Source organism: Podarcis gaigeae (assembly GCF_964106915.1).
Source record: "Podarcis gaigeae genome assembly, chromosome: 14".
NCBI lineage: Eukaryota > Metazoa > Chordata > Lepidosauria > Squamata > Lacertidae > Podarcis > Podarcis gaigeae.
The window spans coordinates 40,803,107-41,286,477 of record NC_139690.1 but is presented as its reverse complement, the minus strand read 5'-3'; the positions used below and the strand labels follow the sequence as shown (position 1 = coordinate 41,286,477).

Here is a 483,371-nt window from a genome sequence, read left to right as displayed (position 1 = left end):
AGGATTCAGCAAACTTGGAGAGGATGGATCTTTCAATGGTTATTAGCTCTGATAGTTAAAGGTAACCCCCATCTGCAAAGGCCTGTCCCTCTGATGACCAGACTTTCAGGTACAAATAGGACAGCAGTCACTCATTCCCCACCTCTGACCTTTCCAGAGCAATCTGGTTGACAACAGCTACCAGACTCAGAACGCTAAACTAGAGGGACTTGGGTCCAATTCAGTCTGGCATTTTCTTCTTCTAGTTCTCTTTGCCTATCTCTGCACCAAATGCTCTGCCTTCCTCCCCAAAATTATGCAGGTACTTTTGTTCACGTTTTATAGATCCAAGGGCATGTAGAATTTTCTGTGTGTGTGTCTTGTGTGAAGGAAACACACAACCATGCAAGAATTAAATTTTATATAAAAGTTCAAGAAATGCTTTTACTTCTTAAATTACTACTGGTTTGCTACTAAATACCTGCAATATATCCTGGTTTTGCTCCAAGGACCTCAAGCACAGCTATCCCCCCTCCTCCATTTTATCCTCATGACAACCCCGCAGTGTTTTTGCACAGTGCTTAAGTCTGTACCCAGTATCATATTACATACTTTGTGAGGATCCATTGGAGTCACACAAGGCAAGATCAGTGATTGGGTATCTGTATGCTTTCCCTAGCCTAGCAGCTTTGGGGAAGGAGCTATCTAGACTGAAGATAAAGTGGAAAGATTAAAAGAGAACTGGTGATTGCTCTACAAACTGGGACCCTGCCCAGCTGCATTATAAGAACTGGAGAGAAGGGAACATCAGGAAATCCAGTCATGGATCTCCTGCAGCTCTTCTAGCTTTGTCCTCTTGTCTCCTCTTTCTGGAAATGAGTAGCATTAATGCAAAATGAAACATCTGTTTTAATTAATCTGTTCAAGTCAGGTCCTGAACATATGTAAACAAAAAATGTATTCAGAGGAACATTTTCAGAATGCTTTAGTATGGAAGTTTTTTGTCACAGTTTAAAGCTGTTGTGTGCTAATGAAGCATATATATCAGCTTGACATTGTTGCTTTCCAGTGAGGGAGCAAATATGCAATTTGGTTGCTAACTGCAGAACAAAAAACTGAAAGAGATTTGCAATTTCTTGCCCTTATAAAAACCTGACTGTTGGAAACAAATAGTATGCTTGAAACATGTTCAGAATATAACAAACAGGACAGGTGTGGTTTCTTCTGCCACATTTTTTAAAGAGTAATTTAGCCACATGTCTGTTTACAGAGATACACCCAGTACCAATGTTGTTCGTTTCAATTGTGTTGGTAGTTTAACAGGTTCAGTTTCCATTTCCTGTCATTACTGATGAAGGTAGATGTTTCCTGGGTACTTCCCAAATAAGAAGCAATGTCTTGTAAGCCGGAAGCAGTTCTGGATGAATTGCGTGCAGCTCCATCTATTTTTTTTATATAAAAAACCCAAAAAAACTGGCTCTTGATTGACATTGTCAATATAGAATGAATGCTGTGAGGTTTCCCACACATCCAGCATGCACTCCATCCACATTTTAGCTTTTACAAGATTCTCCTACATGCCTTTTCAGGCATGTCTAAAATATTTTAAATAATAAAGCCAATGGGTCAGAAACTGGAAGAGCATTGCTGCAGATGGGGAATAGGAAGGAGTTACCTTGCTCTTTTCTACTTAAAATAAGTTCTGGATTAATATTTTGTAGAGTGGTGTGTTAGATAGCTGGAGCACAAGGCAGCTTCAGACAAAATATTATGTGTGAGGATGGGTAGGGTGTTGTGCTGGCTACCTCTGTTGTCCAGAATATATTTTTGTTTAATATACTTAAACATAGCCCAAGTATCAAAATAAAACTTCATAAGACAAATGCATAAAAATGAAACCAAACCAAGGCTGGCATAGGATGTTACATTCACAAGAAAAAATGATTCAGCTGGTTATATTTGCAATAAGAAAGAAATGAAGACTACCGTCATAGCAAATGAGAGAATGAGGTACAGTATATGGAAATCTAAGCCTAAACCTATAACAAGAAACCATCAGAGACACAAGGAGTACCAAGAAAAAAGGCTACTATATCAAGAAAAATGTTCAGCCAGTTAAGATGTTACCTATCCTAGGGCTGTGGAAGGGAAAAGTGTTAATTTTCTTTTTTATGTACTCAATGAAATCCCAACAAACAGACAAAAGAGGTGGTTCCTTTCCAAAAAGGAGGATTAGGAAAATTTCTCATGTAATGCAATATTCCAAATACTATTTCACCATAACGTGGTGCTAAATTAAAAATGTTTTCCATCTTTGGGTCGGCGTGCAGGAAAAAAAGATTTTTTTTAATTTTTAAATTTTTGTATCTTGATATTCTTTCCTTCAAAAAAAACCAAAGCAAAACCCATTTGGACAAAAGTAAAATGTTTTCTTTTAGGATCTTATTTATGTCACCAGAAGCCTTCCGCCAAAATCGCTGCACCCCAGATCAGTGGTAGTGGGTCCACCTTGACTCCTCCAGGAATCCGAAGAGGCGCTCGAGGGACATGCGAGAGAACTGAATCATAGAACTGGAAGGAACCACGAGGGTCATCTCGTCCAACCCCCTTGCAGGCAACATCGTCATGGAGACGCCGCTGGAAACGCCCTTTGCGCCCTACACCCCCTCATCTGAGGCGTGCGCCGAGCCACGTCGGACGTCACACTCTCGGAGGCGCCGGGGGCGGGGCTCGTTTGCGTGCGCATGTCCCTCGGCGGCCGCCACCCTCCCCATTGTTGAGTAGGCGGAGCCGACGGAAGCCGGCAAGGTCGCCGCGCATGCGCCGCGCTGCGTGAGGCAACTCCGGCCGTCTTGTGTGGCGTTTCTCCCCGCCCCGCAGTCATGGCGGCGGAGCAAGAGGCCTTGAAGGGCGGCAGCGCCGTCAGCGGCCGGAACCGGGGCGGCGTCCAACGCGTCGAGGGCAAACTCCGCGCCAGCGTGGAGAAAGGGGACTATTACGAGGCACACCAGATGTACCGGACGCTGTTCTTCAGGTACGCCGGGGCGCCGCTCGCGCTTCGTTTCACACATAGCCCCCCTCCCCCCCCTCGCGCCGCCGTGAATATACTCCTCGCTTCGCCCCGCCTCTTTCCAGACGCTTCTAATTGCGCACCAGTAGTCCTCCGCGCGCACGCCCCCGCCCTTTCCCCAATACGATTGGCTGAGCCGCTTGCCTTTCTCGATTCGCCGAAGCTCTATTGGTCGAGAAAAGGGGCGGGGTTCGCGGGAGGGAGGAGGGGGCTCTCGGTGTGTCTCCCCATCTATGCGAAACTCCGGATCAGAAGAGAGATGGAGGGAGAGTAAGGGGGGTAGAGTTAATGAGTGAGGCATTTGGAGTCGTCTCTATGTGTATACGTGCCGGTAGGTAGGTAGGTAGGTGGATAGATGCTCCTATATATACACACAAATCCCGCATATACGCATACCTACAGAACAGATGTTAAAGCTTGCTATATACAGACACACACACCATAGAAACAGAGAATTGTAAAGTTGGAAGGGGTCCCCAGAGTCCATCTAGTCCAACCCACTGCAATGCAGGAATCACAGCTAAAGCATCCATGACAGATGGCCATCCAACCTCTGCTTAAAAGCCTCCAAAGAAGGAGAGTCCAGGATCTCCCGAGGGAGAACGTTCCACTAGTGAACTGCTCTCACTGTCTCCTGCACGCAAGCACAGACCCACAAAACAAATACACATACTTACGAAACAGAGATGTTAAAGGCTTAAAGCAAACAGCTTTGCTATCCGCCCTCCGCTGCCCTGATGCAATGTCGTTCACGTCAGAGCAGCTGAAAAGGGCGGAAGCCAGCTCATCTTGCTTTATGAGTTTTAATATGTGTGTTAAATTACTGCAATGGAAATATGGCTGTAGTGCTTTAATTGCAGCCTTCCGAGATCCGGTGCAAACTGGTCGGAAGTGCTGTTCAATGCACTTAAAAATGCCCAGTGTAATATATTCAGTGAGAGAGTGATTAATAGGTTTATTGTGCCAATGCTTTCATGTGTAAGTTGGTTCCCACTTTGTCAGATGCATGGTTATCCTTAGTTGGCAGATATATTTTGGCATGCTTTGGGGGGTGAGGCGGCAAGGACAGTAAAAAATGGGTTGAAAAGACCCTGGAATGCAAGAGTTATACATTGTGTGACATTTCTGTTCAAAGCTGAAATGTAGACCTGGTAAGTGCAGTAAGCATTTGCAGTACTGGAAATAGCAGTCTTTCTAGCATTTTCTTCTGTTGTAGCAAAGTGATGTAGCTACTTCTCTTTAATCTTGCTTAGTACAACACTCACTGTCAGCCAGTGATTTTAATTAGCAGTAGGTTATTAAGGAACTATTGCTGCTTCATTCATCACTTAATGAGTAGAATCTATTCCACAGAATTTTGGGACAGCCACCAACTTGGGTAGCTCTGACAAGGCTTAAACAAATTCATAGGAAGTAGTTGCTCTCAGTCACTAATCTTGACTGCTAAATAGAGCTTCCATTTTTCAGAAGCAGTAGACCACTGAGAACTATGTGGGGAGAGCACAAAGTGTGCTGCTCACACATTGCTGAACTAGATAGACTTCTTTGATCTAGCAAGGCATTGGTTATTTTACAACCACCTTTTTTATCCAGCAAGTGGATAGGCATCTTAGTGATATTTGAGAAGGGAAAGCTATGTTTATTTTAAGATTCAGAAATGCCTTGTTTCATAAGCTATTGTAGGCTGGATCTTGCTTCATCAGATGTATCTGACCAAGCAGGCTTCAGCTTGTCAAAATCTATGACACAATGTAACTGTTACTCTGAGAGCCTTCAAAGTATACTTACTTTGTATACTTTGTATACCTACTTCATCATCATCATCATCATCATCATCATTTAATTGTATGCCTCCTTTCCATAGTTAAAACCATAGTCAAGGCAGCTTACCAACATGAAAAGATTTTAAAAATTACAAACATAACAAAAGGATACATAAACCACAACAGATAAATAAAATACATTGAAAAATACACAACCGTCATTGAAGACTTTCCACAAAAATCATTATAAGATCTAAGAAGAAAGATACAAAAAATTATTATCAATAACAGCAACGAAAACCCCTAAACAATACCGCAACCCAGGAATCTTTTTCAGCAACCTCAGCTTTGGTAGCTGGAGTCAGTCAGGACCCCAACCTCCCAGACCAGGTGGAAAAGACTAGCAATGCAGGGTGCAGGGAGGTAAGTCACTTGGTATTGGTTGCAAATAAATGGTATTGGTTTTTCATGACACTTGGTTCTCATTATAAGCGTGATTATAGGTTTTTTTCTTTTCAATTGAACTCATAGCTGTCAACGTTTCCCTTTTTTAAAGGGAAATTCCCTTATTCTGAATAGGATTCCTCGCAAGAAAAGGGAAAAGTTGACAGCTATGGTTGAACTACTTAACCTCTTCACCTTTAGAACTTGCAGCAGATGGCAACATATTTAAACAAAGCCAGCAAGTAAAGATGCACAATTAAAATAAGGCATTCTGTACAGGAGAAATCCTTTTACCTGTACAGAAAGTCTTGGAACAAATTCATTGTAGTGTGTATGACAGGATAGCTAAAGTGTTAATGAGTAAGTATAATCTTTTGATTAGTTATCTTTAACGTGTAGCCAGTATCCCAGTCAACCTGAAGTACTGGGATAATGGAGAGGATATTTGGGATTATAAGCAGATGCATTTGAGGTCAGGGTGTAAAACAGGTTAAGGTGGAAGCATTTACATCCAAGTTCCATTACTTCAGGCAAGAGGTATAGAGTAGAAGAAACCTTGTTCATTATCAGGAGTGGGAGAAGGAATTCAATTTGTGGCCATAGTGGAAATTGTTATTGCTGCCTTGAGTCTTGCAGCTAGAAGAGGGAAAATATTTTAATGTGTGAGCTGAGTCAAGCACTGTAATAGATCAAATATTTCCCCAGAGGTCTGGTTGTAATTGCAGTAGTTTGAGGCAATGGTAAATGCATTGATGGGTAGAAAAATGACAAAGGTCTCATTGATTCAAGCTAACTGAGTTGGTATTTTGTACTTTCAGGTTGGAGTTGATAATTGCACCTCAGTTTCCCTCTTTACCTTCCTCTTGTCTCATTTCCTTACCCATTTGATACAAATCCTTATACAGTACAGATCAGAGAAATTGAAGTATTTGAATATAAGGCATAGCTTGCATTGGGAAAATATTTCTATGACACTTGGAAATATATTCAAGGCATATTGGGAACATGGGCTTTTATGCTTCCATTACAATCACAAATCACCAGCTATTGTAGAAATTATCTTACTTGTCTGCAAAAAGCCAGTTGTGAGCATTATCCGTGGGAGTTGTATAGTCCAGAACATCTGGAGCACCCCACATTGTCTATCCCTGAGTTAAATCCCCACAAACAACCCATGAGAGGTTTGATTGAGAGAGTAGCTGGCCCAAGGCTGCTTAGTGAACATCATGGTTGAACAGGGGTTTGTACTATCTGCTAGTTCCTTTCTCTGAGGTTACAGCTTCTGGAGAGATTGGTTGTGCTACTCCGTTGTAGCAAAAACATTGGACTGTTGTAGAACCTTACATATTAACTACAGTATTTTAATGTTTAAGCAGGTGGCGCTGTCGTCTAAACCACTGAGCCTAGGCCTTGCTGATTGGAAGGCAGGCGGTTCAAATCCCTGTGACAGGGTGAGCTTCCATTGCTCAGTCCCAGCTCCTGCCAACCTAGCAGTTCGAAAGCACGTCAAAGTGCAAGTAGATAAATAAGTATCGCTCCAGCAGGAAGGTAAACTGTGTTTCTGTGCGCTGCTCTGGTTTCGCCAGAAGCAGCTTGTCATGCTGGCCATATGACCCGGAAAAACTGTCTGTGGACAAATGTCGGCTCCCTTGGCCAGTAAAGCAAGATGAGCGCCGCAACCCCAGAGCTGTCCGCAGCTGGACTTAACTGTCAGGAGTCCTTTACCTTTTTATTTTATTATGGTGTAAGTTTTTACTTCTCTCAGGTTAGGGTTGATAATTGCATGTCTCAGCTTTCTTCCTCGGGCCCATTTCTCTTACCTTGCAAATACAAAGCTTTTTGCAGATCTGAGAAATTGGGACACTTGATCAAGTCATTTCTGAAACATAGATCCATGCTGCAGTACATTCAGGTCAACTGAACCGCTCATTTGAAATGGAAAATAAAATGAGGTTGGATTCCTTAAAAGGTTGATATATCATTTGTCACTGAGAGCAGCTTGTGGAAATATGGGGATATATAACATGATTTTTATAGAAAATGGAAGCTGAAGCCTGGGTATAAAGAGATTTTCAGCAAACAAGTTGCAATAACATTTAAAGTTGTTTGTTAGCTGCTTTATAGAAAAAAAGTATAAAGCGATTTAATGAGATAAAATAAAAGAGTTAAATACAGTCAATTAAAAGCCAAGAATATTGAAACCAATGTACAATACAACATTCCTAAAATGTTCATCCCACATTAGAATGAGGACAAGTCCTGCTCCTCCCCACATGCACAAGATGACACCACTCTAGAGGCTAGCTTAACAACTAAAGGCCTGAGTAAAGGTTTTTGCTGATGAAGACTATAGGGGTTCATGTGGGGAAAGGTGGTCTTTGTGGTATTGGCGTCCTTGGCCACATATGGCAGTTTGAATTGAGCATGGAAATTAATTGGTAGCTAGTGCATTTGGGGAACACGGGTGGCGCTGTGGGTAAAACCTCAGCGCCTAGGACTTGCCGATCGCATGGTCGGCGGTTTGAATCCCCGCGGCGGGGTGAGCTCCCGTCGTTCGGTCCCAGCGCCTGCCAACCTAGCAGTTCGAAAGCACCTCTGGGTGCAAGTAGATAAATAGGGACCGCTTACCAGCGGGAAGGTAAACAGCGTTCCGTGTGCTGTGCTGGCTCGCCAGATGCAGCTTGTCACGCTGGCCACGTGACCTGGAAGTGTCTGCGGACAGCGCTGGCTCCCGGCCTATAGAGTGAGATGAGCGCACAACCCTAGAGTCTGGCAAGACTGGCCCGAACGGGCAGGGGTACCTTTACCTTAGTGCATTTGGGCCAGTTTCTGTGTAATATTCTCAGACCTTTGGGTCTCAGACAGCAATCTGACTGCTGAATTCTGCATTACCTGTAGTTTCCAAACTGTATTCAAAGGTAGCCTAACTGTCTTTGTGTAATATAATAAGAGCATAGACAACTGATGCTAGACATAGCCTTCCATTTTATGATCAAGATTGAGATACACACGCCAAAATTTATTTGGCACACAAGCCTTTTTATTTGGATCAAGGCAGTTGAATGAGCTTGTTAAAAGTACTTAGTTCACTTTTAAATTCTATTTAGAGACAAGCAAATACAAGAAACCTTTGAAATGTCCTTTATGAACTGGTCTGAAGTGGTAGGTTTTAGGATGCTTTAGATGGCATTGAGTGCACAGTTTGAATTCTGTTGAAAGCCTGCAGTGTGGGGGAAGGCTCAAGAGTGCTTGAAAGATCACAAAAGAAGCTCATGTCCCAGATGTTGTGTAACGGTATCTTTTTAAGTTGTCCAAACCCTAGTGAAAACTACTGCAGAGGAAATGGCAATTGTACATATTGTAAGGACATCATAGAATCATCTGTGAACTGTTAAGAGTTTGAAATTAATCTTGTTTTTTGTTTTGTTTTTTGTACCTCCTAACCCCTATCACTGCATATTTACCTAAGCTGTTGGATTTGTTAGATTATAAACATCTGAACGTTAGGTCTCAAGGATGTCCTTGAGTTTGTGCAGACGATAAATTGATAAAAAGTAGATCTCATTGTGACAAGTTTGGAAATATGTTGATGTGGTACTTGTGATGATTTGGGCAGTACCTGCCCTCTTTGTACCACTGTGGTCTGGGGTGCTTTCAGGTGCTGCATAGCAAACTTGTGGATGGTATCTTCTCCAAACTGCATGGTTGCAAAGTTAATTACAGTTCTGCTATATTATTTATAATTCCAGAAAAGCTGAGAGGTGCAGGCTTTTCCTCCTATAGTTCATCCATTTGTTTTATGTTGTGTCATTTCTGTAAACAAAACTGATGAAACAAAAAGTCTGGGAGCTATTAATTGGAGCATAACATCAGCTGGATGTTCTTAGTTATGCCGATACTCCAGAGCAGTGGAAAATAATGGTCTGGACTCTTAGTAAAACAGTCAAGGTTATGATTAAACCATGATCAGAGCTGTGATACTGGGCACTGCACAAATTCGGTGCCAAGAAAAATGGGATTTGGTGACCTCTGCAAGGTAAGCATATTAAACCAATCTGTTTCCATTTTTGCATAATACTGTCGGATAATTATGGAAGGAATCAAGGAGCCTTTTTCTGGTTTTGTGATTTCATTAAGTATTGCCCGTTTCCTGGCCTATTTTCACATATAGCTGTACCATTTAGAAACCTATGTTTTTGCAAAAGAAAAAAAGAAAGAGAAAATTTGATGCACTCAGGAGAACTGTATCTGATTCGGACTGAACCAAAACTAGAGTAGAACTGCAAATCAATTTACCCCTTGCGAATTGTATCCCCAATCTTGGCAATAAATCAGGGGCTGCAAAACAGAGTAAATATCACCTTCTCTGATTTGTCTTTGTGATGTCAGGATTGGCTATATGGTGCCCTGATGTTATAATTCTGGTTGCATGTTCCTTAATTGGCTAGTTCAGAGATTAGCAGGAAGAATGTGGTTTTAAAATGGCTTTAAAAAACAACAGTGTGGCTGAGCAATTGCAGAGAATGGCAGTAAGAAAAAGTTCAAAACACAAACACAACCCCCTTTTCTGTACCTCTGCCTTATCCTAGTATGTAGAAAGGGGCAAAATCACTTTGAATGGGGGCAGTTGAGAAGCGCTTTGAAATCGGGAATCTCAAATAATCAGCAAAGCAGAATTGTGTGCTGGAAGAAGATGGTGGCTTTTGGAAGGAAACTGTCTTTCTGTAGGCATTAGGTAACGATTTTGCAGGCTATAAGGAGTTGGGGTGAATCTCTACACTGAATGAAAAGGTTCTGAAATAAGGTACTTCCTAGAATGTATGGAATAGCTTGAGCTAATATGGTATATGATTTTGATCTTTGAGGGCGGGAGCATTGGTACTGAAGCTTTCCTAGGGTGCAGCAATTTCGAAGATAGACAGATGTGGGCACTGTAAAAACCTGCAGTCTGCATGCTTCAGCTGCTCTGTGTGGTGCTAATCATTTGCTATTTCCATCCCATCCATGATGCGGGTGTTAGTGAGCATAGGATCTGTTTGGTCATGCAGCCCATATGACAAGGGCTACTACACAGTGAACATGTGCCCCCCCCCCAAAAAAAAGTGTCTGCATTTTGAGGTTGCCTGCTATGCCATCTTCCTGAGATTCTGGTTTGGCATGCAAGTATCAAACCCACGTTGCCATCTGGTCACACTTTTACTGCCTGTCCAAATTTACCGAGGCTGTCTATTTCAGCTGCTGTTAACTGCTGCTTTGCCATATGCCACACCCTGCTTGGGGATTTTAGATGGGAAAGCAGCAGCCTGAAGGACCCCTTCATTGTAAATGCACATTGTAAATGCACATAACACTGGTGTCTAGAAATCAGCAGGGGCTTGGCAAATTCAGGAAAGCTGGAACCAGTGGCAGGGTGTGGTGGGTTTTGAAAGTGCAAGGAAAAGGCTACAGGGGATTGTGGGGGACACTCGGTCAGGATTAGAGATAGCCGCCTCCACCCTCCTGCAGACATTGACCTGCAGAAGAAGAGAGCAGGTTCTATTTCCTCGGAGGCTAATACTGACAAGCCATGGCTGGAGGGGGCTTTCTGCACTGTGGAGAGAAAATAAATGAGATATTTCTTTTTAAGGCTTGGTGTTGCTGCCAAAGGCAGCTGGGTGGCAGCTCAGTGGGAAAATAGTTCTTAAATAATGCTGTCTTATTCATGTGGTGAATCTTCATTTACATACTAGGTGTTGTTTGGCTTTTTGTTTCGATTTTCGCAGTCTTCTCTCTGTCGGTTTTCTTGTCTTCTTGGTTGGTGGGCAGGAGGAGCATCTCTCCTCGCCAGGAATATATGGATGCGCAATGGGATGCCAAGAACACTGTGTGCAGCAGTCTGGTTTTTTGGAGGGTTGAGTGGGGTGGGAGTTTGCTTTCTTCTTTGAGAACAAGGAATGCTCATATGCATACATTCTCTCATTAGGTGGGTACCTGTGTAAACTGGCCCCCTAAGATTGAGGGGCAATTCAAAATACATTTCTCGTGAAGACCTTCCACGAGTTTTTGTTTGTTCCTGCAGTCTGCGGCATCTCATGATTTAAAAGATAGAAATCCATTCAGTACAAAGCATTTTCAAACATATGCTAGCTTGCCTCTTTCTGCTGTATTCTGAATACCTTTCACTCTTTTTCTCTCTCTCCATGTGCAGGTACATGTCACAAGGCAAACATGTGGAAGCTAGAGAACTCATGTATTCCGGGGCCCTCTTGTTCTTCAGTCACAATCAAGTAAGACCCATTCAAAATGGTGTAAATGTAATAAATATTGAACACTGAAAGATAGCGGTGGGAATGCCCTGATAAATGCTGGGTTGTGGCCAACTGCAGCAGTTTTAAAGCAGCCTAACAATCTGCTACTTATGCGCTTACCTGGTGCATGAGCAGTTACTCTGGGAAAGCACTGAGGTGGCAAATGCATCTGCTGTGCTTATGTCTCTCTCTTAGCGGCCCTTTGAAGTTAGGAAAGAGAGAGGATCATTATTGCCCAAACAATAAGTATTTTAATATATAGCACAGGGCAACTCTGGAACAACTGCTCAGATTGCCCCTCTTTCCTTTCTCCCTCCCCCCCCCCAATCTTTGAAGGCTGGAAGAGAGTATCTGATGCAACAGTGTGCACAGCCTCAGCTCTTCCACTTCTCCTATCAGCTCTTCCACTTCTCCTATCAGGTCTTCCACTTCTCCTACTGCCTTAGAGAGAAACCTTTTAAGTTTAGAAAAATGGGGAGCTGCCTGGCTTCATGGTTGCATTGTTGAATGAGTGGTAGAAGCAGCCTATGTAAGACATAAGCATACCCTAAATAATTGATTCTTAGACTATTGCAAAAGCTCTCTACAAATAGAATATAAAAATAGCAGCCTTCACCAGCATATTTGTGCTGGTTTGAATAAAACCGTTCAGAAATCTCGGGGAAATTAGTCCAAGCAACATTAATGACACAATCCAAGTGGGGGTTTTTTTATATATAATTTGTGACATATACACCCCCCACCCTGCCCTCTTAATGTTGATGGTTTACTTCAATCTATTCAGTATTGTTTCTTCTGTATCTTCTAGCAAAACAGCGCTGCTGATTTGTCCATGCTAGTTCTAGAGACGCTAGAGAAATCGGATGCAAAAGTTACAGATGAGCTATTAGGTAAGAGTTTCTTCGGTTTTTGTTTCATAGTTGGGCACCTAGAGTTCTGAGGTGTAAGCAGTAGCGTCAAGTGCTTTGATTCCTTTTTTTTTGTTTTGGTCCTCTGTCACCCTGAGTTGGGAGAACTTAAGAATTGTCTTCCTGGACCAGAACAGTTCTGATCTAGTCCATCACTATTTCCATCAGTGGCCAGCCAGGTGGCTCTGACAACTTACAAACTGTGTGTGAAGGTGATAGCTATCCTTCGCTTTTTGTTATTTTGCCTCACTTACCTGAGAGATGCTGCTTCTGAACACCAAACATGAGCTACCACGGCTAGAAGCCTCTGCTAGACCTCTCGTCGACTGATGCCAAGTTACTGAAAAATAAACTATTATAATGAACTGACCATGGTTCTGAGTAAACTAGAGTTGTTTGTAGGTGGAGCGTGATCTTTGGCACTATCCTCTCCCCAACACAGGCACAACCTGTAATGTCTGCACAATAATTGACCTCTCTGCCGTTTTGATGGACAGCCACTTCTCCAGTCTGCTTGGCGATGCGCTCACTGCTTGCGGGTCGACCTTTTTGCCCTTTACTTATCAGACTGCCTGATTCGGTAAGCATGCAGTTGATATAGCTCTTCACTCAAGCTGCCCATCTGGAAATCCTTTGGAGAGTCTTTTCCACGTTGACCACTGATCCAGGGGTTTGTGGACAGAATGAAGGCCGGGAGAGAAAGAGTTTTGTAGCTTGCCAACCTGGCAATTTACCTGGTGTCCTGCAACCCAACTCCATCTTCAGGCTTTGGTCCTTGACAGCATCCTCTGATGGAAGATAGACTTCTCTTCACCTGCCTGAAATTATGGTAGATTCAGAACATCTGTGTTAAGCCATTCAACAAGGGAACTTGCCCCCTGACATGCCATCACGTATTAGGAAAGGGTGTGGCTCCTTGCACTGCAGCGGAGAGGTCAATTAGGTGTTCCTTGCTGATTTCTATCTAAAGAAACTCACGCTTTAAAGACATTTTAACTGAGTATATTCTGGTAATTTTACACGACCTTTGTGTTTAAACGAAAAGGATGCAGTTGCTGTTTAAAAAATGTTCAGCTAAGTGTTGCTTGTTGTGGTTGCTTCTAGAGAACCTGGCCAAAGTGTTCAGCCTGATGGATCCAAATTCACCTGAAAGAGTGGCCTTTGTTTCCAGGGCGCTGAAATGGTCTAGTGGCGGATCAGGAAAACTTGGGCATCCAAAATTACACCAGTTGCTAGCCATCACGCTGTGGAAAGGTAGGAACAGTTAATGTAAGTGGCCATTAAGTTGGTTGGCTGCTTGCTCTTCGAAAGATCCAGATACTGGCTTTGTTTGCATGTAATGTTCTACCATGAATATGCTGAACCCAGTCAATTTATTCCTCCCTGCTCATTCCAGGAAGAAACAAACCATGATCCATGGCTTAGCGTTACATACAAGCTCAGGGTAATCATTTGTTTTGCTCCCAACGCACCACAATCTGTAGTGGGCGAAACAGACCGCAGTACCTGGTTTGGACATAATGTGAGACCAGGGATTGTGGTTTGTTTCTGCTGTGCTCTAATGAGACAAACAGGAAAGGCAAGTTCATGAACTGTGATTTACTGTGACTGGTGTACCAGGCCACTGTGGCCTAGATCTAAAAAGAGTTCTATGCCCTAAAGGGGACTTTGAAGAGCAGCTCCCATACTGCGCTTCCAATCACTTCTGAAACTGAGAGGGATCTCCAAAGTGATCTGGGCTATCGAATTGAGGGTGGGTCTATATGTCCCAACTGGCACATGCAGACTGGTGGGAATACTCAAAATAGCTCTCTGAAGAGCATAGCTTGCATCTTTTAAATGTCTTGTTTTAATGCTCAGCCTTGAAGCCTATCAGACTGGAGTGAAAGATCTTGGCTTGTAAAATACTAAACCTGGTCTGTCCCGATTGCTTGAGATTATGGCAACTTGGATTAGTGTGTGTTCAGTGTCTGCTTTATTTTTAAAACTGGGATGAACACAACAGAGATAAATTAGGAACTTGGCAGCATGTCTCTAGATTTTTTTAGGCCTCTGATCCCTCATATCCATACAGTATTGACACCTGCTCAATAGACTTCTTTTAACATGAATGCATTTCAGTATCTTACTACATTGTAGTACGTATGTTATAAAATACAGCATATATTCTTTAAAAGTGTTCAGCTTTAGGAACGTAGGAGGCTGCCTTATATACCAAGTCAAACCATTGGTCCAGTTAGTTTAGATTATCTACACTGACTAGCAGCAGTTGTCCTCGATTTCAGGCAGGGGACATTCCCAGCCCTCCCTTAAACTGCCAGGGATGGATCCTGGGACCTTCTGCATACAAAGCAGATGTCCTTTCGTTGAGCTGCAGCCCTTCACCAAAGTTTGTTCCTATTCTATGCTGCTGTCTCCACCCTCCACACAAATTCAAGCTGCGTTTCAAGGAAATTCATAATTCTTTTTTACTCGGTTCATAGTTTGTTGCTAACAAAATTTTATCAGCCACTGTTTGACCTGTTAGAAATATGAAGGGAGTGGGGAAAAGGAGCAGGTGGATAGAGTGGAGCATGTAGAGGGAGGGCGGATAAGGGATCTTGCATATTTCTGACCTCTGATAACCCTCCGAAATGACTCTCAGGCTTTCTGTGCATTCATATGGACTAGAAACTTTAAAAACAAAGTAGAACATTATGCCAATTAAATGAAAATAGGGTAGCACCGTACTGTGTTTTGTGAAAAATTACAGAGCTGTGTGGCACCACTTAACCTCATGGTTTACTTTAGATAAAGCTACCAGGCTGGCGGCACAAAGATTTTCCACACCTATTAAACACCTTTCTACATGTACTAGAGAAGTTCTGGCTCAAATCCAATCTAATCCATGCTTTAGCACTCTATTTAAAATTTCCTATACTTATAAAAATAGATCAAGACTTGGCTCATCACCTTACACTGCAGTTTATTGTAATGAGAAACTGACAAATAAACAAGTATTAGGGAATTTTAAAATATTAGAGGACTATGGTCTAATTTGGACGGGACGCAGGTGGCGCTGTGGGTTAAAGCCTCAGCGCCTAGGACTTGCCGATCGAAAGGTCGGCGGTTCGAATCCCTGTGGCGGGGTGCGCTCCCTCTGCTCGGTCCCAGCGCCTGCCAACCTAGCAGTTCAAAAGCACCTCCGGGTGCAAGTAGATAAATAGGGACCGCTTACCAGCGGGAAGGTAAACGGCGTTTCCGTGTGCGGCTCTGGCTCGCCAGAGCAGCGATGTCACGCTAGCCACGTGACCCGGAAGTGTCTCCGGACAGCGCTGGCCCCTGGCCTCTTAAGTGAGATGGGCGCACAACCCCAGAGTCTGTCAAGACTGGCCCGTACGGGCAGGGGTACCTTTACCTTTATCTTTATGGTCTAATTTGAAATTGCAAATATGTTGAAAAATGTATTAACACAGAGTTGCTGATACTGGCAACTCTCGCCTCCCATTATTTTTAGTCTCTACAAATAAGTTAGGTAGTGACCTCCATAAGTGCTAACTAACTAACTAACAATCAAAGACACTATAGGTCAGCTATGTAAAATCTCAGCAAATTTAGATACTCTTAGTCAGCCCTTCCTAGGTAGATGGGAAGGTGAGGTTAATGACAATATTCCACATACAGCATGGAAATGGAAATAAAATCCACATTTCACACTCCATTTGAATCTTTTTTTTTTCCTTTATAAATTATTCTTCAGGAGATATTTAACTTCATGAAAACTAAGCAGAATATACAAAAACACAACAGATAAATGTTGGAGATGTAACTGGTATCATGCCCATTTTTAAACTATATTTTGGGCTTGCCCTCAAATTAGAAATTTGGTTCTGATAATAAGCGAAATGGAAAATAACACCAGTTAAGAGACGTCTGTTGATCTCGTAATCATTCATCTAGGCTACCTGAAAGACATAATAGTTAATACATTTACAGTAGTGCCCCGCAAGACGAATGCCTCGCAAGACAAAAAACCCGCAAGACGAAAGGGTTTTCCGTTTTTTGAGGCACTTCGCAAGACGAATTTCCCTATGGGCTTGCTTCGCAAGAAGAAAGCCCATAGGGAAATCTCCGGGGACCTCTTTTAAATGCTGGCGGTGGGGAGCAAAGCCTTCCCCCCCCTCCGGCCTTCAAAGAGGTCCAGGAAGGCCGGCGGGGGCCGAAAGGCTTTGCTCCCCACCGCCAGCATTTTAAAAGCAGTCCGGGATAGCAGGGAAGCGCTTCCCGCTATCCCGGATGGCTTTTGAAGGCCGGCGGGAGAGCGGAGAAACGCAGCGTGTTTCTCTGCTGTCCCGGACAGCTTTTGAAGGCAGGCAGAGGGGAGCAAAGACTTTCGCCCCCCGCCCGCATTCAGAAGAGGTCCAGGACCTCTTCTGAAGGCTGGCGGGGGGCAAAAGTCCTTGCTCCCCCCGCCTGCCTTCCCGGGAGAGCGGAGAAAAGCAGCGTGTTTCTCCGCTGTCCCGGACAGCTTTTGAAGGCAGGCAGAGGGGAGCAAAGACTTTCGCCCCCCGCCCGCATTCAGAAGAGGTCCAGGACCTCTTCTGAAGGCTGGCGGGGGGCAAAAGTCCTTGCTCCCCCCTGCCTGCCTTCCCGGGAGAGCGGAGAAAAGCAGCGTGTTTCTTCGCTGTCCTGGACGGCTTTTGAAGGCAGGCGGGGGGGAGCAAAGACTTTTGCCCCCCGCCAGCCTTCAGAAGAGGTCCAGGACCTCTTCTGAAGGCTGGCGGGGGGCAAAAGTCTTTGTCCCCCCTGGCCTGCCTTCCCGGGGGCTTTTAAATCGCCCCGGGACAGCGGAGAAGTCCTCCGCTGTCCCGGGGCGATTTTTAAATGCTGGCGGGCGGCAGCGAAGCCTTCGCTGCCGCCCGCCAGCATTTTAAAATGCTGTCCCGGGGTTTTTTAAAATGCTGGGGGTGGGAAGAAAAGCCCTTGTCCCCCCCCCCCTCAGCCTTCAGAAGAGGTCGGGGGACAGACTGTCCCGGACCTGGTCTGAAGGCGGTTTCCATAGGAACGCATTAATTGATTTTTAATGCATTCCTATGGGAAACCGTGCTTCGCAAAACGAAAAACTCGCAAGACGAAAAAACTTGCGGAACGAATTAATTTCGTCTTGCGAGGCACCACTGTACTGACAGTGGCCAAATTGTCAACTCGAGAAAGGTCAACCCAACATCCTTTGAAAAACGCCTTTTAAGAATCTGGGATGTAGCCTATATGGTTAAATTTATTGATTTCATAAGAAAAAGAAAGGGAAGACATGAGAATGACAAGAGAGTGGCATTTGTTAATTCATTAACAAAGACCATTAGGCATGCTCGATTAAAAACATACTTAGCTAGGAACAATCTAATTAATCACTTTCCTTTTTTTAGGTTTTTTAATTTCCTTCTTAATGATACCTGGAAAATTCAGAAGAATTATTTTAAAATGATTTATTCATCTATTAATTTTAGGAAATCTAAAATAGCGAACTAATTATTAACTTATAATTGAGAGATAGGTATTTTATTTTCACCATTCACTGGCCTTTGCAGTCAGAGTAAAAAATGCAAAAAACTAAGCAGGGAAAATTATCAGACCAAATAAAAGCACCAGCCATTGCAATTTGTATACAAAATATGAACACAAGAATGATGCTAAGCAGATAAAACCACCAAAATCAATTAGAATTTTAAAATCATACAATTCTAAAAACTAGGGCATTCTTGTGGTCCTTATTTTGATGGTGGTTGCTAATAATTTTAAAGTGTCTGCTTTCACCAGCCTGTTATGATCTGCAAGGAATAAACTTTCTTAAATAAATAAAATTTTACTAGTTTTCAAAAATGTATAGGCAGAACAAGATGTTTCCCCCATTTTTACCCTCCTCCCCTGGAACAGAAGATTAATGTATAAGATTTTGCCATAAATCCACATCCGTGGTCGGAGTATTTTATGAAGGATTGCCAAACTTCAATAAAATCATCCACATCATACATATTGTTCAAGGCATATACCTTCTTCTTAAGTTTTTATCCGAATAAAATGTATGCCCTATCTCCATTGTGTGATACGCAGATATTCAAGTCCTTTCTAATTCTGCACTATTAGTAATTGTGCCGCCACCAGAAGAAAAGTAGTAAGTTTGTTATATAATGAAGCAAGTTGCCCTTCCTTAAGCATTGTTAATTGACCCAAACTTTCATTACCCAATACTTTCTGATTGTTACTTATTTCAGCAAATACTGATTCCAAGAATGGTTGTACTAGTTCATATGTCCTCCACATGGAATGTGGAATGTTCTACCAGTTGCCCAGCATGTAGCTGAAGATGTTCTATGTTTGTCTTAAGAGAGTCATATGCCACTTGTCAATGAACTTAAAGGAGTTTTCTCTTACACATGTTGATACAGATTTTAAAGGGCTTTTTGCCCATTGGTTGTTCTAGTCGGCTTCTTCAATTTCAGTGCCTAAGTCTGTTTCCCAAAGTTGTTTGGTGGCTGAATGTTGCCCAACAGCAAGATCATTGAGTATATATATATATATTTTTAGAATGCTCAGCCACATTTAAAACTAATTTTTCTAAAAGTCTCAATGGTGCTTGGGAATTAACTTCTGGATTTGAAATAAATTTGTTGACCTCACCCAAACTTTCCATAATTTATTCTGCTCCAAGCATGTTATTATTTTCGTAGAGATTACCTGATCTGTATAAGCCCTTTTCTTTCCATTTTACATCAAATAGGTTTCCTTCAGGTGAGTAAAAGTGCAATGTGGATGGGATTAGTGGTGATATAGGTGGGGCTAATTTGGAGACCCAAGACTGCCAGATTTTCTGCTTTTGCAAATGGGTTTTGCAATTATTCATTTCTAGAATAATTTTATTATGGATTTTAAAATGTATGCTTGGGATTCTGTGTTGCATAGCTTTATCAAATTCCATTTGCACCCATGCCTTTCCTTTTATGTTGTGCATCATGCCAAAGGCGTTTTGTATGTGGGCAGCATCGTGGTATCTTTGCAGATTTGGTAGGCCCCTGCCCCTTCCCTCTGAGATTTTTTAAACAACGCCTTTAAGCACAATCTGGGTCTTTTGCTGTTGTATGCAAAGTTCACAATCATTTTTTGCCATTTCTTAAGAGTATAAGTACATATGGGCAAAGTTTGGAACAGAAATAAAATCGTTGGCAATATCATAATCTTGGCTGATGCTACCCTCCCCATCCACAACATGGATGTCTTGGACCACGTTTTAAGGTCTATCCCCCCCTTTTTTTATACTCTTCACCATTGACAGAAAGTTGGCTCTGTACTATAGGATTTTGTGATATTAATTTCCAGGTATATAATATGATGTGGGCAAAGTTTAAAGCCTGTTTTGATTTGTAATCTTATTTGCAATTCTGAGGGAACGTTCAAACATAGCAGCTCTGAATTAGTTTTATTGATGGTCAATCTGGCTATTTTAACAAATGCTTCAATTTCCCTGATGACCTCCAACAGGTTTGTCTCTGGGTCAAAGACCATCAGGGCAATGTCATCAACAGCAAAAACAGCTGAAATCTGCATCTATTTCTTAAGATACCTTTTATTTTATTATTGTTCTGAATGTGCAAGGAAGTAACTTACCACTGCATTATTGTCTTATCAGTTTCTTGCAACATTTTTAAAATATGGAATATTTTGCGTCAGAATATTGAATTAAAATAATAATAAACCTCACTCATATCTTGGGATTCCAACCTTCATGTTGCATGCTGTAATGTACTTTCTTTATTGGCTTGTTCAAATATTGCAATATTCTCGAAAAGTAAAATGGCTTCCACCTTGCCAATATAAACTGAGACTGTTATATACATATTTCACACACACACAGGGAGAGAGAGATACAGCAAACTGATTTTCTTTTTCAACTTCTTTTCCAGAGCAAAACTATTGTGAATCTCGGTATCACTTCTTGCACTCCACAGACGGTGAAGGATGTGCAAACATGTTGGTAGAATATTCCTCATCCAGGGGTTATCGCAGTGAAGTGGACATGTTTGTCGCTCAGGCAGTGTTACAGTATGTGTTTTGATCTTAATTTGTTTACACGCTTGTGTGGTTGCTCAGATAACTTTTTTTAGCCATAAGGGAAGAATGGGTTATTGGTTTGTTGTTGGTTTTCTTTTCTTTTGTATATGGTGTGCTCATTTTTTTTTTTTTTTTATGTTGTGAACCGCCCTGTGATCTTTAGATGAAGGGCAGGATACAAATGTGAGCCATTAAATAAATAAAGGAGCAGAAAGGTATACAAGTTCTGCGCCACAGACTAATCTTGGCTCACCAAGGGTTCCAAATTGGCCCACAAAACCATTTCCCCAGAAACACACCCACTTGTCCCAGAAACACACCTACTTGTCAGCTGACATCACTGGGTGACACCCACAGATGTGCAAGGTTCGATCCTGCTTGCTGCTGCTTAACCAACACATTCCCCAGCAGGGACAGAGAGCAGGACTGTGAACCTTGTGCTCATGGGCAAACCCGTGAGGTAGGTCAGTTTTATTACCCTCTGTATCTCTCGAGATGAGAGAATAGTGAGAATGTAGCTGAGGTGGACTTTAAACCACAAGCACCCAGTCTTGTTCTCCAAGCGACAGCATTCTACCACCAACGCAAGACTCCACTCTCGACCTTAATTTTCCTTCTCTAATACATTAATAGCGGTGACGCCAGAGGTTACTGTGAAGGCGACCTGGTTAATATGCAGATTTTCAGGTATGCTCTCTGAGCATGAAACTAAAGTGTTAAGCTCATTGAGCTCTTCTTGTCCTAGCACTTTTATTGTACCTAGCTCTTCAAAAATTCTGTTTCCTTTTTTTTTCAGATTCCTGTGCTTGAAGAACAAAAGCAGTGCATTAGTGGTTTTTACGACCTACACACAGAAGCATCCTTCCATAGAAAGAGGACCTCCCTTTGTACAGCCATTGCTCAATTTCATTTGGTTTCTGCTGCTGGCAGTTGATGGGTATGGTTTTGTTTTAGTCGCAAAGCACAATGCTGCCTTTTTTTGCCCTTGTGCCTGGTTTTACATTCTCTGTTGCTTCTTTTTTAGAGGAAAACTAACAGTATTTACAGTATTGTGTGAACAGTATCAACCTTCATTGAAGAGGGATCCTATGTATAATGAAGTAAGTTAACTTTTAAATTGGTGGAATTTAATTCCTTTGCGGTCACCTTTATAAACTTTCATTTTGCTTCTGTGCTTTTCAGTCCCATATATGTGCCCCCCCAGAGCACTTCACAACACAATAAAGCAGCAACAGTACAATTAAATTGGATTCAGAAACAACTTAACTTGTTTATAAAAAAACCCAGCCGCATCATAAACTCTGGGAATCAGACAGCATAAAAGTACTTCTGAATAAAACCATGTTATCAATCTCATGTTCTGAACCATCCTGAGATTTACAGATGATGGGTGGTATACAAATTTTATAAATCATCATCATCTTTCTGACGGCTTCAAGGCAAGGTGCTAAGCAGTTCTCCCAAGGGAAGCAGATTCAGGGCCTAGGCCTCACCACTGAAAATGCCCTATTCTCCATATTTGCTGAGCGCAGTGCTCAACGCATCCTTGCCCAGCCTTGGATTCCCAGATGCTGTTGGTTAGCATGTACACTGCCTTAAGATGGATTGTTATAGGCAGTATATAAGTACTTGTTCTAAATACAGTGGTACCTCGGGTTAAGAACTTAATTCATTCTTGGGGTCCGTTCTTAACCTGAAACTGTTCTTAACCTGAGGTACCACTTTAGCTAATGAGACCTCCCACTGCCAAGTTCTTAATGCAAGGTAATATTTCTGGATTAGCGGAGTCTGTAACCTGAAGTGTCTGTAACCTGAAGCGTTTGTAACCCAAGGTACCACTGTAAACCCATTAGTCCCAGCCAGCATGGCCAGTAGGTAACATCTGTAGGGCCACAGGTGGTTTTTATGATGGTGATGATGATTGCTATTTAGAGAGGCTACCTTAAAGGATAGCATGCAGATCAACCTTGCTTTCAGTGTCCTCTAAATCAGGGTTACAAAGCACTGTGTGTGTGTAGGGACTAATTCGGGGGGGGGGGGGAGTGATACTTACATGGGACTTTCAAGTGTTCAAAGCACCTCAGATATCAGTAATACTGTAAAGTAGGCTTATATCAGTGGCAGACTTTGGGCTTTCAAATTTCAGTGGCACCCTGTGTGATACCAAAGCTCAGTTTCCTCCACCTCTTGCTTTCTGTTCTAAGTCATTGTTGTGGCACCCATTGCGGGTGAATCAGTTGTGCTCCCCTAAATCTGCCTCTGCTGATATTACTATCCCCCAGATTGCAAATAGAGGTGCTGAAGCTGAGAGAACAGCAGTGTGCCTTGAAGTCATTTGGCAAGTTTATGGCTGCGCTGCAGTTAAGCCTCACATCTGCAATGCTACACCCAAAAAGTAGTAATACAATCTTTGAGAGAGAGACTGGAGGGATGGGGTGGGGGGAGGCAAACCAGGTATAATTCTGTTGCTAGAAATTAATTTGTTTTGCCTGTGAATGAATTATTGTGGTTCAGTCGGACATCAACCCATGGTTAAGGATCTTTATTAATAGTTTGGCAGGGTGTCAAAACTGATACACCATAGTTATGGCCATTAATTCTCCATTAGGGAATTGTCATAGACTAAGGAATGGACTTAATGGATCTGAGTGGTGGGGAAATGAGAATAGCTTTCCACGGTGGTTAATATGTAGTACATTTGGAGGATTGAGCTATGGTTTGGATTCTAATCTACAGCTAATGCAAACCATGGTTTTGTGTGGTGTCTGAATTGAGACAGCAATAACTACAATAACAACTACTACTAATCCAGAATGCAGCAGCTAGACTGCTGACTGGAAGTGGCTGCTGGGACCGTGTAACACCGGTCCCTATTTAGGGAAGTATTTAATGTTTGATGTTTTATCACATTTTTAATATTGTGTTGGGAACTTCCCAGAGTGGCTGGGGAAACCCAGCCAGGTGGGCGGGATATAAATAATAAATTATTATAAATATAACATCCCCTCTTTCTTGTGCTTTTTTAGTATCTAGACAGAATAGGACAGCTCTTCTTTGGTGTCCCACCCAAACAAACATCATCCTATGGAGGACTATTAGGTGAGTTTAACACCATAGATAAACAAGATAATCTAAATGAAAAGAGACTGCTGGATGCTTGTCACTCATTGTCATCTGAAGTACAGTAGCTTACAGGGCTTAGGGCTTGTGTGTACTGACACCAGTTTTCCTACTTACAGCAGTCTGCATTTTGTCAGAAAAATAGCACAGTATCCCTCAATCTAGAAAGCTACCTGTCAGCTAATCCAATGTTTCCTGCTGCATGTTTGACACAACACTAGTGTCTCGTCACCAGGTTACTCAACCCTGGCAGACAACCAAGTGACAGCTGTCATTTCAGCATATCTCTCAAACAGAATGTGGGAACTTGCCCTTCCACTGGGCATTCGAAAATGGCCGCTTCTTGATACTTTCCCCTTGTCCTGTACTTCCATCCTAGGCAATCTTCTAAACAGCCTGATGGTAGCTGGGGAGGAGGATGACACGGAAGATGGACAGGAAGACAGCAGCCCCATTGAACTGGATTGAGACCTTCCAGAGCAGCTTGGAATCTGACCATGTGCTCACTGGGGGATAAAAGAAAGAAAAGACACTTTGAGAACGAGTCCTGCAGTCGTTTCTCAACAGGTCAAAGGGCTCCTCTGTTCTGTTTAAAAGAAGGTTGCTGAGATGTTCATAATGTTTTGGTCTATATTATTTATGTAAAAATGCAATGGGGTAGCCAAGAGAGCTGATTTGGTGTGATCATTAGTGGACCTCTGATAACGCTGGTTGGTGATGGACTGAGATGTAGCCTTCTCTGTGATTCCATGAGCAGTATTCCCTCTTTTCACAGTCACACTCAATAAAGCTGAAACACACATTTGTTGCTTTACATTTTTTAAAAAACTACACTTTTGTTTCAGTAAACTAATAAATTAAGCGCTTAACTGTCACCAAGGGACCCCGTAAAATGCAGAGTTGTAATTGCTGTAGCGGATGATGGGTAGACCTGGTGCCAAAAGCGTTTCAAGATGAGCCAAAGAAATCAAAACCCCAAGCAGAAATACCAAATTAATTTCCACTGTAGAAAATGATATGATTTGGAAACCCAGGGTGATTTTGAATATAGCGTGTGGGCTGTGAACTGACCAAATCATCTTTAAGGTCTTGCTCCACTCTTAATATATGTCATTTAATGCGAGTGGATCACTTGAATACCGAAGGCTTAATCAAAGAAGACCCTCTCTGAGTCCAGTTAACACTGTATGTATATGTACTGTGGCTGAAATACTTTTCATTCCCCGAGAGACAGCATTTCCCCCCCCCCCCCCGCACCCATTCAGTGATCTTGCTACAACCCAGCCAAAACCCTGCATTTTGGCAGACAAAACAGAGCATGCAAATATTTGAAACAGGGTGATCCTTGGAGAAGGGGAAGCTGCAGACCTCTTGGTTCTTTCTTGTTCAATATTTATTTTTATGGGATGATTTATTGATTCATTTTAACACTTTATGTAAAAAAAGAAAAGAACAAAATTACAAGTAACTGCAAACCACATGTTAGGCTTAATATAATTCTACATCTTGTCTCCATTAATGCACAACACCAGATGTTAGCGGTATGATTAAAAGATGAAATGGGGGAAACACTTTATTTTTTCACATTTAAAATTTTAAAAAGGCTTAGATTAATACAGTGATCATGCATGAGGGGGAATAATACATTTTTATTTACTGTAAAAATAAAAATAAAAGGATGAATTTGTGTTAATTGTTGTGTATTAAATAAATACTTTATACTGGGATCTCTACTGCTCTTGGCTTTTGAACATGGTTGTGGATCAGCTGTTTTATAGGTCTCTGATGAGATCTTTGAGCAATGATTTTGCAGGGTTTGCCGTTTCTGCAGTAGGCAAACTGGTTCTTCTGGCTTGAGAAATGCAGCTGCTCCAATCCTGGGTAGTCAGATACTTTCAAGTACTTTCATTCAGTCCATCTAGAGGGTGTTTGCTTTTCATGCCTTTCTGCATCTGCATCTTCCATCTTTCTTACAGGTTTAATAACTTTTGTAATCCTTTTTGGTATGCCACACACCCTTTGTTTCCTGGCAATATAAAACAAAATCATTTTCATACTTTACATCCCTTCTTTCCACAAAAATTGGCTCTTGTTCATTGCAAAGTGCTTTTCCAGTTCCTGGAGGTGAATTCCCAGAATACTATATTTGTTGCTGCTGTTGTGAGCCTGCTCTAGGTAAGAACTAGTGAGATGTGGAAAGTTGGCAGCATCTATTACCCATCCGCAAATAGTTTTCATTTGAAACAAGGTGTATTGAGGAAGATTGCCTGCTCAGGCAGCACGTAATATGAATTCTCAGGCAGGCAGCTTTGATATTGTTCCATGTAGAAAAGCAGAATCACGCCTAAAATTAAGAGTTGTCTAAATGAACCCTTAAGGGATGCGGGTGGTGCTGTGGCTTAAATCACAGAGCCTAGGACTTGTCAATCAGAAGGTCGGCGGTTCGAATCCCCATGACGGGGTGAGCTCCCATTGCTCGGTCCCTATTCCTGCTAACCTAGCAGTTCGAAAGCACGTCAATGTGCAAGTAGATAAATAGGTACTGCTCCGGCGGGAAGGTAAGGCGTGCGCTGCTCTGGTTCTCCAGAAGTGGCTTAGTCATGCTGGCCACATGATCCGGAAGCTGTACACCGGCTCCCTCGGCCAATAAAGCGAGATGAGCACTGCAACCCCAGAGTCAGTCACGACTGGACCTCATGGTCAGGAGTCCCTTTACCTTTACTAAATGAACCCTTGAACCAGACCTCCCCAGCCTGGTGCCTTCCAGCTGATGTGGGTGGGACAACAACCCCCATTGGCCATGCTGGCTTCCGCTGATGGGAAGAATTCTGGTCCAACAACCTTTGGAGTTCACCACCTTGGGAGAGGCTGCCTTTTGTAGTTGGCACACAATGCCGTATGTTGCTACTTCTATATAGCAAAACCATGCTGCAGGTTCTATGTGACGAGCTGCCTCCTCTGGCTTTGAATCTCTTCCTTTGACAGCATTAATTGTAAAAGCAGGGTGGGGTGGGGGGAGTATTCTGCAGCTGGGGAAAGTGGCGTCGTGAAGGTTGCAGTTTCCATGCTTTCTAGAGAACCCTTTTTCTTGCTTCTTCTGTGGAGCCCTCACAAAGTCTGCTGTTTGGAGACACATTTTATGGCACACCTTCTGTTCATATGGAGCACTGGTCAGGCCACTTGAAGTCCATTGTTGGCCCTATTCAAGCCTGAACATAAACCAAGTTCTTTAGCTATGGTTGACGTTCAGAGAGGTAAGGCAGCAGGCCCCACTCCCATTGATTTGGCTAGAGGCAGCTGCCTCTTTAGACTATGTCCTTAGGCTTAGTGGCTGTTTTAAGTGTCATTAAGGTAATGGGAAAGTTTTTGGTTCTTTCATTGGCTTGTTTTCCTCTTCCCTTCTCATGCCTTTTTTCCTTATGTGTCCTGTCTCTTAGATTGTAATTTGAAGGGCGGGGCCTTTATAATTTTTTTTTTAATCTAGGTGTAGTAGTAATACAGTTGCACATTGTAAGGGAAGATTATTAGGGAGGGCAAAATGTTTCATCTGCCACCACTAATTTCAGTGAGAAGCTTCAAGCTTTCCCAAAGCACAGTTTTGGCCAAAGTGTTTAAGGATTCAAGAATCTGCACAAAGGTAACTTGGAATATGCACCTGTACTGTACAACCCACTGCTGAGAATGAGCAGGTTCATGCTGTGAAACAAAGCATTTTGATGAATGGCGCTCACGATTTTTGTGCATGCTTTGCCTAAATTGCAATCGGTAGCCTATTTCAAGGTTCTTACGCTGATTAAAATTCATTTTCCCCCTCCCAATGTCTTGCTGACATTTAGCAGCTTGTGTGGGTTGTTGCTGGGTTTTTTCCTTAAAAGAAAAACCCACATGGAGAGAGACGCCAACAGCCAAGCTAAATCCAAATCCCTAATTTGAAAACCTGTCACATGGGGATGCTCTTGTATTTTATTTTGAATCACTAGGTGGCACCAGAGCCTTCATTCTTGGCTTCTTGCTGGTTTCAGAAACAAAAGGGGCTCTTATCTCTGAGTCCAACACCCCTCCCCAATGTTGAATTGCTTTTTAACAGCAGCAAATGCATAGTGTGGAGTGTTAGGAAACAATTCTCCCTCTTCATCCCTACGCCCACCATATTGTTTGGTCGAACTGCATGCAAGGTTCTCTCCAAATCAGCTGGGACAGGTATGATTGTATGCATACATGTGCAGACCAAAAGCTTGTACCAAGTGGTTCCTGTGATAATAGTAAGCATGACTGACATGATTTAATCCACAGCAACTGTGCAGTTTCCAGGAATTCAGAATTGCTTGCCCAAGGAAGTGAGGGAGATGAGAGAAGCCCTGTGCAAGACCCCAGCTGGTTTCAGGTGATGGTCAGTGTTTGAAATTCGCCAGGTGCCAGGCCCATTTTGCACCTGGCTGCCAGCCACTTGCGACCAAGTTGACAAGACCAGATGACCAGATGACACTTGCGACCAGATGACAAGACCTCCCTCGGCTGTGTTGATGTGGCCCAAAGGAAAGCAGAGTAAGATGCTTGGCACCAGCTTGGCTTCAGGAGTTGCCAGAAGGAGGAGTAAAAGGCGCCATCCAATGATCTTACAGACTCCACTGTGGATTTGTGTAGGTTTACGCCTCGGCTTAGCCTTTTCTTCTCGCAAAGATGTCCTGCAAAACAGGGTTTACTCCCAAAGCCTTTCTCATGAATGAGTGTAGCTGCAAGGCAGCCGAAATTAGAATCAGTGTCTTCCTTTCCCTAGTTGGGTTACCTTCCCAAGTTGACCAACCCCACCTGCCCTTCATTTCCTTCTTCTCACTTCTTGTATACTCCATAATTCATAGTAAGCCTAAAATCTCCAATGCATTCCCAAGAGTTTCGCTATCTGCAAGGGTTTCGTGTTTGCTTTGTGTGGTCGTCCTAGCAAAATGGTGTGTTGGAGTGTTCATGGACCTCTGAATAAGAAAGCAAATATGCCAGATCTCTCCAGCTTATCAGACAGGCTCCTCTGTAACCCATCACATCCTCCCAACTAACCTTTTAAGGCAGACCTTATCCCTATATTACATATATTAAAAGAACAGCTTGCCTACCAATTATAGGTTCATAGTGTAATCTCCAGTTGCTGCCCTTATCTATAATCACAGTGCTTGTTTTAAGCTTTAATTGTCGTGTTGTAGACTATGTTTTGCATCTCATTGCCATTTGACCCTCACAGTTTGCAATTTACTCTCTCTGCACCAGTGTGTGGATGGATGGGTATGTGGTTGGCAAGCAGAATGAGCAGGGGTGGTAGCCCTTGTTATAATACATTATTATTATTATTATTATTATTATTATTATTATTATTATTATTATTATGACTATGACTATGACTATGACTATGACAGCTGAGAGCTCTTCATATATCTGATGCAGAAAGCTTATGCCATTATAAGGTCTTCAAGATTCTTTGTTTCAGGTGAACTCATAATAATCAAAAGTAGGATTGAACCCAGGGCTTTTCTGTTCCACACCTTGGGTTTTTGTGCTTCTGCGCTTCACTAGCTTGCTTTAGTCTCACAGAATAAAACTGGGCTCTGTGGAGTATCTATCCAAGTCCACCTCCCCATCCCTCAGGCAGAGCACCAAGAACATCCTTGTCAGGTGCTCAATCAAGCATCTTTTGCTTGACAGCTCCAGATTTTCACAGGTTAGGCTCTGGTTAGGCTCCTTGCAGTCAGCATGTACTTCCTGCTGTTTAGCCAAAATACACATCCCAGTATCTTAAACCAGGCCTTTTCCCTCCCAGCCTTGGCAAATAGGATAAACGGTTGTCCCCTCTCTCTTGAGATACTCCTAAATACTTCAAAACTGTCAACATCTCTTGTCTGTAATCCTCTTTTTCGCTTGGCTAAAAATACCTACTTCCTTCAGCCGCTCTCATAGGGTTTGCATTCAGGACCTTTCATCAGCACAGCTTTTCTCTGAACCCTCCTCCACTTTAACATCTACCTTCTTGTGCGATGCCCAGAACTGACGTCCTATTTGCAGCTTCCAAATAATGAAGAAGAAGAAGAGTTTGGATTTGATATCCCGCCTTTCACTCCCTTTAAGGAGTCTCAAAGCGGCTAACATTCTCCTTTCTCTTCCTCCCCCACAACAAACACTCTGTGAGGTGAGTGGGGCTGAGAGACTTCAAGGAAGTGTGACTGGCCCAAGGTCACCCAGCAGCTGCATGTGGAGGAGCGGAGACACGAACCCGGTTACCCAGGATTACGAGACTACCGCTCTTAACCACTACACCACACTGGCTCTCTTGGATTGAGCACCCAAACCTGGTGTTTTGAGCAATCCTGGAACAGTCCCACTGCTGTGCCACGTTCTTGCCAATCTTTCCTCTGTTAAGCTCAAAAGGCCATTTTTCTCTGAAATTCGGTTGTGAAATAGGTGTCGGCCTTTAAAGGCATTTGCAGAAATAACACACCCCGTGCAAGTTGAGAAATGCTTCCTGGGTAGTGAGGCCCCTTGTGAAGCAAGCTGAATGTTATGAAATGACAAAGAGTATGAGAACAGCTGACCTTGATGCAAAGTACTGCAGGAGTACATTGAAAAGGTGTTGCTCCTGGGCAATAGGGAAAACAGATTGTGGTGAAACTGATATGAGCCATACGCTCATGACTAGCAGTAGACGTTGCTCTGCACTGTCCTTTTCTGTCTACTCTGCATACATGTAGTCTCAGCTCTTGGATCATGCAAATGTAACACCCATTAGGAACCTAAGAGCCCTGCTGGATCAAGCCAGTGGTCCATCTACTCCAGCATCCTCTTCTCACAGTGGCCAACCAGATGCCTATGGGAAGCCCGTAAGCAGGACCTGAGGATGACAGCACTCTCTCCCCCTGTGGCTTCCAGGAACTGATATTCAGAAGCCACCCCCCCCCTACACAGGAAGATCATTGCCATTGTGCCTAATTATTCCTCTCCATAAATTTGTCTCATCTTCTTTTAAAGCAGGCATGGCCAAACCTGGCCCTCCAGCTGTTTTGAGACTACAGCTCCCATCATCCCTAGCTAACAGGACCAGTGGTCTGGGATGATGGGAATTGTAGTCCCAAAATAGCTGAAGGGCCAAGTTTGGCCATGCCTGTTTTAAAGGCATCCAATTTGGTGGCCACCGTTGCATTTTATGGGAGTGAATTCCATAGTCTTAACTAGTGCTGTGCGAATAAGTACTTCCTTTCGTCTGTCCAGTGTATTCCAGCACACGAAGCTCCAAATTTGGCTGTAGATGCTTAGTTATTTATCTCGGTAATTGTATCCTGCCTTCCAAAGCTCAACCCTTCGAATGTACCCTTCACTATACAGTACTGCAAGGCAATTCACATGTAATATTAAAAGGAGAAGAAAGAAAGCACAGAACCAGCCTTAAAGGCAACTAAAGGAACCCCCAGAGGCAGAACAAACATGGAATAGTTAAGACCAGTCCTATTCACACTTAGAAGTGAGTCCCTCTGAAAGTGAATAGTTGGCTGAATATACACCAAGAGGGATAGCACTGCTAAACTGCGCCAGAATCTCAATGATTTGCTGGAAAAACTCTTCAGCCACTGATAGCACATAAGTAAAGGGGGAGCTCATTTAAGATCTTGGGGCAGTGAGTTCCATGTATGAGGTGCTGCCCTGGAAGAAAGCTCCTTCTTGTATTACTACCAACTGTACCTTATAAGATGCAGGAGAGCCTGCTTCCACAGGTGTAGAGCCCCTCCTGGCTGGTTTGGAGGCAGCTGTTATTGCAGGAGCACCTCTGAAAGGTATGAAAGCGTCGCCTGGCAAAGGTGGAAAACCCGGTGCAACTTGTTTTGTATAGCTAACGGCATGCCTGCATTGTCTCTTCAGAGAGCCCTTCGCCTCAACATACTGATCTTCTGTACTGGGAATTTCCAACCTCTGGAGGCCTAGTGTTCTATGAAGAATAGTTCAGCACCAAACAGCTTAACTATAGAGCCTGCCTGATGTACGTACATCTCTGTGGCTATGGCTTCACTGCCTTTTAATCAACCTCCATGAGGGAGGAGATGGGCCAATGTCACTCTGCTGCATTTCTCCCCCTCACATCACTGGATCATCCTATTTCAGGGAGGCTGCCTACTTTTGAGGAGGCTGCCTGGTGTACCTCTGCATGATATACTGCTCTGGATTTGCAGTATATCAACCTCTGCTGCAAGGCAGGCGATTCTGCTGCCACATGTCTCTGTATCAGGCATTATCCAGTCTCTCCGGGTGCAGAATAACCTGGTCAGATGAGGTTTGCCGTCACGTCTCTGCATGAGTTGGACTCCTTTGTGGGCAAGCATTTATTGCTCTTGTGTGCTATAAGTAAAACTTACTGAGATGCAATAATGCCGTCTTCACTTTTAAAACTGCATTTGATACTGGATATTTTGAAAACTATCATGTTGCCTGCATCACCAATTTATTTGCTCCACAAATTTAACCAGACATTTGTCTCCATTGATCAGACAGAATAATAATTTATTGGCATGGATGACATTTAGTACCAAATTTTTTTTATAACCAGCGACTTAACACATGTATGCAATGGATAAGAGGGCATTTATCTTACAAACACTGACTTAAGAAAGAAATGCATTCTGTTCTGAGACTTGAAACATACCAGCTTCACCCTTTCTCCCTTTTACTGAAGTTGAGCAATCATTTCAGGGGGAAACCAAGGCTGTATTGTGTGTGGCACTGATACTGCTGTGGGTGTGCTCTCTCTTGCATAATTTGAGAAATTGGTGGAGATTATTGTTGAGCCTGTGGGGGAGCGAGAATTAATATAATTCAGCGGGGGGGGGGGGAGAGACGAAGCGCCAACCAAGTGATAGAGCAAGCAGATGTTGGCAAAGCATGAAGGCTGGCTAAATCTGTCAGTATTACTATAATAGAAAGGTAAACACGGCTAGAACCATAAGAGGGGGCGTGTGGCTTATAATAGCGTAAGGCAGAAATATTTACCATATTGTAACTTGTTTGCTAACTTCAAGAGTCCCAGCGAAGGTTTGTTAGTTGGGGGTGATTATCTGGCAGCAGGAAAATCTATGAACTTCTGCAACAGCCACTTAAAGGTGAAAGTAAAGGGACCCCTGGCAATTAAGTCCAGTCGCGAACGACTCTGGGGTTGTGGCGCTTATCTTGCTTTACTGGCCGAGGGAGCCGGCGTTTGTCCGCAGACAGCTTCCAGGTCATGTGGCTAGCATGACCAAGCCGCTTCTGGCGAACCAGAGCAGGGGTAAAAAAGGAGCAAGAAAGACCCATGATCTCATGCCCTCGGCCAAAAATAGCCAGCACAGTGCCTCCAAATATTGTTGGACTCTTCCTCCCATCAGTCCTAGCCACCCTGGCGAATGATAAGGCATGATGGGAGCCGTAGTCCAACAACCTCTGCAGGACAACCGTTGCAGCTAATGGGTCTTTCACCAAATCTATATGAACTTTGCTTCCTGACATGTTTCCAATGCATTCCACTCGTACAGTGCATAGTGGTTTGTTTGGGGTTTTTTTGGAACAATAAATATTTTACCACTGTTGTGTAAACTGGGGTTGTTTTGTTGAGGGGGAGGAGGCTTATAGGGCCCGCTTTGGGTTAGAGGGGGGTGGGCTTAGCAGAAAGCCCTCCAGAGCGCCCCCTTTCCGTGTCAGAGGGCCCTTGAGCGTGTGCACCTGATAGAGGCAGCAGCTGAAGACCCCAACGTCCCGATGCCGCTGTTGCAATTTCCCCCAATGGCCCTGATGTAGCATCACTGCAGAACATTGTGCAGAATGAACACAGCAGTTCCCAACCCCAGCTGCTTTTTTTTGTTCCCCGAAGGCGGTGGGTGGTAGCCAGAACAGGCACCAGCAATGCTTTTGGTTGGGACAGTGGGACCACCAGCAGCTACCCAAATAAGCTGCATGCTGAGCCTGGGAAATGGCCCTTTCAGTCTTCTATAGGAATCTCTTGGGTACAGAACCATTTCACTTCCATACCTCCCACCCAGCCGCCAGCAAGCTGCTGTTAAATCAACCCTGGGTGGAAACCAACAGCGATGTTCTGTCCATTGCTCTTGCCCACGTGCCGCTCCTTTCAATGGACACCCTGTGGGATTTTTCTGGCTTTCCCTGAATGAGGCAGTGGCATTGCAGAGTCTGGGCCCAAAACAAGTCATGCCCTGAGGAGCAGCTCCATTCTGCTCATCAGCGTGAACAGGATACAAACCCAGTACAAGACTGGGACAAGCTTCAGTGCAGGGATGGGTAGATCAGTGCTGGACCAAGAAGTTTTGCTGCCCGAGACAAAGGATGCAGTGGTGTGTTCCCGCCCCGCTATTCACGTACAGAAACTGAACTGATTGGCAAGTGAATATTGAATTAACACCGGCAGCAAAGAGAGCTTCCTCCGCCATACCTGAAGGCAGCAGGCTAGTTTGTGGGGTGCAAGGAAGGCTGCTTGAGACCCACCCAGCTGTGTCCTCCCAGCTTTTGCTGCCCACTTTGTCAAATAGTAGGGCTGGCCCGGGGTAAGATTGCAGAGATGCACTCTTGAGCAAGTCACACACTTTCACCCTGATCCAGCAAGTGAAGTCTGTCTCTGGAAGCTCATGTGGTGTTCATTCTGAATTCATCCATATTGCAATGATCAGCTGGGCCTATTGAACTTGTGTTGGGGAGGGTTGAGTGGGGGGTTAGGGCTATACAGACAGACATCCCCACCAGAGGACCCTGGCTATGTGACAAGCTGCGCATAATTAGAGCCAGATCGATTTACAGGGGGAGGAGTAGTTAAGTCAGTTGCAGCAAAATCAGCAAAGATATTTGTTTTGTGCCACATGAGTTTTGTGGCATGAGTTTCAGGGACTCGAGTCTACCTCCTGATAATGCCAAGGTTGCAGGATTATGGTGTGACATGAAACTTTCTGCAAGGGCTTTTGCTTAGCCTGGAATGGTCTCAGATTGGCCATAGCCTTTGTTTCGTCAAAGTGTCCATCTGTTATTAACATCACAGGCAGATTCCCTACCCTGCAGGCAGTTTCGGGGCTCGATTCCCCCACCGTTTTCTCAGAGCAGTGTGCTTTTTTTTTTTTGTTAAGGTCACTTCTCAAGTTACAATTTAGCAGCACAGAAGGAACGTTGAAAGTCACCTTTGTCCAGAGAGCCCTGTGCGCACACTCGTGCACACAAGGTTTCCCCATTCTCTTCCATGGAGGGGACAAGTGCAATATCCACCTGACCATACCAATGCATAGGTAAGGCCCAGCCAGTTTCAAGACCTATGGAATCCAGTGGGAGAGATTTAAGCATGTGCTTAGCCCTCATTGAAACAAATGGGTGATGCAGGCCAATCCCAGAAAATCCCACTGCACTGATAGGAAACTGGCTTATAGCAAGTTAGACCAAAGGTACCTCACTCAGTATTGGCTTCACTGACCGGCAATGGCTCTCCAGAGTTTCAGGTAAGAGTTTTTCCCAGCTCTAATTGTGGGGATTGAACCTGAGACCTTCTGCATGCACTACAGGTGTTCTGCCCACTGAGATACTCCCATTCCCAAGCAGCGCACAGGATTGCAGCCTTAAAAGTGCTTAGCTTGCCGATTTGTGCCCAGTTTCCCACATACTAATTTTTATCTCAAAACCACACCAGTCACACAAAGCCATTCAACCATCTTCGATAATAAAGTGTGTATGCGGACACACTTCCAAAGGACTGGATATATTTCAGCTCGGTAGCAAGAGTGCAGCTGAGAATCTCATGATGTTAACAATGAGCTTATGTGGAAGAAGTTTTCCTGTTAATTTTTACAACAAATGGCTCCCTTTGTTAATGAAAATCAGAAGAAAGTCACAACACTCTCTGGGCTCAGAAAGGAAAGGTAGGTCTGATTACCACGCTTCAGCCTGGGCCTGCTCAATCTGTGGCTTCCCAAGTAAAAATTAAATATACGTAGCCACATTTTTTGGCCTACATCAATAACCTCAGAGAGGTAGCAAAACAGATTCTAAAGAGCCTCTCTGGTGGACCAGTTTTGTTGGAGCTGAGGAGGAGTGTGTGAAAAGTTTCATATATGGAAGGCTTTCTCTACCTTTTCCACGGCTTCCACCACTTTTCTGGTGATGGTGCCAGCATTATCAGTTGCACTCCCGGGAGTCCATCAAGAGTGAGGTCAGGAGCCATCGCCCTCACTCCAAAATGGCTTCATCACAAGATCATGTCAACAAATGGAATCATCATCAGAACGGGGACCAGATTTCCAGTCATCGCGCTGAAGCCCAGTAGGTCAAAAAGAGCAAAGAAAAAGACACACACTTGGCGCTGCAAGCATAATTGCCACGACAGGTAAACACTGCCCCCTCTTTGCATATTGGGTGGGGGGTTAAATTAGGGAAGGGACTTTTTAACTCGGCCACCAAGTTGCCTACCTCAGCCCAGAACCACACCGGGCTGCATGGCTTGGAATAACCATCTTCCATTCGAATGCTCTCGAATGCTCTCTCGAATGCCTAAACACCAGTGGTTGCTCAGAAAGTGAGGAGGGACAGAGGCAGTGGCATCTGTGTGGTGGTGCGCTCACTATCAAAGGAGCTTCGGACTGGTGGTGACCTCACTGCCAGCGCCTCACCCTCTCATGACAAGCACGCTGGGGGGGGGGGAGCACCGCTTCCTCTGCCTTCTCTCTCATGAGCCGCCGCTGCCACACGCCATGACCAAAGCCATCTCGTCCAGCAGAAGTGGACCTGCTGCTTAGACCTATAGCATCACAAGGCGATAGGCGAACCACAGACCAATGTGCATAAACGTTTCGTCAAACAGTTGTATGAAGTGATGCTTCGCAGGATGCGTTGACCAGTCGACAGTTGTCTTTTGCTGAAATGTCAGCATCGCGCACAATGCTTTGGGCTTTGTGATGATTCTTCAGTTTAGGACACCCTTCTTTTAGGACATTCTTCTTTTGTGATGATTCTTCGGTTTAGGACACCCTTTCCTGGGTGTTTTCTTGGTATATGTCAAGCAAACAGCTGCCATCCTCTGAAAAAGTCATCCTTGGTCGCTGGAGATGTTTAGACCCTTTAAGAAAGTGTTTGGGCAACATTGCTATTTAAGGAGGGAGTGGACTGTGCAGGTATTTTCCCAAATCTCCTGCAGTGAGCCTCTTGCCAAATGTCACATGTTCAAGGACAATGTCCCCAAGGGAAGTGCTTCAGACAGCCTGAGATGTTAAGAAACGCATCATCACCTCCAGCTTAGGAAATGCAACTTTTCATATGTATTTTAAAAAAGTGTCTGCTTTGGCCCCACAATACTGTTGTCGCCGGCCCAGAGGCCCCTGTTATAGCACCTCCCACCTTGCTAGTCCGACGTGATTCGCTGAATATGTTGTCGTTGCTCACATTGCAAGGAACAAACAATGTTATTGGGTTGTAAACAGATTCTCCTTCCTTGGTTCTGTCCAGCATGATACTACTATGGTTTATGCTTGAAATGGGCTTCCACTGTGAGGAGGGGGGAAACAACAGCATTAAAACACTGACATGTAAAGGATAGCTGCAATCTTAAGTGGTTAGTGGCTAAACCATGCCTGACCATTAAGTCCAGATGCAACCATTAGGTTGCATCCAATGTAAGTTCTCCTCACAGCAGACCTATTGGACTTAATGAACCCAAGTTAGTTGTGTCTTTTAATTCCAGTAGGTCTGCTCTCTGTATAAAACAGGTTGCAACCCAGTGTCTTAAAGTTCAGCCACTTAGTTGATTGATTTAAATGTTTTTGATTGATTACAAAACTACTAATAAAAAACCACAGATGGCAGGTACATAATAGTTTTGGAGGGAACATCAGATAGATAGATAGATAGATAGATAGATAGATAGATAGATAGATAGATGATAGATAGATATAGATTCCATAGAAACTTAACAAAGAGGGTTAACTTAAAAAATAAAAAAAATCAGACCAGCAGGCAGAGTAAAAACTACACAGGAATCACTCTCCAAAAAGTACAGTACAAAGTGCATCTTTTAAAATATGATGTATATGCTAAAACAAAGGAAGTACTGTATACTTCTTTGTTTTATTACCTATGCAGAGTGAATCAATTAATTAATAGCTTGATTGATGAAAAGTCAGTCAACTGATTTAATTCCTGGGCATACATTCGAAAATCCCATCTCCGCTGCACATTTAAGGCAGGAGCATGCCACTTGAAACAGCCATGAGTTCCCCCCAAGGATCCTGGGAATTGTAGTTTGCTAAGGGTGCTAAGAGTTGTTTAAGAGACCAGTCCTCCACTCCCAGAGCTTCAATTCCCAGAGTGGTTTAACAGTTAGTCCCTTTTCCTAGGGAATTCTGGGAATTGTGGCCCTGGGAGCGGCATAGGGGCCTCCTAACAACTCTCAGGACCCTTAACAAACTACAGCTCCCATAAATCTTTAGGGTGAGCCATGCCTGTGGTATGATAGTGCTTTAAACGGTGTGAATGTGGCCTAAGAGAGATTCCTCCGTCTCTCCACCTTCTTGCCTTCTAAATGGCAAATGAGGAAATCCATTTCTTCCTCCCTTACAGGGCTTAGGTCTTCCTTTCAGCAGCGGGTGCTGGGAACCGAATCTTCAAAACACAAGCTGTGCCACCGAGCCATGATGACCCGCCATCATTCCCAGTCACGTCCCACCCCTCGCCTCACCTGCATATTCCTGCGGGAGCATTGGCCTACTGATCACTTTCTGGAAAGCTGCAATCCACTCCAGCTGGTCGCTTTCCGTCTCGCAGGCAAAAAGGAACTTCCTGTCTGGAGTCACGATGGTGATTCCATGTTGCCAGTGGTTTCCCTGTATGGACGGTGGGAGCCCTTCCAAGACCTTGTAGCTGTTTTCTTTGCTTCCAATAAAAACTTCCCCTCTGGCAAAGGCATCCTGTGTGGGCGACATAGGATAGGATCTCAGAAGATCAAGGAGGCACCGGCATTTTTTCTTCCAAAAATTCATCCATGTCCCCTAGATTCCAAAGGCCTGACACTGTTGTCCCTGTTCAAAATGGCTTCGGGGCTTATGACAAAGTACTGTTGCTATATATCTCCTATGATGAAGGCAGTGCATGAGATAACAAACAGAATTATCACAGATCAGCTGACGTAATGTCCCTGCCTTCTTGGCTTCAAAGATTTCTGCAGCAAGTTGGTTTTTGGGGGGTGGGGGTAAGGGTTAAGGGTTAAGGGTTAAGGTTAAGGTTTATTTCAGGCAACTGGAAACTATAATTCTACCATCCTTTCTCAACAGAGGCTTCCAAGCTGTATACAAAAAAACACAACCCCAACCTTTCAAGGAAGTCATTTCAAAATGAACAGGAAGTCTCTCCCATTTTTTCCAGCATTCCAGCTGATCCCCAGCATCCTTGACAGAAGCAACTCCACACAAAAGCTGCAGGAAGATGTTGCAGCTTCAGACAGTAGTTTATTCCACTGCCCAGCTGTTCTCAGTTTCTTTATCTCCCCCATTCATCTCAATCAGTCTGCGCATCTCCAACTTAAGGCTAATAAAATTGTGTCCTAGCTTTTCTGTGAAAGGGCAAGAACATAAGAGGACCCCTACTGGATCAGGCCAGTGGCCCGTCTTGTCCATCATCTTAGAATCATGGAACTGTGGAGTTAGAAGGGATCCCAAGGGTCATCTAGTCCAGTGTTTCCCAACCTTGTGCCTCCAGCTGTTTTTGAACTACAACTCCCATCATTCCTGACTAGCAAGACCAGTGGCAAGGGATGATGGGAATTGTAGTCCAAAAACAGCTGGAGGCACAAGGTTGGGAAACACTGATCTAGTCTAACCTCATGCAATGCAGGAATCGCAGCTAAAGAAAACCTGACAGGTGGTCATCCAAACTCTGCTTCAAAACCTCCAAGGAAGGAGAGTCCACAACCTGAGACTATCAAAGAGCTCTTCCCATCACCTCGCTCAGTAGGTTAGAGCAGTGTTCCCCAACCTTGGGCCTCCAGCTGTTTTTGGACTACAACTCCCATCATCCCTCGCTAGCAAGACCAGTGGTCAAGGATGATGGGAATTGTAGTCCGAAAACAGCTGGAGACCCAAGGTTGGGGAGCACTGGGTTAGAGTATGGTGCTGATAACGCCAAGGTCGCAGGTTTGATCCCCATATGGGACAGCTGCATTGCAGGGGGTTGGACTAGATGATCCTCAGGGTCCCTTCCAATTCTATGATTCTATCAGGAAGTTCTTTTGAATGTTGAATTGGAATAATCACTGTGGAGGGGGAGGGTGCCAGGCGTGCGGTGCGGAGAGAGAGCAAGGGACTATCTGGGGGAGGGACAGTGCAGCGGCTGCCCAGCGCAGTGCTGAGCGCGGGAGAGAACCACACCAGACCAGACCAGGCAGCAGCAAGAAGGAGCTGGCAGCGGCAGCAGGTTAGGGGTTAGGGGCCGCAAATTACTTGCCTTGCCCCGGGTCCTGACAACCCACGCTACGCCACTGATTCAGGTCCTACCATGTGGAGCAGCAGAAAGCAAGCTTTCTCCATCTTCCACGTGACAGCCCTTGAGATATTTGAAGATGGCTATCCTATCTCCTCTCAGTCTCCTCTTATCACACCCAACTCCCTCAACCATTCCTCAAAAGGCTTGGTTTCCAGGCCCTTGATCATCTTGGCCTTTGGGCCAGGTCCTTCAGTCCCCCCTCCTCTGCACACGTTTCAGCTTGTCAATATCCTTCTTAAATTGTGGTGCTCAGAACTGGACACAGGACTCCAGGTGTGGTTTCACCAAGGCAGAATAGATTTGTTCTGTTCTCACAGTGGACAACCAGATGCCCATTGGAAGCCCATAAGCGGGACATGAGCAAACCACAATTTCCCTCCACTTGCAGTTCCCCAAAACTGGATAGATCAATTTAGTTTCATTCCATTCCATGACAGTTTTGCACATGTTCATTCATAAGTCTGTCCAATCCTATTTCTGGGACCAGTGCGACAAAAATGAATGAATGAATGAATGAATGAATGAATGAATGAATGAATGAACAAACAAACAAACAAACAAACAAACAAACCAACAAACAGGATCACAAAATTCAGAGAATAGTGAAATTCAAAGGATACTCCTGTTCTGATATGTGTGTTAACTAAGGAGGTGCAAATCGAGTTGACTGACTTAAAAATGTGAACTGAACAGAATCCAACCTTATCTCTAGTCTTTGCTGGCCCTTATTAATTCCCACCTCCCACTCATTTGGAACATTTTAAGCTACTTGATCAAAAAATATACAAATATATATATGAAACGGCCACCACTGAAAACAAATCTGTTTGAAAACAAATATGCATAGAACCGTTATCATTAGAATCATAGAATCATAGAGTTGGAAGAGACCACAAGGGCCATCGAGTCCAACCCCCTGCCAAGCAGGAAAGATAAAAATCCTTTGGGAAAGTGGAATGTTTTGAAATCCTGCCATGAAGTTCTGTGGTTGCCCTTCCCTGGACCAGCCTGAAATCATTAGCAAACATGGGCCTTACCAGGGGATCTTTGAAATACATTAGTCTTCTGTCATCCATGGTGAACCACCGCTTCTTGAAGCCTTCAGTTTGCTAAAGAGTGGGAAAGAGGAAATAAACAGTGGGGGGAAACATTTGTATTACATGGAATTCAGTGGGACTTATTTCCAATCAGTTTGCTTAGGAGGGCAGCTACGGGCAATTAATTTATTTCTTCGGGTGTGAATAGAGCATGTTGAAATGCCAAAATATAGATATGACAATTAAATCAAATTATTTCCAACAATGCTACTTATGCTTGAACAACTTTCTTCCCCCCTACAAAGGGACAATGTCAATTAAAGTATGGTGAAAAGCCTAGATTTATTTAATTTGCAGCTAATGAATTGGTTAGCCACAGAGACATCTTGATTAAAATGCTATTGGCTCAAGGCAACAAGAACATAATTAATCTCTCTGCACGTCTTCTTAATTAGGATAGAGATGGTGAAGTGTGAATAGTGAGCAAGACTGGTGTGCTTGCCTTCAAGGCTAGATTTAGGAACAGATGACCCAAGAAACTGGCTAGGATGTGGCATCTGGAGATAACCGCCAGGTTCAAGGTATACACATGGTAAGGGCACCTTTCTGAACCTCAGACTCTTCATCCCAGCTTGGAATCCAAACTTTGAGAGCTAAGTACCCACCAGTTTGGAAGTGGAAAATGTCGCCTCTCAAAAATTAGATAGTGATTTCTTACTATGCATAATATACAAGTTTGAAAATTAACAAAAATTAACCCAAATACAGCCTTTGAGCTTCTGGGCCTTTCATAATGTTAAGATGTCAGTTGAGAGGGTGTGTGTGAGGCCTCTTGGCTCCAGTGACAGAGCGCCATGGTCCAATATGAGTTGAGGGAGTTGGACAGCAGGGCATGGAGACTAAGGAAGACTGCTTTGCCCCTCACCTTAGTGACTGAACAAATCCCAAGCTTTCAAATAAACTATAAACACAGATATGCAGGGCTATCTAGTGTGTTGCACAGAATGTCACAACGTATCTGCCAGTCAGGCAGACGTCATGGGTGTGTGGCTGGCGCAATGAGCTCTTACGCCCCAGGGAATGAGTTAGTTCCCTTGAGACCAAGATGGCTGTCCTGGAGAAGATGAAAGAGGCTGAGACGTTGGTGGGCGAAGCCTTTAGGGACACGATATCTGTGTCCCACTACATGGTGACAGCTCCCTGCTGTTATGGAGAAGGAGGGTCTCCAGGAAAGATGGCGTCACTCTGAGGGAAATTATCCCTTAGAAAGGGCCCCATTTCCCTGGGGAACGAGGAGTTGTTCTCTCAGTCCAAGGATACTCCCTCAAGGGATGGAGATACTCCCGATAGTGGGCGATTTGATCATCTGGGGCCTAGACAGCTAGGTTTATGATGTGAGTGCAGGCGGCATAGTGACTTCCCTTCCTGGCACAAAATCTGTTATACAGCGCCCATAATTCTTTGCAGGAAGCAATGGATGCCACTTTGAGTGCCTTGGAGGACAAAATATGGTATATAAATGTAATAAATAATGCAAAAATAAAAGATTGTATGCAAAACAGCTCCATTTGACCAATGGTGGCTGTGTTGCATAATTCAGCTTTTCTTTAAGCAGAATTTGGGGTGCAAAGCTTTTTTGGGTTTGGTGCTTCAAGCCCCCAAACACACCCCAAATCTAGGCCAATTTAAGGCACTGTTTATGACTGACCCCGTCCAGAGCTACTTGAGTCAGTCAGCCCCAAACAGCTGCTGCTTTGCCCTGCTATTACGGAGCGAACTATTACGAGGTTTCAGCTGTCTAGCTAGTGTAAAAATATTGTAGCCATTTTGGGGTTTCACATCATGGCCTCCGGAATTTGCTTGTACTACGAAGTATACTGGTATATGTCAGCTTTCTAGCTCATGGAGAAATACCCCAAAGATTTATTTATCTTTGGAGGTGACGGCCGCTTCACTTTAGATCTGAAGTGATGCCGTGGCTTCTAGCCATAAAATGCAAACACGATGCGGATTTTTAAGCCGTCTATTTCCAGTTTACAACATAGTGCGTAGTAGACGGTGCAATGTGGAAAACATGGCTATATATAGGGCTTGAGCACAGAGCACTGATGCACAAGATACACAGTGCAGTTTTGCGAGTGTCCGACTAGGACCTGGGAAACCAAGTCTCAACTCCTCAGCCAGAAAGCTCCCTGCGTGACCCTGAAACAGTCACTGTCCCTCAGCCTAATGTCCCTCACAGGGTTGTTGTGAGGATAAAATGGAGAGGAGGAGCTTCTCAAGAGGACTTCCTTGAGCTTCCTTGAGCTTCTCAAGAGGACAAGTGGGATGTGATTGCAATAATAAATAAATATAAAATAGTAAGTCAGAAGCATCGTGGTTCGCAGGTAACATGAGGCAGAACATTGATAAAACACTTGAACCCACCCCAAAGTTTCTAAACAGCACAAATAAGAATATTCTTTCTTTTAGCATAGACAGAAAACATAACATGCCCCCTACCTTTGGCCCAGTCTTTTCCATGTATCCTTCCTTCAAGTAGTTCCTAGAAAGCTTTGGCACCAGCTAGAGTTGGTGAGAAATAAGGGACAGTGATACTGCAGGTAATAGATAGTGGGTAAAAAAAATAATAATGCATGAGGAAAAACTTGGGTGTTAATGGACTCAGTATAGATTTGGTTGACCATTTTAGTCAGAGCTTCTAGGGGAAAACAGAAGTCAGATGAGACTTAGCAGACACGACACAGTCCGACAGATGGCACACAATTCCCACATGGTCTTCTCATCCGTTGCTCTGCGCTAGTCGAGGGTTTGATCTCCTCAAGATATAGGCTGCAACCCTGCAGGTGAGAATCCTCAGAGCCCAGGGATCCAATGTGGCCCTGCAGTCCTTTCTCTCTGGCCCTCGGCTCCACACTCTCCCAGGCCATGCCCCTTCCAAGCCCAGCTCGCCCCCTCCAGCCCTTTTGGAATGCCTCCTTGAACTGTGGCAATGCCTCTTGCTTTCCTGGGTGGATAAAGGGCTGTGTCAAAACCTCTGGCTAATATTAGGCTGCAAAAAGCCAGAGGTTTTGACACAGCCCTCTATCCACCTAATATGCAAAGCTGAAGGGACGAGGGTGGCGCTGTGGGTTAAACCACAGAGCCTAGGACTTGCCGATCAGAAGGTCAGCGGTTCGAATCCCCGCGACGGGGTGAGCTCCCATTGCTCGGTCCCTGCTCCTGCCAACCTAGCAGTTCGAAAGCATGTCAAAGTGCAAGTAGATAAATAGGTACCGCTCCTGCGGGAAGGTAAACAGTGTTTCCGTGCGCTGCTCTGATTCTCCAGAAGTGGCTTAGTCATGCTGGCCACATGACCCGGAAGCTGTACGCCAGCTCCCTCGGCCAATAAAGCGAGATGAGCGCCGCAACCCCAGAGTCGGCCATGCCTGGACCTAATGGTCAGGGGTCCCTTTACCTTTATGCAAAGCTGAGAGGTGCTTCCATTGTTCTGCCTCGTGCCCCAACACTGCTGGAATGTGCCCATAAAGGAATGTCAGCCACAAACTGAAAGCGTTCCCCCACTTATGCTGTATGCATGTAGCTGGGAATCATTCCTATTCCTACTCAACTCAGTAGGACTTACTTCTGAGTAGAAAGAACTGGAAAAATCAGGGGGCTTCAGTCATTACCACAGTTCCCCCCAGCACCTTGACAGCGCTTGAACATTTACAGTGCATTCCCAAAAGCACAACAGAGAGAACAAATTACCCCTAGACATAGCTAAACAGAGTGCATTCTCAGGCAAAACTCTTGCAAGCAAATGAGATGCCAAAACACTGGTGAAGATCTGGGAGGTCTGGGGACCTTGAAATGCAAAAGGGAGCACTTAAATCAAGAAGGAGAGCACAAATCACTGAAACAAAGAGCATTTTCAATACGGGAAATGGATGTTGTCGTTTTTATAAAGTCTTAGTGGGGAACCACTTGTCTGCAGCTCCTCACTGAAGCCTCACCTTTTGGCCCATGGGGGTCTTTTTAGCTAACTTCACCCACCTGCCTGGATGTTATGTACTGAGTTGAATAGGATCCAAATTGCAGCAGTCTGATTGGTCCTAGAACAATAGGATTCAGAATGCAGCAGTCTGATTGGTCCTAGAACAATGGGATTCAGAATGCAGCAGTCTGATTGGTCCTAGAACAATAGGATCCAGAATGCCGCAGCCTGATTGGTCCGCAGGAGCCACCCAATCCAACTCCAGGTGGAAGTGAATCCGCTACCTGATTGGCCTACAGGAGAATCCCAGAATTAGCCAATCACGTGGGGCCCATTGTGTAAATAATGTATATAAAGCAGACATTTCGGGGAAACTTCCATTCCTCACTACTATGAGCTGAATAAAGAGCATGAAATCCACACTCAACTCTGAGTATATATCACTGGATGTCAGATTTAAAGGAAGAACAGGTCATGCACTGAAACGCATGGTTCGTTTGAATAAGGGACTTGAGCATTGAAAACTGAACTTTGTAAATTTTAAGGCAATGCTCCAATAGTTGGTTAGGTCAAAGCAATCCAGAAAAAAGGAGATACAGCTTTCAGCAGCAATTGCATCAATCTGCAGCTGGTTTAATCAACAAAACACTTATCGCTAACAAACAAATGATCAGAAACACCATTATTCACTGCCCATAAGATTCATCTATGTACCAATCCATTGCAATGCACCCAGAATTAACAAATCCATCATTCAAACTGAAGAATCAGGAGAGACATGATCGATCAATCCTTTCTGCTGCCAGAATCTCTTTCAGCTGATACATGAACTCAAGGTCCCTCTTTAGGTGAATGCACATAAAAAATAGCCGCTTTAAAAGAAACCCTCACATTTAGATTGAGACCCTTCTATGTGAACTTGTCAGTGCTGAAAGTCTGTTGCAAGAAGTTTTAAAAGCTCATTTTTATAAATGTCACAGAATCAGGGGTCTGGCAATTCCAGTTCTCTCTGTCTCTCGGTTTTCCAATCTTAAATTCACTTCTCCATATTCCAGCAACAATTTGTGATTTATTTAGCTGTGATTACTGCATTGCGGGACACGGGTGGCGCTGTGGGTAAAACCTCAGTGCCTAGGGCTTGCCGATCAGAAGGTCGGCGGTTCGAATCCCCGCAACGGGGTGAGCTCCCGTCGTTCGGTCCCAGCGCCTGCCAACCTAGCAGTTCAAAAGCACCCCTAAATGCAAGTAGATAAATAGGGACCGCTTACCAGCGGGAAGGTAAATGGTGTTCCGTGTGCTGCGCTGGCTTGCCAGATGCAGCTTGTCACACTGGCCACGTGACCCGGAAGTGTCTGCGGACAGCGCTGGCTCCCGGCCTATAGAGTGAGATGAGCGCACAACCCTAGAGTCTGGCAAGACTGGCCCCTACGGGCAGGGGTACCTTTACCTTACTGCATTGCAAGGGGTTGGACTAGATGTCACTGGGGGTCCCTTCCAACTTTACAGTTCTGGTGTGGGTCTGTCTGTATACAGGAACCCTTTAACATCTGTTTTGTAAGTATGTATATTTGTGCTTATTTCTATGATTCTAATTATTCTGATTAACTATTGGCCTCAGTTCAAGGTACTGGTTTTGGTGTATAAAAAAATAAACAGCTTGAGATCAGGCTTCCTGAAAAATCATCTCACCCCTTATTTACCCAACCAAGGGCTTCTTACAGATACCATCTTATAGGGAGAACCTGTCCCTTGGAGTCCCTGCCTCTTGACAGGCATCTTCTCTGCTGTCTTTTCAACGCCTACTGAAACCCTTTCTCTTTCAGCAAGCCTTTTAAGTAGAGCTCTTTTCCCCATCCTGCATTTAGACTGAATTGGTTTCTGTTCTAATTGTTTGCATGTTGGCCTCCATGAGCAGGATATAGGTTGTTGTTGCAGTCTAGCAAGCATCTGGAAATCTACAAATTCCCCGTCCCTGTGCACAAAGACAGCAGCTCTCTCCCTCTCTGCCTCCCATTAAAAAGCAACAACACCCTGTGAAATATACTCGGAGTCGAGAGTGGATTTCATGTTCTTTATTCAGCTCATAGCACTGAGGAGGAATGGAAGTTCCCCCAGAATGTCTGCTTTATATACATTATTTACATAATGGGCCCCACGTGATTGGCTAATTCCGGGATTCTCCTGTAGGCCAATCAGGTTGTGGATTCACTTCCACCTGGAGCTGGATTGGGTGGCTCCTGTGGACCAATCAGACTGCTGCATTCTGAATCCTATTGTTCTAGGACCAATCAGACTGTTGCATTTTGGATCCTATTCAACTCAGTACATAACACCCTGGCATCAAGAGACACTATTCTTCTGAACCACAAGCTCCTATTTAGCTATTCTCTAGCCATTCAAGGCTTCTCCCTCTTCAAAGGGGTCAACACCGTACCTTGAGGCAGGTAGTTCCATAGGCCATATTTTTGAGATAGCTGTTAGCTGCCCTGGGCTCTGGTGGGACGAAGGGCAGAGTATTGGGAAGCAATGGACATAAATAAATAAAATTAATTCTGCAATGTGCGAAAAGTGGTTTTTTTTCTTTTGCCTGCCCTGAATCTTCTGAATCATAACCCTGCCAAAGAAACATCCCTACTTGTCCAAATGTCACAAAGGGAGTGTAGCTCAGGGACAGAACACCTGCTCTGAAGGTCAGGTCCACAGCATCTCCCTGTTTGCAGGGCTGAAAAGGGCTGGAGAACGTCTGGGTTTGGTGCACCAGTAGTCTGACTCATGAAGCCTGATAGAATCATAGAATCACAGAATATTGAGTTGGAAGGGACCCTGAGGATCATCTAGTCCAACCCCCTGCAATGCAGGAATATGTGACTGCCCCATACAGGGATCGAACCTGCAACCTGGGCATTCTCAGCACTATGCTCTAACCAGCTGATCACAGACATGTGCAAACAGTAAGCCATCCAGGCGGCAGCTGTCTGGGCCACTGGGGTGAATAAGAACTTGAAATACTTATAGGGATCCACGACAGTGCCTGATTTCTGCTACAAACAGAACCTCAGAGCAGGAGGAAGAACAAGTCACTCCAAAGGACCCCCATCAGCACAAAATGTACTGCAATGATTTTATAATCCAAAGGAGGACATTCAGCCAAGCCAAAATGCTGATCAACCATTTCTTTTGGCCAAGGGCAAGAGAGAAGACAATGCCATTTTTTCTCCCACTACTTAAGCAGTGCAGTTGCATGATTAAAAGCCATCTCTGGCCGCCGTCTCCAAAGACTGGGAGATTCAGTCCTGCTAATAATAATAATAATCATTTATTTGTACCCTACCTATCTGGATGGGTTGCCCCAGACATTATGGGCTGCTTCCAGCATATATAAAAACAGAGCAAAACATCGAACCTTAAAAAGCTTCCCGATACAGGGCTGCCTTCAGATGTTTCCTAAATGTTATATAATTACTCATCTCCTTGACATCTGATGGGAGGGCGTTCCACAGGGCGAGTGCCACTACCGAGAAGGCCCTCTGCCTGGTTCCTTGTAACCTCACTTCTTGCAGCAAGGGAACCTCCAGAAGGCCCTTGGAGCTGGACCTCAGTGTCCGGGCTGAATGATGGCAGTGGATACGCTCCTTCAGGTATACTGGGCCGAGACAGTTTAGGACTTTAAAGGTCAGCACCAACACTTCCATTTGTGCTCAGAAACGTAATGGCCCCTTCCTGACCACTCAACTAGAAACACCAATCAGTACTGTCTACACTGATTGGCAGGGGCTGTTCGGTTTTTCAGGCAGGATACCTATAAGGAAATATTATTCTTTTTTTAAAAAAAATAATTTTTATTCATTTTCTTTTCTCAAAACAAGTATCCAATATCATTGCTAAACATACGTTTTCCAATCCCCGCCCCCCCGTTGACTTCCCTCAACTACCATTTCTGGTTTATTACATCAGATGATACATCCCCCCCCCTCATTTATTTATTTATTTGATGGGACCCCTTATATGGGATTTTGTATATAAATTTTCCCTCAGCTCTTTTTGCTGGCCCATGTAGGACCAGCATGGATAGTTGGCCCCAGTTAATATTTCACGTTTTCTCCCCTTATGGCTTTGATCTATAGGCTACCACTAAAACGAGGCTGCATTTTAAGTTGCATTTTAAACTGTATTCTAACTTATATTTTAATCAACTGTTTGTTTGGGTTTTTTTGTTTTGTTTTTACTGTATTTCTATTTGGTGTTAGCCGCCCTGAGCCCAGTCTTGGCCGGGGTATAAATAAAAAAATATTAGTATTATTACAATATTATGTTATCACATTGTTGTACTTCTTGTTCTCTGTAAATAAAATTGTAAATGTTTATTTAAATCCTGCCAGCGAGACCATTTCCTTCTGTTGTTTCTGCAATACAGGGAAATATTCAACTAAATAGATCTCTCAGCCACAAGGACTTCCGGTTATGCAAATCGGCTCCCCAAATCGGCTCTACAGGGATTGGGAGAAAAACCCCAGAAGAGATTTAGGGGACACGAGGAGTGCATGGGGAAAGGAGAGGGAGGGGGAAAGAAATCATTGTACAACTTGAATGCTGCTCCTAATACGCAGCTGGTGGTGCACTGTGGGTCACCCCTTGTGCAAAATGGCATTGATGGGACTTTCCCCAGGCACTGACAGCAACACATCAAGCAATGGAGAAAGAAAGAGAAAAGGCAAGAGAGAAAGAGGAACTCACATCAAGGTCGCTCGCTCCAGGGAATGCCACTTGTAAGTAATGGAATCGAGCGGCGCGAATGGCGTTGAACCAGTCCACCATTTCCTGGGAGGAGGAAGAAAACAGCATTTGAGGGGAAAGAGGCAGAAGTGATAGCAATGGGGCACGCCCATAGATACTGCACCAGCCTCAGGCCAACTCTGATTTGATCTGAATTCAAATGCAATTTAAATTTGCCAGTGGTTACTTCTGCAGCCTTTTGTAGCATTCTAGTCTTTGCCACGACTCTTACACGTGCTTCCTTCAAAGTCCCACTGTGTTTGCTGGGTCTCAGTCCTTAATAAGCTTAGGAATCACCTATTCCGTGGCAACTCATTGCTTGCATTGAGAAGGACCCCCTTGTTGTTATATGCGGATGACGAGGCCATCATCTCATATTCCAGACCGGGTTTGAAATATCTGCTGAGGAAGTTTTCTGATTACTGTTCTGGAAATGGTTTATCCATTAATTATGAAAAATCTAAAATTTTAGTATTCGAAAGAAACTTCTCCCGGTCTAAATGTGTGCTGGATGGCCATAACCTTGAACAGATTAAATACTTCAGTTATCTAGGGCTCAAATTCCATCATACAGGATCTTGGAAGCACCACTGGCAAACATCCCTTCAAAAGGTGGAGATCACAAAGCTAACCATACTCAGATTCTTTTTCACAATGGGCGGCAAATATGTTCCAGCAGCCTTAAGGGTTTTCAAAGCAAAATCCGTTTCCCAACTCCTGTACGCTGCAAATGTCTGGCATAATGGGGACCTGCCTAAGCTAGATGGCTTTCAGGCAAAATTTCTTGCATTAGACTTCTTGTGGGGCGGGGAGGTTAATCATTTTGCATTTCACTGATATTTTTGTAAGCTGCCTCGTGTATTTTATCTATTACTAATACATATGTTTTAAAATAATTTCTAAACCTTTAAGATCTCTAAGCAACACATAAAAATACAAACGGGGTGTGTGTAATAAAAACAGAGATTAAAAACAGAACTCTAGTAATAACAGAGTCCAATCCCATCATAGAATTGTGGAGTTCGAAGGGGACTCGAGGATCACCTAGCCTAACCTCCAATAATGCAAGAATCACAGCTAAGGAACCCCCAACAGATGGCTGTCTAACCTCTGTTTAAAAACCTCCAAAAAAAGACAGCCCAGCACTTTCTGAAGTCATTCGTTCCACTGTCAAGCAGTTCTTCCTAATGTTTAGCCGAAATCTCCTTTCTTGTAACTTGAACCCACTGCTTTGAATCTTACCCTCCAGAGCATAGGAAAACAAGCTAGCTCCATCTTCCACACGACAGATATTTGAAGATAGCTATCATATCCTCTCTTAGTCATCTCTTCCCCAACTCCCTCAACCGTTCCTCAAAAGACTCCGTTTCCAGACCCTTGATCATCTCAGTCACCCTCCTTTGCCCACATTTGAACTTGTCACTGTACTCCCGGTCAAGGAAAGTCTGGGTGCTTTCCATTTAAAGCAGAGTCGTTTCACTTTAAACAGCCATGGCTTCACCTAAATAATCCTGGGAACTGTAGCTAGTTAAGGGTGCTGAGAGGAGACCCTCTATTTTCCTTACAGAGCTACAATTTCTAGAGTCCACTGCAAAGAACTATAGTCCAGATAGGGCTCTGGAGAATCACTCTTAACTACAGTGCAACGAAAACAACACCCCTGGATTATTTGCGATGTAAAAAGTTACAGGATTTCAGCAGGGAGCTACAGGACAGGCACCAAATGGAAACAAAACAGTACGTCTGCCGCAAAATCTTTACATTCATAAACAGTACTGAAAACGGGAACACATATCATTGCCCCCATTCCCTCAGGAGCACAAATCCTCATGAATGGGCAATGAAAAAGGATATCTGAGAATGCAAATAACATAAAATGATAATTCTTAGAAATCTGTTATATATTACAGTGGTACCTTGGTTCTCAAACTTAATCCGTTCCGGGAGTGCATTCGACTCCCAAAAACATTTGAAAACCAAGGCGTGGCTTCCAAATGGCTGCAGGAGCTTCCTGCACTCAAGTGGAAAGCCGCGTTGGACGTTCAGCTTCCAAAAAACGTTCACAAACCAGAACACTTACTTCTGGGTTTGCAGCGTTTGGGAGCCGATTTGCTCGGAAACTAAGCCATTCGGGAATCAAGGTTTGACTGTATTAGCAAGCCTACAGCCTTTTGATCACCACCTTTGAAGATTTCATTTTGAAGGCAAGCCCACAAGCGTAATGGCAGCAACAACCTTTCACAGTATATTATCAACGCAGCACATTTAAAGAAATCTCCTGCTGGCCAGAGCTTGCTGCTGAGATTTGCTGCAAGGCTGGGAGACAGCCTGCAGAGGGTGCTTCAGCTACGAAGAGGTGCCCTGATGACAGAGAAAGGGCAGGCAGAGGCAGATCAGCAGTGCTGTGTCCCCAAGGTCTAGTAAATTAAGTTCACCCTTGTATGCTTTCGCAGGGATCAGAGCCGATCAAGGCTTGCCAGCCCTGTCAAAAAATGGGGTGCAAAAATGGGAAAACCTAATACTGCCTTGCTTGCTTCTTCTACCTTACTGGACCACAGGTTTATCAATAATAATAATAATAATAATAATAATAATAATAATAATAATAAAGCTCATCTGACCATAGAAGGTGAACTTTGCAAGTCACTGGGAGATATCAAATCCAGAAAAGCAAACAGCTTTACAGCAGGGCTGTCTTAAGCATATGCGGTGCTGGGGTGCAAAGCCCGGCACCCCACCCCCAGTTGCCCAGTCCCAGGCACGCAGGAGGGCAAAGCTGGCCAGCCACCTCAGCGTCTTGCTGCTCAGTTGCCCCCGAACTCACCGTGCAGAGCCGCCCACAGCAAAAGAGCCTGCTGTGGCTCTCTGACCGACATGCGGGCTCTTTCCCGGACTCAACTCTCGGGCCCTGGACTCTCGGCCCGGTGCCCCTGAGAACCTGGCATCCGGGTACCCCACACCCCTAGAACACAGTGCTGACAATGCTAAGGTTGCAGGTTCAATCCCCGTATGGGACAGCTGCATATTCCTGCATTGTGGAGGTTGGGTTGGATAATCCTCAAGGTCGCTTTCCAACTCCACAGGTCTAGGGGTCTAGGATTCAAAATGAATTCTATGATTCACTGATTCTATGACCTTAAGAAGGGAGAGCAGGAAGGGCCCTTGACATTGCCCCTCAATAGTTAGCAGCTGTGCAGCAGATGGACCAGTCACAGCATTCCTCACTATGATACCTCTCTTCAAATTATAGTGAAAAAAATCTGCATCCACCCCGATAAAAGCAGCATATGCACATTTTCTGCAAGTCAGTGAAAGGACAACTGTCTCAAAACAAACAGCATCTGTCCACACACGGGGCTGGTAATGCTGGAACATTGCTTTGGGCACTGCTGTGGAGCTCTTTGCAAAGAGATCTGCGTAAGGAGTTAATCACCTTTATTAATATTACCTCACCCAGGGAACTCAGCTGATGACGACGATGCGACTTTTCTCCTTGCAGATCAAGATATGCTGGTGACAACACGGACTAACTATTCCTAGCGAACATATTCCTAGTGACAGGCACTAAAGTAGGGGCCGCAGTAATGCTCTCTGAGCTTTAAGCTGTATCACTAATTTAGTGTGGGAATCTGATCTGCTTAGTTGCATTTATGCACATTGCAATGGCTGGCGCAAATATCTATCGACCTATCTGCATCTGAAAACCGCAAGAAGAAAATAAAAGGAACTGAGGACTGGCAAGGTGGATCTCAAACCATTTGTGATCAGGCAGCATCTCCTGACTCCAGGTAACCCAGAGCAGAATCCTTCTCCTCCTCCTAGACAGCCAATCCAGAGCCATTATACTGCAATACAGTGATACCTCGGGTTAAGTACTTAATTCGTTCTGGAGGTCCGTACTTAACCTGAAACTGTTCTTAACCTGAATCACCACTTTAGCTAATGGGGCCTCCTGCTGCTGCCGCGCTGCCGGAGCACAATTTCTGTTCTTATCCTGAAGCAAAGTTCTTAACCTGAAGCACTATTTCTGGCTTAGTGGAGTGTGTAACCTGAAGCATATGCAACCTGAAGCGTATGTGACCCGAGGTACCACTGTACTAAATGATACTGTACAGCAGTGGTGGGGGACTTGTGGCCCTTTCCAGATGTTGTTGAACTCCAACTCCCATCAGCCCCACAAAGGGACATAGGAGGTTGCCTTATACCAACTCAGACCATTTGTCCATCTAGTTCAGTACTGTCTACACTGGCTGGCAGGAGCTCTCCAGGGTTATTAGTGGGGTAGGAGAGCTAAAAATAATGCCAATATATTTAACAGCTGGCAACCAATGCACCCCTTGGGTTTCAGATAGTACATGGGTAGCAGAAAGCCCTGGAAACAAATTTTCACGACGCTTTACCGACTATGGTGGCTCATTTACCAGAAGTGATGTATTTAGCATTAACTCTGGAAGTGTTTACTCGATTCTGACCAAACTAAGCCTCCTATGTATATTTTGGTCTCACAATGCATCTGGTATTTTGCACTTGCAACAGGAACAGGTGCGACACAAAAACACATTGAGCGATATTTAATGCTCCTGGTAGTCAACGTGATGGCAAGGAAGGTCTATGACTCAACAGAAGAGCATCTGCTTTGTCTGCAGATGGGCAAACAGTCTGAGCTGGTATTAAAGCAGCTTCTTTGTTCCTCAACACATCATGCCATACAACTCCTGTCAAGGCAACATCTAACTTGCCTAGGAGCTCTCCAAGGTCCTGAAGATTTCAAACCTTTTTCTGCCCTCTACATCCACTTTCCTGAAACCTACAGTCTGCTGCCTAATCTCCACTGTCAGGTGCTGGACAGCTCCAGTAGATCTCCATTCAATATCTAGGTCTTAAGATCTACAGAATGGATGGCCCTCTTGGTAGGCCCCACACCCTCAGAAATTCAAGGAGAGGCAGCCAGAGAGAGGGCCTCCTCTGCAACAGCCCCTAAAATTCAGGACTCTTGTCCGATAGAGGTACATCTGGGACCTTCATTAGATTGAAATCATATGCTGAAGATGCACCTATTTATCCTGGTCATTAAAAAGCAGGTAAGAAATTGGCATTGTCATTGCCATCACAATATAATTATTTCTTCTCTGCCCAGATGGTACAAAGCTGAGAGAGATGCCGTAGTTTCTTTGTTTGCACAAAAACCAAGAAATATGGGGAATGCACAAGTCCCACCTATGGGTGCTCTCCACTGCCCTTTCCTTATGACACGTGCAAGGCAGCTCTTACAGCAGCCTCCTTTCTTACTTCAGAGCTCCCACCTTGCCATCTTCATGGTAAACAAAGATGTTCCTTGTGCTGTTGTCTTTCAAGTATGTGATTTGCAGCCCGTGCGGGTTCCCAATTTTGGCAGGCTGGAAAGTGGCGTTCAGGTGCTCAATCTTCATGATTGCTTTGGGTTCTTTTGCCTGGGTGGGGGGGGGGGGAGAAAGGAAACCGAAAGCAATAAGAAGCCAAGGCGAAGGCAGCATGCATGCTCTGCAAAACACAGGCGTTCAAAACAAAAGAGCACTTTTACTGAGAGTGCAGCCTTGATCCAGTAGCTCCAGGAAGGGCAAAGGGGGCCTGACCACACACATACACCCCGGAGAAATGTGCAAAAAAGTGGTAAAGATTTAAAATCACAGAATTGTAGAGTTTGAAGGTCCAACCCCCTGCAATGCATTCTATTGTTCTATTGAAAAACACTCAATATAACCTGAAACTCTGTTCTGCTTCACTGGAGATGCCACAAGTTGAATCTTCTACATGCAAAAGGCATACAATACTTATCAGTGATCTATGGTCCTTTTCCCCGGGAGTTTCCCAGATATTTGGTCTGTGGTTGCATACATGGCATACATTTAGAATATATGACTTCCACCTAAAGAATCCTGGGAACTGTAGTTTACCCCTCTGAATTACAGTTCCCAGCACCTTTAACTAACTACAGTTTCCAGGATTCTTTGGGGAAAGTGATGTATGTGTTAGATGTATGACACGAGTGCAGCCTGGGGCACCAGCTCAAATGCCTAAGTCAATTAAAAAATGCAAATAAGTAGGCTAGGCCAACAATCAGTTAAATGAGATAGGATTCACCAATATGGAACTTTTAATTGTGCTTTTATATCAAATTTCATTTTCTGCGTATACTGTAATGTTTTACTGTTGCTATGGCCATTGGCTAATGCGAATCAAGTTTTATTTATCTATCTACACGGAACAGTTCCCTTTATTATGATGGATGAGATCAACACCATGACCAGTCTTTTGAAATAGCCGGGGGTAGGGGGATTCCACTCATCTTCCACACCCAGTTAGATAGCAGTGGTTCATGATCAAGTGCTGTGGACGCTCACTTCCCCAAGGGCCAAGACGGCTTCAGACCCATATGAAAGAAAGAGCAGCAACATCTTAGCCCACTCACTGGGAAATCCCCTTTGACAAAGTAATCCAAATCATGTCTACTTGAAAGCAAACAGCACTGATTTCAATGGGCCTTACTCCTAAGTAGGTGGGTGTAATAGTGCAGCCTGGAAATGCCCTGGAGAAAGGTCAGAAAAGGTGATTGTATCTAAAACTGGCTTCCTGGGAAAAGAGGACGGCTTGCAACATAACTTCTATGGAACCCTGGTGCAACCACACCTCCATTTTCCAAGGCATGGCCAATACGTGGCTTTCTTAAGGAGGGGCTTTTTGGAGAAGTTGCGTTCTGATTCTTGGTAGTGATGATGGCTCCAGATTCCGAGAGTCCCTTGGGCAGAACAAACTTGTGGGCGAACCCATGTGGAAGTCAGAAGGGCCAGAAACAAGACTTGACTCACCCAGCCTGTGCAACTACACCCATGACCAAGCCCAGGTAGGAGACCCTGCTGGATTAGACCAAAGGCATACCTAGTCCAGCATCATGGGAACTGTAGTTTCACCCTCACAGAGATCCAATTCTCAGCAAGCTACAGTTTCCAGGATTCCTGGAGGGGAGCTGTGTGCTTCAAATGTGTTCTGGATGTGTTTCAATGCATGCTGTGGATCTGTCCCTGCTTTTCCAGGAAGTCCACAGGTGTCACAGACTGGCTGGGCACAGAGGAGTGGCGGGAGGAACCAGCTGGGGAACCCCCAAGGGAAGAAGACTCAGAGTCTGGGCAGTGGTGGTGGGACAATGATGATTGGTCAGGGGGAGAAGAGGGAGCAGGCTGGGAGAAGGAGGTGTCAGAAAGGGTGACAGGGCTTAGTGAGCTGGGAGAGTGTGGCAGAGAGCAGTCCAGAAACAGAGGCAGGAGCAGGAGAGGAGCGGGGCCAAGAGGCAGAGTTGAGTCAGGCTGGTGAAGAGGCATGGGTGTCTCCTCTTCCTGCAGTGACAAGTTCCCCTCCCCTGCACACTTTTGCCTCTCGCCCCTCCCATCACCAGCACATGTACCCCAGAAGGTGGACCAGGTGGGGGTCTGGCCCTCGGTCCAAGGAAGGTTCCTCCCCTCTGCCTTTCACTGCTGCTTCCCCGTGTTGGGTTTTAGATTGGAAATTCCTTGGAGCTGAGGCCTTCCTTGGCGTGTTCTGTACAATAGCACAGCCCCTGATGGTGCTACATAAGGGATAAAAATGAGGTAGCAAGGTTTTGGCGAATAAGCACCAGGAGTCTCATCCCTACCAGAGAGGAGTGGCTAACCAATCTGATGGACTATGCCGAGATGGCAAAGCTAACTGGAAAACTCAGAAACCAAGAGGTTATAAAAGAGGGGGGCGGGATTATAAGTTAATTAGGAGACCACTGTAAGCAATTAATATAGAGATACCATATGAAGATATTTGAAGCAAGCAGGGGGAGTTATTATGGGGGGAGGACCAGAAGAGGAAGTTGAGGGAAGTTGGGGAGAGGGGACTGGGGGAATGTATCTTGTTGAGTTTGATGATCTGATGCGTTGTAATATGATAAAATGTATAATCCAATAATTTTTTCATAAAAAATAATAACAACAGGAGACCACTGTAAGCAGATGGAAACAAGAGCAGGATTTTGACTCACTTGTAGTGTAAAACGTATTATGGACAATATGGTTTGATATAAAAACTGGAGTATGGATGAAGATGCAGTTGTAGATGTTTAAAATGAGACCCCATGAAGGGGATGAGGGGAAGTCTTGAGATTCGGAGAATCTCCTTATACAGATACGTTTTTACTAGTTTGTGTTTATTTATACTTTGTATTTGTAAAACCAATAAAAATGATTTCAAAAAAAGAAGCAGCATTGGGAGCCTCGTGGCCCCATTACGTGACCTGCTAGCTATTCAAAACTGAAAAAAGGACCAGCCCCTTGGAACCAAGCCCCGTTCTCTTACGTCATTTTTGTTGTAATACTTCAGGGCACCTTCCCGTTCTGAAAGCACGAATTTCCTGCTCAAGAACTGCCCGTTGTCACGGCCCCTCTTCCAGAGAAATCCTTCCCGGTACCCTATGGAGGAACAGAACAACAACGACAGAGAAATATATTCTTCCCATGGCAACTTTTTGAAAGGAAAAACAGAGGGAAGGAGAATAGTTTGATGTTTAAATTTGTTAGAAGCCGCCCAGAGTGGCTGGGGCAACCCAGTCAGATGGGCGACATATAAATGAATTATTATTATTATTATTATTATTATTATTATTATTATTAGCCTTTTTTGGCACTGAGGTGGTTGCCACAGTGTCTCCCTCCAGCTAGATGTCAGATCATCATTTGCTGCTCTGATCTTTTGGCTGCTGGGCAAATGTGGAGACCCGAACTTAGGAACAGGAAAAGGAGAGCCTGAGAGGAACATCCCTAGGAGGAAGCAGGAGTCTACTTAAGATAGTATGCATAGATTAAATCCAGTCAAAGGGAGAGATCATCAGGAGGTTTGGGCTGGGTGTTCATCAGTATGCAGATGATACCCAGCTCTACCTCTCTTTTAAATCAGAACCAGTGAAGGCGGTGAAGGTCCTGTGTGAGTGTCTGGAAGCGGTTGGAGGATGGATGGCGACTAACAGATTGAGGTTGAATCCTGACAAGACAGAAGTACTGTTTTTGGGGGACAGGAGGCGGGCAGGTGTGGAGGATTCCCTGGTCCTGAATGGGGTAACTGTGCCCCTGAAGGACCAGGTGCGCAGCCTGGGAGTCATTTTGGACTCACAGCTGTCCATGGAGGCACAGGTCAAATCTGTATCCAGGGCAGCTGTTTACCAGCTCCATCTGGTACGTAGGCTGAGACCCTATCTGCCTGCAGACTGTCTCGCCAGAGTGGTACATGCTCTGGTTACCGGTATCTCCCGCTTGGACTACTGCAATGCACTCTACGTGGGGCTACCTTTGAAGGTGACCCGGAAACTACAACTAATCCAGAATGTGTCAGCTAGACTGGTGACTGGGAGCAGCCGCCGAGACCATATAACACCGGTCTTGAAAGACCTACATTGGCTCCCAGTACGTTTCCGAGCACAATTCAAAGTGTTGGTGCTGACCTTTAAAGCCCTAAACGGCCTCGGTCCAGTATATCTGAAGGAGCCTCTCCTTCCCCATTGTTCTGCCCGGACACTGAGGTACAGCTCCGAGGGCCTTCTGGCGGTTCCCTCACTGCGAGAGGCCAAGTTACAGGGAACCAGGCAGAGGGCCTTCTCGGTAGTGGCGCCCGCCCTGTGGAACGCCCTCCCATCAGATGTCAAAGTGATAAACATCTACCTGACATTCAGAAGACATCTGAAGGCAGCCCTGTTCAGGGAAGTTTTTAATATGTGACATTTTAGTGTATCTTTCATCTTTGTTGGAAGCCGCCCAGAGTGGCTGGGGAAACCCAGCCAGATGGGCGGGGTACAAATAATAAATTATTATTATTATTATTATTATTATTATTATTATTATTATTATTATTATTATAAAGGCGACTAAGGGGTTGTGGTGCTCATCTTGCTTTCAGGCTGAGGGAGCCAGCATTTGTCCACAGACAGCTTTCCAGGTCATGTGGCCAGCATGACTAAGCCGCTTCTGGCACAACGGAACACCGTGACAGAAACCAGAGCTCACGGAAATGCTGTTTACCTTCCCGCCACAGTGGTACCTATTTATCTACTTGCACTGGCATGCTTTTGAACTGCTAGGTTGGCAGGAGCTGGGACAGAGCAATGGGAGCTCACCCCATCGTGGGGATTCAAACCGCTGACCTTCTGATCGGCAAGCCCAAGAGGCTCAGTGATTTAGACCACAGGACTAGAGTCTTAGGAATCTGTGCAGTTTCAGTTAGAGGTAGCCAAGGCAACAGCAGACATATCCAGGATGAAGCTTTCGCTCCTTCCACTGGCTTTAACTGGAATGGCCGCAACAAAGCCATTAAGCAAATTGTATTCTGGTCATTTCCATAAGTATGTTAACAGTTTAGCTTGTCACATTTCATTTGTGCATATCAGGGTGGTGGTGGGGGAACTATCCATAGCTTGCTTTGGGAAAGAGCTGCAGCTCAACAGAAGAGCAACTGTTTTGCTTGCACAAGGTCCCAGATCCAATCCCTGGCTTCTCCAGACCCTGCCAGTAATCCTGGAGAGCTGCTGCCAGCCAATGTTGACAATACTGATCTAGGTGGACCAATGCACTGACTCTGTGTAAGGCAGCTTATGATACGATACGATACCATACAGAACAACAAAATTGAAAAATTTATATAAGACATTCAAAAACCAACAAGCCTGCCACCCCAGCTATCCTAACCTGGTTAGCCCCCTAAAAACTCTGGTTAGCCCCCTAAAAACCTGGTTAGCCCCCTAAAAACAATATACTCCCATAGAGACTCCTTACACTGCATTTAAAACAAAAATCACATTTGGGTAGAAACTGTTTCTCAGGCGGCTAGTCCTAGTTTTTATAACCCTGTACCTTCTTCCAGAAGGCAGAAGCTGAAAGAGATAATTTCCAGGGTGCGCACTATCCTGCACTATCTCTGCAGCTTTCTTATGGCTCCTGGAAGCATTTGATCCAAGGTGGGAAGAGTGCACCCAATTATTCTCTCCGCAGTCTTTACAACCCTGGACAGCATTGTTCTTTCCCTGACCGTGCAGCTTCCAAATCACACACAGAGACCATAAGTTAATACACTCTCCACAGTACAATGGTAAAATCAACAGGTCCTTTGAGAGATTGTTTTTCCGGAGGATTCTCAGAAAATATAACCTCTGCTGTGCTCTCTTCATCAGGTCTTTGCTGTTTTCTCCCCAGGTTAGGTAATCTCTCAACTCCATTCCATGTTTTTCTCACAGAAAATGGCAAAGCTCAGCTCAGAAAATTAGCACTTCCCCAGCTTTGGGAAGGTGGTGGGAGGGCTCTAGGACTTTGCCAGAGCCTCACACCTCCTTCCCAAAGCCTGGCACCTCACTTATCTGGTTTTGGGAAAGCAGCATGAGCGCTCTGTGTGTGTGTGTGTGTGTGTGAGAGAGAGAGAGAGAGAGAGAGAGAGAGAGAGAGAGAGAGAGAGAGAAATTTTGGCCTCCCTCCCACACCCATTCAACAAAGCAGTGTGCGGCCCCGCGGGTTCTGTGTTGATGTACTCTTGCGGCCCATTTAGTAGGAAAAGTTGGGCCGCCCTGGGTTTGGGTGCTGGACTGGGAAGACCTAGGTTCAAATCCAGCTCCACCCGTGAAGCACCCTGGGAAATCTTGGGCCAGTGACACACCTTCTTCTCTCACACACCCACATGCACACACAACCACAGTTCCCAGGATTCTTGGGGGGGGGACCATGGCTGCTTAAAGTGGAGCAGTCCTGCTTTAAATGCATAGTGCAGATGAGGCCCTTAGCAACATTTCGATGGTCCCACTCTTCATTTGGTTCTCCCAGCCACTCCAATTTTGCCCTCGCAATAACCTTGTGGGGTAAGTAAGGCTGAGAGGGCGTGAGCACCTGGGTTAACAGAGTTGTGGGTTCGAGTCCCACATTGGGCAAAAAGATTGTGGTCCTTTCCAACACCACAATTCTGTTTTTATGTGGTTCTGTGACTGGCCCAAGGTCACACAGTGAGCTTCATGGGTGGGGATTTGAACCCGAGTCCAACCCTCTACCCACCACACCACACTGACATTTATCAGAATAGGCTCTTTAAAATATGGCATACGTCAGTAAAAGACTCGTTGAGCAACCCGGCTGAATACTTCCAGGAGAAAAAACTGCTTGCTGTTTTGTTATTCGAGGAAGTGAACTGTTAAAAGACTCCAAAACTGTCAAAGCTCAGGAAGCGTGACTGTCAGCTCTTGAGCAAGCCTGATGGTTTAATCAACCATATCCTCCAGGCATCGCTTGTGTACCTGTCTGTTTTCTGTCAGCCTTCCCGAGGGAGAACTTCATCAGCCTCCTTGTGATCTACCATGTACGATGCAACATGGAATTAAGCAGTATTCAACACTCGAATCACAGAGGCTTGGCAGGTAAAGTGAGAAGGAGGCCACAGATAATAGATTGGGCCCCTCAAAAGACAAGAAAATATGACCTGTTTTGTATATGACGTGTGTGGAAGGAGGAGTCACTTCCTGTTTTAGCTTCACATATTAGCTGTGATTCCTGCATTGCCAGGGGTGGACTGGATGAGCCCTGGGGTTCCCTTCCAACACTGTCATTCTGTAGAGTGCTGGAGTGATAGATCTCAAATGCTGGGAAATGTTCATTCAGAAGGAGACATTTCATTAAAAGAAGAAAAAATCATTTTCTTCTCGGATTCTCAAAGAAAGCCATCATAAATATGGATTAGTGGGCGGAGGAGACATTCAATTCAGTTCACATTTTTTAAAACAAACATTCACCCTCCTCCCAGTTTTGTGGCGCAGTTCTCCAAGTAATAGGTGCAAAAATGCATTTGCTAGATCCTGCTGTGTACTTTGTCGCGGTGTTGTCCCAAATCAAAACCACTCCTTTTGATGGGAAGGGTGATCCTTAAAATAATAGTAATAGTAATAATAATAATAATAATAATAATAATAATACAGTGGTATGTCTGGTTGCGAACCAGAGGCCCATTCATAACATGAAAGGAACGCAACCGGCAGCGGTGCATCTGCGCACACACAGGTTGCAATTTGCCACTTCTGTGCATGCGTGCGATGTCATTTTGCGCATCTGCGCATGCGCGAGCGGCAAAACCCAGAAGTAACCCTTTCTGGTACTTCTGGGTCGTCGCGGGACGCAACCTGAAAAAACGTAACATGAAGCAAACATAACATGAGGTATGACTGTAATAATAATAATAATAATAATAATAATAATAATAATAATAATAATTTCATTAAAGATTTTCTTTTGTGTAACAAAAAAAGGAGTGAGTATGGGACCAAAATGAATGGGAAACCACCCTATTAGAAAAGCTAACCAACAAACTCAAACTAGCACGGGGGAAAGAAAGGAGGACACCTTCACCCTTTATCACATGTACAACACAACTAGACAAGGGGCCAAAAAGGTGGGGAAGGTGTGCGAATCATTTTAAAACCCACGCACAATATTTGACTTTCAGCAACTTCGGCGCTATGCTTCTCAGAAGGAAGCAACCCGCTACTTCAGCTCCCAAATCTCATCCAAATGGAGCTGAGGGAAGCATATTGACAAGTTTGGAAAGCAGACTAGGAAGGCTTTCAAGATGAAGTCATAGGCATGTAGCCAGGTGCAAGTCAGGTGCGTTTTTGTTTTTGTTCCGCAAAAGCAAATTCCCCACCACACACCAAACACTAGAGGAAGCAAGAAGCTGAATGGACACAAAGCATTTTGATCTCCCTCCTGAATGTGGATTACAAAATATTTGCTGACATTTTAGCAAGTAGGTTTAAAAAAAGTTTTAAATGAGGTAATTCACATGGACCAAGCAGGCTTTCTCCCAGGTAGACATTTGTTTGCTAACACAAGGAACATTATTGACATTTTGGAACTTTTGCAAACAAATATTAATACAAAAGCAGTGTTAATATTTATAGATGCGGAGAAGGCCTTTGATAATATTTCATGGAAGTTTATGAAGAGAAACTTGGAAGGGATGGGAGTGGGACGGGGATTTGAGAATGGGATAGACGCAATTTATTCAGAACAAAAGGCTAAACTGATAGTGAACAATGTGGTGACGGAAGAGTTCAAAATTGAAAAAGGAACACGACAAGGTTGCCCTATCTCTCCTTTGTTATTTATTTCGGTCCTGGAGGTGCTCCTGAACATGATTAGAGGGGATCGGTTGGTGGAAGGAATTCAGGTCAGAGCGAAACAGTATAAACTCAAAGCTTTTGCAGATGACCTGGTTTTGACTTTACAGGAGCCAGAATCTAGTACGAAAAGGGTATTACAATTGATTCAGGAGTTTGGTCAGGTGGCGGGATTCAAACTTAACAAGCAGAAAACTAAGGTATTGGGGAAAAATTTGACACCTTCAGAATCAGAAAGGTTTCAGAAAGAGACAGAGTTAAACGTGGTTAAAAAAGTAAGATACCTAGGGGTAAATATAACAGCTAAGAACTTGAGTCTATTTAAGGATAACTATGAAAAGTGTTGGTCAGAAATTAAAAGGGATTTAGAAGGTTGGTCAAGACTGAAACTTTCCTTGTCGGGCCGAATTGCTGCTATAAAGATGAATGTATTGCCAAAAATGCTGTTTTTGTTTCAAACTTTACAGATTGTGGACAAAATGGAGTGTTTTGGGAGGTGGCAAAGAGATATCTCTAAATTTGTCTGGCAGGACAAAAAGCCCAGAATTAAGTTTAAAATTTTAACTGATGCAAAAGAAAGAGGGGGGTTTGCCCTGCCGGACTTAAGGTTGTATTATGAATCAGCAGCTTTCTGCTGGTTGAAAGATTGGCTGCTTCTCGAAAACACTGATGTTTTAGATTTGGAAGGATTTAATAATGTGTTTGGATGGCATGCATATCTGTGGTATGACAAGGTTAAAATTCATAAGACTTTTAAGAACCATATTGTCAGGAAAGCAGTGTTTAATGTCTGGACAAAATATAATGACTTATTAGAAAACAAGACCCCAAAGTGGTTGTCGCCTATGGAAGCTAAGGCTCTGAAAAGACCCAATATGGAGGCCAAATGGCCAAAGTATTGGGAATTACTAGAAAAGGATGGAGATAATTGGAGGTTGCAGAGTTTGGAGAAATTAAAAGACAAAGTGCGAGATTGGCTACATTATGCTCAGATTAAAGAGGTTTTTAAATTGGATAAAAAGATAGGATTCCAGGTGGAAAAATCAAAGTTGGAAACGGAACTGTTAGAACCTAAGACTAAGGTACTTTCCAGAATGTATAACTTGCTGTTAAAATGGAATACACAAGATGAAACGGTCAAATCGGTTATGATAAAATGGGCACAGGATATTGGGTACAATATTATGTTTGCTGACTGGGAAAGGTTATGGACCACCGGTCTGAAATTCACGGCATGTAATGCCTTGAAAGAAAATATTATGAAAATGATATATAGGTGGTACATGACCCCAGTCAAGCTTGCAAAAATATACCATTTGTCTGATAATAAATGTTGGAAATGTAAAGAAACTGAAGGAACGTTCTTTCACCTCTGGTGGACCTGCCCTAGAGTCAAGGCTTTCTGGGAGATGATATATAACGAGTTGAAAAAGGTATTTAAGTATACCTTCCCTAAGAAACCAGAGGCCTTCCTTTTAGGCATCGTCGATCAGAGGGTGTTAAAGAAGGACCGAACTTTTTTTATGTATGCAACAACAGCAGCAAGGATACTAGTCGCCAAGCACTGGAAAACCCAAGATTTACCCACACTGGAAGAATGGCAGATGCAACTGATAGACTATATGGAGTTAGCAGAAATGACCGGCAGAATCCGAGACCTGGGAGAAGAGGCCGTGGAGGAGGACTGGAAGAAATTCAAGGACTATCTACAAAAATATTGTAAACTGTATGAGTGTTAAGAAAGATGCAAGATTACAAATAATATGGCACCATTAAATTAGTCGAAAAGAATAGGAAGATAAGTGAAATATAGGATAAGTTAAATTTTGGATAAATATCATGTTAAAATTAAGTTTTTAAGGTTTGGGTTAAATTATCTAAAATTAGAGATATAATATTTGAAAATTATAAAATAAGAATTGAAATAAGGCGGTAAATTGCTGGATAAAGTTTGATTAACTTAGAACGCAGGAACGAGAGACGTGAGGAAGTCAAATGAAGTGAAGAAAGTATGATTATTGTATGCTACTTTGTTTGTTTTGTTTTATTGTATTAAGAAAATCTTCAATAAATATCTTTTAAAAAAAAAGCATTTTGGGCTCCTAGCTCACACTCTTTTCCAAGGGTGGTTTCTCCATAGGAGTTGGCAGTTCTTATCTACTGTACAGCGATGATTCATTTATGAATGCCCCCCACCCCTGCTGCAAAAATTAAAAAACCACCCAGGGAACACTTTTAAGAAGATTTTCAATCTGTGACAAAACATTACGTGCCTGGAGGTGAAGGTGTAGAAGAGGAGGTTCTGGCCACAAAGAAAACAGTGTTTTAACATGGTTTGAGTAATTTAACTGTAGAAATTGGGCACATTCTACCTTCATCTAATTTGTGTACCTGCTGTCTCTGGCACTGCCTGCCATTTAAGGGCTTAATAAATGCTAACGCCTAGCACGTCTAATTCCCCTTGCCATCATTCTTCAAGCTGCACATTATCAACTTCCCAACTGCACATTTTGTGTCCAATTGCACAATTAAAAAAAAGACCCTTGGTCCAAGTAATAGCTTGTGGAAGACATCTCCTTTTAAGGCTTAAAGGAGAAAATGATTGGGGGGGGGGGGAGAGAGATCTGTAACAAATTTCCAGCCCTTATAGAATTGTTTCCCTTTGCATCACAGCCAAAGGAACATTTTGAAAGGAAGGATTGATAGCTTTTGCTTCCCAGGCGCTGGAAATCAATACAGTGAAATACAGCCAGCAACCAAAGTGTCTTTCTTTCTAAACTATCAGACAAAAGCTTGGTAAAATGCTCACAGCCTCTCTTGTCAAAAAGAAGCAAGCATCTCCCGCATTCAAGTGCTGGATTTTATTTATTTTTATTTCTGGAAATATTGGTGTGCCACTGCTCATTAAAAACAAAACCAAAGCGGTCTGTGACAACCATATGCATATGCAATAAAAACAGCGTAAACATTTAAAATTGGAGATCCACTGACCATTACATACACATACTCTCCAACATTTCTCCAATGAAAATAGGTACGCCCTATTCCATTATTAGGGACGTGGGTGGCGCTGTGGGTTAAACCACAGAGCCTAGGACTTGCCGATCAGAAGGTTGGCGGTTCAAATCCCCGTGACGGGATGAGCTCCTGTTCCTTGGTCCCTGCTCCTGCCAACCTAGCAGTTTGAAAGCATGGCAAAGTGCAAGTAGATAAACAGGTACCACTCCGGCGGGAAGGTAAACAGTGTTTCCGTGCACTGCTCTGGTTCGCCTGGAGCAGCTTAGTCATGCTGGCCACATGACCTGTATGCCGGCTCCCTTGGCCAATAAAGTGAGATGAGTGCCGCAACCCCAGAGTCGGCCATGACTGGACCTAATGGTCAGGGGTCCCTTTACCTTTTATTCCATTATTATTATTATTATTATTATTATTATTATTATTATTATTATTATACTATTTATGCCCCAGCCATCTGACTGGGTTGTCCCAGCCACTCTTGGTGGCTTCCAACATACATAACAAAATAACGAAACATTAAACATTAAACCTTGAAAAACTTCCCTATGCAGGGCTGTCTTCAGATGGCTCGGGGATCAGATGTCTGCATACCCTCCAACATTTTTCCAATGAAAATAGGGATGCCTTAAGGAAAAGCACGGCATTCTGGGATCAGAACAGAAACCGTGATAGCTTCTGCAAATTTGGGACTGTCCCTGGAAAATAGGAACATGGGTGGTGGGTCGGCAGATAGATGTTATCTTAACAGCCTGCATAAGCTTGGCAAAATAGAGAAGTTTCCAGACGGCATTTATAGGTTGCAGCAGAAGGTGTCTGCTGATAAGCCTTGCCAGCTCAGGGGATGAGCTCAGTGACTGGGTGGTCGCTAAGGTACCTTGGACCTAAGTTGTTCAGAAGTCTGTAAACCAAAACAGGCAACCCCTGATTTGCACGGGATGCTTTCTGGGTCATTGTGCATGACAGTGGAGCATGCATAAGTCCACTCTGCCCCATGGCTTGTTCATTGATCAACTAGTCATCCATACTTATGATACTCCAGTTTCCCAGTTTCCCTTCAAAGGTCTTCAAGGCCATGTACCTTATTTTTCACTCTATAAGACACACTTTTCCCCTCCTAAAAATTGCTGCGCAGCGCTCCCTCTTGCTGTTCTGGCTTCTGGGATAGCCCCTCGGTCCCTTCCCCCACCTCCCAGAAAAGCCCCCAAGAGCTGCGCTCCCTTTAAAGAGCTGCGCGGAATGTGTGTGCGGCTCTTGTGGGCTTTTTCTCGAGGAGTGAGAAGGGCAGCCCATCTTGCATTTCCCCCTCTAAAAACTAGGTGCGAGCGAAAAACACGGTGTATGTTGTTCTCTCCCTTCCCGTTTTGCACTCAGAACAGCCTTGCAAGGTAGGTTAGACTCAGCTATGTTTCGGCAGTAGCCTCTGACTACCGGTTACTGAGGACCACATGCAGGGAGAGCGATGTTGCGCTCATGCTCTGCTTGTGGGCTCCCCATGGCCATCAGGCTGGCCACTGTGAGAACAGAATGCTGGACCAAATGGGCCTCAGCATGACCCAGAAGGACTCTTCTGATGTTAAGTGCTGACTTGCTCCCTCATCCAGCGTCTTGTTAAATAATGCAAATAGTTTTCCTCTGCAGGCGAAATTGCTGGGATAGATGCTATCTGGTGCACCAAGGATTCCAAGGTGAAAACTGTCTGTGAGCAGCGGGGTAGAGGAGTGGGGAAAGGCGAATACCATACAGATCTCTGCACTATATATATATTTTTCCAGGCTCTCATTAGCATCCCTGGCTGAAGCCTTTCTGCAGCGCCCTGTCTGAAACTCTGCTTTGTCATCTGCAGCGCTGAAACATATACAGCCTTGCCGGCCCTTAGAGGCTGACCTAATTCCCTTGACTTTATCTCTTCAGCAGCCTCCAGCTCAAACACCTGGGTTGCTTTCCCCCTCTTCCTTAAGTTCCTCTCCCACCTGCAAAAGGAGACCACCAGATAATTTGTGCGCCGGAGGCTACGGATGGTCCAGCTGGCTCACGGAAAGGCAGGGCATTCCTGCCTACTGTGTTGAACCAAAGATGATCTGTTCCAAAAGCTTTGCTGATGTCATCTTTATAATCGAGATAACCTCCCAATTAACTGGCAGTTGTTGTAGCAGCAATGAGCTCAGGTGTGCTTATATTCACTTTCTTTGATATAAAGCAATTGGCTTGTTGTGATGTTATCCTTGGACTGTGAGTCCAGAAAGGGGAGCTACCTGTAAGATTTGGCTATTTGCCACCTATACCCTCAACTGGCCAAGTGAATTGATGGGCAGTTCTGCACAAGTATGCTGCTTTGTGTATATATAATGTCTGCATGTTTGCTTGGGTGTGGACAAGCCATCACCTTGCTACAGTGTTCGTCTGGCATCTGCAAAGGCAGGCTGCTTTGCTGTAAGTCTGCACCTTTCTTTAATAAAGCATCCTTTTTTGGTATCCCTGCATCCTCGTAATGCTGGTGATCGACAAAAGAGGTTTAAAGACTTTCTCAAGGCAAATCTAAAAAAAAGTAGCATAAAATCCGACAACTGGGAAACACTGGCCTGCGAGTGCTCCACTTGGAGAACAGCCTTTACCAAAAGTGTCATGAGCTTTGAAGAAGCTTGAACTCAGGATGCAAGGGAGAAACGTGCTAAGAGGAAGGCATGCTTGGCAAATCCACACCGTGATCAACTCCCACCCGGAAACCTATGTCCCCACTGTGGAAGGACATGTGGATCCAGAATTGGCCTCCACAGTCACTTACGGACTCATTGTTAAAACCGTGTTTATGGAAGACAGTCTTACTCAGCTACGAGGGATCGCCGAAGAAGAAGAAGGAGATAACTGCACCAAACCACTCCCAGAAGCCGGTTGATCAGGACACCTGGACATACTTAGGTCTCAATGCAGCACACAGTTGTTCCGCCTGGCCTTTGGCTTAGAATCAATTTGATTCCTTCCCCCCTTTCTTTTTTCCTTTCTCCTCCTGTGAAGAGGCTGCATTTTAATGTTTTAATGTTGTATTTTAATCAACTTGTTTTTATTATTGGTTGTTAGCCACCCTAAGCCCGGTCTTGGCTGGGGAGGGCAGGGTATTATTATTATTATTATTATTATTATTATTATTATTATTATTATTTAGTTTGAGCTTATGGCACTCTCTTTAAAAGGGAAGTAAGGGTCCAGTCCTCATGATTCTGAATATATAGGAACCTAGGAAACTGGCTATGGTGCTGGAGGAGACTCTTGAGAGTTCCATGGACTGCAAGAAGATCAAACCTCTCCATTCTGAAGGAAATCAGCCCTGAGTGCTCACTGGAAGGACAGATCGTGAAGCTGAGGCTCCAATACTTTGGCCACCTCATGAGAAGAGAAGACTCCCTGGAAAAGACCCTGATGCTGGGAAAGATGGAGGGCACAAGGAGAAGGGGACGACAGAGAACGAGATGGTTGGATAGTGTTCTCGAAGCTACCAGCATGAGTTTGACCAAACTACGGGAGGCAGTGGAAGACAGGAGTGCCTGGCGTGCTCTGGTCCATGTGGTCACGAAGAGTCGGACACGACTAAACGACTAAACAACAACAACAAGGAAACTGGCTTATACCGAATCAGACTGAATCAGACCAGTGATTCATCTAGCTTAGTACAGTCTACTCTACACTGACTGGCAGCAGGGTTTGGGGCAGGGGTCTCTCCCAGCTGTACCTGGAGATGCTGACAATCACACCCAAGACCTTCTGCATGCTGGAAGATGCACCCCCACTAAGCTACAGTCTTTCCCATGTTGGTGAAAGTGCTACATAAGGTTTGGTTCAGCCTTTCCCAAGCTGATCCCTTCTTGATGTTTTCTACTACAGTAGGGATTGGGGAAGAACCTAGATCCAGCTTGAATTTAAAGGTGAATCCACCTAATGGGCATTCCCTTCAAAATTAATTCTCTAGCCAGGTAATGTGTATAAAGATGTAAAGTGTGCATAGGAGTGCATATAATAAGTGACATTAACATGCGAAATGCATTCTATTTGAGGAAAGCTCTGTGCAAAAATGCACCCAAAAATGTGTATATTTGGGAAAATTCACATTAAAATGCTGGTGAATTTTCATGAGGACGTGTGTGTGTGTGTGTGTGTGTGTGTGTGTGTGTGTGTGTTTAAATTGCAAACTAATGTGGAGAACTGAACTTATCTTTAGAAAAACATGAGAAACCCAAACTGGCAGATTTGCCTGCCTCTAACTCAGACTCCCATCAGCCCCAGCCACAATGCCCAATGGTCAGGGAGGATGGGAGCTGTAATAAAAAAGGGGGGAGGAAACATCTGGAGGGCACCAGGTTGAAGATGGCAGTGGCTCCTCTGATCCCTTCCGCTGCACCATATTTACGTGAGTTGCTAACCGGAGCCGCAGACAGAGGCTGCAGCTATTATCTGAGGAAGTGTGTTCTGCATTGACACGTGCACTGCTCTTTGACGGCAAAATAACAAATGCCTCCAGGCACCAGGCCTCCCCCTGGGAAGCGTGCGCTGGGCATTAGAGCCAGCTCCCTGGTGCCCAGGGACGAGAAACTCAGCAGCCTCTCTGGATGACTCATTCCCCCTGCAAGACAGGATGATGTAATTGATCGAGGAGCCGTGAGTCCGCTTTGTGGCAAGCTCCCCTGCTGCCTGGGAAAGAGGCACCCTCCCCTCCCCAGCATGCAATTTTACTTCTGCATTGCCCAGAAGGGTAATTTCGGCCCTGAGTGCCAATCCCAACTGCGCTGATCTTTTCAGCTCCACGTCCCCCCATAAAACCTAACATTAAACAAGAAAAATGATATAGAGGAAGGAACTAAAGATATTTAAACCAAACGCTGAAGGATATAGTCCATGCACGTCTGCTGCCTGTGTATACATTTTATTTCCGTCAGCGATTTCATCCCCTGGTGTGTATATAAGTTTTATTTATTGCCTCCATTTCTACCCAGCTTTTCCCATCCAAATGGGACACATCACAGAGGCTAAGATTATGTCATAAAGATATACACCTCCAAATCTTTATTGCGGTCATAGACCAGCATACATATACATCTATAAATTTAAAACACGCAGACACCACTGTACAGTACTGGAACAAGAATGCACTGCAGGCAGCCTGACAAAAATGTCAGCCTGAACAGCACTGTTTCTCCTCATCCACAAAAGATATTCAGTGAGCAGGGATGATGGAGGAATTTGCAATTTCCAATGCAAACTGACTGAGTGCAAAATTTCTGGCCTGTTGTGCAGATCGGAATATAGTTATACTTTGGATTTGCTCTTTTCTGAATGGTGCAATATAGAAATGTGCCCTTTGAAAGAAAATACAGGTGCAAATGCACACACCCACCCCTTAAATTGTACCCTTTTGTACAATGTGGGAAACAACAGCGACCGCTCTAATGTGAGAATGCTGACATTCAGAAACACGCCAAGCAACTGCTGGGTTTACACAAACTTTTTCAGCGGGGGGCTGGTCCACTGTCCCTCAGACCTTGTGGGGGGCCGGCCTATATTTTGGAAGAGAAAAAAAATAGAACGAATTCCTATGCCCCACAAATAACCCAGAGATGCATTTGAAATAAAAGGACACATTCTACTCATGTAAAAGCACCAGGCAGGCCCAATAAATAACCCAGAGATGCATTTTAAATAAAAGGACCACATTCTACTCATGTAAAAACATGCTGATTCCCGGTCGGTCCATGGGCCAAATTGAGAAGGCGATTGGGTTGGATCCGGCCCCCGGGCCTTGGTTACCTACCCATGGTTTACACCGTTCAATGTGCATTTCAAACACATGACTCGCCCCCACACAAAGAATCCCCAGAACTGCAGTGTGTTAAGGGGGCTGGGAATTGTAGCTCTGTGAGGGTGAAACTACAGTTCCTAGTTTTCTTTGAAGGAGGTCCTGTGCTCTAAATGCACATTACGGATCTGCCTAATGTGTGACATTCACCAAAATGCTGCACTACATCCTTGCACCCTAGCACAGGGCAAGCCAACGCCTGCCAGACGTTTTGGACTACAACTCCCATCAGCCCCCACTCAGAATGACCAATGACAGGGGGCAATGGGAGTACATTGAGAGGGCACCACATTGGCAGGAATTTTTCAAGTTATTTTCACTTTTAATTTGTATACCGCCATTCTATATTACTACTATAGACAGGGCAGTTTACAGCAACAAAATATACAACAAACAACACACACCTTATAATAACCTGATCCAATACAAAAAATCATAATAAAACATAACTTTAAAATGAACGACTTATTTTAAATAAAGTAACATTCAATAGATTATTGAATATTGTGGTTATTGTTTAGTCATTTAGTCATGTCCGACTCTTTCATGGGGTCACGAAGAGTCGGACACAACTAAATGACTAAACAACAACAACAATATTCAATAATCTATTAGAATATAATAGTACACAATAAAATTATCTCATAAAACACCAGCAAGTAATAATGAAACAGAAATTCCCTATTAACAATTACAATAAATAATTGCTAAGCTATGATCAATAAAAATAAGGGCAAATCACAATGCATAAAGTACTGCAACACATTGAAAAACCATGTAAAAGGATCAAAGACAGACAACTTATATACTTATTTATAAAATATTGGGTGTTTTTTTAAAAAAATAATCCCTGAACTCCTCTTCTCCCTTCTCGACTGCTTCTGCTATTCTTAATGTCATGGCCTGGGAGAGGCTAATTGTTCAGCTGGACTTGATTGAAAGTGGGGGAGATGAGACCCCCCCTTTCTTTACTCCTGTACATGGCTTCAGCCAGCCAGGATTTTATGAACTACTACAGGATCAAGCACAGAGATCCCCTCTCCCCTTCCTCATTTTGGAGGTCCCAATTCGCAAGGTGGTTAGATTGGTCTCAACTAGGGCCGGGGCCTTTTCAGTACTGGCCCCGACTTGGTGGAATGCTCTGTCACAAGAGACTAGGGCCCTGCGGGACTTGATATCTTTCCGCAGGGCCTGCAAGACAGAACTGTTCTGCCTGGCCTTTGGTTTAAACTCAGTCTGACCCTTATGTTTCCCTCCCCTTATGGTTTTGATCTATGGGCTATTATTAAAATGAGGCTGCTTTTCAAATTGTTTTTTAACCTGTATTTTAAATTGTGTTTTCCCCCTTCCCCTATTATGTTTTTATTGTAATTTTACTATTGTTAGACACCCTGAGCCCGGCTCTGGCCGGAAGGGCGGGGTATAAATAAAAATTATTATTATTATTATTATTATTATTATTATTATTATTATTATGCTTTCCCAACTGAAACTCAACATTCAGAGGCTCCTGAAGACATCTGTGCATGCTCTGCCCTTATTAGACTGGCTGGGTGATGCCCAATTGGACGTTTCTGTTTCCTAAACTTCTGTCTGTCTCAAGATCCGTCCGAGAAAGTTGACTCCTTCCTCTTGCTTCCCACTGGCCCTGGTACGGTTCCAATCCTGTCGGCACGTTAGCAGCTGAGTTCAGCATTAGCGGGAACGGAGGGGTTTTGGCGCAACACATCAGGGGTTTGCTTTTCTGAAAGCAGACACAACTCGGGGCAAGGGCTCCAGTGGCGATAAAAATGCTCCCTCATCCTACGCTAGCTGCTTAATATTCCCACAAGCTCCCTTCTTGTTTGTTGTTGTTGTCCTTTAGAACAAAGGGCGGACAGAACCGCCGAGGCCTGGCCCAGCTTTGCACAGCCAAGGAATGAAACAAGGGTCTGTGTGCTAGATCATACGGACACAATGGGAAACCGTAAATGCCAAAGTTCTTGTTGGGCTGCACGCCGTGAAAGATGTTGTGTGTTTCCCAACACAACCCTCGAGACCCTGAATGCCACCAGCCACCATGTACCCAGCTGCACCATTTCCAGTCCTGCGCCCACCACTTTGTTAACAATAGTATTACTGTTCCGTCTGTCAGCAGGATGGAAGACTGAAACTGCATGTATTGGAATGGCATGTGAAAGATGAAGAGGTTAAGTCAGCAATGATGCATTGGGCTAAAGACTTTGGTTACAATATACAATTAGAAGATTGGGAAAAGCTATGGAAAGAAGGTATAAACTTTACAGCATGTAATGCTTTGAAAGAAAACATAATGAAAATGATGTACAGATGGTACATAACACCAGTAAAGTTAGCCAAAATGTATAAAGTAAGCAATAAATGTTGGAAATGTAAAGAAAAAGAAGGTACCTTTTACCATATGTGGTGGGCTCATAAGAAAGTAAAATGCTTCTGGGAAATGATATATAATGAGATGAAGAAAATGTTGAAATATACATTTGTGGGAAAAACCAGAAACATTTTTACTTGGCATTGTAGGTACAGAAATTAATAGACAAGATAAAAACTTGTTTTTATACGCAACTACAGCAGCGAGAGTACTATTAGCCCAACGATGGAAACAGGAAGAATTACCAACTAAGAAGGAGTGGCAAATAAAACTGATGGAGTATGCAGAACTGGCAAAGTTGACTGGGAGAATTCAGAACCAGAAAGACCAGGACTTCCTTAAGGATTGGAATAAATGTATGATTTATTTGAAAGGCAATTGCATTAATGTAACATCGCTTGTAGGTTTGCAAGAAGTTTTGTAAGGAGGACTATAGAAATTATTGTAAAATGATTTAGGAAGGAAATAATTAGGAAACAAGTTTAAAAGCATTAATTATAACAATAAAATGCAAGATCAGATAACAAATTTGAAAATCACTAGACAGGATTGATGGAAGTCTCAGGCTATAATAGCCAAAATGAGGATGATGTGATGTGAAGTTTCGTTTGGAAAAATATATGCAAAAACTAATAAAAATGATTAAAAAGGAAGACTGAAACTGCAGCAAAGACAGCGGGTTCTTTTGCATGTTTATGTTATTCTAAAGCAGCAATGCTGCAGCAAGCAAAGGCTCTAGCAGCTCAGTCAGCTGCTTGTGGCTGGAAAGCCAAACAGGAAGTATGGGACTGTTGCCATGGGGACGAAGGGGCAGTCCATTCTCCTTATTGAGCACAGGATGTGAGCTCAGTGTGTGTCATATGACCTGTACAGGATGTACATGGGTGGAGTTTGGAGTTTCTCTCTGTTTGTTGAAGAGAGCAGACATCTTTTACTGTATGACTGCTAGAGACAGAAATAAAAGCATGTAGTTACATTTCTGTCTGAGTCTGATTCCCCTCCCTGGGGATGTGCAGGGAGGAGGAGAAGGAGGAGAAGCAGTTGGTGTGTTTTTCTCACAGCCTGAGGAAAATCGCCGGAACGGACCTCGTGTTGTTCCTGCCGGGAGTCGCCGGAGGGAGGTCAAAGGAATTCAGCTGGTGCCTAGATAGATAGGCACATACCTCTGACCGGGCAAGAATTCCAACAGTTTTGTGCCCATAGCAAGGCAATAAGTGTGTTGGGTGCCTGGAATCTTCAGCCCCATCTTGACCTCCTTCTAGCATTTTGCATCAGGGTTTGTTCAGATTGGGCCCCACCAGCACGGTCAGGGCCGGATTTAGGTTTCATGAGGCCCTAAGCTACTGAAGGTAATGGGGCCCTTTGTACGTCCAGCTGTACTTTGTCAACAACAAATTGTCACTGTTTTTTGTGTTGAGTATATGCTATATGGTAATTTATGGACCTAATAGGTATCTCAAGCCATTTGCACACGTTGCCCTGCAACCGGTCCGTGCAGAATGTAGGCACCCTATATATAGAAATGAGCAAACCAGTGATATTTTAGGGAGCAACCAACAGGTGGGGCCCATTATTTACATCATAGGAGCCTACACAACACAAAACACTGTTGCTGTATGTAGGTTTTATTTTATTTGTTTTTTTATCTTATATTTTGGAAATGTACATCCAGTGTTTTTTCCCCTTTAATTTTTTTGGGGGCCCCCATGAGAATGGGGCCCTAAGCTATAGCTTGTTTAGCTTATACGTAAATCCAGCACTGCACGGTACATTTAGAGCTGCATCATATCACTTTAAATAGCCACAGGCTTCTCCCCCCCACCCCCGAATCATGGGAATTGTGGTTTGTTACAGTACACACACAAAGCAAATGTTCTACCCCTGAGCTACAGAACTGGAACAGTGTCAAAGAGCCTCGTGGCACCTTAAAGACTAACAAGCTTACGGCACCAGCTTTTTATGGGCTTGTGGCATAATAAATAAAGTTTATGTTCTAATATATCAAAGACACTTTGATGGCTTTTGCTGCTGGAGACTAAAAACGGCTGCCCCTCTGGATTTTTTTAAAAGGAGTTGAAAGTAGGACAACAAGAGCCTCACTGACTGTGACACAGATTTATTTTGTCCTCTGGTGAAGCAAGCAGCCTTCTTTTGAAGCACTTCAGCTCTCTGAAGAACAAACTGTGATTTTTCCCAAGTCGCAGTTCCCCGCCATCAGAGGGCCACCTGGGAACATCCACACTATGCATCTGAAGCACTCTTGCAGCACTTCAACTGTCATGGCTTCCCCGAAAGCATCCTGGGAACTGTAGTTTGTGAAGGGGCTGATCTCACGGGCCAGCACTTCCCAGCACCCTTCACAAACTACAGTTCCCATGATGTTTGGGGGGAAAGCCATTATGACCGATGAAGTCATATATGAGAGCTTCAAATGTAGGGCATGGGTGTGACCCTAGGCAAATGGGTGAAGCTTTTTCACTTCTGGTCTCAAAACACCTAAACAAACAAACAAAAACCCTTTATGCATAGGGAGCATCTATGCCCCTCCATGGCCTCCAGTTTTATGGTTAAGAATTTTAGTAGAACATTGATGGATCATATCAAAGGTCTTCTCAAAGTTGCCATTCATATACCTTCGGGAAGCCTGGAACATGAGCACAGCAGCCTTCCTCCATGGTTGCCATCTTTCCACACACACACACACACACACACACACACACCCATCCAGGCCTTGCCTCACCCCATACGTTAAACGGCCCAAAATAGGGAAGGTACTCCAAATAAATTTAAGGTTTTGATTGTCTTCTTCTGCCCAGTATTCAAGGTTCTATAGCTCAGACTGGGAGAAGTCTCCCCTACACAAATAGTGCTCTTGCGGTTTTCTTTGCTCGCCGCTTCGTCTGCTTGAGACAAAAATAAAGCGGTCTAGAGCGACGACACTGTGGTATGTCAACAGAAATATATGGCCTCAGAGTAAAGGCAAGACTATTTATGGTGCACACACTTTCTGGTTTTTATATACTTATTGGAACCTCAGCATGAGGAAGAAAGACTGCAGTCCATGACCTTCCTAAGAAAAAAAGAGTCTTTGCAGCAGTGACATCAGCAAGATTTGCAGGGCGTCTGAAGGGGATTTATATTTTATGATATGTGGCAGGCACCTTCACTGCACTGTTTTCAACACCTGACCTCAAACCTTTTTGTCCAGAAAAGCTTACAGAGACCTGTATTTTTTATTATTTTTATTATGTACTTGCAACTAGTCAGGGGATGGCTCCTGCCTGATACTTTCTCTGTCCCCACCTCCTATTGGCCTCATAGTAACCTTAGGTCAGGTGACAAAGGTATTGAGTTGCAAATCACCATCTTGAAAGGGTGGTGACTTTAGTCTTTCTCTGAATGCCACAGACAGAAAAAGGATGTTAATGGCTCTCCAATAGGGGAGAGAGATACCGTTTGATTTCTGGAGTGATCTTTTATTTCTAAAATGCTGAGACTGTGCTGGACAGCGCAAAACATTGTATGGATGTTTTGGATGTATCATGTTATGTCTTTTGTTGTTGTTGTTGTTATTTTGAAGAGTTCTTCGAGAAAACTTTGAATAATGTAATAATGTTTTTATGGTTCTGGACAATGTTTTCTTCCAAAAGGAGTCAGTTCCTATGCTTCCAGTCACTTCAAACTGTGCAATATTAATATCTTCAGTAAGGTTTGCCTTTAAATGTGAATGCAATCTCCCATTCGGAGCCAATTTGGAAGTGAGTTTGCCATTAGTATCATAGATAGACCAATCTCCTACACCAGGGATTAGTCCAATTCCCTTTTCTAAAGCGATCTAAGCTAATGCACAAACCCACCTCTCATAACAGCAGTTATCAGTGGGCATGAAGAAAAGTTGTTTCCGAGAATCAGAGTGCTTTGAGGATTAAAAGTTAAGGTGATGAAAGAAAAGTGTTATTTTATTCTGTTGGGAGAACTTTAATGGTAACGTATCTGATTCTTCTCCTAATGCAGATTGCACTTCCATCATCTGATAGAGGACTTAATGGGATTTGGAGATTCAGATCTGTACTTTGCACAAGCAAACGTCAGGTCTTGCTGTATTAAATGCTACATGAAAAATGCAAAAGGCCACAGTGTTGTTAGGCAACAGACGGTGTGGCATAGGGGTTTGAATGTTGGACTAGGGCAAGGAGGCCTCAGTCCAACTCAACCCTGAAACTCAGGTTCCATCTACACTCTATGAAACAGTATAATACCACTTTCAACAGTTATGGATTCCCCCAAAGACTCCAGGGATGTGTAGTTTGTCAATGATGCTAAGAGTTGCAAGGAGAACCCCTGCTCCCCTCACAGAGCTAGAATTCCCACAGTTCCCTGGGAAGAGGGCTTGGCTGTTAAACCACTCTGAGAATTGTAGCAGGGGTCCATGAGGGAAACAACTCTCAACACCCTTAACAAACTACAGTTCCCAGGATTAATTGGGGGGGGGGGGCAGCTATGACTGTCTAAAGTGGTATTATATCGCTTAAGATTTATAGTGCAAATGTGGTCTTGCTGGGTGACTTTGGCCCAGTCAATAACTCTAAGCCTAACCTACCTCACATGGTTGTTTGTGAGGATAAAAATGAGTGGAGCATGAATGCTATATTGAGTTCCTTGGAGAATAGGAAGGAAAACACAGCAATAAACCCAAGAAAATATTCATTGCTTAATGGCTGGAAGTCTATAGTTATTTCATCCAGCACTTACAATTGCTCTATTTACCCCCTTCAAGTTCTGTTGGGCTCCAACTTCCATCAACCTGAGCTAGGATAGGCAATGGCTAGGAGTGATGAGATTTTTAGTTCAGCAGCATCTGCAAGGAACCAGATTCCCTATCCCAAATGTAAAGCATTCTAGAGTGTCAGGGAACTGACATCAGAGCAAGAGGCGGAGGCAGGGCTCCAGAGCGATGCCGGAGAGGGGACCAGGGTGGGGGAAGGAATGCAGCGTGACACCAATAGAGAAGAGAGGGAAATGGAGGAATTGGAGACAGGGCTCCAAGACCCTTCACCCGAAACTAGTGGAGAGAGCGCTGGCACGCCCCTGCCTTCCCCTTACTTGCGCAGACGCGTTCCATGCAGGGAACATAGGAGGAGACTTGGCGTCAAACAGCTTTTATGCTGGAAGAGGTTCAAGAAACGCCCACTGATGGATTCTGCAAGTGACTAACAGGTCACGGAGGGCGAGCTGTGAGCCTAAGCATGGTTGGGCAAGCAATCTAACTAAACCGAAGGCAATTTACGCACAAGTAACCCCCTCACAACCATTACATAGAGCAAGCATAGATTTAAAGTTGAGGTCACCAAGATGCTGTTTTGTGTTCAACAACACAAAGGTTTAACACCACTGCAGAAATGGGCACTCTCTAGAAAACCAGCAACTGACAGAACAGAAAAATAATACATGTAAAAAATAAAAAACCCTTTATGGACAGTGTTCACTCAATCATTTAAAAAGGTTATTGTGCTCAGAATATATCTGCAATTCTAATCCCATAGAATGGTGTGTTGTATAGGACTTTCCCAACCCACTGGGGATTTGAACCCAGATCTCTGTGATCCAACACTTCATAACCACAAAGGTTCTCAGGATGGGATCCTATAAACACTTCCTTGGGTAAAATTGCCATTGCCATTGAACTCAATGAGGCTTACTTCTGAATAGACAAATGCAGAGTTGCAGCGTTGGTGAAAGAACAGCGCAGAATAATGTCTGGAGGGCTCAATAACTAGCTTTAAGAGGAGGAAAATTACTTGTTGCCATTGCATCCAACACATCCAATGGCAGTGAACACTCCTAATGCTTTAAAAATGGCTTATACGGTGTAAATAACAATCCGTTTCATAAGGTTTGGACAGCATGAACACATTATTTGGCTTTAATACACCACGTTCAAAACGAAAACAGCTCACTTGGATGAAAAAAGTCATAACTTTGGGATCAATAGCAGGGCACTGAAGCATTTAATCACTCTGTTACTTAGCTAGCGGGAACCGGCTCCTCACACCAGAATCAATGAGCCTAATACATCCATTAATTTGGGGGCTTTGGGAAGAATGGAAGCAGCAGGGCTTATTCTATTAAAAGGAAAAACCAAATAAAGCCCCCAGCCACTGAAGCCAACCATTGTCAGAGGAGTATGAGCCAAATGAGTTGCATGAGGGGGGATTTTGCAGCCCCTACAAAATTCATAAGAAGCCAATGCTCAGCGAACTCAGAATAATCCAAGGTGGATTATTTGTGGCCCGGCACCCGCACTCCTGATCTTCTTGGAGACACACCGGGTTGCCCTAGCCAGCCCGCCTTCCTGGTGCCACATTGGGGGTTCCCCCCAAACCCGTTTCAATGAGCCAATCCGTGGCAGGGCCAGGGGCGGGGCTACAGGAGTGGACTGAGAGTAAGCAGGCTTCACTCAGGTCTGCTCTGGTAGCTTAAAAGGAGGGGGGAGTCAGCACTCAGAATAGACCCAGTAGAATTAGCGGACAGGACTAACTTAGGCCCATATACTTCAAGGAGTCTACTCTAAGTATGGGATGGGGGAGGAATTTGATTCAGTTCACGGTTACAGGCAAACCTACCCCATTTGTGTTTTCCGAAACAATAAGTCAACCGAAACACAGAAATCCATTTTTTAAAAAAATGCGCTTCTCTGAATTTTGCAAAGCAGTTGCTTGGTCCAAGTTATATGTACAAAAATGCTAAGCTAAATGGTGTATATGAATGCATTTGTTACGGAAAACAACATACCAAGGTGCATTATACTGGGGGGAATTGCTTTGCAAAAATATGTGTATTAGACAAAATTGCACAAAATTCAGAGAAATGCACATTAAAATGCTGATGAATTTTCATGAGAACTTTAAAAAATTACACACACAGAGAGAGAGAGAGAGAGAGAGAGAGAGAGAGAGAGAGAGAGAGAGAGAATTGCAGACTGATGTGGAAATGGGATGGACCAAGCTTAAGACTGGAAAGATGAGAAAATGAGAGGAACCAAAATTGAAAGCTTTATTCCAACCCTGTGGGTTAAACCACAGAGCCTAGGACTTGCTGATCAGAAGGTCGGCAGTTCGAATCCCCACGACGGGGTGAGCTCCCATTGCTCGGTCCCTGCTCCTGCCCACCTAGCAGTTCAAAAGCACCTCAAAGTGCAAGTAGATAACTAGGTACCGCTCCGGCGGGAAGGTAAATGGCGTTTCCGTGCGCTGCTCTGGTTCGCCAGAAGCAGCTTAGTCATGCTGGCCACATGACCCGGAAGCTGTACGCCAGCTCCCTCGGCCAATAAAACGAGATGAGCGCCGCAACCCCAGAGTCGGCCATGACTGGACCTAATGGTCAGGGGTCCCTTTACCTTTTACGTTTACTCAGTTTCTAACTTGGCTGGATACAAACCCATAGAATCATAAATGGCGCTGGAGGTCATCTAGCCCCAAAAAAGGCAAGATATGGAGCACCCATGACAGCTGCCTGCCTCTGCAACAAACCCTCAGTTGCATATATTTTCATTGCAACTGTTTTATTACCCCCCCCCCCATGAAGACAGGGGAAACAGAAAAAAAGCTCTGAAGGCCAATTCTTAGCAAAAGCAATGCGAAAGGAGCAACCAGCCCAGTGCTTGTTTTCCACTTTAGTTTGTAGCCTCTCCAGCTGGATTTTTAGAATATTATAAAATGTCTGGGTCAAACTACCCTGTGTCATCTGGCCCCAAGTCAACTCTCAACCATTGGGAATGCTGTGACTGTTGCTCTGCGTATCCTCCAGAAACACAAGTCTGGGGTTGCCGTGAGGATCAGCGAAGCGGAAGAGAGGGTTTTTTGACAGCTGTCCAGGGAACTCTGCAAGGCTTCCAAACTTCTCTTTCTGGCGTGGTCCCCAGATCAAGGTTGTTCCTCGCTCACCCCTGGGGTAGCCTTGGTGCTTATTCATATTCTCCCTCTAGGATCCTCCTTTAAACATCCCAGCACATTTGGGCTTTGGAGCCTCAGAGATGAGCGAAGACCTTTCTCTCCCAAGACTCTACTAAGGTACAACTGTCAGTTGAGCTGCAACTGCATTGCTTTGGCATTTGACAGTCCATCCCCAAAAGACTTTTTAGACACACACACATGCATGCACATACAGTCATACCTCGGGTTGAAGTAGCTTCAGGTGAGCATTTTTGGGTTGCGCTCTGCAGTGACCCGGAAGTAACGGAATGCGTTACTTCCGGGTTTCGCCGTTCACGCGCATGCGCAGAAGCGGTGAATCACAACCCGCGCATGCGCGGAAGCGGTGAATCATGACCCGCGGACACACAGACGCGGGTTGTGTTCACTTCAGGATGCGAACGGGGCTCCAGAACGGATCCCGTTCGCATCCAGAGGTACCACTGTACACACATATTTCAAGTTTCCCCTGCAAGCAAAGATAGGCTCTGGAGGTTTGAGCGAATGAGAGCAATAGTGGGTCCAATGGTCAAGAAGGTGGTTCCTGCATGTGCTGTGGAATGAAGTGAAAGGCAAATGGGGCCAATCAACCTGGGATGGTAACCCATCTAGAAGAAGGAAAACTCTGATCCCAAACCTCTGCAATCTTGTATGCCTCTTTCCGGCAACTCCTGCAGCCAATCTGATGCCAAAGGTATTGCTCTGCTTTCCTTTGGACCACATCAGCCCGGCCAACAGAGGTGTCTTGTCAGGTGGGCAGCCCAGGACCTCCATGCACACTGCCCAGGCTTGTGTCCCAGGGAGGTCACTTTGGTGCTACTGACACCGGTTTGGCTTCACCCCTGGAGGCACACTCCATTGTCACTTGAGACAGAAGGATGCCAAAAACATCAAGCTCCATTGTAAATAAAACTTCTTGAGATGTTTCCAGGCTGTCACTATTTTCAGATGGGAGTCAATCACATTAGCCAGCACAAATTCAGGCTGAATGATTACAGTGGACAGGAAGGTCTTGTGCAACAAACCCATTTCTTCTGATCCCATCCTCCTCTTTGCCAAGTTCTGCAAGGGCAAGGCTGAGGCTGAGGAAGCTCACAGCCAGTCCCAGGCTGGCAAGTGGGGGCAGGCTGAAGGTAGACTAGGGTTGCTGGGGCAAACCCCCACCTACCCTGATAGACCAGCCTCCACTGTCATGGTTGCTTCAAGGCAAGACAGGAGCTTCTTCAGATCAAGGGCCATATTCCCACCTGAGCAACCTTCAAGAGCGGTGGGCGAGGTCAGAGGCAGTGATGGGCAGGGCAATGGATGCAAATGTTGCCTTTCTACAATAGGCCCTCTCTACCCAGCATCTGTGCAAGCAAGAGGCAAGATCAGGATTCAAGGGCACATTCCAGCCAGGCAAGGACACGCACAGAGGGGTCAAATTGGGGTCAGTGGGGGGCATGGCCTAGAGGGAGTCCCAAGAGACAGAGGTCTGGATGGCCACATCTGGCCTCAAGGCCTGAAGTTTCCTCACCTATGGTTTGAGGGGAACTGAACATTGTCCCAGGATCCCCTGCAAAGGACTATGTAGTAATAGTAGTAGTAGTAGTAGTAGTAGTAATTTATCTATCTCCCGACCATCTGGCTGGGTTTCCCCAGCCACTCTAGGCGACTCCCAACAGAATATTAAAAACACGATAACACATCAAACATTAAAAACTTCCCTAAACAGGGCTGCCTTCAGATGTCTTCTAAAAGTCAGATAGTTGTTTATTTCCTTGACATCTGATGGGAGGGTGTTCTACAGGGCGCGCACCACTACCGAGAAGGCCCTCTGCCTGGTTCCCTGTAACCTCACTTCTTGCAGTGCAGGAACCACCAAGCTGCTTTTTGAGATTAAGTTATTTTCTCAAACTTTTTTTCTCTGGGCCACACTTTCAGAATAAAAATTTGGTCGTGCCACACAAAAGTTTTAATTGATATGAAATATATTGGGGCAGGGTGAAGCAACTCCTAGCAGTGCCTGATTTATAATATAAAACACAACTACTTTATAATATGATCATGGGACGTCCAAAAGTATAAACCAATGCAGCTACATAAGAACACAAACCATTCCCCAAATATAATATTGATTGTCCTCGAGTCTTCCTGCCACGCTTGCCCTCCTCTCCTGCCACACCAATGTGGTGCGCTACACCCTTTGAGAACCACTGTTCCAAGGTAAAACACATTTGCAAGCAGATCTCTTCTTCTTCTACCAAAGCCCACAAGCCTCAAATGCTCCTTCCGACAAGGGAAGCTGACTCGACAATGGCAACCCCGGACTTCCCAGCACCCACAGAAGGGGAAGCCAAACGTCAGACCCAATACGTTCCCACACTGGCGGCCACAACCAAAAAGAGATCGTCCCCGGCGCACGTAAGACGCTGTCTGGATTTGCAGCCGAATGTTTGCATTCAGAAGCCTCCTTCATGGCAGGCCTCCTTCCAGACTGACGAAGTTGAAAGTTGGGGCAGATAAAAAGGAAGTGCTCTTTCAGACGGTACATCATTATACTATGGGATTTTCTCCCACAAGAGACAGAGATGGCCACCAAGTTGAATGGCTTGGGATGGGATTAGTTCACAGAGGATAAGGCTGACAAGGGATATTACCAGCTGGTGCTGTGGTCTAAAATCACTGAGCCTTTTGGGCTTGCCGATCAGAAGGTCGGTGGTTTGAATCCCTGCTCCCATTGCCCTGTCCCAGCTTCTGCCAACCTAGCAGTTTGAAAGCACACCAATGTGAGTAGATAAATAGGTACCACTCTGGCGGGAAGGTAAACAGTGTTTCCATGCACTCTGGTTTCCGTCACGGTGTTCCGTTGCACCAGAAGCAATTTACTCTTGCTGGCCACGTGACCCGGAAAGCTGTCTGTGGACGAACGCCGGCTCCCTCGGCCTGAAAGCGAGATGACCCCATAGTCGCCTTTGACTGGACTTAACCACCCAGGGGTCCTTTACCTTTTTTCTTTTTTACATATGCAGTATGCCTCTGCTGCACACCTTTTGCTGGGAATTGCAAGCGAGGAGAGTGCTACTGAGCTCACCTCCTGCTTGAAGGCTCCCCCAAGACATCTGGTTGACCAATGAGAGAAGAGGATGCTGGACTAGATGGGCCAGTGGCCCGGGATCGTATTCTAGCTTAAAGCCTGCAACATCAAGCCCAACCCTCAACTGTCATCTACAACAGCCATTCCGCCAGTCCATGAGAGCAAGGGGCAGCCTCTCTCCTGGGCTTCAGGCAGAGGGATCCTTCCAGCCCTACCAGGAGATGCCAGGAATTTAACCTGGGACCTTCTGCATGCAAAGCAGATGCTCTACCCCTGAGCTAGGCCCTTGCCTTAAAACACAAGCTGCTGTAAGCTCTGTGTTCCGGTGCTCCTCCTTTCCCTTCCCTCCTCTTTGGTACGCTTGAGGAGATGAGAAGCTTCTCCCTTGTGATATCCAAGCTGTGCAAACTGTGGTTAGTTAAAACCAAGGACAGTCCATGTGGGCCCCTCCAGATGCTGCTGGACTCCAACCCCCATCAACCCTAGACAGCATGGACAATAGTCAGGGATTATGGAAGTTGTAGTTCTGCAACATTTAGAAGGCACCATATTGGCTACCTCCTAGCTTAAACGATGGTTGGTGAAAACAAGCCCAGATTAAAATGTGGCTTAAACCAGGAATGGGGGAAGCTTTTTGGCTCCATGGACTAGATACTTATTCAGATTTAGCATTGCGGGTCAAATCTGCCAGGGGTGGAGCTACCCACCTGTCAATCACTTGGCGTCACAATGACAACATCACGTCTGATCCAGCAGTTTACAGTCAAAGCCTGCTTTCTCTTGCCAATGCATGATTGGGAGAGCAATTTAAGGCTCATAGTTGTACATTGGTAGGTGGGCATGATTTGAGGGAAACAGCCTCGTAGTTTAAGCCAGGGTTTCCCAAACTTGGGTCTCCAACTGTTTTTGGACTACAATTCCCACCATCCCTAACCGCTGGCTCTGCTAGCTATGGATGATGGGAGTTGTAGCCCCAAAACAGCTGAAGACACAAGTTTGGGAAACCCTGGTTTAAACAAACCACATTTTCCTTTTGAGGAAGTGTGACTCCATGGGAAACAATGGCTTCCAGCCTCATTCTTTGGGGACTGAAAAAGGAGGGTGAGATGAGGGGGGCTGCATAAACTAGATGCTTACCAGTACTAATTTTTGTAGTCACCACCATGGCTTCCCACTGCATCTGAACCAAGCCGTTAAACAAATTCCGCTAAATGATACCTTTGAACAATAAATAGAAACATTTGAACTCAGAAAACTTCACCCAACTACCTGCAGAGTAAGGCTCCTGCTTCTCAATGTAAATGAACTCTTTCCTTTCATATTTGGCTCTGATCCATTGTTCCCGTAGCAGCCTGTGAAAAATGAAATAAAGGAAGAAGTGGGGGGAATCAGATATATAGTCGGGAATCAGCCAGGAATGTATTAATTCTGCATTGAAAGCAGCACTGTTTAAGTTAAAACACAGACTGGAATCCTGGTTCCATTTCTGTTTCTTCTCTTAACATCTTGGACAAAAAAAGGGGGGGATATAACAGATCCCCTCTCTGAATACAAAATTGATTTTAAATAAGAGAAAGAAATAGAAGTCTGCTTCCCAGCTACAACAATAAAACTTTGCAAGCATCGCACACTGTTTAGATTTTGAAATGTTGGCCCAGGAGGCAATGTCTTTCTCAGGCTGCCGATGCTTCCAGACTGGCGCTCATTTTGGGTAGGATTGAATCGCACGCTGGCAAATTCAGATTGGGCCATTATTGTTGCTTGACAGGCATTGCCCAACAAACCCATTTCCCAAAAGGCCGGACTTTGTGTGATAAGGAAGGTGACGGGAAAATGCTTTGGAAAGTGTAGGTTAAAGACAAGGATGGGCAAACCTGCCAGTTTCGGTTTCTCTGAGTTTCTCATTTTTCCAGTCATTAGTTCAGTTCTCTACATTTCCACATCAGTTTGCTTAAAAAAAAAAACAAAAAACCAACCCAATTCTTCATGTAAAGACATCAGCATTTCAGTGAGAATTTCTCCTAGAACTGTAGAGTTGGAAGGGATCCCTGGGGCCATCTAGTCCAACCCCCTGCAATGCAGCTAAAGAAGGATGAGAGTCCACCATTTCCTGAGGGAGTCCCTTTTACTAAGGCAACATATTTTTTGTTCGCAATATTACCCAACATACACATCTTTGCAAGGCACTTTCTTTTAAAATGATGGATTTTTGTGTGATATTTTCCCTTCTTTTATTTTTTGAGAACCGCACTCAAAATTCGGAGGTGCACAAATTTCAAGGAACTGCTGAACGACAGTTCATGTGTTGTTTTGCAAACCGGAGTTGAGTAATTTTGCCTCACAGAGCTACAATTCCCAGGGTTCCCTAGGAAAAGGGGTTGTTTATGAAACCACTCTGAGAATTGTAGCTCTGTGAGGGAGCAGAGAAGTCTCTTAACAACTTTCAACACCCCAAAATAAAATAAAACCCTACAGGTCCCAGGATACTTTGGAGGAAGCCATGACTGTTTAAAGAGGCACAGCACTGCTTTCCTCAGATAGTACAGATGGGGCCTAAGACAACTTCCTAGGTTCAACATCTTCTTCTGCTCTGAATACTGTATACCTGAAGGCCTCGGTCAGTAAACCTGAAGGAGCATCTCCACCCCATCGGTCCAATTGGACACTGAAGTCCAGCACCGAGGCCCTTCTGGTGGTTCCCTCACTGCAAGAAGCCAAGTTACAGGGAACCAGGCAAAGGGCCTTCTCAGTGGTGGCACCTGCCTTGTGGAACGCCCTCCCATCAGGTGTCAAACTACCTGACATTTAGAAGACATCTGAAGGCAGCCTTATTTATGGAAGCTTTTAATGTTTAATAGGTTATTGTATTTTAATATTCTGTTGGAAGCCGCCCAGAGTGGCTGGGGAAACCCAGCCAGATGGGCGAGGTATAAATAATAAATTATTATTATTATTATTATTATTATTATTATTATGCAAAGGAAGGGCTCTGCCACTGAGCTATGCTAGTCAGTCTTGATCACAAAACATGGCTCCTTCCTGCTCCCTGGCTGCTAACACCCCAAGTTTTATGCAGTATATCCTCCACCCTGCTCTGCTTCCCTCTTCGGCTCACCACAGGCTTCCTGAAAAAGCCCTTTATGAGGGCTCCTGCAGCACAGCAAAATATTTCAACAAATATAATTTTAACTCGGCCGCTTCCTTTCACACACACCCTGAGAATGCAGCAGTCTGCAATTTTTTTACTTCATTTAACCCTGAGCAATCCACTGGAAACTGTGTGTGTGTTCAAATCATCGCCTTGGAGCACAGTGGTGTCTGTCCTCCCCCCCCCCTGTGTTTCACAGCTCCCCCCCGTCTGCCACTGTTCACATCAACATGGCTTCATTACTGTGAGATTCGTTTCTGTTTATGTGTATGCCAGTGGGCATTGATAGGGCAGGGATGTCTCTGCCCTATGCAAAGGCATTCACACCTTGAGTAGAGACGAATTAGGAGCAGCTTAAAGGCTCTAGTCCGCCTTAAACTGGCTTGAGAACACGTCAAACAGAAGTATTCAATAATGGAGTACAGGATGTGTATGCTTTTGGATAATGCTGTATGAACACAGATTAAAAAAAAACCCTGGGGTCATCTAGTCCAACCCCCTGCAATGCAGAAATCTCAACTAAAGCATCCATCCAACCTCTGCTTTTAAAACCTCCAATGAAGGAGAGTCCAACACCTCCTGAGGGAGTCCGTTCCACTATCAAACAGCTCTTATTGCCAGAAAGTTCTTCCTGATGTTCAGTTGGATTCTCCTTCCTTGTAGCTTGAAGCCATTGGTTCGAGTCCTACCCTCCAGAGCAACAGCCTTGCTCCATCTTCCATGTGGCTGCCTTTAGGCCATGGGTAAGCAAACTAAGGCCCGGGGGCCGGATCAGGCCCAATCGCCTTCTAAATCCGGCCCGCGGACAGTCTGGAAATCAGCATGTTTTTACATGAGTAGAATGTGTGCTTTTATTTAAAATGCATCTCTGGGTTATTTGTGGGGCATAGGAATTTGTTCATTCCCCCCCCCAAAAAAATATAGTATGCCCCCCAGAAGGTCTGAGGGACAGTGGACCGGCCCCCTGCTGAAAAGGTTTGCTGACCCCTGCCTTAGGCTATTTGAAGATGGCTATCATATCTCCTCTCCATCCAGTGGCGTGGGGGGTGCAGGGGGGCCCGGCCGCACCGGGCGCAGCATCTGGGGGTTAGAGTTAGGGGGCGCAAATCCACGGGTTAGGGGGCGCAAATTACTTGCCTTGCCCCGGGTGCTGACAACCCACGCTACGCCACTGTCTCCATCTATTTTCCAGCCAAACATACCCAGCTCCTTCAACCATTCATCATAAGGTTGCCCTCCTTCACACATGTTCCAGCTTGTCAATATGCTTCTTAAATTGCAGTGCCCAGAATTGGACACAACATTCCAGATGTGGTCTGACCAAGGCAGAAGAGCTCCTCTCTCCCCTTCTCCATCCTCGGCACCATTATCAGCTTTTAGAAAAATTTCTTAAAGCATTTTTTTAAAGTAGGGACAAGTGCTGAGGAGGCAAGGCTGGGGGCTGGAAGGGAGACCCCAGGGGCCAGAGCCTTCCTACCTGTGTCAATCACTACATCACCAGGATCGAGAGCAAGCCCTACATTTATGCTGCTAACCAAATTGGCCCTACAAGCCACTAGACCTCAACAGAGGTGTCTGTTGACTCAAAGCTCAAGACTCAAGCAGCTCAGCTGGGTATCAGTCCATTCCTCTCCCTCTCCTTTCTATCCCGGGAGAAGCTAAGTAGGGATGGGGGGGCGGTTAAGAAAGGAACATAAATAATATTATGTCCGGAGGCTTCCAAGAAGCTACAAATAGCTCGTTGGGTTCAATCCAAAAGCGGGAAAGGAATTTTTGCTGCGTTTTCCACTCAGAGACTGACAGGGTTGTGCAGAGAGAGGGAAAGCAGAGAGCTAGAGAGGCTTGAGAAAGGCCCGCTGGAAGCGAGAGGTGGAAAACTATGGCCCTGCAGGAATGAATGACCTGGGTAAGCTCAGAAGCAAACCCTTGTTTACTCTCCTGCGTGAATTCTTACTCAGGTCAGGCAACTAGACAGGTGTATTGCTAAGGAGGTGGTTGGAGGATGGATGGCGGCTAACAGATTGAGGTTGAATCCTGACAAGACAGAAGTACTGTTTTGGGGGGACAGGAGGCAGGTGGGGGCAGAGGACTCCCTGGTCCTGAATGGGGTAACTGTGCCCCTGAAGGACCAGGTGCACAGCCTGGGAGTCATTCTGGACTCACAGCTGTCCATGGAGGCACAGGTCAGTTCTGTGTCTAGGGCAGCTGTCTTCCAGCTCCATCTGGGACGCAGGCTGAGACCCTATCTGCCTACGGACTGCCTCGCCAGAGTGGTGCATGCTCTGGTTATCTCCCGCTTGGACTACTGCAATGCGCTCTACATGGGGCTACCTTCGAAGGTGACCTGGAAACTGCAACTAATCCAGAATGCAGCAGCTAGACTGGTGACCGGGAGTGGCTGCCGAGACCATATAACACCGGTCCTGAAAAACCTACATTGGTTCCCAGTACGTTTCTGAGCACAATTCAAAGTGTTGGTGCTGACCTTTAAAGTCCTAAATGGCCTCTGCCCAGTATACCTGAAGGAGTGTCTCCACCCCCGTCGTTCAGCTCAGACACTGAGGCCTTCTGGCAGTTCCCTCACTGCAAGAAGCAAAGCTACTGGGAACCAGGCAGAGGGCCTTCTTGGTAGTGGCGTCCGCCCTGTGAAACACCCTCCCATCAGATGTCAAAGAAATAAGCAACTATCTGACTTTTAGAAGACATCTGAAGGCAGCCCTGTTTAGGGAAGTGTCAGGGGTTCAGAAGGAGAGACACAGGAGGGGGAGCAAATGGAGAGTGAGGAGGAAGAGGACGAAGGGGGAGCAGGAAGTGACAGCTGCCAGAGTCATTCCGCAAGCCTCTCTAGTGAATCGGAAGACTCGCAGAAGGGAGCACCGATGGCCAGAGCAAGGGAGATTCCAGGGGAGAAACCTCAAGAGGGAGGGGCCAGCGGGGAGTCCCTGAGCAGCAGTTGGAAATCGGGACCAGCTTCCCCACCAGAGCGCAGTGGGGAGGGGGAGTCCCAGGAGTCGGAACCAGTGTTCTTGCCACCAGCGGGAGGAGAGGAGGCAGGGCTGGCCACGCCCACATCCGGAAGCGGGGAAACGGTCAGAAGGAAGGTTACCGGCTGGGCGCGCGCGCCAAGTTCAAATGTACAGGCGAGCGGCACAGCAGGGAGTCCTGACAGGGAGCCAGGTCCTAAAGCCCGTCGGAAGGAAGGGCGGGACTCAGGGGGGTCAGCTTCAGAGGAATCAAGGAAGGAGATAACCCCAGAGGGCAGAAGGACCCAGTGTAGGAAGGAGCAGCGTAGGAGGTGGAGCAAAGCGAGAATCTTAAACTGGTGTGGCTTTAGCAGCGAGTCAGAGGGGACTTAGCCGGTCTAGCGTTAAGACGTGGGTCTGCGCGCCCAGAGCTTGGAAATGGAAACTAAACTTCAATAAAGACTTTTGTATATAATATCCACTGGGCGTTGGTCCTCTGTGAGCTGGGACCTAGCGGCAGTCCTGACAGGAAGTTTTTAATGTTTGATGTTTTATTGTGTTTTTAATATTTTACTGAGAGCTGCCTAGAGTGGCTGGGGAAACCCAGCCAGATGGGCAGGGTATAGATAAATTATTATTATTATTATTATTATTATTATTATTATTATTATTAGTCAAAGGCAAAAGAGTCCTCCCCAATATCTAAATTAGCTCCTCTCTGTCCACTGGATCCCTTCCCAGGATTCATGCCATTTTGACCAGCTCTGCCAAGACATCTCCATGGGGCTCATTGCAAAGTGTGGCTTGGTGTTATGTACGAACTGGGTCTTTGAGATTATTTTATGAAGTGGGATATATCTTTCTAAATAAATACAGTGGTACCTCGGGTTAAGTACTTAATTCATTCTGTAGGTCTGTTCTTAACTTGACACTGTTCTTAACCTGAAGCACCACTTTAGCTAATGGGGCCTCCTGCTGCCACCGCGCCACCGGAGCACGATTTCTGTTCTCATCCTGAAGCAAAGTTCTTAACCCGAGGTACTATTTCTGGGTTAGCAGAGTCTGTAACCTGAAGCGTATGTAACCTGAAGCGTATGTAACCCGAGGTACCACTGTAACTCAAAGAGGTGATTTTTTTAAAAAAACAACAACAACAACCAGTGCTTTGCTTTGTTTTTAAACTGGCTCATAGCTGGCATTTTCATAACCCAAGACAGTCCAAAATAAGGAAAGGAAAACAAAGCCCTTGATTTCTCCTGAAACATCCAGGCATAAGAGAAGTTATTTGCTGAAGTGGCACTGCGATATGCTGAGCTCCCCAAAGCATCTGCAGAGGCCAGAGATTCTCAGGGCCTTTTTATTAAGTCAAGCCCCACCGAGGGATTAAAAATTCATCAGAAACAAGCAAAAGACAAATTACAGATGGTGCAGCTGCACGCACGGCTTTTCCCACCGCTGCAAAATTACATTTTGGGGGGGTACTTACGGGCAGTCTGAAAATGTTGGCTTGTAATAAAATGGTGGGATTTTCGATTCGTATTTTGCTTTCGACACACTGTTTCCGCTAGAAGCCATCAGCTGCAAGAGAAAATGGGAAAGTTTGGTTTAAAAGAGAGAGATGAAAATTTGCCATCCGATTTCTTTAATTCTATAGCAGGGATGGGAAGCCTAGGACCATACAGGGATGATGGAATCTACCTCCCCAGCCCAACATGGAGGGCTGCAGGTTCCCTGCCCTTGTTCCTTTTCAGGGCTGGAGCAGCTTTGGCCCTCCAGATGTTACCGGACTACAACTCCCACTATCCCTAACCAGTGGGGCTGAGGATGATGGGAGTTGTAGTCTAACAAAAATCTGGGGGAACCAAAATTGCCCCAGTCCTGTTCAACAGAGTGTATTTTAATCATTCCTCCCGCAGTTTTAAGGGCTGCTACATCAGGGATGGGCAGAAGATCAACTGAGATCTATTTCCAGAGAATCAACCAAGGTGTTTTTTTACTGCCAAGTGTGTTCTTTTGAACAAAAAGCCCTCCTCACAACAAGATAGGTTGTTGTAATTCTTGATCTGAATGAACACAGGTGCAAAGTTTATTTTATAAAGTAGTTTACATATACTTAAGTATGTAAGTAAAAGGGAGGGGGACATTAGGGACATAAAACACCATACAAGCTACCCTGTACAATGACTTTTGCAGCTTTTTACACACAATTACGGTGGTACCTCGGGTTAAGAACTTAATTCATTCCGGAGGTCGGTTCTTAATCTGAAACTGTTCTTAACCTGAGGCACCACTTTAGCTAATTGGGCCTCCCACTGCTGCTGCGCTGCCGGAGCACGATTTCTGTTCCCATGCTGAAGCAAAGTTCTTAACCTGAGGTAATATTTCTGGGTTAGTGGAGTCTGTAACCTGAAGCGTCTGTAACCTGAAGTGTCTGTAACCCGAGGTACCACTATAGCTGTCAACGTTTCCCTTTTTTAAAGTGAAATTCCCTTATTCCGAATAGGGTTCCTTGCAAGAAAAGGGGAAAGTTGACAGCCTGAAGCAAAGTTCTTAACCCGAGGTACTATTTCTGAGTTAGCGGACTCTGTAACCTGAAGCATCTGTAACCCGAGGTACCACTGTATATCAGAATTCAGGATTACCCACAGCCAAACCATGGAGAAAATTGATTTAGTTTGCATATACAGTTGAATCTATATGCTAGAGGTTGCCAGTACCTTATATGCAAACAATTAGAGAAGGGCTTTAATTTCAGCAATTAAAGAATGGTACAACAAAATAAGAGATTATATAGTAACAGCTAAATTAAGTTATTAAATTAGATTTAGAGAATATAATGACAGTTACAGAGATGTTAAAATGGAATCTATTCACTGATTGTTGGAGTTTATATGAATTACCTCCAAGTGTGATGTATGGAGTTTTTTGATGAGAAGACTATTGGAATATTGTGTTTGCAATGGCATAACCCTCACTGCTTTTTCAGCTGCTGTTGTCATGTAGTTCTATGAAAGCCAAATTTATGGAATCTGCACATTCGGAAACAGTACAGCTCAAAATTCGCACTCATCTGAATTTTGCAATGGAGATCTCCACCCAAAGCTTCTAAAAATGTACATATTACATTAAAATTACTATGTTGATGAAATAACAAACCAAAATGTATGGTATTGGGGAAAATTGTTTGCACAAATGTGCACATCAGTCAAAACTGCATACAAAAAGTCTGTTTATTAGGAGAAATTCACATTAAAATGCTGATGAATTCTCATGATAAATTAAGAAGAAGAAAATCTGCAAGGTGCTGCTCATGATAAATTAAGAAGAAGAAAATCTGCAAAGTGCTGCTCATGATAAATTAAGAAGAAGAAAATCTTCAAAGTGCTGCAAAGTGTAGAGAACTGAATTTAAGAATGGGAAAATGAGAAACTAGAGCTGCCATATTTCAAGAAGTGATAATTCGGACACCAATAAATTGAGATTTTTTTTTTAAGTTCCCAAAGCTGTTGTTTTTTTAAAAACACACACACACACACACACACACACACACACACACAAAAGTAATGTCCTGGAAAATCTGGGTATATGGCAACCCAAGAGAAAATGAAACTGAGAGTACCTAAAGGGACAGATCCTTCCTTGCCTAGTGTTGTGGGAGATCTATGGTCAGATCTCGTGACATTTTATATTTACTTAAAAGCAGCATGGGATAGGGCCTCGAAAACTTAAACAAAAATGTGAGTAGATGAGATAGTAATCTCTCCCCTGCCCCTAAATAAAGCAGCTTTGATGTGATCGTAAGCATGATTAAACCAAGATTCTTGCGTGTGCTGTTTTAGCAAACAGTGGTACCTCGGGTGAAGTACTTAATTTGTTCCGGAGGTCCATACTTAACCTGAAACTGTTCTTAACCTGAAGCACCACTTTAGCTAATGGGGCCTCCTGCTGCCGCTGTGCTGCCGGAGCACGATTTCTGTTCTTATCCTGAAGCAAAGTTCTTAACCCAAGGTACTATTTCTGGGTTAGCGGAGTCTGTAACCCAAAGCGTATGTAACCCGAGGTACCACTGTAATGTGCAAACTAATGGAGAATCAGGTAGGAGGGGAAATGAAACCAAGTGGCTGGATTTCTGAAAAGAAAGCATTTCAGTCCATTTTGTTACAAGTCCTGGTCTGTCCCGTCCCCCCAAAAAAGACACAACATCCTTTCCTTTGTACATACCTCAACTTGCACATTGTCCCATTCATCTAAACGGACAGATTTCACTTTGCTGACATGTGGGATGTTGCGGTGGATTCCCGAACAATTTAAGCAGATGAACACTCCTAAAGTATGAGATGCCCAGTCTGGATCTGGAAGATATAAAGGAAATAATAAGAATTTAAAAAACAAACAAACCCATACCTCAGCCCATAGGAATAGATGCCTATGAACTATGAACTAGTACAAGATACAGTGACTTGGCTTTTAAATGGAGCTATTAGTCGGAGCCATATCGCACCGGTTCTTAAATATCTGCATGGGCTGCCAACTCAATGGGACTTACTTCCAAGTAAAGAAAGATATGGTTGCACTGTTAGCCGCTGTCTTGCTCTGGAAAAAGGCCCCAGCTGACAGAAACTGCTAAGGAATTTGTTTGTGTGCCAGCACATAGAGAGTTTTAATTAAAATCTTTCTATGCAAAATAAGGTAGAGGTAAAGGGACCCCTGACCATTAGGTCCAGTCGTGGCCGACTCTGGGGTTGCGGCGCTCATCTCGCTTTACTGGCCGAGGGAGCCGGCATGCAGCTTCCGGGTCATGTGGCCAGCATGACTAAGCCGCTTCTGGCGAACCAGAGCAGCGCACGGAAACGCCGTTTACCTTCCCGCTGGAGTGGTACCTATTTATCTACTTGCACATTGACATGCTATCGAACGGCTAGGTTGGCAGGAGCAGGGACCGAGCAACGAGAGCTCACCCCGTCACGGGGATTCAAACTGCCCACCTTCTGATCGGCAAGTCCTAGGCTTTGTGGTTTAACCCACAGCGCCACCCGCATCCCCTATACAAAATAGACCTATCAAAAAGGCCATCCTATTGCATTTCCAAGTTGTCAAGAGTGTGCATGGAAATTGCTGGTCCTTGTCACTTCTACACGCGGTTAATCAGCTTAATGGCCCTTCTTCCACCTCAAGACCACCATGCCAACATGATCATGTATCTATGTGCCTAAAACATTTTCAAGTTCAGGCCCCAATTTTCCAGTGACTGTTTATGAAAAGGAGGCACTTAGCTCTTGAGGCTCATGGGTTAATGGGTGCCACCACCTCCCCTGGCAGAATTCAAGCAGTTTCAGAACACAGAAGATAATTAATACGCCGTAAAACATTATTATCCCTAGAAAAACACTAATAAGCCAATGCAAGAGGAATCACCAATGGAGGTAATTAACTCAGAAGAACAGGCATCTGAACCAGGTTCGTTCCCACCACTGAACAGAATTCCAACTTCAGAGCTTACAAATACCTGTCTGGACAAGTGCCATTTTTGCTGTATACACAGCATACATTTAAAGCACATAGTTTCTCCCCCAAAGAATCTTGGGAACTGGAGTTTACCCCTCAGAGCTACAATTCCCAGCACCCTTAACAAACTACAGTTCTCAGGATTCTTGGGGCGGGGCATGATGTTCTTTAAATGCATCGTGCATACACAAACGTTGATTTCGTGGATCTTGAATCCCTGTTTTGGACTGGAATTTCAGAGTGTTGCAAAAGAGAGACAGTGGTACCTTGGTTCTTGAACTTAATCTGTTCCAGGAGTCCGTTCCACTCCTGAAACCACAAAACACAACAGGAGAGATCTGCTCTAATATCCCATTCTACCCGAATGTCAACAACAACAACAACTACTACTACTATTGTAGTGTGGAGTGTGCTCTTGTCCAGGATTCCAGCCAGCCATCCTGATGCCCTTTGGCAGAGTACTCCATTTCACCCCTCCCCAGTTTTCCCATTTCTTTCCTAGCAGATCTGCCAACTAGCATTCAATCCCCACTAAGCACATGCACTTTTCACTGGACTGTTTTTGGAATCTCCTTTTTGGTACTTCTTGGGCTTCCTCCAAGGCTGCTGGTATTCCCCCCCCCCCCCCGTGTGTGTGTGTGTGTGTGTGTGTGTGTGCACGTGGTGTCCTTTTAGCTACATAAGCAACTACATCAGAGAAGGCATTTACTATTTAGGGCTCCTCTGGATGGGTGGGTTTCGTTTGTTTGCTTTTTGTGGATATATGGCCACACCCACAACACCCACATAAAGCACTATGATATTGCTTTTACAGTCATGGAAAATCCTGGGAACTGTACTTTGTTTAGGGAGCTGGGAACTGCAGCTCTGTGAGGTCAACACCCTCAGCAACCTACAGTTCCCAGGATCAGTGGTGTAGCATAGGTTGCCAGTGCCTGGGCGGCTGGGCGGATGTGGGATGGGAGGGAGGGAAACAGAAGGAGTACACATGCGCATTCAACTTCCTAATGGCATCTGCACCACCCAGGAGATCACAGCTGCAGAGATAAGAAAAGGAGAGTCGTTCCATTGTCTGGAGAGGTCACTTCCTGGTTCACTTGGAGAAGCTGTTTTCATCGGAGCCCAGTGACAGAAGCGTGCAGCTGTATTGAGGCAGCATCGGGTGCTGAAATTTTGCACCCCTAACAATTTTGCACCCGGGGCAAATATGGTTAAATATGGGGTGCAGACATGTGAGTATTCTGCACAATGTTACTGATACAATAATAGTGCATTTGAGGCCATCCACACAATGTTGTGCTTTCTTAGTTGTTCTGTGACGCTTCCCCAAGGTTACTACAGGATGGAAAACAAGCAGGAGCACCCATTCTGCTGCACCTCCACATTCAGAGCAAGCCAATCGCCCACAACAGAGATGCAACAGAAGGAGCCTGTGCCCCAGGAACAGCTACATAGCTGGAAGGAGGCAGGGCTAGAGCAGGTAGTCACAGAGACACAGCAGACAGGCCCCTCTGTTGGCAGGCCTTTGGGGCTCAGGGGAGCTTTCTAAGCCTGGAGCCACATCACATTTTCACGGCACGCTCCCAGTTCTCTCACAGCACGTGGATTGGGAATTGCACAAGTTCTTGATCCAGAAAGGCAAGGCAAAGCTCAACAAGGTCATCACTGCAGTCAGATTCAAGCCGAGCCCAGCAAGATGTCATTCGTGTCAGGTTAATAAGGTTACATGGAAGCATCAGCTGGCAGAAGCAGAGGGAGGCAGCAGGCTTATAGAGCCGCAATACAAGAATTCAGGAAAAGTGGCTGGACGTATTTGCCAGGGCTCATCAGAGCTGGCCAGCAGTGCCATCAAAAGCAGAAGCCCAGGATCCCACTCAGCAGAATGGGCAGCAAATGCCACAGAATGAGCCTGACCACATTTGGGAGTATGCCAAGTATTACTGCTACATTCATATCCTGCTTTTCCTCCCAGGAATTCAAAATGGCACACACAGTTCTCTCAAACTCCATTTTACGCTCACAACAACCCTGTGAGGTAGGCTAGGCAGAGAAACAGTGTGACTGGCCCAAGGCCACCCACTGAGTTTCAAAACTGAGTAAGGATTTGAACCCTGGTCTCCTGGGACCTTTGCCACTACATCACACAGGTCCTATCAGTCTAGAGAAATCTAGAGAAGTCTACAATTGCCCAACTGAGAATGCAACATGTCAAGGTCAAGGATCCACAGTTGAGAGTGGTCCCAGAGATCTGGTTCACACACATATGTATTCTCAATTGCTTTTTCATTTTCATTACACCTTTCCTCTAAGGGGTCCAGGATGAACACAACACTCTCCATCTCCCCAGGTAAATCATTCAGATCAGCTCCCAGCCTCACAAAGTGGTGCAGGGCTGGTAGGGCAGCGTAGGAAGGATGCAAACCCAGCATTGACCTCACTTTGCAAGGCTGGGGTCAAAGGGCACATGGCTGCTGCATCTTCTTCACCCTGCCTGCAGGCATCAGGGGTATTTGCCCACTGAGGGCCAGGTCATTCAGCCGAGCTTCCCCGGGCACCAGCAAACCACATTACACCACTGCTGGCTTGCCCCAGGTTGCTCCAATTTATTCAAACAAACAAAACATCAAGCTAAAAGTAATTATAAAAAAAAAAAAACAGCCATAAAAGCAGGAAGAATAAAATCATCATCTTTAAGAAGAATGAGTGGCGTAAAATATATCCCACAACGGACACAATGTTCATATTTGCAGCAAACATGCCAAATGATCATGAGCATTGCCAAATAAAGTCATATTTAGTGGGATTGTGCCAAACACGAGATTGTTCAGTCATCGAAATCACAAAACGCCCCCAATCAGAAGCAAAGGCGGAGGAGTCCACATTCCCCCGGTAGCACATGTTTTATGAGTTAGGTGTTTGTAGCTCCTTGCTCTTCCTCAGGCATGTGGTGCCTGAGGACACTACCTCACTCTGCCTAATGATAGGGCTGGCCATGTTTTTATCCCGCCTTTTCTCTAAGGATGGACAGACTGCCTTTTTATAAGTCAGCGTATTGGCCCATCTAGGTCCATGCTATCTACACAGACTGACAGCGACTCACCAGGTTTTCGAGAAGGACGACTTTTGCAGCTCTCCCTGGAGACGCCAGGGAGCAAAGAACCTTCTGAACACAGAACAACAGTCCTTTCCCTTGACTGGAGTGGGGGAGCCTCAGGCCCCAGGGTCAAATGTGGCCCTCCAGGCATCCTTACCAGGCCCTTGGGACCCTCCCAAGGCCATGCCTCTCACCAGCCTTGCTTCACACCTTCCTCCAGGACTTTTGCCTGCCTGGAATGTGTCCTTGAACTCTGAGAATGACTCTTGTTTGCCCGGATGGAAGAAAAAGCCAGGTGCATTGGGTATGGGTAGGAACTAGCCTATACAGTTAATCTGGTTGCTCTGCCCACTTTTGCCCTGGCCCCACCCACCACTGAGAGGTGGCCCTCTGGAGGTTGCCCAGAACAAAAAGTGGCCCTTCGACTCAAAGCATCCCCTACTCCTTGCCCTAAAGAAACAAGTTTGTGTTATTCTACTGTTCATCAGACTGTATACAGTGCTACCTCAGGTTAAGTACTTAATTCGTTCTGGAGGTCCGTTCTTAACCTGAAACTGTTCTTAACCTGCAGCATCACTTTAGCTAATGGGGCCTCCTGCTGCTGCTATGCCACCGCAGCGCAATTTCTGTTCTCATCCTGAAGCAAAGTTCTTAACCTGAAGCACTATTTCTGAGTTAGCGGAGTCTGTAACCTGAAGCGTATGTAACCCGAGGTACCACTGTAATCCACAATTTTTCTTAACAAATTGTGTTGTTGTTGTTTTTAAAATCAGTCAGTTGCAGATTTTTTCTTACTTAAAAAAGGCAACCCGGCAATGCAGTCAGGAGCAGATTGGTTCTTGTTTGCCTTTATTTTTTAAAAAAACACAGGTACACATTCAAGTTGTGGAGCAAAGTGCAGCGTGCCATGTGCCTCTCGGAGGTCACTGCCAACAGTCGCAGAGCAGTGTTGTGCGTTTATTATCTTTTCTTTGCTGGAGAAGGAGTGCCTGGCAGCAAAGTTGGAAGGGCCGGAGGCCTTCTCCTAGGCAAGGCACGGCAATAAAAAGACGGGAGCAGCCACACGGTGAAGGACCAGTGAAAAGGGCTCCTAGGTTCAGTTCCCCAGACTTCCAGCTAAAAGGGCGAGGCAGCTGAGCTGGAAAGGGCCCATCTCTGCCTGAAACCCTGCAGATGCCTCTGCCAGTCAGAGCGGGCACTGAAAAATGCCTTCTACTGAGTCAGACCCATCTATTGCCTATGCTGGCTTGCAAGGGCTCTCCTGGGTTTTAGTCAAAAGTATATGGAGCCGTATATGGAGATGCCAGGGATTTAACCCAGTGGAGGCTGGTGCCAAGAGGGCAGAAGGCAGGGAGGACAACAGCAGAAACCAACGACAGGCAGAGCAATCTAACTGCAGTTTGGTCCCCATCCACCTCCTCTCTGCTGAGTTCTGTGCTGGCAACACTGAGACGAAGGAGGAGGAAGCTGAAAACCAGTGTCACCCCTGGACTGGGTTTAAGTAGGAAGGCAGATAGCTGAGGACTGGCTAAGGCTGTGTTCTCTGCTGCCTCCCATGCTATTTTTGCACTGTTAGCAGCACTGAAGTGACCTCCTTGGAGCACAGTCCTGGGCAGAGCGTCTGGAGGTCCTGGGCTGCCCACATGTCAAGACCACCCCTCTCAGCCTCACAGTTATGGTCCCAAGGAAAGCAGGGCAATATGCTGGGCACCAGCTTAGCTGCAGGAGTTGCCAGAAGGAGGTGTACAAGATGTCTTAGGGACTCCACTCCAAATTTGTGTTGGGTTTGCTCCTACATTGGCTCCCTGTACATTTTCGAGCACAATTCAAAGTGTTGGTGTTGATCTTTAAAGCCCTAAATGGCCTTGGCCCAGTTTACCCGAAGGAGCGTCTCCACCCCCATTGTTCAGCCAGGACGCTGAGGTCCAGCGCCGAGGGCCTTCTGGCAGTTCACTCATTGTGAGAAGTGAGGTTACATGGAACCAGGCAGAGGGCCTTCTCGGTAGTGGCACCTGCCCTGTAGAGTGCCCTCCCATCAGATGTCAAAGAGATAAACAACTATTTTACTTTTAAAAGACACCCTGTGTAGGGAAGCTTTTACTGTCTGATGCTGTATTGTTTTTAATATTTGGTTGGAAAGCACCCAGAGTGGCTGGGGAGACCCAGTCAGATGGGCAGGGTATAAATAATAAATTATTATTTTTATTATTATAAACAACTACCTGAAATTTAGAAGACATCTGAAGGCAGCCCTGTTCAGGGAAGTTTTGTGACATTTTAATGTATTTTTAATCTTGTTGGAAGCTTGTTGGAAGCCAGATGGGTGGGGTACAAATAATATATTATTATTATTATTATTATTATTATTATTATTATTATGCCTTTTCTTCTCCCAAAGGTGTCCTGAAAGATAGCGGGTACAGATTGCGCCTCGGGGTTTACTTCCCAAGCCTTTCTCATGAATGAGGGTGGCTGCAAGACTTAGGACCAGTTTTCCTTCTCCTGGACGGGCTCCCCTTCCAAATTGACAGGCCCCATCTGCCCCTGTGTGCACCCTCCTGTTGATTGTGCACTCACTGAGTTTCAAGCACCGGGTTTCAATCCATGCTGACACACAACAGTTCTCCAAAGGGGCCTACGGATCCTTGCAATAAAAGATTAGCAAAGGAGGTGGGCCCTCCTTCGTTGGAGGTATGTGAACAGAGACTGGATGGCCACGATTCCTGCATTGCAGGGGGCTGGACTAGATGGCCCCGGGCTCCCAAGCTCCATGATTCTGTGACTACTGTTGAATGTGTCATTTCTCAAACCAGCTTTGGGAAGCCTTGATTTGTTTCCTGCCAAGGCATGAGCACTTCTGTGTAGGGTGAAGTCATCCCCGCCCATCTACGTCCCCCTAGTTTGTATGCAAACATACAGTGGTACCTCTGGAGGTCCGTTCTTAACCTGAAACTGTTCATAACCTGAGGTACCGCTTTAGCTAATGGGGCCTCCCACTGCCACCGCCCCACCGGAGCTCGATTTCTATTTTCATCCTGAAGCAAAGTTCTTAACCCAAGGTACTATTTCTGGGTTAGCGGAGTCTGTAACCTGAAGCGTCTGTAACCCGAGGTACCACTGTATATGAATCTGACACTAACAAAGCCATGCTGATGTGGACAACCTGGGGGCAGGGGGAACCAGCAACTTCACTGCACTCTAAGGTGTTAATTCGAACACACCCTAAGGACAGTCTGAGGTTGCTGGGGTAGCATCCCTTGCATTCCCGTCAACCAGACTCCACAGATTGGAAGATATAAAATAAGCTTATTAGGTTTACTCGGGTCCATTTCTGTAACCCCCCTCCTGTCTTTTGTGCAACTTTCCACCCCTCCAGCCTATCACTGCCAGTTTAAACAGGCATGCTTGCCTCCTGCTTCTTTTAGGAATTGCAGTCTGCACTGCAGTTCGCAGCAGACGTACAGCTTGAGTCCCAAAGTAGCATTTGGTATGACATCAACACTTCCAACTCAAGCCAGGGAGAAAGCGAGAGAGGATGGGGAGGGGTCGTCTGAGTCAAGAGAGGCATCTCCCTGCCTCTTCTCATAGTATGTTGGGGTTGGGGGAGTGTCTGATCTCTTCCACAGGCTGTAAGGTTGCCACCAAAACACACACACACACACACACACACACACACACACACACACTCCTGCAGCTTCCATGCAGACTTTGCTGTCAGTCCTCCACAGCCAATAAGGGCAACCTTTCTGTGCTGTGAGATGCCTATCCTGCCGATTTAGCACATTCAGATCAATGACAGGCACAGGATACCCTAGATAAGTTGGCATCCTTAGTTGACACCAAACACCCTCTTTAGGTGGGAAAACAGACTGCACCTCCCACCCCAAGGAAGGTGGCTATTGAGTCTCCCAACAAAACCAGAGAGAAAGAGATGGTTATGTAGGACTCCCAGCATATTTCAGAGATCATCTCTCCACCCAATGCTTCGATTCCCTTTGTCATTTAAGTTGGCATTGGATCACACTCACACCAAAGCTATATCTATCATCTATATCTCCAGTGCAAATCCTACTCACTGAAATGAAAAGGGCATGGCTAACCTTATTTCTGCAATAGTAAGTCAAACTGCTTTTCATATTGTGTTTCAATTGCTGTAACTGGCTCAGGGTCATGAATTAAAGCAGCAAATTGGAGCCATTCATCTCAATGGGTCTACTCGGAGTAGGACTAGTCTTGGACAGAGCACACACTTTCTCTAAGAATGAATAATGGGATGACTTAAGGTTCCTCTCTGGAAGTTTTTTTTTTGGGGGGGGGTTCCCATATACCCAGCTTACAGATATCCATTCCCCCCCCCCTTTCTCAGCGCAACGAGGACGCTCTTCCCTTCCACCGGCTACCGGTTCCTCTTTCCTGAGTCTTGCAACAGCCTAGCAGAGACCGAGAAGAGGAGGAGAAAGAGGATGGGGAAACCGGGGTGGGGGGGTGGGGGCGGGTTAAGAAAGATAGGAAGGCGCTTCACCCAGTCATCTACCACCCTCCAAGATAAGGCTGAGGGACAGGGTCCGGGAGGGAGACCCATTTAGCGCCCCACCCTTAGCCCCGGGAGCAATTTGATTGGGAGGCTGGAGGGGGGGCGGTTAAAGGAAAGTTGGGGTGCGGGAGGGGTAGGGGCTGGACTGCTGCGAGGAGCAGGTGCGTGCCCCCCCAAAAAACCACCTCCCTCCGGGGTGTCCCTCCCTTGTCTCCCACCTCTCAGCTCAGCCCAAGAAAGGACCCCCCCCATCACCACCACGCGCCCCCACCCCACCTTTCCGCCTTACCGGGCGCATCGCAGTCCGCACACACGTCGTTGCCCTCCCTCCGGAGCAGTTCCAGCAGAGCCTTCTTATATTTCTCCTTCGCCATGGGGGCGCTCGTTGCGGGTGGGGGGCAGGTGTTGTGGGGGGGGGGGAGAAGCAGCGCCCACTCTGCCCTAAGCGATCTTCATAGAGCTCAGCTGCCAGCGAGGGAGAGGCTTCCAAGCCGGGGTGGGGGGTGGCGGGAAGGAGGGAGGGAGGGGGAGGAGAGGGCAGGGTTGTCGATTTCGGGGAGGGGGCTGCTTCATGTAGGACCCCCCCCCCCCCTGCGCGGCTGGCAGCAGCCCTTAGGGGTGGGGGCGAGGGGAGCGCGGCGTCCCTCCCCGTCCCTCCTGCCCTTTCAGCATCTCTTCTGCAAGCAGTAGCAGCCCGTCTGCTTTGCACGGGAGAAGGTTCCGCATTCCTCCAGCCGGAGAGAGCATTCTGCCTTTAATAAGGGAGGGAAAAGAGAAAATTAATCCAACTCTTCCCCCCCCCACCCCACCCCGCGCTCCACCCCACCTCCCGCAAGGACAGAGCGTTGCCCGACGGCGACCCCTCGCGGCCGCGGCGCCTTCCTACACCCTGCCCCTGAGAGAAAGAGAGAGATGGGGGTCCCCGATATAGCAAGGAGTTTTAGGCTTAAGGTTAACTCACACTAGTTTTCTTCGTGTCTTTCTCTTCCGACAAGACTGCTGCGTGGTGACTTGAGCTGGGATGCGGGCATCGTAGGGGGTGGGACTAGATGACCCTTGGGTCCCTTCCCACTCTATTATTCTAGTACAGTGGTACCTCGGGTTAAGAACTTATTTCATTCCGGAGGTCCGTTCTTAACCTGAAACTGTTCTTAACCTGAGGTACCACTTTAGCTAATGGGGCCTCCCACTGCCGCCGCGAGATTTCTGTTCTCATCCTGAAGCAAAGTTCTTAACCCGGGGTACTATTTCTGGGTTAGCAGAGTCTGTAACCTGAAGCGTCCGTAACCTGAAGCATCTATAATCTGAGGTACCACTGTATGACTTTTTTAATTTTAAAAAATGGATATAATTAAGCCCTGGTTGAATTGTGGCTTTTTTTAAACACACACACACACACACACACACACACACAAAGAATTATGCAATACAGTGGTACCTCTGATTAAGAACTTAATTCGTTCTGGAGGTCTGTTCTTAATCTGAAACTGTTCTTAACCTGAGGTACCACTTTAACTAATGGGGCCTCCCACTGCTGCCATTCTGCAATTTCTGTTCTCATCCTGAAACAAAGTTCTTAACCCGAGGTACTATTTCTGGGTTAGTGGAGTCTGTAACGTGAAGCATCTGTAACCCAAGGTACCACTGTAATTCACACTTCCTTGGGAGAATAAAAGGGGATCACAACCTGGTGTCGGCTGGGTTCCTTTGGTGGGATGGAAGGCAGGGAGGTCAACACTAGGTGGCGCCAGAAGTAGTGACAGGCAGAGCCAACTCCTAGAATCCTAGAGTTGCAGAGTTGGAAGGCACCCTGAGGGTCATAGTCCAACCCTCTGCAATGCAAGAATCTCACTTAAAGCATAAACAGATGCCCATCTCCTCCAGGTCTTAGGAGGTGGAAGCTGGCAGCCAGTGCCAGCCTGCTTGACTGGTTGTAAGTAGGGAAGTAGGTGGGGAGTGGCTAAGGGCAGAGCTGATTTTGCTGGGGCCACACTCACCCTAATAGTCCAGGTTCAACTGACGGGCAGAGAAAAACTCTGCTGTTAGAACGGCTCCTAAGCCTGCTGTTTGCTGGAATGGCTATACCTGTTTCGTCATAATGCAGCCCTGGGGTTTTAAAACGCAAGTCAGTTTAAATCAGCATAGCTTCGCACGTGTGAATATATGGTAACCCTGATTGAAAACACACTACATCAAAATGTTCTCGGTCCTGTGAAACAGTTGCAGTCTCATAAGAATGCGATGTGCCGAGTTCTCGTCAGGGAGGGCAACGAAGAGGAAAGGACTTTTTAATATTAAATAAATAAATAAGCACACAAATCAAATTTTGGCCTGTTGCTTTTCTGTGGAAGTTTATCGATTTTCTTTATTTTATTTTAAATCTGGTTGCTAAGCAATCCCTCTCTCCTCCCTCCGCAACGGGAACAGGGGAAGGAGGGGGGGCCCAAGGAGAAATTTATATCTTGCAATAAAATCAAATAAGGAGATGGGAACATTTCCTACCTTCAGAAACCTGACATGGAGGGCAGGGGGAGGACGCGAAGATCAGTCAATATTAACAAGCATCATTTCAGTGAAAAGAACAATTCGGTTTATAGACAGCATTGTCCTTACATGGCAGCAATGATTCACTCGGCGGCTGCTATCGCCAGGCCCAGAACCAGCAGGGCAGCTCAGATAAAGCAAAGTTAGAAGCTCTGCTTCCACCTAACCAAAGTCTAACCTGGCCTTTGCCAACCTGGTGCCCATCCAGACACTTTGGACTACAACTCCCATCAGCATGTGGTGGCAGGGGCTGATGGGAGTTGTAGTCCAAAAAATCTGGAGGGTCCCAGGTTGGCAAAGGTGAGGCATAGACGCTAAAGAAGGCAATCAAGTTAGGTAGGAGGCCAGGGTCTCATTAAAAGGGATGGAATTTGATTCATTTCTCATTTAAAGGCATACCTACTTCATTCACAAAGGGACACGGGTGGCACTGTGGGTTAAACCACAGAGCCCCGCGATGGGGTGAGCTCCCGTTGCTCGGTCCCAGCTCCTGCCTGCCAACCTAGCAGTTCGAAAGCACATCAAAGTGCAAGTAGATAAATAGGTACCATTCTGGCGGGAAGGTAAATGCCGTTTCTGTGTGCTGCTCTGGTTCGCCAGAAGCGGCTTAGTCATGCTGGCCACATGACCCGGAAGCTGTACGCCGGCTCCCTCGGCCAATAAAGCGAGATGAGTGTCGCAACCCCAGAGTCGGTCATGACTGGACCTAATGATCAGGGGTCCCTTTACCTTTACCTTACTTCATTCACACTTTCTGAAACAAATCTTCCCAGAGAGCTGCTGCCAGCCAGTGTAGACAATATTGGCCTAGATGGACCACCGGTCTGGTGACACAGCATAAGGCCTCTTGCTATGTACCAATGTAATATGTCTACTGAAAAACATTTGCACTTTCTGAATATAGTTCAAAATTTGCACTTTCCTTCAAAATTTGCACTTTCTGAATATAGATTTGCAATGAGGTTCTCCAGTCAAGTCATGTGCTGAAAACACATTGCTGCTATTGTTGCTGTTACAGCATTTATTAATTTTTTATACCACTTGGATGTCCAAATGCAGTTACTGTGTTAAAGTGTGCATAATAATGCATTGATTTATTAAAATGATACAACCAAATGCATCCTTTGGGGGAAATCTGCCTTGCAGAAATGCATTCAGTTAGGCAAAAATCACACACAAAAATGTGCATTAGAAGAAATCCACACTAAAAATGCTGATGACTTTTCATACAGACCCTTTTTATTTAAAAAAAAAATCATGAAAAGTTGATGTGGAGATGTGCAGAACTGACAACTCTTCCTCCTAGCAGATTGTAGACACGACTTTAAGAAGGTATTATCAAAAGATGACCAAGGCAGATCCTGATGTCTTTTTCTTCCAGCCACAACGCCTTCTGCTTTTAAAATTGCTTGCGTTAGATGATGGGCAAATTATTTTTTAGTCCTTATAGCTAAAGCTGATGGTAGCGGCATTTTCCACCCTGAAAGACTGCTTTCTGGCTCAGAATGGCCATAAAAAATACCTCTCCTCCGTCTGCAGCCATCGACAGCTCAATGAAGTTATTTAAAAACCAGAAATCTATTTGCCTGTTGTCAGGAATAGCAGATGGAGAGAGATCAAAGCAGATTTCACAAAATGAAGGATGTCCAAAAAAATTAAAATGGGGGTGGGGACCCAAAGGATTGCTTCAGTTGCAGGAAATAGGATTGAAGTCAGCAGAACCTGGTGACAGAATGGAAGGATACTAAAGGAGTGTGGCTTGGAGATGTTTTCAGGTGCAATGATGCCTGAGTGTCAGGGTAATTGATGGCTCTAGCAAATGAATGGGGGGATAATGAGTCTTTCAAGTCTGATCAAATTCATGGGAGAGAAGGCAATCAGCAGCTGCTGGCCACAAGAGCGATGTTCCACCTCCACCATCAGGAAACATAAAGGAGCAGAATGCTGCTATGCTCACATCCAGCTTGGTGGCTTCCCACAGGTATCCAGTGGGCCACTGTGAAAACAGGGTGTTGGACTAGGTGGATCACTGGCCAGATCCTGCAGGCTCAGATTATGCTCTTATGTTCTCATTGTCATTTGTGCCATATGCACAGAAGAAATCAGAATTCGATTTTGATCTGGGGGACGGGAGGGTATGGTATGCTGGACTCCTACAAGAAATTCACACAGACACTGAAATAATTATCCAAGGGAGCAGTACAGGTGTGATTCTTCTACAGCTATTGGGTGGGGTTTTATTGATCACACAAACAAGATGGGGTCAGGCCCTCCAAGTGTCCCTATTTTCCAGGGACAGTCCCAGGTGCAGAAGTCGTCTCGGTTTCTGATTTGACCCCAGAATGTCCCGCTTCTCCTATTTTCATCGGAGAAATGTTGGAAGGTATGGAGTTCCCTGACGGCCGCCTTATATAGGGAAGTATTTTAATGTGTAACATTTTATTATGTATTCATATATGTTGGAAGCAGCCCAGAGTGGCTGGGGCAACCCAGTCAGATCAGAGGGGTACAAATAGTAAAATTCGGACGTCCATATTTTCGTCGGAAAAATGTTGGAGGGTATGTGGGGTGCTTTCTTTGGGCCTGGTGTGGTGCAAATGGTCGCAACAAGATGGCTGATGGGGGCAGGCTATCGCTAGCACATAACTCTGATGCTCAAAAGTCTGCATTGGCTGCCGGCACACTCCCACGCCAAGTTCAAGGTTATAACATTAATTTACAAAGCCCTAAGTAGTCTATGATACTGCAAGGACCACCTGATCCTTTCCATCCCTGCCCAATCATTGAGGTCTTTGGGAGAAGTCACTGTTAGTGGACCTCAGTATCATGGGCCCCATTTTATTGAATTCCCTTCCAGTTGATGCCAGACAGGCCCCCTCCCTGTTGCACTTCTGGTGCCTACCAAAGACTTTTTGTTGTGTTTCATTTTGTTCCAGCAGCCAATTTAAACTGAATCCTGCTTTAACTGATTTTTATTGTATTCAGGGCCAGATTTAGGTTTGATGACGCCCTAAGCTACTGAAGGTAATGGGGCCCTTTATGTGTTCAGCTGTACTTTGTCAACAACAAATTGTCGCTGTTTTTTCCTGTTGAATATATGCTATATGGTAATTTATAGGCCTAATAGGTATCTAAAGCCATTTGCACATGTTCCCTGCAACCAGTCCATGCAGAATGTAGGCACCCTATATATAGAAATGAGCAAACCAGTGATGTTTTAGGGAGCAGGCTAGCAGGCAGGGCCCATTACTTACATCATAGGAGCCTACACAACACAAAACACTGCTGTTGAAATGTACATCCAGTTTTTTTCTCTTTAATTTTTTTTGGGGCCCCCAAGAGAGTGGGGCCCTAAGCTATAGCTTGTTTAGCTTATACCGTATTTTTCTCCCTATAGGACGCACTTTTCCCCCTCCAAAAATGAAGGGGAAATCTGTGTGCGTCCTATGGGGCGAATGCAGGCTTTCGCTGAAGCTTGGAGAGCAAGAGGGGTCAGTGCGCACCGACCCCTCTCGCTCTCCAGGCTTCAGGAAGCTATCAGCAAGCCTGGGGAGCCCGCGGGAGTTCCCACAGCTCTCCCTAGGCTGCGGATAGCAGCCTCCTGCCCGGCTCGCAGGCGCCCTGAAGCGGAGCGCCCCTCGTGCCGGGCAAATATCTGCAGCCTGGGGAACCCTACGGGATTTCCCGCAGGGCTCCCTAGGCTGCGGATAGCAGCCTGCTGCACGGAGCGCAGGGAGCACCGAAGCAGAGCGCCCCATGCTTCGGGCAGACATCGGGCAGCCCCACAAGCTCGGGGGACAGCAAGGAGGCACAGCGCCGCCATCCCGCTGTTCCCCGACCTGGTTTGGATTCCCCAACCTGGTTTTGGGGGGGTAATAAAAGGGAAAAAAAATTCCTTTATTTCCCCCCCAAAAAACTAGGTGCGTCCTATGGGCCGGTGCGTCCTATGGGACGAAAAATACGGTAGGTAAATCCGGCACTGATTGCATTGCATTTCTTGCATACCGTTCAGGGACAGTCACAATGAAGTTGTGAGTAAATCGTTTGAATAAATGAAATTAAATGAAAACATGGCTGTCCTTTGACTCCTGCCTATGAGCCTTTGCAGATAGTGTAAAATGGGTTGTTTGCTTTTCTGAAATCTCCAAGTTTTCTTTGTTCTTGGTCCTGTATACCCTGTACCTATATGAAACCGGAAGATGAAGAATTCATTTTGTAGCTTAAAGTGTGATTTGCAATATACCGTACTTTACCCTGTGTCGCCAACTGCATTGTAATCTTTTAAGAGTTTGTGTTTTGCTCTTGTATTTCTTTCTTTAAAATGATATATGTTCATTTTTAAAGTCAATAAAACTATTGTTGTAGTTACTCAATTAAGGCTTCAAGACCATACACACTTCACTGGTAGTAAGTCCTATTGAACTTCATAAGACTTAAGACAGTCAAACGATTGCCCTGTAAAAGTTCCTTCATTTGTTAGCAGTGCAATCCAACACAGGACTACTCAATTGTAGTGCTAGGAGAATCTGTCAGTTTCAGTTTCTCTGAGATTTTTGTTTTTCATTTCTTAAATTCAGTCCTCCACATTTCCTCATCAGTTAGCATTTTTTTATTTTAAAAAAGCCCATAAACATTTGTCACTACGTATTTAGCACTAATATACTTATTTTTATGCTATTTTGCTAATATACAAATTTTTGCAAAGCAAGCTTCCCTAATACAATTGCTTACTGTATGTTATTTTCTCTAATGTGTGCATTTTTATGCACATTTACCCTAGGATGTGCATTTCTGTCCATGCCACTTGGCCAGAGAAGTGCATTGCAAAATTCAGAGAAGTAGGAGTTTAGAAGGATTGCTGTATTATGGTCCATGTATCATTCTTGAAAGTGTGAATTAAGTAGGGTGAAATTAATTGAATCTCTTGCCCATCTTCCCCATCCCTACTTAGAAGCAAACACTATTGATAACAGCGACGACTGAATTATTCTCCTTGTGATACTTGTGCCGCTGCTGCTAAAGGTGACCCACAGACGAGGCTGCCTCTCCTCCTCCTCCTCTTCCCCCTACTTCTCTCTCTGCCACACACACACTTTCTTGCATGTGACAGAGCCAGGTAAGAGACAAGCTGCACAAAGCACAGCGGCAAATCAGCCCTTTGTCCTGGAAATCACTTTCTCATTTTGCTCCATTTCCAGTCATTTTAACTTTTCCCGTTCTGAGGTGGATCCTTCCAGGAACTGCTCCTGGAGACATTCAAGCAGATCGATCCCGCTGCGTGTCATCATGGCTTTGTGTCAGGGAACCGGTGCGAAAACAAGTGCCAAGGGGTCTGGAATGGCCTGTGCCATCTGCGGCAACAGCTTGCCAACTCACTGAAAAGCAAGGAAATAGAGCCATCAACTTGCAAAAGTTGTGAACACCACGGGGTCAGTCTGTTACTAGGGATGAGCAGCCTTTTCTTCTGCTGAGGAACGGATTCCCTTGGGGGTAGTCTGTCGGGGTCATTTGCTGGTGATTGGCAAAGTCATAATTGTCGGTGGGTGGAGGCTGGGGGCATTGCCAGATGACCTGTTGATGGAGCATTCAGCTTGATTTGTTTTGCAAGGAATCAGATGATGCTGGCTATATAATAATAATAATAATAATAATAATAATAATAATAATAATAATAATAATTTATTATTTATACCCTGCCCAACTGGCTGGGCTTCCCCAGCCATTCTTGGCAGCTTCCAACACAATATTAAAATACAGTAATGCCTCAAACATTAAAAGCTTCCATAAACAGGGCTGCCTTCAGATGTCTTCTAAAAGTCTGGTAGTTGTTGTTCTCTTTGACATCCGGTGGGAGGGCATTTCCCAGGGTGGGTGCCACTACTGAGAAGGCCCTCTGCCTGGTTCCCTGTAACTAGGCTTCTCGCAGTGAGGGAACCACCAGAAGGCCCTCGGTACTCGACCTCAGTGTCCCTGCAGAATGATGGGGGTGGAGATGCTCTATCAGGTATACTGGACTGAGGCTGTTTAGGGCTTTAAAGGTCAGCACCAACACTTTGAATTCATTCTGTTTCCCTCACAGGGAGATGAGATGGCATTGTGTTAGAACGAGTGTTGTTCCTGGGAATACAAAAAGGTCAGAAACTATTGGGAAATGATATATAATGGTTAAGAAACCAGAAGCATTCCTCCTAGGTATTTTAGATCAAGAAATAAGAAAAGACAACTGGAAATTATTTATGTATGCAACAACAGCGGCAAGAATTGTACTACACAAGCATGGAAGACAGAAGAAATCCCAACGAAAGAACAATGGCAACAGAAACTTATGGAATAGGAGGAATTAGCAAAATTAACAGATAAATTACATGAAAGGGACAACAAAGACTTCAAAAGAGAATGGGAACCACTTACAATATACATGAAGAGACAATATGAGGAGCTGGACTCATTGCAAAGTTTGAGTAAACATTCACAAATGTATATAATAATAATAAATAGATGTAAATGTATTAGGAATTAATTGGGGAAATAATATGCAGGATGAATATATTGAAAGTAAAACAAAGTGGAAGCATGAGGGAAGTCCAAGGGAGGGTGGCAGGAAAAAATGGGAAATTGTTAGAGAGGTATTTCACAAAGGATGTATTTATTGAAAAACCAATAAAAAATAATTTAAAAGGGGGGGGGGGGGAGAGAACGAGTGTTGTTGCACTCCTTCCAGAGCATTGTAGGACCACTTTATTTATTTCAAAACGTTCAGTCTTTTGAAGGAAATGCAAGACTTTCCCAATCAATGAAAATAATGTAGCCTGTAAGTCACAGAGGCTGTGTATCTGCAGCAGCTTAAAGGGGATTCGGCACGTCCCATGTTTCCAAATTCTTCACATCGCCCATACAACATTGTCCCCCTTCCAAGTGACAACATGCACTTTCCATTAAAAAGAAATCAAAACGCACGTCAACATTCTGCATTTCTATAGAGCAGTGTTTCCCAACCTTGTGCCTCCAGATGTTTTTGGCCTACAACTCCCATCATCCCTGACCACTGGTCTTGCTAGCTAGGGATGATGGGAGTTGTAGGCCAAAAACATCTGGAGGCACAAGGTTGGGAAACACTGCTATAGAGGCTTGCCTATTGTTGTTGTTTATTCATTGCATTTATATCACACCATTTTTTTCTCTGAAGGAGTTCAAGGGGACACACTCTTCCCCCTCTTCATATAATCCCCACAACAACCCCATGAGGTAGGTTAGGCTGAAAGGCAGTGAGCTTCATGGCTTTACTACTGTGGTGAAGCCTTTTCGTTTTAATTTGCTTGATGTTGATACTGCATTTACCATGGATATCTGAACTGGACCCCTGTGCAGTTCCAAATAATATATATATATATATATATATATATAATTAACACAGGTAAATGGAAGCAGCCAGCAGGTAAAAGCTCCATTACATTCCCTAATTAATTTCCGCAACATCTCCTATTGCGATCGATTAACGATGACCTCAGTCTTCAGTCATGAATTATGGGTGTTTTTCCTCCTGCCTCATTATCCTGCATTATTGATGGCATTCTGCATCCTGCTCAACACATCCCTCATCCTCAGATTCTCTATGAGGATGTCTGCATTATTTGTGGTCACTGTTAAGTGAATACAGTATTGAGAGTATTAAGAACAGAGGCAAGAATTCTTTTAGCCCCAAAATGGAAACAAGTACCAACAAAAGAAGAGTGGCAGATGAAGACGATCGACTTTGCAGAACTGGCAAAGCTGACAGGAAAAATCTGAAACCAGCATGACCAAGTATTCCAAAAGGACTGGAGTAAATTTATATGATATCTGAAAGGTTAGTGTAAGCGATTAACATCACTAGCAGGCTTGCCTGAAGTCTTGTAAGGAGAAATTTTCTACCTTTCTATGTTTATTTAAAATTTGAGCTATTTTGTAATGAATGCAACTAGAATTTGAAAACGGTCAAAATGCAATGATACAAAGGTTAGTTTTGAAAGCTATGAGGTGGGAGGGAGGTTGATACTCTAAAGAGCCAGGGAGGTAAAGTGGATAATAATGATGTGAATGTATATTATTAAAAAGGAAAATAAATAATATATATATATATATATATATAAAAGATAGAGAATATTGAGAACGGCATTCTCTTTCAGGCATATTATATTGGAATTGGAATTGGAATTGGAATTACTTTCCTGTGATGTGGGGACTAACAGATGGGCAAGGAAAGTGGACCCTACTGGCCCTTATGGTGGCAAAGAAACACCACCATCTATGACTTACTCAGTGGTCTGCTCATCTTATGTCTCACTGCTCATCCTATGTCTGAAGATATAGCTTATACTGAACCATCTCATTTAGAAGCCTGTTATTTTTATTTTATTGCATCTATATCCCGCCTCTTCTTCAAGGAGCTCAAGGAGGTATACATGGCTCTTCCGATCCACATTTAACCCCCACAACAACCCTGTGAGGTAGGTTAGGCTGACAAGCAGTGAATGCTCCCCACCCCCCAAGTGAGCTTCATAGCTGAGTGGGGATTTGAACCCTGGCCCAACAATCTTCTAACCACTCTACACCACATATGGTCTGCTTATAGTAACCTAGATGTTGAAGTCCACATTGATGGGACATTGATCAGACATTCTTAAATGTCAACTGATGATGCTTCCATCTTTTCTTCCTGTTAAACCTACATTGTTTTGTTTTTTTAAAAAGATTGGGTTGTATCTAAAGCTAGTCCTCCTTGACTATGACCAAATGAGGTCCATTAATTTCAATGGGTTTGTTCTGAGTAAAGCTTTGTTGGATGCAGCCCATTTATTTTAGAAAAACGGCAGCAACACACAATAACATAGAAACATGAGAACCTCCTGGAAATGTCGGGTCAGAACCTGGACCCTCATTGGCACTTCCCCCTGAGCTTGAGGAACCAAATGCCTGCCCCAGGAGGTGGAGAGAAAGACAGACAGATAAAGATGTTGGCTATTTGCAGATTAGTTGCGCTGCAGAGAGCTTGCTGGGGAGACCACACATTACAAGGAATGCAAAATAACTTTAGCTAGGTTTTAATAGCAATAACAAAAACTCCTTTTACATTAATTATAATATATGAATAAGCATGACCCAACCAGCAACCCATCCACCAGGGTACTGAGAGAGCTAGGTGCTGCTCTCTATATACTATCCCAATTGCTGACACAGCTTAATCAACACAACTTAACAGCACCTGCTATACTGCTTCACAGCTGTAAAACTAGGTAATGTTGTTTGCTCTGGCCCTTAAAGAAATACACATCTTGTGGAACAATAATGAACCTTCAAATTTAAAGAGACCATTCAACAAGACACACACACACAGAGAGAGAGAGAGAGAGAGAGAGAGAGAGAGGGGGGGGGGGGTGCTCTTGGAGCTATCCATGGTTCTGAAACCCAACCAATGCTTTTCCCTTTCCAGGCTCCAGCATCAGACCAGGACATGACATTACAGTCCATGGTTCAAATTCCTGCTCAGCCATGAAGCTCACAGGATAGTCACAGACAAGTCACTGTTTGCTGAGTCTTGCCAGGGTTGTTTTGAGGTTTTTTTAAAAAGGGGGAGGATCTATGCCATCTCAAGGTAACCAGGATGTCAGGAAAATGAATAAACCCTGTATTAACTGAATCTAGCGGTTAACTTACTTTCTTGTTCTTTAGCTTTGTGATTTATGCATATTGTCAACTGGGCGAGGATTGCAGTGGTAATAATAATAATAATAATAATAATAATAATAATAATAAATTATTTATAACCCACCCATCTGGTGGGGTTTCCCCAGCCACTCTGGGCAGCCCCCAACAGAATATTAATAATAATAAAGTGATGAAGCATCAAACATTTAAAAAACTTCCCTAAACAAGCACAGAGTGCATTTTGTACTCCAGTCAGGAAAGGCAACAAACACAGACATATCACGTAACATGGTGGTGGACAATTCACAGACAAAAACGTAACGTGGTGGATACATATCACGTAACGTGGTGGTGGATAATTCACAGACAAAAAAGACACACAATTGAGCATGGTCAGGAAAGCAGATGAAAGATTAAATAAATAAATGAAACTTGTGCAAAAGAGGCAATATGGCAGTATTTAAAGACAAGACAGAAACAACAGATAAAATACTCATGTAATCAAAAACAGTGCCAGATGAAATCATATTTGGATGGAACTTGCCATCTGTATGAATGTGTTGTTGAATAAGGTGAACTAAAAAAAAAACCAAGCCAGCCTCAGAAACCCCAAGTTGGTAAGTCAATTTCTCTGATGAAGTGTTTTCAGATCAGGGAGTCTGACTTCCAAACAGGCCAGAGTGACTGCCAAAACACCTTCTTCTTACTCCTTAAGCCCTAGCTATGTCGCTTTAATATTTCACATGGAGGGTTCGGATACTGACCCATTCACAGGGCACAGAGAGGCTCTCTCTGAATTGCCAGAGACGACAGCACATGGAAAAGCCAAAAAACATTAGCCGTGACCAGCAGCTGATCTGGCTCGTTTTGGATTACGTCATTCGTTCCACCGAACCAGTGTGGGAGCTGATGAGCAAATGGAAAGCGATCTGCACATGAGCGCACTGTGTACCCTTGCTCCAGTTCTACTGCCAGTGAGAACATCTTCCCAAAGTAGAAGATTAATCATGCGCTATCTAGTGGGCTCGTGCAGCAGGGAGAGCGCGTGAGAGAGGGCGGAAACAGGCCAGCAAGATCTACAAAAGCCCACGGTAAACAAAACTGCTTCCCCGCTATCAAGAAAGGTGAGCAAAACAAAGCATGAGGCCATTCTTAAAAGCGGGACCTGCAACAAAAAGTTGCAAAGTGCTCCTGGTTCATGGTCCCAGCCAGCCATGCCCTTTCAGAATTCTCCATTCCATCTCCCACCTCCTGTGTTCAATTTTCCTGCAACATTGCCAGTTCTGCACATCAGAGTGTTCCAGTGGGTGTATATAGGGTAAGGTGATCTTGCAAGTAATTAATTACTTGATTAATTATGTAGTGATCTTCAATGGATCTCAAGGAAGGGAAACATTTAAAAAAGCACCCTCATTCCCCCCCAACTCTTCCATAACTTCCCCACAAGGGGGAGTTTTCGTGTCGTTTTTGTAGGAAAATTAGAAACCACCACCTTTGCAGCAAGTAGCAAGGGAGAAATTTGCTTCGATGCATGTTATAGGCAAAACAGTAGCAAATCAAATCACAGCTCTCCTTAGAAATTTTCACTTTCCTGAATGTTTGCAGTTCCCCAGCCAAGTGTACGAAAAATGCATATACAAGAATGAAATGTGTGCAAGTTGTTGGAAATAACATACAAAGATTGGCTTATAGTATTTTTATTTTATTTATTAAATTTGCATACCGCCCTTCACTTGAAGACCGCAGGGCAGTTCACAACATAAAAATACAAAAAGGAACATTTGCTTAGCAAAAAGAGAGAGGGGAAATTGGGCAAAATTGCAGTAAGAATGTGTTAGAAGAAATTTGCGCTAAAATGCTGGTGAATTTTCATGAGGACTATCTCTCTTCTCTCTATGCAGACTGATGCAGAAAAGTGCAGAACCAAACTTAAGATTTTTTTTTTGGCAGGGGGGAGAAAGAGAGAAATAAAAACAGACAGATTTGCTCATGCCTCTTTTGCAGCACAGTCGTAATCCTGTTATGAGGCTCTCTTTGCTCATTAGAGGCAATAAAGGGTTGTGTGTGAAAGTTTTAAAGAAAATATAAATAGCAGTCTTGAGGGTGTAGTTAAAAATGATGGAATTTGCCCCCCAAAGGAAGCAGTTATGGCTGCCATCTTGGATGGTGTTGAAAGAAGATTGGCCAAATTTCTAGAGGTAAAGGCTATCAAAGGCTAAGAGTCATCATGGCTATGTTTTGTCTCCACTGTCAGAGGCAGCATGGCTCTGAATATGACCCAGAGTCCCAAGTGGGGAAGAAGAAGAAGAGTTTGGATTTGATATCCCGCTTTATCACTACCCGAAGGAGTCTCAAAGCGGCTAACATTCTCCTTTCCCTTCCTCCCCCACAACAAACACTCTGTGAGGTGAGTGGGGCTAAGAGACTTCAGAGAAGTGTGACTGGCCCAAGGTCACCCAGCAGCTGCAGGTGGAGGAGCGGGGAAGCGAACCCGGTTCCCCAGATTACGAGTCCACCACTCCTAACCACTACACCACACTGGCACACTGGGAGAGGGGTCTTGTGTTGGGGTCCCGCTTGTGGGTTTCCTGCAGGCATCTGGGCGGCCACTGTGAGATCAGGCTAGATGGGCCATTGGCCTGCTCCAGCACACTCCTCTTCTCGGACCCAGCCAGCAAGGACAACGGTCAGGGATAAAGGGAGTTGTAGCACCACAACATTTAGGGGGGCTCCAGCTTGGAGGAGCTGGCACTGCACAAATGGTTTGCAGGATGTGAAAAATGGGCCATCGCTGCCCAAGCAGCAAAGCACCACACCAGCCCTTCAAGAAGCAAACATTGATCCTTCCATGAAACATTTTCCTCCACATTTGTCCTTGGGCTTTATCTTAGGAATGCTGGAACTAATGTACCTCTTCCCCACCCCAGTGATTTACCTGGGCCCTCAGATTAGCTGCTTCTTTCCATTTAACACACAGGATAAAAATCTAGCAGACACCCATTTAAGAAAGGCCACCATTGTTTGTCAATTGCAGGCACTGCCAGTAAGTGGCTTCCATTCATAGCCTTGAGCAGATTCTCTTCATAATACCCAGACAGCACAGAGGCAAGAAATGCCATTTATCTTCTTGGAAGGTACGGGAGATTGTTTTCATACTTTCACAGCGTTCTTTGGAAAAGGGAGGGATGTCCCTTCCTCTGTTTTAGCACAAAACCTGTTTCGGCAACGAAACCACACTATCACTTTCATTACATTATTAATCTGAAACGATCGCGCTCCCCTCAAAAATTGTAGAGTTAGGAAAGGTTCAGAAAAAAAGAGCAACCAAAATGACCATAGAGATGGAATGAGGGGACTTCTTAGTTTAGAGAAAAGACGATGAGGAGGTGCATAAATTCATAAAAATCATTCATGGCAAGGAGAAAGTGGAGAACATATTTTCTCCCTCTCTTGTAGCACTGGGCACCCAATGAAGCTGAACACTGAGAAATTCAGGATTGATAAAAGTTGAACTATGGAATTGTTGTTGTTGTTGTTGTTTAGTCGTTTAGTCATGTCCGACTCTTTGTGACCCCATGGACCAGAGCACGCCAGGCACTCCTGTCTTCCACTGCCTCCCGCAGTCTGGTCAGACTCATGTTTGTAGCTTCGAGAACACCGTCCAACCATCTCATCCTCTGTCGTCCCCTTCTCCTTGTGTCCTCCATCTTTCCCAGGATCAGGGTCTTTTCCAGGGAGTCTTCTCTTCTCATGAGGTGGCCAAAGTATTGGAGCCTCAGCTTCAGGATCCAGTGAGCTTCAGGATTCCAGTGAGCACTCAGGGCTGATTTCCTTAAGAATGGAGAGGTTTGATCTTCTTGCAGTCCATGGGACTCTCAAGAGTCTCCTCCAGCACCAAACTATGGAATTAGCACCCACAATAGACAGGTATAGCCACTAACTTCAAGGGCTTCAAAAGACAATCAGACAATTTCATGGAGGTATAGACTATCAATGGCTACTAACCATGATGGCTATGCTCAGTCTCCACTGTTGCAATGCAGTCATGCTTCTGAATACCAGTTGCTGGAAGCCATAGGAGGGGAGAGTGCTGAGTTCAGGTCCTGCTTGCGGGCTTTCCCCCACCCCCAAGGCATTTGGTTGGCCAGTGTGAGACCAGGATGCAGGACTAGATGGGCCAATGGCCTGATCCAGCAGCCTCTTCTTATGTTTTCACACATTCTTTAAATAACTGAAGGGCCATCACATGACCTCCTGCAAGATTTGTTGTCTGCTGCCCCAGAGGGCAGAACTAGCATAAAGAGGCTCAAGTTTCAGAAGGGAAACATGAGGGTTAACTTCCTAACAGCAAGAGCAGTTTGACAATTGGTGCCGACAGGAACACGAGGCTGTACCCAATGCTGTGCTTCTTATAGAGCAGACCAATTAGGCCCATCTGCACTATAAATTTAGAGCAATGTCATAGCCAAAGAATCCTGGGAAGTGTAGTTTGTTAAAGATGCTGAGAGTCATCCCTCTTTCCCCTCACAGAGCTATAAGTCCCAGAACAGCTCAGTAATCCACCCCATTTCCCAGAGAATTATGGGGACTGTAGCTCTGTGAGGGGAATGGGGTCTCCTTCAGCACTCTTTTTCAGAAATAAAATATATTTTCTATTTTCACATTTTACAAGCATTTTTAACGAGAAAAACAAAATCTTTACAAATTTAATTTGCATTTCCCTCAACTCCCCTCCTTTCTGCAGTTATTTAGTTCATATCTTTTTATTACTGTATATCCAATTCAAACCTATTTACCAAATTTCTTTTATCTTCCCCTTTAATTATCTCTTGCTGCATATGTTTATATCAATGCTGCTAACATTTTAATTTATTTACAATGTATCTTCAAATAATCAATAATTTCCCCCTATTGTGGTTTTAAATAATCTGTCATCTTGATTTCTAATTCTTCCGGTAAGTTTCGCCATTTCTGCGTACTCCATCAATTAAAACTGCCAGTCCTGTTTTGTTGGGACTGCTTCTTCTTTCCATCTTTGGGTGTAAATCATCTGGGAAGCTGTGGTAGCATACATAAAGTTTTTTCCTGTTCATTGCGTACTTCTCCGACAATTATACCTAGAAGAAAAACTTCTGGTTTTTTCACAAAAGTGATATTCAACATTCCCCCCCTCCCAACTCATTATAAATCATTTCACAGAAAGCTTTTGCTAACTCACATGACAGTTCTCAGCATTCTTAACCAATTATGCTTTCCACAATTCTTTGGGGTGAAGTGAAAGTGATATGATACTGCTTTCAATATATGGTGCAGAAGGAACCTTAGGTCCATTCATTTTAGGAGTTCTTACCACTGAATGAAGCTGAGTTGACTATACAGTGGTACCTCAGGTTAAGAACTTAATTCGTTCTGGAGGTCCGTTCTCAACCTGAAACTGTTCTTAACCTGAGGTACCACTTTAGCTAATGGGGCCTCCCACTGCCGCTGTGTGATTTCTGTTCTCATCCTGAAGCAAAGTTCCTAACCCGAGGTACTATTTCTGGGTTAGCAGAGTTTGTAACCTGAAGCGTCTGTAACCTGAGGTACCACTGTATTTATTTATTGGCCGCTGTATAAGCCAAGCTATATTTGTGGCCATCTTGCAGGGATTAAATGGAACAAAATTTACAGTAAATCAGTATAATGCAGTTTATACACAGTATAATACGCCTTGTAAAATAAGGTACAGTGGTACCTCGGGTTATGAACTTAATTCGTTCCGGCGGTCCATTCTTAACCTGAAACTGTTCTTGACCTGAGGTACCACTTTAGCTCATGGGGCCTCCCACCACCGCCGCGCAATTTCTGTTGTCATCCTGAGGTAAATTTCTTAACCCAAAGTACTATATCTGGGTTAGCAGAGTCTGTAACCTGAAGCGTCTATAACCCAAGGTACCACTGTAACCTGAAGAATAGGAAGCTGCTTTTTATGGAACCAGGCCATTAGCAGTGTAGTTATCAACTACACTGATCGCAGTGGCTCTCCAGGGTTTCAGAGAGGGGTCTCTCCCAGCCTTCCTTGGCAGTTGCTGGGCTTTGAAGTTGGGACCCTCTGCATGCAAAGCAGACCCTGCATCACTCCAGCCTGTCCCAAGAACACTTTGACAGTGGTACCAGGTGGCCCCAAAGGTGGCAATGGACTCTCCCTGATTGGAGGCCATCTGTCAAGGATGCTCTTCTGCCTCTGGCGTTCCTACATTGAACAGAGGGTTAGACTATCTGACACCCCTCTCCAACTCCATGGTTCTCTGGCAATCTTAGTAAGGGCTGTTGAGATTATCGTGGTTGGTGGGAAAAGTGCATTGGAATACTGGTTGCTGGAAACTGCAGGAGGGGAGGGGGACCAAATCCTGCTTCTTGAACAAGCTTGGTTGGCCACTGTGAGGACAGGATGCTGGACTAGATGGGCCATTGGCCTGATCCAGCCGGGTCCTACTTAAGCCGTTCTTAGGGTTAACCCAGACAGCATCAGCTGAGGTGCCAGAGTGGGTGGGACAAGAAGACATCCTCCCTCTCTTGCGAAGGCAGCTTCAAGTTGCAAAGGAAAGGGCAATGTGTGGGTTGTGGGTTTCAGTTAAGGTCCTTCCTGTCTCCCCACCCCACGCAGGAGAATCACCTTCAAATCAAAGGGTATGCCGTTCCTCAAAAAAACTCTTAAAAACAATCACACATAAACACACACCCCATTCAAAGTCATGCATATCGTGGCCACATTTCAGCACACAATTAGTTACATTTCTGCGCATTACGGGCTTAAGTGTGCCTCACTTTGCCCTGGATTGGGGCCTGTATTTCTCATTGCCTCATTTACCAATGTACTAGAACACACTGCATTTTCTTTCTGTTTTAAGACAGCAACAACAACAAAATCTCAAAACATGCACATACATTTCTGAAAGGGGCAACAAAGTTACATTTTACTGAATTAATTCTGTGTTGCCAAAAGATTGAGGTCTAGGACAGAAGGGCAGGCAAATATTCTCACTTCTGATGAGAAATATTTTCATAACTGAAACTGAAAGAGATGGAGAGGAGGGCTGGATTTAGGAATGAAATGATCAGAAACAATCTGATTCAAAAACAATTTATTTATTTACATGCCTATCCTAGAGGCTTTCATTTGGATGCAAGTCCCAGTGAATAATTTCTGCACACCTTCCTTCTAAGCAAATGTACTTAAGATCCTAGGAAGCATTTCTCTCAAATAATAATAATTTATAATTTATACCAATTGTAAGAAGAGAAGCTGAACCCAATGCACAGTGCAATGAGTTCTGTGCTGGACAGAACCAGGGCTGGTGGGCTGAATCTTTCGCAAAGCAAGTATTGGGAACTTGTAGTCCAGATTTGAATATCCAAGGAATATTTCCTTTCCCACACTAACAGCACATACATGTACTCAGATGGAAACACACTGAGTTCACTGGGACCAACAGCTTCTTCCAAGGAGCACTTCATATCAAGATAGGATCTGAAACGTACAATATGTACCACAGCAGATTTTCTCCTTTCTATAGGAGAAGGTTACGATTCTCTTTCTCTTCATCACAATGTCTCCTGTTGGGTTTCTGATTTTTCTTCTATTAGGTCTTTAAATCCCAATTTTGCCAGTGGTTCTTTGGCCATAAGCTGTCTAAACAAACAAGCAAACAAAAAACAATTTGAAAAGCATTAAACTTGAAAGTGGCGTGCTTAGCAATTTCATTTTCTGAATAATTTTGTACCCCTTAAAATAAAATAAAAAAACAAACCCAGAAGATTCACATGATTCTATAGGACTGCAGAGGAGCCCCTGGCAAAGAATTTGTATAATTAAGGGTGTTGGTTTGCTTTCTTTTAAAGGAAGGTTCCTGGCTTAGGGATATAAAAATATGCTTGAAAATATGTGGGCAGTGGTTGCTTAAAAATGCACAGAAGCTCACAAAAGGGGTATGGGCTAGAGAATTTGAATTGCCAAGGATGTCAGTTTCCCTTTTAAAAACAACAACAGGTTTCTAGTCCACTGGACCACTCAGCCGCCCTAGAAACACAGGGACGTAGGAAGCTACAAAGTCATATCAAAAACAACAAAGTGATTTAACAATCAATCGTTCTTCTCAGGAAACTGTAGCTCTGGGAGGGAAACAGGGGGTCTCCTAAAAACTCTCAAAACCCTTAACAAACTACAGTTCCCATGATTCCTTGGGGAAAGCAGTGACTGTTAAAGGGGTATAACAGTGCTTTAAATTTATGGGGTGGATGTAGACTCACTGTCAGCAAAAAGAAGAAGAAGAAGAGGAGGAGGAGGAGGAGGAGGAGGAGAAAAGAAAAGAGTACTGTACTGTACTGTAATTTTACAGATTTCAAAAATGAAGCAGTGGTTTGTGGAGCCAAAAATCCACCGTGCACTGACAGCCCAGCATAAGTTGTCTCTGGCAAATTGAGAGCAAACATCCATTAGCTTGAGTGAAGTGTTGCAAATAAGAATGCACTTGCCTCTCCATTCTGCATTCTAAATATTCCTTTGATTCCTGCCTGCACAATGCATTCTCAAAGCTGTTCTCCCTCAGACACTTCATGAATTTTTCTTTGAAAGCTGTACATTCACCTGTGCGACAGAAGGAAAGCACGTTTTTTGAAACAGGAGGCATGAAAAGAAACAGACATGGAATTAAGAGTAAGACAAAACAATAGCGCTATTCAAAAGGACAGGCTGGCTGCTGTGGCTCAGCACGAGAACGTAATGCAGTAGGCAGGGGGACACCTTGAAACCACCGAGGCACCAGCAAACCTCCAGGTCACTAAGCTCCAAGAAAAAAATAGTTTCAAAGGGGGAATTCAGTGTGAAGTTGCTGATTTAGAATTCATTAGCAGTTCTTAGGATTCTTTGGGGGAAGCCATGACTATTTAAGTGGTGTGATGCTGCTTTAAATCTATAGTGGCATTGGCTCAATCTGTTCTTATGCTATTGCTTTATATGTACAGTGCAGATGATGCCATTATAGAGGGGGATAATTACAAACACCACCTTGAGCTCCTTGCCCCCCCCCCAAGAGAGATAGATAAATATTTTTGTATGTTTTAAAATAGGCTTGTAATTATTATTTTTTATTTTATTTTTGTAGACCGCTTTGAGGTTTGTCTATTTTATACAGTGGTACCTCAGGTTAAGAACTTAATTTGTTCTGGAGGTCTGTTCTTAACCTGAAACTGTTCTTAACCTGAAGCACCACTTTAGCTAATGGGGCTTCCTGCTGCCGCTGTGCCACCACCGCACAATTTCTGTTCTCATGCTGAAGTTCTTAACCCGAGGTAATATTTCTGGGTTAGCAGAGTCTGTAACCTGAAGCATATGTAACCTGAAGTGCATGTAACCCGAGGTATCACTGTACAATCAAATGGTGCAAAATAAGATAAATAAATAAAGTGCAATCAAAATAAATAAATAAATAATGTTCTTCTGCCTCTCTTACTGGTCCCAGCGTCAATTCTTGTGCTGGAGGTGGAGCTTTAAAAATCATTGATTTGCACCCCTGCCCTTCCATTTTTATGGCGAAAAATGCGCCCCCAGGTGTTGAGGGACTCCAACTCCCATCAGCCCTAGCCAGCATGGGCCCCACCAAGGATGATGGGAGTTATAGTCCCTCAGCAGCACGATGGTCAAAAGTTCCCCTCCCCTCCCCTAGGGGGCCGATGACAGAGGTTCTGCTAACGGAAAGCTATCGTTTCTATGGGCTCACAGAGGTACCCCTCTATCATTTGCGCATCTATGGGCAAGCGCCCTTATTGACTGTACGCTTTTAGGCCGGAAATGCCTGTCGTACTTTCTCTCCCCCCACCCAACGTCCTCTCTATGGTGGATGGAGGAATCGCACATGCGCAGTCGAGGTGACGAACGGTTGCGGAGGGGGGGAACCGTCTCACCGAAATGATCCAGAGGGAAAGCGCCTTTGTCCGGCGGTCTCGGCTTGAAGCTTTTCGTCCCGAAGTTCATAGCCGTAGACATGACGACGACTCTCCGAAGACCCGACACAGCCGCTGCGCCTCTGACTGAACCTTCGCCTCACTTCCGGGATCTCCGTGTTGTCAAGCCCCAGGTTGTGGAGTAGAGCGCCGATCGGGCGGGGAGGAGCCGAGCAGTTAGCCCCGCCTCCTTTTGCCCCAGGTGGATGCCTGGCCGGGATGGAGCTGGCATTTTTAAATCTTATTTTACTTATTGATAAATATGCGCTTTGCAGAAAGCAAAGGAGCCTTGCGATATTTCAGAGACTAACCAGTCTTAATTGCGCCTTCAGATTGAAACTGGAAGACGTGATTTCTTCAATTCCAGGAAATCTATACCGCTTTGCTGTATAATTCTTTAGAAAATAAATAAATAAATCTCCAAGCGGTTTGCAACCTACCTACATCAAAACATCAGATAAGACGATCCAGGATAAAACATTACTGAAGAAAATCAAATATAAAACTTGCATTCAAAGTAACACAATCAACAAGAAACTAAAACATTACAGTGGTACCTCAGGTTAAGAACTTAATTCGTTCTGGAAGTCTGTTCTTAACCTGAAACTGTTCTTAACCTGAGGTACCACTTTAGCTAATGGGACCTCCTGCTGTGCTGCTGCTGCACAATTTCTGTTCTCATCCTGAAGCAAAGTTCTTAATACAAGGTAATATTTATGGGTTAGCAGAGTCTGTAACCTGAAGCGTATTTAACCTGAAGCCTATGTAACCTGAGGTACCACTGTATCTTAAAGGAGGTGTTAAGTTGTGAGCAAACATATCAGACGACACAGCGATTCTTCAAACAGCTCTTCTTTATTCAGATGCCAGAACTGAACTGAACTGAGGAGCTCAGTCAGCCTACTTATATAGAGCTCCAGAACAATGCAACTGTTGCGACTTTCTAAAACTATCCAATCACTGAACATCACTTTCAATCCTTCATTTGCATAACTATCTACAGTGTCCCCCTGCTGGCCCAGGGTGAGAACTTCAGTACATAACAGGAGGTCAGCTACACAGTGCGCATTTACCAAAGCAAAGTTGGTAAAGCAAAGTTAACAATGAGAAAACATTATCTTAAATGTTTCAGAAGAAAGCATTCTCTACTTGTGCTTCAGCTAGTTCCAGTCCTTCAGCTGGGATACTTGTTCAAGCAGAAGGTGGCTTTTTTCAGAATATAGATTTAAGTGTTAGCAGCTTAAAACCCAGGCAGTTCTCCCCTGTCGCATTTCAAGTCGCATTTGCACGCTGCTGTACACGCCAGAAAGGGGGTGGAGCAGACCCTCCAAGTGCCCCTGTTTTCCAGGGATGTCCCTGATTTAGAGAATCCATCCCGGTTTCTGCTTTGATCCTGGAATGTCCCACTTTTCCTTAGAATGTCTCTATTTTCATTGGAGAAATGTGGGAGAGTATGGAGGTAACTGACCCACGAGCCATCTGAAGGCAATCCTGTATAGGATTTTTTTTAAATGTTTTATTATGTGTTGGAAGCTGCCCAGAGTGGCTGGGGTCACACAGTCAGATGTGTGGGGTGTAAATAGTAAAATTATCATTATGGAATGGGACATCCCCATTTTTATCGAAGAAATGTTGGAGGGTGTGGTGGAGGTGTCTTCACCTAATGAGCATTGCCTGTTTGATTTCTCTGTGGCTTCATTACCCCACATAACTACTATTTAGTGAAGCTCACACCTGTGCATGTGCCATCATCTGCGCATGCACAATGGCTGCCTCAAATGTATGCACCTGAGGTTAATTGCAAAATGAGTGTGGTTTGCGTGTTTAAATCGGATGGGAGTTTAAGAGACAATGCATCCGACAGCAGGTTTTCTCAAGAAACTACAGGACAGATGTGGATGTGGCTAACATCCTGTGTACACTGCTTCAAACACCAGCAGTGGGAGCACGTTGGAGCCAGATGACTTGGTAACACCTTTCACTGGATCTACTTTTGACCTCTCTCGGCCTTCTGCCCTTTCGGTCTCAAGGGCCACCGGACACCACTGGTTGCTGTGAGACACTGGTTGCCTGTAGCTCCTGGGAAGCAGGGTTGAATATACATGGGATAAAACAGTTGCAGAAAAGCAGGTGGTTCAGCAGCTTTCCCTGCAAAGGTGTGAAATGCCATAACATCACCTGGGCATGCCTTTACTTTGTTCTGTTCATTGCATAATAAGCCCTGCGGTTGGTATACTCATACGGAAACTGTATTTGGTGATTTATTACCACTGGCATTTTGAACAAAATGTTCTCCCAAGAAAAACTTAGTTCTGATTTGACTGAGTTTTTAAAAAAGAAAAGATGGCCCAAGTTACTTAACAGACTGAAGAGTTCAGTGCCATGCAGTCCTGTGTGTGTTTACTTCTGAGTCAGCCCCCACTGTGTGTAGTGGAGCTTCATTTTCACAAACATGTGCACAGGATCCTTTTTGTTAAGTTGTGGGTGAACATATCAGATGACACAGCAATTCTTCAAACAGCTCTTGTTTATTCACAGACCAGAACAGAACTGAACTGAAGGGTTCAGCCAGCCTACTTATACAGAGCTCCACTAGAACGCAACAGTAACCATTTTCTGTAACCATCCAATCACTGAATGTCACTTTCAATTCCTTATTTGCATATGTGGACCTGAGTGAAAACTATCTACAGTATCCCCCTGCTGGCCCAGGGTGAGAACTTCAGTACATAACACTTTTGTCTCATCTAAGTTCTTAAGATCAACCCTACAAGTACCTAAACACGTCTCCAATGCTACCATACATCTCAAAGCTGGATTCGTAAGAATCGAGGCCAGAGTATGGCTTGCCCCACTGAATTATTGGCTGAGACCAGTGGCATAGCGTGGGTTGTCAGCACCCGGGGCAAGGCAAGTAATTTGCGCCCCCTAACCCTGAGTGAGCCAGGTAGGGGCAGAGAGCTGCGAGTGCGAGCGCCCCCCCCAGATGTTGCACCTGGTGCGGCCGGGCCCCCCCTGCACCCCCCACGCTACACCACTGGCTGAGACTATCCTTCCTCCCACGTGGTCTTGCTCCCTTAACTATTAAGGATGGTTTCCAAATGACAGGGAAATGTGTTACATGCTCAGTTGCTAGTTTTATGTGTTTTATGTTTTAAGTTTTATGTGTTCAGTTTATCTCTATGTATCTTATGGTGGCCTAGGACCGAAATAAAATTTGATACTGATACTACCTCATTTTAACTTGCTGGGATCTGTTGCAGGATGAGCTGAAGCCAGCTGCATACCGACACATTTCAGTTACAAGAAAGCCTGATAATTTATAGGCATGTCCATGAGCTTCTTTCTTTTTCTTAATAGAGTCATACCTCGGGTTGAAGTTGCTTCAGGTTGAGTTCTTTTGGGTTGCTCTTTCGTAGTTTATTAGCAGCCAGTCTTATGTTGTATCAACTTGTTTCTCTGAAGTGTGTAATATTGTTTCGATAGCTGTAATATTTATTTTTTTCTCCTCATGTTTCCTAAAATTTAATATATATGTTAAGGACCTTGCTCCCATAACGTTATGCGCAGCAGCAGAAAGTAGATCCAAACTTGGGTTATGTGGGTGGGGCAAACTGAACATGCCTGTTCCGCGGTGATTGTAAACTTAGTAGACATCAGATCCATTAAAAGATGGTCAGTAAGAGATCTCAATGAGCAGGGAAGTACTTAGATGCTCTCTCGCGCGTCCAGATGATAAGGCAATCGTTGCAAAAATATCACTGCCGCTCAAGGCGACCTGTTGTTTGTGCTCCTTAATCCTTTCCCACTCTAGAATTTGAAACTGTAAATGGAAAAGTACACCCAGTTTAGTTACATAACCATCGGATTAGGCATCTTGAAATCTGAGGTCTTAATTATGTTGTTCCTGCAAACCATGAGTAACGATTTTTTTGGGTGTTTCTAAGCAACTGATTGTTTTCTACGGTATATAATGCAATTAGCACTTTGAAATTTGGCTGGTTATTACTTTTGGCAATAACACGAGGAAGAAAACAAGCAGGAGGAAACACTAGGGTTGCCATATTATTATTTTTTTAAAAAACTTTTTCCTTTCTGGCAAAAGCTGTTAACCTTTCCCCCCCCCCCCCCCAGTTTTCTCCAAACTTGTTGAGCTTTTCCAGCAAAAACGTCACTGCTGCTGGGGCTGCTATTCGGCTGGATTTTTCCAAAAAAATTCCTGATTGCCACCCAGACACTGTTGCGGACTGCAGTATTCCGGATACTACATTCAAATAACCACACCTAGAATGCTGGTGGGCCTCTTGCCCAGTCACACATCCCTGCTTCTCTTTCCATAAGAATATCCCCTTCAACATTCCTCACATGAAAACATTTGTGAGTCGAGGACCCGCCACCCACTTGAGGATAAGAAAGACACAAGGACACAGTATATTAGGTTAATGGGCTAAAAAAGGCCACAACTTTATTGATTACAGCATGTGAGTGGTACAGTGGTACCTCGGGTTACATACGCTTCAGGTTACACACTCTGCTAACCCAGAAATAGTGCTTCAGGTTAAGAACTTTGTTTCAAGATAAGAACAGAAATCGTGCTCCGGCGGCACAGCAGCAGCAGGAGGCCCCATTAGCTAAAGTGGTGCTTCAGGTTAAGAACAGTTCCAGGTTCAGAACGGACCTCTGGAACGAATTAAGTACTTAACCTGAGGTACCACTGTATTAGCTTAGGCATTGGATAAAACAACAGAGCGTGAGTCCACCCCCTCAGGGACGGGTGAGTCTATCAAGGGTTAACCACCAGTAGGAGGAGCTTGTTGATGCAAATACAACTGGAAGCTCCCCCTGATGTCACCGGGGGTCGTGCCATGGCCCTAGCCACCTAGCAAGGGCGTCAGACAGGATCCATGACCGCCGGATTCCTTTAATGGAATAACCAAAAGTGGAGGGGTAGGCAATGGCGACACCCTGCCCTCCAATACACAAACATATTCCAATGACTAACTGCCACCTGAGCCAAAAAGGCTCGCCACCAATACCCTCACAGCTGCAACCAATCCCTAAGGCTGCTGCTGATGTCGGCCAGCCAAATATCATTGCCGAGATCCGAAAGATGAACACCATCTTCCCAGAACAGAGTCAACTCGCTGAACCGGATGTCAGCATGCACAATCACATAGCCATTCATAAAGCGCAATTTGCATGCCACCACACGATTTACAAGTTTTCTGGAGTTGTCGATGACCGTAGGGCTACAGGAGCCTCTCCAAAACCTCCTCTTCAGAAGGTTGGACCAAAACGAAGTTGTCCTGGGGAATAGAGCAGCTGGATCATCATCTGACGAAACCCAGCAGCCCAATGAGAAGGCAATGCTGCCACAGCCGCATTTGAGCGGCTAAATCCCGCCTCCTCAACTTCCGCCCGATTGGTTGGTTGCCAGGGGGTGTGGCACAGCAGCCGGGACAGCAGACGCAGGGGCCAGAACACCCCCTACCACGCGGGAAACGACTCCCGCTCACAACTCCTCCCCTCTGGAAGGAGGAGAGGCTTTCTCAACCCAACCCTTCTTGACCCATTTTATTTGTCCTCCCTCCTCCTAGAGCACTTCCAACACCACTACCCCAACGAGGCACAGCACACCCTCCCTCCACTGTCCCGGGAAAACCCCTTGATCCCAATTTTGTTGTTTTCTTGGGTAATAATAATAATTTATCATTTATACCCCACCCATCTGGCTGGGCTTCCCCAGCCACTCTGGGCGGCTTCCAACAAAATATTAAAATACAGTAGTCCATCAAACATTAAAAGCTTCCCTAAACAGGGCTTCCTTCAGATGCCTTCTAAATGTCTGGTAGTTGTTGTTGGGTAGATTTACAAAAAGAAAACACACACACACACAAAAAAAATTTTTAGAAAGGGGCACGATTAGATGCCCCCTCGCTCACTACTACATTAATTTGTCCAGTTCATAGAAATCATAGAATTGTAGACGATCATTCTAGTCCAAATGCCTGCAATGGAAGTGAGGAAATTGCTGTTTCCCACTAAGGACTTTCACACAAACCAGATGCTGCAACAGCGCTGTAGTTACCCAAGTAAACAACTGCAGTGACTATGTTCTATCTCCAGTGTTTAGAAATATATATATTGTAAGAAAATAGTCATGAAATTAAAAGACGCCTGTTTCTTGGGAGAAATGCAATGACAAACCTAGACAGCATGTTAAAAAGCAGGAACATCACCTTGCCAACAAAAGTCCGTATACTTAAAGCTATGGTTTTTCCAGTAGTGATGTGTGGAAGTGAGTGCTGGACCATAAAGAAGGCTGATCGCCAAAGAATTGATGCTTTTGAATTATGGTGCTGGAGGAGACTCTTGAGAGTCCCATGGACTGCAAGAAGATAAAACCTCTCCATTCTTAAGGAAATCAGCCCAGAGTGCTCACTGGAAGGGCAGATCCTGAAGCTGAGGCTCCAATACTTTGGCCACCACATGAGAAAAGAAGACTCCCTGGAAAAGACCCAGATGTTGGGAAAGATGGAGGGCACAAGGAGAAGGGGACGAGAGAGGACGAGATGGCTGAACAGTGTTCTTGAAGCTACCAGCATGAGTTTGACCAAGCTACGGGAGGCAGTGGAAGACAGGAGTGCCTGGCGTGCTCTGGTCCATGGGGTCACAAAGAGTTGGACACGACTAAACGACTAAACAACAACAAATACACACACACATATATTTATATTCAAATATCCATCCATTTTATTTTATTGTTTTACAGTTATATATTTGATTTGTTTAACAGGATTTATATAGCACATACACAGAGTGCACATTGCTGTCAGAGTGGAATGGACTTATAAATGTTGAAAATAACTTTTGTTAAAAAAACCAGAAGCTTATCTTTTAGGTATAATTGAGGAAGAGGTGCCCAAAGATAAGGAAAAAAAGCTATTTGTGTATGCTACCACAGTTGCCCAAATGGTATATGCCTAAAGATGGAAAGAAGTTTCAATGAAAGTCCATCATCAGCAATTGAGACAGATGGAATACACAGAGATGGCGAAACTTGCCGGGAAGAACAAGAGATCAAGATGAGAGACTTTTCTTAACGGTATGGGGAAAATTTGTCAAATATATGAAAACAAATTGTAAATGATAAAAACATGAGCAGACATGAGCAGGAGGAAATAAAGGGAGTGAAAAGGTAACATTTGTAAATAGGTTTGAATTGGTTATGTAGTAAGACTGTGATATATAATGGGGGGGTTTTGAAGAAAAAGCAGGTTGAATTTGTTTAGATTTAATTTTTGTTGTTAAAATATTGTAAAATACAAAAATAAAACATATGTTTTTTAAAATTGATATGTGAACCTGACATGAACCAGAAATAGGTTAACCCATCCATCCCTCATCTGAGAAAACCTTGTTAGGATGTTTAAGACAAACAAGTAAGACCAAATCATGCTTCTAGACTGCAGAGCTGCATCCACAGACTCATAATCTTTCAATTTATTTGCTGTTGCGACCATTATGGTAATTTCAACCATCACTAAAAAAGGAAATATACGTCCTATCCATACTATACAGAATGTGCATAGATGCACCATTAAAAGACCATAGACTCACAGCGCACATGGTTGGTTTGCCGCTAGTTACATGCATTGAGTATCCCTCGATGTTTCTAGACAATGGAGTGACTTGTATCGGAAAAATGCTCTTGTATCGGAAAAAGGGGCCCTAGTTTGTTCTCTGGTATTTTCTGGTTCTTCAGCACAAAGGCAAGCTGAGTATAGATTAACTTAGTTGTTCTTTACCAAGGGATAGTTTGCCAGGCTGCGCATGTAACCAGCTGATTGCTGATCATCCATATCAGCCTGCAAATACAATTCTGTATCAGAAACCCAGGAAGTGGAGGAATGATAAAATTCTCATCACTTGGCCGGATGATACAGGAGATTAGATTATCACATGGTTACATACGCAGTCGTGTAATGCATAACCACTGGGTAAATGATTGTCTGCATTCGCCCAGTGAGATCAAGATTTCCAGAAATATCACATTCAAACTAAACCTACATCTTGCTGAATACCAACAAACACTTGCATTTCAGTTTCAGCCTAAAGCATATTAGTTAGTCTTAGCCTTTTTCCTTCTGCATTTGAAAGTGTTGTAGAAATCAAATATGAGATCAGCCGTGATAAGTGCATATATTATGCTTTGCGGTATTCCAGTTTTATTTTGTGGCTTTCAGTTGTTGGACTTCTTAGTTATATAAGTATTATTTCTTTGGCTGCCTGGATTACAGCGGATGAGCATTACGATTTAAAATGTATAAATTGTAACATTGGACATGCTTATCTCATTCATCCAGATGATAAGAAATCTTCTAAACCAGAGTAGGTAACCTCCACCACATGGACTCACCTTGACCCACCAAGAGTTCCAATTAAAACCACACCCACTTGTCAATCAGGTGACATCACATCAATAGGCTAGCGACATCACTTTGATAGAATGTCCTTCCACTGGCAGGTGAAGACATTTTTTTACTCCAGTAGGCTTTTTGGGAGCTGGTTTTTTTGTTTTTAAGGAATGGGCTCTTAATAGTGGTTGTTTTGTTTTCTAAGCTATCTGCATTTTAATAGGTATGCTTTTGTATTGTTTTCATCCCAAAGTTAGTATATTTAAAAGGTAAAGGGACCCCTGACCATTAGGTCCAGTCGTGACCGACTCTGGGGTTGCGGCACTCATCTCGCTTTATTGGGCGAGGGAGCCGGCATACAGCTTCCGGGTCATGTGGCCAGCATGACTAAGCCACTTCTGGTGAACCAGAGCAGCACACGGAAACGCTGTTTACCTTCCCGCCAGAGTGGTACCTATTTATCTACTTGCACTTTGACGTGCTTTCGAACTGTTAGGTGGGCAGGAGCAGGGACCGAGCAACGGGAGCTCACCCCGTCACAGGGATTCGAACGGCCGACCTTCTGATCGGCAAGTCCTAGGCTCTGTGGTTTAACCCACAGCACCACCCGTGTCCCTCTAATTTATTTAGTTTATTTAGTGGTGTGCATTTTAGCTGTATTTGTTTTGAGTTTTGTGAGCTGCTTGGATCTGGGGAAAAGACAGGATATAAATAAAACAACAATAATAATGTATTTTGGAATTGTTAAAATTTAGTGTCTGTTTCAAGAGGTACAACTAAGGCCAAGGGCAAAGCAAAGCTCACCTGGTGCCTTTGCCCAGCTTCCTTGAACAGCCTCAGGGACACCCCAGAGCCACCAGAATCCCTTCCTCTTCTAGAGCCAGCTGTAACTTGTGAATAATCACTTGGTAACCACTTTTGTTGCCGTAATCCTGAATCACTTTGAGGACATAAAGCTTCCAACCATAGCTGGCAGATGTGGGGGATGGAAGGTGGCTAAGAAACTTTGCCTGAAGTACTCTTGACTGTAAGAATCAGGCGGATTGTTAGATTGTTAGAATTCCTGCTCTATGATTGCAGTCATGGGATTGTTGTCTATCATATGACTGTATATGTTTTGACTCCACAGAGTGGGAAGTGACAGAGACAGGATGTTTGTGTTACTGTGTTCCATGAAGTGAGACCATTGTCTTTTGTTCTTTTTTCTCTTTGCTGTCTGATGCTAGAGAGGGAGCCATGTTGCAGTGCTCTGTGTGTGTTTATATGTAAATAAAGTAGATTAGCCAAAATGCTGAGTTGCTGAGGTCTGTCACACAAGGTGCGCAAACTCTGCAGATCCCTAAGTGTGCCGGTGTCGGTTGGCATCAGTCGCTGTGATGCTCGGGCTGAAGAAAGCTTATGAAACTCCTGAACGATCGACCAGGAGGGAGGGAACATGTCAGTCGGGCATGTGTCCCTGCCAGGGTCCTACTTGAGTGTAGGCTGAACTCCTGACAGAAACCTCCATACAACTTCATATGGACATATGGCCTCCAGAAAGTTGCCCTGAAGAGATGGTGACCTTCAAGCTGAAAAGCATTCCCCATTCCTTTTATAAAGCAATGCCAATCCATTACATTAATTTGAAAATTTCATGTCTGGGAAGCGGGGACCCAAAAGATAATTCTAATTAGGAGCCAGATTGAGAAGAGCGGGGGTAACCTTACAAGGATAAACTTTAGTTTTTTCCAGAGTTGCTCCAAGCTAATAGTAACCTTTCTGATGACAGGAATCTCCTGCAAGACATCTGATCACAAATACTTTTACCGTAACCAGTGAAAAGAACATACCAGGATAGCAAAAAGCAGCATCTTGTTGGGCCACACCTGCAATTTTGCAAAAGGTAAGTGTATTCCATTTAGTCCAGCTGTCATCTGATGGAAAAACAATGTCTAATCAGTTTTGTTTAACAATGTTAACCTCTTCTGCCTTAAAGAAACAGCTTACAGCACACATGTAATCCGCCCCAAACTTTTATCAGCTAGAGTAGGCTTAAACCGAAAGCATAAATCATTGAGTGAGCGAATCTATTGTAAAAGTTGTTCTTACGCTTAGTGCACAAGCCTCGTACTTAGCTTGCCTTAAAAGCATTGAGCTAATGGACAGGTTGATCTGCCTTCAGGCTGGACCCTTGTCCCTGACAGACAGTGGTTAATCCTTCATTTGACAAACACAATCTTCCTTGCCATGACGGGGAGAACCAGTGTCAGAAAATGAGAAAGACATGCTCTATAAAAATCCTACAAGTTTTCTTTGACGTTCAGCACTATCCTGTATCTCTTGCATGGCTCACTGATTTCCATATGGCTTACTCTCTTGTAAAGTGTACTCTGCATTTCTTGCCAGTTTGTTTTTGGGCCCAATTCAAGCTGCTCACGTTTGTTTTTTAAAAAACCTGCTTGGTCCCAAGTATTGGAAATACTGCCTCCTTCCCTAAAGACCTTCTCAGGTATTTGCATCAGCTGTTTATTTATTATATATATTAGTCAATTATGTTTTCCCTCACTTTTGCATTTTTCTAGTCTTAAATTCAGTTCTCCATATTTTCACATCACTTCACTGTTTTATTTTTCTAGTCATCATGAAGATTCATTGATGAATTTATCCTAATATATGGCGCTGTGGGTAAAAGCCTCAGCGCCTAGGACTTGCCGATCGAAAGGTCGGCGGTTCGAATCCCTGCGGCGGGGTGCGCTCCCGCTGCTCGGTCCCAGCGCCTGCCAACCTAGCAGTTCGAAAGCACCTCCGGGTGCAAGTAGATAAATAGGGACCGCTTACCAGCGGGAAGGTAAACGGCGTTTCCGTGTGCGGCTCTGGCTCGCCAGAGCAGCGATGTCACGCTGGCCACGTGACCCGGAAGTGTCTCCGGACAGCGCTGGCCCCTGGCCTCTTAAGTGAGATGGGCGCACAACCCCAGAGTCTGTCAAGACTGGCCCGTACGGGCAGGGGTACCTTTACCTTTACCTTTATCTGCCTAAGTTGCCTAAAACACACCTTTCCCCCCACAAAGCAATTTTCTATATTTTGATGCATTTTTGTATGTGACTGTCACATTTCTATACGTTCTACACACACAATGCCCTTGTAAATGCTTTTTGGAAAACATGACTCAGCTGGAAAACTGCAGTGCATAATTCAGAGAGGTGCAAATTGGAAAGGATGGCCGCATTTCGGTTTGTGTATCGTGGGCATAGGCAAACTTTGCCCTCCAGATGTTTTGGGACTACAACTCCCATCATCCCTGACCACTGGTCCTGTTAGCTAGGGATGGCGGGAGTTGTAGTCCCAAAACATCTGGAGGGCTGAGTTTTCCTGTGCCTGGTGTATCGTTTCGGGAACTGTGAATTAGGCAAGTTCGCCTTTAAATGCAAACTGAACCCAATTTCACCCATCCTCCATTCCCAGTTCACAAATAATTGCTCCTTGTCCCCTGGCAATGAGTCATACCTTTAAGAAAGAGCCTCCACTGCCTGCATTCTCTGCAGTAGATAAACCCCCTACTCTGTTTCTGCTCAACCTGGGAGGCACGTAGACTAGCTGTGCAATAAACAGACAGAAAACAGAGGCACTTTCTGGCCAGGAATTTCCTTTCAGCGCAGCAGCCTTGCATAACCTTGTCATTTAAACTGCTCCTCTCTACATCTCTTGACCTTTGTACAAGACAATCCCAGCTTGTGAAGGAGAACATTCCCTCTATCAAGGCATGGGCAAGGGGCCAAAGTAGTGGGTAGGGGCACATACCTCTTAGGTGGGGGGTGAGGGGTGTGTCTCAGCAAGCAAAAATCCTCCCCGATGATACATGTCAAGCTGGCTCGGGATTTATTTATTTTTCAACACGTAGCCACCTGGGCCTTGAACAAATATCACCCTGCGTAGTATTCTGCTGGTTCTGACTTTGGCATTAACATCCCCCAGTCCCTCATTCTTTCTCCCCTCTCTGTGCAGTGTGGGAAAGGGCCATGGTTCAGTGCCAGAGCCTCGGTTTCACACTTGGAGATGGTCTTAGGTTCAGTCTCTGCCATCTCCAAGGAGAGATGGGGAAAACTTGAGTCTGTCACCACGGAGAGCTACTATCAGTGCAGGCAGGACTGAGATAGATGAAACTCTGGTTTGGCTCAGCTCCTTAAGGCAGCTCCCTATACACAGTTTTTGGTCGGGCACCTGATAAACGATACGGCCCTTGCCGTTCCATCAAATGAAAAGCAAAGACCTTCTGATTCCTGATTTTAGCTCAGTGGTCAGCAATCTTTTTCAGCCATGGGCCGGGACACCGTCTCTCATACCATGTGGTGAGCCAGACTATATTTTGGAGGGGGGGGGAATGAACAAATTCCTATGCCCCACAAATAACCCAGAGATGCATTTTGAATAAAAGGACACTTTCTACTCGTGTAAAAACACGCTGATTCCTGGACCATCCGTGGGCCAGACTGAGAAGGCGATTGGGCCGCATCCAGCCCACGGGCCTTAGGTTGCCTACCCCTGTTTTATCTAAATCATACTGTCTTCTCTCCATAGCCTTCAGATACCCCTTCTGCAATTTCCAGTTCCCCAGAACCCCTTCTGCAATTTCCAGTTCTTGCTTTCAATCTGCAAACAGAACGTAATTGATTATATTGTTTCCAACCCATTCACACCTCGTTTCCTTTACATTGAAATGAATGGTGCAGAATGATGTCGTGATAACGTTATCAGTTACGTGAAATTCCACCCCAGCAGACAGCCAGGGGAGTAACGTAGTTTGGGCGAAATGTGAACTGCAGGAGAATGGAAACAGCTCTGCGTGCGATAGATACGAGTCAGAATGAAAATTGAAGACTTTTGACAGCCCTGCAAAATTTGCAAAGGTTATTTTGTTTTATTTATTTTTTTACAAACTGTATTGAAAATTCCAAAAACAATGACACAAAACAAAGGTGGTCCTCTAAGACAAACATATGCAGTGCTTTTTTTCGGCGGGGGGGGGGGGACTTTTGTCCATTTACTGTATTTATTTTTCCCGATTTGAAATATAAAATGGTGGTTTCCTTAAGTCAAAATGAGATTACCCTGAAACATTTTTTAAGAAAAAAAAGCTCTGAATACATGTACGTGTCCTTTCTGTCTCCGTTGCAGAAATAATGAAGAAATTATCTGAACGCTTTAGATTGAAGTATATCCCGTGGTTGTGAGCTGAATTTGTACTGCAAAATAATTTCCCAAGTTTTAATGCCATGTGAATGACTGCGTACGATGACTGCTAATTTATATGTCTGTTTATAATTTAATGTTGCTGTTGTTTTAACAAAGGGGAAAGAAATGAGTAGGCTCTCGGAGGCTCAGCTCAAAAGAGCCAGGTCTACGGTCTCTTGGGTTACTCCCTAACAACACCCCTGAATTTGGCCAATGCGCCTGCTGCTTATTGCGTGTCAAGACCCTGCAGCCACCCCCTCATTGGGAAATAACTCACAGAAGGACACAGATATTAAGTTTATGTTAATGGGCAAATTTGGCCACAGCTTTATTGAATTACAGAATGTGAGCGGTTTTGGCTTAGGCATTGATGGGACCCGACTATATCTGACTCCTGCCCGCTGCGCAAGAAGTCCGGTAAGGGTAAACCACCAGTAGGGTGGAGCCCTGTCAATGCAAACCAGCTCAAGCTCCCCCTGGTGTCCCCATCGGGGTCGTGTCAAGGCCCTAGCCCCCGACCGGGCTTCGGACAAGATCTACACCCCCAGATTCCTCTAACGGAATGCCCTTAAGCATGGAGGGGCAGGTGATAGCCACACCTCCCCTCCCCAGCACAAGGTCAAACAATGCCGAACCGCAACCCTAACAAAGCTGTGATGATTGCTACGAGGTAGGCGAAAACCAAGTGGCCAGTGCCAATTTGCCAAGTGGAAAAAAATCCTACCAGGCCCCTCGGACAACCAAGGTGACCAACCGAAGTCCATAGCAAGGCCAGTGCCTAACCTGCAAATAGGGAGGGAGGGCGGGTGATTGAGGAAGCGAGCCAAGAGGAAGTCCTCTGGCTCGCCCCTTGGTTTAAACTGCCCCGGCCACCCCCCCCCCCAGCCAGCGGATTGGCTGGCCGGGCTCTAACGTGGCCGGGATCCCCCGGGCAATGGGGGCAAAGTCCCCCGCTCCCGGTGGGGAGTGGGTGGCCATGCGGTCCACCGCAACTCCTCCCCACTGGGAAGTGGAGCAGATTTACCACCATCCCTTGCAATGCTGGCTGCCACTGGCTTTTTGAGGAAGATGCCTTTGCAGGGTTTCAGGTCATTGGAACACAGGGACACAGGAAGGTGTCTTATGCTGAGGAAGAGCATTTGTCCATTTAGCTCAGTATTGTCTACACTGACTGGCAGCGACTCTCCAGGAGTTTTAATCAAGGAGCCTTTCCAAGCCCCAACTGGACTTGAACCTGCGACCTTCTGCATGCAAAGCAAATGCTCTCCTACTGAGCTAAGGAGAAAAGGCAGACCTGAACCCCAAAGCTCTTTTTTTAAAAGGGAGGGAGGGAGGGAAAAGAAATTCACAGGCATGCAGATTTTTAGACTGCCCCCAGTTGCCTGAGAGTTGTGCAAACCTTTGCACTTTATTTTGCTTCCAAACTGTCACCGTTTCCCTGTGGGATTCAATCAGGGTTGAATCATTCAGCTTGATTTAGAGCTCTTGTGCAACAAACTTGCTTCCACCTCCAAAACCAGACCTTCTTTTGGGTTGGGTGGGGAATATAGAAAAAAAGAGTGGAAAGTGTGGGATAGCATTTGCTTGGTGCAACTTCATCTCACCTCCCTGCAAACAAATCAGAATGAATGTCGTCCAACTTCCTCGCAAATTCGGTGTAAGCAAATCAGGATGAATGCTCAGTTATGAGGTCACATGGAAGCAACCTTTGTGAGCTTCCCTTTCTCCTTTTGCGTTCCTGTAAAAGTGGGATTTTACCTTCACAGCACTTTAGGGGGACACAGTGTTTTCCATGACCATCGCAGCCAGCTCTTTGTGTTCCAGGATTACAAGGGTCATGAAAATGCCAGGAATTTGGTCTGTCTGCATTCTTTAGGGAACTGCCTATGCGGGATATAGAAGGCCATCCATCTGCCTCACTTACAGTAAATGCTTGATGAAACCTTCCAAGTCAAGCATGGCAAAAATTAATAATAATTGCAACATACCTGGCCGAAGTGCCAACTGCAGAGACAAATCAGCAGGGCATGACGTACTAATAAGAAATCACATGGAAAAGTTAAATAAGAAGAACTGAAACATGATCATTAGCAATTAAATATGTTTGGCTGTTCTGAAATCGCCCGGGGCATGGAGTTGAGTAACTTCATTCTGCTGCTTCTTGCCCAAGTCCCAAGTTGTGTTCCCCTCGGTTGCTTGACAAGAAGTTGCACGTGTTCAGGATCCCAGCCAGCCAGCTAAGCCATTTCCCAGAATATCCCACTGTGTTCCTCTCCCCTCTGGTTTTCCAACTCCCCCTCCCTCCCTCCCAAAATAATAAAAAACCACCCCACCCTCAGTAAATCAGCATTCTGTGAACACTAAGCATGCTCAGTCTCCCCGCGGAGCTGTTTTTGGTGTTCTCCCCCACTTTAGGGGTCAACCCTGATCACAAAGCCTTTGTTGCATTTCTTCAAACCTTGGGGGTTCCGCTGAGCCTGGTGAGATCCTCTCCTCTCCCCCCACAATGGTGGAGCAAGTTCGCTGTTTGGATACAATGAAATTAAGTGACAGGCGACATGTTGCGGCTGCCCTGCGGAAGTTCTCTGGTTCATCACAGAGGTGAAAAGCTGAGGATCAGTGGGAGGGAAGAAGCCATCACCCAAGGAAAGGTTGCTCTCAAGCAGCCATGCCCTCCAGATGTTTTGGACTACAACTCCCATCAGCCCCAGGCAGCATGCTGATGGGAGTTGTAGTCCATCCCTACATACTGTGGTTACATATGCTTCAGGTTACAGACGCTTCAGGTTACAGACTCTGCTAACCCAGAAATAGTACCTCGGGTTAAGAACTTTGCTTCAGGATGAGAACAGAAATTGTGCTCCGGCGGCGCGGCTGCAGCAGGAGGCCCCATTAGCTAAAGTGGTGCTTCAGGTTAAGAACAGTTTCAGGTTAAGTACGGACCTCCAGAACAAATTAAGTACTTAACCCGAGGTACTACTGTACATCCACTTACAAATCAGCTTGCGCACACTTCATGCAAACCCATGCGTTCTTTGTGATGGTGGCTAAGCAGTCACCCACACCAGATTCAGGGTTCACTCTGTGAACCTCCTTCCTTGCCCCACTTGCTCTGAAGAAGCTGGTAGCCCCCAATTCCTGCCGCAATTCAGTTTAAAAGGAAATGAGTGTGATCCAGCAATTTGGTCCCAAGTCACACACCCAGAAGGCTAGAAGGGTGTGTGAAGCCCCATGGTGCCATACAATGTTTGTATCTAATCCTATACCCAGAGGCAGGGCCCGTAACTCAAAACCGACTTCTTTTCTTTCCAATCAGAAACTGCTTAGACCACATTCTCCAGAAGTGTTTAAAAAGGGTGGGGTTACTGCATTTACACAAGCTCTGCTAGATTTTTTTTTTTTTTTTTTTTTTGGTGCGTGTGTGGTAATTGCAAAGCAGAAATATAAAGCTCAGAACCAGTGGACAGATCGGGGCAACTGAATATTTTCTCCCATTCTTTCTGGAGAAGCAACTTTTTGAAAAAATAAAAAATGCCTCTGTTAAATTTCCTCCTCTCTTCTCCTGTGTGCATTTGTCTGCTGTGCCTGGTGTTCTTCTTGGCATCGCTCTATTTTCCAAGGAGCTTCGGAAAACCGAATTTTAAATTCCCGCCTGGTCCGACACCTCTCCCAATCATTGGGAACCTACATTTGCTGGATTTGAAAAGGCAGGACAAATCCATATTGAAGGTATGGAATAAAATTGCTTCACATAAGCTGTGCTTTTGGTCCCTTTGTGCAAATTCAAGAGCGGATTAGGGAAGAGGGAGAAGTCTGATTTGGTTCAGAGGCGAACTTAACCAAATTCACATATTCCAAAAGAATGTGCGAACTGAAATCCACACTTTTCTACTTTTTTATTTTTTGCAATGCAGTTCTCTAGCTAAGCTATCGTCAGGGTAAAATGTACCTATGCATGCATATATTACTGAAAACATACAGGAAAGTATTGTATTTGGCCGAATCGCTTGCAAAAATACGTATATCTGTCAAAATTGCATTCAAAAAAATGTGTTTATTAGGATAATTTTTTACTAAAATGCTGCTGAATTTGTGTAAGGATCTTTTTTAAGTCGCAAATTGCTACAGAAATGTGCAGAACTGAATTTGAAATTGGGAAACTGAGAAACTGAGAGAACTGATAATTGACAGATTTGCCCATCCCTAGTAAAGATTTGTATTTCTGGCATACATTTGTTTTAAATCAGTTGAGTAAGATAATGCTGTGCTACAGGAGAAACATGAATGCAATCATATCTTGGTCCGAGTTTAACACAGTTGTTATCTCTTTATGTGCACATCCTCTACGTATTTCATCCATTTTATTTATTTTTAACTTTTGTAGAATTACTCTAGAGTAAACAAGGAGTGGGTTGCAGTTGTGCACTTTGAAACAGGTCTTCCTGCATTACTTCCACCAGCCCCTATTCAATAATTAATTAAATTTGCTGTAACTGTGGGGGCTTTATATATTAATTTGACAGCTCCCATCCCCTGCTTTAGCAAACAACAGATGCAAAGAGAACTCACAGTACAATTATGTAACATGCATATGGCTCTAAAGAGGCAAAGTGTTTGTTTAGATAATCTTTTTTGAATAGGGATGGGTCGCAGGGAGAGTTTGCATTTAAAGGCAAACTTACATAACTGGCATTTTCCAAGACAGTATGAGAGCCAAAACACAGCCATTCTTCAAAATTTGTAGTGCTCCAGATTTTGCAGTGGACTTCACCAGCCAAATAATGTGCAGTTGCCAGGGGTCCAGCAGAGCTTCCTGTTTATACCTGCATTAAGCCATGTCTAGGCACTTAAGCATTCAAGAATGTACATACCTTGGTTCTCGAATGCCTTGGTACTTGTACGTTTTGGCTCCCGAACGCCGAAAACCCGGAAGTGTGTGTTCCGGTTTTCAAATGTTCTTTGGAAGCCAAACGTCCAACGCGGCTTCCACGGCTTCCGATTGAGTGCAGGAAGCTCCTGCAGCCAACCAGAAGTCACGCCTTGGTTTTTGAACAGTTCCGGAAGTCAAACGGACTCCCGGAACAGATTAAGTTTGACAACCAAGGTAGCACTGTCTTATTTGTACTAAAATGCTGATAAGTTTTCATGAGAACTTTAAAAAATAATAATTGCAAAGTAATTGCAAGCCAATCAGTTTTTGCATTCTAGGATCCTACTTGCCTATTGCTCTAGGATCCAAGCTTAGTACATAACAAATAGCTATTCATCAGAAGCAGAGTTCTCTACTGCCTTCCACTCCAACAGGCTGCCATGCAGCCTGTTCTATCCAGATCTCCAAGAACACTTCAGATACCCTGAAAACAAGATCCATCTTCAGGGAAGAAGGAGTTGATGATGTTATTCAAGTCATTCTCGTTTGCCTCCGTTAAGGTGTAGGGGTTTGTAAAAAGGTAAAGGTAAAGGTACCCCTGCCCGTACGGGCCAGTCTTGACAGACTCTGGGGTTGTGCGCCCATCTCACTCAAGAGGCCAGGGGCCAGCGCTGTCCGGAGACACTTCCGGGTCACGTGGCCAGCGTGACATCGCTGCTCTGGCGAGCCAGAGCCGCACACGGAAACGCCGTTTACCTTCCTGCTGGTAAGCGGTCCCTATTTATCTACTTGCACCCGGAGGTGCTTTCGAACTGCTAGGTTGGCAGGCGCTGGGACCGAGCAGCGGGAGCGCACCCCGCCGCAGGGATTCAAACCACCGACCTTTCGATCGGCAAGTCCTAGGCGCTGAGGCTTTAACCCACAGCGCCACCTGCGTCCCACATAGGGGTTTGAGGGAGATTCAATTCAGTTCTCATTTAAAGACAAACCAAGCAATCCCTACTTTCTGAAACAATATGTGAACCGAAACACAGTTACCCTTCAGAATTTGAACTTCTCCAAATTTTTCAGTCAAGGAATGGGTACCAAAAATGCATGTATATAGTGTGTGCATAAGAACGCATGGATTAACAAGCAGGAAAAAAAATGCATTATATTGGAGGAAAACGCTTTGCCAAAAGTGTAAATTATTGGGCAAAACTGTATATTAGGAGAAATGTACAGCAGTAACAAGACCATTTGAAGGTACTTTGTTATAACCCCTACTTACCTTTCAGCTTGCTGAGAAATATGGCCCGGTGTTCACCCTCCATTTTGGATTCCAAAAAGTAGTCGTGCTGACTGGCTACGAAGCTGTGAGAGATGCCCTTGTGACCTTTACGGAGGACTTTGTGGACAGGCCGCCAATCCCAATTTTTGAAGAGATTCAGCGTGGAAATGGTAACGGACTGTCGTGGACTGGCTGGATACAGAGGAATGGGGGGAAGCACCAGCTGGGGAACCCCCAAGGGAACCACCAGTGGTAGAAGGTTCAGAGGCAGGGGATTGTTGGTGGGATGACAATGAGGGGAAAGAGGGAGCAGAATGGGAGGAGGAGGTGTCAGAAACGGCAACAGGGTTTAGTGAGCAGGAAGAGGCTGTGGCAGAGAGCAGTCCAGACTCAGAGGCAGGAGAGGAGGGTGGCAGATGAGTCAGGCTGTTGAAGAAGCCAGGGAAATCTCCCCCTCCTGCTGTGACCAGCTCCCCTCTCCCCCAGTGTCCCAGAACACGCAGATAAATGAAGAGGGTGGAGTACAAAGAGACAAGACGAATGAGCCTTAGGCTGCTGGAGAAGGAACCTTAGAGAGCGGTGAGAAGGCAGGGACCTTCAGTCCTTGCAACTGCTTCATTAGTGCAAGAGTTGCTGTGGTCACTAGGCCTGTGCTGTTTTGGTTTCTTTGACTAAAGAGTTAACTTCGCTGACAGTAATGTTTTTTTTAATTCCTGACCTCCTCTAGACATTGATTAAACACAATTGCCTTAATTCCTGCTTTTCTGCAAGTCCCTTATAAAGTTGTGGCATGCTTTTGTAAGGCAATCAGCAGCTTGTGAGAAGGAGGGGGGCTTTGATGTCAGGATGCCTGGAACTGCCAGGGGAACTCAGGGTTTGGGAATGTCAGGTGGCAGAGGAACCAAGCCCCCCCCCCCCCACAGCAGGTTGCCAAGAACAGATAAGACAAGGAAAAGACCTTACCACCTGCTTTTTATTCAACATTTACAGAGAGAGGCTTGGAAATGCAGCCTCTCAGAATAATGGAGTTGTCCTGAGTGACTCTCCACCCCCCCCTTCTCTCCCATTTCCTCATTCATCAATAGTAGCACCCCCTCTACGGTTGCCACTTAGGGCCATCTGGCTTCAAGCTCTTTGCTCTCCTACTTTTAAGGCTTGCCAGTTCTGAGAGATGGTGGGTCTGGAATGCTTTCTAGTGATAACGTGTCAGCCAGCTGCTCCGGCTCTGCCGCCTTCTCATCTCCCATTATTTCCCAGCTTTCCCCCTCATCTACCTCTGAGCTATGACCTCCTTCAAACCTCTGTTGTAATTCTGAACTGTCGTCTTCTTCTCTGGAAGGCTCAGGCTGGGGAGGTGGTCTCCACCATTCCTCCTCTGCCCAGACCCTGATAGGGGAATGGGGAAGATGAGAAGAACAGTGGTTCTGGTGATATATATATATATGTGTGTGTGTGTGTGTGTGCGTGCGCGCGCATATATATATATTAAAGCAAGTCTGATGTATCTTTAAATAAAAAAAAGGATTCACAGAACTCTTCCCTAATACAAATGAGTGAGGCCAGGTCTTATGTCTACCCCAACAGGGGTGTTTTTTTCCACCGGAGAGCTGTGGAGGACTACCCGAAGATTCACCATGGCCAGCATGCGCAATCTTGGCGTGGGGAAGAAGCTCATAGAGCAGCAGATTAATGAAGAACTTGGTTTCCTTGTAGAGGACATTAAATCTTTTGAAGGTGAGTTTGGAAAATTTAGGAGATTAGGGCAGAACCAGCTGCACGGATATAAGATGGGGGACACCTGGCTTGCCAGTAGTGCATGTAAAAGGGATCTGGGGGTCTTAGTAGACCACAAGCTTAGCATGAGTCCACAGTGTGATGCAGCAGCAAAAAGAAAAAAAACTACTGGTATTCTGTGCTGCATCAACAGAAGTATAGTGTCGCAATCAGGAAAGTCTTAGCCCCACTCTATTCTGTCTTGGTCAGACCTATACTGGAGTCCTGTGTCCATTTCTGATCACCACAATTTAAGAAGGATATTCAAAACCCGGAACATGTGCAAAGGACGGCAATGAAGATGATAAAGGGTCTGGAAACCAAGGCTTATGGGGTAATTGGGTATGTTTGGCCTGGTAAAGAGAAGATTAAGGGGAGATATGGTTGTTGTTGTATAGTCGTTTAGTCGTGTCCGACTCTTTGTAACCTCATGAACCAGAGCACGCCAGGCACGCCTATCTTCCACTGCCTCCTGCTGTTTGGTCAAACTCATGCTAGTAGCTTCGAGAACACTGTCCAACCATCTCGTCCTCTGCCGTCCCCTTCTCCTTGTGCCCTCAATCTTTCCCAACATCAGGGTCTTTTCCAGGGAGTCTTCTCTTCTCATTAGGTGGCCAAAGTATTGGAGCCTCAGCTTCAGGATCTGTCCTTCCAGTGAGCACTCAGGGCTGATTTCCTCAAGAATGAATAGGTTTGATCTTCTTGCAGTCCATGGGACTCTCAAGAGTCTCCTCCAGCGCCCTAATTCCAAAGCATCAGTTCTTCGGCAAACAGCCTTCTTTGTGGTCCAGCTCTCACTTCTGTACATCACTACTGGGAAGACCATAGCTTTAACTATACGGACCTTTGTCAGCAAGGTGATGCCTCTGCTTTTTTTAAATGCTGTCTAGATTTGGCCTGCTAAAGAGAAGATTAAGAGGAGATATGATAGCCATCTTCAAATAAAGGGCTGACACATGGAAGATGGGACATGCTTTCTTTTCCTGCTCCAGTGACTAGGACCCACTTAATGGCTTCAAGTTACAAGAAAGGAGATTCTGACTAAACATTAGGAGGAACTTTCTGACAGTAAGGACTGTTTGACAGTGGGACAGACAAGAGGTGGTGGACACTCCTTCCTGGGGAGGGGGGGGGTTAAGCAGAGGTTGGATGGCCACCTGTCATGTATGATCTAGTTGAGATTCTTTCCTTGCAGGGGGTTGGACTCGATGACCCTCAAGGTCCCTCCCAGCTCTACAATTCTATGATTCTAAGTCAGAGTGACTGCTCAAAATAGCCAATGTTGTCCAATCTTCCTGCAAACAAGTGAGGATAAATGCTCAATGAACAGATTGCCCCAAGTCTCCGAGGTGTGGGTGCCCCCAGCGCACATGTGCATGAGCATTAACACACCAAGCTGTGCCCAGCTTCCCATTTCACACCCTGCAGCTACTGAGGGATGTTTTGAACCACTGATAATAGCATTGATCCAAGACAGGAGGTGGTGATAATGGGAAAACTGTCGACATGCAGAGGGCCGGGAGACCAGCTGGCTAGCCCCAGCTGGGCTGTCTTCTTCCAGTCTTCCCGCTGTAAAGACCATCGGTCTCTGCTCCGACATAAATCAGCAACCCAGGCTTTCAAGCCAGGACACACTATCAGCAGAGCAAACTGCACACACAGAATAGGCATGAGGCTTGTGGAAGCATACTACAACTACAGATTTATTAATCATAAATCAGGACAAAGAAACATGTCTTCTCTCTTTCTCATCTTCTCAGAGAGAACCGGAAAAGCAAAAGCTATACACAATGGAAGTTCCCAGCAAGCTGTGCTGGAATGTAAACAGACATGTGACATGCAACAGTTCCACACATCTGCTCCTTAAGGTGAAATGGAAATCTCAACAAAAACTGGGTCATTTTGTGGCAAGGATCATTGCACTAGTTGGGTTCTTTATCACTTCCAACTCTATAATTTCCCTGGTAATGATACAGAAACACTGCTGCACTTATGTGCACAGTGAGCAACTGGCTTTATAGGAAAACCATACTGGAGAAATTATGGACCCCACAGTGGACAGCACAGTTATCACTCCCTCCCTCCATGAACTTTTCTTACCTCTTGACTTCTATGATTCTGTGATTGACTTGGCAAGTGGCCCCTGTTCCACTTCCGAATCTCTAGCTACTGATCTTCATTTATTGTTGCGAACAATAAGGTTTCTTTATATATATATATATATATATATATATATATATATATATATATATATATATAATATTTATTAAGGTTTTGCACAACAAAACAAACATCACAATCAGGAAAAACAAAAAGGAAAGACAATCAAAAACAACACAGTTTAAAAATGGGGAAAAAAGGAGAGATAATAAAAAAAAACAAAAAACAGAGAAAAAATTATTTCTTACTTACTATCTTTATAACCCTCTTTCCTGACTTCCTCACATCTCCCTTTTCTGTGTTCCCCTTTACACAATCAAATTCAGCAATTCCCTACCCTCTTTCCAGTCTTATTCAATATTATACATTTCAACCTATTATGCCTTTAGTTTCCTTTCCTTTTAAAACCATTTATCACATGTTCTTTATAACTTAATCCTTTATATCATTTGTTTAATCTCGACATAATAATACTCTGGTCTTACCCCTTTTTTTCTTCAAAGCATTTTTACATATTTCTTTTTACCACGTCACTGATGCCCTATTCTCTTTATAACCAACCTCATTTTAACATTCAGACATTTTACAATGCTTTTGGAGATATTCTTTGAACTTCTTCCAGTCCTCTTCCACCGACTCTTCTCCCAGGTCTCGGATTCTGCCAGTCATTTCTGCCAGTTCCATATAGTCAATCACTTGAATCTGCCATTCTTCCAGGGTGGGCAAATCTTGTGTCTTCCAATACTTTGCGATGAGTATTCTTGCTGCTGTTGTTGCATACATAAAGAATGTTCTGTCTTTCTTTGGGACCAATTGGCCGACAATGCCCAAAAGGAAGGCCTCTGGTTTCTTAGGAAAGGTAAACTTAAATACCTTTTTTAGTTCATTATAGATCATTTCCCAGAAGGCCTTAACCTTTGGGCATGTCCACCAAAGGTGAAAGAATGTTCCCTCAGTTTCTTTACATTTCCAGCATTTGTTATCAGGCAGGTGATAAATTTTTGCAAGCTTGACTGGGGTCATGTACCATCTATAGATCATTTTCATAATATTTTCTCTTAAGGCATTACATGCCGTAAACTTCATATCAGTGGTCCACAACTTTTCCCAGTCAGCAAACATAATGTTATGACCAATGTCCTGTGCCCATTTAATCATAGCTGATTTAACTGTTTCATCCTGAGTATTCCATTTTAGCAGCAAGTTGTACATTCTCGAAAGTATCTTAGTTTTAGGTTCTAACAATTCTGTTTCTAATTTCGATTTTTCCACCTGGAAGCCTATTTTTTTATCCAAGTTAAAGGCCTCTCTAATTTGATGATAGTGTAACCAATCTCGCACTTTATCTTTTAGTTTCTCAAAACTCTGCCGAACAATAAGGTTTCAACTCCTGGCTTCCACCCGGACTTGTCCCTGTTTTATTCTCGGTTTCATCCATTTAGGTGAACCTTTCGTTCTCAGAACCTTTAACACTGCCCCAACCAACATTACTTTCGCTCTGCTGTTTGGAGAGAGGTTCGACTACAAAGATCCAGTATTCACCACCCTGCTAAGACTCATAGACGAAGTTATGTGCCTTCTTGGATCTCCATTTTTGCACGTAAGAAAAATTTGTAGCTGCTACTTCATACTCTTATGGGGTGATAAACTGGAAGGAATTCCAAACTAGATGTGCTTAGCTGAGGGTCTAGGATTTGTCTTCCCCATTCAATAGAAAGTAAGAATGATGGGTTTATTTAGTACACGAAGAAGAGTGAAATTTCCCCTGGGAGCTGTAGTTTGCTAAGGGAGCTGATCTCACAGTTACCTGCACCCTTAAAATGGTGTCACAATGCCTTAAATACATGATGCGGATGTGACCATAGTCTAATACTCAGTTTCCCCCTGTTCTAAGTCCAATTTGCTAGCCACTATACCACATTAGTTCTCTTTAGCATGTAAGATTCTCAACCTTGAGTGTAAGACACATTCACACAATTTTGGGGTCCCATCTACATCATACATTGAAATCACTCCTATGGCAGCTTTCAGTTTTTGTGTGAGAGAGATTAGATTTCCTCTCAACTGCTTCTTGGGTTACAAAGCTGAAGGTTAATAGAAAGTCCATGCAAAATCAGAATGCAACACACATTCACTTTGGCCTATAGATACCTGATCCAAGAGAGGGGCATCCAAGGCTATTATAATCCCAGTCTGGGTTAATTCTCATTGTACTCCAGGGGGCTCTGACCTCTTTTTGTCACAAACAGTGCTGTTTCCATTCTGCTGCAGTTCAGTTCCCACCAAATACTATTTTATTAATCTCACTGTCTACTATCTTAACACAACTGACATATATACTCTGTGTGTGTGTGTGTGTGTGTGTGTGTGTGTGTGTGTGTGTGTGTGTGTAACTTTATTACGGTTACAGACCAGCATATACAACTAACATAAATTTTCTCTATGTGGTGTTAGTTACAAATTTAAGGTAATTGATGACATTTCCCCCCTATACCATTCGTTTCAATGCAAAGGCCATTTATTTTGATGCTGAGGAAACACAATTCAAGTCGGGCAGGGGGTGCAGAGTGACCGTCATCAGTTACATACCCTTTGCAGACTGAAAACAGCAACAACAGCAAATACCAATTGGTATTCACTGGATTGATCTCCATTTCATGTGTGGGTTGAATAAGCAGACATCAACAATTTCTGCTTCTGTTTCGATTTTCTTTGGAATTCTCCGACATCCCAACTCAAGGTCAATCCTTCTTCCTGAAGACTGTGGGGAGGGATAAGACAGTCATGGAAATATCTATTTCCTTGGACAATCCTTTCCCCCAAGCACAACCCTGGTGAATGACTTTTGTCTACATTACTTTTCAAGGTAACTAACATTTATTTCACCCCCTCCCCAACGTTTCCTCCTTAATTTCCTCCTGACTAGCTGTTTAATTTCTACCCGTTCCTTGGATTTCTTTTCAACGCTCACAAAATTCTACTGAAGAGGATTGAAGACGTCCGTATCATTATAAGGGAATACATCAAAACAAGCAAGCAAGACATCAATGCCAACAACCTCAAAAGCTACACAGATGCATTGGTCTTCAAGCAACGAGAGGTATTTTGATGGTTCAGGTTTCAGGACCTCAGAAGTACCCTACTGCAGGAGTTGGGAATCTCAAACCCAGGGGCCAAACGCATCCTTCTGTCTGGCCCTTGGCACTCTCGCCAGGCTACACCTCCTCCTATGACCACCTCACACTTTTCACCAGCCCAATTATGCACCATCTTTGAGTGGTTTTGCCTGGCTGGAAGATAGAACAGAGTCTGTGTACAAACTAACCTTCTGTAGAAAGACAAGCGATACATTCATGGCTCTGCCAGGTTTTGCCTCTGGCCCCATCCACTACAGGCATGAGAGTGTGTCCTAGTGGTTAGAGCAGGCTTCCTTTCTCAAACTCGGCCCTTCAGATGTTTTTCGCCTACAATTCCCATGATCCCTAGCTAGCAGGACCAGTGGTCAGGGATGATTGGAATTGTAGTCTCCAAACATCTGGAGGGCCGAGTTTGAGGAAGCCTGGGTTAGAGTGTTGGGCTGGAATTGGGCTGAGGCTGGATCTAGACACATCAAAAAAAACATTTCAGGAAAACGCATTGTAAACCTCAAAGCGGTAAATCGTGTCGGTGAAAGACGGAACTCCACAGCACCATCTAGTGTCACGGTGTTATAACACGTTGTAATGGGAATTGGGGTTGCTTGTGCGTAAGTTGCCTCTACTCTTGGCAAAGTTGACTGGTTAAACCTTTCCCTGGCTGCACAGCCCTTACTCCGCGGCTGTGTCAGTCACTGGCAGAATCCGTCAGTGGGCGTTTCCTGAACTTCTTCCAGCATAAAAGTTCATTGACGCCAAGTCTCCGCCTAGCCTCCCTGCGCGGAAGTCTTCTGCGCAGGGTGGGCGTGGGCAGCGGAGTACCTGTGCTCTCCCCGCTAGTTTCTGTGGAAGAGTCCTGGAGACATCTCTCCGAAGCCCTCCCCTGCTCCCCTTTCTTCCTGGTGTCACGCTGAATTCCTTCCTCAGTGGATGAGTTCCCTCTCTCCCTACTGGGCCCTTCTCCGGCATTGCTGGAGAGCCTTCCCTCCACTCCTGGCTCCGATGGTAGTTCCCTGACACACGTATAAAACGCTTTTCCTTTACTAATTTAGCTGAGTCCTGAGAGGCTATGATCCAATTAAGAATTGGGCTCATTGAGCCAAAAAGGTCCCTCATCCCTGGCCTGTCTAGTCCAGCATCCTGGCCAACAAGATGAGTGTGTGTCAGAAGTCCACAAGCAAGATGTGCTGCTTGTGTTCCTCAGCTACTGGGTGCCAGAGGCATATATTTCCACCTATACCTGTGTACCTTGGGTTACAGACGCTTCAGGTTACATATGCTTCAGGTTACAGACTCCACTCACCCAGAAATACTACCTCAGGTTAAGAACTTTGCTTCATAATGAGAACAGAAATCGCACAGCAACAGTGCGGTGGCAGCGGGAGGCCCCATTAGCTGAAGTGGTGCTTGAGGTTAAGAGCAGTTTCAGGTTAAGAACAGACCTCCAGAACGAATTAAGTTCTTAACCCGAGGTACCAATGTATTAAATAGAATGAGAGTATTTTTGTCTTCAATTTCAACCATGTGTTCTACCACCTCCTCAGGATACGACTAAGCGAGAGAACCTTTTTAATGATGACAACCTCATCGCTTCCATCCTGGATCTTGTCATGGCTGGAACAGAGACCACGGCAACGACATTGCAATGGGCCGTTCTGCTGATGATGAAGTACCCAAAGATTCAAAGTGAGTGTCCAGTTCATTCACAGTCTCCTCCTGCTGCTACTGTTTCTAGATGATATGAGCTTCTAGGCAAAAGAAGCCCCATGGCTGAATTAGGCCCCAGGCTCATCTAGTCCAGCAACCAATTTGATGCCTCTGGAAAGCCCACAGCTGGAACCTAAGGACAATAGCTCTCTCTGAACTAGAGAGGGAGGAGAAATTCAAGTCAGTATGCATTTAAAGCCAAATCTATCAAATTTGCACTTCCTGAAACAATACACGCAAGTCCCTATCCAAACACAACATGTTATCACAAAATTGTTTGTTAGGGAAGCGTTTGCATAATGAGTCGACGATTTCCACTTATTCCTATGGGGAAATTTCTAATGTGTTTCTGACCAAGGAATTTTGACCCCAAAAGGATAAAAGAAACCTGGGAAAAGCACAACAAATTAAGGTTTTTATTAAGGCTGCTTATTTGTTTACAGTGCTACAAGTCCAGCTGTTTGGATATCTGAATCTGTGTGTGTACTAATTCCTCATGTTTGGATAAGTGAATTATCCAAGCCAAGAGTATCTGGAGGTGCAAGGAATTTAATTGCACCCTGTTCTTCCATTTTGTTCCAGAAAAGGTTCAAGAGGAGATTGGGCGGGTTGTGAAACCAGGCCACTGGGCCACATACGATGACCGGAAAGACATGCCCTATACCAATGCAGTGATCCATGAGGTGCAGAGATTCATCACGCTGTTGCCGCATGTCCCACGCAGCACATCAGTTGACACGCATTTCAGGGGCTACTTTCTCCCAAAGGTACCTTCGCCAAAGGTGCATGCCTGGTTTTGCATGCTGAGAATACTTCATCGTACTTTAGCATTGTTCTGTTAATTCTAGTCAATTTTAACAGCTGAGCTGCTCTTGAGCATGACTTGTGTTCTGTTCTGACTTCACACCTGCAGGTTCCTCACTTGATGGCAATGTAATGCCATGCTGACCCTGACATGTATGTGTGAATGAAACACATGCTTTCTTGTGGGTCCATTCACACATGCAGCTCATCAGGGGTTGAGACCATATAACACCGATCCTGAAAGACCTACATTGTCTCCCAGTACGTTTCCAAGCACAATTCAAAGTGTTGGTGCTGACCTTTAAAGCCCTAAACAACCTTGGCCCAGTATACCTGAAAGAGCATCTCCACCTCCATCATTTAGCTCAGACACTGAGGTCCAGTGCCAAGGGCCCTCTGGCGGTTCCCTCACTGCGAGAAATGAGGTTACAGGGAACCAGGCAGAGGGCCTTCTCGGTAGTGGCACCCACCCTGTGGAATGCCCTCCCATCAGATGTCAAGGAAATAAATAACTATCTGACTTTTAAAAGGCATCTGAAGGCAGCCCTGTTTAGGGACGTTTTTAATGTTTGATGTTTTATTCTGTTTAATATTCTGTTGGGAGCCGCCCAGAGTGGCTGGGGAAACCCAGCCAGATGGGCGAGGTGTAAATAAATTATTATTATTATTATTATTATTATTATTATTATTATTAGGCAACATTCATGTGGGAGCTAGCCCTTGGTCAAGTCACGTTTCATAGAATCAGAGAACTGTAGAGCTGGGAGGGACGAGGGTCGTCTATGCAATTTCTGCAATGCAGAAATGTTTTGCCCAGTGTAAGGCTCGAACCCACGACATTGATATTAAGAGTTTCACGCTCTACCGACTGAGCTATCCCAAGCTGCCATCTGGTGCTACTCCTAATAAAGGCACTATAGGTGACTAGCAGAAGACCTCTGAAGGGGAAACTGCGAATGTTTGTGTTTGCCTGCCTGTCTTTACATCCTCAAGTTGGAAAATTCAGGACAGATAAAAGAAAGTACATCTTCATGCAACATATAGTTAAACTATGAAACTCACTCACCCAGGAGGCAGGGATGGCCACCAACAAGTTTGTTAAGGGTGCTGGGAATAGTAGCTTGGGGGGGGGACTACAATTCCCAGGATTATTTCAGTGGAAGCGAGTGTGCTTTAAACGTATGGTGTGTATGCAGCCTTGGTTTGTAAATTGCAAACTGGGTAAAGGTAAAGGTAAAGGGGCCCCTGACCATTAGGTCCAGTCGTGACCGACTCTGGGGTTCCGGCACTCATCTCGCTTTACTGGCCGAGGGAGCCGGCATACAGCTTCCGGGTCATGTGGCCAGCATGACTAAGCCGCTTCTGGTGAACCAGAGCAGTGCACGGAAACACCGTTTACCTTCCCGCCTGGTAAAGGTAAAGGTACCCCTGCCCGTACGGGCCAGTCTTGCCAGACTCTGGGGTTGGTGCGCCCATCTCACTCAAGAGGCCGGGGGCCAGCCAGCGCTGTCCGGAGACACTTCCGGGTCACGTGGCCAGCGTGACATCGCTGCTCTGGCGAGCCAGAGCCGCACACGGAAACGCCGTTTACCTTCCCGCTAGTAAGCGGTCCCTATTTATCTACTTGCACCCGGGGGTGCTTTCGAACTGCTAGGTTGGCAGGCGCTGGGACCGAACGACGGGAGCGCACCCCGGCGCAGGGATTTGAACCGCCGACCTTTCGATCGGCAAGTCCTAGGCACTGAGGCTTTTACCCACAGCGCCACCCCTTCCCGCCTGAGCGGTACCTATTTATCTACTTGCACTTAGGTTCCCTTTAAAAATGCAGCATGAACAAAATCCTTCAGGGATAAAGTATTTTCCATTGCCTTATTGCATCAGTGCAGGAGCAGTCCTGGTAAATGAGATGGCAATTTTCAGACTCTAAACCTGTCTTCTCTCACCCCTGCTTACAATTTCCATCACCTCCCCCCCCCCCATGCTGTCTGATCCAGGGAACGATGGTGATTCCTTCGCTCACTTCAGTGCTCCTGGATGGAAGCCACTGGGAGACACCTCACGAGTTCAACCCTAACCACTTCCTTGACGCTGACGGGAAGTTTGTCAAGAAAGAAGCCTTCATGCCTTTCTCCTTAGGTACTTCCCCCCCCCAAAAAAATACATTTTTATTAAATTTCCACTTTAAACAAAGAATAAAACCATAAATTTCAGCAATCATTCACACAACTTCTTTTCCACCGCTCTGCTAAGCAAAGACTTCCCTCCCTTCCGCTAACAGGTTTTCCTATTCCAATCTGCACCTCGCAGTTTCCTCATATTTTGTCAAGTCCACATTGTAAGACTTATTTCAATTCCGCTAGTGTCTTCAAACTTCTACAGTTATTATTTATGTACAGTGGTACCTCAGGTTAAGTACTTAATTCATTCCGGAGGTCTGTTCTTAACCTGAAACTGTTCTTAAGCTGAAGCACCACTTTAGCTAATGGGGCCTCCTGCTGCCGCTGCACCATCAGAGCACGATTTCTGTTCTCATCCTGAAGCAAAGTTCTTAACCTGAGGTAATATTTCTGGGTTGGCGGAGTCTGTAACCTGAAACGTATGTAACCTGAAGCGTATGTAACCCGAGGTACCACTGTAGTCTATAAATTTACTCCAGTCTCTTTGGAATTTTGATTCCTCCTGATCTTGGATTCTCCAGGTCAGTTTTGCCAATTCTGCGTAATCCATCATTTTCGTCTGCCACTCCTCCAACGTTGGTAACTCCTATCATTTCCACTTTGGGGCTAATAACGTTCTGGCAGCGGTTGTTGCATACATAAATAGTCTTTGGTCCAACTTTGCAATTTCCTCTCCCAGCAAAAAAGCTTCTGGCTTTTTGGGAAAGATGTATTTAAACATCTTTTTCAGTTCATTATAAATCCCTTCCCAAAATTGTTTTGTTTTCTCACATGTCCACCACATATGATAAAAGTCTCCATCCTTCTCTTTACATTTCCAGCATACTTTATTACTTCTCCTTAGGTACTTAAAGGGGTTTGTTCCTCTTGGCGGTATAAATCTGCTGAAAAATTATCAGCCCCCCGGTGCAGTGTTGTGACGGGGCAAGAGCTGTATCTTGAGAAATTCTCCCTTCTCTGCAGCTCTGCAGCCCCCTCTCGTGGTCTGGAACAAGTAACTCGCTTGCATTGGGAGCAAGGTGTGTAGTTATTGGCAAAGTATTTATATGGCCCTGTAGGCTGTTCCAAGTGTAAACTGTTCATTTCTTTTACAATTCTTCCAGCAGCCTTGTAAGGCTGGCCAACCCTTTAAACCCCATATTGCAGATGAGGCAAAGGTGAGGGGTGACTGGATCACTCTAAGGTAAAGGTAAAGGTAAAGGTGACCCCTGACCATTAGGTCCAGTCGTGACCGACTCTGGGGTTGTGGCGCTCATCTCGTTTTATTGGCCAAGGGAGCCGGCGTACAGCTTCTGGGTCATGTGGCCAGCATGACTAAGCCACTTCTGGCGAACCAGAGCAGCACACGGAAACGCCATTTACCTTCCTGCCGGAGCAGTACCTATTTATCTACTTGCACTTTGACGTGCTTTCGAACAGCTAGGTTGGCAGGAGCAGGGACCGAGCAACGGGAGCTCACCCCGTCGCAGGGATTTGAACCGCCGACCTTCTGATCAGCAAGTCCTAGGCTCTGTGGTTTAACCCACAGCACCACCTGTGTCCCTATACTCTATTGCTAGCCAATGCCAATTTTGCACGTACATGCACAAAGGGCCTTCCTATCCTGTTTCCACACCATAACGAGATTTTGAAAACTGCATTGTAAATGTATTTTTTCCACAAACATAGTCAGGTGTGCGTTTTACCCTAAAAGGTTCATTTTGTTTTTGTTTTTGTTTTTTATTTTATTGACTTAAAAAAAAATATACAGACAGCAAAACAAAGAAGCCTAAATTAACATTGCCTTCTACTGATAAGAAATAATAATAACTATTACAATAATGAAAATACTAAATGTACATTTGCTTCCACTTTTAAACTTCTGTTCTGGTTACAATATATTACTTTTCTATAAGAATCTATTATATCCTTTGCTGTCCCATATATTATTTTATTTCCCAAATTCAACCTAGCCCTCAACTCCCCTCCTCCCCACTGCTTCCCTTCACCTGTGTGAGATCTTCCCATCATAATATATTTTTTTCTAGTTGCTGTGATTAAATAGAGTAACTTGAAAACTGTTAAATTATAATTACTTCTTTTGTCCTTACACACTTAACAATTTGTTAAGCAATTGCTTAAATGTTCTTTTTGTAGGCATTTCCCTACCATGTAATATACCCATTTTTTAACACATTTCTGCTTCTTTTTAACTGTGCCTTTTGGTACATTTTCTAAGCTACGGCACGTGATTCAGAGAAGTGCAAAGGGCGGGGGTCTTTCAAGGCGTGCCACCGGTCAACTCCCAATTCTTTTTTGGTTTTGCAGGGCGCCGAAATTGCATCGGCGAAAGCTTGGCCAAGATGGAACTTTTCCTCTTCTTCACGGGACTGCTGCAGAAATTCACTTTCCAGCCGCCACCAGGGCTTACGGAAACTGACTTGGACTTGACCGTTCCTAAGACGACCTTCACTTTGAGGCCGCAGCCTCAGCTGGCTTGCGCCATTCCCCTGGAGTGAAGAGAGGACATTGCGATGAGATAATCCACACACCATGAGGGGGAACTCAAGTAGGGCATTCCTTTTGGCGGAGCAGGAACTGATGGATCGGCACCTTAGCAAAGCTAGAGTTGCCATGGGGTGTACACTTGAGAGGCAAATGCAACTGGTCCCACCAAACTTGACTTTTTCCATGCTTGTCATACTTTTAAATATATGCGTAACAGCTTAAGCATGTGGGAAAGCAAACATCCTATACTTGGACTTTCAGAAAGCTTTTGCTAAAAGAGTGGATTTGATATTGGAGATCATTACGAAACGGATTGTGAAAATAAAATTATAGGTACCATCATGCCTTTATACAAACCTATAGTGTGCCCACACTTGGAATACTCTGTGGAATTAGGATTGTTGTACCTCAAAAAGGATATTGTAGAGCTGGGTAAAGGGCAGGAAAGCACAACCAGAATGATTAGAGAGTAGAGGAACTCCCCTGTAGCGAAAGAGGCATGATGTTTGGGGCTTTTTAGTTTTTTGGGGGGGAAAGGAGAGTATTCAAAAGATCTTAGGTTTTGTTTCCCTTAATCATTGCTGCTTCCCAGAGGCAGGATAATTAATAGCAGCACTCAACACCAAAACCCTTTCTCAGTTCCCAATTCAGAGACATTGCTGCCTCCCTGCTGCTAGTCTAGGTCACAGCAAGCACTTTCCTAAAACCTTTTCTGCTAATAAATTTACACTTGGGGTTCTAAAATCCACAATTATTGAGTCCATTTTGTTCTCATATTCTGCTGTCCCAGGACTATAAAGGTAAAGGTAAAGGTACCCCTGCCCGTACGGGCCAGTCTTGACAGACTCTGGGGTTGTGCGCCCATCTCACTCAAGAGGCCAGGGGCCAGCGCTGTCCGGAGACACTTCCGGGTCTCGTGGCCAGCGTGACATCGCTGCTCTGGCGAGCCAGAGCCGCACACGGAAACGCCGTTTACCTTCCCGCTGGTAAGCGGTCCCTATTTATCTACTTGCACCCGGAGGTGCTTTCGAACTGCTAGGTTGGCAGGCGTCCCAGGACTATACTTCCTGCCTATTTTGGATCTAGAGTCACATTAAAATTTATTGATGGAAAATAGACTAAGGAGAGGTATTCCAGCCCCTTGGTTGCAGGTTCACAGCAGATTCAACAATACTGAAGATGCTTTGAAAAAACAAGGAACAAAGATTATGACGGTTATGAGAAGCCACGTGGAGAAGAAAGGTTTATCGTACTCCCAACGTCTTGTTTTCAGATCATGATCTATGGTTTCAGTGAAGGGTAAACTTCTTTGGGTGGTAACCCAGATGCTTGTGTGCCTTGACTATTCAGAAAGTGTGGGTGATAGTCAGATTCCTCATCTGTGGAAGCAAAAGAACTGGGACATATGCAGACAACACCCTTACCCTAACCGAACCAGGGTGGCAATAATGAAAATGAGTGAAAAAGGAACCCTTCTGTCAGGTAGCAGAATTCAAAAACAATATTATATGAAAAAGAGGTTTGATGACTATCTGTCAGGTTGTTTTGTTACTGCATGCCTGTGAAGTGCTTAATGAAGGGAAGAGGCACTTCACAGAGCGGTTAGCCATTAAAAAGTTCTCCTGGGATGCCTACCACCTAAGCTGCTCACTCACCCACCTGACGTTGTTTTCACACTGGGGTTAGCATGACGACAACCTTACCTTTTTATGTATATAGGAAGATAAATAAATATGCTAGCTAAACAAAAGTTTGACATTGGCATAGTTTGCATCTGTCTGCCAAGTATCAGGTGAAGCCATGACAAAGTCATGTTTCAAACTGCCAGCTTGCTTCAATATGGTAGCCAGCATCCCAACGCTGACAATACGTGCCACTCCCACCTCAAGAATCCTTGTGCCAAATTTGACAACGATCTCTTAAGAAGTGTTGAAACACATAGAGAACAAATAGACAAACTGTTCCCCAAAATATAGAGTAGATAATAATTTATTATTATTATTACCATTGTGCAAATTAATACACACAAAACCTCACAACATCCATTCTTGGCTGTCGTTTTAACCACCACCCTTTCCCTAATTGGATGACCAACAGAGACATTCAACAGTCAGAAAAATACAATGGTTTATTGAGTTTGGAGAACTCCAGTTTGTTCATGACACTATGGAGACTTTGTTCCTCTCCTTTGCAAAACACTAATGTGGGTAAAATATATGTTTAACCAGAAACAGGAGATGATATCCAACCAAGTCACACTCAAAAAAGCCCCACACAAATCAGTGGACTTGTATAACTGAATTGATTTTAATGAGATTATGCCGGCCAGCATTGGATCCCACCCACAGCTTTATAAGATATCGAAAGAATGTGGGCTTCTATCATGCAGAGCACTTAATCAAAATCACAAACAAGCTGGGTTCATCTTACCAAGGACTAGAGGTAGTGTTCTTTTAAAAAGATGAATGGCAAAACCTTCCCAATCTTTGGAAGAGAGGAATAAAGGAAGAAATAAAGGAAGAAAGAAGGGGAGAGGGGGACGCCCCATATGAAGAAGGCAAGCCATTTTTCACATGGCAGTTAGCAAACAGTACAGCTGGTTCCCACTGACATATGTCATATTGCCTTGGTCCCATTTCTAGTGCCAATTTCCAGGACTGAAAATTCACCTCTGTTTTAAAACCGCATGCTGCATCTGTGTCAGCGATCATGGGTTCTGCGATTCCATTTTGCTCCTTGGCTAAGAGCCCAGGAGGAGGACAGCTAGGATCTCCATTTGATATGGCACCCAGACTACAATGTTCTGTCCTTCTTTATGAGAGACGGTGCTGGTTTGCAGCAAGCGTTTGAACTGCATTCCCTTGAAAGGCTCCTGAGATCAGCCCCAAGCTTTTGCAATGCACTCAATTCTTTACAGACCTCTGGGCAAGCTGTTGCTGAAACAAGCAATTGGGGAACACAGTGCAACTCTCATTCAGATGCTGTCTGATCACACTCAAGTGTCTAATTGTATTTTTCTAGATCAAACTGGGGGATCAATCAGGCACGTGTCTGCTGGATTTTGGAGTCACTCACACTGACCCCCAGTTTTGGATGGCACAAATGTTTGAGGGAAAGGAAACAAATCAGAATGAAAACCCAGCTGCCTGAAAGGTGCACTCGTTTTCATTGAAGGATGTGTGGATTCATGAAGACACATTTCCCATCCCAGATATGGAGCCGATAATGTTCCATTAAGTCCTCCTTTGCTGTCTCCGTGTCCTGTTAAAAGACAACAACCCTTAATAAAAACTGGTCAGGTGATGGGAGCAAACTTTCTGCCTAAGACCCTGGTGCAAAAAGCAACTAAAATCTGGGTGAGGTTTTGCCTGTATTCATGGTTACATACCCAGCTCCTTAAGCCCAGAACTAATTACTCCTATGGGGAAATGGCCCCCTGATACAGGACCTAAGCGAGGAGCAAAGCATCCTTTGAGGTAATTCGGCCTTTGATTTTCTTAGTGTTGGGTGTCTGATAGGGAATTTGTGCAGTTAGAAAACCTGCTTTTTTTAAAAAAACACACCAGGCTGCCATCTTACTCTGTCTAATGGTATGGCCCATAGGTGTGGACAGCCCCTTGATTCGTTTGTTTCAGTGAAAGAAGGAGCGCAAATGACTAGACAAACAAAGAAGGACAGGGGAGAGGTAAGTAGGCAAAATGCTAACAAAATAACCACAACAAGAGTACAGTGGTACCTCGGGTTACATATGCTTCAGGTTACAGACTCCGCTAACCTAGAAATAGTGCTTCAGGTTAAGAACTTTGCTTCAGGATGAGAACAGAAATGGTGCTCCGGCGGTGCGGCAGCAGCAGGAGGCCCCATTAGCTAAAGTGGTGCTTCAGGTTAAGAACAGTTTCAGGTAAAGTACGGACCTCCGGAACGAATTAAGTACTTAACCTGAGGTACCACTGTAGTCAAGAAGTCAAAACAGAAGATTTTTCCTGCAAAGTTTTTAATGTGTGACATTTTAATGTATTTTTAATCTTTGCTGGAAGCTGCCCAGAGTGGCTGGGGAAGCCCAGCCAGATGGGCGGGGTACAAATAAATTATTATTATTATTATTATTATTATTATTATTATTATTATTATTATTATTATAATAATCATCATGATGTCTAGCAGGTTTGGAGGGCAGAGGACAGGGTGGCGCCTCTCTTTCTGCAAAAGCAACCCCTCACTCTCACAGATTTCTTTCCACAAAAGATGGAAAGTGGAGCTTGGACAGAGACAGAGCAATGGGACAAGAGACAGATGCAGAAAAAGGCTTCTGTCTGTGGAGGAGGGAGAAGGAGTCCTTTTTTCTCCCTTACTGCAATTGCTGGAGCCAATCACTCCCTGAGACAGATCTGGTCAGAAGCCACACCTCAATTCCAGCCTTTTTATTCTGCCTGCATTTCTATCTGCGTTCCTTGATATCCACTTTCTTGAAACTTTAGCGGGTGCCTGAGCAGCTTCAGCACACCCCTTGAGAACACCTGTAGTAAGGTCACCATTGTTGCTAATCCAAAACCTGAGTGTACTTAGCAATGTCATTTGGAAAGCACATATACAGCAGACATCATTCTATGATTTCAGAGGATTTTTTAAAAAGTATTATACCTGAAGGCAACTGTTTCATGGGCAGCGGTCCTTCTGGTTTATGTTCTTTTTTTCTAATAGCGATCTAACAAAAGAAATAGGAGACAATTAATTTATTTCAACTAAATAGATTTATATTTGATATAAGTATCAAAATATGAAAAGCTGAAAAGAATGGTGCACATTAAAAAGCACACTTAAAGTATGAATACATTTTACAAAATTAGAATAGGAAGAATTAAACTAAAAACAGGGAGCCCAGGTTCCATAGTTTAACTATGAAATAAGTACATTGACTATGGAGAAGTACATTCTTTTGTCTGTCCTGGATCTCCCAAAATTCAGCTTCATTGAATACCCACATGTTCCAGCAGTATGAGAGAGGGAGAAAATCTTTTATCTACCCACTTTATCCATGCAATGCATGAATTCCTTGATCAGCAGGGAATTAGTGACCATTGTAACAAAGAGTCATGTTTTAGGAAAATTCGTCATTACCGAAAGACAACAGATAGCCACTCACTTAAAGAACTTGGCCTGTGTTAAATAGCTCCTAGCTTTTGCGATTTCATCAACAAGTTTCTTTAAATCATCTCCTTCAAACAAGGGGAAAGCTGGATCCTGAAAAAAAGAAAAAAGAATTCATGTCTTTGGATGGATGGAAATTTATCGGTAAAGAAAATAAAACGTTTTTACAAAATGATGTAGAAATGTAGAGAGAGAACTGAGGAGCAGAAAAATGAGGAAGTGAGAGAAACCAAACTGGACAGATCTGACTAGCTCTGATCTCACCTCACTTTTCATAGGCAAAACTATGAACCAGAAAATTAGAGAACTGATACGTCTGTCTATCTGCAGATATGCCCTGTGCTTGCCTTGCCCTCTTAAATTGGTTCATCTATGTGTACAGGAAGCATACAAACAGGTAGTGCCCTAGGTGTGGACTGCTTAAATGGGCAAGGGATGGATCCGGGAAGCCTATCCCACTCTGTCGGCTCCACTCCCTAACACAGCCCAAGTCCCCAGTAAAAATGGTTATTAGCCTGGATAAACACAAGGCAGTTTTATATGTAATTACAAATGCAAGAAACGTATTTGCTATATTATGGAAGGGTATTTTAAAAACCACTAGTAAAACAGAGTTGATTAAGAAAATATGGGATCAATGTGAAATGGCTAAGCTTACAGCACTTGAACACATCAATAAAATAGGGATTGGCATTAGAGAGATGAGAACCTGTGATTAAAAATATTTTTAAAAGGAGTTGACTATAAATGACTTGGAGTGACTTGGAGTGATTTACAGAAGTCTATAAAGGTTAGGTTTTTTAAGTGACTCCACTGGAATGGATTACTTGTGGCAGAGGCAAACCACACGTACAGGCGTCTCCCCACTTAAGTGTGAGCAAATCGCACATGACTGTGTACACGTGCGGTGCCAGGAATTAAATCATTCAGACTCAGAAATGGAGGGGGAAAGCTGGCGAGTCTTCGTCGCTCACAAGGAGACCCTCCCTGAAACCTGAAGAGGACATCAGTGAAGGTGGAGGAAGCCCCAAAGAAACCGATCATATTATGTCAATTTGTTTGTGGTTGGCAAAGCCAGAAGGGAAGCCTCTCCTTCCACAAATGACTCGCCATGTGAAACTGCAGAATGAGCTATGACCCAAAAGGCACTCTCTGGATATTTTCTTTTTGGAATAACAGGGAGGAAAAAACCTGTTATTTATTGATGGATGGGGGGTACATATCAAGATTCCCATGCTTGCCTTAGCAGCTCAAAGGACCAGACAGACTTTCATGGTACTACATGGGATCCCATGTGCCGGGATCCGGAGTGCAAAATAAGGTACAGCAGGAGATGCTACATCATCTCAACATACATCTTCATCCTTAAAGCCTTCTGATAGTAGCCGGTGTGCTGCCATCTGTCCGTCCACATCCCCGTGACACCGATGGTAGCGCCCACCTGTCTGGAAGGCCAGTTTCTTAAGAAAGTCATTAGCTGCTCTGTGGAAGACAAGAGGGATGTGGGTGGGGAGAGTTCTTTGTACTATCTTTCAAATAGGTTTGGGTGTTATCATCACATCTCTTCTAAGAATGCCATTTCAATGTGGGTGACATCACTGCTATGTTGCATCAGCCCTGCCCAGAGAAATAATTCACATTTGCTTGTAACTTCAAACCAAGTCCCTGGGACCATTAAGAGTGAGGTTCGTTCTTGGTTTTTGTTTATTAAGCACAAAACAAATTGTTAAACATTTAAATGAATGCACTTTATTAAAATAATATTGGACCCCTGTGGTTTTCTATTTACCAATCTCTCACTGTTAGTGAGAATTCTGAGCATGTTCAGACTGCCTGAGTTTCTCCCCGACCCCATAAAGGTACACCTCTCTCTTTTTGCTAGTTCTGTGAACCTTGAATTGTCCCAAAGCCTGCTGATCCCTCCCTCTTGTGCATGGATGATGCAGTTTGGGGAAACTTTCGAAACCAGTGCAGCTCCAGTCCTAACCTTACAGATCATGCAGTTTTAAGTGGAAGACCTCGTGGAAATGGAGAACACTCTGTTCAATTGCCAGTTTCATCCATGTTTTCCCTCATGTCAACCAAAAAAAAAAAAGTTTAGAAAGCCAACTTTTTCCCCAGCAAAGCAGAACATACCTGTCTGAGCAATTAAACGAAATAGTGTGGATTATAATTGCTCGTTTCTTCAAAAGCATTTCAATTTCTTTCAGGACCAAACTGCAGCTGGTGTCTGGTTTTCCATCAGTCAGAACGTACAAAGCCTTAACGTCCGGAAGGCTGAAAGCTCTCTGAAAGAGCAGAATGGCATAACCTATATAATAATCAGGCTATGCAGAAGCACAATATGGTGAAATATAGTTCACCCCACAGGCAATCAGGGGGAATAATTGGCTCTTTCTAGCTGTCTATGCTTCGCAGCTTTGTTTGCACAATGCTAAACCTAACTCTTTGAATGGCTTAGTCACTGCCCTTCCTCCAAGCTCAACAAGTCACAAACAAAATGGTGGACCCTCATTTGGAATTTTCTAGGAGGCGGAAACTTCCAGCAGAACAGAGATGGAGCGACAGTAATAGCTGCCTGCCAGCTATTAGGTCTTCAGTAGGGAGACACCCGCTCTCTGCCACAGGGACCCTGGTGCATACAGAAGGCTCTGCCCTGCTTAACAAACCCGTAAAGCCTTGAGAATGGATGTATTCCCATGAGCGTGAAATGTTGACAGCCACTGTACAGCGTCATAGCATGTTTCGTTTGTGGCCTCCACAAGGCACTCCTGCCAAACGTCAACATCTTCGGCAAAGCTGATGAGACTGAACCTGATGAGAAAGAGGTGTGTCCGTCAAAACATTAAGCCAGCTAAGACTGCCATATCAACTACGGAGCTGAGAAAAGCCCAGCTTTCAACGTTCAACTGGCATGCAAAATCTGTTGGGCAAAAGAAAACATTTGGCTCCACCCACAAGCTTTTTGGCATGAAATGTGCCTCTATCTAAGCTGGTTGCCTAATGCCCAGGCAGGCGTTCCTGAGGCTGTAGTTAATTTTCTGCTAAAAACAAAACCACTGGGTTTGGTCTGGACATAAAGACAGAGGTTACCATTAAACATGGCTGATGACGCCCAGCTCTCTCTCTCTCCTTTTCATCCAACACAGGAGAAGCACCAGGGGCCTAGTCTACTTCTTCATCCAGTTTGTCGCAGGATCTTCCTCTGCCCTTTGTGTGGTGGCTATTGTGTGGTGCTGGACCTTGCTATGGTTAACTGTTGGTTGCTGTATTCAAGGCCCAGTAGGAATTTGCCCAAGGGACATATTGACTCTGTCCTTTGCTTTCACCTACCTCATAGCAATTGTTACAACTTTGGTGGTTAAGGCATTGGGTAAGTCTTTGGTGGAGGGGAGGTTGTAGCCTGCAGGTGTATCTCATTAAAGGCATCCAGGAGAACCTGCTTCTGTCCAGAAGCCCAGGTGGGGCTAGTGCCATAGCACTCCTCAAGATGGCAACCCTGCAAGGGGTACCTATTTGATATGTGTCATTAGGTCCTCTTTGCCTTGGGTTGACCCCAAACAGTAAACCTCAGTAGGCTGCCTAATGCTCAAACGGTTTCCCAATGCCTTGCCAAACCTTTTCATATGTAATCAATAAAGTCATGGCCTGATTTGACCTAAGCTACTTGTCCTATGTAATCACTGCCGTTGGTCCTGGGGGGGTGGGGGCGCCTGATTTATGCAATGATACTAACCTCATTAAGGCTTGCACAAGAGTGTTAAAAGGATATGGCGCAAGATGCCTGCACTGATTAAAAACCGAAAAGAAAAAAGGATTATTTATGCCATGAAATTATAATCTCCTATGGGAATCTCCCACACGTGTGGGTGGAGAACTGGAGATAGCAATCCCTCCTAACTGAGTTACTGAAATTGAAACATGCCATCGTGCAGTAGCTGGTGGAAACAGGCATGGTTGTATCAAAACAAAATAAAAAAAATTCCTCCCAGTAGCACCTTAGAGACCAACTAAGTTTGTTATTGGTATGAGCTTTCTTCAGATACATCTTAGAAGGACCAAAACACAAGCCAGTCACTACATGTAATTAAATCAATATTTTATCCTTTCTGAGAAGAAACACTTGAGGAAAGCTATATGAGAGCATTTGAATATCCATAAGGGGGCTACTTTGGTGGGAAATCAAGTTGATACCCCAAAGCAGGGTCCTCTCAATGACACATTTTTTCTAATCTTAAATTCAGTTCTCCACATTTCCGCAGCAATTTGCGGATTCTTAAAAAAAACTAAAAATCAAAAAAATCCTCATGAAAATTCTTCAGCATTTTAGTGCAAATTTCACATTTTATACATTTTTTGTATATAGTCTTGATTTATGCACATATTTTTGTAAGCAATTTCTCTTCCTATAATGCATGCTATTTTCACAAATATATTCATTTTTGTGCAGGTTTCCCCCTAATATATGTATTTTGGTAAACAATGGATGGAGAACTGCATTGCAAAATTTGGATACGTGTGAATTTATAAGCATGGCTGTGTTTCGGTTTTCAAATTGTTTCGGAAAGTGCAAATTCGATAAGTTCGCCATTCTTGCGTTTCTCCCTCATTTTAAGGTCACCTCTGCACCTTCCTTACTTCACATTATTCTTCCTCAGCTGTTCCCAGATAAGAGAAGTGAGCTCTTTTGCGACCTCCTGCAAAGAACGGTCCATGGAACCAGACGTATCAATCAGGATGCAAACATTCGCTTCCAAAACAACACCAAACAATCGGCGACTACCTATTTTTTTAAAAAAAGAAATAAAATGAGCAGGTAGGCTGCACATTCAGATGGGGGGTGGCGTTATTGCATTTGTTTTCGTGTTTATAATGTCACTGCTTCTGTCCCAATTTGTAAGGTTCCTTTCACTCCACAACACCCTTAGTTTTTGTAACACAGGGGAATTGAAGGCCATTATGGGCTGAGCTGACATGCATTTTACAAAACACAAAACTCAACTGAGTGTGTTTGCACACAGATGATGTGGGGGTGGGTGGAACTGAACAGCCGCAGGACAGTGAATCCCATCCCTAGTCACCACTGCATCTAGCTTGTCTCTCAGCTTAGTAATTAAACTCAAGTGGCCTTGCACTGGTTACCATCTTTAGGTCTTCATTTCTCACTATAGTTTTTTTTAAAAAATGACAGCGATAATATTAATTAATAATAAACTGTTGGAAAATACGCGCCCGGGAAGGGTGCCAGCTTCCCAAGACACTGGGGCTTCTCTCCGGTGGTCACTCTCTGGCTGGAATCCTCCCTCAGTCCAGAGAGACCAGTGATAAGCGAACCCTCCCTTCTGAGAGGAGCACACTCGCCTTCTTCTGGCATTCCATCACAGAAGAAAGAGACAGCCTGTAGTCTACTCACTACTTTATGAAGACTGTACAAGCATGACTGCTCTCCTGAGCAGCAGAACACAAGAGTCTCCGACTCGACTCAAGCTTCGACTCAGAAGCGAAAGCAACACTCCGGTTACAATGAGAACTGGCAGAGACTTTCTGTCTCACACTCAGAGACATCACATGATGTCAACAATGTAGCTGCTGTTCGCAGCTGGAGGGAACTGAAATCCCAACATAAATTTCATGTGAGCTATGGGCTATTGAAACGGTGGAAGCCAACTTGCAAATAATTATCACCTCTCCTTTGTAATTTCTGTCTCAAAACTATTGCAATGGCAGAATGTTAGCTGTTCTCATGCAATGTCTTAAGAAAGGGGCAATGTTGATCTTGTCTTTTGGTCAAACTCTGCTTCCTATGAACACCCCTGGAATGTTAAGTGTGCTTTCTCCATGAATCCTTTGGCTGGCCACTCCATGGTGGAAGAGTCAGCTCTAGGGGTGTGGCTGTAAGAGCAGCTGCTGCTGCTGCCACCACACACAAAAAAAGCCTTCTCTCCGTTAGGTTTAGAGCAGAGATGTGTCCTTTAGGGCTAGTGGGTCAAGAAGATCAACAGCTGGAGGAGCCACAGTCAATGACAGGCAGAGGCAACTAATTCTAGTTTTGTTCCCATCCTCCTTCATCGTTTATAACATTAAAAAATGTGTTATTAAAATGTGACACCAGAGGCCATTTCAGAGCAGCGAGCCCCCGGCAAAGGGAAACTGCTATTAAACATTATAGAACATTATATTTTATAACGTTTAGAAGATCAATGTAGATCCAGCCTGAGAGGCAGTGCTGCCTCCTGAAGTGACTCAAGGTTGGCTGGGGAGTAATATATACCCATCCAATTTTGTCAAAATATCTATTATCTTCTTTATACATGAAGAATTACTGGGGGGACTGTAGAAGGCAATTTGTGGGTGAGACGGAGATAAAGTTTAGTACACTGAGTAGAGCTCTGGCTTTGAGCAGGACAACACTGAGTTCAAAATCTTGCTTAATCGCAAACACCTTGGATTATCTTGGACCACTTAATTCTCTCTCAGCCTCAATCCATTATCTAGTGAAAGGAAACTTCCCTCCCAAGGCTGCGTGAATTAGCTTTGTATCCTAGGGCAATAAACAGATATTATTCAACACTGCAGCGACTTCTCCTTCTTAGAGGTAGTACACACCTGACAGAAGCCACTGGACTCTTCGAAGATAGCACCGCAACACTCTCTCCATCTGTTCAATGTACACTTCCAGGTCCTTGGGCTGAATCTGCAGATGTTTGACAATTCCCTAAAAACACAGTTTGCATTTTGTCACTACAGATGTGCAGATATACAGTGGTACCTCCATTTATGAACTTAATTCGTTCCAGCGGTCCGTTCCTAACCTGGAACCATTCTTATCCTGTGGCACGCTTTTGCTAATGGGGCCTCCCACTGCTGCCGCACCGCCAGCGTGTGACTTCCACTCACATCCCCGGGCAAGGTTTGCTACCCAGAAGACCTACTTCCAGGTTAGCGGAACTCGTTACCCAAAGAGTTTATAAGGAGGACAGTACAGTGGTAAGGAGGACAGTACGGTACAGAAGGCGGTGAAGGTCCTGTGTGAGTGCCTGGAGGCGGTTGGAGGATGGATGGCGGCTAACAGATTGAGGTTGAATCCTGACAAGACAGAAGTACTGTTTTGGGGGGACAGGGGGCTGGCAGGGGGGTTCCCTGGTCCTGAATGGGGTAATTGTGCCCCTGAAGGACCAGGTGCACAGCCTGGGAGTCATTTTGGACTCACAGCTATCCATGGAGGCGCAGGTTAATTCTGTGTCCAGGGCGGCTGTCTACCAGCTCCACTTGGTATGCAGGCTAAGACCCTACCTGCCCGCAGACTGTCTCGCCAGAGTGGTGCATGCTCTAGTTATCTCCTGCTTGGACTACTGCAATGCACTCTACGTGGGGCTACCTTTGAAGGTGACCCAGAAACTGCAATTAATCCAGAATGCGGCAGCTAGATCTGCATCGGCTCCCAGTACGTTTCCGAGCACAATTCAAAGTGTTGGTGCTGACCTTTAAAGCCCTAAATGGCCTCGGTCCTGTATACCTGAAGGAGTGTCTCCACCCCCATCATTCAGCCCGGACACTGAGATCCAGCGCTGAGGGCCTTCTGGCGGTTCCCTCATTGCGAGAAGTGAGGTTACAGGGAACAAGACAGAGGGCCTTCTTGGTAGTGGCGCCCACCCTGTGGAACACCCTCCCTTCAGATGTGAAGGAAATAAGCAGCTATCCTAGCTTTAAAAGACATCTGAAGGCAGCCCTGTTTAGGGAAGTTTTTAATATTTAATGCTGTATTGTTTTTAACATTTGATTGGGAGCCACCCAGAGTGGCTGGGGGAACTCAGCCAGATGGGCAGGGTATAAATAAATTATTATTATTATTATTATTATTATTATTATTATTATTATTATTATGAAGCTGAGGTTCCACTGTAATGTTAAATTAAGGTCATGTCAGATATCTATAGGTTAGACAGGCTAGAAGTTCCTGATGGACTACATGGAATTGGCGGAAATGACTGGCAGAATCCGAGACCAGGGAGAAGAGTCGGTGGAAGAAGACTGGAAAAAGTTTAAAGACTATTTACGGAAATACTGTAAAATTAATGAATGTTAGGAAAATGTTGGAATGAAGTTATATGGCTTTAGTAGAAATGTTATAAGGAATTAAGGATAAAAAGATTAATAGAGTATTAAAGGGAAAATAAGGTTAGAATGTGTTAAGATAATTATAGGATTAAAAATAGAGGAAGATGGAAAGGAATTGCTGGAAAAATTAATAGAAGTAGAATACAAAAAGGGAGGTGTAAGGAGGTCGTGGGAATAAGTGAATGAAAGAGAAGATATTGAAATTTTTTGATGTGTTTTAAACTGTGTTTGTTTTGTTTTGTTAGTTTAATGTTAGTGTTTTGTTAGTGTAATGTAGTGTGTGTGTTTTTTGTCAGGGAACTGACATCGGAGCCAGAAGTGGAGGCAGGGCTCCCAAGCGATGCCAGAGAAGGGCCAAGCAGGGAGAGAGGGAACTCATCGGCTGGGGAAGGAAATCAGTGTAACACCAGGGATAAAGGGGGGCAGTTGGGGGAATCAGAGAGGGGTCTCCAGGACTCTTCGCTGGAGACCAGCGGGGAGAGCACAGGTCCTCCTCTGCCCACACCCACCCTGCGCAGAAGACTTCCGCGCAGGGAAAGTAGGTGTAGACTTGACGTCAAAGAGCTTTTGTGCTGGAAGAAGTTTAAGAAACGCCCACTGACGGATTCTGCTAGCGACTGAACAGCCACGAAGTGAAGGGCTGTCCAGTCAGGTAAGGTTTAACCAGCCTACCTAGCCAGGTGTGGTGGCAACTTACGCACGAGCAACCCCCATACATTCATTACATTTTTTGTATTGTATTGTATTGTATTGTATTGTATTGTATTGTATTGTATTGTTTTTATTTTTTGTAGTGTTTAAATTGTTGGAAAAGGTAATAAATATTATCTTAAAAAATAATAGACAGGGTAGAAGTTCCTAGACTTGGGTGATCATGTTAAATTACCTGGGTGCATTCGGGAAAGGGTGCAGGCAAACTTGAGGGAGGGTAGCTGGTGGTGGGAGTTGAGGGTTATAGGCCTGACCATGTTCTTCATTAACCGATTGGGTGAAAAATCTATTTTCAATTGTTCACTGTGCCATCTTGAAAATAATTCATTTGAGAGCCAAGCTATGCACAGGAATATTAATTAATAACTCTTCTTTTAAGTGCATAGGGATAAAGAACACCTTTGTTGGTCCCATGGCCAAGAGAAATAGGTCCCAAATCTTGCATATTGGCTCCTTCTACATCCCATACCCTCCAACATTTCTCCGATGAAAATAGGGACATCTTAAGGAAAAGCGGGACATTATGGGATCAAATCAAAACAGCTTCTCTAAATCAGGGATGTCCCTGGAAAATAGGGACATTTTGCAGCGTCTGACATCCAAGTTCTTACTCCCATTTCCTTTCAGTAGCTTTGCCAGGGTCACAATGGGGTCTCCCGTTTCTTGAAAAATTCAGCCACATCTTTGGAGCCAGAAAGAAGATGGCTCAAGTATTTCATGAAAACATTGTTTTTATATACAACAGCAGCTTATTCTATGATTTCAAAAAGGCCAGCGTAAATTTGACTGGAACACAGAAAACCACATTGAAAGATGTCATCAAAGCAGAAGTCTAGGTAACTGGCAGAAATAAGACATTTTTGTACCACAATAGGAGGAAAAGCCATAGGACTTACGTGGATCTCCACGCTTGGGAAGATGTCACAGTATTTTGCTGAGACTTGCTTGTGCAAAGATGCCACCATTTCCTTCTGATGCACACACTCAGGTCCAAAAACAAGGCTGGGCAAGTCTAACTTCAATTTCTTTATACTGAATCTGCTCAGCCACTTTTTGAGAGAAAGGAGGACAAAATAATAACTATGCTCAACCATCTTATTTATTCAGAAAGTTATTACCCCCTCCCACCCCCTCCACAAGGCAGGTGCAGCTTACAGATATAAATTGCAACATACAAACAACCATAATGCCAACCAATAAAGCACAAATGTATCAAACTAAAGATTATATGTTTAGGATGTATATCAGTCAAAGACATACTGCAGCCCTAGGCTTCTTTGGAGAGAAGGGCAGGATATGAAATGAGTGAAGGAATAAAATGAAGAACACTCAATGCTTCCACAGCAATTCATATCAAAGTGGTAAAATCAATAAGGAATCTAGTGGTGTTTTCAGGCCCGACAGAGCTATCTCTTTAGAAATTATGAATCATACCGCTTTACTGGAGCATATCTCTTCTTCAAATGGCAAAACAGGAACAGGAATCTGCTTCTTCACATTTTTCGTGTTTGAATATTTTTTATAAACTGCACCTAGGAAAAAAAGAAGCTGCAGTGTTCCACTCTGGGCAAAAATATGTTTCATGCCTAAAAAATATGGCATGCCATATGCTGGTGGAGGCACATATACAGTGGTGCCTCGCAAGACAAAATGATGTCATTTTGAGCGTCTGCGCATGCGCGAGCAGCGAAACCTGGAAGTAACGCACTCCGTTACTTCTGGGTCTCCGTGGAGCGCAACCCAAAAATATTCACCCTGAAGCTACTTCAACCCGAGTTATGACTGTATCTACTTCCTACCTAATATAAGAGCTCTACCAGTGGGTGGCGCTGTGGGTTAAACCACAGAGCCTAGGACTTGCCGATCAGAAGGTCGGCGGTTCGAATCCCCACGATGGGGTGAGCTCCCATTGTTCGGTCCCTGCTCCTGCCAACCTAGCAATTCGAAAGCACGTCAAAGTGCAAGTAGATAAATAGGTACCGCTCTGGTGGGAAGGTAAACGGCGTTTCTGTGCGCTGCTCTGGTTCGCCAGAAGCGGCTTAGTCATGCTGACCACATGACCCGGAAGCTGTACGCTGGCTCCCTCGGCCAATAAAGCGAGATGAGCGCCGCAATCCCAGAGTCAGCCATGACTGGATCTAATGGTCAGGGGTCCCTTTACCCCTTTACCTTTACCATATCACACCAAGGATCCATCCAGTGCCCCACTTCCCCAAATGGCCAGCCAGATGCTTCTTGAAATCACTTAAGCATGAAGGCAACAACCTTCCCCCATGTCCCATGTCTGGAACAGAAATCAATGCAACTAACACAATTGGTTTTTGCTGTTGCTTTCAGTCCGCAAACAATATGTCATTGATTGCATCCTCTGCACTGAAATGAATGGGGTGGAATAATGTAATGACTTTACCAAATTATTTGCATAAATGGCTTAATTTCACCACATCAGACAGCAAGAGAAATAATCTAGGTTTTGGCAGAAGACAAACTGCAGGGGAATGGAAACAGTGCTGCATGTGACAAATACACGATGGAATGGAAGATGATGTCTTCCATCATCCCAATTTGGCTCTACTAGAGGATTTGCTAGAGGTGAGTCAAGCATTCTTAGGTGAAAAGCTGCAGACTCAAAACTGGATGTTGAAATCCCTGATAAGCTCCACCCCTAGTTTCACGGGAGTAGAACAAGGAGAGCCCATCTTGATAGGACTGACAGCTGCCTCTCCTTCAAGTCATCTGAGAATCACCACCACCACCAAAATTCCCTTTTAGTCATCTTGTAACGTTATTTCAGATTACTTTTAGGGGTGACAACAGTCACCACGAAAGCTGTTGGCCACCTCTCCCCCCCCCTCCCATAGTTTTGTCCACCTCCCACCCTGAATAATAGCTGAAATTCTCCCCTCTGCTGCCATTCCACCACTTGCAAATAGGGCTCAGCCAAAGAATTTCCAGTGATAAATCTCATTTGAATTAAAGTCATAGCACTTTAAGTGGCGTCAAAAAGCAACGTACGTGTAGGCTGTAAACAGGACCTAGTGTGGTGCTGAAGACATAACCCAACAAATGCTTCTAAAACACTAACCCAGCGGTTCTCAACCTGTGGGTCCCCAGATGTTGTTGAACTACAACTCCCATCATCCCAGAGCTCAGGGATGATGGGAGTTGTAGTCCAATAACATCTGGGGACCCACAGGTTGAGAAATGCTGCCCTAACCCCTCTTCTCACTCCTCTGACACCTGAAATGCCTCCCCTCTAGCACACTCAATTGCTATTGGAACAAGTCAGAGAAAAGGAGAAAATCTGCAGTGAAACTCCTCATTATCAAAGTTTTAAAACTGCTGGTTTAGTAAGAAAAGGACTACACACCCTGGGGATACCCACCTACTTTTTTCCCTTTGTCAGCATAAAATAACAAGAGAGAAACCTCTGGACGCTTCTTTGACTTGAAGTTGTGTTTCTTTTTTCTGCTTGTCAGATAAATTTCCTTTGAAGGTACTGCAACACAAGGGCAAATAATAATTATTATTTTTCTATTTAACCTAAGAATGCAATGCTTATCAGAATATTAATTTATCATCATCATCATCTCTGGCAGGGTTTAAATCATGGGGCTGTGGAGAGGGGGTCCCCCAAGCTACAGTGTTAGCAAACTATGGAGAAGGTCATCATTTGGCACTGAAGCCCAGCTCCCAAAGTTCAAACACTGCCTTGATTTGGCTGCTTTAAGCAGTGCTTTTTTCCTGGGGGGACGCAGGAGTACGCATACCCCTAAATATTTTGTGAATCTAAGTCTGGCCTCATTGAGGGGCAGTATTTCAATATGAGTAGGAAAATGAGAATACCCCTAAACATTTTTTTTTTAAGGGGAAAAAAAAGCACTGACTTTAAATATCAAGATTCCCTTTTTGGAAACAAAGATGAAAAGGGTAAGGTAAGGCTCAGATGGATTCACAAAGGAATACTGCAGAAAACTTGTACTGCGGAACTCGTGACAGATAGGTAGCCGTGTTGGTCTGCCATAGTCAAAACAAAAAAATTCCTTCCAGTAGCACCTTAAAGACCAACTAAGTCAGTTCTTGGTATGAGCTTTCCAAGTTAGTTCTTCATACCAAGAACTAACTTAGTTGGTCTTTAAGGTGCTACTGGAAGGAATTTTTTTTGCGGAACTTGTGGACAGTGTGAGATAAATATACTATTAATATGAGGGACACTGTTGCCCTAAACTCTTCTCTTAGCCACAGTTATAACTTGCTTTTTCAGCCCTTTGTGAGACCCTTGACTCACAAACATCAGTCAAAGAAATATGCAGTCAAATGTTTTCTTTAACTGTTAATGACAGTAGGACCACCTACTGTTTCAATTATGAAACAGTTTTCCTAAACACAGCAAGCCTTGAAACAATTTTTTAGCTTTCATTCCACCTGGAGCAGTAGGGCCCATGACACTGGTTTCCACCGGCCTTCTTCCCCTACTTGAGCTGGTTACTAGGGCTTATGCACTGGATCCAGGATCATTGGGGAGGGGATCCTGGCTTCAGCTGAGTTGAGTGGAATCAGCCCCAGATCACCACAGGCTCTGTTGGGCCACTGAGTGAGATGTTCCTTAAAGCATCCTGGGCCTAAGTTGGGCATGCCTACATCTTGGGTTTACCCAACTCAGTCCTACTCAGAGTAGATCCATTGAAAACAATGAACCTAAGTTAGTCATGCCCATTAACTTGAATGGTACCACTCTTGAGTTGGACTAGAAACTGGATGCAAACCATACATTATCAAGAGCCAATTCTTCTCCAGACGCCTCACACACTTCATCCAGCCTTAGTCAGCAGGCTTTGCTATTTCATCAAGCTGGTAGTAAACAAAGCTTGAAACAACAAATATATCTATTTGTAATCATGCAAGCAATAGCAATTCAAATCCATGGGCTTAATTTACACACACCTGGAGGAATTTCCGCTTTGGCACTTGGTGGACGCCATAGGAGAGCTTTCATCGTGCCATTTCTGGCCCCATCGAGCTGGTCTCTGAAGTTCTAAAAAGGCACAGACAACATCTGAGAAAACCTTCCGCCACTTTTCCCCTGCCTACCAGCATGCTACGTGGTTCTTATTTTCAAAACCGCTTTTGGGATACCACAATGGCAACAATTATGCAACCAGATTGCCTGGACACACAGGTCACACCTGTGCTGAGACAACTGCTCTGGTTGCCAGCCAGCTACCAGGTCATATTTAAGGTCTTCTTGTTTACTTGGCCCTGTATAGACCTGTATGACCTGCACTCAACCCTATCACAGAGCAGCAACACACACACACACACACACACACACACACACACACACACGGCATTTTCAGCTTTCGTCCTTGTATTGTAGAATCATAGAAGCCAACTCCTAGGGACATGGTTAGTGGCACTGATGAAGGCAGTTTTCATCTTAAAATACCAAACAGTGTCATACCATTCTGGCAAGAGTGAGGGCAGTTGGCTTTGGAAATGGTAGCCTCTGTGGTCTATTCTTCTTCTGTGTTTCTAGCATTGTTAGGTCTCCTTCAGGCATCAACTGATTAGCCAAATGACTTCCTGAACGCTGCTTTAAGGATCCCACTAGTAAGGCACACTGAAAAACAGAAGGGATAGGAAAGGTTTAGACTTTCCCTGGAAAGCAAATGCAGTGGGGGGGGAGGGAAGCCTTATCAGTTTCTATTAGGACTGAACTCAAAAGGAAATAGCTAATGTATTGCCTTCAGATGGGCAAAATGGGGTGGGGTCCCATTCCACTTGGAGAAATACAACAGAGAACCACACATACACATCCTCTTCTGATGTGCCTTATGCATCAATAAAAAAATATTTCTTGTTCTCTCTTCCGATATGGCCTATGTTTTATTATTATTTTGATCACTGTCTCTTTGCATTTGTATTGGAACACTGAACATAGTTTGTTCTTGTTTCAATCTGGTTGTTAGCTGTCTTGTAGGGCCAAACCTGACAATGGAACGTAAGCTAGGAATTTAAAAAATCATCATCATTGTCACCATCAACATTAGATGTTGTTCCCAAGCCATCAATTATCATCAACACAGAAGGATGTTTTCATTCCCAAGTCATCCATATCATCATTGTCCATGAACCTAAGAGGATGCAGTTCCTATGTCATTGCAAATTTGGAAATTCACCTTTCCATTTCACGTTTTATGGGTTTAACAATGGAACACCAGCCTACTCAGGCTGTCACCAAACTGATGGCCACCAATGTGGATAGATTTACAAGGGGATGAAACAGAGGCCACATCCACACCATACATTTAAAGCACTCTTATCCCAATTTAATAGTCATGCCTTCCCCCAAAAGGATCTTGGGAATGTAGTTTGCTAAGGGTTATGAGCATTGTTAGAAGACAATGCTCCATTACCACCCACCACCCAAATGTTACAGTTCCCTGGGAAGATTGCTAAACCATTCTGGGAACTGTATCTCTGTGAGGAGAATAGAGGTCTTCTAACAACTCACAGTATCTTTAATAAACCACAACTCCCAGGGTTCTCTGGGAGGGGGAAGCCATGACCATTAAAATGGTATAAGCACCTGGTGAGGATATGGCCAAATTAATGGAAGATATTAATGGCTACTCATCATGACAACTATGTACTACCTTCAATATAGGAGGCAGTATGCCCCCCAAGTCCCAGTTGAGGGAACACAAGTGGGAGAGGTCTATTGCATTCATGTTGTGCTGCCCATACATGTCTGGTTGGTCAATGTGGGTAACAGGATGCTGGACCAACTAGGGTTTGATGTGGTCCAGAATAGGTCTTCTTAAGTTCTTAAATGTGAAGCAGATCCTGTACATGACTGAACAAATGCATCCCGTTCAACCTAACAAACACAGCACCCATTTCAGAAGAAGAATATCTGAACGTATACCTTGTGAGAATAGTTGACAGCTTTTTCCATTTCAGATAGGATAATGCTGATATCATCACTTTCATAGATGCCTAACAGGAGGAGAGAAAAGAAGAGCAAAAAGGTGGGCAGAAGGCATGTCCTTAAATTCCCAGCGTTTAATTTTTTTTAATAGATCAGTAAGCAACTGCAACATGGAGAAGCATATTGATCATTGATAGTCCCAGACCCATTTCTGTTGAAACATTGTAGGGTTGAGTTGTTGTTGTTGTTCGTTTCATTTCTATACCACCTTATATTTTTAAGAAAAAATAATCTCAAAGTGGCTTACAACCCACATTAAAACATCAAATAAAACAACCCAAAATGAAACTTTACTGAAGAAAGTTAAGTGTACGATCAAGGCAACTAAAATATCATCTTTTAAAAAAATCTCAAAATAAAACATGGCGAAAGGAAGTCAAATATAAACCAGCATAATTAGCAAGAGAATAAAATATTATCATATGCATAGGACATATCTGCTGCTGTTGCTGCCAATCCTGCCTATGGTGGTTCATGGCGGGCAGCGGCTGTGGAAGCTCAGGCTCAATGACCTGGGTCTGCACTAAGAGGCAGCCAAGAGGGTCTCTTGCCTCTTCAGCAGACTCAGCTTTTGTAGCTGGAGCTGAATAAGGATGGGAGCGTGAGCAAGTAAAGGAAAAGGTCTTCTAAAAGTGAAAGGAGGTCCCAGTAGGGTTGCAGAAGATTCCCAGTTCAAGTTCAAAACCATGTGTACAGTTTGTGAGCAAGTGGAGAATCGCAACAACCTGCCCTTCACCCTAAGGTCTCAAGGTGGGTCACAACAATTTAATTTAATCTATCTGATAATATTTCTATATTGCTTACATTAAAAGTAATCCCACAGCAGTTTACATATACATTGAATCAGTGTTACAGATAACTGGGCAGAAGGTACAGGGCTATCATTTCAGGAAAGCCCAAGTAAACAAGTTTTTACTAAATGCTGGGCAGTCACTATCTTCTGAATAAAACTATACCATCTGTACTGCTGCAGGTTGCAGCTTTATCAGCAAGGTTTCCTCCATTGATCTTAGGAAAGGTAGTCAGTCCTTTAGCATCCCAGACACTGGAGATCCTGAGAAATACACTGTGTGTCTCAGGGCTCCTTGGGCCAGAGATACATGCCATTTAAGACACAGCATTAAAAACAGTTTAAAACAAACTGCAATCCTAAAAATGCATGTCACAAACAAACAAAACATTTGAACATCACATACCTGTTTCTCCAAACCAATGAAACCGACCATTGGCAGTCTGGGCGAATTCTTTACAAATCACAGCCGTTTCATCCAGACTTGCATAACGCGGCGGGATATCATCAAGGGAGAAACCGTCGACGCTGAACAGACAGACATGCAGCTTCAAGTCACAGCCGCCACAGACCTCAGCCAGGTAAGAACAGATGGCATGCTGGAAGGCAAGAATATAAGCCATCGGAACCACTTGGGAGTACTGCTTGATGATTCAACAATTTTAGCATTTGTATAGCGCTCACAGTCATCACAGTCTGTAAGGCAAGGTGGGAATCCTTTTCCAAACTGAGGGCTGCATTTCCTCATCTGCAATTTTCTGGAGGCTGGTTGCCATGAGAGGCAAGGTGGGCAGAGCAGCCAGAGTGACTCTGTACAGTAGTACCGGCAATAGCCAGTGGTTGATGCACACATCTCTCTACCCTGGCAAGTAAGAGGCATTGCACCACTCAAAGACACATTCTCGCCAGGCAAAAAAGTACTGAAGGAATGCACAGAGAAGGGGCAGCGAGGGGCGTGGCCTGAGAAGAATTGCATAGTCTGCATACAGAAGCCTGGAGGTTAAAACTGGCCCCTTGGTCAAACTTAACATAGAGCACACAGCACAAGCCCTGTGAGACAGAACCACCTTAGAGTCAAGGGGGCCATCTCACCCGCAGCCGCCTGGAGTTGGCTCCTGTGCTTAGAATGCATGTAGGAGAACACGTGTTTGAATACATACAGGTGTCAAAGTCTCTCTGCAAGTGCAAAGCTAGCATGCAATAGTTCTGACAATCTAACAAGCAGCTCTGGGCAGATGGTAAGCTGGTTTGGGGATTTTACCCACCTTCTCTTGGTCGGGGACTCCAGTCGTGAGCAGGTAAATGCTTTGAGACTTATGCTTGTCTTTATCTTTAAAGTCTATCTCCACAGCTCTTCTAAGCGCAGTCATAAGATTTCTAGTGCCTTCACACTGAAGGGTCAGTACCCAGCTAGAAGAGGAGTTGAACAATTTTTTAATTTTATTTTTAAATGCCCAAGTATCATCAAAACACTAACCATGGCTTCCAAACATTTTGTGACTGCCATGCTGGCTCGTGCTAACAATCCTAGGGCAAACTCAGGTAGGGATAACAACAACAACAACAACAACAACAATAATAATTTATTATTTATACCCCGCCCATCTGGCTGGGTTTCCCCAGTCACTCTTGGCGGCTTCCAACAGAATATTAAAATAGAATAATCTATTAAACATTAAAAGCTTCCCTAAGCAGGACTGCCTTCAGATGTCTTCTAAAAGTCTAAAAGATTTCTGCTCTGGTCCACATTTGCCACATTGCTGTTTCCATTCAGCTGCAGTTCAGCTTCTGAGTGAAAAGATGTTATATGTCACAGATATTGACATAATTAGTTATGTAGATAATTATGCAATTATTATGCAATTCCACACCGTTCATTTCAGTGCAAAGGAAACACAATACAAATGGTGGGAAAAGTCATTGATTACATATTGTTTGCAGAATACAAACCACAGAAGGAAATACCAATCATATTTGCTGTATTGGTTTCCTTTCCAGACATGGTAGAAATAAGCGTACATTGGCAATTTCTGTCCCCATTTGCATCATAATTCTTCAACATACCTAGGCATGGGAAACCTGTGGCTCTCCAGATGTTGTTAAACTGCAGATCCCATCAGCACCAGCCAGAATGATGCATAGTCAGGGATGATGGGAGCTGAAGCTAAACTTGTGGGAGGCCACAAGTTGTGGGAGGCCACAAGTTCCCAAATCCTATCCTATAAACAGTTTCAGGCATAGCCTGAAAGCAGGGAATTAGGAAGAGGGAGTAAACCCCACTTCCTGTTTTTGAGTGGTGGCAAGGGCAGACTTATATGGGAGAGATGTGCAAACTGATTCCATTTCTGGGATAAGCACATCTCCCCTAAATGAGTCCCTTCTCTAGTTTTATATGAGCTGTGTAAAAATAAGGAGCTCAGCTCATTCATGACTCCCATTGGTCCACAAACCCACTTCCGACCTCGGGAGGAGGTGGTGTTGCGGGCTTCACGCCCCCAACACAGTGCGCGGAGGCTGGCTTCCAGCCCCTGCATGATCAGGGGAATCCTCGGGCAGCGTCATCCTCTGAGCCAGCCAATCAGCTGGCTCAGGGTGTGTGGCTTGCCTCATTTAAGGCAAGCACGGCCTGGGATGCATCAGCAGGGCTCCCCCTGTTGGTGTTAACCCTTCCCAGTCTTCAAGCAAACAGGCTGAAGCCGGATAGTCAGATAGGACCAATGCCTAAGCCAATACCGCTCTTTACCTGTAACCAATAAAGTTGTGGCCAATTTTAGCCCATTAACCTAAAATAATGTTGTTATGTGTCTTTATTCCTACTGGTGGGAGGCGGGAACTCGCCACGCAACTAGATAACCTTAAATGCATGTGAAAATTGGATTGAACAGAGATCACTAACCTAGGGGTTGTACCAGTGAGGCTTCCCTTAAAAGATGTTTTACTTACCTCCAGGCCCTTTGTAGGTTGTCTAGGTGCGAAGGAACCATTTCTGCCTGCCAGGCCTTAACGTCATTTCCAAAGCTGCAAGAAACACAGAGCAAATAACTAAACGCTACTTCACAGCATATCAGCCTGCAACAGAAGATGCTTGAGCAGTTCAGGTTCCAAAAACAGTAGCAATTTTACACCTATCGACATGGTAGTAAGTTGCATTGCACTCAGTGAGACTTACTTCTGAGTAGGCATGTATAGGATTGCGCTCTCAGACACTGAGCTGCAATGGGTGCTTTCTGCTATTTTAAGCCTAAACATTCAGAGGAATAAAAAAATCAGAAGAGGCCTGCTGGATGAACTCAATGGCCCAACTAGTCCAGCATCTTCTTCTCGCAGTTGCCAACCAGATGCTTTTGAGAATCCTGCAAGCAAAAACCAAGCCCAAGAGCACTTTCCACTCCAGCAACTGTTTTTATTCAGAAGCATTCCTGCCCTGAAGGCAAAGCAATAACTATCATGGCTAGTAGCCCATTCATTAATCAGAAGGTTAATTTAGCAAGGATGCCAAATGCTCATGGACAGACCAACCCCCAATAAATGGTTTCAACCATTGCATGGCAGTTACTTACGCTATGATATTGAAGAAATCCTTGCTCGACATCTGCTCCTCGAGTAAAAGTCGCAGGGAATGTTGGATATGAATGATGTACATGGCATTTGTTTTGGAGACATCAATAAGAATGACAATCCTGTATGAGAGACCACCAGCATCAGAGACACAACTTTTAGATCAACGTTTCCCCATTTTTATTGTCTAGAAATTTTGAAGGGAAACTATACTGGCATCAAAGGCCTGGGAGTGGGGTCATAGCTCAGTAGTGCAATTTCTTGAAGATGGGAGTGGAATTGTGCTCAAGGAACATTCTACGTCTACATGTGTGTGAAGCTCTGCTGGAGGGGAAAGGGTAGGGAGACCCTTAATGAAGACTAACTTTTCTGATCCCTAACCATTTTAGGCAATTTGTGCCCTGCTTCCAGTTGCCTTTTAAAAAGCTAAGGAGACAGAGCTTTTAAAAAAGCAGATCCTGAACATGCATACTCACCGAGTGCATGGAAGCATCCATATTTCAAGATAGGGAATGGGAAACTGTGGCCCTCCAGATGCTGTTGGACTACAATTCCCATAAGCCCTGGTGCCATTCTATTGGCTATACTGGGACATTAAAGGGCAGGCAATAAATTTATTAATAATATCTGTTTTTCATTATTTCTTGTACACTGTCATGTGTAGGGTGGCATAGCAATGTTCAGAATACATCTCTCTCTCTCTCTCTCTCTCTCACACACACACACACACACACACAAACACAAACACATGAGGGGCAATTTAGGGCATCATTTTACAAAACTGGACGCGGACAAGCAAAACACTGATACCTCTTCTCACAAACAGTCCCCCAAATTCTTCTACTAGCTGTGGAGAGCCAGTCTACCCGTCTCTCATACATCCTCACCAGTCTGCCAAGCCGTTTCTGTAGATGCAATTCAAAACATAGTTGATGAGAACGGTTACTTGCACATTTCAGACAACTGCTTCAGCAACCGTTCCATTCTTTGAGTACGTTCTTGGCTTCCACTGTATTTCTCACCACAGTTCATGGGCAACATACACCTTTCCCCCCTCCATTCTTAGCTGCCTCAAATAAATTAAAAACTCCCAAAACCAAAATGTAATTAGGATAAGACTTCACTCCAAGCATGATGCCTTGATAATAACTGCTTCCCTTTTCTTTGGATGCCTCTTCCTATAGCAGTCCTGGTGTGTCTTCTGATTCTGTGGTGACTTCCTGACAACCTGCTTACTGAGAGTTCACAGGAACATAGGAAGCTGTCTTATACCAAGCCAGGCCATTGGTTGATCTTGCTCAGTATTGCCTCCCTTGATTGGCAGCAGCTCTCCATGGTTTCACAAAGGAGACATTCCCAGTCCTGCCTGGAGATGTTGGGGAGTGGATCCTGGACCTTCTGCATGCATGGCATGTGATCTGCCATTGAGTCTTACCCTACACTAGTGAGGAGAGTACTGAGCTAGATAAGCCAATGCAATATAAGGTAGCTCCCTACATTCATCTTCAACCTGTGCACAAACTTCACAGAGAGATTAGATGACAACAACTGTTTGTCAAGCCTTCATTCTGATTTGTTTGTGGGGAGATTAGGTGACATGCGCATCTTAGTCAAAACTGCACACAAAAAGAGCAGTTGGCTTAGATTAAACTGGAATGCCATTAACTCTGGCCGTGGGGATTTATGTATAGGTCCTTCAGTCACCTGATAGTCATACAGTATGGGTGGATCAACGTGAATATTTTTAATCGTCCCATCATGCCATTCAAACTGGGTCATTGCTTTCTGAAACAAGGAGAGAGAGAGAGAGGCAGAGAGAGATAAAATTAATCATATGTTCTAGTAACAAGTCTGACAACCAAATCATCAATCCAGTGACAGTTTGCTTCAGGGTGGGCAAAGGATGGAACCTGACGGATGGCAACAGCTAACCTGTGACCCTCTACAACTGTTGTTGGACTACAACGCCCTTCATCTCTGGGCTGTTGGCCATATGGGGTAGGGGGTGTTGGACCACATGGCTTCCAGATTCTAATCTAAAACTCCTCTTTACTTACCTCATGTAATGTGGACGATACCATTTTCCGAATGACAGGCACAAATTCTTCCACAGGGGAGAAAGCATTGGGTGCCAAAACTTGATAAAGGCTTAATTTCCTGGCTGTAACAAACAAGGAACCAAAGAGTAAATGAAAGGCCCGTTCAGGTGGCTCAAGCAGGCTTCATTTCACATGGAACCTTTTGGCCAGGGATGGGGAAATCTCTGGTCCTGAGGCCAAATGCTTCTCTATTTGCCATATGGAACTTCCCACAGCCCTCACAGGCCTTACTTCACAGCCTGAGTATTTTTGCCTGGCTGGGATGTGTCACTGAACTCTGGTCGTGCCTCTTTCTTGCTTGGATGGAAAGGGGCAGGTGAGTGTATACGGAAACTAGTCTACTGTACAAAGGTAACATCTTCATCTGTTGTGCCATTTCCCCGTGACCTTGCCCCACTAATTAATCCACGTGGAAACAGGCAGTTGCAACTAAAATCTCATCCCTGGGCTTCTCTCCAGGTCTACTATTTATCATGGGATACGCATTCATTAAATGATAAAGCATTCATTAAATGACGTGTAGTAGACACAGAGTGCCAATTGGATCCACCAGGTACCTTGCCTCCTCTCTGGCATATCTAACTAAAATCGAAGTCCCTAAACACCGAAGGGCTTTTACTCTGGCTCAATGTCATGCCCTTCCCTCGGTCGTTATTGAAGGCCAATACAGGAAGATTGACTACCCGGAGAGACAATGCCCCTGTGTCTTGGGACAAATAGAAATGGTAGAGCATGTCCTTCTCCAGTGCCTGTATTACCAGTGGCGTAGCGTGGGGGGTGCAGGGGGGGCCGTCCGCACCGGGTGCAACATGGGGGGGGGGGGCGCGCTCGCATTCGATTGCTAAAATCCACGGGTTAGGGGGCGCAAATTACTTGCCTTGCCCCGGGTGCTGACAACCCACGCTACGCCACTGTGTATTACAGAGACATTCGTACTAGCCTGATTCCCCCATTTCTTCATAAGCACCCAGGGCAGACAGGACAATTTTACATCGCCCTGCTGCTCTCGGATACTGATCCTGATGCAATGTATAGTGTTGCTAGGTTATACACAGCAGCACTCGAGATTCGTAGGAGGATGTCCTGTGCCACCAATCAGCTTTAATGAACATACCAGAGTGCTCTGTAAATGAGAGCTAAAGCCTTTATGTATCAACCTTTTGTGCTCCTCCACACCCGCGCAATGTTCCTGACCCTTCTTTTGGATTCTTTTTGCTTCTTTTAAATTCTTATAGACTTTTACATTCACCTTGTGTTTTAATACCTTTTAGCTTTCTAAAGAGCTTTTTAGATATTAAATGCTGGTCTATGACTGTAATAAAGATTTGTTGTTGTTGTTGTTGTGCCATTCATGTTTGCCTTTGGCTCCTCCACCACTGGCAAATGGACCTCAGAACGTTGCCCAGAAGGGAATACGATTTGCAGGCTGAAGAAGGTTTCCCACACCCAACCCTTGCCCTTCCAGTCTACTTTACCTTTTAGTCCATTCGTTTTTAACCATTCAGCCGAGGTTTGGGCTGAAAAGCTTGGGATTTGTATTGCAAGAGGACAATCATGTTTTGGCGGCTTTGGCAGGGAGGTTTCAGAGGGAAGCTTCAAACACTCCATGGAACCCTAAATAAAGATATTTAAAATCTCACCTACAAAATCCTGCATTTCCATTTTGTCTCCTCCAAACGCCCAAAAGCTGGGAACATATTAATGAAACATTTAAAAAGGCATTCTAATCTACTTATCTCTTTTCCTACATTTTTTCTATTGTCCACTCCCTAAGATCAAGGGTAGACAGAACAGTGCCCTCCAGATATTGTAGAAATATAGTCCCAATAAAGAACCACACTCATTAAGAATATGTAGCATTGATCAAAATATCCACATTCAGGGGCAATATGCCTTTTGGTTATTGCAAGTTGCCGGACCACAACAGCAGAAAAGGGCTATTGTGTTTAGGTCTTCTGGGGGTGACAGGCTGGTTTCTGTAAGCCGATGGATGCTGACCTAGACATGCCTTTGGTCTGATCCTGCAGGGTTCTTATGTTCTTAAGCACTAGAATAATTTCCAAAGTTGCACCCCAGCATCTCTCATTGATAAAAAAAAAAGATTAAGCCACAATACATACAGCAAACAGACCACTTGTTCTCAACTGTGTGGAATATTTTTAAAAGGCACTAACAACCTCGCCTTGGCCTCTCAAAATCCCAAGCTGACACCTTCCACAAAACTTTGAAACAAAAGAACTTTTTTAAAGGGCTTTACAAATATAGGTAAAAGAAAGGTTTAGATTGTGAGGCTGAGGACATAGACTGTCTTATCATTGACAATCGTAAGCCGCCATCCATGAGACTTTTTTGGCTGAAGCGAGGGATATGCCTGCTGTTTTTAAGATAATAAAATAAAAAGAGTAGAGAGCTCTAATTTGACTCAGGACTCATCAGAATTATTTACATAATGGTATCATTACAATACGTTTCTCTGTGGCTGAACACTAATTAGATGTCCAGCAGCTTTTTTAGATCTACTGGTCTTTTAAAATAAAACAGCCAATTAAATGAGATCAGGTACTTACTTGTTTCATTACGTTAAAAAGTGTGTCACCCATCCTCCCCTGGTAGATTTCACTTATGATGTTGAGCAACTCCTTGGCCTTTTGGCGTTCAAGAAGGATCAGTTGAATATCAGTGCTGTCACAATTCTGATCACGCAACAGAATTAAAAAGCCAATCAGATTTATTCTTCATTGCTCGCGGGTATACTGGCTTAGCAACCTTTTATTATTATTTATTTAAAGCATTTTTCTTTTCTTTATTGTTGATAAAATCCCCTAGCAGTTAACAGACACAGGAAATTCTGACTAAGAGGTTAATTTTAAAAAGGCAGCATATAAAGTGATGAACACTAAAAAAGACGCTAAAATTCTGCAAGCAGCAGCTGTAAAATAAAGGTGGAGGAAACAGTGAACCAAAAACGAATTACTGAAAGCCTGGCAACCTTTAATGCAATCAGCCCCCAATTATCTGAAAGAGGACCTTCTTCGTTATAGACAAACCCAGAGATTAAGATCAGTGGAAGAGGTCCTCTTAGAGACTGGGTGGAGATGGTGGCTTATGAAGTAGCCTCAGACTTCACAAATTGTATTTAGTTATACATTAAAGGTAAAGGTAAAGGGACCCCTGACCATTAGGTCCAGTCATGGCCGACTCTGGGGTTGCAGTGCTCATCTCGCTTTACTGGCCGAGGGAGCTGGCGTACAGCTTCCAGGTCATGTTGCCAGCATGACTAAGAAGCTTCTGGCAAATGAGAGAAGCACAAGGAAACACATTTACCTTCCTGCCGGAGCGGTACCTATTTATCTACTTGCACTTTGATGTGCTTTCAAACTGCTAGGTTGGCAGGAGCAGGGACCCAGCAATGGGAGCTCACCCCATCGCAGGGATTCCAACCGCTGACCTTTTGATCGGCAAGTCCTAGGCTCAGTGGTTTAACCCACAGCGCCACCCACAGCATCCTCAGTTATACATTAACACTTATTTATATAGCACCATCAATGTACTTGTCTCAACTGCTTTTCAAGCCATCCAAGTTGGTTGTCATCACCGCCCCCCATGGGAGCATCTGCTCACCTGGCACAAGGGCTTGGGGGCTGCAACCCCATGCCTATTTAAGGGGATATCCAGGTACAGGCCACCCTCTTGGCACTCTTATGAGCTCATAAAGAAGTTTCCTGTCCACTTCTACAACCTTATGAGCGGGCAAGGCAATCACCAAGCGCTTTGCTAACAACGTTTTAAAATAGTGCAGTTGTCCGAGTGAGGAGTGACCTACCTCTCTCTTTGAGGAGTAACAGTGATAATAGCCTCCCACATCTTCTGCTATGCTTCTTACCACACCCTGCATAGATCGCATTGAAGAAAATGGTTGAGCACAGAACGGCTGCATAAATACCCATATTCACTAAACCTAGGGTTGCCATACGTCTGGACATTCAACCCTTTTAAAGAGTGTCCGCGCGGAAAGCACTGAAAGGTCTGGGAAATGGCAGCCCCCCAAAAGCTCAACTAACAGACAATGAGGGGGGGGGGTGTTTCTTTGTTGTTGCTTACCTAACTATGGCATCAAAAACAGCCCTGCACTTGTAGGCATAACCACATAACTAACATAATGTGTAGCTGGGTCCTTCAGTAAGCATCAAGTAGTGAAATATTTTTACCAAGCACAAAGAAGGAACACAGAAAGTTGTCTTATACTAGATGAAATTTGCCGCCTAGCTCAGTCTTGTCTCCAATTTTGCCTAAGACACACATTTTTTTGCAAAGCAATTTCCCCTTATGCAATGTTTTTTTTTAAACACAATATCCACCGATATGTGCATTTTCCAGCACACTAGTATATGCATTTTTGTACACATTTCTTGGTTGAAGAGATGCACTGAACTGCGCTTTGATTCGCATATTGCTTTGGGAAGTGTGAATTAAGGAGGTTGGCCTATAAAAATGAACTGACTTGAATTTCTCCCTCCTTCACAGCTAGAGAGCTTCTACCATGTCAGCTGTGCTTCCCTGGTCCTTTTAAGTAGAGACAGACCAACCAGAGGCTGAACCTGAGACCGTCTTGACTCAAAGCATACACATTGCCCTAGAGCTGCACTACCCTCCCCAGACAAACTTACAGGAGGAACTTGATTGCTACAGTCATATGTGACAGTGTGGACCAACAGCTTTCTCCCCACGGTACATTCCTGGATATACTCAGACAATATTTCCGAGGCTTGATCTGGGCTGGTTTGGGAAGGGTGTGGGGAGGAAAAACACACACATGAATATCAAACACAAGATGGATCCCTACAAAAGGTATGAAGAACCTGTGGCCCTCCAGATACAGATACTGATACAGTTCACATCATCGCCCCTGAGAACATTGGCCATGTTGGCTGGGGCTCATGGAAGCTGCGTACACACTCAACCAGGCACCCCCAAACTCGGCCCTCCAGATGTTTTGGGACTACAATTCCCATCATCCCTGACCACTGGTCCTGTTAGCTAGGGATGATGGGAGTTGTAGTCCGAAAACATCTGGAGGGCTGAGTTTGGGGGTGCCTGCACTAAACATTTAAAGCTCCCCCGCAAAGGATTATGGGACCTGTAATTTGAGTTCCTCTCTGTGGAGGAAGTAACTATGAGGAATAAATGACAGTTCCCAAGATTCTTGGGGACATGCGGATATATGCTATAAAACAGGGGTCAGCAAACTTTTTCAGGGCTGGTCCACTGTCCCTCAGACCCTGTGGGGAGACGGACTATATTTTTTGGGGGGGGATGAACGAATTCCTATGTCCCACAAATAACCCAGAGATGCATTTTAAATAAAAGCACACATTCTACTCATGTAAAAACACGCTGATTCCCGGTCCGTCCGCGGGCTGGATTTAGAAGGCGATTGGGCCAGATCTGGCCCCCGGGCCTTATTTTGCCTACCCATGCTATAAAAGGTAAAAAGGTACTTTTAAGCTTTAAGTGTATGGCATGTATGAATCCAGAGTCCATCAACAGCTGGAGAACCACATTCTCTATCCCAGTCCTGCAATATTTGGGGCTTTTAGACTTAAGAAGAAGAAGAGGAGGAGAGTGGGAAAAGTAATAGAATTGTACATGATGTGGGGACAGTGTAAAGAGAGACATGTTCCTCCCTTACTAGAACTGAGTACAGGAATTTAAATAATACAGGTGAAAAAGCAAAGTGGTGCTAAGGAAATTGCTCCATCAGAGCATTTCTGCCTGATGGAATGCTCTTCCCTCCCCACCCACCCCTGAAATGAATGCAACAAATCCATTCATTTCAGTGGGTCTACTCTGAACAGGACTCACATTGGATACAGCCTAAAAGACAGTGTCTTGCCATGTATTCAGACAGATGACCTACCAGCTTCCTACCACAATCACCAGTGAATTCAGTTCCTTTACTGTAAGGGCTTTCTTCAATGCTTTGAGCAAATTGCAGCCGCCGCTGGGTTTGAGATTTAGCACCCATTGCCTTGCTTCATCTAAACTAAAGGGGAAAAACAATCATTTGAAAGTGGAATCTATTGTACATCAATTAGATACTAGCAAAAGAGGTATGGTAGGCAGGCAAGATGAAATAAACGGGCAACACGCAATGCCCCCAGGGTGCACATCACATCCCCAGGACAGGCACCAGCCATGCCCCCGTCTGTTCTCCACTCCGGGGGCTGCAGCATGTTGCTCCGCCACTGTTGTGAACGACCACCTCAGAGGCCTTTCTGGCTAAAAGGCAGCATAGAAATAAACACTAATAACAACAGTGTTGGTCTTTGAAAGGCCTTTCAATTAGGAAGGACAAAACTCTCCCCCCTCCCAACATAAACTTATGAAATTTTCAGCCACAAAGAATGTTGCTGATCAATGGTCTGTACGGCTTGAAAATTCATGGAAGTGATGTCATCTCTAAAGCTGTCACCACAGTTAAGTGGAACCTTCATGTCATGTAGCTCAGTGGCAGAGGATGTCTGTTTTGTGTGCAGAAGATTCCAGGTTCTATTCCTTGCTAAATATAATTGTTTAATTGTACACTGAAATGGAGAATGCCAGTATGCATGTTGCTGAAAGGGTTGGAAAATTTCACTGAAGGATACTTAGGCTGCTGATCCCTGGTTTAACCTTAGAACAGGTGGTTGAGATATTCAATTGCAAATCTCCATTTTGAAAGGGAGTTGCCTTTACCTTTTCCCAGGCACAGTGAGAGGAAAGATGTGATAATGAAGCCTCTCCCAGAGCTGCATAGCCTTAGGCTGGATGAAGCCTAACGTAAGCTATGGGAGAGACAGAGCTTTGATTTTTGCTCTGATCGTAATTATGCTATCTAAGAAGAAGAATCTATGTTTGGACAAGTATATGCTCTGTACAACTTTCTCGCTGTATCATTGATGTTTTTGTACCTGTTTGAAGAAGTTCTGGTTAGTAAAGCTTTGAATCATAATTATGGGTCTGGACAACTTTTATTTCAAAAGGAGTCAGCTTTTATGCATCCAATTGCTTCATGCTGCACCATATTAATATCTGCAATATTCCTAGCAGTTAGTGGAGATAGCTTCAGAATAGGATTAGACAAATGCATGGAGGGTGAAAGGCTATTAATGGTTATAAGTGACAATGTTCTCCCTCCACTGCTCTTGAATGCCAATTGCTGGGTATCATAAATGGGGAGAGTGTACTGTTGTACGCAGGCTTCCTATAGGCATCTGGTGCAAGATGCTAGACTAGATGGGCCTCTGGCAGGATCCAATAGGGCTCTTTTTATGTTCCTACTAAAGGAACCCAGAGTGGCATACAGCACAATCATAAACCCATACAGTATAAGAAGAACAACTAGCAACCATTATCTGAACAAAAAACAGTATATAATATAACCAAGACCAACACACACACACACACAAATGCTTTAGAGCCAAGCAACTCACTTACACCTTCTCGTCGATAAATCTTGGCTTCTCCCAAAGTAATGAAATATTGGTACCAAATGAAAGGAAGTATAACTTCTTCATGTAAAGCAGCTGCTCATCTATTACAGACTTAAGCAGAAAACAAAAGGCAGCAATTAGATGCTTGCCAAGGTATATGGCAAGCCTAAATCAAGCTCTACACCAAGCTGAGTATTGAAGTTGTCTTATTTCTTTTCCTACATTCATATCCTGTCATCATAGAACCCAAGAGAACACCCATATGGCTCTGAAATGGTCACCCACCCAGACACAGACCAAACAGACTTTTACATTGATGGTAGGTTACATGCCTTCAGGCCAGCTCTCTCCAAAATAGTGCCTTCCAGATGTTCTAGGTTACAAGTCCATCAACCCCAGCCAGCACTAGTGCCGATGGAATTTTAAAGCCAAAACATCTGGAGAGCACCAGGCTGGTGAAGACCATACCCTGGCACTAACATATTTTGTTTATGACATCTCCATACACTGAAAATGAGTAAAACCTATGAACAGTGACCAATGCCAATCCCTTTTCCTCTCCTCCCTCTGCTAGCTTTTCTGCTCCGCTTTAGTTTGCCCTCTTTTGTTTTTATGGTTGCATTTGATATAAAAAGGAAAAAGTCAAGAAAAATGTTAGTACTTGAAGGCAAAAAGATTATCAGGGATGCCCCCTGAAGAAGACTTTGAATTCTTAACTCCAACCCTTCTTCCCCACAGATCAGCTTGTCCTGTTGTCATTTTCTGGTTGGGAAAATAAAAAAGGGAAGGGAAAAATTCTTTGGTGTTAAGCCTGAATGAAATTAATCTCTGTCTACTCCCAAACACAACAGCTACAGTTGCTGAACAGAATTCTGTATCCTAGAAGAAGCTGCCTGCTGTCTGACAACAAGAAACAAACTAATAAATATATCAACTGAAGACTGGAAATACTGAATGAGAAGTGACTGAAAATTAAACATACTGCATTCGAGAAGTTCGTTAACGGAGCCATACACAACTACAACCAGAAAATAAGAAAGATGCTAAATTTAAATTCATGTTAAATTTGTCTGATCATGATTGTGAAACTTTTTTTTTTTTTACTATAGGAGTTACCGGCATATAGATTGAGTTCAGTCTCACCAAGAATTACTGTATTTTTTGACCCATAGGGCACACCTAGGTTTTTTTGGGGGGGGGATAAAGAAAAAAAATATTTCCCCCCCCCAGGCGCGGGGCTGGGGCGGGGGAAGCCCGAGCTTCCCCCAACCCCAGCCCCCAGAACAGGCTGCTATCCGCAAGCCTGGGGAGACCGACGGGAACTCCCGCCGGTCTCCCCAGGCTTACAGATATCTGCCTGAAGCCTGGGGTATACTGCTCAGCGCTCCCCGGGTTTCGGGCTGCAGGCTGCTGTCCGCAAGCCTGGGGAGCCCGACGAGAAGTCGCACAGGGCTCCCAAGGCTTGCGGAGAGCTGCCCAAAGCCTGGGGTGCACTCCGCTGCGCTCCCCGGATTTCGGGCTGCAGGCTGCTGTCCTCAAGCCTTGGGTGCCCGGTGCGACTTCCCGCCAGGCTCCCAAGGCTTGCGGATAGCTTCCTGAAGCCTGCGGATATGCTTGCGGATAGCTTCCTGAAGCCTGGAGAGCAAGAGGGGTCAGTGCGCACCGACCCCTCTCGCTCTCCAGGCTTCAGCGAAAGCCTGCATTCGCCCCATAGGACGCACACAAATTTCCCCTTCATTTGTGGAAGGGAAAAAGTGCGTCCTACAGGGTGAGAAATACAATACCTCTCAAAAAATTCACCACTACCCATTTCAATTCCCAATGGTAATTGTCATGACTAGTTTGGGTTGATTAATTTCAATGGTTATATAAAACTAAGTTCTCCTCATCCATTAGGATTAATGAACGTAAGTTAGTAATGTCCATTTATTTCAATGGGTCTACTAAAACTCATTTGAATGCAGTACGACTATATATTTCCCTACTCAGGCCTCAAAGATACAGGCTGATAGAAATGTGAAGGAAATTAGACGAAAAGGCCGTGACTTGCCCAAGGCTTCCTACAGAGCATCATAGCCAATTGAACTCACATTTCGCCAGCCCAAAATGCTACCCACAAGTACATCATCATCTCTGATATTAAGTTAGTGAGTGCTTCAATAACATTTACCAGAAGATCTCTTTGGAAATCCTGCAGTCTCGGTCCACAACTTACATCTGATGTGTCAATCAGAACTCCAACTTTATCCCCACGGATCATACCAAATATCTGGTAGGGGGAGAAAAAACAAAACAAAAGGAATGTTAAGGGGCGGCTCCCAGTGGTTCAGTGCCAGGAGTGAACCAACAGAGTGCAACCTGCTCCCAAAGGAAGGGTGCTCCCATTGGGATAGTGCATTTTTGGGATCACATGGGTTGAGGTTTCACACACAAGGGGTTCCCAAACACACATGTCTATTAGACCCCATGTTAACAGGGTACTGTTTTGAAGGGAAATATAATAAGAATGGAAACCATTAACAGTTTTTAGGAGAGAGGAAATTGCTCAAAAGACTTCGAGACTGCGAGAAGCCAAGTTACAGGGAACCAGGCAAAGGGCCTTCTCGGTAGTGGCTCCCGCCCTGTGGAACGCCCTCCCACCAGATGTCAAAGAGAAAAACAACTACCAGACTTTTAGAAGACATCTGAAGGCAGCCTTGTTTAGGGAAGCTTTTAATGTTTAATAGGTTATTGTATTTTAATATTCCATTGGAAGCCACCCAGAGTGGCTGGGGAAACCCAGCCAGATGGGTGGGGTATAAATAATAGAATATCATTATCATTATCATTATCATTATCATTATCATTCCAATGATGTACAAATGCCTCTAGTCAAGCAAGTTGTCAAGATCCAGGCTGAAATCTTTTGCTTTGCATTTCCTCTTGGCTGAAACTACAGAGACCAAAATGATCTACAGGAGCTGCTGCTGCTCCTCCCTGCCCCTTGCTGGTCAGACTACAAATTTGCTAGTGCCACTTGCCACATCTTCATTTTTGTGACGCATAAACAGTGTCCTTTAGGTTAGGGGTAAGGAACCTGTTCCCCATCAGATATTGCCGGTTCTTCTCTTCCTCCATCCATGACCATTGGCTGTGTTGTCGGAGGCTGATGGGAGTTGGAGTCCAGCATGGCCTGTGGTCATGGACGATGGGAGATAGAGATCAGCAATATCTGGAGAGCCACAAGACCCTCACCACAGCTTTAAGTGAACAAATTGTACACAGTACCTTCCTGCTATCCTGCAGCAGCCACTCAATGCGTCTGTCATAGAGAGCAATAGTTCTGTGGTTGGGTGGGTGGGTGGGAAACAGAAGCAATGAAGTTAGTGCATTAAAAATTATAAGATATTGCAATGGTGTTAAGAGATAAATTTCCGCCTTTCTTATTCTAAATTCAAGTGGGAGAACATAAGATAGGGTTACCAGACGTCCCTGGTTCCCGGGGACAGTCCCCAGATTTGCAAATCTGTCCCCGGACAAATTCTGTCCCCAGATTTGCAACTCTGTCTCTGGGAAACGTGGCAGCAGCAGCCTCAGCAGCCCAGAGCCAGCCTGGTAGCACAGTTGGCTCTGGCTGGCTTCAGGAGCTATTCGCTGCCACTGGCCAGTGCACAAACCGGGGAGACCACCTTCTGCACAGGAACAAGTCAAAGTGCTGTGGACTCACAGCTTAGAGTTGTGAGCACTGGATTCACTCCAACAAGAAGACAGTCGTCGCACAGCAGAGTATAGCAGAGTCTAGCAGAGCATAAACGACTCGGAGAGCAGCTCTGTAGAATTTCTTTCTTCTATCTACAACTATTATACATCTATATACAGAGCTTAATGAGGTCTAAGCATAAATGAATGCTGCACTACACTGAGTGTCTGCAGCTGCTCTTAGCAGCAACCTTATCTATACACACGATCTCTAACACTCAGTCTCTTTCTCTCCCCCCAACACACACACTCACTGACTGACTGACTCTTTGATGTGGTGCTGGAGCTGAATAAGTAGAGAGTAGAAAACCGCTCCTCCTCTCTGGAGAATCAGGAGATTCTTGGATATGGGAGGGGTGAAATCTCCTCAATCCTTCCCCTGAACTTGAACTTCCTGACCTAATTTTTCGAATTGTATTTTAACTGTTTTAATAGTGACGCTTTCTAACTGGCTTGCCTTAGCGTATATTTTAGGTACAGGTGTTTTCAAATGCTCTGACTGGTTTGTTTTATTGTGCGACCTTATTCTATTTGGGTTTTATAAATTGATTCTGTACTTGTAAATCACCCAGGCTGTGTACACACTAAACCTTTAAAGCATATTCAAAACACTTCCTTTCTCTCAAAGGAAACTGTGGTTTCTCCCTCACAGAGTTACAATTCCCAGCAAGACTTAACAAACTACAGTGCCCAGAATTCTTTCCCAGAAACCTTCTTTTGTGTGCACTGTTGAGATTTCATTTCCCTCCCACCTTTCCTGTTATTGGTGCCTTCTGTTTGGTTTCTTTAGTTGTCCATCTAGCCCAATATTGTCAATTGGCAACGGCTCTCACATTGTTTTCATTTGTGACCCAAGACCAGAGGCCATATCATTAACTTTCTTTTTTTTAAAACCCCCACAGTTGGCTGGCAAAAAAGCTGCTTAATTAATTAAAGACACAAACCCTTCACAAAAGGGATCAACAATGTACGTGCATGCATTTTAATTGATGGCAATTTGGAAATAAAGCATAATGAAATGAATCGAGAGACAGAGGGGTCAGCTGCAGAAACAAGGCAGGTCATCTCGCTCAATTTACTCACTGAGGATAAATTTAATTCCACCTTGGCAGGGTCACTGTTTGGAAATAAAGATATATTGACACCAAAAGTAAGATAGCGCTTAGTAAAATGTATTAGAGATCAGGGCCGTTCTGATTTTATCCTTGCAAATAATAATTTTACAACCATTTCTAGAAAACTCAGCATTCTTTCATGAGCCCCACAAGGTTGTCAAGACTGGGCTTGAGTTGGCTTGCTCTGATGGAAGAGGAGGAGGAGGAAGAAGAAGAAGAAACAGGGCTGAATTGTGAGAGTCTAAGGCAGTGGCGTAGCGTGGGTTGTCAGCACCCGGGGCAAGGCAAGTAATTTGCGCCCCCTAACCCCTAACCTGCCGCCGCTGCCAGCTCCTTCTTGCTGCTGCCTGGTCTGGTCTGGTGTGGTTCTCTCCCGCGCTCAGCACTGCGCTGGGCGGCCGCTGCACTGTCCCTGCCCCAGATAGTCCCTCGCTCTCTCTCCCCACCGCACGCCTGGCACCCACCCCCTCCACAGTGGGCGGCGACATGGCGGCTCAGATCGGATTCGCACAGCCAGCACTGCAGTGAGAGTGAGTGAGCCAGGTAGGGGCAGAGAGCTGCGAGTGCGAGTGCGCCCCCCCCCCCGATGTTGTGCCTGGTGCGGACGGACCCCCTGCACCCCCACGCTACGCCACTGGTCTAAGGTAAGGGTTAATGCCCTTTCCACCTTGACTTCAGTCACTTCAGGGATGCTGGCTCTCCCCTCTGACCTTCCTGAGAAGTGGGAAGCCTCAGCGAAGGATCGGGAGGTCTCTAATCAGCCAATGAGGGAGACCAAATAGGAGGCAGCAGTGAGTGATCAGGAGTCTGTGCAGGAGAGTGCAGTCTTGTCACCTAGAACTGCCACTGCAGATGAGAGCAGGCCCGCCCACCCTAACAGAGTGCACACTTACAATCCTGATATTCCCATAAGGCATGAGAGACTCACAAGTGAGTGTGCTATGCCTTGTCTGTAAAAGCTTGGCAGGAGGGTGGGAGAGATTTGTTGGGACATCTTCGATGCTTCTGCCCAGTTCTGAACTTCTTGCCCAGGTACTGAACTCCTGGATCATGACTCTTGAGCACTGTATCTGCTGCTGAGCCTGTACCATTACTTGCCTAAATAAATATCTATTTCTTACTTCCAGTTAAGAGCTTCTGTCTGCATGTGCTGGGCTCATTCACCATAAATTAGTCCAAAACGAGCTTTTTGTTTTATTCAAAGCTAACTGCGGCCCTCAAAGTTTATCGTTACGACTTGTTAAAATGTAATTGTTTAGAAAACAGAACACTCTCCCTTCCTGCGGTTTCTAGCCACAGGAATTCAACAGCATACTGCTTCTGACTATGGAGGGAGAGTCTAGGCATTGTGGCTAGTAGCCACTGATCGTCTTTTCCCCCTGTGAATATTTCTAAACCTCTTTTTAAAGCCATCCAAGTTAAGACCATCACTGCCTCTCATGGAAGCTCAGAGAACAACAACACATTCCCCTTGCTCAGAGAAAGGTCTATAAAGGGGAAGGAAACTGTGGATCAGACTCCTTGCCCATTTAATCTCGTGTTCTCTGCTCTGAATGGGCACCAGCTCTCTGGGTTCTCAGTCAGAGAATGCCTTTCCGGCTATCTGATTCTTTTATCTGGAAATGCCTGGGGATTGGAGCTGGGACCTTCTGCCAGGAGCAGATTTAGGGGAGAACTGTTAAGAATTTCCATTCCACCTTAAGGAGCAGACGTGTGGAACTGTTGCGTGTCACATGTCTGTTTACATTCCAGCACAGCTTGCTGGGAACTTCTGTTGTGTGTAATGCTTTTGTTTTTCCCCAGTCTCTCTGAGAAGACAAACAGAGAGAGACGACATGTTTCCTTGTCCTGATTTATGATTAATAAATCTGTAGTTGTAGTATGCTTTCACAAGCCTCATGCCTATTCTGTGTGCGCAGTTTGATCTGCTGATAGTGTGCCCTGGCTTTGAAGCCCGGGTCGCTGATTTACGCTGGAGCAGAGGCCGATGGGTCTTTGCAGCGGGATGGCTGGAAGGAGACAGCCCAGCTAGGGCTAGCCAGCTGGCCTTGCAGCCCTCTGCATGTTGACAATAACAACTGGTTTGGTTGCACTGGGCACAGAGCCTTGAGGTGCTGCAACAATGATTCAGAATGGAAGGCGAGAGGGGGAGGGGGTTGAATTTCAGCATTGCACATTGCATAGGTAAAATTTGAGGCCACAAGGTCTGCCACTGCTTCTACATTCCAGTTGGAGGAGTTAGCACTATCCCAATATGGATGTTGCATGGTATGGAAGGTTATGTCGATTTCATCTCTCTGTTCCTCATTTTTCCTATCTTAAATTCAGTTCTCCACATTTTCTGCAGCAATTTGCATTTTTTAAAAAAATATTGAGTTTTTATGTACATTTCCCCATAATGTTGTTTGATTGGAGAACCACATTGCAAAATCTGGATACATGTGAATCTCACAGAATGGCTGTGTTTAGGTTCTCATATTGTTTTGGAAAACATGGATTTGATTGATTTGGCTTTAGATGCAAACTGAACTGGATTTGTCTCCCATTCCTAGATTTGACCATAAACAGATGCAGACCAGAGAGGGGACACGTTTCTGGAGATACTTACTTATGCAACTCAGATTCAAAATAGTTAACAGACTCCTTAGTAAATTCAATACTCTCTGTTGGATCATCTGGATTTCTAAAAAGGAAACATCGAAAGATGAATGAAAAGAGCAGACATGACCAGCTTGGAACAACATGACCTCATACTTACACCACAATGCTGCCCTTCTTCATTAGATCGTCAAATGAGAGTTGCAAGGGTTTTAAACCATAGACTTGAATCCAGTCATCTGTGGACTTCAACCCAGCAAACAGCATTGCTGTATCCTTAAGTCTCTGTTGACCAAATGAGAAAAACGGGAGTTAAGAAAAAGCCATTCAGGGACGGAAAGCATGAACTTCAAGTTGTCAGAGCACAAGTACTTTTGCACTACTTGTTTGTTACCCGGGTGAGGGATCACCTTTTAAATAAAAACAAGGAAGCAGGAGAATGACAGCAAGCCCAACATATCCAGCAGGAACCCAGTTTATTAAAGACTTCACTTATTGCCTAAAAACACTGATGGGTTGGAGCAGTCAGTCCAACTCCCAACCTTCCTCTCAAAGGAACCCAAGGCAGGAAACAGTAAGTGATTTAAAAATAGAACAATTCCAATACAGATTGGGAAAGATCTCAATTGAAAAGAGTTGTTGGAAGAGCAAGGTTTTCAGTAGACACCAAAAAGACAACAGAGATGGGACCTTTCTCATATTCCAGAAGAGGGTGTTTCAGTGGGTTGGTGCCACCACATGAAAAGCCCTGTTCCTATGTTATTTGCAACAGACCTCTACTGTTTCTACCATCCATGAAGAGAAGGAGACGAGTGCACATAATACAGATATTGACTTACCAATAAATCCTGTGTCTGGTTGATATTGGTAACCAATAGTCCATCATCAGAGACTGCTGCAGAAACATTCCACAAAGATGGGCTTCCTTTTTGTAAAGTGGCATTTGATACTGAATTTACACTGGAGGGGGAAAGGGTTCTTATCATGCAGCAATACAAAGCTAGTCATTTCCTTTCTTTTCAGACATTATACACATCCGGCAATGTAATTGCTAAAGCAGTCCACTTTAAGTCAAAACCACTTTAATGCAGTAAAATGGGAAATCTGGGGAAATTTTCATGGGAGATCTTGCCTAGCATCTTCAATGTATATTTAGTAAGCCTAAAGAACTGTGCACAAGTATATGTGTTTCTGAGGGATAGGCACCCCAAAAAACTTAATTATAACTTTGATTTCAGATTTGACTTGCACTGCATTGATTCAAAATACACAATATGACTTGCCTTCATTCATTATGCTGCTAATAAATTTTATGAAATGATGTGTTTCTAAAAGTGGAAATTTTCCATGGAGAAATATAGCAGTAGCAAGTTTTCCACGATATGCATCTGCTTTAATAGAGATGTAAACAGATAGTGTGTGCTCACCATGCGAGGACACCATTTCTCAGACACATAACAGGCAAGTAGCAGATGGGTATTTTAACATGGTTTCTTCCTAGGAAAACTTGGGAAAGTGTACTTTAAAAAGTGTTGTGTTTATTTAAATTGTTTAATGTATAAGCCACCCACCATTTTAAAAATACCATGGCAGTGTATTTAAACAGATATAACATCCAAAATATGAAGCTAAAAACAGTGAATACAGTGGTACCTTGGTTTAAGAACAGCTAAGTTTATGAACAACTTGGATTAACTGCAAACACGGAAGTAGGTGTTTTGGTTTGTGAACTTTGCCTTGGAAACAGAACATGTTCCGCTTCCTGTTAAGTGTGTTCCATTTGTAAATTGAGTCCCCCACTGATCTGGGAAGCACGCCTTGGTTTAAGAACGCTTTGGTTCTTCTGGAACGGATTAAGTTCATAAACCAAGGTACCACTGTATGCATTAAATTCATATTTAATATCAACAGGAACAATATCCAACATTGCTACCCTGAAAAGGCCTGGTTGCACCTAGACTATTTCTGGTGGAACAGACAAAAAAAGCAGTCTATGAGACTGAGCAACAAATCAGGAAATATCTGGTTCAAATATCAACTCTCTGCTGCAAAGGAAACCCTTTATGCAATCTCTCAGCCCCATAACTGCCATGGGCGACCCCAGCCTTGCTGTTGGCACAGAACTGGTGCCGGTATCAGCTGAAATTGTTGGAGGAACTGGACATGGAGAGATTTTATTATCATCCCGTTCATGAGATAAGCCAACAGGTGCAAGGTCAGCCAAGCCGTTGCTGTGACAACGGCCCATTGTTGTCTATATATCAGTGAGTATGGCATGTCAGATCATTAGTCTGTGAGTCTGAGCTATGGATGGACTCCCCGCCTTCCACCCACTGTGCAAAGTTCTTATACCAAACCCTTGGTGATGAAACGAGATAGCTACAAAAGCAGCGGCTGAACTTGGTGGCACCTTCCAACTGCAAAGAGTCTGCCCACCATATCCAACTTGTTCAAAAGCTACAAGTCACTTACCCAACCTTTTCCAAGAACTGCGCATCGTCCAGGAAACTTGCCACCTTCTTGTGCTTCGACATATTGTCGGATCTTTTTTTTTTTAACGAAGAAAGAAAGAAAAGAGCGCCTTTGAAAAAAGTAGCACCCTATTTTATTTTATTTGTTTTGCCCTACAGTCCTTCTAGTATCCAGGGTTGGAGGAAGCAGGGTGCAGTAGGAGTGGGCTGCCCCAGTGTCACCACTGAGGGGGTGACAAAATGCTGAGCGGTAGTCACCGCAGGACCTGCAGCGCACCCAAGCCAGAAGTCTCTCCTGGCAGAGATATGGTGGCTTGCGCGCCTGCAGGCTCCACACTGCCCAAACGGTCCACCCACTGCCTTCCCCCCAGCTGTAGGGCAGCTGAGTGGGAGGAGGCAGGCAGACTCCCATAGGGCGTTCAAGAGGCTTACTCCACCGCTGCTAGTATCACAAAGCAGCAGCAATTGCATTCTAATATTGTAATATGTAGGAGTCTGCCCACCATATCCAACTTGTTCAAAAGCTACAAGTCGCTTACCCAACTTTTTCCAAGAACTGCGCATCGTCCAGGAAACTTGCCACCTTCTTCTGCTTCGACATATTGGTGGATCTTTTGTTTTTTAAAAGAAAGAAAGAAAGAAAGAAAGGAAGGAAGGAAGGAAGGAAGGAAGGAAGGAAGGAAGGAAGGAAGGAAGGAAGGAAGGAAGGAGTGCCTTTGAAACAATTCGCACACTATTTTATTTTATTTTATTTGTTTTGTCCTGCAGTCCTTCTAGTTAGCAGCAATTCATTTTAATATTGTAATATGTAGGGTTTGCACAGGATATCCAACTTCTTCAAAAGCTATAAGTAGCTTACCCCACTTTTTCCAAGAATTGTGCATTGTCCAAGAAACTTGCCACTTTATTCTCTTTCGACATACTGTTGGATCTTCTATTTTGTATTTTTTTAGAGAAAAGAAAACAAAGGGAATAGCCGCTTTGAAACAATTAGCGCACCATTTTTTATTATTATCATTTGACCTACAGTCCTTTGAGTATCACAAAGCAGCAGCAATTGCATTTTAATATTGTAACATGTAGGGGGCAGAACCTAATGCCCCTTCTTTTTAGCTTTCTCACTACAAGATTGGCATGCATTTTTGTTGCATGGCTGAACTGGCCCTTCCCTTTTTGCCATAACACTGAGAAATAAGTACTTTTTAAAAATTATTTAAATATAGTCTCTGCTGCTACAGGCCTCCTAGAGAGTTCTGTGCCAGTTGAAAGCTTCCATCTCTGGGGAGGAAATATTTGAGCCGCCATCTTCTTTTCAGCCACTTGGTAGATGCTAAGATTGCCTTTGCCTGTCCCTGAAGAGCTCAATTTATACCATCCGTGAAAGAATGGCTGATAAGATTGCCCAAACAAGCAAGTCAACTCAGTGTTATATGAGGGAGCAATTGATAGACCGTTTTCATTAACACGTCAGCTGGACACCACTTATAGCTGAGTGGAATGAATGGGTCTGTTTTATTACTGAACAGAAACTTGATTTCGTAGGGCAGGAATGAGGAGCCTGGGGGCGGCCAAAGGTGGCTCACCATGCCCCTCTCTCTTTAGCCTTTGGGAATCACTCTAGTCTAGCCACATTCCCTGCCATAGAATCATAGAATGTTAAGAGTTGGAAGGGGCATGAGGGTCATCTAGTCCAACCCCCTAAAATGCAGGAATATTTTGCCCAATGTGGGGATCAAACCCACAACCCTGAGATTACCGGTAAATGAGTCTCATGGGCTATAAGCCCAGCACCCCCAGGATGCACCACTCCTTGAATGGAAAAGGCCTCCATTTTGCCTGGATGGAGGAGAGAGGGAGAGAGGGAGGTGCTACTGTGCAAAGATAAAAATTACATTTGTTGCTCTGCCCACTTTTGCCTCTGGTGCCACCCACAACTGGCATGTGGCCCTCAGAAGGTTGCCCAGAAGGAAATGTGGCCCTCAGACTGTAAAGCAGGCTTCTTCAACCTTGGCCCTCCAGATGTTTTTGGCCTACAACTCCCATGATCCCTAGCTAGCAGGACCAGTGGTCAGGGATGATGGGAATTGTAGTTTCAAAACACCTGGAGGGCCGAGGTTGAGGAAGCCTGCTGTAAAGGTTCCCCACCCCTGTTGTAATTGAAATCAAGGTAAAAAGCTCAAAAATTGGCTGTACAGAAGATGACCTGCTTTAAGAAAGTGTGGTGCAGTGGTTAGACTGCTGGTCTAGGACCTACAGTAGGTTAGAGCATGGTGCTGATAATACCAAGGTTGCAGGTTCGATCCCCTTAGGGATAGCTGCACATTCCTGCATTGCAAGGGGTTGGACTAGATGATCCTCAGAGTCCCTTCCAATTCTACACTTCTATTATTCTACAGTAGGGCAACCCACTGTGGAACCAGGTAAAACTTATACAGTGGTACCTCTGGATACGAACGGGATCTGTTCCGGAGCCCCGTTCGCATCCAGAAGCAAACGTAACTAGTGATGGCGCGTTGCTTTTTGCCGCTTCTGTGCATGCGCGCAGCATCATTTTGAGCATCTGCGCATGTGCGAGCGGCGAAACCCGGAAGTAACGCGCTCTGTTACTTCCGGGTTGCCGCGGAGCGCAACTCGAACGCGCTCAACATGAAGCATATTCAACCCGAGGTATGGCTGTAACTGCAAACAAACTGTGAGATGAATATTTAAATGACATAAAACAGAATAATATAAAATGGTAGATTATAAAACACCAACATGTTTCTTCTTCAGTGGTCTCTGGTACCCGTATGTACGGTATGTAGCAAACACACACACACAAATGTAAATTCAGAATACTTCCATACCGATGAAAGAAACAGGTAAAATATATACATAAACCCAAATAATTTAGGGCTTGTTGATATAGTCCTGATCAGACCATAGCATAATCTGAAATGCAGCATTTGTAAATGTGGGTTGGAATGCATTTGTCGCTTTATAACACTTACAATATTTCACTTTGTTTCATTTGGACACCCAGAGGCCATTTTGTCCAGAAACAGCCAAATATGACACAGAGTAATGAAGCTATTTGAGTTCTCCAGAACCCCTAACACTGATCTTTTTTTTTTTAACTGAGAAGTGACAGCTAGAAATTCACAGTCCGAAGTATTTGTCACACTTGACAGGAAGAAACTTAAAAAGCAAGTCATTTTAAGGTGTAAGCTGGTATCCCACTCCAAACAAGGTTTTTAAAATAGAAAACATACCTGAGGTACATTTTTTTACAGTTGTATTCTCAAAAATTAGTAAACATACAATAAAATGGAAAATGTGTATACTGCTTTTTTTTTTTACCTCAGTGGGAAATTATCAAAGCCATTCACATCATAAAACCTACAACAACATGCAGTAAAATTTAAAAAGTTCTACAACGCAGCAAAGTTTTTTTATGACAGATTTTCGGTGCATATGATGGATATATACTGTTTGAAAATCACACTAGATAAAACAAATCTGTTACAAGTATTCCCTCCACACCGGAGACACGGTGGATATCAGATTTGAGACAAGAGCCCTGGGTAGTGACTGAAGAAAGGCACTTTGCACGTACTCAGGGGCACAGTTTACTGCTACCCTACAAACGATGCTCTTCCAAACCAGTTTTGGAGCTAAGCACATCATCCCACCGGTCGGGACACCATTGCTCCTTCACATCCCAACCGCCCTTCCTCTGCTAGTGCAGCCTTGGGACTCACCAGCGACCGCTCACTCTGCCATGCATCTTCCCCTGTGCATGTAAAGCCAGGCTTTATCCAGGAGCAAACACTCCCCTGGCCTGAGCTGTGTTTTCGTTGCCAACGGCAACAGAAGCAACCATTCTCCATAGCGGATGGAGGGAGATGAAAGATCTGCAGGGGAAACACGGCTGCGTCTCCAGAGGCGCACGGCAAATTAATCTGCCTGAAAAGCAATTCATGTTTCTGTCTAGGAGCTTTTTATATACTTGGCCAAAAGAGAAAACCATGTGTAGGACCAAAAAAAGAGAGAGTATTTTGACACCTTTTAGAAGGAATGAGGAAGCTTTGGCCTTCCAGATGTGGCAGAACTACAACTCCCAGCAGCCTCAGCAAGCACGACCAATGGGCGAGGGGTGATGGGAGTTGCAGTTTGGCAACATCTGGAGGGCCAAAGGTTCCCCACAGCCACATTTAAACAAGGGAGGCGAACCCTTGTCACTATGTGACCTTTCAAGAGCCATATCTCAGTGACGTGTGGGGCCACAAATGCGGGGTTTTGTCTTTGTTTTTTGTTTTTTCCTTTCTCCTCCTGTGATGAGGCTGCATTTTAATGTTTTAATGTTGTATTTTAATCTTGTTTTTAAGTTGTATTCAACCAACTTGTTTTTATTATTGGTTGTTAGCTGCCCTGAGCCCAGCATCGCCCTTGAGCCAGTGTCACCAACTGGACTCATACACTTCAGCCCGACTGGGCTAGGCGAGCTGGGTAGCACTTCCAGAGATACCTTCTGCACAGGAACAGGTCAAAGTGCTGTGGACTCACAGCTTAAAGTTGTGAGCACCGGATTCACTTCACAAGTAGACAGTCGTCACACAGCAGAGTCTAGCAGAGTATATAAACGACTTGGAGAGCAGCTCTGTAGAATATCTTCTTTTATTCTATCTACAACTATTATACAACTATATACAGAGCTTAATGAGGTCTAAGCATAAATGAATGCTAAACTGCACTGAGTGTCTGCAGCTGCTCTTAGCAGCAACCTTATCTATACACATGATCTCTAACACTCAGTCTCTCTCTCTCCCCCCCCCGCCACCCCCCCCCCCGACACACTGACTGACTGACTCTTTGATTTGGTGCTGGAACTCTTTTGACTGACTCTTTTGATTTGGAGCTCCTCCTCTCTGGAGAATCAGCAGAGATCATCAGGAGATTCTTGGATATGGGAGGGGTGAAATCTCCTCAGGCTGGGGAGGGCGGGGTATAAATAAAATTATTATTATTAATTATTATTATCATTATCATTATTATTTGTACAAAAGTCTAGTTTTTACACATAAGACTTCCCTCTCTTTCCTTCATCCAGGCAAGGAAGAAGCCTGATCAAAGTTCAAGGATGCATTTCCGCTGGGCAAAAACTTTCAGAGAAAGCTAAAGCAAAATCAGTGAGGTGTGTGTGCTGCTTCAGAGGGTGCAACGCCTGAGATTTCTGAGCGCCACATTCAGCCCCTGGGCACAAGGTTCCCAATCCTTGCCTTTATAACTGACAAGATTTTTTGCATCAGAATTTTGTCCGTTTTGGCAGATGCGCCGAGAACAGTAAATACATCTTCCCAGTGTGGTTCAGTGTGTCAGATTAAGACCTGGGAGACCAGGGTTCAAATCCCCACTCAGACATGAAGCTCACTGGTTGACCTCAGGCCAGTCAGTCTCAGCCTAACCTACCTCACAGGGTTGTTGTGAGGATAAAATAGGGAGAACTACGTAGCTCCCGGGAGGAAATGCAATAAATACAAATAAAAAATGGGTTTTCTGTTGTCCCATTTGAAGTTAAAGGGGTACCACACCCCTCCCCCAAGCATGCTGCTATACTTCCCTCTCGTGTAATGTGGGCTCCTGAGTTTCCTCTCTGAAAGAGGGACAATTTAACAAAAAAGGACATTTCCAAGTGAATCCTTACAGCACAAACAGGTCATAAAAATCAGATTTCTCTCTCTGTTTGGCAAGTCATTCCTCGTTGTTGCCTTCGCAGCCACCCAGTCATGGGTATATATTTCAAACGTATTTGCTGTTTTTAACTGTTTTTAAATCATTCGGGCTGCTTCCAATTCTTATCTTTATCTTGAGATGCTTCTTTAAAAGGAGATAAATAAATAAAACCCCTGGCTATTCCGCTGCTTCAAGTCCTGGAAGACCTGCTAGCCTGGAAGACCTGCTACCCTTGTTGGCCTTTTCCCACCTGGCCTGACCAGCTCCAGTTACGAAAGCTGAGGCTGCTGAAGATTTTTCGGGCTGGGGTATGTTGCCGTTACTGTTATTGATATTACCGGTACTTCGTGTCTTTATTTTTAGACCTTTTTATGTGGATTTATTCTTCAGTGTGGTTGTGTACTTTTCCAATGAGTTTTCTTTAGTTTATGACTTTTCTTATGCTTCTAATTGTGTATTTTTTTTCCATGTTGTATGGCACCTCAAGGATGGTTTTAACCAGTGCTTTCCCCCCCCCCCGGGGGGGGCATTTTGTGAATCTAAGTTTGGCCTCATTGAGGGGCAGTATTTCAATATGAGTAGGAAAATGGAAGTATCCCTAAACATTTTTTAGAGGAGAAAAAAGGCACTGGTTTTAACTATGGAAAGGTGGCATGCAAATAAAATGAGGTTTATGACAATGACATGCTGACAGTGTCTTCAGCACCAGGCAAAGTTTTAACCATCCCAGGCTTTCAAATAATTCAAAGTTTCCCAGTTCTGTTTCTAAATCTGTTTTAACTTTTGTGGTGAGTTTTTGTTTTCTTGTCATATTTATGTCCTGTTTGCCTCTTTATTTGGTATTTAACTTGCGTTTACTTTTTTTAAGGCTGTCAGAACACTTTCTGTTAGGAAAACACACACAGAGTAAATAAATTATATGCAAGCAAAGGTTTCAGTTATATACCACCCTAAAAATAAAATCAAAATCAAACCAGATTTCTTTAAGTAGACAATTTATTTTGATAAACTTGCTCAATAACAAAAATACAAGTGAAGAAAATTATGTTCATTTTATACAGTTTGTATTAACAATTTGTTTGGAAATTAAATTGGGGCGGGGGAGAGAAATGTCCTAACCAATTAGAAAATAATCCTTAACAGTTGGAAAAGGATATGGTTGCAGTGGAAAGGGGGAAGACCACCACGAAGACCTTGCCAAACATTTATGATCTCTTGGAGTAGCAGAAACAGAACTAGCAACTCCAAGGCAGGAAAACCTATCTGAAAATGCCATTTCCTTCATCTTTTTGCTTTGGGATCCTTCACAAAACTTTATATTTTTTAAACAGCAGGTCAAAACAGCAACTGAAATAACACACTGGAGAAAGGAGAGGGGTGTGAAAGTGAGGTTTAGCAGTGCACCGAAGTCATTAAAACAGAAATGCTTGTAAACAGATCCCTAAACTCTACAATTTTATCTCAGGCGTGACTCCAGTGACTGTAAATTTGAAAAATAAGGCCTAAGCTTCAAGATTCCCGTCTCCCCACCCTCAACCCTGAAAAGAAGGCTTTAAAATGGCAACAGGATAGTAAAAAAATGATATTGTAACAGACACAAATTCAGGTTTGGGTTTTTTTCCAGAGAAATCTCACAAAAGACTCCAAAAAAGCAGGGTGGGGAGGAAGAGTTGCTGCTGTGAAGTTTATTGGTCACAATAGAAATAGAGACCGAACAAGTTTACCATAAGCCTGTCAAAATGACTGTAGAATGAACTTCATTTCACCAGAACCAGGATGTTAAAAGCATTCGGAGTCGTGTGAATAATTTGGGGCATTCACGAAATAGCAGCAAAGTAAGTGTGACTGGACTAATACAAATAATTTGCTCTTAAAAGTAAAGCTGACAGAATTTCAAAAGGCTTTATGTGAATGCTCACCCCACCAATGCAGATTTTGCTGGGCAAAAAAGATGCACACGCTGAACTGAATTATGGGACAGGCATTTATTAAAAAGCCTGTAACAGGTTTTCCCCAAAAAGAGAAAAAAAAAATCCTTGTGCAAATACAAGCGACAAATATTTCTTTGCAGATTTTTAGCCTGATGCTCTTAGGTATGGGGAAGGGGGGGAAACAATGCTGACCCCCCCAAAAAAGTAACAGACAGAAGGTTGACAAACAATTGCACCATAAAACTGTGTTTTATATACAGTTTATAAGATATGGTCTTTCTGCTATAAATTAATACTGCATTCCATGTGATCTTATTAAAAGCAACTGCTGATCCTCTCTGTCCCTCCCATCCCTTTTTATAGTTAGAAGGATTATCCACCCCCAAATGACTGAAATTAAAGTTAAACAAACATAACACACCAATTATTTATGCATTCTGCAGCTATATTGGTTTTCACAAATACCTGTAGACAGGCCAGGCTCTCGCTCACAATATACAGACTGGACACATTCCATGATCACAGAAGGTCATTGGCAGATGCTCTTCTTCTGAACTTTCCCAACCTGTTTTTAGTTAAGTCAGGAAAATATCACCCCATGTGGTGATCTACAGGAAGGGGACAATGGGGTGAGGTCGTTCTGGCAAATATGTCCCCCATGTAAGCAGGCGTGGGGGTCTTGACTAGGGCTGGGTGGTGTATCAATACACTGTCCAAAATCAGTTTGAAGTCCGCCTTGTGGGAACAGTTTCATAATGGTGATATATCGTGAATCACGATGTCTGGCTATGTAAAAAAAAATCACAATGTGGGAAAAACCATGAAGCAGGTCATCGCTGTTCTCGTGATTACTATAAAATAACAGTTGTAACAGTATGTTAATGTTAAGAAAAACCGTATCAGTTTTAGGCCCCTAGATGCCAGGACATTATGCCATTTGCCTCTACATAGTTCCATCCTTATTTCAGACATATATTTCATATATATCGGTATATCATGATGTTTAGCTTGTGATATATCGTGATGCTGAAAAGCAAACGTCGCTCTGCCCTAGTCTTGACGCTGCCCCTACTAAGGCTCCCATGATGCATTTTGGATACATGTGACCCATCTCCCAATACCCTTTGACCTCCTGTTTAGCAGAGAACACAAATCCATCAGCTTAGGTTGCTAATCTATGTTCTCAGGACAGTTTCAAACTCAAGTCAAGGCCAGCTTATATTAAACCCTTTCATTTAATAGTTTAAGGATGGGACCTTGGGAGCATTCCTGGTTCTTCCAAAATAATAATAATAATAATAAATGTCCATTTAGTGAGCTTCCACGGTCTTCCTATTTCTCGACCAAGAGCTCTAAAGTAATGCCATTTGCACATGTTTCCAAATAGGGGACATGGGGTTTAATTCAGCTTCCTAACATAGAAAGGCAGGCTGAGCTTTGGATAGGGGTGCAAGATCCCACGTCTGATCTGAAAAATGGTGCCAATGAAGACGGGTGATGGCGGTATGAATTTGGGGTGGGGTGGGGAGATACACACTAAGAAAGAATAGAGGAAGGGCAGGGAGGGCTGCAAGAGATTTGGCCCAGCCATAACTCACTCTGCCTTTTTAGGCAGAGATTGTGCGAGGTTAAATGCTCCAATTCCTGTTCTCAAAATAGCACCTGCAGCAAACAAGGTATGAAAAGAGGACCATACAGTTATTCAGATAATTGTAGGGTACTTATGTCGTTAACTATGGCAAGACATAGAATGTAGTAAAAGGGCAAGAGTTTGCAGTTTTTGTTTGTTTGTTTTTTAAAAAAGCTCTGCTCCTGTATCTTACAACAGCAGTCTGATATGTAGAAATTAAACAGGTGAAGGGTTCTAATATAATTTCATTTTCATGGCAGGAAGAGAGATCATTAGCTGTATTTCTGGATGTCCTGCTGCACAGGAGAAGAGGCAGTAACAATACTGGTAGCCCTAGAAAGAACCCAGGCAGGTAACAAACCAGGGATACAATTTCTAGGAAAATGCACCACCTCCATATTATTCCATGGAACTATTTACAATAATCCTTTGGAGAAGGTGTCATTTTTACCCTTAATAGAACAGGTTATAGCTGCCAGGCCTTTTATCAGCTTGCTCATCCCTTTTAAGTACCAATTCATAAATGCGAACAAATTAACCCCATTAAATTATGAAGATCTCCTCAGAGCTCTGCATGGGATTTCCTGTTGCAATCCAGTTTTCTCCAACATTGCGCATTTTTAAAAGAACTTTCACATCCAAAACCAGCAAGCCCACATAGGGTGTCATTTTAGGAAAGCTGACAGAATTCAACAGCGCTCACAATTTCTTTTGTGAAGAACCCCTCAGCCAGCTGAGTGAACAGGTTAATTTTTTAAAAAACAAATACTCCAGGCAAAATATATATATATCACAATCATCCATAAACTCTACAGAGAAAGGAATCTGATACATCCAAGTCAGCGTCTGGCAACAATACTGTGATGGGAAAGTTTGCATGATTGGAAGGTTGTTCTGAAAATCGCACATGATTTTTCTACCAGAGAACCCTCGTTTTCACGGCAAATTTTGTATACACAAATGAAAATTGGTCAGGATCTTTCTCTTGAAGCCGGAAGCAATTCCCCTCAGTGCCTGATTGTAGCATGAGATGCTGCCGGCCTGGTAACCTTACATTTTCCCACTGCTACGACGATTCTTTGTGGTCCCCTTCCAACGCTACAATTCTATGACATCTTTGCAGTGATCAGTTGTACCCATGAATAGAGAGCAACACCATGTGTTATGCTGACAGTACAACAGCAGTGACTCCCTAAGCAACTTGCATTAAAGGACCAGCAGCTAGCATTCAACACTATTTCAAAAGTTATCAACTTCTTCCAAAATAGTGTGGGGTTTCGTTGTTGATGTTCCAGCTCCGCTCAGTTGCCATCACTTACGTGAGCAGGGCTGGCGCCTAAGGTCAAAACCATCAGGCATCTGCCAAAGCCCACATTCTGGCAAAGGGCCTGCTGATGAATGGAGCTACAAAAACCAGACCGCTGTTGCTGGGCTTGATGACATGAATTAAGGAGCTTTAATGGGGGCTGCCCGTGCCCAGAATGGCAGGCAGGTGCCGCTGCTCAGACTGGCAAAAGACTGTTGCTCAGATCTTCCGTTTTGGCTATTGCAGGTCGTTCTTCACTTCTGGTGGGCCCATAAGTGCTCTCTTGGCCGGAGAGGAGAGAAAACAGGAGCTGCCTCCATTACTGAAGGAGGTTGGCAATGGCAGACTCTCTTAAGGGACCAGGATGAGAGGGGAGACGATGCTACAAACTGCAAAGGCCCCTTGGATGTGGGCAAGCCCTACGTTAAGTGTCAGAACAAGGCAAAGCACGGGGATGTTAAGTGACCATATGGCTCTCTTTTTTGTACCAGTGGATTTAACTTAATACTCGCACGTGAAAGAAAAGTATGTCCCTCTTTGTAGCTTTTACTACCCAACCACCCAGTTCATGTTATGTAGCCAACTTGAGATGATATCTCACGGTAGATTTTCTGTGGAGAAATTCATATTAATAAGTGAAGCCAGAAAGAGCTGGCAAGGTGGAAAGAGGGTTGGGGGGCAGGAGAGAAACAGAGAGAGATGGAGAGAAATCAACCCACTTCAGTTGCCCATAATTTAAGTAGTGTAACTTCCCAATACTGGGATCGGACCTTTGCAAAGTATGACACAAACTTGCCTTCTATCCCCAATATACAAATAAATTACCATATAAAGAACAAAACCCTCTTAGCTTAACTTAGAATTGCACCTAGAAAGGTATGGAGTTGTTTGTACCTATAACAAAACATCTGTTAAAACCAAGGGCTGCTACAAAGAATGAGGTAAACTGAAGACTTTCCCAGCTATGCAGCCTTCAGAGAAATGGCTTTGTGTTGTTGTTTTTCTATTTCACTTTTCCCCCTCTACTACTGAGTTCTAGTTTTACACACCACAGTGTTTTGCTAGCAAAGCGCTCAAGAGCTCTCTTCCAGAAACATGTGTCTGCGTGTATATATATATATGTGTGTGTGTATACACACACACACACATATACACACAAACATATATATACATATTCTGTATACTGCATCAGCAATATATATATATATATATATATATATATATATATATATATATATATTTATATAAATATAATGAAGAATTCCTAGCCACCCTGACGTTCCACGGTGTTTCTAGAGCTCACTGGGGTTGGCGAGAGAGATGGCAGGCAGACGTTTTTGTCGTAACAGATTTCCGAGAACATCTTTTGATCAATTGGCTTCAGGATGCAGTTAGTGTAATGTTGAGCTGTTGGTTGGTTGGTTTTTTTGGCGGCAAATGCTTCTTGCCTATCACAGAAGGAAGATGCTTATCTCCTAAAGAGAGTGAGGCCAGCCCCACTTCCAACTCCCTTGGCAAACCTCTGGTCGACCAAAGTTCATAAATACTTTTGAGATTTTTCAAAATTGTCAAGTTATCTAAAATGGGTCCAGTACAGTGATGTGGGGGTGGGGGTGGGGCAATAACGCTGCTCAGTGTAGAAAAGAATTATTCCACTACACTAGTTTCTATCACAGTGCACACCTGACCGCATCCAGACGCTCAGGAGATGAGTCAAGGCTGTCTGTCTGTATTTGGTTGTGGGAAAGGCTCTCCGTTCAAAAACAAAAATAAATCCAAAGTGCATAGTGAGAACGCATCAGAGACCTCATCGTTCCGGTAAGACTGCAGCAGCCCAACGCAGGCATCCTTCCGAGATAGCGACAGGCGTCCTACTCTCCTTCATGACCGAGTGAAGCAGTATCTAGACCTTTGTCAGCCAGGTAAACAGACTTTGCCAGCAAATAGAAGTCCCACTATTGTAAAGAAAATGGATAAAACAAACAGTACATACGACGACCCAACCACTGTGTTGTTCGGCAGTTTATAAGGTTGGCCGCCCACTTCGTTGATATAAAATCCTATGGGGAATATTAGGGCCGCCATGCAGAATAGGATCACTGGAAGAAAATAAAAACAAAACAGGGATTAGTCCTTGGGGTGTGTGAGAGAGGGAAAGTCATGTTGATAGCTCATAGCATTGAACAACAACCACGGATTGCAGGCCTTGGAAGTTTCATCCCACTACATCTCAAAAGGACAAGAAAGAGGATTGGGATTTAGAGGAAAGTGGCATTCAAACCAACAGATCCTTACATAGATGTTGCTCTTTGTTCTCTGGGTATCTCCCAAGTTGCAAGGCACTCCGACCAGGACTACTTGTCTGCATATATACCTTTCCGTAACTTAAGAACCTCAGATTCCCTGCATCAGTAAAGGATTAAACTAGAAAACCTCACAGGTCTCTTCCAACCCTACAATTCTCTGGCAGAGGGTCTTCCTTGGGTGCCTCACCAGCTGCCATGTGGCAAACGGCTACCAAGTAGAGAGCCTTCTCAGTGGTGGCACCTCAGTTACAGAATGCCTCATGAAAAGCCTCTGTTGGTGCCTGTATGCCCATCAGTGCTATGTTGGCAACTTCTGTACTACCCGATCATTCCCACCACCATCATTAGAGATCAGGCAAGAAGGCCATTGTAACAGTATGCTCCAGCAATAAATATCCTCCTTAAGGCCACTTACCCAACACCGTCCTGAGTTTTAGATGCCAGCTGAAGATTTTCTTGTTAAACCAGGCTCAATAAACAAATAGTAAATCATGATACCTTCAGTTGCTCTCCATTTTAGATGGCTGGACTCTTAGTGTGATGTTCTATCCTACAGTTTTATCAACAGGGGCTTTTTAAAGCATTTTCATGGATTCCTGATTTAACTGTAAGCCATCTTGGAAATGTTCAATAAAAGATGGGGTATTGATGTGTAAAAATGTGTAAGTAAGTTGAAGACAGCACGGTACACATTCCACGCAAAACACACATATCCCGTACCTCAAAGGGGGCAGTATGCTAACTGGAACGAATATTTTGTGGTCACACCCTAGGCACTAGCTAGGAGACCAATGGCTTCTAATGTCAAAGAAAGAATGCTATAGTAGCCATGGGACACCTACCTGAAACAGACAGTCTACCGATCCAATCTTAATTCAGTTTATCAGGACTCCAGCTGAAAAACCACTAGAGGGAGCTTAAAGCTTTCTGTTAATTCGGCACCCAAATGAACACTGCTAGGAGAACAGGATAGGGGTGTGCGCTGATCAGGAGGCTTGGAAAACAGCCCACTTGGCTTCTGCTTGATTTGGCTCGGGTCAGAGGCACAGCACACTCTGGAATAAACAAGCCTTCAGCCTATTCTACTACCCTATCCCACTGCCTGTGTGGGTCCCAGATGTGAGGCAAGGAGGGGACACCTGCCCTTGGGAATTTCATGTTCCCAAGGGATCACACAGGATAAAATTCTAGGCTTGCTGACCCAGTGTAGATAACCTTCAACCTTGGCCAGGCTCTTTCTCCCAATACAGCTGCATCACTCCCCTCCCACTGTAGAGCACAAAAGGAGCATTATGCCCATGCTTATCAGAAGTGGACATGCACCTGGTCAGACCACCTACCCATCTGGCTTGGTACAACTGTCCATTCCAATTGGCAATAGCTCACCAGGGTCTCAGGTAGAGGTTCTTCCTCATCACTTGATACCTGAACCTTTTATCTGGGGGATACCAGAGACTGAGTATGGGACCTTCTGCGTGCAAAGTAGAGAATCAGAGTTGGGTGGCTCTACCATTGAACCAGAGTGCCTCCCAGAAGTCAAGACGTTTCTGGCAAGCCAACCATGGGGCAATAGGGCAAAAGGAGCCCCTCTCTCAGCAAATAGAATTCAGAGAAAGGCCGACTCTGCACCTGAGCTCTGCACCACTGACAGTACTGCCCTCTCCTCCAACATTTCTACTCCATTTCTGATGTTCCTTTGGTCTCAAGCAAACTCAGGCTTGCAGAAGTATATTATTTAAGGAAAAAGGGTGAATATGAACCCCCAAAACTCCAAAATGCCTCATTCCCCCTTTTATCCATTTTCTATTTACGCTAGCTCTCAGTGATACTGTATGCAGCTGCCCAGGGAATTCTGAGTCTGTCTTTTAGATAATGTATTATTTTTATTTGGAGATATTCAAAATCCTGCAGTAGATTAGGCTCAGACACTTGCAGAAAATTGGTTTCTGGTATAGGTGAAGCTGTTGTTGACTCAAACAAAAAGCAGGGAATAAAGCAATCCTATTAATACATGCATGTGCACCTACTCCATTTTTTGAAACGGGTCCTATCTGTTATAATTAGTCTGCATAAAGAGATAAGCTTCCAATTACCCACCCCCCAACATGCACAATGGTTTGGAGAAGGGTGCTTCATGGAAAGCAGGATTTCTGATCTTCCTGGGTGGGCAAATATTTGTGAAAGGAGATCAGTCCAGCTTAAATTTCCCAACCTGCACTGCTAGCCCACAGTGACTGATGGCTTGTGAGTATGGGGTAAGTTCTAACTTGTGGAGTGAGAAATGGGTTTGATCAAAGACAGCTTGCACATGCTCAGTGGAGGCTGGTCCATAAGGACAAATGCCCAACCACCTTCATGTGCCCTCAAACAGCCTATCATAATAATAATTATTAATGATACCCCCACCTTTTTCCTTGATGGGACTCAAGTGGCTTACAGATAAAACAAGAACTGCTAAGCAACCAGTTCAAGAGGTGGCACAGGCTGTAAACTTCCTCCTCTTCAGTTTCAGCATTGCTCCTTGTAGAACTCAGCAGGGAGAAGGACAGGGGCAAAACCAGAAGTAATTGGCTCTGCTTATCACTGGCACTGACTCCACCTACCACTGGCCTCCCTGCCTTATGCCCCACCAGCGCCACCAGCCACCAGTGCAAGTACTGTGTAACTCAGCAGCAATTGCTATTAATCTGCATTCATACTTAACAGGCGCCACTTTTTTTAAAAAAGTTGCCAGATGAGCCTGACTTGTAGACAGTTAAAACTAAGTGAATATTGCAAACACAGACTGCGAATCTTTTTGGATCCTGTGTGGACAGTGAGTTTCATGTTCAGCAGCATTCCGTGAAGTAGCCAATATTTGGTTTACAGGGCTTGAAGAAGGAGCTGCACCAGAGCAGGGGAAATCTGCTTCTGCTATGGATACGAAGGAGTTTGATTAGGGAAACAGCGCCATCCCTGCCTTGAGACCTTTTAATCTGGACAGCAGGGGCTTGCAGACTTCCCTTGTATACCTTCATGGACTGCACAAAGCTGTACTTAAAGGCTGGCTGTGTGGGAGGAGTAATTAATGTATTACATTCATTGCCACAAGATGTTGTGGTTGATCATGGGCTCAGGTGGCTCTGAAAAGGGAGTGGACAAATTCTGAACTATTGCCCGGTGGAATGTTCCTTTTCACTTTGTTCCACTCAGCCAGCCATGCCCTCCACTGTTAGCATGCTGACCTTTGACAGGGGAACCCAAATTAGGCTTAGCAGTAGGGACAAAACTAGGATACTACAATCTAGTTGTGTGTGAGAGAAAAGAGCTTTACCCCTCACCCCCCAAACTCAGAAAGTATCCTACCTAGACCTCCCTGGGGGGGAATATAAAATCTAATAAACCCTTCCTTCTTTCAGATCACAGAAACCAATGGCAGATTCTGGAGAAGGAGTCAGTACATGGAGGTTTCTTGAAAACAGGGAAGAGTTTTCAGCTTCCTGCCAGGGAAAGGAGGGTCCACATGGGGTTTCAGGTTACGAGGAAGGTGTTCGGAAGCATCTCAGACACAGGTGCTCCCCTCTGCTGACTTCCCAAAAGCCAAGGTGACTCCCAGAGGTTTGGCCTGCTGCCAGATCTACTCTGGAGCCCAGAAGGCAGACTTACTTCCAGTGAATGCTATCCAGCGTGCGTATTTAGTTGCTTCTCTTCGCCAGTGGGAAGCCACTAGCAAGCCACATGTGACAGTCAGTGAAATGATTCCCATGATGATGAAAAACAAGGTGGTGACCCACTCAGGAGGCAACCGTGGAGGAATACAGGTCCTGTCACGTCCATGAATGGTTTGACACTGTCGCACAAGGCCAACTGTGAGAGCACCTGAAACGACACACACGACAAGACAAGAACCCATTAACCGGTGTGCCTTTTTTCTCTCTCTGCCCGTCCTCACCCGCTTCCTCAAAACATGAAGTTAGGAGCAGCCCTGGCTTTGTCACACCAAAAGTCAATTCTGCCTCTCCCTACAATGGCCACCCAGATATTTCTGGGGGAAATTAAGCCAACAGCCCTTCTGGCCATTGTTGCGACCTGGCAGCTGACATTCTGTGGCACATGGCCTCTGAACCAAGAGACCAGTAGCCATTTTGTAGAAAGTTTAGATCAGTGGCTCCCAACATTTCCCCTCCATGGACCACCTGAAAATTCCTGAGCACCTCAGTGGGCCACTTGATGATTTTTCTGTCCATTGTAGCAACTGTACTGTGCTAGATGCTGTATGATTTCCAATAACACTTTATTGCTTCATTTGCATTTTAGTGTATTGCAATTTGAATTCCACAGAATGCAGTGAATACAATGTAATAAATAAAAAGAATTAAAAATACAGTTACAAATCACTATGAACATTTAATGTGATGGTTGTGCCATTTCCCATCCTCAACCAAGAATCCAGAGGCATGCCGCGGACCACTTGAATAAAGCTTGCAGATAGCAAGAGTGACCCAAGATAGAGGAAAAAAAAGAATCAGGGCGTCTAGACAGCATGATTAGCTCAGGAAACTGATGCATTGCAAAGCAGAGGACGTTTTCTTCTCAGCTCCAACTTGCTGCCCACTCACCTTCGGGCATGAAGTTAAAAGGTTTAACACTGAAGGCGAGAGAAAAAAGTCTTGTGATCTGTGCAGTTTAATGACTCCTCCCTTAAGACTAACTATAACACAATTGATTAAAAGCACCTGCAGGCAGAGTCATTGTCTGTTTGCGGGAAATGCACACAGGCAAACACAATAGTCACTGTTCAGATGTCACAGTTACAGTGTTAAGGAATTCTCTTGAGAATGAATCATAGAATCATAGAGTTGGAAGAGACCACAAGGGCCATCGAGTCCAACCCCCAGGGCTCAGGCAAGTCTGTAACAGAGGCCACCAAATCGCAAATGCATCAACACGGACAATCCTCACGCTCATCTGCTTGTTCACCACAGGGCAGATGTTGCCTCCCTGCAACCAAAGCTAGCAGTTTGGAATTGTTGTCAGATTCCACATATCCCTGCCCTTTTTTGCCACTAGCACCTCCAACAACAACTTGCCCACAGTAGGAATTTGGGTATGGCCGGCTATAAACTGCAATGCAAGGTCTATAGGCTGGCAGCCTGGGGTCTCCTGTTCTAGACACCACCTGCAGGTAGAAATTAGTGGAATTTTCCAAGCTGCGCATTTTCCATTCAAACCAGAAGCTTTCCAAAAAGAGCTGCACAGATTGTGGGCAAAAGAAAAGGTCAGTTGACACAGCTCTAAATGCCTCACATAACAGCAAAGGCTACTCTTGATTGTTACAAATGCCCTAATGATTTGCCACAGCGCACAGCCTTCATTTTCCGGAAAATTAGGCCAAAGATAATAGAATAAGGCTGTGCAATTAATACGCCTCGCTTGCCGCTGGGAGATCTATTTCAATTTAGCCGCCTTCACAAAAGGAGCAGGCCAGCGCGACACGACTGCATGTGTTTACAGCACAGAATTCAGGTGCTTCTTGTTAGCTAGAAGAGCAAAGCGTTCTCGTTTGAACAAATCTCAGTGTACTCCAGATGCAAATGGTTTAACAAGTTGAAACCAATTACCTTGCAAATCCTACTTAGCTCCTGTGCACCCACAAATATGAGCATTCTCACCGTTTCCGACCCTACTTTCTGCGGTGTGAGAAGTTGCAGTATTCAATAAAATGGTTTGGGGTTATCGTCCCAGATGAGGAATGAGCATGTTCTGTTGGGGCTACCAATGGCTGCTAGCCATGACAGCTGTGTCGGTTGTTGGGTATCACCAGTTGCTGGAAAATATGGCAGGGGCTGCATGGAGGGAAGTGTTCTTGTGCTTGAATCCTGCCTACTGGTTTCCCACTGGCATCTGGTTGGCCACTGTGAGAACAGGGTACTGAACCAAAAAGGCTACTGCCCTGATCCACCGGGGCTTTTCTTATGTTTTAGGCCTGGGGAATGGCAATATTGCCAACCAGGGGCCTGGGCAAGAAATAGGTCGAGGGAGGGAAAAGGGGGAAATGACCCTTAGTGGGCCTGGGAGGGGGAATGCATGAGGTTGTGGGCCAGGGTTAGAGTGTTGGGTATTTGCAGTTTACTTGTGCTGCAGAAAGCTTGCTGGGGAGACCACGCATTACAAGGAACTAAAAAATATCTTTAACAAGGTTTTAATAACAAAAACAAAAACTCCTTTTACACTAAACATATCAATAAGCATGACCCATCCACCAAACCAACCCCCAGGGTACTGAGAGAGCTAGGTGCTGCTCTTTATATACTATACCCAATTGCTGACACAGCTTAATTAACACAACTTAGCAGCACCTGCTATGCTGTTTCACAGCTGTAAAACTGGGTCTTGTTATTTACTCTGGCCCTTAAAGACATACACATCTTGTGGAACAATAATGAACCTTCACATGTAAATAGACCAGGGGTCTGCAACCTTTAAGACAAAAAGAGCCACTTGGACCCGTTTCTGAAGGAAAAAAAACTGGGAGCCGCAAAACTCGTCATTATAAAAATAACCTTTTTGTCACTTTTTTATTATTTCTTTGTTTGACCCCTCAGAATTACTCTTCCTCATAGAAATAAACGTTAAATTAACAAGTTAGCTTTTTGTGTGTGTGTGTGTTCTTCACTCCCCTTCAAAACAGTGACCAGCGTACATGCCCCTTACAATGTAACAGGCGGGTGGGCGGGAAGGTGACGTCGGGACGGTGCGTGACTAACGCACGCACCACCCCCATGCGACGTCACAGCCAGTACAGCACCCGCCACAGTGGGGAGTGTCGGGGCGCACAATGCGCCTCCTCCCCTCGCTAGTATCCGCCCCTGATCCGCAGCAAAGGTGTAAAAAAGCCACATGTGGCTCCGGAGCCGCGGGTTGCCGACCCCTGTCATAGGCCATTCAACACAGAGTAGGTTTAGATTGGGTGGAATCAGTTTTGCCAAGTTCTTATTTCGTAGGAAAGGGACAGATCGTCTCTACCCACTTTCTCAGTATCACACATATTTTACAAGTCTCACTTGCAGGGAAAGAGTGTCCTTCTCACTCTGGACACTGCTGGATTCCACCCTGACTGCCTGACTACTGGGGTTGATGGGAAATGGGGCTCCCCCACCCTTCCCCTGTTGTGTGCCTTCATCCCCACCCACCGCCATGACTTGAAATGAACTAAGAAATGTCGAACACTTTAATCTTTTCTCAGAGGGAAGATGCTCCAATTGCCTGATCCTTTGAATCACTTTTCCAGATCCACAAGATGCTTTTTGAATGCTGAACCCACCTACGTACGCTATATAATCTCTGCTGAGCACAGGAATTATGATGCGTGTATCTGAGCACGTCTCGTTCCAATATAGTTTTATCAAACTGAATAAAAACCATCAACAGCTACACTCCCCTCCTCAGAAGAGATCAAAAGAAGCCAGTAAACCTGCTTTTGTAAGACACAAATTTGGACTTCTTTGGCAATCCAAGACAGGAGATCTGGAGGGGTCTGGAACTGCTGGGTCACAGCTGCTGTGCAGGATTACTCTTGGGGGGGGGGGGTTGCTTTATAGGGAAACGTGCAAATGCCATATACACCCCAAGCTACAGCCTATGCAAGGAAACTAAAAACAACATGCCTGTAATTGCTATAAAATTAATGCAAATGTTACCAACTAGCTTTATAATAATAATAAAAACTTTTCAGGGTTTATGGGAAGAATCAACAAAAAGAACCCCCTCAAAGGGAATAATGCCTGTAAACCACTTGTGACAAATTATTTCCCTGTCATTTGAAGAGAAAGAGGCCCATTCACTGCCCTGCCATAGATCTCTGTATGGGAAACTGAATCCCAACCATTCTTGTAAAAGGTAGGGTAGTGACAACTCAACCTCTGTTTCAAGACAACGATTCTCAAAAGACAACATTGTCCGGGCTACGGTATAAATGAGCAACTTTCCTTCCTAGAAAGAGCTGGATGAATTCACAGCAGGGAAAAAAAACAAGAGTGTTCTCTGTTTTCCATTTAACTCTGCAAGGAACGGAGGTTGGCGGAATCTCTTCCATAGGGAGCATCAAAAGAACGGCTTGTTTACTTCCACTCAGTTAAACATGTGGAGACCTAAGCAGCCAGTAGAGTCTCCATGGACCCTATGCTGGTCAGCAGGAATGTTATTGCAGGTGAGAATTTGCAGGGAGGAATGAACCTAGCTGAACATTAAAGGCTCGGGCTGTAGCAACAGACAAGCCACCCATCATCACCTAAAATTGGTAGTATCTAATGTCCACCACCCAGATGCCAGGAGGAAGACGTGGAAGTAAATGGCAAAAGAAGTCGTGACTAGTGAACGTCCTCAGATGGGCAGCTGCTGAGCCAAAGTAAACTCTCTCTTTTGGGTTAAAGCCGACACTTCTCTTATTGCCCCTCAATTCATAATGTAACTATTAATTAAATTATCCCTGAATTATTTGCACGCACACACCTTCCTTGCAAACATCAATGCACATTTCCAGGAACATGATTTGAGGGGGTATCTGGGATAACAACTCATTAACCTGTTTCAACTCCCGTTTTTTTACACAGTTGGAGGACTGACTCAGCAACTAAATCAAAGGGGTGTGGTAAGGTCAACAATCTCTGCTAAGTTCAGGATCTCTTTGAAACATCCCTTTCACACAGTGTTATTTTGATGGATTTCAGAATTCCATAAAAACAAAAAACAGCACCTGTGTGTGATACAGGGGCTCACTAGAAGGCGCTGCCGCCCGCCAGCATTTTAAAATCTCCCTGGGACGATTTAAAAGCCCCCGGGAAGGCAGGCAGGGGGGACAAAGACTTTTGCCCCCTGCCAGCCTTCAGAAGAGGTCCTGGACCTCTTCTGAAGGCCGGCGGGGGGCAAAAGTCTTTGCTCCCCCCCCGCCTGCCTTCAAAAGCCGTCCGGGATACCGGAGAAACACGCTGCGTTTCTCCACTCTCCCGGGAAGGCAGGCAGGGGGGAGCAAAGACTTTCGCCCCCCGCCGGCCTTCAGAAGAGGTCCAGGACCTCTTCTGAAGGCCGGCGGGGGGCAAAAGTCTTTGCTCCCCCCGGCTGCCTTCAAAAGCCATCCGGGATAGCGGGAAGCGCTTCCCTGCTATCCCGGACTGCTTTTAAAATGCTGGTGGTGGGGAGCAAAGCCTTTCGGCCCCCGCCGGCCTTCCTGGACCTCTTCTGAAGGCCGGAGGGGGGGAAAGGCTTTGCTCCCCACTGCCAGCATTTAAAAGAGGTCCCCGGAGATTTCCCTATGGGCTTTCTTCTTGCGAAGCAAGCCCATAGGGAAATTCGTCTTGCGAAGCAACTCGCAAACGGAAAACCCTTTCGACTTGCGGGTTTTCCGTCTTGCGAGGCATTCGTCTTGCGGGGCACCACTGTATTAACCATGCGAACACCACCGAGTTAAGAGATGTGCATAATGCCAGGACTCCTCAAACAGTTCTGTCCTTGGCACGACATCACTTTAAAATACTGAAAGAGATAAAAGACAATCTTTCAGGAGCCCAATGGAAAAAACTGACCAAGAATATTCTAGATCAGGCATCCCCAAACTTGGCCCTCCAGATGTTTTGCGACTACAATTCCCATCATCCCTGACGACTGGTCCTGTTAGCTAAGGATGATGGGAGTTGTAGTCCCAAAACATCTGGAGGGCCGTGTTTGGGGGTGCCTGCTCTAGATGATCCCAAGACTCCAAGAGATGTAGACAAGAGGACAGTGAAAGTCATCCCCATCCCTTCTTGATGGAGGCAGTCGGAGATGAACTCTGATTGTAAGAATGAGCCAAGGGAGTCAGCGAATATGACTTCCTACATCCCAGCATTTCTAAATTTCTTGTTCATGTGAATAGGGATTATCATGTCTGCATAACACCTTTAGAGGGCCATTAATGCTTTTCTTCCTGTCTTAGAACTCCGATTAAGACACACTGCTGGACCCGTTAACATCGGACACTATTTCAAAGAGATAATTATATACATGCATTTGGACTGCAGATTTAGGCCAAAACTTAGAAAGGAGGAGTGGAGCTAGAGGGAAGGTGTCCATAACTTAGCAAAGGCGATAAAAGCCTGGGCTATTCAATTGATCAGCAGAGATAATTTCACAGAGGTGGAATATACCTTTGACAGCTGAAACTACTTTGGATTCCACCTGATCATCAACATGCCAGCCGAAGCTGGTTTCCTAGGTAACAAAAAAAAAGGAAGCGCCTACAATAAAAAGGAAGGAAAAACACAGACAGTGGCACCTGCCTCTTCTCCCACTTCTTAACACCTTTGAATTATTCAGACGGGCTCAGGGCTGAGAGCACAGCATTAACAGTGCCACCCCTCCTACCCCCCCCAAAGGCAGAACAAAAATCGTGATGAATAATTTGTAATGCAGCAGCATCTGAAAACAGCCTTATCCCTTGTTCTGAAGAGTATACAAATAGGAAAGAGGGAAGGGAACTTCAGGGGGTCCAAGAATGCTAGGAGGCAAAGGTGAATGCATAAAACTGCTCCCCTTGGAGGGGGGGAGGAATATAGTTCAGTGGTGAAGCACCTGCAAAAGAACTAAGGTTCAACTCACAATATCTCCAGGTAGGACTGGGGAGAAGAGTCGTCTGGAACCCTGGAGCGCTGCTGCCAGTCAGTGTGGCCAATACTGATGTAGATGGGCCCTAAACAAGAGTCATTCATCAAGTAAGAGTCATTCTTACAGTTGGTGGTAATGTGGGTGGTCTAAACCACTGAGCCTCTTGGACTTGCTGATCGGAAGGTCGGCAGTTCAAATCCCCACAACGGGGTGAGCTCCCGTTGCTCTGTCCCAGCTCCTGCCAACCTAGCAGTTAGAAAGCATGCCAGTGCAAGTAGGTACCGCTGCAGTGGGAAGGTACATGGCGTTTCCGTGCGCTCTGGCACTCATCACGGTCCTCCGTGCACCAGTAGCAGTTTAGTCATGCTGGCCACATGACCCGGAAAACTGTCTGTTGACAAAGACCGTCTCCCTCGGCCTGAAAGCAAGATGAGCACCACAACCCCATAGTCGCCTTTGACTGGATTTAACCGTCCAGGGGTCCTTTACCTTACTTAGTGATTCCATACATATACTATTCAAGCCGGCTGCCAATTAGTTTCTGGGCCCAATTCAAAGTGCTGGTGCTGACCTATAAAGCCTTACATGGCTCAGGACCTCATTACCTTAAGGACTGACTAACAAACTGACTCAAACCCTGCGCTTGTCATCTGAGGCCCTTCTCCATGTCCTCACTCCCCAAGAGGTTTGGAGGGTGGCAGCATGAGAACTGGCTTCTACTGTGGTGGCTCCCTGACTGTCAGACACCAGGCTGAGGAGTACAACTCTGGTGAGGAACGGTGGGAGCCTCCCCCTCCCCCTGCTCATGGCCAGGATCCTGAAACTCCACAGGAGCAGTGGAGTAGTGTTGATTTGGAACAATGGTTTGTGGAGGGGCACAGATTGCAAGACAACAGTTGGGCAGAACTGGGAGGTGAACAGCAAGAAGAAGAATGGGAAGAGAGTGAGCTAGCAGACTCTCTATCACTGGAAGATGTGCAGCCTCTCAGTCCCAAGGCTAGGAGATTAGCTAAGGTAACTGCTCAAAAGGCTCAATGGTTAAGAGAGCAGGTGGCTAGGAGATGAGAGGGCAGAAGTGACTAGAGGGAAGTGGGCGGAACTGGAATTGGGAGCACCTGCACTCTGAGAAGGGACGCTTGTTCTTTTGCTGCGTTCATTAAACAGTTCTGTTACTAGTAAGCGACTGCTTTCTCTTTGTACTGCTTATCTGTGGCCAAGGGAGGAGGAAGCAGAGCCCCGGACACCGACTGTGGAATGTTCTCCCTGAAGAGGCTCACCCAGCGCCATCATTATATTACTTTAGGCACCAGGCAAAGCCATTGCTCTTTACCCAGGACTTTGGCCATTAAATAATCTACGGCCTATTAAATGTGGGCAGGGGACTGTTATTATGATTATTTTATTATTATGCTGTGTATTATGTTTTTTATTATGCTCCGTTTATTGTGTTCTGAATGTTGTACACCAGCCTGGGATCTTTGGATTAAGGGTGGTACAGTGGTACCTCGGGTTACAGACGCTTCAATTTACAGACTCCGCTAGCCCAGAAATAGTACCTTGGGTTAAGAACTTTGCTTCAGGATGAGAACAGAAATCACTGTGGTGATGGTGCGGCAGCAGCGGGAGGCGCCATTAGCTAAAGTGGTAGCTCAGGTTAAGAACAGTTTCAGGTTAAGAACAGACATCCAGAATGAATTAAGTTCTTAACCCAAGGTACCACAGTACATAAATAAAATAAATAAATAAATAAATAAATAAATAAATAAATAAATATGTCCTATGGAGCCATACCAAGAGTCACAGGAAGCTGCCTTATACTTAGGCAGTGGCATAGCATGGGTTGTCAGCTCCCGGGGCAAGGCAAGTAATTTGCGCCCCCTAACCCGTGGATTTGCGCCCCCTAACCCTAACCCCCAGATGTTGCGGCCGGTGCGGCCGGCCACCCCTGCACCCCCCACGCTACGCCACTGTACATCTGCAGTATTTAAATCACCATGATACCAATTTAACAGCCAGGGCTTCCCCCAAGGAATCCTGGGAAGTGTTAAGGGCACTGAGAGTTGTTAGGAAACCCCTATTTCCTCTCCCAGAGAAATAGTTCCCTGAGTGATTTAATCAATCCATCCCTCTTCCCAGGGAACTCTGGGATGCTTTGCCCTTAGTACCCAGTAGACCAACCTAGAGTAGACCTATTAAAATTAATGGATCTGAGTAAAAGTTAGCTGGCTACAACCCAATGTCTTGGATGCATGGTTTGCCCAATCTCCAAAAAGCAGGTGCCTTAGAGCCTGAAGAGGTTTATGGCAAAGGCACCAGAAAATGATGAACAGGTTGCAGGATCTCCCCTGCAGGGAAAGGTGGCAGTGTCTGGGGATTTTCAGTTGAGGTGGGGGGAGAGGAACTAAAGGCTAGACTTTATAAAATACTTCATAATACTGGAAATTGCAAGCGTCCAATGAGAATCAACGAAAGGCAGCAGGTTCAAGAGAGACAAAGTCAAAGACAGTTTATGTGTATTAACCAAAAGGTCACTGCAAGTTCTTCCAGTAACACACAATTACATACATCAGTTAAAGTTCAGTAGAATGTCAACAGCATTACATCAGTTAGTCTCCAGCAGCCACTTTCACCAACTTATCTGAAAGATTCTCAGCAGTTTTGAGGATTACTGCTGTCCTGCAAGTTACAAACCTATCTACAGCCTCGAAAAAGAGGTAGTTCGGTGCAATGGTTAGGATGCTGGTCAAGATCCACTGGGTGATATTGGACCAATTCCTAGCTCTCAGCCTAACCTGCCTCACAGAGTTGTCAAATACAGATGCTAAAGATCCAGTTTTAAATATTGGAATAATTTGGAAAAGAGGATTTCTAGAAGGTGGCTTTTGAACACAACATTGGAGGAAAAACCATTTCAGATCTTCTACACCAGTTGTGAAGAAGCTTTGGCTCTCCACTTGTCACTGGACTACAACTCCCATCAGCCCCAGCAAGCATGGCCAAATGGTGAGGGATGATGGGAGTTTCAGTTCAGCAACTTCTAGAGCACCAAATGTTCCCCCACACCTGCACTGCATTCACAAGATGCAACTAATCTCTTCCTTATTCTAGTCCCTAGGAAAGACTGGGCAGCTTTGTCCCTCGGCTTGATTTAAGAGGTGAACTGCTGCCTAAAGATGGTTCAGAAGATGTTTGTGAGAGAATAAATCCTTTGATTTAAAAACAAATAGGCAATAAAGTACAATTGTTCCCGGCCTGCACCCTTTCAAACTGCTAACTGGAGCTCTCATGATGGAATGCTGTAAAGAAAAACCAATTATTATTCATAGATACTTAGAATGTCAGGAAGGCTATGAAAGAAACCTTCACCTTGACGTATGAGTTTTCCATGTACAGTCGTACCTTGGAAGTCAAATGGAATCTGTTCCAGAAGTCCGTCCGACTTCCAAAACATTTGGAAACCAAAGTGCGGCTTCTGATTGGCTGCAGGAAGATCCTGCAGCCAATCGGAAGCCACGGAAGCCACACCAGACGAAAATCGTTCGTAAACCGGAAAACAAACTTCCAGGTTTTGAATGTTGGGGAGCCAATTTGTTCAGGAGCCAAGGCGTCCAAGATTCAAGGTACGACTGTATAGGGAATGTATGAGATTCCTTCATTGCATGCGGTTGGACTAGATGATCCTCAAAATCTCTTCCAATTCTACAATTCTATGATTCTATGTTTTCTCTAGGTACAGAGAGTAAGTGCCGTGCATCCATTTGTAAAAGACCCCCCCATGCCCCACCCCATCCATCTGAAGTGGCACAGGCCAGATATAAGCTGATGTCCTCACCTGTTTGAGTAACTAAGCCTCATACACATTTATCTTAGTTAACTTTCTCAATACTGCTTCACCTTACTCAATATTGCTTTATCTTACAACATATACCCCCCTTTTTTTAAAAAAAGCATCATGAACGGGCATGTGGGAAACAGTTGGCAATAAAAATGATATGTGACAAGGGAAATATGGACTCCATTCAAAACACCAACACACACAGTCTGAAAATGTAATAATATTGTCTGAGTAACCATTAGGTTGCATTTAGATCGGCTGCTTTAAAAAGCCCTCCACATTAATAATACTAAGGAGGAAATGTACCCCGGTATATCCATATCCGGAGTCAGAGAGGTGCAGGTATTCCCTATATCTGTACCTTACTAGTATTGCTCTGAATACAGCCAATTTCTGCTGAGACTTCTTAAGATGTAATTTGAGAATGTATATTCAGAACACAGCATGATAGATGGAGGCTTTATTTCAAATGGGCTTCGGGCAGGTTGTTCTGTTTACAGATTAAGAGGCAAGCATATTCAGACTTTTGTGTCCTGAACTCATAAATCTTACCTCCACAACCTTCAGCTCTTGCCAGACATGGTATAAAACACATTATCACTCGCTTAAGAGGAAAATCAAGGCACAGAATGCACCAGTCAGAGACTGACTTATTATTCCATCAATGAGGAGAACATTTCTAATGTATCTGAATACTCTTTGGCCTTTCCCCCTCTTTAACTAGCAGCTATTTACTGAGGATGCATCAAGGAACATCACATTTGGAAGTTACTAGTATCTCAGAATGGGAAATCATCACACTCCTTTAGCACTTGCACCGTAAAAGCATGTCAGTCTCTAGAGATGCTCTGACATGAAAATATCACAGCCATTACAGACTGTGCCTTTCCAGAGATCCACAAATGCAGGCAAAAAAGCATAGGAGGCCATAGACAAGGAGCACTGTTGGGAAGAGTGTTTCAATGTGGCCACACACGCAGGCCAGCTCCAAATCATTTCCCCTGTTCCTATTGGCAGTGTGTGGGAGGTGTGAAGGAATGATCTTCATGCATTTGGCCAAATGGTCTTAAGGGACAGGCCCATTATTCAGCTGAAAGCATAAAGACTCCTCCACCAGATCTTCCTTCTCAACACACAAAGCTCACCGCTGGCAGAGACCCTGGAAACAGGACAGTTCAGCAAACACCTGAACAGAGCTATTATTTGTGCAATAACCACTGCGTGCGTTACTAAATTAGTGTGGTCCTGCAATTATGCTCACAAAAAGAATTGACCGCTGTTGTCATGTGTGAGTTCCTGGAGAGAAGAGAACTTGCCCAGTTTGCTTATACATATGAAACTTTGTAAGGTGCCATGGGGAACACCAAAACTTCCTCCAGCAACACAGTCCACACTGCAAACCGCCCTACAACAGCTATTTAATTGCACCAGCTGCCAATTAGATACCAGGCTAGGTATATGGTGTACAAAACCCTACACAGCTTGAGAGCAGGATACCTCCAAGATCAGCTCACTGCCTGCATGCCCAAGCGATCATTGCATTCTACAGGAGAGGGCATCCTGCAGGTACCATCATATCAGGAGATCCATTCTGCATGCTCTTGGAAATACCAGCCCTTTGGATCATCCTCCCATTGCATATCAGACAGATGCCTTCTCTATTGCGTTTTGGCACCTGCTAAAGACGTTCCACTTCCAACAAACCTTCTAAAATCTTTATCCCGGTTGGTATCTGTCTTCAAACTGAATTGATTTTACATATGCAATTGTTTTATGTATTGTACTTTCCCATCTATAAGATGCCCCCATGTATAAGACCCCCCACCCCATTTTGGAGGGCTCAGTTTTAAGAAAATAAGGGGAGATGGCCCAAAGTTGTTGAGCTTCTCCCCCCATGCAGCTGCGGGCAGGAAACACTCGCTAGATCGTTTCCCGCGTGCAGTGGCATAGGGGGAAGTTGCGCTCCCGCCAGGCAGCTGGTTGGCTGGAGCACAACTTCCCCCAATGCCGCTGCGTGCAGGAAATGATCTAGGGAGTGTTTTTCCCCGCGCAGTGGCATCGGGGGAAGCCAGCCAGCCGGTTGACTGGAGTGCAATTTCCCCCAATGCCGCTGTGCATGGGAAATGATCTAGGGAGTGTTTCCCGCACGCAGCGGCATCAGGGGAAGCCAGCCAGCTGGCTAGCAGCTTCTCCCCCCCCCCCCACAGCTGTGGGCAGGAAACACTCCCTAGATCGTTTCCCACTGCGGCAGCATCAGGGGAAGTTGCACTCCCGCCAACCGGCTGGCTGACACACCACTTCTAACACACACACCCATGCCACTACCTGTATATTGGACGACCCCAGTTTTTTGACACAATTTTTAGTCAAAAATCCTCATCTAATACACGGGAAAATACGGTATGTTATACTGTAAATCGCTTCTGGGTGCCTTGTGAGAAGTGATTCAGAAATGAAATAAATAAATCAAACTTTAAAATAAAATAGAGGGAATCCGGCACATTGATCTTTCAAGTTACAAGAGGAGAAAAAAAATGGCCACCTGGGCTTTAACACAATGACATTTAAAGCTACTCCAGCCCCTCTACCACTTAGGGGCATCTAGCACATTTCCCCAAACGTTTGCCTCCGGACAAGATAGAACTGGCAGGCACTGAAAAAAGTCACTCTCGGGCAGCACTCTGGAAAGCATAAAGACGACTTTGTTGAGCTCTTGCATACCGAAGCGTAGCATTTGGACGCATGCCGAAGGGTATTCTTGCCTAGCACAAAGTTTAATTAAGTGCCTGTCCCGTAGCTAATATACTGAACTGAGCTAGAAATGATTTACACACACACACACACACCAGCACTGTGGCAAATCACAACTGCCACTGAAATCCGGAACGTTGGGTTTTCGTAATGGCAAGAGGCTGCAAGGGGGAGAACACACAGCGAGAAAGGGAGAGAAAGAGAGAGATGTCAAGTAACTTTAAAGACACCGTTGACGTAGGCCAGTAACCAGCCTGTTGCATGAACCAACAGTGTGTTCTCCAATCTCCACCTTTCCAGTTAAACGAGTTCTGGCCCTCGCTCTGGGGCATCGGAGCCAGAAGCTACAATGACCGCACAGCTGTTCTGCTCCTGCGTAAGGCAGCTATATTTAGCTTCACGCAGATATGTAAAGTGATCCCCATCATGCACAAACTCCCAAATTACAGAAAACCCACATCTCACAAAGTGGGAGGTTCCTGCCCTGGGAGCTGGGGGCACGGATAGGTGAGGAGCAAGCTTGCCCCTAAACCCCATGCAAACGGATTCTCGCTTTGTCACTAACCTTGGCAGGAGAGCATTTTTCAGCTGCTTAGCCATCAGTTACTGCGGACACTACTAAAAATGATTTGTCTATTTCCCTCTTTTCCTCCCACCCTGGTTTTGTCCCGACATACTTCTCACTGGTCTTCGCTGGTTTCTCTGTTCTCGTCTTCATTTTAAGTTTGTGTGTGTTCAGACATTTCCACTGACTTGATGCTCTGCAATTGTTTTTTCTTCTTTCTAGGCTCTTCCCTGAACATTTTTCCTCTACAGCTACCAATGTCCAAAGGACACCTAACTAATTCCCTTGCCCCCCTCCAGCTGCCCCTCATGTGAATGCCCTTTCATCCGATATTCTAGTCTTCCCCTGTGTTTATATTTACAGTGCAATTCTACACTCAGACACCACACGCGTAGTGTTCAAAGAGGCTTACTCATAGGTAAGGAGTATCATATTACAGCTTTAAGCAGTCACCTTGACATATCTCCAACTCGATCCCTTTCCTCCAAAATCTGGCCAGCCTATACCTCTCCTTTTGAGTTGCTCCATGTTGAAAAACATCTAACAATTTCGCATGGTGGTAGTAGCAGTAGCATTTATTAATGTTTTATACTGCCGTTCATCCAATGATCATAAGGCAGTTTACAATATAAAAACTCAAAAAATAAATATCATAATAACAAGAACAGTGAGCCTTCTTCCAACAATCAGCTTCACAAAATAGCCCAGAGTTTCAGGATACCTCAAAGTGTATTGTACCAAAGCAGGGTACAAATTGGTATCTTCCAGTGAATACTGTTCTGCAGGGATTGAGACTATTTAACACAGGGATCTGCTATAGACACACATCAGAACACTGAGTTGGTTGTTTTTCAAACCAGGCACCCAACACACTCTTCCTGCTCAGACTTTATGGTGTTTATTACAGTCATGGACAGTATACATGCATGCAAGTACTCATAAGTCTGAAAGTCACCTTCAGTTAGGCTACCAAAGAGAACCCCAGACATGAACACTAGGCGGTGCTCTGTGCAACTCAGAAACATGCTATGTTAGTTGTCCCAGCAAGGGGAGACCATCGACATGATTCCATTTTTAATACACATGTACACAAATATACAGGCAGGGTCTCAAGATTCATAGTTGCTCAAAGCTCTTTCATCGGAACAAGAACTCTGTGGAACAAGGACACAGGCTTCCTGACCAACACAAGTGGGTCAAAAGTCTTATCATTTGAACCAAGTTTGCAAGGCTTCTCTGAAGGCTTGCCCTCTTCAAAATGCACATGCCAGGTGGCTAGTAACAGCAAGCAACAGCACAGAAAAGACACAGGACCCTCTCTGCCCCTATAAGCACAAGAAGCACCAGTCCACCCCCTGCCTATGCACTTGGAAAATGGATGGGGAACCTCAGGCCGAGGGGCCAAACAAGACTCCTAAGGTCTTTCTATCTGCCTCTTGTGGGTCTCCTCAGAGACCACAAGTCAAGAGCGGGTGTCAGGAGCAGGTCAGCAATAATGCATCCCTTGGGCTGAGAAAGGTACCCCAACACTGCCTCAGAACAAAAACCCTGCTCTTTGTATTCTGTCCATCTTACATTTGGCAAAGCAAGCACAAGAGACAGAGCCTTTTTGGTCATGGCACCCGGACCCTGAAATGCCCTTTTGGAGGAGGACTGACTGCCGGGCTTCCCATCTGCTTGGCTTCTGGCAAGCTGTGAAAACCTGGCTGTTTCAGCAGTCAACATCATTTATACTCAATTGGCTGACATACCGTATTTTTCGTTCTATAGGACACACTCTTTGCCCTCAAAAAATGAAGGGGAAATGTGTGTGTGTCCTATGGAGCGAATACAGGCTTTCGCTAAAGCCTGGAGAGCGGGAGGGGTCGGTACGCATGACCCCTCTCGCTCTCCAGGCTTCAGGCAGCTATCTGCAAGCCTTCTGAGCGCTCTGAAGGCTTGCGGATAGCAGCCTGCAGCCTGAAGCCCGGGGAGCGCAGTGCCAACTCCTGTTGCGCTCCCCGGGCTTCAGGCAGCTATCCGCAAGCTCCGGGAGCGGCGGTGAGGTTGCGCGCAATCTTGCCGTCACTCCTGGAACTGTTCTGGGGGCTGGGGTCAAGGGAAGCTCGGGCTTCCCCCGCCCCAGCCCCACGGCTAAAAACAAAGCCAAGACAGTGAGTGGGATCCATCCCGCTCGGTGTCTTGGCTTCTGCCAAAGCCGCACGCAGCCTCTCCCGGCTGGAGAGGTTGCGTGCGGCTAAAGAGGAAGCCAAGACAGCCAGCGGGATGGATCCCGCTCACTTTCTTGGCTTCTTTGCTCTTTCTTACCTCTCTCGCCCTGACCTAGCCACTGTGATCCACGCAACGGTCACCTCCAGACTGGATTATTGTAACTCGCTCTACGTGGGGCTGCCCTTGAGACTGACCCAGAAACTCCAGCGGGTGCAGAATGTCGCAGCGAGACTCCTTACAAGGTCTTCGCTGCGAGATCACATTCATCCGGTGCTATACCAGCTGCACTGGCTCCCGGTGGAGTACAGGATCAGGTTTAAGGTGCTAGTTTTAACCTTCAAAGCCCTATACGGCCTAGGGCCCTCGTACCTACAGGACCGCCTCTCCTGGTATGCCCCACAGAGGAACTTACGGTCTTCAAATAAAAACATCTTGAAGGTCCCAGGCCACAGAGAGGTTAGGCTGGCCTCAACTAGAGCCAGGGCTTTTTCGGCTGCGGCTCCAACCTGGTGGAACGCTCTGTCACAAGAGACAAGGGCCCTGCAGGACTTGACATCTTTCCGCAGGGCCTGCAAGACAGAGCTGTTCCACCAGGCCTTTGGTCAGGGCGCAGCCTGACTCCCTCCTTTGGCAATCTCTACAAAACTTTAGTTTATGGTTGCCATCAATTTTGATTTTAATTAACTTTTATAATGTTTTTATAATGTTGCACTGTTTTAGTGTTGTTAGCCGCCCTGAGCCCGGCTTCGGCTGGGGAGGGCGGGATATAAATTTTTTTTTTTATTATTATTATTATTATTATTATTATTATTATTATTATTATTATTATTTGGGGCTGGGGGGGAATAAAAATTGTTTCTTTATTTCCCCCCCCCCTAAAAACTAGATGCGCCCTATGGTCCGGTGCGCCCTATGAAGCGAAAAATACGGTACTTATCAGGTTCTGGGTGGTTCCATATTTTTTATCATCCTGTTCCTTTTAAACTGTTTTATGACAGGATCCAAAAGGCAAGCTAGAAATGTCATCTGAGTCTCCCACAGGTAGTAATGAGAGAATTAGAAACGAAGTCACATCTACACATGTAAACCAGATTTAAAGCACATGGCTTCCGCTAAAAGAATCTCAGGAACTGTAATTTAAGAGTGCTAGAAATTGTAGCTCTGTGGGGGATAAAACTACAGTTCCCACAGTTCTTTGGGGAAGCCGTTTGCTTTAGATCTATGTTGTGGATGTGACCCAAGACAGGATCCACTCTCAAAGAAAGAGCCAAGAAAAATATTTAAAACATAAAATCAAGGCAATATTGAGTGAGAACATCTAGACTCCACACTTTTGTGGGAACTAGCTCCTGCATCCCATTTTAAAAATAAGTGGGTCAGAAAGTTGTCAATTTACAAAACCCAAAGAAAACCTTGGCCTTCTCCCCCTTTTTCTGAATGGGTCTCCCTGCACACATAACGCCTCAACAAGATCCAATTTCGGTCAAGGAAAGTTCCTATAAATCCTATCTGTGTAAAATGCGGACAGATTTTGAGCCAACATTAATAAAACTGCCTAAAGAGAACCAATTAACCTGAATGGGAGAAAGGAAACCCTGGAAATTTAAAGAGATGTGTGTGAAGAACTTCGAACAAAATGCAAGATTCAGTGTTTTCACACTTTGTAACTGGGACTCCATTTCTATTCCAGAAACTTGCCAAGTTGGACTATTCTTGAGAAAGCCAAAAATAAAAATAAAAAATAACCCACCCATAAATTCTTAACTACAGATCACAGATTTATTTTGGAGTGAAAGCAAGGCTATAGACTGAAAATAATTGGCATACCAAAATGTAAGGGATACATTGCCCCAATTTTTAAAGAAACTGTTAATGGCATTGTGAGCAGTAGTGGAATTTTACTGAACACAATCCTTGGCCCCAATATAGCCCTTCTGTAGCTCTGTTCCACTTGATCTGCTCGTAAACGTAGACTTTCATAATGTTATAAAAACATCTGTTGCCAATCTTGCTGCTGAGTGCTGGATTTTTTTTATTGTTTGATCTGCATTTTAATTTTAACAGTCCAACAAACTACTGTAAACAACTCTTTGTCACCAAGAATCACTAAAAAGCCTGATAAGCCATGCAAAAAAATTGCCAGCAAAGACCATCCAGGGAGAGGTAAATAAATTACGGTGTTAGTAGTGTTACAATAGCTAGCCTGCATTTGGTTATATTTGGACACAACAAAGAATGGATGGAGAACCTGTCCCCTTCCAGATGTTGCTTGACTCCCATTCCAAATGAGCACCAGTCACCATGGTCAGGGATGATGGGAACTGTAGTTCAACATCTGGAGGACCACAGCTCTTCCACCCCTGCAGTGAAGATATGGCAATGCACAAGGAAAGGGAAAGCTTTTCACATGGGAGACAATCTCAAGATGGTCCTCTGTCGGATTCTCACACACCCAGTTCTGAACAGTGTTGATGCCAAACCAACACGATTTTTGAGAACAACAACTGAAAGGTATTTCAAAAGGGGGGGGGGAGACTGTTGGAGGATGACAGAGAGGCAAACTAAATGCACACCTTGAAGGAAAATCCAATACATGTAGGCACATTAAGACACTTGGGAAGGCAAACAAGATATGCAAGAACAGGAGCTGCAAGAACTGAAATATAACTGGGAGATTTTGCAGTGCAATCGACAGCCAGCGTGGCACAGCCATTAAGAGTTTTGAATATATACATTTTAAATAAAGATTTTGGAAATTGTGGGGATGGCGACGCATTTCAATGTCTGTTTCTCACAACATCTTTAATTTAGGTAAATACAGTCAGGAAGCTTGCTAGCCAGGCCAGGCGAGTGGCCAGTTTACCAGGTCAGTGGTCCACGGCCACCTACCTTGTACATCTTCTCAGGCAAGCAGGAACCTGTAACCTTCCAGATGTTAGACTACAATTCTCATCATCCCTGACTGTGCTGGCTGGGGCTGGTGAGAGCTGAAATCCAACATCTGGAAGGCTTCAGGCTCCTCATCTCTGACATATCTGGGCAGGGATTGGTAGCCAGCTGTCTTGGAAAATGAAGCAACATACTATGGCTGTTAAAAGTGCTAAACTGTTCAAGTTCCCTTTCTTAGACGGTGTCCACTGCATTTCCTTGGCCACAGGAAAGGGCAAAAGGCTCTGACAGATGCATCCTTTTTTTCTGGAGCTAGAAAGGGTTCACAAAGGAAAATAGCAGTACCAGCAAGCCTGGGGACACGGTGCGGGAAGAACAGGACTAAAAGCAATGCCCCACTCTCAACACTTCTGCTTCTGTTTATTTGTGGAATGAAGAACTGTCAAGAAACTGACATGGTAGCATGCTGCAAAACGTAGTTTCAACGATAAAATGTACTGAAGTCTGGTAGCGTCTGCAGTCCTGAAAATGCCTTTTGAAATGGATACGAAAGGCAAACTTCTAGCTCTTGTTTCAATAGGCAAGAAAAAGCCCATTAGCGCTACCCACATTTCCAGAAGGATGAGGTCCTGCATGCTTCTGCTGTATCACAGGGCTCCACTGTCGTCTTGCTACTTCTGGCACCACACGTGCCAATGACGCAGGCTCCGCTCCATCTGCACATAATTTTCACAGGCATTGCTCTGCAGAACACCCCAAGAGTATTCTGCTCATTCCACCCACTGCTGCCGATAGCAAGCACTCTATGGGAATCTGTGAATGATATTTCAGCAGCCTTCTTCATAGGGGAGTTGGAAAGGGCTTTGCCAAACTGCTGTAAAAGCCTAGATTCTTCTTGCTGTCATACGCAGGGCAAAGCTGGGGGGAAACAAGAGCCAGGCAAGGATTGCATAATGTTTCCTTGCTTGTGAAGGGGACGGAAGCAATGCACTGGCCTGCTTCAGATGTAAAAAGCCCCTCCAACAAACCATGATATGTTAAAGCATCAACAAGCATTAACAGCGACAGGTTTTGTGTACAGTCAACTCTCTCACTCCACCTCCTGTACATCTGGCCGTAGAAACCTTCTGGTTTCTTAAACGGCACTTTCCTCCAGTGTCTGAACCAGGAAATCAAGATGCCCTACAAATCAAGATTGTAAAACCAGGACCTGATCCTGATTTGAAGATTACATTTTAACCAGTTTGCTTGTCTGGGCTTCAAGGAAAATGTGGTTTAGAAACTAGTAAGTTTCCTCTGCGGGGAAGGACTTCAGAAGGAAAAGAAGGGAGCAAGCACTATAGCTCACGGGTCTTTTATGCTCCAACAAACCACAGAGTAACTCTGTGATGTCTGAACCAGGCAACCATCTCCACCACATGCTTTAGCCCATCATTAATCTGGGCAAATTCTCATGGATCTACTCCTTTCAACACAACACGAGATTGTGGAGAAGTCCAGGCTTTTGGCTTCTCACACACTTTGGCTGTCTTCTGCTCTCCCAGGCGCAGTTCCTCTTGAACCTTCCAGTTTTGTTTGCCACAGCCTCTCTCCTTGGTAATGAGTTGCGCTGGGGCCATGGATGTCATCAGCAGCTTGACAACATGTTTTAATCATGTCTGAACTCTCATCTTCAGGACTGTTCTGCATTCCACTCTGTTGAGAACTACCTGAAAATAGAAAGCAGCATTATTAAAAATGTTTTCCTAATTATCACCAAAATACACTGTCCACCCCAAACCAACAAAATCTAAGTGGGAGGCCATGATGAAGCTGGTAGCCATACAGTAAGGGGAGAAACCTGAACTAGAAACCTGAACTACGGCCTGGAGGACCCAGGCTCAAATACCCAACTCAGCCATGAAGCTATTTGGGTAATCTGGGCTAGTCACTACCTCACAGAGTTCTTGCGAGGTTAAAATCTGGAAGTGGAAATAGAACCATGACTGTTCAAAGTGGCAAGATGTTGATCTAAATGCATTGTGCAGATGGGGCCCAGGCACACCAGTGACCTTGCCTCATAGCCTCTTGTAAAGGTGCTGAACAAGAGGACAGACATTAAGGAACACAGTCGTATCTTGGAAGTTGAATGGAATCTGTTCTGGAAGTCTGTTCGACTTCCAAAACGTTCGGAAACCAAAGCGTGGTTTCTGATTGGCTGAAGGAAGCTCCTCAGCCAATCAGAAGCTGCAGAAGCTCCGTTGGCCATTCGGGTCCCAAAGAACGTTCGCAAACAGGAACACTCCCTTCTGGGTTTGTGGCATTTGGGATCAAAAATGTCAGAGTACCAAGGCATTTGGGATCCAAAGTACAACTGTATACATAATGGAGCCCACAGGTGGAACTCTCCAAAGATAGCAACTATCCATGCTCAGGGGCCATAGCTCAGTAGTAGAGCAATGCTTTGAATACAAAATGTCCCAGATTTCACCCCTAGCATCTCCCACCAGGTGGCAGATGATGGGAAAGGCAATCAGTAGTGAATTTGATGAATCAATGGCCGGCTAGCATGAGGAAATCTGAAAGTGGTTCTGCATGAACTTCACTGTACAGAACCAGTATAAACCCAGCATCCTGTGAGCGTTAAGTCTCAAGTCAACTGAAATATCTAAGGTGGAAAAGATGGGCAAATAGTAAATGGCAGACTATCCCAACCTGCTGGTTTCTCAGAAGTTGTTGGACTACAACTCCCATCATTTCCAACCATTAGCCATGCTGACAAGGCCTAATGGGGGTTGTAGTTCAAAACATATGGACGGCACCTCGTTCAGAAAGGTTGTAAGGAAGAATGAAATGAACTTACCAGTGGCTTGCATCTCCAATGCAGGCATGCGTTGTGATTGATGTGTGGCCGACTTCCCAGAGAAGGGGATGCAGGAGTTGGGAAGCTCTTCAGAAAAGGGTGAAAGATGGGGCTCCTGCTGCATCTTCATATGATGCTTTATTTATGGTACAGCAGCTCTCATTCTGCACTGTGAAGCCTGCCCAATTTCAGGGACATTATCCAGAAAATAATAGAATGCTAGTAACTCTGACCCAGCTATACAGCCAAGAATCGGAAGTAAATGTCCCTCTAATTTCTGAACTCAAAATAAAATCATGCAGATTGAATAAAGCATGCCAATAAAGCAATTCCATTCCAGCTTTCAATTTTAACATATCAAAATAATACAAATATTTTTTTAAAAAACCTGTCTCACAACTTCTCTGTGTGCATTCTCCAACACAACTAGGAAATGCAACCAAAGACTGGACTAAATTATGAAGAGCAGCATCTATCACCAGCCTCTGTGGCTCAGTTGTCAGATTGAATTTTATGGGATAAATACAAGCTGCCACTGGCAGATTTAGCCTTTTTGCCCTGTTTATAGACTATGAGTACACCTTCACCTTATCTGACATAAATGAAAGATAGCCATGCACCTCTATGGGGAAAACCACCATACTTCTGTAGAAAACCCAAACTACTACCTTGCACTTTATGGTAAGGCTAAAACATCTACTGAGTAGAGCCAGCTGGAGGAAGAATCCATTGCATTGCTGAGCACAGAAACCCACCAGCTTCCTTATCATGTGTCCTTGCAAAATTTGAAATTGCTAGTAGCATATCTACCCTCCTCCAGGAAGCTCAGAACAGGCTCTCCTGTCCCTCTTTGTGTACACAACCACTCTGCTAGGCAGCTGCCTTCTCTTTTTTACAATGAAGTTGTTTATTATCATTATCATCACCATCACCACCATCATCTCTATACCACTTTATATATTAAATAACAAATCTCAAAGCAGTTTACAACACATTAAAACGTCAAATAAAACAATCCAGAAAAAAACCTAATTCAAGCTTCAAGAAAAATATTTCAGATCCTTCTCCATGTGGTATTTTGCTTTCCCCAATTACCAACCTGGCAGCCAGAGATCTCCACATGGTCGCAACTGGACCCATGCCGGTCGCAAAATGTGCCTGGAGCCTGGTTAATTTCTAACACGAGGTATGGACTGGGATGGTAGAGGGAGAAATGAACTGAAGGATGATAGAGAAGCTGTAGAGAGGGACTGATGTTCTGCCCCTTCAACACTGAACTAAAGATGAAAAAATGCTAATAAGAGGTGGGGGTGGAGCAAGCAGAGATTCTCAAACAGCCAAATCTATTCCACAAATTCTTTAAAATATAACCATCACAGCTGACTGTTAAGTCATTGGCAATATGTAACTTCTGCAGAATATCTTGCATACTGACAGCTATCCCTTTGAACAAACTGCATATCCTTGTATGTGCACAGATAACACTTGACAGCTACTCATCTTTAGAACTATCAAAATTCAATTCGCACTTTGACCTTGAGTCAATAATTTTGTTCAGATGGAGGATTTCTTCCAATGAACCTTGGGCAACATTCATGCGGTGGCATGCATAGCTCAAACAGTTCATGAAAATGTTGTCATGTATGTGGCAAGAGTTCCTGAGTTAAAATATGAATGGGATTCTCTTCCCTTGTTATTTCATTCATTTGTATTCAAGCTTTTGATCACTATGGCCATTTTCCTCTGCCTTAGATTATCATACCCCAACTCTTCAAATACAACACTTATACAGTAGGGATTAAGCCCCAGTCATTGCAATAGAAGTCAGAATTATGTGCAACTTTTGCCTCAAAGCACTGAAGCTCAGTTGGCCAGTTAGTGCAACCCACAGAAGAAGAAAAGAACTACATCTAGCTGCTTTTGTTACAGGCCTGTCAAAGGGAAAGAAATTAAAAAGGGAGGAAAACTTGAACAGTTCCTCTGCTACCTATTTTAAAGAAGAAAAGTAGGCCAAGTTGAAAAGTGTGACCCACAGTTCTTCCAAACTCTGGCAGAAATGCAAGTCAATGTTTTATATAATCCTATTCATGTGCAAGTACTGACTGCAAGGGAAACTGCTTTTAATAAGCCAGGAGTCATTAACAGATCACATTTTTCCAATGAGGTTTACTTGGCAATTGGATGAAGTGTGGCTTCTTTTAAGCTAATTACGTAGTAACAACAAACAACTCGTATAGGTTTACGCCACCTTTTTTATATTCTGGGGAACAAATGCATAGACTGGGAAACAAAGCAAGAGAGAGAAAGAAACAGGTCTATGTCTTGATCACTAAAATTCCCCTCCAAGTCCTTTTCGTTCCTAAACATTCCAAGTCCTTTCGTTCACTCATCAGGTTGATGCTCATCAATTCTGCATCAGACTACATATGATTTGCAGAGAAATCTGAAAGTCGCTGCCCAGTGGTAAACAGTCTACTGCAACTTGGTGGCTTAGACAAGAATAATAATTTTAAAAATCATCTTTCTTGGAAGCAATCTTTCCAATCGCTTCAATCTGGTGCAATTATTAGGTTTACATTGTGATCGGCTGTGTTGACCCCTCAACAAGGAATTGACAATGGTACTTTCTGTTGTTGTTTTTTATAATATTTTTTATTGAGTTTGTAAAATACAGAAAAAAGAATAAAGAACATATTATAAGAGTAAAGTAGAAAGGTTACAAATTTTCTTGTTCTTTTTTCCAAATCTACTGGACTTCCCCACATCCTCCCAACCCTTTCTTTAGTTTAACCTTACTGAAGCTAGAGTTTCCTAAAAGGTGCATTTTTTAACATTCATACAGCTTATAGTGTTTTTCCAGATAGTCCTTAAATTTTTTCCAGTCCTCCTCGATTGTTTCTTCTCCCAAGTCTCGGATTCTGCCAGTCATTTCGGCCAGTTCCATATAGTCCATCAACTGCGTGTGCCATTCCTCCAGTGTGGGTAAATCTTGTGTCTTCCAATGCTTTGCAATCAGGATCCTTGCTGCTGTAGTGGCGTACATAAAAAAAGTTCTGTCCTTCTTAAGCACTCTCTGGTCCACCATGCCCAGGAGGAAGGCCTCTGGTTTCTTAGGTAAGGTAAATCTAAGTACCTTTTTTAGTTCATTATGAATCATCTCCCAAAAGGCCTTCACTTTCGGGCAGGTCCACCAGAGGTGAAAGAATGTCCCTTCCGCCTCTTTACATTTCCAACATTTATTATCAGACAGGTGATATATCTTAGCAAGCTTGACTGGGGTCATGTACCACCGGTATATCATTTTCATAATGTTTTCCTTCAAGGCACTACATGCCGTAAATTTCATTCCGGTGTTCCATAACCTTTCCCAGTCTTCAAACATAATGTTATGCCCCAAATCCTGCGCCCACTTTATCATGGCGGATTTGACTGTCTCATCCTGAGTATTCCATTTAAGCAGCAGGTTATACATTCTCGAAAGTAGTTTACTTTTTGGTTCTAACAGTTCTGTCTCTAGTTTCGATTTTTCCACCTGGAATCCAACCTTCTTGTCTACTTTAAAAACTTCTTGAATTTGTGCATAATGCAACCAATCTCGCACCTTGTTTTTTAATTTTTCCAAGCTCTGCAACCTCCAATTGTCTCCAATCTTTTCAATTATTTCCCCATATTTAGGCCAATTGGCCTCCATGTTAGGTCGACAATGGTACTTTCTGGACACCTTCCAGTAAGAAGAAGAGTGACCACTAGGGTTGGGAGAGGGGAAGAACCGCACAGTGAGTCACGTACAATGCCCATGGCCTAGGGCCAAACTAGGCATTAATTGCATGGATGAAATTAATACACAAGCTTTAATTTTATGAAAATTGCAGTCCCTGGAAAAACTGAGCATGCTTGGGTGGGTGTGTGTGGGTGTGTGTGTGTGAAACAGAAGCTGACCTCTCCCTCTCCTTCTTGCCACAGACCTGACAAAAATCATCTCTCTGAAGCTACTACATACATTTCAAGGGAAACCTCTGAGGACATAAACTGGAAGCTTCTCTTGAAATGCAAACAGTCGCTCCAAGGAGATGGGTATTTTGCCCAGATCCCTAGAGTCACAAGGCTACTCAGACTTCCTCTTGGCTGCTATTTACATTTCAAGATACAGTAGTATGTTCATGAGTTTGGTCCTTAATATAGATGCAAAATCAATTCCCTATCAACAAGGGGGTGGGGTATAACTGAACTACACCTTAACCCTATCACTGGCAGTACGGTATAGGGTAGGTGGGTGGGTGGGATTATGCACCTTCAGATTCCTAGGTGCTACAGTGGTGCCTCGCAAGATGAAATTAATCCGTTCCGCGAGTCTCTTCGTCTTGCGGTTTTTTCGTCTTGCGAAGCATGGCTATTAGCGGCTTAGTGGCTATTAACGGCTTAGCGGCTTTAAGAAAAAGGAAACAAACTCGCAAGAACTCGCAAGACGTTTCGTCTTGCAAAGCAAGCCCATAGGGAAAATCGTCTAGCGAAGCGACGCAAAAACCGAAAAACCTTTTTGTCTTGCACGTTTTTCATTTTGCGAGGCATTCGTCTTGCGGGGCACCACTGTAGTCTCAAATTTTTAATCCACTGGACAACCAGACACCTCTGCAGACCTGGCAATATGGAGGAGAAGGCAGTTAAAACCCACAATTAGATCTTGTTTCCAGGCTTAGAAACACCGACGTTCCATTTGATTTATCAAATATTATGAGTGAGCATATGGGATTAGGAGATGGCCACCCTATTTAAAAAGGGGGGGACCATTCATACCCAATGGGAAGGACTGAATCCATACTAAAGCAATAAAATCTCTCAACAGTATTGCAATAAAATCAGTCTGCAATTTTCTGCATTTATGAGAATCAGCCAACGCCAAAGGCTACATATGATTTGCTTTCCTTTATTCCAATACTTTTGATGTATGTAATGATGACAGAAAAAGGAGAGAAACAGGACTTAAATTGCTACTTTTCAGGCACTTTATTTATTATATGAAAATTGCCTAAATGTTTCAACTATGCATCCTCCTCGGAGACACCGAAACAATATTTTATTTTATTTTAGTGGGCATTAAAATGCAAGCACCATGCTGGAACATTTTATTACTAAATCTGGGTGCCTCCCCCACCCCACCAGCTGAAGATGCTCTCAATCAAAAGTTAAAATCTATTATTGTATGAACAGCTTTTTAAAACAGGAGAATATACAAATTAAACCTTCCATCTCAAAATGAAAAAGAGGAACTCGGTCACCTCCTATAGAGGTTTGGCAAAATCTATGACCTCAGAAGACATGTCCTGCAGCCGGTACACCAAGAAATTAAGTTTTATTTTGTGCTTTCAATACAAATTAAAGGGCAATTCCATTATCTTCCTTACATCTCCAGGCCTTCTATGTATATGCCCTCATCAAAGAGAACTCAGGAAAAATACAAACCATTTTACTTACGACAATGTAATACCCAGAAAATTTTACATTTCTTCAGCTCAAAGAAGAGCTACAAAGCAAACACCACTGAAGAAGGTTTTGTGCACTATATAAAGCACATCAGGGTGAGCTGTGTTATAGACTTTGCAGATCATGCCAGCAAATAAGAGTTCTGAGAGCCTTCACTGTAATGCCACTCACCAGTATATGTTACCAGCGCATTACATAACATTTTGAAGTGTGTAACGATAAATGCTTAATTTCAAAGGCATATTAGTTTAGAAGAACCAAGCAAAATTAAGTTTTTATGCCAAATATTAACCTTAACCTGATTATCAGGCAACAGCTATATTAAATGTTTTATTCAGCTGCTCTTGTTTCGGATGGAGGAACCAATATCATCAACTTAATGTCTTCTCTTTATTACTCCTATTTAATTGGCAATACCACGTAAATGTGGAAGACAGATTTCATTAGAGCCATGTTTCCTCAAGTGTGAGGCAGAAACCATCTAAAGCGTTTAATAAATCTGCTGTGAGGATGTCAACCATGCACTTGGCTGGGGAAAAGATCACACAACTGGACTTCAACTGTTACCTCCTCACTGGCTATAAGAAGCATTTGTCCCAGTCTCTGATCTGCATGAGCTTGAAAAAGCAGTGACTGAACCTTTCTGGATCTGCTGATAACTTTGAAGAGGAAAGGATGAAACTGGTCTCCAGCTGGTGCTCAAATATTGTAGTTTAATTCTGTAAAGATTGCCCAAAGCGTACAGACCAAGGTCTTCCTCAAGGGCAAAGACTCTTCAGGGAAAAGGTGGGATAAAAATATAATAAATGATTGATTTTAATAAACATGATTCCTGGTTTGGGCAAAATGGGAAGCTATTATCTCATTGGCAACATAGGAGGAGTGAATCTGAAGCAAATGCAGCTCATTCATAATAAACCACGACTTACTGTTATTTATTTAATAAAATTTGTATGCTGTTTGATTGCATTAAAGATGTTTACAAAAAGAATAAAAAGATATGTAAAAACAGTTAAGAACAACTATTTCACAAGAATAGACCACGAGGGTCATCCAGTCCAATCCCCTGCAATGCAGGAATGTTTTGCCCAAGGTGGGGCCTGAACCCACATCCCTGAGATTAAGAGTCTCATGCTCTACCAACTGAGCTATCCACAGTTAAAACATTCAAAAATTAAAACCAGCAAAAATCTAAAAACACATTAAAGCACACGTCAACATTCCAGATTTCTGGGTTGTTGTTGTTGTTGTTTAGTCGTTTAGTCATGTCCGACTCTTCGTGACCCCATGGACCAGAGAACGCCAGGCACCTCTGTCCTCCACTGCCTCCCGCAGTTTGGTCAGACTCATGCTGGTAACCTCGAAAACACTATCCAACCATCTCGTCCTCTGTCGCCCCCTTCTCCTTGTGCCCTCAATGTTTCCCAACATCAGGGTCTTTTCCAGGGAGTCTTCTCTGCTCATGAGGTGGCCAAAGTACTGGAGCCTCAGCTTCACGATCTGTCCTTCTGGGTAGGCTTATCTAAACAAAAATATTTTTAGCAGGTGCTAAAAAGTTGCTAAGGGCTTTATATGCTAATAGCGACACACTGAACTTGGACCAGTAGACAACTGAGAAGCAGTACAGATCTTGGAGCACAGGGGTTATGTGCTGACAAGGTCTCACTCCTATCAGCAATCATGCTGCAGGATTCTGCACTAACTGCAGCTTCCAGATCAAGCTCAAGGGGAGCCCCATATAAAGTTCATTGCAGTAATTGACTCTTGAAATAACTAATGCATGATGCGCTGTGGCCAGGCTTTCCCATTTAATGTAGCCAATGCTGAAGCGAATACCACAAATGTAGATTTTTCATTCTGTTCCTTACTACATTCCATTTATAGACTTAAGGATTTTGAGAATATCCCCACTTGTAAATGCCGTAAGTAAGCAAACACAACTGCTGTTTTGCAACTACTTCTGGAGTGCAAATGTGCAAAACACAAGGTGCAATGCTGAGGAAGGGCAATAGCTCAGCCGTACAGCATCTTCTTGTTGAGAATTGCAGGAGTTGCAAGTCTCACTGTCGTTCCAACACTTCTTTGCATGCAAAGTTCAATCCCCAGCATCTCTGGGAAATACTCCCTGTCTGAAGCCCTAGAGCAGGGGTCAGCAAACTTTTTCAGCAGGGGGCTGGTCCACTGTCCCCCAGACCTTGTGGGGGGCCAAACTATATTCTGAAAAGGAAAAAAAGGAACAAATTCCTATGCCCCACAAACAACCCAGAGATGCACTTGAAATAAAAGGACACATTCTACTCATGTAAAAACACGCTGATAACTGGACCGTCCGTGGGCCAGATTTAGAAGACGATTACAGAACTATGCAGAACTGGCAAAAATGACAGAAAGACTAAGAGAAAAAGACAACAGATACTTTGAAAAAGATTGGGAACCATTCATATTATATTTGCAGAAACAAAGAAAGGCAACAGACTTGATGGCAGGATTTAAATAAACATTCACATTATTCGCATCAAAAAATGTTTGGAAGATAGTGAAATAAGATGATGTATTTAATTTTATTTCTATATTTTCAAGGTTTGATGTTATGTTATTAATAACTTTTCCTGTTGAGAGATAGCAAAGCAGGTGAAAACAGAAACAAACCAGAAACACAAGTTGGGGGAAGTCTGGGAGGGGAGGGAGGAAGGAATATACAGCAAATGTTAAGAATTTGAGATGTATGTAATGAACGAAAATGAAAAATGAATACAAATTTTTTTAAAAAGGCAATTGGGCCACATCCGGCCCCCGGGCCTTAGTTTGCCTACCCATGCCCTAGAGATCTGCTACCAGTCAGTGTGGCCAATACTGAGCGAAATGGTCCAATGGTCTAACTCAGAGGAAGGCAACTTTTTAATGTAATAGACCTGTTTTAAATATGCAGCACAGCAACCTATCCCCAGACTGTATTCTTTGATTAATGGCTTGATAAACTACCAACCGTCCATATGGAAAATGCTCTAGGAAAGCTGGAAGATGCCAGTGTGAGTAAACTAGTTTGGCAGTTAAAATACATCATTAAAATTCATAACTTATTACTTTCACAGTATCTCAGCTTACAGGGCTGTTTAAATGAGAAGAGGAGCAAGGTCACTTGCAAAAAAAAAAAAAAAATACATTTCACAGTTGCACAGCCAACTGAAGTTTACTATTTAACAGTAGCTGCACACAAGTCAACACGACGGCATGCCTGAAATATCAATTGCAGCCAATATGGCCATATGTGAAAATATGTATCAGTCTAAGTGGTTGTGAGCATTCCTCATTTTGCTGAGTTACCCGCAGGGATTTAGCATCTAAATTTCACGACAGGTATAACGCAGTTACTTTCTGTGTTGCGCACTGACACTGAACAGATGCTCCCAAGGCAGCTGCTTGACTACTGCTTGAAATATAATTGAAGGCACAGGCATTCATTATGAGATTTCATAAACACACAAGCTTCCCTTCTGATACATTGAAAAGCGGTTTGCTTTGGGGCGGGGACAGGCAATTAGAACTCACAAGTGTTTCCAGTTCCCAGCAATCAAGTTACAGCTTTAAAATGTCAAAACATCTCTTCTGCACAACTTCCCTCTGCCCTAAATATAGGCACCTACAGATGGGGAAGCTGTGGCCCTCCAGATGTTGTTGGAATACAACTTCCCAGTGTTGGAAACTGGGATAGAAAAACTAGGAGGCAAATGGCTTCTGGGACCTGGGTGTGGGGCACCAAAACAGAATGTCTAGTAGCCAACTTGGGGTGGGTGGGTCGACAACACTTTTTATTTATTGTTTTGATAAGCATGAACTAATACGCAATTCACCTAAGTGACACATTGTTAAAATCACACTTTTAGCAGAAACTGTTAATACATGTTTCATTTGGTGTTTACAATAAAAATATTGGTACCATACTTCAGTTTTCAAAACACGCTACTCTTTATTGTTCAGCTCCTTAACATATTGTCTATCCTTAACATACACATTGAAGCTTCAAAGCACATACATTTCAGTAATCCTTGAGTGTCAGCCAGGCACAAAAAATGACACCCAGACTTTTTGAGGTGCTTGCAAATGGAGACTCTTTAGGCACAAAATGCGCCTGGAGCCCTGCTAATTTTGAACCCTGCAACTCCCATTAACTGCCCACTGGCTAGTGTCAATAGAAATTGGAGTCCAACATCTGGGAGGGCCAGAGGTTCCCAATTCTATTATTTATATCATGGTGGTCCATCACAACTTAAGTGAAGCTCAGAGGTAGAGCACATTCTTCGATTTAATTCCTGGTAAGCGTCAAAAGATCTCCAGGAAAAAGTGCTGATTAAGGCACCCCCTTTGCGTTCAGTGGAGCTTAGTTCAAAGATAAATGCACATCAGATTGCAGCCTAAATACTTTCATATAGTTCAGAAATAACAAAGAAACTAGATCTAGCGTTCCATGAGCTATCTTTTCCATAGAGGCAGTTTGCATTATTTAAGCTACTTGTCTCATTCCCTGCAGTTTTGCTGAGCTTCAGAAGCAACATACTTCTTTAAAGTAAGCTGAAAGCCCAGTCAAAAGCAAGGCCTTGCCCATTTTGTTAGTCTGCACTGAGCCAAACTCCCCTCAGATTAAAAGGAAATGTAATCTGATGACGCAGGGAGCATGTCTGAGGACCCCTGTTCATGCTCCAATCTGTGGCCCTTCAGGTGCTTTTGGACTCCTGCCCATCAGCCCCTGCCTGCATTGCCAATTGTCTGGGATTATCTGAGATTGTGGGAGCATCTGGTAGACCACAGACTCCCCATCCTTTGTTTACAGGATCCAAAAAAGCTAAAAGTTTCAATCCACTGTTTTTAATTGCTGTTCTTACTGCGTTTTTTTAATTCAGAGTTTGTGTTGCTTATCTACCCAACTGGGAACCAACTGGTAGGAGAGCCGCATGCAAATACAAATACAATTTGTTAACAGAGTATTAAAACCACACTTTTATGCCCAGACGCAACAGTATTTACCACTGAAACAAAGACACACTTTAAAATATTTACTGTGCCACTTTAGCAGAAACATACCAGATGTCCACTCTGTATCAAAGCAATAGTATGAAGTGTTCTTTTCATACGCTGCGGTGTCTTCTGCTATTAAGACTATTAATTTTCTCTCTATTTAGGACTGAAAGAGGGAAATAGCAAACTAAACCAAAGTTCACCAAAATGCCAACTAAACAGTACAGAGCTTGAGAAAAATCAGTGGAAGCTTAAGATTTGCTAAGGTTACAAAGGATATTTAAAACCTTTGCAACATGTTTTAAAAACACAACAGATCAAGGTTCGTGAAGTGCAGCCAAAGCATCAAATTAATTGATATTTAATGACTAGCAGAGAAGTACAGTACAAATAAGGGAGAATGTTTAACCTGAAAAACTTGCTTTCTTTTACAATGTCTATTGAGCAGACCCTCCTCTGGCTGATGGGGGGGGGGGATAACCCGTGGTGCTCCAAATGCTGTTGGACCACAACTTCCATAAACTGTAATCATTGGTCATGCCAGCAGATGATGGGAGTTGGGATTCCAAGAACATTTAGAGGACCACAGGTTCCTCATCCCTGATCTGACTAACAGCAGCCAGAAGGAGTAGAGAAAGGACTCAGGTGAACATCAGCCTCCCAGGACCATGAACAGATTCTGTTACTCCCAAGAAAAATCAGTTAAAGAACAGGCTAATCTCTTCTTGGGAATTCTCTCTGGGCAGGAGAACAGCAATATTCACAAACAACTTGGACATACTTCTTGGATACATTTCATGGGAACAGTCATTGTGAGGGCCTCACAAACAGGTAGGTGGTTACAGGTAGGTAGCTGTGCTGGTCTGCCGTAGTCAAAACAAAATAAAAATATTCCTTCTAGTAGCACCTTAGAGACCAACTAAGTTTGTTTGTTTTTTAAAAATATTTTATTAAGGGTTTTCTTGTTTTACAGTGTAAGTGTAATGCCTCGTATTTTTCCCCCCATGTAACATTTTTACAAATCCATTTCATTTGTTGAGGCATTAGGGGGAGAAAAAAAAGGGGGCGGAAAAAGAGAGGGGGGTGGAGGGAGGGGAGATGGATGGGGTTGGGGTCGGGTAGCGGTGTTTCTATTATGCTTAATGTATGTAGTTTGGTGTCAGCATGGCATGCTTGTGTTGTTCACTTGTGTTCCTTTGGTGGTGAGAGAGGTTGGGGTTGGCCTAGGATGTGATTGTTTGTTTGTGATTGGCTGTGGTGATCTTTGTTTTCATGTGTGAGTGAAGTGGGTGGGGGCTTTGGATCAGGTTAGCCATATTGATTTGTATGCTGTTGGTGGATTATTGTCATTGTCCTGTTGGGCTGTAAGTTTGTTATTGGTATGAGCTTTTGTGTGTGCATACACGAAAGCTCATACCAATAACAAACTTAGTTGGTCTCTAAGGTGCTACTGGAAATAATTTTTTTTATTCTGTTTCGACATTTGATTGTGTTATTGTGGACCACTTTGAAGAGCCATTAATGGCAGCTGAAAAGGAGTGTACATTTGTTTCATCTAAATAAAGAACAGTGATCTCAGGGAATTCCCCAGATAGAGCCACTTTTCGGGTGCCCTCAATTTTATTGAAGTAGCCAAATTTTAGGTTGCTATGAAATTAAATCATGCTGCTGTTTGCATGCATTCTAACCAATGGCTGAACAGTGCCCAGTGGAAATGTATATGTCAAAAGCAGTGTGCGACCACTGTTACACAGAAACAGAACAAGCTACCTGACTTTTGCAGGCTCCACAAATTTTTTCCCAGCCAGTGATTTATTTATTTGCCAAGAAAAACAATGGCTGGTTATTTAGGACAGTCATGTCAAATAATGCTACAAACGCTACCAAGTTTTTATCTACCGCATTCTTGCGAACAAGCAAAGGAGTAGAAAGCAACTGCTGTTGCCACAGGGAGGCCTCAAAGAAAGCAGAAAAACTATATACTATTGAAATGTGACTAAATGAAAATATTTAAATAAACAATCACATCTACAGCGAAGTCTACTGGCATTAAACTTCAGGAAAAACATGAAGGCCAATAACATTACATTAGCACACAATATAAGAGACATCCTTGATGCATTTTTAAAAATGCAATCCAGCTCCTGCAGAGAGTGAATTATTATGCCTGCGGCCATACATGCTCCAGTCCCCAATGACTGCCTCACTGCTAACCACCTTGGTTTGCAATGCCCATCCTTTAAAGGTAAGGAGACCCAAATCCTTGAATTTACTCTCATAAAGATGGAATGGTCTCTGTGCTTTCACAGCACTTTTGAGGACCGGAAGGTCACTGTGTGTTGCGGTTGGTTTATTTAGGCCCTGATGAAACTGACAAATCGAATGATGAAAATATGAAAATGATAACAGAGATTTGGAGGACAGGGGGCGATGTAACTTGAACAACAAACACAGAATAAGATTGCAACCATCTACTTTAGAGACTCGCTATCTTCTAAAAAATGTGTGAAGCATAGCCCTACACTGAAATTTTGCAGTTCCAAAGCAGAGATCAGAAGAAAACGTAAGCAAAGGGAGGAAAAATAACAGCTATATTGTCCAGATTTACTAAATGGTTGCAGTAGTTCCCAGCTTCTCTCATCTCCATTTCCCAGTGCCTTTTCCCATGGATCAAATATAAGATTCTAAACTGATCAGAGTAAATTTGTTAATCATCCTATACACATTGATCACACGGGCACATACATACAACAATGAGTTGTCGTCCGTCTTTGTCAGAAGGCTACTTCCAGCTTCCAAAGAACACACAATCATTGGAAGGCTTTCCACTTTCCCACAAGCCCAACCCTTAAAAGGAACTGACTAATTGGGGGGGGGGTACTTAACACTTTCATTAGCTGATTGTTTGAATTAAAAAACCTTTTCTCAGCACTTCCCAAGATTCACAAACATCAGCACGCCAAGGAAATAGTGCTACTTGCTATCATAAAACTAAGATTGTACTGTCAGAAATAAGACAAAAGGAGAATAAAATGTCCCTGAGGACTACAGTAAGCCTCTGGTATCAGGTAGACTTAACTGCGTGTCAACGCGGTGAACTCCATGGCATTAATTAAATCTATTCTGGTTGTTGTACCCTCTAGCACTGCAATTTACGTCCTTATTTCAGGAAGTTCACCCACACACAAAAAGGTTAGCATTTACAGTTGCATCAGAAAAACTAAACACCAGCACCAATGAAACCTATGCTGACATCCCAGTATAGCCTCAAGTGGCTGCTACTCATTATCACATTTATTTACAAAGCAAATAGTGATCCAATTCAGATTCATCAAGCTGAAAGGGGGGGGTCAATTCCTTCAGCAATATATCTCACCATAACAATGTATCTGCTTTAGTACAATTAAGAGATGGCAGACTAGCCCTTATTTCTTCAGGGTCAAATATGCAAGTACATGTCCAAAGATGACACAGATGTTGTCTGACCACAGTTGAGATAGTTTTTGGTATCCAACACACACACACACACACACACACACACACACACACAACCTTTATTTCAGGTTCAACTTCTCTTTCTCTAGTAATGCATTTCCCTTGTCTATTCCCCTCTGAGTTTCACTCCCTATCAGGGCAATATAATGCAAAAAAAAAAAAAAGTTTCAAGAACTCTAAGCTCTCCAAACCCAGGTTACTCAAGCCAGAGTACCTCTTTTTAGGTAGCAGTAGTCAATGCAATGCCCTCCATACATTGTTGGGACTACAATTCCAATCATCTCTGGCCATTGGCCACTCTTACTGTGGCAGATGGGAGTTATAGTCCAACAACATTGCCTATCTCTGTGCTTGTGCAGTCTCTGTCCAATTTTCTTCCCACACACCATACTCCAAAAATTTCAGTGCAGCCCAGCTGAACCTCAGGAAAGAACATTTTTCAGGGGATGCATAGTGAAGGAAACTTCTGTTGCCCAAGCAGTTTCCATTCACACAAACTCTGGATCCAAACCACTACTTTCAGCCCTGTTCACACTTGCCACATCTCAAGGAACAGCTTGGACTGACTGCCCTTTATAGATAGAGCAAGAATTGTTCCCCCAACCAGAATTATGCTAGTTTGTAAATTCCCCTGATCCTTCAAAAATAATATCTGTGCAAGTCTACTGTGCCATCATACGCAAGGAGCATACACCAATTTTTGAAGGACTAAATAGCAAGCCTAAACACAATTTATACTCACATAATTCGCCAGTGTCATCTGCCTTTCATCGCTTATCTGATGCGCAGCCCTTCCAAGCTGTTAGGATAATTGTTTTCCTACTTTTCTGTAAATTATCACAGATGCCATGCCAGGATTGCACATTCATTTCTCAAACACATTATGAGGCAGAACCTCCCATTAACAACAAACAGTGGAACATTATATTTATTTTCAGTAAACTCACATTCTACACAATAACTGATTTTCAGCTGCAGCTGAATGCAGTCTAGATGTTGAATAACTGGAGAGGGCTAGTGTCATGATTGACCTATCTTCAGACAGAGTGTGCATCTGAAGAAGTGTGCATGCACACGAAAGCTCATACCAAGAACTAACTTAGTTGGTCTTTAAGGTGCTACTGGAAGGATTTTTTTTTTCAGACAGAGGATTAGACTTGATAACCTCTGGGCCTTGCTAACTGACTTGCAGCCAAAGTCCTCAAAGCCACAAGGATGCAGTAGAAACTTTAACAATGAAATTGCTCCATCCTTCACCCATTCTTATCAAACCCCACTCCATCAGTGGTTTCCCCCAACAGGGTTTATTGCATCTCCTATCCTTCCAAGGAAATGGCTGTGTAGTAAGGGGTGAGGAGTTATTTCTCTGTTCCCAAATACAAGAAGAGCTATGCTGGATCTGGATAAAGGCTCAGCTAGTCCAATATCATTTGCTGCCAGATGCCTCTGGAAACCGCTTCTAAAGTTGCCCCAGTACTTTATATTCTCTGATATACTGCCTCTGGACCTGGAAGTTCTATTTAACCACTGCAGCACCACTGATTCCCTCGACTTCCCAGCTAAAAGCCTCCAATCTCAGATTTTATTTGGTAGTGTTTCATCCCTCCTTACCACGGGGATGATGAAAGGACTTAACAAAATCACCAACAGGCAGGACAGCAAGCATCAATTTTCTACGAAGAATCATCCTAGGCAAAGGTTAGGTTTCTGAGAGCAAGATCTGGCCAGATGGACACCTTCTCCCCCTCCGCCTGCCCCAGTATTTCGCCTCCTGCTCCTCCTCTGCTTCCAAAACACAAACAAGCCAAATGCCCATCGAGTCCAGCACGTAGGTTCCCACCGTGGCCAACTGCTTGGGGAGCTGGGGTCCCCCGCCACGACCCTTGCCCCCAACCCCGAACTGCTCCGGTCCCCAAACACAGGAACAGTGTCGGGTCACGGTGAATGTCTAGATGCCCCGATTTCCACAACAACCGACCTCGTGGGGAGAGCTAGATCCAGCCTCCCCTGCTTCTTCCCAAGGCACTTCGCCGCCCCCCCCCCTTCTTCTTCCAAAACACAAACAGACCACGCAGCACGCAGCACCTCGGTCCCTGCAGCAGCCAGCCGCTTAGGGGCCTTGGGTCCGACCCCACTTAGCCCTCCGGCTCCCTGCAGAGCCGGCCACCCCTCGCCACAGCGGCCGCAGCGTTTGTCCCTCCAGGCTGCCACCCCGCTGCCCCGAGCAGACCCGATCCGATCCCCTCCTGCCCTCCCACCGCCAGCCGTCCTGCCTGGTCCTTCCGTGCTTTGACCCACCCGCGGACTCGCCGGTGTTGATCCAGTCCGGGTTCGCCAGGCTGGCGATAGCGAAGATGTCGGCGGCCAGAAAGAGGCATCCTGAGATGATGGTCAGTTTGTCCATGTCCTCCGGCTCCGGCCTCGGCCCGGCTTCCCAAGAGCGGGGCCCGGGCCGGGGGCTCCTCACAGCCGCGGCTCCATGGCTCGGCTCGCCTTCCGGCTCTGCGCTCCGCAGCAGACGCGCTCGCCGTCACGCCGCCGCCGCCGCCGCCCTCAGGGAGCCGCTGCCACAGGAGCGGGCTCGGGGCCCCCCCGCGTCCCGACTCGGGACGGCGCCGGAAGCAAAACCCGAGCAGCCGCCGCGCAACCCGGAAGCGAAAGCTCACGCCCTCGTCCTCATCTCTCCCCGCGCCTTTCACACTTTGTCCCAGACGGGGCGGGGCCTGTTAAGGAGACGGCGGCGGCGGAGGCAGCAAGAGCATTGGGCGGGGCTTAGAGCGGAGAGGGCAGGCTTCAAGGGCGGGGCTTCCTACAGGGTGAAGGGGCGGGGTTGCAGAGATGTAATGCTGCGCGAGCACGTGAGGGGCGGTGCTAAAGGGCGGGGCGGGGCGGGGCGGGGCGGGGCTGAGGCTCGCTTAGGGGCGGGGCTCGGCGACGGGGGAAGCGTTGAGGAAGGGGGCGGGGCTAGTAGTCTATTTAAATAAATAAATATATTTATTTTTACTGAGGGGAATTTAACTGAGAAAAGAGGAAAGGAAAGTTGCGCTATTATAATACGACTAATTACGTACTAAGGATTTTTATGGGTGCTGGAGCAAGACTTTAGGAGAGCCACGTTCAAATCCCCATTCGCTACCTGTCCTACCTCGCAGGGCTGTTGTGAGGACAGAAAGCGGGGAGGGGTATGAGACCCTTGCCAGCTGCCAGCTGAGCTTCCTGGACTCTCCTGGGCAAGGCAGGCCACCTAATACAGTCTGAAATGGTGCAGCCATATATTTTCCACCTCAGAGAACAATACATAAGATCAAGAGCGTGTGTAATGAATTTGCTAACTACATTTTACTGCTCTTTTACAAGTAGCCAGAAATCTAAATCTGAACCACTTGCTATCAAGGGTGTAGGATGCTTGGCCAATGATTGGTATTCTAGACTGCCAAGTCTAGCAACTCCGAAGCCACAGAGTTGTATGGATTCTAAAAATATATTTAGCCATAGCAACACCCCTTCCTTTCAATGGCCATCTAGAAATACACACCCATAACACTGGTGCATGGAAACCTAATTGCCATGTGACATTTAAGCTGCAGACTGTCTATCCAGTTTATTTTTAGACCCTTCCGCACAAATTGCAAGGTGCCATATTCAAGCTGCAGTCCTGCACAGAATTACCTGGATGTAAGTGCAGTGGAACATAGGACAGAACAACACATTAGCAAACAGGAAGGAGAGGCACTCACACAGGACGATCAGTAAAAGGGGTACTCAACCTGTCCTGCACCTACTAATTTTTCCTCAGACATGCTCCTCTCTCCAAAGTTATTCTTGTCCACCCCATTCCAGCTCAAGTCACTTTCAGAGCCAGGCTTTGGAAAGTACCATGGGGGAAAACCCTTGCAGTAGCAGAAGACAGGTGTTAGTAGCTGAATACGCACGGGTCAGTTCTTGGCATCTTCATTTTTTAATCTAGTAGCAAGTGATATGTCCTCTGCTAGGGGCCCTAAGTATTGTCCCTACTTAGGCTGTGTACACACAACATTTTATTCTAGAATCTATGGAGACTGGTCCAGCATACACACCTTTGAAGCACATTTCCCTGCACAAAGAATTCTAGGCACTATAGTCTACCTGTCAGAGCTGCAATTCACAGCAACCCTTAACAAACTACAGTGCTCATAATTATTTGAGGGTGTGCTTCAAAGGTGCTTTAAAGGTGCGATGTATATGCAGCCTGAGTACTTGACTTTTCTGAGTAGTCCACACACAATCTATGATTATGATTTTTTGTTTTTCTGTTGCATTGTTTTTGCTCCTGAAAAGCACATATTGACTAACTGGCTTCATTCCAAAATAAAAGCTCATTTTGGACTGCTTCTGCAGTACCCTGCAAGGTGTCTAGAACTTGTGGACATCCAATAAAGCTGAATGTTGGAAGATTCAGGACACAGGAAAGAAAGTTCTTCATGCAGTGCATAGTAAAACTATGGACCTTGCTCTCTCAGAAGGCAGTGATGGCCACCAACTTAGATGACTTTAAAAGAGGATTGGACAAATTCATGGAGGAGAGGGCTATCGGTGGCTACTATTCATGATGACTATGCTCCACCTCCACAGGTGTTTCCGAATGCCAGTTGCTGGGAACCACAGGAGAGGAGAGTTCTTGTGTGGTCAGATCCTGCTTGTGGGTTTCCTGCAGGCATTTAGCTGGCCACTGTGAGAACAGGATGCTGGACTAGATGGGTCTTTTGCCTGACCTCGCTTGCTCTTCTTATGTTCTTATGTTCATTGGAGATTCCAAGAATCTTGGAATTCCACAGTACTAGTATTCTAAACTGTTACTAGGCATCAATGTCAACTTGCCTACCGTAGTGTTCTCCCTTCACATGACACTGTAGGCTGGTGGTCTCTTCCCAAAAGGCTTTCCAGAGGCATTTCTCTGAACATCTTTGGCTACACAGAGAATCCACGGAGGCTTTGTCAACATGGACCACCAGAGGTTTTCTGGTAGAAGAGGTTCATCTTATGAAAGAAGGCCATCTATGCGACAAACGTCATATGAAAGAGAGAGGTCATCTGACAGAAGAAGTTCAACTGCCAGAAGGAGATCATCTGCCAGAAGACGGTTGTCTGACATGAGAGCTTCATTTGACAGAAGAAGGTCATCCGCCAGAAGAGCATCTGTCAGACGACCATCCTTCAGAAGACCATCTCTCAGACGGCCGTCTGTCAGAAGACCATCTGTCAAATGGTCATCCATCGGAAGACCATCTGTCAAATGGTCATCCATCAGAAGACCATCTGTCAAATGGTCATCCATCAGAAGACCATCTGTCAAAAAAAAATTGTCTTTCAAAAGTGCGACATATTTCCCACCAGGTAATCACGACACCAGAATTTGTTTAAGGTTCTTCTAAACGTCTGTATACACAAAGTGCACTTAAAACACCTGACCTCCCACAAAGAAATGTGGGAACTGTAGTTTGTTAAGTATGCTGGGCAATTTAGTTAAACATAGTTCTCAATATTCTTTGGGGGGAGCCATGTGCTTTAAATGTAAGGTGTGCATACATTCTGCTCTCATTAATGCCAGCAGTTCTTTGATGGGAACTGTTGAGATTGTCCCTGTGACACTGAGATGGCACTGGACTGTGACCACATTGTCCTATACAGTACTCTTGGCTCCATGAATTATGGGTTTGCATCTCAACACAGGCCCTACCTGGGATCCTGTGTCCAGTTCTGGACACCATGGTTTAAGAAGGATATTGACAAGCTGCAACATGTGCAGAGGAGGGCAACCAAGATGATTAAGGGTCTGGAATGGGTGAGGGAGTTGGGTATGTTTAGCCTGGAAAAAAGAAGTGATAGGAAAGCCATCTTCAAATATCTGTAGGGCTATCACATGGAAGGTGAAGTAAGCTTGTTTGCTGCTGCTCCAGAGGATAGGACCTGAACCAATGTATTCAAATCTACAAGATAGGAGATTCCAACTAAACATTAGGAATAACATTGTGACAGTAAGAGCTGTGAGTCAATGGAATGGATAACCTTGGAGGTGGTGGACTCTCCTTCATTGGAGGTTTTTAAACAGTGGTTGGGTGGCCATCTGCCAGGGATTCTTTAGCTGTGACTCCAGCATTGCAGGTGGTTGAACCGGATAATCCATCCTTGGGATCCCTTCCAGCTCCGTACTTCCATGAACACTCCTTGTTTTCTTTTCAGGATTCCTAAATGAACCTCTCAGATGTTGATAGACTGGTATCGTGGCCAGGATCCAAAGAACTGTGCAACTAATTCCAGTATGTCCAATGGGGCTTTGGGGGCTCACATTTCTCCAACAGCAGTCTCCAGTGCTTTCTGGGGAAAGTCTTTTGAAAGCTAGCATGTCTCACACAGTTCTTTGGGTCCTAACCCTTGGAAATAATACATCTGGAATGAAATTGATTTGCTCTATAACTCTGAGCTTAAGTTTTGGGAACTGGGTCTTGAAGCCCATTAAGCTAAGGAGAATTGTATGCTTGAAGCAGGTGCTCAGAGCAACCTTTGGTCCTTCAGGTGTTGCAGAGTAGAACTCTCATCCTCCCTGTCCCATTGGTCATACTTGCTGGTACTGGTGCAAGCTGTGGTTCAGCAACATCTGGAGGGCCAAATGTTCTCCCGCACCTGGCTGAGAGGGTTAGGCCACATGAGCTTTGCAACATGTCCAAATTCTCTTCCTTAGCAGATGAAGAAGAAACCTCATCAACAGACTCTGATGATTATTACAGCTGGGACACAGGTGAGTGTGGCAAATTCAATACAGGCAAAAGAAAGGATTTCTTCACACAGTGCAAGATTAATTGCTGGAATTCACTGTCACCAGATGTTGGGGTGCTCAATAGTTTCGATAGTTTAAAATGGGAATTAGACAAATTAATGGAGGATAGAGTTATCCGCACCTGTTAGGCAGGATGCTCAAAAGTAGTTGACCATAGGAACATTGGAAGCTGCCCTATACTGAATCAGGCCAATGGTCCATCTATCACAGTTTTGTTAGCACTGATGGTTCTCATGGTTTCAGGGAGGGAATCTATCCTAGCCCTACCTGAAGATGCCAGGGACTGAAACAAAGATCTTCTGTGTGAAATACAGATACTCCACCCCTGAGCACCCTATGTCATGGACTGGTTGGGCGCAGAGGAATGGTGGTTGGAACCAACTGGGGAACCACCAAAGAAAGAAGTCTCAGAGGCTGGGGAGTGGTGATGGAACAACAATGAGTGGTCAGAGGGAGAAAAGAGAGAAGACTGCAAGGAGGTGATACTGAAAGCTGAACAGGCAACAGGGTTTAGTGAGCTGGGAGAGTCTGTGGAGGAGAGAAGTTCAGAGACAGTAGTTGAAGCAGAAGAGTGGGAGGAGGGAGACCAAGATTCCGAGATTAGTCAGGTTGGTGAAGAGTCATGGGTATCTCCCCCTCCTGTTGCAACCAGCTCCCCTCCCCCACCCCCATTTCCCATAATCAAAAGAGGGTTGAAACAGGGGGAGCAGTGATAGGCTGCATGAAACACAGTCTCTGATTGCTTGGGGAAAAGCCCTGGGGAGGAGGGGATTTAGATGACTGTGGGGATGCAGAGACATTCAGTATCAGCCACTGATTCATGGGGTAAGACCTACTGGAGATGAACTGCTGTGTTTATTTGGCCTGGCACTCAGCCAAGAGTTAACTCAAAATTACAAGGAGGGGGCATGCTAGCAACAACCTCCCTCCCCCCCCCAAACTAGAAACTGGTATCCAGTGCTAGGGTGTCAGAAAGTGAGCCAGCAGTAAATCACACTGTCACCCTAGCACTGGATACCAGTTTCTAGTTTGGGGGGCGGGGGGAGGGAGGTTGTTGCTAGCATGCCCCCTCCTTGTAAGCTTCCCAAATGTAGGGTTGCCATATTTCAAAAAGTGAAAATCCGGACACAAAAGTTGTTGAGCTTTATTAATGAAATTTGCCAAAATCCACACTTCTGACATGGATTGCCATACAGTCAGATTTTCCCGGACGTCTGACCCAGACGCTCTTTACAAGGGCTGAATACCGGCTATGTCTGGGAAATTCCCAAAAGTATGACAGCCCTACCAAAGGCATATGTTTGAGCATTGTGGAAAACTGGAGACCGGGCTCGGTGGATCTTCCGTCTGATCCAACAGGGATTTTGTTCTTGGGTGTCACCAGATTCAAAGAGCTACAGCAGTGACTAGAGGCTCTGCCAGGCAACCAGTTTATTCGGCATTCATTCTGATTTGCTTGCATGAAACTTATACAGTGGTTAGACCAGGCTTCCTCAACCTCGGCCCTCCAGGTGTTTTGAGACTACAATTCCCATCATCCCTGACCACTGGTCTTGCTAGTTAAGGATCATGGGAGTTGTAGGCCAAAAACATATGGTGGGCTGAGGTTGAGGAAGCCTGGGTTAGACTATGGACCCCGCCAGAATGATTGGAGGGGGGTTGGTGGGAGGAGAGTTGGGAGCGCATTGCGCAACATGTCATTGACATGTTGCATTGCTCAGGGTTTTACACTGGACCATCTATCCACCAGGACGCGTGGATAGCAAGTTTGAAAGCACGTCGAAGTGCAAGTAGATAAATACCGGTAGGTATCGCTCTGGCAGGAAGGTAAACAGCATTTCCGTGCGCTGCTCTGGTTCGCCAGAAGCGGCTTAGTCATGCTGGCCACATGAGCCGCAAGCTCCCTTGGCCAGTAAAGTGAGATGAGCCCCGCAACCCCAGAGTCGTCCACAACTGGACCTAATGGTCAAGGGTCCCTATGAACCAAAGTGCAACAAAAGCAGGGGGGGCAGTCCAGAACATTTTTGGTATGAAAAGTCACAGGACTTCAGCAAGAAGCTAGGGGGCATGCACTAACAAAGCAGTATGTCCGTCCAGAAGCTTTTGCAGGCGCAAACAATAGTGGATTGCTTGCTTTCTTGTTTAGATGAAGATACCAGTTCAGATATGAGTGGATCTGAACATACTTTAAGTGCCACTGTGAAGACAAATATCCAAATGGGAGAGCAGGGATTAGGCTTAATCCTCATTCAGAACGGGCCCTACATCCAGATCTCAAGCCTGGTAGAGAAAAGTGCAGCAGTAAGAGATGGGAAACTCCAAACAGGTAAGCAGGTGGAAACAACCTCAAACCTAGGGGGTGCATGGCTGGTATGTAGTAGGAACAGAAAGAGCTTTTACAGCAGCAAAGGAAAACCTCTCTCTTGGAACTCCCTCTTCCCTTGTTGCATTAGACCCAAATTAGCCGTAAGCATTAATCTCAACAAGTCTATACTGGGACCAGCACCACACATCAATGAGATGTAGGCAGTGTTTTATTTTATTAAAAAGAAAAAATGGTGACGGTACTCACCATGATGTTGTTACACTTAATATGTGGGGGGTGGGGAGATGCTGGTACTGAGTACCATTGAGTACCTCCAGGGGCAGGCACTGGATGTAGGAACTACCAGGTTAAACAAGCCAAGAGTGCATTCTGCAAACAACTTCCCCCAAACTAATAGCTTTCCTTTCCTTCCAGGTGACATCCTGATTAAAATTGGGCATGCTAATGTCCTAGGGTGGACACTAAGAGAGCTAAGGCAGCTTCTGCACACCACTCTCATTGGGACCGTTCTGCAGATCCAAGTTTACAGGGAATTTATGAAATTACCAGTCCGATGGGAAACTGCCATCGACAGCATACCTGAAAGAAAGGGAGGCAAGCTAGGAGAGTAAGAAACCATATGTTTCTAGTTCACTGTTTGGCTAAAGGTCATGAGAGTGCTGGGGGGAAGGGGAGGGTTGGAAATCTAATGGTAACATTATTTGACCATGTCAACTTCCCGAAATGTGTTGTATCTCAGTGGAAGTGCACACACTGTGCATGCAGAAAACTCCAGGTTCAATCCCTGGGCTCTCTCTTCCAAGGGGTATAAAGACCCCATCAGAAACCCTGAAGAGCCGCTGCCTGTCAATATTGAGCAGGGAGGGATGGGGAACCTCAGGCCTTGGGGACAAATGTGGCCCTTCAGCTTCTCTATCTGGCCCTTGGGACTCTTCCCAGACCACCTGAGCACTGGTTGTGCTTCACATCCTAAATCTCTTTGCATGGCTGGCAGGTGCCCTTGGACTCTTGCTTGCCTGGGCAGAGGATCAAGAAGGGTATGTGCACAGAGAACCTAGACTACTATGTGAAGGTGGAATCTGCATGTGTTGCTCCACCCATTTATGGAATACTCTCCCCAGGGAGGCTCACCTGGTGCCTTCATTATATATTTTAGGCGCCAGGCAAAAATGTTCCTTTTCAACCAGGCCTTTGGCTGATTAATACCCTACAGCCTGTTAAATGTGTATGTGGGAAGGGGAGGTATTGTTTTGCTGTTTTGATTTACTTATTTATACCCTGAGATCTTATGATGAAGGGCGGTATTAATAAAACAACAACAACAATAATAGCAGCAGCACCTTGGGCCCTGCTCCATCAGTAGCATGCAGCCCCCAGGTGTTTGGTTGCCCAGAAGGGAAGGTGGTCATTTGGCTGGAAAAAGGTCACAACCCCCACTTTGGAACAGCTAAAAATGAGCCAGTAGTTAGATGATGTAAGGGAAGCAGCAGCATTACTCCCTTGCTCAGTTGTGAAAGTTTCATCTGGTAATTAGCAAAAGAAATTGGAAAACACATACCACACAATGGAGTGATGTTTTGTAAAAATTAATATTCAGGATCGCATGGAGTAACAGTTATTTCTATAACTGCGATAACTGTGTTCAGTGAAATGAACAGAGTCCCCAGTAGCATTTAGCAGAAGCTTCTTGTTCTTGCTCTTCCTCGTCCTAATTCCAGGGCTTGAGGAAATAAGGGACAGAAGCATAGCTGTCAACGTTTCCCTTTTTTAAAGGGAAATTCCCTTATTCTGAATAGGATTCCTCGCAAGAAAAGGGAAAAGTCGACAGCTATGGATAGAAGAAAGGGGTGTTCTAACCCAAGCTGTTAGGATGAGAAAGAGGGGCCAGTGGTCATAGGAGCTACCGGATGAGCTGTAGTGTTTCATCTGATGGCTGTCACCAATGCAAGTCTTCTTTGCAACCACCCACACCCTATAAAATTAACCGGTAAAGAGGTCTCTTTGACATCAAAATCCACCTAAGCACTGTTTGCAGCCCTTGAAGTAGCAGAGCACTAGCTTTTCCCAAGCACATAATTTATATTTAATAGGCTCTCTAACCTAGTGACTTAATGCATATAATTATTATACACAATTTTCCCCATCTCCAAGGAGCTTGTAATGTTATGTTAGAAAAGAGGTGGAGGAAACACAGCACGGAAGCCAGAAGTGCAGGGAGTAGAGGGTCAGCTGCTTTATTTTTAAAATACAGGAGGGTGTTGATAGTAGGCTATCTAGGCCAAACAGGAAACGTATAGCAACAGGGGAAGCTGACATATACTGAGGCATGCCTCTGGTCTATCTATACAAAAGGTGGGGAACCTTTTCTGGCCAGTGGGATACATCCTTATCTCCCAACCCCACAGCAGGCCATCCAATCAACTGACACCACAATGACATCAGGTAATACTGCACTTTGAAGCCCCAATTGTTGGGACTTCAAAGTGCATCACAGGGGTTATCTGAAAGCTCTTTTGCAAGCAGACCCCCAGAAGAGGGAAGAGGTTTCCAATGAAACTATTGTTTAATTGAACCTGGGACTGTTCCGCTTGCAAAGCTATGTTCTGTCACTGAATTGCAACCCCTTCCCGAGTTACTAAATGCCACAAGTGGCCAAAGTACTTCTTTAAGATCTGTCCTCTATGAATCAAATAGAAGCAATCCTTACAACATAACTGCTTTCCAAGACTCTCTGTGTTGTGTTCATTTCAGGACGTCAACTTACACCAGTGAAGAAGCTTGGTCAAGCAGCGAAGACTCTGAAGATTATGATCGCAGCTGTCATGTTAGTGATGACGAGGAGCTTATTGGTGGGGGCCATGTCGTCAGCTTCGGTAGTGATGAGATCTATACTACAACCGAAGTCACTGAGGTTCCTGTTAACAGAACTGTACATGCCGATGCTTTTCCTAATGTCAAAGCTGTACCATCACTTTCTTTTGAAACTTCTAAGCAACTCAAGTGGATCTCTAAAGACTGGCACATCTTTGAAAGGAAAACCTACACATTTACCGTGGGCTCAGACATTGGTAATGACATTATCATTCATAAAGATTTTGAAGATGAAAGTGATGCTGACATTTCAAGTTTGTATTTAACGTCCTCATCGCCATATTGGACTATGCTAAAAGGTGTTGCGCCGCCATCGTTGTCATCTTCCTCCTCTACTGTGTCGGATGCATTTTGGCTTGAAAACTTTTCTCAAGAAGTTGAATGAGGCGACTGGATCCAGTTTTGCACCGCCAGGAACTGGGTTTCTGAAACTGGATCCAGTTATAAGCTGGATTTTCACTCATACAACCCCTCCGCCAACTGATGGGTTTCATCTGTTTGGCGAGCAGTAAACTTGGGTGTTTGAAAGAAGCGATGCTCCCTCTTTCGAGGGAGAGAGAGAATAATCTCAACAGTGGAGAAATAACTACAGTCAATTTTCATACAGACATGTCTCTGGAAGTCTAGCAGCCAAGCTATATAGCACAACTGCAAGAGCAGAACTTGGCCATCTTCTGCTTGTGAAGGTAAGAAACAGTATTACTTCTAAATGAATTATGCCGGACTCGAAATTAATCTAACCCTTGCCACTTTTTAGCTCAACCATTAGCAAAGATTAGGGAATTCTGTTCTTAGCATTTTACTGCAACACACACGCCCACACACATTTGGAAACTCATTATCTGTATGCAGGAATGGGTTCCCTGCACCCCACAATTCTGGTCCGTGTAGCCTGATGGTATGACATGCACCAAACAATGTACAATCCTCAAGCTTGTCAAGGGCCCTTGGATTATCCTAACAACCAAAGTTTCCCCAGTGGTGCCAAATTGATCCACGCCTACTTTATATCTGACCCCACCTTTCATTACTTATATCCTACCTTTTAAAGGGGGAAAGAAAACCATCCCAGTGCCACTTTTTAACGCTTTATACAGTTCAATAAATTTGGTGTCAACACTAAGGAAGAATTTGGAATGTTGTTGTCAGAGCTGCCTCTAGGTCCCAGCTCACAGAGGACCAACGCCCGGTTGATGTAATGTACAAAAGTCTTTATTGAAGTTTAGTTTCCATTTCAAACCCCAGAGCGTGCAGCCCTACGTCTTGACTCTAGATCGGCGAAGTCCCCTCTGAGTCACTATCCCTTCCGCACCAGTTTAAGATCCTAGCCCGGCTCCACCTCCTGCGCTGTTCCTTCCTCCTCTGGGTCCTTCTGCCCCCTGGGGTTTCCTCCTTCCTGGACTCTTCTGACGCTGACCCCCCTGAGTCTTGCCCTTCCTTCCAGCGGGCTTTAGGACCTGGCTCCCTATCCGGGCTACCTGCTGTGCCGCTCGGCTGTACATTTGAACTTGGCGCGTGCGCCCAGCCTGTGACTTTCCTCTTGACCGTTTCCCTGCTCTCCGATGGAGGCGTGGTCAATCCTGACTCATCTCCTCTCTCTGGTGGTGAGAACACTGGTCCCGATGCCTGGGACTCCTCCCCCCCACTGCGCTCTGGTGGGGAAGCTGGTCCTGATTTCCAACTGCTGCTCAGGGAGTCCCCGCTGGCCCCTTCCTTCTGGGGTTTCCCCCTTGGCACCCCCCTTGCCCTGGCCATCGGCGCTCCTTTCTGTGAATCTTCCGATTCGCTGGAGAGACTCATGGAATCTCTCTGACCACTGTCACTGCCTACACCCCCCTCGGATTCCTCCTCCTCGCTCTCCATTTGCTCCATCTCCTGTGTCTCTGCTCCTGAACCCCTGACATCCTTCCCCCCCTCGAAGCCCCCCTTCCCCCCTCCCCCTCTTCAGGTGCGGGTTCCGGGAGCTCCAGTGTTGTGGGGGTGAGCGCTGGATACAGTTCGTCCCCCGTGGCGTGCCGCCATCGGGATAAGTCCGGGAAGTCCTGCATGGGCTCATCGACGGCGATCTCCTCTGCTTCCATCTCTTGGGAGGCGTGTTTGAAACCTGGAGCCACCCCCAGATCCCCCAAGACCCCCTCTTCCCCTGGTTCCTGGGACGACACTGCGTGCCAAGGTCCCTTCGGCAGGTCTCTGCGCCAGCCCACTTTGGATTGATCCTCCCACCAATAAGACCCTCCCGTGCCAAACCCTGAGAGCGATCCCTCTGGGGAACTAGTCCCCGGAGTCGTCTCCTCCGCTGATGAGAAACCCTGGAAAGTGCTGGCTGAGAGTGTGGGCGTGAAAAGATATTCGTCGAAATAATCCGCTGGCATGGGTTTGTGCGGGAAAATGGTATGGAATTCTTCCTTGAGCCACTGCTCCTCCACTGCATACTCCGGCACCCACCTGTTGGCGCTGGCTGGGGTGTCTTCTGTGGCGAGGAGATATTCTATCCCTTCCTCCCCCCACCTCGAGTCTAAAATCTCTGTGGATTCATTGAGTGGCTCCTCTCGGCGACCCCCCCTTCTCAGGTGCCCCCCTGAGCGGTTCTGGTGCTGTCCCTGGCGCCTGAAACCTGTGAGGTGCCTTGTAGGGCGTTAGCACTGATCTATGAAAGACCGGGTGCATTCTGGATCCCTCCGGGAGTGTCAACCGGAAGGCCACTGGGTTGATCTGTGCCTCGACTTGGTATGGCCCTAGCTGCTTGTGTCTGAGCTTCTTCTTGGCTAACGATCTGGCCGGGACTGCCTGGGCTGCTAACCAGACCCATTCCCCCACCCGGATGTCCTCCCCAACTCTCCTGTCGGTCTGCCTGCACTTTGTAAGCTTGTTTTGCTAACTCCAACTGCCTCCTGAGCTGCTCGTGGACCTCCTGTAACTCCGCTGCCACGGCCTCTGCTCCCTGCGGCTCCCCCTCCCTCACCTTCTCTAAACCCGGGAAGGTTCTGGGATGCCGCCCATTGTTGGCGAAAAACGGTGTCACCCCCGTGGACACGTGCTTCGTGTTGTTGTAGGCAAACTCGGCCAGCGGTAGGTAGTCCACCCAGGTCGATGGCTGCTGGTTCGCGTAGCATCTCAGGTACTGCTGCATGACGGCGTTGACCCTTTCTGCCTGTCCGTTGGTCTGCGGGTGTCTCGCCGACGCCAGGTTGACCTTGACGTTCAGGATGCCCATCAGCTTCTGCCAGAAGTTGGAGATGAACTGGCGCCCCCGGTCGGACAGGATAGACCGTGGTAGGCCGTGCACCTTGAACACGTGGTCTATGAACAGCTTGGCTGTCTGTTCCGCTGTGGCCACCTTCGCGCAAGGAATGAAGTGGGCCATCTTGGTGAACAGGTCTACTACCACGAGTACCGCTGTCTTCCCCCTCGAGCTGGGCAGATCAGTGACAAAGTCCAGAGCCACCCTCTCCCACGGTTCGAACGGTGTCTGTAGCGGTTCCAACAGTCCCGCCGGTGGCTTGTGTACCGGCTTGGCCCTTTGGCAGGTGTCGCACCTATTGACATAATCCGCGACTTCCCCCCGCATCTTGGGCCACCAAAAGTCTCTGGCTACCAATTCCACCGTCTTCTCTTTGCCGAAGTGCCCAGCACTGGGCGCGTCGTGCAACTGTTGCAGTACTCTCGCTCAGAGGTCGTCTCCCGGCACGTAGAGGGCCCCTTTGCGGATGAGCAGTCCGTCACTTATCTGGAACTCGTCGCCCCTCGCTGTGCCGCTGCGCACCTCCTCCATCTTGGCTCGAGCGAAGGGGTCCGTCTGCAGTGCGCGACGTACCGCGTCCAGGTCCACCGTCTGAGGCGCATGCCCACGCTTCTGGTGCGAAAATGTGCTTGGCCGCCGCCGGTGCCTCTTCCTCTAGATACTGCGGTTTCCTGGATAGCGCATCCGCCATGATGTTGCTGTCTCCCGGGATGTATTCTATCCTGAAGTCGAAATCTGCAAAGAACTCCGCCCAGCGGATGTGCCTCTGGTTCAGGAACCTCGCCGTGCGCCAGTACTCCAAGTTCTTATGGTCCGTGCAGACCTGCACCGTGTGTTTGGCTCCGATGAGGAAGTGCCGCCACGCCTTGAAGGCTGCATGAATGGCCAGCAACTCCCTGTCCCAGATGGTGTAGTTCTGTTCCGACTTGCTGAGTTTCCTGGAGTAGAAAGCGCACGGGCTCCAGTCCCCCTGGTGGTCTTGCTGCAACAGGATGGCCCCCACGGCTCTGTCTGAGGCGTCCGTCTCCACCCTCATGGGCCTGGTGGGGTTCACATGTAGTAGTTGTTCTTCAGACGCGAAGAGACGCTTGAGTTTCTGAAAGGACTGCTCCGCCTGCTCAGTCCAGATGAACTTCTTCTTCTTGGAACTGAGGGTGTCGGTGATGGCCGCCGTCTGCATAGCGAAACCCTTGATGAATTTGCGATAGAAGTTGGCAAAGCCGACAAACCTCTGGACCTCCTTCCGATTGCGCGGGCTGTTCCAGTCCAGCACCGAGCGGACCTTGGCGCTGTCCATGGCGAGTCCCTTGTCGGACAGCTTGTAGCCCAGGAAATCCACCTCCGTCCTGTCGAACTGGCACTTCTCCAGCTTGGCATAAAGCCTGTGGTCCCTCAGCCGCTGCAGAACTTCCTTGACATCTCTCTCGTGGGCCTCTTGCGACTCCGAGAAGATCAGGATGTCGTCCAGGAAGCAGACGCACTTCTTGTAGAGGAGACCCGCTAAGACATGGTGCATGAAGGCCTGAAAACAGTGGGAACCATTCTGCAATCCAAAAGGCATAACTCTATATTCATAGGTGCCCAGCGGCGTAAACATGGCCGTTTTCCACTCGTCACCTTCCCTCACTCGTATGAGATTGTACGCTCCGCGTAGATCTAACTTAGTAAAGATGCGACCCTTCCTCACCGTCGCCAGCAGGTCGTCGATCTTGGGCATGGGGAAGGCTGAGGGCTTGGTTTTCGAGTTCAAGATTCTGTAATCAACTACCAGCCTCTTTTGGGGCGTGTCCCGCTTCTTCACAAAAAACACGGGACTGCCCCCTACCGCCTTGGATTCTCGGATGAATCCCCGCTTCAAATTGTGATCTATGAACTCCCTGAGTTCCTGCAGCTCATCCTCAGACATGGAATAGTTTCCCCGTCGGCAGCGTCGCCCCCGGCAGGAGGTCAATTTTGCAGTCGTAGGGTCTGTGGGGAGGCAGCTTGTCCGCTTCCTTCTCGCAGAAAACCTCCAAAAACTCTTTGTACTTGTTGGGTACTGCTTGCAACATGCCTAAGTTAAGCTGTGGTTCATCCTCGTGCCCCTCCTCTTCCGCGTTAGCGAGGATGCAGTGTTCTGCGCAGTAGGAGGAGCCGAAGGTCAGTTGACGCTGGTACCATGCTAATGCCGGGCTGTGCCTGTCCAGCCAACTCATGCCCAACACTATGGGCGTGTCTGACAGGTGGGTGACATTGAAGCTGATGACTTCGCGGTGATTACCAATTCGCATCACCATTGGAGGTGTCTGCTGCAGCACTTGCCCTCCCAGTAGCTCTCTGCCGTCCACCGTGACTACTTTCAGGGGCATCGCGGCCGGCAGGAGCGCCACGTTGTGTTGCTTGAGAAAATCCACTCCGATAAAGTCTGCATTGCTGCCAGAGTCAATGGTAATAGGGACTTCCATGGTGAGCCCATTGGGAAGCTGGAGGGATGTGGTGAGCTGCACAACTGGTTTGGGTGGGAGGGGGTCTGTGGGCTGTAAAATTCCTGGGGACTGCTTCACTGACTTGTCTGGCTGGGCCCCAGTGCCTCCGATTCCAGCCAGACCATTCCGTTTCCCTGCTGTGGTGCATTCTGCTGAACTGATTCTGTTACTGTTGCTGAGGCTGCAGTGTGCTTGTGAATCCTCCGGGGACACTCTTTCGCCATGTGCTGAGCACTGTCGCAGATGTAACATTTCCTGTTCCCTCTAGGAGGCTTCGTTTTGACTGCTCCCGGCGTTAGGGCTCCGGCTGCTGACTGAGCCTTAGCACCGCCTATCTCCATCGGCTCTTCTCCCCCTCCCAGCGGAGGCGTGGATTGAGCGCGCGCTGTTTCCCTGGGAAAGGAGGGCGGTGCTCTTGCTGGCGTGCGTCCCCAACGCCCTTCCTCCTTGCTCCAAGGGTGTTCCTCCAGGCGCACCCCAATCGTTAGCGCCCTCTGCACCACATCTTTGGTGGTCTGGGGTCTCTCCCCCCTTGCAATTTCGTCTTTCACAGCACCGTTCAGCCCCTCCCAGAACAGGTCCCTGACGGCAGCTGACTCTTTCTCCCACCCCAGTGCGTTGACCAATGCGAAAAAACGGGAGTGATATTGTCTCACAGTGGCTCTGCCTTGTCTCAGTCCATGCACCTCTTTCCTGGCGATATCTACATCAATCTCTGACAAAAAACACGCATCCATCGATTTAATGAAGGCATCCGCATTCTGGAGGGCTGAATCCTTATCTCTCCAGAGATTGCACAACCATGCTTTAGCTTCTCCATGGAGATGACTGACTATGAAGCCTACCTTCTCCTCCTCATCTCTAAAGTCCTTCTCCAGCAACTTTAGCGCATAAATCACGTCTGCTCTGAAGTTAGGATACTGCTGCAGATTCCCATTGAAAGGAGACACCAGGCTCCCTCCTCTCTTCCCCAGCCCAATCCCCTCTGGTCTGGGTCCCGGCAGCCCCTGTGTAGTCAACGCTTCTAACCTGGCTCGCAGATCCTGGCAGGCAGCCGCTGCTTCCGCCTCCTTTTTCCTGGATGCCAAAATTTCCGCGTTAAGTTGTGTCACTGCGTTCCGCAGGCTGGCTATGTGTTCTTCGGTAGTCATTTTGCCTCCTTTTCGTGAGCTCGCGAAGCACCAATCTTCGCCCCTCGCTGCGTTCCCTCACGTTGCGAGGTTTTAAAGGTGTGAGAGGGGACTTACTGTCAGAGCTGCCTCTAGGTCCCAGCTCACAGAGGACCAACGCCCGGTTGATGTAATGTACAAAAGTCTTTATTGAAGTTTAGTTTCCATTTCAAACCCCAGAGCGTGCAGCCCTACGTCTTGACTCTAGATCGGCGAAGTCCCCTCTGAGTCACTATCCCTTCCGCACCAGTTTAAGATCCTAGCCCGGCTCCACCTCCTGCACTGTTCCTTCCTCCTCTGGGTCCTTCTGCCCCCTGGGGTTTCCTCCTTCCTGGACTCTTCTGACGCTGACCCCCCTGAGTCTTGCCCTTCCTTCCGGCGGGCTTTAGGACCTGGCTCCCTATCCGGGCTACCTGCTGTGCCGCTCGGCTGTACATTTGAACTTGGCGCGTGCGCCCAGCCTGTGACTTTCCTCTTGACCGTTTCCCCGCTCTCCGATGGAGGCGTGGTCAATCCTGACTCATCTCCTCTCTCTGGTGGTGAGAACACTGGTCCCGATGCCTGGGACTCCTCCCCCCCACTGCGCTCTGGTGGGGAAGCTGGTCCTGATTTCCAACTGCTGCTCAGGGAGTCCCCGCTGGCCCCTTCCTTCTGGGGTTTCCCCCTTGGCACCCCCCTTGCCCTGGCCATCGGCGCTCCTTTCTGTGAATCTTCCGATTCGCTGGAGAGACTCGTGGAATCTCTCTGACCACTGTCACTGCCTACACCCCCCTCGGATTCCTCCTCCTCGCTCTCCTCCTCCTTTGCTCCATCTCCTGTGTCTCTGCTCCTGAACCCCTGACAGTTGTGAATCCCCTCCATCACCACAAAAAAGGGATTATATTTTGTACATATACACCCCATTTCAACTAGCTCTTTGTGTTCCTAAAGCAGGTTAAGTGTGCACGATTAATTAAGCACACTTACATACCCCATTGTTTTAAAATGCTTTAAGCATTTGAACTTTAGAAGAATTAAAGGCATTCAACAATTCTCTTGAGATTTTGACTCTCACAAGGCCATCCAATGAACCCCTTGGCTGTGGTGAGGTTTTAACCTGGGCTTCCTCAATCAGTTCAGCAGCCACAAGACCAAACTGGTTCAGAACAAAAAAGCAGATACTCAGGGTTGTGCTCAACCTACACAATTCCATATTAAACACCAGATGCTGCTGTAAGAGCAATAGAAAATGCTTTAAGTGCATAACAATACAGAAGACACAAAGATACTGAGAATCCTGTTAAGAGGATGAGCTCTGCACTTTATTTGGTGTAAGTGTACTGAAAGTAACCTACAGCGCCAAAGCATTAGGAACTCATAAATAATACAGGACGATAATGACAGTTAACACAACTGTCTTAGAACAGAGTCCATTTTGAGGCTGTGCCTCGGGTTCAACTTCTTACAAGTCATCCACAAAAGGGGTGTTTGCCAAATCCCCACTAGCTGCCATTGACTTCTTCCCACTAACAAACTTCTTTGCGGCCTGAAAAATAAAGCAGAAAGATAGCAGAGGACAAAATGTTAGGTGATTGAGGCATCATCCGCTTTGGAATCAGCAAACAGAATCACTGTATTTGAAGAGTGGCTATTTTTGAGCTTTAAAGGAACTGCTGAATTAGAATTTGGCTTGCAGTGGGTGTAGGAAGAGCCATTTGTGGGGCAGAAAGCCAGTGTTGGCATTCATTTAATATATTTGTATTCTGCATTATACCAAATCTAGGTCTCTGTGGCAGCTGGCAAAGGACAAAAATGAGAAGCAAACCCAGACACAGAGGACTGCAAACACCCCAAACGCAAAGGGTAACACCAGCCAAGTGCCACTGAAAGTGTGGGGGGAAGGAAACATTTAAGTTCAACACTTCACAGATACAGCTCTGATGGGCATTCCAGAGACTGGGAGTCACCGGAGCAAAGTCCTGTCCCTCAGAATTAGGGTTATGAGGACTGCTGGCCAACTCAAGAAGCAGGTCATCTATTTTGTCAGCGCTACAGAAAACAGGAAGAGGGGAAACCATTCTAAATACAAAGCTGCTGATTATGTTGTAATCTACAGGCACCTTACTTACATTCACAATGTCAGCAGTGGCCACAGAATCAATCTTTTCGGCCGCAGCACTTGGTGATGTGTATGCCCCAGATGCCAGGGCCTGAGAGCCAATTTCATCAAGCAAGCCTTCTGAAGACTCCACAGACATCAAGTAAGCCGCCTTCAGCTGGTTTCTGTCAAGAATATTGAGGAAAATGAGCACAGCAGCCTGCTTAGGAATCTGTAAATATGATGGCAGACTATCAGCAGGAAAAGGATAACGTGGAGTGCATTTATAGACATTCTTACTTGCATCTGCAATGCACTTTGTAATTCTGACATAGTTACAGGATGCCTATTGCTTTAAAACAGTCATCCGTGAGACTGTGGAAATCACAAGGCATTCTTGAAGGCAGGCATGAGAGAAAATCCAGCTTCATGGGAGGAAAAACAACCCTCAGTTAAATAGGCCAAAAAAAGTGTTGTAATCATGTATTTTATGAAATCATGTATTAGATTTCCATAGTTTAAGAGTAAAGTAGATTTTCTATACATTTTAGTGTTCTGTTGCTGCTTTTTTTAAAAAAGTAGTCCAATAATGTATATTTTACATAAGAAACAGCCATTTGCCAATTTCAGAGTATTTGTTCACCTTATCAATATTGCTTACTCTGACTAGCAGCTGGCAGTTCTAGAATCTTAGGCTGCCCAAACCTTTTAACTGGGTGGCAAGCAGGGTTTGAACCTGGGATCTTCTGCATGCAAAGCATGTGCTCAACAACTGAGCTACACCGCCTTCCCTGAATGCCTCAACCCTATCTCATTTGTCCTAGATGAGAGGCACGTTTCTTATTTAGACATAAAAACGAGAGCTCTTACTTTACTTAAAAATACAACTGATTAAAATGTACACCAACAATTCCCGAATATCAGGAATGTGTGCCAGGGCAGAAAGAGGGATGTGTATAATATACGATTTTGGGCTGTGAACAGGTCACAAGAATAGCTCTGGTAAGCTAACTTACTTGGCTCTTGTGACTTCCGCATCAGTGACTCCACCCTGGGCAATTGCCTTCACTTGGTTCAAAGCAGCTTTGATTACCTTGATTCAAAAACATAAAAATATGTTGCTGCCGGCTACAAAAGTCAGTATTCAACCCCTGCCCCCACTTTATTTACATATACCTAGAACTTTTATTAGACATATGCAGCCAGAGCTGTCCCTTGGGGTGTGTAGGGCTGAGGGAGGATCACTCTGTGTGGTCCTCACATTATTTGTATACAGGGATAATCTGAGCTAGATCAGGCCTTCTGCATCTGCAATGTGCACTGGGGGGGGGATATCCAATTGGAGTGAATGCAAGTTCCATCCCCTGAGCAAGCTGCAGGGGCATGGATGGGTGGATTGAAAGTGGGTGGGTGAGAAAGAATAGCAGGCCTCTGGGGCTTCTTTCCACCTGCTACTAGATCCCTTTCTTTTAACTGGAGATGCCAAGGACTGAATCTGGGTTCTTCCACTATGGTCTTTTCCAGAGCCAGATTACTTTGTTTGCCCACTTACAATCATGTGAATTAAGGAGATTTTTTAAAAGAAGCTAATCTACAAGATGTTTCATAAAGATATCTATCATAAAGTACTTCTATCCCTCTGACCATAGCAACTTAAGGACACATTTTCTACTTTCAGCACATCCTTCCTGAAAGCAAAACACCCCTTGCAGTGTCAGGAATACACACATTTGTCATAAAACCTTACCAATTGTTAAATAAATCCGTATCAGAACTTGCAGACTGAACATGCTTCCAATTAACTTGGTCTGAGAAAACCAACTGGTGACTTACCTCCCCAGCAGCGGAAGCCTGGGATACAGTGTAAACGCCAAAGAGTCCGGAATCAGAGTAATTCACATTAAATGCTGCTGCCTGCGGAAAAAAAAAAAATGATTTCAGTTAGCATATTCCAACAAGCTCTTTTCTTCATGCGGAAATATTTTTGGCATTTTAAAGTAGTCCATGTTTAGACAGGATAAAATTCAAAATAGGAAACAAGAGTTAGGAAATAGGCCTAGGAAATAGGGTTATCATTAGTTTATTATTGATTGTTCATATTTTAGTTAATGTATGTAATTGTGCATACATTTAAAACAATCAGAAGCCATAATCTCAAATGAAAAATTCTCCTTGTATGAGAGAAGTGGGGAATGCCACTTCTTAGAGGGCATTTGCCATATGTAGCTTTTGTAATTATTTGTACAGTAGTATCTTGGTTCTCAAACTTAATCCATTCCAGGAGTCTGTTTGACTCCACAAACTGTTCGAAAACCAAGGTTTGGCTTCCAACTGGCTGCAGGAGCTTCCTGCACTCAAGCAGAAGCCGCGTCAGACGTTTGGCTTCCAAAAAACATTTGCAAACTGGAACACTTACTTCCGGGTTTGCAGTGTTTGGGAGCTGATTTGTTCGGGAGCCAAGCCGTTTGAGTACCAAGGTACCACTGTGCTGCAAATTTACTTGTATTACTTAAGAAAATAAATCCATAGGTTCATTTAATCAAAGATACTTTATAAAATTGCACTGAACACTGCAGCTCTGGAAGAAATATTTGGCAAAAACCATTAGGAGCTTCTATCACATGACCCCTTATAGAAATTCCATTCATTCCAAAAGGACATCTGCCGCACGTCTGTTGTCATCATTGCTGATAATAACAAGTAATTTATATGCCACTTATATGCTAAAATTACTTCTAACTGGGTTTAACAACTATACAGTCAAGTATGAAATCCTTGATTAAAAACACACACAATTACAATTCCATTGGGATGTTCCATTGGGACATTAAATCAACCCTTAATTAAAATTAAAAAGAAACAAGCAAGTTAAAAAGTATAATTAATCCAGTAAGAGAAGTCCAAGTCCAATGAAATGCTTGGCTAAACAGGTGTGTCTTCAGCAGTTGGCAGAATGCCAATACTGATGCAGCCTCTCGTATTTCAGTAGGAGTGGCATTCCACACCACCAGTGAAAAAGCCATCCCACCCCCATGTTACCACAAACCAATAATTATCAGGCTGTGGCAAAACTAACCAGGTTCTATTAGTGGATTGTAGCATCCTTACAAGGCAATGGAGATAATTAGGACACTGTATCTAAGCAGCAGAGCCTTAAAACTGGCTTGGTGGCTACTAACCAGCCAGTGCATGCTTTTCCCAAATAATCATTTCCCAAAATATAAACGGGTACAGGTTTTATCCAGTGCTGGTCCTGCACAGAGTAGATCCATCCACTGAAATTACTGAACATAACTAACTTAGGTTCATTAATGTCAACAGTTCTACTCTGAGTAAGACTTACAATGGATACAACCCTACACTTCTCTGCTCTTTTTTTTGCTCACATTAAAATCACAGGTGCAAGCCTACATACTTACATCAAAAGGTAGGGCAGTTGCCTTTGCAACACCTTGGATGAGCTTACTGGTAACACTACTTCCTCTCTTAATGAGAGGCCCTGCCCCAAGAACATGCTGAAGGACACTAAAGGCGTTTGCTTCTGCACTTCCTACAGCAGCTCCTTCAGCAACTACGGCAGCATGGACAAGGCTATGGCCGTTCAGCTCTCGGATTTCACCTTAGTGAGAGGCAAAAAGAGGCATTATATGCTCATCAAAGCATAACACATCAACAATCCCTGCAATAATAGCATTTTCTCTGTCAAATTGTCCACAGAGAAGCCTTTCCAAACACACCATGAAACTGGTAGTGTTATCAAGTCACCTCCTAAGAAACTACAAAGTTCCCTAGAATGCAGTTTGAAAACTAACACAATCATAACACAAATTCAGAGAGAAGCCAAAATAACTTTCAGATAGGATGTTAATGCTGCTGCCACAAAGTATGCTTAGAATTTCAATAGATCTTCAAGGCCCAAGTCACCAACAGACACATTATGGCTACTGAATTATGAAACTGAATTTTCAAGGTGATCAAGTAGACAAGGAAATTCATTTTCTTCTGTACCCTGAAAAACTACAGCAGCCTTAGAATCTGGCACTTGCCCAGCAGGCAGCAGGTCAAAGTGCACAGGCCAAAATGGTGTGATGGCTAATGTTGGTCTTAAGATAAGGGCAGCCTAGGTCCACATCTTGCTCAGCCAATGGAATCCACTGAAAGGTAAGTCATATGCTCTGTGACTGTTGTGAGGAGAACTAGGAACAGCACTGTGGGATAACATCTGTTTTGCAGGGGGAAGGTCCCAGATTCATTTCCTGACATCTCCAGTTACATCAGCAAGCGTCTGGAAAGACATCTCCCTACTCAAGACTCTGGATGATCACTGCCAGCAAGAGCAGAAGACAAAGGCCTAGATCAGCTTTTCCCAAAACTACAAAACTACTAGTCCAAAACTACAATCCCCATCAGCCACAGCCAGTGCGGTTAATGACCAGGGATGATGGGAGTTTGGAGAGCACCAGATTGATTGGGGAAGGATGCCCTTGATGGCAAAATAGCCCCAGCCTGGCAGTTAGGAACACGGAGTCCTAGGAAGCTGCCTTACACCGAATCAGACCACTGGGTCCATCCAGCTTAGTATTGTCTACGCTGATGGAAGTAGATCTCCAGGGGTTCAGAAAAGGTTCTCTCCAGATGTTCTACCATTCATCCCCCAAAGAAAAGATGCTGCTTTGTGCTGAATAAGACTATTGAGCCATCTAGCTCAGTACTGTCTGCACTGACTGGCAGTGGCTCTCCAGTGTTTCATACAGGAAATTCCCAGCTGTACTTGGAGATACCGGGAATTGAACCTGTGACCGTCTGCATGCAAAGCAGATCTTCTAGCATTGAGCATTGGCCCCTATGTTCCTGTGAAGCATGTATGCCCCACCCTGAACATCTTGGAGGAAGGATGTGATAAAAACGTAGCGAACTGTAACATGCCTATTGGGAACAGTTATCTACAAGCCATATAACATGTGCTGGAATTCTCTGGTCTTTGTGAAAGGTACAGCAGGTTTGAAGGCTAGATGATGGGCCCACAGCAAGATGTCAGAAGGTAGGATGGACACACCCCATCAATCTAATTCAGCAGCACTGCTACAGAATTATCAAGAAATACGCAGGTACCAAAAAAAGAGAGAGCACATTTACCTCCACGATACTTGGCCTTCTCACCAGCTGAGCCAGACCCACTGCGGATGTTTAGGAAATGCTCTCCAATCTGCTTCAGGTCAGAATGGCTGACACCTGAAAGGCAGTGTTAGCATCAGACGAACAACCCAGAGGTTTGCGGCAAAGGGTGTTTTTGTCTTTTAAAAGACCACAGTACAGCCACAAGACACAGATCTTGCCTTACATACCAAGCCCCACCAGAGCCATTCTGCCACTTGTGAAGTTGTTCTGTACAAACTGGTGCAGCTGTGATGAAAAGGAGGATGTGCGTGTTAGTATTTCTGCCACATAACTAAAATAAGAACTTAAGAGTCCTTCTGAATCACACCAAAAGGTCTATCGAGTCAAGCAGCCTGCTTTTACAGTGGCCAACCAGATACTTCCGAGAAACTCATAAGCAGGACATGGGAATCATAGAATTGTAGAGCTGGAACTGACCCCGAGGATCATCTAATCCAACCCCCTGCACTGCAGGAATATGCAGCTGTCCCATAGGGGATCGAACCTGCAACCTTGGCGTTATCAGCAACAAGCTCTAACCAACTGAGCTACCCAGGGCCATTTTAAAAAAATTACCTTATCTAAGTTGTTTGCCTGGACTATAACTGTGCTTCACTTCCAAAAAAGCACATGGAGGAGCCTTAGCATTTGAGGCATTTCGGAACAGAACTGGTTTAAGTGACACCAGTTTTAAACATCTTCACAAATATTTTGATTAAGTGCAACGGCTTGTGGAAACAAGTGATAAAATGCAACATGATGCTTTATAACTGCAATCCCATACATTTACTCTAGGGGAAGTCCCCAATGAATTCACTGGGGCTTCTCAGTTGGCATGCATAGGATTACACTGTTGAAAAATCAACCAAAACAAAGTAAGGGAAAATGTCCAGGTAGGATCAATACACTCAGATAGGGGAGGAAATTCTTCTCCAAACCAGTACAGTGGAACCTTGTGTTACATATCGTCCTCCTTGCGAACGCTGGGGGTTATGAGCTCCGCTAACCTGGAAGTAGATGCTCCCGGTTGCGAACCTTGCCCTAGGATGCAAGTGGAAGTCGCACAGTAGCAGCAGTGGGAGGTGCCATTAGCAAAAGCACGCCTCGGGTTATGAACTGTTTCGGCTTAAGAATGGACCTCCAGAATGAATTAAGTTCGTAACCAGAGGTACCGCTGTACTCAAAAAAGATGGCACCTTCCTTACAAATAAAAACTTTCAGGGTAAATTTAAGCTGTTCTTTTACTACTGCTTCTGTGAAGAGAGACATCTCCAGAACCCAAAGTTGCATTCAAGCAGGCAAAGGATGGCTTGCATAAACCAGGATCAAACCCTGGTTTTCACTTATGGTTTGCTGAGCAAGTATAAATCATGGGACAGGGAACCTCTGGCCTTTCAGATGTTGCCAGACTACAACTCCCATCATCCCTAACTATAAGCTGTGCTGACCGGGGCTGATGAGAATTGGAAGCAAAACAGCAACAGGAGGGCAGGGAAGAGATGAACGCTGCAATTAAGTTGATGTCTTTAGTGCCAAGTTTCTCTTCATCTAAAATAATTAAGTAGAATAAGTGCTGTTTAAACTCTTACTTGTTCCGAAGTAATCTTCCCAATAAGGTAATCTGGACAGTACAAGGAGTTGGCAAGGGCATTACGATAAGCCGCTGCATGCAAGTTTTCAAGAACACCTATGCATAAGACATGGAAGGTTTGTTTACTTATTGTAGGGAAACGTTTGTACCCAAGCTGTGCTCTGCAGAAATGTGTTTTTCATCGATTGTGTGGAGCTTCCCCTTCAATACTAAGGGGAAGCCCCTGTTCATGCAGAATATGCAAATCAAATCCACCCTGGGGAAACAAACTGTCACTTAGCTCTGTCTAAACAATCTGCAAAATAGTTTGCTGGACCATGGATGTTGGGTAAGGATCGAAAAGATATTTTTAGGCATATCCAAGGTCCTAGTGTGGGTCCACTGAGTTTTAAATCACACATACCTTTGTTCCACAAAAAGCAGCCCTACATTTATTTATTTTTTTAAAAAATGCTGCTCCTTAAATTCTGCTTGGCACAGAATTATGTTTTCCAAGAAAGAACTCCACAGCCCCCTTTATCACTGCAAATGTCAGCAATAAAAGATTAAGGAATCATTAATTTAAAGCCGTATCAGTTGTTGAGGGCACACAAATTTAAGTTGGAGAAGTGACGTTTACAGTCCTCTCTCAAGCACAATCCTGGAAAGCCAACTGTGATATCCACCTATAGGCAGGGGGAAACTATTCCACTCAAAAGGATTGTTTCATACTTGTACATTCTTAAAAGAAATACTCCTCGTAGCCCCCAGCAGACTAGGAACACTCACCAACTTGAGGGTTCTGAAAGGCAATTGCCTTGTCAATTCTTAAACGGGGATTGGCCTCAGCCACTTCCCAGCGCCTGAATTCTGGGGCCGTTGTGACATTTAATAAATACTCCAAAACGGTATCACTGAATAAAGGAAGAACAACATATATCAAGAAAGGATCAAACAACTGAGGCTCCAAAATATTAGAGAGAAGATCAAGGGCAAGCTGATGTTAAAATATAAAAATTTAAAGGTAAGTGGGTTAACACAAATTTCAATGGCATTCCTTCTGAGAATATAAGACCGGACTCAAAAGTTACCTAGTCTCTACATGGCACCTCAAGGAAAACACACACGGCTCCTGGACCAAAAAGCTTACAATCAATCAAAATACTGGCAGGGGGCAGGGGGAGAGAGAGACAGGGAGTTAGGTAACAAACAAGGGCAGAATTAATAGATGTGTTTTCTTCCTGACAATCCTTTTAGGAACAGACCCACAGAAAAACATGTGCCATGTTATTTATAGCTCAGAATAAAGTCAAACTGTGTATTTCAAGGGCAGGAACAAAAATTATTTATGCAATGATGTTCTGTTGCATTATCAATGGGAATGCTTACAGAATGCGTTGAAAACTGATTTGCTACACATCTAGAGGCTTACATATAGTCACGCAGGCATTCAACGGAATAAACCATGTTCTCTCTGGTAGATGTCACACTAAAAAAAGAAAAAGTACATTTTTCAAAAGTTGATATGAGGTTACTGGTTCCTTCTGTTTACAATCCTATTGTGGGCTTGCTTACAATTAAATGTTTTGTTATTAATGTTTTCTATCTTAAACCACAATACCCACATGCAGATTTAGTACACATGTATACTGCCTATTGTAAGAGTCCCCTTGAATAGTTATCTTTCAACCATATAATAAACTACTAATTATGCAATGCTAACTCTTCTGAGAAACATAAAACAAGACATAAGCGTTGTATCTGATCAAGTTCTACTCAGAGTAGACTCAATAAAATTAATGAACACGAGTTACCCATGTTGATTAATTTCAATTGGTTTACTCCAAGTAGGGTCAGCACCAGATACAAGCCATGTGATTCTGATTCACAAGAGTTTGCAATAACACTATAGTAAATAAGGAGATAAAAGCCGCTGCTACTGCTGCCCCCTCCAGTTGCCGCCATGAGGACTCGCAGGCCACCACTGACTGTGCCGCCACCGCCAGGCGTTGCAGGTTGTCACCACTACTGCTGACACATACCACCACCATGGCCAGCTGCTTCTGCCTCCTAGCAGGTCTCCTGGCAGTCCCACATTATTTGTATTCACTGACTCATTGGCATACTTTGGATTGTCCTGAATATCACCATTTGGTAGGCAAGCCCAGAACCAAAAGTCCTACTGGGATTCATTTTGGCTTGTCTGCTGATGAAACTGAGTGTGTGATGATTGATAAGATTGTCATTTATCTGTTTTAGGCCCCTAAGCAATAGCAGTTGCCTGGACATTGTCCTGTTCACCTCTATATAGTTCCTTCCTAATTTTAGACATTGTGGTAGATTGCAATGTTTAGCTGGTGATAACATTGCAGTGTTTAGCTGCTGATAACATTGAAGTGTTTAACTGGTGATTTATTGCGATGTTGAAAACCAGATATCACCTATCGCCTGATAACTTGGCCCTCCAGGTATTTTGGGGACCACAATTCCCATCATCCCTGACCACTGGTCCTGTTAGCTAGGGGTGATGGGAGCTGTAGTCCCAAAACAGCTGGAGGGCCAAGTTTGGCCATCACTGGCCTAGCCCTTACACACATTGTGATTCACACGATATTGCCAGCTCAAATATTATGAAACAATTATCACGATGTGAACTTCAAAGTGGTTTTAGACAATATATCAATATATTGCCCAGCTCTACCTGCAACCCAGCTTCAGGTGCAGTAAAAGAGACAGAACACTGGAAGTTACCTTATACCATTGGTCTATTTAGCTCAGTACTGTTTACAAAGTCTGGCAAAATCTCCAAGATTTTTTACTAGACTTTTTCCAAGCCCTTCCTCGAGATGCCGGGAACTGAGCCAAAAACATTCTGTATGCAAAGCCTGCGCTGTCCTGCTGAGACACAGCCACTCCTGACTTCTCACTCTAAGCGAGAATCATGCCCCAAGCAAAGTCATATGTTTCTAGAGATCTGACTCCTTTCCCCTGGTTTATATGAGCATATATGAAAAATACAGGACTCTCTTTCACTGTCCTTACACTTCCTTTCTGCGCTGATATCATCACTGTTGAACCATGTGCTACGGTTCTACATACCAACATGCTTGAGGAAGCACATATAAAACAAAATAATTAAACTCCAGAATGAAACTGGGAGTCATTTTTGAAAGAACTATTGCAGGGGGAAGTGCAATTAAAATTGGATAGTGGAGAGATGTTTAAGTGAAGCCTGCCTTGAGATTAAAACATGAAAAATCACTTTTTAAAAACCCACCCACCCACCCTTATTTTCAGTACTTCTGCCTTGGGCTATTCCAAGTCATCCAACTATGAACTGCCATAATCAGAGGAATCCCATTTCCATGTAATTATTCAAAACACAGTTGAGTATTAAACAATTACAAACCTTAGGCTACCACCAACAGCTTCAATACCACGGGTGATTTTGAAAGCAGAAGCTCCTTTTGTAGTCTGTAGAAAAACCAACATTACACTTTCAACTGCAGGCATCAAAACAAAACTTTAGTCATATCTAGCCCATATCTTTTAACTTGGCCACTGGGTATTGTAACCAAATACACACAGCTAATGCTTGCATCACTAAACTGTTCAGATATAATGAGTAAGCCAGAGCATGTTAAGTCAGTGTTATGCTGCAAGATAAACACCCTATGGAAATTCAGAAGGCTTATTATATACTTAATCCTTATGCTGGAACCAGACAAAACTGAAAGTAGCAAGACTGCACCTCCTTTTCTCCCACCTGGATAACAGTGATAGAATGTGGTGGTTTTAAAACAGGATCAGACAAAATCATGGAGGATAAGGGTATCAACAGCTACTAGCCATGATGACTATGTTCAACCTTCATGGTTGCTGGGAATCACAAGTGAGGAGAGTGTTCTTGCATTCTGTTCTTGCTTGGAGGCTTTGAAGAGGCGTCTGGCTGGCCACCATGACAAGATGCTAGAAGAGATGGCAATGGCTTGATCCAGCAGGGCTCTCTGCAATTCATAACAGTTAGTGGTGCAGGACTAGGGCAAAGGAGCAGGCAAGCCAGCCTAGATCTTTGCGCTGCCGCACATGTCAGGTGTGAAGTGGGAGGTGGTGGCTGCTGCTAATCAGCTGGCCAGCCTCCACTTTGCTCAGGGGACCCAGGAGCAGCTGTGCTAGAGCATGTTAATAGCCTGCTAGTGCTCCGGCCAAAAGCCTCTCCATTAATAAAGGGAGGTCTTCCTCAAAGCCAGCTAAGCCTTTGGAATAATTAGAGACAAGGAGAATAAGAAGAAGAGCGTCTGACACTTTTGTGCTTGCGGGTCCTTAGAAATATCTGCCAGCAGGGCCTCCTTAAGGGAAGAAATCATTTCTTTAGAAAATGAAGATGTTTACTTGGATACATTTGCAGGGTCTGCTGAGATTCAGAAAGGCTAATTTACTGTTCCTTAACACAAGAAAGCAGTCTTGTTCTCCAATGGTGTCTGATGGTCATGGAAAGTGGTGCAGCCCAAAACTTTCAAATAAACTGATGCTGCTCCAGCTGAGGAGGGAGTAACAGCAAAGGGACACAAGCAGCTGGTCCAAGCTCTTGGCACCTTGCACTTTCAGGTGCAGAAGAGGAGGCAGAACTGCTGGTTCCCCAAGCCTTGTGCCAGTCGCTGGCATGGATCACTATGGCCACCTCCTTGACTTCTTGTGACACCATGTTGAGTGCCCAAGAGGGGCCCTGCGATAGAAGCGTTCAGGGCTGGAGGCAATGGACATTCAGTGATGGTAGAAGTATGCTTGAAGACAGCTCTGTCTTTGCCTGAAGATGTCATGGCAGAAGAGGAAAGTAATATCAGAAAATAAGGAATGGTAAGGAGATTTTTTTTAGGGTGAGTGAGGAAAGGGCAGAAAAGGCTAGAGAAGGAGCAAAATAAAAAGAAAATAAGAGTAGACCAAAAGTCCTTCTAGTTCAGCATCCAGTTTCCTACAATGGCCAACCAGAGTCTCATGAGAAACAAAAAATCATGAGTGCAGCATCCCTCCTTTTTGTTGTTCAGAGACATTCTGATTCTAGGAGGCAGCACACAGGGATGAAGATCAATGAATTTGTCCACTTGCCTTTTAAAGCCAACTAACTGAAAAGCCTGGCTGGATTAATAAGGCCCACTTAGTCCAGCATCCTGTTCTTACAGTGGCCAACCTCTGACACCTACAAGTATGATCAGTGCAGAAGGGACAACAAATGGCCCATAAAGCAGAAGTGATAGGAGAGGATATACATTTGATTGGGTGGAGGCAGGAAAAAAAAGAAGGATATCTGAGAGAGCGCAATATAATGATACTCAAAAGCACTGCCTGGGCAAATGGCAACACATCATGTAGATGCTACACACAGGACAGCCTGAGAATTGTTTTACTTGAATTTGTATTGACACAATTTTTTTCTCCTATGAAAATAACAAAAAGTATTCTCCTCTGTGGTTTTTAACACAGTAGCACAAACGTTTGTTTTTCCAGAATTTCAAAAGTACTCCACTCACCTCCCCACCCTTTCCAGCCTCCCAATTTCACTTTTAGGATATCAACACTAAATAAGCTGAATATAACACTTTGCTTCCTTAATCTAAAGTCAAAGAAGTTGAAGAAGAAACCCACCAGGTTAGATGCAAGGCGGAGCAGGTGTGCAGTTCCCAAATTGGTGGCGGTCTCATATCTGCTGCCTGCTTTGATGAAGACACCAATCCTTGAAACTGGAGAATAATTTTCCAGAGAAGCAATCATCAAGCCATTTGGTAGTTTTGCAATCTGCATTTATAAGAGGACACGTCAGTCTACGTGAAATCACACTGCTCCGCTATGTGCTGCTCTAATTAGCATAAATATCAAAATGCAAAATAACTTCCTCTTCAGACTAACCTCAAGATCCTGGGGGTGCAGCAGTACTTTTGACCGCTCTGCTCCTCCAGGGGCTTCAACTTTAGGTGCAGTCTTGAGAGAATAAAATCTCCTCTAATAAGAGAGAACAAACAATGGTAAGCTAGATCCATGCACATTTCAACCAATTAAATTTGAAAGATAAGCAATGTGGTGTAGTGGTTAGCGTGTTGGACTATGACCTATGAGACCAGGGTTCAAACTCATCCATGACGTTCACTGGGTGACCTTTGGCCTAACACTGCCTCTCACCCTAAACTACCTCACAGGATTCTTGTGAGAATAAAACTGGGTAAGAAAAATATGTATGGCTCCTTGAGGTCCCTGGAGAATATATGTAGTATGTTATAAATAAATAACTGGCACAAAGTAAACATGCCAGGAACAAGCACGTCCATGTTCCAAGTCTATGGATATCAAGCAGGCATTCACTAAAAACATTGTTTAGAGTTAGACCACTGAGCCTCTTGGACTTGCTGGTCAGAAGGTCAGCAGTTCAAATCTGCACAATGGGGTGAGCTCCTATTGCTCTGACCCAGAAACCTGTGTGTGGACAAACAGAGGCTCCTTCCACCCGAAAAGTGAGTTGAGCGCCGCAACCCATAGTCACCTTTGACTGGACTTAACCGTCCGGGGGTCCTTTACCTTTTTACTTAAGACAACCCTACCCTGATGCTTAGTTAGAAACGCTGATGTGAATTTTAATCTGCTTTTAGCTTCTTGTTCTTGCAATTTCTCCTGAATTTTCTGGTTTCCTCTTTTCGTAAAGCACTTGGATGTGTTGCCGTTGTTGGCAATAAGCGATGCGTAATTTTTTTACGAAATAAATAAATAAATAAATAGCTTAGCCGTTCTCCCTGGAGACTAATTTGTGGCCGGGGGTGTTTCCGTGCGGGGATTTCTTTCCTTCGTTTTCAACGGTCATTTCTCCCCCTGCCGGAGCGAACAGCATTCTGTCCTGCGTACGTCTAAAGGGGAAACGCCGACTGAGGGCTTCAGATGGTGCTGGGGCTCCAGGGGCAGGCCGACCTCGGGACCTTCAGCCTCCCGGCAGAAGAGGGGTCTGTCACCACCCTCTTCCCTCCCCAAAGCGGCTGTTGAGAAGGAGGAGCGACGAGAAGCAGCAGCGGCGCCCGGAGATGGATGAGGCGCCGGCCTTCCCTTTCCCCTCCTTCCCCGGTCGAAGGCCCGAGTCAAGGTCGCTCCCGGGCAGCGGGAGTCGCGCTTCCTCCATCGGGCCTTCCCCGGCCCAGGCGCCTGTCTTGCTCCGGAATCCCGCCCCTTCACCGCCGCCGCCTCTGGGGCGCTGCTACTCACCGAGAGGCACCGCGCCGCCGCCGCCGGAATGGGCTTCATGGTCTCTGACCGCCACAGAGCCCTCCGGAGCCTCCCCGGGGAAGAAATCCAAGATGGCCGCCCAGGAAGCGGAAGGCTCTTCCGGCCCACGCCGCGCGGCCACTCTTTCCGCGCCGCCCGAACCATAGAGAAAGCGGAGCCTTTCTATAATCTCGCGTCTACGCGCCCAGCGCCTAGGGAAACGCCCCCGCCCCGTAGAGGTAGGGGAACGCTGTTCTAGCATGGAAACTAGGAGAGGAAAGCGGCTAGAGCGTCCCAGGCCAGTCCATCAAGGGGATAATCGTTCACCGCTGAGAATCATCATACACGTCCGGTTCTCATTTGCAGTTGGTAGAATCCTGGATGGCAAAGGACGAAAACAGAACCTGAGGACTAGGAACTCTGCTGTGCACAGTTAGCTCGCGGGCTGACCCTCCAGCCACCTAAGTTGTAACTCACGATCGTTTCGCAAATTTGATTTTCTCTCTCCCCCCCCCCCTTGCATTTGAAGAAGAAAGGACATTAACCTTAATTCTGATAAATCTTCACATTGCTTTAATTTTCGAGGATCGGGAGCAAAACCTGCAGCTGTTCTAAAGCATGCTCTATTCATTTCTCTTGTTCTCTCTGTAAACGTGATTTGCGGTACTACCATCCAGAAACTGCCACCCACTTGTCAAGGAACAACCAGGTGCACACATTTAAGCGCCTTTGCAGCCAGGTCTTGTACGTGCCCCACTGCAGTTTGGGGGAAGCAAGTTAAATTATGACCCTTGCAGGAGGAGTGGGGGTTCACCCCATGCATTTAAAGCACATGACTTCCCCCAAAGAATCCTGGGAACTGTGTTTTCCGCTTAAGGTAAAGGGACCCCTGACCATTAGGTCCAGTCGTGGTCGACTCCGGGGTTGCGGTGCTCATCTTGCTTTATTGGCCAAGGGAACCGGCGTACAGCTTCTGGGTCATGTGGCCAGCATGACTAAGCCGCTTCTGGCGAACCAGAGCAGTGCATGGAAATGCCGTTTACCTTCCCGCTGGAGCAGTACCTATTTATCTACTTGCACATGACGTGCTTTCGAACTGATAGGTTAGCAGGAGCAGGGACCGAGCAATGGGAGCTCACCCCGTGGCGGGGATTTGAACCACCAACCTTCTGATCGGCAAGCCCTAGGCTCTGTGGTTTAACCCACAGCGCCACCCGCGTCTACAATTCTCAGAATCCTTAACAAAGTATGTAAAGTTTCCAGGATTCTTTGGGGGGGGGAGCTTGGTGAGAGCACTTGTCCTGGGAGGGCTGAAAGCATCATAAGACAGTGACTTTAAACCCAGGATGATCTACAAGTCACCCATCAACAGAAGGTTCTCTCTTTCTCTTGCACACAGTTTATTTATATTTCAGAATTCATTCCCTGCTTTTCTTTTCTTAAATAGTTTTCATTAAATTTTCCATTTTTATCTTCATCACAATACATTCCCTGCTTTCCTTAAGTTCATGAAGTACAGTAAAGCAAAATGACGGAAAAACACACAAACCCAGTTGGAATGACCAAAGTCTGATTTGCACAACAGGACCCAAAGCATGGACTAAACAGCTGAGCATAAAAATGTCCAGGAGGCTGGACATTAATCCACAGCTTAAGTCTGGCAGAGTCAAAAGGTTTTACGATCTGCCTTTAGCTTAAGAGTGCAAGAGTCAAGGGAACCCATCTGGGAAGAGAGTTTCACAGCCTGGAATGCCTAATAAAAAAAGCCTTTGGGTTGTATGCACTGTTGGACCTACTCAGAGTTGACTCTTTGAAATTAAGACATGATTAACTTAGCTCTATTAATATCAACAGGTCAGCTATAAGTAAAAGTTAGCTATGGGCAACCCATCGAAATCAATAGGCATGACTAACCTTCACAACAGGGACGCAGGTGGCGCTGTGGGTTAAAGCCTCAGCGCCTAGGACTTGCCGATCGAAAGGTCGGTGGTTCGAATCCCTGCGGCGGGGTGCGCTCCCGCTGCTCGGTCCCAGCGCCTGCCAACCTAGCAGTTCGAAAGCACCTCCGGGTGCAAGTAGATAAATAGGGACCGCTTACTAGCGGGAAGGTAAACGGCGTTTCCGTGTGCAGCTCTGGCTCGCCAGAGCAGCGATGTCACGCTGGCCACGTGACCCGGAAGTGTCTCCGGACAGTGCTGGCCCCTGGCATCTTAAGTGAGATGGGCGCACAACCCCAGAGTCTGTCAAGACTGGCCCGTACGGGCAGGGGTACCTTTACCTTTAACCTTCACAACTAACAACAAGGTCTTGGTCACCACTGTTGCCTTATTCAGATCACCACACCTTTACAACACCTGTGCTGCTGACTCTCAAACTTTGGGACTTTTGAAATATATACAATAAAAATAATAATCAATTTGAGTCGTGCAACTCCAGTTGGGTCCAGTAGACCCAAAAAGCTTAAGCAATGTGGACTAAAGTCGCTTCTGGGGTCCCTCGAGGATTAGGGGCCCTGAAGCTTAAGTTTCATTTTTTTCACAGTAGATCCATCCATAGCAGGGTTTGCACCTGTCCTGTATAATACAGAATTGTCCCGTATTGCAGTGTAAAATGCTATGTCCTCTAATGATACAGTTTTGTCCTTTATTTCAGGTCTTCTCTGTCTGTCTGTCTCTCTGCCAAGTTAGGGATCCTCTCCAAACGAATGTGTTGGAAAGGGTGCGTGAAATTATTATTATTATTATTATTATTATTATTATTATTATTATTATTTATTTGTACCCCGCCCATCTGGCTGGGCTTCCCCAGCCACTCTGGGCGACTTCCAACAATGGAAGTCATGCATAAGCTCTGGGCATGGGTCTAGCCAGGATTTTTGTTGGGGGGGGGGGACACCTCGGTTTGCTATGTATTTTTACTGAATTTTATTGATTTAACGGGTTGCAGCTGCCCCTCCCTGCCCCCCTTGGCTACGCTCGGGGCTCTGGGTAGCCAAGTGCAGACAGATTTACAAATTCAGGTATTTGTGTGTGAGAGAGAGACAAATTCCAGAGGGCCACCCCGTTAGGTTGCAGCAGATTGCAGTTTATTTGCTTTGAAGTCACATCTGCACCGGGTGCGGGGAGAAAACCGCTTCCCCCAACCGGTCCTGTATCTGGCAACCTCCGAGCGAGGACCTTCGTGGGGGTTCCCTGCTCAGAGGTCCCGGAGCAGCTCCGTCGGGAGCAGCAGGCGTCTCGTCCGCCAGGGGGTGCTGGGCGCCGCCGCCTGTAGTGCGGCGAGACGGGGCGGGTGGGGGCGCCTGGCAGCGGGCGGCTCTCAGTCGAGGGGCACCGGGCGCCGCCGCCTCTGCTCTCGCAGTCCCCACCATGAGCCACGCCGTGCCGCCTCCCGTTTTCCTGGCGGCCGGAGAAGTGGAGAAGCATTTCCCCGCCGCCAGCCGGCTCGTCCCCGCCCTGGCCACGGCCCTGGCCAACTTCTCCAGCGGCGCCGAGGGAGGCGTCGTGCAGCCGGTGCGCACCGTGGTGCCGATCCAGAAGTACAGCGGGTGAGGATCCGGGATCGGGATGGGGATTTCCTGCTAGGTATATCCCCAGGTGATGTGGGAGGGTTTTTTGGGGGGAGGGGTCGGTTTGTAGGGATGTCCCCCCGCCCGCCATGACTTATGCAATAAAGATAATGGATGGGTTTCAAACACAGGTGCTAACTCCTTGGGGCTCTGGGTGCCCCAGCACCCACAAAATTCCCCATAAGGGGCCGGGCACCCACACATTTCGGTACAGCGTGCCTGGCACCCACGACCCAGGGTATTCCCGGTGGCGGGAGCTGGCACTCCTGGATTCAAGTTACTGCTACTCAGAGTAGCAGATCACGCTTATTAACTGGTCCGCTCTGAGTACAAGTTAGCTGAATGCAATCCAACTAAGTCTTACATAAGAGGAGACCCGGTGGAATTCGTTCCAAGAATTTCAGCCGCGGGTCAGCTCCCAGCACGACTAAAGCTGGTTGACGTTTGCTACGGATGTTCGTTAAGCGGACGAAATTAACCTGGAGAAACTGGGATCTTTTTGTGCCCGCAGCACTCCGTGGGCTTCCCTGGGAGTAAATCCATGGGTTCGCGTTATAGGTTAGATCTAGACATACTCTGCTATGCTAAACCCACTTTACCTGGGAATGAGCTCCCTATGCATTCAATAAAGCTTCCTTTTGAGTTATTGTTGTTTAGTTGTGTCTGACTCTTTGTGACCCCATGGACCTTGAGTAGACATGGTTAAAAACTGTGGTGTTAGTCACGCTTTGAGTAGATGTGTTGACATCGATGGGGCAACTTAGCAATTAAAAAAGACAAACAACGAAGAAGAAATAACTATTCTTACACATACAATTTACAAGTTTTAAACCATATATATTTAAAATTGGCACATGTTAATGTTCAGTAAAGTAAATACAACAAAATAAGGAATCCAGACAGGCATGTACAGTACAAACCAGTTTCAGGTATAGTCATATAATTGTTGGGTTTTATTTTGCTGAATTTCATAATGTGTTCATAATAAAAGCAATTGCTGTTTTCGCTGCACAGGGAAGAAAGGGAGTGAGCAGTGCTGAGTTGTGCTCTCAGCAGTTACTAACTTTAAGTACAAGTGATTTCATGGGGTCCGCTCTAAGCACGACTAACACATGCATCCAGTTTTGTGAATGAACATGCATAGAATTGTGCTGTCTGTCTTCCACGCATTGCAAAGGGTCACTTTTGCTTTTTAGAAATTTTTTACCTACAGTCATCAAAGGCTGTACTTTCCCCATTTTGTTCCCTTTTGGACCCTAGAGTCCATGAATGCACATTTGAGTGCATGCCTGCACATGCGATTCCAGCATTGGGGACTAGATGACCCATTGGGTATGTTCCAACTCTACAATTCTATGTCTCTGTGTGCTCTCTGAAGTAAGCCCTGTTGAGTTCAGTGGGGCTTACTCCTAGGAAAGTGGGCATAGGATTGTAGATGGGCAGAGAATTCTTGGAAGGGGGCATGGGAAGCTTCATTAACTGCAAGCCCTGAAACGACAAAATCCGACAACACAGCTATAAAACTTTGGCACCAGTTTGGAGTGAATTGGACAAGGTTGGATTTCTGGGTGTTAACTTCGAACCACAGCTTGATGTTTTAATTACTCAGTTGGGGGCGTGGCACGCTACAAAACGCAGGGTTTGCGCTACAAAGCGGCTGCAAAACTTTGGCACCCTTATGGAGGGGACCCAAAATTTCAAGGTTTGTAATTAATGAAGCCAGTCTAGGAAGCATCCGCAGCTTGCTGGCCAAGTTGGAAGATGTAGGAACATTTTTTTTGCAACCTTTCAAGGTGGTGTAATTGAGCCCTTCTCTGGGAAACTGATTGGCTTAGGATCCTGCAGATCTGTGACTGACCCAGCTCTGCCGCACACCCCATAATGCCCATTTTTGGAACTCTCTGCGCCAGCTTCTTGACTACCTGTGCAGACATTAATCAGGGTGTTATGGTTGCACTCTGAGTCTTTAGGGTGTCCCCAAAATCCTTGTTGTGCCCAGATGCTGCTGTCATGAATGCTTACTGTGCTGATGCCACACAGGTTTCTGCTTTGATTGACTCTGTACAGTTCCAAACTGTTGTTCTTTCCAAGTAGAATTCAGTCACCCAAGCACTTTGCCGTAAAAATGAGCTAACCAAATTGTGAGCAGTTGAGAATGACAGTCAGGAGCCTTGTGGTCTGCTAGAACATGAGAACAGATTGATTGTGGCAACATTGTGTGTGTGTGTGTGTGTGTGTGTGTGTGTGTGTGTGTGTGTGTGTGTGTGGACTGTCTCCCAGAAAACGCTGCTCTCCAAATTCACACACCCACAGCAGACCTGCCAACCTGCTTTGCTGAACCTTAAACAAATTGTTGCAAAAGCTTAGCTTGCGGTTTTATAAGACTTCTTTTGTGGGGGGGAAGAGAAAACAAGTTCCTGAACGCTTGCATCTGTGGCAATTTGCTTGAGGTTTGCTACCCTGGGTTTCTTTGGGAGGAATTCACAGAATGCTGTGTGAGATAGTAAGTCTGCAGGCTTATCAGCCTACAATACTTTCTATGGAAGTGCTGTGTCAGAAAGATTGGCTGTTGATTGGCTGTCATCGGTTTAAAAGGGAAACCTGTCCAGCAGTAAGTGGGTGGTGTAGAAGTGGGTGGTCAGAGAGAGAGAGAGAGAGAGAGAGAGAGAGAGAGAAAGAAAGAAAGAAAGAAAGGTCTTCCTATTTGCCTTAAGGTGCAGCCAGGTACTCTGTTTGACTGTATGAACTGCTCGTGTATTACAGCCTGTAGATTATTGTATATATTTGTATATATATAGCTCACAATAAATATGGAACTCTGAACCTGGAACTCTGAAATTTCTGCTAAAGCGCCGCAGAGAATTCGCGACAAGGCAGGGTAAAAATTCAATAAAGAAATGAACATAGAAATAATTTCCAAGGTCTTTCGCTGACACCTGCCTTGGGCTGCCTATAAAACAGGGGTAGGACATCTCTGGTCCTCCTTGTGCCAGTCATTGGCTTGGCAGTATGTGTCAATGAAGGCATTGGCAGGGGAAAACTGTTACCTCCTGGAGCTACTGGCACCATGAAAATAAGCTTCCTAGGACTCCTCCTGGAGGGGCGCCACTAAAAGCAGATGGCCACACTGGCCAGCACTTATGAAAGACCCCTCAGACCTTGTGCCAGCCCTGGTGACTTAAGTTATTCATTACACTTCCTTTAAAGTTCTAGATTAACTTGCTAGCTTAGTTGCTGAGGGAAGAGACCACACTTGAATGATCATCGCGCCGCCTCCGTCTTCTGCTTGTAAGCTTTTTAGGGATCATGCCTGCCTACAGCGAAAAAGATGACGCTTTGACAACCAAGCTGGTGACCTTTTATGAGCACGTGACAGATCCTGCAGTTCCTTCCCATCAAGCAACAGTGCTCCTGTTTGAGCCAAGCAACGGCACTCTCAAAGCTGTAAGTCTCCCAAGGCAACAGTGGGCACAATTTGAACCGCTTTAGCCCCACCAACCTCAGGCTGCCCTCAACCAGCTGACCTCCTGCCTGCCTTTTTCCTTGCATTCAGTCCAGGTCGGCGGCCCCGGCTGTCAGCTTTCTCCTCCTCCTCCTCCTCCTCCTCCTCCTCCTCCTCCTCCTCCCTAATCTCAGAGTTGTGCTTGTAGAACCCATCAGGTAGGAGATGGGGACAAAACTAGGGGATAGACAGGCTCTGCCTGTCATTATCTCTGGCGCCACCTACTGTTGGACTCCTTGCCTCCCTCCCAATCAGTCACACAGGGCCCTAGCCACCACTGCCTAGTACATGTAGGGTGGCGAAGAGCTTGGCCCCCACCTCTATCAATGTGTGAGGGGTATTCCCTTGGAAGAGGGATTGGCTGTCAATCCAATCTGGGAATTGTAGTTCTCTGCAGGGAACACGGATCTCCTAGTGCCTCTCAGCTTAACAAGCCACACTTCCCAGGATCCTTTGGGAGGAAGCCATGACTGTTTAAAGTGGCATGATACAACTTTAAGGTGTTGCATGGATGGGCCTTGTACGCCTGAGGAAAAGCATTTTGTATTTAATCTTGCATCTTGCCGTTTTTCTTTTCGTTCTGTTTGATGTTCTCCTTTGGAAAGGTCATGGATGGTAGCGTCATAACAGCCAAACGGACGGCGGCCATTTCTGCAATAGCCACCAAGGTGGGTGCTTTTTATTAAGTGGGACGAAGAAAGGGATTGTGCTTTGGGGAATACAGCAGCACTGTCTTTACCATATGCACCGCCAGGGTGCAAAAATCTGCACAGTGCCCCCAAATTAACTTTTATTATACTTATGTCAGACACCACACTTACGCCTTATCTCTTGTTTACGAAAGGAGGAAAAAGAAACTACTTTATTTGCTCATTTATTTACAATATACTTATACTTAAGTATACAACACCACCACACTTAAACTTATAAGTATTGTTTAGGCGGAACGCGGGTGACGCTGTGGGTTAAACCACAGAGCCTAGGACTTGCCAATCAGAAGGTCGGTGGTTCGAATCCCCGCGACGGGGTGAGCTCCCGTTGCTGGGTCCCTGCTCCTGCCAACCTAGCAGTTCGAAAGCATGTCAAAGTGCAGGTAGATAAATAGGTACCGCTCCGGCGGGAAGGTAAACAGCATTTCTGTGCGCTTCTCTGGTTCGCCAGAAGCAGCTTAGTCATGCTGGCCACATGACCCGGAAGCTGTACGCCGGCTCCCTCGGCCAATAAAGCGAGTTGAGCGCTGCAAGCCCAGAGTCGGTCACGACTGGACCTAATGGTCAGGGGTCCCTTTACCTTTATTGTTTAGGCACCTAACATAATATTTTGATATAAGAGTTAATTTCAAGAGTTAATGTCAAGAGCTGTCGTTGAGTCTGACAAGCACCCCTGTTGTGAATGACAAGCGCCTTTAATGAAACAGTAGGTATGCATTTTGGTAATACCTAGGTATATATGTATTTTGTTTTTCTAGCTTGATCAAAATTATTTATTATTTCATAACAGGCAGATAGTTAAGAGCTTAGGTGGGTTCAGCAGTGGGCACCTGGCGCCCCCCAGAATTCAGCACCCGGGTGTCTCGCACCCCTTGCACCCCCGGGTAAAGACGGCCCTGGAAAATGGCATGGTGGGCCAAATTGGAAACGCCCCCCCACCCAGCAGGCCAGGATTGATCAGCAGGCTGGGTGTTCCCTACCCCAATAAAAGGCCATGAACTTTAGGGTTGACAAAAGTTGTTAATATGAAAGGTGCCATATGAACGAGTTTTTTTTACCTTCCCCTGTTGGATATATTTTCAGTTCTTAATGCCGGTGGATTCTGAAGTGCTGTGTATCCTAGGAGCTGGTGTTCAAGCCTACAGCCACTATGAGATTTTCACAGAGATGTTCTCGTTTAAGGAGGTAGGAAGTTCAGTTAAACCAACTGATTTTTATTTATGTTTTAACAAATTTACCACTCAGCAATAGCCTCTGCCTTAGGTATTTCTAGCACGCACAGAGTACCTGTTGGTTTGTCAGGCACCTTTTGGCCCCTCCCCCCCCTTAATCTCTTAATCAGGGGTGGGCATACTTCAAGATTGTGGGGTCTGCTTTGTTTCTTAGACACCCAAAATTCACCAGCTGGAGCCAAGTGTAAATCATGGCATAGAGTTAAGGAAGAAGATATCTCTGAGGGTATCTCAGCCTCTCAGGGATTTGTTCCTCCCACCCCCAGTTTTGCAAAGAAAGAATAAGACATTTTAGCAGAGGCTGCAGCATTGATAAAATCGAACCAATTATCAAGGGTTCTTAGGTATACTACAATATTGTATAAGTTTCTCTTTCAACAGTCTAGTTTACAGAGTTAATTACTATTTTCTTCTTTCACTTCTACTCATCCTGCGGAGAAAATCTGAGAGAGAACAAAGTCAGCATCAGCATTACAGGGATCAAAAAAGAAACCGTTGCCAGCAAATTGACTTCCATGATTTCCATGTTTTTCACAGCTGCTGAAGATGTAGCCTAGGGATTTGTTTTCCGTTCCAGAAATGAACTCTGTGTTGTTTTTGATGGGGGTGGCAAGGCCTGGCCTGGTGCTACAAGGGAGGAGAGAGTAAGGAAAGGTTGGAATTACTTTGTAGACATTCTGGCCTGGCTTCCTTAGAATGCGTGCACAGATTGTTGACTCCTGTTTATCTCCTTGACTGGCCAGGCCCACTTGAGATTATAGCAATTGCAAGAATACCATTCAGCTGCAGAGGCAATAATAAAATTCAGCTGTGGAGGCAAGAGACCACCTACCTTTCTTCTCACCTCATAGAGCAAAATAATAGACATCTAAGAAGCCTTGGGTTGGCTGGTTTTTTGTTTTTTTAAATAATATTTATTCAAGTTTTAAAGGTTACAAAAGGAAAAAAGAAAAAACACCAAATTAAGCAAAAAAACAAAAAAAGACAATACATCACAATAAGTAAAAACAAAAAACAAACAAACAGAAAAATACAAACAATTAAAAAACAAATCAAGCCTTCCCATAACTTATCTTTCATTTGCTTGTTTCCTTGACCTCCTCACACCTCCCTTTTTTGTATTTTCATCTTTGTTTTTATTCTAATAATTTATCTTAATATACTGTAAGTTTACATTCTCTTCTTTCACCAATTAACAATCCATTTTTACTTAGTCCTTTATAACATTTCTGCTAAAACCACATAACTTCATTCCAGCATCCTTCTAACATTCCTTAATTTTACAATGTTTCTGTAAGTAAACTTTAAATTTCTTCCAATCTTCTTCCACCGATGGGTTGGCTGGTTTGAAGTCTGAGTGGACATATGAGAGCCATATTCAAACATCTCAAGGGCTGGCACATGGAAGATGGAGCAAGCTTGTTTTCTGCTGCTCCAGAGGTTAGGATCTGAACCAATGGATTCAAGTGACAAGAAAGGAGAGTCTAACTAAATATTAGGAAAAACTCTCTGACAGTAAGAGCTGTTTGATAGTGGAAAGGACTACAGGCATACCTTGGAAGCCGAATGGAATCTGTTCCAGAAGTCCATTCAACTTCCAAAACGTTTGGAAACCAAGGTGCAGCTTCCGATTGGCTGCAGGAAGTTCTTGCAGCCAATCAGAAGCAGTGGAAGCCACGCTGGACATTCGGGTTCCAAAAGAACATTCACAAACCAGAACACTCACTTCCAGGTTTGTGGCGTTCGGGAGCCAAAACGTTCGACTCCCAAGGCGTTTGTCAACCAAGGTAAGACTGTACCTGGGAAGAAGGACTCTCCTTCACTGGAGGTTTTCAAACAGGGGTTGGATGGCTATCTGTCAGGGATGATTCCTGCACTGCAAGGGATTGGACTAGATGACCCTTGGGGTACCTTCCAGTTTCCTTCCAATTCTATGCTTCTATGATCCCAGGGATATAAAATACCCTGTTACAACACTTGAAGCCACTGTCCATCTTCTGATTGCATGTTGCTGCTTCTTTTGCCTGGTCCTGGAGTCCTGGACCTCACTGCCATTGCATGGGGCCAAGCATGGCCGAGGAATGCATTAGGGACTGGCAAATTAATTTTATGCATTTTCTTGTGTTTGCACTCTTCTGGAAAAGTGTCCACAGGTCCCCCGTCCACATTGTAGGACTTCCTCGAGGCCGAGATTTTATGCTGCTCCATTTCCTTTGTAGGTGAAGATCTGGAATCGGACCAAGGAGAAGGCAGAGAAGTTTGCTCACTCAGTTCATGGGCCAGTCCAAGTCTGCTCTTCTGCTCAGGAGGCTGTCACTGGGGCGGACGTGATCGTAACAGTCACAATGGCAACAAAGCCAATTTTGCATGGAGAATGGGTGAAGCCTGGAGCCCATATCAACGGTAATGTGCGCTTTGTGTATGGATTTCTCTCTCTCTGGATACTTAAAGGGGTGCTTGACTTTGTTGGAACCAGGGAGCATGATGTGGTCCAGATACTAGGGGGGATGGGACCTGTTTTCTGGTGTTCCAAAACAGCTCCTTAAAGTGACAAGGGAGGGTTTTTTGGCTAAACGTTAGGAAGAGCTTCCAAATAATTTGAGCTGTTCAACACAAAAGCAGGTTCCTTTGGAAGTGATGGACTCTCCTTTACTGAAGGATTTAAAGCAAGGGGTCAGGATCCTTGATTCCCCCTCCCTGGCCAACATCTCAGCTGGGCAAAGCCACTCACTTGTCCATCTCCTGATGTCACCATGATGGAGGAGGGGGAAATTGATGGCTGTTGGCCATGGTGGCTATGTTCTGTCTCCATGTTCAGAGGTAGCAATGCTTTTGCATACCATTTGCTGGCAACCACAGGAAGGGGAGAGAGCTGTGGCTTCACGTCCTGCTTGGGGACTTTGCCGCAGACATCTGGTTGGCCACCGTCAGGACAGGAGGCTGGACTAGATGGGCCATCGACCTGATCCACCAGACTCTTAGCTACATATGCTCTTATCAGCTGGTCAGCGGTGACAACAAGCCCCTCTTCCCAAGAAACAGTCGGAAGCAGTAGCATAAGTGGAATAATGAGACTGTTGTCCTAACCTTGAGCAGAACAATCTATGTGTGGTGCAAGATTGGCCGTCAATATTCAACAAAAGTGTTAGCACTGCTCCCAGAAATAGGCTTAGTTGGAAAAGGAAAAAAGAAAAGCACCTTGCTTTAATTAGCTTTAGCTAAAGCATCTTGCAAAGGATTAGCTAATCCAGATTAACTGGTTTTAAAGAGGGGGTGCTAATCTGTTTACAATATTGATGCGAGGCACACTAACATTGTACTGCAGTCTGTTAAAATCGGTAGGATTCACTTCTACACAATGTAGAAAACATAAAAACATTCCTGAGGCTCACCCGTATTCCACATTCACTAATTACTCAGTACAGAATTTAATGATAGGCGCATCAATTTGAATATAATATTGGGGAGTCCTAGGTAAAAACCACCCCACCCTGCCCTGTCAATCACAAGACACAGCGTGCACATCCCATTTGAACAGCAATGCCCATTAACTTTGAGGGGCAGCCCCCTCAAGTATATTATTGGGGGGGCCTCCGCTTCTAGGAGTTGGCTCCTCCTTCCATTGTGAGTTCTCTGAGTGGGGACCAATCACATCTCTTTTCAGGGTTTGGCTCTATTCTCCGATGAATACCTTCACAGCAGATGAAGAACCCGCCGGTTCTTTCTTGGAAAATTTCTTTGAACTCTGGTTTATTCTCATTTTACTTCCTGAAATGACCTCCCAGGGTTAAAAGGTCCCTGCAGATGTCTCCCTTCTTTACATAAGACCCATTGAAATTAATGAACTTCAGTTAATTGTGTGTATTAATTTCTTCTCTGATTAGAATCTAGTTGCATCATATCGCCCACTCCACTTCTGTCCTGCGTTGTCTGCAAAGGACATAGAAAGGGATTCATGGAAGCGAATGGGAGGTGCAATTCGAGATGTCATCCCTGTCTGACCGATTTCCACCCACCCCTTCATAATCAATGCTTTGTGTGATGGATTCTTCATATTGTGTAGAGGCACACCACAAAGGGTCAGGGGACAATTGGTGTCCTCGTTCACCACCGCAACACATAAACAAAGCGCTGCCTATCCTTGCGTCACCACACATTAGGAACTCATTCCTAATGCTTGAGCAGGTTTTCAGAAAAACATGTGAGTCTTTCTCTGTTCTGTATAGCTGCTTTCTGTTGCTTTCTTTATATCTGCTTAAAAGGAGGCTGATGGTGGCTCATTCTCCTTAATTATAGGTTTTGGATGAAAACAAAACAACAACAACAGCCCTACAGCAAAATCTCTCCTAAAATTTCAAGTGATGCAATCAAATATTGTCACATGTGTAAGGGCTTTCAACCAGATGATGGGTTGAAAGTGTGCCACAAAACAAAAAACTTTGCCAAATAGCTAAGCCTGCCGTGATCCAGTAGTGTAGGATTCTATCGCCTCTTGTGAGGATTCTGACTAACATCATGCCAGTTGTCTGAAGGAAGAACTGTATGGCAGGATCTTATCTGAGGGGAAAGAGTGCTTCTGGGGAAGGACTGCTCCTTATTATTTTTTTATTTTTTATTTTTGCTGCGAGCTGATGGGAGCTCTTTTTATTGGAATTAATTTTGGTCAATTTCACTTACAACTCATTTGCAACAAGACACCCTGAAGCAGTTCGCAAACATATGTAAAACAGTTACATGCTCTTTATTGAGGGCAAGATAGCCAGAACCACCAGTGGCATCAGCTGTTAAGCTGAAGATCTGTTAAGCAGAAGAATGTGTGAATTTGCTTTTTCTTCCCCCTGCCCCATTTCCCCATTTCCCTTTAGAGCTATGTCTTCATAAGACGCCCTGGAAGCCTCACTAGCTGAATAAGTGGGATCTAAATGCTAGGGGATATTCTTACTGCAGAAGTGTCCCCCTCCACACGGCAAATAGCTCAAAATCTGTGGGACAGGGATTGCACATGAGAAGTCTGGCTTCCTCGTTGTGAGGAGAAGACTTGGGGCTGGGAGACCTTGTGCTACCAAGTAGACCCTGCCTCCATTTTGGTATGCTTGCCACTTCCGCTCTAGGGTGAACTTGAAGTGGCTGGAGCTGGGGAGCATAAAACCATAGAATTATAGAGTTAGAAGAGACCAGGTGAACATGAAATTTATTACCCCCAGAGACCAGCTTGAGAAACACAGATGGAACTACAATCCCATTAGCAAAACAAACATTTAAAACAATATACAACAATAGATTTTAAGTTTAAAAGTATGATAGGCATATAAACACATAAAAACTTTAAAATAGACTACCTTAGAGAAATGACCCAAAAACATCCGTGGGTCCGGGTTTGGGAATTTTCTTAACAAACTAGATTGAATCGGGGGGGTGGTCTGAGCCTACAGATCTGTGTGCAGAATCTGGCAACAATCCGGGTCATCTTATGGTCTTTGCCTAACAGGAGAAGATCCAATGTTTGCTTTACTGGGAGGTCAGTAAGCCTCACCAGCAGGGGGTCAATGGTTTCTCTACGTGCCTCATCGTAAAAGGGACATCTAAAAAATATGTGTTCAGGGATTCCTATATCCCCCCCCAATGGACAGGCGCAAATTCTCTGGTCATATGGGACCAGTGGCGTAGCATGGGGGGTGCAGGGGGCTGGCCGCACCGGGCGCAACATCTGGGGGGCGCGCTCGCCACCTCCAGAGTCGCCGAATAGCCTCGGGCGCAGGCTGTAGCAGAGTGCCAAGTCTCGCAGAACCGATGAGCTGTGCGCGCGTCCGGGCTGAAGGTGTCCGGCAGGCAGCGGCTCTCAGCGCTCGCCGCGGCCCCCGCACGTCAGGGCCGCGGAGGGCGCGCCAGGCAGCCCCTCCTCACAGCCCCGCCGCCGCCGCCGCCGCTGCTGCTGCTGCAGCTGCTGGGCCATGTTGCATTTTTCTCGGCTCTCTGCCCTCCTCCGGGCAAGCGGCGTCGTTTGGGCGGCAGTGCCAGCGGCAACTCGCCTCAGATCACCTGACACGGACCCCCCGCCGCCGCCCTGGCTACCTTACCGTAAATACCCCAGCCCAGGCAGCAGCAAGAAGAAGCTGGCAGCGGCGGCAGGTTAGGGGTTAGGGGTGCAAATTACTTGCCTTGTCCCAGGTTAGGGGACACAAATTACTTGCCTTGCCCCGGGTGCTGGCAACCCTCGCTACGCCACTGTATGGGACTTTTTAAAAGGATCCTTCCAAGGCTGGCGAGGGCAGAGCCGAGCTTCTGGCAAGTGTAAAAGGCTTTCTTGCATTTTTGGATACAAGAAAAAAGATATGCTGCTGGTGCAGCTATATATCTCTTGATTTCTACAATTTTGTAGTTGGGGCACCTTAAGCAGTCCTGTTGTCTCTCGGTCGGAAGAGACCATAAGGCTCATCGAGTCCAACCCTCTGCAATGCAGGAAACTTTTGACCATGACTCTGAGATTAAGAGTCTCAGGCTTTACCAACTGAGCTATCCCAGTTTAGGATGAATGGAGCCAGTCTGAGCAAACTGCTTCCATCTTCGCAGGCAGGATTTTATGTGGGAAGTGGTCTCGGAGGTGGGGCCAGTCTAGGTTCATAGGTTTCATTGAGAATTGTAGGTGAAGCTGTGACAAACTTAAGGGTTTCTGGCATATGGTATATGAAGAGTTAAATAAAATATTTAAATAAACTTTTGTAAAAAGAAAAAGAAAAAAGGAAGAAGCTTTTTTATTGGGTATACTAGATTCAGATATCATTAGGGAAAACAGGAAAATAATCCCTTTATGCAACAGTGGCAGCGAGAACCCTAATTGTAAAAAAATGGAAAAATGAGACAGCACCAACAAAAAAAGAATGGCAAGAAAAATTATTTGATTACACTGAGATGGCTAGAATGGCAGATGCAATTAGGGGTCAGTCTAAACAAAAATTTCAAAAAGAATGGGAAAAATACAGAGATTATCTTAAAAAGCAGTGCTCTCAAATTAATATCTGGACTTGTTTTGATTAAGTTTTGCAAAACAAATTATGGTATAAAACTTAAAATGGAAAGAAAAGGGGTGGGGGGGTGAAGTGAGAAGGAAACAGTTTACTAAATATGAAAGCAGCCCCCCGTTGAGGACGAAGGAAGTCAACTAGAAGAAAAGAAGAACTGAAATATGGTTACATATTCATTCTTTTTTTCGTATTGGTTTTGTATTTTCTTTTGAAGTTTTCTTTTTTAATGTTGTGTGTGTTTGTGTTGCAAAAGAAAATAAATGTGAAATGAAAAAAAGAGAGAATCGTAGATCTGTGAGGAGAACAGGGATCTGCTAATGACCCTTAATAAACTACAGCATCTAGGGTTCTTTGGGGGAAGCCATCTGTGTTTAAAGTGGTATGATACTGCTTTCTGTATATGGTGTAGATGTGGCTACTGTAAATGATACAAGAGCATGAACGAAGCCCATGGTTCAGCCTGGAGTCATTCAGCACCCTTTGCGTGTTAAGCATTAATATCGCTCCTGCTCTGCAAGAGTCATTTAAAGGCAATTGTCAATTGTGAACAAATTGTACCCATAAGGTTCAGGTGATTGTCTTAACCCTTTTCATCTTGGGAGATAAATCTCCAATTTGTTTGATTCTGACTTTTAGCCGTTGGAGCAAGCAGGCCTGACTGGCGGGAGCTGGACGACGATGTGATGAGGAACTCTGTGTTGTACGTCGATTCGAGAGAGGCTGCTATCCGTGAATCGGGAGACGTCATTTTATCGGGGGTAAGCAAGCAGGGGCGGGGGTGGAGAATTGTGTGTCTCCTTCTTTTACCAGTAAACTTTGAGTGAAGGTCCTGACACCTTTGCCCAAGGTAGCCCCAAGTACTTTTGGAGATTTCTGTGGGGATGACCCCAAGTTTGAGGGGAAATTTTGGCAAAGGACCCTCTGAAGGACTCCTATATTTTGTGGGGCGCTGGCCACAGGTTTACCTCACCGTTCCATCAAATTAAATTTCCCACAATCCCCCTGTTGTAGCATTGTTACTTCCATTGGAGCTGCCATTTTAATTTCCCACAATCCCCAGGAGTGACTCTACACCAGGGGGATTGTGGGGAAGTTAAAATGGTGGTTTACACAGACTGAGCCATTCAGGGTAGATATCTGGACCCTCAGTCTCTGCTAGCTGTCTGAGGGTGCCAGGTGTTGGTGCCAGGCCTGGTTTTCTGTGGGGACTGAAATCTGAAGAACCCTTAAGAACCTGTAACTATGTTTAAAGGCAGGGCCAGAGCTCAGCGTGGGGAGACTCCGAAACTCTTCCCCCACTCCACCCCACAGGATTTCCTGCAAAATCTCAGCTTCCCCGAAGTCTTTCGATACCTTTCACTTGTGGTGCTGTTTTGGCTCTGAAAGCCATGCCGCGCTCAGTCTGAACCTCAGAAAAAGATGGCACTGGAAGATGACAAAAGCTCTGTGTTTGTTTTGCAGGCAGAGATTTTTGCAGAGCTGGGTGAGGTGGTGCTGGGAACAAAACCAGCTTTGCGTGAGGAAACCACTGTGTTCAAGTCCCTGGGTAAGAATGGCCCCTTGCTGTGCCTGAATCAGAGTGCAAGACAACGCTTTATTATTTATCCCCCCCTCCTTGCGTGAGAATGCTGGCGATTATCTTCAAACTGACAACGGATTCCCCCCATTTAACAAAGGCAGACATGCCTCTTTCCCTCCTTGAAGACACAAGACAGAAGCGAGTAGAATCAACAGGGAAGCGAAGATGAATGAATGTATTGTTGGTCTTTGTACGCTACTTGAGCTCTATTCCCCCCCCCCCCAAGACTTAAGAACTTAACAAGAGTCTGGAGACCCAAGTTAGGGAAACCCTGATTTATTCCAACCCCCTGCAATGCAGGAACGTTTCGTCCAATGTGGGGCTCAAACCCACTACCCTGAGATTAAGAGACTCATGCTCTACCTACTGAGCTATCCCCTTTCTATTGCCTTTTGGAACTCTGCAGGACCAGCTTTAGAGCTGTGACCCAAAGAGGAAGTAGTTCCCTTTGAAGTGAGTTCTTAAATGAATGAAAGTACTTCTGGAACAGCCTCGGTGCTAAATAATAGTTGTGCGTGTGCCTTTCTTCGCTGAGAACAGCTGGCAGTCTAGATGGACTTCGTGCCTGTAGGGTGTGGAGCTGGCAACCCTTTGATCAGTGAGCAGGGCCATGCTACTTTTGTTCTTGCTCCATGGAAAATGGGACATGGGTTGGTTGCAATTGTTAGTCAGCAGGCCAATTAATTAGGTGAAGGTCTTTGGGGTCTTGTTATCTTTTTTGCCACTCTGGAGTAATTGAGGCTGCTTACACACTGTACAGGGACGCGGGTGGTGCTGTGGGTTAAACCACAGAGCCTAGGACTTGCCGATCAGAAGGTCGGCGGTTCGAATCCCCACGACGGGGTGAGGTCCTGTTGCCCGTCCCTGCTCCTGCCCACCTAGCAGTTCGAAAGCACATCAAAGTACAAGTAGATAATTAGGTACCACTCCGGCGGGAAGGTAAATGGTGTTTCCGTGCGCTGCTCTGGTTCTCCAGAAGCGGCTTAGTCATGCTGGCCACATGACCCGGAAGCTGTATGCCGGCTGCCTCGGCCAATAAAGCGAGATGAGCGCCGCAACCCCAGAGTTTGTCACGGCTGGACCTAATGGTCAGGGGTCCCTTTACCTTTTTACACTTGTTGTTTAGTCGTTTAGCCATGTCCGACTCTTCGTGACCCCATGGACCAGAGCACGCCAGGCACTCCTGTCTTCCACTGCCTCCCACAGTTTGGTCAGACTCATGTTTGTGGCTTCGAGAACACTGTCCAACCATCTCTTTTTACACACTACACTTAAAGCAGGGTTTCCCAAATCTGGTTCTCCAGCTGTTGTTGGACTACAACTCCCATAATCCCTAGCTAGCAGGACCAGTGGTCGGTCCCCTCCATCCCCAAAAACAGCTGGAGACCCGAGTTTGGGAAACCCTGACTTAAAGCACATGGCTTCCTCCAAAGAACCCTGGGAGCTACAGTTCCTAGCCCTCTTAACAAACTATAGTTCCCAGGATTCTTTGGGGGAAGTTATGTGCTTCAAATGCATGGTGGCACTGGTGGAAGTTGGCGTCCAACATCTCGAGGGCAGCATACTAGGGAAGGCTGGTCTTGGGTCTTACAGCTGTTGCTAAATTACAACTCCCATCAGCCCCAGCAAGCATGGTCAATGGTCAGGATGGTGGGAGTTCAGCATCTGGAGGATTAATGGTTCCCCACACCTGTATCAGATGGACCAATTTATGTGCAAATTTGCTTAATATGCAGACTCTTTAGGGTATTGTGGAATGTAGTAGAAGTGACAGATTTTAAAATACTTGTATATGATCTGATCATTCTTTTCTTCCAGAAAATATTGTGGGGTTCCCCTCATCCTTGTTGACTGTGATGTCAATTGTTGTTTATTTTAGGAATGGCGATTGAAGACACAGTCCCGGCGAAAATGATATTTGATTCCTGGTCGGCTGGCAGCTAAAATGAAGATCTTCCAATAATCCAAGCACCAAAACAATATTGAGAATGAAGTAGCATTTAGGGTTGTATTCCCACTTTTAGCAGGAGCTGTCTTTTAAAAAATAAAAATGATAACATTACAATCTTATGCTCACTTACAGTCGGAGAAAATCTCATTGAATTTGGGGGTGCTTTCTTTTGAATCAATATGCATAGGATTGCAGTATAACTTTTTATTTTTTTATAGTCTTTCTGTTGCGGACAAAGTAGTTAAAATAGAAGAATAGAATAAACCAAACTTTTGTCACATGCATAACCGATATGTTTTTCTGTCCACTTTGGTTTTGATTTACACTATTCAATTCTGTCTTGTGCTCACTGTGAGGTAAACAGGCACAGGGTTCACCCCCCCCCAAAAAAATCTTTAGAAGGTTACATAATTTCTTGCTGCAAAGCATTAGCCTGAAAATTATTATCAATAATAATAATAGGCTCCAACCACATTTTCGAGTCCCATTTGGCTGCTTAATTTCATACCTTCTCAAGGATGAGAAATAGTTCAAGAGGCTCATCTATGATTAAGCTTGCCGCAGTTGTAAAATAATAACTGGAATTTGCAGTTCTCTCCTACCTTTCCTGCCTTTTGTTGACACTGAGTGGATCAAGGAGGATTGCAAAAAATCATAATTGTGATGTGGGTCAAATCCCTTTGAGCGCTATTTGCTTAAAAAATAGAGTAACAGAACACTACATTTTGTATTGCTTTAATACGTACTGACTTTCCCCTCTTACACTTTATTTTCTTTTTTAATTAAAGTGAGTCTGTGTTGGTTGAAAATCTCTGGTAATGGGTATCTATTGAATTTTGCTACAAGATAAAGTGGTTATTTGCATTTTGATCAGAAGATAATTCATGGTGTTTAAGAAGTGGATAGAGAGAGGTTGCTCTCACCTCAGAATACTAGAACCCAGGGTCATCTAATTAAACTAATTGGCAGGATATTCAGGACAAACAAAAAGCCCTTCTTTGCAGAACAGTTAATTTATATGTGGCATTCACTGCCACAGGTTGCAAGGATGACCTCTGGCACATATGGCTTTGAGAGGAGAGAGGACCATTTTCATGGAAGTCTTATCAGTAGGCCTTAGGGTCTCCCTCTGCAGGGTGCTTGTTTTGTTCTAAAATTTCAGACCCAGCTTGACTTTTATTTCCCATGTGTGCATGGAGTGTCTTTTAGCCAACCTGATCTTTACAGCCTTACTAACAGCCTGAAGAAGCCAACTGATCTCAAACAACAATGTTATGCTGATGCAGATATGCTCTAATGGCTAGTGGGCAGTGGTAGCTGCTGAAGGATGCTGGATGCCAACTAGGGGCTCAAGCATATGGCTGGGTGGCAAGAGAGTGGTCGTCCCTGACAGTGATGGGGGATCCGGTGCCTGTCAGATGTTGCTGGACTCCAACGCCAATCAGTCAAGCCAGCATGGGTAATGGTCAGGGGTGAAGTGAATTGTTATTTGGCAACAACTGGAAGACAATGGGCTCCCAGTCGTGGAGTTCACTTTATCAACCGGGAGGGCCTAATCTCTGACCAATCAATGGATACAAGCAAATGAAGTCAAGGTCTAAATCAGTGATGGCCAAACTTGGCCCTCCAGCTGTTTTGGGACTACAACTCCCATCATCCCTAGCTAACAGGACCAGTGGTCAGGGGTGATGGGAACTGTAGTCCCAAAACAGCTGGAGGGCCAAGTTTGGCCATCACTGGAAATGAACACAATATATTTCTATCATGTAGGTCTGTAGGAATTTGAAAACTTTGTAAAAAAAGAAAAGGTCTATGCCTGGCAGCCAATAGAATGTACACCAACAACCCCCCCCCCAAAAAAAAAATTCCTTATGTACTTCACAACATCACAATGCAAACACAGTATGTAATATCACTAAATTGTAACATACTGGCTGTGCAGACTAAATTTGTCTCTCAAATACTAATTACCCTGCAGCAATGAACAAAGGCAGATTGTTCAAAATACATCTCTGGTAACTGTCTTTCATCATCTGGACTTCAAGTTTGTTTCTTTGCATTTGATTCCATTCCAAAGACCTTGACTTTATTCATTCGTTTGTACACTTCATCAAGTCTAAGGCTGATCACCTTGACTTCCTCCTCTTGGGGCTTCTGGGCTACAGCCAACTTGCAGAAGACCTGCAGTTCAGGTGCAGAGCATATGCTCGGCATGTAGAAGGCTCCATATTAAGTTCTTGGCTCACCTGGCTACTATATCTGAGTCAACAGAGCTGGGAGAAGCTTCTGCCGGAGTCCAGGGGTCCAATTACCAGAGTCCTGGCCCAGATACCTTATGTGACAGCTGTCTTAAGCTATTGTTTCAAGAGTCTATAGGGGCCTGAGAACTCATCCCCATGGCTCCCTGCCTCTATGTCCCTCTGTAATTTTATACTTGCTGAAGAAGGCAGTCTGGCCTTCATCTCTGCAATGCTTTGTTTTCCGAGGTTGTCTGTTGTGATCCCAGGGTCTGACTCTCCATCTTTGGGGAGACCCTGTTAAGTGAAGTGACTTCTCTCATCAGAGGCGGTGCCAGCCTTCCAGCCTGAGGTACAGCTCTACTTATGAGGCTGCTTGTTGCTGAAGCAACATTTGAGCCTTGCTGCTCTGAGTCTCCAGCTTAAATTCCTCATGGAGCTGTCCAAGGTGCTATCTGCCACCTGAACTTCCATGCTCTCTTGGGCTATATGCACACTATAAATTTAAAGCACCTGTCTTCCTCCCAAAGAATCATGAGAACTGTTGTTTGCTAAGAGTCCTGGGAATTGTGACTGAGGAGCAAACTTCAACTCCCAGGATTCTGGAAGGGGAAGCCAGGCACTTTCAATGCATTACATGTATGGTAGGGATGTGTCAGAGACATCACCTTGCCAACAAAGGTCCGTATAGTTAAAGCCATGGTTTCCCCAGTAGTGAGTGATGTATGGAAGTGAGAGCTGGACCATCAAGAAGGCTGATCGTCGAAGAATTGATGCTTTTGAATTATGGTGCTGGAGGAGACTCTTGAGAGTCCCATGGACTGCAAGAAGATCAAACCTCTCCATTCTGAAGGAAATCAGGAAGGACAGATCCTGAAGTTGAGGCTCCAATACTTTGGCCACCTCATGAGAAGAGAAGACTCCCTGGAAAAGACCCTGATGTTGGGAAAGATGGACGGCAGAAGGAGAAGGGGACGACAGAGGACGAGATGGTTGGACAGTGTTCTTGAAGCTACAAACATGAGTTTGACCAAACTGCGGGAGGCAGTGGAAGACAGGAGTGCCTGGCGTGCTCTGGTCCATGGGGTCACAAAGAGTCGGACACGACTAAACGACTAAACAACAACAAAAACAAAGGGATGTGTCTTTGTTTTCCTTTGTCTTACCTTTTTTTGCATCACCAGAAGCAAGTATCTGTTTGTTTGCTTCTGCTTTGCATTGCTGGAAGCTGGACTCTGCCCTGCTTTGCCTTTTCTGCTTACCCATACCTGGAACATTTACAGTGGATGCTCGGGTTACGAACATGATCTGTGTGGGATGCACGTTCACAACCTGCAGCGTTTGCAACCCATGTCTGCGCACACGCGGGTTGCGATTTGGCGCTTCTGAGCATGCGCAAAGCACGATTTAGCACTTTTGCACATGCACAACTGCCGAAACCCAGAAGTCACCTGTTCTGGTACTTCCGGGTTTCGGCAGTCTGCAACCCAAAAAAACGCAACCTGAAGCGGCTGTAACCTGAGGTAAGACTGTACTGTGATCTCACACCTGTTAGAATACTTCTGCTTCTGAAGACATTACTTAGACCAGAACATCAATCCTTTGCCACTCACATTCAGTGCTTGAATTAAACGGGGGCAGTGGGGGCCTATGTTCAGCGGTGAAGCAAGCCGATCAGGCACCATGGGTGGTGGGCGTGCCCTGTGCCGGGTGGCGGGGCCTCCAAGGAGTCTGCCTGCTTCCTCCCACTCAGCTGCCCTACAGCTGAGGGGGAGGTGGCGGGCGAACCGTTTGGGGCAGTGAAGAGCCTGCAGGTGCTCAAGCCACCACGTCACTCCCAGGAGAGATGCGTGGCTCAGGCATGCTGCAGGCCCTGCTGTGAGTGCCGCCCGCCATTTTGTCACCCCCTCAGTGTTGACACCCGGGGCAGCCTGCCCCCCTCCCCCCTTCCTCTGTCCCTGCCTGTGTTTTTGGAAGTTATGACTAAAATTAAGAAGTGTTACGGAAGGGGGTCTGTGGATTTCATTAAGCCTCCCCCCTCCAATAATCAGAGCGACACCCGAGACCTCTGAATGTTGATAGCATTGGAGTAAACAGACCAAATGACTTGGTATAAGGCAGCTTTGTAAGTTCCAATTTTATTTGCCTGATATAAATCAGCGGTGGTTTCACTATCTTAAATATACTGCATGAGAACAAAGGCTGGTTATTACAGTGGCTGTCACATGGAATGACATCTCATTTTCATGTACTGGGAAGATATAGGCTTGCTTTGTTTTAAAATAGGCTTCCCTGGGGAAGCTGTGTGCACTTGCTCAAAGAAGCAAATAACCTGAAACCTGCCAGCACACATCAATCAACCTACCTTTACCCTCTCTGTGTTGACTGAAATTGTTTTAGCGGCTGCATGGATGGTGTCATTTTAGAGTTTCATCACTAGGATTTGGAGAATACATAGATGTGCATGTTAACAAACACATTCACATTAGAATAGTCTGCATGGGAATGTGAGGACCCACCTGCACTAGACATTTAAAACAGTATCATACCACTTGAAACCGTCATGGCTTCCCCCAAAGAATTATGGGGAGTGTAATCTGTTAAGTTAACAGCTGTTAGAAGACCCCCCCTTCCTCTCACAGAGCTACAATTCCCTGATTTCCCTTGGAAGAAAGACTGAGTGTTAAACCACTCTGGAACTTGTACCACAAACATTCCTCTTCTCCCAGGCCTTTGGCTAATTAAACAATCTACAACCTTTTGTTTTTGTTTGTTACTATGCTATCTAGCTTTGTGTTTTTGTGTTGTAAACCACCCTCTGGTCCTCGGATGAAGGGCAGCATAGAAATTTAATAAATAATAATATTAGCAATAATAATATGGGGTTCATTTGCATGTATGACCTCCTTCTGCTCCTGTCTCTTCACGTGACGCTTTTCCATATAAAGATCACCTGTAGAAACCTTAATTGCTATTATGATCATGGAAGTGGTGGTACTCTGTCCCCTTGTAGAAACCAGTCCTATGCATGTATCTGAGCCACTAAAACAATCACCATGCAGACTGCAGTTGAACCTGTTAAGTTGCATCACAGCTTCAAAAAGCTCAAATCCCCTGCTGTCTAGAATCTAAACACATTGAATGAGGAAGCTGTGTCCTTTCAAACTGTTGCTGGACTGCAACTCACTAGCCATGCTGAAGGGAGTTTGAGTCCAACAGATGAATGGTTACTGGTTCCTCACCCCTGATCTAACACCCTGCAGGGCGCAGTACCATTGCAACAGCTGCACCTTGCAGCGGTTTTGGTGGAGCTATTGCAGCGCAGGAACTTCATGGTTTATAACTGCGTATCCCCAGCCTTGCCCGGGTTTGCTAGAGCCTGCATTCTTCTGTCAACTGCATGAAGGATTTTCTTCCTTGGGCCTAGCTGCATCTGAATGCTCCGCAGGTCTTCATCCGAGCAAAGCACGAGGGCCTCTAAATCAATGTTTTCCCTCATCAAGATGGGAAGGAATTCGTTCAGGTTCTGGGACGCCAAAAACACCTCCAGGGGGGTGGTCTCCACTTTCTCATCATCCCACCTGATTTCCTCTTCGATCCAAGATTCTTCCGGATTGTTCTCCGCATCTGCGTCACCACCATCATCTTCAGGCTCTTTGAACTGAAGCAACTCATCGGGCATTTTGAAGCTGATGCCTTCTTTCTCAAGCATCATTGCATCAACGTTTTTGCCCATGGTGGGCAAGTTGTTTTTAAATACAATGTTGCCAAGACCCGGCCGGTGGAAGATGGACCTTTGGCCCAGCTCGTCGTCATCCTCAGAAATGCCGTTTTTTCTTTGGAAGTCCTTGGTCAGGTCTTCCTCGTCTTCTTCATTGAACACATCCATCACGGCGGTTCGTCCGGCTGGAGTACCTCCCTCTTGGGGATTTGCTTCTTGACCATCGAGATTCTCCTCTTTCTTTTTCATCCTTCTCGTGAAGGTGTCTTTCATCTTTTGGGGCAGTGTGCCCAGTGAAGTGGATGCAAAGAAACTGGAGACTTTCGTCCTGGTGGCTGTCCCCCTCTTCGAATGCATGGATCCTTTGCTGAAATTCCTGGCCATTTCGTGTTCATGTTTCTCCTGACGCAGTTCACATTCGTGGATTTGCCTTTCTGCATTGCGCCGAGCCTGGGTCTTGAGCTGAGAGACTCTCTTGGGATTCTTGAGGTTCTGCTCAGTAGCGGCAGTGTCGAGGATCCGGACGCATTCGTATTGGTTCCTGCTGGCAGCCACGTCCAGAGGAGAACGCATGTCATTATCCAGGGCAAAGATATTGGCGCCAAAATTTATTAAGAATGTTATGCAATGGATGTGGCCATTCGCGGCAGCATGGTGGAGGGGAGTGTTCCCCCAAATGTCACACTTATCTGGGTTACCTCTGGAAAGAAACAAAACATGAAGGACTCAGACAATTGAACTCAGCTCTGGAGTTTTCCAAAGGCAATATAATAAGGTAGAATGGATGGTACTACTTCAAACTATAGCTGGGAGCACCATTTTTTAATTCTTCCCTGCAAGGTGAAAACTAGTTCACTAAGGAGACAGCTTCTAGGCCAGCACATTCCTAGCTGAGCTACTTTTCTAAGTGTGGGGAATTTTTGCCACTTTATTCCCATTTTATTTTGTTGCAGAGCTGAAATTCCCAGAGTTTCCTGGGAAGAGGGCTGGTTAAACCATTCTGGTCATTGCTTGGGAACAGCCTGGAAATATTTTGAAATAAAACTTTAAATATCTAGTTCAACACTACAATCAGCAGGTTCAACTCTACAATCACTGAGGGTTGTGTGGTTGTCATTGACGTTTTGGTGGTGGTTCCCTGTTTGTGAAATGCCCACCCTGGTGAGATGAGTCTGTCTCCCTCACTACTGACTTTCAGGAGGAAGTGAAAAGCATTCCTGTTTGCCCAGCCATTTGATGGCTGAAGATGATTGATCCTGGGAACCCTGAGATCACAGGGTGACCGAATGTTTTTAACACTTTTTAGAATGTTTTAACTGTAACTCTTTCAGCTGTTTTTAGAATGCTTGTTTTTAAAGTAGTTTTGCTGTGGATGTGTTTGCTCCTTGAAGAGGAAGGGCAAGCTATACATTCAATTAATGATGATGATGATGTCGATGATGTTACATGAAGGGGAGGAGGGATTTGCTTTTTACAGCCTTTTGCATACAGTTACAGTTACATTTGCAGCTGAGCACCCCACTCAATACAATCTCTGTCTCCCCGACTTTGGCAATATGGGCAGGTTTCCCTCTCTGAATATAAATTGTTGAGACTTACATTCAGTGGCTCCCGACAAGCTGTCTGTATCCATGGTAGCCTCTTGTAAATTCAGTAAGAGGAAGCACATCCTGGCTCTATATATTTAACTTTAATGCTTTGCTATTGAATTCTGATAGAACTCATCTATTTTCCCCAAGGCCTTTGTTCCCCCAACTGTATTTGCTCTTGAGAAGTTTTTCAAACATTTGCACAGAAAGCATTACTTGTCTTCAAGTGGAGCTGAATATACACCACATATTCAGAGCGTATCCCAGACCCCTCAACTGTCCCGATAAAATCAGAATGTCCCGTTTTGGGGTGCCACAGCAAAAGTAGTTTCTTTCCCAAATAGGTTTTATCTTAATAGCAAACACAATAAATAAAGAGTTCACTTGTAATACATCAGTGCTTCAGTGCTCATTTCTTCTCTTTCCAAAATAGATTTTATCTTGAACAATTGCAAACACAGTAATAGAGAGTCCACTTGTGATATACCAGTGATTACGTGTTCAGACGTCATTCCGGTAATCCGATGTTTTGTTGCTAAAGAGCTTATTCATCAAACCTTGTAGTAAATAATATACAATATGTAAACGACTTAAAGCAGGGGTATATCTATCCCCATCGGCATGTTTCCATCGGGAGGAGCATAAAAAGAGGATGATGTCCTTCAGTTTGTTAAAGGAGGTTTAACAAACTAAAGGACATCATCCTCTTTCTATTTTGGAAAAGAAACTACTATTGCCATTTTTATGGATGTTTATTGTTTGTTTACATATAGTTGCCTTAGTGATATTATCTTGTGTCAATTGCCGTAGTCATTGTATCACCATCCTGTTCATTGTTTTATTGTAAATACTCAGGCAGGCAGGCAGGCAGGCAGCATCAGTAAATACTGTTTGTCCCAAAGCTTCAGCTCTCTGCCTATCCTCAGCCTCAGCCTTGCTCAAAATGATCCCCTGTGCTTTACACACACACACACACACACACACACACACACACACACACACACACACACTAGTCTGAAACATCCTCTGCTTGGATGCAGGGGAAGATTTCCCCCTTGTCAGGAATTTTCCAGTCATTCAAAAGGCAGCTATTGATAGCAATCTGACAATCTTCTGGACAAAGGAGACACGTGCAACTATTTGGGTAAACTCCTGTCTGACTGCTTTAGCAGACTCTTGCCCAGAGCCCAATCTTGCAATCATACAATTACAGAGTCACCGAACTGGAAAGAACACTCAATGCCATCACGTCTACCTTCCCTAGCTCGCCACGGGGGATTGCATCCTGCCAGGCTCTGCTCAGTGCAACCCGCTTATATTAATGGGCCCCAGTTGGTCATACTCATTCATTTTAATGGGTTTCTCTGAGTAGAATTTAGTGGGATGCCACCTATAATTGGGGGTCAGGCAACATAGGTATGTATACTAGTTTAACTGTCCTTCCTTCTTATGGGGTGGTGTTATTGGTTTGTTTTGCTTTCGTTCTTGATTTTAGAATGCATTTTGTGTTTATGTTCTGGAACCATAGTGTGCAAGTTAAGTGCTAATTTCAGTGTTATTTGCTTCCAAAAAAACAACAACAACACCCCACCTGCAAATAATATGGAAATGGTTGCTAAACTTGTGCAGGTATTCCACTATAGTTTCAGAAGTGCCTTTTATGTTGTGTTTGTGCTCAAATATAATGAGCACAAGTGTTTGTGCTCAAATGTAATGTGGAATTAACAGTTAGGGAAAGGTTGTGAAAGTGCGATGCGGATGCAGCCTAAGCAACTCAGGGCAAAGTACATCGTTATTACAATACAATAAAATACAATTCAAGAAACAGAAGCAATAAAAATGTAATTTAAAATCACCTAGCACAGAGAACTGCAGTTGCTACAACAGGCAGAAAAATGATTAAGTGCTCCACCAAAACTCTCAACAACGTTCAAGTGCTCTGTAGAGGAAAGCAGTTTGGGAATTGCTGAACTAAATCGTTTTAAGAGGACTGATCTCGTGTAAGGCATCAGAGACACAGTCACACTTAACTGGGAAGAAAGTTTCATAGAACTCAGCGGGATTAACTTCTGAGTAGATTTATACTGGATCATGTTGTAAGCTACAAATATCACAACCCATGGTTTGGATCTTGCTTCTGCTGTGAACTCACTAGGCAAGCCACTCTCTGAGCAATATGGGTGACAATAATACTACCTGACAGGGTTGTTGTAAGCTAGATAATGCACATGAAGCATGTGAACACTTGAAAGCACTACACAGATGCTAAGTATTATTGCTAATTACCTTTGATTGCTTTGTATCCAGACATAGGGCTACTATATAGCTTCTCATGAGTTTACCCATAACTGGGTTAAGCTAAACTGTTAAAATCTCATTTTACACCTATTGACGTCAGTGAAATTAAGGGCCTGTCTGTGCAAATAGGTTTCCCTGCAGACCGGGTCACAGTGATTCGATGTTCTCCAACATAAGCTGCAGGGCATCTGTTGTCTTATACCAAAGGGTTTTATATAAAATCCAGGCCAGGCACAAACTTTTATTGAGTTTGTCTCTTAGATAATTTAATGTGATCAGTCACAAGTCAGGAAGATGACCCATTTTATAAATGATAGTTTCGCTCATTGAGATCTGGGATTTGCCTTTGTGATGGAGAACAAAGAATTTAGGCTTTGGGGTGCCAGATTCCCCATAATTCCTGGATTTAGTAAGTGTTAAAATTTAATCAAGCCCCCAGAATCCCCAGCTCCAGTTGGGATTCAATTGCCGGAACAGCCAGGTCAGCATGAAAATGGCCACTAAGTATGAGTCACTAATTTAACAAAAGCATGGTGATAAGACATTAAGAAAGCAGGGACTGTGCGTCGGATGGCTCTAGGGAGAGTAATGGCTGATTTCTGCTGGCATCCAAGACTGTGGCCATGGAAGAAGCAAAACCTTCTTGGCGTGTTAATGCTGTGAGCCCCTCCATCATAGGCTCAGGTTGTGTGTGTGTGTGTGTGTGTGTGTGTGTGGTAAAGTAAAGGGACCCATGACCATTAGGTCCAGTCATGGCCGACTCTGGGGTTGCGGCACTCATCTCGCTTTATTGGCTGAGGGAGCCGGCGTACAGCTTCCAGGTCATGTGGCCAGCATGACTAAGCTGCTTTTGGCAAACCAGAGCAGCGCATGGAAACACCGTTTACCTTCCCGCCAGAGCGGTATCTATTTATCTACTTGCACTTTGATGTGCTTTCGAACTGCTAGGTGGGCAGGAGCAGGGACCGAGCAACGGGAGCTCACCCCGTTGTGGGGATTTGAACCGCCGACATTCTGATCGGCAAGTCCTGGGCTCTGTGGTTTAACCCACAGCTCCACCCGCGTCTATATATATATATATATATATATATATATATATATATACACACACACACACAAATAACATACATCCTAAAGACAGCACAGTCTTCGCTGTACCTCATTTCCAAAAGGAAACACGAGCCGTGGGTGAACGCCTGGAGCCCAGGAATTTTGCATTGCTCTGAGATTGAAGTGGCATGCAACATTATTTTGAAAATCTAGCTCATTGCTGTCTACACTAAGGGCTCATCCAGACTTCCTTTTGTGCCACCTTTCTTAGGCTTTAAAGCTCCATGTCTGAGCCGTGGCTTTTTTTTTTTTTTTTTTTTTTTTGTCCTGGGGTTTTCCCTTTTACCATTGAATAGCAGCAAATGCAATTGGGCTTTTGCTCTGATTCAGGGGCAAGATATGTGTTTTCCTGGGGAAAGCACTGTGACCAAAACAAAAAACAAAACCACTCCAACACGCAGCTTTAAAGCACAGAGTTGTGCCTGGAACGTGCTGTGCAAAAGGAAGTCTGGATGAGTGCTGAGTTACAGTGGCTTTTCAGGTTTTGAGGGAGTCTCCCAGCCCTAACTGGAGATGACAGGGACTGAACCTGGGACCTTCTGCATGCAAAGTAGATGCTCTGCCACTCGGCGATGGCCTTTCCTCAAAATGTCATTTTGCACTGAGGAGTGGATTCCAATTCCTGCTGCTCTCCAATGGACCACTTGACATTTACTGACCACGTCATGATCTTTCCGCCTCTTGCAGTCATTGTAATGCACTGTACTAGACACTACATGATTTTTAACTGCATTTTAACAGGTTCACCATGGAGCACCTGAATGATGTTTGCAGACCACTGGTGGTCCATAGACCGCAGTTTGGGAATCCCTGGCATAGGGGAACATTTCATCATGTGACATCCCACCCAACCCAGGTCAGTTCAAAGTGGTATAGCCCAAGCAGGCTATATAGATTGACCACCTTGGCAATGACAAGGCTTGGTTCCTTTTTTCATTAGTGAAGTCTACAGAGTGATAATTCATTTTACTAGGCTGTAAATTTAGGATAAGCAATTGTACTGTTTAAAGGTTGCTTTTATTGGCAATAAAACATAGCATATGACAGAGCAAGCCACACCCAAAAGCCAGGTACTAAGAAATGCTTTATCTTCCTATACTTGAAGTTTGCCTTCTGTTCTAACACTCTAAGCCAGCAGTGAGGAATTGAGGGCCACATTCTGTTCTGAACAACTTTCTGGGGCCAACATGCCACTGAGCTTTTACTGATAAGCATAACAAGAGTTGGACTTCCTGGGATTTGTATTCTGCTCCTAATGTCATCTGCCTAGGAAGGAGACAAGTTCCCTCCCCGTATAAAAAAGAGAGGAACTGAACCTATTAGAAGCTTATTTTTTATCCGAACCTGATGCTGCAGAGTATGTTTTTCTGTAAGTATACCTGCTTTCCATCAGAGAATTTGGAGTTCTCTTTTTCTGAGACTCTCCAGTGATCACTGATTGTATGTGCACAAATAAAGCTTACATGCAGCTGAAGAAATATTTTCCTGCATGCATTTTAAAATGTACAACAGCACTGACAGGTGGGTTCAGAGGCAAAAAGCAGGTGGATCTACACATGTGAGGGCATACCATACATTTAAAGCACATTCAACACACAAGATTCTTCCCCCCAAAAATCTTGGGAACTGAACTTTGTCAGAGGACGCAGAGCAGGACAAGTGAGGCTTGTGGTTGGGTGGGGAAGTTGTGGCCTGAGGACAGTCCCAAGTGCTGGACAGAGGGGTACATTTGTCCCCAGTGGGCTGTCAAATTTTAGTGACACCATGTGCAATTTTGTGTCTCCTACCTCTCATGCTCTGTTCTACACTGCACTGTTGTGGCGCCCCCTCAGCACGACACCCCCTGCAGCTGAATCAGTCACACTACCCTAAAACTGCCTCTGTTGCCTCCTAGGCTTGAGCCTCCCTCGCTTTATGCATTATTTCAGCATAGCTCATATCAGTCTTTTATTCTACACAGACACCCCCCCCCCCAGTACTACGGCCCCCAGTCAATATCCTTATTGGATTTGAAATTGTTTTTATATATGTAACTTTTTAATCTGTTTTCGTATGTGTAACAGTTTTTACCTGTTTCATATATGCAATTGTTTCATACACGTTTTTATTGGGTTGTGAAATCGCTTTGAGATTTCTCATAGGAGGAAATTCATAAATGAAATAAATAACAATAATGTATTTTAAAAACTGGGGCTAACACATAAAAAGGAAGCTGGTGGGTTCCTTTCTTGCTGATGCAGCAATAAAACTGCTAGCACATTTGCAAAGCTAAGCAGGGTCTGGTATGGTTTCAAATTGGATGGGAGACCATGACTTTCCTGCATTGCTGGGGGTTGGACTACATGACCCTTGGGGTCCACGCCAACTCATACAATCATTTCCTCCTTGTTGATACTTATCCTCCTCATTGGGCGACACTGTTGAACAATTCAACATGCGTCCAAAAATCCACATTCATCTCCCCTGTTCAGTCAGCCCTTCATTGTGGAGGTTCAAGAGAGCAGTTCAACACACTGACGCAGATTCCAACCCAAGCAGATTGAAAGAGATGAATACAGGCTGCAAAGCAGTGGTTGAGGTACCTTTGTGTGAATCTAATTAGAAGAAGATTGCTTCTTAACTGGATTTCGATCACCTACGGCTCCCACAAATGCATGTCAGTGCTAAAGGCATTCTTGCAGGTATTCTCTCTCTCTCTCTCTCTATATATATAAAATAATCCTGGTTCAATTCTGTTCGATCCATTTCCAAGTCTACAAGCAATTTTGAGTCTACAGAAATTATTGTCTTCCTTGTTCTGATTTCTTTGGGCTGGAAACCTCTGAGATAAACAGGTTTCCTTGTTGGAAGTATTCCTTCCAGTGTTCAGGAAGAAGGCTCACCACATACACCCCACTTTCTCCTAGCCATGATTTTGGTGTGGTCCAGGTTAGCTCAGTTGGTTAGAGCTTGGTGCTGATAACAGCAAGGTCACAGGTTTGATTCCCGGATGGTTGCAGATTCCTGCATTGCAGGGGATTGGACTAGATGAGCCATAGGGTCCTTTCCAAATCTATGATTCTAGGAACCTGACCTTTAAAGCCCTAAACGGCCTCGGTCCAGTATATCTGAAGGAGCGTCTCCACCCCCATCGTTTTACCCGGACACTGGGGTCCAGCACCAAGGGCCTTCTGGTGGTTCCCTCACTGCGAGAAGCCAAGTTACAGGGAACCAGGCAGAGGGCCTTCTTGGTAGTGGCACCCGCCCTGTGGAACGCCCTCCCATCAGATGTCAAGGAAATGAACAACTATCTGACTCTTAGAAGACATCTGAAGGCAGCCCTGTTTAGGGAAGCTTTTAATGTTTGATGCATTACTGTATTTTAATATTTTGTTGAAAGCCACCCAGAGTGGCTGGAGAAGCCCACGCAGATGGGCGGGGTATAAATAATAAATTATTATTTATTATTATTATTTCTGAGTCAGATCATGGGACCATCTAGCAGAGTTTTGTCTACATAGACTATGCGCAGGGTTCTCCAGGGTTCCAGGTAGGGTTCAATTGGTATCAGAGACAGGGCTGGCAGAGAGGAGTCTGCAGAGTGGGAGGAAGAGGCAGAGGAAAACAGGAACTTGATTCTTTCACACAACGAAAGTGAGAGAAACCCTTCTCGCTCTGGAATGCTGCCTGTAAGTTTTCACAGCAGCACAGAGATGCAGAAGCTGGAGGCAGGTGGTAGGAGGGGGTTGGATTCAGTTCCAGAGGAGGAGGAATTGGCTGTACCTGAATCTCTAAGAAGTAGGAGGCGGATCAAGCGATTAGAACAAAGGAAGACTAGCAGTAAGCGGAGGAGGAGGAGCCTCCTTGGGAGGAGCCGGAAGCCAGTTGAGTCAACTGACTCCGACAGTGAGGAATAAGCTGTGGGATCTTGTACCGCTGAAAGCCTGTTATTGCTAAATATTCCTCAATTAGTGAAACTGCCAGCTTTCCATGTCTTGTGTGAGAAGTGCTAAACCTGACAACTGGAGAACTGCACCAGAGACATTCTGGATGCAAAGCAGATGCGTTACCACTGAGCTTTGGCCCTTTCTTCTAACCTTCTTCAGTATTTCTGCATGCACCCTGGCTCTACAAAATGATGCCCTCTTTCCTCAAGGGTCAGAATGGTTAGGCATGTGTTGAATGCCCACACCCCAGCAGGAAGTCCACCAAGAGGCTGGGACCTGCTTTGGTTATTGTGGAGTTGGAAAAGGTTCAGGGAAAAAGGGCAACCAAAATGAGCAAGAGGTAGAGCGAATCCATCTACAAGCAAAGCTTACAGAGTTTGGGGCTTTTAAGCTTAGAGAAAAGGGGAATAAGAGGTAACCTGAAGGAAGCTTATAAAATTATGCATGACACGGGAGAAAGTCAATGGAGAAAAGTTTTTTCTCTCTATCTCCTAACCCTAGACTTCAAGGACATCTCATGAAGCTGAACATTGGAAGATTCAGGACAGATGAAAAGAAGTCCTTATTCACACAGTGACAAGTTAAACACAGAATTCGAACCCACAGGAGGCCCATGATGGCCACCAACTTGGATTACCGTATTTTTCGTTCTATAAGATGCACCAGACCACAAGACGCACCTAGTTTTTGGAGGAGGAAAACAAGAAAAAAAATATTCTGAATCTCAGAAGCCAGAACAGCAAGAGGGATCCCCACGCAGTGAAAGCAGCAATCCCTCTTGCTGTTCTGGCTTCTGGGATAGCTGCGCAGTCTGCATTCGCTCCATAAGACACACACACATTTCCCCTTACTTTTTAGGAGGGAAAAAGTGAGTCTTATAGAGCAAAAAATATGGTACTTTATAAGAGAATTAGAGAAATTAATGGAGCACACAAATACCAGTGGCCACTAGTCATGATGGCTATGGTCTGCTTTCACGATCAGAAATAGTAATGCCTTTGAATACCAGCAAATGGAAACCACTGAAGGAGGGAGTGTTATTGGCATCTGGTTGGCCACTGTGAGAACAGGATGCTGGACTCGATGGGTCATTGGCCTTACCCAGCAGGTTTTACTTAGGTTGCTGCTGTTATTATTTGATAAATTTATATCCCACCCTTCCTTCCAAAGGAGCCCACAGTGGCAAACATGTAAATGATGAAAGAATACAATTAAACACTTCTAAAGACAGTTTACCTTCTAAAAGGATCACCAGCTCTCAGAACTGATAATTCCAAGGAATCTTTCATCCATCAAATGCCTGGGTAAACAGAATTTTTTAAAAAAAGTAATTCCCCCTAGAAGTGCTTAATGAGGGAAACAGACACACCTCAGTAGAGAGGGCATTCCACAAATGAGGGACCACCACTAAAAAGGCTCTGTCATGACTTCCACCACCAAGCAGGTAGCCCAAACTGACAGCACCACCAACAGGCTCTTTTATGTCTTAAACACAAGGCAAAAAGTTGTATCTAACTAGGTTCGACTCCCACTAGAATCATTGAAATCAATGCCCATTAATTTCAATAGGTCTGCTCTGTGTAGGACTAGCATGGGATACAACTTCTGGGTGGGGTTTCTTATATAGATTTTCCTTCCTCATCTCCTGAAATCTGATCAGCTCTAAAACAAAGAACCTATTGCCTGTTATCCCATCCCTCTCCCTGCAGGTTTTAGGATTTTAAAATACAAACAAACCACACACATTGTGGCATCTATGAAAGCCTGCTGAATTTACCCTCTTCGGCAGATTATTTCCATAGCCTCCAGGTTGCCATGGTAAGCCACCAGCAAGGTCGGTGTCATCCCATCTGCGTCTGAGGTGTTCAGGTCTTTTCTGGTGGCTTCTCTGAGTAGGTCCAAATTGCCGTCAGCAGCTGCCTGGTGGTACCGGGTGGACATCTTCCCCGCTGGTAGGATCTGTCTGAGGCAGACTCCCCCTCACACAGTGTAGCCGTTGGATTCAATGGCTGAATGCTTCCGGAAACACAGCTAGTTAATTAATAGCCGCAGGCAGCAGGGCGGCAAGTTAAAAACGAGGAAGCAAAGGTCAGTCCTGTTTGCACCGTTCTTGAAAATGTCATCTCCTCAGTCATAACCTTGAGGGACGTTCACTGTAGTTCTCACAATGCCCAAATGCCTGTGCAGAGTAAGGGCACCCTACCCAACTCCATTTTCTTCAGCGTTTGACAAGGGGGAAATAGGCCTATTTGTGTTATAAATGAAGGCCTCTCCTAACAAAGGAAGCTGCCTTATACTGAAGCTACGTACATCCACACTGCACATTTAAAGCGGTATTATACCACTTTAAACGCTCACGGCTTCCCCCAAAGCTGTGAGGAGACCCTTGCTCCCCCTCCCAGAGTTACAGTTCTCTGAGTGGTTCAATAGTATACCTGTCAACTGTCCTGGGGGAAAACGGGACATGCCGTTTTTAAACACAAGATCGTGTCAGCCATTTTGGGTGCTGTGATCTCCCTCAAAGTTGAGGGGAACCATTTCCATTCAAATGGTTGTGTGTGCCACATCATGTGATTAATTATACAATTATACAGGGTGGGGCTTACCTGCTTACCCCCCCCTCCAATATTTTATTCAAGTTGGCATCCTTGGCTAGGAGGGCTGTGTTCCAACATCCTGTGTTACAACTGAATATATTGAGCAACCAGCAGCGGGGGAGGGGGCGTTATATGAGTTTTTTGGCCCGTTATAAGGAAACCAGACAGAAGAAGGAGGAGGAAGAGGAAGAGGAAGAGGAGGAGGAGGAGGAGGAGGAGGAGAAGAAGAAGAAGAAGAAGAAGAAGAAGAAGAAGAAGACGAAGAAGAGACTTAATGCCTAATGAGTCACACTGTCGGTTCTGTCAAGCAGTTTGGAAAAGATCCAATGAGACTCACTGCAAATTTGCAAATTCCCTCTTGGGAGGACTTTATTAGCCCTTCCATTCTAGACCCTTGCAAATCTCTTAAAGAATGAGCTTCATTTGAGTGGGAGTCTTTCTTCTTCCTCTTTTTGTAAGTGTTGAATCAACATTGAATGGTGTTTTGAGCTAGCAGAACGATTCTTTCCCCTTTCATCCTCAGAAAGATAATCCAAGGCCCAAATCATTTCGCTCTGAAATGGGGAAATGAAGCCTCTGTGTGTGGGACTGATTAGGAGGAACTTGACAGTTATTTGAAAGGATGCTTTTAAACTTCTTATAGTCGTTTGACACCTTATCCTTGTAGTGCAAGCAAGTTTCCTGAAAGGAAGTACATTTCAGTGTGTTCCGTGGCAATTCCCGCCCCCTCCTCCAGATGAAATAAAGACACTGGACACCAGAATTTAGGTTAATGGGCGAAAAATGGCCACAACTTTATTGATTACAGGTAAGAGCGGTATTGGCTTTAGGCATTGGCCCTATCAGACTATCCGGTAAAACCGGGAAGGGTTAAGCACCAACAGGGGGAGCCCCCAAGATGCAAATCCCTAGGCGCTCCCCGAGGGGTTACCGCTCAGGAGCGTGCTTTAGGCCCTAGCCTCCATAGGTTTCGGACGAGGCGACGCCCCCTGGAGTCCTTTAACGAACTACCCTTCAAGATCTCGGGGGAGGTGATGGCGCTCCTCCCCCCAACTCATTTGCATAACCATACCCCTGCCAATGCCTAACCGCCAAAACCAAAGGTGTTGTGACGTTTTGCTACGAGGTAGGCGAAAAAAACCAAGTGGCTTCCAAAATACAATTAGCCAAGTGGAAAAACTCCTACCAGGCCCCTTGCGGCGACCAGCCGAAGCCCATAGCAAAGTCCAAGTGAAAACCTAGAGGGTGGGTGGGTGGGAAACCGCAGCTGTTGAGAAGAAAGAAAGGGGCGAGCCAGGGCTGCCCCGACCTTAAGTGCCCTCTAGTAACCCCGCCCCTACCACCAGCCGATTGGCTGGCTGCTGTGGGTGATGAATAATAATGACCCGGGGAATTCCCTGAATCCCGCGGAGCTGCAGCCAGCCCTGTGAGAATGTAGGTGGGGGCGTGAGCCCGCAACCCCCCCTCTTTATGTTGGGAGTGGCTTTGTGGGTCTTACTCCCTTGTAAGCACTAAGCACTGCAGCCTTGGGGTGGGGAGTTGGGGGAGAGGACTGGGATTTTTTTATATAAAAAAGTTTGTATCAAAACAATTTAGAGCTGCTGAGAGCACCATCCTACAAAAACAGACACAAATATGTTTTTTCTGCATTGTGTTGAGCCAAGCACTCCAGATTTCACTGTTTACCTGGGAGAGTTTGTTTTCTTATCCCTGCTCTATATAAATTATTGCCCCTATTTATAGCTTTTGGAAATGGATTGTTAAAATTTTGTTAATTTGGCCTACTGGGTGTAGTTAGGTCTACAAGGCAGAGCTTTCCCACCACTGCTGTATTTTATTCAATAATTTTATTTATTTATAGACATATTTATATACCACAATCTCATCAAGAAATTGCGTGGTACAGCATTTAATAATATATGTAACATAAAACATTAAACATCAGTAATAATACAAGACAAAATAATCATTAACATAACTGGCTGAACAATAATAGTTTAAACCAGTGGTTTTTCAACCAGTGTGGGGGGCATACTCATAGCTGTCAACCGTCCCTTATTTGGTGGGAAAGTCCCTTATCCCTTATTGATGATGTCCCTTAAATTTCCCAGGTTTCAAAGGAAGCAGCTCCTCCCCCTCCCTCCCTGCCGGCCAGGGAGGAGGGAGGCTCCAATTGTGCTGCTTGACTGCGTTGCTCACCCAATAAGGAGTCTGAGAACGATGGGGGGTGGAGCTTGCATGCCTTGTGCCAATCAAATTGGCTGCGTTGCCTGGGGACTCGCCTTTGCTCAGCGCTTCCCAGCAGAGAGGTGACGGTGGTTTTCCTTGCTGCATCCCCTTTGCCAGGTTGCTGCGCTGTGGGAACCACCGCTTGAGGCTTCATTTGGCTGCTGGCTGGGCTTTCTGCCTTTGGCTTGGAGGGGCTCAGAAGTTGAACATACCTGTGCGGGGGAAATCCCTTATTTTGGCTGCGGATCCCTTATTTTCGAGGCTGCTGGTCCCTTATTTTCAAATCTGTAAGTTGACAGCTATGGGCACCCTGAGGTACCTTGAATGCTGGTTAGGGGTGCCTTGGGCAACATTGGCCTCTGTTCCTCTTTCCTTCCTTCCCTTCTCTGATGCCCTCTTGCATTTTCTGCCTCCCAAAGACTTGTAGGGCTGTTTGTTGCAGCAGCCGCAGCTACAAGCTCCTCAGGCAAATCGTGCCTCCGGGATTGGCCAGGGGGCACTGGTAGAGGAAGAGGAGTGAGGGGGGAGCGCACCAACCCTGGCAGCGCGATCCTGGTGGGGTGCCATCGCGGTTGCCCCCTGTGCCCACGCTGGACACCACACCCCCACAGGCGGTGTGCCATGCTTCCACAATGCAAGCCACGCCCCTGGGACACATGCCAGCCCCACCCCACCTGCTCTCCACCTCCCGGTGCCAGAGCATGAAGCTCCGCCACTGCCAGGGGTTGATGGTTGCCAGGAGCTTAGGTGGCCTCAGAGTAAGCAAGCAAGCAAGCAGGCAAGGGAACCCAGCCAGCCAGCCCACCAGCCCTTTCTGTAGTCCCATGCCCCTGAGGCAGGGGGGCAGCTCAGAGACCACGGGCAGCAGCAGCAGATGCCTGGAGGACTCCCAAGGAGAGGGGAGAGGAGGCTGAAGGAACACTCCACAAGGGAGGGTGTTCAAAAAACGGTGAGGGGCTGCCAGCTCTGCATGCAAAGGGGTGACATAACTGGGCTCCTGAGCCCCACAGGAGTGCCACAGAAAGAATGCTGTTGTTCAAGAGAGCCGTGATCCCAGAATGTCCCGCTTTTCCTTAGGATGTCCATATTTTCATCAGAGAAATGTTGGAGGGTATGGAGTTATGCAACTCCCGAGCCAAGGAAATCTGAAGACATCTGAAGGCAGTCCTGTACAGGGAAGTTTTTGAATGTTTAATGTTTTATTATGTTTTCATATATGTTGGAAGCCGCCCACAGTGGCTGGGGCAACCCAGTCAGATGAGCAGTGTATAATCATCATCATCATCATCATCCCTAGTTTCATCGGAGAAATGTTGGCGGGTAAGAACTCTTGGTTGAATTGATAGCATTTTGTGTACTCGTTAATTGCTACTAGGCTTTTAACAAGCCAGATGCTTCTGACGCTTTTGAAGTGACAAAACAGGCTCTGCTCCCTGAGAGTTTATGGCACTCTCAGGCGGCCAACTTCGCTGCCCTTTCATCCCGAAACAAAAATGCAGATTGTGTAATTGGAAACACTTCCCTGGGAGAACCAGAGCCGCTTGCTGCGATTTGCTTGTTAGAGCTGCTGGTGGCATCGAGATCAAAGCTCTGGTGCGGACAAAGCAGCAGACAGCTCAAAAAGCAGAAAAGCAACTCGAGGCTCCATGAGAAGAGATGGTTGGCAGAGAAATCTTGGTAACTGCCTGCAGCCCTCATCTGGCCGTGCTTTTTCCTGCTACTACACCTTTTTACGTAACGTAGAAAAAAAGTGCTTTTTCTTAGCTTCTGGCTCATGTCTGTTCTAAGAACACAAATAACAGCCCTGCTTTGCCCTCTCCCTGGAGTGTTTTTGCCTGGCTGGAAAGTGCCCTTGAACTCCTGAAAATGCCTCTTGCTTGCCTGGAAGGGAGAGATAAGAGAGATGTGTTTGTGGATAGAACTAGACAAAGGGGAAATTTGCGTTCTCTGCTCCTCCCACTTTAGCCTCTGGCCCCACCCACCACTGACAGGTGGCCCTTGGGACATTGCCCAGGCATTAATGCGGCTCTCAGGCTGTGAAAGGTCTCCCATCCTGGTGATGTATTGGGTGATGTGGTGTTACCGTTTGCCCTAAAATGTTGATGAGTTCTCATGAGGACTTTTTGGGTGTGTGTGTTGTTGTTTTTTAAAAATTGCAGACTGATGTGGAAATGTGGAGAACCAAACTCAAGGGTGGAAAAACGAGAAACTGGAAGAAACCGAAAACGACAGATTCTCGTATGAGAACCAGTGTGGTGCAACCAAGGCCATGTTCATGTTACGATATGGATGCAATGCAGCTGCAAAGTGCTAGGTTGAAAAGTAAACATGATGGGAATGTTGGGACTGCCCGTGGGAAACAGAGGGACAGTCAATTCACAGTGCGAAGCACCGGAATTAGCTCAGAGTGTAATATGAGCTCTTCCGTTTATTCCTGTCCAGGAAGTCTTAGTCTCTAGACTGCTGAAGCTTGAAGAGAGCAGTCATGTTTTTTGTAATGCTGCAAAGACAGAAATAAAGGCATGTAAATACGTTTCTGTCTATCTCTTTCCCCTGTCTGGGGGGGCCGGAAAGAGGGTGTGTGTTCTTCTCACGTTTGAGAAGAATCGCCGATCGAGACCTTGCCTGTGCCTGCTGGGGAATGCAGCCAGGGAGGTCAACAGGGAATCAAGCCGGGTGCCTGGGAGAGTTGCCAGTTTCTCCTGATAAGGCCTGATACCCCAACAGTTCACACCATTCATTTAAAGCGCTACGATGCCACTTTAAACAATCATGGCTTCCCCCCCAATAATTCTGGGAGAAGGAGTTTGTGATGGTTGCTGAAAGTGGTTAGGAGACCCCCATTCCCCTCACTGAGCCACAGTTTCCAGAGTGGTTTGACAAGCAATCCCTCTTCACAGGGAACTTGGGGAATTATAGCTCTGGGAGGGAAATAGGGAGTCTTTAGGGAAGAAATTAGCCTTTCTGTGTAGGGGTATGTGGGTGGATGGTTGCATATAAAAGCATGCAGCCACATTCAGAACTCTGAAGCGGGTAGCAAATAAAGGGCTTTGTTATACTATAAACCACTCAAAGAGACCGGCTTATATCTCCCTTGTTGAATTGCACATTGTCGGGCAAGGCCTGAAAGGCTAAAGTGGTCACACTTAAGATGTAAAAAACCCAAAACAAATAACAATGACAATAAAATTATTAATTTATAAGAGATCACGTTTCATATTCCTCTGTGTTTTGATGTTTTCCTATTACATTAAGGCCCCACCCCTTCGTCCCTGAGGAGCCCAGGAGTGCCTTCAATTACATTTTGTATTTCAGCATAGCAGATTTTGCCAAAGATCACTCGAATGGACCAAATTAGTTCAATTTGTAAAGGGACAAACGTGAACTGAAATTAGTTCCTTTTTGGACATCTTAAACTTGTTCCTTTTTAAAATTAACTTTATGTGCTCTGACATGCACACAAGCGCAATCACAATTCAGAACTGGTCTAGGCTACCTTTGACCAGACCTGTTTGAGACTCTACCAATTTAGGTAGTTTAAAAACAACAACAGGGAGTATTGCAACCTTCCTTATGTGTGCGCCAGGCATCTGCTTAATGAAGGGTACAACTGAAAGTTACTGGTATATGCTGCAAAACTGAAGGGGGGGAGCGTTGTTAATGGATAAACAAATACTGAAAGCCTCCATTCTGAGCAACCGCAGTTTAGAGACCTCTCTCTCTCTCTCTCTCTCTCTCTCTCTCATCATACAGTCTCCTAATCCTCCCTTCTGTCTCTTACAATGAAAAGCTACAGGCAAGCCACAAATTGGAAGGCTAATTAAGAACTTGAAGGAAGAATCACTGTGTGTGCCTAATCTCAGAACTGGAGAAAAGTATAAGCAATTTAATAAAGTATCTGGACTGATTAAAGCGCTCAGCACTGTATTCCATAGTTGTTCTGCTTCCTGGCATTCAAGCAGGACTGGAAATAGATGCAAAGGAGCAGCTTTTGACTGGAAGAATTGAGCTAGAAGACTGTGCTCACAAATCCGGTCTGGCAAGTGAGAAACGGAAGGTATTTTTGCTGAGGGCTGCTGTGCCAGAGTCACAATGCAAAGGAAGCAAATTTGATGTTAACGAAGCAGTTATTTCGGTAGAAATACCCTCAAGTCTTCTTTGTGGATGGTGTGCTACTCTTCGAGTTTTATCGTCCCAGTCCAGGGAAGCTTAAGGGTTTGACACACAGTGACCTGACCCATCTCAGTCACCCAGGGAGCTTCCGGGATGAGATTTGAACCCTGCTCTCACAGGTCCTAGGTAGGCAAAGTAAGGCCCGGGGGCCGGATCTGGCTCAATATCATTCTAAATTCAGCCTGCGGACTGTTAATTTGTGGGTGAACATATCAGACAACACAGCGATTCTTCAAACAGCTCTTGTTTATTCACAGGCCAGAACAGAACAGAACTGAAGAGTTCAGCCAGCCTGCTTATATAGAGCTCCACTAGAACGCAACAGTAACCATTTTCTATAACTATCCAATCACTGAACGTCACTTTCGATCCCTTATTTGCATATGTGGACCTGAACTATCTACAGTATCCCCCTGCTGGCCCAGGGTGAGAACTTCAGTACATAACTCGGATGATCCAGGAACCAGCGTGTTTTTACATGAGTAAAATGTGCCCTTTTATTTAAAATGCATCTCTGGGTTATTTGTGGGGCATAGGAATTCGTTCATTTCCCCCCAAAAAATATAGTCCAGCCCCCCACAAGGTCTGAGGGACAGCAGACCGGACCCCTGCTGAAAATGTTTGCTGACCCCTCCAACACACTAACACAACAACACACTATGTAGGGGAGACAGTGTGAACCACCTGGCTCAATTGCATGAATGCAAAAATCCAGTTTTGAAAAATGTAAGTACTGTAGACAGGGAGGCAGAATTTAACCCTTTCCAACTATGTCATGGTCCTAAAGAAAATAGCCCACCACTTGCTGCTATTGTCTATGCTGGCTGGCAGCAGCTCTCCAGGGATTCCAGGCATGGACTGAACCTAGGACCTTCTGCATGCAAAGCAGATGCTGTTATCACTGAGCTGCAAAGTATGTGTGTGTGTGTGTGTGTGTGTGTGTGTGTGTGTATAATGCAAAGTAGATACCCATGGTAGAGACTCATACATCCAGCTAGGACAGTCCATCAGAAGACAGTTGTTTCTGGAAAGTATAGATAATGAGCACCTGTCATAACTCGACAGGTGTGCTGTTCCACAGAACAGGGGCAGCCACATTGAAATGGATACATTGCTAGAGTGTATATTTTCTTCTGTTCCCAAGATGAGTGAAACATCCCATCTCAGTGTCTCCAAATTCTCTTGCTGTCTAATTTAATAGTCTGTAGCAGGAATGGGGAGACTGTGGTTTCTCTAGATGTTGTTTGGCCGGGACTGATGGGAGCTGGAGTCCCAAAAGATTTGTAGGGAGGAACAGAGCTTCCCCAACCCTGGCCTTTTTTTGCAGACTGAAAACACAAGATTCTGGAATGAGTGACATATATTATTATTTATTACAGTGCCACAAATGAAGGCTATGTGCTGTTTTTATTTCACCAACAGATATCTCTGGGCATCAGCTGATAAGTCTCACTAAGATCAAATAGTGGCTTTTTCTAGCACCCCATGGAAATCAATATGTCATGTGTCTGGTTTCTTGACTTTCTACTCTCGTCCTGTTATTTACCCTCTCGGGTACCTTTCCTCCGGCTAACCCTTGACTCAAAGCATGCTAAAATCAATGAATGTGCTTGATGACACCCAAGGAAGATCACACAAAACAAGGCTGCCCTTGTGGTTTTCTACTAGTTATATTTTATTGTTATATTTATTCACTATTCTAGCAGAAGACGATTTCAGAAAACTTGTTTGGGTTTATGTAATTTTAATATTGATGTCCCATGCATGTGGAAAGGAGATTACTTGCATAAAGCAAAGCTAATGTAGAAAGATTTATTATTTATTATTATTTGAATATTTACCGGGAGGGGATTGAAAATATGGTCCAGGGCATTGTAACCCCATGAATGCTTTTTTAAAACTCATTTTTATTTGATTTTACAATATAATAATCCAAATACATATCTATATATAGAGATTACTCTGAATCTCAAGACTTCCCCATCCCCTCCAGGCTCCTATTGTCAACATTTACAACTGCATATTATTCCATATTCTATATTTTGCATCCAACCACATTACCCATAGTATTTGTTACATTACTAGTGAGATTAAAATCCTGCTAATGTTTTCATCTGCTTGTAGTGGTCTCTTAAATAGATTATGAATTTTCCCCATTATTTTTTTTAAAGTTTTTGTCCTCTTGGTTCCTGAGCTTTCTGGTCAGCTTTGCCATTTTGGCATAGTCCATCAGCTTAGCTTGCCATTCCTCTCTGGTAGGGACAGGGGTGGAGGAAAGGGGGGCTGTGGGGGTGGTACGCACCGGGTGTCACCAATGAGGGGGGTAACAAAATGCCGGACGGCACTCACCGCGGGGCCTGCAGTGTCCCTGAGCCACACATCTTTCCTGGGAGAGCCACAGTGGCTTATGCATGCAGGCTCTGCGCTGCCCCAAACAGCCCGCCCTCTGCCTCCCCCTCAGCTGTAGGGTGGCTGAATGGGAGGAGGCAGGCAGACTTTTGGAGGCCCCACGGAGCTTCCTGCCCTGGCTGGTCCTGCCCCATGAGTGACTGGCCCCGCCCCTGGGCGCAAGACATGCGTGCCGCCCCAGGCACCCAATCAGCTTGCTCCACCACTGGGTAGGGACTTTTTCTTCTTTCCAGTAACCCCATGAAGGCTAACAGTGGTACCTCGGGTTACAGACGCTTCAGGTTACAGACTCCGCTAACCCAGAAATAGTACCTCGGGTTAAGAACTTTGCTTCAGGGTGAGAACAGAAATTGCGCAGCGGCGGCGAGGCGGCAGCAGGAGGCCCCATTAGCTAAAGTGGTACCTCAGGCTAAGAACAGTTTCAGGTTAAGAACGGACCTCCAGAATGAATTAAGTTCTTAACCCGAGGTACCACTGTACTTCAATGAGGGCATGAAATAGCAAATTACATGGTATTTCATAAGCAGTTTCAAAAGAAGTCAACTTTCTTCACATCCCTAGCCAGGGGTAAGCGCTATTGAGTTCAATAGTGCTTATTACTAGGAAACCACACACAGGTTGATTGCAGTTATGCTGGTGCTAATAAATTGTGTATTTTGCAATGGCCTGTTGCGCTTTGCTCGCTCACTCTCTGCCTGTCTGCATGAGTGTGATATACGAAGCACGGTTGTGATGAGAGCTCCTGCAGTTCAAAATCTATCACTGGATCTAGCCAGCCTTGTGTTGCAATCAGTCTGCTGCCTGGAAAGCAAAATCCTTTTCAAATGCTTGCTGAGCCACAGCACGTCAGTCTCAGTTCTGTAGACCGAAATGTATTGATTTATGCAGAGGAAACCATTTTTCCTTGGCAGGACATATATGGGCTTCCCCTCCATCACTTTATCTAGTTTGGCTTCAAGTTCCTGATTGTGTGAATCATCGGAAGGTGCTTTAGAGCAGAGCAGACTGTTTATCCACCAAGCTCAGCATGGTCTGCTCCGTTAGTGGTTCTTTAGACCTGCAAGCAGTGGTGGCTGGTGTCCATTTGAAGGAGTGGAGACCAGAGGTCCACTTTGGAGAGCCAGGCTGGAGCCATTTTATAATCCAAAAACGCCATTTTAAAAGGAGCAAGCTAAAAAGGCTAAAAGCTATCTCTCTTCTGTTTGCAAAAGCATTCTTTGCAAATGCAGCATGTGTGGTCAGAACATTTCACACCTGTAGCTAGCTGCTGACCAAAATTCTGGTAAACACCGAGGAGAGAGCAAGAAGCAGGATGTTTAGCCCACCACAAAGTTCTAAACCGAGCGACCTGTTAAAACCACAGAAAGAGGCGGGGGGTCAAGGAGCATTTACGGGAATTGCAAATAGGTCAAGAGGATTATAAACTCGCAGCGCCACCTAGTGGATAATGCAACTTGGAACCGAAGGGCCACCATCAATTCTTTAATTGGTAGAGCTTTTAATGAATATGTATAAAGAGGAATATGTAAGGGGTGGGTCAGGGGCTGAACTTTGCTTTGCCTAAGGGGATAAAAACTGTCTGCCCCTGGTGTTCGGGGGCATTCTCTCATTTTTCCTGAATGCACCCCTTTGCTTTATTTGTCTGACAAATTAAACCAAAGTCAATAAAACTGGTGTTTTAAAAAATATTGCTGCCTGGATTTTTCCATTCTGGTCTAGATTCTGAAGTTTCTAACATTTCTGGTGCCTCAGGTGACTCGGATCAAGGACCTTAAGTCCTCAAAAAGACCAGAAGGCAGCTCCCTTGTCCTTTTCTAGGCAGGACGCAGGGGAAGAGCCAATAGGCCGCTTTCCTGGCGCCACCGAGGTTTTTCTTCGGAGGAAGGCGAAGCCAATTTGACCCTTCTGCTGGATCCTGTGAGAGGAGACAACGGATTGAAGGACCGAGGTTGACAGGGCAGGAGGAACCAGCCGGCTGGGGTGAGTACATGGCAAAGGGCCCTGAGGACATAGGAAACCTCCTTTTCTAAGGAGAAGGGACATCTTGATCACATGTCCAAGCGTGCTTGGTGGCAGTAAGGGAAGGATTGGCCCCTAATACCCACCCACGCTTAAGGATTTAAAGGAAGGCAGAAGGGAAAAAGAGGGGGGAACGGGAGGCTAGTGTGTGGTACAGCGTCCAGTGAAAGAGGCACTTGGTGCGTGTGTGTGTGTGCAACCCCAGGGTATTCCCCTGGGGTAGAACCAATAAGTACTTCGTTTCCCAGCAGCGCGAGCTCGACTGGGCGAGGAAAGTTGGGAACTGCGTGTCTGTGTGTTTGGTGTTTGGGGACGCTGCACAAGGGCCATATTAAATATGGGGGGGGTGGCTCAAAAGGTCCGGTAACTCCCCTACAGTGTATGCTGAACAATTTCAAGAAAGGATTCAGCAGAGACTATGGCGTTGTGATGACGCCAGAATGCTTGCGCACTCTGTGTGAACTGGGAAGAAACATAGGGGCCCTAACTGGGACAGGGCAACAAGGGGTATCTTTGAGGCTGAGTATCTATTTAGGGAAGAGTTTCAGACTCAGATTCAGCTTTGGGAGCGATGGAGGGGATCGCTCCAGAGATCCCTTAGGTTATCCAAGTTAGTATACAGAACTAGAGTGTATACAAAGGTTTCAGATCTCTGGACCTCAATGAAGGCAAGAGTTCAGCCAGGCAGAGCTGGAGAATTCTCTGCTGAGCTGTGGCTTTGGTAGTAAGGCAAGCCTCCTAGTTTCTCCAAAGCCCATTACTGAACTGGGAAGCACATGAGCCTTGCAGACCTCCAATAGTTTTGATCCCTATAGTAACTACAGCTTGACCAGGGAGGCCAACCTAAATCCCAGAACTTAGTTAGGGAAGAGCTGGGTACCTCTGTGACCAGCGGCAGTTTGGAACACATCAGGGAAACCACCAGCAGCCCCCTAGCTTCTCTGATGACCAGTGAGAGGTGGTCTATGGCTAGGAAATACGAAATGGTTTCAGACCTATAGCAGTTACAGTTGAGACAGAGAGGGCAATTTAATTGGTGTCCTTAACCAGGCACCAGCTGGATGGCTCAGTGTTTAGGTGTGTCTCAGAGAACACTGCAATAGACCCCTAGTTTGAGGCTCAGGCAGAGGAGCCTCAAGAGAGGACCTGCATCTTTGTGGCCACCACAGTTGACAAGTTAGTTGCCACAGAAAAAGATGAAGGAAGGCATGAAAAACAAGCCGGACACCTGAAGCTGACACAGGGTGTGAGCAGCCATGTGGCAGGTGTCTGTTGGAAGAAATATTAGAAGTTAAAAAACAAACAAACAAAAAAAAACTGCACAGAACCAAAAGAGGAAGAAGAGCTTTCTCCATTTAACTTGGATGAGTTTGTGAACATGGATGAAGTTCTAGAGGTTCACGTGATAATAGAGAACCCCCCCAACCCCCTGGCTGAAGAAATATAAGACTGATCAATGCAAAATTAAGGAGCACAGGCAGGAAAACGCCTCAAGAAGCCCATTTACCAGGGATCCGAGGCAAAAGTCCTGGCCCCATCCCCATATGATCCAAGTGCCGTGGTGGCCCCCCTTGGGAGGACAGGGACAGCCCCATATCCTCAAAGCTCCACCGCTGCCCCGATATGCGGCCCCAGGAGCCAAAGCAGGAAAGGGGGGGCTGCCAGCCAGCCCAGAAGTACACAAGGCAGAGCCCAGTGACCAGGTCCTGGATGAATTATACCCCAGTCTTAAAGAATTGAGGAAAAAGATGAGCAAATACAGAAGTTTGACCACTATGTATCGAGATGCTGCAGACGCTTATCACAGGGGTCGAGAAAAAGCCTTTGGAAATTACCTAAAACAGTGCAGATCCAATCAGCCCACATCCAGTGTAGAGGCAGGGACAGCAGTCCTGACCCGCCTTCGCGTGGTTTTTGACAATCCACCACCTCCACCCCCTGCACCTCCGGCAGGGCAAGACGGTGCTCAAAATGTCCCTGCCCCACCTGCCCCACCTGCCCCGCCACCGCAGCCTAGGACATTCACCCTTCAATATGTCCCCTTCACCACCATTGATTTGATGAATTGGAAGACCAGACCCACACCCCTGCGTTTGCTGAGAAGCCCCAGGCAGTGGTGGACTTGCTGTCCTCTGTATTTGCAGCACATGAGCCTACCTGGACAGACTGTCAGCAATTGCTGAACACTCTCTTTACTTCAGAGGAAAGGAGGAGAATTAATACACAGGCTCTAGAACACCTAAAAGAACAGCAGGTTCAGGAGGCAGAGTGGCCTCACCGATATCCCTTAACCAACCCACAGTGGGACCCAAATAATGTGGACAATCGCAATGCTCTAAGTACCTATCATAGGACAATGTGCAAAGGACATTAGAACCAAAATCCAAAAACAGCCCGGGTTCCAGGGCATGTCCAGATCTCAGATCATGGCCATCGCCCAGAAGGTGTTTGAACAAAGAGGAGAGGCTGAGAAGAGGGAGAAAAAGCAGTGGAGGAAAGAAAAGGCAGCAGTGTTAGGCACGGCAATGGCTCACAGCCCAGGGATCCGAGGGGTCCGCCGTAGCCATTCAGAGACCCGCAGCCAAGGGGGAGGAAGATGCCTGCTCAGCAACAGCAAGGCCATAAGAATTACCCCTGTAAAAGGCTACATGGAGCCAATTGGGAAGCCTGGTCAAAATGCATGTATTACTGACTGGCAGAAAAGCAGCTATGGGAAAGTACACAGGCTGAAACAGGCTTTGCCCAGCCCATTAAGAAGTTTACAGGCGCAGTGGAGGCTTGTGAAGCAGACGTGGCTGATGCTCTAGAGAAGCCCTGGGTTGCGTGGCAGGGACTGAAGACGGCATGTCAGGCCGCAGTAGAAGCCAGACCAGAGGGATCTGGAAGCCCAGAAGGGTCTGTGGGACGCCCAGAAAGCCCAGAGGGGCCTGAGGATGCCCAGAAGGAGTACCAAGCCCAGAGGGGGCTGAGTACCAAGCCCAGAGGGGGCTGAGGCTGCTTTGGGAAGTTGTTTCTACGGTTCAACGCATCTGTGTGATGGACTGTGTGTTGGAGAAAGGCTGAAAAGGCAGTTGCAAGCTGTTCCTCAGGCAATAGAGCACCCAAAAGTGGGGGTGCAGGCCAGGCAAGCATTCCAAGAGTTCTGAGGAGGCCAAAGTCTCCAAGAGTTATTTGTCCTTTGAGGTGAAGCCCAACAGCGAAAGGCATTGCCATGCAATTGGCAGCTGGATGCAAGGCTAACATCTATACTGATTCTAAATATGCCTTCTTAACCCTGCATGCGCATGGCGCCCTATGGAAAGAGCGGGGCTTGATTGGAGCCCACGAGAAAGCTCTGAAATATGGTCCAGAAGTTGAGACGTTACTAGAAGCTGTATGGGCCCCCAAAGAAATTGCTGTAATGCACTGCAAAGGCCATGGCAGAGGTCGGGACATGGTCACTAGAGGCAACCGGAAAGCAGATAATGCAGCTTGTGAGGCAGCTCTGAAACCTCCACCAGTGGGCACCACCGCCCTCAACCCAGCTACCCTGTTGCCGGTAGGAGAAGGTGAGGAGCAGACGCACGATTGCATTGAGGTTATGGACACAAGACTGGACCAGGAGAAGTGGCCAGAGGAAATCGATTGGCAGACAGAGTGGCCAAGGAAGCAGCCCGGAGACCGGCCCCCGCCTCAGTTATTGGAGCAGTGGTCCCAGAAGTGATCTTAAGTACTGCTGACAAACCAGATACTATGAGTCCACCCACATGGGGCCAGATGCCACAACCAAGCAGCTGGAAAAGTATGTCTATATAGCCAACCTTTATCAACTGGCAGCCCAGATTTCCAGGAAATGCCTGCTATGCCAAAAGAATAATCCCAGAACTCACTCCAGATGATGTGGAACAGCGTTACACCCTTGATGAACATCAGTGGGCATGTCAAGAAGGAGCAACGCTCCAGGAAGGACCAGACAGCCGTGTTTTTGGTGCCCCAGCATCTTGCCAGCGTGATTGTGAAGAATTGCCACGAATCCACCCAGTTGGGAAGCCCAGCTGCTAAAGCACACCTTGGGAGAATACTCTACATCACCAACCTATCTCAATTAACTGCTGCTATAACTAACTGCTGCTACATCCCAAAACTGTGTCCTGTGCGCCAACCAAGAGACTGAGAACTTTTGTATGGCAGGCCACCCCCTTTCGTCCAAGTCATCCCCGCCAGTTTGGGGCAGATGAAAAAATCACATCACTCAAGGACAAGTACAATCCCTTTGTTTGTCGTGTGTGTGTTTGCTTCCTTTCCAGGTATTCCCTCGAGAGTACATCATGCAGTCCCGCGGCAGTCTCGCTGAGCCGGTTCACCAGTTCCTCTGGGTGACAGCGTCTGGTGACCCCCTCATCCCCTACTGCAGTGAAAGTAGCCGAGGTGATCCCCTGGGTACATCACACGCGTCTGAAATCCTGCTGACCCTCTGAAGCTGATCATCACCTTGTGTCTGACGCTACCAGGAAAAGCGTTGGGCCACGGGCAACGAGATCCTGCGACGACTCATCACAAGGACAGTCACAAAGACTTTCTCTTTTCTCTCTTATTTTCTTTATTGACTTGCTCTATGTCTTATTGCCCTGACCCTACCGAGCCATACCAACTCTATAGAATAGCCCGCTGGTTGCATGGTAAAGCGATATATCAACCCCATTTGATAAACCAGGCCCAAATCTTACTCCGGGTGTTGCATGGGAGGGTGTCTGAATCAGGTGCACATTAAAATTGCTGAACAGGTGCCTGTAAATTCTGCAGTCCCACCTGTGACTATCGTGGTGGCTCGAGTCTCCCAAAATCCCAGAATACTGCCTGAACTACTGGGCCTGGTAACTCCATATCTAATACCCTTGAATGTGGCAGGGTATTCTTGTGGCTGCATAAGAGTTGCCACCCAGTAGACAGACAGGGTACCTAGTTCCAGAAGAATTGGATGGGAGGGGTGCCCGAGGGCAGCGTCCCCAACGTAGAAACTTGCTCTCCAGCAAATTTAGAGGCACCACTAGGACTTTTGGTATTGGGACCAGAACCCCTTGATATAGTCACCCCATGTGTCAGGCCGTTGCAGGGGTGGATATATTCTTGTGGGTGCAACATCATTTACGTGGAAGAAGAAGCCCCTTTTGGATATAGTATTCTCCCAGGAAACCACAGGGGTCCCCACCCACCGGGAATAGTTGGGAAGTTGATCCAAGTGGTAGGAGCTTCAGAAATAAGGTGGAAAATGACCCCAGAGGCCCAAGCGTTTATTGAATACGAATATCAGTGGGCCCTTCAGCGGTAAAAGAATATTAGGAATGGCCCCGAGTATTGGTGGGAGGAACTATGGAAATATTGAGGTTGGTGGGTAGGAGTGGTATGTACTGCCCTATTTCTTTGGATGCTCCTGTATTCTTGCTGGCATGAACAATATCGTATCTGGTTGGAGAATTGGAGAACCTACCTGTGTATTGGCCAAAGCGGGAAAGAGTCCCCTGGCCTCCCATGCCAATTTTTTTCGTCAAATGACTGAGTGGGGCGTCCATAACCCTTACAATAGGCGGTTACAAATGGCTGAGATGGTAGCCCATTCTGCCAATAAGTCAGAATGTCTGGTATGCACCTTGGCCCCAACAGATGCCACGAGTGACCTATAGATCCATCAAAACGAAAATGGAGACCGTAACGGTCGGCATTTTCGTGATGGAAAGGGGGGAATGAAGGAGTGGAGACCAGAGGGCCACTTTGGAGAGCCAGGCTGGAGCCATTTTATAATCCAAAAACGCCATTTTAAAAGGAGCAAGCTAAAAAGGCTAAAAGCTATCTCTCTTCTGTTTGCAAAAGCATTCTTTGCAAATGCAGCATGTGTGGTCAGAACATTTCACACCTGTAGCTAGCTGCTGACCAAAATTCTGGTAAACACCGAGGAGAGAGCAAGAAGCAGGATGTTTAGCCCACCACAAAGTTCTAAACCGAGCGACCTGTTAAAACCACAGAAAGAGGCGGGGGGTCAAGGAGCATTTACGGGAATTGCAAATAGGTCAAGAGGATTATAAACTCGCAGCGCCACCTAGTGGATAATGCAACTTGGAACCGAAGGGCCACCATCAATTCTTTAATTGGTAGAGCTTTTAATGAATATGTATAAAGAGGAATATGTAAGGGGTGGGTCAGGGGCTGAACTTTGCTTTGCCTAAGGGGATAAAAACTGTCTGCCCCTGGTGTTCGGGGGCATTCTCTCATTTTTCCTGAATGCACCCCTTTGCTTTATTTGTCTGACAAATTAAACCAAAGTCAATAAAACTGGTGTTTTAAAAAATATTGCTGCCTGGATTTTTCCATTCTGGTCTAGATTCTGAAGTTTCTAACACACTGAGATGAGTAATAATAAATAATAATTTTTTATTTATACCCCGCCCTTCCCAGTTCAGAAAACCGGGCTCAGGGCGGCTAACATCAAATTTAAAACACTTAATTGATGCATCAAAAAACAGCATAAAATATGGTATAAAACACGAATAACAATAAATTCAGAATTCAAAAATCAATTTACAGGGGAAATCCATCCAATAAACGTTAGATGATCACCAGGGCTAGCTGGCTAAATTAGTCCTATTTGGGCCAGCAAAGAGGCCAGGGGAGAATTAGCTGTGGGATCCCAGAGCGGGTAATCTTCCTAAAATGGGGAAGGGGAGGGAAGGAAGGGGAATAAAAGATCAGGCTAAGTTCAAATTGAAAGCCAGGCAGAATAGCTCTGTCTTACAGGCCCTGCGGAAGGAAGTTAAATCCTGCAGGGCCCTGGTCTCATGGGACAATGCATTCCACCAGGTCGCAGCCATCACTGAGAAGGCCCTGGCGCTGGCGCTGGCCCTGGTGGAGGATAATCTGACTTCCTTAGGGCCCTGGACCTCTAAACTATGATTATTCATGGACCTTAAGGTCCTTTGTGGGGCATACCAGAAGAGGCCCTAAGCAGAAGGCAAGGAGACTAACAGCATGTGAAGCCACAACCAATGATTGGCAATGGTTGTCTGTAACAGCTGGGATAGCACAGTTGGCAGAGCATGAGAGTCTCAATCTCAGGGTTGTGAGTTTGAGCCCCTCATTGGGCAAAAAGATTCCTGCATTGCAGGGGGTTGAACTAGGTGACCCTTGACTTAAAATTTACAGCACACTGTGAGCTGAAGGAGAACTATATGAAAATGATGTATCGGTGGTATTTAACACCTCTAAAATGAGCAAAGATGTATAGAACTGCTTTAAATGTATGTTGGAAATGTAAGGAGAAGGAAGGCACGTTATACCAGATGTGCTGGACATGCAAGATAATAAAAGCATTCTGGGAGATGATATATAATGAGTTGAAAAAAATGTTTAAAATAACATTTGTGAAGAAACCGGAGCCTTTTTTATTAGGAATTTTAGGTGCAGAGATACCAAAAGAGCAGAAACGACTACTTATGTATGCAATGACAGCAGTGCGGATACTACCGGCCCAGAGATGGAAAGAAGATAAAGTCCTGACCAGAGATGAATGGCTGATGAAGGTGATGGACTATGGTGAAATGGCAAAAATGACTGGGAAAATCAGAAACCAGGAAGAGAGGAACTTTATGCGAAGTTTATGGGAACTTAATGGGGAAAATTCACAATGTACTTAAGAGAACACTATAAACTACTAAAAACTTTGGCAGGATTTGAGTAACACTTGTAATGTACTAGAAACCAAGGTAAAAATGGATTTTTTGGGAAAAATAGAGAAAATATGTGAAGCAGTGGAAAAAGATTGAAATTGGTAACCACGGAAGGGTGGAGGGGAGTCTAAGGATTCCCGGAATCCTAAATGAGGATGAGGTTGTTTAACGTTTGAATTTAAATGTGCAATGTAAAACATAAAAATGGGCATGAATTTTCAGATTTTTTTAAAATTGCAAACAGAGGTGGAAATGGTGCAAACTGAACTAGAGATGGCAAAAAAATAGAAACCAAGGACTCAGCTATACAGCTGCAAATATAACATTTTAAGTGTGTTCTAATTGCATTATACAAATGGGACACTAGATGGTTCTGATGAGCTAATGGCAAATTCCATATATATTTAAAAACTGGTATTTTTTTTAAAAAAAGCATTTTCACAGCATTTTTAATATCTGTGTAGATTCAGCCCAAAATTCATAGATTTATCCTAAAGACTCAATGAGGCTGAAAAAAATGGCTGTATCCAGTGCTCACCCTACGCAAAGTAGACACCTTGAAACCAATGGACATATTCACTTAGATTCATCAATTCCAGCATGTCTACCCTGAGTAGAATGTAATCAGAGTGGCTCCACAGGGCTTGTCAGCACCTTGGCGCAATTCTGTGCTGCAAAATTCCCCTTTCCTGTCTTACCTGACTCACTAATCACCCAGCTCCTTTCTCCTGTATATAGAAGTCCCTTTGAACCAGACAAGCATTTCATCTTGAGAAGGGGTGTGGGTGGAATGTCTGATGCCTTGCTACCTTCCTTGCACTTGTGATTAGGCACTTGAGTTCTCTGTCTTCTGTCGCGGGACTTTTATTCCCAGGTCTGTGGTATAATGATTAAGTTTTTTCTCTTTGCATAATTCAGAGGATCAGTCACTTTTGGTTTGGCTTTTGATGTTCCCCTACAGGCTGAGCAGGGCTTCTTTTCCAAAGATAACACCGTTTCTGATAACCCTTTTAATGCGCATGTACACACATGTGCTCCCATGGGTCATGTTGCTATGATGCAGCCTCAAAATCCAAGAAAATGCAGTGGTTCAGTGTAGGCAATAATAAAGTATGCTTCCTCCAAGGAACACCAAGGGTGTTGTATCCTTGTCTCCCTTTTTTGTCTTCACAACTATCCTGAGAGATGTTAGTTTAGTGTTTCCAAACTGTCTTTGGACTACAATTCCCATCATCCATGACCACTGGACCTGCTAGCTAGGGATGATGGGAGTTGTAGTCCAAAAACCGCTGGGGACCCAAGTTCTGGAAACACTGGTTTAGAGAAAAGGTGAGGGAGGGGCAAACTGATATGTGTTTATAAAATTATGGCAGGCTCTCCAAGTGTCCCTATTTTCCAGAGACGTCCCTGATTTAGATAAGCCATTCCAGTTTCTGATTTGATCCCAGAATGTCCCACTTTTCTTTAGAATGTCCCTACTTTCATTGGAGAAATGTTGAAGGGTATGACGTTATCCAACCCCCAAGCCGTCTGAATGTATAGGGAGGTTTTTAAAAAAAACGTTTAATGTTTTATTATGTTTTTTATATATGTTGGAAGCTGCCCAGAATGGCTGGGGCAACCCAGTAAGATGTGTGAGGCATAAATAGTAAAATTGCCATTATGTAATGGGACGTCCCTATTTTCATGGGAGAAATGTCGGAGGGTATGTTATGGATGGCATGGAGAAAGGTTTTGTCCCTTTTTCATAACTCTAGAACCTTTGGGCAGCAAAAGAAGCTGAATATGGAAATATTTGTGAACTTTTGGAGGAAGGGGGCAGCCTCATTTCGCCTGTTAAAGTCAGCCCTGTCAAATCACATCTGTATTCCCTCTATGCAACAAGTAAAGATGTGATCCACCAGGATCCACTAAAGGAGCAGTGGTTCAAATCTGAGCAAATAAAGAGTGATTCACAGCAAACAGAAACCGAACTCCCTCAGCTTAGCTGAGACCTCTAAGATTCTTAGCTCAGTGGCAGCCACCAGCTCAATTTGAAACCCAAATGCTGCTGCTGCTAAACTGTTGTTTTGGTTCTTGCAGAGAAGACATTCTGGCTTTGCAGAAGAAGATTTGACCTTCCTTGTAGTGTAACTGAAATCCTCAGGGATTCTGTCTTTCTGGTGTATCCGAGCGGTGAATCTCAGGGGAGCAGAAGCGTTGGTCTGTGGCAACCAAACCAACAAAGAATATTGGGGCACCTTAAAGAACTACGTTATCAGAACCACCATGGCTAACTGCACAGAGTTACTCTCACCTGGTGGATTGAACATACAAAGAAGTGCAGGATGCAAATACTGGGGCCATTTATCTGAGCTTTGACCTTTAATTTGTTTATCACAATATTTGTAAACCACAATTTCATCACATCAAAGCAGACTACAGCCGTGATAAGACAATGGAAAAGACATAAAGATGAAAATAGATCACCAGCTGATTATAGAAATGTCACAGACACACTGCCACCCCTTAATTTCATGGCCTTATGGCCTAAAATTTTACAATTTTTAATCCGTCTCTCTATTTTTTGCAGGGTGTCAATCTTGCAATTCCATTGACAGGTGCAAAAGACCCTGTACATGCCTGTTCAACCACTGTCATATTTTCCCATTCTTGCAAACCCAGTGACAAGAAGTCTATAATGAAATGGCTGTTCCGTTTGCTTGTTAGGGCAGAGGATTAGGATTGTTATAATGGGCTAATGGTCTTAGCACTGGCATTATCTGCCCTTTCCTCTATAAGCCATTTAAACCGGCGTACCTGGATTTAAGCCAATTTATTTTTCACAGGCAAGTCAACAGCACCACAGTGGACTGCAAGCAAGTACTTAGGCTTAATCGGTTTTTGGAACAAGCTGTATGGAAAGATAGGAGAAGAAAGCTCCCTAGATTCTGTCAGGAATCAATCAATAGCTTTTAACGGCTCGTTGTCATTTTCTAAGTGGAAGTTGTTACGTTTTTGTTGTTGGAAAATCTATTGGGGGAAATTGGAGTTGGATTCAGAGTTTTTATAGGCAAGCTAAGGAACAGAGCTTTTATACTATCGGTGCAACATTGGCACACATAAGAGGTTGGGAAAGCATTGTCTGTTGATCAAAACTTTGGTTTCCTTGCGTCACAAGAACCCTATTGCACCAGGCCAATAGCCCATGTAGTCCAGAATCCTTTACTCACAACGACCAATCAGATACCCATGGGAAGTCTGCAAGGAAGTCCTAAATGCAACAACACTCCACCTGCCTCAGATTGCCAGCAACTGGCATTCAGAGACATATTGCCTCTCATAGCGGAAGTAGGACATAGCCATTGTGGCTTGTGGCCATTGATACGCAGTATTATCTGATGAATAGCCAAGAAAGACATTGTAAAAGGGGTTCCGACTGGAGAAAATCCTGGTGCATATCCTATGCAGGAACAGTGCGCAGGAAACAGTGTGTGGTATAAAAGAGTGTCTTCCTAAGAGCTGTTCAACAGTGGAACCGTCTCCCTCAGAAGGTTGTAGACTCCTTCCTTAGAGGTTTTTAACCCTTTGAAGGGTTTGTAAGTAAAGCATTTTAAACTTACTAAAGGTGTGGTCTCTTTCTCTGCTAAGGGAAGTGGGTAGCTATGGAAGAAACTTAGAAGGGGGTATTTTAAAGGTCTGACAGTCTATATTTCCATGCTTTGCTTTGCTGCATGTTTTGTCATTCAGAATCTCTGCTGGGGCTCTCTCACTGGCTGTGCTGGTCCCGGGGGGGGGGGGTTACCATGTGGCGTGGTCTAAGTCCGGTCCTAGGTCGAGGGTAAGGAGGCTGTCTGTCAGGGGCAAAGCGAGGTCCAAAGCGAGGAGTTGGGCATGGTCAGGAACTCTGGCAGGAGAGCAGGTCAGGGTGTTGGCAGGTTACCAACAGGTTACCAACGATGTTGCTCCCGCAACCTGGGACTGGGCTGGCTGGCCTTTATCTCCTCTGAGGCATAGTCCACAGGTGACTCAACTCTCCTGGCCTGGAGGCGAGCACTCCTCCTGTGACAACATAGTTCCCTCCGCCTCTCTGCCCTGAGCCTCTGCAGCTCAGGAGAGGCTGGAGGGTTACTGGACCCAGAGGCAACCTCACCTTCCCCTGACAGGGCTGGAAGAGGAGCACCTGCAGGCAATGGGTCCTCAATCACCTCCGGAGCCAGAGTGGATTCAACTGGTGTCTGCTCCTGAGGATCCAGCACAGGTTGGGGCCCTTCAGGTTCAAGCCCCTGTCCCGGCTCAGCCGGCCCTGGAGGCAGGGACTTCTGTACAGGCTGGGATTCCTCAGGTTCAGCCTCTGAATCCGATTTCCAGGCCATCACACTGACGTGAGCAGGGGTGCCTGTTCCTGAGGGTGAAGGTACTTCCCCCCCCCAAAAAAAAAGTTTTTAAGTATTGTCCTCTCAACATCGTTTGGGGCTCAAGTCCCAACAAGACAAGATGTGAGACCACACCTTGGTTGGCACTTACATAACATTCCTGGATATGCCAACGTTTACTGCCCAGATCTCAGGGGTCCTTCTGTATCCCTCAAAGCTGTTTCATCATTTGGCTGATGCATTCTGCCAAATATTTTGCAATTGAGTTTAGCACTGCAGGTGCTGGATGCTTAATCTCTGTGTGTTTCATGAAGGTTAGCATTCCGTTGACTGTGAAAGAAATTGTCCGTCGCAGCTTGCAAAGGCAGAGGTACGCCAGACATGATGGAAATAGCACAGAGATCTCAGACCTCATCCAGCAAGAGCTGGATGAACCCTGACTAATATTATTTGTGATCTGTTGTCAGGCCACGATAAATCCAAGGTGGTTGCGTTTGCAATAGCAGCTCCAAAAAATTCCTGTGATTTTCTAAAGACTTCCATCGTGGACTGCAAAGAGGACCATCCACAATATAATATATTGATGTTGTGGTTAATTTCAGTTTCTCTTGACAGTTATCACTGCCATATATTATCAGTGTGATTATTAGTGATATATTTTGTCCCAACTTCCCTCGTGTTTTTCTTAGCAGGAATTTAGATTTCCTACCCATTTGTGATTGTAGGTGCTTGTTCTATGCGCATACATTGTTAGGGCCATTATGTCACAGATAAGTATAATCGTTCAATTCACCACAGTGGCATTTGAAGAAAAGTGTTGGCTTTGGGAGTTTTCAATGAAAGTGTCTCTAAAATTAATCGCAGTCTGCAAGAATGAAAATGTTCAAAGTGCCCTTTTGCGCTTTTGTTTTGTTTTTTAGCAGCTGCGTCGTATATATGTGGAAGTGAAAGGATTTTTTTTAAATGATTGTTATTCCAGTCAGGTCTGCAAAGAGATTTTCAGAATTCTGCAGGCAATGGAAGATCTGGGTTTGCCTGTTTTAACAGGGTCCAGACAGGATGAGCTCATCTAGGTGAGATCTTTAGACTTAACAGCCATCATGACTGGACATCAGATTCTTAAGTGGTTCCAATCTGGTGTGTAGGAAGAGAAGCTGATCAGTATAACTGCCTAAGACTGGGATGAGGGATCCTGTGACAGTAAATTGGCCAAGGGACTGACAAAGATTTATTTATTGATCACATTTATGTCTCACCTTCCTTCTGCAGTGGTAACCTCGGGTTACATACACTTCAGGTTACATACGCTTCAGGTTACAGACTCCGCTAACCCAGAAATAGTGCTTCAGGTTAAGAACTTTGCTTCAGGATGAGAACAGAAATTGTGTGGCAGCAGCAGGAGGCCCCATTAGCTAAAGTGGTGCTTCAGGTTAAGAACAGTTTCAGGTTAAGTACAGACCTCCGGAACGAATTAAGTACTTAACCTGAGGTACCACAGTATTTGCTCAAGGTGGAACGCGGTGTTCTCCATCTCCTCATTTATTTCATTTCTTCTTCATTTCATTTCATTTCGCTTCACTTCACTTTTTGTTTGTATACCGCCTTTTTTATATCACTATACCCAAGGCTTTTACAAGCTGAAGAAACAACAAAGATCGCACACACCTTACAACAATCGGATGCAATACAAAAATGTCATAATAAAAAACACACGTAACTTTAAAATAAACAGCTTAGGTCAAATAAAGTACTGCTCAATAATCCACGAGAATATAATAGTACACTGAAAAAATAAATACCAGCAAATAACAAACAGAAATTCACTATTAACAATTACAATAAATAATTTCTAAACTATGATCGATAAAAATAGCAGCAAGTCACAGTGCATAAAACAACACAGTGCAAATTGAGAAGCAAAGATGCACAACTTATAAAATTATTTTTTTTAAAAAAATATCCCTGAACTCTTCTTCTCTCCTCCCAGCTGCTTCTGACTGCTCTTCTGCCTGTCATGGTCTGGGAAAGGCTACTGGAGGTGGAAGAAGCCATTGCCTGGTGGCCAGCACAATGCCTCTCTTCCCATCGCCTTCCCCTCACCTTCATTGCTCTGTCCACTTTTTCCTCTGACCCTGCCCACCTCGGGCATATGACCTTTGGAAGTTTGACCAAAAATGAATGTGGTCATCAGTCTGAAAAAGGTTTGCTATTCCTACTACAACTTATAAACTTATCTCCCGCTTGGACTACTGCAACACGCTCTATGTGGGGCTACCTTTGAAGGTGACCCGGAAACTACAACTAATCCAGAATGCGGCAGCTAGACTGGGAGTGGGAGTGGCCTCCAGGACCATATAACACCGGTCCTGAAAGACCTACGGTACATTGGCTCCCAGTATGTTTTAGAGCACAATTCAAAGTGTTGGTGCTGACCTTTAAAGCCCTAAATGGCCTCGGCCCAGTATACCTGAAGGAGCGTCTCCACCCCCATCGTTTAGCCCAGACACTGAGGTCCAGTGCCGAAGTGAGAAGTGAGATTACAGGGAACCGGGCAGAGGGCCTTTTCGGTAGTGGCACCTTCCCTGTGGAACGCCCTCCTATCAGATGTCAAGGAAATAAACAACTATCTGACATTTAGAAGACATCTGAAGGCAGCCCTGCTTAGGGAAGTTTTTAATAACTGATGTTTTAATGTATTTTTAATCTTTTGTTGGACGCCGCCCAGAGTGGCTGGGGAGACCCAGGCAGATCGGCAAGGGTATAAATAAATTATTATTATTATTATTATTATTTATTTATTTTATTATTATTTTATTATCTTGTGGTGCTTACACACGGAGAGAGAAAGAGAGAGAGAATATGCATTGCAATTTGTTTACTTTTCTATTCCTTCTAGGGAGGGAGAGATGAGAAATGCTTTTGGTTTCACTGATCTTCTCACAATAACCCTGATATCAAAAAGGCTGCTGCATTTCATCCCAGAAACATTTCTGCGGCAGCCTGCCATCCGCTGAACCAAGGATGTTTTGTGTTTCTTCCCCCGCTCCCTTCAATCTTTTAATAAAGAACCAAAGTTTAAAACACTTGAAAAAATAAAAAAGAACCTTCATAGAGAGTGCTGTGGGAATTAAATGAATGCTTTTATGTAGGCAGTGGATTAAAATAAACCCAATCTGTCTAGAAAAAGTTTAAATTAATATGTATGCATTGGCTCAGAACCAAAGACATGGCAAGTTCCTATATTCTTGGAAATTTAAGCTGCTCACACAATCCACACTGAATACTCTTTATTCAAGATTTTTCAAGGACACGGTTCAAATGAGCTGAAATACCTCCAGCACATCACGCCAAGTCTGAAGCGAAACCGAACAAAATTAAATTGTTGCTAGCAGGTTCAAGTTGCATCATTCAATTGGTCAAAACACCAGTACAGGTAAACTCATATACTTAGCGTTAAAGAATATATAACAGGGTTCTCTAAATACATTGTTAATGAATGGCACACATCACAACCAACTTAAAAAAAAAGAGAGAGATTTTCAGATTTAGCCAAATTTAGAGAGAGAGAGAGAGAGAGAGAGAGAGAGAGAGAGAGTTTACAAGTTGGAGTGTCACAAACTTTCAACAGCCTTGTGTGGGGCGTGATAGAATCTATTCACAGGGAAGAAGGTCTTAGCATTTCCAGGTTGGGTTGGAAGAGAACCCTGGCTTGTGGCCAATCCTAGTAAAAGTAAAGGGTAAAGGGTAAAGGGACCCTTAACCGTAAGGTCCAGTCACGGACGACTCTGGGGTTGTGGCGCTCATCTCACTTTACAGGCTGAGGGAGCCGACGTTTGTCCGCAGACAGTTTTTCCGGGTCATGTGGCCAGCATGACTAAACCGCTTTTGGTGAAACCAAAGCAGCGCATGGAAATGTCATCTTCCTTCCTGCTGGAGTGGTACCTATTTATCTACTTGTACTCTGGCGTGCTTTCGAACTGCTAGGTTGGCAGGAGCAGGGACTGAGCAACAGGAGCTCACCCTGTCGCGGGGATTCGAACCGCCGACCTTCTGATCAGCAAGCCCTAGGCTCTGTGGTTTAGACCACAGCGCCACCCACGTCCAGCCAATCCTGGTAGACCTGTTCAAATTAATGGGCATGCCTAGCCTAACTTAGGTTCATCCCAGTGGTTTCACTCTAATTTCAGCCCCGTACTTGAAACCCTGGAGAGCTGCTGACCATAGGCACCAACTCTAAGAGACCCAGACCACTTTGCCCACCAAATTGACAGTTCCAAGCTGCCCCAGCCTCCTCCTCCACTGTGTGATAGAACAGGTGAGATGCCCAATAGCCCAACCACCTCCCCTTCTCCTGGGGCACCTCCCCTCCCCTCCGATGGCCTTGGCCCTGCTCAGCACCTTTAACAAACTACAGTTCCCAGAATTCTTTGGAGGGAAGCCATGACTGTTTAAAGTGGTATATGCTGTTTAGATCTATAGCACAGATGGAACCTACGTCAGATGCCACCTCCACATCAGAGGGCAGAAAGCTAGGTTAGGGGTTCGTGCGGCTGGAGCACACTATAAGACGCACAGAGATTGTTCCTCCTACACTCCTCGCCCTTCACTCCTCAGAATCTGCTGTCTGAGGCAGCTACCTCACTTTACCTTATGGTAGCGCCGGCTCTGATCCCAATTCCACACAGATCAAAAGTATAGATTTGGTGTGTATGTTGTATGGTGGTGTTATTGTAACCCACCCTGGCACCTTATGGTGGCTAAGAAATCCTACAATAAATAAATAAATAAAACAGAAGCAAATCTATGTTGTTCAATAGCTTTCTAATCCCTTTCTCGCCTTGCAGAACCATAGATGATAGGCATCTATCATTAAAGTGTCTGCTTCCCATCCAGGTTTCTTTGGTTGTTCATTTTGTTTTGTCTTCCTGCTCATCAGACTTTGTTCAAAGTCTAGCCATGTAATTCCAGATGACCATATGGAACTAAGGTCAACCTACAAAGGATGTAGCTCATGGCACTCAAACCAAAAGCTTTGGGAGGGCACAGCAGAACACCATCTCTTTGAGGATGTGGGTTTGAATTCCACCACTGTAGGAAGCCACTGTTCAGGGGAAGAACTGCATCTTGCCAGGTTCAATCTCTGGTATCGCCAGAATGGGCTGGGAACATCCCCTGTCTGAAATGCCGAAGAGCTACTTCTAGTCTGTGGTGACCAGGCCTAGGAAATGTAGTACCTTCCAGATGTTGGCAAACTTGGGAGACCAGGCTTCAAATCCCCACTCAGCCATAAAGCTAACTGGGTGACGGTGAGCCAGTCAGTGCCTCTCGGTCTAACCAACCTCACAGGGTTGTTGTGAGGATTAAATTCAGAGTGGGGAGAACCATGTACACCACCTCAAGGATAATAATAATAATAATAATAATAATAATAATAATAATAATAATAATAATAAATGCCACCCATCTGACTGGGCTGCCCCAACCACTCTGGTCAGCTTCCAACAAATTATAAAACCACAGCAAAACATCAAGCAGATGTCTTCTAAAAGTCAGGTAGCTGTTTATTTCCTTGACATCTGTTGGGAGGGTGTTCCACTACTGAGAAGGCCTTCTGCCTGGTTCCCTGGAACCTCACTTCTCGCAATGAGGGAACCACTAGAAGGCTCTTGGAGCTGGACCTCAGTGTCCGGGCTGAATGATGGAGGTGGACACGCTCCTTCAGGTATACAAATGCAATGAAACCAACCAACCAAATGAGTGAATGAAAACCCTGATCCTTGTCAGCTCCTTGCTGTGGCTGATGAGAGTTGCAGTCCAACAACATTTGGAGAGCGCCATGTTGGCTACTCCTGCTGCAGACTGTACTGAGCCAGATGCATAAGGTGAATATTCCTCTCTTCTTCCTATCAGTGGACTATCACCAGTCCCTGCGGCTAACTGGCCTAAGAATGGGAACAAGGCCGTAATATTCTCATCCCTACCTGGCTGAAACAGAGACCAAATGCAGCAGAGGCTGCCCAGACTCGCTGGGCTGTCCCCGTGCGCTTTTGACCTGGTTCTGGGTCACCTCCTCCCCAGCATCCGCAGGCCGGACGGAGATGACAAGGCGCCTGCGGAAGTTCTGCCCGAGCAAGATGTAGATGAAAGGGTTCAGGCAGCTGTTGGCGTAGCCCAGGCTGATGGCCACATTGTAGGCATAGTAGAAAGCGAGGGTGGGCTGGGGCACGGCCAGCTGGACCAACTGCAGGACGTGGAAAGGGGCCCAGCAGACAAAGAAGGCCAGGCAGATGGCGATGGCTACCCGAGTCACCTTCTTGGTACGGAGCCTGGTGCACCTCTGCCTGGTCAGGGCTTGTGAGGAGCTTGCCATCCTCAGCAGGATCCTTCTGTAGGCCACGGTGATGAGGGCGAAAGGGATGGCGAAAGCCAGGAAGAACTGGTACAGGGTGTACCAGTAGACGTCCCGCTGAGGGTCCGGCAGGCAGATCCCACAGCCCAGCAAGCCTCCGCCCAAGGGAATGAGCCTTGCGTACATCCACACAGGAGTGATGCTGAGGAAAGAAAGAGCCCAAAGGATGCAGATGGCCGAGATGGCTACGGGGGGCTTCCGGAAGCGTGTGGAAGTGAAGGGGTACACCGTGGCCAGGTAGCGGTCGATGGACATGGCGGTGAGGATGTAGGTGCTGGTGAACTGGCTGTTGGCGTCCAAGGCAGTGATGATGGTGCACATGGTTTCTCCAAAGTGCCAAGCGCCGTTGCCCAGCAGCTGGTGGATGAGGAACGGCATGCCCAAGAGAAAGAGCAAGTCCACCATGGACAGGTTGATGATGAAGATGTCCGGGACGCTGCTGGTGGGGCTGGGTTTCTTGAAGACGGTGCAGATCACCATGCTGTTGCCGATGATGCCCAGCAAGCAGATGATGCCAAACAGGGTGGGCATGATGAAGGTAGAGTAGCTTGCAGGGCTGAGGTCACCTTCCAACGGGGGAGCGGGGAAGGAGAGGAAAGACAGAATAACTTCAAATGATGCTCACATGGCTGTCCACAAAGGATAAGGCTATCAATGGAGGCTAACCCTTCACTGTTAGAGGCTGACTGCCAGTTGCTGGGGAAGCACAAGCGAGGAGAGGGCTGGTGCACTCAGGTCCTGTTTGCCGGTTGCCCACAAGTCCCAGGTTGGCCACTGGGACAACAGGATGCTGTTCAAGATGGGCCATTGGCTTGATCCAGCAGTCTCTTCTTACATTGTAGCATTATTTATTAATTTTATATCCCCCCCCCCCTTCCCAAAGGAGCCCGGAACGGCAAGCATGTCAATAATAAAAGAAATACAGCTGCATGCTTCTAGAGACAGTGAAAACCTTCTTTTTAAAATAATGATAATCAACCTATTCCTCTTTTTTTAAAAGGCAAAACATTAATTTTATTACTGAAATTTTGTCCAGCAATGACAATTTTAACTTGTCCCATCTTGACATATCTTTTTAAATTTCAACCCATGTTTTGACATAATTATTTTGGAACAATGTACTGTTCATATTTGTCATAGTAATACCCACGTACTTAACTTTAACAGTATTTAATAGATAGTGATTCAAGCAACGGGTGTCAGCTTACATCACAGTCTTATATTAAGTTTATATTGAGCTTATCTGGTGCACAGAGGACATTTCAGTTGTTGAAGAGGATTATAAGACCATGTCCACCCTGGGCACCTTTGGGAATTCCTACAAATTCTTCATGAAGTTCACCATGTCCACCCTATGGATTATTATTGATAATCAACCTATTCCTACAAAACAATGTTAAGGTTGTCCAGAATAGCATCTTTCAGACCATAGAATGTCTGAGTGAACAGGGATGTTTCAAAATTGCACCTGAAAGCTGTTAATGAGAGAGACAGGTGCACCTCACCTGGGAGGGCATTCCACAAATGGAATGTCAAGGGACACCTGGGCACACACATCCCGCCCACAGTGGCAGCCCCACCAATAGGGCCTCCCCTGCTGATCTCAGGGCTCCAGATGGTTGATACAAAGGGAGATGCTCTTGCAGTATCAAACAACTTATGACATACATTTTTTGTGGACTGGGGTCCACTTGTTCAGATGCGCAAAGTGTTATCCTCTAGCTTCATTCTGCCTTGTCCCCTCTATGAATTAAGGGCTATTGCAGGGATGGAGAGGGTGGATGTCCTGGACTCCAACTTCTGTCCTCAGCCATACTTTCAGCCATACTGTTTGGGGCTGATGGGAGCTGGAGTCCAATGACAGGTTCTCCACCCCTGGTTTACAACACGCTCCCAGCAAAACAATGTTTTCAGAAGTTGATAAGCACCTTATTGCAGGGAATTTCTTATTTTGGGTCAATAGAATGAAAAAGTATCCAATGTCCCATAAGCCCTCCAGATGTTTTTCTGACTCTGGTGTCCATCAGCCCCAGCCAGCACAGACAGTGAGGATGGGAGTGATGTCCTGGCAACAACTGGTGCGCTGCAGGTCCCCCACCCCTGCTAATATCACCTGCCTCCTCTATTGAGCTTTTCTTTGGACATGTCTGGTTTGCACAGAGCTCACTGCACCCATTTGCAGTTACACTAATCATGCAAAATGTGACTGGAGAGAAGCATCAGAAGAACTCAGAAGGGTCTATATGTGCTTTTTCCATGGAAAAGGCTTCGGAATAGACACATAGCACATCCTCCTTGCCTCTTATTTACCAAAGCGTTTGGAAGAAAACAGCACCGTTTATGTTTGTTACAACAGAAAAAGATATGTCTCATGGACATATCAGACCATAACAGTGGTATAAATGCGCAGGAAATGCATGCAGAAGCCTCCAAATTAAAAGAGCTTTGCACACCTAACTCTACATGTTCCTATGCTACACAGTTCCAGAACTGTGGCTGCCTATATAAATGCATGCACTAGTACCTGCACATAGACACACATAATGTTTAATGTGCAGCTATCACCTGCCCCAATTCCTTTTGCAATAAATCTAATGCACACAGGAGTTGGTGGGTCTGACATGGAAAGAGATTCAGATGAGAATCCGTATAAAGTTCCCATGGAAAAGAATCCCTTCCTCTTGTCTCAAAATACTACGGCTCCCTCCCCTGACTTACCATTGTGGGAAAAGTTTTGTCCTATCTTGGAGATATTTGGAGTGCTGTCATTCATGCTCACGGTGTGATTCACGTGGAAATCCATCCTTCAGGGAAGGGAAACTGGATCCCATCAGCGGTCGGAAGATGCCATGCTTTCATTGCTGTTTCATACGGAAGAATGACAGGAGGGAGGCTGGATCCCCAGGAGAGCCTGTAAAACCGACAATTCTCCAAGCGATTCCTTTTGTGCAGCTGGAAGCAGCAGTTTCCCTTGCGGAGTGGATGCGTTCTAAAGCGACTGCAAAGGCAGGGAGCGGTGGCGAAAGCACTTTGCTTGCTCTCTGCTCCACCCTCAGGACAAAACTGACACCAGAGTAGAAAGAAACAGAGTCTAGAATATCGTCACTGCAACACCTTTGCAGTATGCAGATGAAAAGGGGGATCCTGGAAGTAGGAGAAATTTGCAGGTTCATTCCCTCTCCCATGGCATTTCAAGCTACACTTACATAGTGACGTTGGCATCAGGGAGGTGGGCAGATGTCTTCGACCAACCTGCATGGCTTTTTCTTGGTTTCCCACCCTTGCAACTAGGTTTGGAAACCAAGCCTGATGAGGAGCGGTTGAGAGAGATGAGCATGTTTTCTCCTGGAGAAGAGAAGACTGAGAGGTGTTAAATAGCCATCTTCAAATATCTGAAGGGCTGTCACATGGAAGCTGGAGCAAGCTTGTTTTCTGATGCTCCAGAGGGGAAGACCTGAACCAATGACTTCAAATAACAACGAAGGAGATTCCGATGAAATGTTAGGAAGAACCTTCTGACAGTGAGAGCTGTTTGACAGTAGAACAGACTGCCTTGGAGCGTGGTGGTTTTTAAAGAGAGGCTGGATGGCTGCTGTCAGGACTGCTGCTAGGTCCCAGCTCACAGAGGACCAACGCCCAGTGGATGTTATATACAAAAGTCTTTATTAAAGTTTAGTTTCCATTTCCAAGCTCTGGGCGCGCAGACCCACGTCTCGACGCTAGACCGGCTAAGTCCCCTCTGACTCACTGCTCCACCCACACCAGTTTAAGATTCTAGCCCGGCTCCACCTCTTACGCTGTTCTTTCCTTCGCTGGGTCCTTCTGCCCTCTGGGGTTCCCTCCTTCCTGGACTCCTCTGACGCTGAGCCTCCTGAGTCTTGCCCCTCCCTCCGGCGGGCTTTAGGACCTGGCTCCCTTCCCGGGCTCCCCGCTGTGCCGCGCTCCTGTACATTTGAACTTGGCGCGCGCGCCCAGCCGGTGACTTTCCTTCTGACCGCTTCCCCGCTTCCTGATGTGGGCGTTGCCAAACCTGACTCCTCTCCTCCCTCTGGTGGTGAGGACACTGGTCCCGACTCCTGGGACTCCCCCTCCCCACTGCGCTCTGGTGGAGACGCTGGTCCTGATCTCCAACTGCTGCTCAGGGACTCCCCGCTGGCCCCTTCCTCCTGGGGCTTCCCCCCTGTAGCCCCCCTCGCTCTGGCCGCCGGCGCTCCCTTCTGTGAGTCCTCTGATTCGCTAGAGAGGCTTGTGGAATAACTCTGGCCACTGTCACTGCCTGCGCCCCCCTCGTACTCCTCCTCCTCACTCTCCATTTGCTCCCCCTCCTGTGTCTCTCCTTCTGAACCCCTGACAGCTGCGATTTCTCCATTGCAGGGGCATGGGCTGGATGACCCTTGGAGATCCCTCCCGGCCCTACAATTCTATTATTCTAGCCTCCAGAACACCTATTCATGAAGCTCTCATCTGTGCATGCACGATTATTTGCACATGTGCAATGCCATTTGAAATCTCCCTTTAAGCATGAAGCAAAGATGGGTTAAATTTTCTAGTTGGCTGTTTGAGAGAGAAAAATCACTCTTCCTGGTGAGGTAATGGGTCATTAAGCTAACAAAGGATGAGGCTCGGTGGCAGAAAACAAAGGGGTGACCCTTCCCTCAACTCACTGGTAGCTAGAAAGACAAAGGTCAGAGATGTGTGTGTGCAAGCTAGAAGCAGCAGCATAGAATCATAGAGTTGGAAGAGACCACAAGGGCCATCGTGTTCAACCCCCTGCCAAGCAGGAAACAGCAGGCTGAAGCCTGTGATGGACAGGCATACCTGATTTCTGCTCACATCCAAGGCTGTGGCTATGGGAGAAGCAAGAACCCTTCATAGGCTCAGGTTGTACATATGTTTAAATAAACCATATATCATGAAGACACCACAGTCTCCGCTGCCTCTCATTCCGAAGGAAACACAAACCTTGAACTCCTGGAATCTTGCACCATTCAGAGGTTTGGGTGGCGTGCAACCATATTACTTCTTTGGCGATCACTTGTAGCCGAGTAAGATTGCTTTTCATGAACACGGTTTTAACAGTGAATCCGTAAGTGGCTGTGGAGGCCAATTCTGGATCCACACATCCTTCCACAGTGGGGACATTGGTTTCTGAATGGGAGTTGATCACGTTGAGGGTTTGCCAAGCATGCCTTCCTCTTAGCACGTTTCGTCCTGAGTTCAAGTGTCTTCAAAGCCCATGACACCTTTGGTAAAGGCTGTTCTCCAATTGGAGCTCTCGCAGGCCAGTGTTTCCCAATTGTTGGTGTTCATACTACATTTTTAAAGATTTGCCTTGAGAGAGTCTTTGAACCTCTTTTGTTGAGCACCAGCATTACGCTTTCCATTTTTAAGTTGGGAATAGAGTAGTTGATTTGGAAGATGAGAATTGGGGATCCGCACAACACGACCAGTCCAACGAAGTTGATGTTGAAGAATCATGGCTTCGACGCTGTATTAAATATGGAGTCTTGCCTGCCACACTTCGAACACAACTAGGCTGCAGCCCCATAGAGCAGGGGTCACCAACAGGATGCCTGTTGGTGGTGCATGGACCCAGAGAGGCTTTCCTTTGCACCCCACAGCAGGGTCCCCTGCACTGTTTGAAAGAAGGCTCGGGAGTGTGGTTGGTTGCTGTATGTTGTGTGTTGGACAATGGGCTGCAGCTAAGTGGCAGAGCATCTGTTTTGTGTGCTGAAGGTCCCAGGTTCAATCCTGGCACCTCCAGGTAGAGCTGGGAGAGAAGCTCCTTTCCTAAAACCCTGGAGAACTTGCTGCCAGTCAACGCTGAGCTAGACGGACCCATGACTTGACTCAGTGTAAAGAAGTTTCCTCTGTTCCTATGTGATGCTTCCAAATGTGCCCATGGGCTCAGGAAAATGTATTGATCCCTGCTAAGGACATTAATTATTGGGACGTGGGTGGCGCTGTGGGTTAAACCACAGAGCCTAGTGCTTGCCGATCAGAAGGTCGGTGGTTCGAATCCCCGCAACGGGGTGAACTCCCGTTGCTCAGTCCCAGCTCCTGCCAACATAGCAGTTTGAAAGCATGTCAAAGTGGAAGTAGATAAATAGGTACCACTCTGGCGGGAAGGTAAACGGCGTTTCCGTGCGCTGCTCTTATTCGCCAGAAGCGGCTTAGTCATGCTGGCCACATGAACTGGAAGCTGTACGCTGGCTCCCTCGGCCAATAAAGCGAGATGAGCGCTGCAACCCCAGAGTCAGCCACGACTGGACCTAATGGTCAGGGGTCCCTCTACCTTTAAGGACATTAATTGGGGGAGAGTTCTGTTGAACTCCATGGGGCTTCCTTGTATAGGGTAAAGTGGGCATTGGCAGTTTTTATTTATTCAAGTGCAAGCTCTGTCAAGCACTATCTTCAGTCGTCTCTAAGTGCCCATCTATATTGAGCTTTGGTCAGGCAAAAATGTACTTGAATTTCATCAAGTAGCTAATGGAACAATTGATAGATGGCTGATTAGCGCTAGTCACCAACTAATCTCTTAGCTCTTGTGATGACTGCAAACTTTTGAGATGCCGACTGCTGGTTTCGTAATTAGAAATGTTTCCCATTTCTTGCCAACGAGGAAGTCTGTTTGTAATTTATTTTAAAGACTTTTAGGGCAAAAAAAAAAAAAAGTATGAAACCTTCCCAAGGCAGCTTATCTATATACAAAAAGCAAGACATAAAAACAAAATATCCCATTCTGTTATTTAAAAACAGCAGTCTAAATGGCGGTTCACAATGTAGCAAGCAACACACACGCAAACTCATTTGACACAATCTAGAAGAAAGGAAAAAAATTAAAATATGTACAGCAGCAATAGCAACTGTTGAAATTCAACATCTCAGCATTTCAAAGCCCATTCCCTAATACTCTGTTGCATTGTGTATTTGCAGAGACTTTCTTGTTAAATGCATTCACTCCTGAGTCCAGAAAGCAACAAATACTGCTTTGCATATTAAACAAAATGCTTGATAATTATCTTGATACCAGTTGAAGGAAAAACAAAACAGTCAGATAATGCAGGGAGGGGGGAGAGAAAGAAAGCACTAGCCCCCACTGACTCCTTTCATCTTAAGACATTTCCTTGCCTGCAAGCCTCCCGAGGTGCTTTTTAAAATAAGAAGAGGCTGTTTGAAAAGCACAGACCCTTCTTTGCCCTTCAAATCTTTAAGAGTTGGTTTATTTTGTTGTTCAGAGAATAACCCTCTCCACGGGAATTTCTACCATTAGAATTAACATATGGATGGAAAAGGGAAGAGGGAAAACAGATTCTCCCTCTCTATTCGCTTGCAAAATTACAAAGCAACTCAAGTCCTGGTTAATTTAGTTCCTTGACAAAGGAGGAAAGCAATTAGGCTTTATCAATATTTCCATTACACGTTCCCAAGTCTGTTTCCCCAGGCAGACTTTTATTTCTTTCCTTCTCTCTCTCTGTTTAGTACAGGCATGGGGAACATTTGGTCCTCCAGATGTGGCTGAGCTGCCGCTCCCAACAGCTCAGCAACCAGGACCAAGGATGCAATTCAGCTACATGTGGAAGGCCAAAGGTTCTCCACTCCTGATTCAGGGCTTCACAGTACAGCCACTGAAAAGCAGCCAGCTGCTCTAAAGCGGGATGTTGGAAGTCTTATCTCTGGCCTCAGTTGTACAGTGTAGTTGAGAGGGAACCTGAGGGCCATCTAGTCCAAGCCCCTGCAACGCAGAAAATCTGCCCACAGCATGTCATGCTACTGTAACTGTGTTTTATAAGTTGCTGCTTTTTTAGGTTACAGCTGCCCCAGGAGGGCTTTTTTTTACCTTGAAAAGTGGTCTCAACATATTTTTAATGAAGCAATTTATCTGCTCTGTTTGTTGCTGTTATGAAATTGGATTTTTTTATGCATGCTGTGTGTGTGTGCGAGCACATGGCTCTGGATTTTTAATTTAAGTTACTTGCATGATTGTTTACAAATTGATTTTAGCCTGCCACCCCAGTAGAGGCTGGTCCATAAGGGCAAACCTCAATCTGTCCTCAGGCAGCTCCCACCTGCCTGTTTACTGACAGCTGGTCTAGTGGGCGACCTTTGCTGTTAGTGCCCACCCTCCTTAGTCTTAGTGTTGCCCTTGTAGAACTGAGCAGGGATGAGGATGGGGGCATAACTAGAATGAGTTGGCCCTGACTGTCATTGGCTCCTGCGGTGCCTAGTGTTGGCTTCCTTGCCACCAGCCCTAACAGTCCCAAAGGGTACAAGCCACCATGGTGCTTGGGGGTTACTTTATTCTATGGAACTCACTGTGGTCTAAACCACAGAGCCTAGGGCTTGCCGATCAGAAGGTTGGCGGTTTGAATCCCCACGATGGGGTGAGCTCCCGTTGCTCGGTCCCTGCTCCTGCCAACCCAGCAGTTTGAAAGCACGTCAAAGTGCAAGTAGATAAATAGGTACCGCTCCGGCGGGAAGGTAAACGGCATTTCCATGCGCTGCTCTGGTTTCACCAGAAGTGGCTTAGTCATGCTGGCCACATGATCTGGAAAAACTCTGCGGACAAATGTCGGCTCCCTCAGCCAGTAAAGCAAGATGAGCACCACAACCCCAGAGTTGTTCGCGACTGGTCTTAACTGTCAGGGGTCCTTTACCTTTTTAGCAACCAAGATGGAGAATACATCTCAAGCAAGGAAGCGCAATTCTGCTTCCTACATTTGAAGAAATGTAAGGAAGGGGGGTTGTTCTCCAATGCCATTCATTTCCAGTCCAGGGGTAATTTGAAGAACGTATAAAAACACAAAAGCTATCCTATGCTAGATCAGGCCACTGGGACATTGGTACTGTTTGGATTGGCAGCTTTGCTACGTCCCAGTTAAGAGGCTTTTTGAAGCCCACCTGGACTTTTTAAATTGGATTGGTGAGCATCTGCATGCAAAAGCTAAAGGCTATGCTCTTGTCACTAAGCCGTGGAACCTCCCAAGGCCTCTTTTGGGGACAGAAGCAGTTCCAGGGGGATCAGCATTCCTCCTGGAGATCCTAACGAGGCAGCTAGGAGCAAGCATCCTGTGCTTTATGTAACGCTGCTGCTTTTTAACAGAGGACTCTAGCTCACCTTTTCAACCAGGGAAGGCAGCCAGAGCAGCCAATTAGTGGCAAACTCTTTCACTATCCTTCAGCAAATGTGTTTAGATCAATGCAAAGGAAATAGAGGGGCCTTAAATATTATGTATCAATTTAGTATGCTCCAGAGTTCGAAACTCCAGGGAGCCATCCATCAAAGGTGTTATAAAGACTCCATTTCAATAGGATTTCAGAAGCAACAGTGTGTAAAGTCTATAAAAGAGATACAATCACAAGAGTTGGAAGGGACCAAGAGGGTCATCTAGTCCAATCCTCTGCAATGCAGGAATCCTTTGCCCAAGATGGGGCTTCAACCCACAACCCTGAGATTAAGAATCTCATGCTCTACAAACCTGAGCTATCCCAGGTGCACAGTGTCAGAGCTTTGTGAGCTGGTACCCACAGATCTCAATATTTAGTGTAGGGCTGACCCACCCAACTGCTCTGAATGTCACTGGACACTTCTGCCCTAAGGGAGAACTGCACTGGCATACAAGTCACCTGACACCTCAGGGACACCTTCTCAAAAATGTCAGGGGTCCTTTAGCTGTGATCCCTGCATTGCAAAGGGTTGGACCATTTGACCCTCAGGGTCCCTTCCAACTCTACAATTAAATACGGTACTTCTAAATATGACCCCACCCATATATTCAGTATAAACGAATGCATGGATGCTCTCTTCTGCACTACCCTTCCCATCTGAAACATGATCAGTAGCTAAATGAGAGTGCATTCTCAGCAGCAGCACCAAGGCAATGGATTCTCTTTTGATGAAGGTTCATTATTAGTTCAAGCCAGTCTGGCTGTCTACTGGGAGGTTTCAAACTCTTTTTGTCCCCATCTGTGTCTCAAAAGACATCCCGAGTCTGTGCAACTCCTACTGTCTAGAAACATGATGCCGCTACTTCTGTTGCCCTATGGACTGGGTGGTTTTTGTTGCGACCACAATTGCAAAAAGCTGTGGCAGTGGCAAGTGCCACTGGGTCCTTGGTAGAAGAGGTCTGGGTTTGGACCAAACACGCAGATCAAATATGGGTTTTAGCTGGTTATTAAGGGTCTCTTTCTCATATATGTACACACTCACATTCACTGGTGGTGCAAATGGAACCAAAAATACAAAGGCAAACAGAGACAAGTTGGATAAACAAGTAGGTGTTTAGTGGCAAAGTATGTCTTACAATGGCATTACCAGTTAGGCAAGACAGGAACGGTGTTGCTATTATTAAAAAAAAATGTTTGAGCAGGCATGAAAACACCTGGTCTGAAATACATTAATTTTGAAACACTCACATAAAATAAGGCACAATGCGTTACTGTCAGGTATTCTGCTAAGCCCCAAACCTCTGGAAAACATGAGAAAGACCAAACTAGAAGCATATCACTTCTGAATAATTTAAAACACAACAAACGTGCTCAAGCTGTTAAAAAACAAAACCCACACTCATAGAGAGATACACCCTTTAACTACTTGTTTTCCACCTGTATCTTTGACAAGGTACTAGCTCAATTATCACAATGAGTGTTGTAAGATTTTTTTAAAGGCTTGAATGTCTTTTTCCACATTCAAAAAAGTACTACTACCAGCACTGTTGAATTTTACTTCCTGTTAGAAGAATTTCATGCTCCAAGTTGAACAAGCTGTAAGACCAGCAGTACTCCCTCTCACACAAAATATCCACTGACCTACATGGGAGATAAACATGGAAGAAGAGAATGGGACCCTGTTCTATAGTGGCTGAGTTGTCCAGCACATGACAACACATTTAATGATGGTTCAGTCATTATAATGACAACCAGAAGGAAAACTGGTCTCCAGGTTCCACAAACAATAAACCATTCTGACAGGTAAACATTTCAAGAATGTAACAGTTCTTTCAAAACTCTACATTTTTTAAGTGCTACTGAAGGATGCAATTCCAAGTACCAATCCAATTTATTCACTGTTCTTATCACTACTATCCCAGAAACCAAGACTTGAGTATTCTGACAGGCAAGTAGTCATGAAAATGTAACAATTCCTTCAAAAATCTGCATTTTTTTAAAAAGTGCTGCTCTTGGAAGTGTTTGGAAGCACCAGTCAAATTTATTCAGTCTTCTTATTAGCATCATCTTGGTCTAAGGCAGGAGGGTTGCTGGGCAGAAACCTGCTTCCATTAGCTATTTCTTTCTTTGACAGACTGCTGTGGGAGAGAGAAGAGGGGGGAAAACAACACTTCAGATTTCTGATTTCATGGCTCACACAAATCCAAGTACCATAGGTTAGCATGCCTATTATTCAGAATTTCCAGAACAATTCTCATTATTGTCTCTCCTTATTCTCAATTATTGTCTCTCCCACTGATCTTCAAAACGCTTTTCAATAGAGGACAATGTCACCTATTTTGGCTTCGAGAGAGGGATGACGATGCCGTTTTAGCAGTATCATTTTGAAAAGTAGTTTCAACTGTAGGTATGATTCCCTATTTGTGTGGCATGATTGCCTTAGGCTTCATAAGGAGCAGCATCCTTGTCAAGAGAGATGGCTCTGCAGCAATGACCATGACAGCAGAATGTATGTTCTTAGTAGGCTAAAGGCAAAGCACAAAGTAGAAACAGATTAATAAGGAGCACTGGGGTACATCTGACACGTAATTCAGCTCAGGAGTTCTGGTGCTTAACGTTGGTCAAACCAAAGGTTCAGATCTTGACATGGCAGCTGCACTGAGTATTGCAACTGGTGACATACATATGTAGTTTTTTTACTGTCAATTAAAGCAGTGTACAGCCTCGGCCCAGTATACATGAAGGAGCATCTCCACCCCCACTGATCAGCCCAGACACTGAGGTTCAGCTCTGAGGGCCTTCTGGCGGTTCACTCACTGCAAGAAATGAGGTTACAGGGAACCAGGCAGAAGGCCTTCTCGCTAGTGGCGCCTGCCCTGTGGAATACCCTTCCATCAGATATCAAGGAAATAAACAACTATCTGACTTCTAAAAGACATCTGAAGGCAGCTCTGTTTAGGGTAGTTTTTAATGTTTGATGTTTCATCATGTTTTTAATATTCTGTTGGCAGCTGCCTAAAGTGGCTGGGGTGGGCGGAGTATAATTCATTTATTTATTTATTTTTACTATTACTATTACTACTATTCTATTCTCCTCTCTGCTGCAAGAGCAAATGCAATCCTAAACAGCTTAGCAGTAACAAAAGCAGGCTGATGGTGGCACTATAATGTAACCCCTTACATAGTGCTTCTTTGTTAGCTGTGTACTGAGTGCAAGATTGCAATCCCATTTTTAAAAAGATACAGCATGCAACCTTGTCTAAAGGCTCCTACCAAGCCTTCAGAACCTCTGACTAGGCCCTTACAGAAGTTACTATCTCCTTACAATCATTCTGACTCACTTTTGACTACATTCTTAGTTATGTGGAAGAACAGAAGGCTAAATACTGTTCTGTGGACTTAACTGAAGCAAGGTAGGAGACCCATCACTCTCTCCTGCAGAAGGAACTGAGGGACGTACTGCTTCTGAATGCTACAGTGCATCCTGATAGCCCTATCCTCCATGAATATGTCTAAACCTCTTTTCAATTCCATCCAAGCTTCCAGCTGAGCTTTAGTAGCATGGAACAGCCTGCAGTGTGCTTTATGTTCATGCTCATGCTGTTACGTGCGTGCGCATTAGTTACACACACTTAAGAGATTTCACTTCTAGAGACCTAGGATTGAGGGGCTGAAGCCTGCAGACTAATGTCTTTGAAAAGGCACCCCAAGAGGGAAAATACAGATAATGATTTATCAGGGGTCTGTACCTGGGGCGTTTCTGGAAAACAGGGACAGCTAGAGTGTACGTATGATTAGCGCAAGATGGGAATTACTATATGCAGAAAGATTATGTCAGACCATTGCTTCATTGAGTGCAGTACTGTCTATTCAAACCAGTAGTGACTACTCAAGGTCTTTTAGAGGTGTGTCAAAGCACTGTTGCCTGAAATTGCTTAAGAGCATCATTGTTCAACTGGAACTCTGTACATGCCTGGGAATTAAGTGTTTAGTTTGGCTCTGCTCTGAGCATGATGCTGGTACAAGGAATCAGAGGAAGCAGTGGTAGCTGAAGTAACTTATAGAAGGGGAAGCTCCAGAGGTCCCCACCAAATAGCATGACTATAGTAACTGGTCTACAGGAGAGATTCCTTGCAACAGTGGACGTGAGGAATGATGATATGCGCAAGCTAACCATTCCCCAGTATCTCTACCATATTGAATGCAATCAATTAGCATTAATAAGCAATAATTAATTGTGCTTGCTCAAACCTCGCTCCTTGTATTTGAGTCCCCCCCCCCCCCCGGTGCATTCAGGTATCCACTGCTTTCTGTCAAGCTCCCTACTGCTCACTTACATGCCACACAGGGGTTTTTTTCCAGCTATCTCCATATCATTAATAGAAAATATTTCAACTTATGGTCCAGGCAATGTTAGTTTGGGTAGCCTATGTAATTTATAACAATGAACCAGCTTGCTATTCTGTCTTTCTGAACCAGGGCTTCAAGCTGCAAATCCTTTTTTATTGCTGTCCGCCATTTTATGAAAATGAACATCATATTCACATAGATTGGCATTTGTTGTTCCTTGCCAATTTCCCCAAATAAACAAGGCAACAGTGGCATTCCTAAGGTAATTGTGTCTACTGCAATGGCATCTATGGAGCAAGGGTTGCTTTCGTGAACATGCATGCCAGGTACAGATTCATACACAAGCAGATCTGGTAATAGCATTACTTATACATGGGCAGGGTGCGCAACATACAAATGACACACAAAAAAGGTAAGATGGGGGCCATGGGAGAGCTCATTTACACTTCCTCCACACATAATGAGTTTAAATTAAGTACCCCCAGGCTAGGGCTGGCACAGTCATGAGGCAAGGTGAGGCGACCACCCACAGCAAAGTCTGTCTGAAAATAAATGCCTCCCGCCCTAACAAAATTATAATTGCTATTACAGTACAGTAGATCAGAAACACAATTCCTCATGATAGGGTCTGTGGACACTTACTCTGGAGTGGGCCAGTAGCTGAGCAGAGTAGTAAGAGACATGTAACAAACACTGAGCACTCCAGACACCGCCAGTGATAGCATGCCCAATCCGCCAAGCACACACAGCAGGGTGAGTCCTCCCAACGAGATTACAAAACCTGCAAAGAACAAAAAGCAGTTTGTTCTTTCCCTCTCTTTTTTTCTTTTTAAAGTTGAATAACAAACATGACTAATCAAAAATTTAAGACTATTACAAAATCAAGACCGCAACTAACTGAACAAAATCATAAACAAAAATTCCAGTAGGCTTCTATGTGCATATAATTTCCCCATAATGCAGATTTACAGTATTTCAATTCAGAAAAAGAGAAAACAAATACAGAGGGATTTTCCTTTTATTGTAAAATATCTTTATAAGTTATAAAGTTTCACCAGTCCTTCACAAACGAGTTTCTATGTTTATTTCCTTTAGCTGATTCTCAGTTTACATGTACATTTCTCTATTAGGGCTATCTGCCAAATCCTTTTCCACCAAGCTGTTAAATTAACTCCTTTAAGATCCTTCTTAAAAGTGGCAGTAGTCATATATGCAGTTACCAGTTAAGTATCCTGTCGGGGGTTATCTCTCAAGTCCATATCATCATCTGAAACTAAATTTTGTAGAGCAAGCTCTGGGGTTTTTATTAAGAAGATTGTTGAGTAATTTTATCCATTTCATTGATAGTTTGATCCCAGAACACTGATATCTCCACACATGTCGATCACATATATTTATATCTATGCTTATGGCTTTATAGGGTGGACTAATTAGTTCTACATGTTCTACAAGAGTAGCCTACAAGACAACATAATGCCCAACTGCTCATCTAGTAAACTGGGATGACTTCTCTTTTCTTGACTGCTGGAGAGGGGCCTCTTGCCAGGTCTAAAGCAGTATCAGAGGTCCTATTTATTGACTACCAGGTGCACCTTTCATTCGGGAACGAGGTGAAGGAAGTAATTATTATCTCTGAATGGGGGGGGTGATTTAAAAAGCCAGTACATGTAGCTCCACTTCTTATGTAGCACAGGTACGTTGCTGTCCTCACATATCCTAATGGGAGGGAGGTTTGCCAGTACCGTGTGTACCCAGCTACAGAAGAACCTGTTTTTGGCACCTTGTTCATCTAACCTGACACAGAAAATGCTACAAGCCACAATGGCTATGTTCTACTCCCACTGCTGGAGACAGTATGCCTCTGAATACCAGATTCTGTGTACTGCAGGTGGGGAGTGTGCTGTTGCATTCAGGTTCAGCTTGCAGGCTTCCCATGGCTGCCCACTTGGTCACGGTGAGAACAGAGTGGTGGCCCAGATGGCTACAAGGCCTGATCCAGCCAGATGGTTCTTATGTTTCCATGCGTTCTGTGGACCGTGAGCTGGGTGACCCTATCTTAAAAACTACAGAGGAGGAAAGTCATATACAGTGGTACCTCAGGTTACATATGCTCCAGGTTACAGACTCTGCCACCCAGAAATAGTACCTCGGGTTAAGAACTTTGCTTCAGAATGAGAACGGAGAGTGTGCTCCGGCGGCGCGGCAGCAGCAGGAGGCCCCATTAGCTAAAGTGGTGCTTCAGGTTAAGAACAGTTTCAGGTTAAGAACGGACCTCCGGAACGAATTAAGTACTTAACCCAAGGTACCACTGTAGAAACACTTACCTCTGAGGATAAGAATAAGCCAAGGTTCCAGAAGCATCTTGGCAATATAATTATCTTCCCAGAAATAAGATTCTGTGCTTCAGTAAGAAGATTTTAAACATGGCACAGTGTTCAAGTCAGCACTTCCAAGATATATAGATTTCATGTGGGAAGGGATTTCCCAAAACACAAATCATCAGTAATATGCAGGCATGTTGAAGTATGTTTGACAGTGGAACAGAATCCCCCAGAAGATGGTGGACTCTCCTTCATGGGAGGTTTTTAAACAAGAGGTTGGATAGCTATCTGCCAGGGATTCTTTAGCTGTGTGATTCCTGTGTTACAGAGGGTTGGACTAGGTGACTTGGGGTCCCTTCCAACTCTACAATTATATGTTTAGGGAAGTTTTTAATGTATTGTGTTTTTAATATTCAGTTGGGAGCCGCCCAGAGTGGCTGGGGAAACCCAGCCAGATGGGCAGGGTATAAATAATAATAATCTGTCATTGCCTTCTCTAGCTGGCAGTGGCCACCCAGAATTTCAGACGGGGACATTTTCAGCCCTACCTGAAGACTGAAACACACTTTCTGCATGCAAAGCATGTGGTCTAACACTGAGCCATAACTAGTCCCTGGGTGGAATTCCACCAGCGTACAGCATAAAAACAACAACAAAACAGAATACCTTCCATGACAATCACTCCAATGCAGGCAATTACAGTTGTGGCAACAACAAAAACCAGAAAGAACGCAACTGGAATTGCAGATGCTGCAATGAAGACCAACATTGACAGGGCAACGAAAGGATGGTCATCTAAGTACTGGCCAACTCGGGAGTTCATAAAAGCAACAACCTGCAACATAAAGTGAAAAAAGAATAAAGATTTAAATATCCTAAGCAAATTAACAAACAAACAATTCTGGGAAGTGAAGTTACTTCAAGAAGAAATCACTTACTTAGCAATATTATTAGACAAATCTTCTCATGCTATGAATATTACCATATTTTTCTGTGTATAAGACTATGGTTGTTTTTTTTAACCAAAAAATTAGGTTTAAAATTGGGGCTCGTCTTATACACGGGTAGTGCTAAGAGTTGTTTTCTTAATTTGGAGTCCCCCAAAATAGGGGGCGTCTTATGGGGGCATCTTATACACGGGAAAATACGGTAGTCTGTCTAGAACAGCCTTGCCCAATCTGGTGCCCTCCCCAAATTCCCAGCTAGCTCAGTAATGCTAGATGGGGCTGGTGGGAATTGTAGTCCAAAACATGTGGAAGCCAACATTAAGGTAGGCTGGTGTAAAATGCTTTTCCTACATGCCTTATTTAACTGAAAGCTTGACAAGTTCTATCCTGCATGCAATTGAAGACATTCTCCTTTGATGTGCCTCGGTGCAGAAAGATGGCTATTGTTCTGTGTTTTGTTTTTTGTAAAAAGCTGGTGAGGGTTGTGCAAACACAGGAGCTAAAACTAGAACTGGAGATTTAATTTGCAGGTTTCTTCTGAAGGTGAAAACAGGAAAGAGGAGTAGTTCAGAGGTCAGCGTTCTCACTCTACAGCAGCAGCAGGTTTTAATAATGCATTAGGCCTATCCTTTTAGTATGATGACACTGGTCACCCCCAGAACCTGCATCTTGCATCAAGCACAAAGGGGTGGGGAACCCTTTAAAAAGAAGGTATTAGGTGGCAAATCCATTTAGAACAAGGCTCTTGACCAATTTTGTGAAGGTGAAACCTTGTTTGTATAGGAGAATTGAAGTCACAATGTCTTAGAGCAAAGGCTAGTGGAGGTTTCTGAGCTACAGAACGCAGGAAAAAATAATCTTATCTGATTAAAAGCTGGTGGAGAGCCCTTTCTGTTGTCTTCTGTACCACGTATACCAGGATGCCCTCCACAAGAAATTTCCATTCCACTTTGCCTCCACTTAGTTTTTGGCTTCCTTTTCTTCAACAAATTATCAGCATCCCACACATACCAAGCATGCTTAGTTCTCACGCTGCTGCTGCCCAACCCAACCCCATTATGATATTCTGTACTACTGGAATCCTTGGGCGTGTCGGTGTGGCTTTCCCAAAACAGTCTCATGGGCCAAATGGCGAGACTTGGTGAGACAAGTTTGGCCCACAGGCCAGAGGTTCCCAATCCATGTACTTATCCAACACTCTAACCATTATACCAACTGGCTCAAAATCACTTTTAAAAAATCTGTAGTGCAATTGTAATTGAGACAACCCCCAAAAGACAAGAAAAAGTATCATAACAGAATGACAAAATTCATAACTCACATGTGGGTTGCTATGAACAGTTTCCATGACTGAGTGCCACCCTTTCTGGAGTTCTTTCATCTCTTTAGACATGATGCCGCTTTTAGGTCAAATATTGAATCGTGCTATAAATAAATCAGTGCATTTTTAAGCACCAAATCTTAAGAAAGAAAGAGAGGAAATGAATTATTATTTTTCTAATTATACTCTTTTCATACCAAGTGCCTAATATTTGCTAGCACTCAGAAACATTTTCTGATAGGCAGGTCAATAGAAACATTACAAAGGTTGTGGAACATCTTGGGTTAAACTTATGTGTGCACATATTTTGAGCTTAAAGTGGAAAGTGAAGTACACTGGGTATTGTTGACTATTTGTTGCTGCATTGTTTGGCATTTCAAATAAATAAAGGTAAAGGTAAAGGGACCTCTGACCGTTAAGTCCAGTCGCAGACAACTCTGGGGTTGCGGTGCTCATCTCGCTTTACTGGCTGAGGGAGCTGGCATTTTGTCTGCAGACAGCTTCCAGGTCATGTGGCCAGCATGACTAAGCCGCTTCTGGCGAAACCAGAGCAGCGCACGGAAACGCCGTTTACCTTCCCGCCGGAGCGGTCCTATTTATCTACTTGCACTTTGATGCGCTATTGAACTGCTAGGTTGGCAGGAGCAGGGACCGAACAATAGGAGCTCACCCCAGCACGGGGATTCGAACCGCCAACCTTCTGATCGGCAAGCCCTAGGCTCTGTGGTTTAGACCACAGTGCCACCCGCGTCCCTTCAAATAAATAGTTATACACTAAGAAACTCCTAACTATAAAGGTAGGTTTTAATCTGAAAATACTGTATTTAAACTAAATCTTGGAATAAGAGGAGGCCCATAAAGCTTAAATACAGCTGGTCCTCTTAATTCATAATGATTCTTCCTTTATTTGGTAATAAATACACCTATAAACTTATACCATCCATGGAACAATAATTTGTGATCAATAGTCAGTCTTGTTTTATTTGTATGAAGGGCTGTCATGTAGGAGTTTTCAGTGTGTCATCTTCCAGATTGACCAAACAAAGCAAAAGGGAGGAGGAGAGAATGGAGAGGCACTGGAAATCCACCCTTAGCATAATAACAGTAGTAATAATGTACAATATGTTTAATCAGAAGTAAGTCTCATTTTGGCACCAATCATACTTCTGGCTCCAGTACTGAAAAGGTCATTTTCTTTGTAACTCTATGTTGCACCTCCCACTAGGGAAGGCACCTGAGGAAGAGCCTCAACAAAAGATCTTATTTATTACATATACAGTGGTACCTCGGTTTAAGAGCAGCCCTGTTTATGAACTATTCGGTACGCGAACTCTGCAAAACCAGAAGTAGTGTTCTGGTTAGCGAACTTTACCTCGGTCTAAGAAGGGAAGCTGAACGATGGAAGGGCACCAGCAGCAGGAGGCTTCATTAGGGAAAGCGCGCCTCGGTTTAAGAATGGCTTTGGTTTAAGAATGGACTTCTGGAACGGATTAAGTTCATAAACCAAGGCACCACTGTATTTAAATGCAACTTAACACTAAGGCAGTCTCTAAGCAGTTCACAAAACACAATATGCATACATAACAAACAAATGGAACAAGGCAATTTTAAAAAATAACATCCCCCAAAGTGAAACTATAGTAGCATAGTTTTCAAAACAACTTAAACTATCTCTCTTCAGCCTCTTTCTTGCCAAAGCACATCCTGACTCAGCCTGAATACACATGATACATGTAAGGCACATTTAAAGCATATGACTTCCCCCAGGAACTGCAGTTTACCCATCACAGAACTACAATTCTCAGCACCCTTAACAAACTACACCTTCCAGGATTATTGGGGGAGACAACATGTGCTTTAAATGTATGGCATGTACACAGCCTCACACAATACAACACTGACTCAAATAACACATCACACTCAAATTCTGTCCTGCATGTACACAAATCAAACAATACCTATTACTATTTATTAAATTTCTATACTGTCCTTTACTGTCCTGATCACAGGACAATTTACAACATAAAAACACAAAAAATATAATATAGTAACAAACAAAAACAGTACCCAACCCCTGCTTGCTATGGCGTGAGTCAGATTTTAGCTGGAGCCGACAATACACACAATTCATTTTCAGCATTGTAATCCTGTTTTTTAAAAAGCACCTAAACATTCTGTTAGTGCACCTGTAACCTAGGTTTACGGGGCCATACGGCAAATAGTTTTTATATCTGTTTCTAACACTGGGCCTGGCTCATCCATTCTACTTGCACCCCTCTTTTCTGCTTGCAATCATTTCAGTATCTCCCTCTCTGTCCCCAAACTACTATCACCAGTTGCTCCTTCCACTCTTTCAAAAATGCACCACAACGACATCAGGAGACGCTTAACAACACCTTAAGTTTGAGGAAAGGAATCTGGAAAGAGGCACTCCTTCAGGTATTTGCATGCCAAGCCCTGTTGAGGGCTTTAAAGGTTAAGTCCTAGCATGGCAAACTTCTCATATCAAAAGTTACTGGCTGAGTTGCCCCAGCAAATTACACTGTCCATCTGTTGTGTCCATTCACTCTGCAGTAAGCCTCTCCCTTCGCTGATCCACACGCCAAGGCTGTACAGTATTTGTTTTGCTGGATAGTAATAAAGTATAGTAAACAAAAAAAATTAAAATAAACAAATGCAGCCATACTTTTCTGATAATAAACCATCACAGGTAAAAATATCCTGTGCAGTTGGGGGGGGGCAGGCTGCACACTACACAAAGCTCTGGTGACACATTCACCTAAATCCCTAGTCTTCAACAGGTGGGTCGGGACCTACGAGTGGATCACGGTCTGATCCAAGGTGGGTTGCAAGCAGGAGCACTTCCACCATGCTAACATATGGCAAAAGATTACCAAATGGGTCCCGGTGGCCAAATGCACGTTCGGGTTAAAGTGGGTGGGGTGGGGTGGGGGGTGTCCTGGGTCCGAAATGGTTGAAGACGAGGAACCTAAAAATGTGGTGACAAAGGCGCACAGAGATTTAAGCTGAGGAAGGTTAAAAGCCGACACCTGAAAAGTTAAACGACCTAAAAGGTTTAAAAGAGCAACAAAATCGGGGCTCCACAGTGGCGGGCGAGATAGGACAAGCACTGCAGCATATGATGAGCATCCCGTTCCCATCCGATGGTCAGGGTGAAATATTTGGGGGGGGGGGGAGAGAAAGAAACCACGCTGCCCTGTTGAATCTCCGCCTGCTCGCTTTCCCACAAACGCCGAGCACGGAGTTGGGTGGGTGCGATATTCGGGGGAGCTGCCCCTGTTGAATCTCTTCTCCAAGGCCATGAAGTCACCAGAGTCCCTTTCTTGTCTGCCACCCCCACACTAGAACTAACCCGATGGGGTTAGGAGAAGGCCTCGCTTTCTTTCCTCCACCGAGGTTGAGGCCTCCGGAGGCCAGCAAGCGGCCCAACGACTTCCCTTCCCGGACCTCCTACCTCAGCCCGGCTCGAGCGCCGCAGCGGCCCTCCCGCCTCATTCTCTCTCCCGCGGGCGTCGCTCCTCGCGCGGATGAACCGCCGCGCCGCGCCCTGAGGAGGCCGGGCCCGCCTCTCCCGTCAGGGCCTACAAAGCAGCAGCAGCAGCGCCCGGCGAAGGGGAGCGGGCGGTCCTCGTGCCCGCCTCAGCCTGGCTCCTCTCCCTGCCGGGCCGAGCGAGCGCCAAGCTCCCCTCTCTCGCCCTCGTCCACGGGCGCTTCCTTCCCGCCGCCTCGAGGCAACCGATAAAATATACCCACACACAACTCACACACCCCCAGTCGGTATTCTAGCAAGGTGCTTTTCTGTGAGGGGGAAAAATGTATATATTAGAGGGAGGGATAACCTTTTTTTTTAATATATAAACGTGCGCGCGCTTGTAGAACTGGTAAATTTATTTTTAACGGCAGTTTGTAAGGCCACAGGGCAAGGCACGGTTAATATACGGTACTTTTTGAAAGCCAACGGAAGCTGGGGAAACGCCTCACGCGCTTTAAGGAAATTACTGTATTTAGCAAAGGAGGATTCCATCGTGAAGTCCCCGTCTAAAACAGGAATCACTGGCAAGCAACCCGATTCGTAAGAGACCAGTGTACACGTGCACGTGTGCATATAGATATATCTTCCACAAGTACGGTATATCTGTATATGTGAACACTTTGCATGCCCCTACAATCGGCTCTAAGCGGTTTGCAAAGGTACAAAGAACAAAAATCAAAAGGGAAAATCTGACTTCAGTTAAAGTGGGGGGATAAAAAGGAAAAGGATTCAGTAGGCTTTGGAAGTGCGTATGTGTATATATGTGTGTACGCACATATGTATATATGCATCATCATCAATTCATCATTTTTTATTTGTATGCTGCCTTTCCACAGTTAAAAAACAATGCTCAAGGCGACTTACAGCATAACAAGATTTACATAATTACAAAAGTCATAAACAATAAATAAACCACATCAAAAAAATACACAACCAGATGGGAAACAATTTCCACATAAATCAAAATCTAAAACAAAGAATACAGCATTAATATCACAGTTTAAAATGACATAGGTAAAAAATAACAGCAATTTAAACAAAAAACAAAAACAAAACTGAGCCTTCTCTGCCCAGCAGTGGCAGCAGTCCTTTATAGCCCCCCCCCCCCAGGTTAGGTGTTGAGTGGCAGGACTGGGGCCCTCAGGCGCTGAGCAGTACCCTTTATATACACATAAATTGTGATAGAATATGCACATTAGGTTGACCGCTTATGTGTCGTGCCCAAAGAGGAAGTGCATCTACAAAAATGGAATAGATTTGCAAAAAAAAAAATGCATATTCTAATTCATATGTATTTAATAATAATGAAAATTTAAATAGACATACAACACATCTCACTCTAATAGAGAAGGCTGTGCCCAGGTGAGTCTGCCCAGGTGTGGCTAGCTTTTGACCATGGGCAACATCAAGGGACCCCAGCCTCTATTTAGGGCTTTTAAATATTTAAACCAGATTTGGATTCCGTTCAAATACAGGGCACCTTCAAATCAGACTGTCCTTCAAATAGAGGACAAACCAGCTAAAAGCATTTATAAGCAATCACATACCCCCACAGTTATGACTTCCATGGTTGTCATGGGCAGTATCAGCCATCAAATGTCTGGGCAAACAGGAATGTTTTTTAAATTCTTCCTGAAAACTAGCAATGAGGAAAACAGGCACACCTCACCAAGGAGGGAATCGCAACCAAGAAAGCCCTGTCATTCATCAGTGCCAACTGGGCAGCAGACAGAGGTGGTGGCACTGACAACCTCCCCTGCCAATTAATTGTAGAACCCAAGATGACTGATAATTGGAGTCACTTCTTTCAGGTACTTGGGTCAAAAGCCATTTAGGGCTAGTTTTATAAGCTAGGACTGCTGACACCTTGAACTGGTCTTGGTAGCACAGTTCCAGCCAATGCAGAACTATCGGGACTGGTGACACATGGTTGCATCAGGCTGTTCTACTTATCAGTCAAGCAGCAATCTTCTGCATTAGCAGAATTTGCACAACTAAATATTTCCCCATCTTAAAGTGTTAAGATTCCCTGCCATCCCGTTGATTCAACTCTCCTCTCAGCTCTACATTGAGTTGATAATTCATCCTACCACATCAATGGGACTTTCAGTTGTAGCTGTCCTTCACAAACAGCAGCTGAAAGAGATCAGGACTAGAAAAAGCTGCTGTTCCAGCCAACTGGGTAGATGGGGGGGGGGTGAGCTGGAAGAGAAGGGAAGGGAGAGAGGAGTCATTCTACGTTGCCTAGTGACAATAATGCTGTCACCTTGGCTACCCAGACTGAGAAGTGAAAGTGTTATAGAAGTTCTTTTTGAGGTTCAAGCAGCCACCAGGCACAGAGACAGGTAACTAGGGCAACAACAGGTAGAAGTAGACCCACTCCCCATTCCCTAATCCCTTAATGTGCACTCAGTAAGGGTGTTGGGAAGGGCAGAACAGGCCAGGGTTCATTTTGCTTTCTCATAATCACTCTGGGATTGCATGAATGTCCAGCTCCCTTCTCTAAAAGTGTGTGAACTTGCCCTGTTTCCAACTATTCCACAAAAGGTGCCCGGGGGAGGGGGAGAGTTGGGATCAGATTTGATAGGAGAATTAAAACACTCAGCAGGAAGGAGAAGTGGCAAGAAGTTGGAAGAAGAAAAGGAGCTTGGAGAGAAAGCGAGCAAGTTTTTATTATTATTTTAAAAAATAACAAGCCAAGAGCAGAGATGACAAAATGGCATAGAGTGAGAAGTACAGATCAGGTGGACATTCAGAGTTCTGGTGGTGTTAAAAGTGACAAGTGGTAAAAATTTTGAGCAGGGGAGGACTGAAGGACTCTCTGGAACTTCTGCCAAGAAAAATCAGCACCAGGATAAATCATTACTAGGATAGAAGGCATAGATTTGGCAAGCTTAGGTAGAACAAAGATGGAAGACTCCTTTATTTCCAGCTGGTGGCTTGAAAGGATGTTGGGAAAATATACTTAGAATAACAGCCCCATAGGATTTTGAATTGAATATGAATCCTGAAACGATTCCCTAATCTCTGTGTTTCTAGGTGCTTAGAGAAAAGCGTCAGCTAACAATTTATTGTAGGAAAGATACACATCTCACAAGTACTTTTGAAGCAATCCAAAAGCAGCTGGAGCCAAATACACGTTCATAATGAATCCAGGAGAAGCTGCCAAGATTACAAGGGTAAGTGTATGTGATTTGACTGTGTTTGGACCTTGGGATGAAGGCAGTAAACTGAAAGAGATTTGAAAATCTTGTGTGAAGGCCCTCCTTTTCTTGTTAGGAGTACTTAATTATTCTTAATACTGAATTCGGAATTCAGATGCTTTGTGGGATTAAATATTGATGAGAGTTCCCTCCTTTTGCGAAGTATGTTGCTGTCAGGTGTAATAAGCTGGAAAGTATTAGTTTAGGGAATAGGCTTAACCAGTGTGCATGTCTGGAAGAAACAGCTTCAAAAGGATTAGTTTTTAGTATCATCTGTCTCTGCATATTGATTAGCTCCTGCTTAAACACTTTGGCTTGTCTAGCTTTTAAATGAAAGCATGGGACTGAAGCAAGAGGAACTAAGAGTTGGGTACCAGAGATTGGTAAAAGACCTTTCTCTTCCTGAGACCCTGGAATGCTGCTGTCAATCCTAGAATCACAGAGGTGGAAGGAACCTCAGTGGCCATCTAGCCCAACCATTGCTAAAGGAGGTAGCCATCCAGACTCTACCTAATGAAGGAGAGTCCACCCCTTGCTAGGCAGTGTACTCCACTTCTGGGCAGGTTGTATACTGTCAAAAAATTCTTCCTAAGGGTAGACAGTACCGGGCAAAATATAAGACAGTTTTCCATGTGCAAATGGATTGCACTGTTTTAGATTTCCATTGGGATCTCAGATGATCCTTTGCACATCCTTAATAACAGTAGTAATAATAACCCTCCCCACTGGAAACTAGCGCATCAGGGCATGGACCCAAGGAATGGTCTGAATGGATGTGATGCGGCTGCCTTGTTGGATTTCATGTGGTTTCTCTTTAAGCTGGTTTTATATTTTGGGGTTGCTTTTTAGTGTTTTTATCATTGCGATGTTGGTGCTGTAAACTGAACTGGTAGCACAGCTGGTGTAGAGTGGTTTAGAAACTGAATGAATAAATTTCTTAAATGTAACCTGCCTTGAGTTCCATGGTGGATGAAAGATGGAATATATAAATCATAATGGTTTCTTTCCAACAAAACATTAAAATACAATAGTCCTTCAGATATTAAAAGTTTCCCTAAACAGGGTTCCCTACATATTGAACTTGTGGTGGTGACTTGGTAAATTTGATGAGCAGTAGAATCAACACAGGAAAGAAGAAAATACTTCTTCACAGAGCACATAATTAATTTGTGGATAATTAACAGCCCCAGGATGTGTGGATGGCTGCTGATTAGATGGATTTAAAATGGGATTAGACAAGTTTATGGGGAACTGTCAGTGGCTGTAATAATTAAACGGAACCTCTATATTCTAAGGAAGCTTCATCAGAGGCAGCGTATCTTGAAATGTCAGTTGCTACAGAATGCTACAGAAAAGCAGCTAAGGAAGGCAGTTGCATTCATGCCCAGCTTGAGAGCTTCCAGCAAGATGAGCCTTTGGTCTGATCCCTCAGGAGTCCCCCCCCCCCCCATGCAAAGAGCTTCCTTTTTACAAATGTGTGAATAAAAATTCAGTCATAAGAGCCCACTTCTGCACTCCGAAGTGATAGAGTTGTTTATAACCTTGGTAAGAATTTTACCCGAGTATGTGTGACAATCGTACACAGAGCTTTTTTAGAATACCAATTAGTACTGTTCAAATTGAAAAATATGAGCACCACAAGCAGCTTGTCTTTTGTTTTGTTTTTTTAAATAAGAATTTTTATTAAGTTTTCCATTTTAACAATCCCATCAAATCACAATAAATATTCCAAATTATACAAATACATATCATAAAGTCCAAATATTTTGCCAAATTATAAATTTTTGTTGGGGGTTCCCATGCTTCAAGTTCAGTGGGGTCCAATCACCTCATATTTCTACTGCTTTAAGTGTCCACTAGTCCCTTCTTTAAATCTTCTTGTTATTATCCTTCTTCTTTCATAGCCTCTGAGTTGTTTCCACAGGCAAGCTGAAATGAGCAATATTATGCTTCTGTGTGAACTTTGTATGACTCTCCTTCCCTCCCCCCAGCCGGTAAATCTTTTATTTGCAGTATATCCTCACGAGCTGGTATTTACGCCGAATCCATCCAAAAGTCCTTCTTGTCTCGGGTGGCAGACGCCATCTTTTCTCAGTTCCGATGAAATAGAATCTAGGCATTTGCTCATTAATTTTCTCAGACAGGTTGCTCCAAACATTAGTCTTTCCAGGGGAGGTTTGCCAAATCGAAATTGAGATACAGATATAATAACAAAGTAAGGGTTCACCTCCCTATGACTATTAATCTCTGCAACACAGTCTGTCTCATAATGGCGGATCCCGATTAAATAGTGCCTCACAAGAGTGTCTTTTATCTTCTTCCAAATATTTAAAAAAACAAAGGATTTAGTTAATATTATTATTTCCACACAGTTTATATTTTCTAATCTCACTTGCTATGAGTAGTATAGATGGATCTTCTGGGGGAGGGGTGGTTAGGTAGTATCGTAGTAGGAAAAGAAAAAGTTTTATCCCCGCCTCCTTTCTGTTCCGTTTCAACATACCGGCTTAGATGTTTTTCTTTGATGTTATCTTTCTTCCAATCCGTCACTCTTGGCATCTCAGTGGCTGGCTTAATTAGCAGATAAAATACCCTTTCTTCGCTCGAAGCATGTCCATAAATCTTATATCCAATCTTTTATCTTAAGAAATGGAACTTGGAGTGCTCATAGAGACAGCATCCACGAGATCCGAGCTCGCTCGAGGGCTTTCCATCCAGTGCCCCCACCCCTCCTTCTTTTCGAACTCGGGGGTGGTTTATGGGCAGCCGCGGATGAGACTGCATCTTCCCTTCCACCGGGAAGAACCCTGGGAGGCTGATTACTCCCATCTCAGCCTCTTAATTACCTTGTGTGAGCTGGAGAGATGGTATTGTCGGGCATCTTCCATGGCGCCCCTAGCGGAGCCCCGCTTGTCTTTTGTGTTTAATTATGTCCACCATTCAATTATGATATATACATAATTCAGGATTTCACACGTGTTTTGCTACTGATGTGTCATACACAACTCCTAGGCAGCAGTGCAAAAAAGGCTTATGCCTGCATCTGTACAGTGGAGACTGGTCCATTAGGGCAAATGGGGCATTGCCCTGCCAACCTCCATCTGCCCTCAGCTAGCTTCCACCTGCCTGCCTTTTTTCTTAAAATCCCTCCAGAAGGTGGCTCTGACTGTCAGCCTCCTTGCCCTTAGTCTCAGTGTTGCTCTTGTAGAATTCAGAAGGGGGGAGAGTAGAGACAAAACCAGAATTAGTTGGCTCTATCTATCATTGGCTGTAGCTCAAACAGCCTCCTACATTTGACCTCTATGACTTCTGCTCTACCAACTTCAATGGCCACCAACCTCCACTTATTTCAGTTGAGGAAACTGCCAGCTAGCACAACTGCTATTTTCCTTCTCCACCCCACTCCATTTCCAAAAGAGCAGTCCTGACTGTTGGCTCCCCCCCTCTTTAGTCTCAGCATTGCCCCCTGTAGAACTCGGGAAGGAGGAGGACAAATTTGTTGGCTCTGTCATTGGGTCTTCTTGAGCCTATCATTAGCCCTGGTTTCACCTACTTACTGTTGGCTTCCCTGCCTTCTGCTTACCAATCCCAATGGTCCCCATCCACCACTGCATCTAGATGGGCTTTGTATATCTGTCTAGTCCTATAGGCTTTCTTAACACATTACTTTTTTCCTTTTTAATGATTCCTAGGAACAGAATGATTCCATCTATAATATGAGCCATGCCAAACAAATACCAGAGTTGCCACCTTTGCCAGGTTTGGCTGCAGAAGACCCCTCTGAACTGTATCAGGTATGTATACTTATACTCCCCACTGGGTTACATCTATTAAGGCACCATCAGGCACTGCTTATGGGAGATGAGTGGTACTCTGGGAAGGCAGGTTCTTTGTGTTGCAAGTCAGGGTTCCAGATCCTAGAGAAGAAATATTCTTAATAAAGCATGGTTTCATTGTTCTTCATAAAGCACGGCTACAAGTGATTGGTTCCAAATGAAATGTGCTTTATGAGGATGTGCATCAAACAGTTACATTTCACAAGAAACAACAGAATAGTTATCCATTGTGAATAACGTCGTATGTACATGGATTCAAACAGTTGTGGTGGCAGTACACTGGAGCCAGAGTAACATCAACCTAGATAGCAGATGAACTAATGGGACTAGGAATGCTTCTTCTAATAACCATGGTTGAGTCATAGTAAAGAGAGGAAGGGAAGAAGTTTCTCTTGGATGCCTCTTTGCAATGGTTTTGTGTGTGCCTGCCTGACGTGTGGGCTAAAGTCTGGGCAAGCATAGACAAGCCATTCCACAGTGGGGCATTGTGATTTTGCTGGCTGCCCTCTGACCTGTCTTACAAACTTTGGCCATAGTATATAATAACTGATGTGTATTTGTAGAATCCACTGGCCTAGTAATGTGTGAGCTGTACGCAATCAGTCTGTTAGCAGGCTGTGCATTGGGTTTGTTGCATGCAGTATTGGGTGCAGAGGAGCTTGGGCAAAATGCTACAGTGGGCCCCCTCCTTCGCACTCTCAACATTGCCCTTTCACTGGTCTGTGATACTGGAAGTGTCCAATGGAAGCTAGCCCTGTAGGGCAGATGAGGCACTTCCCCACCAAGCTCAATATGTTCTCAGCCAACCCCCTCCTGCCAACACTGGATTTAAGGCAGCCCAGGTGGTTCCATCCACAGGGTGCTGAACCAAGAGGGCGCAAAATAACAAAAACAATAATAAACATATATTTGTATGGTTACGTACTGAGAAGAAGAAAAAGAACTGTACCAAAAGGAATTATTGTGAAAATAAGAAATATTTAGGGGGTGTTAAGTATAATTGTTTAACTGTACATTGAAATGGAAAATAACTCTGTATATGTCTGTATGTGTACTGCTAAAAACAGCATGGTTTGGAAAGTTCCATTGAGCTAAAACAAAAGCTCTCAGAGAGCTTGACAGGTGCTGATGAACTGAGAATGTATCTTTGCTAGCTCCCACAAGGTGTTTAAGTTGGATCACATGAGATATTCATGTGTCCATTTTGGGGGTGTGACTTAGGTGTTTGTTCTGAGTCACTAGAGAAGAAAGGATGTGCAAATGGTTCTCTCTAGGAACACAGACTCAAGTTAATGGAGACTGTGTTGGAGAGACAGAGCTTTGATTTCAGCTCTGAATGAAGTTATTTCATATTTCTAAGATGTTCTACCTGTGCAGGGATCAGCACATGACATTATGTGATTATCTGGATGTAACATTATTTGTTTCATGTTTGTTTTGAAGCAATTTCTGTTAGTAAAGCTTTTGAACCATATTTTTGGAGTGGACAATTTTTATTTCAGTTTTTATTCATTCTATTGCTTCTGAATGTGCAATATTAATAACCACAATAGGGGGCACCAAATTTTGTCCTCAGGTTGCCATATTACCTAATTCCGTCCCTGCACCTGCCTACCTTTTTATTTACAACTAGTCCAGCGAGTAGCACTGATTGTCAGTCTCATTGTCTCAGTGGTGCTCTTGTACAATTCAGCAGGGAAGATAATAGGAGCAAAAGCAGAAATAGTTAGCTTCATCTACCGTTGACTCTAGCTCAATTAGCCATTTGATATGGCACCCCCTTCCCGACTTCTGCCCTACCCAATCCCAATGGGCACCAGCCTCCACTGTCATTACCTTATATCAGTTAAAGAAATTGCCAGCTAGCACAACAGAATATAAACTGTTATTTTTCCTCCCCATCCCACTCCATTTCAGATGATCCAAAATAGCAGCTTTTACCCTTCTCTGATGCAAAGAGCATCCTGGACTTTGGCAGCTCCCTTTAAAGAGCAGCGTCATTTCCGGAGCCCCAGCAACTCCATTGCCAATAATTACACCCTCACTGCACAGAACTTGAAGATGAAAGATCTGCGTAAGATAGTTTCACCTTTAAAGGCAAGAAAGCCAGCTGGGACCACAAGACATTCTCCACGTATCCTATGTGTTTGTGTCTCTTGTCCTTGTGTTTCTTGTCAAATGCTTGTTTATCTTCCTGTCTTTTTGTCTGGCAAGACTGCTCTGTATGTGTTGGCTCAGCCTTTGTTCTCCCCTCAAGCTTACTATTATTATTATTATTATTATTATTATTATTTAAACTTTTATATCACCCTTCATTTGAAGATCCCAGGGCGGTTCACAACAGAAAAATATAAAATGAAAATCCAAAATACATACCGAAACTGATAACCTCCCTCCCACAAACACATTTAAAAAGCCATAGAGTGTTAATCAGCTGAACACTTGGTTGAAGAGAAACATTTTTGCCTGGTGCCTAATGATATGGATTGAGGGCGCCAGGCAAGCTTCTCTGTGAAGAGCATTCCACAAACACTGCCAAAGGCTGCCTATGCACCATATACTGTATTTAAACCATATCCCCCCCCTCAAAGAATTCTGGGAACTGTAGTTTACCCCTCACAGAGCTACAGTTCCCAGCACCCTTAAGCTACTGTTCCCAGGATGATTTGGGGTGGAGAATGTGCTTTAAATACACTTTAAATGTATGGTGTGTATGTAGCAAAACTCTACCGCAATAGATGACATCACTACTCCTGCTTTGAAATAAAGTATGGCTACTGGGCACTGCACTCTGCTGTGTTGCTGTTCCGCCACAGCACTGGTGCTAGCAGTGCTTTGCACATCCAGCTATTGGCGGTGCCATCAGGGAGAAGTCTATGAGCATTCCCTTAGCAAAGTGCTCCAATGTGTTTGGGGAACACTGGTGCACTCAGATCCTTCTTATAAGCTTCCCATAAGCATCTGGTTGGCCACTATGAGAACAAGATGCTGGACTTGATGGGCCATTGGCCTGATCCAGTGTGGCTCTTCTTATGTTTTCCATGCCCTTTCCCTTCTTGCTGAGCCTTCGGCTGTGGGGTTTTCATGGCTTCAGTAGCCAAGCACCTATGAGTAAGCAATTTAAGTTTCCCAAAGTACCCCAATCATTCTGGGAAATTTAAAACTGCAGCTCAGACTTTTGAGTCAGGGAGCCCAGGCTGGTTTATGCCCTATTACCTTGTCGATCAGAAGGTCGGCGGTTTGAATCCCCGCGACGGGGTGAGCACCCGTTGTTCGGTCCCAGCTCCTGCCCACCCAGCAGTTCGAAAGCACATCAAAGTGCAAGTAGATAAATAGGTACCGCTCCAGCGGGAAGGTAAATGGCGTTTCTGTGCGCTGCTCTGGTTCACCAGAAGTGGCTTAGTCATGCTGACCACATGACCCAGAAGCTGTACGCCGGCTCCCTCGGCCAATAAAGTGAGATGAGTGCCGCAAGCCCAGAGTCGGCCATGACTGGACCTAATGGTCAGGGGTCCCTTTACCTTTTACCATCCAGGCAGGTGTCCAAGGGTGCTGGGTACTGATGGGCCTGGGTAGTGTGGTGGGTAACAGAAATAAAAGGGACATCTTCCTTCTCTTACCAATGACTGCTGATATTCTGTAACTCTTCTAGCAATTGCAAGGTCTGCAAACATTCTTTGACATAAAAGCAATTTGGAGATTGCTGTCAGACAAACAGCTTGTTATGCTGGGAGTCTCATGCTTATTTCCCCCATTATTTTAAAAATAAAAACACTAAATGCATCTGTGCTATCCGTTCAGTGAGAGGAAGAAGTGAATGACAGCAAGGGCTACTTGCATTTGATCTGGAAAGTTGCAGTGATTGAGGCTTTTTACCCCTTTCCTCTATGCCATTTTCTTCACCTAAATTGCGCCACCCCCAGCTGCTATTTCCTAGTGGTGTGGGGAATTGCAGGTATAATAGAAGCTCCTGTATTTCCCTGCTGAGCAAGTAGTACCTTTCTGTGTGCCGTGAAACCTGCTGACCATCTTTAGCTGCTTTTAGCACACAAACACCAGTCTCAATTTAGTGGATGCTTGTCCATTAGGGTGAATGGGGCACTTCTCTACTCTCAGCCTCCCCCCCCCCCCACCTGCCTGCCTTGTTACTTAAAACTGGTCTAGGGAATGGCTCTTCCTGATATCAGCTCTGGCACCACCTACTGGTGGCCCCCTTGCCTTCCACCCTACCAATCCCAAGGGGTACCAGCCACTACTGGGCTGGTATCAGAAGAAGGTTAGGAAGGGGAGCATATGAGTTTGCTTCACTCCCCTATGTGCCTCTTTTGTTATAAAAAACAGACTCACCAGTCTGCTTTAAAAGCAAATGGATAGTCCTGTGTTTAATAAACAGACGCATGCATATTTTGGCTCTGTTTTGTATATTTCCAGTTTGGTTCCCTTTTCCTTATGTACATATGTCTGTTCTGTTCCCCACTAAGCAATTTTTAAAAAGCCACATTAAAATTAGCAGATTAAAATTTTATGTATTTTGAACTGTTCTAGCATTTGCTGCAATGTAAGTACAAAAGTACAAAAGGAAGTACAAAAGCTGGTAACTTCAATTCAAATCAACACATAAGTTTGGGAGGTTCAGATCAGGTAGAATTTGCAAAGCTCAAGAGTCCCCAAATCTGGACTAGTCTTTTCCTTTTTTGACTAGTGTTTTTTTTCCCTTGACCAAGTCATATAGCTCCAAAAGAATTTGCTCCCTCTGAGAAGAAGAAAAAACTTTCATCAGGAAATGTTGCTGATGACTATGACAGGTATTGTATAGTTTATAAGCTGTGCGTTTATCTGACTGATACTTAGGGACTTGGGTGATAGTTGTTGTTCCATGAGCTTTCAAGCGACTCCTTGCCTTAAGCTGCCCTGATGCTCCCCAGGTACAGGGGAAGAGATGATCTTATCACTAGTATTGAATAAAGATTCAGCTGCCAGTGAGCATAGCTGTCAACCTCCCCTTTTTTTGTGGGAAATTCCCTTATTCCAGCGCCATTTCCCGCTGCTTCCCGCTGCTATCCTGGATTGTTAGATATCCTGTAGACTCTCCCCGGGACAGGTGAGGCTGCTGATCCCTTATTTTCGACGCTGCTGATCCTTATTTTCAAATCTGAAAGTTGACAGCTATGCCAGTGAGGGAGGAGAGGCGGATTTAGGGGAGCACAACCAGTTCGGTTGCACTGGGTGCAGAGCCTCAGAGGCACCGCAACTATGATGTAGAATGGAAGGTGAAAAACGGGGGACGGAGGCACGTGCCAAACTTTAGCACTGCACAGAGCACTGTTGAAATTTGAGACCCCAAAGTCCACCACTGAGGGGAGGCTGGGGGAGGATCCTCTTTGTTTGGCAGAAAAATGACTTTGCCGGGCTGACTTCCTGGATTGTTTTTGCCATTGACACTGAGGAAGAGGATCATCAGAACAACTGAGCAGTATGTGTGCATGGTGCTTGCTCCCAGAATACCATGATAAGCCAGAAAACTTGGTGCTCTCATGATGGGTTAACTTGGCTCATGTGTGATGTTCACATATTTCTTCCAGTTCCTTCTCTCACCCAGGTAACACATACCAGAAAGTAGCTCTTTATCTCAGGCAGCTAAGAGCACACAGCAATGAAAAACCGAGGAGCAAGGGACAAAAATCATTTCTGGCTGCATAGACGCTGCAACTTTCAAAGCACATTCTTTCCCTCAAAGACTTCTGGGCACTCCAGTTTATCCCTCAGAGCAACAATTTCCAGCAACCCTTAACCAACTACAGTGCACCGAATTCTTTGACATCAATAATGTGCTTCAAATGTGCTTTAAAGATATAATGGTTCCTCCTAAAGTGCTCAGATCTTGACCAGCCTGCTGGCCGGTCTAGCATCTCAGAACAAATCTAACAAATGGGGAGCAAAGGGCTCTCCACAGGACAGAATATTTCCAGCACGGAGCTAAATGTAGAGTAGAGATTGTGATAGAGGCCTCTGGCACAGCAAAAGATCTGGATTTGTAGGTTGCACAGGGTGGTATTCAACTAAGTTTTCTCAGAGTGGGCTCATTAAAATTAATGGGCCAAATGTAGCCATGTTCATTAATTTCAGTGGGTCTGCTCTGAGAAAAATGTAGTTAAATATTACCCATAGACCTTACACAGGGTTGGTTCAGGCCCCATAAGACTACATTTGAAAACAGGGAAAATCCTTCTCCCCTCTCTTGTTCCTTATGGGTTCTTTTGTTTGCTAGCTTTTAAATTATTTTCAAGCACACAGATTTATGCACAAAGGCAGGAGCAGACAGCTGCACACACCCATGTTTGGGCACTTGCTTACAATATTATCATTCAGTCTATCAAAGTGTTCACTTCTGAGATACATCAAAGGCTGTCATTAAGACTTGCAAGTTCCAAACAGTAATTATGTCTTCATTACTTGCTGGTTGGTTGTTGCATAGGCCTAATTTCATCTGGGGAAAGTGGCTCACATCGCGCATATAGCGGCAAGATAATGTTTTATATTTGAGCTGTTTGGGGCCATTTTCCAACTGCTGTCATACGAGACTCTAATGTTGGCTTCTCCATGCTTTTCACAGCCACACAGCAATTCAGTGTTTCCTTCTTATGTGCTGCAGTGTCCTTCCACTGCCCTTTAATCCAATACCTGTATGATAGGGATAGGGAGCCTCAGGCTTGGGAGCCTTCCTGGACTCTATGGCCCTTGGGACTCCCTTCAGGTCATACCTCTGCCAAGCCACACCCTTTATTTCCAGACCATACCCCCTCACTAGCTGTGCTTTGCGTGAGTGTTATTTGCCTTCCTGAAATGCATCCTTGAGCTCAATGTCTCTTTCTGGATGGAGGATAGAGAGGGGTGCATGAGTCTGTAAGGATACTTGCCAACATGTATTTCTTCTTCCATCCACTTTTGCCTCTAGTCTCACCCACCACTGGCATGTGGCCCCCAGAAGGTTGCACAGAAGGGAATGTGGCCCTTGTGCTGTGAAATTCTCCCTGCCCATGATCATGGCTGATTAATTTTCTTCAGTCCTTTAAATGTGTTTGTAGAAGGGGAGGAAGTTATTGTTTTGTTGTTTTTGTTTTAACTATTTATTTGTGTCTTTTGATCTTTTGATGAAGGGCAGTTTATTATTATTATTATTATTAGTAGTAGTAGTAGTAGTAGTAGTAGTAATACTGGCTATCCAGAATTTCAAACAGAATTTCCCCCCAGCCATGCAGTTAACCTGAGGGAGGATCCAAGATGGCGTCGTTGGTGGTAGCTCTATTTTGTGCTCCGCGTTGATAATATAGATTTATCAGTATTTTCTAGCACTTTTAAAGCTTTTTTTTTTAACTGAGTTTAGTAGTTTTAAACTATTATCTTTTTTATTAACTGCCAAAGGCCTATTTTTATCCAAAAGAGGTTCGGCAAGCCGCCCTATCTTCACGAAGCTGGTAATTAGCAGACGGGGGAGTCAGCTACTCCTCTGGAAGGACGCCGAGCTTTTTATCCATAAAAAAAAAACAAAAAGGAAGGAACTGAAGCAGCTACAACTCCAAGAAACACAAGGCAAGTTCAACTCGATAATTATTCCAAGGGACTTTTGTTATACTGCCTAGCTACTTTACCGGTTACGCCGTGAGGCTGCTGAATGAGGGAGAAAGACCTAGTTGAATTTTAAAAGAAACAAGTTATAGCATGAAAGCCTAGGACCAGTAATATTTTCCAACATTTTAAATGATTGATACCTCACAAGCCCCGATGTAAATTGCTGGAGAAACTAACAAGTTGAAGAGGTTGGAGAGGTCTAGAGGCAACTTCCACAAATCGGCATTTCTGCTATTGATTACTCCAGCTTAGAACAAAAGATAAGTCGCCGTTAAGCAAGCACCCCCTACCATATATCCATATATACCTATATACCCACTATGGTCCTCACCAGGAAAAAATACAAGGACCAAGGAATCTTGCCTAATTCACCACAGAGCCCGATGGAGCGCCGAAGGAGACAAAGTAAAATTACCAGCTACTTTCCTCAAAAAGACTCGAGTAAGAGAACTCAGAATGAGAGTATTCTAGAGGTAGCTATGCCTTTGCCACTCACAGTGTTGGATTGGTCAACACAGCTAAAGGACTTGCAAACAAACAACAAGAGGACAAACCATCCAACAAATTTGGCCCAAGAACTTGCCATAGCAGAGAATGCTACAAAGGCTAATACAGCCAACACACCTGATGCTAATCCTCATTTGTCACCGCTGGAACCTGGAAGCAACCTTTCAACCCACTGGTTGAAAGCCAATGACAGCGGAACAGAAATGCGGGGTGATTATCTTCAGGAGCAGATATACCAGATTTCTACGGATCTCCTTAACGTCAAAAATTTCTTATCGATAACAAACGGGCTTCTCCTGACCCTAGTGGATAATTTCAAACAACATGTGAGCGCTTCAGTCCAGAATACAAATCCCCTAGCCAGCCCGGATCTACCACTCCCCAGCAAACCCCGGAGGAAAAAAGCCGAGCCTAAGATGAAGAAAAGCAAAAATATGAAAAACCTAAGGCGGCTTAAGACAACTCACCGTACCTGTAAAAAATATTGGCAGAAGCTCTTTAACCTTCTTCCATCCCTTTCTACAAATGGAACAAACAAATCCAACTCGAGTGCCATCAAAGAGACACGTAAAGTAGATACACTCACAAAAGAATCTAAACCAAGCTTTGAAGAACCAACACCGAGCTGGGACAAAGGAACTAATCCATCTACAGTTATACCGCCCCAGAGTCCTCTTATGGCCAGCACAGAATCTGCAGACAGAGGTGAGCTGGCGACCCAAGCTATTGAGGGGAACCACTCCTCTCAAGCTCGACAGATGTTGTGTCCCAAAAGAGAATGGAGTTTAGTCCTAATCCCACAAAAGCTTGTCTTTGCTAATTACCCTAAACCGCCTAGATTTTATGCAGGGTCGGACCGTATAGACCACTTTTTGTCCATCATAAGTGGCATTTTACCGGGGGTAGTAAAAGCAATTGACATAGCCGCTATAGAGTATCTACATCAAGATGATTGCTCGGTACGAGCACTGATTACTTTTTTAGATCATAGTCTGGCCAGCTTTATTTTTAGAGCTAAAAACCTATTCAAAAAAGAAAGAATAGTCCTATTAAGAATATTTGAAAATAGAGCACCTTTAACCTCTCTGATGGGGCCCAAGGGCATAGGAATGGAAGTTCACAAAAGGGAAAAAACCAACCACCAAAACCATCAAAATAGAAAGCATAAGTTCCAGCAGGATCATCTCCATCAAACAGTGCCAAATGAAAAAAAGGAAGCTCCACATCCAACTGGCGTCTGGCCTCTCACGTGTGATAGTGAGGACTCCGTTTTGGAGGAAGAACTCTCACTGATAAAGCGATTCTGGTCACTGCACTCTCCAGCTCAAACTGAGATCCTGAAAAGACTTGATTTACTTCGAAGCAGACTAGAAAAAAAGGATGACCAAGGTGAGACAATGAAGGACCCTTATGTGCAGCCCATATCTCCCAAATGTCTAGTGGATAGGAGGACGGTGGGAGGCACCTTTAAATGTGTAGACGTGGAATTACAATCTGAGCCCCCTGTGATGTACAATAAAGTAAGACCAAAGCAAGGTGTGAAATCTCAAAGCGCCTGGCACACCTATCTTAAATTGTCTCCGAATGAATTAGCTTCCCCCCCAACTCCAAAATCTAGCCCCAAATCACCAAGAAGAGAGGATCATTACACTCTCTCCAAGCAGTCATCCTCGAAAAGAGCCAATGGGTGTGTTTTTTTAGACACCAAATAATTGCTGGACGTGGTGGTGACATAGATCCAGCTCCCCGAAGGGCCCGGGGCCTAAAAGTGCTGTCTTGGAATATCGCGGGTTGGCACGCCAAGAAAAACAACCAACAATTTTTGTGCTACCTTAAGCAATTTGACATTATCTTCTTTCAGGAGACATGGCAGAATGACCCTATATTTCTCAATGGGTATAACTGCCACTACCTGCCTGCCTCTCCATCTTTAAGGGGCGGCAGATCTAGTGGTGGCCTAGCTTGCTTCATTTCCACGGAGCTGGCGCATTCTCTAACAGCCCTACCCAGCTGCAATTCTCTAGCAACAGCCGCTCTACTTAGCTTCAAGAGAACTACTCTTTTGCTGGTCAATGTCTATATTCCCCCAGGCCAAAAAAACCCCGCGGTCAAGGCTATTTGGGCTGAGCTAGAGGCGTTTTTAGAGCCTTTCGAATCTACTTACCCGTCTGCCCTGACTATTGTGTGTGGAGACTTTAACGCTAGTATAGGAACAGATGACAACAGTCTATACACTCACTTCAACTTATTTATGGACCCTGAAGAACAGACGGATATTGGTGCGACACGACTGTCCAAAGATAGAAGAAGTAATTTTTCAGGTCTCTGCTTAGTGCAGGCTGCCAGACGGAGGGAACTGCTGATATTAAACGGCAACATAGAGGGGGATCGCCCCGGGAAATATACCCATTTTTCCAAGGCTGGGGGAAGCGTTATAGATTATATTCTAATCTCAAGATTTGCTCACAGCTTTGTAAGGAAGTTCCAAGTGGGCCACAATACTCTGAGTGATCACCTACCTCTAATTTTAGAGCTTGCAGGTCGGCCTTTTGACTATTCTATTGCCGAGCCACAATATATACCTTCTGTAAATTTGGGTATACCTGCTCCCAAAAGACTCAAATGGTCCCCAATACTGAATGAAAATTTAACCCTCCTTCTTCAGTCAGCGGAGTTAAAGCTTATTCGCTCCGCTATTGTGTCAGGCAATTCAGTAGATGCGATTATGGAACGCTTTAAATTACTTTTGGAAAGATTGAAATCCCATTTAACAACAGTGATACATAGCGCCGCTACAAAGAGGGCAAAGGACGGAGCTAGCTGGTTTGACCTGGAGTGCAGGCAAACAAGGAGACAAATGAGAACAGCCTACCAGAGATATAGGAAATCAGGGACTGCCCTCCTACTTAATGCTTATATTTATCTGAGAAGGTCTTACAAACAATTACTAAGGAGAAAGAAACTGGAAGCTGAAAGAGCCGCATGGCACAGTCTGGTTAAGGCATCGCACGAGAAAGATACTACTTGCTTTTGGCGAACCATATCTGGTCTACTGGACCAGGAGCGTACTAATTCCATCTGTACAGTGGAACCAATGGAGTGGTTGCGCCATTTTCAATCTTTGTTCTATGACCAGGAAGCCCAACACTACAAATTATGTATTCAATTGGAGGACCTACCTCATTGGCCACCAGTAACTGTAAAGGAAGTTGAGAACTTAATCGCACAATTAAAGAACAACAAGGCCCCAGGGAATGACTACATCCCTGCCGAACTTCTGAAGTCCAACATTGGCTGGTGGGCCCCCCTGCTGGCGTCTTTATTTTCTTGGATCGACTCAACGGGTTTACTCCCAGATGGTTGGACTGAGGCAATAGTTATTCCAATCTATAAAAAAGGACCTATGCCAGACCCGGCGAGTTATAGACCAATCAGTCTTCTGCCTATACCCAGCAAACTATATGCCAAACATCTTTATATTAAGCTAACTAGCTGGCTCGAAACTGAAGCTATTCTAGCGGAAGAGCAAGCGGGTTTCAGGCAAGGCAGGTCCACCATAGACCATTGCTTCACCCTAGCCTATTTAATTGACAAATATGCCAAAAAATCCCGTGGGGTGCTATATGCAGCCTTTATCGATCTAAAGGCTGCTTTCGATTCAATTCCACGTGCAAGACTCTGGGATAAATTGAGCACATCAAGTATAGACAAAAGACTACTATTTCTGATCAGCTGTTTATATAAAGACACGGTGCTGCATGTAAGAACTTCGTCAAATGGCCATCTTATAGGACCAGTTCCTGTCTGCAAGGGGGTCAAGCAAGGTTGCATCTTGGCCCCAGTTTTATTCAACTTTTACATCAATGATATGGTTAATTGTTTGTCATCTCCGGACTTCCACGCCCCCAAACTGGCTGACAAATCAGTATCAGTACTTTTGTATGCTGATGATGCTATACTCCTATCTCGAACAAGAATAGGCTTAAATAGGCTCATAGGTGAATTTTCAGCATACTGCAGGAGAGAGCAACTGGTAATAAACTATCAGAAAACCAAAATTATGGTTTTTGCAAGGAAACACAGACAGTACAGCTGGAGGATGGATAACCAGACAATTGAACAGGTTAAAGCCTTCAAATATCTGGGTATCGTTTTCCAGTCGACCGGCTCCTGGGATGTCCATCAAAAATGTGCCAAAGAAAAAGCAGCTCAAAGTATTAAGATGCTGTCTCGCTTCTTTTATACGAAGGGGGGCAGATACATCCCAGCAGCCTTTGAAGTTTTTCAAGCAAAACCTCTGGCGCAGTTACTGTATGGGGCACAAATCTGGACGGGGAACCACTGCTCCAGTCTTGAAACTGTTCAGTCTAAATTCCTAAGGCAGATATTCGGCGTCCCCTCCTGTGTTCCAAACGCAGCATTACGACTCGAGGCCTGCCTTCCATCTGTAGAAACTCAGACCTGGCAAAGAACATTCAACTACTGGCTTCGTCTTAATCTAAATCCACCTGGTCTACTGCCTCTAGTAATGCAAGACCCCCACAAAAGCAAGTGGTTCAAAACTGTGCATCAAAAACTTCTTACATGCGGTCTGCATTCACAGTCCCTACTATCAATGGGCCTCATTAAAGCAAAGAGTCTAATAGGCCAGCGCCTGAAAGACATTGAACGGCAAAACAACCTGACTATCTTAAAGAAACTGTGCCCATGGTATACCTACTTTCCCCCTTCTCATTTTGACTCTCCAGCTTCATATTTGTTTAAATTAACCATCCCAAAATACAGACGTGCCTTTACATTGGCTAGATGGGATGTTCTCCCTTCTGCCGTACTCGAAGGTCGCTACCAAAAGACTCCATTTGAAAAACGACTCTGCCCATGTGGAGATGGTAACACGGAAACAGTGTCCCACGTCTTCCTATCCTGCCCCCTTTACAAAGACCTAAGGAATGAGATTATTACTCCACTCATTCTCTCCAACCCCGGCCGTTCACCAGACATCACACTGTATTTCCTCTTATCTGATACGGATAGTCAGATAACAGAGAAGGTCGCGAGGTACATCGAAAGAGCTATGAAATTGAGGGCCACCATCTGAGTGACAGACTTGTTCATCGGACCTCCTTTTGCTTGTTCTTTTCTCCCTTTTATCCTTATTTCTATTTTTAATTCTTGTATAGCTGTGGCCTGTTGGCTTTGCTAATAAAGTTTTGATTGTTTGACTGGCAGTTAACCTGATATCATTTGTGGATAGGTGGAAGACATAACTCATTATCTCTTAAACTGTTCCTTTGATAGAGATGCAAGATGTCACCTCTATGCACTGACTGCAATAAAAATAAGGGAAAATGAGTTAGATAAAATTGCTGTACATTGTTGTGGTGATTTGGCGGTTTAATCTGAAATCAAGCTGGATTTGAGTTTGTTGGTGTCTCTGGTAACTACTCTCTCCTACATTATGTGACAAATTAGACTTTTAAAAGGGGAAAAATATTAGAATTGGAGCTGTCAGAGGTGCACAGTAGAAATTGTGTTTTAGTGCTCAGGAACTTGGCAAAGTCTTTTTTTAATATTATGGATGTTTGTTCTGTATTATATTATTCATACTATTGTCTAAGGTAAGTTTGTCACTGCCTTTGGCTAGAACAATAAACTTATAAACTTGAGAACAATGGTATCCTTTGCATGCAGAACATGTACTCTGTCACTATTCTATGACTTTGGATATCCAAATCCCAAACACACTTAATCCTTTAACCATTTAATATTTTATTTTGGCTGGTTGTAAATCTTAATTTCAGTTTTTATAGGAGTTCCTTTTTCCATTAAATAAAATAATGTGAGCAGAAAGGAAAGCTTAAATACATCTCCCCACCCCTCTCATTTTCCTGATGTATTATGTTACTTTTTTATTGCATTTTGCACAAAAGTTGTGCAACATGAGAGTTTCTGTTGAGTTAATTTTGCTGATAGAGTCTATGTAGAAAAGCTTTGTATATGCCAACTTGATATTAATTAAATAAATAAATAAATAACATACAATTATTTCTATCTCTCTATCTCTGTCTCTGTTTAGAATTTGTTCTAGCTGAATTTGTTTCCCTAACAATATGCTTTTGGTTATCAGTCTCTGGTGTCCTCCAGATGTTTTGGACTACAACTTCTATCATCCCTGAGTATTGGCCAAGCTAGCTAGGGCTGATGAGTGTAGTAATTCAAAGCAACTGGAGGGCGCCAGGCTGGGGGAGGCCAGGCTAAGGGGACTAGAAGAAAGCTTGAGATATATTCAATATTTGGGGAACATTTGTATGGTAGGGATTGGGGTTGTACAAAATGTCATTTCCGGTTACTTAGCCAACTCAGCTGGCGGCTTTTAATTCCAGGGTGATGGCAATAGAGGAAGCACACAGTTTTGATTTGCTACTGACACCGGATCGGCAGAAATCTGAAACAGGAGTTACCTGTTATTCTGACAACCAGTCCCTAACTCCAGAAGAGCAGCTTGTTGTGATGCTCAGGCATGAGGAGGAAATAAGTAAAGGAAAAACTCTACCCACAGAGAGTGATCTGCAGGTAAGTGAGCTGTTTCCTGAAATACAGGGAAACACAGGTCCCCTCCAGATGACTAGTTTATCCAGAATTCATCCTGCTTTTATCCGTAGCTTTTTATTTATTTCCTTCTCTGAAGCAAAACGAACCAATGTAAACCTGAACAGGAACTAAACCTGAATTAAAACTTCAGGTTTCCGGTTATAACAGAAAACTGGGGGCAATATGGTAAGCAAACAGTAAGCAGGAGATTCTCAGGGCTGAGATGTTGGGCAGTCATCAGATTGGGACAGGAGCCAATCCAGGATTACAGTGAAGCAGAAGAAAGACATCAGGAACCAGGAATATCTACCATTTCCCAGGGAAAGTCCCATGCCAAACAAGAAGCCTTTTCAGCCTCTCCGGTCAGAGAGAGCCAGAAGCCAGCCTAAGTGGGTGAAGTTACTCCATTACTTGGGTACTCTTGCAGCAGGTGTGCAGAACCTTTGGCCCTCCAGATGTTGCTGATCTTATTTTCCTTGTCGTTATACTCAACGCAATAAATGTAATTCTGTACATATATATGTATTTACTTTCTAGCGATACTGTTACTACATCCATAAAGGCATCCGGAAAGATATGCTGGCACCGCAGAACAAAGAAGTGATGGATAGCATTTTAAAGCATATCCCAAGTCATTTTCTCGCCAACCCAATGCTGGAGACGTTACTGAAAGAATTAACCGAAGAGATTCAGAACGATTATCATATTTGGCTCATGAAAGACATTGGTAAGAGAAAAGTGTGGTTTGGCATAGGCAGTGATTCTTGAATCTTTATTGTCACAAGGTCTGCAAGCTGAACACCGGAATTCTGCAACCTGGTTTCTAGGACTGGTCCTGTCTTTAGGTAGATTGTGGAAGCTGCCTAGGTGGCACTTTTTGGGAGTGAGTATAAAATAATAAGGGAGGCGGGTGGCACTTTGGGTTAAAGCACAGAGCCTAGGACTTGCAAATCAGAAGGTCAGCGGTTCGAATCCCTGCAATGGGGTGAGCTCCCGTCGCTCGGTCCCTGCTCCTGCCAACCTAGCAGTTCGAAAGCATGTCAGAGTGCAAGTAGATAAATAGGTACCACTCCGGTGGGAAGGTAAACGGTGTTTCTGTGCGCTGCTCTGGTTCGCCAGAAGCGGCTTAGTCATGCTGGCCACATGACTCGGAAGCTGTACGCTAGCTCCCTCGGCCAATAAAGCGAGATGAGCACCGCAACCCCAGAGTCGGCCACGACTGGACCTAATGGTCAGGGGTCCCCTTTACCTATAAAATAACAAACTGTAATCACATTTGATTTATTAGACATAGAGTCTTTAGCATAATCAGAACTACAATTCTCAGCACCTTTAAAAACTACAGTTCCTAGGATTCTTTGTATGGCCTAGTGTGCCTTCTGCACGTACTGCATACACTTACTTAACCATTGCTTCCAAACTGCATCCAAACGGAGTTTCCTTCTTCTTCCCATGCTTTGTGTGGTTTTACCCTAGTTGATTACATCCTGATGGATCCAGAGGAGAGGAAGAGACTCTTTATATACAACATTCCATTGCCTTTTCCTCGAAGAGTGATTCGTGCACCAGTTCCATGGCACACAATCTACCAAGAAGTGAGAAGCTGGAACGAAGGTCACCTCTTCACAGTGAATCCTATGATGCTTACTTTGCAACGCCTCTGGTTCTCAGAGTAAGTTGCCTGGCTCATATATATCCCCTAACTTCTTTTTAAGTAGTAAGTTTCTATTTGCTTTCTATGCAAACTCTTAACTGGCCATAGATTGATGAGATTGTGTGGAGTACAGTATCTTCTTGCTCACAATCACCTTATATTACTGAACAATATTGGCTACCCTTCCCAACTACCCTTCCCTCAGCTGTGAGAATAGATCAGTCCAGAAAGATTTCTGGTGGCTTACAGGAGCAATCCCAGAGGACCCCTTGTGCTGTATACAGTAGGAAATTGCATTCAGTGCTATGCTGGTTCCAGTACAAGGGCTGTTGCTCAATGGCAGAGCATCTGTTTTGCATGAAGTAGGTGTCCCAGGTTCCATTCCAACATTTCCAGGTATGACTGGGAGACACACCTGCCTGAAATCCTGGAGAGCTGCTTGCAGCCATCGTAGAAAATACTGATCTTGATGGACCAGTGGTATGAGTTAGCGTCAGGCAGCTTTCAGTGTCCCTAAAGGAGGGACTGTAGCTCATTTGCAGGGCAACTGGCTTGCTTGGAGAAGGTCCCAGGTAGGGCTGGAGAGCTGCTCCCAGTCAATGTAGACAGTACTGAGCTAAATAGACCAGTGAACTGACTTGTTATAAGGTAGCTTCCTATATTCCATAGTCCGGGCAGGTATGATTGCATTTAATCCTTATTCTACATCATTATGTCAAGTTCATCACAGCCATGCATTTTTTCCCCTTGCCTCCCATAGGTTTTGCAACCTGAGGTTTGTTCGTACTCAGGAAATCCTCGAGGGTGATTTGCCACTACTGCCCAGCGAGTTTGAAGACTTGGTCCGGAAACATTGTCAAGAAGCTCATGATATTCTTGAGAACAGGTCAGAGTGCTTTTGGAAAACCTATGACTTTCTAGCTGGTGTTGCACTACAGCTCCCAAAATCCCTGATTGTTGACCATGCTGCCTAGGGGCTGATAGGAGTTGGAGTCCAGCAACAGCTGGAGAGCCAGAGGTTTCCCACTTCTGCTTTATGTGAATGATGAGTATGACATTGCTTTATTCATAGAAATGACCCAAAGCAACCTGCTGTTAGAAAGCTAAGAGTAACTTCTGTTGTTCCGCCCACTTTTTCTAAAGTTCACAGAGATGCGTGTGAAGAGAATAACTATGTGATGTTCTAAAACCTTGCTTTTAAAGCCAATCATTTCTGTCTTTGAGCGTAGTAAATCCTGGAGGAGTCCACCACATCTCAGAGGCTTTAGAGAAAATGCCCTGAGCAGCATGAATTAATGCTACTGGCAATCAAGCAAGGGTGGGAAACTTTTTTGGGCTTGACAGACCCAATTGTTCTTCCCACCCCACACAGTGTTTGCAAAGCGCATCGTGCATCACTTCTCAAGTGCCCAACAACCAGCTGCTCATTGGGCACTTGGCCAGTGCTCTGCAAGGGGATTTTTCCAAGCCCCTTTGGGCCAAGCTCTGTCTTTATTTGACCATCTGACATCAGGGTTAGGGCATGTAGGCGTGACTTGCCCGAGTCATGGGCCAAATGGAGGAGCTTGGTGGGGAAAGAAGCATCCACCAAGCTTGTGCCCTCCAAATATTTTGGACTATGTCTCCCATCAGCTGCAGTCCAAAACATATGGAGGGCACCAGGTTGGTGAAGACTGTTTTACAACTCATCGTTTTAAAACAATCTTGACATATGCTGATAGGATAACTTACCCATTACAGGTGGATTCCAACATGTGCAGAACTGTTCATTGAACAGAAGCAAAACTGGCTGCATCTCGCTCCCCAGAACGACTTTGACTCTTCTCAACTGATAGAAGAATATTTTGCTTCGGTAGCCGTCCTCATGTCTTTACAGCTACGGGAGATGGTCATTAATTCATTAGCGGATCTCCTTTCCTTCTTTAGGATACATAAGGTATGCAGAGTTGACCGTGTCACCTGGACTTTCAGTGCTTTGTAGACATTCATACAGCTTGATCTTATATTATATATTATGTATTTATTGTAGTTGTACAATTGTACCTTGGAAGTCAAACACTATCCATTCTGGAAGTCCGTTTGACTTCCAAAACATTCGGAAACCAAAGCACAGCTTCTGATTGGCTGCAGGAAGCTACTGCAGCCAATTGGAAGCTGTGGAAGCTGTGCCAGACTTTCAGCTTCTGGAAATCATTCAAAAACCGGAACACTCACTTCCGGGGTTCAATTGTTCGGGAGCCAATTTGTTTGGGAGTCAAGGCGTTTGAGATCCAAGGTACGACTGTATTGCATTATAAGATTTTAAAATAAACTAACAACTCATAAACATCAAATTGCTGTACAATAAAATTGCTGGAATATCATACAACTAAAAAACCATAAAATAGAGAAGAAGTGACCAACACTGAATCAAATTAATTATCTAAAGATACTTGGTGAAAAAAAAAGCATTTTCAGCAGGTGATGAAAAAAAAGAATTATTAAAAAAGAGTAAACGCTGCCGTTCCATCAGATGGTAGTCAAGGTGTCATAACGAAGTATCAACTGGAAACATAGATGACAGATAAAAAGTATAGAAGACCTCAAGTAAAAGTCCATCCCCAGAAATCCCACACCTCCAGTCAAATGAAACCCTGACTAAAAACAACAAATTGCATTTAAAACCCTAATTAAATGTATGTTTGGGAGAGGGGATAGGGAAGAAAATAATACACCTCCTTCTCCCCCAGCCAACCACATAGCAGAGAGCAGTACTGAACCCTCCACACACCAGCTGGTGAGCTGAGAGTTTAGTTCTGCTCAATTGGGCTGTGTGCATGTTCCCCTGTTTGGAACAGGTTGGTTAAACCAAATTTCAGTACAGGGCTGTTTGAAAGCCCTCTTGCTCTCAGTAGAGGCTTCCTGCTTTTCCTTCTTACCTCACCTCCCCACCCCCCCATCACCTATATTGACAGCCCTGGATTGGCTGGTCTGGTTCTGTTTGGATTGACCCAATTTGCTTCAAGTTTTAGGCTTCGCCAGACTCCATTGGACAGCCCTAGTATTTTCGTTCTATTGCTGTTGGATGAATAATAATATACAATCCTGCCAAATTTGGTTTACTTTCGTCTAGTTTGGAAAGGTTCAGTCCATCATCTTGATTCAGAATGGCATCTGATGGTATCCAAATATATCCTTCTCTGGAAGGATGGGTTTTCATATTGGGTGATAATATCTTCAGAGGTGTCTGCATGCATAGGGAACAGATGGACAGGCAGGCAGGCAGGCAGACAGAAAGACAGACAGACAACTTTCCAAATATATAGCAGAAGAAGATTCTCTAGATGTAACATGCTTTCATTCTCTGTCTTGAGGATGGAAATGACTTTGGAGAAACTTATCATGAAATGCAATTCTTCATACCACAAATGTTGGTCATCAAACTGGAAGTGCAGGAGCCCGATATTATATTTGAGCCAGATGTGGAAGCTTGTTGGGATTTACTGTATCACTGCTTCATGGAGGTTCTGAAAAATTCTGAGGGTCTTCCAAAGGTATGTAAAAGTAAAATTAAGATCAAAATCATGTCCATGTTTGCTCAGAAGTAAGCTATATTATGTTCAGTAGGACTTTCTCCCAGGTAAAGGTATGGTACATAGGATTACAGACTTCAGCTGCAATCTTATGCAAATCCTAATTGAAAACAGTGGCGTAGGTGCATGTAATGCTAAGCTGTGCTTCAATTTGACCATTTGAATTTGGCCCAGCACCTTAGCCATGGTTTTTTTATTCATGAACAAACCACGCTCATAAGCCATGGTTGGTTAATGTTTACTATAGCTCAGTACTATAGTTTACTACAGCTAAGCATTATGTGTGAACCACAGGCTTTTGGGAACTGACTGCTATTAATGAAAGGCCGGGTGCTGTGCTGCTTTTATTTAATTATTTGTATGTTTTAAACAGTTTTTATATATGTATACTTTTTTAATTCTACCAATGTTTGTTTTTAAATGATGTTTTTTTCTATGTTTTTAGCAATTCTTGTTTTTATCTGTAAGTCACATTGAGTCCCGTCAGAGAAAACGGCTGGGTATAACTAAATATATAACAACAACAACAACAACAACAACACAACTGTAACTTAGTTTCTAGTATGCTTTCATATGATTGTGCTATTGTTTAATCATTTACAATAGCATATCAAATGAATTCTAGGATATTATAGGAGCCAAAAATCTACAGTGTAATTCCCCAAATTTTAGGCAGGGTAAAATAGCTCACTTTTAAAAACCAACAGCAATAGCAACCTGTAAGTCAAGACACAAGCATTTTCTCTACGATGCATTCATACCGTGTTTATCCCTTTCTGCTCACTATGGTTCCTGCTTCCTCTTTCTAGGTACAAGTTAAACTATTCCCAGAATTAAAAGGGGATGACCTAATTCTTCGTACTGTCCAAGCAGATGAATCATTGGTTTCAGAATATGTGAACAAAACTGCTGAGATATTTAATCACAATCTTGTTGGTCCGCGAAAGTAAGCATATGCTGGTAGTTTTCTCGATCAAATAGTTGAAAACCTGCTCCTTGATCTCGGGAACCAAAATCTGGTCTCAGTATCTTAAGAAGCATCCAAATGCATATTGAGCAGGGAAAAACCTGAACAAATTTCCAAAATGTATAGTAGATTTCCCAGACATTACGTTATTTCATTTTTTGTTTCAACAATGGAAATGGCTTTGGAGAAAATCATCATGAAATATACCGTAGTTATTCATACTGGTCTGAAGGCACATGAGGTCACCATTTTGCTGAAGCAAATCAGATCTGGGTCTGGTCAGTGCCTGAATGTGTGACTGCCTGGGAACCACATTTATGCCACTTTGAATTCCATAATGGCATAAAAGTACATTAAAAAACATATATTCATTACCATTAATCTTGTTCTGGAGAATTTATGTTTCTTTTATCTTTCCCCCCTTGTGTTTAAGATACTTAAGCGTGTACGAGAAGTACAGCGATCTCTTGAATAACAATGCAGAAAATGACGTGACTGAGTTTTTAAGCAAAAGACATGATCTGGATGATTTTGTGGAGGTAATGACTTATAGCATAACTAAAAGCTAAATTACAAATGTAAGCCAGTGCAATTTCTTTATCCTGGAGAGCTTTTCATTTGAAGGGCATGGCTCTGCAAGGGGGTCAACCTGCATTTCTGGATCAGCACTTTCAAGCAAGATCAGGAGTGCAGAAAGCCAGGCCTGTGGGGAAAAGGCACAACCTTGCTTATGGCTTTTGAGCACAAGCAACACCATGGGGTTTCTTTGCAATGGACTGAATGAGTGTATTAAGGGACCTGAGAAAGGTATCTAAAAGATGCATAGATAGTGCAATAGACACTTAATGCCCTTGTGTTGGAGAGGATGTCCCATTATAGAGACAAATCAACACATGCAGTGGGAGTGTCCTACACAAATACTATGCAATAGAATGAAAGATCAAATTTCCCCTCATCTCTCTCCCCCCTCTCTCTCCTCTCTCCTTTTCCCCAACCACATAATGCATATGATAACAGTGCCTCATACTGAATGTAAATGAATTGGGGAAAAGACTCTATAAATTGAAAGTGAAGACACTGTATGTGCTTTTCTTTGTTTGTTTGTTACACAAGAAAATCATTAATAAAAACTAATAGAAAGAAAGAAAGAAAGAAAGAAAGAAAAAGAAAGAAAAGAAACACATTTATAGACTGCTCTTTTCTCTTTTTCAACATGTCCGAAATAGCCTAAGATAATGTGATTGTTGTTACTGTTGTTGTCACCATATAACCATGGCAATGTCTTCCATATGCAGAAGATTGATGGTTTGACGAAACTGAAAAAAGAAATTGCGTCTCTGCACGTCACAGTCCCTCTGGCCTTGTTCTGCCTTGATGCATTAAAGCTGAATGAGGATCTTTGCTGTCGAACTCAGAAGCTGAAAGACAGGCTGATTGAGTTCCAAGTGGAAGAAAACAGGGAGGTAAACCAGAGGTATGTGCAAATAAATGGGACATGACCATGTGTCAGGGAACTGCCATCGGAGGGACAGGTGGTGGACAGGCTCCAGGAGAATAGGAGAGAATCTGCAGCAGAGGAAGGAACCAGCAGGGGGAGTGCAGGAGTCACAGCGGAGGGGAGGCTCTGGGATACTTCTAGTGAGAATAGCGAAGAGGTAACAAGACCCCCGTTAGGAACTCCCACCCTTCGCCGGAAACTGTCACGCAGAGAGTCACGAAGGCGCATGTCCATCAAACAGCTTTTATGTTGGCGTAAATTCCGTAGACGCCCACTGTCAGATTCTACCAGCGACTGACGGAGTCATGCTTTGGGGGCTCCGTTAGTGCCTCGGTTTGGATGACCAGCCAAACCCCCGAGGGATCAAGCTTTTACGCACAAGCAGCTCACTATCCCATCACAGCAATCTGACAGTCTTTGAAAGCAGCTTGTGCAAGCAGAGGGCATCATGAGCGAACCAGCCGGAACCGGAGGAGCAGGAGCTGGAGCTGGAGCAGGTCCAAGCCTGGAAGAAAGGTACAGGGCGTTGGAGGTCCAGCTGGCGCTGCAAACGGCGAGGCTCGAGGAGAGGAGGGCTCAAGATGCGGATAAAGGGAAAACCACCCCACTTGCCAGACGGGTGCCTGGATTGGTGCAGAAATTTGGGGGGGATCCCAGGAACTATCAAGCCTTTAGAACAGAGATGCAATATGCTCTCAATCTACTGTTTGATGACTTCCCCGATGAGAACTCTAGAGTGGCGTACGTGATTGGCCATCTAGAGGGAGGGGCGAAGGACTGGGTTCGGCCCCTGATGGCAGCCAATAATGAAATCTTAAAGGACACAATGAAGTTTTTTCGCGCCATGGACTTGATGTTTTCCAGCGAGATCGAGCAGGGGGTGGTGCGCAGACAGTTAATGGCGTGTAAACAGGGGAGCCGATCTGTACGTGAGTACTGGACTGAGTTCACCATGCTGATTCATAGACTAGGGTGGGACCTTGCTAGTGAACCTATTCAAATGCTGTTTGAAGAAGGTCTCTCTCCGGCAGTGAAAGATGAACTTTCCCGGGCGCCTAGGGCGGAGTCTATGGATCAGCTGACTAAATCAGCGCTGTCCATAGGAGCACACCAGGAGGCTAGAGCTATGGAAAAGCGGGAAGGAAAGGGGGAACGTTGGAAGGACTTCCGCATTCCAGAGATTCCGGAGCAGCCTTTCCCGCCAGCAGAGCCGATGGAACTTGGAACAGCGCGCGCACGCGCAGTTTCAAACACCAGTGAAGGGCGGAAGAAGGAGGGAAAGAGCGGCAAGAGATGCTATCTCTGCCAACAGCCAGGTCACTTTGCCAGAGTCTGTCCGCAAAGGAAGGAATGGCAAGGGATGGCGGGAACTGTTGGGGGGAAGGAGGAAGAAGAAATCACGGAGCAAGTAAAAGCCAACGCCTGGTTGCCAACATCAGGGCACAGCAGCCAGGCCAGGGAGTAGTGAATGTGCCCACGCCGGAACCTCCAAGACCAGCGCTTGTGATAGAGGTGTTGCTGGAACTGGCAAACGGACACCCACTGAAGATAAAAGCGCTATTGGATTCAGGTAGCTCATGTAATTTCATGAGTAAGGAGTTTGCAGCTGAACACCAGATACAGACTATCCCATTAAGTAAGCCTTTGCAGGTTACCACGATTGATGGGAGGGAGCTGTTGGGAGGAGAAGTGAACCAACAAACTGTACCAATGATAATGAGGGTGGCAAGACACACAGAACTGATAGCGTTTAACGTAGCCACCTTGGGAGGAGCTCCTATTATCTTGGGAATGAGCTGGCTGGCACTACACGATCCGCTAGTAGGCTGGCATCAGAGAGTGGTTTCCTTTGGATCAGCACATTGCCTAGAACACTGCAAGGAGGGAGAGGCTCAGGCAGGGGCCAGGGCCACTCTAGCAGGGATGGAAGTGATGGACAAGGGGAGGGTGCCACCACAATACGCTGACTTGATTGACGTATTCAGCGAAAAAGAAGCAGATAAACTGCCCCCGCACAGACCCTTTGACTGTCAAATTAACTTACTCCCAGGAGCACAATTGCCAGTGGGCAAGCTGTATGCAATGTCAGACAGTGAGATGCAGGAGTTAAGGGAGTTCATTGACAAGAACCTCAAGCGAGGTTTCATCAGAGAGTCACGAGCGGTGGGGGGCAGCCCAGTGTTCTTTGTGGACAAAAAAAACACGGGCAAGCCCAGGCTTGTATGTGATTTCAGGGCCCTAAATGCAGTGTCAGAACCAGTGACTTTCCCTATGCCTAGAATTGATGACATTCTAACACGGGTGAGAAAAGGGAAAATTTTTACCAAGCTGGACCTTAGGGGGGCATATAACTTGATGCGTGTGAGAAAGGGGGATGAGTGGAAGACCACTATGTTCACCCCCTTGGGGGCTTTTGAGTACCGGGTTCTGCCTTTCGGATTACAAGCGGGCTCCGCCTGCTTTCAATCATTCATGAATCACGTCCTGGGGCCACTGCTCTACAAGAACTGCGTAGCGTTCTTAGATGACGTCCTGGTGTACTCAGAGAATGAGGAGCAGCATGTGCGAGATGTAAGAGAGGTACTGAGCAAGCTGCGAGAAAACCGGCTGTGGGTGAAACTGGAGAAGTGTCAGTTTCATACCAGGGAGGTGGAATTCCTGGGGTACCGGTTGTCTGACAAGGGATTGGCCATGGATCCCAGCAAGGTTCAAGCGGTACTGGAATGGAAAACACCAAAGACCAAGAAGGACGTGCAAAGGTTCCTGGGCTTCGGAAACTTCTATAGGAAGTTCATCAAAAACTTTGCCCATTTAACAGCACCCATCATGGATTGTCTTAGTAGCAAAAAGAAATTTGTTTGGACGGAAGAAGCGCAGCGGGCGTTCGAACGTTTAAAGCAGGCGTTTGCGTCGGAAGAGCAACTTTTGCACGTGGATCTACAACAACCAATGAGAGTGGAGACTGACGCGTCAGACCGAGCGGTGGGGGCCGTTCTTCTCCAGCCGGGAAAAGATACGTCTGAATGGAGACCGTGTCCATTCTTCTCGCGGAAGTTGAACAAATCCGAGAGGAACTACACAGTATATGACCGAGAACTGCTCGCCATTCATGAAGCATTCCGGAAATGGCGGCACTTGCTGATTGGGGCGCAGCACAAGGTTCAAGTCCGAACTGACCACAAAAATCTGGAATACTGGAGAACAGCCCGAGTGCTGAACCAGAGACAAGTGCGATGGGCCCAGGAGTTCTCCAAATTCCACTTTGAGATTCGTTACGTGCCCGGCTCCGAGAACGTGAGGGCGGACGCTCTTTCCAGGAAACCTGAGTACTTAGAGGGGGAGGGAGCGCCTGAGGCAAGGCATGTAATCCCTGAAGACCGCTGGGTGTGTGGGGCGGCATTGGTGGGGCAGAGGGAACTGATAGAGGGTACTGAGAACGATGAATACGCCCAAGAGAAACTCAGAGAGCTCAGGAGGACAGAGGAGAACACAGGGGGGTTTGAAGAAAAGAACGGGGCGTTGTATTACAAAGGGGCACTGTACATACCCGATGGGGAACTGAGGGGCAGAGTACTCAAGCAGTTGCATGACAGCCCCACAGCGGGACATTTTGGACAGCACAAAACCATGTGGTTGGTTACCAGGGAGTTTTGGTGGCCCAAGGTGAGGGAGGACGTACGGGAATATGTCAGGGGTTGCGACAGGTGCCAGCGAGCGAAAGGAGAGAGGGTGGCGCCAGCGGGGCTATTACAACCCTTACCCACGCCAGAAAGGCCATGGGAGGCAGTATCCATAGATTTTATGACGGACCTGCCAAAATCCAAAGGCAAAACAGCTGTCATGGTGGTGGTAGATCTATTAACCAAGATGTGTCATTTTATAGCTTGTTCACATGCGGTCACAGCGGAGGAAACCGCCAAGTTGTTTGTAGAACATATTTTTAGGTTGCATGGCGCCCCCTTGAGGGTTTTGAGCGACAGAGGGAAACAATTTACTTCCAAGTTCTGGAGGAAACTTATGAGCTTACTGCACGTAGAACTCAATTTCTCAACTGCCCGGCACCCAGAAACAAATGGGCAAGCGGAAAGGGCAAACGGGATTTTACAACAATACCTGAGGTGTTATGTAAAAGACAGAGAAAATGATTGGGTGGATAAGTTACCTCTAGCAGAATTTGCCTACAACAACGCGGAGAACGTGTCCACAGGGATGAGTCCCTTTCTGGCAAATTATGGGTGTCACCCACGGGCATTCCCAGGAGAGGGAGGGGAGAGGTGGAGCGTGCCGGCGGCGGAATATTTTTTTGAAGAGATGGAAGCGATCCACCGTCAGCTTCAACTTAACTTAGAGAAAGCCAAGGAAGAATATAAGAAGCAAGCAGACAGAAATAGGAGGGAAGGTGAAACTATAAGGGTGGGAGACCGGGTGTGGTTATCCACCCAAGGACTACCGTTCAAGGGCGGGAGTAAGAAATTGAGACCCAAAAGATTGGGACCCTTTGAGGTCATACAGCAGGTCAATCCAGTAGCATTCAAACTCAGGCTGCCCAGTCACATGAAATTACACCCAGTATTTCACAGGTCATTACTGTCGCCGTACCGAGAGGGACGTGAGTGGGGGGAGCGTGAGAGAGAGGCCACCCAAACGCCCGTGATAGAAGAGAGAGAGCGAGACATGAACGTGGCAGGAATCATTGATTCCAGGTGGAAGGGGAATCAGGTGGAATATCTGGTAGAATGGGAGGGGGAAGTAGAGTCGGAAAACACTTGGGTACCAGCAGAGGTAGTCAATGACGAGGTCTTAATAGAAACATTTCATCAGCGTTTCCCAAGAAAACCGCAACCCGTGGCACGATTTAGAAGGGAACACTTTGGGACCACCGATGAGGAAGGAGAGTTTGAAGGGTTCCCAGAGTCAGGGGTGAGTGAGGAAGCCGACTCCGACGAAGAAGAGGAAGACGGGGAGAGAGACGGTACGCCGTGGCTAGAAGTGTTTGAATCCTCGGACGACGAGGAGAGTTCCTTCAGGGGCTTTCCGCCCTCACCGCCAGTGGGAGAGGAGGCGGGAGGGGGTGAAGGGGGCCCTGGGGGGGAGGTGGATGTCAGGGACAGGGAGGGACAGGTGGTGGACAGGCTCCAGGAGAATAGGAGAGAATCTGCAGCAGAGGAAGGAACCAGCAGGGGGAGTGCAGGAGTCACAGCGGAGGGGAGGCTCTGGGATACTTCTAGTGAGAATAGCGAAGAGGTAACAAGACCCCCGTTAGGAACTCCCACCCTTCGCCGGAAACTGTCACGCAGAGAGTCACGAAGGCGCATGTCCGTCAAACAGCTTTTATGTTGGCGTAAATTCCGTAGACGCCCACTGTCAGATTCTACCAGCGACTGACGGAGTCATGCTTTGGGGGCTCCGTTAGTGCCTCGGTTTGGATGACCAGCCAAACCCCAGAGGGATCAAGCTTTTACGCACAAGCAGCTCACTATCCCATCACACCATGATGGGGGGGGTCTGTTCATTTTGGTTTCTCTCCCCCCCCCCCTTTTAAGTTCAGTTCTCCACATTGCCACAACAGATTGTGGATCCTTCTTATATTTTTTAAGAAGTCCTTATGATAATGAACCAGCATTTTAGTACCGATTTCACTTAATATACACATTTTAATGCATCTCTCTCTCTCTCTCTCTCTCTCTCTCTCTCTCTCTCTCTCTCCTGCAAGAAATTCTGGCTGATGTAACGCAGTTTTGTATGTCACTTTGCCTAACACATTTGTTTGTTTGTTTATGCAAATATTTATATACCACTATATCAAAAAATTCATTCATTGTGATAGATGTTTAACAACATGTCCCTCTTCTGTTTCCATCTGTAGCATTTGCAACCAGTACAGCATAATTGCAGACAAAGTCAGTGATGTGCCTATGACCACTGAGGAGCTGGTTGATACCACGGCCTATTTGAAAAAATCCAGTGACGTCACTGTCTTTAAGTTGCGTCGTGAAATCAGGGAAGCTATCTACAGATTGGAATTCCTGATGGACTACGCTGATCTTCCTTGTACGTTTTTGAAAAGGAAAATACAACAAAGAATAATCCAAGCTAAGGGCTGGTCTTAGGACTGTCACCCAGCTAAACAAATCTTAGTTGATTAATTGCATGAGCTTTAATTGATCCTTTATTTGTTTTTAAGTCATACATACACCTATGAACACGAGAAAGGAGGATGCCTATTCTAATAAGGTGCTTTCAATCTGCCATTTAATGAGAGCCAGTGTGGTGTAATGTAGAGTGTTGGTCTAGGACCTGGAAGACCAGAGTTCAATTTTCCACTTCAGCCAGGAAGTTTACTGGGTGACCTTGGGCCAGTACCTCACAATGCTGTTGTTATGATTAATTGAGGAGGGGGAGAATCATATACGCCACCTCGAACTCCTTAAAGAGGAAGGTGGGATGGAAATGCAATAAATAAAAAACAAATACTTGCATTAAAAACCAGAGCTTGGTCAAAGATTTTGTTAGCTTTCAACTTAAGTTTATTTGAGTTAGCTTTTTGGTGCAGCAGCATCACAAAATGACATACGAAGAAGTGCAAGAATGGCCACAACAGAACAGATGTGCAGATTAATTTAAGGTATAACGTTTTCCTAGGTGATGATATAAAGCTGAACAGTACTGTTTTGCATTGGCCGGATGAGATTGAGGTCATCTTTGAAACTGCAAGGAATCAGCTGATGAACAGACGGGATCATGTGGAGCTCTGTCTCATCAAAAGGTAAGTTACTAACTTAGGAGGAGGTGGCCTCAGAAACTGCCGCCTCCCATTTGAACCTTCCCAAGCCATTAAGATGGGCCTTGGTAGCCCTACCATTGGGAAAAGGGAGCCAAGTAGATTACTGCAATGCGTTATACATAGGGCTGCCTTTGAAGACGGTTCGGAAGCTGCAGCTGATGCAGAATTCGGCAGCCAGGTTGCTTACCCTTTGCTTTGCAGAGTTAAGTTAAAGGTCCATTGTTTATTTATGCAATCTAGGCATCTTATATCCCACTTTTCTTTAACAGGCTAACAAAACCTCCAAGTGACTTCATTCTTCACTTCACTTACTGATTTTTTTTTGGGGGGGTTGTTTTTGTTTTTAACTGAGGAGCAAGCTATAAGATGAGTGAATGCTTCGCTGTCTTTGCTTACAACCAGGTGCTCTGAATTCGAGGCTATTCTAGAAAATTATAACAAAGAAGTCGAAAGCTTCCGAAAGAAGGATGTCATGACCATGGAAGAAATGAAGAACAATGTTGAAAAGTTTAATGAGTTGTCTAAGAATTTGGACGCTGCTCTTTCTGAATATGAAGTTAGTCTCTCCGTAGCTTTAAATTTGCAAATGCTTCCTTAGTATAATCCTAACCATACCTGCTCCATAGTAGGTCCTACTGAATTTAGTGGGGCTTACTGCCAGATAAGTGAGGTTAGGATTGCAGCCTTAATTTATTTTAAAGTGCCAGCCTGTGCATGTCTATGCAGAAGTGAGCTCCTCTGGTTTGCATCCAACTATTCACAGTAGACCCATTAAAATAATTGGATGTAAACTAGTCATGCCTATTGATTTCAATGCCTCTACTATTCTGAATATGTCTGATAATGAGTGCGATTATGCAGCCCAAGGTATTGAGAATGGTTGCCCAGTGGTCTTTTCTGGAACGCAATTGTGTTCACAGCACCCAGCTTTGAATAGTTTTATTATTTACAGTAGTAATGTTTATCATTGCTAAAAAGTTTGTGACACTTCCCAAAGTGCAAGAGGGCAGGTCTCTGTCCTGAGGAGCTCACACTTCAACCCAAGTGAAGCAACAGAGGGAGGGGAACTTAAGAAGAACCTGCTAGATTAGGCCAATGGCCCATCTAGTCCAGCATCTTAGTCACACAGCAGCCACCCAGATAGATGCCCATGGGAAAAGCCCCCCCCCCCTTGCAGGACATGAGTGCAAGAGCACTCCCCCCACCTGTGATCCCCAGTGGCTAGTATTCAGAAGCATTACTGCCTCTGGCTAAGGAGGCAAAGCATAACTATTGTGGCTAGTAGCCACTGATAGCCTTCTCCTTCACGAATTTGTCCAATCCTTTAAAATCACCCAAGCTGGTAGCCATCACTGCCTCCCGTGGGACTGAGTCTCATAGTTTATGCACTGCATGAAGATGTACTTTCCTTTATCTCTCTTGAATCTTCCAACATTCAGCTGCATTGGATATCCCTGAGTTCTAGTGTTCTTCTGCATGCACAGACCATGTTGTAGCAAATTTTGATAAGGAAATGATATGGGGAGACTTAGATCTGAATTTCCCCCTTCTCTAAAGAAATTGTTTTAGCTCTTTTTGTAATGCTGGATTGAAAACACACATACACCAAGAGCTCTGCACCAAATCATTAAAATAATGTGTGTGTATGTGTGTGTTACAGGCTATTAATAAGGAAGAAGAGCTACTGGAACGAGAGAAAAGCCAGTTTCCACTGCTGCAGACTATCATCACAAACAAAATACCTTTTGAACAGCTTTGGGTGACTGCTTACAACTTCCATACGAAGTCTGAGGAATGGATGAATGGTGAGGGTTTTCATGCACGAAGATAAGTTGCTTGCAACTGAGTTGTGTGTCTTAAAAAAATATGTTTACTGATCTTTACGAGAGAAAATAAAATGTGTGCTCCCTTCCCAGAAAGCAGAAGATTTAATAATAATAATAATAATAATAATAATAATAATAATAATATCATCTGAAGGCACTTTTAAAATGAAATTGCCCTCACCCAGATATTCATTTGTTAGAAAGTAATCTCCCATTTTCTTTTCTCTGCAGCTATGTGTACAGCACCTGTCTTGAGAAAGAATATCTCTGAGCCTGAGATATTCTTGCATGGGCATGTATTATTTAAGGCAGTGCTTTTGGTATTTAACTAGAAGTTATTGATTTTGGCTTTTGTTGGTTTTATTGGTTTTGTTACAGTGCCTTCAATACCTGCCAGTAAATCTTTGCAGAGAAAACTTTTGTTTTGAGATTTACAAAATGCTTGTTTGCTTTTTCACATGCAGGACCTCTCCTGCAGCTGAACGCTGAGGAAATCAGTGAAGAGGTTGCCACCATGTGGCGGACAATGTACAAACTGACAAAGACCTTAGTAGATCAACCTGGACCAAAGCGTTTAGCGGAGAATGTGAAATTTAAGATCGACAAGTTCAAGCAACATCTTCCTGTCCTCTCTATTGCCTGCAATCGAGGGATGAAGGATAGGCATTGGGAACAGGTAGCGATGGGGAAGTCTGTTCATTATGGTTTCTCTCTGTTTCTCATATTCCCAGTCCTGGGTTCAGTACTGCACATTTGCACATCAGTTTGCATATGAAGTCCTTGTGAAAATTGATCGGCATTTTAGTGTGAATTTCTTATGTCACTCTCATAAGAAGTTACCGGTATTCTTAAAATAAAAATAAAAAAATTAAGCCCCCTTCAAATGCCCGAAATGGCATGGACATGATTGGGCAGAGGGAATGTGTCATTGTTATCATTGATGTCACGCGCATTAGCCAACTGTAGTGTAGACCTTAATAGGGGTCATGATGCATTCTACAGGACAGGGCTGGTGACACGAAAGGTTCCATTTTGTGTTGATATCAAATAAGCCTCACCAAGTCGGAGGTCTATTGCTTTGAGATTTTTTATCGGAAACAATTGGCTAAGCAAATGAAGTCTGTAAACCCTAGAAAAGGACATTGTAATATACAACACACACGTTGGCATGTGTCCTTTTCACTGCAGTTATGATTTAGGTTTAGTTACAGATATGGAGAGTAATGTTTCATGTAAGCATTTCAGTAATTCTTACAACAGGCCCATAAGATGGACCAGTATTGTCATGCCAGTACAAACCCCTTTTCTGTGTTTTGTCCATTTTTTTCCAGATAAGTGAAATAGTTGGATATGAGATAAGACCTGATGAAACTACATCACTCATGAACATGTTGGAATATGGTCTATCAAAATACATTGATAAGTAAGAAAATAACACCCAGATCTTTTAATCTGGTTAATATTTGTTGCATCCATTAACAACATTAGAGTTTGATTTCTAGTTGATATTTCCTGAAACTGTTTAAAGCCTTGCAATTTTGCTCACTGCCCCAGTTATTTTTTTGTGGAATATTAGGAAACTCTTTAGAATCGAATCAGAACTTTTCAGTAAAAAATGTATGTGGGGAGACATCTTGTCTTGCTCCAGAACAATGAGGAGCTAAGTTCATGCAATTCTTGTGCCCATTGTGCTTCCACATGTGTGCATCTGTGCTAAAAAAATGCACTCAAAGCCTAACAGCATGGTTCTGTTGTATGTTTACTTAGAAATGAGCCCCACTGTGTCATTAGTAAGTGTGTTTGGGATTGTAGCTTAAGGGTACAATCCTATGCACTCTTGCTTGGGAGTAAGTCCTGTTGAACTGGGCCTCATGTGTAGGGTTGCTTACTATTTGCATCTTTAAAAAACCCCATGCACTTGAAATGCAAAAATGCATATAATGTCATGCATAGTTTGCCCATTAACCCCCTATTTCGAGCAGGAGCCAAGTGTGGGAAGGTGTAGGTCAGGCAAAGAAAGATAAAACTTTTCCTAGCACCAGAAGCTTCCATTCTTTTTTTCTTGGGACTGAGCAGTGAGGTAGTCAAGTTTACTGATGATACTAAATCAGTGGTTTTCAACCAGTGTGCTATGGCACCCTGGGGTGCCTTGAATGATGATCAGGGGTGCCGTGGGCAACACTGGCCTCTGTTCCTCTTTCCTTCCCTCCTGCCTCCAATGGTCTCTTGGGTCTTTGCCTCCCAAGGCTTGCATGGCTGTTTGTTGTAGGAGCGCTGGCTGCAAGCTTCCCAGGCGAATGGTGCCTCTGGGGCTGGCCAGGGGGTGCTTTCCATGCCCCTGTGGGGCAGTATGCGGAGGCACCTCTCTTTGGAGCAAGGGAGGGTGGAGCTCAGAGACTAGGGGCAACAGCTGCGGCTACCCAAAGGACTCCAAAGGAGAGGGGAGAAGAGGAAGGCTGAGGAAACACTCCACAAGGGAGGGTGTTCAAAAAGGGTTGTGGGTCTGCCAGCTCTGAAGGCAAGTGGTGACATAACTGGGCTCCTGAGCCCCACAGGGGTGCCACAGAAAGAATGTAGTTGGTCAAGAAAACCGTGGACCCTAAAAGGTTGAAAACCTCCGATTTAAAGTACTACTTCCCTAATTTTTTTTCTTGAGCTAAGGGTCAGCACCATGGAGAGCTCTCTGTGGTGAAAGCTTCTCCAGATAACAGCCCGTCTTCTCTGGACACACCTGCATTTGCTGTGGACTCACTGTAATTCCAGTGCCGGATTTTTAATCCATCTTCATACAACATGATCCAAAATACATTTGCATCCTGTGCTTTGTTATAAAACTCTGCTGTTCTGTTGTTTCTCAAACCAGCTTCACACTCGCACAATGAGAGTCTATAAGTCAATTAAAATCCCTCCAGACTTCAATTCCCAATCAGCCTACTTGGTCACTAGTCACTGATGGGGGCAGGCCATGTAGTTCAGTGACATCTAGAAGAGCAAAGGTTCCCCACCCAGGCTTTAGATAATTGCAGCTTTGACTGAGTAAACCAATATTAAACTCACATCTTTGCTTTATTTCCCATTTTCATTTAGGCTAGAGCCTATTGGAGCAGCAGCTAGCAAGGAGTACTCCCTAGAGAAAAATATGGAGAAAATGAAATCGGAATGGGCAAATATCTGTTTCACTTTTGTAAAATACAGGGACACAGTGAGTACATTTTCTGCGATCGAGCAACTGTGCTTGGGACAATAGTTATTTTCTTAGTTATCCTTTACTGAGGATCAGTGGGTTTGTTTCTGGTTGAACAGCAGTTGTCCAGAGCTGCTGGAATCTGTGTGTTGCTGCTCCAGTGGTGAACCAGTGAACTGGAGGTGGCAGCTTCCTTAGACTGCACCCACCCAAGCAGGCCACTGGGTCTTCATGGGCAAGAGGGAATCCAAAAGAGCTTCCTTTTCCAGCTGAACCTTGACTGAACCATAAGGTCTTCCTGACCGCTGGCATGTACCTGTATTCTTTGGCTCTGGCACATGGCTTTTTCTTCAGTCCTGCTTTCTGGTTTGTCCTCCAGTCCTGGCTTGCTCTTTAGTCCCTGGCTTGTCCTTCAGTCCTGCATTACTAATTAGTTCTGACCATTGGCCTGGCTCACAGCTGGCTCCTCAATCACCTGAGGCTGCTGCCCATTGCCAGTCTGACCATAGTGCCTGTTGGAGCAAGATATGCCCCAAGATGGTGTTTTGGTTGGTTAGTTTGTGATAACCACTTCCATGTAGCAGCGCTGAATACAGGAGGCTGCTATTTGTATGCCTATTATGGTTTGTATTGACTGGAGATTCTCTACACCAGCACCATGCATTCCTGTAATATATGGTACTTGGGGAAAGAGCAGGTTACCCACATGTGATGACACAAAAATTGTAAACCTGGCAGCAAGAGTCATATGGGGAAGAGTAGGATTGTGTGTATAATCATCCCATCTATTTCTGATGTTCAGGCTGTGGGTATGATCGCTTATATAGTCATAAGAACACTGGAAAAACCTGCTGGGTCAGGCCAATGGTCTACCAATGCAGCATGCTGTTCTCAAAGGGGCCAATCAGATGCCCCAATGGGAAGCCCCAAACCAGGACCTCAACAGCGTTCACTGGTGATTCCCAGCAACTGGTATTCAAACTAGGAGTAGAAAAGAGGGAGCGGAGTGCTTCAAGGTGCGTCCAGGAACAACATATTGCTACAGGCCCTACTTGTGCATAACACAGTGATAATGGGGTTTTAAATAAGTTATCTCAACTAAGTGTGGCTTCTTTGCAGGACACCAGTATTCTGTCTGCAATCGACGACATCCAGCTTCTGCTGGATGATCACATTGTCAAGACCCAGACAATGTGTGGTTCTCCATTCATCAAACCAATAGAGGGTGAATGCAGGGTAAGGAGAAACAGGGTTTGCCTGTGTTTCTGTGTGCCTCCATGCAATGCATTAGCGTAAGGACATCCCCAGGACGTATTCAGATGGGGTGAGCAGCTTGCTTATTGGGAAGATGGGACACAGGAATCTGCATTCTACACTACATCTAAAGCCAGGGTGGAGAATCTGTGGCCCTCCAAATGTTGCTGAAGTACAACTCTCATCAGCCCCAGCCAACATGGCTAGTGGTCAGGGATGATGGGAGTTCTGGCTCAGCGACATCGGATATAATAGATCACACTGGTGAACTGTATAACACACCCCTGTTCCTGCTGCAATATACCTGTATTACCACTCTGTGCTTTTTAAAAACATTATCCCAAACAAGCTTAGCCATCAGATCTCTTAGCAGAAAGCACAAATCTGTAACATTCTCTGTTACATTGTGAGAAGCAAAGCTACAGGGAACCAGGAAGAGGGCCTTCTCGGTAGTGGGGCCCGCCCTGTGGAACGCCCTCCCATCAGATGTCAAAGCGTTAAACAACTACCTGACATTCACAAGACATCAGGGAAGTTTTTAATGTGTGACATTTTAGTGTATTTTCGGTCTCTGTGGAAGCCGCCCAGAGTAGCTGGGGAAACCCAGCCAGATGGGCGGGGTACAAATAAATTATTATTATTATTATTATTATTATTATTATTATTATTATTATTATTTTGCAGTCAACACATTTAGAAAGTCTGTTAGTTGGTATGTCGGGCTGTAAGCCTAGCCCCATTTATCTGGGAGTAAACCCCATTGAATTCAGTAGGACTTACTTCTGAATAGACAGGGTTAGGATTGCAGCTTGAGGTATTCAGAGAAGACCCGCTGAAAATAGTGAGTATAATTTTAACAGGTCTTTTGAGTAAAACTTAACTGACTACCACTCTGCAACTGTACTCTGGTACCTGCATTACAGAACCTGCCTGTAGCCGCTTGACATTTATGAAAGCCACACAATTTTGAGTATTGTTTTTGGTGATTTTCCCTGCTGTTTAGTGTGATTTATGTTCTTGGTTGAATTTGAGGCCTCTCAGTGTGACTTACTGATGAAAGGAGGAGCAAAAAATAATGGCTTGTCAAAGGGCTGCTCCAACCAAGAATCCAAAGGGCTTTTCCTATTAATATTTGATCATGGGCTGAAGCGTTACCTTTAACTCTGACAGCTTGTTAGTGCTTCCTCGCCCTTAACACAAGATCTCTCTCTTTCCTTCTCCAGAATTGCTTTGTTCCTATCTTTCCAGCTAAGATTCACCCTGTGTGTGAACAGGATAGGTAGTCTGGAAAATACAAATCTGGCACTGCAACTTATGAAAGGCTTTGACAACTTCCAAACAGTAGTTCTGGGGATTGCTTTACTGGAGAGATAAATTGGAATCTTATATGCCTATAAAAAAATTGCAAATATAGAAAAAAATGGGCTTATGTTTAAACTGACCACCTTAGCAAGGACACATTCCCAAATGTCATTGCTGAGGGTCGATTTTATAAACCTTTTTTTAGGGAGGGTGGTTGATCTTTTATAGAAAAAAAACGCTATTTCCAAATGATATTTGAAAAACAAGTTTGAGAACTGTTAATCAGTTTGGGGAGGGGAGGATTGTTACAACAGCGTGCAGTTTTGTAGGTACACTGATACAACAGGAGAGATGAAAGGAGGGAGGGGGAATGAAGCCTGTTATTTAATGTTGCCTCAAGTCTGCTGAGTGAGAATTAAAAATAGTGCCTTGGAGACCTTTACATTGATCTCTTTACAGAGGTGGGAGGAGAAGCTTGTTCTGATGCAGGAAATTTTAGACAATTGGTTAAAATGCCAGGCAACGTGGCTTTATCTGGAACCTATATTCAGCTCTGAGGACATTATTGCTCAAATGCCAGAGGAGGGGAGGAAGTTTGGAATAGTGGACATGTACTGGAAGGACATCATGGTGCAAGCAGTAAGTAGACAGTTGAACTTGGGATTTTGCACACACAAAAACTGTATAGGCAGAAGGGACCCACAGTGTCATCTAGTCCAACCCCCTACAGTGTGAACATATCACATGGGGGGTGGGTTCATGCATAGAGCATTTCACTTTCCCTGTAAAAGAAAGATTGCAATAGTTTTGAGCCAGGTTGTTGCTCACCAGCAGTGGTTGGGCTTTGGCAGACAAAATGGTTGGGGGTTCTTACACAGCATACCATACCTGTTTAGTACAGTAGCAGCTGTGTGATATAGCACCGTTCTAGTGTTGCATAGAGACTGGATTCACATCCCTTGCTCAGCTCAGTTTACTCTCGAGTCACTTCTGCTCAGTCTAATCTGTCTCATAGAGTAGTTTAAGTGAGCCTTGGCAAGGCTATCAACATGGCAGACAGTCTTCTCCCTCCCAAAGTGAGTGTTCTGTTTTGAACTGACAGAGCCCACAAACATCCTGAGAGATATGTGGTCCAGCCAGTGGTAGCAGGAACCAGGTTCAAAGAGAACCGTCCAGTAAGATACCTGCAGGCAAACACAGGAATTCAGTATGGGCCCAAAATGCAAGAGAATCGAGATGGTCAGCTACAAATCTTGTAGAACCATGGGCAAATCGCTAGGTGTGCTAAACTTGTTTTGATTGAGTCCTAGCTGCAAATGATGCTTTGTATCAAAGATGAGGAGCCTGTGGGGGCTCAGCTTCTTTACTATTGTATGCTTTTTTAAAAAAAATAGGTGAAAGACACCAGAGTCCTGATCGCCACTGAGCAACCAAAGATGTTGGACAGACTTCAAGAAGCAAATATGCTTTTAGAAGACATCCAGAAGGGTCTGAATACTTACTTGGAAAAGAAAAGGTTATTTTTCCCAAGGTGGGCTCATTAGCAAATTTCAATTTAAAGCAAATCGATTCTCATTAAGAAATTAGCTTTGTGGATACACATGGCACATTGACTACACAGGAAGCATTGAGTTCAGAGGCCTGGGACTCTTAGAAATAAGAAGCTGGACTGAGGCTATGGCTATTAAATGAAGAGGCTTATTTCAGGGAGCTTTCCTCGCTCACTGTTGCAAACAGGCTGGTGTCCTCCTTCCAGAATTATTTCTTGAGTCCTGAAGTAGACTAGTCTATGCTTAGGCAAGAGTATTCTGGAATGGTGGTCTGGATGAAGGAATGGATCTGCCATAGACATTACACTGAGCAGTCAAATTAACCAGATTTAAACAACCAGAACCCTACTGGATCCATCCAAAGGCCTATCTAGTCCAGCATCCTAATTTTCACAGCAGCATTTCCTCCTGAGTAGTGGTGCTGTGATAAATTTGGCCAGATAAAGACCTTAGGGAGCAAACAGTGGTCATAAAAATCAAGAGGAGATGCAGAAATCTCCTCTGGCTTTTGAGTTGTAGTAAGATGCTACCTACACATTTGCTAAGCTTATCGTCACACAAGAGACAAGCTTCTCTCTTCTTAAGACTTACCCCAGGCCCCACACCCTCTTCCCAGCTCCAGCTCTAATTAGCCATCTTCCCACTCTCCTTGAGTGTTTTTGTCTTGCTGAAAAGTATTATTGAACTCTGAGAATGCCTCTTGCTTGCCTAGATGGAAGGCAGAGATGGGTCTATGAAAGTGTGTAGAAACTATCCTTTTGTACTAAGGGAACATTTGCATGAGTTGTTTTGCCTCACCCACCATTGGCACATCCCCATCCCCCAAGGTTGCCTAGAAGAGAATGCAGCCCTTTGTTTGAAAAAAAAGCTCCACACCTACCTGCAGAGATTCTTTTAACTGAAAGAGCAGATATGGGAGATGGGACTCCCTGTATTTGGCATAAATGTTATTCTGCTGAGCGGTGGCCCCTCCCCATTTAGGTCACGGGCCAATGAAGTGATGACCACCAAGCTGTGTGACTTCTGTGTCATGAAAATTAATGCATGGATGTTAAAAACAACAACCCTATTTTGAACAGATTCTTCTTCCTTTCTAATGACGAGTTGCTGGAGATTTTGTCCGAAACCAAAGATCCTCTCCGAGTGCAGCCACACTTGAAAAAGTGCTTTGAGGGAATCGCAAAACTAGACTTTACGGAGAACATGGAGATTATAGGCATGATCAGCTCAGAGAAGGAAATTGTACCTTTTATCAAGACAATCTACCCAGCACAAGCCAAAGTAACCTTTGCATAGAATTTTCTTGTTTTTCTATTTGATAGCTTGGCCATAGCAATGTGCTTATTGGGGAATAAGCTCAATGGAAGATGCCAGTTTTTAGATGAAAAAGTGAAGAGCATTGAATACAGTCCTTTTGTCCACCATCAATTCTCTTTATCTTGGAGCAGGGCAAACCAGGACTAGGAATGGGAAAGAAACTCTATTCAGTTTGCATTTTAAAGTGAACCTACATAATTCATACTTTCTGAAACAATAAGCAAACTGAATCATAGCCACCCTTCTAAATTAGCATTTATCTGAATTTTGCTGTGCAGTTCTTCAACCAAGTAATGTGTACAAATATGCATATGTTAGGTAAAATGCAAAGAAATGCATATATTAGTGGGTGGAAATACATTTTATTAGGGTGACTTGTTTGTGGAAATGTGTTTGTTGGGCAAAATTCCATTGAAGAATGTTCTCATTAGGAGAAATTCTCATTAAAATGCTTAACAAATTTTAATGACAACTTAAACAACTGACATGAAATGTGGAGAACTGAAGACTGAAGGAAAATGGGAAACTGAGAGAAACCAAAATCAATTCACCCATTCCTAGGCAGAGTTGAAGCTGCCCATGCGAGTGCAGTAGGAAGCTGTATTCCAGGAGAGGCTCAGGGGAGACTACTCACTCTTCCTGGTCATCTGCTGTGTCCTGGTGCACACCTGGTCCTTCTCTGGCTGTTCCTTCCTCCCAAAGTATCCCTAGTAGCAAAGCCTTCTGCTTGGCAGGCAAGCGCTGTTCCGCTAGTGCTGGACTTCTTCCTGGGAGTAATGCCATCTCTGCTCCAGGGGGTGAAAACTGGAGGTGAAAGGGGAGAGCCTGGGATCAAGGTGTCCAAGCTTGGTATGTGGGACTTTGGGGGAGATGAGTAAGATGTATTTGGTGCTCAGTATCTCAGGCTGATAGATTGTAATAGCAGGCTCTTCAAGCTCTCCAGTGGCACTGGAGGTCTCTGCATAGTCCCACTCCTCTTCCTCAGATGAGGTCCCTCCAGGCTGGCCTCTGACCTGTACAACATGTAATATGTCTCATATATATAATGCCTAGAAGCATAGATACCTTTTCATTGAGGGCATTTCCAATTAAAATCTTATTAACAATGAATGTATGAGTTACTGCACGGAACCTGTTCTGTGCCAGCCCTTTGAAATGAACCACATAAATGATTCCTCTCCAGAGTTTGGACTTTTTCATTGTGAAAGTTCTCATTCAATCATGTTTGAATTTTGGGTTTTGGGTTCATAGAGCCTTCATTTTCACATTTATCTTTTTTCCGAAGGGCATGGTTGAGAAGTGGCTGTCACAAGTAGAAAACATGATGCTGTCCAGTATCAGAAAAGTCATAGAAAGGGGCATCGAAGGATATGATCAGGTAATAAGCAATGCTTTTCAATGACACAGTTCTACTTAAGGTATCTTAAGTCCCATGAACTTGGTTGAACTGAAATTCAGGTTTACAGTAGTAGTTTAAATGGTCCATTGATAAGAAGCAGCAGTGCCAACTTGAATAAAATATTGGGGTGGGGGGCAGGTAAGTCCCACCCCATATCAGAGTTGAACTCATGGCCTTTCCCATTAAAATGTATTCCTGGCAGCTTTCATCATTTCAGCAGCCTAATTTGGGAGCATGTGTGTCTGTCTTTTCATTCACTCTTCAGAGATTGAGAGCCAGAAACTCCCTGATCTAGTGCAAATCACCTAAAGATCTAAGGAAACTAGCTTCTTTCCATCCTAATTTAAAGTATAGTTAGTGGAGGCTAAAAGAGAGTGCATCATAAGAAGCGATTTGCATATTGCATACATATAGATTCAAATTTCAAAGTAATTACTATAAGCTGCATAGAAATACATCTCAGCACAGTGTGGTGTATTCAACCTGCTGTCTGGGTACTAATTGTGCACGGGCAGCTTCAAGGTTTTCCCTTCTTATAGCTCTTTATCCTTAATCTAGACATCGGACTGGATACCCTGTTTTCCATAAAGTAGAGCACATGGCTACCCTCTATGGCAGTGGTTCCCAATTAGGGGTCCGTGGAACACACCCAGGGGGCCCACGGCACCATCTTCTGCCAGGAACTCACTTATCTCTTTAATTGTACGGTGAAAGCCACAATGATGATCCACTGATCACCCAGCCTCTGCTTGCTTGCTGGCAGGGGGCAAACTTGTGAAAGAGTTGCTGGATGGCAAGTGATCTGGGATTGGACAAAAAAAACCCTCTGACACAGTTTCTTTGGGCTCTTGTGATTGGAGGGAGCAGAGAGAGCGAGAGCACAAATGACTTACTCCCTGGGGCGGGTTCACATGCTTATCATTAAAAAATGTAAGGGATCCCTTCCCCAATACTTTATCAAGCCCTGACCTAGCCTTCACCTATGTCTTGAAGATGCAGGATCCCTCAGTTAGCAGAACCATATGCTGCAAGTTTTGTTTAGATGTACCATCACAGATTACAAGTAAGGAATAGTATGTTTGAATACTCTCTCAAATTAAAAAAAACCCCTTCTGCATATAGAACACTTGCAAGTTAGGGACACAATTGCTTTCAGTTGTAGTGGAGCAATGGAGACAAGTTTTTCCTACTGTCTGGGGATAGGCAATTTGTGGTAATATCACAAATTTTATGGTCTTTTTAGTATACCTAAAATCCTTTGCTTATGAGGGTCCTCCCCACATTTTATTCAAAAAAAAAATGCTTTACACAGGTAACTACCATGGAGTTATAAAAAGATTCAAAAGTAGGGGGTCCTCAGTAATTAGCTAATTGGGAAACACTGCTCTATGGAGTCTATGGACTTCCCCTTTATTCATATTATAGGGTTAATCATTTATGTTGGTGGTTTTTTACATGTGCATGTTTAAATTTGTTGAATGTCACATAGAGACTGCTGGTATTATTCAAGCAGCAAATAAAATGAAACAAATATCACATTGTAGATCAGGGAAGTTTTGGAAAACATTTCATCCTCCCATTTAGAACCATAGTTTTCCCTTTATATTAAAATCTCAGAGCCCTAGTTGGCCATGGCAGTCTAATGTTATTCGCTTTGTTTTTAAAGGTTCCCCGGAATAAGTGGGTGCTGCAGTGGCCAGGACAAGTAGTTATCTGTGTATCATCCATCTTCTGGACAAAAGAAGTATCAGAAGCCATACAAGGAAAAACTCTACCTGTAAGATTTGGGGGAGGGGATTGCTGTAACACTGGTCCATTAATTTCAGTGGGTCTGCTCGGAAGAGGACATAGTTGGAGACAACCCTCTATATATTGTTCAAATACTTTATTGGGCAGATAAAGATTGACTTGTATTGCATTGATCTGTAAGCAGCTCTGGAAGCCTTTATCAGCTGAAGAGCAGGCTAAAATTATTTAAATGATAAATAATCAGGGACAATCCCCTTAGCGGTTGGGGAAACACTGCAACATGGTCTTCAAGTCCTACCTGTTGGTAATAATAACCTTCTTCCCCCCCCCCCCCCCCGCAGGCATTTTTGGAGAAAAGCAACAAACAGATTGGAGAAATTGTTGAACTGGTCAGAGGGAAGCTGTCAGGCGGGGCCCGGCTCACCCTGGGAGCCCTCACAGTCATTGATGTGCATGGTAAATGGCAAGGCCGGGAAGTGGGAGAACAGCAGGATACATAAGAAATTGAAATGCCCATTCCAGTGAAAGTCACAAGATGGAAAGGGAGCTAGGGTTAGAAATGGAATGAGTATTTGAAAAATGGAAGGGGGTCTCAAAAATGCAAGCACCCCCCGCACCCCCACTTCTCAGATGAAGTTGCCTTCAACTGAATAATCAGCCCATTGATACCCTTAGCTTAGCACTATCTATAATGACTATCAGTGGCTTTTTCAGGTTTTCAGACAGGAGTTGAAGCTCAATGTTTGGCTTGTGTACTGGTCCATTTGACAAAATATCTTTGTTCCTGCAGCACGGGATGTTGTTGCAAAACTGTCTGAAGACAAAATTTCAGATCTGAATGATTTCCAGTGGATTTCTCAGCTGAGATATTACTGGGAGGAGGGAGAAGTGATGGTCCGAATGATTACAACTGAAGCCAGATATGGCTATGAGTACCTGGGCAACTCCCTTCGTTTGGTGATAACGCCGCTGACCGACCGATGCTATAGGTAACACCCCTCCCCGCTTTTTTAATGTTTGTGTTTTTGGTTCATAAGTCATGCTCAGAACCGGAACGTTAGCAGGATATAGGTTAGGAGTGGTGAACCTGTGGCCCTCCAGATGTTATGGGACTCCAGTTCCCCTTATTGCCATCCAGCATGGCTAGTGATCAGGTATGAATGGATCTGAAGTCCAGCAACATCTGGAAGACAAAGCATTGGCTACCTTGGCTTACACATATGAAGTCCCAGGTGATTGATTAAATGATAGATAGATAGATAGATAGATAGATAGATAGATAGATAGACAGACAGACAGACCACACTTTCCTAAAAATACAGCAAGATGGAACACAGCATATAAAATAATCGTGTTATCAGTAAAAACATCAATAAACAGTAGCTTGTTTTTTTTAAAAAAAGAGTCACATTGCAAAGGCCTGTGTGAATAACATTATTTTTAGAAGGCGTCTAAAAGAAGGCAGTAATAATTATGGTCAAACCTCTACTAGCAAGAAGTTTCACAAGGCAGGGCCTTCCACTCTAAAAGTTTGATCCCAAATAAAGACCTCTTGAACCTCAGGACCATAGGATCCAGTGCTAGAGGTTTTTAAAAAGCAAGGCTATCTACATAAGAAACTAGAGAGCTGTATCCAGTTCTTGGCTGAATGTTCCATTAATCCATCCAGCCATTGTCATATCCTAAAACATGTGTGGTATTTGGGTTGGGGCAGGGCAAATGTCATGGGGAGATTCTTGCCCCTCTCAGCAGCTGCATGCAAGCTCATAGATTTGCATACTTCCCTTTTCTGAAAACGCTGGGTGTTCCAAAAAGTATATTTCATTGAGAAATCAACCATGTTTGAACTTGTTCTGTTTAACTTTGGCCATTTTACTATCCTGAGAGGGTGAGAATATTAAAATTCAGATTCTAACTCCCGGCAGCTCAAGCTTCCAGCAGGGGTAATCATCAGGGAGGATGGGAGTTCTACTCTAGCAGTATTAAGACGGCCACAGATTTCACCACCCTGGTATCCTATTTTTTAAAATATATATACTGTGCTAATTCCCCTCTTTTCTGTTTCTTAGAACATTAATGGGAGCTTTGAAACTAAACCTGGGAGGTGCCCCAGAAGGACCTGCGGGAACTGGCAAAACTGAAACCACCAAAGATTTAGCAAAAGCACTGGCTAAGCAGGTAACAAAATAATCTTTTTGCTGGTATCTATGTTTTTCCCCCTCCATCCCTCCCTCTCTTTCTCTCTAAAAATACGTTTGAGGAATCGTCTTTGTTTGCTGAAGCTATGGATCAAAAGTTCATGAATACTTGAAGAAGAAATAGGACAGATCTTGTATTTATTCCCATTAATTCATATGCACATCCCACAAGTCTCTGTGGTGAATATATAATACCCCCACACACACACGTGTCCTGGAAAGAATGGGCCATCCTATTTTTTCACATGAGATTGTGGCAGCCATTTTGTGTGTCGTGCTCTTGCGCCATGCTCTCGCCACAGAAAAAATGCTTTCTCAGGGCTGCGATCTTGCCTGGCACCCAAAAATGTGCCACAGGTTCCTCGCCCCTAATGCAGAGAACCCACAGTTTACTGTTGCATAATCATGGTTTGTTTGTAGTGTGCTTTCCAGTGGCGTAGCGTGGGTTATCAGCACCCGGGGCAAGGCAAGTAATTTGCGCCCCCTAACCCGTGGATTTTAGCAGGGGGCAGAGAGCTGTGAGTGCGAGCGCGCCCCCCACCCAGATGTTGCGCCCGGTGCAGCCGGGCCCCCCTGCACCCCCCACGCTACGCCACTGGTGCTTTCCATTTCTCTTTGTAAATTGCTAGAGTTGTAACTCAGCTTGCCAACTTCTGTAGCGGGGCTCCTGTGCCTTTAACAGCCACATGACACACTGAAATCAATCATGCAAAATTTCTTGCAGTGATGGCAAAACCTGCTGAATTCCTGCGCATTGCACAATTGTTACAGATGCAGGAGCCACTCCTGGAAGAAAATTAAGTGGTTGGCAATGTTATTATTGTTAAGTAAAAATTTGCAGCAACTTTGAACAATATATTATGTCATTTGTTTTAGTGTGTTGTCTTCAATTGTTCTGACGGTCTCGATTACAAAGCCATGGGGAAATTCTTTAAAGGACTGGCACAGGCTGGAGCTTGGGCCTGCTTTGATGAGTTCAACAGAATTGAGGTAATGACTTCCTCTATTTCTGGTGCTTAGACTATGAGTGATGTCACTTCTGAAACCAAAACAGTACCACCCTCATATGGGGGAGATATAAACAGGTTTGGAGAATCCCAAGGTTTACTGAAATACTTTAAAAAGAGAGAGGGAAAAAGCCTAAGGGGGAGGGGAAATATCTGAAAAAGCCCAGGCCTGTTCAGTATCCACAGAATGCTGTCTGACTATTATGGGAGATGGAATGGAAAGAAGTATTGAAGAGGACATGGATGGCTGATTGGAATAATGAAACCCCGGAGATCTATTGCTAGTTAATGCTGAGCCACCAATCGTCAGTATGAGGCATTTCTCTGTAAAATTTCTGTCTATAGCCAGTTCTCATTGATTTATCACACTATTTCAGCCCAGCCCTAACACAGTGTTTCTCAAACTTGAGTCTCCAGCTGTAGTTGGACTATAACTGCCATCATCCCTGACCACTGGTCCTGCTAGCTAGGAATGATGGGAGTTGTGGTCCAACAAAGAGTTGGAGACTCAAGTTTCATAAACACTGCCCCAACACATTGTTCAGGTCACATTTAGCGGTCCCTTTACATTGGTTTGAAATGCATGTTTTAAATCTGAAGTATTATTTTCTTTATTTTGTTGTTAGGTTGAAGTTCTCTCTGTAGTGGCACAGCAGATCCTCAGTATTCAGCAGGCTATTATTCGAAAGCTGAGAACATTTATCTTTGAAGGCACAGAGATTTCACTTAATCCAACCTGTGCAGTATTCATCACTATGAATCCTGGATATGCTGGACGGGCAGAACTTCCTGATAACTTGAAGGTGAATTGTTATACATTGGGAAAGCGAAACACCCGTGGGTTGCTGGGCAAGACCAGAAGAATATAACCTGGAACAGGCAGTGAACAAAAAATAGGTAGTCTAGATGAGGAAACAGTATGAGGGAGATGGTAACTGACATAAAAGCACAATTCAAAGGAAAGTGTAAGAGTTAGGTTTCAGAACCTGGGATAGCTCCCAGGGATCATAGGTGTTGCTCTGATAAAAGCATGTGAAGGATATAGAAAGGAGCGGCACCTTTTGACACATGACTCTACCTGGCCCCACCCCAAATGCCCATGTGCAGAGGCTTTCCTAAGTTCTGGAACTCTATGCAGTCAAAGTTCCAGAAGGGAAGCCTCCACGTGTAGAGATCTGCATGCCTGCCTCTGTTCAAAACTGCCACATTCTGTGCATAAGTCCACTTAAACCATATTCCTTCTCTACTGCTAGACAGTTCCTGGAAATCCTAGTTTTTATTCCTTAGCTAATTGCTTCTGAAGTCATAGGCTCACAAGTAACTATCACTGAAGCACAACATCCTTGGACAACAACCTTACCTATTGCTTTTTGTTTTGAGAATACATTGTATATTGCTAATTTATTTTCCCCCGCTTTCTGTTCTTCAGGCTTTATTCCGTACTGTAGCCATGATGGTTCCAGATTATGCTTTGATTGGTGAAATTTCCCTTTATTCAATGGGATTCCTTGACTCCCGAAGGTAAGTTAGTCAGTTTTCAGGTATACAGGAAACTTTCATCTGGGTGTGTGTGGAAGATATATGAGCAACAGAAGTCCTCTTGAAGTCTTGCCATATATAAGTCTTTTCTCATAAACACTTTCCTATATTTTATTTCTCAGATGATGATGATGATGATTATTATTATTAATTACATTTGTATTCTGCCCTATACCTGTAGATCTCAGGGCAGTTCACAACATAAAATTGCAGTATAAAAAGAGGTGGTTCCACCACTCCCATCATGCCCCACTGCTGCCAGGCTGGGAGTTTAGATTGTCCTACCCACCCAGTGCTCAAGGGTGGGGTATTCAAGGGTACGCAGCTCTCAAGGGTACCAGCACATCTTTTTTTCTTGTTAAAAAGTGTGGCACGTACTGTAACAACTTCATGATGAGTACCAGCACCTATTTTTCTAGGAAAAAACCACTACCCACCAATAGCATCCCCTAATGAGAGCTAGTGTGGTATAGTGGTTAAGAGCGGTAGATTCGTAATCTGGAGAACCAGGTTTGCTTCCCCGCTCCTCCACATGCAGCTGCTGGGTGACCTTGGGCTAGTCACACTTCTTTGAAGTCTCTTAGCCTCACTCACCTCACAGAGTGTTTGTTGTGGGGGAGGAAGGGAAAGGAGAATGTTAGCCGCTTTGAGACTCCTTCAGGTAGTGATAAAGTGGGATACCAAATCCAAACTCCTCCTCCTCCTCTTCTAAGTAAGAGGAAAAACCTGTCATTTGATTTGTCACTTAATCTTTTATAAACTTACTTGGTGATATCTGTTTTAATTATTCATCTATTTATACATGATGTAGACATTTTATCCTCTTTTCTCCATTGTGTTTGCTGTCCATAAATTGTAGCATGTTGTATAATCTTTCACAGTCTTGCCCAGAAGATTGTTGCTACCTATCGTCTTTGCTCTGAACAGTTATCATCGCAGCATCATTACGACTATGGGATGCGTGCTGTAAAATCGGTCCTGACAGCAGCAGGAAACTTAAAACTGAAGTACCCAGATGAAAACGAAAGTGTCTTGCTGCTCAGGGCTCTACTGGATGTTAACTTAGCTAAATTCTTGGCACAAGATGTCCCTCTGTTTCAGGTAAGATAATAGATGAAGTCATTTAGATACTGATAACATGAACTGTTGCTGCATGAATGTAGGCAAGCAAATGTTGATGACAGTGTTACGATTAACTAAGAAGAAAGATTATTTTCATTTGCTTAGAACAGCTTGAATCATGTTTGCGTACAACCAGATGTTCCTGCTCTTAAATTGCATATTATTTTTTCTTCTTCTTTCATTTCACAGGGAATCATATCTGATTTATTTCCTGGAGTGATTCTACCTCGACCAGATTATGATCTCTTCATCCAGGCACTGAATAACAATATCGCAAAAATTAATCTTCAACCAGTTCCATGGTTTATTGGGAAAATTATTCAGGTTTCTTAGTTTGAATTTTTGCACACTGGAAATGTGTAGACCAGATCCTTTACCCCTCCCTCAATTGCCGGCCAACTTTGGTGGGTGGAGCCACTAATCTGTCTTTGTTACTGAGCCAACTTAGGCTTTATTGATTTCCCTTTTTTAGTTTCTTGACTTAAGGCTACACCTTTCATATTTGCACAGTTCCAATGAAACAATGCTGAGCGTGTCTCAAAGTGCTTTGAGGATTTATTTATTATTGAATATATTCATGTCTTCACACTTCTGTGGATTTCTGATGCCCTTATAAGGCAGAAAACTTCATCTACGCAATGTATTTTTGACAACACTTATTTCATTGGCACAGATTTATGAAATGATGATGGTTCGTCATGGCTATATGATTGTCGGGGAGCCGATGGGAGGAAAAACCTACGCCTACAAAGTGCTTGCTATGGCCCTTGGGGATCTGAGCCAAGGTACATATCAAATTTAATTCTGCCCAATGCCTTCTTAATTTAAAAAAGAACTTTAACTTCATCTTCTCTTTCCACAATCTGGTGCCCTCCAGATCTTTTGGACTGCAGCTAGTTATTACCTCCCAATTAGCTATCAGGCTAAATTCATGGTTCTGGTACAAAGCCCCCTTACAGCTTGGGACCAAACTACTTAAAAGATTACATCACCCATTATGTATCCAACCAATCACTGTGCTCTATAGAAGATGGCCTCCAGCAGACACCATCTCATTAGGAGGTCCATTCTATAAGATATAGAATCTGGGTCTTCAGTGTTGCAGTAGCCAGTGTTTGGAACTCCCCCACCATGTACAGATATCACTTATCTATTATCTTTTGACACCTTCCCATTTCAAGAAGCCTTTTTAAAATGAGATACTCATCCCAGTCTGTATCTGTGCTGGATGAGAAGTTATTTTTCTGTGCACAAAATTATTTTTTATTTTTTAAAATATGAAATCTTTTCATATAGGTTTTTATTTCTGATGTTTTAATTGTTAAATTGCTTTGAGACATTTCACAGGAAGCAATTCACAAATGAAAGGAAATAAATAAGCACCTATCTGCTGCATCCTGTATAGCAAGGCTGATCTTGAAAGAGAAAACTTACCTCTTGAGCACTTTTTCCCCCAAATTGCCTGTTGTTGGAGAATAGAGGAAGGTTATAGGTACAAGAATGGAAAATTGCTAATGCTGTTGTTTCCACTCTACACAACAGAGAATTTCAATTGTCTGGAAGACAGATTGAAGGTTGCAATGGCAGAAACATGTCTTATTTGATCCAAACCTTGAGTTGAATAAGCAGTAAAACCACTTACACATTTTATTAATCCAAAGCCATCTTTTGTTCCCAGTGTTCTGAAAATGTTGGACTATTTCCCCTTGAAACTCTCAAAAATTGTTTTCTCAGCCTGCCGTCTGAACTTAACCCATCTACTTTCTTTTTCTCTTTCTTCCTTGTCTTTGTCACTTCTTCTGTGGCACAGTATATGCTTAGACTGAGTGTTGTTTTTTCTCCTCTCTGTACTTCAAGGAGGCACTGAAAATGATGTTCACCTATTAAGTGGTATAAACCTGGTTGTGCCTACCCAGAGTAGTTCCACTGAAGTTAATGAACATAACTGAGATCAATTAATTTCAGGGAGTATACTCTTGAGTAGGAGCAGGGCTAGCTCTGCCATCAGTTGAAGAGAAGGATTATGGGAGGATGTAATGAAAGAGCAGCAAATTGTTCATTATTTAACTCGTTATTACTGTATTTTTTAAGCCAGGGAGGAGGAGAGGTGTTTGGGGGATTTTCTGGCCCTGGTGCAAAAATAACTTGGTTTGCCTTGGTTGATAGGGCTGCTGCTCTGCCTCAGTCTGCAAAATGTCTTGGATCTCAGGGTCAATTAAAGCTGGGTAACTGAAGAGGGACACCAAGTCTGTGAATTAAAAAAAACAAAAAACGGGGGGAAATACCGTATTTTTTGCTCTATAAGACTCACCTTTTCCCTGCTAAAAAGTAAGGGAAATGTGTGTGCATCTTATGGAGCGATTGCAGGCTGCGCAGCTATCCCAGAAGCCAGAACAGCAAGAGGGATTGCTGCTTTCACTGCGCAGCGATCCCTCTTGCTGTTCTGGCTTCTGAGATTCAAAATATTTTTTTTCTTGTTTTCCTCCTCCAAAAACTTGTGGTCTGGTGCGCCTTATAGAGCGAAAAATATGGTAATATACACCAAGAGTGTAACGTCTACTTTTGGCCTGAGAAATAGCTTTGTAATAGCAAGGCTTTTTAGGCACCAATTTCTGCCAGTGAGTTTGCCTTCTAACTAGCCAGAGATGAGAATTGGCAAATCTGCCCATTTTAGATTCTCCCAATTTCTCACTTTTCTAATCTTTTGTTTAGTTCTCCACATTTCACCTCAGTTTGCAAATATTTATTGTTAAAAGTCGCCATGAAGATCCATCACCATTTAGTGTGAATGTCTCTTAATAAACACATTTTGCCCGATACACATTTTTGCAGAGCACTTCCCCCTGATCCAGCATATGCATTTTTGCACACACTACTTGGCTGCAGAGCTGCATTGCAAAATTCAGAGAACTTCAAATGTTCTTCAGAAAGTACAAATTAGGCAGCTTCACCTTTAAATGAGAATTGAATTCCTCCCATGTCGCTAACCTAAGATACTTTTTTTGTCTCAGACCCTTCAACAGAAGAATCTGCAGTTGAATATAGAATTATTAATCCAAAAGCTATTACCATGGGACAGTTGTATGGGTGTTTTGACCCTGTGAGCCACGAATGGACAGATGGCGTTCTTGCAACCACCTTCAGAGAACAAGCCAGCTCTACAACAGAGGACAGGAAGTGGATTGTCTTTGATGGTCCTGTTGATGCTGTTTGGATAGAGAACATGAACACTGTATTAGATGATAACAAGAAAGTAAGTGCCATGGCTGTAATGATAGAGTTTGTAATTTAGAGATTTATTCCCTTAGTATTAAGAAGGTAATTTGAGGACTTGCTCTAAGGTTGCATGATTCAAGCAGTTCCAAAGGCCTAGAGCAGTGGTGGCCAAATTTGGCCCTCCAGCTGCTTTTGGACTACAACTTCCATCATCCCTAGCTAACAAGACCAGTGGTCAGGGATGATGGGAATTGTAGTCCTAAAGCAGCTGGAGGGCCAAGTTTGGCCACCACTGGCCTAGAGGCTGCTGCACATGTTTAAAGAATAAAGTTGTTGCAAGCTATTCTTCCTTCCTCTAGTTTGTGGATTCAGAATCATTACACAGTAAGAAGTGTAGAATGAGGACTGCACTGGAAGCAATTTTCTAGATGTACCACTAGACACATATGGTAATAAGAAGCTGTGGGAACCACACCCAGCAGTTGATTGCAACTGGTTCATTTATTATTGTAGTTATTTTTAAATAACCTGCATTATTTGCTTTACGATAACCACTGGAATTAAATCTGGAATTAAGCCCCATTGAACTGAGTAGACATGGTTAAGATTGTGCTGTTATCAAAAGCAAAGCATATCTGTAGAAGTGGGGAAGCAGAGAGTCTCTGTAGCTCTTTCTGCTTATATACATAAATATGTAAGCATGTCATCATACTGTAATTTGCATGACCACAAATATGCAGCTGTGGGAACTGCAGCACGATGTAGATAGATAGATAGATAGATTCTTTATTGTCATTACACAAGTGCAACATTGCACAAGTGCAACGAAATTGGATGCCATCCCTTAAAAACAACAAAAGCAACACAACAACAACAACCAAACAAACCACATTCCAGCCACACCCACACCCACACCCATCAAACTCCCAGGTCACACTATCGAGTTACTGCATTTAAGAAGGCCACAGCTCTTGGATAGAAACTATTTTTCAGTCTATTTGTCCTTGACTTGATGTTTCTGTATCTCCTGCCAGAAGGCAGTAGTACAAACAGACTGTGTCCCGGGTGAGATGCATCCTGCAGGATATTGTTTGCTTTCCTAAGACAGCGGGAACCGTACAGTTCTTCCAAAGATGGGAGGGGATGACCAATAATCCTTTGGGCTGTGGTTATGACCTTCTGGAGCACCTTCCTCTTCCTAGCTGTACAGCTGGAGAACCAGGCACAAATACAGTATGTGAGAATGCTCTCTATGGAGCCTCGGTAGAAGGACACCAGCAGTCTCTCACTCAGATTGTTCTTATTTAAAAGTCTGAGGAAATAAATTCTCTGCTGGGCCTTCTTCACCAGAGCAGTAGTATTTGCGCTCCAAGTCATGCCCTGATCGATAGTCACTCCCAAAAACCTGAATTCCGCCACCCTCTCCACCCGTTCCCCGTTGATATACAAGGGCTGAATGTCCGCCTTTTTTTCCCTGTAATCCACCACCAATTCCTTGGTCTTAGTCGTATTAAGAGCCAGATTGTTCTCTCCACACCAAGCACAAAGCCGCTCCACCTCGTCCCGATAGGCGGACTCATCCCCTCCTGAAATGAGCCCCACCACCGTAGTGTCATCAGCAAACTTGATGATTTTGTTGCTGGAATAAATGGCTGTACAATCATACTGTCAGGACTGCCGCTAGGTCCCAGCTCACAGAGGACCAACGCCCAGTGGATATTATATACAAAAGTCTTTATTGAAGTTTAGTTTCCATTTCCAAGCTCTGGACGCGCAGGCCCACGTCTTAACGCTAGACCGGCTCAGTCCCCTCTGACTCACTGCTCCACCCACACCAGTTTAAGATTCTAGCCCGGCTCCACCTCTTGCGCTGCTCTTTCCTGCGTTGGGTCCTTCTGCCCTCTGGGGTTCCCTCCTTCCTGGACTCCTCTGACGCGGAGCCTCCTGAGTCTTGCCCCTCCCTCCGGCGGGCTTTAGGACCTGGCTCCCTTCCCGGGCTCCCCGCTGTGCCGCGCTCCTGTACATTTGAACTTGGCGCGCGCGCCCAGCCGGTGACTTTCCTTCTGACCGTTTCCCCGCTTCCTGATGTGGGTGTTGCCAAACCTGACTCCTCTCCTCCCTCTGGTGGTGAGGACACTGGTCCCGACTCCTGGGACTCCCCCTCCCCACTGCGCTCTGGTGGAGACGCTGGCCCTGATCTCCAGCTGCTGTTCAGGGACTCCCCGCTGGCCCCTCCCTCTTGAGGTTTCTCCCTTGGAATCTCCCTTGCTCTGGCCACCGGCGCTCCCTTCTGTGAGTCCTCCGATTCGCTAGAGAGGCTTGTGGAATAACTCTGGCCACTGTCACTGCCTGCGCCCCCCTCGTACTCCTCCTCCTCACTCTCCATTTGCTCCCCCTCCTGTGTCTCTCCTTCTGAACCCCTGACACATACGTATAGAGAGTATAGAGCAGGGGACTCAACACACAACCCTGTGGTGAGCCGGTGTTAAGGCTAAGGGCTGTGGACATATGTGACCCTACTCTAACCCTCTGAGAACGTTCTGACAAAAAGTCCAAAACCCAGAGATAGGTGGAGTTGGAGAGTCCAATCGCCTCTAGCTTGGACACCAGTCTATGGGGGAGGATAGTGTTAAAAGCAGAGCTAAAATCCACAAACAGCAGCCTCACATAACTCCCCGGCTGCTCCAGATGGAACAGAGCAGCATGGAGAGTGGTAGTGATAGCGTCTTCCGTGGATCTATTTGCCCTGTATGCAAACTGGTAGTTGTCAAAAGTTGATGGAAGACAGGAAATAATGTGACGGCGCACCAGTTTCTCAAAACACTTCATGATGATTGGAGTCAGTGCAACTGGTCTGTAGTCGTTCAGACTACTGATTGTGGGTTTTTTAGGCAGAGGAACAATAGTTGACGACTTCAGGCAGGGTGGGACAATAGACTGGTGTAAGGACTTGTTGAAGATCTTAGTAAAGACCCTCGCCAGCTGATCCGCACAGCCCTTCAACACCTTTCCCGTGATGCCATCAGGTCCAGCAGCCTTCCTCGGATTCACCATCCTCAATACCTGTCTCACCTCATGCTCCTCTACAGTGAATGAGGGGCCCCTATGGGCTGGTGGCTGTAATACCGGTGTAATAATGTGTGAGCATTCCAGGCAAGCCCTGCTGCTGCCCACCTCACTCTGACGCTCAGTGGGTTTGGCAAGGTTAAGGGATAGGAAAGGGGTTTGGTGAGGGGTAAAGGGAGTGGGGTTGGCCTGGTGTAAAGGAAGCAAGCAGGAGTTTGGCAAGCATGTGGGCGTCTGGTAGGTGTAGGCAGCTTTGGCAACTGAAGCAATCAGAGGCAACAATCCCTAGTATAGAATAACACTGTTCTAATGCAAGATAACAATGATTTAAATTCATTCATTGCTTTTTACAAGAGTCTCAAAGCAAATTTCAAGGGAAGGTGTTTACATCACAGCGCCTGTGTTAATTATTTTAGATTACAGTCAGGGAAATATTTATCTAATACTAGATAGTTTGCTATAGGCTTCTAATACACAAATAGCTCTTTGAATCATGGCCTTCTGGGTTTCCAATTAAATATCTAAATTGTGTGCATTAATTTCTACAGGTCTACTCTTAGTAGGACTACCATTGGCTACTACCCACTGTCTTTTTAATATCTCTGTGTGTTTGTGTGCGTGCGTGCACACATGCATGCACATGCATGCAGACATTAAACTATGATTAATATAAAATGGTAAAAGAAGTTTCCAGTGCAGCCGTGCTGGAAGAGGAGAGAGGGAATTGCCCTTCTTATGCTAAATCATGGTTAAACATTACACACAAACCTTTCATTATCTTTTGCTCTCAAGCATGGAAGTATGAGAAGAAGCAAACGAATGATGTTCATCCTCTTACAGAATGTCACTGTTGTTCATGTGCATGTCTGTAAAATGACTGAAACTCTGCGTGACACATGCCTCAATAGTGCAAGTTGCCCTGTCACAATCCCTACCATACACATGACTGAACCATGGTTACATGATGTTTTCATTCTAGCTGTGCCTAATGAGTGGTGAAATAATTCAGATGAGTGCAAAGATGAGCTTAATGTTTGAGCCAGAAGATCTGGAACAAGCATCTCCAGCTACTGTCAGCAGGTAACTTTTGCAAGCAGGTCCAATAGCAGCTTTGTGTGCCTCTCTATATTGTTACAGGATTGGTGCATACATATGTACGTACATACATACATACATACATACATACATAATTTTGTCTGTATGCTCTTTGTGGAGTGACCTTCATTCCAAAGAAACCAAACGTGGAGTCTTTCTTGGCATTCCTGAAATCTCTTACACCATTCAGAGACCATTCAGAGAGATTGAGCTGTATGGAACAGTGTGGGAGAGAGAGGCAGGAGGGGAGGGAGAGCAGGAGAAAAGTATTGATCAGGGAAAACTACATAGGGAGAGGGGTCAAATACCATGATGCTGGAGAAAGAGATCCATGTTCAGGGAGAGAGAGAGCTGACCTTACAGGCTTCCTTCATGACGTTGCAAAAAGGAGCAGAGTTGGTCCCCTTCCAGTGTCAGAGGGCAAAAATAGGTGTCTAATTCTGCTTAGGGATGGTGGTGGGGAGAGGGAATTGATCCAGCTACAGTAAATCTGTTAAGTTTGTAAGGTGCCGCAAGAATCCTAGTGATTGCCCACTGTCATCTGAAGGCTGAGTCAACTTTCATAAGTCTTACCCCCTCATTGCAAGGAAATTTGTGCAACAAAACTATTAATTCTTCCAGGTGTGGTATGATCTACATGGAACCTCACCAGTTAGGATGGAAGCCTCTGAAGGATTCTTATATGAACACATTGCCTCCAAACCTGAACAGCGAACACAGAGAACTGGTTTGTGGGCCTATAATTTAATAATCATAATAATCATAATAATCATAATAATCATAATCATAATAATGTGGGGCTTTCATCAGAAGTTTGGGGCCTGGGCCACTTAGGATCTGAAACACTAATGTGAGCACCTTGAATTGGGCTTAGAAATGAACTAGCAACTAGTGCAGCTGGAATTATTTGAAATCTAAACAGGATCTAAACATTGGTTTGGCTGCTGGATTTTGGACCGTTTGAAGATTCTGAGTCATCTTCAAGGACAACCCCTTGAAGAGCCCCTTGAAGATGTAGAGCACATTGGAATAATCTAATCTGGAAGTTAGAAACTGACAAGTGTCTCATACAAGAGAACAACTGCAGTGGGCAGGAAGGCAATAAGGAGGGGGAAATGAGCTGTTGCTGTGGCTGCATAGGTAGAAAACTGCTCTGTGCTGTTTGCAGTGGGGGTGGAGTGATAAGTGCTCTCGTTTTGCCTCTTACCTGACGACTGAGCAGAGTTTGTTTTCACCTTGGGAGAAACATGTTGATGGTAGAGCCATTTAATAATGTAACCATTTTGGAACCAATGGTCCTGCCATCTTGGCACTACCACCAAGAAAGGCCTATCTCTTGTAAGCTTGCCCTAAGACATGTATGGTCTCATTTATGTCTCATAGCCAAGGTGGGTCTCTCTAGTAATTGTCACTCTATTAGCATGGCACCAAAAGAAGGGGAAATGCACCCCCCAAGGCATAGATTTGCACAAAATTCCCATATGCTAATTAATATGCATAGGTGCAGATTTACACATAAGGACTATAATTTTTTTACAGAATGCAATACACCCCACTATGGGGAGGGAGACTGTGTCCAAGTGCCCTTTGTGCATGCTCATTCCGGTGCTACCTGTCGATGGACAAACCTGTTCTCCTTTTAAGGGTTATTTAAACTGAAGTCAAACTTGTACTGGACAGCTCTTCAGATAGGGGACTGTCCTTTGTATAATAGGATCCATGACCAACCTGCACTCTATCCAATGTTTATGCAAATGTATAGCATGAATAACCAACCCAGTGGAGTGGAGCTGTAGCACTAGTTCCCAGGATGGGGCGGGGGGCACAAGGCAGCGTGGAGACCAGGGTGGTGCAGGTGCAGCAGTGCAGTCACTCCAGCACTCCTAACATTCCTCTTGCACTGCACCAGTCTCCCCACCGTCTCCCTCTCTCCCTCCTGGTAAATGGCAGAGAGACCACTGCGGAGGAGCTAGTGTTACAGCTGTGCCCCTCCAGGAGAACCACTTCTAGACCCTTCGGAACAGCAGTAATTGAGGGTCCCATGGCCACCCTAGCTTTGTGATGGTAGTCTTACCATCTGTACTGGAAGAGCTGGCCATGTACTAGGCAGCGTGAGGGAACTGCCTCAGGCAGAAAGTCCTGGAGAGTGGGGAGCAGCAGCAGCAAAGCTTGTACTTGATAAGGATCCTGTGAGCTTCATTTCCCCCTCTTTCCCACCCCCCACCTTGCTGTGCCATTTTGCCTGTCATGCACCTCCTAAGTGAGTCTTCTACCCTCAGATGCTGTGGAGAATGCTGCCCCATTGTAAGACTCAGCTGCCAGTTCAATTGGCTGCTGTACAGTGGTGCCTCGCAAGACGAAAAGAATCCGTTCCGCGAGTCTCTTCGTCTAGCGGTTTTTTCGTCTTGCGAAGCAAGCCCATTGACGGCTTAGCGGATTAGCGCTATTAGCGGCTTTTAGCGGCTTTTAGCGGCTTATCGGTTTGGCGGATAAGCAGATAAGCGGCTTAGCGGCTTAGAAAAAGGGGGGAGGGGGGGAAACCGCAGGAACTCGCAAGACATTTTCGTCTTGCGAAGCAAGCCCATAGGAAATTCATTTTGCGAAGCACCTCCAAAACGGAAAACCCTTTCATCTAGCGGGTTTTCCGTCTTGCGAGGCATTCGTCTTGCGGAGCACCACTGTACATGTAATGGGATTGAAGAGGCACCGTTTGTCTTTGCTTTTTGCTTGAGGCAGCAAAATGTATTGGTCCTGCTCTGCATATTGACTGTTAGCAAACTGTTCCTATTGGTAATAATGTAACTTCTGCTGCATTTGAAAGCCATTTACCCTTTTCCAACTTCCAGGTTGACGACTTGTTCATGTGGCTAGTTCAGCCTTGTTTGGAATTTATTCGCCATCATTGCAGGGTCATGGTTCAGACATCACCCATCCATCTCACTCATTCCATGATGACACTGTATACTGCTTTGCTCGGTAAGGATCCTGTGAGCTTCATCTTGCCGCTCTCCCACCCCCACCTTGCTGCATCATAAGATTGTGGGAACAACTGCGTTAGTTCTCCCAACTAATTTGTGACCCAGAAAGATATGGAAATGTCATTGAGGAAGCTCATGTTGAGCTGGGTCCAGGTAAAACTGCAGAACACACTGGTATGTGTGTGCAAAGGAATGAACTGAAGAAACTTAAAACTGTAGTAAAACACGTGTGCTGCAGTTCTGGATTTTTTTGTTTCGAAATTATTCTAGTTCAGGAAGAGTGGGATGTAGAAATGCTCAGGCACAAACCAGAATAACAGCTGTACATAGCTTTGGAACTTTCTTAATGGGAAGCAATGCACAAATCTAACAAATCTATACAATGAAAAGCTGTAGTAGGTGAAGTCATCTGGCCTCCCTAGGCTAAGCATTTCTCTTGACCTGTTACCTCTTTTCATATGAAATGCGTCTTGCATTGAAATCCATAAGGGTATCTTCGTATACAGTACAACCTACGTTTATTTTAATTCCAGATTCTCAATATAGTGCACCTAACAAAATGATTTTTAAAGTCCACATTCACTTTAACCTTGTCATACCACAGATATCCATGTCATCCAAACCTTAAATCATGACCTTCTAGTTCCAAAATCCTCCTACTTCTTAGGATCACCCACTCCTCCATCCACACTAAGCAACAGGCTGCAAAGTACAATTTCAAATCAGGCAGTTCCAATCTCTTGCAGTACTGTACTTTCATTTTAACTTGTGGTTTTTTACATTGCCATAAAACTTCGATAAATTTTTTTTTGGCCATTCTTTAAACAGTAAATCAGTTGCAATAGGTATTGTTTGAAATAAAAACATCATTCTAGGTAAAACATGAATTTTTATTACTGAAATTTTGGCCAGCAATGACAATTTGTCTGCAAACAGATTGGCCTCGTTTGCAGGTTTTGCCTTCCCCATAGCAATAGTCACAACTTTGGCAGAGAAAGGCATTGCGTGGAATCCTTTAAGTCTAACATTGGGGGGGGGTGCAGGGGCGCATCAACCCCACCACAGAACAGTGCAATAGGAGGGTACCCCTTAGAGGGGTCTAGTTGGAAGTCTCTGTCCCAAAGCCAAGGTGTATGGCAGATGGGCCACAGAGCTTTCTTCAGTGGCTTGGGAGAGTCCTCCGTGTAGACCTGTGTCTTGGGGAGGACACATTAACCCTAGGATCGACTCTATCATGTGCCAGCTGTCCACCAGCCCTCCAGTGCCTTAGCCAAATCCAACCTACACCTGGAATCAATAAAGTTGTGGCCTAATTTTCAATCCCAGAACATTGTCCTGTCCAGTTTGTTCACCTAACAACTTCTCCTTTCTTGCTGTTGACTCACATCATCTGAAAGGCCCTCTGTGCACAAGATCTGCTCAATATAAACTTAATATAGGATAGTGGTGTAAGCTGACACCCCTTGCTTGAATCAGTATCTGAGCAAACAAACAGCAGAGGAGTGGGAGCTGAAAGTGTTGGCAGCAGGGGTGCCAACTTGAATAAAATATGGGGAGGGGGCAGGGAAGGCCTGCCCTGCATAATAGAACACATGACGTGGTACACACACCATTTGAAGTTGTTGACTATGCCTTCTAAGAACAATCTTCATCTGCTCTTTTTTAAAAATAGATGAAATAAGGAATTCCGGCGAAGATGATTCTGAGACCATGTCCAGCCAGCAGATCACCCTGTGGCTGCAGGGACTTTTCCTGTTCGCCTTGGTGTGGACCATCGGGGGCACCATCAACGCTGAGGGAAGGAAAAAATTTGACCATTATTACCGGGAAGTTTTGATGGGAATGGACGACAACCACCCACGTCCCAAAAGCGTAAAGCTGACGAAGAACAACATTTTTCCAGATAGAGGTCTGTTTAAACACATACACTTATGCAAATTTAAATAATTGGCTTTGTTTATGCATCATGAATCATCATATCTCTAGAATAGGCAATTCAATGGACATTGAATTGTTTTTAATAGGTCCCAGAGATTAAGAAAGGAGCTGATCATCCTGAACACCATGGATGGGGAATCCCCAGCTCCCATAAACCCCAAGTAGAATGACCTGGGATTATTTATGCTGTTATTTAATTTATACCCCACCCTTTGGCCTGAAGAATCCCACCCAGAGTTGTATGCAACAATTAATAAAATTGTGCATGTTGATACAAAGGTCATAAATCAATAATAATAATAATAATAATAATAATAATAATAATAATAATAGAAGAAGAAGAAGAAGAATGATAAGAGTTCGTATTCAACAATATCTGGAAGGTCATAGGAACTCTCTGATAGCCTTAGAGTAACTGAAAGAGAACTCAAATTGACAGAGCCTTCCATCCCTGCCTCTGAGTGCAGTTTTTCCATTAGGAATTTGTTTTCAGTATCAGAACCCAGTTCACAGAAAATCCATTCCTGGTCTTCCCTAAAGTTTTCTTTACTTTTTCTTTACTTTTGCAGTGTAATTTGAAAGTGGTGTGTTGAATGGGGAGTTGCTGCTATTGGTACACAACTGGAGGACAGAAATTATTGGTGGGCTACTGCTGTAGCTGCCCTTCTGTACCAAAATCATGATTTGGCAGCATTTGGGTTGTTTCTGTTTGGTTAGAAGGTATATGTAGAAACATATCCAAATTTTGCTGTCTGAAATAATACCCAAAGTCAGCCTTGCTGCCTTAAACTGAGCTTTCCTGATCACCTTTTCCCCTCAACCAGGGACCGTGTATGACTTTTACTTCCACAAGATAGCCAGTGGACAGTGGAATAATTGGACAGAATACATTACAAAAGAAGAGCAAACCATCCCTGCTGGAGTAAAGGTAAACCATTTGCATTTATTGCCTCATAATTGCTCAGGCTGACCTTATCTGATTGGCCAAATTAACAAGTCCTGACCATTACTTTCAAGGGGTCTACTCTGAGTAAAACTAAGTTGGATAGAACCATTTTTTATTATGGTTTGTATGCAGAAAGTCCCATGTTCAGTCCTCAGCTGAGGTTGCTTTTTAATCACTTATCTCCTTTGTATCTCCTTTCTAACATCATTGCACACTGCTTAGAAAGTACAGTGTTAAGAGGTGTGTGAATAGTTGAAATAATGAAACCTCCGTTCTTTAATTAAAAAAGAAGAGGGAGAGGTGATTCTTGATGGCTTTGTTAATAATTGTTTGTGGCTTTGTTTATTATTTTTAATAAAGTTGAATGGGACAGTTTCAATTTTGGATTTTTGTGTCCCGCTCTAGAAACACTGGTTGAAGAACAAGATTTTCCCCAGTCCCAAATCAATGAATGTAAGAGCTTGTTCTCAACATTCCATCACACTTTCTGGAATGACCAAGAAAAACAGTGAAGTTTTAGCAGGTGTAGGGCTGGGACTATGATGATGGGGAAAGCCTTAATGGGCTAATTATTATTGTGCATCACAAGGCGTGCAAGGGCAGAATGGGATGACCTCACATCATTGTGACATCAGGTGAAAGCCTTGATGAGCTAATTATTATTGTGATTATTATATTTATTTATATCCTGCCTTTTTCACTGACATGGACTCAAGACAACTTACAGATAAAATAGGAACAGTGAATATATAGGGGAAATATCATTGAAAAGCAATTAAACATGTACAGAACTAGGACTATATATAAATATGAATTATGTTTGAAATACTGCATATATTAATATTGTGCGGTTTGAAGCATATTAACTGACTCCTTTTGGAAGAAATCATTGAATAAAATAACATGTAAACTTTTACTTGTAGAATTCTTTAAAAACAGAACATAAGCCTCAAAGGTACACCCCAACTATCCATACAATGTATTATGGTGTATCGCACAGGCTCAGCATCTTAGATAATATGAAATTATCCAAACAAAGGCCTTTCTCCTCCCACAGCATCCATTTTCCCTGGAGCTGTTTTTTCTCTAACTTAAAGGGTCATTTACACATCCTTACATCCACACAGTTTGAGACAAGAGACTAAAGGCAACTTCAAAATTGAGATTTGCACTCAAATACCTTTTTCTCCAGATCTAAGGTTACAACACTGACATGTTAGCTAGCAGAAAACAACAACTAGCTAATTATCAACTCAGGAAGAGCTCAGAGTCTTTTAGAAAACTACTGTGAAAAAAACCCAATGCTAGCATCACACATTTAGCCATTTTCCACTTAAAATACAGATACATTTTCCATTTCTGTGTGAATTAAACCAGTTATAGGTAAAGTTAAAGGGACCCCTGACCATTAGGTCCAATCGTGACCGACTCTAGGGTTGTGGCACTCATCTAGCTTTACTGGCTGAGGGAGCCGGCATACAGCTTCTGGGTCATGTGGCCAGCATGACTAAGCCGCTTCTGGTGAACCAGAGCAGCGCACGGAAACGCCATTTACCTTCCCGCTGGAGCAGTACCTATTTATCTACTTGCACTTTGACGTGCTTTCGAACAGCTAGGTTGGCAGGAGCAGGGACCGAGCAATGGGAGCTCACCCCATCATGGGGATTCGAACCACCGACCTTCTGATCGACAAGTCCTAGGCTCTGTGGTTTAACCCACAGTGCCATCCACGTCCCTAAACCAGTTATACTTAACATTAAAAACATATGGATAATTACAGTAGCCCTTTCATTAAAAGCAGTCAGTTCCCAAAAGCCTAATAATAGAGAGGGCGTAGATTTGGTCCACCCCCTCCCTCAGCAACATCTCCACTTTGATTTGATTAAATTTTTGCCTCCTATGTTCCCAACCCTCAAGTTGAGCTCAAAGCAAATATAAGCAACACTCAGTAATACATTGTTATACCTGTTGTCTTCTCAGTAAATGAATAGTCACCGCTCACTCCTATGGAGCAAAGCACAAGCTCTGCCCTAATAAGACAGGTTTGCAAAACTTGCAGCCCACCCCAACGGTGGCTGGGAACCCTGCATTGATAGAGATCCTACAGCCTGTGCATGCATATGTAGGTACACATGAATGCATAGCAGGAAGTCTAAATAGTAGGTGGAGCCAGAGCCAATGAAAGGCAGAGCCTTTTCCCTGCTGAGTTATACAGGGGCAACACTTAGACTAAGGAACAAGCACAAAGCTGACAGTATTGTAAGTTAGAAGGCAGGCAATTGGCGGCTAGTTGAGAACAGAGTAAGGTTGGTGGGGCAGTGCCCCATTTACCCTAATGGACCAGCTTCCATTGCATGCCTGGTGTGCAATGTACAGGATCCTTGCAATGTACAGGTCATAAATACATTATCTCTTTTTCTCATGCACACACTCCCTTCTTGCAGTGATGCAGATTTTTCTACTTTCAAATGTGCAAGATATGTTTTTTACACCTAACCATCTCTTCATGACAGGTCTCCGAGCTTATAATTCCAACCATGGAAACAGCCAGGCAGAGTTTTTTCCTGAAAACCTATGTGGAGCATGAAATCCCATTGCTCTTCGTGGGAACCACTGGTACAGGGAAATCAGCAATCACCAACAGCTTTCTGATTAATCTCCCAAAGACAAAGTACACTCCCAACTTCATCAATTTCTCTGCCAGAACAACAGCCAATCAAACCCAGGACATTATTATGTCAAAACTGGACAGGAGAAGAAAGGGACTTTTTGGTCCTCCAGCTGGGAAAAAGGCTATTGTATTTGTAGGTAAGATCACATCTTAAACATTTTTCTTGCTACACATTACAGTTTTGAAGCATGCTATTACAACAGCAGCTGTACCTCCTTTCGCAGAAATAAGCTGTCAGGGACCCCAATCCAGGTAGGGAGGGAGGGAGAAAGACCAGGGGGTGGGGGAAGAGCTGGGTGTTATCAACTTTTCAACATTGTGATGTATCACCACCCTAACAAAATGATGTTGAAAAGCAGAGGGAAGAACAAGGTGCATTAAGCCTGGCCCCGCAAGGTGCTGGGGTGAAACAGCCTCAGCTCCCTCGTTTGGAGAGGCAGCAGTTTCACCCTGGCGCCTCATAGGGCTGTGGCAGCCTCAACACCGAACCTCAGCAAACCGGAGAGGGGGGGAAGTATGCCCTTGCCAGCGCCCATTCTGCGCAGTAGGCTTTGGCACAGGGAGGGGCGGAAAAGGTTGGAAGTGACGCGATTTTTATGCTGGGGGAGGTACAAAGACCGACCACTCCCAGATTCTGCTAGCGATTGAGCCAGACATGAACTTACGACGCTCTTCACTGTAAATGGGTTGCACCAAGAATAAAGCCTGGAAAAGACAGGTTGGAGTCTTGTCTGTTTACTCTCGAGCAACCACACCATCATCTGATAGGCTGGGGCTGATGCAGCTTGTTTTTCCCTTGGGGTGCTGGGTGCTGGCAACAAAGGGAGTCCCTTCACTGCCAGTGCCCAGTGCATGAAGTGAAAAAGAAGCTCCATCGGCTCTGGTGCCTCACAACTCATTTCTCCCTCGGTTTGAGGGCCAGAGTGCAATGGCACCTTCATCCGGTGATATATCACAGGTGTAACCACTGCCACTCCTGAGTGCAACATACTGCCAGGTGAAGGTGTCATTGTGCTCTTTCTCTTTTCAACTGTGTTGTTTATCTTTATTACCTTTCTATTACAGAATATATAACTTATCTATAAGTTATATATTCTGTAATATATAACAGGCAGCCCTGTTCAGGGAAGTTTTTAATATGTGATATATTTTAGTGTATTTTTGGTTTCTATGGAAGCTGCCCAGAGTGGCTGGGGAAACCCAGCCAGATGGGCAGGGTACAAATAATAAATTATTATTATTATTATTATTATTATTATTATTATTATTATTATTATTATCTATCTGTTTTTAACTTTGTGAAGTTTATTCGAAATGTATCAAAGGTTTAATTTGAGAACAATGTTTTTCCAAATAGTCTTTTACACATTCCCACTCCTTTTAAAATTTTTGGTTTGGCTGATGCCTAATTGCCACTGTCGTTTTTGCCGATTCGAAATACTCACACAATTTGTTTTGCCACTCTCCCTTTGTTGGTATCATATCCCCTTTCCAATTCCTAGCAATTAACATTCTTGCTGTGGTTGTACCATACAAATAAAAGTTTAATCTAGAAAAGGCTCTGTTCCTTTCTCTAGAGAACATAAGAAGAGCCCTCCTGGACCAGGCCAACAGCCCGTCTTGTCCAGCATCCCGGCTACCCTGATACCTCTGGGAAGCCTGCAAGTAGAATCTGGGCACGAGAGCACTCCTCTGCTCCCAGTGTTGGTGTTCAGAAGCATTTTTGCCCCTGACCATTGAGGCTAATAGCCTCATCCTTATCCTCGCCCTTTCTTTGCTTGCTTGTGTTGATGGGTAGAGGGAGAGGGGTAGAGAGAGTTCTTTTTTGTCTTCGGAAAATAATATTCAATCAATATTTTTCCCAGATGACTTAAATATGCCTGCCAAGGAAGTGTATGGAGCCCAGCCTCCTATAGAACTCCTTAGGCAATGGATTGATCACGGCCACTGGTACGACAAGAAGGATACCTCAAGGCTCGATATTGTTGATGTTCTGTTCCTTTCAGCAATGGGGCCTCCTGGAGGTGGAAGGAATGATATTACAGGTATGATGTCAGATTAAATGCAATAGGACAACCTTTTATTCTTTTCTGCAGTCACACAGTCAATCAATCAGCAGCTGAACTGGGTTCCACACAGTCACAAAAACAAATTAACTGAAAAAGCCTCAAAAACAAAAACGCAAAATAAATAGCAAAAACAAAAGCGCCAAACTTACTCTGTTCTGGAAGTCAGTTTGACTTCTGAAATGTTCAAAAACCAAGGCGCAGCTTCTGATTGGTGCAGGTGCCCCGGAAACAATAGCCAACAACCACATCGGACGTTCGGCTTCTGAAAAGCGTTTGAAAACCAGAACACTTCTGGGTTTTCGGCGTTTGGGAACCAAGGCGTTTGAGTACCAAGGCGTTTGAGAACCAAGGTACCACTGTATCTGCCTGGGGTCATCAGAAGGAATGGCAAAGCCGCATTGAGACTTACTGTGTCTTCCCTTGTGTCTTACAGGACGTTTTACAAGGCACTTGAACATTATTTCCATCAGTGCCTTCGATGATGAAATTTTAACAAAGATCTTTGCTTCCATCGTTGACTGGCACTTCAGCAAAGGGTTTGAGGCCACTTTTCTAAGGTAAATGGACTGTAAGGAATGTGCTTCTCTTCAAGAGAGCACATTTTGTGGTATTTATACGTGCAGAAGCTGCCCCAGGTCATTGTACCCTTTAAAAAAAGTACAGTTCTCTTTTTCTCTCGTAGAAAAGACTGCGCAAGACTCTATGTTTAGAGTTTAAACATAACACATTACCTTACTTGGTATACTAAAACATATAGTGATTTTTTTCCTTAAAAATTGTTTAGGGATACTCTCATTTTGACTCAAGAAAATCACCATTTTATAGTTCAGATTGGGAAAAATAAATACAACAAATACAACAAAACTGACCAATCACCATGCTAGATTCCAACTCCTACTCCACACATTAAACACTCGCTTCCGTCTGAGACTCAGGAAATACACCATGACAGGAAATGAGGCCACCATCGGGGGTAGCAATGGAACTGACAATCCACCATACTAGAGAAGAAACTATTTTTTTAAAAAAAATATTAGTTTCTTCTCCTGTTAGATTCAAAAAATGTTTAGGGGTATGCGTACCCCTGCGTTCCCCCATAAAAAAGCACTGAAAACACACACATACGTATGAGAAACTGGCAGATTTATGAGATTTTAAAGACTTACTCTAAGGCACATAGCAGTCTAAAACACACTCCTGATGCTCTCACAGTAAAACTCACTCTCTACACCTGATAACACACCTGGCAGCAGAAACTGCCTGTTGTGGTGACATCCTAGGATTCCATAGCACATTAATTCTTTCCATAACATTTTGGATGCACCACTCCCACTCATTTCTCCTAACAACATCTAGCTGCTATCTACCACTGCCACTGCTCTTGCTATATAATCCTGTACTGTTGTGTGTTTGAAGTGGCACTTGATTTAGGATCAGGAGGTTGATAAAGAACCTCCATGATTAGCAAAATAGGAAGCTGTCATTGGTCCATCTACTTAGTGCTGTCTGCACTGACTGGCAGCAGCTCTCCAGGGTTTCAGGTGCTGGAGATGCCAGGGACTAATGTGTAAAGCCACGTGCTTTGTCACGGAATTATGAATGGGGATGGGGGAGAAATAATGAGCAGTATCCAATTAAACCATAGTCTCAGAACAAGGATTTCTGCTTGTTCAATGGAACTTCCCCTAAACATGTTTCGCCAACTCTTTGGAGCAGATTTGGGGAGGATTTGGGATAGATGCGTGGGGGGAGGACTTTTGTTGTGCAAAAGGAAATCCTTTTTCACTTTCCCAGTCTTAACAGTGCAGTTCTCCAGCCAGATTATGTATGCAAAATACATATACTAAGGTAATCCATGCACAAAAATGCATAAATTTCTGACAGTAACATGAAATGAATTATATTGGGGGAAATTGCTTGAAAAAATGGATATCTCAGGCAAAAACATCCAAAAGTGTGTATGTTAGGAGAAATTAGCACTAAAATGCTAATGATTTTTTTGGGGGGGGGGATTGCAAATTGGTGTGGAAATTTGCAGAACTGAACATAAAATTGGGGAAATGAGAATCCGAAATTAACGGATTTGCTCATCCCTAGTGATGTCTGCAACTCTTCACCATGGCAAAGTGGGAGAAGAGAACCTAGGGGCAGGGGGCATGGTGGAAAGAAAGCTCAGGGTTACATTTAACTTTTTTGCTCCTTTTCAAAGGCTTGGCAAAATGATGGTTCATGCTACTATGAACATTTACAAGATGGCTGTGGAAAACTTCCTTCCGACTCCTTCAAAATCTCACTATGTCTTCAACCTGCGCGATTTCTCCCGGGTCATCAGAGGAGTGTTGCTCTGCCCACATACCCATTTGCAGGTGTGAAAGTTACACTTGTTTTTATTTCATCAACGGGGGCACCATCATCACCATAAAAGTTAGCATTTATAATTGCACTTTAGGTTTCCAAGTACTTTGTATCCATTGCCACATTGCAATGATTACAACAACACAACTCTGTAGATTAGGTGAATATTGTATATTGAAGATGGAGGAGTGCAGAGCTGAGGCTGGGCAATTGAGACCTACTGGAAGCCACCAAGAGGGTTTGTGGCAGAGGAAACTTTTGACGTAGAGATTTCCTGATCTATATCTTAACCAGTATGGGCTGCATCTAGCATTAGTCCTACTCAGAGTAGACTCGTTGAAATGAATGAGCATGACTAACTTAGGCCCATGAATTTCATTGAGTCTTCTTTGAGGAAAACTTAGTTGGATGCAACCCTGTGCACACAGTTGCACCTCACAATGGACCACACTGCTGCTGAATCTCCAGAAATAACTTCTCTCTGTAATTCCCATCTCAAAGGTGATTTATCTGTATGGAGAAGCATCAGAGCTTTTCTTCTGCAAAGGATTGAGCTGGTTCAGTCTAAAGTTCTTTATATTGTTACCAACTGTAACACGGGATTCCAGAGGTCTTAGCCCTCAGCCTGTGCCTGTGCTCTTTGGAGAACTGAAGACGTGGTAGAGGTTGTTGTAGCTTTAAGAAATTCACATATTTACACCTGAATTTAGGTGGAGAGAGTACAGATCTTACAGCTTGATCATCTCAAGAGGGGCTTGTTCTCCACACCAGTGCATTACTGGAGCCCAAGGCATCTCTCCCAGCCTCCCTTCAGCCAGCCTGCCAAAAGATAGATCTCTGTCTTTGTTCTCTCCCTTCTTTTCAGTACAGCTTGCTAAAGTTACTCTCTCACACTCATACACATCCCATCACTTTGGGAACCTCTGTCTGCACAAGCCCAAGATTCCTTTTAGATGGCCATCAACACCTTTTGTCATGTTAATGCCTCTATCCGAGGTCAGGCACTGGCTTGGAAAGGAAGCTTAGCCTGTGCTTTTCCACTGGCCTGCAATCTTCCCTTCGGTACTCCAAATAATAATAATAAAATCCTACTGTTTATTAATTTCTAGGGTTTAGGGGGATCCCACCCCCAAACCCATAACAATATTTACTGATTAAATTCCTGTTGGTTGGCTTCCACCTCCCAGTGGTCAAGAAGTATCAAGATCCATGTGTGTGTGACTATGTTCATATCTGCTTCAAAACCAGGCATGGATTGACGTTCCTCCTTTCTTTTGATAGGATGGGGAGAAACTGATCAGGCTTTGGATTCATGAAGTTTATCGGGTCTTCTACGACCGCTTAATAGATGACGAAGACAGGAAGGTGTTTTTTAACATGGTGAAAGAAACAACCTCTGATTGCTTCAAGCAGAGTGTTGATAAGGTATGTTCATCTTCAAGCAGTGAGAGCTGTTTGAATAAAGAGAGAAAAATAGGATATATTTACAGCAACTGTTATTTTGGTTGCATTGGGCTGAAGAGCTCTCCACCCCCACCCCATTTTCGCATGGTGCAAAAGTGGCAGAGGGATTTCAGCAATTTTCTGGAATCGGGAAATTTCAAGGATGGAACTCAAGTTACATTCACATCTTATTCTCTGGCTTCCATTTGAGTGGTCAGTCGTAGCAGCTGCCATTTATCTTTGCCCAGAATTTTTCTTGGGTTGTTGCTACATCACAATTGATTGATTGATTGATTGATTGATTGATTGACTGATCGATCTATTGATTAATACATAAACAAACAAATAAACAAACACACACTACAACTGATAAATTATGGGTGGTATGCTATGTTAGTCCTACTCAGAGTAGAACCATAGAAGTTAAGCAACATGACTATGTAGAACTTGGTTGGATAGCACCCTATAGGTTTCAGTTTAGAGGGGGGGAAGGCAAGCAAGGGGAATGTGATGGAAGCATGTAAATTATGCTCGTTGTGAAGAAAGTTGATAAAGAAACATTTCTTCCCCTCTTGTAATATCAGAACTTGGGACCATCCAAGCTGAAAAGTGGGAGTCAGGACAGATAAAGTGCATAGTTAAACTATGGTGTTGGCTATGACAAGAGGAAATGATGGCTGCCTACTAAGATGGCTTTAAAAGGGAATTAGACAAATTCACAGAGGATAAGGTTATTAGTGAATACTAGTCATGGTAGCTATATCACATGTAGTTCCAGAGACAATATGGTTCTACATGCCAGTTACTGGAGATCATGAGTGTGAGACTGCTGTTGCGCTCATACCCTCTTTGAGAGCTTTCCAAGACGTATCTGTATGGCCACATTGGGAGTGGGTTACTGGACTAGATGGGCTTTTGATTCAACCCAGCAGGGTACTACTTATGTTCTTAGTGTGTCTTCCCACATCCATTATTTCAGAGTGGTGGTGGGCAGATGGAGTCCAAACTGCTTATGTATTCCTCACTGTCTTCCATAGGTATTAAGCCACTTGTCTCCAACTGGAAAGATCCATGACGATAACATCCGGAGCCTCTTCTTTGGAGACTACTTTAAGCCACAAAGTGATGCGAAGATCTATGATGAAATAACAGACTTAAACAAGCTGACGTCTGTTATGGAATACTACTTAGAGGAGTTCAACCAGATCAGCAAGGCGCCCATGTCTCTGGTTATGTTTAAATTTGCCATTGAGCATATCTCACGGATATGCAGAGTACTGAAGCAGGATAACGGCCACTTGCTGCTGGTGGGCATCGGTGGAAGTGGCCGACAGAGTGCCACCAAGCTGGGCACCTTTATGAATTCATATGAACTCTTCATGATCGAAATCACGAAGTTCTATACCACAAATGACTGGAGAGAGGATATCAAGAAGGTCATGTTGCAGTCAGGGGTGGCCAACAAAAACACTGTGTTCTTATTCTGTGATAACCAAATAAAGGACGAGTCCTTTGTGGAGGACATTAACATGCTGTTGAACACGGGGGACGTGCCTAACATCTTTGCAGCAGATGAGAAGGCTGACATCGTTGAAAAAATGCAGGGTGCAGCAAGGACCGAAGGCAAGAGAATTGAAGCCACCCCTCTGGCCATGTACAACTTTTTTACTGAACGCTTGAAGAAAAACTTGCACATAGTTTTAGGTACAGATTAAAAAAACAAGTTACTTTTTCATTCTGATTCCTTCTAACATTTGACTGGGCTTGTCTGAGAAATAATGATTATGTCCATTGCAGCAATGAGTCCAATTGGAGATGCTTTCCGGAACCGCTTGCGAATGTTCCCTTCGCTGATCAACTGCTGCACTATCGATTGGTTCCAAAGATGGCCCACAGATGCTTTGGAAATGGTTGCCAACAAATTCTTAGAGGATGTGAAGCTGGAAGATGAAATCAGAAAATCGTATGTCATGGGATGCTTTGCAAAGCTTCCCCCATCCCACACCCTCTCTAATATAACAAATCTAAATTGTCACAATTTCTTGAAGGTATAGGCATGTAACTCCATTGCAGCCAAAATCAACAAAGGGTCTTGAGGCACCTTAGATGCGAACAAATTTATCCCAGCCTAGTCTTTCGTGGACTTGATTAGGAATGAGGGAGAAATTTGATTCAGATCACATTTAAAGGCAAATCCACCAAAAGTCACACTTTCTGAAATAATACATGAATGGAAAGAACATCTTTCAAAATTCACATTTCTCTGAAACTGTTACCTTGTGGGCCAAGTAATATGTACAAAGATGCATTTCCTGGGGGAAAATATGCGTACAAATGCATATATTAATAAAAATAAAATGCAAAGATGCAATCAGTTGGGTGAGATTGCTTTCTAAAAATGGAACTATTAGGAAAAATTGCATACAAAAATCTATATAGTAGAAATTCACACTGAAATGGTGATGAATTTCCAGGGTTGTTTTTTTTTTATATAAAATGGAAACTGAAGTGGAAATGTGAAGAACTGAACTTAAGATTAGGAAAAAATGAGAAACTTGAGAGAAACTGAAATTGATGTATTAAATCATCCCTAGTCTTAAATCAACTTCAGAGATGGCTCTCCAGATATTGTTGAAGTACTACCCTCATCATCCCTGTTTACTGACTTTGCTGGCTGGGACAAGCTTTGGTGCTTGTATTGCTACTTTGGATGCCTTCATAATGATATGACCCATCTTAGTTTGGCCTGACATGGTCAAATATTGAGCAGGACTGATTTAAATAGCATTGTAGGCCATAGATATGGAGAACAGTTTTTGAAATTATTGCAGAATGATGTTGACTATTGTCCATCACCACAAAGCTTTCTGATATGGTTAATTAGCATGTCACAAAATCAGCTCTTGGCATGTCCTCAAATAACTTTTATATCTTGAGCCAAAGTTTTACCAGAAAAATTATGTGGCTCTTATACAATGTTCATGGACCACACAAAATTTAACTCATTGTTTGTATTAGCTGCCTATTAACATGTGTTTTCCCTGTAGGGTTGTGTCCATGTGTAAGTATTTCCAAGAAAATGTGAGAGAACTCTCCGTCAGTTATTACAGCACTCTTCGAAGACACAATTACGTAACACCAACATCCTATCTGGAATTGATTCTGACCTTTAAGGCGTTACTAAATAGTAAAAGGCACGAAGTGGATATGATGAGAAATCGCTATCTTGTGGGCCTTCAGAAGCTTGATTTTGCAGCTTCGCAAGTAAGTGTGGACTGGAACAGGTAGATTATATGGAAACTTGTAACTGTTTTCTGCAGTATCCATTGCAACCTCAGTATTATTAACAGGGCTGTTCAAAGACAATGGCTGTATACACACCATATATTTAAAGCACATGACTTCCTCCAAAGAATCCCGGGAACTGTATCTTACAGAGCTACAATTCCCAGCACCCTTAGCAAACTACAGTTCCTGATTAGTTAGAAAGCAAAATCACTGGCAGATTCTGGTACCCAATTGCACACTAAAATGCTGTCATGATTTTTTTCCCTGTATCTGAAATTGATTATGGAATGTGGTGAACTGAGGATTGGAATAGTAAGGAATTGATATCTTGATTATGCCCTCTCCCTTGGTCATCCTCTTTAGGTTGCAGTGATGCAAAAGGAGCTGACTGCTCTTCAACCGGAATTGATTCAGACCTCCGCCGAAACGGAGAAAATGATGATCCACATAGAAAAAGAAACCGTTGAGGTGGATGCCAAGAAGGAGCTTGTGGCTGCAGATGAAAAGGAAGCCAATGAAGCTGCAGCTATTGCCCAGGGTATTAAGGTAATTGTGCTGTGCAGCCCGATGCTCCCTCCCCATCAGAGCTCATCTTTCCAGTGCAGTGTAATAATTGAGAAATCCAAACTAAGAAAGGTGTAAAGAGCTAGCAGCGGCGTGTTGTTTCTGCCCTATTTATCGTTTCCCTGGAGGAATGTATGCAATGCTAGTCCTCTGTGCTGGTCCAGGGGGGAGGTTACTGTGGGGCGAGGTCCAGGACCTGAGTCGAGGGTCGGCAGACAGTCCTCCACGGGCGAAGCGGGGTCCACAGCGAGGAGCCGGGCAAGGACAGGAACTCTGGGGGAACCGGACTGGGTGCTGGCCGAAACAGCTCTTCAACGACGTTGCTCCCGCAACCTGGGACCGGGCTGACTGGCCTTTTTCTTCTCTGAGGCCCGGGGTGGTCACAGCCCCCAGTAGACCCGCCTCTCCTGGCCTTAAGGCGAGCACTCCTCCTGGGAGAAACCAGTTCCCTTCGCCTCTCTGCCCTGAGCCTCTGCAGTTCAGGAGAGGCTGAAGGGTTACTGGGCCCAGGGGGAGACTCACCTGTAGGCACTGAGTCCTCAACCACCTCCAGAGCCAGAGTGGAATCACCTGGTGCCTGCTCCTGAGGATCCGGCACAGGTGCAGGCGCTTCAGAATCAAGGCCCTGCCCCAGTTCAGCCGGCCCTGGAGGCGGGGACTTCTGTGCAGGCTGGGATTCCTCCGGTTCAGCCTCTGAATCGGATTCCCAGGCCATCACATCCTCAGAGTAGGCTCATTGAAATTAATGAATCCAAGTTAGTTCTGTCCTTTAATTTCAGTGAATCTGCTCTGAGTAGGACTAGCATTGACTCCAGTCCTAAGGCTTCGATCCTGTACCTCAAGTGTGGGAATGTTTATCAGCCCAAGGGCCACATTCCCTTCTGGGCAACCTTCTGAGGGCTACATGCCTGCGATGGGCAGAGCCAGAGGCAGAAGTGGATAGGGCGGCAAATGCAAATTTTACCTTTTGCACAGTTGACTAGTGTCTTCATAGCCACACACCATCCAGACAAGCAAGTGGCATTGACAGAGTTCATGGGCACAGACCAGTCAAACAAAAACAGTTGGGGGACAAAGTGAGGGGGGTGTTGCCAGAGAAGAGCTCTGAGGGCTAGACAGAGAGGAATAGATGGTTCTCCATCCTCTGTGTCAGGGAACTGCCATCAGCTCAGAGGGTTACAGGGAGCCTCCAAAGATTGTGAGAATCAGCACTTCCTCCGCGGAGGAGGGAAGCCACGCCTCTAGTGGGGAAGAGATGCAGGGCTCGGAGGATGCAAGGGAGAGCCAGAGCACTGTGCATAAGCAAAGCGGGGGAGCAGGCAGATCCCCCTTTGCCCACGCCCTCTCTGTGCAGTCGGTTTACGCGCAGAGAGGGGAGGCGTAGGATGGGGGGGGGTCAAAAGACTACTCTGCTGGGGAAAGTTTAAGGACCGCCCACTCTCAGATTCTGCTAGTGACTGAGCAAGACATGGAATTGAGACGTTCTGCACTGTAAATGTTTTTGCACTGATAATAAAGCCTTTGAAAAGACCAGTGGGGGTCTTGCCTGTTCGCTCTCAAGCAACCACACCGGCAGACGTAACACTCTACTATGCCAACTTACCTGAGAGTAAGCCCCATTGAACTCAATAACACTTGCTGCTGAATAAATATGCACAGAGCTGCACTGTCAGCACATGATGTGTCCTTCCATAGTTGGTTTTTCACTAAAGAACAGCCACTTAAGAGGGGATGGTCACACTGGGAACCTGATGCTGCTGAGAGGGGATTCAATCCCTTGCCCCCACCACAGTTCTAATCTGCCTCCCCAGGGCTGCTACTTACCCCAGAGCAGGGAGAAACTCTTTCTCCCAAATACACATATGCTGAAAGTAATGTTGGGCTAAAAATGCCCCCCTTTTGTGGGGTCACAAGAGAGTGAGTGTGATGCAGTTAGAGTGCTAGGCCAGGGGAGGCCAGGGTTCAAATCCCCACGGAGTTATAAAACTCACTGGGTGACCATGTGCCCATTGCACCAGGGCACAATTGACAGGTGGGGAACTGCCAGCGAGAGGGCCCTCGATCAGTTTCAATCAAGGCACATCCAGGGCCAGCACCTGCAATAAGAAAGAAAAGGGCTGTTCTTGCAAAGTTGTTGTTTCACTGGACTGTGCAGTGGCATCCTGGCAATGTGGTGGGAATGTATTTGATGTGATGACATAAAAAAATAAATAAATGTCCAGTAGCACCTTAGAGACCAACTAAGTTTGATGTGATTACAGGAAGAGTGCGAGGGGGATCTGGCGGAGGCAATGCCAGCCCTGGAAGCTGCCCTTTCCGCTCTCGATACTCTGAACCCTGCAGATATCTCCCTTGTCAAATCCATGCAGAATCCACCAGGACCTGTCAAGCTGGTCATGGAGAGCATTTGTGTTATGAAAGGAATAAAGCCAGAAAGAAAGCCTGATCCAAGTGGAAGCGGTAAAACACACACACACAAAAACAACAACAAAAACACAAACATTTATTGGGAGCGGTTGTCATGTGCTTCTTTCTTGAAATTGAGCATTGCCATCATATCACTTTATATTATATATTAAGATATTCACCCAGTAGAGTTTAGTCCATTAGGGCAAGTGCTGCCCTGCCCTACCAAGCTAAGCCTGTCCTTAGCCAGCCCTACCTTTGAAGATGACCCAGAAACTACAACTAATCCAGAATGCGGCAGCTAGACTGGTGACTGGGAGTGGCTGCCAAGACTACATAACACCAGTCTTGGCAGCCACCAGTCAAGACCTACATTGGCTCCCAGTACGTTTCCGAGCACAATTCAAAGTGTTGGTGCTGACCTTTAAAACCCTAAACGGCCTCAGCCCAGTATACCTGAAGGAGCGTCTCCACCCCCATTGTGGAGGTCCAGCTCCGAGGGCCTTCTGGCGGTTCCCTCACTGCGAGAAGTGAGGTGACAGGGAAGCAGGCAGAGTAGTGGCGACCATCCTGTGGAACGCCTTCCCATCAGATGTCAAGGAAATAAGCAACTATCTGACTTTTAGGAGACATCTGAAGGCAGCCCTGTTTAGGGAAGTTTTCAATGTCTGATGTTTCATTGTATTTTAAATATTTTGTTGGAAGCTGCCCAGAGTGGCTGGGGAAACCCAGCCAGATGGGTGGGGTATAAATAATAAATTATTATTATTATTATTATTATTATTATTATTATTACTCCTGCTCCTCCTTAGCCCCAGTGTTGCTGTTGCTCAGCAGGAAGGAGGGTGAAGACAAAGTCAGAATTAGTTGACTCTGCCTATCATTGGCTCTAACTCCCCACTACTGTTGACTCTCCTGCATTCTGCCCTAAAATTCCAATAGGCCTTAGCCTCCACTGCATTCAATGCAATAAAATGGACCATCGATACAAGTGTTATGGGAAGTGAGTCATTATATCACCTTCTCCATTTGTTTTGGCTTAAGAATTACTTGGATGCTCAAAAAACTATTTCAGGGGAAAGACAGGGAGGTTGAAAATCTTCCAGATTTGTTATATGAGATATTCGTATTTTGAAAACATTTTAACATATATGTATTTATGTGAAATTTCAGGTAAAATGATAGAAGACTACTGGGGAAGTTCCAAAAAGGTTCTAGGGGATCTGAAATTCCTCGAAGGCTTGAAGACTTATGACAAAGATAATATCCCATTAGCTGTAATGAAGAGAATTAGAGAGAAGTTCATCAACCATCCCGACTTTCAGCCAGCTGTCATAAAAAATGTATCATCCGCCTGCGAAGGCTTGTGTAAATGGGTGAGAGCCATGGAAGTGTACGACCGTGTTGCAAAGGTGGTAGCCCCAAAACGTGAACGACTCAGGGAGGCTGAAGGTTTGCTCGCTGTACAAATGCAGAAGCTCAATACGAAGCGAGCAGAACTCAAGAAGGTGATTGACCGCCTCCAGGACCTGAATGATGAATTTGAAGAAATGAACAACCGGAAGAAAGAACTCGAGAACAACATTGACATATGCTCTCAGAAGCTGGACAGGGCTGAAAAACTGATCAGTGGCTTGGGAGGCGAGAAGGATAGGTGGACAGAAGCAGCACGCCTGCTAGGAATTCGATACACTGATCTCACTGGCGATGTCTTGTTATCTTCAGGGACGGTGGCTTATCTGGGAGCCTTTACCGTTGATTACCGTACAGAATGTCAGAAGAAATGGCTGGCTTTGTGCAAGGAGGAGAAAGTCCCATGCTCGACTGATTTCAGCCTGAGTAACACTTTAGGGGACCCAGTCAAGATCCGTGCCTGGCAGATTGCCGGCTTGCCAATTGATTCCTTTTCAATTGACAACGGCATCATTGTTTCCAACTCAAGACGGTGGGCTTTAATGATTGATCCTCAAGGGCAAGCCAACAAGTGGGTCAAAAATATGGAAAAGGGCAACAAGCTTTCCGTTATCAAGTTGTCTGACACCAACTATGTAAGGACTTTGGAGAACGCCATCCAGTTTGGAACCCCAGTCTTGCTTGAAAATATTGGCGAGGAATTGGATGCCTTCTTGGAGCCGGTGCTGCTAAAGGCAACTTTCAAACAGCAAGGTGTGGAGTACATGAGACTGGGAGAGAACATTATTGAGTACTCAAGGGATTTCAAGTTTTACATAACAACACGCTTAAGGAATCCTCATTATCTTCCTGAAGTTGCTGTGAAAGTTTGTCTGCTCAATTTTATGATCACCCCTCTAGGGCTTCAGGACCAGCTTCTTGGGATTGTGGCTGCAAAGGAAAAGCCTGAGCTGGAAGAGAAGAAGAACAAGCTGATTGTAGAAAGTGCAGCAAACAAGAAACAGCTGAAGGAGATTGAAGACAAAATCCTGGAAGTTCTTTCCAAGTCAGAAGGGAATATCTTAGAAGATGAAACAGCCATTAAAATCCTCTCTTCTTCCAAAGAGTTGTCTGAAGAAATATCTGAAAAGCAGGAAATTGCCACTGTTACCGAAATGGAAATAGATGCCACCCGAATGGGGTACAAGCCAGTGGCCGTTCATTCAGCAACAGTCTTCTTTTGCATTTCTGATCTGGCTAACATTGAACCAATGTATCAATATTCCCTGATATGGTTTATTCACCTCTATGTCCAGTCTCTTGCCAATAGCAGGAAAAGCGATGTTTTGGAAGAAAGGATTGAATTCATAATTGACCATTTCACAATCAGCATCTACAACAACGTCTGCCGATCCCTGTTTGAGAAGGACAAGCTTCTTTTCTCCCTACTTCTGACTATAGGGATCATGAAAGGGAGAGATGAGATTGATGATGAGGTCTGGCGTTTCCTTCTGACGGGTGGGGTTGCGCTCGAGAACCCGTATGCAAATCCTGCCCCAGAGTGGTTGTCAGACAAATCGTGGGCCGAAATTGTGCGTGCCTCAGGGCTGAAAAACTTGCGTGGGCTGTTGGATCATGTGGAGTCCAATGTCATGGAATGGAAACTGATTTATGATTCTGCCAAACCTCATGAAGAAGAGTTTCCCGGTGAATGGAATCTGGTCACGGGTCTTGACCGCATGGTCATCCTCCGATGCCTGAGACCAGATAAAATCATCCCGGCCACCCAACTGTTCATCTCAGACAACATGGGGAAGATATATATCGAACCCCCAACATTTGATCTTGTTGGAAGTTACCATGATTCCAACTGCTGCGCACCTCTGATTTTTGTCCTGTCGCCAGGTGCTGATCCCATGGCAGGTGAGGTTTCTTAAATAACCCAACATGAAATCCTCCTTTCATGATACTGCCTTTTGGTTGAACAAGGCTATAATTTGCCCCTTTCACTGCCCACACCCTGAGCAGCGGCTCAAACTCTGACCCAGAGGAAGAGTGCACAGCCAGATTTTTTTTAAAAAATGGCAGTGCAAGCAGATGAGGTGCTGGACCCAGACCTGGGTCCCCAGTTCTGAACTTGAGCCAGAGATTCCATGGTCAGAGACAGTAATGCTTCTCAATGCCAGTTGCTGGAAACCACAGGAGGCAAGAGTGCTGTTGTGTTCAAGTCCTACTTGCAAGTTGCCCACAGGCATCTGCTTGACCATTATGAGAACAGGATGCTGGACCAGATGGGCCATTGGCTAATCCAGCAGGCTCTTATTATGCTCTTATGAGACCCTCAAACTAGGATCCCCAGAGGCAGCATCTCCTGGGCCAGATTCATCTGTAGGTCCAACCTTCCCCTCTGCCCCAGGGCCTGTTTTCCAGCACACAAAATGCACCCAGAGGGAACTCAGTGGGGAAAGACCACAGCTCATGGTACCCTTTTCATGGAGAGGGTCCCAGGTTCAGTTGCTGGCATCTCCAGGTAAGGCTAGGAGAGGACTGCTGCCAGTCCATGTGGGCACTACTGGGTTAGATGAACCCATGTTCTGACTCTGTATAAAGTAGCTTCCTACTGACATTCCTTACTTTTTCTGTATGTTGGGTGCAGAGGTCTTTGTAACAGCAGCTTGCCAGAAAGTCCTCCAAAAAGCACTTGTAATTCCCCATCACCACCTTTAATAATAATAATAATAATAAGTAGTAGTAGTAGTAGTAGTAGTATCCCTCCCATCTGACTGGGTGGCACTATGGGCAGCGTCCAACATATATAAAAAACATGATAGCATATACAGGGCTGCCGTCAAATGTCTTCTAAAGGTTACAGTTACTTTAACTGAGAAGATTCCTTTTGGGTTTCTTGAATAAAACCCTGCACATTTATTAAAACAATTTGTATTTAAATATTTGACACTAGGCTTGTTGAAGTTTGCTGATGATCTCGGCATGGAAAGCATCCAGACTATTTCACTTGGCCAGGGCCAAGGCCCAATCGCAGCTAAGATGATTAATCAGGCTATAGTGGACGGGACTTGGGTTGTGCTGCAGAACTGCCATCTCGCAACCAGCTGGATGCCTGCTTTGGAAAAAATCTGTGAAGAGGTTATAGTACCTGAGAATACTCATACCAAGTTCAGGCAAGAATTCAATATCTATTATTCAGTCTACATGGATGCTGTAGAAATCTCATTTCCTGGGCTCCAGACATCCTCTTTTGCTGGTCAGGAAAGTGGTGCAATGAAAGTTCTGATCCCCTGGGGTTCCGGGGTCACAGAGGACATGGCAGCAGGCTTTTTAAAAGAAGGTAATATTAGGTAAATATCTCTTCCCACTGAGGCCATGTCAGATAATATCACAGTGAGCAGGGTCATGCAGGTAAGATCAGGCTCAGTAGCATGTGCCTCGATTTAGCAGTATCAAGTTCAGGGCCAAGGTCACATCTATATGTTAGTACAGCGGTACCTCGGTTTACAAACACCTCGGGTTACAAACACTTTGGGTTACAGACTCCGCTAAGCCAGAAGTAGTACCTCGGGTTAAGTACTTTACTTCAGGATAAGAACAGAAATTGTGCGGCGACAGTGGGAGGCCCCATTAACTAAAGTGGTCCCTCAAGTTAAGAACGGTTTCAGGTTAAGAACGGACCTCTGGAACGAATTAAGTACTTAACCTGAGGTACCACTGTAGTTGTTTCTTTTTTCTTTTTTTAGATGATTTTCTTTTTATATTTTTATGATTTTACTCTTTTTGTAAACTGCTCTGAGGTTTTCTTGCAATCGAGTGGTATATAGATCTTGTGAAATAAATAAAAATAAATATATGCCCAGATTTAGGCAAGCCCTATCAGGACCACGGAAAGGTCCTGTGACCTCCAGTGGCTGCAGTCTTCCCTTTGTTGTGCTTAATGGGTGGATGTTGTCTCAGCAAAGAGGTTAAGGTTGGCAAGCCCTGCCCCTCAATTAGCCCTGCCTTTGCAGAGGAGCTGGCTGTGCTCTTTAAAGGGCTATTGCCAGTTCCATAACTGCTGACTTCTACAAGACTGAAGAGATGAAATGCTACTGGGGACTCATCCTAAGGGTTTGAGGGTGGCAGGAGAGCTACATCTTCTGGCTGGAAAGGCATGGAAGGAGGTGCTGAAAGGTCCCCTCCTTGCACAGGGCTGCCTGCTTCTCCTCTTCATCAGAGTCTTCCTCGGGGCAGGGTGGGGGCCCAGATTTGGGGATCATTACATTTTTTAGAACTGACCCTCTGCAGTTTTCACTTTTTCACTGTCACTACTACATGTCTTGGTGGTGACTGACCCTCTGCAGTTTTCCCTTTTTCACTGTCACTACTACATGTCTTGGTGGTGACCATTGTACTCCTGGTTGCAAAGAGGGGGTTGAGGTGGGGTTTGTGTTGGTGCTTTGTGACAGTGCTAGTCTCCCTTTCTCTTGCACATAAGAGCTTTCTATGTAGCAGGACCCCCCCTTCTAAAAAAACTAAAAAAAAAACCACAAAGTGCATTCATCTGAGCTCCTGTCTTGAGTCTGATGTGGCACGGTCCAGACACAGGTTGACCATTTAATGAGAGCTAGGCCTCTAACACATTTGTTACAAAGGCACACACAAGATACTTAACCGTTATTCAAATGTGTGAAAATAAGCTTGTGTATCTTCACCAGGGGTAGCCAAGGTGGTACCATCCAGATGTTGTAGACCACAATTCCCACCAGCCCCAACCAGCATAATAATAGTTCTATTATTTCTACCCTTACCATCTGGCTGAGTTTTCCCAGCCACTCTGGGTGGCTTTCAGCACATATAAAAACATAATAAAACATAAAACATTAAAAATTTCCTGAGACAGGGCTGGTGCGTGGCCAGTAGTCAGGGTTGCTAGTTGTCTAAAAACATCTGGAGGGTGCACACACTGGCAACCCCTGATCTACACATAGACAGCATCCACACCATGTAACCAAATTTATTTCTGCTCCCAACTTTCATTAGGTTGTGGCTGACTAGTTATCCATCCGAAAAGTTTCCTGTCAGCATTCTCCAGAACGGAATAAAAATGACCAATGAGCCACCTAAAGGAGTGAGAGCAAATCTCCTTAGATCCTACCTCAACGACCCAGTTTCTGACCCCATGTTCTTTAACAGTTGCGAAAAGAAAGAAATTTGGCAGAAGCTGCTCTTTGGCCTCTGCTTCTTCCATGCTCTTGTGCAAGAAAGAAGAAACTTTGGTCCATTAGGTAAGATGTTGTGTGCTTTATTGTTTTCAAAAACAATTTTGTTTTTTTGTGGTAGATGGCTCTGGGGAGGTGGGAACAGAAAGTCAAGCCAGAGGAGGTTTGCATATAGTCTTCACCTGCATCCGTCTTTCTCCTTGCCACCCAAGACAAGGTAGATGGTAGGTGGTTCTGTGGCCAGCAGAGGCTGGAGATTGTGTCTGTCCAATTCTTCATCCAGGATGAAAGCAGTATAAATGGTTCCTATCTGCCCCCCTCCCCACTTTATCCTCACAACAACATTGTGAGTAGATAAATCTGAAAGAGTGTGACCCAGCCATTCACTGAGTGTTGTTCCTAAGTAGGGATGGGGGAGAAATCCAACTCAGTTCACCTTTAAAGGCAAATCTACCTTATTTATTCAAAGCCATCCTTCAGAATTCACGTTTCTCCAAATTTTGCGGTTTTCCCAGCCAAGTTGTATTTACAAAAGTTCACATACTGAGGTAAACGGTGCTCAGAATTGCATATGTACATGAAAATTACATATGAATATGCATTACGTTCAGGGAAGTGGCTTTGGGGAAAATGTACGTATGTATTAGGCAAAATTGCACACAAAAATGTGTATATTAGAAATTTCCACTAAAATGCCAGCGAGTTTTTGTGAGAACTTAACAACAGCAACAACCTCAAACTTGTTTAGAAATGTGAAGAACTGCATTTAAGATTGGAAATATTAGAAACCTAAAGTGACAGATTCACTCATCCCTATTCCCGAGTGAGGAATTTAAAGAGGATCTCTCTAATCTACTGCTCTGTCCACAACACCACACTGATGCTATCATCTTATATGTGCTGCAACTCTAAACGAAGGAACAGCACAGCATGGATTAAACAGGCACTGGCAACTGCTTTTGACCCCATGTCACTAATGGTACAATCATTGCACCAATCATTGTGTCAGTCTGTGATCCAGATCCCACAGTTCAGTTTTGCATCAGTGCATAGCTCTTTCTACAATTAAGCTGGGGCTTAGTTTTATTGAAGATTTCCTCATGTATGTCACTCACTGTCCACTGGGCCATTTTTCCTGCCAAAGGCACCCCAAATAACAAAGGTAAACATTTTTATGTGGTTACAAACTTGGATCTATTGCTCAGATTTCCTACGTGGCCATATAGGGAGCTTCTGTTGAAATCAGCCAGGGGCACTTGTGCCTTTTCTGTGTCTATCAGAATGCAGCTGTTCAGTTTTGAGCTCAGCAGTTTTCAAATGACAGCTGAGGGGCACATAAATAATATTTAACATTAGCAGCTCAAATTAATGTAAGACCTGGAACACATTGTTGCACTATAAGGGAAGTTAATTAAAGATAAATATCTCCCTCTTGGATACAATATTGAGACAAATGCCTGGGCTTCACTATAGTATTGTTTCAGCTTAGCCTATTAGCACTGAATGGCATTTTATTGTTTGCCATCAGCAGAACAAAGCTTGTTGTATTGCAGACTCACTTTCCCCCCACTCTGACCTGGACAGGTTGGAACATTCCTTATGAATTCAATGAATCTGATCTGAGAATCAGTATGCGGCAGATTCAGATGTTTCTGAATGAATATGAAGAAACCCCATTTGAAGCTCTCACATATCTTACAGGTATGGACATTATGGCTACATTCAGACATAATGCTGGTTTAGCAATATGAAAATGAGCTTAGCGTGATTTAGCTAAACTATGGTTTATCATTACGAATGTGAGCATGTTACAAAAGTGAGCTAAAAGCATGGCTTCTCATTTATGAAAATGAGCCCCCAAGGCTTGCATACATCCCTTCCCCATTCCTCAGTGTGGCCATAGCAAAACAGCTGGAAAAGAGGAGAGGAGAGACAGGAGCATGCAAGTCATCCTGCAGCTCATGTGATGCTGCTTTGTACAAAGTCAGTTCATTGGTCCATCTAGCTCAGTATCGTCTGCTCTGACTGGCTGATACCTTCCTTTGTCACAGGCAAGGATTTCTCCCAGCCTTACCAGGATATGGTGGCGATTGAATCTGGAATCTTGCCCAAGACCATGGTTTCCTGTTACATCTGGGCCACAGTCTAATAGCCACCACCCTCCACCATACCACCCAAAGTATATGGGGATCCATGATGGGAGTCCAATTCTGACAAAACTCTATCGTCCCTAGTCATGCAAGGCTAGCTAACATATGGCTGTTTATTAAAGATGTCCCACCTGTAGGTTCCAATTTCCCCCTGAGCCCACTGTCTGTGGGCTCCAGTCACCTTGTGAGCAGAGTCTTATTGGTCTCCTGTTTTAAACAGAAGGTATCTCTGTATGCTGCATAAACAGCTAACCATTTTCATTCTAATGTGTTGTTTCTATTCCAAGGCGAATGTAACTATGGTGGGAGGGTAACGGACGACAAGGACAGGCGTCTCCTGCTTTCTCTTCTTTCAATTGTGTATTGCAAAGACGTAGAAGTCCTGGAAAACTACCAGCTTTCCCCAGGGGGGGAATATTTTGTACCATCCTTTGGGACATACCAGGTAAGAGAGCAAAAGGTGTGGATGAAGTACTTTTTTTTTCACACAACGCCTGGTAAAATGTTGGAATTCTCTCCCCACCCCCAAAATAATGGTGGTCATCAACCTGGATGGCTTTAAAAGTGGATTAGGCAGATTCGTGGAAAAGAAGGCTATCAATGACTACTAGCCACAATGGCCATTTTCTCCTTCCACTATCAGGGACCAGTAAATGCCGCTGAATACCAGTTGCTGGGAATCACAAGTTGTGCTCAGGTCCTGTCTGCGGGCTTCCCAGAGGCATCTGTTTGGCCATTGCAAGAACAGGATGCTGGTCTTTAGCCTAGTTGTGCAGGGATTTTCTTATGCTTTTATAAAATGTGGGCATCACAGTCTGTACCAATTGGGGGCAGCGTGAACAATACCACCTCCTTATCTTGCAAACCTGCTTGCCGGTGATGATTCTTAAAATACACATATCATTATATATTTCTTTACAGTCCTACATAGACTACTTGAGAAGTCTGCCAATTATAACCCACCCCGGAGTATTTGGGCTACACGAGAATGCAGATATCACAAAGGATAACCAAGAGACCAACCTGCTTTTCAATAGTGTCCTGCTGACTTTGCCCCGACAAGCAGGTGGCGGCGGCAAATCTCCACAGGTAACAAAATGACACTGTGGCTTCATTTAGTGCTTCAAGCCCTAAATGACTTAGGCCCCAAATATCTAAACAACCACCTCCATCTTGACAGTCCCTTTTGGATGTTAAGCTTGGCAGAAGAGGCCCATCTGGTTATTTGGCTACCTTCTAGGGTGTTGGTAGCCTGGGAGACGGCGTTCTTTGTGGCATCCTCTAAGCTGTGAAATTCCATCCCTTTAGAGGTGTGTAGCAGCTTCATTATGTAATTTCTATCATATGCTGAAGATGCACCTATTTACCCTGACCGTTGACACCTGACATCCATCCATCGCTCTTACTACAATGTATGTATTTAGTGCCGTGCTAAGCAGGGTGGCGCTGTGGGTTAAACCACAGAGCCTAGGACTTGCTGATCAGAAGGTCGGCAATTCGAATCCCCACGACGGGGTGAGCTCCCGTTGCTCGGTCCCTGCTCCTGCCAACCTAGCTGTTCAAAAGCACATCAAAGTCCAAGTAGATAGATAGGTACTGCTCCGGCAGGAAGGTAAACGGCGTTTCCGTGTGCTGCTCTGGTTCGCCAGAAGCGGCTTAGTCATGCTGGCCACATGACCCGGAAGCTGGACGCCGGCTCCCTTGGCTGATAAAGCAAGATGAGCACCGCAACCCCAGAGTCGGCCACGACTGGACCTAATGGTCAGGGATCCCTTTACCTGTACCTTTTAAGCACAACTAAAAGCATAATAAGCTCAAAAGGGCGAATGAGTTTGAAAAATTACATATTTGAAGAATAACATACAAAAAGATGGCAGGTTATTAAAGAGCTACAAAAAAATGCTATTTTCAAGCATATTCCATTTCAAAAATGTCCAATATCCTGATTTTAGGAAACAGTAGAGGAACTGGCACAGGACGTCCTGTCCAAGTTACCACAAGACTTTGACCTAGAATATGTGATGGAAATGTATCCAGTACTTTACAGGGAATCCATGAACACGGTTCTTAGGCAAGAACTTATCAGGTTCAACAGGTAGGATTCTGGGTTTCTTCTTCTTCTTCTTCTTCTTCTTCTTCTTCTTCTTCTTCTTCTTCTTCTTCTTACCCTCCTCCTCCTCCACCCTGCAATATTAATAGAAATAGTGATGGAGCAGCCACAGGCCTGAAAGCTCCGCGTATATTTTATGTTAGCATAATGGACATCAAGCGAAATCACAGATATTTGCCCACCTGCTATTCCATATAGAGAAGGTGATGGGACTTGCAGTTGACTGTGGCAGGACAATGTCCCCTACTGTACATTAGGGCATGCAGGCCTCTACTGCACAAAAGAGTTCTACCCTCCAAAATGTTGCTCTCACTCCTATCACCTGCCAATCTACTCTGCCTAATAATAGGACTGGCCCTCTTTCCTCATTTAACAGCATGCTTAAGGTCATGTGGAAGCCTCCAGTTAACCCTAGGTTTCCATTTCATCTGACCGGGGAGCCTATGGTTAACAGATTCAGGACAGATTCAGAACCATTTCTTCTCCCTCTAGGCTTACAGAGGTTGTCCGCAGCAGCCTTGTCAACCTACTTAAAGCCATCAAAGGCCAGGTGCTGATGTCTTCAGAACTCGAGGATGTCTTCAACAGCATGCTTGTAGGCAAAGTGCCTCCTATGTGGGCAGCCAAATCCTACCCATCCTTGAAGCCTATGGGGAGTTATGTGTCTGACCTTCTCATGAGGCTGGTCTTCTTTCAGGTATGCTTCAGCTCTCATGGTTCAGTGTTGTTGTCAAGATCATTTACACATGAGTAGAGATGGAGGAAGAATTCAATCTGGTTTGCATTTAAACACAGACTTCCCTAATTTGTGCTTTTCAAAGCAATATGTGAACCAAAACACAGCTAGCCTTCAAATTTTGCACTTTTCTGAAGGTTGCAGTGAGAATCTTCAGCCAAGTAATGTGTACAAAAGTGCATGCATTGTAGTAAAGAGTGCATAGAAGTGCATATATTAGTGAATATAACAAACCAAAATGCATTCATTCTATTAGGGAAAATTGCTTGCAAGTATGTGTATATTAGGAGAAATTGGCACTATAATGCTAATTAATTTTCACGAGCACTTTAAAAAAAAGCTTTGCAAAGTGATGTGGAAATGTGGGGGGTTGGTTGGATTTAAGACTAGAAAAATGAGATACTTAGAGTAACTTAGTAATTGAGGTTGCTTTTCTGACACGGTTTCCTTTTGGACAAATAAATGTCCAGCCAGAACTGCCTTTTTATGTAAGTGATTTTACATTGTTTATTTTGTTCTGAGCTTTTAAATTTTGGAATTTGGTGTTTTTGTCTTGATGCTGGTCATTGACTGTCATAAAACGACTTGATTTGACTTGAGAAACTGAGAGAGATCAAAATGGGCACAGTCATAACAATCCTATGCAGGGCCTCCTCAGTAGTTGCTCCCAGACTTTGGGACTCCCTCCCTAGAGAAGTTAGATTGGCTCCCTTCTTGCTGTCCTTCCACAGGCAGGTGAACAGCTTTTTGTTCCAGTTACAGACAGGTAGCCGTGTTGGTCTGCCATAGTCAAAACAAAAAAAATTCATTCCAGTAGCACCTTAAAGACCAACTAAGTTAGTTCTTGGTATGAGCTTTCGTGTGCATGCACACTTCTTCAGATACACTGAAACAGAAGTTTCCAGACCCTTCTATATAGTGAGAAGGTGGGGAGGGGTATTACTCAGAAGGGTGGTGGGAATGGGTGATTGGCAGATAGCTGTGATGAGCCTGTTGACGACTCTTAACGACTGCAATAGGTCTTACAGGAAAAAGCAAGGGGTGAGAAGGTGAAAAATGGCTTTGTCATGTATAATGAGATAAGAATCCAAGGTCTTTGTTCAGACCAGGTGTCTCCATGGTTTTAAGTTTGGTGATAAGTTGCAATTCAGCAGCTTCTCTTTCCAGTCTATTTCTGAAATTCCTTTGTAGTAAAACAGCTACTTTGAGATCTTGTATAGAATGTCCTGGGAGATTGAAGTGTTCTCCTACTGGTTTCTCTGTCTTGTGATTCCTGGTGTCCGATTTATGTCCGTTTATTCTTTGGCGTAAGGTCTGGCCTGTTTGTCCAATATAGAAAGCTGAAGGACACTGTTGGCATTTGATGGCATACACAATGTTAGACGATGAGCAATTAAATAGTCCCGAGATGGTATGTGTGATGTTGTTGGGGCCAGTAATGGTGTTGTCCGGGTGTATGTGGCAGCAAAGTTGGCATCTGGGTTTATTGCAGGCTCTGGTGCCAGTGTCCGTGTTAGGTCTGGTTGTAGTATTATTGTGGGTTAGGAGTTGTTTAAGATTGGGTGGCTGTCTGTAGGCAATGAAAGCTCTTCCTCCCAGAGCTTGAGAAAGAGAAATGTCATTGTCCAGGAGAGGTTGTAGATCTCTGATGATGCGTTGTACTGTTTTAACTTTAACTTTAAACTGCTTTTAATGAGAGGGTCGGTGCCATGCTGTTTTTACTGTAATCATTTGTATGGGTTTAAAAGATTTTTGTGTGTGTTCATGTGTGTTTTACTTCTGTCAATGTTTGCTTGTATTTAATTATTGTTTTCTATTTTTTAGTGGTTTGTTGACATTTATTGGGATGGCTCAAGTATATAGAACTGGTTTGGGGAACTCAATATTCCCTCAGGATGCAATTTTATTTGTTTTCCTTCAAAAGTTTATATATTGCTTAACTCGGTAGTATCTAAGTAGTGTAAATGGAGGCAGGAAGTAGAAAGCTAGCTAGGTGGTTAAGAAAGAGCCACAGATTAGAAGAACTGTTGCAGGAATAGAGGTTAGAAAAGCTCTCACTGTCAAGAGATCTTGGGTTGCATCGAATGCTAGTCCTACTCCAGAGTAGTCCTATTGAATGTGAAGTTAAAGTTAAAGTCCATTAACTTCAATGGGTCTGCTCTGGAGTAGGACTAGTTGGTGACAACCCTCAATTATTAGATAAGCTTCAAAGAGAGACAGCAGTTGCCAACAATAAATTAATTAATAAAAGCCCTGTAAATAGATGCGTACACCAAAAAAGTGTGTTAAATTTAAATATTTTAAATTATATTTATATATGCTTAAGGATCATGCTGGTGTTTTCAGCTAAGTGGGGTGTCAATTTCTTATCCTAATATTTATAAATTTGGACTTAAACCTTTACAGATTTGCATTTGTTTAATGGTGGAGACTGACGGTTTGAGATTCCATTACCCCAAGTTCTTGGCCTTCAAGACTTTCCAGCTGACTGTATGCAGTTGTTATTTCTTTTAATCCCACACAATAACTATTTGCTTTGCTGATTCATGTTAAACCCAGGAATGGATCAATCACGGACCTCCAATTGTGTTTTGGATTTCCGGTTTCTACTTTACTCAGTCCTTCTTGACAGGAGTTTCACAGAACTATGCCAGGAAATACACCATCCCAATAGATCACATTGGATTTGAATTTGAGGTAAGTAAAGCAATTTCATTCCGTGTTTAAGAGTTCCTGTATACGATGCAAAATGAAACTTGGCCACCTAGGGTTGTATCCAATGAAATCCTACTGAGAGTAAACCCATTGGAATGGAACCTGTTAGTCATGCCCATTAATTTCAGAGGGTGTACACTGAGAAAGTTTGTCTTCCATCCATCGCCCTCAGCCAATCCATCTGTAGAGATCAGAGTTAGGCTACTGAAGATTGGGACATTTGCATGAACTGGAATGTAGGGAACAATAAAGCATATCTGCCAGTTTAATGGTGGATTTTAGGTAATTTTAGAGTTCATGGACTTGCTTCCACCCATCTCTCCTTAAATACCAGTGCATATTATATCATTTACTTCAAAAAGGCCATCCTACTGCATTGGGGGTGGGGTGGGCAGCTCATTCTGTTACATGGAGCCCTGGGCACACACACTCGCTCTGATGGTACCACTGATCTCCATTGTAAAACACTGAGGCTGGTAAAAAAAGTCTTCCTTCCTTCCTTCCTTCCTTCCTTCCTTCCTTCCTTCCTTCCACAAGACATGGATTTATGAAGCTGCATCCTCCAGAGTCCATTCAGAGCATTCAAAGGCCAGAAACAACAGAGGCCGTTTTCCTACTTAATTGATCCCTTAGTGCTAGAAGATAATAGTAAAATATTAAATAATTGATGGCATGCTGTTAGAGAAAGGGGAAAAAGGAGCTATGGGATTTACCCTTACCCTTTCTCAGAAAATGTCTTTGGGGAGCTGTGCAGAGAGTACAGATTCAAAAGTAATAAGTCTGGAGAGCATTATGAACTAAAGTGTAACGAGCATTTAGAAATATGAGGACCAGTGTTGGGATCTAGCTTTTGCAAGCATTTGTAGATATTTCTCTTCCATTCTTTATGTTTAAGAAGCTCGTAGTGAGCTAGTCGGATGGGGAAGAAAGCATGATGGGCGGTCCTTGTAGATACTTGGGGAGTTTCTGGGTAGATTGAGTCACAGAGGATTGGGTGTGATGTTTCAGCACGTCCTGCTTCAGTGCTTCAGATCCACAGGAGACATTCCTTGCCACAGCTAGCAACTAGCACTGGATAGAACCTTCCTTCTGCAAGACCTAGGCCGTGTTCTAATACACCATTTCTTCCTTCCTTCCCCCACCCAATTTAGGTGATGACACAGGAGCACAGTATGACTCAGTTGCCTGAAGATGGAGCCTACGTGAAAGGGCTTTATCTGGAAGGGGCCCGCTGGGACAGGGAGACCATGCGGATTGGAGAGTCTTTTCCCAAAATCCTCTACGACTCCCTGCCCATCATTTGGCTGAAACCTGGTGAGAGCTCCAAATTTTTGCATGAAGGGATTTACCTGTGCCCCGTCTACAAAACCAGTGCCAGGAGAGGCACCTTGTCCACCACTGGCCACTCCACCAATTACGTGCTCTCCATTGAGCTCCCTTCCGATTTGCCCCAGAAGCACTGGATCAATAGGGGCGTTGCTGCACTTTGCCAGCTCGACGACTAAATGGTTGGTGTCATATGCCTGTGCTTTCCGATAAAAAAGCACGGCTGCAACTATTGCCCCTTTGAAAAGAAAGAAATCTCGGGCTACAACCATTGCCCCATTGAAAATAAAGAAAACTTAAGGTTTGAGCAACTTGTTTTATTGCACATTCATCCTGATTTGTTTCCAGGGAGGTTAGACAGCAGCTGCATCTACACCATACATTTATGTTTGCATGCATGTATTTCATAAAGTTTATATGCTGCTTGATTCTAAAAACAACACCAACCCTCAAAGGGGTTTAAAAAAAGAATACAACAATAAAATTATTAGTAAAAACAATTTAAAACACTCAGAAAATTGAAACCAGCAGTGAACTAAAAACACATCAGTATTTCAGATAGAGAAGTAGGCTTGTCTAAACAAGAATGCTTTAAGTAGGTACCAAAAAGAGTGCACTGAAGCTGCCAGCAGGATATCAATGGCAGGGAGTTCCAAAGTGTAGGGGCCACCACATTAAAAGATCAGTTTCCTACAGATGCAGAATATCTGTGCCAGTTCCACAGATCAAAGCAGTCCAAGAGGGCCTGTATGGGGTAAGACAATCTCACAGACAAATATGTACCGTATTTTTTGCTCTATAAGACTCACTTTTTCCCTCCTAAAAAGTAACGGGAAATGTGTGTGCGTCTTATGGAGCGAATGCAGGCTGCGCAGCTATCACAGAAGCCAGAACAGCAAGAGGGATTGCTTCTTTCACTGCACAGCGATCCCTCTTGCTGTTCTGGCTTCTGAGATTCAGAATATTTTTTTTCTTGTTTTCCTCCTCCAAAAACTAGGTGCGTCTTGTGGTCTGGTGCGTCTTACAGAGCGAAAAATACGGTAGTTTGTTAAGGATCCTGGGAATTGTAGTACTGTGAGAGGTAAACTGCAGTTCTCTAGGTCCTTTGGAGGAAGCCATGTGCTTTAAATGTATGCTGTGCATGTGAGCGATGTTGCTTCAATCCAGCATTATCCCACGCTTTCCAGTGCACTTCTTATTGTAAAAGGAGCATTCTTTTTTGGGGGGGAGTGGGTTTGTTGTGCAAGGCCTCCCAGTCACCTTCGACTGCACAACCAGGATTTGCTGGGATGTGGTTGAATCTCACCCAAGACTAGCGATGGTCTGGAGGTCCTCTTTGCTTTGCTCTCAGTTTGCTTTCTCTCTTGGGTCAAGCCATTTTGCATTGAGGATTGAGAAGTGGGCCCTTCCTTTCCCCTGTTCTAACAGCAAACCGTTTGCTATCAGGGTGACTCAGGAGGGTGTTCCCAGAAAGAGGAAGCGAAAGGCACCACTGCCAGATCTCTCACTGAACTCTTTGCCTTGGCATTTCATTCAACTTCGCTTCTGGCTTTCCCCAATTCTTACCATGGCTTTCATTTTCAGGTCAGGGTCATGGGTTTGAGCCCCTGCATTGCAGGATGTAGAGCTAGATGACCCTTTATTCCCTTCTAACTCTTTGATCCTGTGACTTCATAATCCATCCATTCCTATGTAATGTCTTCCTTGCCGTCTGCCTTCCCCTCTCTGCCCCAGATGTTAATTTTGTGGTTTTAGGCCCCATCTGCACCATACATTTAAAGCAGTATCATA

The 483,371-nt window shown here is 44.7% G+C and overlaps 13 protein-coding genes and 1 long non-coding RNA gene across 25 annotated transcripts; 5 read left to right on the top strand and 9 right to left on the bottom strand.

Annotated features, from left to right (window-relative positions):
* Nucleotides 1-1,889: 1,889 nt before the first annotated feature.
* Nucleotides 1,890-9,812, bottom strand: LOC310831391. Its single transcript, XR_014557844.1, has 2 exons — nt 8,064-9,812; nt 1,890-7,698 (listed from the first exon to the last, which is right to left on the bottom strand). It is a non-coding gene; the product is annotated as an uncharacterized lncRNA (long non-coding RNA).
* On the top strand, nt 2,757-25,383 carry GET4 (guided entry of tail-anchored proteins factor 4). The gene is made up of 9 exons (XM_083711770.1): nt 2,757-3,013; nt 11,444-11,522; nt 12,352-12,433; nt 13,556-13,705; nt 20,389-20,527; nt 21,333-21,473; nt 21,561-21,636; nt 23,563-23,635; nt 24,036-25,383. The coding sequence occupies exons 1-9, from the start codon at nt 2,862-2,864 to the stop codon at nt 24,122-24,124; spliced, it is 981 nt and encodes a 326-aa protein (XP_083567896.1). The 5' UTR covers nt 2,757-2,861; the 3' UTR covers nt 24,125-25,383.
* Nucleotides 25,384-32,154: 6,771 nt separating this feature from the next.
* Nucleotides 32,155-106,481, bottom strand: ADAP1 (ArfGAP with dual PH domains 1). 2 transcript variants are annotated; one of them, XR_014557791.1, is made up of 12 exons: nt 105,971-106,481; nt 96,770-96,900; nt 94,035-94,126; nt 87,707-87,789; nt 58,310-58,422; nt 55,258-55,404; nt 49,916-49,999; nt 43,708-43,770; nt 41,206-41,277; nt 38,370-38,598; nt 32,936-37,180; nt 32,155-32,774 (listed from the first exon to the last, which is right to left on the bottom strand). XR_014557791.1 is itself a non-coding variant. In XM_083711728.1 (12 exons), exons 2-12 carry the CDS (start codon nt 106,053-106,055, stop codon nt 37,152-37,154), a joined length of 1,128 nt encoding a protein of 375 aa, XP_083567854.1. In that variant the 5' UTR covers nt 106,056-106,245; nt 106,391-106,435; the 3' UTR covers nt 32,155-37,151. The 2 variants fall into 2 exon arrangements, 1 of the variants encoding a protein (XP_083567854.1); XM_083711728.1 differs by having other exon boundaries at nt 32,155-37,180; nt 105,971-106,245; nt 106,391-106,435.
* An 18,537-nt stretch (nt 106,482-125,018) lies between these two features.
* On the bottom strand, nt 125,019-128,030 carry COX19 (cytochrome c oxidase assembly factor COX19). Its single transcript, XM_083711917.1, has 3 exons — nt 127,852-128,030; nt 126,420-126,535; nt 125,019-125,577 (listed from the first exon to the last, which is right to left on the bottom strand). Exons 1-3 carry the CDS (start codon nt 127,931-127,933, stop codon nt 125,494-125,496), a joined length of 282 nt encoding a protein of 93 aa, XP_083568043.1. The 5' UTR covers nt 127,934-128,030; the 3' UTR covers nt 125,019-125,493.
* A 16,013-nt stretch (nt 128,031-144,043) lies between these two features.
* Nucleotides 144,044-162,651, top strand: LOC310831208 (cytochrome P450 2W1-like). Of its 2 annotated transcripts, XM_083711638.1 has the most exons (9): nt 144,044-145,247; nt 147,666-147,828; nt 149,243-149,392; nt 153,034-153,191; nt 154,518-154,691; nt 156,270-156,411; nt 157,015-157,199; nt 159,231-159,372; nt 161,721-162,651. In XM_083711638.1, exons 1-9 carry the CDS (start codon nt 145,050-145,052, stop codon nt 161,909-161,911), a joined length of 1,503 nt encoding a protein of 500 aa, XP_083567764.1. In that variant the 5' UTR covers nt 144,044-145,049; the 3' UTR covers nt 161,912-162,651. The 2 variants fall into 2 exon arrangements, with proteins under 2 accessions (XP_083567764.1, XP_083567765.1); XM_083711639.1 differs by lacking the exons at nt 144,044-145,247; nt 147,666-147,828; nt 149,243-149,392 and adding an exon at nt 151,429-151,631 and having other exon boundaries at nt 152,972-153,191.
* A 1,358-nt stretch (nt 162,652-164,009) lies between these two features.
* Nucleotides 164,010-210,921, bottom strand: VWA3A (von Willebrand factor A domain containing 3A). 5 transcript variants are annotated; one of them, XM_083711314.1, is made up of 36 exons: nt 210,450-210,919; nt 207,569-207,643; nt 207,249-207,320; nt 206,711-206,782; nt 205,078-205,198; nt 204,399-204,523; nt 204,249-204,323; nt 200,055-200,109; nt 198,958-199,056; nt 196,792-196,898; nt 195,233-195,358; nt 193,983-194,091; nt 193,139-193,204; nt 191,883-192,008; nt 190,791-190,929; nt 189,274-189,377; nt 188,921-189,001; nt 188,027-188,121; nt 187,219-187,338; nt 186,602-186,676; nt 184,924-185,068; nt 184,065-184,257; nt 182,806-182,876; nt 181,339-181,497; nt 180,822-180,912; nt 179,263-179,376; nt 177,312-177,409; nt 176,774-176,926; nt 173,655-173,763; nt 171,687-171,831; nt 169,718-169,862; nt 169,185-169,336; nt 168,404-168,530; nt 167,044-167,141; nt 166,542-166,605; nt 164,010-165,161 (listed from the first exon to the last, which is right to left on the bottom strand). In XM_083711314.1, the coding sequence occupies exons 2-35, from the start codon at nt 207,628-207,630 to the stop codon at nt 166,557-166,559; spliced, it is 3,678 nt and encodes a 1,225-aa protein (XP_083567440.1). In that variant the 5' UTR covers nt 207,631-207,643; nt 210,450-210,919; the 3' UTR covers nt 164,010-165,161; nt 166,542-166,556. The 5 variants fall into 5 exon arrangements, with proteins under 5 accessions (XP_083567440.1, XP_083567444.1, XP_083567441.1 ...); XM_083711318.1 differs by lacking the exon at nt 181,339-181,497 and having other exon boundaries at nt 210,450-210,921; XM_083711315.1 differs by lacking the exon at nt 193,139-193,204 and having other exon boundaries at nt 210,450-210,920.
* A 2,478-nt stretch (nt 210,922-213,399) lies between these two features.
* Nucleotides 213,400-261,935, bottom strand: MOSMO (modulator of smoothened). Its single transcript, XM_083711898.1, has 3 exons — nt 261,592-261,935; nt 223,240-223,452; nt 213,400-219,387 (listed from the first exon to the last, which is right to left on the bottom strand). The coding sequence occupies exons 1-3, from the start codon at nt 261,695-261,697 to the stop codon at nt 219,203-219,205; spliced, it is 504 nt and encodes a 167-aa protein (XP_083568024.1). The 5' UTR covers nt 261,698-261,935; the 3' UTR covers nt 213,400-219,202.
* A 318-nt stretch (nt 261,936-262,253) lies between these two features.
* PDZD9 (PDZ domain containing 9) lies at nt 262,254-280,801 on the top strand. 2 transcript variants are annotated; one of them, XM_083711666.1, is made up of 6 exons: nt 262,254-264,666; nt 266,015-266,068; nt 268,254-268,433; nt 268,848-269,040; nt 271,185-271,990; nt 279,942-280,801. In XM_083711666.1, exons 1-5 carry the CDS (start codon nt 264,273-264,275, stop codon nt 271,687-271,689), a joined length of 1,326 nt encoding a protein of 441 aa, XP_083567792.1. In that variant the 5' UTR covers nt 262,254-264,272; the 3' UTR covers nt 271,690-271,990; nt 279,942-280,801. The 2 variants fall into 2 exon arrangements, with proteins under 2 accessions (XP_083567792.1, XP_083567791.1); XM_083711665.1 differs by having other exon boundaries at nt 262,255-264,666; nt 266,012-266,068.
* Nucleotides 279,459-294,402, bottom strand: UQCRC2 (ubiquinol-cytochrome c reductase core protein 2). The gene is made up of 14 exons (XM_083711637.1): nt 294,223-294,402; nt 292,888-292,980; nt 292,627-292,776; nt 290,393-290,457; nt 288,416-288,472; nt 287,773-287,897; nt 287,003-287,100; nt 285,602-285,659; nt 285,393-285,488; nt 283,676-283,875; nt 282,090-282,170; nt 281,273-281,349; nt 280,288-280,441; nt 279,459-279,704 (listed from the first exon to the last, which is right to left on the bottom strand). Exons 1-14 carry the CDS (start codon nt 294,385-294,387, stop codon nt 279,621-279,623), a joined length of 1,503 nt encoding a protein of 500 aa, XP_083567763.1. The 5' UTR covers nt 294,388-294,402; the 3' UTR covers nt 279,459-279,620.
* Nucleotides 294,403-297,482: 3,080 nt separating this feature from the next.
* Nucleotides 297,483-314,073, top strand: CRYM (crystallin mu). The gene is made up of 8 exons (XM_083711786.1): nt 297,483-297,769; nt 301,084-301,234; nt 301,898-301,960; nt 303,086-303,187; nt 305,454-305,637; nt 310,893-311,014; nt 311,718-311,802; nt 313,715-314,073. Exons 1-8 carry the CDS (start codon nt 297,591-297,593, stop codon nt 313,777-313,779), a joined length of 951 nt encoding a protein of 316 aa, XP_083567912.1. The 5' UTR covers nt 297,483-297,590; the 3' UTR covers nt 313,780-314,073.
* A 4,072-nt stretch (nt 314,074-318,145) lies between these two features.
* ANKS4B (ankyrin repeat and sterile alpha motif domain containing 4B) lies at nt 318,146-331,164 on the bottom strand. The gene is made up of 2 exons (XM_083711703.1): nt 330,445-331,164; nt 318,146-320,444 (listed from the first exon to the last, which is right to left on the bottom strand). Exons 1-2 carry the CDS (start codon nt 330,606-330,608, stop codon nt 319,361-319,363), a joined length of 1,248 nt encoding a protein of 415 aa, XP_083567829.1. The 5' UTR covers nt 330,609-331,164; the 3' UTR covers nt 318,146-319,360.
* A 28,382-nt stretch (nt 331,165-359,546) lies between these two features.
* On the bottom strand, nt 359,547-363,916 carry MCHR1 (melanin concentrating hormone receptor 1). Of its 3 annotated transcripts, XM_083711965.1 has the most exons (3): nt 363,808-363,916; nt 363,274-363,699; nt 359,547-361,121 (listed from the first exon to the last, which is right to left on the bottom strand). In XM_083711965.1, the coding sequence occupies exons 2-3, from the start codon at nt 363,356-363,358 to the stop codon at nt 360,124-360,126; spliced, it is 1,083 nt and encodes a 360-aa protein (XP_083568091.1). In that variant the 5' UTR covers nt 363,359-363,699; nt 363,808-363,916; the 3' UTR covers nt 359,547-360,123. The 3 variants fall into 3 exon arrangements, with proteins under 3 accessions (XP_083568091.1, XP_083568090.1, XP_083568092.1); XM_083711964.1 differs by having other exon boundaries at nt 363,274-363,872; XM_083711966.1 differs by lacking the exon at nt 363,808-363,916 and having other exon boundaries at nt 359,547-361,111; nt 363,274-363,327.
* Nucleotides 363,917-370,817: 6,901 nt separating this feature from the next.
* Nucleotides 370,818-384,421, bottom strand: LDAF1 (lipid droplet assembly factor 1). 3 transcript variants are annotated; one of them, XM_083711902.1, is made up of 5 exons: nt 384,306-384,421; nt 378,663-378,801; nt 377,061-377,229; nt 374,716-374,854; nt 370,818-371,861 (listed from the first exon to the last, which is right to left on the bottom strand). In XM_083711902.1, the coding sequence occupies exons 2-5, from the start codon at nt 378,732-378,734 to the stop codon at nt 371,765-371,767; spliced, it is 477 nt and encodes a 158-aa protein (XP_083568028.1). In that variant the 5' UTR covers nt 378,735-378,801; nt 384,306-384,421; the 3' UTR covers nt 370,818-371,764. The 3 variants fall into 3 exon arrangements, with proteins under 3 accessions (XP_083568028.1, XP_083568029.1, XP_083568027.1); XM_083711903.1 differs by lacking the exon at nt 384,306-384,421 and adding an exon at nt 382,452-382,474; XM_083711901.1 differs by lacking the exon at nt 384,306-384,421 and adding an exon at nt 382,138-382,380.
* DNAH3 (dynein axonemal heavy chain 3) lies at nt 382,535-481,887 on the top strand. The gene is made up of 62 exons (XM_083711191.1): nt 382,535-382,874; nt 385,255-385,394; nt 389,111-389,212; nt 391,172-391,388; nt 393,987-394,059; nt 403,774-403,963; nt 404,519-404,708; nt 405,458-405,653; nt 406,396-406,521; nt 407,376-407,571; nt 408,989-409,168; nt 410,017-410,153; nt 410,608-410,713; nt 411,470-411,648; nt 417,539-417,723; nt 418,315-418,438; nt 418,859-419,012; nt 420,117-420,261; nt 420,747-420,958; nt 421,614-421,705; nt 423,370-423,484; nt 424,586-424,702; nt 426,482-426,661; nt 427,417-427,553; nt 428,652-428,853; nt 430,175-430,267; nt 431,955-432,065; nt 432,379-432,493; nt 432,828-433,026; nt 434,107-434,215; nt 435,112-435,225; nt 435,869-436,045; nt 436,672-436,763; nt 437,663-437,882; nt 438,093-438,227; nt 438,577-438,688; nt 440,915-441,156; nt 445,165-445,265; nt 445,902-446,007; nt 448,127-448,256; nt 449,931-450,167; nt 451,021-451,124; nt 453,656-453,950; nt 455,679-455,858; nt 456,316-456,439; nt 458,092-458,248; nt 459,519-459,662; nt 460,718-461,384; nt 461,478-461,643; nt 462,728-462,944; nt 463,332-463,514; nt 465,794-465,992; nt 467,112-469,253; nt 470,293-470,512; nt 472,365-472,609; nt 474,128-474,244; nt 474,981-475,138; nt 475,615-475,782; nt 476,646-476,788; nt 477,296-477,500; nt 480,099-480,236; nt 481,406-481,887. The coding sequence occupies exons 2-62, from the start codon at nt 385,362-385,364 to the stop codon at nt 481,757-481,759; spliced, it is 12,207 nt and encodes a 4,068-aa protein (XP_083567317.1). The 5' UTR covers nt 382,535-382,874; nt 385,255-385,361; the 3' UTR covers nt 481,760-481,887.
* Nucleotides 481,888-483,371: the final 1,484 nt, after the last annotated feature.

What these genes read in the sequence shown, in the direction of transcription:
- GET4 (XM_083711770.1), top strand. Translation starts at nt 2,862, where the DNA reads ATGGCGGCGGAGCAAGAGGCCTTGAAGGGCGGCAGCGCCGTCAGCGGC. An exon ending in AGTTACAGATGAGCTATTAG is followed by an intron (nt 12,434 to 13,555) that starts GTAAGAGTTTCT and finishes GGTTGCTTCTAG; the next exon opens with AGAACCTGGCCAAAGTGTTC. An exon ending in GTCGCTCAGGCAGTGTTACA is followed by an intron (nt 20,528 to 21,332) that starts GTATGTGTTTTG and finishes TTTTTTTTTCAG; the next exon opens with ATTCCTGTGCTTGAAGAACA.
- ADAP1 (XM_083711728.1), bottom strand. Translation starts at nt 106,055, where the DNA reads ATGGCGAAGGAGAAATATAAGAAGGCTCTGCTGGAACTGCTCCGGAGG. An exon ending in AGTATTACAACAAAAATGAC is followed by an intron (nt 55,405 to 58,309) that starts GTAAGAGAACGG and finishes CCCCCCACCCAG; the next exon opens with GCAAAAGAACCCAAAGCAAT. An exon ending in CTGGAGCGAGCGACCTTGAT is followed by an intron (nt 43,771 to 49,915) that starts GTGAGTTCCTCT and finishes CACCAACTCTAG; the next exon opens with CTGGTGCCAAAGCTTTCTAG.
- COX19 (XM_083711917.1), bottom strand. Translation starts at nt 127,933, where the DNA reads ATGTCTACGGCTATGAACTTCGGGACGAAAAGCTTCAAGCCGAGACCG. An exon ending in TTTCCCTCTGGATCATTTCG is followed by an intron (nt 126,536 to 127,851) that starts GTGAGACGGTTC and finishes TCTGTCGCACAG; the next exon opens with GTGAATGTACAGCTTTCAAA. An exon ending in AATGCAGAATGGAGAGGCAA is followed by an intron (nt 125,578 to 126,419) that starts GTGCATTCTTAT and finishes TTGTTTAGACAG; the next exon opens with CTTATGGCCAAAGAACCACT.
- LOC310831208 (XM_083711638.1), top strand. Translation starts at nt 145,050, where the DNA reads ATGCCTCTGTTAAATTTCCTCCTCTCTTCTCCTGTGTGCATTTGTCTG. An exon ending in GGACATTAAATCTTTTGAAG is followed by an intron (nt 149,393 to 153,033) that starts GTGAGTTTGGAA and finishes TCATCCATTTAG; the next exon opens with GTGAACCTTTCGTTCTCAGA. An exon ending in GGGGCTACTTTCTCCCAAAG is followed by an intron (nt 157,200 to 159,230) that starts GTACCTTCGCCA and finishes TGTCTGATCCAG; the next exon opens with GGAACGATGGTGATTCCTTC.
- VWA3A (XM_083711314.1), bottom strand. Translation starts at nt 207,630, where the DNA reads ATGTCGAAAGAGAATAAAGTGGCAAGTTTCTTGGACAATGCACAATTC. An exon ending in ATTTCCAAAGAGATCTTCTG is followed by an intron (nt 196,899 to 198,957) that starts GTAAATGTTATT and finishes TTTCTGCTTAAG; the next exon opens with TCTGTAATAGATGAGCAGCT. An exon ending in TCATTGGTTTGGAGAAACAG is followed by an intron (nt 182,877 to 184,064) that starts GTATGTGATGTT and finishes TCCTCCTGTTAG; the next exon opens with GCATCTATGAAAGTGATGAT.
- MOSMO (XM_083711898.1), bottom strand. Translation starts at nt 261,697, where the DNA reads ATGGACAAACTGACCATCATCTCAGGATGCCTCTTTCTGGCCGCCGAC. An exon ending in CAACACCGGCGAGTCCGCGG is followed by an intron (nt 223,453 to 261,591) that starts GTGGGTCAAAGC and finishes GTGTCGTTTCAG; the next exon opens with GTGCTCTCACAGTTGGCCTT. An exon ending in CTGGATAGCATTCACTGGAA is followed by an intron (nt 219,388 to 223,239) that starts GTAAGTCTGCCT and finishes ATTTTCTTCCAG; the next exon opens with TGATCCTATTCTGCATGGCG.
- PDZD9 (XM_083711665.1), top strand. Translation starts at nt 264,273, where the DNA reads ATGGACCACCAGAGGTTTTCTGGTAGAAGAGGTTCATCTTATGAAAGA. An exon ending in TGCGACATATTTCCCACCAG is followed by an intron (nt 264,667 to 266,011) that starts GTAATCACGACA and finishes TCTCTTCCTTAG; the next exon opens with CAGATGAAGAAGAAACCTCA. An exon ending in AAGGGAGGCAAGCTAGGAGA is followed by an intron (nt 269,041 to 271,184) that starts GTAAGAAACCAT and finishes TGTTCATTTCAG; the next exon opens with GACGTCAACTTACACCAGTG.
- UQCRC2 (XM_083711637.1), bottom strand. Translation starts at nt 294,387, where the DNA reads ATGGTTCGGGCGGCGCGGAAAGAGTGGCCGCGCGGCGTGGGCCGGAAG. An exon ending in AATGGCTCTGGTGGGGCTTG is followed by an intron (nt 285,489 to 285,601) that starts GTATGTAAGGCA and finishes ACTGCCTTTCAG; the next exon opens with GTGTCAGCCATTCTGACCTG. An exon ending in AGGCTTCCGCTGCTGGGGAG is followed by an intron (nt 281,350 to 282,089) that starts GTAAGTCACCAG and finishes TTTTGAATCAAG; the next exon opens with GTAATCAAAGCTGCTTTGAA.
- CRYM (XM_083711786.1), top strand. Translation starts at nt 297,591, where the DNA reads ATGAGCCACGCCGTGCCGCCTCCCGTTTTCCTGGCGGCCGGAGAAGTG. An exon ending in AGATGTTCTCGTTTAAGGAG is followed by an intron (nt 303,188 to 305,453) that starts GTAGGAAGTTCA and finishes TTTCCTTTGTAG; the next exon opens with GTGAAGATCTGGAATCGGAC. An exon ending in GAGACGTCATTTTATCGGGG is followed by an intron (nt 311,015 to 311,717) that starts GTAAGCAAGCAG and finishes TTTGTTTTGCAG; the next exon opens with GCAGAGATTTTTGCAGAGCT.
- ANKS4B (XM_083711703.1), bottom strand. Translation starts at nt 330,608, where the DNA reads ATGTCCACCCGGTACCACCAGGCAGCTGCTGACGGCAATTTGGACCTA. An exon ending in GAAATAATCTGCCGAAGAGG is followed by an intron (nt 320,445 to 330,444) that starts GTAAATTCAGCA and finishes GTTTCTTTCCAG; the next exon opens with AGGTAACCCAGATAAGTGTG.
- MCHR1 (XM_083711965.1), bottom strand. Translation starts at nt 363,358, where the DNA reads ATGGATTTCCACGTGAATCACACCGTGAGCATGAATGACAGCACTCCA. An exon ending in ACAAAACTTTTCCCACAATG is followed by an intron (nt 361,122 to 363,273) that starts GTAAGTCAGGGG and finishes CCCCGTTGGAAG; the next exon opens with GTGACCTCAGCCCTGCAAGC.
- LDAF1 (XM_083711902.1), bottom strand. Translation starts at nt 378,734, where the DNA reads ATGTCTAAAGAGATGAAAGAACTCCAGAAAGGGTGGCACTCAGTCATG. An exon ending in CTGTTCATAGCAACCCACAT is followed by an intron (nt 377,230 to 378,662) that starts GTGAGTTATGAA and finishes TTTATGTTGCAG; the next exon opens with GTTGTTGCTTTTATGAACTC. An exon ending in TGGAGTGATTGTCATGGAAG is followed by an intron (nt 374,855 to 377,060) that starts GTATTCTGTTTT and finishes TGTTCTTTGCAG; the next exon opens with GTTTTGTAATCTCGTTGGGA.
- DNAH3 (XM_083711191.1), top strand. Translation starts at nt 385,362, where the DNA reads ATGAATCCAGGAGAAGCTGCCAAGATTACAAGG. An exon ending in AAAAGGTTATTTTTCCCAAG is followed by an intron (nt 427,554 to 428,651) that starts GTGGGCTCATTA and finishes TATTTTGAACAG; the next exon opens with ATTCTTCTTCCTTTCTAATG. An exon ending in GAAGATGAAATCAGAAAATC is followed by an intron (nt 461,644 to 462,727) that starts GTATGTCATGGG and finishes TTTTCCCTGTAG; the next exon opens with GGTTGTGTCCATGTGTAAGT.